Source organism: Lissotriton vulgaris, chromosome 10 (genome assembly GCF_964263255.1).
Source record: "Lissotriton vulgaris chromosome 10, aLisVul1.2, whole genome shotgun sequence".
Lineage (NCBI taxonomy): Eukaryota > Metazoa > Chordata > Amphibia > Caudata > Salamandridae > Lissotriton > Lissotriton vulgaris.
This window is the reverse complement of record NC_141698.1, coordinates 201,512,884-202,027,592: the sequence shown is the minus strand read 5'-3', so window position 1 is coordinate 202,027,592 and position 514,709 is coordinate 201,512,884. Positions and strand designations below refer to the sequence as shown.

General features: G+C 44.6%; 1 protein-coding gene across 2 annotated transcripts; it reads right to left on the bottom strand.

The window, feature by feature from the left end:
* Positions 1–27,329: 27,329 nt before the first annotated feature.
* PLCD1 (phospholipase C delta 1) lies at positions 27,330–327,425 on the bottom strand. Of its 2 annotated transcripts, none has more exons than XM_086940887.1 (15): positions 326,877–327,425; positions 230,379–230,543; positions 154,478–154,706; positions 115,363–115,492; positions 110,258–110,486; positions 90,545–90,746; positions 86,424–86,568; positions 84,637–84,786; positions 62,156–62,323; positions 56,079–56,235; positions 40,687–40,803; positions 37,747–37,925; positions 31,194–31,326; positions 30,841–30,990; positions 27,330–29,374 (listed from the first exon to the last, which is right to left on the bottom strand). In XM_086940887.1, the coding sequence occupies exons 1-15, from the start codon at positions 326,908–326,910 to the stop codon at positions 29,286–29,288; spliced, it is 2,277 nt and encodes a 758-aa protein (XP_086797013.1). In that variant the 5' UTR covers positions 326,911–327,425; the 3' UTR covers positions 27,330–29,285. The 2 variants fall into 2 exon arrangements, with proteins under 2 accessions (XP_086797013.1, XP_086797012.1); XM_086940886.1 differs by lacking the exon at positions 326,877–327,425 and adding an exon at positions 246,707–246,909.
* Between the last annotated feature and the right edge of the window lie 187,284 nt (positions 327,426–514,709).

The following is a 514,709-nucleotide window of genomic DNA, read 5'->3' as shown; positions in this document are numbered from 1 at the left end:
TTCAATTCGTCAAAAGCAAGTGTATGTTCCTGAGTCCAAGGGAGGACAGTCGAAGTCACTGCCTCCTGTGTTGTCAACTGTATGAGTGGTTTGGCTAGATATGCATACTGAGGAATCCATTGTCTACAGTAAGAAGTGAGGCCAATGAAGGCCCGTACTTCCTTTTGTGTCTTGGGTTGTGGAAGATGTGCAATTAACTGGATATGGTCAGGTGTCAACTGTCTACCCCTCTTGGACAGCAAGTGTCCAAGGTAAACCACTTGCTGGACACAGAATTGTAGCTTCGAAGGGGATACCTTATGCCCCTTTTCGGCCAGAAAATACAAGACTGTCAGTGATGCACGTTCGCAATCACGTTCTGTTCGGGCTGTGGTCAATAGATCATCAACGTACTGGAGCAGGGCAGTGTCAGTAGGCATGTGAATACTGTCTAGTTGTCGTTTCAGTGCTTGGCTGTAAATACTAGGGCTTTCTGTGAACCCTTGAGGAGCACGTGCAAATTTGAAGCTTCGGCCATTTAAACAGAATCCGAAAAGATACTGGCTTTCCGGATGGATGGGGACACTAAAGAAGGCGTTCTTGAGATCGATTACAGTGAAGAACGCAGCTTCGGAATCAATGGCAGTCAATAGAGAGGAAATATATGGGACCACTTGGTACTGGGGAATGATGCATTTGTTTAGTTCTCGAAGGTCGATCACCAGTATGTAGACCGGTGGTGCATTTGGGTCAGTTCGTTTAAGAATCGGAATGATAGGAGAATTACATACATTGGAGTCAGTTTCTACAACCACTCCTTGAGTAATGAGTTCGTCAATAATTTTCAGTAAGGCCGCTACAGCCTCAGGTGGTAACTTGTATTGTCGGATTCGGGGCAGTACAATTCCTTGTTTCAGAGTGACACGGTATGGTGTAATGTGCATGCAACCTACATCAGTTGGACCTTGCGCCCATAAATGCTGTGGTACAGTTTGTAATCTCGGATCAAAATCTCTCAACACATAATGTCCTTTAAAATCACGTAAAAACAATCTCACTCCCTCCGGAGAACAACAAATCACTGCTCCTAGTTCTTTCAATGTTTTTATACCAAGCAAGTTTTCTGGACATGATTTCGTAAGTAACAAGTCTGTAGTGCGGGACAATGGACCAACTTCTAGGGAAACTGGCTTTGACACTTCGTTAACAATAGGCTTTCCTGAAAATCCCAGGGAAACATTTCTTGAGCCTGAGAGGGGAGCCCCTGGAACCTCGTCATGACTGATGGTAGTTCTGCTTGCCCCTGTGTCAATCAAAAATGTTCTGTCTTTCCCTAATACCTGACTATGTACATAGGGACCCTCTTGATCTACAGGAACCTCGATAAGGGGCAAGCCAACCTCCCTCTCTAGGCTGTTTCATGAATACTGTTGATAATCTGGATAATCTGACTGTGCATACTGGTACATTTGCTGTGTAACCTGTTGTGTGGCAGCGATGGGCTGGGGTACGGCTACTGTCTGTTGGGCATTCTGAGGAGATTGCGTGTTCTGCAGAACATGTTCCTGTGTAGGAGGACGCGGTCTTTCTTTCGTCTTACCGGTAGCTATATTGTGTTTCAGAACGGCACATTCATTTATGTAGTGACCTGGCTGTTTACAGTAATTGCATGTCCCTTTTACAGGAGCTGCAGAATGACTGGTCGGTGGCGTACCCCTCTTCTGAATATCAGCTGGGACGGACTGAGCAACTAGTACTTTCATTTTTGTGTCTTTCATGCGTCTCTTTTCGTGTTCTTGCTCCTCTCTAATTCGGTTCTGGTGGTACTGTAACATTTGTAACATTTGGGAAGGGGTATTAGCTTGCCAGGTACTTTCAACCTTCAGCACTCTATTTTTAACTTGTGGTAAGGAATTCTCTACTAGTTTAGTCACAAAAAGATGTGGGTATGATTCACTACTTGTTTTTAGCCCGCTATTGATGATGAAACATTTCTCGAATCTTGAATAAAAATCACTAGTGTCTTTGTCTTGTTTCTGTTTACAGGCTGAGATCGCGTCCCAGTCTTCCTTTTTAGTAGCTAGTAATCATGGCAAAACCTGTATTAATAACTCGGGCAATGCTCTGGCTTTTTCCCCGAGACCAGTACCAGGGATTCGTGTATTATCTTCGTTTTCTAATTCTGCCCAATCAATCTTTTTCTCTCCCACCTCCCATTCTTTTTCTTTAAGTTTTTCGTAAATGCCTGCTGGCAACAGTACCTTTAACATTTTAATGATATCGGGATACGTATACTCTCCCATGCGGAGCATATCTTTTAATTCACGGTGGAACCCTCCTGGATCTTTATCATGACAGGGCACTAATTTTTTAATTTCCAATAGTTCTATTTTCGTTAAGGGGGTGTAAACAAATACTTGTTCGAGCTCACCACCTGTTGCCCGTACGGGATGAACTTCTCGTAAGGGATTCTGTCTGTCTATGTAAAATGTTTTCCTTACTGGGGGTGGAACAGAAACGAAATGTGGAGTCAGGAAAGTCCTGTATTTGTGTCGTTGTTCTAGAATGACATTAATTAAATCGGTACCTAGGCCTCTCCATCTATTTAGGAGTAACTCTTCCAATACATTATATAGGGGACCTGGATCAGAATGCTGACTTTCGTACAGTGTAATGAGATGTTGGATCATGTACATACCCACTAATCGCTGTTCGTCTGGGTAAAGATTCAAAAATGTTTGGGCCACTACGTCATCTTTGTATATGGTAGAATTACTAGCCCATTGAACTGCTGATCGGGCTAGTTCCTGTTCATGCATGGTACTAAGCTCACTGTAACCTATTCGTTGTTTCAGTACTTTATCGGTGGCTTGGAATAGATGCTCAAGAGAACATTGTTCTGGTATAGGAGAAAGAAAACTTTTCTTACATTCTAGACGTATGGGTTTGTCAAAGGGTCTCGCCCTACCTACGTACGCTATTCTATCTGGGTTCTCAGTTGCTATATCATCGTCTTCTGAGGCTTCATCCTCTTTCTCGGTTTCGTTTTCGTTGGCACGTTCTTTCTCACGTATGTCTTGGATTTCCTTACGGATTTTTCTGTACATTGACTCTATACTACCTTGTTTATCATGCTTTCCGACTGCTATGTTATCACTCCAACTTAACATACGTTTAGTTACTTCTCTGTGTGGTTGATCTTGTTCCCTGATCAAACAATTTATCAAGAACTGTAAAATCAAACGTTGAGTTTCCACCTTTCTGTGTACCATGGCCTCCTGGATACTTTCTGGTCCCTCCCCCGTTCTAATGAAGTGATATATCTTGTCTAATTTCTCTTTCATGCCTGGTAAAGTGATCAAATAATCTGTAACGCGCCTTAATCGTAGTGAGTGTAAGACCAATGAGTCCTCACCCGGTACTGGATCATATATACAATCAGTGAGGTTCTTTCTAAGGGTTGCGTATGTTGCCTTTGGCGTTCGTTCCAATGCTAAATCTCGTAATGATATTCGTTTTACTTGAGGAGGGTTAGAGAAACCCCCTCCCGCGGCTCCTAGATGTGAGCCACCGGGGCTTGCAGGAAGTGTTGGTGCTGGTAAAGTAGGTGTAGGTAAAGTAGGTTGGTCCTGGGTTACAGGTAAAGTAAAAGGATTGCCAGGACCAGTGGCAGGAGGAACAGTAGGAGGAATCGTGCCATTAACAGGGTTGTGTGGTTGAATATTTGGAGGAGGATTTGTATTTGCATATTCTGGGACAGTGTCGTCTAAATAGGAAGAAAGGAAAATTTCTGCTGCGGTCTGTTTATGACGTAGCTTTGTCGGGACCAATGGTGGCGGCAAGTTACTGGGTACTTCCGGGGACGCCTTAGGTAGGCCCTCGGCGAGAAGGGGATACATGCCTTTCATAAGGGCATTTCTTTGTCTGTCTAATTGTTCTGCTTTAACTCGTTCACCTTCTTCTAGTAATTCTTTTTCTTGGGCTTTTTCTGATGATTCTCTATTTCTCTCTGCTTGCCTGAATTCTTTCTCTGTTCTTCTATGCGCTTCTTTACGCCATAATTCTATGGCATCTTTCTTGGATTGTCTGGCTTTCTTTTTCCACAATGCTTCTTCTACTCTCATGATGCAATCAGCATCCCATGTCCCTGAAACAGGCCATCTATATTTCTCTTCCAGATCCTTGGTGTAGTCTACCCATAAGTCCAAGTACAGTATGGCGTCTAAGCCATGCTTATGGTACATAAAATGTTCGGGAGTGTCCCTAGGCGGGACGGGAACTGCTTCTTCTTGTATCCCTTTCCTGGTTCCTATCTGACGTAATTTCGAAAACAGCGGCATATTTGAACTTACTTGAACATGAACACAATAAACACAGTAATGAATTGCAAACAATCATTCATACCACAACATTAAACACATTAAAGATATTTCGAACAGATACTATCTGGTACATAGAAAAACACAATACTGAAAATCTCGAGAAACAATACTAGAATTCTGAATTACTGGATGCACTGCTAAAACAGTACAGACATACCGGTCCCATAAAGAGACACGTCATACCGTATCCACCTAAGTGAACACGTCTGGACCGGGTCTGTGTACCCAGACCCGTCTTGACCGGGCACAAATTAATGAACCCGTCTAGATGCGTTCCCAACAACGGTACTCACCGGGAAGCAAAACTGAAGGCCTCGGAAACTCGACACTGGACTGGACTGGACTGCTACGGCGTCTGGCTGCTACTACGCATGCGCTTCGGAACAGGTGGGCCTCCGGATACCTCGGACCTTGCTCTCTCGGCTTGGGCTCTGGTCGGGACTCTCCGCATTCCTCACCGCCTCGTCTGGATGCTGGACCGCAGTCTCCGTCTCCTCCGTGGGCCTGAGGGAGTTAGCAGAAAAAACCCGCGGGTGTGCACAGGAAGGAGTCCGTCACGGCTGTAGAAGGGGTCAGGGGCCTGCGTTACATCGCCGGCGTGTGGGGAAGGGGAGGGGTCCCTATTCGGGCGCCAGATTATGTGGTAAATAAAATTACCGGGACTATTTTTCTATACATTAAATGACAATAAGAATAGCTCAATAAATGAGAGGCAAAGTCCGTGGTATCTGAGTCATATGGGCTTTAATTAAGTGGCTCGAGTCACTGGACATCGGGTTCCATCACCACTAAGGTTCAGGAAGGGATATTCAACATTTTATTAACATCACACATTATATATAGTAAAACTGAACAGTTGCATTGAATACAGTAGGCGTAACAAGTGAAAAGAAGAGAGATAAGAACATATGGGCATAAAAGAAGGCGTGTAATAGGGCGTACACGGAGGTGTGTGCAGGAGACGTCACAGAAGTGTCATAGGTGGGTGGATGCATAGAAAAAATCTGCAGGGTCAGCAGAAACCTTTACCATACATGCGCGCGCAACTGAGCATGACGTGGTATTGACATGTAACTGGGGAGAGCTGGGGGCTTGACTTTAGCACTAGTAGAGGAGCCTGATGTCTGGGATGTCAGAACGACCTGCACCTATAGCATATCTGATATCTTGTGTTTGGAGGATGTGTTGTCTGAAGTAAAAGGTCTCTCGGGCAGAGGCCATTCATCACTGAATGCTAGTGGGTGCATACGTGTCTTCGTGCAATGCGCGGGGCCATGGGCCTACTATGGCAACGGGTGCAGTAAATTACTTGTAAGGAGACAGGAAGCCCGGGCCCTTTGCTCTGCAGCCGGGAGTATGTTTACCTATTTCACTAGACTGGAATGTGTTTTTGCGGAGGCTGAGCAGATAACTGTAGGCAAAATACCGTCTTGGCAGGCAGGCCAGGCTGAGCCGGGCACCGCTTGCCTGGGCAGGAAGTAAGGTAGAGGTCAGGGATGCATACCTAAACTGCAGCTTTCTGAGACAGAAGAGGTTCGGGCCAGAATTCAGGGCCTGGCTCGGCTGAGCCAGAAAACGTGTGCTTCTCGATGTTAAAACGTATACCATGTAAATGCATTGGCAGCGTAGGCTTTAAGACTGAATTATCGATTCATTCATGGAGGATCCGGTAGACGACATGTTAACGTTGGACGCAAATGCATATGCGTCTTCATATTCGGCCATGGAGGGAAAATGCATGGATGTCATGCACATACATTAAACGTTGGGGTACACGATAGGGGACATACTTGGCCATGTAAAATTCAATTTTCCTCAGCATGCTCATGACGAGCTCAGCACGTCATGAGGCACGGTTGAGCTGCACTCATGACGAGCTGAGCTCGTCACAGCCGCTGGAACGTTCGCACGTGGGGATAATTATCCCGCTGTCCTGAACGTTCTAAAACGGGTGTGGTCGTGACGAACTCTGCTCGTCACGAGTGCAGCTCCGCTGTGCCTCATGACGAGCCGAGCTCGTCGGCATGCGCCCCCCCCCTCCCCCCGCACAGGAAGTGAAAAACCCCCGCAGGGAAGGGGTTAAGAGAGAAGACACTCTTTCCCTACAACGTGCTATGCACACCCACCATCTTAGTGACAGGTCTCAGTGGAAATGGCAGTGCTTCTGTACTTCATGCAATTCATGCTTCTAACCCTTTGAGCGGATCTTAGTGGAGACGTCACTTCCTCCTCACTCATTACTATACACAACCCATTCACTGGGAAAATATCTGTACATTGAGTCCTGTCATTTATCACACTCTGTGGTGTACTAATAGCAGAAATGACAGTACCTCTCTTGATCCTACTTCTGATATATTTTGTATAAAAGGCGCTAGGGAGACCACTCTATCTTCTCAGCATTCTATACATCACCCTAAGACAAAAGTCATAGTGGTGATATTACTCATTCTACACACTGTACAATGTGCACTCTAGTAAGCACATATCTAAGACTGGAGAAAAGTATTACTGAAGGAGGCAGTCTCTCCGAAACCCTTGCTACATTTGTGTTAGTGTTTGGAGAAGTGTTAGTAGAGTACATAGTAAAGATGTCCCGTCCCGAAGCATCACGCACCAAGAGGCAGATTTACGAATCCCTTGCGCCACTTTTGCGTCACTTTTCCCATGTTAAAAATTACGCAAAAGTGACGCAGGGGCCTTGTAAATAAGCCCCCTAGAGAATAGTATGCCCTCTCACCTCATTCTGTAAAAGCCACGTGACCATTCTGCTCAACTTGACTCTCACTCATGGGCCCCGGCCACGCAGGACCTATAATCAAAGTACTGCAAGTATTCCACTAGGGGGAGCATTTTCTCCTGTTCGTCCAGAGTTCGCTCCTTACCCTCTGGTGTCCCCTCCAGCTCATGGGGAAGCCCATCAAGGACAGTTTCCTGTTCTTAATATCGGATTGCAACTGAGTGCGTACCCCAATTTTGTTAGAAATGCAGAACCCCCATATTAACACCTTCATAGCCTCCCACTCCATCCCCACTGATGACGCTGAGCATGTGTTATCATTCCAATAGTGGGCAACTTACTCATTCAGAAAAGCTCAGAAGGCCTGATTCTCCAGCACTGTGGAGTCCAAGCACCAAGTGGGGACACCCGAACTATGTGAGGGCCACTTAAAGGAACATAACGGGGGAATAGTCGGATTATGTTCTCACCAAATATTCTATGTCTACCACTTTACTAAATGTTGCTTACAGCTATAGACTCTATCTAGCCATTCTTCTAAGTTGTGTTACCTAGAGCGATAGGAATACACCCAGGCCTCGGGGTTCTGCGCCCTGCAGCAATCCATAAGGCCTCACTGTGTAGCCCAGTTGCTGGGAGCCTCTCCAGCCTATGCGCTAGTGTGGTACGCAAAGGAGGGTGTGTTCTATCCAAGCCTTGCCCGCCTCACCACCCCTGTTCCGAGGCAGTCATCACTGATAACTTCAACATGGTACCTAATATTCTAACTCCAGCCCTGGTAATTTTTCATGTCCAGGCTGTTTCATCTTGTGTTTTAAAAAAACAGAGACATTGATTCTTGAGGCTCCCATACTTAGAGATTGATGAGTGCACTCTGGCTGCAATATGTAGCAGCTACTGAGTAGACACAAGGGGCCTCATTTATGAGGCTGTGCGTCACTTTTACGCCGCCGGTGCGTCACTTTTTGTGACGCACAAGTGGCGTAAAAAATGCGCCTTGTTGCACCATATTTACAAAGTGACCCATCTAGGTAGATGCGTCACTTTGTAAACCCCTGTGCCACATTATACCTGCGCCAGGTATAATGTATGCAAGGGGGGCGTATTGATGCAAGGAAGGGTCGTAGAAGTGACGCAGTGAAATCTATGATATTTCACTGCGTCACTTTTAGGACCCTGTTGAGTCAAAATCTTGCGCCTGCCTCACAGCAGGAATAAGACTGACACAGGCCCTTTCACATGGGGCTTGCCCCATGTGAAAGGACGCATTGCTGGAGTTGGGTCACTTTTGTGACACTCTCCAGCAATGCGTCACTTTTGCGCTTACAGATACGTCAGAAATACTGACGTATCTGTAACTCCATGCGACATGATGCGTCATACATTAAGTATGACGCATCAGGAATGTTGCAAGGAGTGCACTCTGAGAAGTGATGCATCGCTGCTTTCACGCAGCAATGCGTCATTTCTCATAAATGAGGCCCAAGGCTCTCATGAGTGCACCTGTATTTGGTCAATCCATTTTTGAAGGGTCTCGCCTACCAGATAGCACACGTGGTTTGGTTGGAGAAGACTTATTGTGGGTTTACCAAGAAATTTCAGTGGCCTTACAGCCCGTCCATTGCTTACCATTGCTTACCTTTCCTTGTCCATCTTGTAGTTGTCTCTAGTATGGAGCACACCCTCTTTTCCATCCTTTGACTCGGTTGACTTATTTCTTTCCACTGCTCACTTTTAGGGAACTACTTTTCTCTTTTTGCTTAAGCACCTCATGGGTTTTCCTGCTCACTCCCTATGTGCTCCTCCCCCACCAAATAACTGCCCCTCATGCTCCCTGTAGCTATATACCTCATGTTACAAGTTCTCTCTCATGTACTTCTCCCCCCGCCAAACCCTGCCATGGTCCCAGTTGCTTTATAGTTCCTGTGCTCCCTCCCTCATGTGCCTTATTTCTCCTCTGCTCACCCACTACAATTTTGTTTACCTGGCCTGCTTCTCCATTGCATCCCACGGTCTTTTAAAAAATATATTTTATTTTCCATCATTTTTTGGGTGGGGAGGACCTGGAAGTAAATGACTACTGGTCCTTCTGCCTCAAGGAAAACCCTTTCACACTTCTTCTATCCTTTTTTAATTACTGATTTCTCTTGGATCAGAAAATAAAGAAATTAGTGTCCACATCATTTAGTAGGTGTGCACAAGCTTAAGGATTCATGAATGTGCCAACAAAATGACATGGTCTTGCACCTCTACAGGGCCATGAGGGAGGATACCCCCACAAACGTGTTTAAGATGAAGGATAAATTGGAGACCCAGCTGGCGGCACCTCTGGATACACCCACCTGGGAGCTCATACATAAAGGTATTAGAACCACTATTACCAATGTGCGGTTCAAGTTACTACAATACAACATGATTCACCAGGTGTATCTGACGCCTAAAAAGCGGGTAAGGACCATAAATCCAGAGGTCGGCAAGCTGCCCCAGATGTGGGGAGCAGGATGCTTTTACTACAGTACAACGTGATTCACCAGGTGCATCTGATGCCCACGCGCTACTGACCATAAATCCAGAGAGGCCGACGGGGCTGCCCCAGATGTGGGGAGCAGGGTGCTGACTTTCTACCCATGATCTGGAGGTGCCCAGATCTTGATTGCTTCTGGTGGTCTATCACTCAAAGGCTCAACTTGGCCACATGATGGGAGATCTCTAGGCAGATAACACAGTGCCTACTGGGGCACATCCAGTTCCGTAAAAAAAAAAAAAAGCAGAGCAGGAAATTTCTTATTCTGGGAGTACTTTTGGCTAAACGCAGAATTGTGATTGGATGGTTGTCCCCCAGATGCCTGAAGGTTGACAACTGGCTGAAAGATATGACACATGAAACTAACACGCAGGGATGAGAAACTAGAGGAGGACATGAGGGCATGGAGAGCAATTCTCACTGAACTGTTGACACTACCAGATGCATTACCACCATAAACTACAAATATCTGAATGTTGGATGTGGCTAAAGAGTGATCATAGTCTATAATGCATAATAGCAGCTCCCAGATGGGTTCGGAGAGGACCTTGGCCTGACCTAGCCTACACACCATAATGCTGTTTTGTAACATCTGTCCCGCATACACAGAGACCCAAGCAGAGAAGGCTGGGGGGAGGAGGGGGGAGGAGAGTGAGTGAGCCGTAAATCATGCGGGAGGCACTCGCTAAATGCAATTCTACATGTGGCTCTAGATTGCTGTACGTTGTTTTTTTCTGAAAAACCAATAAAAATTATATATAGAAAAAAAACAAAATGACATGGTCGCTGAGGCGACATTATTGTGTCCTTTTTTTCCTTTTTTGGTCCATGCTGCAAAGCATCACCAAAAGGAATTGGCATAGTCAATCATTTGTAGAAATTCAGGAATCCACATATTAATCAGAATGTTTTCGCAGAAGTCACGTGGTTGAACTCTTCCAATAATTTGCCGTATTAACATTGTAGGACAGATGAATCTGACGGCTTTTTTTTATCCGATAGTTGAAGCCAGTGCCAATAAGTCAGTGAGTTCTCTAGGCTGCCTTACTTCTCTAGCAGAGCTGTGCTTAGGGTTTACTATAGACATTAGGCTCTTCATTCCACACACTTCAGCTAAGGATACCAACTCATTAATGACATGACGTACATCCCAAACATAATTGTGAAATCATCTTCGATCGACCAAAGCATCGCTACCACCATAGACATGGAAGAATTCCTTCATGGTCAACAGATAGAAATTAGGAAGACAGCACAAGTATTTTGTAAGAGAGAAATTCTAGGACAGACTTAAAAAGTCAAAGAAACAGCTCAACTCAGAAATGTTTTAAACAATATCTTTATTGGTTTTCAGTTGATCCCTCTATCTCTGCGGGAGAAAATGCATACTCAATGAAGGATGACTTGATCCCTCAAATGTACATGAGCTGTCAAGGAACTAGGACAGAGAAAAAGAGAGAAGAGATAAAAAAAAAAAAAGAAAAAAAAATCAAACAAACTAAATCGAAGTGTGAAGGCTAGAAAAAAATATATACATACACTCATAAAGGATTGGCGAATCAACATTCCATTTACCATGTATGTGCGAATCCTGGATGTATGTTTTGCTCCGCTATTATGGCCATGGGCAGCTAATTGCACAAAGAAGGCTCCACATTCCGCAGCTTCTAGGTCTATGAATCTGCTGCGTCACCGAGGCTCCCCATTTCGCAGTTTAGTGGTTTATGAATCTGGAGCCCAATGTCTTGCCAATCACTAATTCCAATAAGGAGGCAAACGTTTGTCCTTTTACCAAGAAGAAATAAATCCAGGAATAAGTTTCATGGAATTTAGACTAAAATAAAGAGCCCGTCTCAATTGAGTGCAGAGTTTGCCGGAAATCTATCAGCCTCCCTCTATGCCCGACCTAAGGGCCCATCGTTCAACAAAATTAATCGAGCACTGGCTTGGAAACTTCGCCCACCACTAGATAACCCCGACTAAAGATTCTATTTTGGAAAGAAAGTCGGAAATGTTTTTTCTCCTGTTCGCGTTTGGCCTCCGGTGGCCACCATCCTCCCCTGCTGGTTTAAGGTCAATGCCTCTAGCATAAAGGGAAAGTCCTTCCACAGCACAATTGACAGGCTGATTTCTATTGGCTCCGGTGGAAGATGACCCCAAAAGCTTTGTCATAAAGCCTATTTAGGATGGCAAGGCTCTGAGGCAAGGCTCTGAGCACAGTGTTCGGGCCCTGGATATTGAGAGAGACCGTCTGAAGGCCAACTGTCACAGCCCACTCCCCGCTCGGAAAGGCTTGCCCCTGTATTTCTACTGTGTGCCTTAATCCCCCACACCTGTTACCCGATGAACAATTGTCCCCGAGAGCACTCTTCCCTCGATCCTTGTCTTCTAAAATGCACAACAGGAGCTGGTATCCAGTAAGTAACCAAGAGCAAACAAGCAATGGCAAAGCCAATAGGTTTCGTCTATGCAAGAGCTATTGACTTTCCGAATCTGTTTTAGTCATATTGTAAACTAGCCTGGCTGTTGTTCAGCTTGACAAAAAGTGACGTAGAGATGAGTCATGTTGAGGGTCGTTGAGGGAAGTGGCATAGAGTAGAGTCGCATAGAGTGGTGTACAGTGGAGTGGCATAGAGTGGAGTCGCGTAGACTGCATAGACGTAGTGTTGCAGAGTCAAGTAGCATAGAGTGCCGCAGCATTGAATTCAGCGGCGTATAAAGCAGTGTTGTACAATGCAGTGGTGTAGATTAGAGTATTGCATAGTAGAGTGCAGTGGCGTAGAGAGAAGTGGTGCAGAGTAGACTGGCGTAGAGTACAGTGGTGTAAAATGCAGTGGTGTAGAATAGAGTGGCACTCAGTGCAGTGGCGTAGAGTGGTACAGAGTATAGTGCTGTAGAGTGCAATGGCCCTGAAGTGTAGTTCCTATATCCCTAATAGGCTCGGCGCGTTGGAATAATATACACTATAGTTGTGGCATAGGACTGAGGTCAGTATGCCTCTATCGATTATATTAAACTTAATTACTTGTGTGTGCCAGGAAACTCACAGGTCACTAGAAACTTCTCGAATGAACAAGAAGGGATTAGTTTCAGACAACCAAATAAACATGACAACTTTGTTTCCCTTAGAATCGGAACAGTCTCAGAATCGTGAAAACAATAGATAACAGATTCTCTGCGAGGAGGAAGGCAGCGTCTGGTCAGTGCGTCAGGCAGGGACTCAAATTCCTTCCGAACTTGCCGTGGCAAGCCGTGTCTAGCTGTGTAGCCGAGCCCTGTTTTGCCATGGCTAGTGAAGGTATATTTATACCTTGAAGGTGTTTAGGAATGCCAGTATTGACGTAAAAGTCGGGCAGAGGAACATCATGAATGAACCCCTAAGGAATAGATGTTCATGCATAATAAATGAGTTCTTAGAGTAATCAATCATCCAAGCAAGGGGAAGTCCTAAAGGCTTAAGAGTCTGGTTTTCCAAGAACTCTTTGTGACGTGGATGGACGGATGTAGGTGGCCACGCCTGTCTTTGGTTAACATGGATAATGCCTAAATAAGGGTTGGATTTCTATGCCTAAATACGGGCAATGTGAATTGTGACTATATAAGGGCATAAATCGGGACATCTATATACGGTATCTAAATCGCCAAACAACAGCACAGAGTGGAGTGCTGCAGAGTGCAATGGCATAGAATGGAGTGATGTAGATTGACGTAGATTACAGTGGCATAAAATGCAGAAGTGCAGAGTAGAGTGGCATAGAGTTCGGTTGCATAGATTGCAGAGTAGTGTCAGAGTGCAGTGGTGTAGAGTGGCGTAGAGTGCAGTGGAGCAGAGTACAGTGCAGGGGTGCACAGTAGAGTGTGGCACAGTAGAGTGCAGTGGCATACAGTAGTGTTTGAGAGTATAGCAGCATAGAGTGTACAGTGCAAGGGCATAAAGTTCAGCCGCGTACAATGGAGTGTGGTAGAATGCAGTTGCATACATTAGAGTGGTGCATAGTAGAGTGCAGTGGCATAGAGTGCAGTGGTGCAGAGTAGAGTGCCATAGAGTGAGTGGAGTAGAGTACACTGGTGTCCACTAGAGTGGCGTATAGTGGCAGAGAGTGCATTGGTGTAGAGTGGTGCAGAGTGCAGTTGCATAGAATGCAGTGGCGTAGAGGGGATTGCTGCAGAGTGCAATGGCATAGAGTGAAGTGATGGAGAGTAGAGTGGCATAGAGTGCAGAGGCATAGACTGCAGTAGTATAGTAGACTGGCATAGAGGGCAAAGTTGCTCAGTAGAGTATCACAGAGTGCAGCGGTGTAGAGTGGGTAGAGTGCACTGCCATAGCGTGCGGTGGCGTAGTGTAGAGTGGCATAGAGAGCATTGGTGTAGAGTACAGTGGTGAAGAGTAGAATGCAGTGGCTTAGAGCAGAGTGCCATAGAGTGGAGTGTTGTAAAGTGGAGTAGAGAGACGTAGAGTGCAGGGCGTAGAGTAGATTGTTTCAGAGTAGAGTGGAGTGGTTCAGGGTTGAGTCTAGTGGTGTAGAGTGGAATGGGATAAAGCGGTGCAGAGTGCAGTGGTATAGAGTATAGTGCCATAGAATAGATTATTTCAGAGTATGGTGGAGTGATGCAGGGTAGAGTGCAGTGGCGTAGAGTGTAATGGCACAGAGTAAAGTGGAATAGAGTGGAGTGGTGCACAGTACATTAGATTGGCATACAGTGGATTGGCAAAGAGTGCAGGGGCATAGAGATGAGTGGTACAGTAGAGTGCATTGGTGTAGTGCATTGGCACTGAATACAGAGGCGCACAGTGCAGTGTCGCATAGAGTGGAATTGTGCAGAGTAGGGTGAAGTGGCCCAGACTGGAGTGGTTTAGAGTGCAGTGGTGTAGAGTAGAGTGGCATAGAGTGCAGTGGCATAGAGTAGAGTGTTGCATTGTAGAGTAGAGAGGCATAAAGTGAAGTGTTGTAGAATGGAGTGGCATAGAGTGGATTGGCGTAGAGTGTAGTAAAGTGCAGTGGTATGGAGCGGTGCAGAGCAGAGTAGAGTGGCTTAGAGTGGAGAATGCGTGCTAGCATACTGCCATTAGAGACAATACCTTTCCAATTGAAATTACCATTAGATTTGCACAGAGATGCAGATGTACTAATAAAACTATACAGTTTACAAATACGTGCACAGTTCATTTAAATGTTGTATGCTAGAAAAAAAACGTTCGTACCCTCAGTATCCAGCAAGATTGTAACATAAATCCTCTCACTTTGAAGTCAGAGAAAGAAAAGTAAACACCAAGCTCCCTCGGGAGACAGAGACTGACATTTGACCTCTGTCTTTGTGGCAAGATAGGAACAAGATTTTATAGGCCTGGTTACAGATAGGATCATTCATGGAAGAGGTAGTGTGAAAAGAATTTGCTCCTGGGGAGGGGCGAACTCCCTCAGGACAGCTTAAAACAAACAAAACGGCAAATAGAAAGCCAGAAATTGTGAGTAAACCACAAAGCCAATGGTAAGCAACAGGCGGAATGGACTCTCACGGAAGCTTTCTGAATCTCCCATAGATGTCTTTAGCAAACAGCTGCGCTGTCTGGCAGGCTTTCACCTAAAAATATGTACTTAATGAAACCAAGACATGAAGTCTCCACAGGAGGACTGTAGTGTACTTCTAATGGTTGGGCAGCATCCTGTAAACCACTGTAGATGGAACCTTTGTCTGGCCCACTAGAGAGAGGGACTCTTAAAAGGGGCCTTGGTAATGACAGATTTATGCTGCAGAGAGGAGAACTGAAGGTATTGCGGCTGAGGGAATCCAGCCCCATCAGCCAGCCCTTCTATGGAGTCAACAGTCAAAGATATTGGAGCCTGATCTATGGTGTGCGGTTGTGCCTCCTGGAGACCAAATATCACTAATGCACTTCGAATATCTTCTAAATTCCTTTGACAATGATTAGTCATTTTCAAAAGTAGCTGGGCACGCCTTCTTCTCTAACCTTTGTCTTGCCTAGCGTTTTTCTCTGTGATCTTCTCCATCTTTCTGCTCTTGCACAGTCCTCTTCAAGTTCATTAGTACATAGGGGTCCCCTATTTCCAAAACAAAGAGTCCTCTTGGTTGCCATTTCCCTCAACGCCAGTTCTAGGTGGGTGAGTGAGGCACAGGATTCTCTGGGCCTTTCCTGGATGATGAGCGATGTTTGCTTTGTCATCAAAGGTGAATATGGATTTCACAGATTATCTCCACCCTTAAGCTATTGACCTTTGGCATAGGGTCATTGTTGCTTCTATAAATCCTTTACCGCTGATGAGGGTCATGGATGATAAGTCCTAGAACAGTTATCGAGTTGTCTCAAAAAATGAAGCACATTTAGCCCCTGTTCTAGTAATAACTCTCTTCTTTAGCCTAAAGAAATCTACCATGGTAACAGCATCTGGTGGTAAGGAAAATGCTACTTACCCAGTATGCATCTGTTCTTGGCATGTAGAGCTGTAGAGTCACATCCTGTGCATAGCCCACCATCTAGGGTTGGGTCCGGATGTTTGTACTTTGTATTTGTTCGAAGACGTTTTTTCCAGTCATGAGGTAGGTGACTCCTCTTTTCAGTGATAATGCCCATCGGCATCGACTCTATTGTTAGATTGTTTGCCGCAGAGGGTGATGATGGAGTTAGGAAGAGATGTCCATATATGTATGTATCTAAGTAAGATGTGGCTGACACATGCATAGGTACCCAGGAAGGCGGGTGGGCGCATGTGACTCTACAGCTCTACATGCCAAGAACAGATGCATACTGGGTAAGAAGCATGTTCCGTTTGAGGCATGTGAGCTGTAGATCACATGCTGTGCACAGACTACAAAACAGTTAACTCCCAAAGCAGTTGCTAACTTGTAGCTGTTGCAGTAGTTTGAAATAGTGTACGTAAACTGCTTGGCCCACACTAGCTTAGCTTAGCTAACACATCTACATAATAGTGTTTTGTGAATGTGTGAGGTGTAGACCATGTTACAGCTTTGCAGATATCATCTTTGGGTAGATTTCCTAGAAATGCCATAGAAGTCCGTAGTTTGCGAGTGGAGTGTGCTCTAGGGGGAATTGTTAAAGTTCTTTTTGCTTTTGTATAGCATATCAGAATGCAATTGACTATCCATCGTGCAATGCCTAACTTTGATATTGGATTGCCTTTATGTGTTGGAGCAAAAGCGACAAATAGTTGTTTTGTTTTTCAGAATGGGTTTGTCCTTTCTATGTAGTAAAGAATAGCTCTTTTCACATCTAAAGTGTGTAAAGCACGTTCTGCCACTGAATCTGGTTGAGGGAAGAACACAGGCAACTCAACAGATTGGTTGATATGAAAGGCAGGACTTACTTTTGGTAGACATTTAGGGTTGGTCCTCAGAACCACTTTATTTTGATGTATTTGCAAGAATGGTTCTTGTATGGTTAGTCCCTGAATCACACCCACTCTCCTCAGAGATGTGATAGCTATGAGGAAAGCTACCTTACAAGTAAGAAATTGTATTTCACATTTATGCAATGGTTCAAAGGGTGGACCCATTAGCCTGGTGAGGACAATGTTAAGATTCCACACTGGAGCAGGTGTAAGTCTTGGAGGAATGATTCTTTTAAGTCCCTCCATAAAGGCTTTGATGACAGGCACTCTACAAAGAGACAGATATGGTCTGTTCTGTAGGTTTGCAGCTATTGCAGCAAGATGCAAGTGTATGGAAGAGTATGCTAAATTGGAACGCTGCAGATGTAGTAAATAGCAAATGATATTTTGAACTGAAGCGTTCAGTGGATCTATTTGATTGTTATTGCAGTATATAACAAAACGCTTCCACTTTGCTGCATAGCATGCTCTTGTGGTAGGACGTCTAGCCGCTTTGATACAAATTTATACAGTCTGGCAGAAGATTAAGGTAGCCAAACTCTAAGATTTCAGGTGCCAGATCACAAGCTTGAGATGGCTGGGATCTGGATGTTTTATTTCTCCATGGCTCTGAGTGAGCATATTGGGAGTGAGGTGTAGTTTTTGGTGAGGAACTACTGAGAACGCCAACAGGGTTGTGAACCAGGGTTGTCGAGCCCATGTTGGAGCAACTGGGATTAATGTCAAGGGCACCTGCCTGAGTTTCCGAACCACTCATGGAATGAGTGGGAGAGGCGGAAAAGCATAGGCAAATTTCTCTGACCAATTCATCCATAGTAGATTGCCCTTGGACAATGGGTGTGGATGTCTGGACGTGAGGTTTAGCCATTTAGCATTTAGGTTTGTGTCGAATAGATCTAGGTCGGGAAAGCCCCATATTTGAAAGAATGGGAGGAGAACTTGAGGGTGGAGTTCCCATTTGTGTATCTGTTGTCTTTGATGACTGAGCAGATCTGCAATCTGATTGTTTACTCCTGGGTGGTGTTATGCCAGGAGAAACATTCTGTGATGTATGACCCATTTCCAGATGGTCTGTGCTAGTTGTGACAACTGGAGAGAATGTGTCCCCCAATGTTTTTGTATGTAGTACATTGCTGTCATGTTGAATGTACGGATCAGGACAGCTTTGTCTGCTAGATGAACTTGAAACGCTTTGAGCGCTAAAAAAATTGCTAGCAGCTCTAGATAGTTTATGTGGAGCCGTTTTTGCTGCAGGCTCCACATGCCCTGAATTGTATGTGTTTGGAGATGAGATCCCCAACCAGTGAGCAATGTGTCCGCTGTTAGCACTATCTGTGGAACCGGTTCGATGAATGGCCGCCCTTTTGAAAGTTTTTGTGTATTCCACTACTGCAGAGAGTGATGGGTGCGGCCGTCCACCAACACTAGAGCTGATAACTGACCATGAGCCTTGATTAATATGCAAGACACCATCATTCCTAGCAGTTGCATAAACACTCGAGCTGATAATGAATGTTGGGACTAAAACTGAGAGATTAGAGTCTGCATTGTGCGGATTCTGACTGGGTTGGGACATGCTAGAGCTTTGTGTTTATTGTGGCTCCTAAATACACTTGTATGTTGGACGACTGGAGATGAGACTTGGTAAGGTTTACAGTGAACCCAAGGTCGTAAAGTAGTTGCACTGTTTTTCGAGTGTGGCGTTGGCAGCTTTGCTGCAAGCTGGCTTTTATGTGACAGTCGTCTAGGTAAGGGAAGACACGGATGTGCTGTCTTCTTAGATGAGCCGAGACTACTGCCAAGCATTTTGTGAAAACCCTGGGTGCGGTCGCTATTCCGAATGTGAGGACCTTGAATTGATAATGTTGGCCGTCTACCACAAACCTGAGGTATTTGCGGTGAGCAGGGTGAATAGGAATGTGGAAATAGGAGTCCTTCAAGTCCAGAGTAGAGAGAAAGTCGCCTTGCTGAAGGAGTGGAAGTACTTGTTGGAGTGCGACCATGTAAAAGTGGTCTGACTGAATGTATAGTTTTAGTTCTCTGTGGTCTAATATAGGCCTGAAAAAGCCGTCCTATTTGGAAATTAGGAAGTAAAAGGAGGATACACCGGTCCCTTGATAGTGTAATGGGACTGGTTCTATAGCCTGTTTTTCTAACAGAGAGAGAACCTCTTGCCTTAGAAAAATATATATTGAGCTTCCTAACAGGGCTGCTCAATATCATGGGGTGGAGCTCCTTAAAGAGACGGAAGAAGAGGAATTCCTCTTTGAGACTCTTACTTCCTCTCAAAGAACCATTCATACATTGCCAATGCTTAAAGGCATGTTAAAAGATACAGATGACGTATGTAAAGATCATGTGAGGGCAAGAATTATTACACCTAGGGTGGAGAAAAAATATATGACTGTCCCTACTGCAATCTCACAAGAGCACTTGCAATGTCACAAGAGCATCTTACCCTTGTAAGATGCTCTTGTGACAATGCATGTGATCTTGGAGGAATATTTAGAGGAGTGTCTGTAAGCTCCAGGCAGTAACCATACTGGATAATTTGTAGTACCCACTTGTCTGAGATGATTGAATTCCAGACAGGTAGGAATTGGGAGAGACGTCCCCAACAGGAGTGGAATGATTGGGGGGTTACGGAAGGAAGTCACTGTTTGTTTTTCGGGGGAAGTGCGGGTGGAGTTGCCTCTGTCTCTTCCCTTACCGTTGTTTCCTCTAAAACCTCCTCTGAAATAACCTCTTGATGAGGAGGATTGGTTATTGCTCTTGTACGAGGAGGGATTTTCAGTGGATACATATTTGGAACCACTCCTGTAAAAGGAGCAGCAAAAGGAACCCCTTTTGTTAGGTAACTGCAAAGCCACCATGGACTTTGCGACCTCCGAGTCTTTCTTAATTTTCTCCAGCAAGGTATCAACCGCTGGGCCAAAGAGTTGTTCCTTAACAAATGGTTGGTTGAGAATGGAGGTTTGCACCTCAGGCTTGAATCCAGAGATTCTAAAACAAGCATGCCTGCATAGTAGTACGCTAGTATTTACTGCATGGGCTGCGGTGTCTGCTGCGTCTAGGGCACCCTTGAAAAATGTATTGGTAATGAGTTTACCTTCTTGGATTAGATCATTAGCCTTCGGTTTGTTTTCATACAGCAAAAATTGCATGAGTTTTTCCAACTCATCGTAATGAGCCCTATCGTAGCGAGCCAGCAAAAGCTTGAGCATTGGCAATGCACCAATGATTGGCTGCTTGTGAAGCCACTCTCTTGCCAGAGGCATCAATGAGCTTATGGGGAGGAGGAGCCTCACCTGTGGTGTGAGAGTTAGCTCTCTTGCGAGCGTTTTATGCCACAAGCGAGTCTAAGGGCAACTGACTTCTGATATAAGCAGGGTCAGTAGGGGCAGGCATATATTTTCTCTCCACCATAGGTGTAATAATTCTTGCCCCCACAGGATCTTTAAATATGTCATCTGTATGTTTTAACATGCCTTTAAGCATTGGCAATGTATGAGTGATTCTCTGAGAGGCAATGAGGATCTCAAAGAGGAAATCCTCTTCCAGCGTCTCTTTATAGAGCTCCACCCCATGATATTGAGCAGCCCTGTTAAGAAGCTCAATATATCCAATGTTATCATCAGGTGGGGAGGGTCTAGACTGATACAGATTAGGGAAACTATCTGTATTGGGATCAGTATGATAATCCTCCCAAGGGTTAGTATCCTGTGGCCTATACTGATCCTCATCCCCATCCCCGCCATTCTGTGGGTCAGGTGATAGTGGTGGTGAATTTGAGGGTGTAATAAGTAAATTGGGCTCAGTAGGAGAAGGAGGTGGAATGTAAGGGGGAGAAGGGCTAGTACCCACACTTTTCCTTTTGGGAGGAATGTGGTAATCCCCTGGCTGGTCAATTTTAGGTTTCTTTGCAAGGGTGGCATGGAAATGTCTTGTATCAGGGAGTATAACCAGTTTTTTCTGCTTCGGATCCGAAGGTGGAGCTTCGGGACTAGGCTCTTTTGACGGAGTGTCTTTTTCCTTACTCGCCGGTTTTGGCGTCGAAGGTTTCAGCTCCAAGCCTTTCGGGCAGAAGGGGGATTCTGCGGTTACAGTGGAATTGTTACCAGGAGATGTTTTGATTTCGGTGCCGAAGGTGTCGGTTCGGCACTGATATGAGGGCAGCTCGAGCCCGAGCCGGAAGGCTTGTCTTTGAGTTTTGGAAGACAGGCCTGAGGGCTAGGCATCGGAAACTTTTTGTCGGTGCCACTTGGCCCGAAGGCAGAGGAGGGACCGGAGCCTTTTTCTTTGTCTGGTGGGGGGGCAAGGGGGTATCTTTACTCACGGTTCGCTGACTCGGAGTAACCTGTTCCTCCTCTTCCATGTCGGAGTCGGCTTCAGAAATGGAGACATGCCGCGCTTCTTCCTCGACTCCTTGAGCATGATATTCTGTGTCCGAATCTTCGACAAAGATATCCGGTGCAGAGCCTCCCTGGTGTTGCATCTTGTGATGTCGAGCCCGAAGTCACAAAGCGTCTTCTTCGATCGAAACGATCGCAATCTTTCTCGTCGTGTTCTGGCGACAGCCAGAGGTTCCATACTTCGTGCAAGTCGGTGCGTAGCAAGACACCCGGAGCAGAACTTGAAAGGAGTCCGTTCCATCGACTGCTGGAGCTGTCTGCGCGGGTAGGCCCGACGACCCGCCCCGGGTTTTCCGACTGAAGTTGTTTTGAGTTGAGACGATACGCGAAGAATGAAAATCCGTGACCGATAACAATATCATTTATGGTAGTGGATTGCACGTCGAAGGGATCCGAGAAACAGTGCCGAACCGGAGCGCAGCAATACACATCCAAAGATGATGGCGGAGAAAAACAATCTAACAATGGAGTCGATGCCCATGCATGGGGGGGAAGATCCTTCTCCTACTTAGCGGCCAAAACCTGGAATTCTCTCCCCACCCACCTCCTCCTTACACAGAACCACCTCTCCTTCAGAAAGCAACTTAAAACTTGGATATTCGATAAGTAATGTACCACCCTCCCACAAGCGCCTTGAGACCCTCTGGGTGAGTAGTGTGCTATACAAATTTCTGAACTTGAACTTGAACTTGCTATGAACTTTCCTCAGGTTGTGATTGAGTTCACAAATAGCTTTTTGACAAGTCTTGATGCAGAGACGAGAACCCTGACTTTTGCTCGCGTATCAGAAGCTGAACATTACCAACTGTTTCTGGAGCCCCATCCTCCTCAGTGTCCAATGTAGCCAATGAGCCAAAAAATCAGAAGTGCGACATCCTCCCATGTCTCTATTCCATCTCACTTTTCACCTTAGCATGTTTGCCTCTTTGAGATGCCATGACTGGAAATGACAAGATGTGTGGTGACTTCTGTTGTTAAATACTCCTCAGCTGAGTTGCCTCTATGTTTCAAGATATTTTGCAGTCAGAACATGTTTTGTAACCAAGAACGTTAGGAGAAGACTCAAATTGGCACAATCAGTTGATTACTTTTATATTGTCCAAGCACGTTGGCCTTGTGTCATGACAGCTCCCTTGGCCACTCCCACAACATCCCTGAAGCGAAGACCTATTCTCCCAAACTCAAGACATGAATCACCACAAAGAAGAACAAGGTGTAAGGGTGCCTATGTCCTCAATCCCAACAGGCCAGCCTAGTCCATAATGAGTCTTGCTGGGGAAATTGTCAAACAGCTCGCACAGTGGAAGAGAAAAGTCCCTGCCCCGTGTCAAAAGGAGCAAATCTCCCTGGGGTACGTCCTGCTCCCCATTGTGCCGATGGGGGAGATAGGGTGGGGATCGGCACTCACTGAATCCACCGTAAAGGCCCTCATCGTATGCTGTTATGTTATGGTAAAGGATCTTGTAAAGCGCACGTACACCAAACGGTTTCATGGCGCTGGGGTCCGAGGAATACTTCTACTTGAGAGACTTAATTATAAGCCTGGCAAAACAGCCAGGTCTTTAAGAGTTTCCTGAACTGGGCGCAAGAGGTCGGTAATCTGAGGTCCAGAGGAAGGGAATTCCAGAATTGGGTAGGCCAGGACCGAAAATCCTAGTCCCCCAAATTTCTAGCATTTTAAGGGTGGGATGACAAGAAGATTGAGATGGGAAGAAATAAGGTCCCGCGAGGTGACGTAACCCTGCACCCGAGAGGAAACAAACTCCAGACTGTTGCCATGAAGCCCAGCCTAAAAGAGCTGTGTTCAGCTACCAGTAGCCAATTTTCTCATTAACAGGGTAACGTGGTGCCATTTAGGCTGATGGTAGATTAGTCTGGTCGCCTGGTTTTGCACCAGTTGTAATTGTTTCAATTGATGTGCTGGGATGCCCACGTAGAGTGAGTTGGCATAGTCAACGTGAGAGATGACTAGGGCCAATACCACTTGGGTCAGGGCTTCAGCAGTAAGGAGTCTGCTGATCTTCCTGATCCTTCACAACTGAAAGAAGCATTAAGAGACCACTGTCCCAATCTGGGCTTTCATAGAAAGATCACTGTTGATAGTGATGCCCAGACTTTTGGTTGAACTCAAGAGAAGAGGGGGTTCCCAGTTCGTTGGCCAGAAGTTGGAATTCCAGGGAGTAGATGGCCCGCTGGTTAGAATCAGCTCCGTTTTATCCGGGTTCAATTTCAGATGGTTGCTGTTCATCCTGTCGCTTATGATTCGCAAGGATGATTGGAAATTGGAAACAGAAGATGCCGACTGATTGATATCAACTATCAATTGAAGGTCATCGGCATAGTTGAAGGTGCAGACCTTCCTTTCTCCAAGGGAGTGAATGAGGGGCTATATGTACAGGTTGAAAAGAAGCGGTGAGAGGGAAGAGCCCTGAGGCACCCCACCGGTCAGTTTAACCTTGGGGAGGAAGGAGGGTGAGGCATACAGCTTGAGAGCGGTCTTCCAGAAAGGATAATAGCCACTTACGGGCCAGGCCCTGGATCCCGGCATTGCTAGCATGGTCGGCCAGAAGTTCATGGTTGACTGTGTTGTGTGCTGAGGGGAGTCCACCCAGAGATGACCTGGATTCTGTCAGGTGATCTCAAGGGTGGCCATCACCCTAGAGCTTCTCCAATGTTACAGACTAGCTTGCAGATCAGCTGAGCTCCATTGAGGCACCTCCGGTGCCATCTTGAACTTTATCAGTGAGGCCTGATCCAGCTGCAATTGCTAACAGGATTGTGAGAAACTGCTGATCACAACTGCCCACCATCTCAGCAAGTAGGAACAACATCCGTTTCTCCCTTGACAAAATATCTTTTTGTTTGGCCTCCTCACAGACCTTATCAAATTTAAGATCTGGCAGTTTTTGTATTCCTGCTAGAACTTCACCAACAGTCCATAGCCCGAAGGTGCTCTTATTAAGTTATTTATTCTATCACAATCTGTATTTCACATTCTTTAAGTTATTAGTCTACGCCCGGTCTACAAGTACCCATCAGTTTGATTAGTTTGGTCTCATGATTTATGCCACTGTATCGCGGAAGGAAGATATTGCTAGGTACAATTGCTTTTAGCAGTATAGGAAACAGATGCTACTATCAATTTGAGTGCCTGTCAGTGTGTGATATGGGAGATTAAAATACGTTATAAAACCAGAATCTATGGCTTTTACTCAATCATCAGTTTTCTTGACTTGTGCCGCAACGGGGCACTGCACCAGCACTTTGGCGTCGGACTCTTGAGCCCTGACCTGCACTCAGCACTTTAGCCACAGCCCCTGGAGGTGGGCACAAGCTACTTCAACTCTGAGCCAGTCCAGCAGCGTGGGAGACCGTTCCGCAACGAGGCACTGCACCAGCACTTTGGCATCTGACGCCTGAGCCCTGACCTGCACTTAGCACTTTAGCCACGGCCCCTGGAAGTGGGTGGAAGCTACTTCAACTCGGAGCCGGTCCTGCAGCGCGAGACGCGCGCAGGAACGGCCCAGGCGAAAACCGGGCAAGACAGGACCGTCTTAGCCCGGAATAGGCCGGGCTGGGCCACCCCCTTCGGCCCTACGACTCAGGAGACTGATATAGATCCTGTAACAGATACACCAGTTTGTTTTCTGATCAAGACATTTGTTTTCAACCACAGTGAGGTATTGGACTGTTATGATTGCTTGCCTAAACTAATGTGTATTTTGTTGTTCCCCCGGATATATTTCTGGGCATAATTACTGAGACAAGCATAAATTATTGTAATAGGGTCGGAGTCTCGAGCGGGTTAGTTAAAGGTAACCTGAATTTCCAGTGTTGGCTGACCATAGCAGAGACAACACCATGGGAAAAGACAACAGCTGGTCACTTATCGAACTCCCATAGTAAGACTAATATGTCAAGCACGACTCTCCACAGTTACCTGGGGCTGTTGGAGTAATAGAAAAACAAATATCCTCTGTGGAAGAATCACTGAACATGGATTCACATGGACTAAAAATAAGGGATAAAGCTCATAACGCAGCAGAGACAGCCGAAACGGGGGTGGAAGAGACAGCGATTAGGGTGGACACATTACCAAAAAATGGATGTGTTCAGATCGTTTCCGACAATATTTCAATTAGTGATGCAGAGTTGGAAACTTTACCACCCTCTAAAAGACCTTGTAACCCTCAGGCAGTTGTAAATCCTGAAATAATTACATGCATTACGCACATTAATCCGCCAGTATCAAGTATGCAAATAAAAAATTCTAAAAACCAGCTGGGGAAAAAAAAAAGAGTAAAATCCAGTCCCGTACAAATACAGAGAATACTCCACGTGCAAAAATAACAGTAAGGTTCCTTGCAGCGATATAGGGGGTGTGCTTAATTCCATTGGTGATTTAACAAAATATGTAAAAGAGTCTATGGACACCATTTTAAGAAGGCTAGACAAAATTGAGGAAAGCATGGAGATATTACATAAAAATCAGAACCAGGGTAACTTTAAGGGCAGAATACACAATCATGAGCCAATTATGGCCTCCACTAAACCCCACAGTATACCCATGAAGGATATGCCTTCTATTCTTACATCTAAGTCCGAAGTTAGTAACACAGGCAACAAAACAGGGCCTAGTGAAAAAGTATCAGCCAACCTGTATAACAGAATAAGGAACAAGGGCGAGGGGCCTACAAATCCGGGGATAGAGGGAGATAGAAGAGGTTTTGGTGAGAGAATTGTGAGTGAACCAACAATGAGAGCTCCAACCCCCTTTTCTTCCTCAGAAAGTACAATTAGCCTATTTAACTTAAATCTACTCCCCACTACTACACCATATATCGTGATTTTAGCTAATGTTGTTCCTTGACCGGGGGAAGATGAAACCTGGGTCTCACTGCGGAATAAAGCCACACATTGGCTGAGAAATAGAACAGGGCTGTCAAATGCTATGTTTAAAGAATCCAAGATGATCACGAGAATACGACGGATTGGCCATAGTAGTGAGATATTACAAGGAGATTGTGTCATTCTCACCTTTGGATCTCCACTCCTAGTAAGGGAAATATTCTGCAGAACACAGGGAAAAAACATCTCTTATAACTGTATAAATGTGCTTCCCTTAGGTTTTTTCTATCAACCCCAGCATATCATAGGGTACAACGATAATTATCCACTTACACAAGGTCAGTCTAAGCACAGTAGCAGATATAGTGAAAACTATCAAATCACAAATAGCTCTCATGGTCCTACCTTTAATTTAGAAGTTTCAAATAGATTTATGCCCCTTCAGACGTTGGATGACATCGACTGACTACCTATTAGTTGTTCTACTCATGTTTGGTTCTATATTTTGAAAAGTCACATTTCCAAAGGTTTCCAGGTTCTTAATGTTTTCCTTTTTCTAGGGTCATCTGCTGGATTTGGCTCACACATTTACAACTGTGCAATTAGCAACGGGCTAAAAATGACTTCCTTATTTATGCTCCAGCCGGTACCTAATTTTCAGAATCCATCTCCTCGATACGCAAAACACCCATTATTTTCTTAAAACCTATCAATCTAGGCCCTGCTTCAGGTTCCAATGGGATGTCACATCTGTCAGCATATCTACTCTTATCATCAATTGACACCTTAGTAACCCTATTGTAGTAGTTATATGTGATGCATAGATGGGAGGGGTCACAGTACATTCTTCCCAAGTATTAGACTTTCTCAGAGTTACATAATGTTCTGACCTTACAAATATATATTCTTTCGGCCAGGTTCTCAAGGGTTTTACAGGGGCCTATTAGGTAGTCATTTGATTGACATCAGTCAAACAACACTGTCCACCCTCAATCTTAAGAATTGTGAATGCAACCATGCAAGAACGCACACATTACTGTGAAATAAAGATTACACTATACATAAGACACATAATTGTTTCTGTTCAGCATCATCACATTTTATTACTAAATTTAGGACAAGAAAGCAATAGACAGTCTCACAAACACTGATTCGTTCAACAGTCTGTAAGGCGGCTTCACGTTAGTCCCATGTAAACATTAACTTATAAAAATAGAATATCTGAGACAGAAATAATGTTATCCAATTCTATACGTTACACAAAATGATGCCAAAGAAAATTACTATTATTAATGGTGCCTACATAAATTTCAGAATGCTTTAGATTACGCATCTGTAAAGACAGATTAAAATGTCAGTTCCTACTTTAGAAAACTATAAAATGATAGTCGGACACTTCTAAGCATCACAAAACCGTAGCTTCTATGTAAATAACATCTTGATATTTAATAGCCAAATTCAGAACAACAACTTCAGTTGAAGCCATGCTGAAATCTTGGATTATGCAGGTTATGGATGGACACAGAGATCTTTTGCTCGAGAAAGATAAAAGGATAAAGAGACTAGGTGAAACAACTGAAAAGCAAAAAGAAAGACAGAGATGGAACTATAAACAATAAATGTAAAGACAAAATATTTTAGAGAGCAAGTGGGCAATCATGAGATTGGCAGACGGAGAGGTGATCAAGGAGAGCTAGAGCGGAAAAAGAAAAGGCCAGATAGACATTTAGATAAGTAACACTGCATATCCTGGTTTGGCACAGTTAAAATTTTAGAAGCTTTTCCAGCATGACCTAGAAAAAAGTGAGATGACCATAGCAGAAAAGGAACCTTTAACCTGTAAGCAAGCATATTCATAAACTGCACACTTAAATAACTGATTTACTACGCTCGCCACACATATAGCCAATATCTTTGTTCGGCTTTGTGGTAGCCGAGGCTGATGTAAAACATTTTTGAGCTAAACATGTTGCACGATCATAAACAATTGATGTATCTGAAACAACTGCAGAGAGAACAGTCTTATATGCTTGCATTCATTGCTACAGGTTGTCTTGGTTGGCCATGCTGACCCCAAGACAAAGAAGTGGGCCAGCAGTTTTCGCTGGGAAATCCACGACAGTCCTTCATACAAGTTCATCCCACTTCTCATTCATTAAAACAGAATCTGTTTGCGTAACATGGACTGTATTGGCGCTCTAATGCAGTCCCTATTAATAATTACTTAAAAATAATAAAAGCATGTCAGTATATATTTTCATTAAAAATGTTCATTAAAATGCGTAGTGCTTTCCCACTTTGTTACATACACATTTCTATAAGAATAAACTGCAACACATGTGTCCTTCACTATCAGGTGTGCCTCAGACAATGCCTCAGTCAATGCCCCTGTTTTATACTGTTTTCAGCTTTTCCATCCCATGCGACTTGATGCCTCTGGGCAAAGTCTGCGCAATACAAATCTAACTTCATTCATTCATTCAACTTGCTCTACTATTCAGCAGGGAGGCAAAGTGAAATCTGCTGAGGAAACTTAAGTGAGAGCGCGTGGATACAAAAGACTGCAGTGGCTACAGGTCACTGCTATATACAACACACTGATGACTGAATACTCACTGAACATCTTGTTCAACTTCTTCCGGGTCAGACACCTCTGATGTAATACATCAGTGTGAGCTGGTGTAATAGCTGTGCTTTTTTGGTTCCCCATTTATGAAGTCTCTGACACTGGTAGCCATGACTTTGCCTCAGACATAACTTCTCACTTCTTATCTCCAGTCTCTTCCACTAACTTAGACCCATAAGAAGGTAAAATGTACTAAAACATTTACAGTACTTGTATAAAAATACCCATAAAAAGATCATTAAGGATAAAAAAAGCTAAAATAATTAATTAAAATATATTTTACAGTAGGAGATTATGGTGTGACGAAAATCCGAAGAGTTCACAGAAAAAAAGAACAGGTGTTTTCTTGTCTTTGTTTTCTTCTGGTCTGTAGCAGAAATTGCCAACTTGGTTGGCGTGAAGCTCTCTCATGAGTCCAAAAGCATTGTGTGCACAAAGAGGGTGGCAGCCGGGTACTGATCTCCATTCCTGTTCAGCAGATGGATGTGTCTGTAGCCTTGAAGGGAAGAGAAGACACAAATTAAGATTACATTTCATACCACAGCTCCTGCCACTGATACTTGAATGCACTCTTACGCGGGGACAATTTTAGTGAAAAGTTGGAATATCGAAAAGGTCCTATCGTTAACATTGCTTTTCTTGCATTCTCCAAATTAGTATAGCCATAGAGAACCCAACCCACTGTCTGTGAACCCACCGGAAAGCAAGAGAGCTCTGCCAGACGACATAGCCACAGATGCGCTGTTGGCAAAAAGCCATGCCACCACTGCACTCTCCGCAGAACAAAACAGAAATGCCTCTGAAATGCAGTGAGATGTCTCCCTGCATGGCAAGAACATTCTCTTATTTCTTGTCTCATTCTGCTATTTCTCAAACCTTTATTGTAACGCCCTCCCATTGGTGATCCGTGCATACACTGGTTTGTTTGTGAGTGCAAGATATTTATGTGTTAAGTGAAAATTGTTTGCATCTAAGTTAAACTTAGCAAAGCAAAATCATTTATTGATATGCACAAGTTAAGTCTGTGTTTCTAACAACCTGACAACTTTAAAATAAAGTATAAAAGTTATTTAACAAACATTGCTTATATTTAAGTATCCTTATAATGTATGCCTTAGGCGTGTGGGTTTCTGTGGGAGGTGGAGTTTCCGAACAGAGGGGTTAGATTAATCAAAGATTTTCCTGGTGCTAAATGCTGCCTGCAAAGTGAGATTTTATTTCTGCAGCAACACTAGTGAATCTGGGAGTCACCCAAATCTATTAGACATGTATGCAGAATTCTCTTAGTCTTCTATGTGCTTCAGGCGCAATGTTAATAGACATACATGCTATGTGAGTAAAACCCCATAAATTGGTGCTAGGGGTATTAGCCTATATTTCTTCTCTTAATGAATTAGTCAGCAATAATAATCATGGTAAGCAGGGAGTAACGCCCAGGGCACCAACATCCTACAGAACGGGCCCCAGTTAAACATACTTGCAAGATGCTGTACTCTAAGGGACCCCCACAACATTTTGCATTGGGGCCGACCCTTCAGTCTGTGTTATACCACCAGAGTAAGAGCTACAATTTAAGTAGAAATACCAAGGTTTGGTGTTTTCATATTTTCGCACAGAAAAAATATGCTCTGTTGGCAAAGGCAGTGCATAAATGCACTGATAAGTACCTGATTGTGCATGGCTAATGAAGGCACATGGGTGTTGGTCTCCCTATCCAATGAAGTAATAGCCTGCTAAACTTTTGTACAAACAGCACAGAAATGGTTTCAGAATGGCTTCACAAAATCTATGTCTACAAATATAATGATATATTCATATCTGTGGAATGTACAGATACTGTGGTGCACAGTCAGTAACAAATGTTAATCAGTGGCCTAGCTAACTGGTAATTGATAATATTGGTGGTGGTCTTTGATAAAATGATAGTCGCCCTCCTCTCTCACTCTTTCAAAGCACATTTACCTGGCTTCAGCGATGTAAGGGGCACAGTGTATTGTCCAACAAAATCATTTCTCGATGATGAATCGTGGTCTTCTACAACAAATCGCACTATAGCTAGTTCATGTACATCAATGTCGAAGAGGAACTGATCATTCCACATTGGGTTGAAACCTGCAAGAAAGATGGAAGAAGGAAAGCTTTAGATATATATATATATATATATATATATATATATATATATATATATATATATATATATATATATATATATATATATATATATATATATATATATATATGTGGGTAAGCATTGTTGAACTGTATAGTGACTATGTTCGATGAAATGCGATTGGAGGAAAGGAAGGTCCGCTTACCATTGTTTTCAATAACTTTGGTTTGCTTTCTCTCACAGTCGCGTGCAACACCATATATCTCCACGGTGACGAATGGATCAACAATACAATTTTTGCTTTTGTTCTCCTTAGGCAATTGCTGGGCACTAATTATCTGCAGATGAACAGAACAGTATGAAAGCAGAGATTTTTTAAGGAATTAAGTTGTTTTAGCAACATGAATTAAGAAATCTGATTTTCTGTGACAGAAAAAGTGTAAACAATATTTATATTCTTTACAAATCACTGTGAAGTTAGAAAACTCATGAAAATATTTTCAAATATGACGTGGCCACATTAAAAGAACGGGGTGATGCTAAACAAGTGCTTTCACGATATTAGGCGGGCTTTATGAAGGATGCAAATACAATTGATCAGCCCTTCTGGTTTCTACAACTCTTATGGAAACGGTCCTTAGATAACATGCATTGTATATGGTTTTTGTTGATTTACTTTATGGGTATTCCAGGAAATACTCAGACCTGATCATTTAGCTTAATTATGCTAAAGTAAGATATGTTCCCAGATGGTGAAACCACGTCTGCTATTACGACCAACAGGAGAGCTTATCAGGGGTGCATACTGGAACCCAACACGGTGACCCTCCTTCTAGATGATGATATATTTCACAGTGTGCCCATGATGTCCCAGGTTTAGCCAGAGAAAAGCCTGTACTTTAGTATTCGCTAATGATACTAATTTCCAAACAGCAATTAGTCTCTGAAATTAGTTGAACAGTTTTTTTGGACTTGTAGATAATGCAGCATAAAACGAAATTTATTATTTTTAATTTCCCTACATGTTTCAAGCAAACCTTGTTTTAGATGAACCTGATTATTTGGGCATACGATTTGCTGCAAATAACAGTTGGTCCAACAAACTTTATAAATAATGCTATTTCTCCTAAGTTCAAAGCAAAGGCAACTCTGGGCTATGCGAAAGGGTTGGACTCCCAGGCCAATACACCTCTGATTGAAGTTTATACAGCCCAAGTGTAATCAGTTGCCTTATACGGTTCTCAATTATGGGGCTTCGAAAATGTGGGAATACTGGAGATTCTAGAAAATAATATTTTTTAAAAACTCTTACGACTACCAAGTAGTACTCCATCAGTGCTTTTACCCATTGATGTGATGATTATAAACATACAACACAAAGCAAAACTGAGAATGCTTTCATATTGGTGCAGACTTTGGTCAAATGCAGCTTTATTGCATTAAAAGGAGGGGCTATCAGATTTTAACATTTAAGAACGTACTAAATTTGTTTCGGCTCTAGATTGTGCGTTCATCCTTTGCGAACAAAGGCTTTTAAACCAATGTCACGGCACTGTTCTCAAAACAGGTCTATGGATGGAGGCCTTAACACAGGTTTTCAGTATCACTGGATGAAAGCAGAATGATGGGAAATACTCATGGCAGTCCTACACGTAACTTTTCAGCAAATGAACATATTCTACCATTTGAGGCTTATTTATTGAGCTACAAGTTGAAAAAAATATTTTTTAAATTCAGATTAAGCTTTCTATCTTTAAAGATTATCTGCCAAATTGTCTAGCAGCCAGCTGTCATCATCAAATGTTTGATTTTTCTGTGATGTTACCTGAAACATGTTAATTTTTTTTGCTTTTGATTCTTTATCACAAGTCACAGATGAAATGGATTATCTCTGCTTTTCTGAGCATGGGAACATGTAGTTACATGGTTGCCTTATGAACAGCAAAAGCAGATATATTCCCTCCACTTGTTTTTGCTTTGTCCTGATATTTGTTTGGATAATTAGTTTGACAAATCTAGCAATTGCACAACTGACGCCCGATTACGATGCGGTTAGGAAATCTTCCTATTCTAATCGGTTTGGAAATGGTGTCCGAACGACTTGGATCGGGAGAGTCCGACCGACCGAGTATGATGCATCCAGATGCTTCTAGATACGAATTGGTTGGACTCCCATTGACTTCAATGGGAGCCTACGTTCTTAATCGTAACCGCATCGTAATCTGGCCCTTGATCTGGAAGACGTGTTCCAGATCTGATTCGGAAGGAGTAAATGCCGTTAGGACTTCCTAACCACATCCTGATAGGGTCCTAGATAGAATTCTTTTCTAACCGCATCGTCATTGGACCCTAAATGTTTTCCACTCCAAATTCAGAAGAAGACTTACTTAGGCTCTTTTAGATTTGTAATATTCTCCTTTTTCTTATTTGATGCTTCGGATAAGATAATGACTGCAATTACCCAGTTCACAATACATTTTTGTGTAATACATGATAATATGATTGGCATTTTAGCACAATAAGCTCTTGGTTTATTTCAATCTTTGCAATTTATAGAAGTGTGAATTTAAATATTTTTATTTTTTGAGATTTTAATGGTTTTTGTATTTGATGTTATGTTTTATAAATTCCAAAATAAACTTGATGATAAAGATGAGAAAATATTTTCTTATTCTCAACAAATGGTTGTACAGCTCTTCCCTCCTGGTTACAGAACTTCTCGGTGATACTACAGATTCCTGTGAATACCCCGCACTCTCCATTTGCAACAACACCACCGAACTGTGCAGACTACATATCTTTTACGTAATTTCTCACTGAGCACTCACAATATTTGTAAATATAGTATAATTGTAACAGTTCAATTGTAAGTTCACTATATCCAATTGTCAATAAAGATCACGTCCTTCAAAAGTCTTTATCGAGATGAAATCCACTCGATTTAGTCTTGAAGTAAAAAGACACCGGGCTCAATGTTCAATCCTGGTAGTGTTTCCAAGTTAGATTTATTGATAGTTCTCCCATCAAAAAAAAATTCTCAGCAGACAACACGTGTTTCGTCAAGCATTACTGTCATGCCTCAATGACTTCATCAGGGCTGCAACCCAAGAGGAAGTTATTAGGAAATATGATAATTAGACATTCTTCCATAAATTAAGACATCACCTCCAATTATCAGAAAGTGAGGTTGAGGAGAGTGATACACACCCTTGTGAAAAGGTGAAAGGTATAGTCCCAAAGTAGTGAGATAGTCATCAAAAAAAGGCCAAAGTTAACGTGCGCCCCACAGTGTCTGCGATGGGACCAAGATGCCAATAAAGAAATGTAGGTTGAATAACAAATACGTTGAATAAAAGTTACCTAAACTGGTAATCCATGTGCCATAAATAATATATATGGTCACAAAACAATGTGTGAAACCAAATTCTGAAATAAAGGAAATGCCGCATTCAAAATATATCCTGACATAAATTTGTATAAACTAACCTATAATCCTGATCCAAATAAATACTCACTAAACAAGAGTCTCTTCAAATGGTTTTGTGATATCCAGTATATAGAAATTGTATTATTCCTCAAAGGTAATCCTATTTACCAGTATTATTTCCCAAAAATCTATTTCTGTGGATCTCTGTAAACGAGAAGTACAGAAATATTGGATATAATGATATATTTAAAATCCATAAGTGAACCTAATATACCGCCACCAACACAACTCACCTCCTATTGCAGTAAATAGGATAATCCTAATCCTAAATTCCCATCGTGGGCAATAAACTTGATGATAAAGATGAAAAATTATTTTCTTATTCTCAACAAATGGTTGTACAGTTCTTCCCTCCTGGTTACAGAACTTCTCGGTGATACTACAGAATCCTGTGAATACCTTGCACTCTCCATTTGCAGACTACATATCTTTTACCACCCCCCAGGCAAGAATGAACCTTCACTGACCACCTCATGGAAATCATCACAATGAAGGCTTCCCCTAACTCTAATTACATTTTCCTTGGTGATTTCAACTTGCACTGGAACGACCTCAAAGACCCGCAGGTCAATGCAATCAGAGACTTCCTGGCCGACCACGCCTTTACCCAAGCCTGCACACTCTCTACTCACATGAAAGGCGCCACTCTAGACTGGATCAATGCCAAGGAATCAGAGGTCAAACTTGTCTCGATAGACCCATGTGACTCATCCGAACACCACGCTATTTCCTTCCTTCTGCCTGGCACCCACAAGACATGGACACCACAACCCGTAATCTCCAAACGGTGGGTTAGAGACACCAAGAACCTAGATCACGGAAAATTGGCTGCGCGCTGTGATACTGACCTCCCACTCCCCCCCCCCACCTCCCCCACCCTCATTTCACCTCGGTCAACAGCCTCACTGAACATTACTCCTCTACTATATCCAACATTCTCGAAAGACCTCCCTCCGCTAAAACTCAAAAGGACCCAGACCAAAGACCGGAATACCTGGTTCAACGAATCCCTCAACAAGAAGAGGAGATCCCTTCGGCAGACAGACGTAACTGGAAACAGCACCCATCAGCAGCCCACCTAATGCTTCTCCGACAGGCCAGAAATGCCTACAATAGGAAAATCTTCAACTTGAAAAAATAATTCTTCAGAACAGAACTAGAGAACGCCAAAAATAGACCTCGCAAGTTATTCGACTTGGTCAAACACCAATCCAACAAACTAGCAAAAACCTCCAAGGAAACCCCTAAACCGCTAATATCTTGCGAAGAATTCTCCTCCTATTTCTGCAACAAAATCTCTGCCCTAGGGATCGAACTCAAATCCGCAACTCTCTCCCTAACTCCGTTGGCTCTACCTCCTCTCTCCGCGCTGCCCTCCCAGACATGACCCAGAAATCATGCGCATTGGTCCAGCTTTAAAGTCTATGACGACCACTCTGTCTTGAAAATCCTATTCTCCCTAAACCCAAACAATCACTTCAATGATCCTCTCCCCTCTAACTGCCTAGCTGCCGCCTCTCAGGCTATCATCCCTTCCTGGACTGCAATAATCAACACCTCTCTCCTACAGGGATCGATACCTGACTCTCTCAAAGCTGGCCAAGTCGCCCCTATTTTAAAAAAAACTACACTGGATTCTACCTCCCCTGACAACTATAGACCTATATCCAACATCCCACTTCTAGCCAAAGTTCTGGAAAAGTTTGTGCAATAGCAGCTGAGCCTACACATCACTAACTTCCACTTACTGGACGACTTCCAATCTGGGACACAGCAGCGAAACCACCCTCCTCCACATTGTGGATGATGCCCCTCAAGCCCTGGACCAAGGCAATACCGGTCTCCTTATCCTCCTAGATCAATCTTCGGCTTTCGATACGGTCAACCACGAAACACTCCTTGAACGCCTCAAACTCAGGATGGGTTTGGATGGCACTGTTCTTGAATGGTTTAGGTCCTTCCTCCAGAATCGCTCACAGAGAATCCTAATTAACGGCAACCTATCCGCTCCCTCTCCGATCACGGTGGGAGTCCCTCAAGGCTAAACCCTGTCCCCTACCCTTTTCAATCTTTACCTGGAACCACTGACAGAGGTGCTACGCAACGCCAATATCTCCTACCACATGTATGCCGACGACACATAGATCTGCATAAAAATTCTCTCCCTGAATGAGGCCTTGAAGCCGACTGTCCACAGGCTCACCTCTAACCAGCTCAAACTTAAAGCAAAAATAAAACGAGTTTCTTCTTATCTCCCCACCCAAAACTAATCCAGACATCCAAGAATGGATCAAGGCCATCCCTGGGAATAACTCTAGACGTCAGCTTGAACATGCATGGCCATATCAATTCAATGGCCAAAGCTGCCAGATTTCACCTGAGTTACCTAAGAAACCTGAAACCCTTCCTCGACCCTCCCGACCTAAAAATGGCAACCCAGGCATTAGTCATCTCTAGACTAGAATACGGTTGCTCTACTCTTGCAGGTCTAACTAAGAACTCTCTGGCCCCACTGAAAGCCTGCCTCAACGCCGCCACCAGACTCCTAACCGGTTCAAGGAAATTCAACCACATCTCTCCCCACCTGAAAGCCCTGAATTGGCTTCCTCTCTAGGCCAGAATCAAACTTAAGATGGCCTGCATTACACACAAGGCTCTATACTCTAATTCCTCTGCAATCATTGCCCAGAAACTCGTGATATCCGGAGGGGCCAGAAACTCCCAGTCTGACAGAGACCTTCTGCTCCAATCAGCTTGTTTCCGTTAAAAGGAAACCTACAATCGGGCCTTCACTGGGGCCGCTCCAAGAATATGGAACCCTCTCTCGCCCAACATCAGAAGACTGTCATCTTTTGCATCTTTCAAAAAGGAGACCAAAATTTTCCTTATGGGCAAATTCCTCGCCTAACAATCGCATTACAATCTCCCCTACGACCTTGTACCACCCTCCACTATGGCATTATCCTTGACTTTCGCAGATGATACCTCCCGGCCCTTCTGGGCTTCCCACCCGGGAGCTGAGACTACCTAGTTTCCTGTATAATGACTCTACCTGTTTTATCCCAAATGTATCAGGAACTTTAGACTGCCTGTTTTTCCTGCACAATGTACATAAAATAACCCTTTGTATCCCTTTGATATCCTCCCCTCCTATGTCCTTTGTATACCCCCCTTCAATTCTATAAAGTGCTCTTATACCCTCACGGGTCTGGTTTGCTCTCTATAAAACCTTAAAATGAATAAATTAATACAATAAATAAATGATCTTTACCATAACATGGAATTTTTTGTTTGTCCTCCACTTTCCAACTGTGATGGATCTTGGATTAAATTCAGCATTCTTTTCACGCAAGAATTCTGGTTTCAGAATATAGCCAGATGAGCCATTGTCCCGGAATCGACCCAGATAGATATCCATCTCTGTGCCAGGCGTCTGGAAATTTAAGGCAACTAGAAAAAAAACAAATAAAAACATACTTTTTATTAGCTACATATAGGCAAAAAGTGTCCCTGTTCAAAGTAACACACAGTCCCCTCTACCTATAAAATAGGTAGGTAGGTGGCTTAGAAGTAGCACATCCACATGCAGAAAGTATCAAAGGAAGTCCTAAGTCCCATTTAAAATAGGGCGCAATATCAATCCTAGTACTACCAATCGGTATTGCGAGGCACAGTAACTACTTTGCCCTATATAACGGAAAAAAGTAGGAAAATCTTGTTTACCTGGACATATTGTGCCAGGATTTTTACTATCGAAATAGGTCTGTGAAAGCTTGAAGATGCAGTTTTTAACTCTATTCACAAAATGAGTGAATAGTGCACTCTGTGGCCTTTGTATTCCTGAGCCCAAACCTTTTCACAACCACTGATCAGCAATTCAAACTATGCCGGAAAAGGTGGAACCTAGGAAACATCGACTGGCCTGCATTTGTGTTTTTTTGTGAATTATTTTTCCATGGTACCATGTAGAAAGAGGATGCCAAGCTTCACTTCTGGAGAGGGCTGAGGCAACTCTTGGTCATGATGGAAAATACAATTTTGCCCATAAACAATTTACTATAGATAGCTAATTGGTCCACAAACTCAACTTTACTTTCGTTCCTCAACTAATATGCAAACCAATTAATATCATCAATGTCCCTTTCAAAATATCCTTAGTCTTACTTGTCTGCGACTTTAATCCAGACGTGAATAGTTTCCCTGCCATTTCATGTTATGGGTGTATATCTGCACCATACGCTATGGTCTTGTACAAAAATTAAAAAGCCAATCAGGGTTTCACTAATTACTAGATGTTTTTGGGGGGTCAGCAAAACAGCTGCTGGGCACCGGACAGCAGTGGCCCAATGTGCAGGGTCTAAAAACCATGAAAAAAAGACAGCAAAAAAATGGCGGGGACCACGCCAAAAGGGACATTTTCTCACAGTATAAAAAAATTGTTTAAAAACTTTCATTGAGGGGATGTTATCTGTAAGGTTCAAAATGTAAAACATTGACATTTCTCAGGTATGGTTAGTTATGTAGCCACCAATGACATCTTAGATCACATCATTAAAAGGGCATTTCCTTCAAAGTAAAGGTGATGACATATGTGACACCAGCAGGGAGGTCACTAATGAGGTCATTTGTGATACCATCTCTAATGCTATGTGTCAGGATATAAGTAGTGAGAGGGGGACATTGTGGTAGCCCAGCCATCTATAGGGAATTCAGGTTGTTTTAGGTTCAGTATCCATTCTTTAAGACCGCTTCCATTTAGATTTCAGTTTATTTACTTGCACATTTCCATGTGGCAAATTAAGTTACTATTGAATACGACACCACTCTCCCAAGGTTAGCGACTGGGAAAGGAGGTGGATGATCGTATTTTCACTTTGAGAGGCCAGGGGGTATCCATCAGGAGGATGGATGCAGAGCTTTGCCTTTGTCTAAGATCAGCAGAACAAACTGGCGGGAAGTGGACAGGGCTTTGATTATCATTCTTCAGTGTTCTCACTTTCTGAGCTTGAGGATCAGTAGAATGAAAAGAGTCACACAAGAACCTCTATGTCAGTTCAACAGGATGACATTCAATACAGAGTCCAGACCTGTGAGGACCCAAAAAACATGACCCACAGCACCTAAATACAAGAGCATGTTATTAGTTTATGGTTAGCTACCAGCCACTCATGTCATAGTGAATTCTGAGGAGTTTGTTTGCATGTTCCAGACTCCATCTGAATAGTCAACAAAAAGATGTTGCACAGTGTGAGTCCCAAAAACGATGGTTGTGAATAACCTCAACTAGCATAGATTAAACACTGTATCTGTGTTATTACTGTATTGTTGAAGTATCTGTAGACAGGAATCAGGAGAAAACACTTCAGGTTAAAGATCTCATTGTGTTCCACCAAACATATCTCAAGAGACATTTGAGAACTGTACAAAGTAGAAAACATTAGCCATAGGAAATTTTATAAATGCCATTCTAAATCCAATAAGAAAATCTACACTGTTGGGGCCTATATGGCAGAGAAGATACAGTAGATATAAAGCAAAAAACAAACAATTATAGTCTGTGAGGGAGTTAATTCAAAGCAAGGGAGTGGGTCACCAGAATCCACCTGTAGGAGTCAGAGAAGGTTTTGGCATGGTGCAGTTTGCAATCAAAATTGAACCTGTAGTGCCATCATACATGATGGACAGTGCTACACCCAGTGTGCCAGACATACATTGTTCACATAAGGAATTGTACCCGAGATAAAAATACAACTGGGAGTCAGCTTGCAAAACGTTTGTTGAGGTGAATACATTTGAGTTAAAGCAGTCACCTATGATCTATGCTACAAATATTATACCATAATCCAAGCTTTATATGAAAACACCCTTCATTACTATCAGGCACAGTGTTACTGCGATGCTATATTATTATAGTTAAAAAGCACTAGGTACATGTAAGACTGAATTCCTCTAGCACCAGTTTTCGCAAAAAGTTAAGTGGCTCAACCACATTTTCTCTTAGTGTCTTAGGTTTGCAATATCATCACCAAGCAACCTCCATTTCAACATTAGTACTATAACTGAAAAACCACATCAGTGGCTTCTGACAATTATTCTGGGGTCCCATCACATAAGTCTAACAAAACCTGTGGTAAGATCATTCAAGGCATCCGTTTGATTTCACTCTGAGCTGCTGTCTGGAAGTGCATTCGTTTAATTCCATCACAGTTACCTATTTGGCAGCCTACGTTCCACATGTCCACTGGATTGTAATTGGAGGAGTCAGTTCTCCAGCCGGCGGGATAGATCCTACTCAACTGCCTCGTGTTATGAACGATGAACGATGTCCCTGGGTAGAGGAGAAAAAGGTGTGAGCTTTAGCCCAAACTGTTGCATTTCTTTTTACCTTTTCAGCATTCCTTTTCTGATCTTTGATTTCAGATTTACCTCCTGAGAACAGTAAGTAAAAGAATAAAGAATATGGCTGGCAAATGTTTCTGAATCATATGCAAAGAACTATTGACTCTTCTTCACGTTGTTCAAATCCATCTCAGCTAGGGACTGCTCTTCGGGATTAAACAAATATTACTGGGCTAAAAGTCTCTGCTTATGCACAAAACTGCCAGCTAAGTCATCTCTTTAAAAAATGTGCCATTCATAAAGCACACTCAAAACGGGATTAGTTCCCCTTGTCAAATTTCTGGGTGCTGAGGGGATTTGCTGAACATGATGAGTGAGTTTACAAAGTTCCAAGACTAAAGCTCTGGTTCACTGTGGCAATGTATCACAATCTAGAAATCTGTACAACAGGTTCTTGTAGACATCCCTAACGCCCTTCCTCCAGGACCACTAGCCAACCCCACTTCATCTCCCCCCCATGCAGTACTGCTAGATTAATCACGATTCTCTGTGCTCGCGAAGGAGGGCTTACAATACAGTCTGAGAAACAGGCCTAATAGCTGTCAGAGACTCCATCTTCAGTCTCTACCCTCAACAACTAGAACATGCATCTCTCAGGACTCTAGTTTCAAGCCCTTTTCCTCTAAGTGTTAGTCCATGTTGGACCAGTATAAACCACATCTATTTAACTTTCTTTTTCTACTTAACAGTATACATTTTTGGCATAAGCCTTTACTATGTAGCTCTTTATCTTGAATCTTGAGGATATCTAAAGCTTCCGTTCAGATAAGATTCTGAGCATGATTTTGCTGATAATCCCATTTTCACGCACAACAGGACTAGAATTGTGGCAGAGGTAGAAGGTGTTTGCTCCCACATTTTGCAGTAGGAAAAAGCTGAAAAAATCATTGAAGAAAACTACTCAAAATGTCCATTTGTGCAACCCATCATGGGTGAACTAATCTGCAATTTGCATTTTTTTTTGTAATCAAATGGAATTGCTCATTAACACACCCTGCACTTATAGAAATTAGCAGATGGGCAATATGCACCTCGTTTTTGTGGGCCCATTTTCATCAGAATCCAAGGGCTGAATTATAAACATGGAAGCACCATGTTTCTATCAGCGATTGGAGAAGAACCCTTTATTTGTTTGTATGATATCCTCAATGTTGGGTTGCCTAGAACTTATACAAAGAGGGTTGTTACATTGTTATAAATGCCGCTCGCTGTGTCCCAATTGTGATCATTATGAAGTAGGACGAATCATGCCCTTGATTTTTATATCTAGTTTCAACCGGTGGCCCTTTATATCAAATATTTCATCCCGAATATAGTTGGCCATACCATTAGATATTGTGTTGTGACATTACATTATCACTACATCTCTATATATCTTTACCATAGGGTTGTTCTGATAAAACTACCATCATTTTTCATGGAACTTCTTTAGATCTAGCCGAGCAGCAACACCCCCCCCCCCTTTTTTGCTTCCGGTCACGTGTTACAACTATGAACGTTACATCGAGATTATGATAAGTCTATGGCCAGTAACCTTTTGGTACATGGCCTGTTTTTAACATCTCATCACCAAAGGAGAAATTATATTGTACCTAATATATGAACCATGATTAATACGCCTGCTAGCTAAGTACTGTACAATTTTTTTGAAAAACATTTATCTATCATTAGACATAAGTGGCCAAATTCACAGTCTAGACCTGATAGGAAGTGAAGACTTTCGAATTTGATGTATGTAATGTTAACCTGCTTTATTACTATATGTTTTCTTTTTTGTATTTTTTATGCACAGTTATGTAACTATGTAAATTATGTAATACTAAATCAGTGATCTGATATATGTCTTTCTTGTAAATGTATTTCCAGAGTTTCCAACAGTGACTCCTGAGGAAGGCGTTCTTTCAGCCGAAACGTGCGTCGAGTTTTAATACATATTTTTTCAGCACTTTTGATATTTATGATAACTTTGTATGAATTGTTTTAATTGTAACGTGTATGATTTATATGCTATGTACTTATTGTTGACATAACCTGTTGATGTTGCTTTATGAATTATATATTTTTATCTTATCATATAGTTTGACTTTTGTGGAGTCTCTATATGATTTTTATTTATGCTGATTAAACATATAATTTTAATATAAATTCACATTCGATTGTTCTTTTCACCACTGGTTTCTAGACAAATTGTTCACTTACCTTTCTGATGGCCTAGGATTTTTTTCCACATAAGCACCATGTTTCTCTACATTTACCTGTATCAAACAGGTATACCATGCTGTGACAGAACTGGTTTGGTGAAAGGCACTACATGAATACATTTCAATGAATTAATATGCTTTCACTCATTGAGAGCACACCAAGGCTCAGATTTACACATGCTTTGCATTGGGTTTGCATAATTTTTCTAATTCAAACCAGAAGCAGTGTTCAGGTGGGATTTACTATACAACACCAATCAGGATTTGTGTTGGATAGTAACCTATTGTAACACAAAGGTGCGTAATGCTAGCCTTGCATTACTATGCTTCAAGGGGACGTTCCATGGTCATTTCCATGAAATCACCCAAGGATTTTCATTCAAATCCCTATCTAAAAAGAATCGTAGACATGGATTTGTGGCAAAATACTACACCTCCTCAAGGCAAGCACACCAATGAGAAATGTTTTAATTTTTACTAGTTTTTAACACCTTGCCTGTGTGCTGGAGTACAGCATACATAAAAGGTAGAAAAAGCCTTAAAGCATAGGTTTTGTAGTGGAAGTGAAACCTTCCAGTGCAAAACCTATGGTTCAAACAACAAAGACACCCTTGCACTATGGCGCAAAGGTGTCTGCGTTGGCACATGGCTGCCTAAAGTGTGTCAGCGAAGGCAGAATGGAGAACATAGTGAAATCTTAGTAGACATGGCGCTGTTCTGCTCTCACTTTAATGCAATGCAGCACAGCCATTTCACTTGTTGCACTGCGTTGCATTACTTCTTGGTAAAATTGGGCCCAAAGCTCCATTGCTCGGGTCTTAGCGCAGGGTTTCACCCATTGTATTTCAGACTGGACTGCTCATTCAGTAACTGGTCTTGCCCCAATATTGCACAGAGTGTAATACGATGCTGAGATTTCAGATGTAAAGCACCTGGCCCCGATGGTCTTCCTGTTGAATTTTATCAGGCGTATGCTGATATGATTCTTCCACGTTTACTGGATGTGTTGCCGGAGGCTAAGCGGACCGGAGTCCTACCCCGCCCTGTGCATGAGACACAAATTGTTATGCTCCCCAAACCGGACAGAGACCCCGACGACCCCTCTGCATATCGGCCTTTATGTATGTTGGGGGTTGGTGCTAAGCTACTGGCCAAGATCCTGGCTCTTAGACTGCGAAGGGTGGTGAACTCCTTGGTGCACGAGGACCAATGTGGGTTCATGCCCGGGAGGTGGACACATATGAACCTGCGTAGATTATCACATGTTCTCCACTCTGTGGCGGATACAGATATCAGAGCGGCAGTAGTCTCGCTAGATATTGAAAAAGCTTTTGATACCCTTCTGTGGGATTACCTCTGGGAGGTGGTGCAGAGAATGGTGTTTGGAAGTGGGTACATAACATGGGTCAAGCTGCTGTATCATTAACCGATGGCTAGGGTGCGGACCGGGAGACATGTGTTGGAAACTATTGAAATTGGCGGAGGCCACGGAAGGGGTGCCCATTGTCTCCATTACTATTCGCCCTGGCCATGGAGCCTTTGGCGATAAAATTGTGTAGGGATATGGCTCTATTGGGTATGGAGGTGGACGGTCGTACCCACGTGGTCTCTTTGTATGCTGACGATGCTCTCCTCTATCTGCGAGAGCCAGAGGAGGCGCTTCCTGCACTAATATTGAATTCCTTTGGCATGTCTTCAGGCCTCTGTATTAACTGCCAGAAAACCATACTGTTCCCGCTTGCTGCACTGGCACGCGGTACAGTGCAAGATCTTCCAGTGGTTGGCATGGACTAGAAATGTGATCGCTTCCGGTATCTGGGATTGCAGATTGTCCACAATCCGGAGGCCCAGTATGATCTGAACATGTGGAGGGTCCTTGATGGACTTCGGACATCAATAGAGTTCTGGAACAAGTTACCACTGTCGGTGTTGGGGAGGGCAGCTGTATCGAAAATGTTACTATTACCTTGCTGTCCTTATGTGCTCCAGAATTCTTTCTGCAAAATTCTGAAGTCAACATTCGACACACTGAACAGTCTCCTGACCTCCCTGATCTGGGATGGAAAATGGAGCAAAGCCAAACTGGATGTGCTAAAGTTGGATATGGACATGGGCGGGCTGGGGCTGCCAGATCTACGGCTATACTATATAGCTGGTCTACTGCAATACGCCGCTCAATGTTGTATGGGGGAGCGTACCTTTAAAACAGGCTCAATGGGCAGCTGGAATGATGGGATCCAATTGCAGCAACTCCTTATGATGGGCTCTGGAGTCCCTATAACATGCCCACATACAATCCGTAATAATGGCTTAAGTCTGGGAGCAGGCAGTGACCTTTGTGGTTAGAAAGGCCCTATATGCTATTGCATTACCCTTACGCTGGTTAAAGGGCTTTCAGAATATCCAGAGCGTTATGGATCTCTCGATGTGGTACAAAAGGGGATGTGTGACGGCGGGGGATTTATATCAAAATGGTACCTTTATGACGTTTCAGTAAGCACAGGACTGCTTCCAGGTATCTCCGGGGCATTTTTTGCAGTACGCCAAAATATCAAGTACTGTGCACCAAATGTGGACAACGTTCCCTGATGAACCAGGTGAGTCCAGCACACTGGTTACATTGCTGGACCCAGGTTCTAGTCGGTGCTCATCTCCCGAATCTAGATGACATAGAAGACAGACAGGGGGCGAACTTAGACAAAATCAGGGAGAGATGGGACGAGGATCTGCCAGTCCAGTTGACAGGTGGTGAGTTTAAGAGAGCACTGGCACAAGTGGCAGAAGCCACTGGCAATGCACGGTTTAAACTAATCCAGTTCTACTATCTACACCGCACATATCTTACTCCCCAGCGGCGAGCACAGTTCACACCTGGGTGGTCTTCCGCATGTCCACACTGTGGCACAGATCCTGCCACGTTTTTACATATGATCTGGAATTGTCCACGCCTGCAGTTGTACTGGCAATGGGTGGTGTTATCTCTGGGCACAGCCACGGTGGTGCGTATCTAAACGTCTTTAAAAAGCAGTGTATTTTGGGAGTTCTTCCGACTTCCAAGAAAGGGACTAAGATGCCCCATAGGTTTGCGCCCCTAGGGCTGGATACATCCCGGTCTACCGGTGTGGAAGAATTGGAGAGATGACTTGCGGAAGTGGGGAGTAGAAGAGGAATGTCACCTCAAAGCAGTATGGACCGCTGAGAACGCGGAAGGTTATCTCCTTGAATGGGGGCAAATGTTGACTAAAGTGTCCACAACAGCTTATGAGGGTGAGACTGAGCACGCACAGCTCGCCGAGCACTGGGTCCGCTTCAACGCCTCCAGTTATAACACTATCACACGCATCCTCTCATACCACGACTCCATAAACCTTGAATAAGTTAAGAGTGTTATACTGGTTTTTATACCTAGATTGGAGGTATTCTGCCACCTACCTGTAGCTGCCACAGGGGAGGGTGGGGGGGATGGGTTCAAGGAATAGGATTCGTATTCCTGGGTGGGATTTTTGTTATTATCATTAATTGGGATGTTGGTTTAATTGTTTGAAGTTAACAATTCTACAGACAAATTACTGTACTGCTGATAACTGTACGAGTAACTCGTTCTCACGAGTAGTGAGGCTGTGTATACTCACTAGATGTGTTATTACCAATATCGGTGATATTGTGACAATACTTCCTGTAAATCTACTTTGAGTACTTATACTTGATGTAATTGAACACAGTATTTAATAAAAAATAAATAAAAATAAAAAGTTGCTGAGATTTTCTTGTGCACCTTTGTTTGTGTTCAGCTGTCTTACACAAAACGTCAATGCTTAGCAATTCCATTAATCAAAGGTGAAACACAATTTCAAAATGCCTGCTCAAGTGGCAAATAGGTTAGAGTAAAGCTGTTCAACCACTCCCAAATTTATTCCCCCAATATAAGGCCCATCTTCAAGCCGCGCCTCAGGTTTCAACAAAGAAAACCTTCAAAAGACTGTTTACAAGAGACTTTACTTGCAGGTAAGCTACTGTCAACCATCTTGTCCCACCTACTTAACACTTAACTAGTATCCCAAATCAACATTACTGTTTATGTTGCTAAAACAAAAAGGAAAGCTATTTCTTCCCGATTGCTTCTGTGTAACTATAATATACCCTCAAGACTGATGGTTGGAGTAGCTGAGGTTCTACTGTGGGTATTTGAGACATGTCGGTTGCAACAACATGAAGGTTGTGCCCAAGACAAGGTGAGGAATTGTTTTTGGAGCAGCTCTTACGGAAGTGCATCAGAGAGCGCCCATCATGTCAACCACCTTTAGGTTTCTTCTGTCTCCAATAACAATCATCCCAAAGTCCTGTCTGGCATAAAAGGCTGTCAGAAAGGAGTACTGCTGGAAATAGCAGATACCCCAGTCATGGATTCTGTGCTGCCTATCAGAGAATTTATATTTTTATTGTCCAGATGCATTTGCCATCACTTTCCCTCGTATGAGAAATGCTGGTAGGAAAGGTGTGAAGAAGTATTGACGTTTGGTTGGCCTGCGTTTTGATTTTTAGCTTTCCTCCCCTAACTTGTGAAAGTTGGCCACATTGACATACAGAGAAGTTAACTAAAAATGGAGAGTGGGGGCGAGGAGGAGAAGGAAAGTAAGACTGAGACAGAGAGTAGGACAGAGTGGCAGATCTACCACGAAACAATACGCTGGTTTGTTGCTTTTGTGTAGGTTGGGAACAGGTGTAGCTCTTTGGGAAAGCCATGATGCTGTGACTTGCCCTGAGTGAAGCTTTACTGCTTGGTGTGCTGGGGTGGGGAAGAACTAGGCCTTGATCTGGCAGATGAGATGCAAGACCCAGTGGACTGAAGCCTTCACAGGGATTGTACCGATGAAGTGAGTGACTCAGGAGTCTTGAGGACACTGGAACCCACCTGGACTGAACCAGGCAGAGAATATCTGCTTTGCAGGAGGGTTTGAGACCTGTGGGAGGCACCATGGAGTCTGGTGTGCTTGCACCATACCTCACCAACACTGTACCACTCACTGGCAGTGTGCGTGGGCACCATATTACACTTTGTCCAGTGTGGGAGACAAAGGTGTATTAATCTTTCAACTCAGATTGTAGGCTAGTTGCCGTGATTGGGACACCATTTAAAGCATTCTTCTAGTCCTTAAAGTTATACAGCTATTGATTTTTAAAAACAGCACCAGACCCTTACCCCAAACCCTATGTCGTCTGTTATTACTGGTGTTGGACTTGGCCATTTCTGCAGGATCATCTCCAAAAATGTTGCCTTCCACCTTCATATTATTTTTGCTGATCTTGTTTTTGTTGGCCTGAGACCAAGGGGAGGAATGGGCTACATCACTTTGTTGGCCATGGAGGTATTGTTTGACTACTGGGATGCATCTGTGAACAAGTTCAGGTTAGGTGCTGCACAGATAGGGTCCACAGATGAGGAGAAGGGATCCCCATGGGTCAGATCAGTGGCTCAGGAGAGTATAGACAGAGGGATCCCACGGAGTTTACAGAGACACAGAACTGACAAGTGTCCCTGCATGACAGGGCTTTCGTCCACGTTCTATTGCCTGAGCAGGGAAGCCTACCAAGCTATTGATTAGTATGCCCTGGTCTTTGGCTGAAGGGAGGGGGGGGGGTCTTGGACTTGGCCTTTTCTGAAGGGTCATCATCAAATGTTTTGCCTTCACCTCCATTTTTGTTTTTTGGTGATCTCGATTCTGTAGGCCTTAGGACTCTGCACACTCTACCATTGCTAACCAGTGCTCAAGTGCTTGTGTTCTCCCCTTTTAAAAGGTTATATTGGCTTACACCCAACTTACATTTTTTATTAATTTGTAAATCCCTATTAAAGTTGCTCTACGTGTGCACAGGGCCTGTAAATTAAATGCTATGAGTGGGTCTGCCGCACTGATTGTGCAAACGCATGTAAATAGCACTATAAACATGTCTCAAGCCAGCCATTGTAGAGCCTGTGTGTGCAGTTTCAACCTACCAGGTCGCCTGGCAAGTTAAACCTTTTGTAAGGCCCAAATCTTCCCTAACTAAGGGCATCACTGAATGCCTCAGCCAGACTGATCACAGGTACCAATTGAAATGAGCACATTTCCCCAGTCCTAAAATCTCTCAAATGGTTACCCTACAAAGCTCGAATTCAGTTAAAGATTGTCGTTCTGACGCACAAAGCCCTGCATTTCAAAACTCCCAGGTACCTAGCACAAAAGCTTGAATTATCCTGTGGTGGGGAGCCTCAAGAAGCAATAACACTTTCCTCCTGAAACCTCTCATCCTTAGCAAAAAGTAAACTTGTAATTGAGCCTTCTTTGGAGCGCCCCAAAGATATGGAACTTACTTCCACCGGAAGTACGCAGAATCTCCTTAACGACTGCTTTCAAACTAGAAGCCAAAAGATTTCTAATGGACAAATTTCTTCCTTAATCTGGGCCAGGTCCACTTTCTCGAAATCATTGATCCTACAACCACTTTTCCATCATGTGATTCTGCTCCTCTTTACCGCATTGTGTTCTCCCCTCGTAGCCCGCTATCATCTGTTTATTGTGTTACTTTCCTTTGTGTAATTTGTCTGCGAATTTTGCGATTATTCATGTTGTGTATTCTTACTTGATGTCGTTATTGGGTTCCTTCCACCCGTTTTGTAAAGCGATCTGATATCCTTCGGGATCTTGTTCGGGCTATATAAAACTTTATACATAAATAAATAAATACATACATATAGGTCACCTGTTGGGTAGGCCCTGGACAACCCAGAGGGCAGGGTACAATGTATTTAAAAAGTAGAACATGTACTTTTAAGTTTTACATCTTCTATTAGTGAAAAGCTCAAATTCATTTTACACTACTGCAAGGCCTACTTCTCCCATAGGATAACAGTGGATGTACCTTATTACATTGTATAAATGTAATTTTCAAATAGAAACATGCACCCAGTTCATGTTTGGTGTCTCTGGAATTGTAAATAAAACCCTAACTTATGGTAAAGTTGGATTTTAAGTTACTAATTCTCAAAATGCCAATTTTAGAAAGTTTTAATCTTCTTGCCTTAGCCATTTGGTGCCTGCAGCCTGTCTCCGAGTCACATGACAGGGTGTAGTTGACAGGTGGGCTTTATGTATTCCTACTAAACAGCCACACACAAGGCGGAAATTCTGGCAGGATGGGGGGGGGACGAGGAGTTGGGCCCAATCCAATTAATACTGGAATAGGCTTCTGTCCACTACAATGGCACAACTTGTTATGTATACCGGACCTCAGACACTGTTGTGGGAGATGGAAATATGAAAGATGAACACGCTATAGAAAATTTGAAACACAAGAAAATAGCACAACAACAAGTCGAAGCAGAAGCCACACAGCTTTTCCAGGTCAGAAACCTGTTTAGGCCCAAATCCTGCCCTGACACGTGAAAGGTGAAAAGTTCACTTAAGGATATAATAGAATAGGAAACTTAAAAGGGTTTTCTGTTAAGGGTCAACTCATGTTTAACCTACTTAAAAGCATTTACAACACTAGCACGCAAGTCTACCGGCACGTGCCCGTCCCTTCCAACAGATCATGCTTTACGGAAACAAGGGAACCCGAAGATCTGGGCGTGTTGCGGGGAGCTGACCCAGGGATGGCGGGTGCTCGTCTTCCCGCAGATCTATTGACTGGATCTCTTGACTGAACGGTTCACCGTTATCTTGCCTAGAGATGTAGTAAGAAAGGCAAATGTATAATTTCAAGACAGACATGTTTTATTAAACGGTCCTGAAGATGATGCCACATATCTAAGGTTTTGGCATCGAAACGTCGACACCCCAGTACCATATGTCTCGCTAATACTTGCAATGTATTGTACAATGGTACCTTAAAGTAATTAAGTCTGTACCACTGAATACTAGTACACAGACCGCCTTGCTCGCACTTGCCTAAAATTTTGTGGTTTTGTCTTGCTTCTAGTGGGTCACAGGCTGCGCCCCCTTGACATTACCGCTGATTCACTGTTATTGTTTGTAACCTGTAAAATAAAATCCTTGTCCGGCTGGACAAAGTACATACTGGCTATTCAGCGTATGTTTATCCTCACCCTGATTCTCCAAATACTAGGAACCACTGTCTTTAGTAATATTCCAACAGATCATGGCATGATTAGACAATTAGTTCCTGTAATCGAATTAGCCCGGAGCACACAGGGCCAAGGTGCTTGATTAAACATTGGGTCCAGGGAAGTAATTTGGGTCAGAGCACACAGAGTTTTTAGGTGCTCAATACTGAAAGCACACACTTCACTTAAATTGTGTTTACCTTGAAACTTGCATGCATTCATAAGCATAAGAAAGCTGGTTTGTCCAGCATTATTGGAGCGCAATAAAGAAATAAATGTACAACAGATTAGGTCGGAACTCGGGTTATGAGGTCACATTTTTTTTAGTGTTTTTCCATCTTAAATCTATAATCTCTAAGTCAACTATTATTTACTGTGTGTAATAAATCATTGAGAAAATGTGCATAAAAATGCCTGCCTGCTAAGCAGGAATTTGAGAAAACCTGAAAAAGTGTGAGCAGGACTGGGGTGCAGTCGGTATTGTGTGCAGAAGGTTTTCTCTCTCGCGCGACAGTAAGTAAATACTGTCTTTGCGTTGCCAAGAGGAGTCCATGTGGTTATTATATTTTGGAGTCTTTTGAGACACCCTGCAGCAACACCAACTCAGCAGTAAACTTCTGGACATGTGATACTCTGCCAGGAAGAAGGGCTGCTGAAAGACTGCAACTCTGCTGGACTGCTGCTCTGAAGAAGCTGCTGATCTGCAGTGCTGACCGGCTGCCCTATTGCCCATGTGAAAAGAGATCTGGACCTTCAACTTCACCCTGGAACCCAGGACACCAGAGTGACTCCAAGGGCTAGTTGAATGACCTCCTGACTCGGGCCTCAGGGACATAAAAGGATCCTCAACATCCTGCGGCAGCCCATGGGCCTTTGGTCTGACTCCGGGAGCTATATTCATCCTTTTGGGCTCTTTGCGAACCGAGAACCAGCCTGGTGCCTCTCAGGTCTTGGACCCTTGGTCTGAGTCCGGGAGCTATATTTCAAGCTTTTGAGCTCTTTGCGAACCGAGAACCAGCCTGTCTGCACCGAGACCTCGTCACTCACATCGAAATTCAACATGAAGCTCTGGCATGGGCCGCTAGTGGGGGACAGCCAATGCGAAGCTCCAGCAATACCCACACACCATGCCTGGCCTGCCCTTTGCGCTACTCCTCAACAGAGGTGGGACTGCATCCAGTCCCCAGCGAAATGCACAGCGTTATGCCAACTTTGGCTTTGCTTTTTCCAACTTTTATCATCTTTATCCATTTTATCATATGTTTATCCACTTTTATGAAGACGGGACCACACGCTCAGTGTACATGTTATTTGCAAGTTTCTACTGCTCAAATGGTGTCACTCTGGACTTTCCCAAGAACATGATTGAAACATGAATTCTTTCAAAGCAGTGCTTATTCAGATAAAATCACCCAATGCATTTCGGGCTGTCACGCCCTTCTTCGGGGGTCACTTTAAATAATCACAAAACAATACAATTACCCAACTGTAAACACAAAGCTTTCACGTTTCTCAATATAACCTACTGCTATAAAAACATGTATGTCTACTACTCAGAGTTAATCACTGTGTTATCATTATCTAGTGAACCAACACTATGCGCTACTCCAGCAGCCTCCCGTGACTCTCTCCCTGCACCTCTGGGCCTCCTCAATCGCAAACGGAACTCTTGGTATGGGTTTGAGAATGTAAACTTCAGCAGGCTTAAACTAGGGGCTGTAGCCGACCTACGCTCCATCATGATCACCTACAAGTGTGACTTGAGCCAGAGTGTGCGACCAGATCAGTCAGTTTTAGGCACAATGTAAAACATAGGGAGATACAATGTGAGACAGCCTGTTTGTAGCACTGGTAGTCTCCTTAGTTGTGACTTTGGAGACACACTGTAGAAGTAACCGGTCTCCAGCTGATCTGTGCCCAGTGCCCCCATTCACCAACTAAAACAGCACTGTAGGTCCACTGAATGGACACTAAGTATAACTTTGAACTTTTTTTGGCACCCTATTCACATTTTGTTCTTCGTAACATTTCTCTGTTTCTAGATTCAAACTCACAGAACTGTACTTGCACCACAGCTATTGAGACTCTAGTACAAATCATGGAGCAGCTCTGAGGATAGCCGAGATCTATCAACGCTTCCCATATACGGTAACTTTAGCCACAGACTTCCATATTGTCTTCTGCATAGAACCTTACTGATGGCAGGGACGTTTCAAATGTCCTCTTACTTGTTACACTCAACTTGTTTGGGGCCACATGCATTTTCTTGTCACTTCAAGTTACTGATCTTTCTACAGAAAGCTGAGCAGCAGGAGGGAAGGCAGGAAGCCAGGCACTAGGGTCAATAAGAAATGAGGTTTGTTGAGGGAGGAAAAGCATATTGCAACAGCCCAGGTGACACCTGTGCAGTGGTACATGGATTGACTACAGCCTCAAAGGATTCAGACGGCTAAGGAAGAGGGCATTGGCAAGAGAGCCAAGACACAGAAATGCCACCAAAATGGTGGGAAAGAAGAGCTGGAAGTGACCAGAAGAGGCCAAAGAAAACAGCAGAATCTTGTGGAGCAATTCAAGGTACCCAGGAGTCTGTCCATTGACCATTATGCTGGAAATAGCAAGGTGCTATTGGCATCATAACCAAAGTCCAAGGGAGAAGTTGCCTCTAGACTCAAGTATTTTGATGCCAGTGGGGTCACGGAGGGAGGTAAAGAAATTGAAGCATTTGACTAGTGCCTTATATTTGTGAGTGAAGGAAACCAATGGTGACAGATGCTAATATTGTACCATATATCACATATTTGTGGCAAATCGCATGGATGAGGAGAGGTATACTGCATAGATTAAGGTTAAAACCGGTCCCTAGTTTACAGTGACACAGTGATTTATTGAGCAAAAGCTGTCCCAAGCAGGATATGTTGCTGATCCTTCATGCACATCCATACCTTTTAGTAGAATCTGTTTGACTCCACTGCACATTTTTCTGAGGTACGGCAACAAGGACTGCCTGGGTGAAGGGATCACGTGGAGAATACTCAAAGGCTACCCTGAAGACCAACAATCACCGCCTGACGTGGGACCTGTGACCTTTATTATCACTATAAGGCCATAGTTATTCTTTAAACCTCATCTCTCAACTAAATCACTGCTTCATTTAGCTTGCAGGCATTTTTACTATGCCGGGAGTTGCATCTCGGCCTCACACAGCACTTGAACTTTGTGGTGTCTCTTATGGATCATCTTTTTACCTTGAAAATTACTCAATATGTAACTAAAGACCTATTCATTAAAAAAAGCCATTTCTGGCTGGTCACAAATGTAGGATTATTGAGTCTGAGGAATTTGGTGATCTAGATTCTCTGGAGCATCTTGACTTGACTACTTGACCTAACTATCACAGGAGATTCAAATGTACAAAGAGAGTAGCTTGGCTATCTAGTTAGTGTGCAACAGAAGACTGAGGCCCAGAACAACAGTGGTAAATAGGAGTACCCAAGATGGATAGTTCACAAGGTCCCTCGGGCCGTACTAGTAAGTGACCATCAACAGGTGAAATAAGTCCAAGAAAATGTCAGTATTTTACTGCTACACTAATTATGGTTTGAATATTTGGCAATGTAACCAGCATTTGTCAACTGCAGTGTTTACCCAGTACAGTCTAACAAATCAGGACATTTTCTGTGATCGTTCGTGCAAAACTGTTTCCACAACTTCAGATAAACATCACTTGAGGAGGAGTCCTTTATCAATTTTAACCTATCGGTCACACCTTTCCTTCTGTGTTAATTTTCTGAAGGCCACAGCATTTAATAACCTTTTGAAATCTCACCTGAATTATGGGAATGTCATGTACTTCTCTTTCCTCTAAATTTCTCTGCCCTTAGTAACCATAATACCCCCACAACAGACAGGGGAAACGGATGATTGGGGAACTGAGGCTCTACCCAGGACTAAAGCTGTTTTATCCACACCTCTTAACGAGGAACCTAGCGACTCCCATAATTGAGGATCTGGGACATGTGGCTTGCACCAACCCGGATAAGATCAGGAAATGTCTTTGGAGAAGCTCTGGTGGCAGTGCCTCAGAGACCGCACAGCATGTTAATTCCCCATCAGGATCCCTTCTCAAATACATAATCAGCCTGAGGTCCTGCCAGGGCACATAACTTACAGAAATAAGCAGTGCTGGTCACTCGACGGCTCTGCCAAAAGATAAATGGAACTTCACTTGAGGTACAGGTATGTGAGAGATCTGATCAACAATTGTGCCATCTGTGTCCACGGTCATTCACCAAACGAAAGAATCAGCTTGAAGTCTGATTATTTCATTATCTTCCTTACTTTTCATGTATAGACACGGTGGACCTTAAACTGGCTTGCAAAGGAGAAAACAGATATTTTAAAGACTATTTTACTACTTCAGACCGTGACCACTCTTTAACAGTAAAGTCATGCTTGCTTAAATTGGGAATGTTAACCATGCTCCATAGTTGCTTCAGATGAGGTGGTTAAATATTTTTATATTAAGAAATGTTTAAACCAGAGAAATCTCCAATCTAAATTGGCATGTAGCCACTTTATAAACAAGGGTCATTTGTGTGATTCAGTTCTTCTGGTGATCTGCATCAGCAACAGATGCATGATTTTTCAGCAGAGGTGACATGGGGCCCCCACGATGGAGTACCTGCCATTTGTAGGCACCCCTGAAACAAGTGAAGCCTAAACAATCAATTGTAAAATGCAACCATCAACGTTTACTGACTTTGTACTCTTACAATGAACCTGTTCATGGATTAAAACATAAGCGCATTACAGGATAGACATTCTAAACAGCGTCTTGTTGTTTATAGGACAAAATGTTTACAGGTAAATCCACAGGTACACAACATGTTTAATCCCTACCTGAATCATTAGCCAGCTTCTGGGCTTTACTTTCTACGAACGACGACATCTCGTAAAATGTCTGACGCGCTTTAGCGCCTGCAAAGGTGTTGAAGTGTACGCTTTTGCAGTAAACAACTGTGTCAGATAGCTCTTTTGCCAGTTTTACTGTAGATTTCTAGAGAAAAAAACAAAACAATTTGAAACATTACAATATCAAACATAATGGTCTAGGATCATCATGAACACTGTATACACACATTTCAAAATTCTTTAGTGAATCCTATATGTAAATGTACACCTACTACCTAGTCTGCAATAGTAGATCCGTAGTTATGGCTGAACTGAACCTACATTCTTGATGATTACTAACTTCAAACACATTTGCAAAGGCTTATCTAAAGTATGTGTTTGTCCACTTACACATTCATTTTGAAAAGATTAGTCAGATTTGAGGGACTCCCAAAACGTTTAACTTGAAGAATTATGCTCAGGTGCCATATATGGCGGCAAGGAAGGGTTTGACACAACCTACATTACCTTTGTGTTTAGGTGTAACTGTTTATAGTTGTTTTTGAGCAATTCGAAGAGCACAAATTTGCTAAAGTGGTTTGAGGTGATTCATCTTAGTGATATGTGTAGTATTTCGTTTAAGAATCAGTTTGTGAATTGCATTTTCAAATATAAACTCAAACTTAACTGGCAGAGTGATGAGTGGATTACTCAGAGCATTTGATTGGTTGAAAGCGAATGAAAGTTTTTAAAGTGGCCTACATCAGGGCCCTTGTAGTGCTGAGATAATTCAAGAAACTGAGGGCCAGATGTACAACCAAGGAATTTGCAACTCGCAAATTGCGCCCCCAATATTGGTATGCACAACAGTGATTGCGATTCCCAATGGGGTCGCAAATTGCATGAGGCACTCGCCATTTGCAACCCCATAGGGAATGGCTGGCCCTCCCAGGTATGGTGGCCTGCTGGGCTCAGCAGACCTCTGGAACTGATTTTCAATAAAGCAGTTTTTTTAATGCAGGCCATTTACCTTAAAGGAAAATGAGATGCATTTAAAAAAAGAAAAATGAAAAGTTTTAGTTTCATTTTTAAGGGCAGGTAGTGGTCCCTAGGACAACTGCCTTCCCTTAAAAAATATTTTTAGAGCCAGTCATAAAAGGGGAAGTGGTCCCCTGGGGACCCCTTCCCTTTTGCAAGTGGTTTACCACCTTTCTGTGAAGAGTGGTAAACTGCAACTGTTTTGCGGTGGTCGCAAAACAGTCATACATGGCATTTGGGGTCGCTATTAGTAAGGGAACGCCCCTTCCTAATAGCGCATTGCAAAACACTATTTTGCGAGTCGCAAATTTCTGCGACTCGCAAAATAGGGTTTCTACATGGCCAAAAGGATTTTTGAATGCGCAAACGTGTCTAAGGCTAGTCTGCACCTGGTTCTTTACCAAGCTTTTGTGTCATTTAGGGAGTCAATAAGTGGGTATTTAATACTTCTGGAGACCAGAACAGGTTTACAGACCAAAAATGTATTTATTTGTGGACTTTGTGATGTGCATAGTACGAAATAATTGTCCCAAGGTGTGAGCAGCGTAGCTTCAGGAAAGGCAGAAGGAAAGATTTCAAACATTTTTTGAAAGCCCAGGAGGAGGGAAAAGTTCTTATGTGGTAGATTACCAAGAACATTGGTTCCACACTGAGTTAATCACTCGGAAGCAACAGTCATCTCTAAGGAGGAGCCTAGAGGTGAGGAGAAAAAAGATGAAGGCAGGAGAAGCAGGAGGGGCACTGCTGCTGCATATGCAAGAGGAAGCAAGACTGACTAGGCACTTGTAGATTAAGTATATGCTATTGAACTACATCCAGGCTTGAAGAAGCAACAACTGAAGGTTCTATAGGAAGGGGTTATTTGATTGTTTTTAAGACTACTGCCGGTCTTCTAAACAATGCAATGCATTTCTAAAGCTCACAGTTACCTAAAGGAGGCATCCAGGCACTAGCGGAACAGACTACTTACAGCGTCATAGAAGAGAACCATGGTTGGGAGAGGTTTATACAGGAATTAAAAAGAGGCATTTTAAAATCTTTTCTAAGTATCGTTTCAAAGGGGTGGCATCTCAAAGCAAGTGGAAGCGCATTCTACAACCTGGCTGCCAGACATGCAAATGTTCTACCTCTTCTTCTGGTCTTGTATAACCAAGGAATTCGAAACAATGTAAAAATGTTAGACCGCAAAGAACGCAACTGAGAAGTAAACTGGAAGGACGTTTGAGGTAGAGAGGCTTATTTTGATCGAATATCCTCAAGGCAATAGTCCTTCTACTCACTGGAAGCACGTCAAGCTGGCGTTACTAACTTAATACCCAGGCCATTGAGGGATTTTAAAGATCAGTTGGGCAGCAGCGTTCTGAATAGTTTGGAGATGCTGGATGAGAAAGGCTGGGAGCTTCAAGTACAAACTATTGGAGTCATCTAATTATGAAGTAATCAAAGCATGAACACTTGTTTTTCGATGTTCTACAGGATTGAGGTGCAGCATCCTTCTCAAGAACCTCAGACTCAAAAAAAAAAAAAGAGACAGAAAGTGCTTCAATCTGAGGCTCAAAGGTAAGCTCGGAAACAAATTTAACTCTGAGGTTTCTTACCACAGGGGAGGGGCCCATCTCCGATGGCCACCAGGGGTTAGAATCAGAGGTGGACTTAACACCCAGAGAAAGAATCTCATTCTTGTCTGAGTTAAGCTTTAAAAAGCTGGCATTCAACCAGTCCATAACAGATTTAAGGCACGTCTTACAGGAGCCCAAAGAAGAAGGTACTTTTCATGAAAGGCCATGAAGAGTTGAGTATTATCCGCATAGGATACAAGTCTCGCTCCCCAGGACTCAACAATTTTAACCAAAGGTGAAAGGGAAATATTAAAAAGGAAGAGCTGAGAACTGACTCAACCCTGTGGGACTCCGCAATCCAGGAGCTTAGTTAGCTGCAGAGGTGAAAGGAGGAAGGAAAACAGCCGGAGTCCCAGATGATTTGTATACTATTCAGTCGGTATTCAAGGGTGAAGAGCTGACCAGGGTGTCAGCCACACCAATGTGCAGACCTTTGAATAGGAGGGTGGCAGTTGAGCTTCTGCAACACAAATAAACTATTGTTGATTATAGAATCAACAAATGAAGTCATGCTTAAGTCAGCATTCTGAGGGACAACAATAATGTTTTGACAATTTAGAAAATGTTGTGAGGTGTTCAAAAAAGAAGGCAGGGCTAGGTACTGTTTTGGAAAGAACAGCACATGATTATGGCCAAGAAATAGCACTTCAATTTTAGAGCCGTTAAGGTTTATTCTGCTGTAATACAGTTTTTTTCCGTAGACATGGCGGATTTCAGTAAGGGAGTTCTGGACACCTGCAGCACAGAGGTGGTTTTGAGGGTGCATACGAGTGAAATAAGGCGCTCTACACCAAGAGCACTGTTGAGAGGAACAGCACGAAAATGTGAAATAGAGAACTGTAGAGGGTGCCACTTTGAGAAACACTACAAGGCAAACTCACTGATTCAGAGAAGCACCAGCCAAATGAAGTAGATTCAGAGAAGTATCAGCCAATTGTGGCACAGAGTCAAAGAAGCCAGACGTTTGTGGCACAGAGAAACCACCCAAATATGGCACATTGGAGAAGAATGGCTTGAACCAGTAAAGACAACATGCATCTCTACCTGCTGCAGTAAAGCAATCCAAAAATATAGATACTATGAATAACAATATTAAACGTCACTTACAGCTCTAAGCGGATAAACACAAAAAGAGGTTCTATATCTGATCGTGCAAGGAATCCATTACTACCAGCAACAAGTGTGCACATGGGCTGAGCGCGTGGAACGAACAGAGGAGGTGAGAAAAAAGGTTCTTTAAGGGAATGGTTCAATAATACTGCCTGACATTCAAAAATACGACAACATGCTTATTTAACATTTAGGGGTGTCAAATAAAAACACGAGAGGGTGTACTACAAAGAATGCAGAACAGTGTAACACAACTCCACAAATTCCGTGAACATATAAACACAAATGAGTTTACATCAGGAAAACTAAAAGCAACTGAAGTAATCCAGTTTTAGTTAAGGCCACATATGGAAACCACATCACAAAAAGTCATGCAAAAACAGTATGCTGCTTAGGTGCATTATGATGGAAGTATATATATATATTCTGAATATTTACATGTTGGCTCATTTAGTGGCACAAAAATAAATGGGTTCAAAATAGATAGTTCAAGGTAGTCATGTCCAACCTGTGAAGTTTTCTATTGCTCACAGAAATTACCCCATTTTCGTCTATTATGGATTCAGTTCATTGGATGGCCTACTCTCACTCTTACTTCTTTCTTAATTGCTAATTAGTCCAGTGCATTTAGATAATGAAAGCATTAGGGTACTGGATCAACCACTGGGGGCTCTTCCTTGCATCCTCCCATCTGTAAATGAAGATGACATGACCTCTCTAACCCCAGGTTTCAAGACACAAACTGCATATAATTGGAAGCACAGAAGCTCTAACTCACTTATACTTGCTTCAACATTAGAAGCTGTTCTGAACTTTAAAGGTCTTTCTTTGAAGAATTCTGATTTTATTAGTCTTACCATGCTCTTAAGCTAGCTATTTAAGAGCATCATGTATCAATAAAGGAAGGCACTTAGCAATGTAAGTCTTGCTAAATGGTATCCGGGTTCTCCAGGTTGAACAGTTACAAGCCATTCATTGTCACCGTAGTATTCAATCTCTTCTAATTCCAGAAGTACAAGCAATTCAATGCATCAACAAAAGAGCAAAAAAGAGACATGACGTAATCACCGATAGGCGCTATGGACAATTTGTTTAACACAAAATAATTTCAAGAGAAATTGATTAAAAATGTACTGATTATTATTTTTGAGTGGTTGGTTAATGTTAGGACGGATTTGTATTTTTCCATGACTTTTTTTTTATGAGAATCAAGTGATTTTATCCCACTGATATAGAATGAGTTTATAGTTAATGTAAACCGAAATATCCTTATGTTTAAAATTTAACTAAGCGGTCCTGCCTCACTACTATCTTTTTCATGATCGTTGAGGTGGATGAAGGCACTATAGTGGGTCTAGACACGTTCTGATAGCACAAGACACTGCTGCCTTTTAACCTGTACAGTTTATCAGTCTTTTATCTGCACATAAGCCTTAGTTGAAGCATCACTTGGGGGACCATACTAGGGAAACATTAAAATAGTGCAACGAAAGTAGGGCAAATCCATTGGCAACATGTATGCTGCTCATATAATGGGAAACAAAGGACCCCATATTTGCACAAGGGCAGACATGGGACAAACTGAATAATCGACATTATTTGTGCTGTGCTTGTATAATAGGAAGTGTAGAGTATCTATTTCTACAGGTCTGTGCAGTAAAAGATCAGACTGTGTTGGATGCAAACTCAATTTGGTCATTTGTGGTATTGTAAGGTATGGATTGTGGTCTTTGTGAAAGAATTATGATACACAAAATAATTTATAAGCAACAATGTTTGTAATTTATTTTCAAAAATGGTTCCATATCCAGTTTCACATTTTTACCCTGATTCAAAAAAACTCTCTGTAACAGGCAGTGGTGCAAACTTGGTTGCTCTCTTACCTGTCAACCAAGCAGCAAGACAAGGCAATAAGGGCTTTGCTATGCATTTGTACCAGTGCAAAGTTTTGGTACAATAACCCAAGTTTGAAAAATGGCTTTCAGGCGACACTGCCCGCTATGACTGTGTGTCACTATTACACTAGTGTGCAACCCAGTTCAGACTGTATAGTCGTCTCCCTGTGGTCCGCATAGTGGTTAAACATGGCATCTCGCACCAACCACCTTACCATACCAGTCTATTTATCTCCCTCTTTCAGGTCAGTTTTCATCAATGGCTTCAGCTTTTGTCACAGTTGTCCTATGTTTCTCTCCCTCCTTTTCTGCCTTGCTCTATTATTCAGGGACAAAGTCTGATCATGATAAATAAGTTCTAGTCCCCGCCACCTGCAATCACAAACTAAGCACTGAGTCCGAAACCCCTCACTGATGCACTTACATCGTTTTTATTTGCCACTTTATGCTTCACAGATTCATCCTCCATTTCTGCTGCTTCGTCTTCGTCAGACACATCTGCCGCTTCCGCGCTGCTGGGGCCGTTGTGCATGGAGCTGTCTGACAGCCTGTTCAGCTTCTTTCCTTTCACAAGGATCTTCCCCTTCAGTTGCTGGGTTCACACAAAAGACAAGACAAAATGTCGAAATTAGGAATTTGGTCAAGAGTTTCCATGAACACTTGTGTTGTATTTGCCCAGCTACACTGTCGATGATCCAAGGGGTGGGAAGGCAGTCGGATGGTCAAAGTGCAAGTTTTTTTTTGTATGCTACCATTGCTCAAGGGATTTTCTGTGAAAATATCATATATATATATATCCACACACACTGCTCAAAAGCTGCTCCAAAGCGTCTCTTCAAGCAAGCAGGCACGGACCCATTTCTTGGTGCTGAATCACAAGTTTTATTTGTTGGCCATTATATATATATATTTATTTATAAATCATTTATGGGTCAGGATGGCCCTTATTTATAATAAAAACCCAATAAAATTTGTTGTGGAAAAAAATAAAGACGGGACAAAAGCAGCAGCGATTAAAACTTATCTCCAAGTATGAAACTATGGGGCACATGCATCAAGCTATTTACCGGTTGCAAACGGGCTGATTCGAAGAATCGGCCCCTTTGCGCCTGGTAAATAGCCTTTTGGGATGCATCAACCCCAAGGCATTTGCAAAAGAGGTAATCGCAATTTTTGCAATTACCTATTTGCAAATGCAGTTAGGGAATCACAATTTACAATTCCCTAAATGGAATGCAAGAAGCATTCTCAGAATGCGACTTTGCATTAAGGAATCGCAAATTACCATCAACTTCAAGTTGATGGTAATTTGCAATTCCTTAGAAAAATGCAATTTTGTGCATTTTTCAGTGCCATGTGGCGCATAGACATGCCCTTAGGGCATGTGTGTGCACCACATGTGCACAGATACTATTTTTGGGGCTGCATCAGGGTGGCCTTTTGGCACCCTTGAAATACATTCGCAATTTGCGATTATCTATATGGTAATCGCAAATTGCGAATGCTTTCCCATTCATTCCTATGGGCCTCTAGGCTCATAGGAAGGAATGGGAAAGAATTCCCCAATAGCGAATGGTAATTTGCGATTCGCTAATAGGGAATGTGTAGGAATCGCTTTTTTTCAGCGAAACCTACATGCATAAGGAATTGGGATTCCCTAATAATCGCTAGTAAGGAATTACAATTCGGAAACATTGTTTTAGACCAGAGTTCTTCAATCTGTGGGCGCGCCCCCCTGGGGGGGCTCGACACCGTCTCAGGGGGGGCGCGCACTCCACCCATAAATCTCACCTTTGTCTCACAAGCAGGCTGAGACGCACCTAGAGTCAAATTTCGGGAGGGGCGTTTTTTTTTTTTATTCTTCAAGCAAACGGCAGAGTGGGGCTTCAGGGGCCCTAAGAAGGGGTGAAAACCATCAAAGCCTCATTAACATGTAAATGGTCTTTTAATGACCTGTGAAATACTCTAGTGCAGCTGTGCGGGGAAACTGTCTCAGCCCGGACTGACACACAGGGTTGTCAGCTCGGAATCTCGGACTCTGAATTTTCATAAGGGAAGGCAATGGGCTATTGTCCTACTTTCAGTGCTAGGGGACATTCGTGGGGTACCAGCAATGACACAGCCATCATTGGTGCAGCAGGTGCAGTGATACCCCAATTATGGCTGTCTTTTACTACCCAGTTAGGCGGCAGGGTGCCCTGGTTTCTTGTTTGCATTGATGTCTATAGCAGCACCAGTGAGTTTTGGCTGCAGTAGCGTCCGAGATCTTCAAGTTTAGTAACAGTGTGGTTTTGGCCTGCAGTCATTGTGTCGGACTATGGGTAATGACAGAGGTGGTATCGGCCTGGGGGCCTGGAAATGGAATGCTTAGCTGGAGCCCTATCAGGTAGACCACTCCTCGCCCCAGCATCACATGTGCTAAAGGGTTATGTTTTGCAGACCTCAGAAGCCTGTTTGTAGAAGTAGGACATCCTGGGAGAATGCAAACTGCAAAAAACAACCTGTATGCACAGCAGCGTATATAAACCGCAGGACCATCTGCTTGGTCAACACAATAACACAGGTTTGGGTAAAAGGCTACTTACTGGCTTGAATATGTTGGCGCACACCAGCTGATTAAATGGGCCTTTCCTACCTTTGACTCCAGATTTACAATCACTGGGTACAACAAATGGGCCAGCACTTCCAGACTTCTCATCCTATCAGAAGACTAGCAGTCAGCGAGCATATTAAAAAGGTGCATCGGCTTCTCGCTGGAAATGCCTCAGTAAGCCCTATACTTGCAAAGAGCAATAAGGATTTTTACTCTACTCACGAAATTCTTTATATGTCTTGCTTGACAGCGTAGCTATCTATGAGATCTATTGTTAATAATTCTTTACAATATACATAATGTGGGCTGTGGCTCTGTCCAGAAGACTATTACTCTCTCACCTGATGAAACTGGCAGTTTGTTGTATCATTCACCTTGTATGGAGTGCTTGCATTGTAATACATGAGTGGCCATTTTACTTCTCAATAGTACACTTAATTAGCACACATTGAATTATTTAACTCATAAATGCATTGTATATAGAAAACGTATTTTTGTATTTTTCACTGTAGCAGTTTTTTTTTAACGTTGTACTCGGGAGTCAACTGCACTCCAGACTTTTGCCTTTGCTTGTTTTGAACCCGGGCTGACACACGGGGTCGGGGAAGGGCTGTTGCAATTTCAACCGAGCAAACCAAGTTAATTCCTACAGCTGAAAGGCTATGTATGGATAACGACACAGCACGGATCACAGCAAACTTATATCTCAGACATGCTCAACCTTCACATAACCTCAGCAGTGAAGGACACCCTTTAACCCTCGAAGCCTTGGGCATCTGGAAACACTTCTCTCAGCCACCCTCGGAAACTCTGGATTCTTGGAAGTTCTTAGCTCCCTGCCCACCTTATGCTCCCAACTCTAGGAGATACACACAGTGCGCAAAATACTACCCTGGACACTTAGACGTATAAAACAGCACACAAGAGCAAACACACCAAAGAAATACAACTGTCGATACACATTGCCCCGTAACAGGAGCAGAACAGTAACGAGCAAACAAAAGGGGTAATGCCAACAGGATCAGTCCCTCAGGAAGGACAGTGCGCATGCGCAGTACACCCTGAACACTGCACTATCCGCGGCCCAGAATTATTTTCCATGTCAGAGGGAAGCCCACACACATAGGTAAGCGTTCTTCCCCGCGCGCCACATGACACACCCGCACCTCGGATTCTCACCCGGATTTGAATGAGTCAGATATGTACAGGCAGTAACATACACGTCACATGTTACCGCACACATGACCCCACTGCTCTGTTTCCCCTATTACTGTTGCACAAGGCAGGCATGTACCAGAGGACTACAGCACGCTGACGCGGCACTGAGCCTTCTAGGCACCTTAAATTACAGATGTGTACATCTCAAGTTCTACAGTGCTACCTTTGTTGAAAAGGATAATAGGCTGAGTTGGCCCTGCCGTGATTCTGAGCTGTGATTAACACGTTATTCAGGGATTTCAACAACAGGAGTATATTTCACAGCAGCATCTATATGTATGGAGAGAGGAGAGAGGTGAGGGGGCCTCTCAAGGGATAGTGAGGAGATACCAAAGTGAAAGCACTCACACTGCACCTGTCTTTGTCTCACATCTGGTGCCTGAACCCCACGGGAGGCGGACTCGGTGAGGCGCAAACACAACTCAACACATGGAAAAGGTGTCTCTGTTAAATGGCAGGTTTAGGGGCCTTCAGCAAGGGAAATCTACAATTAAACCACATTTTGTGCTCAGTTAAATCTGTGGATTTTGCACAAACCACTGCATGCATTAGTGGTTCCAGCAAGTTCAGTTTAAGGAGCAACGGCACGGGCTCTGCTCACACACAGATGTGAATCATGAGTGGCACCGCTGGCAGCAGGACTAGCGTCCTTCATTCACACGGTACACTGGTTTGACAGTCTCCAGCAGTGGAAGCTTGCTGCACAGACCCACACCAGATACAGCAGCACTGCTTTCCTTATACTGGAAACGGTGACCGGCTTTCCTCACACACAGGGACAGGAGCAGTGTAAACATGCTCACAAGTACAGAGCAAGAACAGAAAGGGAGCCGTGCACTATAGCCTCATGAACTGAGAAAAGGCAAAGTACATGCATCAGCACTGCAAGCTTCCCCCACACAAACAGAGAAGGGATTCCTTAGTGTTGCGACAACAGTACATTTATTCCTCTTGCATGCAGTACAGTTAGGATACAGCTTGCGGCAGGACAAACTTCCTTCACACTCAGAGAACAGTACAAACTCTCCTCAAATACATATACATCGTGGAACATAGGGGCAGCAGTGCAAGCTTCCCCCATATGAAAGGAGTTGGGATTCCAGGGGTGTGGCAACAGCAGTACTAGTATCCTTCATGTATGCAGCGCAGATATGAAACAGACTGCAGCAGGTTAAGCTTCCTTCACACTGAGCGAACATTACAAGCTCTCCCCAAATATATGTACACCATGGAGCATTGGTTAGCAGTGCAAGCTTCCCCCACACGAACGGGAAAGGTGATATAGCGAGATGAGCGAGATGAGGTGCATTGTTGGTGAGTGGTAGTGAGGGAATTCATGGAGAAGGAGGAAACACATTGTTTTGGACATTTTTTGAAAGATATGGCCCGGGATATGCGGGTGGCGGTCGATTATGTAGTGTACCAGATTCCAGAAATTTCTGTCAGGTGGTGGGGGGGCCCGACATTTAAAAAAATTCAGCTGGGGGGGCTCAACCTTCAAAAGTTCGAAGACCTCTGTTTTAGACCGTATGTTGTCCATATTGCCTTAATTTGTCTTTTTGAGAAAACGAGCCACGTGGCGGCTGGAGTGCCTTGAAACTGGGGTTAGCGCACATCACATGAGTGGACTGCGGGCATATGATGCATGGACCCAGCACCGTATAATTCTAATGGTCTAGTGGTGTCCAACTAAGGGGTACATAAAAATACACGCTCAAGTAAAAACATCCCAGATAATAATTTTATTTAGTGACCCGATTTAAATTCTTGGTCACCTCTGCATACATGTGTTTTGCAAGTTACCGTATGAAATCCTGGGCTTTGCCATTTTATGGCTGTTATCAAAGTGTGGTTTGTTGTGGGTAGTCCGTGTACTGACGGAGCAGCGTGCAATCAGTCGTGTGCAGATATCGGCTTTGTACAGCCTTTATGGGTAACAAGGTGATGCTTTCTTCACCATGCATTTATAACAACCCCACTCTCCCCTCCCAAAGAGATGCCCATATTTGTCAAAAGTGGCATGGAAAAGGAACCTTGCACAGTCATTAATTGGGAAGGTGTTTGATGTAGGCGTGGTTGAGAATTGTATATGGTCCAATAGAACTGCAAAACTATCCCCATGAAAACATGTCTTCTTATTTTTAGGAACAGAAATAGATGCATAGTTTCATTAAACAATAACCTCCAGCAGACAGAACTCCACTTTGATCGCTGCACACATCTAGAAAGACAGTTTCAAGTTTTTAACAGCAGATGGCGCTGCAGCCTAAGCGGGACAATGGAAAACAAATCCCAGGGGCCGTTGTTTTCCTAGAAAAAAAGAGGAGTCCTCACTGAAAAGATTCCGCCCCGGACTGCGTTTCCTACTGGTTTGTGAACTTGGCAACCGTGAAAACATTAGCAGGAAAGAATGTAACCTTTTCCTCGGAGCGACAAATCGTGCCGTATTTGTTTACATGGAAGAGAGTGAGTCTTAGACCAAGATGGTCTCGCCCAAATGAAGCAATTGTAATCAGCATTTATAGAGCGCACTGTGAACCTACGGGTATCCTGGCGCTTGAACACGTGAGATCAGCTAATTGCCCGAACTATCAACAGAAAACGTTCATTACGCACGGATTCGCTTCTACCAATGAAAATTCAGATACCATGTATCCACAACAATGTCCTTACTAACTTCCTTATTTCCGGACTAACATGTGACGTACCATCACTTAGGGTATCATTATTTCGTTCTATTATTTTTTAATAATTAGATCTTTAAGTCCTTAACTTTGTCAAACTTTTTTTTTACTTACAAAATATTTCGGTGTAGCTAAAAACCCCTTAATTCTACCCCTAAATCCTAAAAACACCCTAAATATTTATATAGCTGCTATTGTATTTTTATTGGGAGGGTAAACCACCACAACCCCCCCCCCCCCTTTATAGAAATAAGAGGAATACCCCCTGAACCCTAAAAAACCTTTTCAACGAATACGCAAACATATGCCTACACCCTAGAAACCTATGACATCTATTTCAAACACAACCCTAACCCTTAAGAAACCCTGCACACCTGGCCAGTTCAACCCCCTAGCATCCCATTTATAATCAACCATACACAAACCATACACCCCTGAGCCTTAAACACCCTATGATATATAGTTTTCATTGTATTTGTATCGATGGGAAAACCCTCACATCCCCCACCTGCATTTTATTAATATGCGGCACACTGCTGAATCCTGAAAATAATATTTACTCAATAGAGAAACACTTCTGTTGTAAAACACACCTACACTCTAGGAAACCTTAAACACTTAGTCCATTCAGAATCCTAGCACCCCACAGGTCTTAAGCAGTACATGATTTAAGTGACTAAACTATAAGTTATAATAACTTTAGGGTACGAGTTATAGTTACTTGAGAGAGCTATAAATGGTGAATTTGAGTGGTTTTGTTACCTTGAACAGTATGTTTTAACTGACATTTTTACCAAATTCTAATGTGTCTTTAAACTTTGTTGCTTTTTTTCCAGGGAATATATATATATTTATATTACCCAGTGGCGGTTGCCACTGAGTAGTTCTAGTCAGGTCAGCGTTTCCACAGGAAATGCATTTTTTTGTGTTGCTAATAACTCTAGCCCCATTTGACGAATCTCAGCAAAACATTCCAAAAAGGTGCTACTTTTTGATTCGTTTGTGCATGGAATTTTCGGGGTGATCCATCAAGCGGAGGCAGAGAAAAAAGGGGGGCCTTAAAACGCAAAATCCCCATGCATTTTCCATAGACTTCTTTAAGAAGCGCTACCACAAAAACCGCTGAACGGATTTACACCAAATTTGGCAGGAAGCTAGATCTTGGTCCACAGAGTGTGCTTTTTGTTATTTTGTGTAAACCAGTTTAGTGTTTTTTGAGGAATTAAGGTTTAAAAATATTTATATATCTGGACGGTTAGGTCCGTGAGAGGCTCTCGAGAGTCTCGCAGAAGCGCCAATTAAAAAATGGAGCATTCCCATTGGCCCAGGGAGCTTGCCTTCCCTAGGAAGTCTCACTCCTGCAGGAGTGAGCACTCTGATTGGCTGTCAGCAAAATCTGAAAAATATCAAAAAATGGATGAGGAGGTTGCAGGGAACCATTCTCCCGGGGGAAAGCTCATTTGCTGTGTCCCGGGGAGCCACGGCCTAGAAGCTTGGGGAGGGGGGGCGGGGGTCATGCAGCCTCCCTCCCCTTTAAAATAAATACAGCCCTGGGGGATGTAGTCCCTTGGGCCTAACGAGGCTTAGGAAGGGGGTGGCGCCCGGACCCTCCCCTTTAAATTAAATATAGCCCTGGAGGATGGGATCCCCATGGCCTAAATAGGCTCAGGAAGACACATGGTCCCCCTCCCCTTTTTATTGGTTTGGCCCCGGAGTTGGGATCACTGGGGCCTAATAAGGCTCGAGAAAGGGGGCTGGAAGCCCCTCCCTTATATTGTGTCCCTGGGGGATGGGGCCCTGGGTCCCAAAAATGCTTGGGATGGGGTCACATGGCCCCCCTCACATTTGTTCTCAGGGATGTGGACTTTAGAGCCTATTAAAACTCAGAGGGGGGCAGCACGCCCTCCTCCACTGTTCAATTGTATTTGGCCCTGCAAGATGGGGTCTGCAGGGCCAAATAAGGGGCATAGAGGGGTGCTGCATGCCCCCTCCTCTTAATATATATGTTTTGGCCTTGGGGGATAAGACACCCCTACCCAGTCCACTCCAGTCGCTGTGGCCAACACCATGCTGCGGGCGACAAAAGACCGTGCACGCAGAGTGGGGGTTGTCTGTCTCTGGGTGGATTGGCCAAGTGCCAGGCTCTGTGGACAACCTTCCGCTGTGCACGGCTGAAAGCATGGTGTGTAGATTGGCTTTACGTATGGTAATATTACTTTACATTTTAAAAAAACTAGAAATTGGCTGAAAATACAATAAGCATTCAAAATGCAATAGGTCTCGCTTTTGAGTAAGTGAAAGCCATTTGCTTTGCTAATGGTATTGTGTAGCAAAGCGAATGGCTTTAACTTAAAGAAAGGCGAGACCTATTGTATTTCTAATGCTTGTTTTTTGGGGCATGTGGCTCAAGCCTGTCTCAAGCTTTCAGTGGTTTGCCAAGCTCTTTTTCTTTTGCAAATTTATATAGTGCAAACTCAACCCGAAGATATTGGAGCGCTTTGCATGAGCACCGGTTACGTTACACAAGGACACATTCATTTTTTTTGATAGGCACAGGGAGATTAAGAGATTTGCCCAAAACCACAGAATGTGTATGCGACCCCAAGGCTCAAACCTTGGTTTCCAGCACTAACGTTGGCAGTCTAGCCGACGGACCACATCCTCTCCCCTCTCCTCTCGAGCTAAAACAGCAATTATGCAAAGATATTGGTTACAAAATATGCGAAAGAGTCTAAATAGTTTAGCAATCATTATTAGAACAAACAGTGATAAGTGCCATGCTACAAAGAACCCTGGCAATCTTACACAAATTATATTCGCCTACCAGCTTGGATGTTCCAGAATATCAAAAATGTAAATAATGGCCAGTATTGCTTTTCTATGAAAGGAGGTTGTTTAACCCGTTGTCCGCCACATTATCCTGTCCCTCAAAACAGAACTCACACTCTGGTCCATAACTACAAATTACTGGCAGTTGGAGCCAGCACTTTACCTGTAACATTGGCAGCCCCGCTCTAGGGCACACACACCTACCCACTAGAACCCCCTCGCTGGCAGCTGTGCCGTGAATTACGCCTTCTGCTGCTCAGCAGCCAGTCTAGATTGTAACTCGGCGTTGACCTTTTTGAATCTGCTGCCCGAAGCAAAATCCATATTCGGGGAGTACTCGGCCATCGTGCCCAGTGACAATAGCTAATTCAGAAACACACGACCATCACCAGCCTCTGCTACAGCCACAAAAAAGCTACACACCCGGCTTTTTTTTTTATGCACATGCACCACAGCCATTAAGGAACTGTTAGGATTTGAGAATTATCGGGTGGACTCCTTGTATAGTACGTCATGATGCACGCATCCCAACGACCTTCTCATAGTTATTTAAATCATCATCTTGGCTTAGGATATATTTTCTAAGTAATGCTTATTTCCCTTCAAAGCATCTTTATCCACTGATCAACAACTGAGCAATGCTGCAAATGCTTGTTTTACGGTCATGCTGGAGTGTAAGGAGAGGCGGAGTGCAACAGATGTGAATTCAGCCACCATTAAAGCTCTCAGTCAAACTTTAGGGCACACCCAGGTCATTTACTTCTGGGTGTAGGAGGTAACCTTGATGGTGAGACTCAGTTGGTGGCGTTGCTGAGATTGAGCTGCTCTGTGGGTGCCAACGGTCAGTGGCTTACGTCAGCATGTTCGTAGAAATTGCTTTTTAAAGGGGTACAGGGTGTATATATAGTGGCTAACGCAGTCCGTTGACTATCAACCCAAGTCTATGAACTTGAGGGGAGTTCCCATCAGCACTCCATCTCAAGCGAAGTTAGCAGACAATCCTAAAAATAATTGCATTTGTATAGCTCGTAGTACCCCTGAAAAGCTGCTATTTAAGTATGTAAATTATGAGACCGTATTGTTTTTAATTAAGACAGCGCCTGCCTTGCAGGCGTTCGTACAGCGGGGGAGGGAAGGGGTGAACGGAGCGTATTTAAAATTTGAAAGAAAAGCACATTGTGCCTGCAGTGAGAGTAGCTTAGTAAAAAAAGAAAAAAGTGCTTAGCGGCTAATTCAGAGACACTCTCCTGCTGCAAGTAAAAGATTCTATCCCGGTGGGCGGGGCCAAAAGTGGACAGGGTGGTAACCAGGAGGGACTAAAAACCCTCCTGGACAATCATAACACCCGGTTTTGCATAATTGGTGACGTAAAATGATGTGCACCAATGGAAAACACGGGCAGGACAGAAAGCGAGCTTCTGGAATCGTATTGATTTCAAGAAGCCCTCGCATGGCGAGGGCAGCGCATCCGTGCTGCTAACGCCAGGCGAGACCTAAAAAAGGTTAAAGTAACATTATACTTAGGTGTGATAAAAAGATCTGTTTTGTTTTTAAAAAAAACGTTTTTAAAAGTCACTGAAAAATACCAAAGATTAAAGTAGCGTTATAGTTAGGTGAAAATCTCAGAGACAATATTACTGTTTTGAACTAAAAAAAAAACAGAGAAATTCACCAGTTATAGTTAGCAGAGCTAATTATAACTCATCCCCCCAGCATGCACTGCTTGTGACCTCACATATTACATCACTCATAACATGTTCTCTGACATCTTTTATGACATCACTGATGACATTATAAAAGCTTATTTTTCTTTTTTTTTACACATTTCTCTATAACCTAGTATGACATTAGAGACCTGAAAGCAAGTACAACATAGCTCAGAATAATATGAAGCAGCATTAACCCCTTTGACGCTGATGACGAGCTCAGCTCGTCATGAGGTACACCTCCATACACTCATGACGAGCTGAGCTCGTCATGAACAATGGGTTTTACGGATTTTCAGCGCAGGGGGGAAAATCATAAGAGTTGATGGTGTTAATGCCATCACAGATGCAGCTCCCTTGGTACAGCAAGCATGTGCTATGTGCAAGACTGATCCTATACCATACATTTCACGGGTAGCCTAGTTCACATTAAAAATCAACTACAGATTCATGGGAAACCCTCATTGTGCACAGCTGTTCAGAGAAAGCAAAGGTCCTCCAGATGCTCAAGTACTGTTACATAACTACTGCCCGACTACGGACAGTTCATTGTATCAACCCCTCATAGTCACCAAACCTACATTGAGAAAGAAATGAAGTTGATATGAGTAGGAAAGTGGGTACTGTAAACAGTGTTTATTCTTTAGAGAGAGTTTACTCTATACTGCACTGTTTGCAGACAGTGAAGCTCTCATGAGAAAAACATCACAGAGCATTAAACAACTATCCATTTAGAACAGTGTACAGTCTATAGAACACTTGTCAAAAAACCCACTATTCTCTTACAATAACCAAGGTCTGAAGGTGCTAAAAACCATATAACCTGCAGCCTTCATACTGTGGTGAAAACTTTACAGATAGCCCATCTTTTAAAGCTAACAATTCTGTCTAATAACTCTAGGCTGCTTACAATACTTAGTATCTACTACGCAGAATATCTGCCCTGCTGGAAACTTTTTCTGCAGAACCAGAAAACATTGTGTGGAACATACTGGACACAAGTGGTCATCTGTCATCTACACAGTGTCGCTCTTCAATACAAAGATTTATAACGTGTTCAATACCTCTACACACCTATGATACATTAGAAGCATATGGGTTTTGTAAACACTTAAACACATTAGCTGGACATGGGCAATACAAAAGTAGGTAGAAAAGTAATATGGTAGTTACCCACACTATGTAACCTACAATATAAACTTAGCACACTCACTGGATGATGTCATAAGTGAGGTCATAAATGATGGCATAGTAAATATCATGGTGATGTAATATGTGAGGTCATAAGCAGCGCATGGCAGGGGCACAAGTTATAGTTAGCTTTGTCAAATATAGCTGGTGAATTTCTGTGGGTTTTTGGGTTCAAAACTTTAATGTTGTCAAGGACATAATTACAGTTATGCTACTTTAGCCTTTGTTTGTTCAGTATATATATATATATATATATATATATATATATATATATATATATATATATATATATATATATATATATATATATATATATATATATGTCCAACCACGCGGGGAACCTCCAAGTGATGACTGCCACAGAAATAAATTGTTCACATCTTTAATGGCAGCATGCTGGCAGTTACATTGCATCAAGGTTGCCTCTAGTCATCAATCGCCAAACGCGTTTCAAGAGCTCCATGCTCTCTTCGTCAGTGGCATGTAGAAGTGAGGTGAAAGCGCCAGCGTTTTAAACAGTCTTTTGTCATCACCTGCCTATGAGGGCGTGGCCGACTCGCGGCATCCTGGGTGATGTAGTTCTGATTCTCAATTCCCCAGTGGGGGCGCTTCACATTCACTGAGTGTTCTATATACAAATCCCAAGTGGGTTGAGGTCATCAAAGGTGCAGTTCGCTGCCTTGCTTTGTTGTTGCCAACGTGACACGAGCCAGCAACATCCCGCTTATGTTGAAGACCCCTATTTCTTCCGTCGGTTGGCCCCCGCTTGGAGCCAGCCTGGACCCACATGGTGATGGTGAACGGTCTTCGCGACTGGGAACCGGCCGCAATATATCCAACCACGCAGGGAACCTCCAAGTGAAGACTGCCACAGAAATAAATTGTTCACATCTTTAATGGCAGCATGCTGGCAGTTACATTGCATCAAGTCAACGCCGTCTCTTCGTCGTGCTTCAACATCCTGCGCATGCTACGTAAGATCTTCCGATGGATCCACACCGAGACCAGGAAGACGGTCACCCAGGCCCTCGTCACCAGCCGTCTGGACTACGGCAACTCCCTCTATGCCGGAACCACCGCCAAACTCCAGAAGAGACTCCAGCGGATCCAGAACGCCTCAGCACGACTCATCCTGGACATCCCCCATCGCAGCCGCATCTCCGGACACCTGAGAGATCTGCACTGGCTTCCGGTCAACAAGAGAATCACCTTCCGTCTCCTCACCCACGCACACAAAGCCCTACACAACCAAGGCCCAGGATACCTCAACAGCCGCCTCAACTTCTACGCTCCCAAACGCCAGCTTCGATCGACCGGCCACGCCCTCGCCGCCGTCCCCCGCATCCGAAGAGCCACCACAGGGGGACGGTCCTTCTCTTACCTCGCCGCCAAGATATGGAACTCCCTCCCGACCCACCTCCGCCTGACCCAGGACCACCTCGCCTTCAGGAAGCAACTCAAGACCTGGCTGTTCGAGCAGTAGCGGACCCCACTCCCCTAGTGCCTTGAGACCCTCTGGGTAAGTAGTGCGCTATATAAATGCTTTGATTGATTGATTGAAGGTTGCCTCTAGTCATCAATCGCCAAACGAGTTTCAAGAGCTCCATGCTCTCTTCGTCAGTGGCATGTAGAAGTGAGGTGCACCGGCGAACCGCACGTTGTGGGCTCGTTGAGAGCCCTAGGGCCCCAGCTGGCTCTCCACATGCTGTGGAAGCCAGCATTACTCCCACCTGGAAGGAGCAACTACTTTTTACATGCTGCCTCCAGGCGGGAGCAATATCTGCTCTGTCTCCCTGCTCTCAGGAGTGCAGACAGGGAAACCGAACAGATGCTTGCTCCTAGCCCCTGGGATAATGTTTAAATCTACTGCCGGTGGAGGCAGATATGCCTTCCCTGTCTACATTGCTGCAGGCAGGGAAGGCATGTTCGCTTCCGTCTGGCGGGCGATTTAAAAATGCTCCCGCCAGGTGGGATAAACATAGGTTTCCCTGGGGCGTTCCCCGGAACACAGTTGCTTTTAAAGACTTACGGAGAGGGGCCCCTTCCTCTTTTATTATTCATTTTGGCCCCATGGAATGGGGTCTCCGAGACCTGATTAGGCTATAGGAGGGGGGTGCACCACCTAATTTTTTTACTGCAACTCCAGGGGATAGGGTCCCGGGATCTCTTTCAGAGGCACATGGAGGGGGTGGGGGGCGCCCCCGTTCCCTCAATTGTTTATGAGGCCCCAGGTGGTGGGGGCTATGCACCCCTCTCGCCCTCATTTGCCAATGAGCCGGCCCGGGGCCACCTTGGGGGGGGGGGGGGTAATTTATTAATGTACAGTTTATTTTTTCCACTTTACAGTGGATTTGCGAATCTTTTGTAAATGTGCAGCAAAATTATTTTAAAAAAGAAGCCTTTTTGTCCCCCTGTGACCTATCCTTCTCCCCTATGTCTTTTTTAATGTTTTTGTTAGGACTCTGGACTAAGTCCCAAGTCCTAAGATCACTGCCGCCACATCATTGTTGATGCGGTGGCAATCAATCAGATCTCACCAGGAGATTTGTCGGCTCCAGGGATCCTCTGCGGGGTGAAAAACACAATGTTTTTGAGCCTTATTGCTCAAAAACTACTGAACAGATTTACACCAAATCACAAAAAGTGCTCTTTCTGGACCAAGATCTAGCTTTCTGCTATATTTGGTGTAAATCAATTCACGCAGTTTGACCTGTAGCTTGTCTAAAGTTCCTATGCAAAAATGAATGGGGGAAACGTACCGGGACCTCCCCCCTTTTTCCTTGGCCCCCACTATACGGATCCTCCCAAAACATTTCATGCGCAAACTAGTAAAAAAAAATTACTTATTTGTAAAGTTTTGTGGAGATTTGTCAAATGGTGCCAAAGTTATTGGCTTCACAAATAAAGCTTTTTCTATTGCAACATGATCCTAACTATAACTACCAAGTTGCGACCACCACTGGGTAATATATCTCGCTCCTTTATGCAAAAAGCCCACCATGCCTGCACTTGTTTCGATCGTGCTGTGATCTTCTGCCTTCACTTTATTTAGAGGTACATGGCTAGACATTTTTTTAATTAACTACATCCAAAAACCGAGTTCGTACAATTTACTATGTATACCGCTGGGTGTGGTATTTACCTGTGTGCAAGTACTGCTCCATTTCCATTTACAGACCTCAAAAACTGAGATATTGTGGTAATACTGCTTATTTCCTCGCTTTCAGAAAGGCGCAAACTTAGAATGTGCAGCGTTTGCCTGCAAAATTATTGACTGCACAATTTCCACCTGATGAAAATTGTGCTGGAAGGCGCCCACTGATGAAGTAATTCCAATGAATCTCAGAATGAGGGCCAAAATGGGATAGGAGAGGCAAACAGTGAGAGCAATAACACAACAGGAACAGGGGAAAGGTTGGGAAATATTAGATAAATAATTGAGAAACACCATCTTCAAGTTAATTTGAATATTCGAACCAACTGAATAAAAAAAGATGTTACATGTTACATAATAGCAAATATGCTATGCTACACCACACCTAGGGCCAGATGTGCAACCGTTTTTTTCCAGTCGCAAAAGGGATTTCAACCCGTTTGCAACCGCAAAAAACGGTGGTGGTATGTACAAACTCTATTATGCGAGTGACTGTCTTGCAAAATAGCGATTTCGACTCGCTATTAGTAAGGGGCGTGCCAAGGGTGTCCCTTCCTAATAGTGAGTCCAAATGGCATGTACCATTGTTTTTGTGACTGCATTTGTGGTCGCAAAACACTCGCAGTTTACCGGGAAGGGGTCCCCCAGGAGACCCATTCCCCTTTGTGAGTGTTTGCGAAAATATTGTTTAAGAGCAGGCAGTGGTCCCAGGGACCTCTGTCTGCCCTTAGAAAATGAAACTGAAAAGTTTCATTTTCTTTTTTAAATGCATCCCGTTTTCCTCAAAGGAAGACGGGCAGCATTTAAAAAAAAACTGCTTTATTGAAAAAGCAGTCACAGACATGGTGGTCTACTGACCCCAGCAGTCCACCATCCTTGGAAGTGCTAGCCATTCCCAATGGGGTCGCAAATTGAGCTTGCCTCATGAAGATTGATGAGGTATGCAATTTGGGACCCCATTGGGAATCGCAAACAGTGTATGAGTCCCTGTTGTACATTCACTTTAGCGAGTCGCAAATTGTGAGTCGCAATTTGCGACTCGCTAAAGTGACTGGTCGTACATCTGGCCCCTAGGGTAGTAAAATTAATTGGTTAATGGAAGTACCCTATGTTGGAGCAGTAAGGACAAAAGCACATTTGGGGTTATATTAGCTATAGATTCAAAAGTTTGGTAAATTGTCGAACAGTCTTCATTACACCTACTGAAATAGGCTTAACGGGGAGGTTCTTGGGTGTCATTGTTTGGCTATTATGCTTTACCAATGGCTAACATATTGAATACGAGCAGTGAGGTGGAACCCCATACATCTCAGAATAGGCTCTAGAATTAGTAAGAGTGCAGAGTTAAAAAAGTCAATATAGATTCAGAATAGACAATATGGTGAATTAGAGAGGATGATAGAATTGCTTGTTAGTTATCGAAGTTCGAGGTTTTTCAACAGAGATGTTTTAGGCATGGGCAAAGTGGGTAAATGCCCAGAGGCTCACACATTCCAAGGGGCCCTTGGGAAAGCAAACTTCATCTCTCTCGAGCTTCCCTCTTTCTATTTCTATATCTGAGCCTCTATTCTTCTCTCTGCCAACCCAGTACCTCTTTCTCTCTTTGCCTTGTCATCTTAAGGATATTTGGGGTCTTTGGAAAGACATATTTCAACTGAGTTTGAAACCAATTCTGAAAGCTTTGCAGCATGAAGCCCACAAATAGCACAAACGGGGTAATGAATACAAAGTTGTTACGAATAAGGAGCTCCAAAAAACATCTTGCCCCGGGCCCCCAAAAGCCTTAAGACAACACTGTCTTCCAGTGAAGAGGTATCCACACTTTTTAAAATGTTTGATAGCAAAACATGCCTTGCAATAAACTGGGAAGAAATGTTACAAAGGAGGATGGCTAAGCATTTTTAAAATTAAAAACATGCAAAATGGAGTTTTAAGCTGTATACAACGTGTCTCTTTATGTGGTGCCACCATCGCTCTGGGCAAGTTTGCAAAAACACTGGGCTTTGTCGTTTGCCTGTAGTTCTATATAGTTCTCCTCATGATGAAACTCAAATATCAGCGAACTACCATTTTTCTTCGGTTTAATCAATAAAATCTTTTATCAAACCTGCCAATTTCTAAAAATTTTCATCTTTCATCCTGTGAGCAAGGTTTAAGTACTTAGTAGTGTGGGAGGGAGGCTCCAGAGGGGTCAGGTCTTTCAGCCATTCACTACCACACCATCTATCTAGGGCAGAGGTATTCAAACTTTTCCAGGTTGAGCCCCCCCAGCTGAATTCCCCCAGATGTTGGGCCACCCCACCACCCGACCGAAACCTCGGGAATCCGGCACACCACATGATCGACTGAAACGCGCACACCATGGGCCATATCCGGCAAACAATGCTCAACACAACAAGAGTGCCTAGCTAACTGCAGGCCTGTGAGTGGGTGTGGCGAAACAACAGAGGCGTACCACACAGCTCAAAACACAATCCTCCAAGGCAAAGGAAGTCATCACAACCCTCCCCATCCATCATGTACACCTTGTCATCCACCAACTCCCCCACCATTCATTCCTTCCCTCCATCTGTGCCCCATCCACATCCAAACCCCTTCAACCACTTGCAAACCCATCCACCATCCATCCCTCCATCCATCATCTCACCCATCCATCCCTCCATCCACCCCCTCACCCATCCATCCATCATCCATCCATCCCTTCACCCAATCCATCCCCTCACCAATCCATCCACTCTTCCACCCATCCATCCAACCACTCACCCCTTCACCCAAGCTATCCTCCCACTCATCCATCCACTCCTCCATTCATTCATCCATCCACTCCTCCATTCATCCATCCATCCACTCCTCCATTCATCCATCCACTTTTCCACCCATCCACTCACTCACTCATCCATCCAACCACCCACCCACTCACCCATCCAGCCATCCCCTCACCCACTCATCCATCCACCCAATCACTCATCCGTCCACCCACTCAACCCCCCACTCATCCATCCACCCACCCATCCATCCCTCCCGCTCTCCACCCTCCCCCCACTCATACATGCACTCTCTGACCCATCCATCTCCATGCATCTCCGCACTCGTCAACTTATCATCCAGGCGACCATTCTCTCCAGACTGGACTATGCGAGCTCCCTTTTATTGGGAGCTAACCTAGCTGAAATCACTAGATTGCAAAGAGTTCAGAATGCGGCCGCCAGGGCTCTGGTTGGTCTCCCGCGCCATTCCTCTACATCGGGAACCTTGAAGAAACTGCACTGGCTCCCGGTGGGCAAAAGGGTCCAGTTCAAAGCATTGTGCTTCGCTTTCAAAATTCTTAAAACCTCTTCCCCCCCAATGCTTCGCCCACTTCTGTCAGAGTACATCCCTAGGAGATCACTCCGGTCAGAGGGGCAGCATCTTGCGATCGTCCCCCGCACCAGACTGGCTAGAGTGGGCGGCCGCTCTTTCAGTTTCCTAGCGGCCAAGCTATGGAATAGTCTCCCTGAAGCTATCCGCGGGATTCAGGATCTCCTAGTCTTCAGAAAGGCTATCAAAACACACCTCTTTCAACAATAGTTCCCTCCTTAGCGTCTCCACCTCACTGTACTCTGTCCTTCCGCAGCGCCGGGACGCCCCTTTGCTGAGGCAGCCGTGCGCTATATAAATCACTATAGCATAGCATAGCATAGCATAGCATAGCATGCTCCTCTCCTCACCCATCTATGCACACACCTGCCCATCCACTCTGCCAATCATTCATCCATGTCCTCACTCATCCATCCATCCATCCATCCTCCCCCTCTCTCTCCATTCCCCCCTCACCCAGCCACCCATCCCTCCATCCACCCTTCACCCATCCGCCCACTCATCCACTCATGAATCCATCCATTGACCTCTCACCCACCCCTTCACTCCTCCATCCATCCCCCCGTCCATCCACCCTCCTCAATCACCCATCCATCCATCCCCACATCCACCCCTTCACTCATCCATCCATCCATTCACCCCTTCACCCATCAATACATCAATACATCCATCCATCACCTCTCTCATCCATCCACCCACCGACTCGTCCACCATCCACCCCCCCATCGATCCATCCACCATTTCACTGATCCATCCACCATTTCACTGATCCATCCATCCCTCCACCCATCCATCTACCCTTCCAACCATACACACATCCATCCACTCCCATCCATCCCTCCACTCATGCATCCATCCTCTCTCCCACCATCCATCCACCCCTTCACCTATCCATCCATCCCCTCACCCATACATCCACCATGTCACCCACACATCCACCATTCCACCCATACATCCACCACTCCACCCATACATCTATTCACCCAAATGGCAACATAACGGACGTCTGGTGGCCGGCTCCACCGACATCCCTCGCTCTCCCTCTAGCTGCCTCTGTCTCCCTCGCTCTCCTTATGTCTCCCTCGCTATGCCTCCCTCGCTCTCCCTCTGTCTCCCTCGCTCTCCCTGTGTCTCCCTCCCTCTCCCTCTGTCTCCCTCGCTCTCTCTCACTCTGTCTCCCTCGCTCTCCCTTGCTCTCCCTCACTCTGCCTCCCTCGCTCTCCCTCTGTCTGCCTGTCTCCCTCCCTCGCTCTCCTTCTGTCTCCCTCGCTCTCCCTCTGTCTCCCTCGCTCTCCCTCTGTCTCCCTCGCTCTCCCTCTGTCTCCCTCGCTCTCTCTCACTCTGTCTCCCTCGCTCTCCCTCGCTCTCCCTCACTCTGCCTCCCTCGCTCTCCCTCTGTCTGCCTGTCTCCCTCCCTCGCTCTCCTTCTGTCTCCCTCACTCTCCCTCTGTCTCCCTCGCTCTCCCTCTGTCTCCCTCGCTCTCCCTCTGTCTCCCTCGCTCTCCCTCACTGTCTCCCTCGCTCTCCCTCACTCTGCCTCCCTCGCTCACCCTCTGTCTGCCTGTCTCCCTCCCTCGCTCTCCCTCTGTCTGCCTGTCTCCCTCCCTCGCTCTCCCTCTGTCTGCATGTCTCCCTCCCTCACTCTCCCTCGCTCTCCCTCACTCTGCCTCCCTCGCTCTCCCTCTGTCTGCCTGTCTCCCTCCCTCGCTCTCCCTCTGTCTGCCTGTCTCCCTCCCTCGCTCTCCCTCTGTCTGCATGTCTCCCTCCCTCACTCTCCCTCGCTCTCCCTCACTCTGCCTCCCTCGCTCTCCTTCTGTCTGCATGTCTCCCTCCCTCACTCTCCCTCGCTCCCCTGTCTGCCTCAGTCTCCCTCGCTCTCCCTTGCGCTGCCTCCCTCGCTCTCGCTCTGTCAGCCTCTGTCTCCCTCCCTCGCTCCCCCTCTGTCTGCCTGTCTCCCTCCCTTGCTCTCCCTCTGTCTGTCTGTCTGTCTCTGTCTCCTTCCTCCCTCCCTCTCCCTCTTCATCTCACCATGCCTGTGTGTGCCCGGGCTGACACAGCTTCTGGGCACACCCACACACTCAGCCAGGCAGCCGCACCCGAGCACTTCACACCTCTTTAAGAGACCATTCGCATGCTAATGAGCTTTGTTCAGCTCTTAGGCCCCTGCAGCCCCACTCTGACGGAAATCGCCCGCCCTCACAGAGAGTCTCTACATCGCGCTGCACAAAGGGAAGATCGGAGTGGAGCACGCACCCCCCCTGGGATGATGCCGCGCCCCCCCCAGGGGGGCGCGCCCCACAGTTTGAAGAACCCTGATCTAGGGGTACTGGAAGGGGCGGGACCATGGAGAGAGTTTAGGGGGCGGGGCTCTTCTCCAGGCAATGCATTAAAACCCTCTCATCCCCCAAGCCCTGAAAGAAACAAGCACCTGCAATGCAATAAGGTCTCGCATTTATGCGAGTTTAAGCTATTGGCATTGTAAATGACAAAGCCTTTTATTTATGTTTTGGTTTTTAAAACATAAATAAAAGGCATTGTCATATACAATGCCACTAGCTTAAACTCTCAATAATGCGAGACCTTATTGCATTGCAAATGCTTGAAGGTATCGCTGAGTTGCCCCCTTCTGTCTCTCATGGCCCCTGAAGAGCTCCACGTTTGCTATGAGTTATATAAACAAGCCGATGGTCACAACTGGGCACGAGTGACCCTCTGCAGTAAGAGAAACTCATGCTGGTGCTTGCAGACTAAAGAAGACATACTAAGTAACAACCAAGGTAAAAGAGCCAGTCCTCATGGGGGGTTACAAATGAAGACAAGGCAGTACTAAGGAGGGACTAACAAGCCTAATAACGAATCAGAAGCCAGCATTTATGAAGGACAATGACACAAGCCAATGACAAATATGTGCGGAGAGTGGGCGGGGCTGTAAGTACATACTCAAATGCAGCATGACTCGCAGAGTAGCATATGCACTGCCCAGGCTCGACCTAAAGAGCTTCTGAGGCTGTGCTGATGCACTGGGCAGGCTGTAAAATCTCCACATAGGCATCAGGTGAGAAAAGCCTCCACACATGAGCTGGAAACCTACTCTATACATGGGTTTCCAGTTCACTTTGCTTTCACCATGTATAAGCTCATTATCGGGAGTTTGTGCAACAGGAGCTAATATTGTGTGAAACACTGTGGCACCACGTGAGTTAGCAGGTATGCTTTTCCCCCCAAGCTAGAGCAAAGCCCTAGTGATTTCTAGCACTAATAACCATTTGTAAAGTGCATAACCTGAAATTACTATGGGTGCGTAGCACTTTCAGCATAAAAACACAAACATTGCCAAAATGTAATAAATATGTACATTCTGAATGTAGGGTTATTTCCAGTTTCCGACACCTGCCTCAATAACCTGCTTTTCATGCTTTTTCTGCTCTGCAGGCGTGGCACCTTCAGCTTAATCCTTTCAGGCTGGCAACTTCCAAGAACAGATCATGTTTCCCTGATGAGGGCGAGTCATGTTTCCCCTATGATAAGCTCCTCTTGAATGTCAGACAGAATGAAACAGATCTTCCCACGGCTAGACTTTTAGACATCTATCCCAAAGGCTTTTCAAGAGCGAGAATATTCCACAGAAATCAAGTTTCCTTTTTAAATATGAACATATATAGATTACATATTTGGACTGACGTTGTGGTCTTGAGCAACTTCTCTACGTCAAGCTCGGTAGGTTGCCACATATTTTACGCACATTATGTGGCATCATTTTTATCAGCATAATTTATCAGTCCTCTGAGGGTAGAGGCCGGGATCATACCTAGATAACCCACCACTCATCCAACCAACCAACCATCCACCCCACTCATCAACCCCAAAAAGATACCATGGGTCACACACAGACCTTCCTTGCTCCAAATACACCAATGAGAAAAGTTAGGCCACACAAAAAAAACACCAACACTAGTAAGTTGTAAGTTAACCAGGGACAGGGCCTCGATTTACCAGTGATTGGAGAGTGGTGACGACCTTACGCCAGACCACGGCATTAGCAGCTGGTATGATCATTCTCTTACATTCGTTCAAATTTGTATGCCATAACTCTGCAATTGTGTTGTTTCACTTGTGCAACAAGTTTATCCATCCATGCAAGCAGATTATCGACCGAATCAGCAGCTGACGTACCTCGGGTGATGGGAAATCATCTAGGTTACTGTTGAGTGGCACGGTAAGCAGAAGGTCTCCCAAGATGGTCTTCATGTGTTTGGCAATCACGATCTGTTGGTCCACGGTGCAGTGGTTCTCCAGGGAAATTATAACTGGGTAAGGAGACGCCTGGGAACGAAAGCAATACACATCAGCGGTCAATGGCACATGACGCTGGTCTTATTTTAACAATCCACTGACTTCATGTTCTTTCCAGTAGCATTTCTCCTTTTATCCGCCAGTTCTCTTATTCTCATTGTCTCTTGCAGCCAATCAAACAGTTTTTTTAACCATCATAAACTTTGTCTTCTGTCACCACATGCACTTTCTGCCCCATGCAGTCACCTACTCCATTTTTTCCTCCCCACCTTCCCCAGTCACTCTCACACTCATCCCCCCTCACATACTCACCACTTTTTTTTAAATTTTGGGTACAAAACCAGGACGTATCATTAATTGACAGTTTCCCACAACCTAAACAAAAATATCCAACGTTCAGACTTAATATTATGACTTAGATTTAGGAACTTTTGAGTATTTTGTTCTTGTTTGTGCTCTAATTCACCTCAAAGCACTCTTTTTTTGGGTCGGGGGGCAAAGTTGAATCTGCTACATATTTCAAAGAATTATTAAAATATGTATGTTTTGCCTTTCATATAGTATTTTGGATTAATTTGTATTCATTGTTTTAAACTGAAAGGTTTGATTACAAGAAATTACTGATTTAACCATATTTAGTGCTTACAGGAATTAGACCATTGGGCAATGAAGTCAATGATATACTATGGTTTTAATATTATTAAGTTACCACATCACAAGGAAACTTTCCTACTTGACCCAAAGCTGAAGAAATTGTCAGCAACCACCTAACTTATACCATATGCAGCTTTTTCAAAAAATATATCCAACAAGTCATCATTGAAATGTGTGTCTTTCTGCTTTTTCCAGTCCTGATAAAATCCAATATGAAATTGTCTACATCACGTCTGTATGACAGAAAGCAGTATGTTCAAATGGACTCATCCTGATCACTATGGACATTAATTTGGAGTGACCAAGCGTAGCAGCTGATATTATTGACCGATCTTTTGGTTTACCTGGTACTGATTGTGTCACTCCTGGACTCAGTGGGTGTGATGGAGGAGGTAGGAAAAGAAAGTTAAAAGGCCTTCAACAGCCCTGAGTATTTCCTGTGAAAGAAGGCGGATCTAACTGGCTAATCTTCAAACGAGTTTATCCCATAAATGTGGTCAACCAGTGGGGACCAAGCTGCAGAGTATGGGTCAATGGCAGAGGGACCACCATGCCCCTCATTCCTCAGCTGTTGCGCCCCATCGGAATTTAGAAATGGCAAATTTGGCTGGTGGCCTTTATCACCTTAGCTGCTTTGGAACGTCCAGCTCCAGTGCTGAACGTTCCATTGCGCAGGTGCAGTTGGAACGTCCAACGGCAGCACTCCCGAGGTAGTGGTGCCGTCGGCCGCTGGTATAGGCGCAGCGCTTAAGAGGTTATTTCCCGTGAAGAAGTCTTGCCTTCAAGGCTGCAGTCGCTTTGGTGGAAAAAAATTGCAGCAGGTTTAAAAGGCCTGTGCAGATAACAGCTCTGTTGCACTTAGAACATTTCCAAAACTATATCCCCGTAAGGCGGGTCCATCTTCAGCACTCTGAGTGAATGGGACCCACTTCTAATTGAGAACAGTAATCAAATCATGGGAAAAGTTTTTTGACAGATTATTAGGATGTACTAAGAGTGGTTGGTTGTCTTACTTTGAAAGCATACTTCTTGATAGCATGCATGACATCGCTAAAGAGGATCTTGGAGGTAAGCGTGTACCCGTGGTAAATCACCGGTTCTGAATTAGGCCCATTCCAACAGTCGAGCTCCACACAGCGGCAGCCTTTAGACAGGGCTCTGGAAACAACAAAGAATGTGTTATTCTTCTTTACTGGTGCAGTATTACAATCTTAATTATGTGTGAGAATTCACATACGCATTAAAAATTGAATATATTGCATACACTCATTAAAAAAAAATCTGTTTAATATACATTTTCATATGTTTGTGGTTTTTGTTTCTTCTTCTCCATTGTTGAGCTAAAATGGAAAGATTTTTGATGCCTCTGTTTTTTTTAATGTTATTTATTATTTTGTTTATTTGGATTACTCTCCTCCACAAAGTACTTTTTGTTCCAATGCACTGCCATTTTTGCTAAGGCAGTTCCCAGTGTGATATCACTTCATCTGGGTTCACTAGTAGGCCTCTCCTTGTTTCACTCTGATTATACACAACAAACTGCCCTAACAGAAGCTACAACAAATTGGCTGTCGGTGATATTAAGTTAAAGGGGGAAATACATGAATAAAAGTATCCACAAGGAAAAACAACCACAGTAATAACAAAAGCATAACAAGTCGTATATAACCATACAAAAATAGTCCAGAAAAAAGTCAACAGAATAGATCATGCTAATATATGAAAATCACTTTCATTCTTTTTATATATTATGTAACTTATGAATACATCCCTAACTATTACCTGTAATCATCGTTTTCAACCAGGATTCAAGTTCGCAAAATCTAAAACTGGCCTCATGTATACATACATATTTTAAAAAACAATTTGCATGGATTGATTGCATTAGGGTCTAGTTGTGTAGGTGTAAGCAAGATGTTTGTCAGGGAGGGTTGCAAGGTGAACTCCATAAAGGATCTTTTTGACCCGGGTATCACTAGAGTCTACTAAAAGGTATAAACTCTCAATCTCTACTCGGATTGCTTTAATCAGCACATCAACATCAGTACTGAACTGATGCCGTCAGTGTAACTTAAGTCATTGTTAGCTTTGCTACAGCTTTGCAAACCACATATAGCTACTAAATAAAAATCTCTGTTAACCCAACAAAAAAAGCCAAGGCTTCCCTCATTCTAGACAAATCAGATCTCAAATGTATTTGAATACAGTAACATTTGGAAGCAAACCCCCACTGCTCCTCAGACACAAATAGCAGCTATTATAAAGGCTGGATCATGAACAATTGCACTGAGACAGAGCATTGCTTGGTACCAGTTTTAAAACACAGCACTCTATACAGAGTAGAGGTGGGCAAGTCACTAACAGCTTGCACCAGGCTTGGGCTTGAAGCCTGGTTCTTCTTCAGCTCGAGGTCGTGTTGGAACCTCGAGCCCATCATGTACCGAGGTTTGGCTTCTGCTTGCCCTTTAATAAGCATGCCTCAGAAACTCCACTGCTTGCTGGGAAAACTCAGCACTTCTAACACCTGTTAAAAGTTCAGCAATTCCTAAAACATTCACCGCCATAGCAAATCTCGCTAACACTTTTCAGTTCAACCCCTCTCCTGTTTCAATGCATTTTTCCCTTGTACTGTGTCACTGATTTCTAATTAGTGATTTGCTGTATGTTTTGGTGATTTGTATAAACCACATGACTATGCCATCACTATCATACTTGGGCACTTAAAAAAAAATAATAACAGTAAACCAACTAATGCACAAATAGAAAAAGTATGAGCAGATCTTAGAAAGTAAAAGAAAGAGGCCAAATTGTTACTCTTAACTTAGATAAAGCATTCATACTTACATTTATTTATCCAGACAACGGGGTGTAAATGTAAATGTATTTGAGCTTATATAGCGCACAGCTACCCACAAAGGGTTTCCCGGCGCTTGCTTAGGGAACCCGTCCTGGTATTCCCCTGCGAGATAACCCCGGCAGGGTATCCACAAGGTGAAAGCCAGGCATCCCGCCGCGAGGGGCCGTTGTGGAGATTAAGCAAGCTATTGCCCAGAGTCGCAGAGTTTGAACCCGTGAGTCGAGAAGGCACCGGAGCGAGAATTATCGAGTCCGTGGAATTTTTGAGCCCAAGACCCGCCGGGGCGGGGAATTGAACCCTGGTTCAGGGCCGATCTCAGCTTCCGGGTCTGCCGCCTCTAACCCCTGAGCCACACTTCTCCACATCTCTTGTACAAACACCAATGGAAGCATTTACACCCTCTTTCCAAGCCGACCTCACATCAAAAAAGTATGTCACCTGCCTACATCTTCTACCAACTATCACGCAGACTGAGATCAGAACACCCCTAGAAATGCATCACTATTTAAAGTTTCAGAATTATTTAAAGCATTCAAATTACAAACCACAAAACGATCTTATTTTAACATATTTTCTACCCCTTATGAGCTAGTGGCCCTTAAAATGACAGAATTAAACATTCACATGAATGGAGCAAGTTAAACATATTGGTAATATGAACTCCAGTGAACCTTTTGACCCTAATAATCCGATACATTTGACAGAAAGTCCCTTTGAAGTGTAATACTGGCCTTTATGGATAATAGGGTGAACACTGTTGTGCTGGATTTGATATTGATACATGATGTGTTTGACGTCCAAGATGAGAGAATTAAGTGATTGAATGATTGGTTTTAATTGTATTTATTATTTTCATTAAGTAATAATACCATCCTAATGGAGCTTCTCACTATTTTGTGGGTCAAGTGCTGTGCTGTAGGTAAAATAATGCTGAATCTGAGGAGTAAATATATGGTCTAATTGGTGCATTTGTAGAAGAGGATAGTCTGGTATTTTCCAAAGTCGAGAGGCAACAGAAAGGAATTCAAGAGCCTAAAGCCATGCAGTGCAGGGCTCTTCCTCCAAATGTGTGTATCTCACTGGGTGGAGTGAGAGGCGATTATGGAAGATCTACACATAATTCAGATAGTTTTTTTCTAGGAACAGGAGGCCATGGGCTGCAACCCCCACTTAAACCAGGTAACCCGCTGCGGTGTTGCTTGCAATTAAAAATTAGCAGTGAAGAGCACAGATTGTTCAACACAGAACACCTGTTCATTTTGAATTTTCACATGTTTACGACACTTTGATTGTGGATTATAGCGTCCCTAATAAATTGCTCATAGGACCGAATATCGCTATCAAGTACATGCTTTTGTGATAGTTAAGTATGAAGTTCCCATGAATCTGTTTATACGATTCATCTGCCACAAAGAAGGTCCACTTTCTACCTTAATAACAATTGCCACAGTACTTGCTAAAATGTCGAGCATTCTACAGAGGCAAATTAGCTTCTTACCCATCATTTTGCCTTGATATGTTGAAATGCCTGGAATATTTTGAATCAAATGAAAAATTAAAGTGTGACAAAACCATTTACATGAAAAACCTATAGGAAGGTTCTGCCACAAACCTTTCTTTGTAACTTTTACCCTTTGGTACATAATTTGTACTGAAAGCAGATAATAGAAGGTCAACATTAGGTGTACAGTCAGTTGGTGCATGAGCATCAGCTTTTTAAAATAAGAAGTGTGGCCAGGCGTGACTTGTAAACATAGAAGAGGGTTCAACTTAGACCATCTGTTTGACTGGTTACAACTTGAGGAACTTTACCACTAGCATGATGTGGTCTTTTCAATTCATTTCAAGGTTTATGGGAGGTTTGCATCAATGGATAATTAAGTGGGTAGTTTCACCAATGCTCATAACCTATGGGAAATTAGACTTGATAAATATGGGGTTACAGATATACAACCTACTATAACATATGTTTAGTGCCATAATGAAGGCAATGATTACTGATGTGAAATCAGTCGAAACGTGTCTGCAGCAAATTTAGAAGTTCAGGAATTTTGTTAAAATTCCATGTGAAAGATTCACACCTAAATAAATTAATGTAAACAGTCATATAATTAGGAATTTCTTGAACTGAGTTGTCTCACACCTAATGGATTGTTCCCTGCATTAGACTGTCACACAAATTTACAAAACAAAAATTGTGCATGCAACAAAATCAAACCATCACTCAAAGGCTCATGCACAAGGACCGCCCAAAACAGTTTTGTGTGCCATGTTTACCGTATGTAGGCCTCTGTACTGCTAGGCCCTTTTAGCTGATCCTCCATCAGGTAGGTATTGTGCGAAGAGGAAATGAAATATTGACTGAGAGGCTTTGTCATGTCCTGGTAAACCTTTTTGTGTGCCACGTCAAAGATATTTCCATAATCAGACAGCAGGTAGAGCGATAAACCATCTTTAGTCAATGCATTTTGTTTCTTGGCTGCAAAACATAATGGAAATGGAAATCACAAAAACATTCTGCAAACATACCTAAGACTTTTTCGAAATGCTAAGTGGCTTTTATTTTTAAGCTAAGTATGATAAACCTCAATGGCCCGGATTACAAACCAAACAGAGAAGAATTAATGAATGAAATTCCACTCAGCTTGATTATTAGTTAGTAGGTTTTTCCAAATTAGGTTTTTCTGGGGGTTGAAAACTTTATACACTTTTTACGGCCTGTAACTTCAACTTATATTGCATTAGGCTTTGGCTGCAGGAGCAGCTAAGACTCATTTTTTTCAGGACAAGCATGCCTGAAATTACCCTTCCTTGCTCTTCCCTATCCAGACCACCACCTCCCCCCCTTCCCAGAGGTCCAAGCACACATTTACCACCTGGTCAGACCAGGCGCTTAAAGTATTAATTAAATCCAATGGAACTGGGAATTCTGTGTTGCTTTACGACAAGAAAGGTTGATCCTACATTGTAATTCCCCCTGTTTGGGTGATTAACTCAGAATCTGACAGTGCTGTGGTGGATTTACTACAGAGTAACGTTAAATGTACATGAAAATGAATTGTTACCCCAGTATCACCTAACTTGTAATAAGGGTCTGTCTGGTTTATTCCTAAACAAATAGCAACTCAATTACTATTGGCTTCTATTTTCCTTAATCATTTCTGTTAATTTAAGCCACTATAGCAGACCAGCTAGGCAATATGACTGCACCGAGCATTCTGTGCATGCCACCAGCAGCTCGCGAGGTTGGGTCCGGTAGGTCTGCCTTAGCCTTTAGAACTGCCGACTTTGATCAAATGAGACCCTTTAAGAGGGATACTAGTAACATCTGTCCTCACTGCAGTGAGACTTCAGGAAGCATCAGGGCCTATGTTAAAAGGCCTTTGGTTATATCTAGACAAGAGCACTTCAACATAGAACATGCGCAGATCTAGACTGCTTACTCCAAGTTCTGCCACCTAAAAGAAAAGTATGTGCCGTACACATGCAATGAGAAATTGTACTAACAAGGGCTTTCACTGGCACTATACAAAAGATGCCTTATTATATGTGCATGATTTTATGCAAGTAATGATCCACTGCGTGGCAGCATGATGATATAACGTTAAGTATAGAAGTGCCTTTTCAGAGTGCATCATGGAAGAAGAGATTGAAGGACATGCAGAACTACCACATCAAAAACAAGACATCACACTTGGCACACTGATGCTGGAATGCATTCATTACCAAACTTCTCGGACTGAAAAGGACTCTGCCTGTTCCGCTCCACAGTAGCTGTTTTGAGAAAAACACTTTGCCAGTCAATTCATATCACATGACAACGCTTACCCAGAAAAACACAAGACTCACATGCCCAAAGTCACAAAATATGTGTTTGTGGGCTTTGCGACTGATGCAGCAACAGAAGAATTCTAGTGAGACCACGAGGGAACACATCTGATTTTAGTAGGAGTAGAATGTGAAAAGAGGAAACATTGATCAGGAGGAAGGGTTGTGGAGTCCCTGGGCTCAGAGTACATACCGCTCAGGCTACTAAATATATTTGCGGAGTGCCCCATATTGTGCTCACAATCTCAACCGACCCTCACGGGTGCTTGAATGATCAATAATGGGTTTCTGATACATTTGGTAAAGTCCTTTTCCTCCATATAAAGATGCAAAAGGGGTCAAATGGAATCGGGCATGCAAAATGACTGCCCTCGTCAGACCAGGATTTCGAATGCAAATCTTTATGCTCGCTATGTAGACTGTTAAATTAAGTAATAACTCTTTCTCCGCATCTTTTTCTTCTATAATCATATCTTAAGTTCTGATTCTTTACTGATCGAGGGGTTTGTGCTTCTTAGATCTTATTTTCTATGCAGCGTATAACTCTTTGATGCTTAAGCTCTCTTGTTCATCAGTCAGTCAGTAACTCTCCAGCTGATTCTCTTCCATTGGCCCAAGACTTTGGAGACATTTCTTATGCATTTTATTTCTCATCTCTTCTTAACATGGTTATGAGAGAATGATATGGTGTCTTAACTGCTGGGTTTCTTCTCAAGCATAACTAGGGAGCCATGTGAAATCAATGAAATGAAATGAAATGAAATGAAAAGGGGTTTTATAGAGCGCGACTGCTGCCCTCGGGCGTCCAAGCGCTGGGGAAGAAGAAGATAGTGCCTCATGGTGCAGTTACTTAGGAGTTTATTTTTCTTTAGTGAAGAAAAATGTTTTGAGCTGCTTACGGAAGGATAACATGTTAGGATTGGATCTCAGGTATAAAGGGAGCGAGTTCCAGATTTTGACGGCATTGTGGGTAAAGGACCTGCCTCCAGCCCTTGATCTCCTAATCCGAGGAGCTATGGCCAGAAATGCGTTGGTGGAACGGAGTTGTTTGTTGGGATGGTAGGAGGAGAGCAGAAATGGTTGATCTTTGGTCCAGTTTTCAAGAAGGCTTGGTGGGAACTGCACATGGCTTTGAATTTGATTCGTTCCCTGGCAGGTAGCCAATGTAAGGTCCTCAACCCGGGTTCTACTGATGCTCCACGTGAGAGCTGGAGCAGCATGCGTGCGGCACAATTCTGAATTCACTGGAGTTTTTGTAATAAATCAACACTTGTTTATTTCTTTTGTTTCCATGATGCTGGTTCTGGACATCAAAATAACCTTCTCTGTTCGTGCCTCTAGTAGTTTACTTGATATGGTTGAGGGCAGTCAACTCTTTGAAAGAGTCTTTCCCATGGAAGTCCAGTCAGGGTTTAATGTTTGTTTCTTATAGCATGTTTTGATTGGTTTCATATTTTTTAAGGAGAACCTTTGGTTCTACAATGGTTTGGGTATTTTGCCTTGACCAGATTATTTTCACTTGCGTCGTTGTTAAGTCTGCTTCTGAGGTGATTACATTTTTCAATAGACTGGGAACTTCATTCTCAATCAACTCCTTAATCAATTGTCGACCAAATGAGGACATGCTAATGCACTTCTTCTTGCTGTGTACCTGAGAGAAGCTTGCCTGGCCAGAAAAGCGACACACAATCAATCCAGTCCATTATTGTGATCTCGCAATAGCTTATTGGTAGGTCACTTTGGGTCTGCCTCTTGCTCATGACTGGATGGATTTATTGATTGTGACAAATCCATGCTCATGATATAAAGGCTTTCATACCTTTTTTAGTGTTTGTCTCACACATGAGGAATTTTGATTTCACAGTGTTTAGACAGATCGAGTGTATCCTTCTGTTCTGACCGACTTTTTCGGCCCTTCCTTGAGGGAAAGTGATTGGAGGTGACTTCAGTCTACTATCATTCTAATGGAGGGATTAGAACCGTAAATAGAGCCTATTCACAAGGCGTGTTGATATAATTCCGTACCCTTTTCCTTAGATCAGGGCTTATAAACTTATGTTAGGGGATAGATTCATTAGTACTAGTGATAATCCATCCTTTTGTAAGAGTGTTAGTATACTTTCCATGGAGTTATGCTTATTTCGGGCCTTGTAGGCCTCAAACGGGAGAGACTCCATCTTTCTTTCTGCCCCGGCAGCTTGAGAGGCTTCTAGGTCAAATGTAATGTTTTAGTTACGAGGTGTTGTTCGCTTGGAGAGAACCGGCTGAGGCTGGCCCTTATCGAAAGACTGTATTTTTCTCCATTCCGAAGACATAACATCAGGCCGGCCGGCTGAGAACGTGTCCTTGGTACGGGGAGGTACAAGAATTTGGTGGGCGGCAGGTTACTGGCCGTAACTTTCCATGAAGGGACAAGCTTCCATATTAGCGAAAGCATGAGGTAGTGAATCAGTCAGTCTGTAGGCGGCAGCTAGTCGTTAGCATCAATGTCATTAATTATTCCAGGGCAGGCAGTCGCCATTTTGAAATCTGAGAAAGACAGAGAAGCCGATACTCTCTTAGAAAGATTGAAGTTGTTTTAGTTGGAGCAGCTGGCGAGCTTTGACATTAAGATCAGAGCATACAGAGTGAAGCAGTTAGTTGAGGGAACGAATACCAGAGTGGCAGAAACTGAGTTATAAGATCGAAGCCGAGAAGTGAGGATGGTCCGTGATTGAGAGGAGAGAGGAGTAGTGCAGAACAGCCAGAGAGAAAGCAGCTAATAAGAGGAAGGTCCCAGTGACTTGGAGGGAAGCAAAGGAGACAGAGCATAGCGGTGCAGACGTGTATCCGTGACTGCAGAGGTGTGACCCTAAGACGAGCCAAGGCACAGACGAGAAGGGAACCCAGATGACTGCTGAGTCCAGACTTCATATTAATAAGGTGACGTCGACCCTTTCTTATTAGCGTGCACACATTCTAACCTTTCATTTTCCTTTGCAGGCTATATGTTATAGTACAGTGTTATATTGTTATTGTTATTGTGATAAATAAAGTACCCCAGTTCTTAGTGAACCAGCATGTGCCTCTTGTTCTTGTATAATAAAGGTAACCTGTTCTTCTAGTCGGGTACTGTTTCACGAACGGACGCTACCCCCGATCAGGTAAATGGTAACTGAATAATGAGGGAGAGAGGAGCCCTTGAAATGGAGAATAAGTCGTACATCGTATAATTTGGCTATCATTGTGTGATCTATAATATTGTAGTATTGTACCTCTAGTAAATAGCGAGAGATTCCCCAACATGAAGAGCTAACGGTATTCATAGGAAAGTGATCGTCGTTATGAGGCGGCGTTAATGAGAGCACCAGGGGGGGATACTGGTGTCTATACCCACAAGATTGTGGCTTGTAAGAGAAGTAAGCGAGCACCAGGGGGGATACTGGTGTCTATACCCACAAGATTGTGGCTTGTAAGGAAAAAGAGAGGGCATCAGGGGAGATACTGATGCCTGTACCCACAGTATTGTGGCCTAAGCGAGCACTGGTTGTAATCAGTGTGTAATGGTAAATAATCAGAACTGCCCTAGGGTAGAATAGTCTGGGTCTGAGTTGCCGTGAGACTATATGGTATGAGTGTGGTATTGTAGAAGACTTAGGCATGTATATTGCTAATTCCCCATCCTTGGGTAGGAGACATAGATACCTGTTGTAAATAGGTCCTAAGGAGGGAGGTGGTCACGTTCCGGCTGGGTTGGTTGTGCTCTGGTGAGCTGATTCTATCTGGTCCGAGAATCCGGTCGTTACATCTGGCGTCACGAACTGTTTACGAAGCCTGTGTGCGCTGTATTGTTTTTATCTTGCTGTTTGCGCTCGGCTCGTAGGAAGTTTATTTTGTATATTATTTGTTTATAGCTGTATATATCTTTTTGGTTTCTCAAAATGTTTTTGCGGAGATCGAAATCTACTTTCAAATTGCCTGTTGAAATTCCCGGCTGGGAATCAACGCCTTACGAGGCCTTGGACCGTGAGTGGGCCGATTCTACTGGTTTGAGTGAATATTGGAGTTCTTGTTTGGAGCTGGCGGAGCCGGCTAATGTGATTTCTTGTTTGCAGAAAGCGCCGGTAGTGAAGGGTGATGAACTTCCTATTTTAGGACGCAGAGGTTGGATTGTTTTGACTGCGTACAGGATTGTACATGAGAAATTTTTGAAATTACAGAAACAATATGTGGATATGGAAGAAAAGTTTGTTGAAGTGCAGAATGCTCATACTCTTTTGCGATGTCAAAATAAATTGCTTGCCGACAAACTTGAGACTTATCAGACAATAGCCGAAAGGGCTGCTGTTCGAATTGCGAAATACAAATATAAGAATCGTCGTGGTCGTGTTTGTAAACGGAAGGTGCGTCTAGTCGTGGCGAAAGCCGGACTGGACTGGAATCCTGATGAATGGGATGGTAATATCTGGGACTCGAATGATTCTGGTTCCTCGGTGGAGGAGTCTGACAGGCGCGAGTCTTCTCGCTCCGGATGTGACTGTAAATCTACTTCTTGTGACAAACATGATGATTCCGGCGACTGTGGTCGCTCTTCTCATTGTACTGGCGTCTCTCATTCTGATTGTTCCTCTAAATCTATGGATCGGGCTTCTTCTGATGCTCGTCCTGAGGTTTCTGCGCATCCGGTTTTTTGACGAAAGTTACAACAAGCTCCTGGTAATCCAAATGGTATTCCTTTGGATAGTTTGGAAGATTTTACACAACAGGAAGTTAGTGACATTTTGCAACGATTTCGACAACGGCCTGGTGAGGCCTTGCTTACGTGGATGGTGCGCCTTTATGAGTTAGGCGCTGCAGGTATCATGTTAGATGCAGGAGATGCCTTGAAATTTTGTTCTTTAAGTTCCGATTCTAATGTACAAGATCATTTTCAAAATGTTAATGGTGCCGGTCAGACTAGTCTACTCCAGTTAGCGACTGACGGCAGTAAGCACAAATATCCCACTGAATCTGATTGGCCTGTGAATGACAAGCCGTGGTACACCTTGCGCCATGCGGCGCAACGGCTGAAAGAGGAGGTGTTGAAAACTGCAATTTTTCTGAGTACAGCTGACAGGTTGTTGGATGGTTTGTTGACATCTTCTGTGCGCAATCGCATTATTCGTTCTTCCCCTGTTGCTTATAAGCAGGTTATGATGACTTTGTTAATCAATCAAACTGGCAATCCTTTGTCTATGGTGCTTGAATCTGTCCGTCAGCTTGGTGAGTTGGGTGATTGGTTTAAACCTGAGAGACAGTCCAGACCTGAGGGTCGTACTGCTGGAGATTATAAGTTCTCTAGACGTGATATGTTTCTCGCACTGTTGGCTGATGGTGTGAAACAGGAAGACATTGATGGTGAACCTAATAATCGCTTGTGGGTCATGTTTCGCAAGCGTGGTTTGGATCGGAAGGCGGGTGCCCGACGTGTGCGAAAGAATGATTGTGATCGTGAATATTCTGATGATAGTGGAGACGATAAACGTCGTGATGATTCTAATCGTCGTGATGAACGACGACATGTGCGTGATGTGTCCCCTCACCGTGAAATAGAGAGAGGGCGAGAGGGGGAAAGAGAAAGGGGGAGAGATGACCGTGTTAACAGCAGATATAGGGATGAAAGGGATCAGTCCCCCGAGTTGAGGAGAAGGGAGGATCGACACAGACTTTCCGATCGAAATTCACAGTACCATGCAGATGACAGGAATCCATTTCGTAATGAAGATGGATATGAACATGATGTTCTAACACCTAAGAAATATGAGAGCATTTACCCTGATTTGTCCTGGTTAACAGAACGCAGTAAAAATGACTACGAAATAGGTCAAGCTCCAGTACGCAGGTGGGCTCACAAAGATAATAGACCCTATGTAGATATTGAAATTTTTTGGAAACATCGTAATATCCAAAGGGCCCGAGCATTGGTAGATACAGGAGCGGAGGCCACTCTTATTCATGGAAAATCAAAGAAATTTAAAGGTCAATTTTTCACAATTACTGGTTTAGGTGGAAAGGAAACCCCTGCAGTGCAAACTACACTTGAAATGAGAATAGGTAGAATTCCCCGGAAAGAATATTCTGTATTGGTTGTACCACTTCTGGAATACATAATTGGAATTGACGTTTTGAAAGGAATGACATTACATTCAGATGACGGCTGTTATCAATTTGGAAGTAAAAATTATATTTCGTCTAGCAGTATCGTATCCCAGGTGGCCATGAAGAAATTAGTGCTATGATTCAGGATTTGGTGGATGCAGGAGTTATAACTCCGGTTACTTCTGCTTGGAATAATCCCGTTTGGCCCGTGCGTAAGAGTGATAATTCTTGGCGCAGGACTGTTGATTACTGCGAATTGAATAAACATACACCCCCTTTGACTGTTGCAGTACCAGACATCATTACTTTAATTGAGAGAATTCAAAAACATCCAGGTACGTGGTATGCGTCCACTGATATTGCCAATGCTTTCTTTTCAATTCCGATTGCCCCCGAGTGTCAGGAACAATTCAGTTTTACATGGAATGGACGTCAAATGACGTTTAGAAGTCTTCCCCAAGGCTATGTACATAGTCCTACGATCTGTCACCGGCTGGTGGCGGAACATTTGTTCGAAGTACCTGTACACCCGCAAATTCAGATATGTCACTATATTGATGACATTTTGATTCAAGGTGAGACACAAGATGTGGGACACCCCTGCGCCGCACGGCCACCAGCTGCTGCGCGTGCCCCTTGTCCCTGCCTCGCTGCCTGCCTCGCTGCCGGCCGACTCCGTTGTCGTTTGTTTTGTTTTGTTTTTGCCCGTCATTTGTGCTTGCTAATTTGTCTCCTTGCTTCCGCCGCCACCCTCATCGCTCTCAACTCCGGCCGACTCCCAGAATGCCTTCAAGCAACCCCACGACGCACCCACGGACCTTTCAGCTGCCACGCCTGCAAGTTCACCTGCATCCGGACCTGCCCCGCACCAGCACCCGCCAAGTCGAACACCAGCAGCACCCACCTCAAGTGCATCCTGCTCAACACCCGCTCCGTCCACAGACACGCCATCGAACTCTGGAACCTCCTAGACGCCACAGCCCCTGACGTCGCCTTCCTCACGGAGACCTGGATGAACGCCTCCTCAGCGCCCGACATCGCCATCGCTATCCCAGAGGGCTACAAGATCGTCCGGAGGGACCGCAACGCCAACCAGATGGGAGGAGGCATCGCCATCATCCACAAGAACACCATCCGTCTCACGACCAGCACCGACAACACCCTGACCACCGCCGAACACCTGCACTTCCAGATCCACACCAACCCGAACACCACCCTCAGAGGCACCCTGATCTACCGACCCCCTGGACCACGCACACAATTCAGCGAGGACATCGCCGACTTTGTCAGCCCGCTTGCCCTCCCCTCCTCTGACTACATCCTCCTGGGGGACCTCAACTTCCACCTGGAGAACAACAACGACTGCAACACCACCACCCTACTGGACAACCTCGCCAACCTGGGACTCAAGCAACTGGTGTCCACCCCCACCCACCTCGCCGGACACACACTCGACGCAGTCTTCTCATCCAGCACAGACATCGACTTCAGCCACGCCACAGAGCTTCAATGGACGGACCACAGCTGCGTCCACTTCACCTTCAAGAGAACGACGACCCACCACCACCAGCAACAGGCCGCCCGCAGAAGCTGGAACAAGATCACAGCAGACCAGCTCGCCACCTCCCTGAGCCAGCACCCTCCTGCCAGCTCAGCGGACCCCAGCCAGGCCGCCGACAACCTCACGAAGTGGATCACCATCTGCGCGGACGAGCTCGCCCCGCTGAGGACCCCGCCCAGCAGACCCGGCAGCAAGAAAGCCCCTTGGTTCACCGACGAACTCAAGAGCTCCAAGAAGAACTGCCGAGCCCTCGAGAAAGTCTGGAGAAGGGAACCTACACCGGACAACAGGACCTCCTTCAAGCTTGCCACCCGGAAGCACCACCAGCTGATCCGCGCCGCCAAGAAAACAGCATTCAAGGAACGGCTGGACAACAACGCACACAACTGCAAGGAACTCTTCAACATCGTGAAAGAGCTCTCCAACCCCAGCGCAGGAAACAACGACATCACCCCATCGCAAGACCTCTGCAACTCCCTCGCTTCATACTTCCACAACAAGATCGCGGACATACACAACAGCTTCAACAACCATCCAACGCACACCATGACCGAACAACCACCCCCCACCACCACCCTCCACGCCTGTACCCCGATCAGCACTGAAGACACCATCCGCACGATGAACTCCATCCACTCCGGATCACCGACCGACCCCTGCCCTCACCACGTCTTCAACAAGGCCGACGCTGTCATCGCACCCCACCTGCGAGACATCATCAACACATCCTTCGACACCGCCACCTTCCCTGAGAGCTGGAAACACGCCGAACTCAGCGCTCTACTCAAGAAACCAACAGCGGACCCCACCGAACTCAAGAACTACCGCCCCATCTCGCTCCTCCCGTTTCCAGCCAAAGTCATCGAGAAGACCGTCAACAAGCAGATGGCCGCCTTCCTCGAGACGAACGGATCCCTCGACCCCTCACAGTCCGGCTTCCGAGCCAATCACAGCACCGAGACCGCCCTCATCGCCGCCACTGATGACATCCGAGCCCTGATGGACAATGGAGAAACAGCAGCCCTCATCCTCCTAGACCTCTCCGCGGCCTTCGACACGGTCTGCCACCGCACCCTAGTACAGCGCCTCAGCAACATCGGAATCCAGGACAAGGCGCTGGAATGGATCATCTCCTTCCTCGACGGAAGAACACAGAGAGTCCGCCTACCACCGTACAAGTCAGAGGCCTCCGAAGTCATCTGCGGCGTCCCTCAAGGATCATCTCTGAGCCCCACTCTCTTCAACGTCTACATGAGCCCCCTCGCGACCATCGTACGCAAACACAACCTCAGCATAATCTCCTACGCCGACGACACCCAGCTGATCCTCTCCCTGACCAACGACCCCGCCTCTGCCAGAGCCAACCTGCACGAAGGAATGAGAGAGGTAGCCGAGTGGATGACGACCAGCCGCCTAAAACTGAACTCGGACAAGACGGAGGTCCTCATCCTGGGCTCTTCCCCCTCCACCTGGGACGACTCCTGGTGGCCCCCCGCCCTGGGCACCGCACCCAAACCGACAGACCATGCACGCAACCTGGGCTTCATCCTGGACTCCTCCCTCTCCATGACCAGACAAGTCAACAACGTCTCCTCGGCGTGCTTCAACATCCTACGCATGCTACGGAAGATTTTCCGGTGGATCCCCACCGAGACCAGGAAGACCGTCACCCAGGCCCTCGTCACCAGCCGACTGGACTACGGCAACGCCCTCTACGCCGGTACCACCGCCAAGCTCCAGAAGAGACTCCAGCGGATCCAGAACGCCTCAGCCAGACTCATCCTCGACATCCCACGAACCAGCCACATCACCGGACATCTGAGAGACCTTCACTGGCTCCCCGTCAACAAAAGAATCACCTTCCGCCTCCTCACCCACGCACACAAAGCCCTACACGACCAAGGCCCGAGCTACCTCAACAGCCGGATCAACTTCTACGCACCCAAACGCCACCTCCGATCAGCCAACCACGCCCTCGCCGACGTCCCCCGCATCCGAAGAGCTACTACAGGAGGAAGGTCCTTCTCCTACCTGGCCGCCAACACCTGGAACTCCCTCCCGACCGACCTGCGCCTGACCCAAGACCACCTCTCCTTCAGGAAGAAGCTGAAGACCTGGCTGTTCGAGCAGTAGCGGCACCCCCCCCCCCAGCGCCTTGAGACCCTACGGGTATGTAGCGCGCTCTACAAGTGTCACTGATTGATTGATTGATTGACAAGACCAAGTCCAGACCCAGTTAGATCAAATTATTGATTGCTTACGCGAAAAAGGTTGGGAAATCAATCCCGATAAATTGCAAGGTCCATCCCAAAATGTGAAATTTTTAGGCATCAATTGGCATGAAGGTCATAGAGAGGTGATTCCACAAGTGAAACAGAAAATTCTTGATTTTGCAGTCCCAAGAAATAGGAAAGAAGCCCAAAGCTTTATTGGCTTATTTGGTTTTTGGCGTCAGCATATTCTACATTTGAGTCAGATATTGGCCCCTTTATACCGAGTCACTCGTAAAAAGAATGTGTTTGAATGGAGTAAACTACAGCAGGATGCGTTTAATTTGGCAAAAGAAGCGATTCAGTATGCTTTGGATTTGTGGCCTGTGTGCGATGGTAATGTGGATTTGAATGTGTCCGTGCAAGGTCTTTATGTAAATTGGAGTTTGTGGCAAAAACAAGGCAGAAATAAAGTACCATTAGGTTTCTGGACTAAAAAGTTACCCGATGCTGGTGAGCGTTATACACCTTTTGAGAAACAGTTGCTTGCATGTTATTGGGCTCTGGTGGATACCGAGCAATTAACTTTGGGACATGATGTGATTTTGAGACCTGAAATTCCTATTATGCAGTGGGTTTTGAGTTCGCCGAAAACTCATCGAATTGGACATGCTCTAGAGGCGAGTGTGATTAAGTGGAAATGGTACATACAAGACAGGGCACGGGTGGGACCGAAAGGTGTGGCATCATTACATGAGCAAGTGGCGCAGGCGCCATCGATTGAGACTGGGAGTGATTGCTCCGTACCTATAGTACAGGAATCCCCTGTTAAGTGGGGTAAGCCATTTGATAATCTGTCTGCGGAGGACAGAAACCATGTGTGGTTTACGGATGGTTCAGCGAGGTACATAGGAGAGAAACGGCATTGGAAGGCAGTGTCCTTTAATCCCATCACACAAAAATTGTTGAGTACAACTGGTGAAGGAAAGAGCAGTCAATTTGCTGAATTATATGCTGTTTATCAAGTTTTGAAACAAGAGTTACCTGGTACATGCCACATTTTCACTGATTCCTGGTCCACTGCTAATGGACTGGCGGTTTGGTTACCAACTTGGCATTCTCATAATTGGGAATTGCATTCAAAAGAACTGTGGGGAAAAGAATTATGGCAAGAAATTTGGGAAATGCTCCCACAAAGTACTGTTACAATCTTTCATGTGGATGCTCATACACCGATAGACTCCCTTGACAAATTCTTTCATAACATTGCAGATGAGAAATCTAAAATTGCTGAGACAGTGGTGGACATGCAAGATTCTGATTTGGCGGGATTGGCGAAATGGGCCCACCAGAAAGCAGGACACTTTGGAGAGAGAGCCACTAGCAGGTGGGCCGCCGATCAAGGAATTTATATTCCTTTAAATTTGATTGAAGACACGATATTGCATTGGCCTATCTGTCAACATTCTAGACAACGAAAAGTACCCCAAATTGTTAAAGGTCATTTACATCGAGGAAAATTGCCCGCTCAAATTTGGCAGATTGATTATATTGGTCCACTCCCTAGGAGTAAAAACTGCCAATATGTTTGCACCATTGTTGGCACATACAGTGGCCTTTTAGTGGCCTTTCCCTGTAAACGAGCTACCCAAATGAATACCATTAAAACATTGGAATTGATTATGCTCTATTATGGTGTTCCATTTCAAATTCAATCTGACAATGCATCCCATTTTCAAGGAAGATTGGTGCAGGAATTTTGTGTGGAAAATAACATCGAATGGGTGTTTCATATACCATATTATCCACAGGCAGCGGGTCTTATTGAGAGAATGAATGGTTTGCTAAAAGATCAATTACGAAAATTAACTGACAATAAATATAAAAATTGGAGAGATCATTTGTTTCAAGCACTGTTAATTTTAAATAATCGTCCCTTTTTGAATGCTGAATCTCCATTAATGCGTTTATTTCCTCCAGCTATTGATGCAAAGCCAAACACCATTGGCAATACTGTAATGTATTGGGAAATTTCCCCTGGAGCATTAGCTCCATGCAGAGCAACCCCAGGTTCCGCAGGCTTGGACCTGCATGCCATGAATGACACCACCATAAAAAGCAGAGATCGAGTTATCATTGAGACTGGTGTTGGTGTCTGTATACCAACTGGAAATTTTGGACTGATTGCCCCTAGATCGGGCCTGGCCTTAAAAGGCATTCAAGTACTCGGAGGAGTCGTTGACAGCGATTATCAGGGAGAGATTAAGGTGCTCCTGCTGAATAGCCGTGAGGCTGATTTTCCAATTCACAAAACTGACCGAATTGCTCAGTTGCTAATAATGCCTGTTTTTAGTGGTGAGAATTAAAAAGGCACTGCCCCAACTTTGCTAACTGTACGAGGACAAAAAGGTTTTGGCTCCACGGATAATCCCGGAGCGAGAGTGTGGGTGCAATCGCCTAAAAATCCCCCTGAACAAGCTGAAATTACTGCAACCGGTCATGATAATACGATTCTTGTCATGAGACCAGGGAAAGATAGCTGGGAAGCTGTCCCGGCTGACAAATGTTACTTACGAGAATGAATAATGCCTATATTTGATTTTCTTTCAGATCATTCTCTGGACTGTTGCTGCAGGATGTGTCGGCGTTGGACTCCTTTTGGTCTGCTACGTCGGGAAAGGAGGGAGCCCACAGACTTTGGTTGATTCGATAACCCGAGTACCACGTTCCTTTGCTGCGTGGGATTCATCATCTAATTTTTGGACTACTTTAGCTAAACGAGTTACCAACTCTCCACATTTCTGTTTGACACCGATGCGTTCGGTGACTGACATTCTAGCGACCTGTTTGGTTGCTGTCCCTGCTTCGTTGGAGACTCTAGCCCATATCTTTAATATATCAAATGCCCGGCCCAATGTTATCCTCGGAGATTTCGCTACCCACGAATACTGTCCTTTATGTACTGTACTTTTAGATCCAATACCACCGATTCATTCCCAAATCACTACATATAATATCACCCAAGGGGACTTGTGTTTTTTCCTTACCTGTGATCCCAATCCAATTACTGAATGTGTGCGTTTAAAATTGAAAGCAGCAATTTCCTTTTCAGCTCATGAACAAACTTTATGTTCCCGAAGACCCCCGAAATCATGCACTTCTGTTAGAAATAATATGACCTGTAAGAGTTTAGTAGTTACCCCTAGTCATTTTCGAACAATGCTGTTACCTTCTGGATGGCTTTTCTCTTGTGGTAATACTTCCTGGCCCTACATTCCCGCTAACATTTCTGGAGGACCTTGTGCCATCACTAGACTAAGCCTATTGATGTTTTCTTCACATCCTAATACATATTCCTGTGTTGTTCGTGATGCTGTGATGTTACATGAAGATTGTGATTCTTCACTACATTTATATTCCAAATCCGAATACCTTGGTTTAGCTTTTTCAATTATTGGTGTCCCAGCTTTAGCGGTTTACAATGCTAAATCTATTGGAAAAATGGCCTGCTGGATGGTCAAATCCATCAATCATACTTCTACAATTCTATCTGACATGTTAATAGACGCCCAGGGTGAACGCAGAGCTATCTTGCAGAACCGGGCTGCCATTGACTATCTTTTGCTCAAGCATGGACATGACTGTTCTGACTTTGAGGGCCTTTGTTGTTTCAACTTATCGGATCATACTAAATCCATTCAGGCTCATATAGACAAACTTCATGACTTGACTGAAGAGGTTAGAAAACACATTGACCAGGGCTGGTTTGACTGGCTCTTCAATTGGTTACCTGACTTACATTCTCTACGACAAATATTAGGGGGTATTATGATTACTATTAGCATTTTAGTAGCTATTTGCTGCTTTATTCAGTGCATTCCTTCCTTACTCCAGTACTGTAGGTTTGGTACGAGAAATAGATCAGTTAGTTTTGTTTCATATTATTCCTCTACAGAGGTTAGTTCCATTTAGCGAATGATTAGTAGCCTAAAGTCAAGGGTGAAGTGTTCTGACCGACTTTTTCGGCCCTTCCTTGAGGGAAGGTGATTGGAGGTGACTTCAGTCTACTATCATTCTAATGGAGGGATTAGAACCGTAAATAGAGCCTATTCACAAGGCGTGTTGATATAATTCCGTACCCTTTTCCTTAGATCAGGGCTTATAAACTTATGTTAGGGGATAGATTCATTAGTACTAGTGATAATCCATCCTTTTGTAAGAGTGTTAGTATACTTTCCATGGAGTTATGCTTATTTCGGCCTTGTAGGCCTCAAACGGGAGAGACTCCATCTTTCTTTCTGCCCCGGCAGCTTGAGATGCTTCTAGGTCAAATGTAATGTTTTAGTTACGAGGTGTTGTTCGCTTGAAGAGAACCGGCTCAGGCTGGCCCTTATCGAAAGACTGTATTTTTCTCCATTCCGAAGACATAACATCAGGCCGGCCGGCTGTGAACGTGTCCTTGGTACGGGGAGGTACAAGAATTTGGTGGGCGGCAGGTTACTGACCGTAACTTTCTATGAAGGGACAAGCTTCCATATTAGCGAAAGCATGAGGTAGTGAATCAGTCAGTCTGTAGGCGGCAGCTAGTCGTTAGCATCAATGCCATTAATTATTCCAGGGCAGGCAGTCGCCATTTTGAAGTCCGAGAAAGACCGAGAAGCTGATACTCTCTTAGAACGAATGAAGTTATTTTAGTTGGAGCAGCTGGCGAGTTTTGACATTAAGATCAGAGCATACAGAGTGAAGCAGTTAGTTGAGGGAACGAATACCAGAGTGGCAGAAACTGAGTTATAAGATCGAAGCCGAGAAGTGAGGATGGTCCGTGATTGAGAGGAGAGAGGAGTAGTGCAGAACAGCCAGAGAGAAAGCAGCTAATAAGAGGAAGGTCCCAGTGACTTGGAGGGAAGCAAAGGAGACAGAGCATAGCGGTGCAGACGTGTATCCGTGACTGCAGAGGTGTGACCCTAAGACGAGCCAAGGCACAGACGAGAAGGGAACCCAGATGACTGCTGAGTCCAGACTTCATATTAATAAGGTGACGTCGACCCTTTCTTATTAGCGTGCACACATTCTAACCTTTCATTTTCCTTTGCAGGCTATATGTTATAGTACAGTGTTATATTGTTATTGTTATTGTGATAAATAAAGTACCCCAGTTCTTAGTGAACCAGCATGTGCCTCTTGTTCTTGTATAATAAAGGTAACCTGTTCTTCTAGTCAGGTACTGTTTCACGAACGGACGCTACCCCCGATCAGGTAAATGGTAACTGAATAATGAGGGAGAGAGGAGTCCTTGAACTGGAGAATAAGTCGTACATCGTATAATTTGGCTATCATTGTGTGATCTATAATATTGTAGTATTGTACCTCTAGTAAATAGCGAGAGATTCCCCAACATGAAGAGCTAACGGTATTCATAGGAAAGTGATCGTCGTTATGAGGCGGCGTTAATGAGAGCACCAGGGGGGATACTGGTGTCTATACCCACAAGATTGTGGCTTGTAAGAGAAGTAAGCGAGCACCAGGGGGGATACTGGTGTCTATACCCACAAGATTGTGGCTTGTAAGGAAAAAGAGAGGGCATCAGGGGGGATACTGATGCCTGTACCCACAGTATTGTGGCCTAAGCGAGCACTGGTTGTAATCAGTGTGTAATGGTAAATAATCAGAACTGCCCTAGGGTAGAATAGTCTGGGTCTGAGTTGCCGTGAGACTATATGGTATGAGTGTGATATTGTAGAAGACTTAGGCATGTATATTGCTAATTCCCCATCCTTGGGTAGGAGACATAGATACCTGTTGTAAATAGGTCCTAAGGAGGGAGGTGGTTACGTTCCGGCTGGGTTGGTGGTGCTCTGGTGAGCTGATTCTATCTGGTCCGAGAATCCGATCGTTACATCTTCCCCTGCTGACGTCAAGATGTTTATCTTTGCATGTCTCAGAGGGATTTGAACTTTCACACTTGAAAGGAGAAGCAGGTAATATCCTTCCTCCTTCTCCTCGTACCTTGGTTTGTCTTGGTCTCTCCCAGCCTGCCTGTCACCACCCAACCTCTCGAGTCATCCTTGGATCTATCGTCCTCCCACACTGCCTCTGTATCACACTCTTGCAAACTCCCTTCACCCCTGCCCTGCACTTCCTGGTCTATGCTGAGGACGCAAGCACAGGTGTCACTCCATGTCTACCTCTCCCTCTACCTGCCATGCTGACACTCCGTTGACCCCTTATTGCAGGTATTGACTTAGCCAATGCATGATGAACGGCAGCATGCACAAGTGTGGACAAAACCAATAGGGAGACCATCTTAAATGCAATTTTGTATACCTGCAAGATGGTGTCCTGTTGTTTTTAGGCACAACACAACAGCCATTTTGGAACAGTATAAAATACTATTTCGACTGCTTGTTGCAAACCATTCAAAATTCATTGTCACAGAGTCTCAACGCATCATGACGACCATCTTGGGAGCACAAAATTCCATTTTGGCAACCAGTTGCTATTAGCCTTGCCAATGCTTATGCTGCAACCCTAGACAACAGGCAGAAAAAAAATGAGTGGTAATGCTTGGTTAACTATGCATCCTGTGATTTGTAACCCTATTTATACTAATACAACACCCAGACTGCAAGTACCAAAATGCAAATAAAACAAGCAATTGCTCTGGCTTGCATTTTGGGTTCTGAATATTTTTAAAAAGCCTGCTGTAGTGAAAGACTAAACAAAGAGAAGAGTGCTGTCTATGTACGAAACATTTAAAGGATAAAGAATTTAAAGCATAAGTTTACAGTGAACCTTTGAGATGTAAAAGTTTCTCATGCACTGCATGCACGCACTCCAGAAGGGGCCGACTAACACACCATAAAGACCTAGCTTGCTGTGAGACGTAAATACTCCTCCAGGTGACACTGGTTTCCTATTATATGCATCACCCCCACTTTGGTAGTGCTTTACGGACGAAAGTCGTATTCTGGGATTGGACTTTTTTATGAAATGTATTTTGCAGTGCTTAAAGGGCCACACACTTCCGTGGGAGCTTACATACGGTCCCTTTTTGTAACGTAAATCTCTTTCATTGCAGGGTTAATATATCTGGGTGCGGTCACCCTATTCCGTACATTTCTATGTGGTATTACCTGCATACATGCTTCTCTGCACACCTGTCAAGCTATTGAATTTTCAACGATATCTAAGAGGGTAATGCCATTAAAGTAAATGGAGAATAAACAATTTTAGGCTGGCTGACGGGGCAACCCAATGGAAGATTATGCCAGTGTTTAGTGAGTCAGGAATGCGTTTATGATTGAAAGAGAGTGGCAGTCTCCAAGTGAGTGAGCTGATCTAGTATTAAGTCTCAACACACACAAGAAGTAAACAAGTGCTGATGAGGAAAGATGGACTGCTATTTTGAAAAGTGCACATATTTAGGTTAACACTGCATTATAAATAGGGCTCCTGGTTTTATGGTATTTGTTTTTTTAACATTTCCATCTGTATTTATCCATATTTATTTTTAGGCCACCTTATTGGTATTTATCCATATTTATTTTGTGATTTGAGAATAAATGGAGCCGTAAAATGGTATATTTCCACGTTTATTTAACTCTTGGACGTGCACTCACACCTGGATGCCTGTCGCATTTTAGCAATTAAGCAGCCACGTATAACAAAAACCTACACTCACAGCTACATATTAGCGTTATACTACAAATCTATGTTAACATATGCCTATTTAAGGAAATCGCATCCTGTTTTTTAACTCTCCATGCTCTCTATCTGCTCAGCTGTTGCCTAGAATTCATGAAAGACGGCATAGAGAGTCTCTCACAAGGAGCACCATTTTCAGAATTTGTCCACTTATAAAAATAAATACCGTCAGGAAACACATTGTTTTTGGTCTGTACTTATCTGTAAAAATCAGTAAAAACGGGAAACCGGAAGCCTTCATTATAAAGTAGTAACCACCTCCTCCAAACAAACCTATCAGTTTGCTAGAATAAGTTTAAGGATAATCAACTGAAAACATGTGGCGAAACAGCTTTAATAAAATTAAGAGATCCACTTAGGATGTGTTTCTGAGAGGTAAACTTTTGATTAAAGTGGACAACATTATTATCACACAATAGCAGAGCAACACACAATTATGTCAGTTAACCCATATGGTGTGCACAAAATGGATACAATACACATCCCTGGGCTACGCTACTCAAGTCAAACACGTATTACATGACACAACACAACTTAACATTGAGCTCCAAGCTCAGGTCTACAACTCACCTACTTCACTGGGCTCGTATTCTTGGATAAGAGACTGCACAAATTCGAGAGTGACGGTCTCGCGCTGTTCTTCTTCTAGAAACTTCTTAAAGTTATCAGCAGACATAAGTCCATCGCTACTCTGGTACTTGGAAAATATGACTTCTATCTCTTCCCGCTCGGTGAGCAGCTTGTAGAATTCTTCAATTTCGTCATCTTCTAGCGCATCCGTGTTTGACTTATCACATTTCTGAGAATTGCAAAAGAATATTTTCCATAACAAAATAAACTTTAAAAATGAATACAAATAAAATATCAGTATGCAGCTGCTCAGAATTAAACTTAAATAAGAGAGCAAAAAATGATGGGCGAAGATGCTGGAATCCACGTAAACCACTGGCAAATACCATGGCTACATTTCATCCTTTCCCTGGCTGATGACTGTCCCAGAGCTCTGAAGCCACTCCCACTCCCTGAGTGCATTCATACTTAGTGCGCATGTGCATCAAAGAGCTTTTCATGCGCACTGTGCATGTGTTGTGAAGTGAGCTTGATTGGTGCAGCACCTTTGCCACCAACCAGGATCACTGAATTGTGTATGTGCAAAAGGGCACGTTCTCGCTCAAGCAGCGCAAAGCACCATTCTCACAACTTGATGAACCACCACACCACAACATAGACACCACCACACCCCAACAAAGACTCCACCACCCACAACTGACGTTGCCCACTGGGATGGAGTGGCAGTGGCTATAAGGGAGGCCCCACAACTGTAAAATCAATACACAATCCAGTCACCACTGGGAGACCGTCGGGGAGCACGCACAAGTGCCTCAACCCTTTGCAGGTTTACGATCACTTGCACAATCCACAGGTCTACATCATACATCGCTGTGTGATTACATTTCGATGCGGCAGCCATCTTTGAGGTAGGGATTCTACAGTACATTCTAACATCCTGTACGGCATGACACACTTTGGTGCTCTTTAAGCTGGAACTGGCTATACAACTGCTGGGCCTTGTGGTGTCACAGCAGGAGGTGCTGGGCATATGGAGCTGGTTTCTTCTGGGGGAGAGGAAAAGAGCAATGCATTCTCAATGCCCTTCATGTCAGATTGTGGGACCTGGTTAGGGTAGGGAGGGCAGGGGACACCTCTCTACTGGACATAAAGTGAACACCAAGAACACTCTTAACACTTGAACCTCAGGTAAGTGAGGAAGTAATCTAAGACTTTCTCAGGGAGGTGTTGGAATTTAGCAACTAAGAGCTCTGCAAAGCACACAATAAACATTTTTTTTTAATTCACACATAGCTAAATACTAAAAACTACTGTGTTTGTCATCAGAGTTTATAATGTAACACACCTACCCACTGTGTTTGTCTTGGGCCACACAATGCAATACCAGTCTTGCTGTGGTTGACAAGGGGGCTCCTTTAACAATATCTCTATCAGTTATGAGCAAAGGAACCTCTTTGTAGGCGAACTATAATGCTGCACTATCAAACGGTTGTAAATAAGGAGAAAAACAAATGGGCGGAAATAAAGCCTCACTCTCTATACTGCTTTTTAGGTCGAAGCCTACCAGAGAGCGCAGATGTCTGGTTTGCTAATGACACCTTGGAGACATTGGGAAAGCTTTCCTGGGAATACATTCCACCTGTTGTTTAGCAAAGGCTTTGTGGTTTGTAACTCCTATTTGCTCGCTTTCTATTAACTGGCTCTATTTGTTTTCGATCTCTGCAAACAGGTCTTTAAATCTTGTTCTTATCTTGGCTCAATTACTGTGCATTCAAAGACAAAGGTCAAATGTCAAGATCTCTCTTCCAGGGAGCTTGGTGTTTAGTTTTCTTTCTCTGACTTCAAAGTGAAAGGATTCATGTGACAATCATGTTGGCTCCAGGGAGTACTTGAGGAAGGCTGAACGATGTTTTTTTTCTTGCACACAACAAAAGTTAAATGTCTTTAAATGAACTGTGCAGATAATTCGGAATTAGAAAAGCCCAAATGAAGCACATCTTTGGTAATTCTGAATTGTTGTGGAAACAAATATTTTAAATGATCAAAACAAATCAATACACTAGATGATGACATTCAACATTACCTTTTGTGTGCTGTATACTTTTATTCGTGAAACTGTATGTCTGTGCACATGTAATAGTGATTTCAATTGAAGATGTGTTGTCTGTAAAGGAAGTATGCTACCACACCATGCATATTCCACTCTACGCCACTTTACTCTACTCTGCACCACTCCACTTTACACCATACCACGGCACTCCGCACCACTGCACGACACCATTCTATGTCACTGCACTCTACACCACTTCACTCTACGGCTCTCTACTCTGCACTACTCAACTTTATGTCAAAGTACTCCATGCCACTCTACTCTATACCACTGCACTCTATACCATAACAGTCTAGGCCATTCCAGTCTACTCTGCACAATTCCACTCTACGCTACTCTGCAACAAACTACTACACTTCAACGCACGCTGTGTCAATAGACTTTAGGCCAATGCACTCTACTCTTTACCACTCCACTCTATGACCCTGCACTCTATGCCAATACTGTACGCCACTCTAATTTACTCTGTACAACTGCACTCTATGCCACTGCACTCTACACCACTTTGTGCCATTAATCTATGCCACTACCCTACCCTGCACCACTCCACTCAATGCAACTTTACTCTACTCTGAGAGATCTACTCTGCGCTACTGCACTCTATACCACTGCAGTCTATGTCACTACAGTCTACACCACTGCTGTCTAAGTCATTGCAGTCTACTTGGAAAGAAATGGAGTGGTGCACTACCGGAGTATGGTAACGTTCAATGATGAAGCAAGATCAGTTCCTTCGTTGGTATCATCCTTTATTTAAATTTATCCAAAATGTACAAAGACAGAACATCAGCCAACGCGTTTCGTTCAGGAGATGAACTTCGTCAAGGCCATATCTAACAAGGAATGGACCTCACGTCACCTGGAGACAGCTCGGGAAATGAGGCCCCGCTCTGTCCGTCGGTACCTCGGCCTCCCTTGTTTTCCAAGTAGCGGATTGCATCCCTCAACGGCAGATGCAGGAGTAGCTTGTGCACATTACACACTTAATAGTGTCTCAAACTATATTTTGGGTCAATATACAGAGGCCTGTGCGGCACTTGGAGTCTGCTGTTTTTTTTGTGCTTTCACTGCAGTCTACTCTGCACCACTCAACTCTACGACACTGCACTCTACACCAGAGCGGCATAGCTAGACCTTTGGCCGCATGTGGTGGTCCCTGCGTTTGCATGTAAGGGGTTTGTGCTGGCGATTTCTGTGTTTGCTGACCAGCAACGGCAAAAAGGTAAGAGCGAGGGGGAGTATCGCCGCCCCCAAAACCTGTGACATCTGGAGGGGACTGCTCCCCCAACCCCCTTGCTATGCCACTGCTACATAACTGCTCTCTACGACACTTTACTCTGCACCGCCACACTCTTGGCCATTGACCTCTACACCAAGCTGCTCTGCTAAACTCCACCCTAGGTGACTATACTTTACTCTGCACCACTCTACGTCACTGCACTCTATGCCCCTCTACTCTGCACCACTCTACTCTACGCCACTCCAACCCACTATTTGTACTGCATTCTACTCTGCACCACTCTACTCCACTCTACGACACTGCACCCTACACCTCTGATGCACTCTACGACACTATTTTGAAACACTTCACTCTATGTGACTCTGTTCTGCACTACTGCATTCTTTGCCAATGCACTCTATGCCACTCTATGCCACTGCACTCTACTCTACATCACTTCACTCTGCAGCACTCCACTCCACTGCACTGTACAGCACGATAACCTGTATCACTCTACGCCACTCTACTCTGTACCACTCTATGTCACTGCACACTATGCCACTCCTCTCTGCGCCAATGCACTCCACTATGCAACACTCTAATCTATGCCATTGCATTCCACGATGCTGCATTGTACACTGAATTCTATGCCACTCAACTCTACGCCACCTTACTCTGCAACACTCAATGCTAATGCATTCTAAACAAGTCCACTCTTGTCTATGCCACTCCACTGTACGTCATGCAATGTGACTTCTCTGTGCCACTCCAAATCACCACACTTTATGCCACCACACTCTATGCCACTCCACTCTTCGCCATTTCAGTGTATGACACTCCACGCCACTCTCTCTGCGCCACTAACTTTTAGCCATGCTGAACAGCAGCCGCGCTGGTGTACAACATGGCTAAAACACATTGGCAAAGCCTATAGCTCTTGCATAGGCGAGAACTATTGGCTTTGCCAATGCTCGGTAATTCTGTTTTTGTGATTACATGAGCTCAACAGCTAAAGCTACCTTCAGCCAGGCATGAAAAAGGAACACACCAGCGCTGCAGGTCTTTCCAAAGTTTGTTGGCAGACCTGATCTGAAAGTAAGTACTTCATTAGCTCAGTTTGCCTTCGCGACAATCTCCATTGCTGATCAGCATGATAAGGATGGTGCTGATAAACGTGCTCTCCGCTCACTCTAACAGCTATGTGCTGAAATCTACGTCTGCCAAATAAATGCATAAGCAGGGCGGCACATTGTGCAACACGTGTTGAAGGAGGTACAAAGGTTTTCAAGTGCACAGATGTATATTTTTATATTTTCAATAATTGACATTGGTAACACATACTATGCGTTGCTCTTGACCCAAAATTAATTATCTGACTTGTATATAATTTTATGTGTGCCTTGCATCACGGGGGGGGGGGGGTTTACTTTGTAGCACTATTTAAATAACAATATAAAATGGTAATTGTGTGATCACATCAGGAGAGAGTCTGACACACCTTATGGATAATCTGGTAATTATTTCACGATCAAAAAACATATCAACTGGACTTTTTAGTAAAGACCGTGGCAACACCAAACCTATCCAGCTACAGATAAAACGATTAGACATATAGAAAATGTATGTCTTATTTCAAACTCTGAATTCTTGTTGTGGTTTTTAAAGTATTTTTATAGCCATACACTCTACGTGCAAATTTTGGCACATACATATAGGCAACCTACACAAATAGCTCAATGACACAATGCATGCATTCAATACGTCAAAGCCTCTTACCTGAAAGATTTGCCGGGCATAGTTGTCGTCTGCTTGAATATTGACTGCCTTCATAAAACTCCTGAGTTCCTTATAACTCATCTTGTTGTCTTTATTTTTGTCAGCTTTCCTCAAGGCGGTGTGGATCCAACTGGAAGTGAATTAAGGAAGTAAACCCAGGAAGGCCAAGGTGGCGGCTGTTCAGTAATGTGGTTGTGTTGGCGATTACAACAGCGCTGGCAGTTATGAGAACTTTAAGACCCCAAATCCCGTTGAAGTGGATTAAAGCTAGGTTCTTAGATAGGCAATGGCGTGTGTGGTCACCTGGTTGGCATACCTGCAGGCTGTAGAGAGCGGGCGTCTCCTTCACTACGGCTACCACTGATGTAGGCTACAACAGGTTTGGCAGTACTAGCACACAGGTCAGAGGCAAAACCTAGTGTTATGGCAAGATAGCTGTGAGTTAAACGCCCGCCCCTGACATCTGCAGTTTTCAAATTTAAATCCCATTCAGTCCGACTCATGTTCCAATCCTCCAGAGATTGGTATATTTAGTGAGATTACTTTTCTTCATATTAATAATTGTTGCAGCGCTTACAAATGGCAGAAGTGCTATACGAAGCGGAATATGAAACACTAGTTCGTACTATAAAATATAGAATCGGAACACTCTTACCACAGTTCAATTCGTGCAGCCTCATCTGTCAACATCAACAGTGGGCTCTGCTTCTCCACCATCTTTCCCACTCATCTAAACTGAGACATTGAATTCACACGAGTATACCCAAGGACGAACAAGTGTGCAAAATTGGATTCCTCGGAGGCCAGCAATTGAGGTGAAAGTCTGAAGAATTAGGCTACTGGTCTTTGGAAAGATATTGGTGGGACATGTGAATCTTTCCAGTCAAGCCCACGCTTTCAGCTAAATCTCTGCCCTACACAGAGCGCTGGAAAGCATTGTCCGGTCGTGGGGTCATGTGATGGGGCTCAAAGGGTCGCTGTCTGTGGCTAATGGCATTAAATAATCCAACCCCAGTAGCCCCCGATGAGACAGGCAAGGATGATGACAAATGCTGAAAAGTGTGGCAACTCAATTGTAAGGCAAATTATGTAAAAACTCTTAAATGTGATGTGTTATCTGCATAGGGCACAGACAGTCCTGACATGACATCCACAGATCCATCGGCTAGGAAAGAGCGGACGGCACACCTCTAAAAAGAACATCACATCACAATGGTGCCACTGTCCACGTCGCCTCTCAGAACCCTGGCACCCTCCAATCGCTGGCTCGCTGCATCCGTGCCCTTGGCCCTGCTCTGCAGTGAACTGTCTTTCAATAGATTCCAGCTATACTCTTACCACACAGATGGATACCCAATAAGGCCTGGTAGCACCTTGGGTATTCAAGGTTCTGATTTCAAATAATGTTATTTATTTAGACTACCTTTGATTTGCTTGTCATGTATACCTCTAAATAGGTCTCAGCACCAAGAAGATGTTTTGGCGCTAGATGCTATATTAACAACGAAACACAAATCCACGCACAGAACAAACAGGCAGTCAAAATACTGGCAGCCACCAAAGAAAATATGTTGTTCAGGTGGTGGATTTCTAGGGTGATGTTACGGTGGGAGCAGGGTGCATGTAATATGTGTATACTGTCGTAACATGAATACACCAGTGCCTGTGCAGCAGAGAAGACAAGCAGAGGCAAAGCTAATGAAGGTGCCTGCTCACTAACAGGTCCCTTTTTGTACTTATGGTATTTGGGGTTGCAGAATGCAAGAATGAGTTAATGGATGGCTGAATGGATACATGAGTGTAAGGATGACTGAATGGATGAGTGACATTGTACGCCAAAACCTTTTGCATACTGAGCATGAAATGTGTGTTTTTTCACAAACTGTGCTCCCTGGTAGGCATGCCCAATCATTTCCAGTGAAGTCCTCAGCAGTACAGGGGCAGGGCGACCCACACTGCACAAGAGAGGTTACGTGCATTGACCTATGCAACAGCAGCACTGGGGTGATATTCCAGTGTGGGAAGATGGATTGAGTTTCTATGTCATGGGGGTGGGGAGTGCAGTGAGGGGTGTAGATAGAGTTTTGGGTATAATAATCTACTGCAGTGAGGTGATAGTGTCCTGTTGGGGATTTTAGTGGGGGTGGGACTGCAGTGGTGGTGCATGCAGAGGTGAGAGCATCTGCCACACTGGAAAAGTTTCTTAACAAGCTCAGAGCCATGGGGACGGTCATTGCAAAAACAAATAAGACATTTCTAAATTCCTAATTTAAGTCATATACTAAAGATCCTATAAGGTTCATCGGCCTTATTTAGAGTGTAAATGGTAGGCTACGCCAGAGCTGCCAAGTTTTCGGATTGCTTAGGTGTGACATTCTATGGTTTAATTTGTCCTATGAGTGACATTCTACTGTCAAATGTGTGCCACTTCGAGGGACACTTCCTCACACTTAAATCAAAGCAATGACCACTATTTGGGTGACTCGGAGTTTTCTGAACTGCAGTCAGAACTTTCGCACAACAAAGAATATTCATCTGAAATAACCCAGACCTATGGGTGTTGCCAATGCTCATTAGCAGTATCAGATCCATGGTATTGCCAACGATTTCGTTGTGATTTATAAGAATTGAAAATATCTCCATTTGGGGAATTTTGAATACTAGGTCTGGAATAATACTAGGTCTGGTGAAGGGGGAGTGGCCTTTGGAGAGTCTTAATCCCTCTTGTTCCCTTCCTCACCCCCCTTCGTTTGTAGTGCCTCACTTTATAAAACACTTACAATTCTGTTTTTCTGACGTCATTGTGGAATTGTCTGAAAATCTCATACATCACCTCCTTCGCCGGGGTGAGGTAAAACTAGAGGGAGGAGAATCAGCATGGTTTGTTTAGAGACACTGACCCTTCAACTGCTGGCACTGGCATGAGGGTGGAGGTACTCTAATAGAGGTGTCCCAAATGTGTAATATTGTAAACACTGACTGCAATGGGGTCAGCAGACCACCAGTCCGTGATTGCTTTTAAATAAAGCAACCTTGTTTTTTTTTAATGTAGCCCGTTTTCTTTAAAGGAAAACGGGCTGCAATTAAAAAAGAAAAATGAAAGGCTTTAGTTTCAATTTTTAAGAGCAAGCAGTGGTCCGTGGGACCACTGCCTGCTCTTAAAAAAGTTTGTACTTCCATTCACAAAAGCGAAGGGTTACCACCGACTTGAAGTTGTGGTAAAATGCGAATGTTTTGCAACTGCAATTCCGTTACAAAAAAGTCTTACATACCGCTGCGATTCGGTATTAGGAAGGGACGGCCTAAACACGCCACTTTCTAACACTTAATCTCAAACCCTATTTGCGGCACGGTAATGGCAAATAGGGTTTGGTAATTAGGAATATTCTATTTTCCGGTCGCAAACCGCCCGATTCTACGAATCAGGCCATTTGCTACCTTAAAATAGGTACATACATGTGGCCCTTGGTCTCTAATCTGATATGCATGTGTGTGATAAAATGGCAGGATTTATTTACGGCAGGGTAGAAACAGCTGTGGTACCATTAGTCGGGGCAGTTGCGGTAGGGAAATACAAAACAATTCCTGGTGCTGCCACCTCGACCAATCATGCTGCTATGCGAGCTGGACCATTATAGGCACACAACACAAGGAACCAGGATCCACATGAGGTTGTGACCCGGAACTTCTTGCTATCTGTCCACTTGTCACCAGATGACCCATTGCCATATGTGAGTCTCAGAGGCCCAGCCTGTGACTACCAATATAATTTGCAGAAGCACCCAGAAGTGATGGAAGGAAACATTATGAATTAAATTAAAAATTTTAAAAATCACTGGAACACGGTCCAAACGTAACAAATGCGGATACTTCCAGAACCTAATCTTGTAATCCTGAGAAACACATAACAACCAAATGCAATGGAAAAGCCAAAAGGACTGGCTTTGAGGTAGCAACACCTGCACACAAAATGTGTGCATGGCTGTATTTGCCTGTGTTAGGTCATTAAAGACAGATCTAATGACTTTGACAATGCTTTTTAAAAAAAAAAATATGAAACCAATGTCAGAAGAACAATGTATAGGAGACGGAGGGAGAAAACAAATGGAACATTTATAAAGAAAAAACAGTTGCTTCACTATTGCCATCACACAGGACCATAGGCTTTTTGGATCATACAGTGTAGGTCAGCGAGTACCACGGATAACAAGCTGTGTACTAACATTCATTCCAATGATTGGGTTAAGCATTTTGTCATTGTATAGTATCGCCGTTGAAAAGGGTCTGTTCCACACTTACCCTGAGAGTCATCTGGAGAGCAGCCTAAACTAACCTTCACAATTGAAGAGGTGAAGCTATCCGCCAATCCCATGGCTCAAAACCCGGAACCGGACGGACTCTCCATTGACTTGGTTAATGTAGAACTGTGGGTCATGTATTCAACAATCTATCCCCATCAACAAGCTACAGGAGTCTTGGTCTTATTCAACGACTGAGCCAATATTTAAGAAGGATGACAGAAAGAAGCCAAAGTGCTACCAACCAATCTCTTTGGTCGATAGTTCGGTTCAGAGTGTAGGTCGAGTTATTTTTACAAGGATGCGAGAATGGGCTAGTGAACATAATATCCTTCATTCAAGTCAGTTTGGGTTCAGGGAGCAGTTGGGTATGGTGAAGCACTGCCTGAATTTACATCTCATTGTAGGGAAATATGCCATCACTGAGAGCTGTCCAGTGTACCTAGCGTTCATGGACCTCTCCACTGCCTTTGACTGTGTAAATAGTTGCAAGTTGTGGCCTTTGTTACTGGATTTAGGTCTGGATACTATGTTGGTAAACCTCCTGCACACTTTACAAGAGCATTTGAGGGCCAGCGTACGGTTTGGAACAAACAGGGAATTTTCTGAATCAATCTTGATTGTGAGGTTGGACAATGCTGAGTGCTGGTCCCTTACTTTTTATTTTATACATCAACAATTTGAGCACCTCGTTATGTAATGTCACCAAAGATGCCCCTTAGTAGGAAGTATAACTATCCCGGGCTGATGTATGCTGAAAATACAGTCCTAATGGTCTGCACACCTAATTCTTTGCGCAAGCTGGTTAATTCTTTTGTCAAATTCAAAATTCACGGCTGATCTAGATTTGTCTAACTTTAGTAAATCTCAGAATATGGTATGCGGTGAAAGAGCAGCAAGATTTCTTCTCTAGCATGTGGAAGCAATCGTGTAAACCTTGTGCACGACTTCCCTTATCTGGGTGTAGTGTTGGATTCCTCAGGTATGTGGGGTTCCCACACCTCTGCTAGTACAGCAAAATGATGTAGGGCGATAGGAGCACTTTTGAGTCTTCCGTGGCCAACTGGTCGTAAGGCCTTGACTCCCTTATCCATACATAGGTCTCTATGTTGCAGCAGTCTGGGTTATTCAAACAGCTATCCCCTGCAGGGTTGAGTAACTCACCTATGTGGACGTTTCTTGCATCAACAGCTCACTAGCTTGCACTTTATATGCCATGGAGAGCTTGGTTTGCCACACCTGGAAGATCTCATCAAACCAGCTCCAATCTTATTACGGGTCTCGATTTGGACTAATCCAGAGGCAACACTTAATAGGGCCATTATTATGGACTGCCTGACGCAGCGTAAGAGGAAATCCGGATAGCTTATGTGTGGAATCTTTTTGAACTGACTTGTTGATGTGAATCATCAGTTTTGGAGCTTAAGTGAGTAGGTTTAGAAACATGTTCATGCTATCAAGGGGCCAAAATGCATTTATGCCATTCAGAGCTATTCCACTCACCTTTCCTCACTCTCAAAAGAGATTAAAAAAAGTATTACAATCTCTCTTTATGAGAGAAGACATAACCTAAAATAGGACATGGAATGCCACAAAATTACTGTGCAGCATTATTGCAATTTGAGTTGATGGTTTGCAGCCCTACAGATCATGGAAAATGGGAAGGTGGTATAGGTCGCTTTTATGTCCTTTGAGGTCAGGCACTGTTCACTATCCGTTTAGTTTTCCTTTGGGCTATAGCAGTGCCTCTAACTTGTGCCCCTAGCCCTGTGATGGCACTTCCGACCACTTTTTGCTACATTTCTTTTTTTTTTGCAACATTTATATGCTTTTTACCAAACAGTTTTTAAGACCGTTGTTAAAGAACTGAGGTTTGGTTAACTGCAGGGCGGCTCTCCGTTGCTTTTAGTTATTAAGTGGCGAGGATGTCTACTTTAAATGTTACCTCTTTTCTGAAATCGGCTGTTTATTCAAAGAAAAGCATGTTTTACTGAACAAGTTGATTACCTTTGTAAGTATCTTTTAACTGGCTTGTGCCGGTTTTTGTATTTTTATGTCATGAATTATTTTATATATCTATTTGCTATGTATTTTTACCTTGGTTCATGTATACCTCCGGCATGGTAATAAAGAACGTATGAATAAAAGAAAACAGGAATAAACATAAATGGAAAGTTAGTATAACGACGAATGAGCAAAAATACAATGAGGAAGCAAGAAGGGGAAATAATCAAGATTTGAACATGAAAAATTCAGCTGTAAGGTAAAAACAAAACACACACACATGTCTTTCTCATACATGCAATGCATGTATAAATAATGTAATCCATATTGATTCAGTGAAGTCTCCAGATGAAAAATAATCTTTCATATATTACAATGTGAGCCTTCATTGGTGGCAAAATAAGACAAAAAAGACCTAATAGCAGAAAGTGAGAGGGAAATACTCCAAAGTCCACTCTTTGCATACTTTAAAGATTTAGTAGCTATAGGATTTGCAGACCTATAAAGGGCATGCTATAGGGGCATGCTTCAAGGGATGCAGGACAGCAGAGTGGTGAGCAGTACCTTAGCGCCTCTCTGTGGTGAGTCCTTTAAATGTTGTTTTGCAAGTTAACGTTCAGTGAGATGCAATGTCTCCAACAACTGAAAAGACCCCAACGCCTGCACCATGATGCAGGGATAAATGGAGGACCCCTATGCGAGGAGAGGTGTGGCGCAGCGTTCCAGAGCGTTTTGACTCCGAAGGGTGGGGATCGCAATTTGATCCCCCGCTCTCAGCTCAGCATCACGTGATTCTTGACAATCACTCACTTATTCTCCCCGGTGGCCCCCAGCGCCTTGAAACCTTAAGGGGTGATATTTTTGCACTTTACAAATATGGATTATTATTAATTATGCAGTGACTACAAAAGGACTCACTGATGCGCACTCTTGCCATGCGGACTCACATTCTACACACTGTAAACATGTTAAAATGGTACCTTTCAAAGAGCCTCACAGAGAAAACGTCCAATGACTGCTGTGTGGGATCATCCAAAGATTAACTAATGCTGAAGACACAGCCAATGGTTGATAGAGGCTGAACAACAGCACACAGTGTGTACTGTGTGGGCTGAACCATTAAGTGATTGACACAGATCCAGTGGCTAGTAAAGACCGACCTAAATCACCTTTCTGCAAATATTATGGTTTATATTTTGATGTATTATTTTTTCAAATCACAAGCGCGTACCGACGCAACCAAAGCTGTCTCTACACCAGACCTAAAAGGAATACAGAAGCAGAAAGTGTGATATGGAGGCCTATATGAAGCGTTGGGCCTAGTGCTACGAAGTGCTACCCAAAGACACCATACCAAGAAACCTTAACTTGCTATAATATAACAGTGCTTTAAGCAACAGGTAAAATACTAAGTTTCTACCCTCTTTGCCTCTTTGAATTCCAGCACAGCCAAATCAGCCTTTCAACTTTCTAAGGTTGTGCTACCCATCCATGAGTGATGTAACACTGACAATTCAGTTTATTGCATTTGGAAAATTAAATGGCGAATATGAAACCAAAGTCCAAGAGAGGCTCTAAAATGAGCACAATGGAACAAGGGCCATGTAGGACTATCGCACACTTCAGAAGAAAGGGTGGATAGGCTTGGTTAAAACTACTTCAGGACGAGAACTACTTTGGAATATAAGAGCAGTTCCCAGTGCAAGCTAGGATAAAGAACACAGCTGTGATATGAGAGTGGGAGAAAAGAGAAAGTATGTAAATTACTAGGAGGTTGATGAATGCCTGCGAAAACTCGCATATGCAGGGTGTTAGTATAGTACAGGTTTTGATTTTCACAGTCCTCAAAGGATGTGTACACAAAAATGCCAACAGAAATGGCCGACCAAATTCTCAGTCTCATTAGATTATTAGACATCTATCAAGGCAGATTCACAAAGCTTTTCCGCTGAACAGTACCTTAAATCTCCCCTTATACTTGAGTTGCACCTGAATATCCAAGATTGATTCCCATAACATCTCCAGTGAGTAGTTGTGTCTTATTGTAGAATATCGAGGGACTTAAACATGCCTCTCCACAAGTATGTCATGCTTTTTCAAGAAAAAAGAAAAGTTTGCAAATTCAACAAGTTTGCCAGTTGTACTGAGTACTATTGCATTTGCTAATGCATGTTTGTAGAATGGCGAGTGGGTGCAAACAAAATCATCTGAAGCAGGAGTAAGTCATCCCTTCTCAAGAAAAACTGGCATTGGAAAAGTCAATACGTTTATAATTGTACTGGGTGCTACTGTCTTTGCCAATGCTTGTTTGTGCACGTGGAAGTGAGTGCAGGCAAAAGCATCTACAAAATGTATGCTGCAGGCAAAAGTATTGCTTTCTTTTCTATAGAATCTATTTACAGATGCTTTGATCAGTGCTCACCCCCAGGGGCTGCTGGTATACTGTAAAAGAGTCATACATGCATTCCAAAGAGGCGGAAGGACACTTCTAAAGAGCAAATAGAAAGGAAACCCTGCCACACCAAAATGTCCCTGTGGGCTTATCCAAGATGTGATTCACAAGCCACAAGCGGATGGTTCCAAAGTAAAAGATTAGCAACGAAACACAAATAAACATAACACGAAACTAAGATATACAAACACAGGTCTGGTGTACAAAAATACATTTAGCTTTGTGAAACACATTTATTGGAATACAAAACTAATCTAATATTATTTAAAAAAAATCCCACCCTCTTCTATACACCTAAATTCTCTCATATTCAAATGTATTTCTTTTATCTACTGTGGAAAAACAACTGTCTGTTGACATTCCAAAATATCTTGTATTTATCTCATTATTTTAAGTTCATCTCGATGTCACAGTAGAGTGTCTTCTCAATCCATAGGAAGCCAATGGCTGAAGGTCACCCAAAGCCCCTTAAAGTTCGTACAGACACAATATTTCATTCACCAAGAACGCTGCATGTGCCATTACAGATCTAACCTAAAAAAACTTTGGGGCCCACACCTTTTTTTCTGCGATTAAGCCCATCTTACTCCTTTATATAGGCATGTAGGAGTACGTCACAGTTAGCACAGGAGACAAAAAACACAACTACTCACTTGAAAAGCTTTGCGAATCAGGCCCTTTAATTTTTATTTCAAAGAAGGTATCATCTGTCAAAGGCTAACACAAGCTCTGTGGGTGTTTCAGAGCTTTTCTGAGCCGAATGTACCTATGCCTAAACGAGGAACTGACTGCAAAAGGCTACCCTCTTTGTCCTGTTCCAGCTGAAACCTTAAATCTGTGGGTTTTTCAAGGCGGTGGCCCGATGCGGTTCACTCTAATGATATCCCCTAGAGGGGGCTCCGCCTAGCCCGCCTTCTAACCCGGGCCTTGGCCCTCAGCACTCAGCCTGCAATTATGGAAAACTTCTAACAGTTTCCAAGTTGTTGCAAAGTCTGTGGGATAAATACAGTGCTCCTAAAATAACCCTCAGTCAAAGCCATTATTATAACTTAATTACCCTGCTGGCAATGAAAAAAACTATAAATACGCGATTCTGTGTTCATGGCATTGGGACTATGACTTCGGGATACCACATGCGTCTGAATTCATTGGGAACTGTGTCGAGGAAAATACTACAAATGCTCAAAACATTATGACAGAAGTTAACAAAAAATATGTAGCTTCAATTTCAAAAACATATCTAGTCACGTTTTTCAATACAGTGCCATGCAGGCGTGTTTGAAATATATCCCCAGATAAGGGGCAGGTTCCAAGGCAATAAAGATTTCATTTGCCCAGGAGCACACAATTTGGACAGTGTGGGAAAGCCAGGAATCCTTATGGCTATAAACTATAGTTTATAGTTGTTGCGGTTTTCTCAAGGACCAGGCCCCCGGCTTCTCTCTCACATATTCAGTGTGTGAAAAGCAGGGCACGAGTCGGGCGTACACGCCCGTGGACGTCGCCCACCCGCTTTTTTCACAGGATGAACGCCGTCCCCCCTGCCAACAATTTGGGCCCCACTGAATAAAGTGCTGAACTCTTCCTGGTGTCATTTCCAAACACCTGGACACTTTCAGCAGCGCCTGCACGTTGTCTGCTTTCCATCTGCAACAAGCAACAACTTGCAGGTAGGGGCAGGGCTTTCTTATTTAAGACTCCTGGTGGGCCCATAGCAAAGGCTGAATTTGGGGGGTCATCAGGCCTCCTTTTGTTGGAGTCTCTTGGCTGGGAGCCTCACACCTGATGCAAAGGGCGCTGAGGGGAAACAAAGGCTCACACCTTGTTAACACTTCACACATACTTAAGCAGCTTTTCACTTGGTTCAGTCCCTGTTTTAGGAGATATGCATGCACTGAAAGAATGTCAGATGTGTTGGTCTTTCCCAGTATTTACACAAAGCAAATTGCATTTATATAGAGCTTACTTCCCCTGAGGAGGCGTTGAAATACTTTAAGTACCACTAATTTTTCTTGTACAGCCCTACTCATTCCAACGCAGGGTGTTAAAGCGCTTTACATCAACACGTGCAAATTGCAAGTACAATGAATTATATAGGTTTGTAAATGAATGCACAGGATGTGTTAGATAAAAATATCATCTTCCATAGCTCATTGTGCTATTAGCCTTGCAATGCGCTCAAACGAACACATAATAGACCTGCTAAACATACACGTGAGGGCTTTAGATCCGATTTCATTTCTTGTGAGGCCGCTTCCTGGAAAGTCGTGACTTGTGATGTCACTTTCTATGATGTCAATTCCTGTGATGCCATGTGTGATGTCACGCGCCGTGATGTCACTTGCATACTGCCTAACTAGGTTATTCCCCCCTCACTTATTTTTTAGGACTTGTGCCCTGGTGAAAAGCACATAGAGGTGAACAGAGCGGCAAGGTCCTGCTACAAATGAAGGAACCGTATTACAGGATGCCCAATGTAGGCACGCAAGAGTCAGATTCTGATTGGCAGGCTTTCTCGGAAAGGAAAAATATAAGGCAGATTACTTGCCCGTAGTGTGTTTCCCTCGCACTGACGTGTATGAGAGGAAGGGGCGTGGTCACTGAGAAAAACCCCTGGCTCCGCCCCCCCCAAGCATCATTGGCCGCGCCATTAAGCAACACCTTTAACCGCCCCTTCCTATCTGATACCAAAATCAAACAAGCCATGAATGTGAAGATTAAGGTTGTGGACAAAGTGACTTGGAGTAGCCAAAATATGTTACTGATTGAATATGCCAGGAAGAAGGCAGTTTGCCAAGGATCCGCCGAGCAAGACACTGAGAAAATATGTACAACACGTGGTATTTATTGCTAAGTGCCCAACCCATGCCTGAGTTTACTGCACACACTGTCGCCCCACCTTTTTTTTTACAGGATAGTAGGGTGCAGGGGAAACTCTTGAAAAGACACTCGTACATGTGTGTCTGAACTGATAGTTCTAAATGTATTTACTTCACTTTTTGTACTCAACAGAGTAACAAATTCTCCTGTTATTAGAGTTAACAGATTAAAAATACTCCTGTTCTTAGAGTTAACAGATTAACAAATACTCCTGTTCTTAGAGTTATCTGCCATGGTTTTGAAAGATATGTTAGTTGCAATTTATTAAGGAAATTTCCAGCCCCCAAGACAGTTTAAGACTGTCTTATGCCAGGTAAGAAGGCCTGATTTACAAAGGCTTTTACCCTGGTTTTAGACAATTCTAAGGTGGTCTTAAATCAGGGAAACTTCCCTGCAAATCAGGCCCAGCAGTCTTTGGATTATCACAAAACAGGAAAGGCAGAATTAAGACTAGCATAAAAGCTTCCACAAGTCAGGCCCGCTTGCATGGATCAAGACAACTTTAAGGATGCATTAGCCTGCAAAACCCTCTGGTGCCTAGGGCCTGTTCACCATACTTTGCCTAGATAGACCTCTCTCCAGAGATTAAGCCACATTTACCAGCATACGATGCGAGCTGCCAGGCTTTAAAACAAACTAATTATGAGCCCCATTCCCCGAACGGTCCCTTTTCAATCTTGAATTAGGATTCTGACTGAAAAATTCGATATTGTCCTTCTGTCTAATCACTCTGTTACTCATTCTAACGAGGTTCATGAGGTGGGCAAATTTCCATGCCCCTTGTTAATCCATTGTGAATGGCATCATCAGGGCCTTCCAGATAGAATGAGTCCACGTAACCTCAGCAAGTTGATCAATCTCTCTCTAAGCAACACAGCAGCGCACTCTAATCCGGACAACGCAGTCTCAGCTGTTCATCATTCTGAGTTCTGTAAAATGAGTAACAGTTTCTATTGATGTAAAATATTTGTATACAGCATATTTTATATAAAAGTGCTTTGGGTCAAAGTGCTACAGCAATAAAAAAATATCAGATTTATCTAGCAAATGCTAGGTACCTAGGAGAGACTCCAGAAGCAAGCGAACAGTAGAGAAGCCACGACCTGGAGCACAACCTCAGCAGTTGCAATGGTGGGGTGTATTTGACGATTGAAAAAGGAAGAAGAAACAGCTGTCAAAGAAGCGGATATCTGAGATTCCACTATTGAGATGGAAACATAAAGACACAGAGTATAGAGAGAAGACCGAGGCGGCTAAGAGAACAGTGGTGTACAACTGGTGAGGAAACATTGGTTTGGAAGGGTGCCTTCAGGAACGTGATAGCGGAGCCCTAAAGCGAAGCTGCCAGAGTGGACACAGAACCTTGCTGGAATCAGAAAAACACAAATAATTAACAGTGAATATCAAGTCTACCTGCTTAAGAGAGGTGTTTAGCCATATACATGAATGTAGTAAGTGAAGAGAATGGATCGGTTCACAGGAATTATGTTAGATATGCATTATAAAAAGGACGTAAGTAAGAGCATCAGCATGTGGTTAATCTACTAGGGAAGTCAATGGGAAATAATTTTGGACCCCATCTCCTGGGACCAGAGTCAGTTATTGGCAGGTGCCCGGAAGCCCACCCGGGGCACCCACTGACTAACACGTTGGGGTGCAATGGTCAGCATTGCTCCTTTCCGGATGGTGCAGTTGAATTTATGCTGCTCCCTTCAGGCAAGAGCAATCTGTGTTCTGCTTTCCTGCTTTCAGAAACTAAACACTCAGCTGGCAGGAGCATTTTTAAATCTCCCGTTGGGAGCAGACTTTAGTGCTTGATAACTCTGACGCACGCAACCTGGGCTTCATCCTGGATTCCTCCCTCTCGATGACCAGACAAGTCAACGCCGTCTCATCATCGTGCTTCAACACTCTGCGCATGCTCCGAAAGATCTTCCGATAGATCCCCACCGAAACCAGGAAGACGGTCACCCAGGCACTCGTCACCAGCCGACTGGAGTACGGAAACACCCTCTACGCCGGGACCACAGCAAAACTCCAAGAAAGACACCAACGCATCCAGAACGCCTCCGCATGACTCGTCCTGGATATCCCCCGACACAGCCACATCTCCGGCCACCTGAGAAACCTACACTGGCTCCCCGTCAGCAAGAGGATCACGTTCAGACTCCTCACCCACGCACACAAGGCTCTCCATGACCTGGGCCCCAAGTACCTCAACAACCGCCTGACCTTCTACACGCCCACCGGCCCATCTACGATCGACCAGCCAAGCCCACGCCGCCGTTCCACGCATCCGCAGAACCACCGTCGGAGGAAGATCCTTCTCCTACCTGGCAGCCAAGACATGGAACTCCCTCCCCATCCACCTTCGACTAACCCAGGACCATCGCTCCTTCAGGAAGCAAATCAAGACCTGGCTTTTCGAGCAGTAACGGACCCCCCTCCCCCAGGGCCTTGAGACCCTTCCAGGTGAGTAGCGCGCTATACAAATGCATTGATTGATTGATTGATTGATCCAGCCTGGAGGATGGGTTCCCTGGGGACATTATAGGCTCAGAGAGGGGTGTGAAACCCCCCTACCTTTAATTAAACTGACACCCGTCAGGCTGGGAGGGGGGGGGGGGTTGCATGCCCTCTCCCCTCAAATGTTACCAGGCCAGGGGGATGGGTTCTCCGGGGGTTCTAAATTGGCTGGGAAGTTGACGCTCTGAGAGAGAAAGAGAGAGAGTGTGTGTGTTAGACATAACTATGTGGCCTTGGGGGCAGGGTATCCCTACTGTGCTACTTACAATCACTTTTTTTTTTAAACCTCATGACTGGGCTAATCCTCTGTAAACAGAGGTCTCACTTCCGCAGGAGTCTGAATCCTGTGGGAGCAAGATAGCCCAAGGGGAAAAAAATCTCCCTGTGCCAATCAGAAAGCTCTGTATTAACTGGCGCTCCCGCAAGACTCGACAGACTCTTGCGGACCCAACTGTCCAGACATACAAATATTTGTTAACTTTCATTTCTCACAAACTACTGAATAGATTTACAGGAAATCACAAAAATCACAATCTGTGACCAAGATCTAGCTTACTGCCACATTTGCTGAAATTCTGTTCCAACAGTTTTTGCGTAGTGCTGCCTAAAGAAATCTACACAAAAGAAATGGGAAAATTGGATTTTTTTAACCCCCCCCCCTTTTTTCTCAGTAGACAGATCACCCCAAAAAATTCCAGGTAGGACCCGAAGTATATTTGCTTCTTTTTGTGAAGAATTTTGAGAAGATTCATCAAACGGCGTAAAAAAAGTCATTAGCAAAAAAAAAACGGAAAAGCAATCTTACCTATAACTACCCAGTGGCAAATGCTATATATGTATATTCTTGAGTTTATCTCATCCAGGAGCATTTATATTGCAATCGTTATGATTTGCTAACTAGTTTTCTTTTTATTTTCAGCTCTCCCTGGGAGTTCATATATCCTGTTCTCTCCCAGCATGCCGTTTCTCCCTCACATTTCTCCTCCCCCATCAAGCTCGAACCTGGCATTCACTGCCCTCAAGTTTTTTAAATGTATTTATGTTTTGTAAACTTTTTTTCTCCTCTATTGTTTTCTCTCTTCTCTCGTCACACAGATGAGTTAATGTCCCACCAAGCCCTCTACCTCTGTGTTGCACAAACTATTGTGCCGCAACATAGTCCCACATCTATTTCAGGGTTGAAAAGCTGACATTTCTCCACATTTTGCAATGGAAAAACGTGCCATTCTGTGAAATCAATTACCTCTACTGTTTACTCTAAAGCACAAACTTTGATTCATTTGGTATACAGAAGAAACTCGAACTGCCATGGTTTCTTTCCATCAGTGCAAACATCCTGTCATAGGGCCCCATCCTTATTACACAATGGCTTATGCTCATGAGGTTCTGTGCTTTATTAAGTTTTCAATGTAACTATCAGTGAGACAAGAACAAGGCAAGGTTTTTCAGCTCAGCAGGCAAAACAGCCTTTCGCCTGCTGCAGCACCAGCCACTCTGATAAAAGGGCAATTTAGGGTGATTGTGCCACCGCCAAATGGTGCTTTAAGGCTACTGCCTGTATCCAGCTCAGTGGCCCAAAGATGGGGTCGTTTATGGGCCATGCTGCACTTAATAAATTGGAACTATCTGCATACTATCTTAATCCTATGTCCTAGTAACCTCAAATAGCAATTCATCATGTATTTGTGTCCGCCCATGTGAATCACAGAGTAATGGAAATTTCATTTTTGCATGATACTAGCCATATTATTAATTGGGTGTCTAGTATCTTTTTGTCATCAGTTGGCACTTGAGAAACCCACCAAATCAAATTCATATTGAGCCAGACCCACAAACACATATTCTAGTTGGAAAACCTCCGATAAGATAAATAACCGCGTTAATGAGGAAAATGTGGTTTACAAATATACTAAATCCATTTAGCCATTTGGTAACATCTTACTGAATTGCAAAATGGGTTTAGGAAACAGTTAGGAATCCCTATTTGGAAGGGGAGTGTTTAGGGCGTCCGTTCCAAATAGTGATAACTTATGGAATATATTAATATTTTGGGACCGTAATCTGGTTGCAAAACATTTATATTTTACCAAACACGGAAAGGGGTTGGTACCCCGTTCGCAATTGGGAGGGGTACCGTTCCCTTTTGTGAATGGTCAAAAAACATTTTTATTGAGCAGGCATTGTATTCTTAAAATAATAGTTTAAAAACATTTGTTTGTTTTTTAAAAACGTCGTTTCATTTAAGGAAAATGTGCTACATTAAAAAATTGCTTTATTAAAAAGTAATCACTGACATGGTAGTCTTATGGCCCCAGCAGGACCCCATTCCTCATAAGGCAGGAAAGCATAGTGGGCCACAATATACTACCTACCTCATTAATATTCATAAAGCAGGTCAAATTGCGACTCACTCTTATTCAGTATTTTGTAAACCGACGAATGAATACATAGGTTTTTCTTTGCAAAAAGACGGTGGGCAAACTACAATCACTTTTTGCGAATCATATCTTAGTACATCTGGCCACCTGCCTCTCACTTGAAGCGTCACTGCGACACTGCAATCTTGCACTGCCAACACAGCTTCCCATGTGTCAACCTTGTGCTTTGATGTGCCTACCTGGTTAAATTTCCTACCCAGTGAGATTCGAACGCCACACTTCAACATGTGAGCCTGTTTCTAGTGCCAGATTCCAGGTCAGGTTGGTCTCAGAAAGGAACAAAGTTAAGAGCCCGAAAGTTGGCATCTAGCTGACATCTACTGTGATCTGCAGGTCACAAGTTTGAATTCTGACAAGGCCAGCTCAGCTTTCCGGCCTTCCCTTGTCAATAAACTGAGTATCATTAAATTATGTAATAGTAATACATTTATTATTTATTTTACTTAGTTAGTGCATGAAAGGGGGGCAGAATTGCAGTGCAGCAAGTAATAAGCGCTGTAGAAAATCCAAAATAACTAATCAAATCAGGTAAAAATACTCTATTTAGCCAATCGACAGATGGCCTGGTGCGTTTGGCCGTCCCAAGCAGTTAAGATAGTAACATAAATGCAGTATTGGATTCAACAAATCGTAAAGGCGGAGAGACCACGTCCGTACGTACGATAATGTCGGTTTGCATTTATATGTTTAGTTTAAGCTGTATGATATCTTGCGTTTTTTAATTGCTGTTCAAAGCATTATTGACTACTTAACAGGCATAATTCACAACTGCGGTTCTGTGTTGCTGCTGCAGCCACGATACGGTCGGCGTTATCTCGCCAGCTGCTCTGTTTGGTTTTGGCTTCTGAACGCTGATATGGCTAATTAAGTGATAACAATGGGTTTGCGGCTGGCCGCAGCTGGACTAGAGTAAGGGCCACGTTGCGCAGCAAAACTGTCCTTGCGCTGCCTCTCTGCACTGTTACGAGGCAGAAATAAATACCCTGTCTCTGAAGCAGACAGGAAGGTGCACGCGAGCCCACGACTTCAAAATGGCGGTGCCTCTGTCAAAGTTTCAATAAATGTAATAAAGAATATAACGTTTTTACGGAGAAATGGGAATTCAATGCAGCACTCTGCATCCAAAGATTAACATTTTGTCATAAGCAACTGGTGCCGACGCAAACAACCACTGGCAATGTCAATAGCTCTGGCTTATAACTGAAAGTGTCTCTTTAGCCTTTGGAGAGAATAGGCATTAATACCCATCACTATCAACCATCTTTGCGCTCGTGCACCAATTCATTCACCCACTGGATCATTTATGTATTCACAAACTCACCCATCCAAAAAAACACGCACATCAAACAAATATATGCAAGATAAATTAAATCAATAATTATAGAAAACAAATCGGCTATCAAACATGCTGTGCATATCCCTGCAATAAAAAATAAGTAAAAAAAATTGAACCCAGCAGTGGGCAGTCATTTTGGAATGGTACTATTCAAAGCATAGGATTGATTTTATGTTCCAACATGGCTGCCACATTTAGAGGCGACATGCCGTTCAATAGAAGATTACCATCCAGTTTACCTACTGTCCCCTTATTAATGCTGCCATTGGTGGCAGTAGAATGTGAATGACAATCAAACAGACAAATGACTGAAGAGAGCGGACGTAAATCCTCTCTTTGTATGTGTTGTCATATGTATATTTTATGAATTGTTTGATTGCAAGTCCCTGGGCAGGACTAAAAAATACCTTAATACACCCACATCTAAGTACTACACAAGAAACCAAAACCATGTACAAAACTACAGTTGGCAAAACAACATACAACTCTCCCTAAGAGTGTCTAGGAATGATTATTAAATTAAAAACCTTACACACCCAAGGTTTGTCAGATGAGTGAAAAACATCAAAAGGAACATAATATAATCTTTACCACAGTGTAATAACAATCACCCATAAAGGGCTATTCGCTTTATCATATGCTTTTTACAAAAAGTTTGTCATGTCTACTGCCTTTCCATAACTATTGATAATAAACAGATCACACTTATGGCGCCCAACGTACCATTTCCCAATGAATCAATCAGGCCTACAGACTATGGGCCCTATTACGATGCGGTAAGAAATGGCACTGACTGTTGGTCGGAGCCATTGTTACTGCATCGTAATCTCCTGTTTGGAATAATTTCCAGCAAACTCAATTTGGTGGAGTTGATTGGAAATTATTTAGAACAGGAGTTCCGAATGGCTTACCAGCCCATCCACCGTTCGGAAGGCCTTTAGCAATCCCTCGGCCGGCTCTTTCCGGCTGAGGGATTACGATGGCAGCTTCCCTTTGCCTTTCTGTGCCGGCCTTTCTGACACAGAAAGGAATTGGGAAACTGTCTTTGGTTCACCTATGGTGCCTCCCTGTTGATCTCTGCACCCGGTGGCAGGCACAACAAGGTGCAGGGATGAACTGCACCTCTGCTGTTTGCAATGAGAGCATGCATTCCCTTCAGGGTTTGGGGGCCAGGGTAAGAGTTTGGCAGACAGGGTTAGGTGCTAAGGTATTATGGGTTAAGCTGTTAAGGGCATACATTAAAACTCATGGTGATGTGTTTGGTGTCACAGTTGGAAATGTGTTTAACATAGGGCATGTTGTTGAGTGTTATATTTATTTTAGTATACCTGTACAAAAAGGAAAATAAAAGCGCTGCTTTTCACAGTAACAACAAGCTTAATGAATTTCAATGGAAAACACCACTTTCAAAGAGACCTGATTTCAAGGGTTAAATATAAACAGACTATATTTTTTTGTAAAAAAAATTCAAACCTAGGAGTGGCAACAAAGACTACAAGCTGAAATTGGCTAAGCTCAAGTCTGCTCTAAAGGAGGAGGCATGGAGGTAGCTGACCGAGGCAAGCACACTCAGAAATAGCTCTAGATTTTGGAACATTATCAACGGACCCTATTTAGAGCACGTAGAAAGCAAAGCAATAGGTTCACATATCACAGAGGATGAATGGGTGCTCCATTTTGAAACTATGCTTGAGAGTCCGCCCGAGCTGATCCGTCAGCCAGTTCGCGAGGTAGCTACTCCCGCATTGATCGTCGAGGTGGGGGGAAGTCGAGGGGGAAATTGCTGGGCTTACAAGCAATAAGGCTCCAGGACCTGATGGTATCCCGCGGACCTCTTTAAATCTGACCCCTCTTTCTGTGCCCCTGTACTTGCTGCCGTATTTAATGTGCGACAAGAACCGGATGCCCGGAGTCTTGGGCTACATAGACCATTGTTCCAGTTTTAAAAAGGGCAACTGGGATAGCACACACTGCTGCAGACCGATATCGCTATTGGACTCAGTTGTCAAGGTGGTGGGGCGTGTGCTTCTAGATAGGCTGACTAGCTGGGTTGAGGAACATGATATTTGATTTAACGTACAGTATGGGTTTCGCCCAGGCCGATCCACGGTGGCTCAGTGCCTCAACCTCACACCGATTCTCAGTAAATAAATGGTTGCACACACCAACACAATTTATCTTGCTTTCATTGACTTATCCTCCGCGTTTGATCACGTTAATAGGACCATACTGTGGCAGTCCATGAAAGACTTCGGGGTGGACAACAACATCGTCTTCTTCCGCGAAGACCTCCACCGTGCAATTAAGGCCAACATTAGATTCTCACAGGACCTACGTGTATCACTGACTTTTAATATTAAAAGGGGTGTACGCCAAGGGTGCATTTTGGCCCCTTTTTTATTCAATCTTTATATTAATGATTTCGATAAAGCCTTTCTAGCAACAGAGGTCGACTTCCAGCACATAGGCCGACGTGGACTCCCTGTATTACTCTATGAGGACAATGCAGTCCTTATATCTTGGACCGCTAAGGTGCTACAAACCCTACTTGATGCCTTTTCCGTCTTTATGGTGGATCGGGACTTATCCATTAATGACTCAAAGTCCTATGTCATGCAAGTGGGGAGACGCTCAAAAAAATTGTTCAAATTCAGGGTAGGTTCGGCCAAGGTACCCCGCACAGACGTTTTTTTCGTATTTGGGGGTCATACTAGACGCCCATTTGAAATGGGGCCCACTCAAACAAAGAAAGAAGGGGACCTGGTGAGGGTGAATGCAGCCACTTTTAATTTTGCTGCTAAGCTGGGAAACAGACCGATAGAAGCACTGTTGAAGATTTATCAAGCTATGAGTGTAGTGATAGCCTCCTATGGAAGTGAAATATGGGGACATGTTACCACAGATGATATAAGGTAACTGAGAACAACTTTCTGAAACGTTTATTGGGTGTTCCCAGTGGCCTATCCAACTTTGTGGTACACGAGGAACTAGGGTTTCCTTATTTAAGTGACATCTTGCCACTCTGTACCCTTATTTTCTGGTAAAAAACCTGGACAAGCGAGGGATTATCATTGAGTCAGTCGATCCTAAAAGAGTGTATGACCCTTGATCACGCGCTTAGTATACCATGGCTCAGATACATCAAGCATAGCTTTGAAAGGTTAGGACGAGTTGAACTGTACACCAATCCCGAATTAATCACCAAACAGGATGTGGAGATAACAAGAGAGTCGTTTGGTATTTTATGGAAAATGGAGAGGGAAGAGCTGGAACTACGCAAGCCAAGTGTCCGTAAATTTCTATTGCTAAAGACAACATCATTAGCTGAGCCTTACCTCCTGGGGTTATTAACTATTTACAAACGTGTTTTATTGACCAGGTGTCTTTTTCACCTCCTGCTTGCCATACCAAGGGGGAACAGTAGAGGGCAGATGTTAGATATGCTACACTTTGTATTATTTTGTAAATTTTATGAGGTTCCCCGAAAGTTTTTTATTGTGCTGATTTTAAAGAGGAGCAATTTTAAACAGGCTTGTCCAGCTCTCCTGCATTTACACCTGTTGAACGATCATTGTATCTTTTTTGTTCTTGGCTATTTGAAATCTGCGGTGAAGTCTAGGGCTTGCTTTGATTAAACATTATTAATGGTCACAGTTTAAGCCAACTTTTAAAACACATACAGCTATCAATTTTGTTGGGGGTTTTAACGTATGAATCATGATTGTTTGTACCTGTATACTGCACTTTATCTCAGACTTTTTTTGGTTTCCTGGGAAATGCATCTTAACTGTGATGGATTGTGTCGATTTTACGGTAATTTTTATGTAGTGTTAACTTTTCTGGTTTTAAATTCCTGAAACCGAAGAAGGTTATTATTTATTTATTTAGAAGTTTTCTATAGCGCTAACAAGACCCGAAGGTAGCAGAGCACTTTACAGTAGAGGGAGTGAAAAAGAGAACAACATGACACAAACCCAATAAAAGCGATCAGCGAGCGACAATTTGGAACGAGGAAAAGTTCGGACAGCAGGACTTCTTGGTAACAGGATTCAGCGTTACCGCGTGGTTTCTGGGGACGCTTGCTGATCCAAGTTACCCACAACCAAGGGAGCGGATAAGGCACAAGGATTTGAGTTGGCTCTTGAATTCTGCATAGGACGGTATAGTTCTGATGTGTGGGGGGGGTGGCGTTCCATATTTTGGGGGCATTTCCTGAGAAAGAGCAGTCCGCAGTTCTCTTCTTTCTGGTTTTTGGTAGGATGAGCAGCAGGGAGTTAGAGCTTCTCAAATTTCTGGCTTGGCCTGCTTTTTTGAGCTTGTTTGCCAAGTATTCCGGTTTGCCGGTGTGGAGGGCCTTGTGGGTTAGGCAGGCCGTTCTGAAGGTACTCCGCATTTCCGCAGGAAGTCATTCGAGTTCTTTGAGTGCCGGGGAGATGTGGTCAGATTTTTTGCAGTCTGTGATCATTCTCGCTGCCGTGTGAAGTGTTGTTTTTAGTGGGGCCAGGTGCGATTTGGGGATGCCTGTTAGGATTGAGTTCCCATAGTCCAGTCTTGATAGAACTAGAGATTGCGTGGCTAGTTTGAGGTCCTTGTTAGGAATGTAAGGTTTGATTTTGTTCAGAAGTCTGAGGTTGAAAAATGCGCTTTTCGCCGAATTCTTAATGTGGTTTGTTAGGGTTAGTTTGGGGTCTAGGGTGAAGCCCAGGGATTTAACGGAGTCAGCTACCGTGAGCTTACCTTTGAGAGCATCGATCGACTTTAGCCACTCAGTGGTTTGAGGGTTGTCTTCTTTGTTTGAGATGAGGAGTGTTTCTGTTTTGTCAGGGTTGAGTTTCAGGTGATTCTTTGTCAGCCAATCTTAGACTTCATTTAGGAAATCGTTAAGTCTGTGGATGTCTTTAAGAGAAGAGGTTTCCAGGTAAATCTGCGTGTCATCCGCGGAGAGGTGGAAGTGGATGTTGGCGTTCCTGAGTAACTTGGCGAGCGGTTCCATGTAGATGTTAAAGAGCTGAGGAGAGAGCACTGATCCTTGAGGGACAACCTTGTTGACTAGCTGGGTTTCGGAGGTGAAGTTCTTAATTTTTATTATTTGCGTACGGTTATGTAAGAAGGAGGAAAACCACTTGAGAACTACCTCGCCAAGGCCGGCTCTTTCTTGAAGAGTCATGATGAGGAGCTTGTGGTCCACCGTGTCGAACGCTGCGGAGAGATCAAGGAGTATGACGAGGCAGCACTTGTCTGCATCAAGAGATCCATGAATGTCGTCTATGATGTTCAGCATCGCGGTTTCTGTGCTGCGGCCTTGTCTGAAGCCGGATTGGAGGGGGTCCAGGAGATTGATGTTGTCCAGATGTTGCGTCAGTTGCAGGAGTACGCTGCGTTCAAGTGTTTTCGAGAGCAAAGGGAGGTTGGATATCGGTCTGAAATTGTTCAAGTCAGTTGAGTCAAGATCGGGTTTTTTCAGCAGAGGAGTGACTTGACCCATTTTTAGACAATCGGGGACCACTCCGCTTTGTAAGGAGCTGTTTATGATTCTTCCCCAGATGGGCGCTAAGGTAAGCTTCATTTTTTTGATTAAAGAGGGGTGAATGGGGTCTGAAACGTGTGCTGATGGTTTGGAGGTCGAGATCAGCGAGATTATCTCAGTTTCCTGGACGGGGCGAAAGCTTAGCCAGGGGGAGGGAAAGGAGTCGGATGGGAGTGCCAATGGGATGGCCGAGTTGCTCTTCTGGAGGTGTGGGTTGTTGATGTCTAGAGATAGTTCGATTTTTAAGACCTTATCGTTGAAGAAGTTGGCGAAGTTATCACAGAGTTCTTTGGATGCCTGCAGGGATGAGGGCAGGGGCTTGGTTGTTTGTTGTCTGATTATGTTGTAGAGCTCTGTTTTTGGATTTGACTAATTCCTCGCGGAAGAAGCTGGATTTCTTGTTTTTGATATGGTTGTTGTACTTCCTACGGGCTGATTTTAGTTGGAGGCAGAGAATGGCGGTTGAGTTGTTTCTCCACTTTCTTTCTTTGGCTCTCAAGTTTCTTCTTTCTGCGTTGAGGTCCGCAGTGAACCAGGTTCTAGATGGAGTGGCTCGGCTTCTTTTGAGCTTTAGAGGAGCTAGATTGTCGAGTATGGAGACTAACCCCGAGTTATAGTTGTCGACGAGATCATTGGCAACTAAGTTGTTCCACAGGTCAACTATCAGGTATAAAATTATAAAATTACACAGAAAACTTGCCAAACCAATATACAAACTTTCATAACCGGGCCTAACAAGGATTATCATGGTGCAAATCTTCTATCCTAAGGGTCTGTTAGACAGGGGAATAAGCACCAAAAATGTAGCCTAATGCGGTAATATGTGGCAGACTATGTAAAAATATCTGTCTATAGGCTTAAATTAGTATAAACTTACAATCCACCCTAAAAGGCCTAATGGCTTTAACATGCGCTTTGCACAACACATAAGTCAGGCTGAGTATTTTTGTTGTACCTTTTCATAATTAACAGGTCAAAAACCTATGGCACCTGACATACCTTTTCAAATGAACCACACTAAGGGCCTTTATCATTGACTTGTCCCCATAACCAACTCAGGCCTACTGCATTGGATATAGGTTTCCTACAAGGTAATGATCAGGCTTACAGTCATAACATTACAAATATGTAAAAGATTATAGTTGGCTACACAATATACAACTCCTCCGAAGAGGGTCTGATAAGGACTATCACAATTTAATTGTGATAGTCCTTGCCTCTTGTGAGTCACGGCTCCTGCCCACTCTTAAAGGTAATAAAAAACATATGCTCTACACATCTGCATATAGTTACCAACAGTAACTATACTTATGCTTCAAGTGAACTTTCAATTGAAAAGGCATTTATTGGTTTGCCAATAACACTGGTGTTGTCTGACAAATATGCAAGACAATTGGCATTCACTTGGTTCATCTAGCTATGTTTTGGCATGTCAAGTTTAATGCAGATTTGTCCAGAGCATAAAAGTTAAAGGAGGGTTAAAAAAAATTATTTTCCATTTTAGCTCCTATATGTCGTTTTTCTCTCTAACCATCTAATCAGACCCCCCAGGATATAGCGGCATAGATTGTCAAATTTAGCAGCACAAAAATGGAAATTTAGCGGCACAAAAGTGGAAATTTAGCGGCATTATTGCTGCACTGTATTTTATTCGTAATCATTCCTTTTCAGCCTTAAATCAATGTAAACTGATTCAGCAGGGTATTCCACTGTGAAACTGGCATGTTTAACGTGTCTGCGGCTCTACGGAAGCACAGTCTTGTCTAAAACACTAACCATACTAATTTCTTTTAGGTTCCGAAGTGCATCTTACTTTGCAACTACCTTCCCCAACTTTCAGCTCCGACATATTTTTCCTGGCTCACTTTTCAAAATGTGTTACACTGTGGTGGCATTATTGGAGAAGAACTACGTGCACAGCACAGTCCTTTACCCACAGGAGGCGAGGGGGAAAGTAGGGGGGGGACGGCAAACAGAACAAGCACCTTCAAACTAGCCAATGTCGAATCCTACTCGGCTGCCAGCACAACTTCTACGACCGCAGCTCCAGCGCTCTAATCATAGCTGCCAAGGTTTCAGATTGCTATGTGTGACATTTTCAAAAATGTTAGTGTAATTATGAGTGACATTTCAACAACTATGAGTGACACTTTCTCCCGAGCAAAAATCAAGCAATGTAGACGATTGCAATATATCACCCTTTAACAGTGACCCACAAGTCTCCATAACCATTCTCTCTCACAAGCTTTTGTTTTGTTTTTTAGAGCTACTCATACCAGTGTAGGTTGTCAGAGCACTTTACATCACACAGAGACAATGAGTTATATGTGTGTAAAGCAGTGTATAGGAAATCTTACATAAGAGGTGTAGGAAAGGAGTCATAGGTCATTTGTCATTTATACTAGGCATAGTATAAAAGTGCTTGATCTGAAGTAGCAGAATTTAAAATATACCACTATGGTTGGGGGTTCTCTTTACTAATAAGAATTGATTTCTACCCAAATTACCATTTTGCAACATTATGATAATGAAAGTCTGGGGAGAAATCAACTCTTAAACCTATACCTTGCAGTTTGCATGCAGCTGTTTCATAACAGTTTATAGCTCACTGTGCTACATTAGGATTTTAATTTATACATTTCAACTATTAAAAGGATCTCTCCAACAAAAGCAGTAAGGCACTGAACTATTTAAATTATATGCATTTCTGTGATCTGCACGGTGCTCAGTGCATTGCAGCAGGCATATTAACCTTTACTCTGTGTAAAATTTCCACTAGACAAAACTCTGACGATACCCAGGCGGTCCATTAATCACCAGAGTTGCTGTTTTCTTGGCATTTTTATTGTTGCTTAAAGTTGCCTGGGGCAAGGAACCTGACTGGTGCCATTGGAATGTGGCAGATATATCAGTGAGCGTGGGACACATTGGCTGACATGAGGTCTGTGCCCCTCACCAAGGCCTGCAAATGTGCAAAAGGATGTGGGTACAATACCACTGATCCGCAAGAAGACCCGGGTGGCCTGCGGGGATGAGTCTGCAAGGTGTTGGTCAAAACTCAGGTCAAATCAAATGCAGCAACGTGAACACAGAACAGCTGTGCACACTGGTCATGTGTGACAACGTCCGTGTGCAAACCTGCTGCCATCTTTACAAACGTTGTTCCATCTGAGTAATTTGGACAGGGGAATATCGTTGTTTAAATCGCTGCAGTGCGTTTGTTGCTGTGCTTAACCCCTTTGGATCTGTACCCCAAGGAGGCAGACTCTAACTGCATCTAAAGTTTTCAGCTCAATGCTGTTTTCCCTGCTACTGACCCGGCCCAGCTCCCTCCCATTTTCTCAAAGAATGCCGTACTGCCTAGCCAATGCTCCATCCATCTACCACCTGCAGCGCCTCCGATCGGCCTATATTTACGGTGGATCAAGCCCCTGCACCCTTGGTGTCCATCTGAATGCGGAGAGGCTAAGTAAGGGTGACTTTACTGTTGGGCCTCTTGGACCCCACTCCTACTTTCGCCCGTTACCCGAACTGCTGCACTTGAAACACACACTAATTAATCTCAGGCACTCAGACTGCTGATCGGATGCACCATCCATCTGCCAGCGCCCCCCACCCCCCTGTCAGGGGCCCTAGGAGCCTATATGCTTACAGCGGATCAAGTGCCTCTCTCTGCCATGATCCCTGCTGCTTGGTGTGCCCCTATAACATTGATCACTTGTAAAGCAGTCTGCTTTACAAGTGATCGATGTTATAGGGGCACACCAAGCAGTTACTTGAAAAACACTTGCTCACTGTGCAAGGCTAGAGTGGCGCAGCCAGCGATTAGGTACGGCCCTACGGCCCACCTCGTAGCCACAACGAATTCCGTAACAAACATCATCCGTACTCCGGGCATGAATGACTCTGTAATGTGATGCTTACAGACTCTCAGCAATTATTAATACGGGTTCCATCGGCCGCCGTGGTCTGCAGTCAGCTCCGGGCAGTATCTGTATTTTCATTTCGTTTTTTTTTTAATTTACCGAGTTGAGCTCTGTCTGCCATTACCAGTGCAAACTCCGTCCCACAACCACCCGCTCGCGACGGCGCTCTCACTGTTGTGATGTAATCTATCCGTAATTATACCGCGTGGGTAAAAATGTTACATTGTTGCTTTGCTAGCCAGTCCCCAAGCTGCTAAATTCAATTTATAAGACGAGGAGGACGTATTGTCTGTTGTCCAATCGAAAAACGGCGGATTTCGCGGCCGGTTTGCCAAAAATCACAGGATTTGCACAAAGATGCAAATTTCGCGATTTTTTTGCAAATCGCGAAATCGCGATATCCTGGAGGGTCTGTCTAATGCACTGGTCAGACCATCACGTATGAGGTAGCAGATGACATCACAAATGAGATCATTGGTGACTTAACATATTACTTCATCAATGACATTATGGATGACTTTACAAAGGAGGAGTATAATTTACTTGATGGACATTTGTTGTTATTTAATGATGTAAAGTAGTTAATTTATGTTAGTGGTATAAATATCATGATGTCCTAAGCAGTTCATTTGATGGGTGAGCCACGGTTTTCAGTATGGTGTCACTAGTTCTGGTAAGAGTAACTAACAATAACAGGCCAATTTCATGCTTTTAAAAAAGTTTTATTTCCTAACCATAACTGCATTTTAACTGCAGATTTTTAAAGAGACTGTAGTGTTTTTTAAAACATACAAGTCTTTGTGAACAGAGGAAACTATGGGCCAGATGTACGACCACGTCATTTTGAGAGTCGCATATTGCGCTCAATTGCGAGTCGTAATTTGTGACTCGCAAAATGACATGAACAACAGTGTCAGAGACACTGTTAGCAATTCTCACTGGGATGGCAAATTGCATGCATCATCAATATACCTGAGGCACTCCCAATGTGCAACCCCATTGAGACTGGTTGGCCCTCCCAGGTATGGTGGCCTGCTGGACTCAGCAGACCTCCATGTCTGGGACTGCTTTTAAATAAAGCATTTTTTTTTTAAATGCAGCCCGTTTTCCGTAAAGGAAAACAGGATGCATTAAAAAAATAAAAATAAAAATTACTTTTCGTTTCATTTTATAAGGGCAGGTACAGGTCGTGGTCCTTGGGACCACTGCCTGCCCCATAAAAATATTTTCCCCTGCATTTGCAAAGGGGAAGGGGTCCCCTCTTGAAGAGGGTGGTAAATTGCAAGTGTTTTGCGACCGCAATTGCGGTTGCAAAACATTCTTACATAGGGTAGTGAGTCGTGATTAGGAAGGGACGCCCTTGGAACGCCACTTCCTAATTGCAAGTTGCTAATCCTATTTAGCGAGTCGCAAATAATTTGCTCGCTAAATAGAGTTTGTACATGGTCCTGTAGGGTTTTCATGTGCAAACGGGTCACAAACCCGTTTGTGCATGCAAAAACGGGTGGTACATCTGGCCCAATCACTTTCCTTTAACACAGTTTTTTCAGCAAATTATTGTTGTGTTTTTTGAGGATATTCTGCATCTATCTTCTGTGAAAGCAACAACCACTGCCACAGGCCCTTGCCAAAAACAACCAATCACAATGATCACGTCTTTGGCCGTGCGCAGACATGGTTAATCGCAATGTATGTATGTACTGGATCAGAGCCCGAAAATTAATTTGAACACAAGAAGGGCGGCACAACCGGATACTTTTTAAGAAGCTTTTATTCGCACTTCACAACACCCCACCGACGCGTTTCAGCCTCACGACTTTTCTCACGGTCAGCAAGTCCTTTTTTAGTTTTCATTTATATACTGCCCCATGTTAGCCTTAAGGTGGCATTATGGGATACGTAGTTTATGAAATCATTTTTAAATGCCACCATAAGGCTAACATGGGGCAGTATAGAAATGAAAACTAAAAAAGGACTTGCTGAAGTATCCGGTTGTGCCGTCCTTCTTGTGTTCAAAAATATATATATAAATATATATATGGGGTGGTGGGAGGAACATGTCCTCAAAGTAACCCATAAACCATGGTGGGACGCATATATCGTCAAATATTGGCGGTATATAGATGATATTTTCATCATATGGCGTGGCAATATGATCGAAGCTGAAACATTTGTCAAGAACATCAATGACAACTGTCTGAACCTTCAATTTTCAGCAGATATTAGTAGGGATGTGGCCACATTCCTAGATGTGCATGTTAAAATTATTGAGGGTAAAATCACTACAGGGTTATTCAGGAAAACCACCTCAGGGAACACCATCCTCCATGCACACAGCTTCCATCCAGGACACACTATAGCTGCCATCCCATATGGTGAATTTTTAAGAATTCATCGATCATGCAGCACCACAGAAATAAGAGATTACCATCAGGAGGAATGTAGACGTCGTTTACTAGTCAGGGGCTATGATGATAAAAAACTGCTGTCTAGCATGGCAAAAGCCAATAGAATGGATAGACAAGTACTCTTAGACCCCCTTAGACCGAGAATCAATGTGACCCACTCTGAAGCACAGGATGGCAATACCATACGTTTAATAACGGGGTACAGCCGTCAAGCCAAAGCAATCACCAAACTCATTAAGCGTGAATGGCCCATTGTCCTGACTGACAACATCCTCAGAGACATCATGCCAGAATCCCCTACTGTCACCTTCAAGAGGGCATACTCTATGCGCAACAACCTAGTCAAAAACAGCCCGGAAACACCATCTGATAACTGGCTATCCCCACGTAAAGGCTTTTTTCGCTGCATAAGCTGCAGGGCATGTACATTCGGTGTGAACATGAAATCTTTCCCAACACCGTTTGATACGCAACCTATCATGCTCAAGTCTCATTACACTTGCCGCACTGAGCTAGCAGTTTACATATTACAATGCAGCTGTAACCTGATATATGTAGGGAGCACCAAAGGGGCAGTTTATTTACGCATCCTACAGCATTTACGGGCCATAGTAAATGCAGATCCCGCCTACCCAGTGGCTAGGCACTTTCAGTCTGTTCACAAACAAAACCTAAATCACTTGAAATATTTTGTGATAGATGCGATAATCCCCAATAAGAGAGGAGGTGACAACGAAAAACGCCTACGCCAACTGGAGTCAAAATATATAGTCATGCTCAACAGTAAACATCCTGGGGGTTTGAACACAGGGGAAGATCTGCGCAATTTCTTATAGGCCATTTCATACTTATGTTACCTATACGTATGTACCAGGTATAGGGCTTCAGTTAAAACGGTGAATGTTAATTTACATGGCTAAACTAGAATTTCAACATGAGTACATAGTTCTCAATGGATTTGTCCACATATACCACAATTTCTCTTATCTGTCAGTTGTTTTAGAAATGTCCAGTGTAGCCTGAATTAGATCAGAATATCAAAGCAATTGTTTATGAATAGCAACTTGGGCATATAGATCTTTTTTGAAACTGTTTAATTGCACATTTACACTTTAGCACTTTATTATTTCAAACGTACACCATCACGGCTCTCATGATATTTATATGAGAAGTACCGTTTTTAAGCCTTCACTTTTTAATTGGAGTGTCCAACTAGTAACACTTGACCATCCCTGCATATCTAATGACGAGTAGAGTAAACTTTGCGTTGACAAACACATCATTGGTTGATCACTGGGGAGCTCAATGGTTGGCTAATTCTTATATTATTGGCCACATTTCTGCAATCATCCCATGTGACAAAATCGAGTTCGAGGTATTTTACACATACATTCCATACCAGGTACCAAGGGGTACGGTTCAACTATGGAATCATATCTCGAATACGACTTATTATATCATCTGGTCTAATTTCCAGACAATTATTGCATACAATTAATTTTCTTATGAAAAAATGTGGATATATTCAGCTTTGTGTTTCCAAACGTATTTGTACGGACATTGCCCTCTCGTCTCAAATCAATATATGATAACATCATGTTTCATATATATAGTGCATCGAGTTGATTGACTAAACAAGATAATGAGATTATTTCCATGTTTTATATTCATATCACAAGGAGATACACAACATCAGCGCATTGTACATTCATAACTGTTACATTGTGCAGGCACTTATTAAATGTGTCGAATTTACATGTATCTGAGTAAGGTTTCACATAGTACGCCTATGTTTACTTGTGAAATGTGCCACAATGTTCTCCTTTTGCAAATATGTTAAGAACACTTGTTTTTTGATATGTTTCTATCTGATTATACTCGATGCATCTAAATCAATGCAATTTATTTATTGATGTATGTGATGGTCTGAGCACACATTTGTATCCCACCAAACACCATTACAAAATGGCGCCCACCATTTGGGGTTTGGTATGTGACTTTACATGTGAGTCCACCAACTATGTTTAGCTTTTGGTTTAGGCGCGAAATTCAAATGTGCACTAACTTTGTATATATGGTTGACCTCCGTTTCACTCGCTCATCAGTGAGCAAGGACGTAAGTCCGAAACGCGTCTGATGACTGGCGCCACCTTCACCATTTGATCGGTAATAAATCTTTCTGCAAAGAAGTCTGGCTTGCGGTGATTATTGAAGGAGTCTGTGTACGTGTGTGCTGGCTGACGGCTGCCGCCGGCAACGGGTTGGATTCTCTATATTATATATATATCCAGGCTCACTGCTCCAAAGTTCGGGGCACTCTTGCAGCGGGTGCTAGTCCGAGCGCGTCAGAGCTTTGCGCTTAAAATATGAAAGCTCTCTCCCTCCCGGTCCCGGGTGGAAATAAGGACAGCACACACGGGAATTCTCGTTGGTAGCAACTTTACTCGCACAGACGCGTTTCGGAAGCCACGCTTCCTTCCTCAATGTTTGTTACACCGCAATGCGCGATCAGGCGCCATTTTATTTCAAAATACACAAACAACTCACGTTGGTAAGCATAGAGAGGGGACTGACGCGTGAGCGCCATCTTGCTAGTGCATGTAATTCTTACAGTAGCATGACTGAGATTAAACAACACATTCATTTAGTGGTTGCGAATGTTAATAAACATTTGAAAAACCTCACATATTTACAACGAGGAATTTACAGCGTAATATTGCCGTGGATCGGCAAGTAACCCTCTCCTTAATACGGTGGGCAATGGACTGTGATCTCGCCGTGGATCGGCTTGTGGCAACACGGCTTGTGGCTTGCCACAAGCCGATCCACGGCGAGATCACAGTCCATTGCCCACCGTATTAAGGAGAGGGTTACTTGCCGATCCACGGCAATATTACGCTGTAAATTCCTCGTTGTAAATATGTGAGGTTTTTCAAATGTTTATTAACATTCGCAACCACTAAATGAATGTGTTGTTTAATCTCAGTCATGCTACTGTAAGAATTACATGCACTAGCAAGATGGCGCTCACGCGTCAGTCCCCTCTCTATGCTTACCAACGTGAGTTGTTTGTGTATTTTGAAATAAAATGGCGCCTGATCGCGCATTGCGGTGTAACAAACATTGAGGAAGGAAGCGTGGCTTCCGAAACGCGTCTGTGCGAGTAAAGTTGCTACCAACGAGAATTCCCGTGTGTGCTGTCCTTATTTCCACCCGGACCACAGGCAAGGATGCACTAAACAGCAAGATCACGGGTAAGAGTGATCACGGGTAAGAGGCCCTTATTGACGCAATGCTTACTGGGTTTTGTAGTGTGTGTCATCATTAGTCCACAGATGGATGCACGTTAATTATGAAGCTGCCATTGTTCAAAGCCCTTGGATGGGCCTCAGAATGTGTGCCCCTCATAAAGCCCATGGCAGCTTCATAATTAACGTGCATCCATCTGTGGTGAATCTTAAAACACTTTTTTCCCATGCAGTTTCCATAGGAAAAATTAGACAACGATACAGAAAAAAACAGCTGGGCATAATTACACCGAAAGCGTACCTTTTGTTATTTGGTTTAATTCAGTTCAGCTGTTTTAGAGAAATTAAGGTTAAAACTTTATAGATATATGTTGCTGTGTGACTTCCGCGTAACTCCTGCTGGAGAAAATGTCAAACGTGTGTCCTGATTGGCCAATCCTGCGGAACAATGGCAGGAACACTTGATGTGATTGGCAGCCGCAACATGAACAAACAATGTTGTGGTTGCCGTTTTAGGACTGAAGGACTCTGTCCCAGAATCCTGAGAAATACAACATTTTAAAAAATCCATCAGGGTTTAGGGTAGGGATACCCAGACCCCCAGCTGTGTCAGCTTGGAGGGTTCAAGAAGGACATCCCCTCAGGCACAAAAAAAAATGAGTCTGGTTTCTGTGGTCCTGCTGGACTCCGGCCGAAAGCAGTGCCCCCCACTGCAGTTCCTGGAAAAAAACTTTAAAAAAGAAAATGTGGGGTGTATTTCAGTGACCAGTAGGCCGCTCCTAAGTGATATTGTCTACCAGTAGGGGGCCGGTGCTGGGCATGTGGTCAACTCTGCACAGCACAATGTGAAGAGCAGGGGGTTGGGTGCATGGCCTGGAAGCAGGGCAGACCTTGTGACTATCCCCACCATTCACGGACACAAACATATCATAAGATATTACTTTATGTTAAAAAACAAAGAAATTCACTGAAAAAAACAAAGGTTTATATGTGAGGAAAGTAGTAAGAGTTTAATTTACATTAAAAAAAACAAAAATAATTAGCAAAAAAGCACTACAGTTTAAAATCCCCCCAAAACAATGATATTATCCAGTTTTACATAACTAACATGAGTATAACTTGTACTGCTGTGATGCACTGCTTATGACCTCACAAATTACATCCCTGATGACATCTGAAACCTATGGCGATGCAAGTTATACTTATGTGAGTTACGTATAACTGGTGAATTTCAGTGTTTTTTTAAAAAGGTAGTGCGTTTTCATTAAATTTCTACTTTTTTTAATGTACAAAAAAATCTTGCTACTTTTCTCACATTTAACTCCACTTCAACGTTTGTTTTTTACAGCGAATTTCTATATTTTTTAACGTAAAGTAATATTTTATTATGATACGTTTGCGCCCGTGCATGGTGGCGAGTTGGACGCAGGCCCTTGCCTGCGGCCAGGCCCTGCACGCCATCCCCCAACCGGTAGCCAATCCCCTCATTTGCCTTTGACTCTTCTGTGCGTGTAAACAGCCCAATATGCTACTATCTATCTAATCGAAGGGCCCAAGTAGAAGAGACCATCTTTCTCCAACAAGACAATGTCTTCAGTAACTTCCCATAAAGAAAAGTATTAAATGAAAAAGTGTCTGATACTTAAATGCCAACACCTTCAGCCACTGTCCATTTGAAATCAGTGGTGACTTCTTTAACACCAAAAAGTGTGTCAATCTCTACACTTATCTCTTCCGGTTGCTAAAAAGTAAAATGTTCTTCCAGACGAGGTTCATTCAGCCACACAATTCTGGTCTTTCGGTTGCAGACTCTTAGCCTTTCTATTTTTGTGTAGGACTGGAGGGCCATCAGTGTACAAAGACCACATATGTGGTAAACTGCGGTCACTCACGTTCTCTTACTCACCAACATGAGATCACAGTGAATCAAGTTTCTTGTACTCACTTTGTATATGTTAGCACTGTTTGCTATGTGGACACAATTCAGCATTTCATGTATGTTCTAGAACCGTGGTCCTCATAGTACGGCCCGCGGGCACCCAGCCACCCGGCAGGCCTTCCTTTGTGTCCCACGGACCTTGCAGGCAATGTACCGGTTTTTTAAAACAGAGTGTCAGTAAACACCAAAGAGGGACGCTCGATTGCAGATTCCCTATGTATGCTTCAGCGGCCCACTTCTGCGTTTACTGACCACCTCTATGAAATCATGCATGGCACTGGCGGCGAAAAGCAAAGGCCTTTTAAAAGTCAGCTGTTGCTCTTTCACAGATGATTTTTAGGGGGCCTTTTAGAAAACGTCCTGCTTCCTTTGCTGTCCACGACGTCACCGCCCGCAGCTGACTATGTCTGCAGCCTGCTCTCGCCAACGCCATTGAGACTGCAGCAGGGGGGCCTTTTTGGATATGGCCCAACTGCCTGTCAAGTATCACGCTTCACGTGTGACACTAACGCATTTCAGTGTGGTGTTCCGCATCACCGCACTGAAATACGTTGTCACGCATATAAATGCCACTGTGTCACTTTGCTGTACCAGTGCTGAAACTGGTTACCAGGCTGCTAGCACACGCACCGGCTCTGCTACTGAGCTCCCTATAGGGACTTGCCAGCAGGCTCAGTAAACAGTTAATAACTTTGAACACAGTGTGCTGCTTGCTACAATGTTACTTTTTGCCCTGCTGCCTCTGGTCTTAGAAATTCCCGTCCGCGCCGCGCCTGTTCGGAAGTGAGGTCAGATTCAGGAAGCGGCAGCCAGGGGGGCTCGACTCGAGTTGGGTGGTGTGCTGACTGCTGTCCCAGTGACATGGCATAATTAATGGCTGCTGCCTGCGCATATTTATTCCCGGGGCTTTGGACCGGACAGGACGGCAGTTTCAACACTCACATCATCATGGCAGTGCAGGGGTCGAGGCCTCTGGCGTTGCGGGAAGCTGCAGTGCTCACCGCCACCACTGCACCGAATTTGACACTCAGAGTAGACAGAGTGACATAGGACTCTGTGGGCTGCAACGTCGTGACTACCAGCCTGACAGTCAGACTACATAACAGAGAAGTAAGTACTTTGGTCAGGCAGCTGCTTTAACCTGAACATAATGCCAACTAAGAGGGTTATGTATTAATCTCAGGTACCCGCAATATAGAAAACGATTATTCATCATGGATTTATAAAATGTAAATTTTGATCGAATCCCTTCTTGAGTATCCACAGAGCATTGTGTATTTACCTGTGTTACAGTGCTGTTTACTTAAATCCTTTTTATGTCTCAATTTTCATCGCAATTTGATGCCTCTTATACTTTTGTGCCCACACTGAAAATCTATGCCTTGGAGACCACACAAGTTTGGATGCCACACAACGGAGATTTTGTCCGTAGCCACCTTCTTTGCAGAAATGAATTTACCTAGAGTTAATTTCAGTTCCACCTTATCCTTTACCCCTAAATGTTGCGTTGCTGGTTAGTGATTTTACTCAGTCTAAGAGCTCAGCTTGCTGCTTGCTTGTGGACGTTGCTACCTTTGTTTCATCTAGAAAAGTGCACCAAGGCACGTGGCATGATGTACAAAGGTCCTCAATGTTCTGATGTTGGTTGTGCGATGTATGCTCATCATCTTTATGTTACAGATTTGCATCAGAGACACACTCTTTGAGGGTTGACTATGAGTCTGGCTTGTATGTCCCGTGCTGCTTGATGTTTTTTAAAATATCTATTTTTTTCATTTTCCATTAACATTTGATAGGAACGATTTATACAAAAATTGTAAAGAAAAACTGGATAGTTACCGAAAGCCACGGTGACTCCATCCTTGTGCTTCATAAACATAAAGTCTCAGAGGCACCTGTGCTGTACCAGGCAGCTGCAGCCGATGTCTGCAGGTGTTAGTACTCTAAGGTGACACTGCAGGATGTTTTTAATATCAAATATCTAGATGGCCTTGGCCCCCAGTTACTTATTCCATATTTCTGCTGGAGTTCTTAGTGCACCAAGCAGAATGCTTGGCACACTGCAAATCACTTCAGTTTCATCCTAGACTATTGTTGGATGGATGAACTACCTATGACAACACTTCAGCTGCGGTCAGGGGGGGATGTGCTACAAATATCATTTCTAGACTGGATTACCTACAAATGAGTCATTCTGTCTGTATATTGTGTGTGTGATGTAAAGAGCTCTGACACCATGCACTGGCATGAGCAGCACTATAAAACACATGAACGGTTTGTGAGAAAGGGATTGAAAGATGTTAGAGTGCTTTACAAATTAAATAGATGATATAAGGCATATAAATAATACTACAAATGGTTTTGTGCCATTTAAGATAGACTAAGAGCATTAAAGTAGAAATTACAGCAGTCACAAATATTGAGTAACAACAAAGACATAGGTCAATTGCAGCAGTTTTAAGATCTTAAAGTTTTTCATTGCTCAAGTGGGTGCGATTTCTGATATTTATATGCTTTTCTGATCTTTATTGCTTGATTTTGCTCGCGAGAAAGTGTCACTCAGAGTGATTGAAATGTCACTCATAATTTCACTGAAATTATGAACATGTCACACATAAGCAATCTGAAACCTTGGCAGCTATGCGCTACTCTCCTCGCCACCTGAAGAACCGCTTAGTGCTTCTCCGAAAGTGTCTGCAGCCGGCTCTCGCCTGCACTCCGACACCACCAGGCCTGCAGCAGGGGGACTACCCAGATCGGCCCAGCCTGCTTCCCTCCTCGCTGCCTGCAGAACTGCTTAGTGGTCCATTAAAGGTAGGTTCCCAGGTTGCTTTATGCTTCTTTTTCCTTCCTTTTTTCACTGCTTTATCCTTCATTTCCCCTTCCTGTTTTCTGAGTGTTTTCTTTGCTTTCCCTCCCTTTCCACTGCTTTCCCCTTCCTACCTGTTTGTTTTCTGAGTGCTTTCTTTTTGCCTTTCCTTCTATTTTTACTGCTTTCTCCTTCTCTGTATTATCAAAATGTCCTCCTTGTACCATTGTAGTTACATCTGTTTTCGAAATGCGGCATTGTCTAGTAATGTTTTGAAAAGGTGGCAACATTTTTTGTCTCTAGCCCTGCCCCCACTGACCCCGCCCACAGTGGTGCAGCCGTCAGCCACAAAGCAGAGCATAATTTTTGCCCCCTAGAGAAAGTTTGTGAGTACCCATGTTCTAGAACAACATACAAAGAGATAATTTGTGCGAACATCACCCAAAAAGCATAGGCTTATGATGTAAGGGCTGGTGTTCCTGTACAAATTATTACAATATGAATACGGCTCCCGGTTTCCTTTTAGTACACATTTTTACAGATCAATACAGGCAGAGAAATATCCTTTTTTCTGTTTGTGTTTATTTTTAAATATGGAAAAATGAAGAGCAGGTCTTCTTTTCAAGGTTCTTAATACTGCCAATCATGACTTCCATGCCAATATATGTATATTCTGAGAGGCACGGTTGTTGACTCAAAGGGCAAGAGCCATATGTATCAACACATTTCCCATTGACACAGCAACCCTTATACATATAAGATCAAAGATTTACAAATTAAGCTTTAAACAAATGTGAATCTATTTGTACTACAATGCTTATGCCTTTATATGTGTATTAGGTATGAAAGATGCATTATATATTGCTTCTTACATCACTAAAACCCTTCAGGCATGCAAATGTGAATGTATCTTGATTGATTAAATAAATATACAAATGTACTAGTTGCTGCTTAAATTTTTCACAAAGCACAAGATAAATATGGATAGAAACACGTATATTGTGCAAACAAATATGGATAAATGCAGATGAAAGTGTCTATAATAAAATACAGTGAAACCAGGAGCCCTACAAATAAATTACAAAATGAGTTTTGACATTTAGGAAAGCCTAATAAACGCTGGAAAATTAGTTGATCCCAGACATTACTAACTGGATCCCCACCAAATAATTCTATTGCGAAATGTTATCGCTTATAACCTTTGTACGCGGCTGCTGCCAACCTGCAATCACTGTGCTCTCCGCACAACAAGAAAATCAAACAGGTGACTGACTGTAAACACTGACTCACATTCGGGAAACCAAACTCAGAAAGGGAAGGATACTGTTGGGTTTTCTGTTTCTGGCTCATTGAATTTGAATTCGTGATGATTTTCTTCAGGCCGTCGGCCCAGTGGTTGGCCTCTTCTTCAGAGCTGGCGACGAGATCCAGGTTTTTCCTTTGACCCTTGAAGATGATAGAAAAACACTGATTGCCCTTGATCTCCTGGGCAAATTTCTGCAGCCCTTCGGTTTGATGACCGGGTCGCACATCCTCAATGTCCTCAATGCAGACTGTGAAAACAGAGAAGGAACTCCAGTTAGGCGGCTATAGGTCTGACATTGTTATATTCAAATGATTTATCTAGTACAGTTTTCAAACAATGCTCAACACTCAAAGAAAATATGTTGCCACCTTCTCTGTTGGAATTCAGAAATATATTTTTTAAAATTCAAATGGAAGGCGATTCTTATGCGATTACATTTGCATAACAATAGTAGAATAAATATGCATCATTATGGGTGGAAACATGAATTACCAATGTGATTTATCAGTTTTTGGGAGATATCTTTGCACCATGGATTAACCGTTTTGAGATGTGTAATAGAAGACTCTGTAAAATGGTAACACTTTAGTTCAATAAGGAATAGTTTTGGGGTAGCTCTTGCTGGCCCTAGCAAGTCCTTTGGTACCCGGAGAGCTAGCCTTCCAACCACTGGTCTCATGGTTCAGGAATGAATGGCAGAAGCAGAAATGTCACCTAGTACCTATAGACTTTGAGTTTTCCACCTGCTCTTACTTTAGCCCCGCAGCAGGAAATCGAAGGCAACTGTGGATCTAAGGATGGGATAAGGTGTCAACCCTGTGAAGTCATCAAGGGTCCCAGAGTATGTGATGTCACTTCCTCTTCTTTTTGGCTTAACCTTTTTTCACCAGAACGTTAGACGTAGCAAATTAGTCAGGTGCTTTTACAATAGCTTTCGGTAAAAGGCGGAGCAGGATCATGAAAAAAAAAGAGTTGGCCAGATTCCCGACCTGATATCCATATAAATCAGTGGCAAATAAATCAATTTAATGTATTTGAGTCAGTATAAACATGTACAGGATATTCCTTAAATCATTAACCACCGAAAGGCGAGGCGGGTGTGACCACAGGCAAAGGTTTATGGCTCAAAGTCAGCAGTAGTATAAAACCAGCGAGGCTGTATTGCTGTTAGCACAACCACACATCTACAAAACTGTTTTATAATTAAAGCTCAACAGGTGAGTATGGCAAAAACAGGAACTGAGTAGCAGAAACGACCATTAACCAAACATCGTTTAAGTAGGTAAACTGTATATAGAGAAGGGGAGAATAAAAGTTGAGTTTAGTGTATAATCATTTTTGTCATACAAAGGACCTAGCTACTGATTTTAAGATTTTTCTTGGGTAGAACAAAAACAGGGGGAAACTGATAACAATGAAACAGGATACTTCGAAAGAAAATGAGGCAGGAGAGGGAAAAGCTGACACAGGAAATGTGAAGCAGACTCATGCGGATCAGAATAACAACGATTCTGGGCAAATCACTTAATCTCCCTGAGCCTAACAAAAATGCGTATGTCCTCATGTAACGCAACTGGTGCTATGTAAAGCGCTCTGTTACCCGATAACTTCAGGTCAAGTTCGCACTATATAACACTCCGTAAATAAAGAAATAAATAAAAGGGAAAAAAAAGTCTCTGAAGCACAGCCTGTTGCAAATGCAACCACATTCACAGATCGGTCCTGGGTAGGAAAAATGTGCTTCTCCTACAGAAGATTAGTCCAGTGTCATCATTTCAATCAATCAATCATATAATTTATAAAGCGCACTACTTACCCGTGAGGGTCTCAAAGCGCTGGGGGGTGGGTGGCGGGGTGCTGCTACTGCTCGAAAAGCCAGGTCTTGAGGAGTCTTCTGAAGGTCAGCAGGTCTTGGGTCTGTCGCACGTGGGTGGGGAGGGTGTTCCAGGTCTTGGCGGCGAGGTGGGAGAATGATCTGCCGCCGAAGGTCGCTCTTTCCGGATGCGGGTGACTGTGGCGAGGGCGGCGGAGCTGGCGGGTGGGGGTGTAGAAGCTGAGTCGTCTGTTGAGGTACGTTGGTCCGGTTGTAGAGTGCCTTGTGTGCGTGGGTGAGGAGCTTGAAAGTTATCCTCTTGTTGACGGGGAGCCAGTGCATGTCTCTCAAGTGGGGTGTGATGTGGCTGGGGCAAGGAATGTCGCGGATAATGCGTGCTGAGGCGTTCTGGATGCGTTGAAGCCGTCTCAGGAGTTTGGCAAGGCTCCTGCGTAGAGGGCATTTCCGTAGTCCAGCCTGCTGCTGATGAGGGCCTGGGTGACCGTTCTTCTCGTTTCAGTGGGGATCAATTTCTAGATCCTGCGGAGCATGCAGAGGGTGTTGAAACAGGAGGAAGAGACGGCGTTGACATGCTTAGTTATGGAGAGGGTGGAGTTGAGGATTACCCCTAGGTCATTTAAATCATTATCGCCTATGTTGTTGCCTATTTCGGGTAAGAAAGGCATATCCTAAATAGGGAGGACCTTCTGATGTACAGACATGGTGCTCCTGTGGAGGATGGGTAGTTATTTCAAAGATTTCCGAAGGCAGAGTCAGCTGAAGCCTTACCCTGAAAAACCTACGAGTCCATCACCTGAAACTGAGACGTTGAAAGTGCGGGTCTGGTGTAGCGAGAGCCATGCAGATTTATCAAAGGGCTCCCACACAGCTAAGCCATGGACAGTATGCTTTGTTTTGTCCATGTTTGGAAGAGAAGGAGCATGTGGAGCATGTAGTAGAACCAGACTAGTGACAAATAATGGGTGTTGAGTGGGAAAATGAGCTTGCAAGCGTAGAAATACTCACTGATGGTTGTGCCTAATACTTAGATGGAGCCTAGTTAGTCATGACCAAATATTAACCATAAACACAGATGGTTTAGAATTTATTAATGATATGGAAACACTTGGTTTTCTAAATCTAGTAAGTCTTCTACACAGGGCAGGTGTCACAATGTGGTAAGGTCCTCGATTGCATTGCAACGAAAAGGGACTAGTGATACCTTAGACTATGCTATCCAGTGATGTGTTTGAAGGTCTGGAGGGAGTGGCCAACCATGCCCTTACAAGACAATGAATGAGAAAAAAGGGACTATCTGTGGTCTCCGATTTTGCACTCGAAAGAGGGAGTAGGACTGCAGTGGGAAGTCGACTGCTGAGAGGAGATATCATTGTTTTGGAAAGTTACAGCAGGACTCTTGTCGCTGTAGTCTAGAGTACAGTTTCACAGGAAGGCCCAGCGATTGCCAATGTGTGGCCATCCCTTTTCCTTTGTTTATTGCGTCTTCTCCCTATAAGATTTGAGCCTGAAATTATAGATGAGCAACAGTGCAGTATGGGTAGAAGGATACCTTCATGCGGGGAACATGCCCAGCAAACGCACACTTTAAAGTGGGAAGGTCAGGGGCTACACCAAAGCAACGTGGCTGCCAGCAAGGCATTCAGAAGTCGATCGGCAGACCCTAAACATATCGGGGCCCAGCAGTCCTCAATTCTCAAAAGAATGAGGAGTTTTCCATCTGGTGTAGTGTAAATGGCCTGTGCAAACTTCAGGTGGGTGCCCAGTTGACCTTCCCTGGCATGAATGAGTCTTAATTGGTCACCCTGGGCTGGAAGAGGGGAGAGAGGAGAGTGAGAGAGACAGCGAGAGAGAAAGAGAGAGAAACAGAGAGAGGGGGAGATAGAGATAGAGAGAGAAATGCTATGTGTGTGTGGTGTGTTTATGCGTGTAATATTTTCAGGGATCCTATCCGACTCCATTAATAAGGCATATTACCCTTGTAACCAAATTGCAATTACAATTAATTTGCCTTTTTCATTTAAAATGTCTGGTGTTCAACTAGTTCCATATATGGCTTAGCTATACGTGGCTTAGAGACCGATTATGGTATCTGCTAGTACCACATTATCAAAAAAGATCATGAATACAAAATATATTAATACAACAAAATATAAAGGTTTTTTGGGTCCAGTCGTCGTCATCCAGAGGTCTGTTCAACTGTCACTCACATTTGGGGTTGAGTCTCCGCATCGGCTCAACATCCTGCGATTCTGGATACATCACTTAATCTCCCTGTGCCTACAAAAAAATGTGTAATCTGACCCAGTGTACGGGGTTGCCACCTGGCTGTTTTTCCCCAGCTTGGCCTGTATTTTTAAGTGCAGGTAGTAGAAATATCGGGAAAACCTGTATAATCTGGTATCTTTTCCCTTCTGAAACGTCAACATACATCAGCAACTGCATAAAGAAATCAGTTAAAAAGTATATGAGAGCTGCATAAACTATTTGAGAATGGTTACTAGCGCAAGCAGAAGATAACCTTGCTAATTCTGTGTGAATATTTCACCTACCACCTGCTGGCTGTTCAAAAACAGCAAAACGTAAAAAGGACTAGTAAAAAAGGTATCAACTCCACTTGTGCAATGTACTCTGGTGCTCATGTAAAGTGGTCTAATGCCCTTGGCCAAGCTCGCGGCAAATACATTTGCTAAATAAATAAATACGAATAAGATCTGTTTCCGTTGATGAGCGCCTGAAATAATGTGCCCAGCCGTCGTGCCTGTTAACCAGCAGCGTACTGCTGATAACACTGCACGACTCGGCGCTGCTGCGTGCGTCGAAGCATGACATACACCTGAACGCAAGCTGAGCCCCCCGTTACTCATGGAAAGCCACGCCCCCACCCTTTTCCCTTGTTACTAGTCTGAGTTTATTGCATTTGTTTTCAAGCAGCGCACCTTGAACTTCTCAGTCAGATGACTGCTTTATTGAGTCTGCTGCTCCTTTATAGTGTTTCACTGGATGTTTAGATTTGGCTTTCAGGGGGTCACGCCCAGTACTCCAAACCCTTCTCTGCTTTTATTTCGCAGTGCCAACCAGTTGTCCAATTCTACACTTTTTTTGGGGGGGGGGGGAGGGGTATATAGCTTGAACAAGAGCGCTTTACATTAACACCAATTGAGTTACAGGCAGACACATTCATTTTCGTTAGGCACAGGGAGATTAAAGGCCAGATGTACAACCATTTTTGCATGCGTAAACGGGTTTGCAAACCCGTTTGCGTATGTAAAAACAGTATGGGGAATGTACAAACCCTATTTTGCGACCCGCAAAATAGGGTTTTGCGATTCGTTATTAGGAAGGGGTGTTCCCTTCCTAATAGCGAGCGGTAGCCCTATGTAAGAATGTTTTGCGTCTACAATTGCGGGCGCAAAACACTCGTAAATTACCACCCTCTTCAAGAGGGTGGTAATGCACTTGCAAAAGGGAAGGGGTCCCCAGGGGACCCCCTTCCCCTTTGCAAATGCATGGAAAAATATTTTTTAAGGTCAGGCAGTGGTCCCAGGGACCACTGCCTGCCCTTAGAGAATGAAACTAAAACATTTCACTTTTTCTTTTTAAATGCACTCCGTTTTCCTTTAACCCCTTCGCCGCTGGCGGGATTCCCCCGCTGCGCTGGGGGGGGGCAGGGGGCGCGTACAGCGCCCCCATGCTCATGACGAGGTCAGCTCGTCATGAGCCACGGCGCTCCATTGCTGAGCTCGTCATGTCCGCGTCCGTTTTAATGGAACGCTCAGCACAGCGGGGGAATTAGCCCCGCGTGAGAGCGTTCCATCTTACGGTCATGATGAGCTGAGCTCGTCATGAGCACCGGAGCGCCGTGGCTCATGACGACCCCGGTCGCGCCCCCAACTGCGTCCAAGCCGCTCCTGGACACACCCATGGACCGTTCTCCTGCTTCTCCTGCAAATTTAGCGGCACCGACAACATCTCCGCTACGACCACAACACAGATCCCCGACCCCAACCACCTAGAATGCATCCTTCTCAACACCCGCTCGGTCCACAGGCACGCCATTGACCTTTGGAACCTACTAGACACCATCTCTCCTGATGTCGCCTTCCTAACGGAAACATGGATGAACGCTTCCTCCGCCCCTGACATCGCCATCGCTATCCCTGATGACTATAAGATCACACGCAAGGACCGCACTGACCATACAGGAGGTGGAATCGCCATCGTCCATAAGAAAACAATCCGCATCTCAACCAGCTCTGATGCCAACCTCGCCAACTCCGAACACCTTCACTTCCAGATCCACATCGACCCCAAGACCACACTCAGAGGCACCCTCCTCTACAGACCACCAGGACCACGCGCAAAATTCAGTGAAGACATCACGGACTTCATCACCCCACACGCGCTCCCCTCCAAAGACTACATCCTTCTGGGAGACCTCAACTTCCACCTTGAAAAGTTCAACGACCGCAACACCGCCACCCTCTTGGACAACCTCGCCAACCTCGGACTTAAACAACTGGTCACTTCCCCCACCCACATCGCAGGTCACACTCTCGACCCCATCTTCACCTCCAGCAACCATGTCTCCTTCAGCCACACTACGGATCTCCTCTGGACTGACCACAGCTGCGTTCACTTCACCTACAACAAGCCGAAACCCACCATCCACCTCCAACCAACTCTACAAAGAAACTGGAACAAAATCACCACAGAACAGATCTCCACATCGCTCCTTCAAACCTCCCCAGCCCTCTCTTCTAACGCCAACGAAGCCGCCTCCAACCTCACCCTTTGGTTATCCAACACCGCCGACAACTTAGCACCACTGAAAAAAACGTCAACACAAACTTGGCATCAAGAAGGCCTCATGGTTCAACGACGACCTCAAGAAGTCCAAGAAACTGTGCCGCTCCCTTGAAAAGACCTGGAAAAAAGACCCATCCACCAGCAACAAGGACGCCTTCAAAAGCGCCATCCGTACTCACCACCAACTGATCCGAAAAGCCAAGAAAACAGCATTCAAAGATCGACTTGACAACAACGCCCACAACAGCAAGGAACTTTTCAACATCGTCAAGGAATTTTCCAACCCCTCGGCCAACTCCAACGACATCACCCCCTCTCAAACCCTCTGCGATTCCCTAGCCTCTTTTTTCCACAACAAGATTGCTGACATCCACAACAGCTTTGACAACCAACCCGGAAGCCAACCCACCCTACCATCAGCTGACCATCTTCCCCCCGTTAACACCCTCAACGCCTGGAACCCAATCTCCACTGAGGACACCATCCGCCTGATGAATTCCATCCACTCTGGATCCCCCACAGACCCATGTCCTCATCACATCTTCAACAAAGCAGACTCCGTCATAGCTCCGCACCTCCGAGACGTCATCAACTGCTCCTTCAACTCCGCTTCCTTCCCAGAAGACTGGAAACACGCTGAACTCACCGCCCTTCTGAAAAAACCAACAGCAGACCCCACCGAACTCAAAAACTACCGCCCCATCTCGCTTCTTCCATTCCCGGCCAAAGTCATCGAGAAAGCTGTCAACAACCAGCTCGCTACCTTCCTCGAAGCCAACAAATCACTCGACCCCTCACAATCTGGCTTCCGAGCCAAACACAGCACTGAGACCGCCCTCATCGCAGCAACAGACGACATTCGAACTCTACTGGACAATGGAGACACAGTCGCCCTCATCCTCCTCGACCTCTCTGCAGCCTTCGACACAGTCTGCCACAGCACCCTTTTACAACGCCTCAGAAACATTGGAATCCAAGGAAAGGCACTGGAATGGATCACCTCGTTCCTCACCGGAAGAACCCAGAGAGTCCGCCTCCCACCATTCAAGTCCGAGGCCTCTGAAATCATCTGCGGCGTACCACAAGGATCCTCACTCAGTCCCACCCTCTTCAACGTATACATGAGCCCCCTCGCGGCCATCGCCCGCCAACACAACCTCAACATCATCTCTTACGCGGATGACACTCAACTGATCCTATCTCTCACCAAGGACCCCAGCACCGCCAAAACTAACCTACACGAGGGAATGAAAGAAGTCGCAGAATGGATGAAACGAAGCCGTCTGAAACTGAACTCAGACAAAACAGAAGTCCTCATCTTAGGTAAATCCCCCTCTGCATGGGACGACTCTTGGTGGCCGGAAGCCCTCGGAAAAGCACCCATCCCGACAGACCACGCACGGAACCTAGGCGTCATCTTGGATTCTTCACTCTCAATGAACAGACAAGTCAGCGCCGTATCCTCTTCCTGCTTTAACATTCTTCGCATGCTCAGAAAAACATTTCGCTGGATCCCCTCCGAAACAAGGAAAACAGTCACCCACGCTCTGGTCACGAGCCGACTGGACTACGGAAACACCCTCTACGCAGGTACTACCGCAAAACTCCAGAAGAAACTACAACGAATCCAAAACGCCTCAGCCAGGCTCATATTAGACATCCCACGCAACGAACACATCTCTGGTCACCTTAAAGACCTCCACTGGCTACCCGTCAATAAGAGGATTACTTTCCGACTGCTTACCCACGCACACAAATCACTCTACGACATCGGACCAGAGTACCTCAACTCTCGACTGTCCTTTTATACCCCCTCCCGCCAACTTCGCTCTTCCAGCCAAGCCTTCGCCACTGTACCTCGCATCAACAAGACCACCATGGGAGGCAGATCCATCTCATACCTGGCTGCCAAAACATGGAACTCTCTCCCCGCTTACCTTCGCCTCACCCAGAATCACCTAGCGTTCAGAAAGCAGCTTAAAACGTGGATATTTGACAAATAATCCTCCTCCCCTTCCTAAGCGCCTTGAAACCCTCTGGGTATGTAGTGCGCTATATAAATGTTATGACTTGACTTGACTTGACTTGAGCACTCAAGAGGTTAAGGAAAACTGGCTGCTAAAAAAACTGCTTTATTTAAAAGCAGTCCCAGACATGGTGGTCTGCTGAGCCAAGCAGACCACCATACCTGGGAGGGCCTGCCATTGCCAGTGGGGTAGCAAATTGCGAGGCTCATTAATATTCATGAGGCTCTCAATTTGCGACCCTAGTGTGAAATACACTGTTGTACATTGGAAATAGCGCCTCACAAATTGCGAGTCGCAAAAAACTCGCAATTTGCAAGGCGCTATTTCCACGGTCGTACATCTGGCCCCAAGTGATTTGCCCAGGATCACAGAATGTTGAACGCCCCAGCTGAGATTCGAACCCAGCTTTCCAGCTTCAAAGTCGCCCGGTCTAGCCGTTAGGCCACATCCTCTACCCCAAATGCTGATGGGTATCAATACAGGAAGGAAACCGAAGCCATGTCAGTATCCAAAGCGAGTAACCTCATGGTACTGATGGACCACAAAGAATCCTCGCGCAACCGATCTCAGCCAGTCATGACGTCATGTACCTTTCACCTGATACTTCTCAGATCGACCGCTCCACGTTTTGCCGCAATTACAAAGTAACCCTTGCTCGTGCCATCAGTCTTTCGCATTTTCCTGTCATCTACTAGCCAACTCCATTTCCAAGGAAAGCAACTGATTCCCGAGTGGCAGGGGGAAAACATGTCACTGAAACGCAAAATCCACCTGCGAAAAATGTTCGCTTATGGAATTAATGCACCAAGTTTTCACAAATGTACTCTGCCCACCCGAATAGTGCGAATTTTGCATGACATTTAAATCCTTTCCCATAGACCAACAAAAAAACCTAGATTAAGGAAACCACACCAGGAAAGAGATGCTTCAGAGTGGAGGGACTTCTTTTGTGGAAGTAGAAGGATGAAGAGACAAGCCTGCCAACCCAGATAATAGTGAAGAAGTGCAGACAGAGCAGGCAGCAGACAATTCAGGACTCTAGACCTAATTATAAGTGGGCCGGTGAGGAGTAACAGGTGATGAAAAATGTGTATTTTCTGCTGGAAGGGTCAGATCATACAAAACTTTGTGTCCAAAAGATTTTCTGCAGTGAAAGGAGGGGGAGCAAGTTGGCTGTAATTTACTTTGGGAACCTTTGCACATGTTTCAGTCTTAAATCAGACATTTGCTGCCATTTTCCCCTTTTATATCGGTCCTTTGATAGCACAGCTGCCACACAGACCAATTGCTAACAATATGGTTTGGGTGAGCTTTGGGTTTGCCAATTTGAACCACTAACTTTTTTTGTTCAGGCATTTTCTGCTACCGGCTTCAGGCTTTGTCCATCGTGTCTTAGTAAAGTCAAGTGGAGTTGGCTGTTTGGATGTATCCTTTCACCACTCCTTAAATGCTTGCAATGAACTGAATGAGCAACTACTTTTCAGCTGCTCGATTCTCTCCTGCTGGTTTCCTCGCTGTGTTTCGGTCTGCATGCATTTTAACAACCGAGACTGCAGATTGTGTGATAATAAATACGAATCTCTCAAACATATTTTCTGCACATGCACAAAGTTATTAAAAGAAAGAAAGTGTCTCTTAAAAGAAATATTAAACATGAACATTCAAACAAGCTGAGCAGCAGTAATCACCTGGCTAGATGGGACCACAATCGCCCTAGTCTACAGGGGGGGGGGGGGGGGTAAAATGTTTAAATCTGTATTTAAAGGAAATAGGTCAAATCCTGCGGAATTCCAAACATATTCTTAGAATTAATGGAAAACTACAAAAACGTGTAAAGTAAACAAGTGGTCTTATACACAGTTTTCATTATGATATCTTTTTTTCAATTTTAAAAGAAATTTTACTTAAGGTCCATAGAATGTAGAACTAGGATTAATTCTTTTAAAATTCTATTCAGTTTTTTTATTAGGATTCCACTGCACTGTAAAACATGTTGCTTGGTGTAATAGTTTTACGAAAGACCGAACACTTGAATAAATAAAGTAACGTAAAGCATTTTAACTTCAAACCCAGACCTACTGGTTTCGCCAATGCTTGTTTAAAAAACTATAGCTAACACTAGGTCTGGCTAACAACTGCACACTCAAACCACACGTAACAAAATGTCATCTATCAAGGTATAATTGCATTATAAATCCGTTACCTAAACAACATATGATAATTCACCCATCGGCTTTACGAATAATTTATTTTCCAACAAGGGACAAACCCTAAACCAGAAAAAAAACAGACGCAGCCTCTAATCCGGCATCAGCCAGATAGCAGACAGACTACACGAGGAGTGACTGACAGTAAAGCTGTAATCAAATTTAGAGAATCAATCTTTTGTAGTGTACGTACCACTGATAACGTCTGGTTACCTATAACCATATTTGTCAGAAATACACATTCATATGAATTTGACCACAAGGATATAATTAGAGCTAGGAAAACAGGAAAAGAAATGGAGAACAAACCTCCAGGATGACCTCAACCTACATAAACAGTCTGCTCTAAATGCAGATCCCTCATAGTCACAGCCAAAGACTCTTAAGACAAGGCTACCATCAGAGAGGTAAATAATAGAAGCAAAGCCTTCTTGAAGGATGTCAAACACTGCACCAGTTCTCTCCCAGAACCAACAGTGTCTGCTTCATTCGGCAAAAGCAGCACAATCAACTTCTTCTTCAACGAGAAGATTGACAAGTTCAAGAACAAAGTCATTACCACTTCCATTGCCCCCTCACTCACTGATTTCTCAAATATTCTGAACTAGCTTAACGCAACCTCCTACAAAGAGAACACCTTTCCTTCTTCGGTTAACAATTAATTCCAAGAAGAGGCCCCGAAACCCCTTCATCGTATTGCCAAAGCCTCCTTAAACCAAGCATCATTCCCTGGACGCCCTCCTCAAGCCTGTTTAGATCCTCTCCTGCTACAGGACCCACACCCACCTCTGGACCCAGCTGACCTCCACAGCTTCCATCTCATCTTCCATTCATATGAGAGATCAAGGAGAAAGGAGTCACCACCCATGTACACATGTACACCAGCAAGAATAATCTTCTACAGCAGTGGTCTTTGACGTGTGGTCCAGGGACCCCTGGGGGTCTGCGAATCCTACTCATGGGGCCGGTGACTGCTTGGAAAATGGATTATTTTGGCAGATTAATAAAGTGAATACAAAGAAGCTAAATTGCAAATGTTTAAATGTGAAGGGGTTTGAAATTGGAGGGTAATAATGAGGGGTCTGTTTCACAAAAAGTAAACTTACACTTTTGTGTAAGTTTACTTTTTTTTGGTGTTGACAAACTGCGAGTTAATAGTTAGTTGACAACTGAGGAGACTCCTCAGTTGGGGCGAAGAACCCTGCACAAAAAAAGATAGGTCTGTCAACCCAACCAGGGGTCTACACAGTTGTTAAGTCTTACACTCCTGTCTACCTTTTCACAGTATACGATGGACAATCTTCAAAAAGTAGGAGATGAAAGAAAGGCTACACCAGGGTTTCCTAAGCTCAGTCCACAGAGGATGGAACTGCACCCAGGAAAAGACTTAACCGTGTACTGTTATCTATCAGAAAAGATTTAAATACAAATCTATTCTGAAGACTTCTTCAGCACATCTTCAAGACCAGCGTAGTCAAAACTTCATCTACAGCATTACTCTTCCCAGAATCGGCGGTATCAATTATCATAAGTATTAGTTGCTAATACTTATATATCTTTGATTATAATGGTCAGTAATGTGTTACACTGCCCACGTGGGTAGAATTGTGCTAGACAAATTACACAATTCGCTAAATATTCGTAGCCTCCCCACTAATCATGGCCCCACAGGGCCGCTCCTTTTTATAGTTAACCGCCGGACCTCCACACGCAGGCTAGCAATGCACTAGGCTCAGCAAAGGCAGTGAGGGAAAACAATTACAGCCGCACTTTCTCTTCTATCACTGAATGTACATTCACTCAACAGTCTAACTTGTGCCCTCCTTCGTAAGTCCACTGCACTAGGACCTAAATTTAAACAATACACTATCAAAGCTCGAAGAGGCACATTAAATAGCATACCGTATGCGCACAAATCATACACATTTATTAAGGAGACTTGTCTTCATAGAAACATCTTCTTTATTCTTGCTCCACACAGCCAACGCGTTTCACCCCAGCGGGCTTCATCAGGGCTAATGCGGAAAATGTTTTTTTATTCCACGTCCTTTCAAGTGGATAAATAATCCTCCAATTTTTTTTCTTAACAGATATCCTTATCAGGTTGGAATTGTCTGTGAGGTATCCACAATTTGTAACCTTGCTCGTTTTTTGGCCGTAATCAGGCTCTAGACACGTTCAGTGCAAAGCACTAGATCCTCAATTATTTCAAGATACAATATGCTGATTCTCACACGACGCCAACGGTGATGTGATAATACCCCGGTCAAAAGACCGGGCCTGATAACGGCCAAAAAACGAGCAAGGTTACAAATTGTGGGTACCTCACAAAAAATTCCAATCTGATAAGGACATCTGTTAAGAAAAAAACATTGGAGGATTATTTATCCACTTGAAAGGACGTGGAATAAAAAAAAAAATCAGCGTTAGCCCTGATTAAGCCTGCTGGGGTGAAACGCGTTGGCTGTGTGGAGCAAGAATAAAGAAGATGTTTCTATGAAGACAAGTCTCCTTAATAAATTTGTGTGATTTGTGCGCATACTGTATGTTATTTCATATGTGCCTCTTCGAGCGTTGATAGTGCAATGTACTAGGCCCAGACGAAATTTCCATTATACTAGTGTAATTTCACATCATTTTGCATTGAATCGGTTACGTGAAATTACTCTATTACTCAACATCACGTAATTATGCGACATTCATGGGAAAGATTTAACAAAAGAGCAAGGGAACAATGCACACAACCTGAAACAGAACGCGAGTGACGCCGATTGTGGTGCTTGTGTTTTTTTGCTATATTTTGCGCCAAAAGGCCCCTTGCATCACAATGGATGTAAGGATGCATTTTAGGCTAAAACATAGCAGCAAATACTGGTTTCGCATTTCTCTATATTACATTGTTTTGAACATTTTGCAGAATTACGCAAAAGTAACTTACGTGAATTTCACACACCGCTACAGTAGACCCTCATGAATCGAGAACGTGATCGCTTTCCAGCGCAGGAGTAGCACTGACAGTCTCAGGCAGGAAATCCGCGCAATAGTAGCAGGAAAACAAAATAGAACAAGCATTTGCAATGCAATAGGTTTCGCATCAGTTAAAGGTAGAGTTATGGGCATTGTATTTCACATTCGGTTAATGTTTTTGTTTGTGTGTAGTGTATGTATTTGATGATAAACTGCTGTATGTATGTGTATGAAGTATATGTATTTGTATGGAATGTGCAACGGATGCCTTAAACAGGGTATTATAGCTCCCGCATACATCTAAAATTGATACTCCTTCGTATATACATTTTATGTAACACATGCTACATAATAAAGCGCCGTGAGTTGCAGGCTGAGGTTCCTGAGAGGCCACCCCCGCGGCTAGGGGAGGGGGGCCTTTAGTGGGATTCTGTGCCTGGCAGGAGAGTTTCGTTTCTCCAGGCTACTACTGGAGAGTTTGGATTCTCCAGGCTAGTGTCATGGGGAGGGTCTCTCAGTAATGTGAGATGCCAGGTGGGCGTCTGAGAGCCCTCCGCCCAAGGTATTAAAAATTACAGTGCCCCAGGGAGTAGCCCTCTTTGTCTCTCGCCTTCAGCACAGGGAGGCTAGCCGGAGCAACAGTTGCCCACCCACCCATCCCTAAGTTCAATAGTGAGTGGCGGGGTCCCGGATAAGAGAAAAGGCCCGGGGACTCTTTATGGCCGGAAAATGGATGACCCTGAAGCAGGGAAGGCAGTTATGGCAGCTCTGGGCTGGCGGGAGAGGGGGCCGTCCTGCTGGTGGTCCTGGACTCTCTGGCCCTACCCTTGTAGCTGGTGCTTAGAAAGGGGGTGGTGTTGTGTCCTGCTGGTACAACACGCCTCTAGAGATGCTGATTGTAAGTACATGTTAACCTGTGGCGCATATGTATGGAGCGCATCATTTATGTGTGAATCTAATAAAAGGTCAATTTCATAAAAATGGTCAATGTGGGAGGTTTTACCCACAAATGAAATGGTGTTTTGGTATAAAAATAAAGCTACGCAGTGGACACCAGTCACTTGTAAGTGTTTTACTGTGGTCGGGTGAGCAAAGGGTGAAGAGCAAATGGCACGAGATATCCCCACTATTCCCCAACACTTTATTTGTAGCAGGTAAATATATCAAGTCTGAAAATATATTTTGTACGGCTTGTATGTGGCCCACATAATTGTGTAACTGGTTTCTGTACTTAATAGCCAGGTGTGTGCTTCGTATTTTGATATTGTACTCGCCGTTTTCACTCTCCTTTATTACTTTTATTTAGTTTTGGGCAACATGCTAAGTGTAAGAGTTGCCACGGCAATACCAGGAATACCTTAGTGAGCATCAAGCCACGCCGTGCAACATGCTACATAATAAAACACTGTGAGTTGCAGGTTGAGGTCCCCTTCCCAACACTTTATTTGTAGCAGGTAAATATGTTAAGTCTGAAAATATATTTTGGACGGCTTGTATGTGGCCCACACCTATTGTGTAACTGGTTTGTGCACATAATAGCCAGATGTGCGCTTTGTATTTTGATATTGTACCCGCTGCTTCCTTCCCCTTTCGTAACTTTTTTTTAGTTTTAGGCAACATGCCAAGTGTGTTAGTTGCCACGGCAATACCAGGAATAGCTTAATGAGCTTCAGCACATTATTGTTGCTGTACTCTTATTAAAAAAAGTGTGTTTGCTTTTGTGCAGCACTTTCACAGCACATACAGCTAGATTCATCAAAGTCCCAATTTGCGAGTCCTTAATAGCGATTATTAAGGAATCGCTATTAAGGACTTGCAAATCGGGATTCATGTAGAAATCGCAAAATAAATTGCGATTCCTACAGCCTCCTTATTTGCGATTAGCAAATTGCTAATCGCAAATAAGGAATAACTCCCCATTCATTCCTATGGGCCTAAGGATGCGATTTCAAGGGTGCCAGGGGTGTCCAAAGGACACCCTGTAGCACCCCTGAAATGTGAATTTACACTGATCTTGTGCACACACATGTCCAAAGGACATGTGTGTGTGTAACATGCAACTTAGAAAAATGCATTTAAATACATTTTTCTAAGTTTTCGCTATTTACCACGAGGTTTGACTTCGTGGTAAATAGCGCTCCTAAATTGCGAATTCGCAATTTTTAAATGTTTCATGAATAGCATTTAAGGAATCTCTAATAGAGATTCCTTAAATGCTAATCCTCGCAAATCAGCAAATTCTTTATTAGCGATTTTTGCATTTGGGATGATGAATCCCAAATGCAAAAATTGCACTCACAAAGGGCCAGATTCTCAGAATCTGGTCCTTTTGCGAGCGCATTTCGCTTGATGAATGTGGCTGTTAGTCTTTAGAGTACTTTCACAGCACTGCACCTCTTAGAGCACTTTCACAGCACCTTTGCACCTCTTAGAGCACTTTCACGGCACTGCACCGCGATGCCCTGAAGGACGCTGTATATGAAAGGATGAAAAGGAAAGGTCAGGAACGTTACAAGAAATCTCTGCACTGCAAGCAAAATAGCATTTTGCTGTTGAAGCACTCCGTGGACCATAATTAAAAAACGAATATTTTTAGATGCATCAACAAATTCAAAGAATAGACCCGTACATTTGCCTGAAGCCGTTGCCTCCCCTCACCTTATGAAGCCACCAGTCCCTGCGGGTGGTTGTGCCAGTAGCATAGCTGTGAGTACCATGAGGTGCAGATAAAATTCAGACTTTAAATCTGAAATGGAACACACGAGAGGGGCGTCGGACAAAAAAGGACGGTGCCTGTCTCTTTTGTAAAGAGTCCTTCTGAGGACACAGTGTCTTTGCCTCCCGTTACTGCCTCCCGATGCCAAAAGTCCCTGGCACTCTCCGGGACATTAATAACTCTCTACCCATAGGCCTATTCCACTGTAACGAATGCCCTGCCCAAGCCTGCTTTTAATCTAGTCAAATGTACAGCACAGCGATGTTCACCAATGGTAACGAGCATAAAACTGGTAACGAGCATACAACTCCAAAACTAAGATATTAAACTGCACAACTATTCCTTTACTTTTTGAACAATCAAGACACCTGCGCTTCACTTTAACATACCGAAATAGGTGTGCATATAATATCTCAGTTTTTAAATTTATTGTTCATTTTCAACAATCCAGGCACCGGTGACATGGTAAAGTAAAGCACGGGTGCCGCGATTGTTGGAAAAGTCAAGAAACAGATTATAAAACCCCAAAACTGAGATATTAAACTGCGCAACTGTTCCTTTCCTTTTACAACAATCGAGCCACTCGCGGTATGTTAAATTAAACGTGGTTGCCGCTATTGGTGAAATAGTATAGAAATAGATTCTTTTTTCAACTGTTTACTTTTTCAACAATCGCGGCACCCGCGCTTTACCTATAGCCATTTTAAAATAAAGCACGGGCGCCGCCAGTGGGTAACAGTAGCAACGCCGTCCGTGCAAACTCTCCAGTCCGGGTAAGTGAGACAAACCAGAGACAGGGAGGGAACAAAGTAGCCGCACTGCCAATAAAAGTGAGAAGGGAAGAAGACCACCCTCAGAGGCACCCTCATCTACAGACCCCCTGGACAACGCACACAATTCAGCGAAGACATCGCCGACCTCATCAGCCCGCACGCCCTCTGCTCCGCTGACTACATCCTCCTAGGGGACCTCAACTTCCACCTGGAGAACAACAACGACCGCAACACCACTACCCTGCTGGACAACCTCGCCAACCTGGGACTCAAGCAACTGGTGACCACCCCCACCCACTACGCCGGACACACACTCGACCCCGTCTTCTCATCCAGCAAGGACATCGCCTTCAGCCACGCCACCGGACTCCACTGGACGGACCACAGCTGCGTCCACTTCAGCTTCGCAAGGACCACGATCCACCACCACCAGCAACAGGCTGCACGCAGGAACTGGAACAAGATCACAGCCGACCAGCTCGCATCCTCCCTGAGCACGAACCCTCCCACCAGCACAACGAACCCTAGCCAGGCGGCCACCAACCTCACAAAGTGGATCGGCGACTGCGCAGACGAGCTCGCCCCCCTGAGGACCCCGCCCAGCAGACCCGGCAGCAAGAAAGCCCCATGGTTCACCGACGAACTCAAGAGCTCCAAGAAGAACTGCCGAGCCCTCGAGAGAACCTGGCGCAGAGACCCAACACCGGTCAAGCTCGCCACCCGGAAACACCACCAACTCATCCGCGCCACCAAGAAAACTGCATTCAAGGAACGACTGGACAACAACGCACACAACAGCAAAGAACTCTTCAACATCGTCAAAAAGCTCTCCAACCCCAACGCCGGAAACAACGACATCACCCCTTCGCAAGACCTCTGCAACTCCCTCGCCTCCTACTTCCACAACAAGATCGCGGACATACACAACAGCTTCAGCACTCAACCGACGAGCACCACGACCGAACCACCGCCCCCCACCACCACCCTCCGCGCCTGGACTCCGATCAGTACCGAAGACACCGTCCGCACAATGAACTCCATCCACTCCGGATCTCCGACCGACCCCTGCCCTCACCACGTCTTCAACAAGGCCGACGCTATCATCGCACCCCACCTGCGGGACATCATCAACACCTCCTTCGACACCGCTACCTTCCCGGAGAGCTGGAAGCACGCCGAACTCAGCGCTCTACTCAAGAAGCCATCGGCTGACCCCACCGACCTCAAGAACTACCGCCCCATCTCGCTGCTCCCGTTTCCTGCAAAAGTCATCGAGAAGACCGTCAACAAGCAGCTGTCCGCCTTCCTCGAGACGAACGGATCCCTCGACCCCTCGCAGTCTGGCTTCCGGGCCAACCACAGCACCGAGACCGCCCTGATCGCAGTCACCGATGACATCCGAGCGCTGCTCGACAACGGAGAAACAGCGGCCCTCATCCTCCTCGACCTCTCCGCGGCCTTCGACACTGTCTGCCATCGTACCCTAGTACAACGCCTCAGCAACGTCGGAGTCCAGGAGAAGGCACTGGAGTGGATCATCTCCTTCCTCGCCGGAAGAACACAGAGAGTCCGCCTCCCCCCGTTCAGATCTGAAGCCACCGAAGTCATCTGCGGCGTCCCTCAAGGCTCCTCGCTCAGTCCAACCCTCTTCAACATCTACATGAGCCCCCTCGCAGACATCGCACGCCAGCACAACCTCAACATCATCTCCTACGCCGACGACACCCAGCTGATCCTCTCCCTTACCAATGACCCCGCCACCGCCAGAGCCAACCTTCACGAAGGGATGAAAGAGGTAGCCGAATGGATGAAGAACAGCCGCCTGAAACTGAACTCGGACAAGACGGAAGTCCTCATCCTGGGATCCTCACCCTCCGCCTGGGACGACTCCTGGTGGCCCCCCGCCCTAGGCAGCGCACCCAAACCAACAGACCACGCACGCAACCTAGGCTTCATCCTGGACTCCTCCCTCTCCATGACCAGACAAGTCAACGCCGTCTCCTCCTCGTGCTTCAATATCCTGCGCATGCTACGTAAGATCTTCCGGTGGATCCCCACCGAGACCAGGAAGACGGTCACCCAGGCCCTCGTCACCAGCCGTCTGGACTACGGCAACACCCTCTACGCCGGAACCACCGCCAAACTCCAGAAGAGACTCCAGCGGATCCAGAACGCCTCAGCATGACTCATCCTGGACATCCCCCGTCGCAGCCACATCTCCGGACACCTGAGAGATCTGCATTGGCTCCCGGTCAACAAGAGAATCACCTTCCGTCTCCTCACCCACGCACACAAAGCCCTACACAGCCAAGGCCCAGGATAACTCAACAGCCGCCTCAACTTCTACGCCCCCAAACGCCAGCTTCGTTCGACCAGCCACGCCCTCGCCGCCGTCCCCCGCATCCGCAGAGCCACCACAGGGGGACGGTCCTTCTCCTACCTCACCGCCAAGACATGGAACTCCCTCCCCACCCACCTCCGCCTGACCCAGGACCACCTCGCCTTCAGGAAGCAACTCAAGACCTGGTTGTTCGAGCAGTAGCAGACCCCCCCACCCAGCGCCTTGAGACCCTCTGGGTAAGTAGTGTGCTATATAAATACGATGATTGATTGATTGATTGATTGATTGATTGATTGATTGATTGAGAAGTGAAGAGACGCAGCGCGTATGACGAGCAACAGATGAGGCGTACAGATGCAGCGCGCATCCCGGGTGAGCGGGGCCTAAGGGAGACAGAGCGGTCACCAACCCCACTTCCAAAGAAACCCAGACAGAAACACAGCGACAACAGATCTGGCCAGAGCGCAAGCAGCGCATGCGCTGCAACACTAGGCGAGACCTAACAATGACTTCCCAAATCCAACAGGATGCTGTGTAGGAATCACCTCGTCTAAAGTTAGTTTACACCTTCATAGACATTTGGAAAGGGATCCACTAGCCCTAAAGAATGCCCCAGACCATTTTGGCTATTAAAAATGGGCAGAAACATGCTGGCAGTTGAGGAATGAGGTTGAGCCATTGTCCTCATAATACCCGTTCAAGATTGTTTTTAGAGATACCTGGTGTTCCTTTGAATAAAAGGTAATAACCTGGCAACACCAAGGTATTTTTAATCGAATCGGTATCCCACGTTTGACCAGTTAATTTTATTCAAGAACTCCCTCCTTCCATTTAGGTCTTCGAGGAGGTAGAGTCCGCCCTGGTGGTACTTGCCTACCGGGTGTGAAGAGGATGCTGATGATGAAGCAGGACACTATTATGTGTGTGAGGCTTCCTCGTCCATAAAGGATGACTTTCCCGACAAACACACCGTGAGCCCAAAAAGTCTTTGGTTTCCCGCCTGTTCCTACATTTGTTAGGCAACTAGGTAGAGAGAATAACGTCTCTCACACTCCCATTGAAGCTACCGTACCTGTTTATGTGGTAGGGTTCAGTCTCTGGAGGGATGTACGATGGCCTAACCTCCTATCTATTTGTGTGGTTTGGGAGGCACGATCCTCAACACTGCTCACAAGTCTCTCTCCTCACCTACGCTGTGTCAAGGCATCAGTGCACATCTATTGTCCTCATACTCACTCTCAGATATTTACATATAGGTCTCCTCAAACATCAACCCTTCCCACCCCTACAGACAAGCTCCTCATGCTCTTTTCAAAAGGGTGTAACAACACTAAGGGGCCACACCAGCAGCGCGGTGCACTGCATACGCGCAACACAACATTCAACCATGGAGACAGTTCAGTAGAAGCCTGCGCATGTCTGAAGGTGGCATCAGTCACTGAGGGTTTTGAATCAAATATTATGATTCCAAAGTGCGAGACCCCATCAAAGTCAACAGGGTGACTGAAATTGTGCACAACGTGAGAGAATCACAGAGATTAAACACTTCATTAGGAGTGGCCTGGTTTGACGTTTTGGTTAAAACTGTTGTCCTTTGGCCAAAACTGGATTTAAGTGGTGTGGCAATACCACCGATCTTATGAAATCCGAGTGCGGTATTATTACCACCCGGAAATGCAGGAAATGTGTAATGGGCAACTACTAAGCATTTGTTTTTATTGGGATGCCTGGCAGTGGTTTCTGAATCACAAAGGAGGCGTTTTTCTGCTTCGTAAGAGCTTTATGCTTTCACCTAATTCTGAGGCGTGCGAGCAACACTTGTGGTATACAATTTATATGTAGAATTGTACGCAGAAGTTTTTGAAGTCGCAGAAAAGGGAAACAGGAAGTAGTACAGTCATTGTCTTGTCTTTGGAAGATACATGATTAACGTTCCTGATTCGAATGGAAACTGAGGCTGGAAGAAGGGGCCCAGGGGCAGGTATGCACTATTTCATATAACTACAGAGGAAGCCACGGTGACCTACAGGAAACCAAAGGCAGCCCTGGAAAATGTGTTCATGCCAGCGCCATGTTGGACCGAGTGAGTGTTGCGATCGAGTCTGACCGTCTCCAGGAAGATTTAGGGACGCAGGCGCTGGAAGAGGGGTGCTGTTACAACCCCCCACAATAGGAATGCTGATTTTCAGAAGGCGAATGAGCAATAAAGGTGCCATTAATATTTGCGTTTATCTTGTCACTTTTCATACACGTTCATAAACAAAGGTCAAATGTCAAGCTTGGACTTCTGTCAAATTGCTCCTTATCCAGAAACCGATGCTTATTTTTATTTCTCCGACTATAAAGAGGGAGGACCTAGGTGACAATCTTGCTGGGGTACAGGACGTGAAATGAAAGACTGTAGGACGTCAGCTCGGTTCTTTTGTAACACAACAACAACAACATCTAAAGAAACGTAAATGAATAACATACATACATCAAAATATAGCAATTACCAACAAAAAAAACAACACTTTTTTTGTAACTCTGAAGTCTGATGGTAACAAAGATCTTGATAGGATCAAAACAAATCAAGGCACTTAACATGGTGATGCACAATTGATAGACATTCGCTGGAACCATATTTCTACATATTATAATTTGTGCGCTATATAGTTTTGTCAGCAAAACTGTACGTCTGAGCAAATTTAGTGGCCCTTTCAACTGACAAAGTGCTGCATAGAAATGACAGTGCACTACAACACCAGTGCTCTAAAGTGCACCACCGGTTATATACTACACCCTTACCACTCTTATACTGAAGGAGCGTGGCACATTTGCTTCACTTGTTTTTGTGTGACACATGAGTTTTTCACAATCACTATGACTTCAGTGATATAACATTGAAGGCAGCACCCCCAACTCTGAAAATTGTTCCAGCACCACTGGATTTAGAGAGACAAAGTAAATAGCTATATGTGTGACACATTGGTGTATTTCCCACGTGTTGGTTGTCTGAATGGAAATTTGATAATCCCTATGTCCCTCCCCCTGTAAAAGCAAGCCCCTGCACCTCAGACTACCTTGGGCTCTCCCCTGGTTCACAGATGTCCAGTCCAGACCAGGAACCGTCTCTGTCACCGTGGATATTCTACCCAGCTGACCAATTCATTTTATAGGTTTGCTGACCACAGGTCCTTGAAACTTCCCACACACCGTCCCGTTTACATTGGTTACCTTTGACCATGTCTGTGTTTTCATGTTCTGTTTAAATGTCTATCAGAGAGTGGCAGAAAAAAGTGTGGGGTGAACAAAAAGTCCCCAAAAAAAATGCAACTTCAGACATATATACATCTTGTGTCACGAGTCACACCAGGTAGTTCGATATAAGCTAGTCATCGTGTCACAATGTTGCTTCTGAGGGTTCTGTACAGCAACATGCTGGCTATGACCACTTCTTGGCATCTCACAAAGACAGTCTGGGAACATAGTAACAAAGTCCATCCCAGCATATGTCCCCACCACTTCTCCCTTTAATCCACGCCTGCTCAGGACCATACACTTTAAAGAAAATATTTCAGCATGGACAACAACTGAATGCAGTAACAAACTAAGTGGACTATGAAAATAAGAAATACCAAAACGGTAACTGCAGAGCTGCTCTAAGCTTCCAGCTTACTCAAAACCATAAACTGCACGAATGTCTCAGACTTCTTCAACCATCTCACTGCTAAGTGCTGCAGCAGGATAACACCATAACTGCACATCAGTGGCCCTCACACACAACATGGAAACACTTCCCACACATGGTCAAAACAAAGACATCACATTTCCAACCAAACATCCACCAGGGTCCAGCTTTTTGCTAATGTAGGCAAGCACTTTAGCGCCCCCGCATTGGGGTAGGAAGCACAATATAAATGTTGAAATAGTACAAAATATTTGCGCACATGACAAGAGTGGCTGCATTGGGGCATGTAATCTGGGTGCAGTTTGTGTGAGAGGGTGTCAAGAGTATGTTCTGATTCTGGAGTCATGGAAACCTGCTTCCAAAGGCACAGCGAGCATGGCAGGAAGGGGCGGAGCTGGAGTCAAGGCTGCCGGGAGGGCCAGGCATTTCATAGGTGTGATTAGGAGGACTTGAAGAGGCAGAAGAATTTGTGGGAACAGTTGTCCAGTCAAGGTGTCCAAAACTTAGTAAGATTTACGAACTACTTCAAGCTTTACAAAAAGCTTCAAGTCTTAGGAAATGTTTTTTTTTAAATGCTGCAATGTAAATCATATTACGCTAGTATGATTAAAGGCCACTTTACTTTGGGGCTTCAGTCCCCCAAAGAGACATACTCAACCTTTGTTCCCACGGGGAGATGTACAAGATTCTGGCCGAGGCACCCTTATTTTAGACTCCACCAGGATTTGAGGCTTATTTACCTACCTCCTTTCTAGTGGGCATCTGTTCACATGGCTATCCCTTCTGCCATAGGCACATCACACTAATAACACGAAAAAGCTCAAAGACAGATGGGCACAACGTACAATAATCATTACAGTATCTTCAACAGAAGCCCTACAATCCTAGAAGATTCATCAGACAAATCGCTTACATCACACAAGAAACCAGGGTTTACAAAACGTGCCCTCGATGCTGCATTGCCATTGCATATTTTGAGAACAAGGGTACCCCATAAAGCGAACCTGGGGTGAAAACGTATTTTTAGAAAAAACAATGGTTCAAGGGTGGCCTAGTAAGGTCCTTAAAGGAGTGTAGCGTATAATTAATTCACGCTGGGGAGCTAAAGATGTAGGTAAACATAAAATCTTTAATTTATTTTCTTTTTCTCACATATATCATAACATTTCAGGTGAACATAGTGAAAAACGAAACAAAATGTCACACAACACAAGGTATAAACCACAGAGATATATACAATGAAGTGGGGGTATTTCCTTGAGTGGGTCGACGATGTTTCGATCTATACTGATTTTAGATCATCTTCAGGGCTGATGAGCCTCCTGAAATCTATAGTTGGGACAGTCCAACTGGACAGAGAAGTGGAAATTTGAGCCGATGTGACCGGGATATCGGGTAAGTTGACCCGAAAGATTTCTTATCTAAATCCGTGTAATTGCAGGTTTTTACGAGTCTGGGCAGTTGAATAAAGTAGCTTGTATGTGGTTCCTTCTGGAGTGAGTTATTCTTAAAAAGGTAGCCCGTATTTGGTGGTCCGGTTAGCGGCTTGCTCGCTATGGAAGAAGACAACTGGTCACATTTAAAACGGTTCGCCTAGAGTTAATCTCGGCGATTTGGCGGCTGGAATGGGGCGTCCGAGTGCCTCGCTGCTTAGCTGCTCTCACACTAGTTCGCGAGCGGGGAGCGCGATATCAATGCGTCCTGGTTGCGCGCGCACACGCAGTGCTGGTCACATTTAAAACGGTTCGCCTGGAGTTAATCTCGGCGATTTGGTGGCTGGAATGGGGCGTCCGAGTCCCTCGCTGCTTAGCTGCTCTCACACTAGTTCGCGAGCGGTGAGCGCGATATCCATGCTTCCTGGTTGCGCGCGCACATGCAGTAGCATCCCGAACACGTGCATGCGCGTCAGGACGCATTGATATCGCGCTCACCACTCACGAACTACTTTGTTCAACTGCCCAGACTCATAAAAACCTGCAATTACACTGATTTAGATAAGAAATCTTTCGGGTCAACTTACCCGATATCCCGGTCACATCGGCTCAAATTTCCACTTCTCTGTCCAGTTGGACTGTCCCAACTATAGATTTCAGGAGCCTCATCAGTCCTGAAGATGATCTAAAATCAGTATAGATCGAAACGTCGTTGACCCACTCAAGGAAATACCCCCACTTCATTGTATATATCTCTGTGGTTTATACCTTGTGTTGTGTGACATTTTGTTTCGTTTTTCACTATGTTCACTTGTGTCCCGTTATGCACTCTGTCACCCATATGAGCACCTGAAACGTTATGATATATGTGAGAAAAAGAAAATAAATTAAAGATTTTATGTTTACCTACATCTTTAGCTCCCCAGCGTGAATTAATTATAATAACACTCCTTTAAGGACCTTACTAGGCCACCCTTGAACCATTGTTTTTCTAAAATGCATTTCCATCGCATCACAGGCTATCCAGCTTTCTTCTGGATGGACTAGGTAAAATACAGAGGTGTAAATGAAAGAAGACATATTTCCTCGCATGAAGAGGTGCTCAATAACATGGATTGACCACACCACGATTTTCTGTTTTAGGGTTACTTAATGAGTTGAATATTTTGGTGCACCATGGATGAACTGGGTGTTTTGTAGTTTGGCCACAGTGCACATCGAATTTTAAAGGAACACAGTTGAGAATAAAACACAATAAACCTTTTTGATAAATATGTTTTTATACAAGTTAATGACCAATTTGGAGTGTCCGAAATTAAGATTTTGGGTTAAAATCTCACATAACATGGATTCGGTTATATGGGGATGTTTGAAAGCATTATGCATTCAAATACTGCCCTGGACATCATCAGAGAGAGCACGGGAGAGCAGCATGTTGGTCCTGGACCTGTCACCCTCCCACCATATTAATGGTCCACTCAGTGACAGGCTTCAGGCAATTCAGTCCCTGTGGACTGCCCCCTGCAGCAGAATGGATCCAGCAGTGGAAGTTGCAAAGATGCCCACACAAAAGGCATTGACAGCAACTAAAAGGTTTTATAACAATCATAGCAAAACCAAACGAGGATTGACAAAGCCAAAAGACTGGAAGCCAACAACACAAGTGTTAGCTTTGCCAATGCTTGTTAAAGTATGTAAGGAAAAAGGCCCTAAGGAACTCCTACAACTCAACCATGAAAACGGGAAGTAAGAACTTCTCACTGGGTGGGAGAGGGACTATTTGAACAACCATGACAACTGTGGATATAAAAGAAAGGCAAAAAATTATAAATAAAATTGCACCATAGAACTATATCAACAATGCAGCCTGTATGTACAGGACTTAGAACAGGTGCCGGATAAAGGGAAGTAAAGGTCCGGTAGAGTTATTCTAATCAGAGAGCAAATAATCCCACAAGTACACGAAGGCCCTTCTAAACTAGTTCACATCAAAGTCCACAAATGATAATTAGACAGATGGCAGAAAAATGAAGTTGATAAATCAAGAGCAAAACACAAATCAGACCTTTGAGAATTGCCAAAAAGCTGTCTAAATTCAAAAAGGTATGTGCACAAAAAAGTATGTCATAAAAACAAGTTAAGATTTTTTTTTAAGTTGACAAACCAGCAGGATCGACACCAAAGAGAAAATAGGAATTAAACGGTAACTCCATAAACAAACAGGCGTCTGCAGTACAACCTATTGGCTTTCCCAGTGCTTTTTTCTTTGAGATACGCAAGAGCTACTGGCTTTGCCAATGTGTTTTAGCCACGTTGTAGACAAGCATAGCCACTGTTCAGCATGGCTAGTGTAGTGGCGAAGAGTGCAGTGGCATAGAATTCAGGAGTATATAATACAGCGTTGCATAGTAGAGAGCAGTGGCGTAGAGTGCAGTGGTGCAGAGTAGAGTGGCCAAGAGTAGAGGGGCACAGAGTGCAGTGTTGCAGAGGAGAGCGGCATACAGTGTGGGTGTGTAGAGTGGCATAGAGTCGTGAAGAGTAGAGTGGGTAGAGTGGTGCAGAGTAGAGTATGGTGCCATAGAGTGTCGAGGTATAGAGGGCAGTGGCATAGAGTGGACTGCTACAGAGGGCAGTGGCGTTGAGTGGAGGGGCGCAGAGTGAAGTAGCGTAGAGTGCTTTGGCATAGAATGCAGTAGTGCAGAGTAGAGTGTGGTAGAGTTCAGTGGCATAGAGTGCAGTGTTGCAGAGTAGAGTGCAGTGGCCTGGAGTAGACTACAATGGAATGCAGTGGAGTGGAGTGCTGTAGAGTAGAGTGGAGTGGACTAGTGTAGAGTGGATTGACGTACAGTGTTGCAGAGAATAGTGGTGCAGAGTGCAGTGGCATAGAATTCAGAGGTGTGCAATGCAGCCTCATAGAATTCAGTGGTGAAGATCAAAGTTGTTTATAGTAGAGTGCAGAGCTGCAGAATAAAGTTGTGCTGAGTACAGTGGCTTTGAGTACATTGGTGCAGAATTCAGAGGTGTAGAGTGGCTGGCGTAGAGTGGCATAGATTGCAGTGGAGTAGAGTGAGCCAGACTAGAGTGGCATAGGGTGCAGTGGTGTAGAGTGGTAAAGAGTAGAGTATAGTGGCATAGAGTGCAGTGGCATAGTGCAGACTGTTTCAGAGGAGAGTGAAGTGGCATAGAGTGGAGTGGTACAGGGTACAGTGCAGTGCAGTAGAGTAGAGACGTAGAGTAACGGTGTAAAGTGGTGTAGAGTGCTGTGGCGCACAGTAGATTAGAGTGGCGTACAATGGGTTGTCATAGAGTGCAAAGGCGTGGAGTGGTACAGAGTAAAGTGCATTGGCATAGAGTGTATGGCATAGAGTGCAGTGGTGTAGACAGCACTATTGCAAAGTGGCATAGAGAGAAGTTGTGCAGAGTAGAGAGGAGTGGCCTAGACTGGAGTGTTGTATAGTTGAGTGGTGTAGGGTGCATTGGCATAGAGTACAGTGGTCCAGAGTAGAGTAGAGAGATGTGGAAAGAAGTGGCTCACAGTGCAGTGGCATAGAGTGGAGTGGTACAGAGTAGAGTGGAGTGTTGTAGAGTGGTGCAGAGCTAAGTGGAATGTCGTACAGTGGAGTATCCATGGTGTGGTAGCACACTGCCATTACAAACAACACATTTTCAATTGAAATGACTATTACATTTGAACAGACATTCAGTTTTACTAATACATACAGCTATACAGCGCACAAACAATAATGTGAGGAAATAGCATCACCTAGTGTATTGATTTGTTTTGATCATATTATATTATAGTATTTGTTTCCAACGCACTTTAGAATTAACAAAAATTGTGCTTCATTTGTGCTTGGCTAAGTCTGATGTATTCTGAAATACTAACACAGTTCATTTACATGTTGTTGTGTACTAGAAAAAAATCACCCTCTCCTCTACCCCCACTATCCAGCAAGATTGTCACATAAATCCCCTTACCTTGAAGTCAGAGAAAGAAAAGTAAACACCAAGCTCCTTAGAAGGACAGAGCAAGACATTTGACCTCTGTCTTTGAATGCACAGCAAATGACATGATTTACAGGCCTGTTTACACAAAGGAGTACTCCTGGAAAAATACAAGGAGAGACACTGTGAAAAGGCTTTGTTCCTTGGGAGGGAACAAACTGAACCTGGACTGCCTAAAACAAATAAAATCAGCAAATAGAAAGCCAGAAAATGTGAGCTTCAAACCACAAAGCCATTGGTAAGCAATAGATGGAATGCATTCCCAGAAAAGGTTTTGGAATGTCCCCAAGAAGTCAAGTCAAGTCAAGTAAGCTTTATTTCGATATATAAAAACATATCATAAAAGCAAAACATCACAGTATGAAACAATAATCGAACAAACAACTTACAATTCATTGTGCCTTTAAAAAGATCTGTCCATTTGGACAAGAAAAGCATGTTAAAAAGGGGGAGACATTATTGGATCATCAGTTTTTTAGTGGTTCTTATACGCCAAGCCCATCCTAGGAATTTTGCCAAACAGATGGCAAAAAAGGGTCTTGTGTCTGAGAGCAGTATTCTCAAAGCTTCCAGGTGTGAACGGGTTCCTAGGCTCCTGAAAAGAGGCTTCAACCACCTCCGTCTGGGAGCCAGATAGGCTCGACACTCAAATAAAAAGTGTGCAACAGATTCTGTTTTCAGCTCACAAAATGGGCAGTCGGGAACAGTTTGCAAGGGTGGTTTCCAGGTAGAAGTGAACTGGCATAAAGGTAAAACCCCAACCCTGAATTTAAAATATAAAGCCCTATCATAAGGACTGTGGATCAGGTCCATATAAGCTTCTCTCGAGGGTTTACATTTGACCATCAGGAAGTTGGCAACAGTTTTTGGATGGTTTGATTTACCCAGTCTCTCGCTATCGACCCAAGACCAATAGGCCCTCTTCAATTCCTGTTTGGGAGGTGCGGTTTTGTTTTCCCACGCAGATCCTAGACCAAGCAAGATAAGTGCCTTCTTAACCTCTCTAAGCCAGGTGATCTTGTGCCAGCCAGGAAGGGACAAAACGTCTTTTAGGGCATCCGCATAGCTGTGGAGTTCAGGAACGTTCCAAATTCTGGACCACAGCAATAAGGGGCGTAATTTAGCTTGCTCGCAGATAGGGCGGGTACCTGCGTCGAGCAAGAGTGGGATTGTGGGAGTGCTCTGGGGTAACCTCATCAAATCTTTATGAAATTTATTTTCTAGGTGGGCCAAAGTGTCCACTCTCTGGGTTCCCCAAAGTTCTGCGCCATACAATGCTGCACTCACAACCCTGGCCCTATAAATGTCAAGAAGTGCCCCGATCGGTTTTGTTGAGGAGGCGCGTTGTTCTTTAAGTAGAGCGCCAACAACCCTCTTGTGGGTTAGAAACACTTTCTGGTGGTGGGCCTTCCAATTCATACTATCACAGAGGCGTATGCCTAGATAGTCAAATTCTTTGACCCGTTCTAATGGAACGGAGTCTAGAGTGGGGGGTTTAACAGTTTTCTTCGGGGGGTTGAGGACAAGAAATTTGGTCTTGCCAATATTTATTGCTAAGCCCTTGGTATCACAGAAGGCCTTAAAGCTGGTAAGTAGCGCCTGTATGCCTGTGGGTGACTTCGAAATCAGGAGGGTGTCATCCGCAAACAGGAGCGTCGGGATTTTCCTTCCGGCCAGGGATGGTGCATCTGCAGGATGTTGTAAAAGATGCTCCACCACTCCATTTACGTACAGCGAAAATAGAGTGGGGGCAAGCACACACCCCTGGCGGACGCCCCTGTCTACTGGGATACACGGTGTTTTCTCTCCCTGGGCACCCCATCTGATTTGAGCAAAGTTGTTTGCGTGGAATTTTATCAATAAGACCAGAAGGTAGGGAGGTAGACCTAGACCGTCAAGGACTTTCCACAGTAATGCTCGTGGGACCAGGTCGAAGGCCGTTTTTAAGTCTATAAAGACTAAGTATAAACTGCCTCCTCCTAGCACCACTACCTTCCAATAGAGCATTAGAAGGCGGAAAGTCTGCTCGACGGTGCCTGTCCCTGATCTAAAACCCGCTTGGAAATCAGATAATATCTGGTTGTCGTCCACCCACTCCAGAATCCTGCCCAATACCACTTTCCCCGCCACCTTTTGCGTTGTGTCCAACAAACTGATGGGGCGGTAATTAGATGGGTCTTCCCTGTTGCCTTTCTTGAAAATGGGGACGACTTCAGCGCCCCTCCAAGAGTCAGGGAAAGATCCCCCCAACGTAACCTCATTAAGAAGTGCAGCAATAAGTCTGCTCCAAAATGGGGGGTTATTTTTTATCAGGTCGCCCGGGATCCCGTCCGGGCCTGCCGCTTTGTTGGGAACAATACAACTAATTGCCTTCTCTACTTCTACAGCGGTGAATGCAACTTCGTTTGGTGGGAGGACTGTGGAACTGAGCCGTGGTAGCGGGTCTGGCTGGGGGGGCCCTGTTTGCGCTGTATACAAGTTCGAAAAATGGGCAAACCAGGCAGCACCCGGGATGTTACAAGTCAGTTGGTGATCTATGGGCTTGTCTCTTGACCTTAGCAAGTCCCAAAACCCCTTGGCATCTTTCCTTGTACTTGCCTCCGTTAGATCACTCCAAAAGTTGAAGTCATATGACCGCTTGGCCTCAGTCACAGATTTCCTGTAGAGTTTCCTTGCAGACCTGATGACAGCTTGGTCTTTTCCTTTCACTGCGACCACGAGTTCACTCTTAGCATTTCGGCAATTCGCTGTGAACCACTTTCCGTTTGTTCTCGGGACGCCTTTTGCAGCGCTTCTGGCGCTGGGTTTCGAAATGGTGAATAGCCCACTTAGTGCTGTTACTGTCTCTAAAAATAGTGATAAGAACTTCTTACTATCACCGTTTGAAGCACCAAACTTGGATTCAGCCTGTAGTAGGATGGTTTCAGCTTGAGTCATCCTTGCCTCGTCTGCTGCGACTCTTGCCCATTTAAGACGTCTCCCACAGTTCGAGGGGAGGATCTCACATGAGGATTTCCATATCTGGTTGGTGGTTTCTTGAGAGCCCTGGTACCAGGGGATAGAAATGGTTACAGCAAGAGGATTGTGGTCGCTATCACAGGTTTCTATAACCTCCATGTCTTGGTGGTATGACCAGAGGGTATAGTTGAGCATGACAAAGTCAATTCTGGAGGAGTGGCCCGTCCTATTATATGTGTGGGCACCCATGGGATCTGACCTAGAACGCCCATTTGTTGCTCTCAAATTATACTCCATACAGAGAGCGTTTATATCGATCACCCTTTGTGTCCATTTCGGGATCGGGTCAAGGTTCAAGATGGGGATTCCCCTCCTATTATCCTCCTCATTAGTGTCCAGAATATCTTCTTTAGCTAAAGGCTCAAAACAGCAGTTAAAATCGCCTGCCAGCAGGACGAGAGAGTCAGCATTGCAGGCAGCCAGGTTGTTGCTTAAACCTAGTGAGTTTAAAGATCCTCCGTTCCTGCTGTCCCTTAAATAGATATTAAATAGTTCTAGCTTCCTTCCCCCTTTGTGATGGAGTGTTAGCCATTGGAGGTCAGGAGATTCAGTAGGCCTTTGGAGAACACTGAGGTCTAGAGCTATATTGATCAAAATAAGGAGACCGCCGGACGGGCGTCCTTTGGAACCTTGATGATGAACAGCCGGGACGTAGAAGGTCGAGAACCCCACTCTATGTTTAGGTTCCTGGCACCATGTTTCCTGTAGCAAACAAATGTCGTAGGGTGCCAGGAAGGTGTTCCATTCCGGGTTGTCGAGGTTACGTTCGAGGCCAGCCACATTCCAGCTTAAGATCTTTAGTGAGGATTCACCGGGTGAAGAGATTTTAGGAACGTGAGTGGGTAAGGAAAAGTTTTCTTCATCCGGGATAGTTGGTATTGGGGGGATCTTAGTCTGATAAGGATCAGTGGGGGCAGCACTATCTGGCAGTTTGATCTCCATTAGATTGGGTTGAGCGGGAGGAGGTGGGGTCAGGCAGTGGCTGTCTGGCCATAATTCCATCCTTATACAATCTGGAGTAGCCGTTTTAGCCAGATCCAAGACACGTGGCGTGCGAGTCAGGGGCCCATCATCATTATTTTGTGGGCTGTAAGTTTGGTTTCCAGATATTTCTGTGTCCATGGGAGACGTAGCTTTTTCTAGTTGTGACGAAGCGGGGGCGCAAAAAGTCAATCGACCTCCTCCAGGCCTCCAAATCTGTTGTAGGTTGAAAGGCCATTCCAATGTAAAAGGGTGTCCGTTGGCCTCGTGGGATGGATGTTCCATGGATGGTGCTGCACCAAGGACCAGTTATCCACTTGGGTATGTACTTGACGTGGAGGGTAAAAGTAGGATAACGGCCTCGGGATGACAAGGGATTCTTCGCTAGTTGGCCAAGAACAAATATGGCGTGCCGTATGTGGGTCATCAAAAGTTACAACTACGCAGTCCCCTTGCTTGGATTTCTTTGTTGGGCCCACCCAGGGTATTCTACGAACCATCATTACCCGGCTTCTCTTGCCATTAGGAGCTGGTCTGTTAACGCTAAGCCAGTGCATTGTTTTGTTTTTCAATGACCAATGGTTTTCATATTGGTCAATGCTGAGGACAGGGACACCTGTCAACACAACTACATATTCATTGGCCTCTGGAGGAAGATCTATATAGCCTCCTCTAAAATTTTCTTTTGTGCGGGGGCCCTGGGTTTCAGTAGGATGGGGTCTAGTAGGTGGTACCAGATTTGGATTTGTTTTTTGCGGCTTGGGATTCCGTGCAGGAGCCTGCGGTTTGGAAGCCTGAGGTTTAGCGGTTGTGGAAATTTGGTCCACAGCCACCGTCCTCGGCTTGGGAACAGGCCTTGCAACAGCAGGTACTGGAGCGGGGTGCTGCTCAGCTTGTACAGCAGGAGGTGGCAGTTGTGGGTCGGATAAGGACACGCCCTGGTTTTCGAGATTTCTCAGGCCAAGAGTGGCCAGAGCAATAATGCTCTTCTCCATCTCGAGTAGATTGTTTTCTATCCTAGACAATCTTAGGTCGAGTGGTGAGAGAAGTTTTTTTAGTGTTTCCCAGACTTGATCAATGAATTCCTTCTCATTTTGTCCCTGGTCCTGCGCCTGCGATCCCTCAACCTCTGGGGTGATGGTAGCTGGGCCCTCTCCCATTTTTTGGCATACTGGCTGTGATCTTAAGGGACCCTCAGGTAAGGCAGTACATGCCTGAGTATTAGCCATTGTGAGATGTTGGGAAACTGCCACTTTAGCCTTTTTGCGGGAGTAGGCTGAGCGTGATTGGCGTTTTCTTTTGGGTTGCGCGCCACTAGCACAGGAAGTAGTTGGAATTACTTGGGCAGGAGGGTTAGGGGACTGAGTATGGGGAAGTGCAGGGAAACTTAGCTCTTCTAAAGTGCGTGTTTGCTCTAAGGGCGGAGTGAGAGAGGGAGTAATCGGGGGATGGTGTAAATCAGCCTGAGTCATGATGCTATTTGGGCGAACAGGGCGAGCAGGGGTGACAGCAGAGGCTATATGGCCTAGGGAAGATTTTTTGGAATGGGCCATTACCTCGGACAACCTACGTGCGGCTGCCAGTTCTAAGGATACCCGAGTTTGGAGTTTGGATATTTCTTCATCAATAGCTATATTAGTGCGAGTGATGAAGTCATCCATAGGACCACTGACTTGTGAACCGCTTTTGGCGGCCTTGCTACGTGTCATCCTAGTGCTCATAATGAGTTGGGGCCCTCACACACCCTGCTAGATAAGTTGCCTCTATTAAGCTGGCCTAGCTTAACACAATGGTAGAACAACAGGCGGGGTAGGAGTAGCAAGGGGGGTGGCCCAGGGCCGTCCGCTGCCGTCCTCGAACGGCCTCAAACGGCCCGCTCTTAGCCCGGTCTTTGCTCCGGGCTGCGTCCCGCGCTGCGGGAGGAGTGGCCCCAGATATAGCAGGGTCTGAGGGCAGTGGGCGGGCCGGCAGGGAGAGCGGACCGGAAGTGGTCAGCGGTCTCTCAGGGACTCCTGGGAATTGGAGTCCCTGATACGCTCGCAGCCCTGCAGCCCTCCGGTGGTGTTGGTCTCCCGCTCCTCCTCTCTTGGCGGCGAAGCGGCACCCGCGGAGCGGGTGCGGCGAGCTGTTTACAAAGTCCTCCTCTCAGTGACCAGCCAAAGGTGAGCGCGTCCCAGCTAAGCGCTGTGAAGTAAGGTCTCCCAATTGATAGGTCCGCTGGTGGGGCTTTAACAAACCCTCAGGTGGGCGGTGGGCGGGCCGGCAGGGAGAGCGGACCGGAAGTGGTCAGCGGTCTCTCAGGGACTCCTGGGAATTGGAGTCCCTGATACGCTCGCAGCCCTGCAGCCCTCCGGTGGTGTTGGTCTCCCGCTCCTCCTCTCTTGGCGGCGAAGCGGCACCCGCGGAGCGGGTGCGGCGAGCTGTTTACAAAGTCCTCCTCTCAGTGACCAGCCAAAGGTGAGCGCGTCCCAGCTAAGCGCTGTGAAGTAAGGTCTCCCAATTGATAGGTCCGCTGGTGGGGCTTTAACAAACCCTCAGGTGGGCGGTGGGCGGGCCGGCAGGGAGAGCGGACCGGAAGTGGTCAGCGGTCTCTCAGGGACTCCTGGGAATTGGAGTCCCTGATACGCTCGCAGCCCTGCAGCCCTCCGGTGGTGTTGGTCTCCCGCTCCTCCTCTCTTGGCGGCGAAGCGGCACCCGCGGAGCGGGTGCGGCGAGCTGTTTACAAAGTCCTCCTCTCAGTGACCAGCCAGAGGTGAGCGCGTCCCAGCTAAGCGCTGTGAAGTAAGGTCTCCCAATTGATAGGTCCGCTGGTGGGGCTTTAACAAACCCTCAGGTGGGCGGTGGGCGGGCCGGCAGGGAGAGCGGACCGGAAGTGGTCAGCGGTCTCTCAGGGACTCCTGGGAATTGGAGTCCCTGATACGCTCGCAGCCCTGCAGCCCTCCGGTGGTGTTGGTCTCCCGCTTCTCCTCTCTTGGCGGCGAGCTGTTTACAAAGTCCTCCTCTCAGTGACCAGCCAGAGGTGAGCGCGTCCCAGCTAAGCGCTGTGAAGTAAGGTCCCCAAGAAGTATTTAGCAAACCAGACAGCGCAGCTTCGACCTAAAAAACAATAAAATGAAGTGGGGAAGGGGCAACAAGCGGGGAGGGGAAGAGGAGCAACAGAGGAGAATAGGTGGGGAAGACATTTTTTTAAAAGAGGAGCAGAATAGAGAGCGAGGGAAGCAATAGTTGTGCTTAGTGGGGATGGGAAAGAGAAACAGTACACAAGGGAACAAGCAAGAAGAAAACATGCATTCCAAAGGACTGTTTAAAGAAAAAGAAAAAAGTAGTTCCTCGAGTACATGCAACAGTTGAAGGCTACAAGTTAGCCAACCTGAAAGAAAGAAAAAACTCCTCCCCTGTTCACTGTATACAGTGTTGACACCTATACTATCAAACTGGACAAAGGGAGAGTATTGCAATAGGCACACAATACCCCTGGAGTGTGAGCAAGGGGTTACTTAAATATGTAGAGAGTTTTGCTCAATATCCACCCGCTTGCTATTCCTTATTCTTTTCACAGTTTAAGTGCTTCTCTGCCGTCCTCTGTGTATCCCACATGCAACATTTCTAGTCCTCATACTCAAGGATAATTAAACAAACATACTTTAATAACAACATAATACTGTTCGCGTATCCCTAGTCGTGTTGTGAAGACACCTTGGTTCGATGTGGACGTTGCGCGCTGGATCTGGAAATGTGCCGGCTACGTCATGCGTTGCTTTGCCGTACGTGTCTCGCTGGAAGCTGCTATTGCGGACTGTAAAGTTCTGCATCAAACTTTACAGTCCGCAATAGCAGCTTCCAGCGAGACACGTACGGCAAAGCAACGCATGACGTAGCCGACACATTTCCAGATCCAGCGCGCAACGTCCACATCGAACCAAGGTGCCTTTCCCTCCTGGTTAAACCTGCAGACTACCTTACACCACAATCTATACACGACGTGACCTACTCATCGGTAGTCCCAGCGCGCCACGCCTTTATCGTCTTGAGGCGCCCACTCTCTTTCAGTTGAACTTATGAGCAATCCATCATTACAGACCTCAATTACGTGACTCCATTGATTTAAATCGACCCGAGTTCCCGCGATCTCCAGCATCGCCCTGTACATTCTTAAAACCCTCGACCGGCCACAATTAACACATTGACGTCTAAACCATTGGGTCGTGGTTTTAGCCGCACTACATCCAAGTCGGATTGGGTGTCTTAAACCATAAGTAAGTAGTCTCCTGTTGAAGCCGTACCCATTTACCTGTATGGTTCACCAACCATCTCCTGGCTATTGTACCCCTTTTATCCAGTCTGATATACTCCTGTGGCACTCCTGAAGAAGGCCCGCTCCGTGCCGAAACACGCGCAGAGAATTGAAACAACTATTACCACCTGCCACAATATGTCCATTGCCCCTATTTTTTCGCTTTTTTAATTGTTTCACAAAGTATATTTAATATAGATCTGTTGTCCTTTGATGTACATGTGTATTGTGTCGTTTTTGATAAAAGTGCTCACCGCCCATGGTATATACAACACAACTGATGTATAGGCACACATATATATATATATATATATATATATATATATATATATATATGTGTGGGTTTTTGGATTATTGGTTTTTGATGCTTAAAACTTTTTTTTCTAAAACACTAATAAAAGAATAACTATCATGTTTTAAATAGTCATCCATTACTTGCACTGATCTTGGGTTATCTCCCACATTATGGTAAATAAATGTATGTAACATACATGCTTTTCACGGCCTAGGAAAGTTTTTTCCACATTGGTAATTTACCCTGTCCTAGGAGCTCTAGAGTTATACAGGGGGTCCTTATTCCTTACATTGTCAAACTTTACAGACAGCAGACCTAAAACCAGTTTTGCAAAACCATATCCATTTGCCCTACGTGTACAAGCAGCTGAATGCAGCTTGGGCAGAATGCTGAAAATAACCCTCACAATTCATAAACTTACTTTTGTTGTAAAGTTCAATCTACAAAATGTGCTGCAAAATAATCTGCATAATAATAATATTAATTAACAGAAACAAAACAAATCAAATAATAAGAAATGTTAATCATAAATATATTTAGAACATTGGAATGTTGGGCGCTCCATTGCAAACAATGCAGTGCTCCGTGCTTCTAATGGCTGGTATAAGCCTGGAGCTCCAACATTCCAATGTTTCTTTGTTCACAGCTCTGGCTGTGAACAAAGGCTTCAGGGAGCCTGAGGGGATTCCAATCCCCTCACGCTCCCAAAAGGCTTTGTTTTTTTTGTTAGAACATTCTGTCCTCTAGTGACAGAATGTTCTAATAGCCTTATAGCCCTTCGTAGATGGGCTATACCGCTATTAAAGTCCCTCTCCCTTGTTAAAGGCCCTCGCCTTCGGCTCGGGGCCTTTAACGCTGGAGAGGGCCTTTAATAGCTGGTATAGCCCTCTACGGCGGGCTATAAGGCTATATTGTATAATACAGACTTAAGGGTAACAGAGTACTACTTTACATGAAACCAGAATTCATAACACTTTGTCTTCCATCTGCTCAAGGTACAAATATCAAAACGTTCCCTATTAGAAAGAGGCTGACAGTCAAGCTGAGAGCGGGCACAGCAGGATGGCAGAAGGCGACCTGTATCATCTCATATCCAGATGTAAATAAGTGGTGTTTTCACACAATTACAGTCAAACACATTTGCCTACGGTCTACCACAAAGCAGATCCGTTTCTAGATATCCATGTCTTTATTCAAATGATCCAGGGTTGGCTGGGTTAATGCCAAGTGAAGATTTTGCTATCTAAACACATCCCTGTAATATGTCCTGTGGTCCTCGAGGAATTCATGGAACAAGCCAAAGGCTTCTAAAGGACTGTATAAATCCCTGCAGGGTTTTACTAAATCTTATAAAATCCGAATCTCCCCACAAGTAGGTTTTCTAAAGTCTTGCACAAACCGGAAAAGTCAACAAACAACAAATTTGCTATCTGAACTGAATGGGAGTGCAAATCATGATACTGCAGACAATACGCATGCTAATTTCAGCAAGAAAGAAATGTATACAAACCAGTTTAAGTAAGGACTTATTTATAGATCTCTCTTGTGCCTAATCCTTTAAGTAGCTTTACATTTTTTAACACAAACGTGAAGAATCTTTTACCAGCAAAACTGAAGATAATACTACATGTTTTATAATCTTTATGGCCACATATTAAACGGACATTGCTATTCTCTATTGAAATTAAATGGTAGAATAGTAAAACAGAAACATGATATTCTAATATATTAAATGTTTTGAAACATGTATTGATCTCCAGTGAAACTTAAACGTTCAGATTTAATATCAAGAAAGATTTTTATACATGAGTATTTCAGTGAACAAAAAAGCCATACTTCACAGAAATGTTTTTTGCCTTTTCAAAAATGAAGATTTGACGGTTCCCCGTCGGAAACTGCTGTTTTTTAGGGTCATTTTTACAATTCTTTTTCAGAATGCGGTCGGTCCTCTGCTACTATCCCTTTGTTTGCGGTCTACTTGTTTTTCTGGTTTTTGAGACATTTTATGTTCGACTTGTAACTGATCCAGTAACTAATATGCCATAAAAATATTTTTGTGTGTGGAGAAAATCAAGGTAAGGGATGGTCGAGGCCTCAAATCAAGCTGGGATCAGGCGACTGTTTATTGAGGAAAATACAGACGACCAAGGGCCTTAAACAAGGGTGCGTCTTGGCCCCACCCTTTTCAACATCTTTATGTCCGACCTCACACCTGAGCTAGAAGACTGCAACTCTCATGCTCCCAAACTGGGAGGCCTCAACCTCTCAAACTTAATGTACGCCAATGACATTGTTTTAATCAGCTGAATGCCGATTGGTTTACAACATCTAATTGACACAACACATTAGTACTCGGTAACAATTGGCTTAAGCATAAACAACTCAAAAAACTAAAAAGTGATAAGAATAAACTATAAGAGGTCTATACCAAGGTTCCTCTGGCAACTGGGTGGATTATCATTGGAAATTGTGGATGAATACAGATATTTGGGTGTAATAGTTGATAGCAAAGGGACATTCCAGCCACAGAAAGCAGCAGCAGCAAGGAGAGAGATTGCAATGGTGGTTGCAATGAAAAATCTCAAAACTGAAAACGGCTGGCCGCAGCTTTACCCCTTTGTTACAGGTGATCCGAGCTAAACTTCACCGGCCACCTATGGAAGTGAATGCCTACGAGTTGGTGATGCGCGGACCTTGGACAATACAGTAGCCAGGGCCATGCGAATGATATTCAATCTCCCTAAATATACATCTCAGGCACAAATATGACTTGAATTTGACCCGAGGAACCAAAAAATAGCACGAATAGGAGGCTATGCCAAATGCTGGCATAAAATACAAGGAGCTGAAGTAACAACAATGGATCACTATCTCTGGAGGGAGCTAGAAACAAAAAAAAGACAGCGCAGCTACAATCTACCTACAGCATTCAATAAACACCCTGGTGCTACGAGATCTTTGGGAAAGCACAATACGTTCAAACAACTAGTAAACAAAACAGTAAGGATCTTCTCACAAGTAGAGGATAAAGCAATACTAATTAACAGGGCCCATGGCTGGACTGTCATTCAAAGCTACACCAGAGGCTCCCATCAACCCTATCTATGTGTTGGCTTCACTCGGACAATGAAGGAGAATTTTCTACGACTACGGCTGGGAATCCTTCCATCGGTCTATCATCTGCCCTCGAGGAAACGCCCGCAAACAACAACTAACTGTCGCCTATGTGGGGATTCAACAGAGGATATTTTCCATCTAATGTGCATCTGCAAGGAATTAGACACGGGGCGCAGATCCCTATTAAAACCTGCTATAAAGAAAATGGGAATAAGAACATGCAGGCAGGTGGTTAAGGCATGCATTGATGGCAAAAATATCCAACTAGCATGTCGCCTTGTCCAATTTCTAGATAAAGCGGAAAAAAGCTGAACTCTAATTGGCAGCGATCAGACTGTGAAATTTTATGCTGCACCTAAGATTCACTGCCTTTGGCAAGAAACAGTGGAAAATCAGCAGTAATTTGAAATTATGTAAATGCAAAACGTAACCATTCTATTTTCCGTTGTTTTAGCAGACCGCATTCTAAACCAGGAGGCTTATGAAATGATACAAGCTAGTCCACAAACAATGTCCTGACCTTTGATCACTTGGCCCTGTCCATTTTACCATAACGCCCTGCGTTTTTAAAAATAGTTTGTTCAATTGAAATTGTTTTTTTTCTCTTTCTCTTGATACATTGATTTTATGGTTGCAAGGGTTTTAAGTACTCACGCAATAAAGGCTATTAACAATAACAATACATGTAGAATGCCATTTCCTATAAAACTTGCAATTGCTAGCAAAGATGTTCTTGAAGGACTTTGTGATTTGTGACACTTACCATGGTCAAAACCAGGAAGGTGTAAGCTCACCCATATGTAGGAAATTCTCAGTAATCCAGATATTCACTTTTTAGGGCTCTCCATATGACAGGAGGTCAAATGCCTTCTATACAGTCGAGCAATCTTCCTATCCAAGATCTCAGTTTAATAGTTTTACGAAGATGGAAATTATAGCTATCAATGTGTAGATGTGGTAGAGGGTTCCTCCCATGACACCATTTGGGAGAGTATTACGTTTAGTAGTTTGTAGGAGGTCCACTTTCTAGTTGACTGTGGACAGCAAAATAACCAAATTGACTTGTGAAGTCCAGCAGTTCTACAGATCATGACTGGTGCAACCACACAAAGCTGTAGGAAAAGGTGGGTCTCCTGAAAATGGAGTCTAGATAAGAACTGTGGATCTAGTTTATCGTCAGCATCTGTTCAAAAACATACGACATTATTCATCCAAAGTATTGTGAGGACTGCATGGTGCAATGTGTATTCTTGTGCCCATTTCTTAAGCAGTCCTTTAGGCTATTACAAACATGCATTGGCAAAGCCAATGAGTATGGTGATGGCTACCAGCCTTTTGACTTTGTCAATGCTTGTTTTTCAGTTTGTCATGGTTTTTGTAAACTTTTATTTTGAAGGAGCTGCTGGGCCCTAGTCAATATAAAAAAGATACATTGGTTAAAAGCAAAAAATATGTTTTGGCCTCACACTTTGCTAAAGTAGTCCCTAGTACTGAATGGAACTGCTTTGTGTGGATGTGCTCTTTGTGAAAGAACCAAATACTAACACTCGCAGTGAAGTTATCTAATGGCTGAAGTGGGCTGACCCATTTCCTCATGCTGAATGCTTTAGTGGGCAGAAGAAACACGTGAATGCCTTAACAACAGACCAATGGGTGCAGAAGTCAGGATGAAAACACGTATAAGTATATCATATAATATAATTTTGGTAAAATCAAGAGATTTTGGCTAACGCTTGGCCTAATACAAAAAGGTTGATTCCTGTTTAGAACAAAAAGACATGCCACAAAAAGAGGGCCTTTGGCAGGCACACAAAGGCAGCCGAGGTACATTCACTGGGCTGAGATCAGACGTTTGTATACGATCATTAAAATGGAGCTTTGATCTATCTCCTGTGCTAGCAGATGAACACAGCCTGAATATAATGGGCATACATGGAACAATGGATTATCGGTGCATCAAAGGTGCTTCCATAAGAACCGAATACATCACCCCTAAATCCTTGCCATCCGTCATCCTCGTACCTCATTATATTTTCTCTCTTCTATCATTATTTGCTCCGCCCAACTCTTTCTGATCTGAACACCACCTCTGCCTCACTGCAATGAAATGTCCCTACTTTAGGCTACTTGCAACATGGAAATGGCAACTTTTCCACAGAGACAGCCAGTTTGAAAGCTATCCTCAGTTTTGAAAATATGAGAACTAGGTTGAAATATCCACGTCAACAACTAGATGGCTATTTTCTTACCAACACTCCATTCCAGACCAGCCCGGTGAAACCACGTCCCATTGACTCTTTGTCTTAGAAGCGCCACGAGTATATACCTTTTTATTAATACTTATGAAGGACCGCAGGTTCTGCAACAATAACGTTTTCTCAAAACCATATCAAAACAAGCGCTGACAAAGCCAAAAGGCTAGCAACTAAGACCAGAGCCATTGGCTTTGTCAATGCTTGTCTTTTTTCTGTGACTAAACGTTTTCTCGTTGCAAATGCAGGATTTTTTGAAATGCCACAACTGGAAATTCTGGAATTTAACACCTACAATAAGATGAGCTCTTAGATCTTAAAAAAACTGGTAAGACCCACTTACCAGCTTCCACAATGGGAAGAAGTAATGAAGCAGATTACAAAACACTCACGTAATGTTACAGAAGTGTGTTACTCTACTTTGACGCATTTGTGTATTTAAATCCTGTGTTTCAACCACCCAGCAGTACATTTTACGATCAATCCTGTGAAATCTGTTCAGCATCTAAATATTTGTGTTTTGATGTCTTTATTTTTCCCATTAGTCCAAATTATCCCAGAGAAGATATACTCTGGCAGTGATAATTCTTACACACGGAGGGCTTTCAAGTCTCACTGGTTTAATATGATTCTCACACCTTGGAGCTGGTCTTAACTTCGGACCCATGCAAGTGTTCTCTTGTCGACTCTTGAACCTTGAGACTGCTCTCCATATAAGAGTTCTACTTCACAGAAGCAAATACCTACATCTGCATACCATAGTCTCTTGTCCCACTCCAGCGCCACCACCCTTCCGCTCCATTTAAACAGATTTATTACCAATTATACATTTTCCAAAAATTTGTGGATCTAACAAAACACAGCAATGTTCAGAAAGTAGGTATTCAAAAACGTAAAGAATTAAGTAACACAATGCTAAATTAATGATAATAACAAAAATAACACAAAAAGCTACAAGAAGAATAGAGAAAAATGCACACAAAAACAATATTCCATAACTAAAGAAATGCCACAGGATTTAAAGGAAATAAGGTTTCTTTAGGGAAATTCATATTCCATATCTGGAAAGCTGAAAGAGGATCACTTATGGTTGAGAGATCACTTGAGACAATTTCTGCCTTTTGAAAGGGTTAGCTACAATACTCTCAACTCTCTCACAGACTTGCACCCACTCAATATGTTATTGACCAGAAGATAATTCACAATTACTTGTTGTTAAACTGTAGGGCAGTCAGACTAGATTGGACATACACAGAATCTTCCACTCTCCCTCCTGCTCATTGGGTTCCTGAAGAGCTGCCTCAACCCTGCACTCTGTTGACAGAAGACTGTTGCTATTTGCCGTGTAGTACCTTCCCCTGCTCTACGTGGTTCTTCCAATGGTTGGTGTGGCTTCATGTCGGAGAAATCATCAGGTTCTTTGTTAAATCCAGCCACTTAGAACATGAGCGTTTGTGATTAAAGAGGACCGCCCACCAGAGTCACTCATCTGTTTCGCAGAGAACAAGTTATAGGGCTGGGGCCTGGCATCATGCCCCTGACAACTTGTTCGCCTTAGAGTGAATTGTCCCTATTTCACTCATCAACCTGCCTGGTGTCTGGTGTTAGGCTGTGTACGAGCTCCCTCTACCCACTCATTATGAAATAGGGTTAAGGGTAATTCTAAAACTCTTGTAAATTCTGATCTTTTCCGCAACGCTTGCAGTATTATGTAATATGTCATATGGCTTCTGTGGCCTCATTACCGATACTTGATGGAACCAGGTAAACGTATGTTTCAAAATAGACTGCAATTCTTCCTTATTCCAGTGATGATTTAAGATTCAATAAACAAAATCTCAGACTTACAGCAGCTTCAAATAAATTCACATTATAAGAAAGCCTGTTTAGCCGTTCAATCCACAGAGCCACAATTCATTCATTCCTCATACCCCGGATTCTCTTCAGGAGATAGCATTCTGGTATGGATTACTGCGATCCTAGGCTGATTGAACTACCATACTCCTTCATGTCACACAGTAATCCTTTAGAAAGATTGCAAGAGAACACCCCCACCCCTCCCCCAGTTTTGTATACATCTCGGTTTGCATGAGTGGGAGCTCAGTACATTAGATGTACACTTTGCACTTAACTGTGAAAGCCATGGTGTGACTCGGACCCTCATACAACAAGTCAGGCATACACCGCACAGAGAGAGGAAGGGACTCTATGCCCGTCAAACATGGCTTCACAGTGGCCATGTTCACCCACCAAGCTTTTTAAATGGCTTTTCATACTTGGGATTTTTTGCTCTCCGTGGTGACTCATTAAACTCCTCCACAGCTCGTGAATCTAAGATGGTTCGCTGAATGCAGTCCTAGTCCCAAATTCTAAAACCTACATCCCCTGAATCAAACTGCAAGCCCTTTGGAGTGCTGTGGTAGCCAACGCTGAAACGCAAAATGTGGTACGGTGGTTAAGATGTCAGACAGTGAACTAGGACAATGCAGCTCTGAATTAGATTTCTATAGTTAAACCAATGTGTGATCTTTCATAAGTCACATTACTGTCCCTTACCTCGGCTCCCTTATCCACCAAAACGTGGAACACTGAAAAACAGGATAATCCCCAGCTTTGAAAACAATGTGGAAAAAACAGCATATCATTTAGGTTGATAAAATACAACACGTTTCTCTTACGGCGTTTTTCTTCCCGTCTCACACAGCATTAATCATTCTGAATGCTTTCAAATTTCGTTTCATGTTGTTTTATTTAGGTGTCTTGTAAGTCATTTGTCTGAGGAATACATATCTGTACCGTGGGAGCTGCGGCTTCAGATATGGCGTGCTATCTGTAACAGAGATACAGGGTGGTGGAAAATGAGGTTTTAGTATCAGCAGCCCTTGGCGCGGCATGGGCTGCGTGATAATGGGGACTTCCGGCCATTGTGACCACCGAGAGTCTGGTGCCGCGAAAACAAGCTCTTTTACGTTTCTGCAACTGGAGATTTAGAAAAAACAAATAATGGAACAAGTGCAGACTTCAGCCGTGACAAGCTTCAGTCAGTATGATTAGAAATTCCATTCGTCATGTGCTACGTAAAGGGTTGTTGCATGTCAAATAAAGCCCATTTGGCATCCTCCTCACCAACCCTCCTTTGTTAAACAATGTGAGTTGCGGTTTACGGTCTGCCAACAGATTTGCTATCAACGCACCTGCCACAAATAGCCGCCATGTTACATTGGGATGGTCTTACATATTACAGACACTCGTTTTGAAGCTTACTGCATCCATTAAGTAACATTTTGATCTTCCACTGAAGTAATCACTAATAAGGCTACAATATCTAAAAGTGGGATGGGCAACAAGGCTGGACTGGGATCAAAAATTGAACCGGGCACCCTAAAAAAAAAAGTGGTCTGCATTCGCGGATTGAGCCTTTTCGCAAAACACTGCTTCAGTGTTATAAGTATTATGAAAAGGAGGAGGGGGGAGGTTCTTTAACCCCTCCCCTGCTGGTGATGGAACCGCTCCGTCATCAGCCGCGGTCGTGCTGTGCTGGTGACGGAGCGCTTCCGTCATGGCACGCTCGCCGCGCCTGCGCGGCGCTGATTTCGCGCCTGCGCTGACGTTCTAAAGAACGGGCGGGGCCATGACTGAACCGCTCCGTCACAAGCACAGCCCACCCAAGGGCCATGACAGAGCGGTTCCGTCATAACCGTCGGAGCGCCTCGCGGCCGCCCCACCCTCTTAGCGCTGCGGCGGAATTGCCGCCGCAGCAAAAGAGTTAAAAGAGGCCTGCAAATGTTGCCAGGATTCTTAGTCTACGGATTAGTTCACAATGGTGAACCACACATGAATATAAGTGAGGCCACTTCTGCTCAGGCCCTCTGCCCATCTGCATACTTTAATGGGACGGCCCAGTGAGAGATTGGTAAGGACCCCTCCATCCCATTAGCAAAAGGGAGGTATTGGAGCCCTAAGGCGACGTCTGAACAGAACAGACACAGCCCAAATCGGCACCACGCTGCCCAAACAAGCATTTACAATGCAATGGTTTTGCCTTTGTTAAAGTTAGAGCTATTGGCATTGCTCTTGACATTATTTTTATTTATGTTTTTTTAACATAAATAAATGGCATTGTCATTTACAATGCCACTAGCTTTATCTATCGCAAATGACACACACAAACACACACAGAGCCCCGCACACACAGACCCCCACACACACAGCCACACAGAGCCCCCCACACACACAGCCACACAGAGCCCTCCACACACACAGCCACACAAAGCTTCCTACACACACAGCCACACAGAGCCCTCCACACACACCAACACAGCACAAGCAGGCAACAGGGGCGGACGGAGGCACAAGCAGGCAACAGGGGCACAAGCAGGCAACAGGGGCCCACAGAGGCACAAGCAGGCAACAGGGGCCCACAGAGGCACAAGCAGACAACAGGGGCACACAGAGGCACAAGCGGGCAACAGGGGCACAAGGAGGCACAAGCGGGCAACAGGGGCACAAGCAGGCAACAGGGGCACGAAAACGGAGGCACAAGCAGGCAACAGGGGCAGGTGTAGAAAACACAATTTTCAACAGCCCACTTGGCTCTGCAACAGTTGCCTTTGAAAAGCAATACGGCGTAATGGGCATGATCAAATCCCGTCCCCTGCATTAAAAAAAAACAACAGCCTGAGGCGACTGCTAACACAGATGTAGTACAAGGCATTACACGGCAAGGGTGCTGCTGCCGGCAATTATCCTGGTATTTAAACAAATCTCTCTCTCTCACACACAGAGCCGCCCCACACACACCCCCACACAGAGCCCCGCACACACAGCCACACAGAGCCCCCCACACACACAGCCACACAGAGCCCCCCACACACACAGCCACACAGAGCCCTCCACACACACAGCCACACAAAGCTTCCTACACACACAGCCACACAGAGCCCTCCACACACACCAACACAGCACAAGCAGGCAACAGGGGCAGACGGAGGCACAAGCAGGCAACAGGGGCAGACGGAGGCACAAGCAGGCAACAGGGGCACACAGAGGCACAAGCAGGCAACAGGGGCACACAGGGGCACAAGCAGGCAACAGGGGCACACAGAGGCACAAGCAGGCAACAGGGGCACACAGAGGCACAAGCAGGCAACAGGGGCACACAGAGGCACAAGCAGGCAACAGGGGCACACAGAGGCACAAGCAGGCAACAGGGGCACACAGAGGCACAAGCAGAGCACAAGCAGGCAATAGGGGCACACAGAGGCACAAGCAGGCAACAGGGGCACACAGAGGCACAAGCAGACAACAGGGGCACACAGAGGCACAAGCAGACAACAGGGGCACACAGAGGCACAAGCAGGGGCACACAGAGGCACAAGCAGGCAACAGGGGCACACAGAGGCACAAGCAGGCAACAGGGGCACACAGAGGCACAAGCAGACAACAGGGGCACACAGAGGCACAAGCAGACAACAGGGGCACAAGGAGGCACAAGCGGGCAACAGGGACACAAGCAGGCAACAGGGGCATGAAAACGGAGGCACGAAAACGGAGGCACAAGCAGGCAACAGGGGCAGGTGGAGAAAACACAATTTTCAACAGCCCACTTGGCTCTGCAACAGTTGCCTTTGAGAAGCAATACGGCGTAATGGGCATGATCAAATCCCGTCCCCTGCATAAAAAAAACAGCCTGAGGCGACTGCTAACACAGATGTAGTACAAGGCATTACACGGCAAGGGTGCTGAGCACCCAGCCTCTCATACAGGCAGAACTACAACAGACCTCCCCCATCCGCTGTGCACCCATCTTGCCCTACACTAGACACCTGTCAAACAAGACTGCTCTACACCAGTCACCCAACCACGAACCACTGTATCTTTGCACCCAACCTCTCTTCCAAACTGTTCTACGCCAGACATCCTCCCCAACTGTGCACCCAGCCTTTCTTACAACCCGCTCTACCCCAGACACCCACCCACCCTAGGTGTGCACCCAACCTCTCCTTCAAACTGTTCCACACCAGACATCCACCCCAACTGTGCACCCAGCCTTTCTTACAACCCGCTCTACACCAGACACCCACCCACCCTAGGTGTGCACCCAACCTCTCCTTCAAACTGTTCCACACCAGACATCCACCCCAACTGTGCACCCAGCCTTTCTTACAACCCGCTCTACACCAGACACCCACCCACCCTAGGAGTGCACCCAACCTCTCCTTCAAACTGTTCTACACTAGAGACCCACCCTTCCCAGCTGTTCGTCCGGCTTCTCTTTCAAACTGCTCTAAGCTAGACACACACGACCCCAGCTGTGGACCCGGCTTCTCGCTGGCTCTACACCGGGGACACACCCACCCCAGGGTTAGCTGTGAGTCAAACAGCCTGATGTACACCACACCAGACACCCACCCACTCACTCCAGCTGTTCACCCCGCGTGCCAGACTGTTCTATGTCAGACACCCACCCTTCCATCCATCCATCCCAGCTGTGCACCAGCGTGGCAGGCACTCATTTGAAATTTAGCTGTGTGTCCTGGTAATCAAACATTGATCTATTACCATTAAGTTACACATTAGGACTCGGTGAGAAAAACTGCCAGATACACAGTATCAAGTCTTCTTTAGTTATGCATATAATATGCACTATCAATACTATATAAAAAAAAATCAGTACAGTAGTTGTATTACCACTTTAATTGTACAAAATACAGTAAACAGTTTGCACCTGCAAAAAGCTGGTGTAACCAAAGCCTCAACAAACGTGAGAAACGTGCAGGAACATGGTGCTCTGTGCTATTCACCCTTTATCTGACCAAGGTGGACGCCTGAGCAGAAACATTAAGTCAACAGGGTATTATCTGGAGATTTTGACAAAGCTCTAAATGAGCGAGTTAGTCTATCTTTGAGTGGTGTCGTAATTCAAATTATGATAAGAAAACACACATTGTATGCAATGTAACCGAGTTTACACACAGGCACAAAGTAATTCTATATTTGTATCCTAATGATGTTGAGTTCTTTAAGGTAAATAAGGGGTGCGTGTTTAGAGAGTATAACTTGTATTCTTTCTCTACTAAAAAATCTTGTTTTCGCACACTCAGACCAAGGACACCAACTAACATGCCATATAAATTCCGGAGATGCCCATACTCTATCCGTTCATCTCGGTCCTATATCCAGCCACTTGTTCAAAAATCACAGCCAAAGCCCCAGGGATCATTGTCAAAATAATATTTCCTGAGCACCAACTACACACGTTAAATAACACGCTAATCATTAGTTACCCAATTCAACGATATCCTCTTTAAAGGTTGAGTGGGCTTGGCAGTATTTGACCCAGTAACATGCAGGAGTCACAGACGTCAGAAGCAAATATTAACTCGTTAAATCATATTTCCACTATTAGGGGTGGAATAAAGGGGGAGCGGTGGGTGTCAATTAGAGAATTGACTGAAACACCCTTAGATTGATTTAGGGCAAAACATGGTGGTCGGATCCACACGACAGAGATATGGAAAGGAGTACCATTTAATATTATGGTACATAGAACTATAACGGTTTCCAGGGCACAAGGGTTCATGAGAGACAGAGGTCTCCTGAAGAGTGTAGCATAATCCAACAAAGTGGTTGTCACAAGATGGTTTTACTAAATCAGTATATGCAAGGGCAGGAGGAGAGGTCAATTTTATCCATAGCACACAGTCAAAAGAGTAGCAAAGGCACCAAGGAGGTGTAGATTAAACCACTGAAAGAGTTATTTGCGAAGGGCACTAAGGTTACAGTGGGGCACTGTGCCAAAGCACAGGAATCCACAAGGCGTGCCGATGTGGGACACAGGAGGATACCAGTTCTTAATGACAAGAGTTATAAGTGTGTGGCGTCTTAACAGCACCGGTGAACAAAAGGTGTGTTAACGGAGCTTTGTGCCAGAGGGCATAAAGCTGCTCCTAGTAGCAGAGAAAGCATGCTGTTTAAAGGCTGAGCCACGATCCCCGTGGGTGCGTGCTTAACGTGTCTGAAATACGCAGGACTTTGACATGTAACTGGAGCTTCCTCGTGGCATAGGGGATTCACTGCTGGCTCTACTTTCCAATAGCTACGGCACTGGTCAAAAGAGAGGATGGGATTTAATAAATCTGCGCTGTTACCTTTCCTTCTCTTCCTCCTGGGGCTCTTTGGCAGCTTTGGACTCAGTCTCGCTGTGGGGGCAGAGGTGGGTATGGTGTCTGTTGGGCTCAGGCTTCGCTTGATGATTCCCCTCAGCTTCCCTGCCTGCCTCCTCTATCTTGTGTACCCGTAATCCTCCAGCAAACACGCTCTCCCTCCCACGATCCAGAGGCTGCAGTCACAATATATGGGCGGCTTTCACAACAAAAACAAGATTAATATCCCAAAGACGCGAGGCTGTCTCCAACGAAAAACAAAAGCCGATACTCAGAGCCCAAAAACTGGAAATGCGAACCAAACAGACCTTGATCCAGCAGAAGAGAGAATAAAAAGGTTGCAAGTGTTTTGAAAACACAAACCGGAGTATTTGAGCAGCACAGCGTGTGATCCTTCGAATGACAAACAAACACAATATACAGGCTGATAAACTGGCGAGCCTCCCGGGGGCTCACCTTGGGCTCGGGGATGATGAGCACCTCGCTGTTCTCCTCCTTTGGCGGGTCTTTCTGGCCGAGAGCCGAGTTGAAGGACACTTTCACCATGTCTGCAGCTGAGAACGGCACTGCGGGAACAGGGCGGCCCAGGCAGCGGTAGGGGGGCGGGAACGGGAGCCGAGGCAGCGGTAAGGGGCGGGAACAGCATGGTGGCAGCTATATCGAGTGATGAAGAGGACGAGGATTGCTAAATCTGTCATACCCTGGACTCTACCACCGTCTCTCCCTCTGTGCGTTGTGTTGTAGACTGCTGACTCTAACGGGAGGGAGGGGGTTAAGTCCAGCAGTGAGATGCGTCCGTAGGCACACAATGGGCTATGCTGACCACAGACCGTGCGCCGAGATGTTGCGATCTCTGACCCGGCGGGGTTGCGTCTATTACCTTCCCACATATCCGTGTCTACTATTGTAGTTACACATGGTATATACAGTGCCTCTAAATATGTTAACATTTTTTATCAGTATTACAAATAAGGAAAAAAAACACTTACCTGTATCTCCCGGGGTTCCCTCCAGGCCACGGGAGCCCCGCGGGCGCCGCCATAGTGCTTGCCGTCTTGCTCTCCTTCTTCCCCGGGCTGCGGGGGGCGGGCACTTCCGGCCGGCCGCGCTAGGATTGGCCGGCCGGCCAGTCACGGGGCAATGCAATCGGGGAGGAGGAGACTGGAGGCCGGCGACGGAGGAGAAGAGACGCAGTAGTGCCGGCAATGCCGGACCAGACACGGGGGCGTTCCCGGCGTCCCGTGACGTCGGCAAAAGCCAAAGAATGTCGGGAACGCCCCCGTGTCTGGTCCGGCATTGACGGACAGGCCCCTCGTCCAATGGCAAGGCTCCGTTTACGGAGCCAGCCAATCAAGGACGAGGGCCGAACCAAGCCACCCTACAGTTCTCAACAGGATTTCGCCTGCGCCGAAAAGATGCGCAGAGCGCATCTTCGGCGAGGCAAAACCTAACAAGCATTTACAATGCAATGGTTTTGCCTTTGTTAAAGTTAGAGCTATTGGCATTGCTCTTGACATTATTTTTATTTATGTTTTTTTTAACATAAATAAATGGCATTGTAATTTACAATGCCACTAGCTTTATCTCTCGCAAATGACACACACAAACACACACAGAGCCCCCACACACACACCCACACAGAGCCCCCCACACACACAGCCACACAGAGCCCCCCACACACACAGCCACACAGAGCCCCCCACACACACAGCCACACAAAGCCCCCCACACACCCACACAGAGCCTTCCACACACACCCACACAGCACAAGCAGGCAACAGGGGCACACGGAGGCACAAGCAGGCAACAGGGGCACACGGAGGCACAAGCAGGCAACAGGGGCACACGGAGGCACAAGCAGGCAACAGGGGCACACAGAGGTACAAGCAGGCAACAGGGGCACAAGCAGGCAACAGGAGCACACGGAGGCACAAGCAGGCAACAGGAGCACACGGAGGCACAAGCAGGCAACAGGGGCACACGGAGGCACAAGCAGGCAACAGGGGCACGAAAACTGAGGCACAAGCAGGCAACAGGGGCACGAAAACTGAGGCACAAGCAGGCAACAGGGGCACGAAAACTGAGGCACAAGCAGGCAACAGGGGCACACGGAGGCACAAGCAGGCAACAGGGGCACACAGAGGCACAAGCAGGCAACAGGGGCACGAAAACTGAGGCACAAGCAGGCAACAGGGGCACGAAAATGGAGGCACAAGCAGGCAACAGGGGCACGAAAATGGAGGCACAAGCAGGCAACAGGGGCACACGGAGGCACAAGCAGGCAGCAGGGGCACACGGAGGCACAAGCAGGCAACAGGGGCACACGGAGGCACAAGCAGGCAACAGGGTCACGAAAACAAGCACAAGCAGGCAAAAGGGTCACAAGCAGGAATTGTAATTTAGACGGGGCTGAAGTGGAGAACGGTCAGTAGGGAAGTAGTGCGGCTGGTGCAGTGGTACCAGGCCGAAAGGTGAGAGGGGCTGTCTGCACCCCAGTTTGGACAGTTTCCACTACCTAACAGGGATTGGTGGGAGGGGGGGCGTACTTCTTGCTTGCTTTAGGGCTGTTACTTCGGGGACGCAGTGCACGCTCTTGCCTGCTGCCTGCTGCCACCGGGACACGACAACAGGCAGGGAGAGGACAGGCTGGGAGAGGGCAGGGAGAGGACAGGCTGGGAGAGGGCAGGGAGGGGACAGGCTGCGAGAGGACAGGCTGCGAGAGGACAGGCTGCGAGAGGACAGGCTGCGAGAGGACAGGCTGCGAGAGGACAGGCTGCGAGAGGACAGGCTGCGAGAGGACAGGCTGCGAGAGGACAGGCTGCGAGAGGGCAGGCTGCGAGAGGGCAGGCTGCGAGAGGGCAGGCTGCGAGAGGACAGGCTGCGAGAGGGCAGGCTGCGAGAGGGCAGGCTGCGAGAGGACAGGCTGCGAGAGGGCAGGCTGCGAAAGGGCAGGCTGGGAGTGGGCAGGCTGGGAGTGGGCAGGCTGGGAGTGGGCAGGCTGGGAGTGGGCAGGCTGGGAGAGGGCAGGCTGGGTGACGACAGGCTGGGAGAGGACAGGCTGGGAAGCAGAGAGGGTGTTACCTGAGAAGTCTGCCAGCGCGGGGACAGGCTGGGACAGGGCAGGCTGGGAGAGGGCAGGGAGGGGACAGGCTGGGAGAGGGCAGGCTGGGAGTGGGCAGGCCGGGAGTGGGCAGGCCGGGAGAGGGCAGGCCGGGAGAGGGCAGGCCGGGAGAGGGCAGGCCGGGAGAGGGCAGGCCGGGAGAGGGCAGGCCGGGAGAGGGCAGGCCGGGAGAGGGCAGGCTGGGAGAGGGCAGGCTGGGTGACGACAGGCTGGGAAGCAGAGAGGGTCTTACCTGAGAAGTCCACCAGCGCGGAGCTCTTCGGGCGCAGAGCAGCAGCAGGGCCCAGCAGAGCAGGGCGGGGGGCGGGAAATAATGGTGTGGAACCTTTGTTTCCAGCAGGCATCCTGCACAGAAAGTTGATTGTCCTCTAGGTGCTTCTCAGTCGTGTCTTTGTTATAACTAAGGCCTCATTTAGGCTCCAAATGGTGAAGCCTCTCCTCTTCCATAATGAGATGTGGGGGAGAGAAGAATGCGAGAAATGACGCTCAAGTCTGAAGCACCAATTTGTCATGGATAACAGTGGTATATGCCGCTGAGCAGCCACAAAACACAGCCTCAGAGCCTTTACATACAGGCAGGGTGTTGTATGTTGATGGTGCTACATAAGAAATCTCTGTTCTCCACGCCATCCAGGTTACTTCACCGGCCCTCAGAAGATGTGTTCATTAATACGTGAGCTCTGGATAGGACAGGAAGAATGGTATGCCGCAGGTCAGGCTAGCATCTGTCACCCACAATAGAAGGGCTGCAATGTCTGATATGTGGTTGTTGTCCAAGAGGCATCCACAGTGTTGGGTTCATTGAAGTTGAAGGTTCCACTGCGGAGCCCACATGTGCCAGCGAGTACGATGCTCCAGGATTATGCACAAGACCAAGAAGCCTCAGGACAATCTGAGTCGGAAGCAAGGCATGAGCTAGAAATGTTCCCCGACTTATTGCGAAGATGGAAAAGCCTTCAAAGGCACCATGTCCAGGATGGTCCCTATAAAGGTACTCCTCCATACAGGTTGAAGACAGCAGATCCTAGGGTGGACAGCAATGAAACTGTTGCTTTCAAGTGGCATAGGACAGCCTTTAACAGCCAGTTAACGAGGTATGGAAAAATTGACCCACAACAACTAATTGCACTTTTGTAAATACCTGGGAGGACAGAAGGGTAAGACAGTAAACTTAAGTACTCCAACCCCACAACAAACTGGAGGGAGAATGGGACTGCAGAATCAACACGTTAAAGTGCATGTCCTGCAAGGTCAAGGACACCATTTGATCTTGAGAATCCATGGCAGAAAGGATTTGAACTAGTCTTGAGAACCAGTATTGGCTTCACTCCTCACAGCTCACTTCTCCCACCTGGCCCCTAAAGAAGTATTGATAGTAGCATCTTGCGCCCCGTGCTGCCTTGGGTCAAATTTGATCGCACAACTGGCAAACAGCACCCAAACGTTTCTGATTAGAATGCTGGCATGCTCTACCAATGTCTGATCACCTACTGGTGATACATGTGGAGGGCTGGACAAAAAGGGAAGGGGCGTAACCAAGTTGAACAATTTGAAAGACCTGCTGTTCCAGAGTAACGGCACGTCAGTGAGATGAGCAAAATCGGATTCTCCCTCATAAGACCTATGTGACACGTGTAGGGGAAAACTAAAGCAGCATGGTGGCAGCTATATCGAGTGATGAAGAGGACGAGGATTGCTAAATCTGTCATACCCTGGACTCTACCACCGTCTCTCCCTCTGTGCGTTGTGTTGTAGACTGCTGACTCTAACGGGAGGGAGGGGGTTAAGTCCAGCAGTGAGATGCGTCCGTAGGCACACAATGGGCTATGCTGACCACAGACCGTGCGCCAAGATGTTGCGATCTCTGACCCGGCGAGGTTGCGTCTATTACCTTCCCACATATCCGTGTCTACTATTGTGGTCTTCTAGCGCCCTGAAGTTCTGTGATGTATAAGCGCTCCCTTCTATGCTCACACACAAAACCTGCGCCAATCTTTTTGTGCCCAATGAGCTTGCTTTATTCGAGGCGGGAACATTTTAATTTTTAACATGAGAGCTTACTGTGTATATTCGGTTCCACGCTGTTTGCCTTACAATCGGTGCTCCTATCAGCCACACGTGAGCTTCCAGGCGCATTCGAGGACTTTGGGTATTGAAGCTGCAGTTCAGCGACATGCAGACGCTGTAGAAAAACTGAAACGCGTTTTGATAATATGATCGAAGTTAGCATGCATGTTTTAGACCAGGGCGTACAAGCCGCATCTGGACTAAAGCATGTGCCTTCCATTAACCCTTACTAATCCAGTCAAAGAGTGAGGGGGCGTGGCAGGGGGGAGGGGGTTGGGTGGAGGTGCTGAACGCTGATGTTCTCTGAAGTCGGTAAGAATGTCCATGCTTTTGGGTACATATGGTAAATTACTTTATTTTCCCCCCACAATATTACCGGTGCCCAACCATCCATGGTCGTGCTTGCCTGGAGCCGCCATGTCCCCATGAATATCACGTTATTTCGGGCCGATGGGACTACATCTGCCAGAATGCACTGTGTTAAATGAAAGCCCAGGGCTAGAACCATGATTTCACTCTGGCAGTTTTCTGGTACCAAATCTATCAAACATACCAATTGGGAAGACATCTTGGTATGTACGTCATACTCTCTGCTGGAATTTGTGTGAAGCCTGCATGTTGCAGTTTTGATGCCAGGCCCGGTAGATTCAGCCTTTTAGCTTTCAGATGTGTTAGGTAGTAGTTACACATGGTATATACAGTGCCTCTAAATATGTTAACATTTTTTATCAGTATTACAAATAAGGAAAAAAAACACTTACCTGTATCTCCCGGGGTTCCCTCCAGGCCACGGGAGCCCCGCGGGCGCCGCCATAGTGCTTGCCGTCTTGCTCTCCTTCTTCCCCGGGCTGCGGGGGGCGGGCACTTCCGGCCGGCCGCGCTAGGATTGGCCGGCCGGCCAGTCACGGGGCAATGCAATCGGGGAGGAGGAGACTGGAGGCCGGCGACGGAGGAGAAGAGACGCAGTAGTGCCGGCAATGCCGGACCAGACACGGGGGCGTTCCCGGCGTCCTGTGACGTCGGCAAAAGCCAAAGAATGTCGGGAACGCCCCCGTGTCTGGTCCGGCATTGACGGACAGGCCCCTCGTCCAATGGCAAGGCTCCGTTTACGGAGCCAGCCAATCAACGACGAGGGCCGAACCAAGCCACACTATGCAACTCATCAGGTTTTCGCCTGCGCCGAAAAGATGCGCAGAGCGCATCTTCGGCGAGGCAAAACCTAAAAAGCGGTCCATAGCTGTAACTCAGATACCGGCCCATTGCCAGAGCATTTAGTAAGCTTTATTAGCAACAAGATTGCAAAGAATAAGTACAATTATTACCTGTGAAATAACAATTAGTGAGACTAATAACATCACAGCAGAAGGGAAAGCAGTTGCCCGGCCCTGATGGGCAACAAGGAGAACTGGCGCCAAATCGGAATAGGAAAAGCTGCCTCCGGATTTTCAGTCGGTCTCCAAAACTTGGAGATTTTCAGGCAAAAGGCCACAAGATGGCTGCTGGTTTGTCTTGCTCCTAGGCTGCATTAAATCAAGAAACGTGTTGTAGTTTTCTTTTTACTGATCTAGTTTTAAAACATTTGTGTTTTGTTGCATAGTTTTCTATGTTACCTTGTTTTATTTGTGAATGGTAATCTTGTGGAGCACTCACTACTGTAAACATAGAAGCGTAATTACAGACTCCCACGGCAAGTAATCAGTCTAGTGCATAACAGGACGCCTAATCACCTTTGTGTGATAACTTGTCATTCATGTTTACTTAGGGATGGGACTATGGTTCAGTGGCGGCTCAGTTGCAGCCTAATGGACGTAGCCCGGCATCCCCACTTGACTACATTGTGTGATGCTAGAAAATCACTTTAACTCTCTGTGCTTTTAGGCTTTTATATCAACGCATCGAATTGTATTTATTTATTTGAAGTTTTATATAGCGCAAACGTGACCCTTGCGGGTATCAGAGCGCTTTACAAGTAATTGAGGCAACGACATACAAATCTTTAACAACAGTAAATGTACATACGGGATAGGAGAACAATAAGCTCAAGAAGAAGAATTCTGATGATCCATGCCAGAAATTTGATAATAAATAAGAGTTTGACTTTTGAGACGATTCAATGTATAGTGTACAATGTACAAAAATAACCCAATTCGCTCAGCGGGGCCCATTTGGATAATGAGCAAAGTTCCCGAATTATTTTTTTTTTTACTTTTTCTCAAACCCAACAGAGTAGCGCAGAATATTCTTATTTTACACCCCCTGCCAGGCTTCTTTTTGAGGTCTTTTCATAAACTTCCGCCAAGCGTTCAGTGGTGCCACTGTGAAGAAAGCAATGGGATATTGTTTTAAACTGGAGTATGCATCTGTAAGCATCATATTACTTTCCCTGAACAACAAGCCCTGGTGCGAGCACCACAGGCTGTGGATAGGTTACAGTAAGAGGATACCCCCTTACGGCGAAGGTGGGTGTGGTACCAGGGCTTCTTTCAGGCTCTTTTAGACACGGTACAAAAACACAAGGAAAGAGTTCTCATTGGTAAAAATAGTTAAAGCATAGCACACTCCTGGTGATTTCTGTGTATTTTCTTTAACAATTCAATTTGGTAATTGCTTTTTGATTTGACTATTTTTAGTGTATAGATTTTTTTTCTGTATGTCATTTTTTTGCCCATAGGCAAAAATTCTGTTGAGTTGTCAGGCCATATGTTCACTTTTTTACGTACCGCCACTGCCAAAAAATATCTAACAATAGGGACCAAAAAGTCAAAGACTGACAGATGTTGTGTTTAAACGTGGCTAATAGCCATGTTGAATCCCTTCTGCTAGAGTTACACCCTCCTCAGCCTGTGTATATGTTAGGACTCTTCCCTCTTCAATTGATTCTCTGCTTTCCATTGAGCTCTGGAAAATAAAATATGAAACGTAGCAGATTTCGAACTTGCATGACATTCAACTAGGTTGATTTCCATTTTTCTATCTTAGAATTACATTATTCTTACATGTTTAAGAACGGAAGTAATTTGACTTCCAAAATAATGGAATGGCTACCAACGTTTTAAGCTTGTAATTTTATGATTTCCTCTCCATTTAGTTAACTAAAGCTTTAGATGTCACTGATCTGTGAACAGCAGAACCCATACACGCCAACACACCAAAATGAATAGAAGGCCTGATTTGTACTTTCTTCATTTAAAAAATAATTTTTCCAACGCAAGTTCATGGGAAAGTTCATTTTACCAATTTTTAGATCTGGTTTGTAAATGCAGCGGTCTGCAAGACATATTACTACAAATTCTTTAAAATATACAATATACAGATATTAGTCTTTGGTCCCACAAAAAGCAGTTTTTTCCCCTCAGCGCATGCTATTGGCTATTTGGTATTCCATTCCACCTCATGTAAGTGTCTGCTTTGCAATGCTCAAGGGACTATCTTACATCTGACTGAAATATAGGCTCCTACACATTCAATTCTTTTACATGCATTCTTGTAACTCAAGTAGACTTTTTAAATGCCTTGTCATGGATCGGGAGTAAGCCATTACCACACTAACTTTATTAATATTTATTATTATTTATTTAATATTTATTAATATTTATTATTTATTTTTTACTCGTACCACCAACCACATTACGAGCACCATTACCATTATCACCACCACAATAAAATGTATTTGTGTATGCCAATATTACGTTTGACATCACAGTCAGACCTATTGACTTTGGCCAATGCTAGTTTTCTTTATATCTCCCTCTTAGACATTGTTCAAATATATGACAACCTTGCACTAGGGCAGTTCACTGCAAACAAACCGCTAACGTGTGGAGGCATGCACTTCATTAAAAGCTCAACTTTTCCCCAATTAGGCTATGAAGTTGTATTCAGGTGGGAAGAAAAGTATATAATCATTTGTCCATCAACCTAAAGTCTTAAAAGGGAATTCAAGTCAAACGTTTTTCCCCCAATCAAGAAGTACCACTCCCTCCATTACGTATCTGGTTTCTACCTTTTAGAGGCATCTAGAAAGACAAATTCAACCAAGGGCCTGCCCAGCACCATCAATCCAGCTGGCACTCCAGTATAAAGCACTACCTAAAGTAGTGATTTTACAAATAATAGTTGCACAGTCTTAGCCCAGCCCATCTGAATGGTTGAAATGAAATTGGACACCTGTGACATCATGATAGGAACTCCTGACTCATAACTAGGAATCCCACATGAGCAGTAAAGGTGCGATCATAAAAAGTTAGCGGATGATAACTCCATCTTGGAGTCCCAAAAAGAGAGAATCCAGCCCAAAATACTTGTAGGAATGGAGAAGCAGAGCGAGAAGAGGATGTTGGAAGTGTCCAGACAAAATAACCACTGACAAAGACAACAGGTTGGGCCTCGGAAAGCGTGCACATATTTGGTATTTATTTTTTGTAAACATATGCAAGATGCAAAAAAATGGTTCATAAACATATAAATAGAGGAATGGTCCAGCAGTCCATCCACACCTTTTCAGGTGGATGCTCACATGCGATAAGGAAACCTCTGTCACTCACAGTGCAAAACAGCCAATAGATGAGGTGTGCTGACCGTTGCCCCAAGCTGTATACTGGGCTGTGTGGAAGCAAACTGTGAATAACAGTTGAAAAGACAAATAGATGAAGAAGGCTAACTCAAAGCCTCTCTTTAAATGTTTGTACATTTAGTAGGATTTTCTCTAATACATGACGACGGTAAGAAACTGAAGACGTCTCCAAGCAAACCGAAAATACATTTTGCCTGAGATATCCCTTTAAAAATAAAGCTGCACATCAGTGGTTTTAGCCGCCACCTCTGCAGGAATAGCACCATCAAATCACATCATGAAAAGGGAGCCTGGTATGCAAACATACAGATGTAAACCAGATGTGCCCGCAAAGATTGCAGGAGGGCGTAAACTCAATGGGTGGGTCTGGAATTATTGTGGCTGCTTCACTGCCAAAAAAGCTCTCTCATGCGCGCACTACGAATCAACAGGCTGCTTCATTGGCCAAAATATGCTGCAAAAATGTCGCGCAGTCGTGATTTTAACAACAATATCACGTATGAGCTGCCAATACCCATTTTGTACTATATTGCCATTTAATTCCTCAGAGGAACAGGGCAAAACTTGTTGCCTCCATTTTTTTAAAGCAATCATAACAAAATGAGAAATGTCTGACAGGTCAGTTTTTTACATGCATTCAGAAATTGTGCCTTTTTACAGAAAGAGAACAATATGGAGCATCAGCAGACTAATGTATGGAAAATGACTAAGACATTTCAGAAATACTATTCAGCAATGAACAGAAAGGACAAACACTATCAAGCTGATTGTGGCTTTTCAAGTTGAAATGGATAGTGGATCAGATCAGTTGCATTTTCCCTCTCTTCTTTAGCAGTACTTATAAAGAAAAAAAAATGTTGAATGTGACAAGGGAAACAATTTGGAGTTCTGGGCAGAACATATTATGCATGTGAATAAAAACAAAGGTTACAGGGACATTATAGTTAGGCTCACATTTCACTTGTACAAAACCAATGAAATTCAGCAGTAATAGTTGGCAGAGCTAACTAGAACTTACGCCATGCAATACATTGCTAATGAGCTCACATATTACATCACTGATGACATGGTCAGTGCCATCACCGATGACATCTCAAATGACATCACTCATGACATCATCCAGTGAGTGTGAGTGTTTTCTAAAAGTTTATGAGGGTTAAACATACATACCAAGGTACTACAAAAGTAAAAACAGGATACTTTGTGTACTACTGATGAGTGATACTATTTCTAGCATATATTATGTGTGTGGATGTGTGACTGTCTTTTTCTCTGTGTGAGTGTGTCTGAATGGGTGTGAGCTTAGCTGTATAAGTGTATAAGTAGGTGTGTGAGTAGCTGTGTAGGTGAGTGAGTGGCGGCATGGGTGGGTGAGTGGGCGTGTAAGTGACTGTATGGGTGAGGGAGTGGGTTATGGAATGACTATGAGTGAGTGACTGGCTGTGTAAGTGGCTGTATGAGTGAGTGGCTGTTTGATTGGGATTTGGTTTAGTGAGTTGGTGTGCGAGTGGCTGTAAGTGTCTGTGTGAATGGCTGTATGGGTGAGTGAGCAGATGTGTATGATTGTATGGCTGTGTGAATGGGTATGTAAGTGGTTGTGTGGGTGTGTGAGAGACTATGGATGAGTGAGTGGCTGTGTTGAGAGGCTGGATGGGTGAGTGAGGGAGTGTGAGTAGCTGTATAGGTAAATACGTGGGTGTGAAACTACCTGTACGGGTTAGTGTGTGTGGATCTGTAAGTGGCTGTATGGGTAAATGATTGGTTGTAAGAGTAGCTGTATTGGTGGGTGAGTGGCTGTATGGGTGGGTGAGTGGCTGTATGAGTGGGTGAGTGGCTGTATGAGTGAGTGAGTGTGTGTGTGTGTGAGTGGCTCTATGGATGAGTGAGTGGTTGTGTGAGTACTTGTATGGGTCTGTGAATGGGTATGTGAGGAGCTGTATGGGTGGGTGTATGAGAGGTTGTATAAGGGTGTGATTGGATGTGTGAGTGCTTCTGTGAATGATGTAATCAGTGACGTAATATGTGAGGTCATAAGCAGTGTATTGCAAGGTGCAAGTTATAGTCTGCTCAGCTAACTATAACTGCTGAATTTCACTGGTTTTGTACAAGTGAAATGTGAGCCCAACTATAACGTCCATGTAACCTTTGTTTTTTTCAGTGAAGTGTTAGTTTTTTTTTAACTTCTATTTCCTAACTAAAAGATCCCAGTTACCTTTGTTTTTTTCAGTGAATTTCTAGTTTTTTTTAATGTTGTTTCCGAACTATAACATTTCTAAAACCTTTGTTTTTTTAGTGAATTTCTAAGGTTTTTTCAATTTTATTTACTAACTATAACCTTTGAGAGTGAGCATGTGAGTGAGTGCACGAGTATCTCAGTGGGTGTGTGAGGGAGTGCATGTGTGTGTGAGTGGGTGGGTGAGTGTCTGTATCAGTCTGGGAGTGGCTGCATAAGTGTCTCACTAGGTATGTGAGTGGATGTTTGAGTTTCTGAGTGGGTGTTTGAGTGGGTGCATGAGTGTCTGAGTGAGTGTCTGAGTGAGTCTGTGACTGGGCGTGAGAGTGTCTGAGTGGGGTTGAGAGTGGGTGCATTAGCAAATGGGTCTGTGAGTGTCTGAGTGGGTCTGTGCGTGGGTGTGTTAGTGTCTGAGTGGGTCTGTGAGTCTCCGAGTGCTTGTATGGGTCCGCAAGTGGGTGCATGAGTGTTTGAGTGGGTATGTGAGTGGGTGTACATCACCAAGTGGGTCCATGAGTATCTGAATGGGTCTGTGATTGGATGAATCTGTCTGTGAGTGGGTGCATCGGTGAGTGGGTGCGTGAGAGTGTCAGAGTGAGTCTGTGAATGGGTGTATCAGTGAGTGAGTACATAGGTGAGTGGGTGTGTGAATGCTTGAGTGTGTGAGTGGGTGTCTAAATATCTGTGTGTCAGTATCTGTGTGAGTGACTCAGTCGCAAAGAAACGCACCAGCCCCTTTATCCAACAGGAGTTAACAGTTTTGCACAAACTATTTACCGAAGTGGAGTACTTTCTACTGGGTTACTTACTAATTTACTTAATGGGGGTGGGGGCTGCGCAGCCCCCTTCATTGGGGTGGTTTCGGCACCGGGGACCCCATTCCCAGGGCCCGGCCAAAATACAATAGGGGAACGGCACCGCAAGGCCACCCTCCCAGGGGCTATTTTGGTCCCAGGGACTTCATCCCCCGAGGCCCAGCCAAAATACAATGGGGAGGGAGCCAAACAGCCCCCCTCCCTTGGCCAATTTAGGCACCGGGGACCCCATCCCCTGGCCTTAATTGAATAGGGGAGGGGGGCTGTGAGTCCTCCCCGGGCCGATTTCGTCCCTGGAACCCCATACCCTGGGGACCAGATGGGTCTCCTCAGTGCCCTGGAGCTCACCCAGAAAAGGAGAGCAGCCTGGTTGCACTCGAGTGAACACAAGTATCAAAGTTAAACAAATACTAATCTTAGTTGAGTTGGAGCTCACCCAGAGAACCCAATGTACAGGATCAAGGTCCCTGTGCTCCAAGCCGGCTTCCCGCCTCCTGCAGGAGTCTGCACTGCTATTGCCCACAGGTGACTGCTAAATGCAGCTCCCTGTGTGCAAGAGCAAAAGTGTAATCTCTTTCCCTGCTCGCATGTCTGCAGGAAGGGAAAGCGATGATACACTCTTCTTCCAGCAGGCGGGAGCACTTTGACAGCTCCTGCCCACTGGAAGAAGAGTGTTTGCTTTTGCCTGGTGGGAGCTGTCACAGGGTGGCGGTCCCCAGGGTCGTCTACAGCTCCAGGAAGGGGGCAGCGTGGCCCCCCTCCTTTACTTTTCAGGGCCGGCACAAGGGAGGCGGTGGCCCCCTAGCTCTATGTGGCCCAGGATGTGCTCCACGCAGCCCCTCTACCATTGTTATTCAAAATATTTGGCCCTTGAGAGGTGGTGATCCCTGGGGCGGGTCTGCGAGGCCCCCCATGAGGCATTCTTTTATTATTATTATTATTATGTTTCTTATATAGCGCCAGAATCAACCCCCGAAGGGGTATCTCCGCGCTTACCTTGGGAACCCGTCCTGGCTTTTCCCTGTGAGATAGCCCCTACAGGGCATCCCCAAGGTGAAAGCCAGGCATCCCGCCGCGGGGGGGGGGCCGTTGTGGAGATTAAGCAAGCTTAATGCCCAGAGTTGCAGAGTGTGAACCCATGATTAGGTCAGGCACCGAAGCGAGAATTATCGAGTCCATGGACATTTGAGCTCAAGACCCTGCCGCGTCGGGAATTGAACCCTGGTCCCGGGTCTGACCTCTGCTTCAGGGTCTGCCTGCTTTAACCAGTAAGCCACACTTCTCCTCCATTCTTTAGCCCCAGAGTGGTGGTGGTCCCTAGGGCTTGGTTTGGGGAGGTCCTTTAACCCTGGGGAAGTGGTGGTTCCCGGAGCTCCATGAGCCTCAGGAGGGTGGCCCCTTGCGCCCTCCCTTCCTTTTTTTATACGATGTGTGGGCTTGTTTTTTTTTCCTTCATCAAAGTCACAGATCTGCCGTGATTTTCAACTTTTTTTTCTCAGCGTGAGATTGGGAGGGTTTGTAGAGCTTTCGCATCCCTAGATATACAAATTTGGATTTCTTTTAATAAGTCAAAAACTACTAAACAGATTTACAACAAATACCAAAAAGGGTTCTTTCTGGACCAAGAGTTACCTTTCTGCCAAATGTGGTGTAATTCCGGCCAGCGGTTTGGGCTGTAGTTGTGTAATCTCTATGAAAATTAACATGGCAAAACACTTTTCCCCCACCCCCCTTTATATCTGTCCCCGGTTGACGGAATGTCCTGAAATTTTACATGCACAACTAGAATCACAGGGGTACTCTTTTGGGAAACTTTAGTGAAGATTCGCCAAACAGCGCCAAAGATATAGGCAAGTCAAAAAACGCTTTTCCTATGGAAAAATAGTCCTAACTATAACTACCTACTGGCAACCGCCATTAAGTAATATATATACAACATGTTTGTGAGGTGCCGCTACCTATATCCGAGTCAGTCCATTGGGGAGGAGAAAGGATTGGACATTGGAGCCCCTACTTTGGATATATAATATCGCGGAATTACTGGCAGTACAGAAACAACATGTTGGGTGCAAATTTATTTATTTATTTATTTTGCATATTTATAGAGCGCTCTAATACCCGGAGGAGTCCTGGCGCTAGAAGGATAGACTGGTGTGAAGGAGCGTGCTTACTGAGTGAAGAGCCATGTTTTTAGACCTCTTCTAAAGGCCATCAGATTCTGGGTCTGTCTGAGCGCAAGAGGAAGTTTATTCCAGGCCTCAGCCGCCCCAAGAGAAAAGCTCCTGCCTCCCCAGCGAGCTTTTTTAATTCTGGGGACCGTAACCAGAGCCAGTTGTCCTGACCTCAGTGTTCTTGCTGGTTTATGCCAGCAGAAAAGAGATTTCAAGTGCCTAGGTCCCGAGTCGTGGAGGGCCTTGAAGACCATGCATACTGCCTTGAAAGTGATTCTTTTACGGATGGGTAGCCAATGTAGCTTAACCAGCTCTTGAGATACCGAGGCAAATTTGGGTGTATCAGTGATTAGGCGAGCGGCTGCATTTTGCAGAAGTTGGAGTTTATTAAGTACGCTCTGCTGGGCGTTTAGCATCAGGCTGTTGCAATAGTCTAGGCATGAGAGCACTAGACCGGTGACTATTGTTTTCCTGTGTTTCTTCTCAAGATAAGGTAAAATTTTTCTAATGGTTTTGAGTATGAAATGGAGGGAGGAGGAGAGGGCGCTCACCTGAGATTTAAAGTTCAGGGTGGTGTCCACCAGTATACCGAGATTTTTCACTTTGTCCACCGGATCTGGGAGAGGTCCCATTTCGTCTGGCCACCATCTCGGGGACCAAAAGTTGTCTCTGTTACCAAAGAGCAGAACCTCGGTCTTCGAGGAGTTCAGCTTAAGGCAGCTTTGTGCCATCCAGCGGCCGACTTCAAGCATGCAGTTCTTGAATCTATCGGCGGTGTTTTCTGTATTGCCGGGAAGGAGGGACACCACAATCTGTGTGTCGTCGGCGTAAGCCGTGAGTTGAAAGCCGAACGATCAGATCACCGGGGCAAGGGTGGACACATAAACATTAAAAAGGGTTGGGCTTAACGAAGACCCCTGGGGGACTCCACAAGGAAGTACAAAGGAGCGAGATTCGTAGCTACCCAACGCCACTGTCTGGGATCTATCAGATAGGAAGGCTTGTAAGATTTTTAGAGCCTTTCCCTGAATTCCACAGGCCCTCAACCGGTCCACCAATAGCTTATGGTGGACCGTATCGAAGGCCGCAGAGAGATCCAATAGGATCAGGGCTGCTCTGCCCCCTGCATCCATCACCTGCCTGATGTCTTCCATAGATTTAATCAGGGCGGATTCCGTGCTGTGCCCCTCTCGAAAGCCGTGTTGGGAGGAATCCAGTACATCCGCTGATTTTAGGAAGGCGCTAAGTTGTGCATTCAGGTAGCCTTCTATTATTTTGGCAGGGAGGGGGAGTCTGGCGATCGGGCGATAATTGTTCATCTCCGTGATGTCAAGATTGGGTTTTTTGAGCAGGGGTAAGATGGAGGCTTGCTTCCACCTTGAGGGATATTCCCCTTTCTCCAACATCTGATTGAAGAGGGGGGTGAGACCCCTGGCAATTGCATCTGGTGCGAGTTTAGATATTGTCGTAGGGCAGGGGTCATGAGGGGAGCCTGATTTAATTTTAAGTAGGCGACTTCTCACTTCTTTTTCCGTGATGGGCGGGAAATGTTGAAGCGTGGTTTCAGGAATGGCGAGATCGGGAGCCTCACTCGGTGAAGAAGTCATCACTATCCTGTCTAGGGGGAGAAAGATTTTCTCCACCTTTTCACGAAAGAAGGTTGCCAAACTTTCGCAAAGTGAAAGGCTTGCTGCAATTTCAATGGGTTTGGGGTTTGCTAAGGAAGCAACCGTCGTTTCCATCGTTTCGAACAATACAGTCCCTCTACAGGCTACGAGCCTACCAATCAGAAAGGAGCATTGAACATTTAAGCCAATTGGAATAATGCATGACATAAACAGCATTTCATGGCATCGGATATGGCACCACGCCAAAACGTGTATGCAAGAAGATTTGCTGTGAATAAATATTTTTTATCCCGTTGAGTGCTCCAAATCTGCTAAATGTGTTGTGTAACACACGAGTCCCCACCTCGCATAATGGATGCACCCGCCTAGAGTTCAGCGGTTAATTGTGGGACTTGGTGAAACATATATATATATATATATATCCAAAAGTCCTGAACCACCGTAGCCTCCGTCGATATAAGGTACAGACCACAGAAATGCGCTTTCCAAATAGTTTGTTTATTTACTGGAAAAAAGTTGTGATGTCATAGTTAGGTGTTAAAGCGAGAGAAAAACTAACTAAAGTTAAAAAAAACGGAAAATCATTAGTTATAGTTTATTTACCTAACTATAATTTGTGCCCCTGCCTTGACTTTACATATAGCATTGACTTTACATATAACATCTCCTATTACACTTTAAATGACATAATCAATTACATCACTAATGAAACCTACAACAAAAGTGGTTTAATAACCCGTATTTCACAGACATAAGTCACTCCTGTAAATTATTTTCTGTAATTCACAGTTATGACATGATTACATCAAATGCAGCTTTCCAAAAAGAATGACAAAGTGAAATTAATTATAAACAAAGCACTTCTGTTTCTAACTGTCGAAAAGAGATTCACAAAGGTAATGCTGACCTATAAGGCGTTCAACAGCACACCTGGAAATGCGCATCTTGCAGGTTCAGTCCCAGCTGGACATCATCAGTCCTAATAAAAAAGAACCCTGTCAGCAACAAGAGATGTTGGCTTCAGGTTTTATTTTTCTCTTTTCTGTCGGATTAAACATATTCTGAATATATGCTTCTGTTACAACAGTCCTGTAAGGATGAAGCCGCATACTCCAACCGTCCTCTAGCCCTAAAGAAAACAAAGTGTGTTTCCTTAGAGAGCGAAACATAGATGTACATGGCTCCAGTTTGCATAATGCATTTTTTCCATTTGTACATGGCTGCAGTTACGTTCTCCACATTTGTACATGGCTGCAGTCTGCATTCTCCACATTGTATATGGCCGCAAACCGCATTCTCCTCATTTGTACATGGCTGCAGTTTGCATTCTTGCCATTTGTACATGGCTGCAGTTTGTATTCTTCCCATTTGTACATGGCTGCAATTTGCATTCTTCCCATTTGTACATGGCTGCAATTTGCATTCTTCCCATTTGTACATGGCTGCAATTTGCATTCTTCCCATTTGTACATGGCTGCAGTTTGCATTCTTCCCATTTGTACATAGCTGCAGTTTGCATTCTTCCCATTTGTACATAGCTGCAGTTTGCATTCTTCACATTTGTACATAGCTGCAGTTTGTATTCTTCCCATTTCTACATGGCTACAGTTTGCATTCTTCCCATTTCTACATAGCTGCAGTTTGCATTTTTCCTATTTGTACATGGCTGCAGTTTGTATTCTTCCCATTTGTACATGGCTGCAGTTTGCATTCTCCCCATTTGTACATGGCTGCAGTTTGCATTCTTCCCATTTGTACATGGCTGCAGTTTGTATTCTTCCCATTTGTACATGGCTACAGTTTGTATTCTTCCCATTTGTACATGGCTGCAGTTTGTATTCTTCCCATTTGTACATGGCTGCAGTTTGTATTCTTCCCATTTGTACATGGCTACAGTTTGCATTCTTCCCATTTCTACATAGCTGCAGTTTGCATTTTTCCCATTTGTACATGGCTGCAGTTTGTATTCTTCCCATTTGTACATGGCTGCAGTTTGTATTCTCCCCATTTGTACATGGCTGCAGTTTGCATTCTTCCCATTTGTACATGGCTGCAGTTTGTATTCTTCCCATTTGTACATGGCTACAGTTTGTATTCTTCCCATTTGTACATGGCTACAGTTTGTATTCTTCCCATTTGTACATGGCTACAGTTTGTATTCTTCCCATTTGTACATGGCTGCAGTTTGTATTCTTCCCATTTGTACATGGCTGCAGTTTGTATTCTTCCCATTTGTACATGGCTGCAGTTTGTATTATTCCCATTTGTACATGGCTGCAGTTTGTATTATTCCCATTTGTACATGGCTGCAGTTTGCATTCTTCCCATTTGTACATGGCTGCAGTTTGTATTCTTCCCATTTGTACATGGCTGCAGTTTGTATTCTCCCCATTTGTACATGCCTGCCTTTTACGTTCTCCCCATTTGTGCATGGCTGCAGTTTGTATTCTTCCCATTTGTACATGGCTGCAGTTTGTATTCTCCCCATTTGTACATGGCTGCCTTTTATGTTCTTCCCATTTGTACATGGCTGCAGTTTGCATGCATCCCATTTGCATATGTCTGCCTTTTACATTTGCAGTTTGCGGTCCCCACATTTGATCACGGATGTAGTTTGCTTCTTCCCCGATTAGTACATGATTGCAGTTTGAAATTAAATTAAATGAAATACCAGTATTTCTAAGGTGCACAGCTACCTCCGAAGTGGTGTCCTGGTGCTGGGGGCCATCGGGAAGATTAAGCGAGCTATTGCCCAGAGTCACATGGTGCTGGGCAAACCTGCAGCCGGCACCAGGATCAAACCGTGAACCCCGTAGACTGGAGTCAGGCACCCTGGCCGCTGCGCCACACCTCTTCCACTTTGATGTAAAAATAAAAATCACAGTTGATAAAACAAAGATAAGCACTTAAATGTGAACACAAAACAATGATGCTGATGAATGCAGGCCTCTGAAGTGTCTCTCCTTATCTTTCCAATTTATGTATGTGAAAAATTAGTAATAGTGCCGAAATGCACAACAGAAAATCACATAAAAAAAAATATTTGTATTTTGTTTCACACTCTTTCCTTTTAATATTGTAATAATCATTTTAGAAAACACTGCTGCAACTAACTTTAAATAGTAACACTTTATCCCCTCAAAGAAAAATTATGGAAATGAATCAAAACATTAACAGACATATACAGCACTTCAGAAATAAATACTAACATTTAAGCTTTTAAGATGCGTGTAATACTAAAATGAAAACCCAACTAAAATGTACTAAATTAGTTATTAATAGAAAAAATATATAATGGGCAATATGTGTAAGTAATATGGTCCTATATTGCCATATCAGGTTTCTAATAACATTTACAAACCACTCTGTGCGCTGCCTTGTGCTAGAGCCCCTCATGGTAATATGGGACCTTATTTCATGGTTACCCATTATGTATCCTATATAATTATATATACTATCCAGGACACCTACACAGTTTTACTAATCTAAGTCCTAAAATGTCTAAATGTTTTATTGAGGCGCCTTTTTATCACACAAAATCTCTTTCTCTATTGCTGTGCATGCGCAGAATTAATAAAACTGTTGTTCGGGTTTGTATAAGTAGTGCTACTAGCACTGTGTGCCGCATTTAGTGACGGCAGAATCTGTAGAACTTTGCAGTTAAGATAGTGGTAAGAATCAGCTTCAGAGATAGGTTTCATATTTCCTGAGTAGCTGCAACTTCTTCGGTTCTGCAATTGCTGATGCAGGTCTGTCCTTTTCATTCTTAACCGCTGCCATGACTACAAGATTGTTTACGTTATTTTTGGTGCAGCAAGTGGTGCGTATCTGTAGACATGTATTTCAGGATATTTGCCCTTCTTCAGTAGAGAATAACACCTTACATTTGGGGGTGCTGCCATTGCTGCTGGCGAGCTCTGGGATCTGCCTGCGTTCTGGGGGTGGTACAGAAACTTGAGAAGACTCTGAGCAACATTTCCAGCCCCCCCAAATGTAACTTGTTACTCTATACTGAAGAAGGACAAATATACTGAAACACGTGTCTAGAGATGCACAGCACTGGCTGCACAATTGTGAAACTAAAGACTTTCAACTAAACATAGTGTTATCATGCACTGCATTTACCACAATGCATCTGGGTGAATTGTGGTGTTATAGCAGGCAGTGTGCTCCCTCCCTCCTTTTAATTCTTATAATTGCTTGGGTGTATCCTTCCACATCCACTCAAGTGCTTACATTAAACTGCAGGGAGGACTACTTTATGCACGCTCCATCCCCATCATTATAGATAAATATGTGTGGATGTGTGTGCAAGGTCGTGGGCCAACCGGGGATTTTAAAAACAAAGTGCCTCATTACGATGTCAGCCGGAAAGGCTCTGAACGGCATTCGCTTTGCCCGAATCCGTGTCGGAACCCGTGTTTCTGATTGACATTTCTAATCGGCCGATTACCATGGTAGGTAACCGTTCGGTCCTTCCAACTTGGTTCCGCCCGGCATTCGGAGGAACCGAGTCAGACGGAGCCGACTCCTACGGCTCTATGGACCGCCTTTCCGATCGACAGATTACGATAGCCTTTCCAACTCTGTTTGTCCGACACGGATCGGCTGTCGGAATCCTTCTTTGGGGGTCCGTAGCAGGCCCCCCTTCACCCGGAGGCCTCTGGTTGGGGTCCATGGTGGTACCCATGGAACCCCTCTTTGCAACCATGCACAGTGTGGCAGGCACCATGGGGTGCCCACCACAGGGTACACAGTTTTCTGCAACCACTCCTTTCTTCAATGGGAGCCTGTGTTGTCAGTCGGAACACAGGCTCCCATTGAAGTCAATGGGAGTCCTACCAAACGGTGTTCGGAACCATCGTAATCGGTCAGTCGGACTTGACGAACCCGAGTCGGTCGGAAACCATTCCTACACGGAGTCGGTCAGAATGCTTTCCGAACGACATCGTAATGAGGCCCAAAATGCAGAAGCCGGCATGACTTTTATTTTTTCTTTTGCCAGCCGAGGAATAGCATGTGTCAAATAAACAAATAATAATCCTTTTGAGAGTACAAGGCATGGGGTGTCAGGTCTATTACTTGCCGCCTTATGTCCTTTTTCAAATACCTTTTCAGGACCGGTGACCATTTCCCCCAAGTCCTGTAATGGCAGCAGCAACATTTATTTCATGCTGCAGTCAGTTAAAAAGCTCCCTCGTCCAATCAGAAGGTTTGCATTTTTGAATTTCAACCGGTCCAGATATGTATACATATCTAACCTTAATTTCTATTAAAAAAAACTACTGAAGGGAATTACACCAAATCACAAAAAGCACTCTTTCGGGCTATAAATGAGCTTTCTGCCAAATTTGTTGTAATTACGTTCAGCCGTTTTGGCTGTAGCACTGTTCAAAAAAATCCCTATTGAAACTTCAGGGGGAATTGCGGTTTGGCGCCCCTATTTATTCTCAACCCCAACTTCATAGTTCACCCCAAAACTTTCCGGGAAGGAGCAGAGGTGGAGGAAAGCATATGTATTAAAACATTATCAAAACTATTTTATATGTAGCACACAGGTATGACAAAATAAATTTAACCTGTAGTGACGGAGTGTAGTTTTTAGATGCAAAGTAGTCTCTCATGCATTCTGCTACAAACATACCAGAGAAGCCGGAATTATAAATAAAACAGCCAATAGCACTTAATGAGAGAGTAATGCTCCAATCACCAGATCCCAGATAGTTTATCAATATTATGCAATGGGGATATAAGTGGTGACAATAAACATTAACTAGTGCACTCATTCATAGGTTCCCCCAACCATCCTTTGGTATAATAATTCCCACGGTTACCACTGGAAATTATAGATTTCGTTTGTGAAAATGTGTTATAGGCAGCGACGGCTCGTGGAGGGAGTTACGGTGGGGCAGGAGAGTGGGGAGGGGGAGGGGCAGGGTGGAGGTTGCTAAAAACCGGCATATGGATAATTGCAGGTAAGTAAACAATTTAATTAATAAAACGAATTTCGTAGCTCGCACTGCATTGCATTTTGCGATGCAAGGCGCACTACGAAATTCGTTTTATTAATTAAATTGTTTACTTACCTGCAATTATCCATATGCCGGTTTTTAGCAACCTCCACCCTGCCCCTCCCCCTCCCCGCCCTCCTGCCCCACCGTAACTCCCTCCACGGGCCGTCGCTGGTTATAGGTACTGTGTTTTGGTCATATACTCAATTAAGTGTTCATGTCTTATTCACTGAATAATGGGAGCAAGATGTTTGTGTTTACGAATTAAGACCAGGGACTCAGCTAATTTCTTAAACAACTTTAAGATCATTTAATATGGCCGATGTGGAAATGCGGCGACTAGGAGTGATTTCAGGGGAAACTGTGGCTGTCATTGCTTCCTACGTATACTGCCATGGACAAGCATGTAAGCACTCAGAAAAGGGACGCATGTTGGTCAGTAAGAACAATCACGTGTGATATTATGATAAAATACATTATTTGAGCAGCAGAGCATGTGGGGGCTTAATGGGCAGTGGGAAGGGATAGCAGTGTGGAGTGCAAGGGCTGCTTAACCCCTTGCATGCTCATGACGAGCTGAGCTCGTCATGATTCACAGTGGAGCTGTGCTCATGTCGGGCTGAGCTCGCCATGACGGCCGCGGCCCGCCCACGCGTGGCTAATTCCCCGCCTGTGCGGGAGAATTAATGAGTGGGCAGGTCTGTGACGAGCTCAGCTCGTCATGAGCACAGGTTCACTGTGAGTCATGACGAGCTGAGCTCGTCATGAGCACAGCTGGGCCGCGGACCCCTCCCCCCGCACCGTGGGGGAATTACCCCAGCTACCAAGGGGTTAAAAGACAATATGTTGTCAAATAACCAACAGTTTTAAGAACTTTAAAACCGAGAGAAAAGAGAGATAGTGAGCGAGTGTGTATGTTTTTGTCTGTGTCTGCATGTAAAAATCCAAGGTAAAATCCGACTACCACCTCACCATACCCACCTGATAGCACTTGTACCCAACTACTTACTAAAGAATACATTTATTAGGGTAGTGTAATAGCCCCCCCTCCTCCCACCCGGAGCTATGCCCCTAATTCGGAAATATAAAAGGGTTACATTTCCAAATGGGAAAAGGCATTTTAATAAAAAACGCATGTAAATAAAACAAGAGAATGTGTCAGGTACATTTTCACATACTAACCATTCTCTTTTTTATTTCTCCAAGGGTAATTAAGTCCTTCAAGGGTAAATCCTCCCTCCCACCCCTCAAAAGAATGCCTTTCCCATACATCTTAGCCAATTTTAGGGGTGTTCCCCCCTCTTTCCACCCCTGAAAATGGATATACCATTGTCAGTGAAGTGAATCAAAAATCGGTTTTCAGGCGAGGGAGGCTGTTGAAGAAATGTTTCAAGAAGTCTCTACTTTGACATACCCACAACCTGTAAAATTACACAACATTGGCGTAATTTTATGTGCGTGTAAGTCAGTTTTAAAGTGAAAGTTTACATTGTGTGCATAAAAAAATCATTTTGAACTCGTAAATGCTGCTGTTTGCTTGCCTCGGTGCACAAATATGGTCGTGAAATGGGCCCCAAATATGGACTACTGCAGGTATTGCTTTCCGCGATGCTCGTAGATACAGAGCCTCCTTTGTTACCCTCGCAGTATAATAGACGGACAAATTGTAAAGGAAGGTTGTAACTCAATCGCCCTCTCACTTGGGTCAACCGGAGAGGAGATTAAGTCGAAACAATACACTGCTGAAGGTATTAGGGTCAAGTCAGCAGTCTCTTTCATCCGGGGCGGCAGAGCTTGACAACCTCCCCTGTGTGCATAGAAACAAAAACAGAGCCAGGCAGAGCTCCCAACATAATTTTAGCTTTTTAGTAACCTCTCTATCCGAAGATAATATCATGCTTTTCCGCTATCCATGCACTGGCCACTTTGAAGGCGAAGAATCCTATCTCTCGCTCCCCTTTTGCTTCGTTACACATCAAGACGCAGCAAGAACATCCTAAGAACACAACTCAGGTCCTCCTACAAGACAACGCAACAAACCCACATTGGCCACATCAGAGACACGCTCTGCCACTTGGGCACGCCCACGGCGCAGCATGCAACCCCTCCACAATTGAGCTTCCGTGCATCAGGTGTATGAACCGCTACATAAATGCAACTAGAGGACAACACACCACCCCTGGAGGATCTGTGTTTTTCAAGTAGACCAAAAAAGGCAAATCCTATATCTTAGGACCGAGAAACAATTCTCACAGCTCCGTGACAACATCAAGAGTGTTCTAGCTTATATGTGGACTGTGGAGCAGAGGGTGTGGCATCATATCCACATCCAAATGGCCGCTGGTGTGAACAAAAAATATATTTTTAGAATTATGGAAACCAATCATACAGTCACTTACAGGTTTGTGGCTTTCGCAAAATCGGTGGTTTCTTGGATTCATGCCATATGGTTTTGCAGTCATCCTGGAGCTTATACAACCGTCCTCTCTTCCACGACTGAGACTTGACTTTTGTCAGCTGGGAGCCTTTGAGAAGGTACTTCAGGTCCTCGTCATCCTGTAAACCTGAAACAGAGAAGGACACAATGATGTAACTCGATGTGTGCAATCCTCTTCCATGTTATGTGTTATCTCTTCCATGAGCGGACAGTCTAGCGTTGAACAGATACAAGCATGATCAGGGACAGCAGGTCAGAAACTATGGTGAGACCACACAAGGATATGCAACCCATTAGATGTGCTTTATCTTCCTACCCGGCTGTTGAAGAATTCTGTCTCATGGTTGTACAAAGCTGCATGGTAACACCTGTTTTGAGGTGAGCCATTGTTGGTGTGGCCCGTAGAGATAAAGATACTGCAAATCGGTGAAGAGTTATTATTATTATTAATAAAGTTTTATATAGCGCGAACTTGATCCCGAAGTATATCAGAGAGTTGACCTTATATTAAGAGCATTTTATGAATCACTTTCCTTGAAGTGTTTCTCACCATGCTACAGACTTGACCCTCTCTCTCGACAGGCATTTACTCAGACTGGTGTCCCTGGGGGCCAAAGACAAGGAACTTCTAGTGGGTAACAATGGGTACAAGAGCTCTCTTCAGACAAAAGAGCCCACTCTTCACGGTCAGTCACTCACCTCCTTACTCTCAAGCACTCTGCTAAACTGGACAAATCCTACAAGGGCTCTGGGAGGCTAATTTAATAGGACTCCCAGAGCCCTTTCACTTATTTTTAGCTCATCTACCATCACTGGTCAACCAGAGGTACAGCATGCTCTCACTTGCACATCCAAAACAGCATTCTCAACCCCATTGGATGCCTCCCTCCACATGCTACAGGCACTATAGTGCGTAGTCATGCAAATACATCTGACCTATCTTTTTATGTGCAACGTCCTAACTGCGGAGTCTCTGCAGTCGTAAAATTACAACTAGTGAAATTAAACTCGTAGTTTGTGATTACCAGAAAATAGTAAACTTACACAAAAGTGTACAATTACCTTTGTGAATCAGGTCCATTGTGTTTCCAGTTCAAAAACTAAAACTAAACTTGATTTTACAAAAGTGTCTGCACAAAACACACACATTCCTCTAGATATGTTGCATACAGTACAGAATCTTAGAGCGGGAAATTCATTTCATGGAGATCACATCATAGGTAGGACAGTATTACCTTGCACCAACAACTCTTTTACACCTAAATGCCATTTCTGGCTTCACTTTTAATTTAGCACAGTGAGGTATATGAGGGCCAAAGTTGTAAAATGTACATTTTTGTATCAAAATATGGCATTACTAACATAGACGAAATACCCAGATGTCAGCCCTACTATCTAAATAAATGTTAAAGCCCCTCAGGAGTCAGAAACTGTTTGAGGGAGACTCACACCCTATCAGTAAGACATTGGGTATCTGGTGTGGTTAGTTCTGAAGATCTGATGTTGCTCTGCTATTTGGGAAGCTGTGTAGCAGTTAAGTTGCTGACAATGGCCTCAGGCATCTATATCATCTGCAAGACAGTGAAGAGTTCTATGGACATGCAGAGAAACAAAGCAGTCAAGTTCTGGTATTGCGTAATGGAACTCAGAGGTGACCTGCAATATCCTTTGCACATTTGATGAGGGGCAGAGCCGGACTGGCCGTAGCGGACACTGGGTGTTTTCCGGTGCTCCGGAAGCATTTGGGACGGTGTTGGACCGGTGGGGGCAGTTTTTGTTACTGGGGACCGGTTTTGCAGCAGTGCCAGTCTGACGTAATTGCTAGGGCTGGTTTGCATTCCCAGTCCGGCCCTGATGAGGGGTGCTTCTTTCCATATGTATTACATTGTCACATCACCACTCCTCTTTCAGTTCCTATGAGATCTTTTAGTGGCGCCTGGTAAAAGGAAATCGGCCAAAAAATGGCTGATTCCTTTTGTCACCATTGACAATATACCCACTCTATTTAGTGCACCATCGTGGCAGACATACCACCATCAGAGACTTTTTTTTTTAGCTCTAACTTCAGTTTTGCCAAAGTCTCAAGCAGATTTCAGAAGACATTTTCGAGGAAAAGATGCCAAATCTACACCAGCTGGTTGGCCGCCAGGCCTGACAGTATCAACTCGCTCAGATTCCTCCAAGCAAACAGTGTCAATCTTTCAGGAACACATAAGGACATAAGGAACACACTAGGATATATCCTCCATAATGGTAAGGTGACGTCAATGTGGGATTTGGGGGAACACTCACAGTACCCACCTTTGTAGGTGGGATCCCTGCCAGCTCTGTGTGAAATCAATGGACTATACATCAAAAGATTTCTCCATCAAAGTGACCCCTCTATTGGCAGATAGAGCCACTTCAGTGGAACCCCCTCTGCTGGCAGTCATCTCGAAATATGGTGGAATTTTACCTGCTGGCCACTGTTGTGGCTTAAAATCTATAGTTATAAATAATCCTGCTCTCTCCTGCAGTGAAATAAATGAACATAAGAACCGTAAATACCAGTGGTTTGAAAGAGTTCCAAGTAGCTATTCATTGTTTACGTGTCAGCTCATGGACATGCTTTGACACTGAAGCTGACATTTTGACATCAACTCAACAGTGAGAAATTATTACAGCACAGTAGAAATATGTTCTTATTACAGTTGCTTAGGTAGGTAACAGGAAGAATGTAATAAGAAAATATATATCATATACGTGTAATAATTCGGTCAATGAATTGTGCTATTTATCACTAATCACATTGACCTGTCTCTCTGTAACCAGCCTACTGTCAGTGGCCTGACGTAACACTTCATTACTATGTAAATAGTTTCAGGTACAAATTAGTAATTTTAAAAATAAAATAAGTTTAAAACAAAAACAAGCCTGGAAGAGAGCTACTCGTGTCATGTGAGAAGTGGAGTTCCTGATAGACCTCTCAAGCAAAGACAGAGATTCAGAGATGTGCACAAACAATACAATGATTGACACAGCACACTGTCTGGGAGACAATGCAACCGGTTATCTCCCACCACGCACAAATACCATTATCTTTTAAGCAAGCAGAGCAGTGGGGGAGCTTCAGAGACACTTCCAGTGACAATAAAGTTTACCAATTTCAATCAGATGTATTCTGCCCCATCAGTAGTGCTCAGAAAACGTAACATTTACTCGCGTATGTTTCCTCCCAAATAAGGAGCAAAAGTATTATTTTTGGGAAATCGCAAAAAAATGCCAGGAATGCTCAGGAGAAGCTGCAAAAGTCACAACTTTCTAGTTGTACTCATATGCATAAACATACATACAATTAAAAAGGTGCAGGTGTATATGCCTAGGAAAAGTGAATTTGCACTTGTTTATTTTCTCTTTTTGTCCACCGTTACATGTTTTCACCCACAGACAAACCCCATCCCCTACACCCCCATCTGTTTTGGAGTGTCCTCTCCCTATTCCTACACTGTATACAGACTTGCACCTGTCTTTGACTGGAGCACATTTCTCGCCATATCATTGAAAAGGTTAGTGTATTCCCACAGGCTCACAAATCCGTGTGTGTTCACAAACTATTAACTCCTTGCGTGTTCATGACGAGCTCAGCTCGTCATGAGGCTCGTTTGCGCTGAGCTCTTCATGACACGCGCGGCGCTCACATGTGGGGCTAATTCCCCCGCTGTGCTGAGCGTTCCGATAAACGGGCGTGGTCATGACGAGCTATGACGAGCTCGTCATGAGCATAGCGCCACCGTGCAGCGTGCCGAGCCGAGCTCGTCACAAGCACTTGTGGCGCTGCGCGCGCCCCCCTCCGCCAGCGCTGCAGGAGAATTAGCCCCACGGCGAAGTTGTTAAGACACAGCCATCATGTGACGCCCCCTCCCTGCCCTAAGGAGGAAACTTGCTCACACATCATTTCACATTTCAATTCCATACCAGGTGTTTGTGAGCGAATACTTTACAAGCGTCAATTAAAATGTTGTAAATACACACAGTACATTTCCAAACATATCACAACCTGCTTGTGTGCACAAGTTCAGCTTTTGGAACCGAGCATATGGCTGAAACGTCTTTACTCCTTCTTACGTAGTTAGCTCTTTAAATTAAGGAAAGCGTTTTCAGAGACATAAAATAGCGGAGCTCTAAAATCGGTTCACCTCAAGGATGAACAGCTTATTCTTTCATGGGTTCATTCTTTGCACTATGGCACATGCCACTAGTCTGCTCCTACTGGCTTTTTCCTGTGTGCCCCACACTAATGTTTTGAGGCTACATGCATTAGCACATCAAGTCTAGGCCTATGGTATTTGCTAACGCTTCCTTTCTAGGCATTCAGAAATCTATCTATCTATATATTTATGTATTTTAAAAAGTGTTTGCAGTTTTATGTAGCACAAACTCGACCCGAAGGTGTGCTCATGTAAAGCGCTCGGATACCTCCGGGTCTGACCTGCGCTATATAAAACCGTACGAATAAATAATTAATTCAGAGCGCTTTACATGAGCCCCAGTTGCTTTACAGACGAATATATTCATTTTTAGGCACAGGGAGATTAAGGGGTTTGCCCAGAATCACACAGGAGGTTTCAGCCTGCTGCCAGACTCGAACCCAGTTTCCCAGATTCAAAGTCGGCCGCTCTAGCCGTTAAGCAACATCCTGTTGAGAGTTTTATTTTTTCCCATTATAAATTCCGGCCACAAGCAAACAAATTGAAACACTCTGCGTGGGAGATCCATTACGCCTCACTTGAGATATGTGCTCTCCAAGTAAATGGTACTATTTTCCGGGTTGATCCGAGTGAATAAAAGCCATTAGAATAAGCTGGTTAAAGAGGAATGTCCTATGAACTCATAGACTTGGATTGAGTGCTACGGAAAGGAACACATCAGAAAGATGCGAGATGGAAACAAGATTCGTGCTACGTGTGATTCTCTCGGGCAGGGAGAGAGCACAGCGAAAAGTGGTAATAAGTACAAAAATGCCCACGATTTAAGACTTAGAGTGGTCAGCTTGGCTTTGTAAAGAAGAAAATGTGACCTCCATATAAACAGGTAAATAGGATCTAGGAGATTGATCCTGTAATCCCAGCTTCAACATCAGACATGTGGTGATCCTTGGCAAGCTACTTTAAATCCGCGTAATTATTCTCTTTGTCTAACACACCTGAGAGCTGTTAGAAACGGCTAATCGTTAGTATTAAGTACTCCATGAAAAAAACAGATCTGGCAGCATCATAATATTTAACTAATACTATTAGTTGCCACTTGCAAGATTATTGTAGCTAGAGGGCAGAGCATGCTGGGAAAGCAGTGATATCTTTTGTCTGTCAACTGGCGATTTTTTACAGTAAAATCACACGTGTGCAAGCTGCCACTGCAAAACGTGTATCAAAACCGTGTTTCCCCCTGGCTTTCACAACTTCAGTATATAGCTGCACACCATGACCCTACTTTAAAAAAAAGGCTCACCAAAACGAATTAGAGAAATACATTTCAAAATAAAAGCAGGCAGGAGGGCAGTGAACAGTTGGGCTTAGCCAGCTTTGCGACGGTGGGACTTGTGCCACCGCACCGGATGCTGACTTCAGGGTATGCCATGTTCACAAGTTATTTTGGTTTTAAAAACCACCTGCTGCCGTGTTCTTTACCTCCGGCAATGTCCAGGCAACAATAAAAAATGTCAAGCTAATTCTGGTGATTAATGTTCGTCCTGGAAAGAGATAGGAGTTTTGTCTAGTTGATATTTTGACTGATCATAAGGTAGCACAGAGTGTAATTATTAATGCTGTAAAGAACGTGTGAAATGGGGGCCACAAAGTGCAATATAATGTCAATAGGTCAGTGGGTTACTGCTTTTCTAAGAGACATACTTGTATTACTTGCAGTTAATAAGTTAAAATCCGAATATCGAACAGTGAATTAATAACTGTTATCAAAGAACTGCATGCACACTGCAAAGAATACACAAGAGCATAGAATAATGTTGCAAAAAGGGCATATTTGGGTAGAAATCGATTCAAAGAGAACCTCCAACTATGGTGCTCTATTTTCATTTCCGAATTTGTTCTTCTACCGACCAAGCACTCTTTAAACTATACTGCCCATCAGTATGGATGACATGTCACTCCTACAGCTTGTGGGCCGCTGGCTTATGTAACATTTCCTATGCATTGATTTACACACATATGATTGATTGTCTCTGTGTAATGTGTGTGTGATGCAAAGTGCTCTGACACCCTACACTGGTATGAGTGGCGCTAGATAACTAATTAAATGCATCTGAGAAGGAGTGTGGTCATAGAGGCTTGAGGGGCACTGTCAAAAGGTGGTGGTGAGGGACTCCGTGGCGGAGGTGGTCACCGTCAACCCCTCCACCACGGATGGGGTGGGTTGCCAGCAAACATTGTCGCACCGGGCACACCTAGCGCTAAAGCCGTCCCTGGCCACCACTATGAAGGGTGAGGTTTGTGTGTGCATAAGATACAAACAGACACAGAGGTGTACAAAATGTATTGCATTCAGTAATTATCAGCCATTACAAGTTTTGCCCCTAAAATGGGGCACCATTTTGCAAGTTTTGGAGTGTGCGCACCAAAATCTGCATGTCCCATTATTCACCTGGCATTTTCCCATTGATATACTTTGCTGGTTTGGCATGCCGAAATGTATCCAGCTAATGGGGTTTCTATAACGCCAGTACTCACTGGATGCAATAAAAAATGCTAAACTTACCAGACAGTGGAACTTACTGGGCCACTCGTAATGGGGGTGTAAGTGTGCGCGGACACATATGAAGGACTTCCCAAAAGAGGTCACTGTGTTTGCAAATTACAAATGCGCATAAAACAGATAATTTGGCCTGGGCGTGAGAGAAGTTTCCAGAAAAGCTGCACATTCCATGCCCATATAGAGGCAGCAACAGGCCCACACAGCCACCTGATTCCTGTTTTCCTGTGTATGTTTCAGGTCGAGAGCATGGCTTATAGCTGCCAAATAGTCCCATCATGTCAGAGTCTTCATCCATTCCTGTTTTTTTTAACCTTTTCCTGTTTTTGTTAGATCCCACATTAGAGCACATGAATGCAGCTTCAAGCCTACATTTCTAATGGAAAGTTAAAGTACAAAGCCCCACATGTATAGTGACACTGGTTAAAATGCCATGACATCAAACCATCTCCCCCCCCTTACCTAGTCAAGGAAAGCTTTATTTTTTTTAAGGCAGTTCAAACAGTCTGGATATGGGATGTAATGTCCTAGGCCTACCTCTTATTTTTTAAGACATTAATAAAGTGAGATTAGTGCTAATCTATGTGACTGCTGTTTAACCTGTTTTATCACCTGCTGCAAATGTTGTTACTGGCACTCCTTTCATCTTGAACAATAGTAAGCTCAAAACCAATTTTTTTGCCTGTTTACTTTTGACCTCGTGCCGGTTTGGTCACTTATGAATTCATATGAAATGTGTTATGTAGGGACTGAATGTAAATAATACAGATTTCCAGTGCGAATATAAAACTGTGTGTGTGGCTTTTAAACGTTATTAATTCATAATTTTCTTTCCCCTTACCATGATGTGTGTCATGGTTAAGAGACATCCCTCCTGGTGGCTTCAGCCCAACAGAAGGCCACCAACTCTTTCTTCTTTATCGATCCTATCTCACAGCTATTTTGGGGGTCGGGAAGTTCCTGGCAGTACTCTAGTTTTCTAGGGCCAGGTGCCACCCGCACTACCTTAATCAGCATATTGTGCGTCTCCACAGCACCAATTTCAAAGTGATGATAATGTCATAAAGCAAGCATTGGCAAAGCCAATAGGTCTCGCCTGTGCAAGAGATATTGGCACTGCCAATGTCTTTTAGCCATGCTGTGCCGCATGGCTAAAAGCAATTGTTTAAAAAAGCTCTATGATGCAGCAAGCGCCGGCCGAGTCATGGCGCTTTTTTTCTTATGAAGAGTGGGCAACACAGACAACAGAAGAGAGGGAGGGAAGCAACGGGCAACGCTGACAACAAGAGGGAGTGTGGGAGGTAAAGGGCAATTGGATAAAAAAGTGCTATGCCACGGCCAGTGTCATAGCTCTTCTTTTTCTTATGGCATGTGAGGGAGTTGGTTAACACTGACAACGGGAGGGTGGGAGAAGCAACAAGGACAAGCGGGGGTGGGATGGGAAAGACGCAATAAGGACACACAGGCAGGGGGAAGAAGCAACACAGACAAGGACGAACAGGGGAGAAGAAAAAAAGAAGGTACCTCAATCACAGCGCGACCTGTGGAAGGACAGCAATTAAGCAATCAGTTCTTGATCCACGCACCAGCCGAAAGAAGAGTGAACTTGGGATGCACTGGCCAATTAGAAGGCAGCAAATAAGAGTGGCAATGAAGCCAACGAATAGTAAGCAACGGACGGGCTGCAAGCCCTTGTTGTATACAATATCTTTCACAAGCAAGAGCGCATGCACTGTCGCAGGCAAGACCTAAACAGTGCCAACACATGAGGTGAAATGCTTCCATGTTTGACATTTAATAACCTGCTGGCTTGCTGCCTGGCTGATGAGGATTATGAATCCGAAACCGGTCCCAGGATGCTTGTTTTCGGTCCAGGGAAGACATGACTTGGCAGTTCGGGCTGGACTGTTCCCATGAGGCACAGGGTCAGACTGATTTGCATATGGCCATGTCTGAACTAGAGTGGCTGAGTGAGCTAAATAATGGTGATGGATTAAACCCAGATCAGTTGACTGGGGGTGAGTGTTTGATTGGCTCAAACGCTCCGTCCATCATCCCCTTTTGTATCGCTTTAGACATTTAATAACCAGCATGGTGGAAAGTGCCTTCAATGAACAAGGAAATCACATTATCAATAAGTTTAACCAACACAGCATAAACTATCACTCAAATATACATTTTAAATATATCAAACCATGCAACAATTGTATCCCCTTCCGTCAGTTTACCATAATATTGAAGAGCATATGCTTTGGCTATTAATACTACCCTTTTCACTTTTGTGACATAAACTAACTTCCCTCAGATACCAGCTGGCCACTTTCTGAAAATAGTGCCAATTTTCTCGACATGCTCACTTTTGACAATAAACTAAATTTAAATAACTACATTTATCACCAAAAATAAGCTTTTTTAAGTATGCTTATCATTTTAAAAAAGTACGCTGAGATAATACAGCTCATAATGACCATGTATCAAATGACATGCAAAAAAAGCCTAGTATAAGCCAGTGATAGCCACCTTATGCCATCTGAAGCTTACAAAGATGGCAGCTGGTGAACACAGAAATTGGGGAGGCAAAAGAACCTGCTCATCACAAGTAGGCAGGTGAAGGATATTTGCCTACGATTCTCCTGTAACGTTCAGGAGGATGGGATGGGTTATTTTCCGTATGAAAGATTTGCAAACAGGGGGGCGCCGAGAAGCTTTTATAAGACGGTGTTAATATGGTATATTGCCAACCCAATTTCCATACAAAATAATCTAAAACCCCATAGATATTATAGGCAGTGTTAAAATCTTAGAATGCTTCTCCACCATTTAAAGGCCTAACTTGACAATACGAATGTGTGCATGACCTATTGTCACCAGTTCTTTAAAATGTACATTGAGTGTAGGCTTTAGTTCCACCCACACGAGTATTTATCTCTCTCCTCATGCTGTGGGCTGTTTAGTGTATCATTCCACCTCATATGGAGGACTTTCCCTGCAATGCACGAGGGAGTACTTTACATCTAGGTGCTGCATTCTCTCATAAATGCATTGCAAGCAGATAGCAACCTATGTCTGGCTTTCTTTTTTCACTGCACAGGCCTAGTCTTTAATGTTTAATTCAAAATGAAGCTAAACATACTGGCTTTCATTCATTTTTTTTAATTTATAGTGGATCTTCCTTCACGTTTACAGTTCCTCTCTTTCATGTTTCCACCCTGTCCCTTCTAAGTATGTTTGCTGTCACATGCAATTAATGCAGGGTTGGAAATCAAAGAGTTACATGGATCTCACAATTTCAGGCTGTAGAAAGCAGATCGACGAAGAGATGTTACATGCTCATGCAGCAGTGTTACATCTCAGTTTACAGGTCATGCGACAGTCAGGTAACACCAGTCTTAGAGCTCAAGCCCTGGAATCAGTAATAATATAAACATTGTTACCAATACAAAAGATCAAATGCCTCCATGTAAGTCACAAGAGCCGCATAACACAACACAACTACAAAAATGTACATCCAGGCCACAGAATAAATGATCATGCTTGTCACTTTCTGAAAGAAAAGCTTTTATCATCAAAATTAAGCTTCTCATATTGGTAATTAAATTATGCTATGGTGTTTGCAGAGTACTCCATCACCTGTGAGGGTACCCTGGTGCTGAGCAGGTTTGGTGCTGGACTCTATGACACTAGGCAAAGAGCAAGATCGTCAGTATTTTTGCGGAAATCGAAGAGGGAGGAAGCGATCCTTATATGGAGGTGGAGGCAGCTCCATGTTTTGGGTGTGATGTAGAAGGTCCAGCCCCCACTTCTGGTTGTGTATTCAGGGGACCTGCGCAAGATCTATGTCTGCTGACATGAGGTGTCTTTTAGGGGGTGATGATTCCTAGGTTTTTTGCTTTTGTGGTGGGTGTATCCCCATGGTTTGGCGCCCAGAAGGTGTCCCACCACACCTTGATCAAGAGGCTTCACCAGATCGAAATCCAGGAGAACGCCCTTAAATGGAGCGTACACTTCCTCACCGAAAGAACACAGAGAATCCAGCTTCCACCATTCATCTCAGAGCCCAAGAATATCATCTGTGTCGTCCCACAAGGTTCATCCCTCAGCGCTACTCTGTGCATGAACCCCCTGGCCAACATCGTCAGAAACCATGGACTGAACCTTATCTCCTACGAAGGCGACACCCAGCTTATCCTCTCTCTATCAGAAGACCCATCCACTGGTAGGGCCAACTTCCACCTGTGCATGACCAGCGTCGCCGACTGGATGTAAAACAAATGAATCATGCTCAACACAGACAAGACAGAAATAAGGATCTTCAGGAACAACATCTTCCAGTGGAAGGACTCATGGTAGCCTGCTGAACTGGGACCCTCTTCCACCCCCACGGACCATGCTTGGAACCTTGGGATCATCCTTGATAGCAAACTCACCACAAAAAACAAGATCAACGCAACCTCCTCGGCTTGCTCCCTCACGCTGCACATGCACCAAAAGATCTTCAGTGTCCACCAGACGCACCATCATTCAATCCCTCGTCACCAGCCGCTTGGACTACTCAAGCGCACTCTACGCAGGAATTACCGTACACCTTCTGAAGAGACTACATACCATTCAGAACTCAGCGGCCAGACTCACCCTCCACCTCCCAGGCGGGCCCACATCACCCCTCACCTGAAAAAACTTCACTGGCTCCCGATACACAAAAGAAGCCAATTCAAGATTCTGATGCACACCTACAAAGCCCTGTACAACCAAGGACCAGCATACATCACCAACCGGCTGAGCTTCCACCAACATACCAGACTCCTGCGATTCACCTCGCTCTCCCTTGCTCACCTCCCCCGCATCTACCAAAGCAACAATGGAGGACGCTCCTTCTTCTATCTCACTGCAAAGTCCTGGAACAGCTTGCCCCACCAACAACGGACTTCACGCTCTCTTCAGGTATTCAGAATGGTATTCAAGACCTAGCTATTCAACTGATGCCACCCCGAGCAGCTCAGACCTCAGCGCCTGGATACCCTTGCAGGTGACTAGCTGCGTTTTATAACTCCTGATTGATCGACTGATTCGCTAGGTGGAGTCCCAGATTGAGATCTCTTTTCCAGAGATAATCACTTCTGTTTTGTCTGAGTTGAGCTTCATCCATCTGGTGATATCGGTTATGCAAGCCGTGAATCTGTCCCTTGTGCCAGTTGTTTTGTCTGATAGGGATACAATGATTTGAGTATCATCTACCATGGGGCAGAACTTGTATGTTGCAGGCTCTTATGATGATTGCTATGGGGTCATCTATATGTTGCAGATGTATATGTTGAACTTGGTTGCCCATAAACAAAAGCTTTTTTATAACAAAGGTACATAGTTTCATTTAAAAATTACCAGCTTTTCATTTTTAGTAAATTTGGTCCTTAAGCATCCACTCTTAATTAAGTTCTCACATGCAACAATCCCACAAACAGGTAGAATGTGTTTAAAATGTCCATGCTTTCAGATCACATAACATAAAAACTCATCATATGCCAGGTATTTTAATTATTATGCCATGGATGACTATAACTGTTCTATAAATATCCACAATATACCAAAGATGAGCCCCATAATGCCAGACATGGGCTTCACAATGTAAAGGATTTCTATAATTTGTCATGGATGGTCAGTATTAAGCCAGGGCTGGCCACCATCATACCCAGGATTCCAAAAATGACCACTGTAATGCCTGGGCTAGGATTAGCCAGGGTGGTGCCCCATAATGCCAATGAAGTGTGCAGTATGCAAAAAATAGCAAACATGATGTCAAGGGTGGGCATCATCCAGCCCAGGGTGGGCACGAAATGACCAAAGGTGTCCATCATTATGTAAGGATCAGCATTAGGCTCGAAACGTACTCACTAAGCCCAATGATGACCGTAAGATGTCGGGCCCGGGCAGCATTTGGCAAGTTGTGTAAACCGTCAGGATACGTATGTCCTCAACATTCCAAGAGCAGTCATTATACAGAAAATGCCCTGTAACAGAAGATGGCACAATTTTGCCATGGATGCAACCCATTATTGCCTACCACTATGAGATGGGAGGGCCCCATCATGTTAGAGATACTGACTGTCTAGCAGACTCACTAAATACCAAGGATTACCACCACGGAGGGATGGCAAAGTCATAGTAGCACCATGCCAAGCACACTCACATTCTGTTTCTGTCTTTCAAAAGCTAATATGCACACAGCACAGACACACACACATGTGGCACAGATGCATTTGCACCCCAAACTCTAGTCTCACCCTGCAATGAAGACAGTGCTTTACTCGGTGGCCTCCTCTGCTCCTAAAACCCTCCAAGCATTGCATTGCCTCACTCTGCACTCCTCCTCCATGGCTCCTGCATGTTTCAGCAGCAGTGTTCCAATTCATCGGTTCAGGGCCCTGCTACTGACTTGCTAGCATGTAGGATGTGGGCAAACAGTGCTCTGCTAGACAACGGAGGGTCATCGTTTCAACTCTCAAAGAATACCCAGGAATTCCATCCCCCCGGCCCCACACCCCACCAAAATGCTGGAACTGTGTATGTGTGGTGGGATGCTCAGAACATCATACAAGTGTAGAATATACTTTGATTTTGCCGCCATGACTGGGATCTGGAGCTGTACAGCACTGTCTGCTCTGGTATGCATCAGGAAGAGCAGCCCACCTCCAGGCATTCATTGCAATAGCCATAATTTCAACATCCTGACCACACATGGACAATCACAGTGCAGCACCCAATACAAAATCATAGTTAGCCACTCGTGCAGCACATAACTGTGGCCCTATTCGCTGACAATTCAAGTCAAGTCAGAGAATCTTATATAGCGCGCATATCACCGCTAGGTTTCATGGCGCTTGCAGAGATTCCAGAGCCTGGGGGCAGATCCGATTTGCGTTATTATTGGTCAAACAGCCATGTTTTCAATTCTTTGGGAAATGCTAGTAATCCGCCATAGAAAGAAGATGGAGCGGCAGCTTGTTCCAGAGATGGGGGGCAAGAAAGGAAAACAATTGGCCCCCACTACGTGTGGTACAGACGCGAAATGGCGTGAGAAGAAATTTTGAACTAGATCTTAATGTACTGTTAGGCTGATATTTTTTTGTTTTTTCGCTAAATAGCCAGGTCCAGTACCATATATACTTTTATGAGTTAGGCACAAGATTTTAGAGTGACCTCTTTTCCTATCTGGAAGCCAATGGAGGGACCTCAGACTGGGGGCTGAAGGAGATCTTGGTGGAAGGTTCAAGATCAGCCTGGCCCCGTGTTTTGCAAAACTTGCAATTTAAAAAGGAGGTCTTCATTTAGGGAGGCTAATAAGGCATTCTCTTAATCCATACGGCTTACAATTAGGCCCTGGATCAAAGGCTTCCTGGTTTCAATGGGTAGCCATTTAAAGATTTAAGTAACTTCCTCAGAATCCTGTAACAAGTGCCCAGTAGGAGACTGACATGATTTTTCATAGATAACTTGTTGGTCAATTGTTATTCCTAGGCTGCAGACTTCTTGTGTAGGGGACGGGCAGGGGCCCAATGCTTGAGGGCGCCAGCTGCTAGGCCAGTACTCCTCGGCCCTGCCAAACAGAATGATCTCGGTTTTACTGCCATTCAGCTGCAATTTGTTATCGCTCATCCAGTTGTTAGTGTGGGTCAGACAGTTTTTAAACCGGACCATTGTTTCAGTAGGGTCAGGACAGAAAGTGATCAGCAGCTGGGTGTCATTGGCATATGACACGACCTCAAACCTTGCAAGCGTGCAAGACGTTAATAACGTTGAATCAATATTTTAAGAACGATTTATAAAGAAAACAGCGTAGTGCCCATATGGTTATCCAATGCAAATGAAGGACATAGAACATTTCCATATACAAAGTAAAGCAAGACACCAATATACTGCATCAGAGAAAAAAAATGTCCCTGGCACTCTGATCCGGACGTACTATAATGCTTCACTAAAGAACAGCCCACACGACAGAAAGGCCAATGAGCCAAAGAGGTTCACAAAACAAGACGGAGTTAACAGGTAAATGGACCACGACTGTATAGAACTAGCCAATTTCCTCAACTTGACCTCACATACAATCAAGAACTTGGGGCATGAAACCAACTCAGAAATGCTCATATGATTACATCTAACTCCTACTAATCTAATCTACTGCAAAGAAACTGAAGTAATTCCCTTCCCCCAGAACTCCGCCTTATTTCTTCCTATCCTCAATTTAGGCGGTCGCTCAAGACCTGGCTGTTCTCACAAGCATACAACTAACCTCACCACTTTGCCGTGACTTCAGCCTCTCCACTTAAGCACCAAGAAACCGCTGGTGTATGTGCGCTCAATAAATAATTTTTATCATATCATATCATAAATACATGAAAAACAGATATGATTTGGGAAAAGGGTGCTTCCAAGAGCCCCACAGACTGAACGCAGGCTAAAGAAGAAAAGTGAAGACAATCTTTAGGACAAAACTAGACCAACTTGAGTACACGAAGGAAACCTTGCATACAGGATTGCTTTCTTCTGAGTGCAGCTTGACACCTGTTTTACACACTCTATTTTACCCTGGGAAGTGCAATGTCAATGCTAACAAAATGATGCTCCTGGGCTACGATGCCAGACTCAATTATTAGTTACAACATTTTGAAAAGATTCTGCAGGGCGTCCCTTGTGTCTTCTCTCTTAAGGACCCTGTGTATTTTACAGAACTGAAATCCCTTCTGTTAGTGTGATAAAATAGCTAGACAATACACACAACGAAACACTTAAACAATTTGCCTTTCATCGAATACTATGCCACCTCTTTTGTATTTCCGTGCTACATATGTTCCAATGATGCCAAATTCCAGTGGCGCTGTTGGTTCCAGAATGGAGAAAAAGGTCATGTCCAAAAGGCCATAACTGAGCGAAAGCGACACAACATTTGGCGACCATACAAGTTTTGGGTCTAACCTGTGATCGGGGCCTTTTTTTGTACGGATTGTGGCGTAAGGGTGTCTTCGTTTTGAAGAGATTTGGTCAACTTTTGGGCACTTTAATTACAGATCTGAAGTTGTGTGACACCAGGTGCCAGCACCTGATAGTCTGCATAGCCGGTGTCACTCTCTGGTATGCGTGACACCCACAGGCAGTCTCGACTCTGGTTAAGCCTAAGGGCACTCGGAAATTGAAGCTACTACAAGCCAAACTACAAGTCGCTGCATGCCAAAAAGTGCTCTCGGATAAAAACAAAATCCAGATTTGGCTGAAAGCGTGACTCGAGTTGACCTGCGGTCAATGGGCAGCCGAGCAAATCTACTTGAATTACAACTTTAAATCAAGAGCAGTTCTACCGCAATTACAACTTTTACTGCTTGAAATCAAGAATGCAAATAAAAAGGGAACAGTAAAACTGCGCACAGTGGAGTTGCGTCAACAGGACAGGACTTGCCACCTCAGAGGGAGGGAACCGTCCGTCCCCTCGGGCTGCCTGTGCGGTGCGCTGTCACGGAACCTGTCCGCGGGGGCGGGTGGGTGTCGCCGCTTCCTTACCCAGGATCTTCCCGTTCTGCGCGGCCACCTTCCTGCTCTCCTCCTGCAGGATCCGCTCCTCGGACTTGCTGGGCTTGGGCTGCCTCCGAATGCACTGCATCCTGCCGGGCTCTGGTGTTCCGAGGAGCCCCGGGGCTCTGCCTGCCCCTCACCGGTGTTGACTTGCGTGTGACTGGAACAGTGTCTGTCCCTGTCACGGAGCCAGGGGTGGGGTAGGTAAGGGGCGGGGCTAGGGAGAAAAGTGGGAGGGGCTAACGAAAGGAGGCAAGAAAAGGGGGTGGGGCCGAGGGGACTCCAGAGGGAAGGGGCAAGGTGGGAGTTGAAAAGGAGGCGCGCGCGTGAGGCAGGTGGGTGGAGTCAATTGGAAGATAGGAGGCGGAGAAGGAACAGGGAAGTTGTGTACTCCTTGGAAACATGCACACATCACTTTCCCTCTTGTAATGTATTGTTTGCTACCTCTTGTACTTTGTTTGCTCTTGCTACATGCACAACTGCCACCATTGCCTAATGTAACGTAACGTTTGTTCTTGTGTTTTGAGTATCCGCCATTTAGTGCAGTATTATACATCTATTTGCACTTTGTACGCTTTTGTAACATACACAAATGTCACTTTTTATCCTCTTATAACGTATCGTTTGCCACCTCTTGTATTTTTTTTGCTCTCGTTTCATGCACAATTGTCACTATTGCCTTATGTAATGTAATGCTTGCTTTTGTAACATGCTGACTTGCAATTTTTCCTCATGTTTCAGTACTGTTCCTATTGTGAAGCGCTCTGACACCTTCGGGTAAAGTCTGCGCTTTATAAAAACGCATTAAATAAAATAAATAATAATTACTGTGTTTCATTCGGTACTTACGTAGTACCTTTGATGTCAGTACATTACTTTGCATTACATCAAAGCGTATTGGGAGTTGGCGAGGGCAGGAACAAAGGGGGTGTGTGGAGGAAAGAAGGTTTGGGGGAAGAGGAAGATGTAGAGAGATGCTGTGGTGTGGAGAAAGGAGAACCTATAGAGACCAAGTGGGTAATTAGGATGGCAGGACCGCCCGCCAATGGTGGGGGGGTCCCGTTGTTGACAGTAGGATGCGCCCGCCACACCGGCGGGTGCATTCTGCATTCTTGACATTGCCGAGGTCGGTGCTCTCAGCACCACCCGCCGCAATGCCAAGAAGGCATGTCGTGCACTTCCATGCACAACGTGGCAGGCACTGCGTGGTGCCTGCCATGTTGTGCATGGAACTGCAGGGGGTACCATAAGTACCCCCCCCCCCCCCATGTGCACCCCCCAGAATCCCTGGGGGCCCGCTACGGGCCCCCAACTGCATGAACTGCCTGCCTTTCCGTGGCGGCGTTGCAGCCACAGAAAGGCATGTCCCCGCAGACATGCTAATATGGATGGCCGTATGTCCCAGACATCGCCACCATGTTAGCAGCTTTTCCGACCGGTCGACGCTTCGACCGGGTGGAAAACCGGCGGACGGTCTTTCTGTCCGCCGGTGTCCCCCCCGCCATGGTAATGTGGCACAGGGAATTTGAAAGCAGGCAGTGGTTTATGGCGGGCAAACACAACTCACCCAATAACCTTTAATTAAGCATTACGTATTCTTTTACTTGCGCCATGCCAATATTTTGGTAACTGTGTTCCACTTACATAGACATTTGCACAGAATCACAATTGCAACTGGAATAGGTGACCACTGCTCTCTGCACTCTGCAGAGAGGCCAAGGATTGGATGACCATGTATTCTGCATTCCTTTCTAACCCGTAGACTGGCACGGTGAGAAACAGGCCTTCAATCGTGGCACTCAGTTCAACATATGGACTATACAGAAGTAATATGCTACACTAAAAAAAAATACAGAAACATAGCATCCTGGAATTAGCAAACACTCTAAGGGAAAATTAAGGAAACCATGAAATATAAACAGAAATTAAATCGCTGACATGATTAGTTTAACATTTTTATATTCTTTGCTCAGAAATTGATCAGTGTTTTTTGCCTGTAAAGTTAAGGCTATGAATATAGGGCCCGATAGGGAAGACAAAAAAACATGTTAGCTGTGGAAAAGGCTTCTGCACATCCAATGATAGAAGTGTAGGTGCACTTTTGCCAGTCAATTCAGAGGAGAAGTGGTGCTACCATGATGCCCAACCACCCTGCTACCTAAGGACTTCATCCAAACTGATATCCTAATGACCGCAGGTCTCACAAGATAAATAATTGTAGCAATGGAGCACTCCATTATGTTACATGTACAAAGAGTCAAAGCTCCACAAGGTCTTCCTGTTTAAAACATGTTTGTGTTAATGCAAAGAGCAAATAAGGAGAACACGTTATCCATACAACCAACGCCTGTTTTGTCCCGTTGGTCTTTCTCAAGGCTATGCAAAACTTATTAAAAACCATAGGTACAACTATATATAGATGATATACTATGTAACAAAAAATAGAAATACAGTATTTGTATTCATAGGCCACATCCAAATCATAACAAGAATGTTTGTGACAGGTAATGTGAAATATACAAAGATGTCGAATCCAGGTATCCCAAAGAACTGATGTTTGCGGATCTGTCTGTGTGTTGACTAGGAGTGTTGGTATTTGGAAAGAAAAGGGCAGTACCCCATGCATTCTCCTATAAGAAAGGCCATCTGGAAAATGGGTTTTGCATGCTACTTAGCTATCTAAAAACAACCCTTAGTTAGTGAGGTTCCCTCAGTAGTGATCCAAAAACACAGATATAAAGCAGATATACAACACCATGTGTCAACCCAAGTGTTTTAAAAGTGACTAAAAGGTTGGAGGGAAAGGGAAGCTGAATATACCTAGTATAGGAAGTATTGAATACAAAGATAATAGATACCAAGTCAGGGCTCAAAAAATCCACTCGCCCGCTTGCTATGGAGAGCCAGATTTATGCAGGACAAACTATTTTTAGGGCCTACTCACCCTTTCTAGCGAGAAGGAAGATGAACTGACTTTAGTCCTCTGTCTCTCAAGTGGTCAAATGTGACAAGAAAACAAGATTTAAAGGCATTTTTATTACTCAAAAAGTGAATGAGCAATAAAGATGACTTTAAATCTTGGTCTCTTGTTACATTTGCTCTGCTTTCAGAGAAAAAGGTCAAGTAGTTACAGTTATATCGAGGACATTTTTCATGTTACTAGACCTGCAGATCTAGTAACATTTTTATGATTTTCCAACCCCTGCAAGTGTTGCTGAGGACTGTTAGAAATTAAGTTTTTGGTTGAGGGGAATTTTAGCCTTCCTCAAGCAACAACCCCAATCCCTGTCAGGGTGAACCTCGAAATGTCACTAAATTGACATGTGCTTAACCCTCTGGTAGCAGTAATGTGTAAAGTATTTATGCAACACATAAAAAGTAATAAAGTGAAAACAAAACACAAGAAAAATCCCATTACAATTTAAGAAAAATAGAGTACAATGCAATGAATTATTTGGCACAAAAACAGCAAAAGACTAATCAGCAGAAACCTGAGTTATGCAATCTTAAACTTTTTAGTAAAAACTAGCACCTAAAATATCAAAGCACCAACCTTGGATATCTAGTCGTGCAAGACCAGGGCAAAGTCGAAAGTTATGGCCAACTTGAAAGGAGTGCGGTTCGAATACACAAGATGGATTGGGCCTGGTCTCCGATTACCTTCAGACTTTGAAGGATTTCTTTTAAAAAAATGTCTGAGAAGGTAAAGTTCAGCGAGGCAGGGCTGCCGGTGGTGTCTAAGGAGGAGGTGTCATCATCGGGAAGCCACTGGACGAAGTCACTGTGAAGATTTCTATGTTCGGACTTAGTCTCTTTTTTGGAAGTTAAAAATTCCAGTGGTACCAAGAAGCAAGCTGTTGCAGAAGAGGGCTCCACAAGGACCAGAGTTTTTTTCAACAGCAGGAAAACCTGTTCTGTGCGGAGCTGCTGTGGAGAAGAACGTAGCGGGAGCTACCGAGAAGTCAGGCTGAGTGGCGATGCACCTTGGGCGGATCAGCAATTAGGTAGGTCTCATCTCGGTTTTCAGGGTCTTTTTTGGTTGAACATTTTTTAAGTCCCAAGTCTTGGTTTTAGGCTGTTTGGCACCTTTAGCACCACTTCCATAAGTCTAGGACTTGGGTGCACCCCACTCAGAGAGTAGGACTCACTTCAGGCAGGTTCCAGGTGCAGGGTTCAAGTTGTTGGAGGTTTTTGTGTCCCTGTAACTCAAAACAGCAGGCTAGCCAACTTGCCCTTGAAATCACTCTGGTAGTCCTGGGTTCAAGTAGCAAGGCACCCTTCCTGCAGAAGGGCAGTGCTCTGTAGTACAAAGCACGCCTCAAGCAGCAGGTCAGTACTCTGAAGTGCAGGCCAACTGAGTATCCTACACAGGTCGATGAGTGAACTGAACAGTGGGTCTGAGGGTTTATACCTGGTACCAGCTTTGAAGTGGAAGAAAGTTCTGGAGTTTTCCCCCAACAGGTGGGTCTGGAATTTCCCTGCACAGTCTTCACCGGGTCTGGGCTCACTTTGTGAGTGTCCTGAGGCAGCTCCTTTGAAATGTAAGTTGGGCTGGGAACAGCTCTGCTTCACACATCCTGGCAGGATGGCCCATCCTTCCAACACTTAATCCCTCTTTGCCTCCCTGTCTGGCAGAAATACACAAATGCCATCCGCCATGCTAATCACAGTCATGTGTCCCTGGATACAGGGTGCAGGCGTCAAATGGTTAGGAGTAGAAAATGGCTACTTTCTTAAAGTGACATTTTCAGAATTGCGATCTTAAATCTGACGTTACCATTAGAGAGGATTTTCAATTAATATTACTTAGAGACCAAAAATGACTTACTTTTCTACCTGTTCTCAAACAAAAGTTATCACTTATTAAATGTAATAAGGTAACCCAATGTTATTCTATGGGAGAGGAAGGCCTTGCAGTAGTGAAAAACAAATGTAAAAGTTTTTCACTACCAGAACATGTAAAACTCCTCTTACTACCCCACCTGCTCTCTAATTTATAAAGAACATTTGTGACTAATTTGTAGAAAATATCAATAGTGTTCTCAGGTGGTACAGTTGGAGTAAAAGTAGATCTGGGTCGATGGCCACTGTAAATTTTTATGATACAACAAACCCTAATGCGACTGACCAAGGTTCTGCACCTCAATTTCCAAGTTAAAAAATATATAAGTTGTCTGTGGAAAACTCGTCCGGGGTATGCCGCACAAATACCCCACTGGATACCAGATAAGAGAATTCAGAAATTGGAGGATGGTGCACCAGAATGGTGTCAGAAGTTCTCAGGTGTAATCCAAATGTATTCTTTATTAAGTCTTCAAATGAAAATCCTTTTGTGGACATCAGCCAACGCGTTTCATTCCGGGAGGAACTTCGTCAGGTCAAAAAGCATCTATGTCTGTTATCCCGCGAGCAATTTTCTACTGACAGCGGTTTCCTCAGTAACTGATATTCAACAATAATTTCATATATTTAACTGTTAGATTTCACAAATCTTCCATATGTCTCAATGTCCCGCAGTTTCACAGTTGTCAATTTAAGTAAGAGGTAAGATACCAGATCCTTAAAAGTAAAGATAGTAATCACATCAAAGTAGTGAGAATTCCAGGCATCAAAATAAGAGCCCAAAATAGAGTCCTCGTCTGTAAAGATGTCACGACCAATCGTCCCGCATCCTAATGGATCTGACACCCAAGGGGCTCCAGCTCACTTAAAGTGCTGGCACTACCTAGGAAACAGCCCAAAAACTCTGCACAGAATTTAAGATGCTGTATAGTTGCTGTTAAGAATACCTTCCCAGTATGTTGAAAATGTTAGTGCTAACTGACCCATGTCCACTGTGTTACCCCCAAATGTCTATCTTTTCACGTTTGATGTTGATAGGTGTGCAACTGCACTGAAGAGTGGACTATGGCTTGGTATTCTTTAAATTGGGGCACTGGATTTATGAGGCAAGGAAGGACCACATTTTGGGGTGGTGTTGATTAAATTATGCAGCAAGAGATTGCAAATTATGCATCATATTACAGCACATTTTGTGGCAGTGTTGTACACTGTATTGGTATTTGAATTCATATTAATGTTCGAGCAAAGCTTCCAATTCATTAGAACCAGTTTAACACAATAATGCAGCAATAAATCCTTTGAAATGTGCCCAGTTAATGTTTACAAAGGTTCTGCCGCTGCACCAAATGCAGCACTTTTATTTTTTGGTAACTTTTGATCTGGTTGAGCCAGAACCATAATATTTTTTTCATGTAAACTACAATTTCTATAACAGATGGACTATGTGGCAAGTTTGGTAACTCCATAGTTATGGGGAAAACGCCCATCCACAGAAGCACGTAACCTCTGTAGCCCTGATTATAATTATGTCTCCCTGTTTTATAGTATTGTTTCTTTACTTTTCTGTCTGTATTTATCCATATTTATTTTTGCTAATTTTATCAGTACTTATCCATATTTATTTTGGGGTTTGTAAAAAAAATGAATTCGAAATTTGCATATTTCAACATTTATATAACCGATAGATGTAAGCTCTTACTTGAATGCCTGACAGGCTTCACTGTCAGGAACACCCACAGAAGATAAATCAATACACTAATATGAACACACGAACATTTTAGTGTCAACCTTATGCATATCTGCTGCTGTTTAAACCTAATTACTAAAATTCCTCCATTTTTATCCCTCTTACCTGTCAATCCATACAGATCTTGGCCTAGCAGTCATTTAGAATCATTAAAAAAAAAACTAATTTCTGATTAACGTTTGTATGGTTCCCATTACTGTGCCTTGCTCCATGCCACACCTGTTTGGTCTCCTCTGCACATATGATGATTTGATATAATGGTTGCTGCTTTATTACACCACACTAGACCCATAGGAGCATACACCATGGCTGGTTGAACAACACCCAGTGCTATAGATTGCTCTTCAGTAAGCATGGGCGGAAAATCCGTTACGCTCGCGGATTTTGCGGATTTTCGGTAAATTCGCAATCCGCGAGATTCGCGAATTTCCCGCAAAATCCGCAAATCCGCGAGCAGCGGATTTTATGGCCTGCTCGCACTGTTCGCGTGAGTTCGCGGCTTCCCAGTTCAACTTCGCGCCCCGCGAATAAGCGCTAAATTGCAGAAATACGATCTTAGCAAAACTGAAACTACTTACCAGGTTCAAAAGTTCAAGCTCATCATTAGTAGCCATTTCCTGTAGTGCTTCCTGAGGGGCCCCTCCAGAGTTCAGTTGCCTACTTGCAACTATTATGTGACCCTGCTCTGACCCTCAGAATAGTTACACAAAGGTCCTGAATTACAGCTAAGGCAGACAAGCAGGAGCCAGGCTGGAAGTTCAAATCCAGTGACACATTAATCAGCCCCTAATTCATTATTGTCAGTTGGGGCAGGGCAGGTGTTGTAACTAATTTTGCAACAATGAAAGCACTTAGCAAGTGCAAAAGATCACTAATCATGAAGCACTAATGAAGCAGGTGCCAGCTAAAAAAATATTCTGTGACACATTAATCAGCCGAAAAATTAATTCAGGTCACTTGAGGCAGGGAAGGTGTGCTTTGCTTTGCCGAAAATAATGTACACTGGACAACCAGAGGGTGCGGTGATGAAACAGAGGGTGGCATGGGTGGGCCAGAGGGTGGCATGAGTAGTCAGAGAGTGGCAGTGGTGACAGAGAGTGGCAGTGATGAAGAAGAGTGTCCCAAACAGGCTGGACACGTAGAAACAACAAGTTCGCAAAACTTGCGACCCGACAGGTAAGTTCGCGTTTGCGAAATTGTACAAAACCCTCGCGAACTGGCAGAAACCTGCGCGAACACAAAAAAAAATCCGCAAATTCGCGAGAATTCGCGGATTTTGCGGATTGCGAGTTCGCAAATCCGCAAAATTCGCGAACGCGAGATTCGCAAAATTCGCCCATGCTTACTCTTCAGTAACTCCAGTGTCTGCTCTGAGTACATACTACAGTTGTTGCAATATTACACCTCCCAAAGGTAGCACCTAGTGCACTGGGGACCGTCCTATGCTCATACTGAACAGAGTTCACAAGTATGTTACATACAGCCTCAAAGATTAAAGGTATTTGCATGTGCAAATGTGTGCATTTCTACACTTTCCTTCTACACCTATGCACGTGCTGAGCTTCACACAAGCTTATATAGGGTTCAGCAGACTCTGCCAAAAACGCACATCACTAAGACCCTTGAAATGTAGGCCACACGTTTTCTGTTTATCCTCACTCGAAATTAATGCTTACACGTCCTACCTTTGACTCTGGTCAAATTCACTCCATGTGCAGTTACAAGAGCATGTCATCAAAACCCTACCCACGTAGGCCACATGACAGACACACACTACCTCATCCATAGCAGTCCCATGGAGTAGTGTGCTACCTGTCTGCAAATACACTCGAGCCCCTCATTACGGAAGTGACTCGCTGTATAAATACAACCACAATACACTATACTCGAACACAAAATGTCCATCTTTTGGAGCGAAATCATTCCACATTGGCAGCTAAATGTTTCCTCACTGGCACTTTGAATATCGTACATTTTCCTCCGACATGTTTGTTATTAAAATATTCCTACTTTCTACACAAGGTATCCCTCACAAGACCCTCGTCATAGCACAAAATGTCCCTTCTTTCCATATCATTTTTTTCCCGGATTTAACAACTGTTAGACCTGGCATCATTGGCGTGAGTCTCCCTTCCATTTTGATGGATTGCCTCCTCTGTTTTGATATGTTTTTGCTGGATTTATGCTTTGGGCACTGTGCCACTGCTAATCAGTGCCACAGTGCAAGTGCTCCTTATGTTAAATTGATGTACTGATTGGTTATTGCATGATTGGGTTATTTGATTTATCTGTCAGCCCCTAGTACAGTGCACCATGTGTGCCCAGGGCTTGTAAATCAAATGCTCCTCGTGGGCGTGCAGCACTGGTTGTGCCACCCACAGAAGCAGCTTGTAAAGTGTGTCTCAGGCCTGCCATTGCTAGGCCTGTGTGCAGTATAGCACTGCCATGTTTACTTGGCCAAGTGCAACCACTTGCCAGTCCCTAAACCTTCCCTTTGCTTCATATTAGACACCCCTATGGTAGGCCCAAGGGCAGGGTGCATTGTAAGTATAAGGTAGGACATGCTCTGATGTGTGTAGCATGTTCTAAGAGTGAATTATAGCCATTTTCGTTTTTCACTATTGAAGGCTACCTGTTCTCGTAGACCAGAATGGGCAGTTAAAGTATTACATTCTTATAATCCTAAATGACTCAGGGAACATGATAGAAATTCGAATTTAGTATGCCTGAACTCAGAATATTAAAATACATATTTTAGTAAAGTTGGTTTTAATATTCTGTTTTTGAAAATACCACTTTTAGAAGGTAGGTATTTTCTTGCCTAACTATCCAGGCCTGCCTCTGCTAGGTTGTGTATTCCTTGTCTGGGTTTGTGAGTGACAAGGCTTGGGGATTCCAGGAGACAGGCTGGGGCAGAAAGGAGGTAAATAGAGAGATCTGCATCTAGATGGGAGGGAGGAGTTGCACCTGGGACCTGAATGGGGCTGGGCCTTCCCTCTACAATGCTGGCTCCACCCCCTGTGGCTTGTCTGACGTCTCTGTCCTGCACTGTGAAAGGAGAGGAGGAATCATGTCAACAGAGTGCTCCAGAGTTGTATCTTCCCTCTCCTGTGCTGGCTCCACCTCCTGTGGGGCGGCTGATGTCTCTGCCCTGCACAGTGAAAGGAAGAAGAGAGTCATGTAAACAAAGTGATCAGGAACTGGTTTGGACTAGGCAGGGGCCTCTCTGTCTTCAGAGAACAAAGGATTTTGGGGTATAAATATTGAGACCCTGAAGAAATGAGATCACTTCTGGACAAGAAACCTTTCTGCCAAGGAGAAGAACCAAGAAAGCTGCAGGAGTTTGCACTGCCCCTCTGCCAGTGTGCTGTTTGCTGGATTGGCCTGCAGTGGTTGTTTCATTCCCAAGGAAAAGGAGAAGGAATTTTGTAAGGACTTTCATCTACAGAATATTCTCCAAGGGCTTGAACTGTGCTTGCCTCCTGCTGAAGTCTCAGGGACAAAAGACTTCACCTCCAGCTCCATCCTGAATTTCCTTGCTGGGAATTCTGACTCCAGACACTTACGTGAAGCTGGGAGCTGGAAGCGCAACGCATCGAGAAGAAGCGTGTCGCCGCAGCTGAAATCATCACAACGCCGGAGAAGCGAGCCTTCGCAGCATCTCCCTGGAAGCATGTGTTCATCGAAGCTGCCTGCTGTCGCTTCACCGGAGAAGCGTGACGCCATCGTGAGGGTCGCCATAGCATCAACGCAGAAGCATGTCGCAGGGCCTGTCGCAGCTCCAAAGAACAGAGTCGTCGCAAGACTGCCAGGGCGTTATTGCATCATCATCGCATCACCGCATCAAGGGCGCCATCTTTCCACATCGCAACCAGATCATTGCATCCCATCAAGGCGCCATCTTGCGCACCGCATCGGGCCCGCAGGCCGAGAATGTACGCATCACCTCCGCGCCGGTAAGGCTCACGACGAGTCCCCTACTCTGCGCAAGCATTGAGGCAGGACGCACCCATTCCCCCGGGTCATGGAACTGACGCATCTTTCCTTTTGCGAGCCTTTTGTTTACTTTGCGTTACGCATCCAGGAACTTTGTTGAGAACTTTGTCGCATTTACCAATAACTTGAACTAAGCAACTTTAATCATCTTTTAAGCAATCTTAAGTGTAGTATTGTGGATTTTTGTCGTTTGTGGTCTTGTGTTTAAGTCTATATAAAGACTACTTATTTTTATAAAACCTGTTTTTGTGTCCATCTGTAGTGTTTTCACTGTATTACTGTGTATATTCACAAATGCTTAACACACTGCCTCTGAGATAAGCCTGTCTGCTTGTGCCAAGCTACCAAGGGGGTGAGCAGGGGTTATTAAGGAGTGTAATCCCCTTATCCTGACTTAGAAGTAAGGGTCCCTATTCGGAAAAAGGTGAATACCATTGCCAACTAGAGACCCCCAGATCTAACAACAACTAAATTCATTTTTTTTTAACCAGCGTTCAGCTTATTCCAGCTCAGACTATGCCTTATTTGAAACAAATAGTAAGTCCCTTTAAATTAGTCCGCCTGAAAGTATATTTTGTTTTGGACCAGAAAGTCATTTTGTCCTAACATATAATTCTCGTGCTGCCACTACCCTCCTCGTTGGACAACATTCCACACAGCAATGTTAAACCTGGATGCACAGATGCTTCTTGTTAATAGTTTTTAATTAATTGCTTCATTTTGTTTGTATTTGCCCTTCGTGCCTTATAATTTTTTTTGCTTTGCGTATTTATGTTTTAAGTATCATCCAAATTCGAATGAATGTCACCGGTAGATAGAAAAATAATTGTGTGTGTATAGAACGCTCCCACTCTACGTACAGTGGGGATACCAAAACGGGATGCGGATACATGTCACCTGCCGCTTTGGAAAGTTTACCTTAGGGTAAATGCACTTTATTATTGTCTTTTACTGATGTATCCACACCCTACTCATAAAGCACTCTGATACCCGCATGGGTCTTGTTTGCGCAATAAAAAACTTTATAAATATATAAAGTTAGGGAGACTTTGGGTCACATGAGCAACATGTCTCAACTCCTTTCTATTAACCCCTTGCATGCTGGTGATGAACCCCAGCCGTCACGCTCCGCGGTGATCGTGTGCTGATGACGGCTGGGGTTCGTCACGGCCCCACCCTGTTAGTTTGTTTACCGCACAGCGGCGGAAACGGGCCAGCAGCGAAGGGGTTAATGCCCTGGGTGAAATGCATGTCCAAGAGCAAGAACGCCATACTGTGCAACTGATTAACACCTGGAACGAAATATCTACAGCTCTCCCACATCAATGAGGACCACTGAGCATTGAAATGAAACAGTGATAGAGCTGCATTCGAAATACCACATACACGCTCAACCCTTGATCATGCCAACATTCCAAATTGTGATTGCTACATTTCCTTGAAATTGCATATTTTGTCTTTTAAACAGATGTGCACTTTTCAGGACACACTTCTATTTAAAGCTTTTGTTTTTCTTGTCCTTACTGAGGTGTAGATTCATGGACAGGCCAGGGGTCGCACATGCGACCCCTGGCCTGCCCCTTGCGACCCCTTGCACTGCCTTATCTTTATGGACGTTGATTGGGGCTCCTTTTTCCTTGTTTTCTATCATTTTCTTTATTACACTAATAGGGAATAATACTACATTATTCACTATTGTAAACAAATACGGACAATTAGCTGGAAAATGACCCTCCCTGGCAGCTGAGATAAGTAAAAAACGCTTTTAAATGTATGCTGTGTATGTGCTTGCAGGCGAGGGTATATTTATGTGAGACACATTGTGTTATGTGTGAATATATGTGTATGTGTAAGCTTGTGAGTGAAAGTAAAGGTCCAAAGGTGTGTGATGTCACTTTCAATATCCCTGCCATTTTTGGTGCCCATGGGTAGATTTAGCAAGAATCAAGAAATACGAAAATCTGCAGCGTTGCCTAACGAGAATGGGAAAGCAAAATATGAGAACATCTCATTTTTAATGCACCATATGACATTACTCGGACAAGTGCTAATAATGTAATGTTAGTGTGACGTTAAATATACTTTAGCGTTGACCCATGTTGCAGAGGCACGTTAGTGGTGTTCTGTATGAGAGTTGTGCTTGAGCCACACCCTCCCTACAAATGTATCCAATGCAGAAAACCGCCAAGGGTCACTCGAGTAAAGTGTGTTAGTTTCACAGCACTTTACACGGATTGCTTTCGAAAATAGCACACAATTTCCTTTTAACCATTTTTTGCACCTGTTTTACCTTGGCGCAGGCATTCCACACAATGCTAAGGTGCACTACTTGTAAGACTTCTTTTGATATGGATTGTGACGAATTACAGGGGTATTTGTGCTGTTACCTCTTGTTATGCCTACTTTGCATATATTGTGTCCCAACTTTTGATGCAACAATCAATTTGCTGGTACATTACTTTACTACTTTACTTACTTTACTTTAGGGGTGCCACCAGTGAGTTCAGCAGTTCCTCCTCGAGTTAACGGGGGTGTCCAGGGGGATCGATTAGAGTCCATAGGTGGCTGTAAGTAGTAGGGTTGAAGTCTATAATAGAGCTGCATTCGGCATTGTAACAGCATGTCTTGTTGACAATCATATATCCCATCGGCTAAGGGGTTTCCATCCAGCAGGCATGGGCCATTCACAACTCATTAATTTGGGAACCCTGTAAGTATTAGCCCGATCCACAAGTGAGTCCCATCAGGACCTGGTTTTCCTCCCATCAACCAGGCTCTGAGGGCAACGAGGGAGGCCAGAGCGTCAGTGGTCGGGATGAACTTGCCATTTGAGGAAGTCGCTGACATGTAACGGGTTAGTGAAGATGGGCTGTTTGCCATAATAATTGGGACAGAGGCGGGCCGGGTGTACCATGGTGTATGATATGTTGGCCTGCTGTAATTTCGGTTTGAGAGGGAGATATTTCTTGCCGGGGTCTTGCACTGCCGTAGTGAATTCTGGGTATTTAGATACTGCATACCCATCAAAGTTAAGCAAGAGCTTCTCTCTGGCCAGCTGGAGGGTGGTGTCTCAATCATGATAATTGAGTAGGTGAGCTATAATTGGTCTTGACGGAGCCCTGGAAGGAGGCGGAGTCACAAGCGAGTGGTGGGTTTTCTCCACCACCATCATCTTGGAGAAAGACGCCTCCTCGAATAGTGTTGTGAGCAAGTGTTCCACTAAGTCTTCCATCCTGTTGATATTAGCGGATTTAGGCATGCCTAGGATTCGTATGTTGTTTCTGCGCCAGCGTGCCTCTAAATCTTTGTTTTTGGCAGGTATGACTTTCAAAATACATTCCATATTAACGAGTTGTTCACTTCTATGAGAGGTCAAGTCTTCAAGCATGGAGCTCTTGTGTCTGCCTCCCCAATGCAGCCATCTTGTTTCTCCAGTTTTTGGGTTATGGAGTCCATCCGGGAGCACATGGAGTCCATTTTGGACTTGATGGGGGTGAGACTGTGCTGCATTTCTATGAGAAGTGACTTCATGTCTTTGGCACTAGTCTGCGCCCCAGGCTGTGATTCCTCAGACATACTGTGGTCAGCACTGCTGCTATGTGCGCAAATGGATTTGCGGTACTCACAGGGTAGTTTTGTCTGTCTGCCCTCAGCTGTACCCATATCGTTGGTTATGGCAGTGCTGTCTACAGGGTGTAGGCAGTTGGAATCAGCTCTCTGTTTAGGATTCACCACCCATATATTAGGGCGAGGGCTGTGGGGAGCTACCTTGGTGAAGGGGTGAAGTACACCTTCATCCCCATGGTCTTGCCTCGCCTCCCTGAGTTGCCAGGAGGGTCACAAGTAGACCAAGGGCTCTCTGGGCAGCAGCTGGGTGTGTGGCAGATGTAGGAAAGTAGGATCTGCTTTCATGGTTACCTCCACTTTTTGCTGGTGTTCCACTATTTTCTGACTAGTCTGACTGGGATCCTGCTAATCAGGGCCCCAGTCACTGTGCTTCCTCCCTAAATTGGCTGTGGTGAGTAACTTGGGACATTCCTAATTAGCTGCTGCTATACCTTAGTAAGTCCCTAGAATATGATACTCGGGTACCTAGGGCCTAGGTACAACATGAGTCCCCCATGGGCAGCAGCATATGTTATGCCACCCATAAGGGACCCTCCAAACTCTGATAACAGGCCTGCCATTGCAGCCTGTGTGAGTTGGTGCATGCACCTCTCACAAAAGATATAATTGTCCGTATATCTACCAACATTGCACTGGAAACCTATAAGTCACCCCTCTAGCAGGCCTTTCAGTCCAAAAGGCAGGGTGCAGTTTTGAGTGTGAGGGTGGTCCTGCATGAACAGATCACCCCTACAGACCCCGGAGTCCGTTCTCCAGGCTTTGTGAGTGAATCAGCTATTATGATAAAGAGGGGCCATGCATTATTAGGCGATGACCATCTCTAAACTGGCTGAAATAAACCTGGGCATGTTTGGTATCAGCGTACCCGGTGTTGGAGGTATGATTCCATCCATGGTAGGGCCCCTCCGGGGAGTCCTCCATGGTCCCAGGACCGATCTTACAGAGCCTGACAGCAACGTAGGGCCGCTGCTGACCACAGACACAATTCTGACCTCCTGCTGCTGGGCCAGGCCAAGCAGGGGAAGGTAGGATAATACATTTCCTGTCACAGGGAGGTGTGACCACCTCCCAGACTGGGGCCGGGTGGGGGGCGCATGCTAGCGCCACATAGTCTGCTGGAAGGGCACATTTGGTGCCCTCCTTGCATACTCCAGTTCAAACCTTATCAAGGGGCCCTTGGCTCCCCACACTGGCGCACAACTGGACATAGGACATGGAATTGTCCCAACCGGCACCTTAGGGTACTTAAGGGCTTACCTGTGGGTGGGTCCATAGATTCGTCATGGGATTCGATTTAACTCAAACTCCACTTCAACTTTGACCATCTGGACATCCTGACTGAGTGGTGCTGACCGTGCCGGACTGATCGCCTCGCCCTTTGCTTTGGGGACCGAGACTGCAACTGAAAAGACTCCGTCTGCTCCTGACCTCGTCATCCTGCAACCCGCTGCACCATCGGTGTCCATGCTCCAGAGAGGTTCCATCCTGGGCCTGTGGACATCTAAAAGACTTCCAAAGGAATCTCCCTTGGAGTGAAGGAGTCACTCCTCTGCATCCATGGGCACCACAACAAAGCTGACAGGTTTGCAGATCCTGGGCTCCCACGGACTCCAGAAAGGCTCATTAACACTAGTGGTGGTCCTGTTCTCCCCAAGGCCTGACCTGTCCTCTTGTCAAGTTGAGGCCAGTATCCCTCGTTGGGGTCTCTGTGACCGAACCCCTGTGCACCGTGTTGCTGCATCGCTTCACAGCACGGCAAACGCATCAAAAGTTTCCGTCAATGAGTCTGTCCCTGCTATAACTGATTTGCGCCGACGCAGTTGGTTGGAACGGACTGGGTCTGTCATCCTCAGCATCACGGTAGCTCAGTGCAACAGTGCTTTAAGCTCCTCATCACCTTTTTACCAACATCCATGAATTTGAGTGGCCTCCGTCTTCCGTGCCTCCTGATCACCCCTGGGTGGCATGGATTCTGTACCCTCTGCTTTCAGGTACTCTTCAACGCGAAATTACGTATGGGTTCCAACCAACTCTTTTCCTCCTCTGGTGGTAAGACTGCAACCGCGACATACCCATTGAGTTGTATTCAGTACGCGACTGTGTATGCTCTTTGCCCACGACTGCCGTGGGCTCCTAGACTCTCAGTTGGGGTGGTTTCTGGGGTCCCCGACTCTTCTATGTCTCCTGGGTCCAGTCTCGACTTAGGTCGTGGTTTACATTCCACTATTTTGATATATTGTCTGGTCTCCCCCTGGGGAGCACTGTGTATTGATGCTACTTGCTGCTCTATGTCCAAAGTATTGTGTGAATTGTGATTATATCTCAGGGTAGGAGATAGTGTAACATGAGAGGGAGTGATTGTAATAAATATCTATTTTTATAAATACACTGTGTGGTTCTTTTTCATTTAGCATGTAGTAAAGGATTAGACACTGGCAAACAGAGAGCTTTGCACTCCTCCTAGACTAAGCCTGAGGGCTGCTCTCCACAGCTACCACTTAGAAAGTTTTCTATGGTTATCTAAAACCCCTAAAAGTACCAAAAGGGTTGCCCAGGTTAGTGCAAGCTGCTACACTTACATAAGTGAGCACCATATACTGACCCGGCTTCTCACAGCAGAAATACAGGGCAAAAAAGGAGATGCTGTGTCGGGGTGCAGATGACACTCCTGAGGGCCGCTACAGCTCCTCAACGGGCCTGTAGTTCTTGTCAGCAGCCAACCTAAATAGGCAAGTGGGCGGGCACCCAGCAGTGCCAGTGGAGGGGTCATCCCATTGGTTCATCCACGGCAGACCCCTTATGAAAAGAACAGCCAGGGCTGCACTAATAAGTCAGCAGGCCCCAGACAGCTCAGGATTACCAGGCAGCAGAGCAAGTCGAGGCACACAGCCCCATCCAGGAGCAGGCCGCCTCTGGGTTCGATGTGCCACCAGACGCTATACAGACAGGCACCCACTTGTAGCACCACAGCCCATCAAAGCCTCCAGGTGGGTGCTCCTTCATCAATAGGCAGGTCAGTTTTCAGGGCACATCACTCACACTTTTCGCCTGCTAAGCCACAAAACACCTGCACACCTCAGCGTGGGCTATTATCCTGGCCTGATCCTCACAGTGCGGCCTCCATCTTAAAATGCAGTAGTCCCTCTCAATCCGCAGTCGTGGATCACGAATTTGCCATTGGAGCAGATCGATCCAGTCATTTAGGGCTTCTTGGAATGCCAGCACACCTTAGTTGTATCATGTCAGTTCAAACATGCCAGGGTATAGCCATCTGGAGCAGGATTAATCCAGATGGTGATCCCAGACAGCAGGGGCCTTACACAGGTGCGGCCATCTTGCTTGCCGGCTCTCTGGCACCCCATGTTTTTTACAAAACTTTATTGCCAGGGAACTCCTAGGCCATCGTGAATCTAAAAAAAAAATCTGCAAAAATAATTCATGGACTCAAAAAACATATATTGCCATAGTTGTTGCTAGCACTGAAGGGAACCACTTTTTTGTATGTACTTCTTGTGAAAGGGCTGAATAGTCTCACTCACAGTGAAGTTAGTGAATGACAGACGTGGGCTGACCCACTGCTCCATGCTGTAGTTGGGGGAAGAAAAATTTGAACAACACAATAATAGACCAATTGATTTATTTATTTATTTGCGTGTTTGTACCGCGCTAGGATCACCTCCCGAAGGAGTATCTCCGCGCCTTTGGCGACCAAAAAAGAAAAGCAAATAGCGGACCCTAACCATAAGCATAGATCAATTTTGAAAAAGGAATGTCTTTAATTGCTTCCTAAAAGGAAGGTGGTCCTTGCACTGTCTCAGAAACAGTGGGAGGCTGTTCCACAAGGTTGGACCAGCAACCGTAAGAGATCTTCCCCCTTGTCTTACTTTTCTAAATTTTGGAATCTGTAACAATGCCTGCTCACTAGATCTCAAAGAGCGTGTCGGTGTGTACCAGGAGAATTTCTTAATCAAATCTGCTGGACCATTTCCCTGTAGACACTTATGCATAGTACAGCAGATCTTAAACTTCACCCTCTGTTTGATGGATAACCAATGTAACTTCTCCAGAAGGGGTTTAGAGGGGGTGCGAGAGGGCTGGTTCAGGACCAGACGGGCAGCAGTATTCTGGACCACCTGGAGTCTAGAGATTACCGCTTCATTTGTTGACAGCAGCAACCCATTGCAGTAGTCCAAGCGACTCAATACTAGGGCCTGCACCAAAGTTCTCCTAGTAGAGTCTGGTAGTAGAGGAAATACCTTTCGTAGCATCCCGATGATATGGAAGCAGGAGCCCACCACTTGATTGCTATGATGTTTTAATGAAATCTCCTGATCAAGTCGGACGCCAAGGTTTTTCACTACCTGCTTGGGCTCTGGAGCCGGGCCAAGATCTTGAGGCCACCAGTCTGGGGTCCACAGAAGTTTGGCCTCACCGAACAGCATCACCTCCGTTTTTGCAACATTACACTGCAGGAGGTTAGATGCCATCCAGTGTGCCACTGCCTTCATCCCCTGAGCAAAGGAGTTCCTGACCTCCACCGTAAGGGTTTCAAAAGGAAAGAGGAGTTGGGTGTCATCTGCATATGACACAGGAATAAATCCATACGATCTCATGATGTTAGCTAGGGGGGCCACATAGATATTAAAAAGAGTAGGGCTCAGACAGGAGCCCTGTGGCACCCCCTTAGAGATCTCCAACTCCTCTGACCGATAATCCCCCAGGGTGACCCTTTGGGTACGACCTGTCAGGAAACTCCTCAGCCATGACAGCGCCTTGCCTTCCAGGCCGATGTTAACTAGCCTGGTTGTCATGATGTCGTATGACACGGTGTCAAACGCCGCAGACAGATCCAGCAGAACCAGGATAACAGAATGACCTTTATCCTGGAACATGCGTAGATCGTCTGCGACTGACAGCAAGGCGGTCTCAGCACTGTGTCTTGGTCTAAAGCCCGACTGGGATGGATCCAGACCGCCTACTAGCTCAATATAGCTGGATAGGTGGCGATTTACATATTTCTCTATAATTTTCCCCAAAAAGGGGAGAAGAGAGATGGGCCTTAAATTCGCCAACTCCGTCCAGGGAATGGCAGTATTTTTCCTCAGTGGCCTTACTAACGCCCTCTTCCAGTCCATAGGGACCTGCCCTGTACAAAGGGAAAGATTAATCAAGTTCTGGATTTCTGGTCCAAGAACTTCTACCAGCTTAGGCAAGATACGGGCAGGAATGCTATCATAAGGACTTCCACTCTTGATCTGTGCAACCAAAGAGATTACCTCCTCCAAAGAGATAGGAGGAAAGCTAGAGAGACATTGAGTAGGTGGTCCTGATTGTACACTCGACTGGGATCTGTTGTTATTATTCATTCCCTCAGCCGTCTTTGAGGCCATTATCTTCTCATAGATAGCCTCTATCTTCTTCATAAAGAAGGTAGAGATCTCATTGCACAGCTCTTGGGTGGCTACCTCAGCAGTCTCACAGGCTGCTGGTCTGGTAAAGGTTTGTAAGATGTTATACAAAACTCTAGAATCTTTCCCTGCCTCTATAAGTTGTGCTGCAATATGGTTTTTCCGAGCAGTCCTGATGGCTTTATGGTACAACTTAAGAGAGGATTTGTAGAGTGTTTTATCCTCCAGCCTTCTAGACCGTCTCCATAATTTTTCCAGTTTTCTAGTATTTTGTTTCAAAGATCTTAGGTCTTCCGAGAACCAGATTTCTTGCTTTTTAGCTGGGCGGGGTTTGTAGATTTTCTGGGGGATAGTATTTATTGCATCCCTAACTGCCTCCTCAAACCTGTACAACTCTGTTGTTATATCTCCTGTAGTGAGTCCATACAGGGGAACTTTGTACTGATCTCTAAAGGCTTCCACCGTGAGTTTATGCCAGGGTCTCCTTTTAGTGGCCAGAATACTCCGCTTTTGAGGCTTATTATTAGTGGATGAAGAGGGCTGACTGAAAGACTCAATAAAAAAGTATATTTTATATCTAATTTTAATAAAATCAGAACGTTTTGGCTAATGCCAGACCTAAAACCTGACAAGTACCCTTGGCTCGCAGTTTCCATTAAGATAAAACCTCCCTCTAGAAAGGGATTCATTCCCTATGCAGTAAAAACTACAGTTAAAATGCACACTTTGGAAAATACAACGCATTGCCTAACCTCGGAGAGGTCAAGATACATTTGGGGGCCATCTTTGCCCCCATAGTAGCATGAATTGTGCTGCAAAAACAATAGTATATAAAAATATTCGATGAAGCAGTCAACGCACAAAAATAATCATTCTGTGTTGTGAATGAATTTGGTGATCACTTAGAAATCAAATTTCCTCTTGCCAGTGGCTCTGTCATCAACTAAGTCCGGATTTGAAATCCAAATCTGTCCAAATATGTAGTGACATTTCTAAATTCTCTAGAACTGCTGCCAAATTTTTAGGAAATCTTGCAACTAAGACCCGGAAGTTGTGATCTGCCATAAATTACTTTTAGCTGAACACACAAGATCAACGTTTAAATTCATTTAAGTTTTGTAAATATACTTTGTCCCCAAAGTTTCACTGTTTGTAAACTATTGTAAAGCCAAACAGGCAGGTTTGAAAGCACAAACATCATGTTCACCCTCACCTTCTTATATAACAAGACTAATGCTTTTTATATGTGTCACATGCACACCTACAGGCAGCTTTTTGCTCTCTACAAGACCTCTTGTAGACTATACCAAAACCTTAGTGAACTTAGAGCCTGCCCATTGTTTGCTATTGTGTACGTGCAAAACCCTGGAAAGGCATATATGAATAAGGCTTGAAATGCATGTAAAAGAGAGGCAGGTGTGGAAAACGGCAATAGCGAGATAAAAAAATCTTATATAGGTTTATTTCAATTATGCAGTTTGTGCATTTATTTAATTAATTCTATTCATAAATGGCACATCATTCATATTTTTCAAAAGTTACGGTGCTTCACCAGATTGACGGCAATGTGAGTGAGTGTAGTGACTAAAAAGTGTGCTTGTGTTATATACAAAATATATATATGTGGCTGATTTTGACAGTATGTTGTTACAAATGGCACACATAGTACGAGTGTCATTGGACACAATCAAAATTTAAAACCAGTCCACATAGGATTTTGTCGACGTTTCAACCCCCTAGCACAATTTTTCAGACTGGGGTCATCATCAGGACAGAATAAGAATGGGAGACACCAGATAATCGGGGCAAAGTGACCAATAACTGTAGATGGGTAACAAGCAGTCCCAGGGTGAAAATCTCAGCAAACTGGCAGGGACTGTGCCATATTCCTTGTCTGCACGGCTTTCGCTTTTGATCATTTTGAAGGCTCAGAAATTAAATTTCAGGGTCAGTAGGTAGCAAAGTGCCCCTATGGCAACAGGAATACTCCCCTTCAAGCATGTAGTTCTGCGCTCTCTGTGCATACATCACACCCAGCAGAAATCGCAAGGGTTAGCAATGACTCAAAAAATCTTGATTATCTCCCCGTTTGTTAAGGAGATAAAGAAACCTTCGAAAAAATAGAAGCCAAAATATTATCCACCGCTTTAAAAAAATGTGACTTGTGAAGTGGTGCTGTTTACAAACACCATTTATACTTGCATGTTTCATTTAAGGTAACATGCTTGTCTCACATTGAAATAGCCACTAGTCGGGAAGACATCAAATCAGGGGTGTGCTGACATCATCTGGCTACTCAAGAATAAATACAATGAGTCAAAAAACACCTAGCCCTTATCGTAAAACGCACCTGGGCTGATCCCGGAGGTAGATTCACTGTCCTAGAACCCAGTGGGAAGGGAGAGCGATTAATGTGATCTCATAGTACCTGCCGCCGGCACTGGGGAGGGAGGCACTGACGGACCTAGGCGGGGTGCTAACAGACCTTCCAATGGGCCCCCTGGTCCTCGGTGGAGACTTTAATATGACTATGGACGATAGCTTGGATCGGCACCCCCAGAGACCCGGTGCACGCCCAAATACACTTATGACTGACTTCACCACAGCCTTGGGTTTGACAGATATTTGGCATACGCTGAACCGGAATGACATGCAATACACCTATTTCTCAAATGCGCATAAAAGTTCATCCCGCATTGATTATTTCTTGACACACGTGGCCTCCATTGGGAACTTTCAGAATCCCCGGGTGCTGCCGAGGAGTATTTCAGACCACTCCCCCGTTAGAATCGAGTTCACTCACAGGGAACGACAGCCGAGGTCGATTATTATTATTAGTCCCTGACTGCTTAAAATTCCTGACATTTAAGCAGAACTCTACACACAAACTATGAACTACTACAATGAAAATGTGGGGTGGGTTACGTCTGCACAAATACTGTGGGAGGCTTTCAAAGGGGTTCTCAAGGGCCAAGCCCTGTCTTTAAAGACAGGATATATCCATAATAAAAACCAACAGTTAGTCCAACTAGAAACTGAGCTTCAACAACTAGAGACAGACAATACTACCACTCCCTCAGAGGATACACTTCACCGCCTCACACTTAAACAGGCCGAATATAAGATCAAAGTGAGGGAACGTATGATGGCCAAGTACCTATACACACAGCATAGACTATATGAGCTGGGGGATAGGGCTGGTAAGACATTGGCCTGGCTGGAAAGACGAGATCAAGGGAATAGATAGGTCCCAAATTTGATTATGGCCGACAGTAGTATTATAACGCCCCCAAAAGATATAGCGGATGCCTTCGCGGAAAACTTGGAACAGGTCTATTCTCCCTCAACTACATATGACGCGGAAGACTCCCGACAACTTCTATTCGACAGTAACGTATCCACCCTCTCTGCAAAAGATAGAGAGACCCTAGACAGCGACCTCACAGATGACAAGATTCTAAAGGTTATAAGTCAAATTAACTCTGGAAAGGCGATGGGACCTAACGGGACTCCTATAGAATTCATTAAATGTATCGCTTCCCAGGTAGCCCCACTTCTGCGGGCCATGTATAATGAAAGCTATGAACGAGGGGTGTTGCCTGATGACCAGCGGATGGCGTCCATTGTTATGATCCGCAAACCGGGGAAACCGGTAGATAACTGCAGCTCCTATAGGCAGATCTCACTGATAAACGCAGAGGCTAAGATCCTCACAAAGGTTCTCGCTACTAGACAGATTTCAGTTATCTCGTCCTTGGTTCACCCAGACCAATCTGGCTTTATGCCGGGGAGGAATACTGCGCAAAATATTCGCCGCCTGAATAATGAGCTCTTGCGTAAGGAATATATAGCGGAAGACGCAGTGGTGCTCTCTTTAGATGCTTCCATGGCGTTTGATTTCATAGAGTGGCCATATTTATCTGAAGTTCTCTCGAAAATGGTGTTTGGCCCGAAATACATTGGGTGGGTAAAACTCTTATATACTGACATACGGGGCCAAGTGAGAGTTAATAACCATACCTAATGGGTGTTTACATTGAGGAGAGGAACTGGTCAAGGCTGCTCTCTTTCCCCTCTGATATTCTCTCTTATGTTGGAACCACTGGCTGCCTGGATCTGTAGAGATGCTGGGGTGTGGGGTCTGAGGTGGGCGGAGGGTCAGAAGGACTGGTTATCCCTATATGCGGACAACATTTTATTGTACTTAGCCTCCCCATATAAATCCATATGTAGCGTTGTCGATATCTTTACAAACTTTGGGAAATTGTCAGGCTACCAGACCAATTAGAGTAAATATGTGCTGTTTGTACTTTAGGGCCCGACTCCTCGTCTTCCGTTATACTGCAGGGAGCAGGTGGCAGCGCAATGCTTCCGCTATTTAGGAATATTGGCAAAACCAGACGCAACTCTCTTCTATAACTGTAACCTGGCCCCTCCATTAGCTTGGTTGAGGACAGATGTCAAACATTGGAGATCCCTGCCCTTATCACTAGTGTGCCGCGCGGCCTTGTTTAAGATGCTGGCCCTTCCCCGCTTCCTGTACATCCTTCAGAATTGCCCTTACAAAATCACAGAGGCCTATTTTCGGGCGATGGAGGATGAGGTTCGCACTCTGCTCTGGGACGGCAAGGTTCCCCGCATCACTACCAGAAAAACTGATGAAAGGTTGGTTTGATGGGGAATCGTCCTCCCGGATATCCGACTTTACTACTGGGCCTCACAATTGGTTGTGGTGAACCACTGGATGTATCGCTCCCCTGATGACCATGCGTACTTATTAGATAAATATCAAACAGGTAGAGCTGGTTACTTGGGGGCACTATACTCGAAGATCAAGGGGTGATTTTTTTGGGCCCTTCTCCCACACGGTGGCGATTTGGCATCAGGCGAACTCCCGACTGGGTTGGTCTAGTATCCTCACAAAGGCGACGCCACTGTGGTATGCACAGGGATTGGGTTCCCTGGGATACTATAAGGATCTTGACAGTTGGGGATTTGATCCAAAAGGGGTTGATCCTTCACTTTGAGGACCTTTAGCGTCAATACCAGATGGCGCAGGGAGAATTGTTTAGATATTTACAATTTAGACATGCACTCATCACGCCTTCCCGATCCTACGAATATACCGGAGTCTACCCCGTTGGAAGACCGGCTTCTGGATGGGCCACTACAATGAAAAGCAATCTCATTAACCTATGAAAAGCTATGTAATAACCTACCAAACACATTCTACAAACTTAGGGAACGATGGTAGAACGGCCTAGAACCAATAGATGACAAGGACTGGCAGGCGGCTTTGATGTCCCATAAAGAAGCAGCGATTACCCTCCGATTCCGACTTATACAACTTAAAATTCTTCATAGGTCATACCTTACGGGAGTGACCTTGGCGAAGATAGGTGCTAGATCTGATCCACTCTGTCTTCGGGGTTGTGCCCAAACGGCTACCTTCTATCAAACAGTCTGGGAGTGCCCGACTTTTTGTGATGAATAATATTGATTGAAAAAACATCTGGTTTGAAATGAAACACAAGACTCCCAAGTGATTGTTTGAATGGAAGAAGTTATGAAATAACAATTACTATTCTGGGAATATTGGAAGAAAATGCATTGACTGATTAGGACACGCTTCTTTCTATGAAAATTGGACTTAGCATCTGGCTACTGCATATGAAAGATATATTAAGTGACCCACTAGTCGGGAAGACATCAAATCGGGGGCGTGCTGGCAGCATCTGGCTATTTAATATGCAAGATATATTAAGTCACATGTATATATTTTGTACATAACAAAAGCACACGTTTTAGTCACTTTACTCACCTTCACTGTGCCGTCACTTTGTAGGAGCACTTTATCTTTTGAAAAATATGAATGCTGTGTCATTTATGAATATAATTAATTAAATAAGTGCACTTACCTCTTAATTGAAATAAATTTATAGAAGATTTCTTTACATTGCTTTTGCTGTGGAGGTTCAAGGCTACACTAACCCCTAGAGAGACCGTCTTTTTTATAGTGTGTCAGGGCCAGGTCCCTGGGTTGCCGCTTTTTGTTTAATAATGCTATTAGAACATTTCACCCACTGAGGGTAGAATAGTCTAAATTAAGAGGGGAGAAACAGAAAGACTGACACTGGAAAGCTGCAGAAAAGGATTGAAACCAACCATTAATGGCCTTCAATGGAGCTCTCAAAATCCCAATCCTCAAATTAAAATAATGACTTGGGACAGGCATGTAAACATTCATATTTGGCAAGTCTGAAGAGATAGCAGGCAACATCACATATAGAAAATGGCTAGTAACTGGTGATGAACAAAAGTGCTAGACAGGTCCTGCTATAACTTTAGTAGATGTATATTGAATCCTAGATGATGAGGCTGTCTTCACCCTCTACAGCTCCTCAACTCCTTGCAGGTTGACTGTTGATTATCATCCAATCCATTCACAGGAGAAGCAGCATCACAAGTTGAACATTTATTAATTTCAGCAAAACTTGCTGTGTCTTCTTGCTTTGGAGCAGCATTCTCAGGACAGAATACTAACATATCATAGTTCACGCAGTCAAGACTTTTCAGGATAACACCACACTAAGATTATTTCCTAGCAGTTCAAATTCTGACTTAGCATTGTCCAATAGCTACAGTAGCATGTCAAGACACAGACTGCAAAAACAGGTGCCAAGACAATGGAGGTGAGAAAACGAATGACAGGTTGACAAAGTAGTACTTAGGTTTGGGGTGAAGTGTGAAGCGCCGTACGCGCTCTTTGATGGGGTGGTGCGTTTCCTCCGGTTTTAATGAAAACTAATTTTTTGTCTCACGGCGAAAAAATATAACAGAAACGCACTCTCTTGTGTGCAGAAGTTAAGGCGGCTTTATTTTAGATCTTTAGCACATTTAATTTCACTTAAAAAAAACCTGCAGTTTGCAAGTTTTATAAAAGTTAAAGTACACTAACCACAATGCACTTGAAACCATAACAGAAAGTAACTGTGTGCAATTAGAAATAAAAGATGTCTATTTTCTAGAGTGCACTATCCAGTGAACAAACCTTCTGTTAAGGTGAAACGCATTGGGTGTGGCAAAGATCTAAAATAAAGCTGCTTTAACTTCTGCACACAATCGCATTTCTGTTATATTTTATTCGCAGTGAGGTAAAAAAAATTGTATATATATATATATATATGTACTAGCAGCCCGTCCCGACCTTGTCCGGGAGCAATCAGGCTTCCGTGACCCCCGCCCGCCCCGACATTGTGCAGCAGCCCGGCCCCCCGCCCGCCCTGACATTGTCAAGCAGCTCGGGCCCCTGCCCGCCCCGTCCCCCGCGAGCAATGAGGCTTCCCGGACCCCCGCCCGCCCCAACATTGTGCAGCAGCTCGGAAGCCCCGCCCGCCCTGACATTGTCAAGCAGCTCGGGCTCCTGCCCGCCCCGTCCCCCGCCTGCCCCGACCCCCGCCTGCCCAGAGCCTTACCTCAGCCGCCGCTCCTCCCCCGCGCTCCTCATTTCACCCCTCCGCCGCTCCTCGCCTCTTACTGCTCCTACCGCCTGTCCGCCGGTCCTCACCGCCATTCCGCTGTTGGTCACTGCTCCTCCCCCGCGCCATGTCCACCGCTCCTCTTCTGCTCCTGCACGCCGCTCCTCCCCGCGCTCCTGATGTCACCACGCAGGTCGCGGCCGGCGCTACTTGCAAGGGACTAATTTTTTTATCACCAATTTTTTAAATAACGTATTTTTTTAAATTTATATGTCCATCTGCACACCCTGACGATTACAATGATGTATCAGGTGTGTTGATTGGCGCTGTGGTTCCCGAGTTTACCAGCCTCAAAGGTGCAAAGTTCTTCCTTTATTATAGTAGTATAGATATATATATTTCAGTCCACCGGAGGATGTCCACCAGGGGGCAAAATAAACGTAATAAAATGGGAGAAGGTATCAATCTGTGGTTGCTGCGAGATGCCAAGGCTAATCCTTTGATAAAGGTCGAGGACGACTGAAACGGGCCAGGACTGCCGATTAAATGAAAATAAAATGTATTCACCTTCACTGCGTGGAGTGCGGCTCTTTTGCTCTTCGGGAACGGAGAGATTTGAAATGATGTTATGGAGGCTTGGTTCAGCCCCGAGGATCGCACCTCCAGCAAGAGCGCCTATTACTGCCCGAAATTGAACCCTCCATGTTGAACGCATAAGCAAGAAGGGCAGTTTGTGCGCCACCGGAGACTGGCTCCAGTATGGTCTCTTTGCAAACCTGTAAAGTGGGTATGCTACGGAGCTACAGTGAATGATAATAGACTTTATTTCTATACAATTCTACACCCAATTGCGGCATCAACCCACTTGAGGGTTTCATTTCAGGACCACTAATCCCAGAATGCACTATTTCAATCCACCGGAGGATGTCCACCAGGGGGCAAAAAAAACGTATAAAATGGGAGAAGGTATCAATCTGTAGTTATAACCCTATTCCTGAGCAACTCAACTCGACACACAAAAGGAAATTTTGAGTGTGCTGCACCTCACTATTGGCCTTGGGCCAGCCCGTCTCCGTTATTTATCTGATGCAGAGCTGTTAGCTCTTATGGTGTGCACTACCACTGCCCCTGTTGCTGCGAGATGCCAAGGCTAATCCTTTGATAAAGGTCGAGGACGACTGAAACGCGTCAGGACTGCCAATTAAATTAAAATAAAATGTATTCACCTTCACTGCGTGGAGAGCAGCTCTTTTGCTCTTCGGTAACGGAGAAAGTTGCAATGATATAAATATATATATATATATATATATATATGTATATATATATATATTTATATATATATATATATAGTAACATAATTAATACAAATATTGATTTGACATATTAATGTTTTTAATATTTTATATGTGTTACTATGAATATATATATAGTAATAAATATATTGTAAAATATTCATTATGTTACACTATGTATGCGTGTATATATATATATGTGTGTGTGTATATATATATTTATATAATACATACACAATAAAATCTGAAAAAATGTAAACAATTCAATAAGTAAAACATATTACTTAAGGTCGGCAATAAATAAAATATTAAAAAATAAAAAAACACATTTACTAAAACTAGTAGAAACATTAAAATAAATGTAAGAATAAAAACAAATAATATAGAATATTTTAAAAAGCAAACAATTAATGCTATGAAATCTATTTAACCAACATTAGGAAAACTAGTGGATTCTAAGAATATGAAATATACTATTCCCACTCTAATTCATGCAACAGTAGGGAACGTGTTGGACTTCGGAGGGGTTAGATTTACTCTTCCTACTCCAGTCAGTGCATCAATAGGGATAGTGTTGGACTTCTGAGTTGTTAAATGTACTATTTCCACTCCAGTCTGTGCTACAGCAGGGAAAGTGTTGGACTCTGGAGGGTAAAATTTACAATGCCCACTTCAGTCTAAACAACAGTAAGGAAAGTGTTGGACTTCAGAGGGGTTAAATGTGCTATCTCCATCCAGAACAGTGCAACAGTAGGGAAAGTGTTGGATTTTAGAGGGGTAAAATGTATTATTCCGTCTCCAAAGAGGGGTGCAACAGTTAAGGAAAGTGTTGGACTTCGGAGGGGTAAAATTCACAATTTTCACTCCTGTCTGTGCAACAGCAGAAAAAGCGTTGGATTTCAGAGGGGCTAAATTTACTATTTTCATTTCAAACAACAGAAGGGAAAGTGTTTGACTTCAGAGGGGTAAAATGTAGTATTCCCACTCTAGTCTGTGCAACAGAGAAAGCGTTGGATTTTTTAGGCGTTACATTTACTATTCCCACTCCAAACATTGCGGCAGTCGGGAAAGTGTTGCACTCCAGAGGGGTAAAATGTACTATTACCTACTTCAAACAGCACAACAGCAAGGAATATGTATCCCAGGCATAAAGAAAGAGCGCGGACCACCGTAATGCGTCAGCTGCAATCTTTATTTAAAACTCCCAAATGGACGCAGCAGCCATGACGCGTTTTGTCCCTCGCAGGGGACTTGATCACATGATATATATATAAAACAGTCAATGTAAATAATTACTGTTCAATAATTATCAATTAATAAATAATTTTTATTCAATTAATTAATTAATTCCCAACCTATACCCCTACAAACCTAGCAGTTCGCACATAAAATATAACTACAAATACAAGTATTCCATAATTTACATATGAAAAATCAATTACGTTTTTTTTTTGCTAATTAATTATTGCTCAACATCCCACACCAGACCTCTACAAACCTAGTAGCCTGCAACTAAAATATAATTAAAATGAATAAGTATTCCATATTTTGCCTCCGCAAACCAGGCATCCCACAACCAAAATAAAAGTAAAATAAATCAATATTCCAAATTTTGCATAATTAAAAAACAATTAAATAATGAATTAACAGTGAATAATAAATTGCTGATTATTACATATTTAACTTCCAATCATAGATGCCTGTAAATCTAACAGCCCGCAAATAAAATATAAGTAAAATAAATATGTATTCCATAAATTATATAATTAAAAATCTTTTAAATGATAGTAAATATCAATCATAATTAAATGTATTACATAATTCATAATTACCTAATTAACTTCCCACCCTAACCCTCTACAAACCCAACAACCCGCTACAGCACTATAAATTACTATTAGCAATTACATGAACATTTTTAATTCACTTAAAATTACATACTATATTTGAAGAGAATGAAAAACATTTATATGAACAAAAGAAACAGAAAATGAACACTCCAACACATTAAAAAAATATATTTTTACTACTATATAACTGAAAAGGATATTAAAAGCATTGATAATATTTAAAACAATATTAGCCCAAAAAACAATATTCTTGCATCATGATATTTATGTATGATGATATTTTATTTTTGATATTTCTATCACCTGATATTTACAACTAAGTGGCAGATTACGATGCGGTCATAAAAGGCTCCGACCCTCGGTCAGAGCCTTTACGGCTGCATTGTAATGGGCGGGTCGGTTTACTTTACGATCGCCTCATTACGAAGGAGGTGGTTGTAAAGTAATCCTGCGGTCATTCCGGCTGGCTTCCGACGGGCTATCCAGTCGGATTCCGGCCTGTAATCTCAAAGACGGGCATTACAATGTCGGATTTCGACAGCCTTTCTATGCCGGCCTTTCTGACACAGAAAGGCTGTCGGAACTCGACTTTGGGGGCCGCCAGCAGGGCTCCCTTGGTTGCACGGCATCCAGTTGTAGGTTGAGGGTGCCCCCCTGTTGATCCCTGCACCTTGTGGCAGCACCATGAGTAGGGTGACCAGGCGTCCCAGATTTGCCTGGATGGTCCAGGTTTTTCACCAGCTGTCCCAGAAGATTTCAGGTAATTTAGCTCCTGGCCCAGTTTTTAGAGAGGGTCGACTGAAAACGGCAGGAGGTGCTTTTTAATGCTTTACAAAGCAGGGATAGTTATCAGTTGTTTCAAGAATAAAATGTAATTAACAGTCAAGCTACAGGGTTTAAAAAATTGCTTTTTAGATATGTTCAAACTGCGGTTCTGTAATTCTCTGCTGAGGAGCGTGGTCATTCTGTCCGCTCGCTTGAAGTAAAATTTTTGTCCTTCTTCTAGTTTTGTGAAATTTCCCGGTTTTTGGCTTTAAAATTCTGGTCACCATGAGGTTCCTGCCACAGGATGCAGGGATGAACTGCTCCTCCCATTGTACTATGGGAGCATGCATTCCGGCCAGCTTAAGGCCAGAGTGCATGCTCCCACAGTAAAATGTAGGAATGCGACTGTACAGTGTTCAGTGGCATCCTAATGGGGTGGTCCGGATCGCCAACCGAGTGTTCGTCGGTCCCATGACCGATGCGGTGTCGGGCGGAAGTGATACCACCAAACATCATAATAACCCCCTTGATATTTTGTCCAAACACCACCAAAGGCATTAACAACAGTTAAAATCTTGTGTGTGGGCGTAAAATGCAGTTTATTGCCTGCCCCTAAAATGATGTGCCTGACCAGATCAAAGGAAATAGAACAACAGGAAGGGAAAATAAAAGCAGTTAACACCTTTCAGCATGTAGGCAGATAGGACTGCTAGCACCCATCGTGTTAATTCGGGCAACACGTTCAAATTAGCAAGTTCACTGCTTCTGCCTACTTTATTTCCCCTTCCACTCAACCTAGAGTAACAAGCAAACCAGAGCAGTGAATGGCTGGATCGTACACATGGTGTCTAGGACAGAAAAAGCTCAGCATTCCATCTCAATTTCGAATTATCTTATTGTTCAGTATTTGCGGAATTAGCAGCGGTTAACACTCTTCGTAGAGGGCATTAACTGTTATTAATTGCAGGAGCCACAAATACGGACCCGTGCTGAAGGCAAGGCAGCCTAAAAAGGAGAAGGGCAAATAACATTCAATAAAGCCCAATAGTAGATGGGTAATATGTCTATTCTTGTTTTGTTACATACCAGGATCAAGTTCTTGTTTAGATTTTTGCGGTGGTTTATGTCATTATTTGACATTCGCTTCTTTTAATTTCATCGAAGAAATCTTTGTAGTTCTAAGTCAGAGTCCTGGAACAGAACTAAACTTCAGTTCAATTCAATATATTTATTTTGTTTTGGAACTCCGAAGGAGGTCCACAAAAACACACTGACAATTTAAAAAGACAGACATTGCATACAGTACAAAATGTCTTCCTTATACATTACTATAACATGATATCAAACATAGTGCGAAATGTGCAAATATTTAAGCTATGATACGTAAAACAATCACATGACCGGCCAATAAAATTTCTTATATACATACTAAACACTTGCAGACGAGCCGAGGTCAACTCTGAATCAAAACAATTATAACAGAACCCGAAGTACGACAGCATGGTACACATCTATTACAAACTAAGATTATATCAGAATAACTGCAACACTACAACAGAACCGGAACCGTTTTAGACCCAATGTTCACCTACAACAGAACCAACGTAGAGTTGAAACAAGTGTAGTCTATAAAAGAACCACAACAGTGGCAAAACTAGTTCACAATAGTCACAAAGCCATACCAGTCTCATAACAAAATAGCAGTCAAACACGGTTAGTTCTAAATAGTTGGCACTACTTGGGAATGGCACTCTTCCGAAGCAATGATTGGTCTTTTTGGCACGCCTGATTCGTATTCACGTCCTGTTTTGGGCTGTTTGTTTTCAATTTGAAACGTTTCTACACATTCTTAGGTCGAGACAGCCTGGTTGCCTGGTTTTAAAAGACCCATTGTCAGATTTTTTAAAATTCTGACCTAGCTCTATTTTGGTTTTATTAAAGTGCTAGAGCCAGGGACCGGTCTTTGGCATGGGCGAGAACTCGCCCTGGCCCGGGGCGCCAATTGTCTGAGGGCCACACGGAGTTCTGTGCATTAAGGTCATGCCAACAGCAGCGCCCTTCTCATCTTGCTCCAGCCTTGTCCTTGTCCCTAGTTGTTTGTTTCTGTCTGATTTGGCAGTTTAAAGTGCGTTTAGTCTTTCATTAGCATAGGGCGTGCCATGTTTTTAACGCCCCTTTGGTCCCCTTAACCCTCTGACCCCTGCTGGCACACATCAACAAAACCATCACCTGGGGGAGGCAGATACGTTATCGGTGATTTAGGTGCACACTGGGGGCGGTCCGGGGTTGTTTGTGTTCAGGGGTCAGTACCTGCTCATCCAGGTACTGACCACTTCTGCCTCATTTAACTTCTCTACCGCCAGCAAGGGCGCCACAGTGCTCTCCGCCCACGCCCGGGGCGCTATTTTAGCAAAGGCCGGTTCTGGCTAGAGCTGTTAAGCATCCCCATCTTTGTAATCCATAAAGGGCTGCCTGTTCTACTTGGGTTTTGGCAGCTCTACAATACATCTGTAGTCCTTCTGTAGGGAGAACAGCTATATTTATTCCTTTCGTGTCGCTCCCAGTCATGGCGCCATTGGATGCGGTCGGATTAGTTTTGGGAAACTCGTTGGTGACCTCTAGTGTTCATGTAAAGAAACGCAGTTTGTTTGTCCTTTCGTGGTGTGTCTTTGACCTGAGCCAGATAATAAATTATGTATTCATAGAGCGAGTGCTCTATTGATCGGACCACGCCCAGCGGCACACTGTTCGCTCTCACAGATAAAACCTAGCCGCGCATAATAGTCGGGTACCGAACAAGAATGGATAAAATCAATAGAATAGATTAGTCAGTTCTGACAGGCCTGTGAACATAAATTGAGGTCAGTACAGTAGTTCTAGGGGCACCTTCTAACTTTAGAACTGGAAGGAGGTTTTCAGTCAACTTAAGGTGATTATTAGAGTGCCAAAGATTCAAGAGCCGCAGTGGTGGCTTAATCCACAGAGAAGACAAATACCCACAGCAGCATTGCGTCATTGGCGAATAGATTCTGCATGTCGTTTACCGTGGACTTGAAGATGGAGCAGCTGGGAGGCCCAATAGAGACTACTTTGCGAGTGATGCACACGTGTGGAGATATAACCGACGCTCATATATGAAGCACCTGACTCGGGAAGGATGAGAGAGTGTGCAATTGTTGTGAGATTGTCCCAGGTGTCTGTGCGCATGCGCCTATTGGCTTCAACCGAAAAAATGGGGCAACCGGTATTCCCAAGAACAAGGGTAGTCAAAAGTGTTCTACCAGTAATAATTTAATATGATGAGTCTACAAATGGCTCAATCCAAACCACGTATGCTAATCATGTCAAAATAGAAAGAAAGATAGATATCAGCATAGATGATGATAGATTAAGTGTATTTCACCACAATTAAACAACAGCATATAGACTGATCAATAGAGTAGGAATTAAAATAGGTGCTCCAGGTGACGGCGCAATGCAAGTGCAATACAGTGAGTCATACAGTACAACAATAAAGTGTAAATAATGGAATATTTACAATATATACACTCGGCTGATATCCATAGGATACATGAGTACAACAATGATAAACCCAATGATCTGGGAATTTGAATTTGAAACACCCTCAATTAAAGACATGAGTAGACCCATGAAATGTCAACGTTTTGACCCCCTCACGAAGAATCACCTGGGGTCTTCATCAGGACAAATCAATGGGAACAATCTAACCCAACCAATTGGAATCAGAATGTCACAAAAGTCACTTGTCAATTTCTGTATTAGTCAATAAGCATGAAAGGTCCACTGCTCACTGAATAAAGGCCATTTCAATGCCAACTGGAGCTGACACTCCTGTCAAGTCTTAATTGGAAGGCTAGCGCTGGTGGTACAATGAAAGAGGGTGCGTTTCGGAGAGGAGGGCTAGGATGAACTGAAATGGGTGAAGGCCAGAAGTCGCAAGCTTGGAGATGGCTTTGTACAGATATAGCATGGGTAGCTCATAATTTAGAGCATTGCCTGAAGCACAGTTCTTAATTTGAGCTGTGGTTTCCGCTGCTCAACACCAGGTACTTAATCATCAACACCAGCAGCTTTTCATGAGCACCAGTTAAGCACACTTCCATTTAAGGGAGATTAAGTGATTTGCCCTGAATCACAGGACACTGAGCCGACGTCGAGACTTGAACCTGGTCCCCCAGCGCCGAAGTCAGCAGCTCTGACCATTACGCCCCATCCACGCCTCACATTTATTGTTAGTAGTTGGTTCTGTTTTAGGCAGCGCTAACTGGAGAAATGGGCAAGCTGCTTCCTGATGAGATCCCCGGCACTTCTATTTTTTTTTTTTTTTTACAAATTAACCGCTGCTGAAGCCTCTGTGAGGCTTATCCTGAGGAAGGTCCGAGGCTCCAGAAACCAGAAAAGGTTTTGCCAGTGAAACCACTCTCCCTCCTTCAGTATAAACCTAGAGGTTTTGATTGGACCCCAAGGTAAATAGTACATGTTGCAACTGTGGCGTCTCGGTTGCAACACCTTTTAAGAACCATGGTATCTTGCGTGGTTTTGTGGTTACCAGGTCTAAGGAAATGTAGCTGCAGGCTTTGAGTTTCACTCTCCCGGGGCTGCATCCCTTCATGCTTTTGGACTCCTAATTGCTGCTACCTGCTCATACAGCTCCAAATTGCTAATCACATACCGGAGGATTTGTAGCTGCCTTTTAAAGCTGCTCCGCTGCTTGTCTGGTTTAGATTTTTGTTACTGTTTCTTTCCCTTTTCAATCATGGCTATTTCTTCCTTGATTCCTGTCTGTTTTTCCCAATCCTTGTGTGTTTCCTGTTGTGTGTTTGATGTTATTTCCTTTTACTGTTCTTTTACCATATAAAGGCTTCAGTCTGGTTCGAGGGTGCATTGCAACAAAGCCATGTTTCTTCAATTATTTCCTCGCTCCCTCCACTTGCTGATCCTGACTTCTTTCTCCTGCTGTCGGATTCTGGATTCATGATTTTCTTGAATCCTTTGAAGTCTTTGTCCAGCACAGAGGTTTTTTTTCACTCTTTTTAGCTTTTGTTCTGCTTAGATGGTGGCAGCTTCTCAAAGACACTTGCCTACCACATATTCCACTGCGTGGTGACATTGTGGCTTCTGGAAACAGTTGTGCATAGATTGAACAGCAGAAGACCCGCAAAGGATTACGGGTCAGCATCCAGACCCTAACAGTACCAAGGTGAACTGTCAGGATTCCATGTTTGACAGCCCTGGAGTAATGACACAGACTCTCAGTAGGCAAAGAGGCAGCACTAATAAGGTAAGAAATTCCCCTGGTGGCATCAATACCTGTTTAACCCCGTAAGTGCTGCCGTCGGCCAACGGCCGTCGCGAGCACTACCTTGCCAGTGCTGCGCACGACCGTTGGCTGACGGGGCCGCACCCGTTATTCGAACGTTCAGCACTGGGCGCTGAACGTTCGACGCTCTAAACGGGTTAACAGATGTATTGTATTGTATTGTAATTCCAATTGCATTTATATAGCGCTTACTACCCCTGATGAGGCGTTGAAGCGCTTTTTTGGCAAGTAGCACGCTACTCTGGGACCCATAGAGGATTAGTGTTGAATTAGTATAGTGCGACGTATGGTGCACGACGCTGATGGAGAGGAATGCAGGATAAAATAGTGATTTGATGAATGGTACGCAGCCCGAAGACTTATGTAGTTGGACAACTTTCGGATAGAGGAAGTGCTAACATACAAAAAGGAATACAAAAGAAAAAAGCTTATGGTTATAACATTATTCGAGAACTCTGAGAGCCACCTATACAGGCCATTTACTGACTGAATATAAGATGTTTCCGTTCTAACAAGACATTTAAGTGTCAATCTTGAAAAAACCATGGTGGTTAAACCAAGACAGGATTGAAGTTTCTACCCCTCCACTACAAAGATATTTTAGGTAGCTAATCTGTGGTCGCTGCATTATTAGAGTTTGGAGTGATCTGTGAAAACCTTTGGAGGTTCATAAACGATAAATTGAAGATCTAATTAACAGTAATTCCAGGGTATACAGAACATATATTGATATATCTGGCGGGTCCTGATGAAGATGGTTTCCATCGCTGTTACCTTCCACCAAAACACGTTGAACAAGTCCTTGTGAAATCCCACTAATTATAGTGGTTATATATTGGGCAATAGACAGAAAATCAACAAAACGTGTTAACGAGTCTGGATATAAGAAGTTGTGATTCTGTATGAGTGAGAGAGAGTGTTGTGTTTGGTTTAGTTCTCTTCCTGGTGATATGTGTATTAGCATATGTATTGGTATAGGAATAATGAATTTGGTATTATGATTTATTGCTAATAATAATGTATTTTGTGGTGAGAAAAATCTTTTAAAATTGAAAATAATGATATGAAAAGAAATGTATCATGAGAAAATAATTTCAATTAAAAAAATGAGAAAGTAAAATGAATGTGTTATTGCAGTATGGTTATGCCCATGTAATTGGAGGTTAAATCCCGAAAAATTAGGAGGTCATGAGGGAGTTGTTCCATTGTGCTTGCTGTTGTTTTCCCCTCTTCTCCCTGACCCGAAAGTGATTGCTTTAGAGGGGGTCCCATAAAACTTTACTTGGAATTAGTATAGTTGAAACATGCAAGTACATTTCAAGTGGCGGATAGGTTAGTTAGTTATTTGGATTAAATTGCATTGGAAGTTAAAAGATAAAAAGAAATTAGGCTGACCTACCTATATGTAACTGACAGACTGGAACCCATTTTCCTGTTTTAACCACCTATCATCAATAGCTAAAATGGCCACCGCCCCTCTTACCACTTGGTAATGGTATATAGATTTTCCCTGGCATTCAAACGTTGCATGTATGCATTAAATCAGCATTAGAGAGAAGAAATCGGCTGTGCAAAATGAGTTCTACACCTGAACCGATGGAAACGCTTTCCCCGATTCAAAAGAACTCACATCGATGGGAGCTCTTTTTCTTAACAAAATTCACTCCCTGCAGCACTCGCTAAAAGAAGATACATATAATCAGCAAAAATTCAGAAAAGCAAAAAAACGTGCCGATTCCCTAAAATATGATTTCAACACATCCAAGGAATCAAGATGTACTGGTTTACTTAATGCCTGTCCTATCTTTCACTCTTTCACACCTCATCTATTGCAACACTTCATGTCCTTCTGTAATGTCTTTTTCTAATACTATAAATGCATTACAATGTGGTACTTGTGAATGGTCAGCTTTTGACCTCAAGGGATATCACAGAGGCAAAATCACTTGCCCTTCGGTTTAGAAAGTGGTGTAAGGTCAAAGTGCAGTCTTATTGCGCATTTAGATGCAACTTCAAAGATATTTACAAAAATGCATTGATAGGTATTCAGACGCGGGCTAACTTAAAGGATATTATGCATAGTCCTCAGACTTCTATTTTGGTGATTATTCTCTTGAACATCGAGTACAAGAATATCATGACACACTAATATCGGGGACAAAATATTGAGGGAGAAAAATGTTCAAGCAAAGTGCACAAAAGGAAGTATAGATTTACTGCTCTTAGCTCCACTTTATGTACCTTGAAGTGACAAGATAACGTGTATTTGTAAAGCACACGTTCACCTAAGGGGATCCTTGGCGTTTAATAACAGAAGTTTATGTTACCCAGCTCAATGGTCCTCATTTTATCGACCTCAGAAGGATGAAAGGCTGAGTGGACCTGCCGTGATTTGAACTGGTGACCATGAGGTTGAACACAGCCCCCTACAGTTGATGCATTAGTCCACTAAGCCACCAGACCCAGCATGAAAAGATATATTTTATCAAGACACATGTATGTTGAGCTAGGTATAGAAAATGTATGCATACTTACCTTTCAATATTTTGTCCCTTGATACTTTTCCCACTATATTAGTGTGCCACAGTATCCTGGACTTCCTATTCTGGAACCACATCTATTTTGGGCCTGTAAATTACAGAGTATCTGATTCCAATCCCAGGTTCCCTGTTCGCATATTTGCTATCATAATTACTGTTTTACTGATCTTAGAACAACATTTCACTCAGGTTTCTCCTAGGGGTTCGGCCGTCGGAGTGGACAGGGTCTTTTTGGCCTTACTCAAATATTACTCTTTGATTTTCAGATCATGGTTACTTTTATTACTAAGCGCGACTGAGATAATTAAAATGATGTTTTGTTTACTGGTGCCATTTACCAAGAATGTACTAGACACCATTCAGAAGTTGTGGCATCGTTTTTATGAGGGGTTGGTCAGAAGGCATATTTCCCTGGATGATTTAGAGAGTGAGTTCAGATAAAGCAGATTGGGCTTTGGTTATGCTGGGGAGTTTTATGGCTATCCTCAGGCTCTTACCCTAAGGAATATCAACTTTTGTGTAAATTCTGAGAGTGAGGAGGAGTTGTCTATGTGGAGTAGATTAGAATAGTAATGTACTCTAGAAGTTTGCTGTGTATCAAAGTTATATTGGACATTGAGTACGTTACTTTCTGACATTGTGTACACAGGTACATTGTGAAATATTTGCATGGCAAATAATAAGGCCTCCATTTAGAGTATAACAATTACGAGGCAACCAAAACAATTGATGGATGTCCAATTTACATTTCTCATGGTCCCCCCGCCTCATGTAGGGGCGAAGGAACTGATATGTGTCCAGCGGCTGAGCCTCAGCTTGCTGCACCAATGGAAAAACCTTCCCAGTGGGACAGCTGATTGAGAAAGGCCATCTTCATGGTGACGTAAAGTTTACCCTATTTAATATAGGGCATCAATCGCTGTTTTCTTCTGGCTGTGACTGCTATACAAGGCATATCATTTGCAGGAACTAAATAAAGGACTAGTGACCCATATGCAGTGAAGAAAAGTTGTAATATGTCAGGGACAGTGACTCCTTGTTTTTCAGAAACAATTCTCCTTTGCGGGGTTTACATCTGGAAAAAAATGGCAACCAAGTTGACATGACATGGTGGCATGCTGTCATTGATGGTTTCACTGAAAGTATTCCTGCTGTGTTCTCAGAAGCAGTTTTAGTGATAATTTTCTGCTGATACGAAAAGTTGGAAGGACTTCCGCATTACAAATATTAGTGGTGTATGGCTAGGAAATTAAATTTTCAGTTTTGATTTTTTGCACCGTAAGTATAACCTAAGTTTTAGAAAGACCTCCTTATCAGTGTATGGCCCATTCATTCCATGATTTGACACTATGGGCCCCATTAGGATGGCAGGCGGATCGCCCCAGCCGGGCCAGCGGTAGTCTCCGCCGGCCCGACAGGGGCGATCTGCCCGCCATCCGTGCAAAAATGATCCCCGCCATATTACAATGGCTGGGGGGTCCGCAGCGGATGGAAAGACCGTTCGCCGCTTTTCCTCCTGCGGAAAAGGGTTCTATATGGTGGCGGTGTCTGAAAGACACCGCCAGCCATATTAGAATGTGGGGTTTGCAATGCTTTTCCATGGCGGCATTGCCGCCATGGAAAGGCATGCGGAGTCTGCTTGTGGGGCCCGTTACGGGGCCCCAGGGACTCAGGGGGGTGGGGGTGCACATGAGGGGTACCTATGATACCCCCCTGCAGTTCCATGCACAACATGGCAGGCACCGCGCAGTGCCTGCCATGTTGTGCATGGAAGGGCACAACATGCCTTCCTGGTATTGATAGGAATGGCATTGTTAGGAATGTTAGGAATGCAGGATGCGCCCGCCACTGTGGCGGGTGCATCCTAATGGCAGCCACGGGACCCCCGCCCTTATGGTGGGCGGTCCCTTTGTACGACGGGATGGCGGGTGGACAAAGTCCGCCCGCCATACTAATGTGCCCCTATGGTTCTTGTTACTGTTATGGAGCCATCAGCTTTCTTTCAGCCAGGCTCTAAGCTGTGTATTTTTTTGACTTTGGTGATTCTGTTGGAACATAGAGGCAGATAAAATGACGTGTTAGCTATTTCCTCATCAGAAAATCAGTGGGAAGTGGGAGTGATCCATTATCATGCAAAGTAAACATTATCAGTATCTAAGATATAGGATATATGAAATAGGAGAATACTTTTAGATGTGACAGCCTATCTTTAAAAATGTTTGAATTTGGAACCTTGGTCCGATAGGGACACTCATTTTCAGTCCTGTTGGTCCAATAAATCATTTGTTTGCTATAGGAATGCAATTAGTGGCACTCCTTCTTGTCTCTTCTTCTCTCAGAGATCCATAAGATATTCAGCCTAAGTGTTCCTATCTCAGGCTTGGCTCATGGTTTGGTCCTCGTTCTAGATTTAATATCCACGAATGTGTTCACACACAAGGTTTAATGTCAGTTAATATTATCCCGTGGTGCAGAGTTATTCTTTGGAATAATCAGTAACTTGAAGTCATCACGTGCACGGGGACCTGATAATTTGCCCTCTGTTATATTTAAGGCCGATTATTTACGATGAACTGCTACCCATAGTCATTTCCCTACATGTGCGAGGGTAACAGAGGTAATCCTGGAACCATGATGGGAGCATACATAAAAACAATCTATAAAATGGGAAAACGACTGATCTAGCAACTTACAGATTGAAGTCCCTTCTGGATATATCCTCTAAGATTTATGCCCAAACGTTGGTGAAACTTCTTGACTCATGGGGGGTGGGAATCATATCAGTAGAGCACGAGAGAGTCAGACAAAAGCATTCACCAACTGATCACTGTTTTGCCCTATGGAATGGCCAGGAAGCCAATGGAAACAGTTGGCAAACTTTGATGCTGCTTGGCCAACTTCTTGGCTGCTTTTGACAGTGGAGATCGGGGAATTCTTTGGGATAAATTGTGCAGATGGGACATACCATTGGAAATGTTGTCAGTGATCAAAATTTGCATTCAAATAATTGGGTTCAGATAAACTTAAGTAGTACAGGTGTACTATCTGAAAAAGCTCTGTTAAAAATTCGTTAATGCCAAGCAGTATCTTAGTCCCTCTTTTTTTTAGTCAATCCCAGATCTGCCAGAAGCATTAATAAATGCAAATACTTTCTCACCAAAAACAGGGACTTATGTATGCGGACTACCTTGTTATAATAGACTACACACCAGTAGGTCTTCAGAGAAAATTACAGGACCTGCCCTGCTTTGTAAATTAAATAAATTTACAGTAAACAGAGAAAAAACTAAGAACTAGGTATTTTCAAAGCACCCTAAGGACATTGCGTGGTGTCTATATAAAGTTCTTTTGGAGAAGGTTAGTGAGTACAAATATCTTGGAGTGACCTTTGTTAATAATCTAAAATGGGACAAGCATCTAGCAAATAGACAAGTGTCACTCCTATCAACTGTAAACACATTGAAAAGGTTTGATCTACGATTTTGGAGTTACTCATTTGAACCCACTAGAGTGGCTATCTTGAGTAAGCTTATCCAACTAGCTCTTTATGGGCAGAACTAATGACCCACGATGATCCTGTATATTGGGAATCCTTAGAGAGTCTTAGCATATCTCTTCAATCCCTTATTTCTATTTATGAAGTTGTTGCTAATTCAGAGCTAGAAATTAACATCTTAACGATCGATAAGTGTATGCCTGTTAAGAAACTGATAAAGGCCAGTCAGTCAGAAATAACTTTATTTCGCCAACACAACATCGGCATAAAAAGTATTCTACATATACATATATATATATGCAGAAATAAAAAAGTGCTGTTATTAATTTGTTTTAAAAGGACAAGTATTCAAACATAATTGATAATCATAAGCTAAAAGAAGAACATTTGCTTGTAAGTAAACAAGAATATTGCACAACCCAAGGCCTTAAATTGCATATTAAGTATGAAAATGCTAGTTTGATCTTCTTTTGCTCAAAGCAGATAAGAGAAAGGAGGCCAAAGAGATATTTTCTATGTTTTTTTTATCTGTATGTCAGTTCTTTGTGTGATGCTGTACAAAATGTTTCAATGCCAACTGGAGCTAACACTCCTGTCAAGTCGTTATTGGAAGGCTAGTGCTGGTGGTACAATGAAAGAGAGTGCAAGTCAGTTTCGGAGAGGAGGGCTAGGATGAACTGAAATGGGTGGAGGCCAGAAGTCGCAAGCTTGGAGATGGCTTTGTACAGATAAAGCATGGGTAGCTCATAATTTAGAGCATTGCCTGAAGCACAGTGCTTAATTTGAGCTGTGGTTTCCGCGGCTCAACACCAGGTACTTAATCATCAACACCAGCAGCTTTTCATGAGCACCAGTTAAGCACACGTCCATTTAAGGGAGATTAAGTGATTTGCCCTGAATCACAGGACACTGAGCCGACGTCGAGACTTGAACCTGGTCCCCCAGCACCGAAGTCAGCAGCTCTGACCATTACGCCCCATCCACTCCTCACATTTATTGTTAGTAATTGGTTCTGTTTTAGGCAGCACTAACTGAAGAAATGGGCAAGCTGCTTCCTGATGAGATCCCCAGCACTTCTTTTTTTTTTTTTAACAAATTAACCACTGCTGAAGCCTCTGTGAGGCTTATCCTGAGGAAGGTCCGAGGCTCCAGAAACCAGAAAAGGTTTTGCCAGTGAAACCACTCTCCCTCCTTCAGTATAAACCTCGAGGTTTTGATTGGACCCCAAGGTAAATAGTACATGTTGCAACTGTGGCGTCTCGGTTGCAACACCTTTTAAGAACCATGGTATCTTGCGTGGTTTTGTGGTTACCAGGTCTAAGGAAATGTAGCTGCAGGCTTTGAGTTTCACTCTCCTGGGGCTGCATCTCTTCATGCTTTTGGACTCCTAATTGCTGCTACCTGCTCATCCAGCTCCAAATTGATAATCACATACCTGAGGATTTGTAGCTGCCTTTTAAAGCTGCTCCGCTGCTTGTCTGGTTCAGATTTTTGTTACTGTTTCTTTCCCTTTTCAATCATGGCTATTTCTTCCTTGATTCCTGTCTGTTTTTCCCAATCCTTGTGTGTTTCCTGTTGTGTGTTTGATGTTATTTCCTTTTCCTGTTCTTTTACCATATAAAGGCTTCAGTCTGGTTCGAGGGTGCATTGCAACAAAGCCATGTTTCTTCAATTATTTCCTCGCTCCCTCCACTTGCTGATCCTGACTTCTTTCTCCTGCTGTCGGATTCTGGATTCATGATTTTCTTGAATCCTTTGAAGTCTTTGTCCAGCACAGAGGTTTTTCACTCTTTTAGCTTTTGTTCTGCTTAGATGGTGGCAGCTTCTCGAAGACACTTGCCTACCACATATTCCAGTATGTGGTGACATTGTGGCTTCTGGAAACAGTTGCGCATAGATTGAACAGCAGAAGACCCGCAAAGGATTACGGGCCAGCATCCAGACCCTTACAGTACCAAGGTGAACTGTCAGGATTCCATGTTTGACAGCCCTGGAGTAATGACACAGACTCTCAGTAGGCAAAGAGGCAGCACTAATAAGGTAAGGAATCCCCCTGGTGGCATCAATACCTGTTTAACCCCGTAAGTGCTGCCGTCGGCCAACGGCCGTCGCGAGCACTAGCTTGCCAGTGCTGCGCACGACCGTTGGCCGACGGGGCCGCACCCGTTATTCGAACGTTCAGCACTGGGCGCTGAACGTTCGACGCTCTAAACGGGTTAACAGATGTATTGTATTGTATTGTAATTCCAATTGCATTTATATAGCGCTTACTACCCCTGACGAGGCGTTGAAGCGCTTTTTTGGCAAGTAGCACGCTACTCTGGGACCCATAGAGGATTAGTGTTGAATTAGTATAGTGCGACATATGGTGCACGACGCTGATGGAGAGGAATGCAGGATAAAATAGTGATTTGATGAATGGTACGCGGCCCGAAGACTTATGTAGTTGGACAACTTTCGGATAGAGGAAGTGCTAACATACAAAAAGGAATACAAAAGAAAAAAGCTTATGGTTATAACATTATTCGAGAACTCTGAGAGCCACCTATACAGGCCATTTACTGACTGAATATAAGATGTTTCCGTTCTAACAAGACATTTAAGTGTCAATCTTGAAAAAACCATGGTGGTTAAACCAAGACAGGATTGAAGTTTCTACCCCTCCACTACAAAGATATTGTAGGTAGCTAATCTGTGGTCGCTGCATTATTAGAGTTTGGAGTGATCTGTGAAAACCGTTGGAGGTTCATAAACGATAAATTGAAGATCTAATTAAGAGTAATTCCAGGGTATACAGAACATATATTGATATATCTGGCGGGTCCTGATGAAGATGGTTTCCATCGCTGTTACCTTCCACCAAAACACGTTGACCAAGTCCTTGTGAAATCCCACTAATTATAGGTGTTATATATTGGGCAATAGACAGAAAATCAACAAAACGTGTTAACGAGTCTGGATATAAGAAGTTGTGATTTTGCATGAGTGAGAGAGAGTGTTGTGTTTGGTTTAGTTCTCTTCCTGGTGATATGTGTATTAGCATATGTATTGGTATAGGAATAATGAATTTGGTATTATGATTTATTGCTAATAATAATGTATTTTGTGGTGAGAAAAATCTTTTAAAATTGAAAATAATGATATGAAAAGAAATGTATAATGAGAAAATAATTTCAATTAAAAAAATGAGAAAGTAAAATGAATGTGTTATTGCAGTATGGTTATGCCCATGTAATTGGAGGTTAAATCCCGAAAAATTAGGAGGTCATGAGGGAGTTGTTCCATTGTGCTTGCTGTTGTTTTCCCCTCTTCTCCCTGACCCGAAAGTGATTGCTTTAGAGGGGGTCCCATAAAACTTTACTTGGAATTAGTATAGTTGAAACATGCAAGTACATTTCAAGTGGCGGATAGGTTAGTCAGTTATTTGGATTAAATTGCATTGGAAGTTAAAAGATAAAAAGAAATGAGGCTGACCTACCTATATGTAACTGACAGACTGGGACCCATTTTCCTGTTTTCACCACCTAGCATCAATAGCTAAAATGGCCACCGCTCCTCTTGCCACTTGGTAATTGTATATAGATTTACCCTGGCATTCAAACGTTGCATGTATGCATTAAATCAGCATTAGAGAGAAGAAATCGGCTGTGCAAAATGAGTTCTACACCTGAACCGATGGAAACGCTTTCCCCGATTCAAAAGAACTCACATCGATGGGAGCTCTTTTTCTTTACAAAATTCACTCCCTGCAGCACTCGCTAAAAGAAGATACATATAATCAGCAAAAATTCAGAAAAGCAAAAAAAGTGCAGATTCCCTAAAATATGATTTCAACACATCCAAGGAATCAAGATGTACTGATTTACTTAATCCCTGTCCTATTTTTCACTCTTTCACACCTCATCTATTGCAACACTTCATGTCCTTCTGTAATGTCTTTTTCTAATACTATAAATGCATTACAATGTGGTACTTGTGAATGGTCAGCTTTTGACCTCAAGGGATATCACAGAGGCAAAATCGCTTGCCCTTCGTTTTAGAAAGGGGTGTAAGGTCAAAGTGCAGCCTTATTGCGCATTTAGATGCAACTTCAAAGATATTTACAAAAAGACGTTGATATTTATTCAGACGCGGGCTAACTTAAAGGATATTATGCATAGTTCTCAGACTTCTATTTTGGTGATTATTCTCTTGAATATCGAGTACAAGAATATCATGTCACACTAATATCGGGGACAAAATATTGAGGGAGAAAAATGTTCACGCAAAGTGCACACAAAGAAGTATAGCTCTACTGCTCTTAGCTCCACTTTATGTACGTTGAAGTGACAACATAACGTGTATTTGTAAAGCACACGTTCACCCAGGGGTATCCTTGGCGTTGAATAACAGAAGTTTATTGTTACCCAGCTCAATGGTCCTCATTTTATCAACCTCAGAAGGATGAAAGGCTGAGTGGACCTGTCATGATTTGAACTGGTGACCATGAGGTTGAACACAGCCCCCTACAGTTGATGCATTAGTCCACTAATCCACCAGACCCAGCATGAAAAGATATATTTTATCAAGACACATGTATGTTGAGCTAGGTATAGAAAATGTATGCACACTTACCTTTCAATATTTTGTCCCTTGATACTTTTCCCTCTATATTAGCATGCCACAGTATCCTGGACTTCCTATTCTGGAACCACATCTATTTTGGGCCTGTAAATTACAGAGTATCCGATTCCAATCCCAGGTTCCCTGTTTGCATATTTGCTGTCATAATTACTGTTTTAGTGATCTTAGAACAACATTTCACTCATGTTTCTCCTAGGGGTTCGGCCGTCGGAGTGGACAGGGTCTTCTTGGCCTTACTTGAATATTACTCTCTGATTTTCAGATCGTGGTTACTTTTATTACTAAGCGCGACTGAGATAATTAAAATTATGTTTTGTTTACTGGTGCCATTTACCAGGAATGTACTAGACACTATTCAGAAGTTGTGGCATCGTTTTTATGAGGGGTTGGTCAGAAGGCACATTTCCCTGGAGGATTTGGAGAGTGAGTTTAGATAAAGTAGAGTGGGATTTAGTTATCCTAGGGAGTTTTATGGCTATCCTCAGGCTCTTACCTTAAGGAATATCAACTTTTGTGTAAATTCTGAGAGTGAGGAAGAGTTGTCTATGTGGAGTAGATTAGAATAGTAATGTACTCTAGAAGTTTGCTGTGTATCAAAGTTATATTGGACATTGAGTACGTTACTTTCTGACATTGTGTAAACAGGTAAGTAATTAAGTAAAACTTTTATTTGATCCAGACCTCAACTGAGATCAACAAATACAAAATTAAAATAATTTCAAATACTCATAAACATGCTTAGCTAAAACACTTTTGCTTTTTTAAGCTCACTACAAGATGGTACAGTGGTGATGTTCAGCCACCTACTCAGACAACATTAGAATGAATTTGATAGAATAGAATACAATCTTCTGATTGTACTTCTTGTTTAAAACAGCTTCAAGAAGCTTTTTAAAAACTTAAACAGGTTATGACAAACATATTCATTAACCGGAGAGTTACACAATGTAATTAAATCTTGAGCAGAGAAAGCGTTATACTTTAATTGAATTGGGATTATGTAACGTCGGCGGGCCTTAACTATGCACTCATTAGGACAGATTAATAGAACGTGGAGGAAATCTTGTTGCCCACCTTTACAAAGTTCACATATACCTTTAGGGTTATTAGTACCACAGGTACATTGTGAAATATTTGCATGGCAAATACTAAGGTCTCCATTTAGAGAATGACAATTATGTGGCAACCAGAACAACCGGTGGATGTCCAATTTACCTTTCTCATGGTTCCCCCGCCTCATGTAGGGGCGAAGGAACTGATATGTGTCTATCGGCTGAGCCTCAGCTTGCTGCATCCATGGAAAAACCTTCCCAGTGGGACAGCTGATTGAGAAACCCAATCTCCATGGTGACCTAAAGTTTACCCTATTTAATAAAGGGGCATCAATCGCTGTTTTCTTCTGGCTGTGACTGCTATACAAGGCATATAATTTGCAGGAACATAAAAAAGGACTAGGGACCCATATGCAGTGAAGAAAAGTTGTAATATGTCAGGGACAGTGACTTCTTGTTTTTCAGAAACAATTCTCCTTTGCGGGGTTTACATCTGGAAAAAAATGGCGACCAAGTTGACATGACATGTTGGCATGCTGTCATTAATGGTTTCACTGAAAGTATTCCTGCTGTGTTCTCAAAAGCAGTTTTAGTGATAATTATCTGCTGATACGAAAAGTTGGAAGGACTTCCACATTACAAATATTAGTGGTGTAAGGCTAGGGAATTCAATTTTCAGTTTTGGCTTTTTGCACTGTAAGTATAACCTAAGTTTTAGAAAGACCTCCTTATCAGTGTATGGCCCATTCATTCCATCATTTGACACTATGGGCCCCATTAGGATGGCAGGCGGATCGCCCCAGCCGGGCCAGCGGTAGTCAACACCGGCCTGACAGGGCCGATCCGCCCGCCATCCGTGCAGAAATGACCCCGGCCATATTACAATGGCTGAGGGGTCCGCAGCGGACGGAAAGACAGTCCGCCGCTTTTCCTCCTGCGGAAAAGGGTTCTATATGGTGGCGGGGTCATAAAGACACCTCCAGCCATATTAAAATGTGGAGTTTGCAATGCCTTTCCGTGGCGGCATTGCCGCCATGGAAAGGCATGCAGAGTCTGCTTGTGGGGCCCGTTGCGGGCCCCCAGGGACTCAGGGGGGTGAGGGTGCACATGAGGGGTACCTATGATACCCCCCTGCAGTTCCATGCACAACATGGCAGGCACCGCGCAGTGCCTGCCATGTTGTGCATGGAAGGGCACAACATGCCTTCCTGGTATTGTTAGGAATGGCATTGTTAGGAATGTTAGGAATGCAGGATGCGCCCGCCACTGTGGTGGGTGCATCCTAATGGCAACCACGGGACCCCCGCCCTTATGGTGGGCGGTCCCTTTGTACGACGGGAGGGCGGGTGGACAAAGTCCGCCCGCCATACTAATGTGCCCCTATGTTTCTTGTTACTGTCATGGAGCCATCAGCTTTCTTTCAGCCAGGCTCTAAGCTGTGTATTTTTGTTGACTTTGGTGATTCTGTTGGAACATAGAGGCAGATAAAATGACGTGTTAGCTATTTCCTCATCTGAAAATCAGTGGGAAGTGGGAGTGATCCATTATCATGCAAAGTAAGATCAGTATCTAAGATATAGGATATATGAAATAGGAGAATATTTTTAGATGTGACAGCCTATCTTTTAAAAAATTTTGAATTTGGACCCTTTCGTCAATATGGACACTCATTTTTCAGACCTGTCGGTCCAATAAATCATTTGTTTGCTATAGGAATTCAATTAGTCTCACTCCTTCTTGTCTCTTCTTCTCTCAAAGATCCATAAGATAATCAGCGTAAGTGTTCCTATCTCAGGCTTGGCTCATGGTTTGCTCCTCGTTCTAGATTTAATATCCAGGAATATGTTTACACACAAGGGTTAATGTCAGTTAATATTATCCCGTGGTGCAGAGTTATTCTTTGGAATAATCAGTAACTTGAAGTCATCACGTGCACAGGGACCTGATAATTTGCCCTCTGTTATATTTAAGGCCGATTATTTACGATGAGCTGCTACCCCATGTCATTTCTCTAGATGGGCGAGGGCAACAGAGGTAATCCTGGAACCATGATGGGAGCATCTATAAAATGGGAAAACTACTGATCCAGCAACTTACAGACTGAAGTCCCTTCTGGATATATCCTCTAAAACTTATGCCCAAAAGTTGGTGAAACATCTTGACTCATGGGCGGTGGGGGTGGGAATCATATCAGTAGAGCACGGGAGAGTTAGACAAAAGCATTCACCAACTGATCACTGTTTTGCCCTATGGGAATGGCCTTGAAGTCAATGGAAACAGTTAGCAAACTTTGATACTGCTTTGTCAACCTCTGGGCTGCTTTAGACAGTGTAGATCAAGGCATTCTTTGGGATAAATTGTGCAGATGGGACATGCCATTGGAAACGTTGTCAGCGATCAAAAATTGCATTCAAATAATTGGGTTTAGATAGACTTAAGTAATACAGGTGTATTAACTGAAAAAGTTCTGGTAAAAATTCTTTAATGCCAGCCTATGTCTTAGTCCCTCTTCTTTTTAGTCAATCTCAGATCTGCCAGAAGCATTAATAAATTCAAATACTTTCTCACCAAAAACAGGGACTTATGTATGCGGACTACCTTGTTATAATAGACTACACACCAGTAGGCCTTCAGAGAAAATTACAGGACCTGCAATCCTTTGTAATTTAAATAAATTCACAGTAAACACAGAAAAAACTAAGACCTAGATATTTTCAAAGCGCCCGAAGGAAATTACATGGTGTCTAAATAATGTTCTTTTGGAGAAGGGTAGTGAGTACAAATATCTTGGACTGGCATTTGCTAATAATCTAAAATGGGACAAGTATCTAGCAAATAGACAAGTGTCACTCCTATCAACTGTAAACACATTGAAAAGGTTTGATCCACGATTTTTGGAGTTACTCATTTGAACCCACTAGAGTGGCTATCTTGAATAAGCTTATCCAACTGTCTCTTTATGGCCAGAACTAATGACCCACGATGATCCTGTATAGTGGGAATCCTGAGAGAATCTTAGCCTATATCTTCAATTCCTTAATTCTATTGATAAAGTTGTTGCTAATTCAGAGCTAGGAATTAACATCTTAACGATCGATAATTGTATGCCTGTTAAGAAACTGAAGAATGCCTGTCAGTCAGTCAGAAATAATTTTATTTCGCCCACACAACATCGGCATAAAAAGTATTCATCCGATATATATACAGAAATAAAAAGAGCTATTATTCAAACATAATTGATAATCATAAGCTAAAAGAGGAACATTTGGTCGTAAGTAAACAAGAATATTGCACAACCCAAGGCCTTAAATTGCATATTAAGTATCAAAATGGCAGTTTGATCTTCTTTTGCTCAAAGCAGATAAGAGAAAGGAGCCCAGGTAAAAGGTTCAGACAATAACTGTAGATAATATAAGGCCACACAACATTGTTTAAAATTCATTTTACGAATAAGGGGAACAATGAATTTTTTCCTTTCTTCACTATAAAATTTAAAAAAGAATAAAAAATGGAGCTCATTCTGGGGCGATCTCTTGTCGCAAAGGCAAACAAGGAGTGCAGTAATCACATAGGTTTTGGGCGGATGGCCTAACATGAGGGGGTTATAATTTAGATGAAATCTCATTAAAATGTATCTATGTTGAAGGTCCTTGACGAACGATAAATAAGTGGCGTTTATATTAGTTAGACTTATGCTTGGGGCGGTGGAGTATAATCTAACTGTAAAAAGTTTAAAATTAATATTGTGTCTCTTTGCCTGTAGGTGGACCAGTAGATGAGTTTTCAGTTCTTTCTTGGATATAGACCGGCACATCTTTGGGTCCTCATAGAGATAATGCAGACCAACCTCGCGAAGACTGGATTCAACATAACTTAGCCATCTTATTTTACTTGCACCATCCAGTTTGAGGAAGTTGTTTACAATATGTCTAGTCAGTGAGAGGGTTTCTTTACGCCAGACTGAGTGCCACATCATAATTAGTGCAATACAAATCTTGTCAATGATGTAAGGAACTCTCAGCTCCAAGTGGCAGTTATAATTAGAACATGATTGGGGTAGGGAGACCAGATATTTCAGAAAGGCACCTTCTATGTGCTGCAGTTTAGAGGCATCAGAGATGCCCCCCCACAGGCAGGCCAGCTCACAGGGCCTCCCAGCAGGTATTGGCTGAGTCCCACTGCGGTTTCTCCTGGTAGAGTGTTCCTCAGATCCAGTTCCCAAGTAAGCTCAACAGACATGGTGGTCACAGCCCCAGTACTTATAGTACAAAAAGTATTTGTTCTTCCCCCTGGCACAGGGCTCTGAGCCCAGTCCAAACCAGTTCTGGGGGGCACTTTAAAATACATTTTCAAGTGCACAACCACGTCTATTGTTAGTGTGAGCCCTGGCTCCAGACACACCACAGGGGGGCGGAGCCATCATTGTGGAAGGCATGCACAGCCCTATTCAGGTGCAGGAGCTACTCCTCCCACCACTCCAAATGCAGACCAGGCCTATTCAGCCTAGCTCTGACTCATCCAGATTTGCTGGAGCCACTGCACATCCCCTCTCCCCTGTCAGTCAGTACCAGACGGTCAGTATACAACAGGCAGGCACAAAGACTCATAGCACACAGAAATGCCTACTTCTAAAAGTGGCATTTCTAAAATAGTAATAAGAAATCAGCTTTCACCAGTAAGCAGAATTTATCACCACTATTCTAAACATATCAAACTTGATCACACTATCCCTGTCGTGTCAGGAATTAGCACTGAAGCACATATCAGGGAATCCCCAATGCATCACTATGAGAAGTCAGCCTCTCAGCAGTGAGAAACCAAATAGGCTGGTTGTCACTACCAATGACATGACACACATTGAAGGCACATGTCCTACCTTTTACCTACACTGCACTCTGCCCATAGGGCTAGCTAGGGCCTACTTTAGGGGTGACTGATATGTAGTAAAAAGGGAGTCACAGACATGGCAACCACTTTATGTGCCACATCACAGCAGCAGTAAACTGTGCGCGCAGGCCCTGCAGTGGCAGAGGCCTGAGGCAGGTTTGAAAGGCTACTTAGGCAGGTGGTGCAAGCAGCGCTTCAAGCCCACCAGTGGTATTTATTTTACTGGCCCTGGGTTTATGAGATCCCACTGTACAAAGGACTGAAAGGTAAATTAAATATGCCAAACAGGTGTAGACCAATCTTACCAAGTTTTCAATAGACAGCACATGCATGTTAGCACTGAACAGCAGTGATAAAGTCCTGAAAGTCTTAAAACCACCAACAACAGGTCAGAAAAAATACAGGAGGAAGGCAAAAAGTTCTGGTATGACCCTGCAAAAAGGGCCAAGTACAACACACAGGCTTATTATAATTTCATTTTACTTCATAGAGCCTTCGTGATGATGGCATAGTAGAAGTGGCGCTGCTCAGTGCGCATGTGGGTTTGGCCGGCCGTCCTGGGACGACCAAACCGACACACGCACTGAGATGTCTCCAACCCGAGCTGTGTTGCCAGGTTGGAGACAGCAGGCACAGGCTCCCCGTCCCCCCGGGAGCGCACATCCAGGGCCCTGGGGCAAATCCCGGGGCTTCTCTCAAGCTGCCAGCAGTATGAGAGCAATGTCTGGATTGGCCGTAGGGTTGTCTGGGAGCCTCAGCCTGGGCTGCAGAGGAGCAGAAGAGCGGCGGTGGAAGGTAAGTTATTTTTTTTCTTCCTGTGCTGTTGTTGTTATCCAAGCCCCACCGCGCTGACCTGCCCGCCACTTTTCCCCGAGACCAACTGCTCCTGCAAGGGATAGGCCACATGTGTTGAGAGAAGGCAGTAAACTTTACGTAACCTCACCTTCTTGACCTAAACAATGATGAATCTCAAGCCTAAACCCTCATCTTCCCTCTAACCTGCTGCCTGGAATTTACCTTTGGCACCTCACTGCTTTCAACAAAAGCCATCATGCTAAAGTCCACCACTCAGTAGTGCAGAGATATCCTGCTGCCTCCCCATGGACACAAGCATCCATACCCAGTGGAGGTACTGATTGTACTGACCAGGTAGAGGCCAAGTGGCAGTTCATTCATCCATGAGTCTAAGTACCCATCTTGATAACTGGATATTTTTGGAAAGGGGGCTCAGACATCTCCTGTCTCACAAATGTTACTCTGAAATCCTGTAGCTAAGGATCTGAGACACTACTGAGGTCCTTCAGACCCTCTGGTGGTCTCTGTGGAGTTGCTGTGATCACTGAGATCTTGGCATCAGTCTATCAGCACACTTCCTCCCCTCTAGGGATATGGCCTTGCGGAGGGATCATTGCCTGTGGACACATGACCTCCAGGGAAGTAAATGAAACTTCTACTCTGTTCTTACCCCCCATGTTTAGTGAGGGCTCACTCCTCTCATCCAAATCTTCATGCATACCTTCCAACTCGTCCGATTTCGGATGTATGCTACCGATTTCTGGGGCTTTCTACCATTGCTGTTTTTGAATCCCATTCCTACAGCATTTTTAAGCTGTCCTGTGATTACAGTGTTATCACACCGCAGGCCGGCTTAAACAAGATGCAGGAATGAAGCTCTTGCCCTTGTTTCTGAGGCACATCATAGGACCACCACGCCTCAGTGCAGTGTGTGTCTCTAGGCCCATTAGCACGGTTGGGTACTACATTTAATAAAGCCCATTTAATCTGTGACTGTGTACTATTGTTCGTGGACAAATAAGGCACTGCAAGTGATGCTGGTGAAAAGGATTCTCAGCAACATGGTCCCTTTGGGTGAAAGAGTCCTCAAAAACATCAAATAAAAAAAATGTTTTGATGGTCATGTTATCTCCGAGCCCTCGAAAGCAGGGGCAAACATCCATTACAAAGCAGTCAATACATCGCACTGCTTTTACAGCGCAACTGTTACAACGCAACTCCCTTTACATCGCATGTCATTACAAGCATGTCATTAAAACGCATGTCACTACAACATATGCCATTACAATGCATACCATTACAACACATGCCATTACAACGCATTATAAGGTAATTAATGGAGATTTCTTAATTTTAGGGTGGGTATGGGTTTTGGGGTAGATGGGAATAGTAATGCTTACCCCTACACTATACAACACTTTCCCTAATGATGCACTCACCGGAGTGGGAATAGTAATTTTTACCCCTATACTATCCAACGTTTTCCCTATTGTTGCACCCTTTGGAGTTGCCCTAAAATATTATGCGTTATAATGGTATGCGTTGTAATGGAATGTGTTGTAATGGTAGTTTTGAAAAATGGGTTGTAAAATCATGCGATGAAATGGTAGTTGCAATGTAAAAACCGCCTTGTAAAAGCATGTGTTGTAATTGTTTGTGCTGTAACGTCATATATTCATGTATAAGAAAGTGCACGTCTCTGTCTATGAGAAAGAGTGATAGTGTGTTAGAGAGAGAATGTGTATGAATGGACACATTTGATAGTGTGTGTACGTTTGTGTGTGTGTCTGCGCATGCGCAAATGCTCATAAGTGGCCCTGGTGAATGTCTTGATTTCTTTACAGACTTGTTCTGAGATACAATAACCATCCTGCCCTCATGCACCATAGTAGTAAGGCATTTCCATCCCCAAGATGGTGATTGTGTTGATTATTTGTAGACCAACCAGAGATGATATACAATCTGTTGCCATGCATTATGTGCAGCATGACCACACAGCTCCCTTCACCCAGTATATAAACACACAGCTCTCAGGAAGGTGAATGCGTTGGTTATTTTGAGACATACCCATATATAATATACAGCCCCTGCCATGTGCTCTGTTGTATAACCTTCCACCTCTCTAGGTGGGTGCACAGGTTGTTTACGTCCCACCTATGTATAGTCAGGCTAGTGGTGATTCTCTTAAAATTCATTTATCACAAGAAACACACCACATTTTGATGGGAGTGTGCTGTAGCGAGGACATAACCTTCAATAACAGGTTTTATGCACCATAACCTCTGCTAAGGGTATGGTTTTCCACAATATTCAGGCTTTTGAGTGGTCTGGTGTTGTGAAAGGGTTTCGAGGGAATTTGGGGTGTAAGAGTATGTGGAGGAAAAGGATCCCCACCGTCTCGTTTGCAAGGGGCGGGGCTGGGGTTTTGTTATTTGTTGATAGTTGTGAAATCCAGTATCGATGATTATATGATAACATTACTGCCTGAGCCTGAAATTCCTGCCCACGCAAACCACACCACAAACATCTGACATAATAGATTGCAACTGAAAGACTTCAATCCGTGCATGCAAACAAACAGCGTTGCTGTGCAGCCTTTTGCTTCGGGCCAGGGTGTGGCGGTGACGGTGCAGCTGCCAGACGGTCGGCCTCAGTGTTCACTGCTGAAACTACTGTCCTGAAACCGGAAGTGTTCGGCCCGCGTGCACGCAGAGGCGTAACGTAAGCCCCTGCGGCGCACGCGCCTTCAGCCCCCCACCCCCGGCCCTTGAGGGGGCGCTCGCCCAGCCCAAGGCCACTGAATATCTGTGAGATATATAGGAGACTAAGGGGGCCCCTGTTCACATTCTGAAGGGAAGCTCCATAATTTTATATTGCGCAGGCCCATGCAGGGTCCCCCTAAATGTCCCTTGAAGTAGGCATGTTTAAGGGTGAAAACTGTGATTTAAAGCAAACTGATCCATCTCACCATAAACACATGGGCGTCAGTTAGTGGTAGCCAAGGGTTTCAATTAATCCTCCTTGCTTGCCTTTTGGTAGACTGCGGCTGCTCCCGGCGCATGCAGTGGGCCTTTAAGAGGGCGACCTCCTTAGTGCCGTTTCAGCCACCTCCGCACTCTTGTCACTGGGACCCCCTCCTCTGCAAGTCTCCCCTCGGTTCTGGCGCCTCTGCTGTGTCATTTACGGTGCGTGGTGGGCTGGGGACAGTTATTTATACCTGCCTTCACCCACTGGCCACCCTCTTTGTCCCCCACTGGACAATACGGACTGGTGATCCATGATATGTAAGGGGGATAACCCCCCACATAAATGGTAGAACCGATTTGATTGGCCATGGTGCAGTTCGGGCATCAGGTGGGCACGGTAGCTAAGGTTAGTCACCACTGCCTGCCCTTGGATCGCCCATAAGTTAACCAACCAAGTTGGCATACTCCTTGTATGTGATAAACCTGCAGCACACTTTTCCAACAAAAAACGTGTGTTGGCTTTTTTTTTTGCGCAATGCAACTAATTCCTGCTAAGCGAGGGGGTTGCCAATATCGGCACTATTGGCACTTCTGCTGCCTCTGGTATCAGGGATCATGATGGCACTGACAACAATAGGAAGTAAACAAGGCTGTAGGAGTCTGTTTTTTTCTCCTTTCTGTAGCTTCAACACTTTGCCCTCAGCAGCAAATAGAAGGTTGTGAGGGTTAAGGGTGGAATAGTGTGTCCATCTTGTGATGTTATTTGTTGTCAAATGTTGTGCCACTTCCGCTGACCTTGGCATTTAGGCGAAGCAATGTATATTAATAAATCCAGTATACAAACAAAAGAGCTAGACCTGCTTTGCATTCTGGGGCATATTGAAGTGGGATGCTAGAGGTGTGACAAGCCCTGAATTTTCGGCAGGAAGCTACCTCTCTGCACCAGAGCTATTTGCAGGGATTTAAGTGGGCCGGGTCTTGCCAGTGCTCAGCACCAGTGGTTCTAAAAAGCAGGTGCTGAGACAGGTCCCTATCAGGCTCTCCATTTTTGCTCTCACCCTCAGGATGAAAAAATAAATCTTAATTCTGCAGCTGTACCACCCTTCACTGCCTTTGATGTAACTTCAGAGAGACTCGGTATAGTTCTTCCACAGTCTCATCATTTCGGAACTGAAGCTTTTTCAATATTATATACAACAAAGCCATAGTTGTTGCTTATTTATCTTATGCAACTAATAATCATTATCAAAGCCAATAGTCCTGGCTTGTTGTATATGTATAATGCTTGTGGTATTTTATATATGGATGCAATGACAGAAGTAGCAAAATACCAGTTGGGCGGCAAACTATGTGAATCAGAGATTTTTAGTTTAAGTGTCTTTGAGGCACGCCCGTACTTATATCAGCCATGCATGTTAGACAGGCCTCGTGAAGGGCTCGCTCCCTCCCCGCATGACAGAGCCTGGACACCGGCTCTCCCGGTGCCACCAGAAGAACAACCCCGACGACCCACAGAAGCATCCCGCAACCCGTCCCCTATGGGACGCCTGCTCCCGGACATCTCTGTATCACTGGCCCGGGCCACCGCCAACACCATTGCCCGGCCCAGCAGCCATCTTGGACACTGCACCACGAGGCTGCGTGGCCTCAGCTCGACCCCAACCCTGGGCCTGGCCAGGCCCCGACATCCCGGCACCACCATCCACCCAGGAGGTGAACGGACCACTTGGCAGGTCAATGGGAGAGAGAAGTGTCGATGGTTCTCCCCCGCCAGGTGCCGATCGCCCCCTGCCTCCCCGGGCGCTGGCTCCACCCCCCTGCTGGGTGTCTGGACTCCCTCATCCCGGACCTCCCGACCTCCAAGAGCGAGGGTCCGGACATCAAAGGAGGCCAGACCTATAACTGGGGCAGCTCCAGAGCAGGAAGGCAGTTGTATCCTGGAGTCGAGAGACACCGAGAAGAACTCATCCTTGACGGACTGCTGGCGCTGCCGCAGCCCTGCCTTGTGAACCATCGTCCTGCCTGCTGGTGCTGCCGCGGCATTCTGCAACCTTCCTCCTCGTCGGGACCTGCTTGCGCTACCGCGGCCCTCTGCAACCTACATCGTCTTAGGGACCTGCTGGCGCTGCCGCGGCCCTCTGCAACCTACATCGTCCTCAGGACCTGCTGGCGCTGCCGCGGCCCTTTGCAACCTACATCATCGTCGGGACCTGCTGGCGCTGCCGCGGCCCTCCTCAAGTGAGACTTGCCACCCGAGCCTGCTGGCGCTGCCGCGGCCCGACCTTCCAGAACTCCGAGCTCGAAGATTGTGAGCTATCCAGCAGACCACCTCAAATACCAGAAAGGTATCAAGACTGTCCCGCTACCCCCTTTCCCTTCAGAGACTAGAATTGAGAGGACCCTCGTGTCCCGATCTCCCTGTACCGTGATATTTTGCTTCGAGAACTGCACATAAAAAGCCTTAACCTTATCCCTGTGTGGTGTCCATCTGTGGGGGGGAAGTTACTTGTCTGTACGATCGCTGGAGACGGCCCTCACCGGAGGCCTCTCCCTTTGTCCTCGGCCGACCCTCCAGGTCCCCGTCTAACATTGGTGGCCAGCGGCGCGATCCGAACCGACGCGTAATCGTACAGGGAGTAACTCACCCCACGACGCAACCACAATGACAACAAAAGAGAGCGGATCCGCAGAGAAATTCCAGATGGAGAAACTAGAAGAGTACAACCATCGAGAGCTAAAGCAATTTTGCATGGAACTAGGCATTGCTACCACCGGGCTGAGCACGAAAGAGGACTTCAAACACGCCCTAGAATCTTGGGCAGAAACGGGTACGGCTGTACCCCGGAACCAAAACAGCGAGGCACCAGAAACAAACACCACTCCGACGGAAGAAAGGAGAGTGAGTCTCTCCCCGGAAGAAATCCAAGAACGAGAGAAAAGCAGACTCCATGAATTGGAGTTGGCACGGCTCCGGTTGGACGGAGAACTGAAACTGGCGGAAAAAAAGATAAACTTAGAACACTTACGGCTCCGAGAGGAGCGGGAAGAGAAACAAAGGCAGAGAGAACTCGAAGAGAAAAAACTGGCATACGAACACGAGCGCAAGCTAGCAGAAATAGAAATGCGGAAACAGAATAAAGATCTAGGGGTGCCCGAGCGCCCGCACACCCCGGGCACTACCGAACCAAAGGTCCACATCCCCAAGGATGTCGTCAGAGAATATTTTCGGAACGACGACATACAGCAGTGGTTCAAGGCCTACGAGATCGCTATGACCTCCCACCGGATTGATCGAAGTGACTGGGGAGCCGGGCTATGGGGGAGGTTCGTCAATGAAGGCAGCGATGCCCTGCTACAGCTCCCGGACCATCAGATGACCTCCTATGACCAAATGAAGGCCGCCCTCCTCACTCGATACGGACTCACGCCCGAGATGTACCGCCAGAGGTTCCGCGACTGCAAACGAATCCCGGGTACAACTTGGGTAGAGTATGTGAACTATTTCAGCCGAGCCTTCGAGGGGTGGATCAAGGGCAGCCACGTAACCACCTACGAGCAACTCTTTAACCTCATGGTGTGGGAGCACCTCTCCAACAATTGCTTCGTCGAACTCAGGCAGCACCTTCTCGACAGTAAATTGACTGAACCTCGGCAGCTCGCCGCTGAAGCTGACCGATGGGAAAGCACTCGAGTGGCCCAGAGTGGGCCGAGTGAACAAAACAGAAACAACCAAGGTCTCCATCGCCCCCAAGGAGGAGGAGGAGGCCAGGGCAGAGATGCCGTCCCGGCAACTCCTGCCAGCAACACCCGCCCCCGGCCGGTCGGGGAAACCCCCCGATGCGCCCAGGGTTCCGAGCCAACATCACTTGCCACCGGTGCCAGCGAATTGGACACTATGCCAGCGACCCGAGCTGCCCGAAGAACCAGACTCCCGTGCCCCGCCAGGTCGCTGCCGCCGCGCTAGGAGAAGAGCAAAACTCCGAAGAGTATGAAGAGTACGAGCAGGAGCAACCCGAGTGGGAACCTGCCGCCATGACCCTGGCCTGCCTGGGGGAAAGAGACATGATCCCGCGGGCTCCCCTACCCGCCATCACCAGAAAATACAGCCAGTGGGTGAACATAAATGGGCGCAAGGCCGAAGCCCTTCGCGACACCGGGGCCAGTGTGACGGCGGTCCGCTGTCACCTGGTGACCCCGGAACAAATCCTGCCAAACGTTCTTTGCCCCGTCCGATCAGCCGACAATTCAGAGAGCCTGTGTCGGATGGCCTGCGTCCCCTTCGAATGGGGAGGAGTGTCCGGTATTCTAAAAGTGACTGTCCGCGATGATGCCCCCGTGGACTGCCTCCTGGGAAACGACCTCGAGAGTTCCCCGTGGGCGGCCGTTGAGAGAAGAGAGCACCTGGGGATGTTGGGCCTCCCGGACTGGGCGTGCGTAACAACCCGGTCCATGGCCGCCCGTGCCATCCCCAGACCCGAAGAACCCGAATGGCCAGCACCTCCTCCCCCGATCACCACAGAGGAAGACGCCCTCAGTACTAATCCCCCGGAGCAAACCCAAGAAGGGCCCACTCCGCTCCAAGATCTTCCAGAACTGGCTCAGTGGCGTCAAGAGGGTGGACCCACCCAGGAACAATTCCGGCAGGAGCAGAAGACCTGTCCCTCCCTCGAGGGACTCCGACAGCAAGCACTCGGCCAGCGTGCGGGAGACACCGCAGGGGCCCACTGGATCTATTGGGACAATGACCTACTATACAGCGAGCAAAGAATTGCCGAATTGGGGGCCAGTCGAGTGCTAGTGGTGCCCCTCCGCTTCAGAGACTTCCTTTTGAACTTGGCACACGATGTCCCCCATGCTGGGCACTTGGGGCAAGACAAAACGTATAACCGCCTGGTAACCCACTTTTACTGGCCCAAAATGCGAAATGACGTCTCCAACCACTGCCGGGCCTGCCCCACCTGTCAGGAGAGCGGGAAGAGTGGCCGAAAAATCAAAGCACCCTTGCAACCATTCCCCGTCGTAACCACCCCGTTCGAACGGGTGGGGATAGACATTGTAGGGCCCCTGGACCCCCGAACAGCACAAGGGCATCGATTCATCCTGGTCCTGGTGGACCACGCCACCCGCTATCCCGAGGCCATTCCTCTTCGGACTGTAACAGCACCAGTGGTAGGCCGAGCCCTAATGGGGATCTTCTCCCGAGTAGGATTCCCCCGGGAAGTCGTCAGCGACAGAGGCACGAACTTTATCTCCAAATATATGAAATCCCTCTGGCAGCAGTGCGGGGTTACGTACCGGTTCACGACCCCCTATCACCCGCAAGGAAACGGACTGGTCGACGGTTTAACCGCACCCTCAAGGGGATGATCATGGGCCTGGAGGAACCCCTACGTCGCCAGTGGGACGTGCTGCTCCCGTGCCTCCTCTTCGCCTACCGAGAAGTCCCCCAGAAATCTCTCAGTTTCAGCCCCTTCGAGCTCCTGTATGGACACCCTGTCCGGGGGCCTCTCAGCCTGGTTAAAGAAGAATGGGAAATGGCCTCCCAGAAGACCCCCCCGGATGTGTATAAGTACCTCCTGACCCTCCGCAACCAGACCCGGCGATTCAGGGAACTCGCCAAAGCCAATCTCGAAGCCAGTCAGGAGGACATGAAGAAATGGTACGATCAACATGCCTCCTCCATCGAGTTCGAATCTGGTCAGCAAGTATGGGTAATGCCTCCCATTGAGCCTTGTGCCTTGCAGGACAAGTGGACAGGACCCTTCAAGGTGGTCGAGCGCAAGGGCCCGGTCACCTATTTAATCGACATGGAGTCCCCCCGGAACCCCCTCGGGGTCCTTCACGCCAACAGACTCAAGCCACACTTCGTACGCTCGGAGCTCAGCCTACTGATGGCCACAGATAGTGGGGCCGAGGAAGACTCCGAGCCCCTCCCTGACCTACTGAGGACCCGTGAGACAGATGGCTCGGTGGACGGGGTCCGACTCTCCGATGCCCTGACCCCGGAGCAACGCCAAGACTGCCGGGCCCTCCTGCTGCAATTTGCAAACCTGTTCTCCCTCACCCCCGGGGTCACCCCCTGGTGCCTTCACGACGTGGACACTGGGGACAGCCCCCCTATCCGGCACCGGGCGTACCGAGTACCAGATCGGGTGCGCGCCTGCATCCAAGACGAAGTCTCCAAAATGCTCACACTCGGAGTCATCGAGCCATCCGACAGCCCCTGGGCCAGCCCAGTCGTACTGGTCCCCAAAGCTGCTGCCCCGGGCACCACCCCCGAGCTCCGATTCTGCGTCGACTATCGGGGCCTGAACGCTGTCACCCGAACTGACGCACACCCCATTCCCCGAGCAGATGAACTGGTTGACCGCATGGGGGCTGCCCGCTACCTGAGCATCTTCGACCTGACAGCGGGCTACTGGCAGATCGGCCTCACCCCCAGAGCCCAAGAACGATCCGCCTTCTCTACCCCGGATGGTCACTACCATTTCAGAGTGATGCCATTCGGCATGAAAAACGCCCCCGCCACTTTCCAACGACTTGTGAACAAGGTACTGGCGGGCCTCGAAGAATTCAGTGCTGCCTACCTGGACGATATCGCTGTGTACAGCCGCCACTGGACAGACCACCTCCACCACCTCCGAGAAGTTCTGCACGCCCTCCAACAGGCCGGCCTCACCATCAAGGCTAGCAAGTGCCAAATTGGCCAGGGGTCCGTGACCTACCTCGGGCACCAAGTGGGGAGCGGTCTGGTGGCCCCTCTCCAGCTCAAGATCGCTGCCATCCAGTCCTGGCAGCCACCCGTCACCCAAACCGAGGTCCGAGCCTTCTTGGGGCTCACAGGATACTACAGGCGGTTTGTGAAGGACTATGGCAGCATTGTGGGGCCCCTCACGGAACTCACATCCAAGAAACACCCCAAAACCGTCAACTGGACCCCGGACTGTCAAGCGGCCTTCGAGAAACTGAAGGCCGCCATGTGCACCGCCCCTGTGCTCCAGGCCCCCGACTACAGCCGAGAGTTCATCGTCCAGACGGATGCCTCAGACCATGGCATTGGGGCAGTCCTCTCCCAACTAAACACCGAGGGAGTCGACCAGCCAGTGGCCTTCATCAGCCGACGCCTGCTGGCCCGAGAGCAGCGCTGGAGCACCATCGAACGGGAGGCCTTTGCAGTGGTGTGGGCCCTCAAGAAGCTCCGGCCCTACCTCTTCGGTACCCACTTCCGGGTACAAACAGATCATCGGCCCCTGCAATGGTTGATGCAGATGCGGGGGGAGAATCCCAAACTATTGCGATGGTCCATCTCCCTGCAAGGGATGGACTTCACTGTGGAGCATCGTCCAGGCCAGGACCACGCCAACGCGGACGGCCTGTCACACTTTTTCCGCCTCGACGAGGAGAGTCCCCAAGAGGATGGGTGACTCTCCCCGCCTTCAGCTGGGGGGGACGCATGTTGGACAGGCCTCGTGAAGGGCTCACTCCCTCCCCGCATGACAGAGCCTGGACACCGGCTCTCCCGGTGCCACCAGAAGAACAACCCCGACGACCCACAGAAGCATCCCGCAACCCGTCCCCTATGGGACGCCTGCTCCCGGACATCTCTGTATCACTGGCCCGGGCCACCGCCAACACCATTGCCCGGCCCAGCAGCCATCTTGGACACTGCACCACGAGGCCGCGTGGCCTCAGCTCGACCCCAACCCTGGGCCTGGCCAGGCCCCGACATCCCGGCACCACCATCCACCCAGGAGGTGAACGGACCACTTGGCAGGTCAATGGGAGAGAGGAGTGTCGATGGTTCTCCCCGCCAGGTGCCGATCGCCCCCTGCCTCCCCGGGCGCTGGCTCCACCCCCCTGCTGGGTGTCTGGACTCCCTCATCCCGGACCTCCCGACCTCCAAGAGCGAGGGTCCGGACATCAAAGGAGGCCAGACCTATAACTGGGGCAGCTCCAGAGCAGGAAGGCAGTTGTATCCTGGAGTCGAGACACCAAGAAGAACTCATCCTTGACGGACTGCTGGCGCTGCCGCAGCCCTGCCTTGTGAACCATCGTCCTGCCTGCTGGCACTGCCGCGGCATTCTGCAACCTTCCTCCTCGTTGGGACCTGCTGGCGCTGCCGCGGCCCTCTGCAACCTACATCGTCTTCGGGACCTGCTGGCGCTGCCGCGGCCCTCTGCAACCTACATCGTCCTCGGGACCTGCTGGCGCTGCCGCGGCCCTTTGCAACCTACATCATCGTCGGGACCTGCTGGCGCTGCCGCGGCCCTCCTCAAGTGGGACTTGCCACCCGAGCCTGCTGGCGCTGCCGCGGCCCGTCCTTCCAGAACTCCGAGCTCAAGGATTGTGAGCTTTCCAGCAGACCACCTCAAATACCAGAAAGGTATCAAGACTGTCCCGCTACCCCCTTTCCCTTCAGAGACTAGAATTGAGAGGACCCTCGTGTCCCGATCTCCCTGTACCGTGATATTTTGCTTCGAGAACTGCACATAAAAAGCCTTAACCTTATCCCTGTGTGGTGTCCATCTGTGGGGGGGAAGTTACTTGTCTGTACGATCGCTGGAGACTGCCCTCACCGGAGGCCTCTCCCCTTGTCCTCGGCCGACCCTCCAGGTCCCCGTCTAACAATGCCCCTTTGAAATACCCCCCCAGTTTTTTCATCCCACTTAAAAGTACTGGCTATTTGCCAACTGTTATTTTTTGCCTAGAACTACCTGGTGGCTTCTTTACTGATATATCGGTATGTCTGCTTTGCAAATTTACATCATGTTTTACTTATATATCCTTCGGAGCTGCAGAGATTGTTTTATAGCTCCGACACAGAAGCCCATCTCCAAACATAAATTAGATAGGTGAAAGTAAACAGGCAAGGGAGAAAAGAGATAGCACTGACACAGCCAAATGGTCTAACTTTCTTAGTGACAACCTCTTTGAGTGAGTATGAAAATGTGGGATGAGAATAGTTTTAAAATGTTATGTATGACAATGGCTTTTGTGTGCCCCTAAGCAAATCTGTTTTAAATTCTTGTGTCTCAGTTCGGATCCTTGAAAATATACAGGGGGGGCTTAGGAACTGGCCCTTGTTCAACTACAGTAAAACAATGAGACATTTTCGATACTTGTTGGCAGTCTCAAATAGGAGGACAATGATCCTTTAAGTAGCTAGTAGAGTAAAAAATGTAAGTAATTCCCTAATTATAACAATATAACACTATTGCAGCATATGGCGTTTCAAAGGCTCCAACGTATTAGATTTTTTTTGGGGGGGGGGGGGGGTATTTTGTACTTGCAGCACAGACATGTATTTAATCAAAACCCAGGTTCCAGTCTTGGTGAGATAGTTCAGTAGGTTAATGTGCTTGCTGCAAAAAAACAGCATGTAACGTACATGCCACAAGCTAGAATCCCAACTGACCCAACTTACCCTTTCACTTTCTAGCAAGGCTTTGGTGGTTCCAATAGTATAGTAGCTACATCTGTCAGCATGGCTTGTCTGCTGTTAGTGGGACCCTAACCACATTTTCACCTACTCTACTACATATTAGTAAAGCCAATAGAGGAACTTTTCATTAGAGCTGCAGTACATTTAAAGCAAAAGTCCTCGGAATTTGTGGCAAGGCCGCTACACCTTTTATGTGACAGTTTAGGCACATCTCAGTAAAGCTGTAATGGTAATTTTTAGGTGTATTTGTACTGAACAGCCCCATTGCCTGCAATATACATAACCTTGTGTTTGGGGCCAGACCATTAACCCATTGGCACAACTTAAATCAGCGCAGAATAGTTTTCTCTATCACCATGCTATTGGCTGTTTGCGTATTATTCCACCTGTTATGCAGTGCTTATATTACAGTACATGATGGACTATTTTACAACTTAAAAATATACTCAGCCATCACACTCTTTCCTGCATTCAATTCAATTTTATTGATTTAGACCTCTTCAGAGATCAACAATTTGAACTAATACGTGAATCATACATTCAATTATTTATCTTTCACATCACTGTTTAAGAAAGCAATATGTTGCTGTGCTGCGTGTTTTTTTTAAACGGTTTTGTCATGATACAAATATAGACCTCGAACCCAAATCAGCCTTCTAATTTTTTTGTTGACCCCCCCGCCAATATCACAACCAAAAATGCCATCAATACCACACGATCAACAATACCCCCACCACCACCAATGCCAACATTTCCACCAATACAACCACCACCAAGACAAATGCTAATGTCACAACCAAAACCACACCAACAATAACACCTCCAGGACTGCTATCTCCACCAGTACTGTTATATATTTGTAACTAGATCCAACCTGATCTATCATAGCTATGTGATGTCATGGAGCATGGAATGGTAACTATCAGCCTTATTCATCTCCCGTTTTGCGAGGCCCTAATAGCGAATCATAGTGAATCACTATTAAGGACTCACAAAACGGGATTCATGTAGGATTAGCAAAATGTTTTGCGATTCCTAATGATTCCTTATTTGCGATTAGCAAATTGCTAATCGCAAATAAGGAAAAACTCCCCATTCATTCCTATGGGCCAAAAGGCCCATAGGAATGAATGGGGAGTATTCCTTATTTGCGATTAGCAATTTGCTAATCGCAAATAAGATTGCGATTTGAAGGGTGCCAGGGGTGTCCAAAGGACACCCTGCAGCACCCATCAAATGACATTTGACACAGGTGTTGCACACACACATGTCCAAAGGACATGTGTGTGTGTAACATGCAACTCAGAAAAATGCATTTAAATGCATTTTTCTGAGTTTTCGCAATTTACCACGAGGTTTGACCTCGCGGTAAATTGCGGCCAGGAATTGCGAATTCGCAATTTGAAAATGTATGATGAATTGCATTTAAGGAATCTCAAATAGAGATTCCTTAAATGTAATTCCTCGCACATTTGCAAAATCGCAATTAGCGATTTTTGCATTTGGGATGATGAATCCCAAATGCAAAAATCGCACTCGCAAAGGGCCGGATTCTCAGAATCCGGCTCTTTGCGAGCCGATTTAGCCTTCATGAATAAGGCTGATAGTCATGGGTGAGGATAGGACTAGCAGTTGCTGTCCTGTCTTGGCAGGGTTGGTCGCACACTTGTATTTGGCTCAAAATAAACCGTCATGAAGAAATTGATGGTGTGTTTGTTTCAAGTACCAGTTCCATTACCACCTACACCAATATCACCACCAATACCGCCATAAAAACCTCCATCAATGCCATCAACAATTACACTATTGCCGCCACCAATAATACCATAGCAACCACCAAAACTTCACCAGACACCACCAATGCCAATTCTGCCAGCTCCACTTATACAACCACCAATGCATCCATCAGTGCCAATACCACCACCAATACCAAACCAACACCACAATACCGGCATTAATGCCAACACCTAAACCACTACCACTACTAGCTCTACCAATACTACCACCAATGAAACCACAAGTACCATCCCCACCACCAGTAACACACCACTTCCACTACTAAGCACTGGCTGGATTTAATGTGCTTTTGCATGTAAACATTATTTCTGCATGCCAGTTTATGCACTCATTGTCACATTCAACCCAGACCTATTGGCTTTGATACTGCTTGTTTAATAAACAGTACTTGTCAGCAAGGCTGCTGTGCTCTTAGTGAGGCAACCCAGGCACTTCTCAGAAGCCCTGCTACTCTTTATTTGGGAAATATTACATATTTAATGGGGCCCAATTCCAGGCACACGTGGGCAGGGATAACAGGCGTCCAATGGGACAGCATAGACACTTCTTAGCCAGACTAAACTACTTGTTATGTGAGAGGGGTCAGATACATTTATAATGGAACTGTACCACCCACGCCTCACAGAGCAGAGCAAACATCCAAACCCTAAGTGCACTTCTCAGCACTGCTGCTATGCTTTCAGTGTAACCGGCATGCCATAGATCTAATGGATGAAAGTATGCTACAAAGCCAGACAAGCCCTTGCATCCTACATCATTAGCTCTTTTTAAAGATACAAGCTGACTCCATAGTTAGCTGTATCCCTACTTTGACCACTTCTTTGGAATAAATGGGTGCTGTAGGGCTGGATTAATCTCGTCCTGAACACCTTTTCTGGACAGAGAAATGTTGCAGGAGACTATATATTATTTTATCGCGTGCCACTACATCCCCCGACAACTATATATCGCACCCACTGAGCTTTTCATTATCTTAGGGTAGTGGTTGTGTCGCCCTCTCTTTCTCTGAAAATGTATTGAATTAAGTCGCCCATGTTTATTTTTAAGCTATTACCATTACATGTTGTTATTATTAATTACCTTTGACGATTTAATATCCCAGAATATAGTGGAGATGATGAAGTAGGCAGGCAGTGTAGTAGGTGTATAAAGTTGGGGATATATGTTTCGGCACAGAGCACTTTTGAAGAGAGGCTGCAGCTGGATATGCCATTGCCAGCTGCTGCCAACTTAGCACCACTCTAAATAAAAAGAATCCTACACCGAAAACCGGTTCTTCATAAAGAGATACCACCAGCAACTATCTATGTAGCTTCCTGTGGCTGTTCTATTCATTATGGCCCTTCCACTACACTGAACCAATTCACCACCAAAAGATGTTTCCTTTTTTTTGGTATGAAGAGAAGAGGCATACTATTTGTTGGGTAGGCCATGGTCACTAAAATCAAGGCTTTCCTCAAAGATATTTTCATAGGAGAACAGCTCGGTCTGAGGTGGCTCAGAATAACAGGGGCGCGTTTATCTGTATAAAGATTCAAGAGTTCCTTGGCATGCATCGGATTTGTCGCTCCTGCATTGCAATAAATAATCCTTATTCCAGTTGGCGCGTTGAAAGTGGCAATGGATTGGTTAAAACTCTAAACATTAAGCACTGGCTAATAGTGTGAATTGAAAGTGGTTTGCATAGAATATGTTAGGTAAATACAAAAGAAACCTTCATTGAATCAAAGAGGGGCACCATCTACTCTATTTGGAGATCAGCATCCTGTTTCTAAATTGAATCCTGGTAGAATGCAGCAAGAAAACATTGGAGTGCATCAACCGAAAACAAAAGCCATGATTTCTGACCAGATGCTTAAGGGCGGCCTCCCAGCACTGTCGCACAAACCTCCTATCCAGTGACAGGTCACTACACCATTAAGGTAGCCCCCCTCCTTTGGAACTCTCTTCCTTTGCCTCTTCACCACAAGCTCAACATCACATCATTTCACAAAACACCTGAAGTCCCACCTCTTCCGCCAAGGGTTTCACCCTGAAAGATTTTTTCAACCTGCTTGGACTCAATTTTCACCTCCTCCCCCTGTTAGGAATTTCTCTTCATAGCTGTGTACAAATCTACGGTCTTTTAGCCAATATAACCGGATAACTGTACTGTAAAATAAAATGGATTGCTTGGCACAATTTCAAAAGATTTCTTGGCAAAATGCCCAAATCCATTATAGCGCATCAGACTCAGAGACTACGTTCAGTCACTCAAAGGAAGACAGAGCAGATTTTCAAAGGTTTTTGAGGGTTACTTTTCATTTCTTGGAGAGACCACATGTAATTGAGCTAACACTCTTACTGATGATTGCTTTCTGCAGTCTATGAAAGTCCTTCTCAGGAGAATAATATTGGTGTGCTTATCATGATGTCTGCTCATAGGACAGAAAACTATGGGTAGAGGCAAAGTATGCCCACCCTTACGTAATGAGGATGTTCCAAATCAACAAGGAATATCTTGACTATCTCTCTAAGGTCCTGGAATGCAGAATGAATGGCAAAAGCCTCATTACATATTTTGTGGACACATATTTCCTTGCACTACAGGATTCCTTTCAAAAGTTACAGCTAGATGCAGAGAAGTACCAGACATCCATATGGACTTACTACTTGATGCAATACTACCTGATGGAAACCCACTGCCAGTCCAGTCTTCCAGAGACTATTGTGCTCAGGGGCAATTGGGCAGATCTTATCACAGGTATTGCACGTTGTCCCTGGAACCACAGGATACAGCTGCGAGCTCACTTATTTGCCAAGTGCCTCCTTTTTAGACTTTCAGGAGCAAGCAAAGCATATTTGTCAAGGTATGTTATTGAATCTTGGGGTTGAGATGAAACTTACATGCAGTGCATATAAAAAGCTCATGAAACTGAGTCTGTCCAGCCAGTTCTATCACTAAGTACTTATTCTTTAAGGGAAATGGAACAGAAAAAGAAATAGCAATACTGTTAAACAAGACATCTGTACTGACTGTTTCTGGAGGAAGAATGCCTATTTATGTCGCATTCTCATAAAAGATTGTGGCACTTGTGGGTTCAATGGCAGTGAGGGCTAATCACTCTGTGTCCAGTTCCCAGATCAGAGGAAGAGTTGCCTCAAGCTTGCATGTCTCAAAGAGATTTATGTGGCAAGCGTTGGACTGCACAGGAGTCTCCGTCTACGAGAGGGTTCTTCATCAGATATGGTCATAGGCCAATTTAGGTCACAGGGATGTGTCCAAGTCAAATGGGCCTAGCAAAATAATGTGATTGTAGCAACTGCACAGTCCTTGAAAGTCTCCTCCTGTCCAGGCATCCAATACCTCAAACAAAACCAGCACTCCATCCAGATCAGGATGTCAAGGACCCAAAGCAAGCTCAGACCCACCAAGAGAGAATGTCCACTTTTTGCCAAGAAAATCAAGCAGCACCTAGTCCAAAGCTGTCTTAACAACATTAAACTGGATGTATTCAAACACAACTTTTCACTATTTGTCAAGTTTCTCAGACTGATTCCGAACACTGACCTCACCTTTAAGGAACATATAACAAAGAATGAAGAAAGTGAACCATATCACCCAGAAAGTGAATTCAGCATTTCTGCCTAAGCCCTCATACTCCTTCATCTGGATGGGGGCAAAGCCCTGCTCTGAGCCTCCTGTTATCCACACTGGCCTATATTATGGGCAACCTACAAACTACAGCAAGTCTTATCAAGGGCCTGAAGAAGTAGATCCACATTCCACACCACCACCACCACCCTGATGCACCTCCACTGACTCCCCTCACCAGCCTGCACCACCTTCAAAATCAGCTTCATCATTACAAAGCCATCATCCGTGACTATCAGCCCATCTATCTGGCAGCAAGCTCACCATCCCCGGGGGCTACTGGCATACCCACAGCCCGGACATCATCAGAGTGGAGATGAAAAAGTGCAAAAAAAAAAGGAATGGGTCCTTCTCTATTTATGCACTCAGGATCTGGAACAACATCCCTTTATCCATCAAGACTGCCCTCAACCCCACTCCAAAGTATTAACGAGCTGAAGGCGCACCTCTTTAAAGAACAACGCAATACGACAAACAGTCTACACTTGCTCTTTGAATCTAGCTTAACTTACAATCACCTTTTGACTGTGTTCTGCCTTTGACCTGGCACAGTGCTCTCTTGCCTTTCATCTAGGTATGCGCTGTACAAACTCAGTCTACAAAGGCTTGTATAGACACTTGTTCAGCACAGGAGGTCCACTGATGGTGATAGTTCAGGGAGGGTGTGTAATCGGAATCAGGACACTGTAACAGCAGACGTTCGCGTTCAGCAGATGGCTAAGCAGGAGATTAACCAGGTAGGACAGTGGACGACAAAAAAGCAGGGAGACGGTGGCCATGGGAACAGAAGAGCATCTTCCAAAGACATGCTGAGAAGTAGCAGTCACGCAAAGGTCTACTTTAGCTCTTCCCTCCTTGTCACACTCATGCTAGAGTAGAATGGATCTGCTTCATGGGTGAGGTTTCGGATACAGACTCAGCACTGTCGTTGTTGAATTCTGCTTTTTGGTCTTGTGCTGGACTGAGTGACACTCTATGATTTTGGCTACTCCTCAGTATCAGTCAACTATTGAGCCCTTAGTTCTGGTGAAGATCAAATGAAGGTCTAAGCACCCAACGTATTCCATCAGATCGTACTATGAAATATCGAAGGCAGGATATCGACGAGACAGACTATTGTTACAAGAAAATTGAAGGACAAAACATCAAAGAGGTAAGTGCACAGAGGGTAGTAAGGATTTACTATTCTTAACTCCATGTCTACATACCTTGAAGATATCTATATCACCAAGGTATGTATATGTGAAGTTACATATAGAAAATATATACAAGCTTACCTTTAGGTATTTTGTTCCTTGGTATTCTTGTCATGACATTCTGTCCCATTGACATGCTACCTGCGATATTCACTACTTATGTCATTCCTTCTCCTTCCCCTTCAGTTTTTATCAACAGCATGACTTTTCTTCAGCCTTGGTGTATGATCCTTTCTCCTTTAGGGGAGACACACAGACAGCTTTTTGGCCTGTGGTTCACTCTTTCCACTGTGGAGTTACACAGAGCTACTCAAAGTCAAAAGAAGAACCTACATACCTAGATCAAAGAGTGGCTTATATACAGAAGCGCTGGTAATAGGCAACTGGCCACTAAGAGTCGGAGTTATACCAGGGACTCACCATGGGAACCATAGTGCCGGCTTCATTAAGTCTCGTGCCCTCACCCCTTAAACCGTCTCTCACACTCTCCCATGGTTACAGATATCACGGGCATCTGTAACTTTGAGGGCTGAGTTGTCGGATTTTACATGTGGGACCCTAAGTATTCCTTAAGTAATTACAGGTCCTGAATACCCTGGTTAGTCTTTAGACTTCCTTATATTTCACCAAGAGATGTTGATTGCTTTAGACCAACATCTTTGAGTTAACAGCACACGATCCTGGTATTTAATGCAACCTTCTAAATCCCAATGAGACTGGTAACTGTATTATCAGCCCCATCAGGAAGTACATGGCACTCTTAATAGACCTCTGTTTCTTTTGGGGAATGGAATCAATGCTACTTGAATCTGGGTATAGTTATATTTCCGAGTACTTTGCCAGGGCTGGTTTTGGTTACCAGTCCGGCCCTGGGCCTAATGGCTATGGTGGTCGACTTCGAAGCTGGGGAACCGGGTTTGAGTCTCGGCAGAGGCGCTCAGCATCGTGTGACTCTGGGCAAATCACTTAAACTCCCAGTACCTACCAAAATGAACGTGTCCCTCTGTAACGCAACTGGTGCTCATGTAAAGCACTATGATACCTTTGAGTCAAGTTCGAGCTATATAGAACTCTAGAGAAAGAACAAAAAAATTCTTCACCTCTTTTCACCTGAGATGAAACAGAAGGTCAATCAAGCCGAACTTGAGCCGGTCAGAAGTTCCAGAGGAGCCGCGAGACAAGAGGATTCAAGAGAGGAAACCAGCATTGACAGGCCGAGCGGGTTCACTAGTGTCATAAATGAGAAGAAAATGGACACTTAGGGGCCCATTAGGATGTCGGGCGGATTGCCCCCGCCAGGCTGGCTGTGGCTACCGCCAGCCTGTCAGGGGCAATCCGCCCGACATCCGCATACGAATTCCCCAGCCATATTAGTATGGCGGGGAGGACCTCGGAGGACGGAAAGACCGCCCGCCGCTTTTCGCCCCGGTCGCCTTGCGGCCGGGGCGGAAAAGGATTAATATAGTGGCGGTGTCTATTAGACACCGCCAGCCATATTACAATGGGCTTAGGGAGTTGCCTCGCCGCCAGGGAAAGGCATGCGTTCTTCACTCTGGTGGCCCCCTGCGGGCCCCCAGAGTGAAGGAGCGGTGGGGGGTGCACACGGTTGGTACCTGTGGTACCCCCCTGCATTTGCATAAACAAAGTGGCAGGCACCGCGCGGTGCCTGCCGCTTTGTTTATGCAAATGTAAAAGTGCATTTTTAGCATTGTGGCGGGCGGTGCTGAGAGCACCGCCCGCCACAATGCTAAAAATACATGATGCGCCCGCCACAGTGGCGGACGCATCCTAATACCCCCGCGGGACCATCGCCCTTATGGCAGGCGGTCCCGATTAACGACCGCCGCCATCCTAATGGACCCCTTAGTACCGCGGTGTTCCATCCCTGCACATTCTGTGGAAGTGTTAAAAAGTTAAAAGATGCTCCACACATGGGGTTGCTACAGTTATCAACATTCAGTTAAGTAACGAACACCTAGTCATATAACACAGATGTGAATCCTATTAAGTGAATTATAATAACACTTTATCATTAAAAAAATATACTTTCACTTGATTTTATATACTATACCCTGGGCAAATTGAAAAATGCACCGATGTAAGATTAGTTATGTGTCACACGGTTCACTAAATTAAGCAGAAAGTATAGGTAAAGGATGCTGTATTCCACAATGCTTTATGTTCATTTTTTGTTATTCTAACACACTGTATAATACGGTCTGGAAAAAATGGCTTTTATTAATACCAGTTCAATCAGCGTGTGAATTGTGACTAGTTAATGTTGGCAAAGGGTCTGTCGCTGCACAGTGCCACACATAGTGCTTTTTAACGTACCTTTTGATGTTTTACCTACAAATATGTTTGTTTTTATCTGTAAATTATGCAGCAGATATATGTAGGAATATATGGCAAGTGCAATAAACGCTAAATTATGTTGAAAATCCCATGGAGCAGAAATTAGGAATTCCTGTGACTATATCCCAATTATTCACAATGCAGCTGTTTAACAGAAAAGGTACACAGCACAGTCTCATTTCGAGGGCTCCTATTTTCTAGAATCATTTTCACTCTCTTAACAGGCCAATTGTTTTTTATATATTTAAATAGAGCTGCCTGCAATATACCCCTTACCTTGAACTGTCTAGTCCTGGTTTTCATAGCAGGTTTGGCGGGGAGAGGGAGGTGGTCGCGTTTTAGTATTTTGTAGCATCCATTTGGTGATTTCTGTATTAAAACTCCTGTGGTTTCGAACTGGCTGCTTAGTTGGCCTAACCTTCCCAATTGTGCCCTTAACGTGTGACCTTGGATGACCGTGATCTGATAGGACACATAGATGCCCCTGGCTCCAGGGGTTTTAGGAAGACCCCAAAGGTGATGTTGCCTTCAAGGATACGATCAGAGACCTGGGACTGGGACAAGTGTGACCATGGGGAGAAGTTGCTGCACCTCTACCGCTGTCTGTGCAGGTAGATGGTGCTGGTCCTGCGTGAGTGCGGACCACAGTCTGCAGCCTGGGCTGTGCTGGTAGAGCTGTGCTGGAAGAGGCTAGGTCCCCCAATTGAGGCCCCAGGAGGAGCATTAGGAATGGGCCTGAAGGCAGGTTAGAGGGGTACACGGCCTGTTTCTTCAGAGTCCACAGAAGTCTGGTAATCTGAGAGTCATCAGATGATAGACACAACAACTCATTATTGGTAAACAGAGAGGATTCATTCTAAGCAGGCACAGAGCAACCAGAGGCGCACAGTGTAGGAATGCGGGTCTGCCATCCCGGGGCTAGCCGTCCAAACATGGCGGGGGCATTGTGGCATCGTCATTGCTAGGCTGTAATGTGGCTCATGGTGTAAGTAATGTTGTCCCTAGTCCAGGGCCGGACTGGCTACCGATCGTTTTGGCATGCTGCCAAGCTGGGGGCTGATGTCACTGTGGTGGGGGCTAATTTAGTTGATTGAGACCTGTGTGTGCTTCGTAATAAACAAAGCCAAACAAATGTTGTTCAGCACACGCAGATCCCCATCAACGAAATCAGCCCCCAGCTCGGCAGCATGCCAAAACGCCCTGTAGCCAGTCCGGCCCTGCCCTAGTCCAGGGTCTTGAGCCAATGGCAGCTTTAAGCCCATACTTGTAATGAGAAATGTAAAGTTAATAGTTAAATGGCCATGGTAAAAACATCTTCTTGTACTATTTGACACGACACAGCATGTGAGCCATCACCCACATGTACATGATTGATACTATAGGCTTAATTCATGCAGCTACTAACTGAATCCATGTCTCCTTCTCTCCTATACTGTTTGACTCTCCAAATTAAGGGACTAATTACGATGCCGGTGAGACCGCCATTGACAGGCTGACGGTGGCGTCCCACTGACATACAAGCCATCGGTCCGACCGCCGCATTACAATGCAGACGGCCAGACTGCAGCAGTCGGGGGGAAAGACTTCTGCCTCCGACAGGATCCATGATCTCCTCTGGGCGGCGGTCGAAATCCTATCTCTTCGATAAGCCACTGCTAAGTGACCTTGGAGGGAGGGGGCACATTTAGTGCCCCACCCCCCACACATCCATGCAGGGTGTGCCAGGTCCCAAGTTGTTCCCATGGTAATGACAGGTAACCCATAATGTCTGTCATGTTTGCGTATCTTACCCAGACATACCTTTTGTCCACATGGTGGCCGGTACACTGTGCATGGATGTGTACAAAGTGCTTTTTTCTACTGCAGCTTGTGCTGAGGCCCTTTTCCTTAGCTGCAGCACATTCCGCAGTAGAAAAAAGTACTTTCAGACCGCCGTACTGGCGGTCTCATCGTAATAGGGCAGTGGGACCTCCAACTCCTTGTCGGATGGTCTCCTGCCCAATGGGACGGCGGGACGGCCGACCGGTATCATAATTAGGACCTAAATTCTCATGGGCTCTTCACCAGACTCACTGACCCAGCCTACATAGGCATAACACTAAATACGTGAAACAGCAGTCTCTAACAACTACTGCCAATAACAAAGTGTAGTAGGACAACCAAGCAACAGAACAGTACACCCCTCCTCCATTCACTTTAATCACAGAGACACAATTAGAAATGCAGATGGGTGCACAACTAAAGCATCTGCTTCCATAACAGCAACTAACTAATTTTCCTCTAGAGCAGAACCTGCATGCAACTATTCAGTATACCTAATAATGTTGCATAGTATATACCACTAATTACAACATTTACAACTAACACTACAAACTCATTCTGGGCTCCATGGAGTAGCTTGCTAGATGTTCACAAGGCGCTTCAATGCCTTCAATCACCGGACTTTAAACCACATATATGTGCAGCTTAACAGCAATGTTGCTTTCTACATAGCGCCTCATACATACTCTGTAGTTTCAAAGCACTGTCATAAGAAAATGTTACACCAATCAGTGGTGCTCATTTTTTATCAGGCTTAAATGGATGAAAAGTGTGAAACTGCCCTGCTGGGAACCAAGCCTGTGACCACTGTGCTACACACCCAGATTATTGTGTCAGCAGCTCTTCCTACAGAAGCAAACCTTCCCATGCAAACCAAGCACTCCTTCTCATTCTCCATTCCCTTTAGCCTAGCTTAGAATTTCTGGACTGCCTGTGCACACAATATGAGCAACAGCACCTTTCATTGTGGACACCCATTCACTTAGATGTCATTTGAAGCAGGAGTGACACCGCGCCTCCATTGACACCTGGTAGCAACAATTGGTTGACCCTTTGCCCCACCCTTAGCTGTCAACAGCTTGTAAATTGCAGTGGACAAGTTAAGAAGGGAGGAATTACATAAAATGGATGGTGCTCTGAAAGACCGGTTTACTGTGTGTTACTGTCGCTGCCTTCAGGGCCCCTGAGAACAGAGGTAGCAAAGCTGGTTCAAGGGGTAGCAGAGGGCAAGCGAAAGTTCCCAGAAGCTACCCCCGGCTTCCCTCCTTGGTGTCATGGTTTGTGAATGGTCCACTGAACAAATAATGATAGAATAGGTTTGTATGGCTCTGCTCTGGGAAGTAAATGGTCTAATTGCCCTTCTATCTGGAAGAATAGAAACCAGGGGCGTAGATTCCATTGGTGCAGCAGGTGCAAAAGCACCAGGGCCCAGAGGGACCACTGAGCCTGCAGATTGCTGCATTTCACAGTTCAAACAGCAGCCAGGGCTCTCATCTCCTTCTTTGCTCTAGGGCTCATGACACACTGGCGATGCCCTCTGGCCGAGGCTAGATGTGGGCTCTTGTTTTCCCCCTGAGCTGCAGCAGCCCCTCCACATCCTAGCAAAACATAACAGGTGTATTTGTAAAGCACATGATTACCCAAAGGTGTCCTGGCGCTGAATAACAGATGTTTATTGTTACCCAACTCAATGGTACTCATTTTATCGACCTCAAATGGATGAAAGGCTGAGAGGACCCGCCAAGAGTTGAACCTGTGACCATGAGGTCAAACACAGGCCCCAGCAGCAGCTGCTTTAGTCCACTGAGCCACCAGACCCAGCTAGCACAGACTGTCGATCGGCCCATGGCATTGCCATTCAGTCTGCCGGCCCATTGCCACATATAGATTGCCAATGGTCCAGCCCCAGCAGGCTGAGCATGTATGTGCCTCCTCTTACCCTGGCCTTGAGGCGTGACAGGGAGGCTTCTCCTCAGGAGATGCTGCTTCTGAGCAGAAAAGTTCACGCTCATCTCGCAAGGGAGGTGGTGGGGGCATTGAGGGCATTCTGCTTTTGTTCAGGGGGGCAAGCTAGCATTGCTGCAGCCTGTACAGTGCGCCAGGGCCTGGGACAATAATCTTCCCACCCCACCTGCAATGGCTGCTCTGACTTCTTTAGCCTGTGTGTGAACCCCTTCAAACCATGTTTTTCCTAATAAATGGTCCGACCTTTTAAATAAATGGTTTAAGGAAGAATGCAAGTGGCGGTGCTGCAGAAGCCGATTGGTAGGAAGGCATAGCCTGTAAACTGAGGGTTTTCATTTGATTGTAATATGAGGTTGAGCAGGTGCAAGGGGAGGCCCATGGACCTACGGGTGAGCATCAGTTGACCAGTGGCTGAGATGCACTAGAGTTTTCATTCCTATACAATGTTCCTGGCACTGCAGGCTATAAAAGGCTTTATTTCCCACAATGATCTCACAAAACTCGCCAAATACTAACAAAGTAATTATTTACACAAGGTTACAATCCGCAAGTGGGGGCCACTTTTTATGGGGGGGGGGGGGGGGGCGGGACTATTTGTGTTCCCAATCCGACTCTGGGTTGCACCACTGATAGAAATCCAGAGAATTCAAAAAGGCAGTGCCTATTTCTGAATGTATCCGAAATGCTAGCATCGTTCAAAAGGAAGGAACAACTACCATGTATTTACTCGGTGAGCATTTATAATGTCAAAAGCAAAACTAGAGAAGAAACAATGCATAGAAAACACAGCATAAGGTGCAACTAACTTCTAACCTGGGACATCTTGAAGTGTCTGAGTTTGTCATCTGTGTAAAAACTCCAGTGGCAGTGGGGTAAGGTGGGTGCAATGGGACCTCGGGCAAGCAAGGGGGATGATCCCATTCTCTGGTTTGGTAGTGCAGAGCCGCTATAATTGGGGTGCTTTGGGCCAGTGTCAAACCCCCACCCCCCGGATGTGAAGAGGGGCCCCTCCGTCTCATATCACACAGGTGTGCATCGGTCTTAGGCTGAATAGAGACCGCGTGAAGGGTTTAGGGTCCCCTGAAGGTTTGTCTCCCCCCAGCAGTAGGGGCCTGTATTGCACCCTTGCTTTGGGGGCCGCTTCTACTGCACCGCCAGCTAAGCCTCCGTCTGGCGCCAGAAATCTCCGTACCTCGATCATCTGTTAGGAAACGCGTAGTAACCGTGGGAAAAACACACTTACTTTTAATGTCAGCCATGTAGCCTCTGGATACCATGATCAGCCTCGGGAAGTAATGAAGAATTGGTAAAAACAAGCCCGGATGCTCCAAAACGACTTCAGTTACTTTAGAGTTTCTGCTTGACCAGTCCAGACGCAATCACTCCTCTTTCCTCCTCGCCACAGGACCGGCCGGTGTCTAGTCCGCCTGTGGTCTCCTGGGCTGCCCCGTCTTTAATGCAGATACTTGCCAACAGGGGGCAGTGTCCGTCCTTGGTTTCCAGCGGGTATTTGAATAAAGGGGCGTTCGTCCCTACATGCCGCGGGCGTCTGCTATGGGGGATGGGAAAGCTTGACCCCCTGTGACGCACAGGTGGCTCTGCGCGCTCTGAGATGCAGTGCTTTTATGCAGACAGGACGGGCAGCGCAGCGGGGAGCTGCACAGGGGAGCTGTCGGTCCTCAGATTCCTTAGGAGGAGCCGGTCCCCGGATCCTGCTGCACTGCCAGCAAGGGTGGATTCTGGGATCCCGTGGTCTCTGCTGCGCTCGCCGGAGGGTGGGGTCCTCTCTGTCAGGATCGTCCTGTCGGGCTGGATGCTCGAGCATAGCTCGGGCCTGTGTCAGGCTGTGATTGCAGCACCAGGCTCCTCCTCGCCGCCCTCGGGCTGCGGGGATCCACCCTGCTCTGGAACTCAGCTCGCAGCCTCTCGGTCTCGACAGGAGCTTGGCTCCAGAGCACCGGGGGCAGAACGGGGGCACTGCTCCAACTATACTCCCGTGCCAGGGTCACAGTCCAGGGGAAGCCCCACTATCCCGCATCGGCCCCTCCAATAAGCAGGGCGACCAGTGACCTGGAAAGAAGCTGTGCCACTTGGCACCATCACCCCCTCAAGAGAAACAACTGAAGGCCAAGTAGGCCGCTTAGAATCATTAGAAATCGGACACACCCCAGAGCTGGCCATGGGGCATCAGACACCGCAGCCCAAACAATGGGCCGGTGTACGAGTTGCCGCTGTGGGGCGCTTTTTTGGCCAGCGTGGTGTCCGATTTGCGCTGTGTTTGTGCAGTTCAGATGCCGCCATCGGCGCAGTGGGGGGGCCTAAGCGGCCGTTCTGGAGGCGGATGGGCCTCTATTACCACCCTTTTACCAGTCTCTTGCTGGATGGCCCATTCATTTATGCAGATTGAGCAGGGGGGGGGGGGGGGGGGGGGGGGGTAGGCTGGGCACTTGTATTCAGGCGTGGTTCACCTTTGTGAGTAATCCCTGCACAGATGGTCCTAGCAACATTTGCATTTTTTTTATTTAGTGAAGTTAAGACACATGCCTCTTTTATAGAACCCTCCCTCCTTTTTATAACACTTAAAATACTGAAGCAGTGTTTTGAAAAAAAAGACGCAACACGCAGATGTGGCTGTGGGCCACCATTTTTTAGGTTGCTCGGGTCAATTTTTGTTCCCAATCCAACCCAGGCTGCACACCCACAAGTCACATAGAGAAAGACCGAGCCTACGAGATGTCGCATCTAACCAGCTCACGCTTTCAGTAGGACCTTATTTATTTATAAAGTTGTATATAGCGTGAACAAGATCCAGAGGGATATCAGAGGGCTTTACAATAGTATGAAAGAAATAACAAAAATGCAATATCCACATCAAATAAGAAAATTAACAAAAAAATAACCTTACCTCTCAGTATGCCCTCTGACTTCAACTCTACCCAGGAGGAAGCCATATTAAACCCAGAGTGTCCCCTGACCCCACCCGAACCCGTCGAGTGTGCAGGACATAAACACACACATACATGGTAAACTCTGCTAGCTACGTCATCACAGAGTACGCGCTGAGCAAAGAGGGCTTCCTTCAATGCCAACCTCACACTGCCCCTACCCCCACAGCAGAGCCTAAGATCACACGATGCCTTGACCGCACTTCCTCTGGCAGAAGGGCGCGCACCCCTGCATGCATTTCATTTATAAAGAGTCGTGCCATTGCTTACTCGTGGAACTTAATAGAAAACGCACCCTGGAGGAGAAACAAGAGAAGGTTTTCACACTTGTTGACGGGAGCCACATCGAATTTCTCCTCAGAGGGCCGCAGGTCGAATTCACTTGAGGCCTACTGCATTCCATAGGCATTTCCAGGAAAAACGCAGCGTCGGTAAAGGGGCCTGCCTGAATCCGCTCGGACTTAAAGGAGCATTGTATGTGCCAGTAAAGGTCTTTGAAGGCGAGTTTCCACTCGTCACTTTCCCCTTAAGGTGCATACATTCCAGCAGGACCGCGCCCTTATATACACACAGATAAGCAGTACAGCCCAGCTCGCCAGCCCGTTTAAAAGTCTTCGGCAACGCTGGACAACCTGCTGATCTTTCAGTCAGCCGTTGCTCTTACTCCATGATGATTAATCCCCGAGCCTGCCAATTCATCAAAATGGCTGCATTTTTTAGCCAGGGGCCAAGATACCAATGCTTTCAGCAGGGTTATCTCCCACGTCTTGTCATTCTGTGATTCTATTCATGTTTTTTACAGCCCCCACACCACCAGGCAATGAAATGAAATGAAATTTGATTTGTAGAGCGCATGGCTGCCCGAAAGCATCCCAGCGCTTGCTTAGGGAACCCGTCCTGGTTTTCCTCTGCGAGATAACCCATTACTGGGCATCCCCAAGGTGAAAGCCAGGCATCCCGCTGCGAGGGGCCGTTGTGGAGATTAAGCAAGCTATTGCCCAGAGTTACAGAGTGGGACTCCATGATTGGAATAGGCACCGAGGCGAGAATTGTCAGGTCCGGGAAATTTTTGAGCCCAAGACCCGCCACGGGGAATTGAACCCTGGTCCGGGCCAGACCTCTGCATCAGGGTCTGCCGCTCCAACCACTTGAACCACACTTCTCCAATCAAACAGGTACAACGATGCGCAAATATTTTGGCACAATGGCACAAAGGAATGATACAAATCTTCGGCACAAAAAGAAGCATAGCAAGGGGGACATGTGCCCCAAGCCTGTCCAGGGAAATGGGCCCTCAATTCCGTGGTTGCCTAGTAAAAGACAAAAATAAGTGGGGTGTAGTGCCCCTCACACTTTCGTTTTCCGGTGACACTGCACCTGCTGCACTGCTGATTGCTACAGGCCCCTGGCTGGAAAATGCGGCCATTTTGTTGATTTGGATGGGGGAGGTAGAACAGGATTCTCCTAGCCAAGCATAGCCTACCAAAATGCAACACTGTCGACTTATGCTGAATGAAAAAGCATTCTGGGCCAAGCTGCCAAACCTCATGATGTTTAGCTGGAGACGTTCTATTTTAAAGGGCTCACCCTGCGTCAGGAGCAACAGTGATGTGCAGTGGAAAGGTCTTGAAAGGCTACAGGTCTAATTTACCATGCTTACAGGCACGCTTGTAGCTTCTGGTCATGTTTGACTCCATAGTCAATATTCTTCAGCACTTCATATGGCATTACCTCCTCGTCCATCTTCCCCGACGCAGACCTTACCTGCGAGATGTCATCTCCTTCTCGCAGACATTGTTCTCTAGCCAGCTCAAAAGTCAAGTCAAGTCAAGTCATAAAATTTATATAGCGCACTACATACCCAGAGGGTTTCAAGGCGCTTAGGAAGGGGAGGAGGATTATTTGTCAAATATCCACGTTTTAAGCTGCTTTCTGAACGCTAGGTGATTCTGGGTGAGGCGAAGGTAGGCGGGGAGTGAGTTCCATGTTTTGGCAGCCAGGTAAGAGAAGGATCTGCCTCCCATGGTGGTCTTGTTGATGCGAGGTACAGTGGCGAAGGCTTGGCTGGAAGAGCGAAGTTGGCGGGAGGGGGAGTAGAAGGACAGTCGAGAGTTGAGGCAATCTGGTCCGATGTCGTAGAGTGATTTGTGTGCGTGGGTGAGCAGTCGGAAAGTAATCCTCTTATTGACGGGTAGCCAGTGGAGATCTTTAAGGTGACCAGAGATGTGTTCGTTGCGTGGGATGTCTAATATGAGCCTGGCTGAGGCGTTTTGGATTCGTTGTAGTTTCTTCTGGAGTTTAGCGGTGGTACCTGCGTAGAGGGTGTTTCCGTAGTCCAGTCGGCTCGTGACCAGAGCATGGGTGACTGTTTTCCTTGTTTCGGTGGGGATCCAGCGAAATGTTTTTCTGAGCATGCGAAGAATGTTAAAGCAGGAAGAGGATACGGCGCTGACTTGTCTGTTCATTGATAGTGAGGAGTCCAGGATGACGCCAAGGTTCCGTGCGTGGTCTGTCGGGATGGGTGCATTTCCGAGGGCTTCCGGCCACCAGGAGTTGTCCCATGCAGAGGGGGATTTACCTAAGATGAGGACTTCTGTTTTGTCTGAATTCAGTTTCAGTCGGCTTTGTTTCATCCATTCGGCGACTTCTTTCATTCCTTCGTGAAGGTTAGTTTTGGCGGTGCTGGGGTCCTTGGTGAGAGATAGGATCAGATGGGTGTCGTCCGCGTAAGAGATGATGTTGAGGTTGTGTTGGCGGGCGATGGCCGCGAGGGGGCTCATGTATACGTTGAAGAGGGTGGGACTGAGTGAGGATCCTTGTGGTACGCCGCAGATGATTTCAGAGGCCTCGGACTTGAATGGTGGGAGGCGGACTCTCTGGGTTCTTCCGGTGAGGAACGAGGTGATCCATTCCAGTGCCTTTCCTTGGATTCCGATGTTTCTGAGGCGATGTAAAAGGGTGCTGTGGCAGACTGTGTCGAAGGCTGCAGAAAGGTCGAGGAGGATGAGGGCGACTGTGTCTCCATTGTCCAGTAGAGTTCGGATGTCGTCTGTTGCTGCGATGAGGGCGGTCTCAGTACTGTGTTTGGCTCGGAAGCCAGATTGTGAGGGGTCGAGTGAATTGTTGGCTTCGAGGAAGGCGGCGAGCTGGTTATTGACAGCTTTCTCGATGACTTTGGCCGGGAATGGAAGAAGCGAGATGGGGCGGTAGTTTTTGAGTTCGGTGGGGTCTGCTGTTGGTTTTTTCAGAAGGGCGGTGAGTTCAGCGTGTTTCCAATCTTCTGGGAAGGTAGCGGAGTTGAAGGAGCAATTGATGACGTCTCGGAGGTGAGGAGCTATGACGGAGTCTGCTTTGTTGAAGATGTGGTGAGGGCATGGGTCTGTGGGGGATCCAGAGTGGATGGAATTCATCAGGCGGATGGTGTCCTCAGTGGAGATAGGGTTCCAGGCGTTAAGGGTGTTAACGGGGGGAAGATGGTCAGCTGATGGTAGGGTGGGTTGGCTTTCGGGTTGGTTGTCAAAGCTGTTGTGGATGTCAGCGATCTTGTTGTGGAAGAAAGAGGCTAGGGAATCGCAGAGGGTTTGAGAGGGGGAGATGTCGTTGGAGTTGGCCGAGGGGTTGGGAAATTCCTTGACGATGTTGAAAAGTTCCTTGCTGTTGTGGGCGTTGTTGTCAAGTCGATCTTTGAATGCTGTTTTCTTGGCTTTTCGGATCAGTTGGTGGTGAGTACGGATGGCGCTTTTGAAGGCGTCCTTGTTGCTGGTGGATGGGTCTTTTTTCCAGGCCTTTTCAAGGGAGCGGCACAGTTTCTTGGACTTCTTGAGGTCCTCGTTGAACCATGAGGCCTTCTTGATGCCAAGTTTGTGTTGACGTTTTTTCATTGGTGCTAAGGTGTCCGCGGTGTTGGATAGCCAAAGGGTGAGGTTAGATGCGGCTTCGTTGGCGTTAGAAGAGAGGGCTGGGGAGGTTTGAAGGAGCGATGTGGAGATCTGCTCCGTGGTGATTTTGTTCCAGTTTCTTTGTAGAGTTGGTTGGAGGTGGACGATGGGTTTCGGTTTGTTGTAGGTGAAGTGAACGCAGCTGTGGTCAGTCCAGAGGAGATCCGTAGTGTGGCTGAAGGAGACATGGTTGCTGGAGGTGAAGATGGGGTCGAGTGTGTGACCTGCGATGTGGGTGGGGGAACTGACCAATTGTTTAAGTCCGAGGTTGGCTAGGTTGTCCAAGAGGGTGGCGGTGTTGCGGTCGTTGCTCTTTTCAAGGTGGAAGTTGAGGTCTCCCAGAAGGATGTAGTCTTTGGAGGGGAGCGCGTGTGGGGTGATGAAGTCCGTGATGTCTTCACTGAATTTTGTGCGGGGTCCTGGTGGTCTGTAGAGGAGGGTGCCTCTGAGTGTGGTCTTGGGGTCGATGTGTATTTGGAAGTGAAGGTGTTCGGAGTTAGCGAGGTTGGCGTCAGAGCTGGTCGAGATGCGGATTGATTTCTTATGGACGATAGCGATTCCACCTCCTGTATGGTCAGTGCGGTCCTTGCGTGTGATCTTATAGTCATCAGGTATGGCAATGGCGATGTCAGGGGCGGAGGAAGCGTTCATCCATGTTTCCGTTAGGAAGGCGACGTCAGGGGAGATGGTGTCTAGTAGGTTCCAAAGGTCAATGGCGTGTCTGTGGACCGAGCGGGTGTTGAGAAGGATGCATTCTAGGTGGTTGGGGTCGGGAGTCTGTGTTGTGGTCGCAGCGGAGATGTTGTCGGTGCCGATGAATCTGCAGGAGAGGCAGGAGAACGGGCCATGGGTGCGTCCAGGAGCGGCTTGGACGCAGTTGGGGGCGCGACCGGGGTTAAGGGCTAGGAGGGTGGCAGCATCGTAGGTAATGCGGGAGGGCTGGGCAGCGCGAGGGGCAGGGGGTCTGGCGCTGGGCGCGGTCCAGGACCTTCGGCGCGGGTTGGGCGCGGACGCTGCGCGTTGACGCTGCGCGCGGGAACTACTGTCATATATGGATGGTGGAGGGGGAGGGGCGAGGGCGTCTCAGCTGGGAGGCGGGGCGGGTCACGAAGGAGGACAACAACAACTAAAATGGCTGCGTAGGGGACAGCGGAGCGGAGCGCTTGGGGCGAAATGCGCTGGTGCAATGGAAATGCTTTCAAACAGTGATAAATGTGCGCTATAAGATAAGCGTTACAAAGCGGCAATCAGGCGCCTCACAAATGAAGTTTCTATGAAGCGGAAGCGAGCGCCCTACAAGTGAAATGTTCACAAAGCGGCACGTTATTAAATAATTTCACACAAAGCGGCAAGCAGGCGCGATATCAATTAAATCTTATCAAAAGCGGCAGGCAGGGCACGCTGCAGGTCTTCAGTAAGGGTAAGAACACACAACGATACCGTAGATCGCCAGGGAGGCAAGGGAGCGACCACTCTGCTGGGGAGCGAGTACCCAAGTGCCACTACAAAAGGGAAGCAGTCATATAACACTTCTTCTTGTGACCAAGCAAACAAGCCAAAAAATATAATGCACTATAATTAATCCCTTAATGGACAGAAGGGTGGGAAACCCAGGACTGTATCGGGGAAGACTTGGACTTGGAGTAATGAAGATTACCGGTATGTGACCAATGCATTATCTTGCAGTGAGAATACTTTTCTTAAACTGTGTCCTGGAATGGACCTAGGGACGATTGTAGATTGAGCCCTGCAGGATTGCAGGTTTGATGCCCTCTGAAAGGTAGGTAGCGCCAGGACAGTCAGTCACTTTTTGAGGTAGGCCCAGAGCAGATTCATTGGTAGTTGGAATACACGGAGGGTCCTAGCCGCTGTCAAGCGGTTGTTTTAATGAACAGGCAGGGTAAACCTACAGGAACTCATTCCAGGCCCCTCTTCCCTGCAAACTAAATATTCCAATGCCATCCTAATGCATTGAGCAACAGTTCCTGCTCAGAGGGTCCAATGGTGGTGATGGTGGGGGCGGGAGGGGGGTGTAGTGTGTGTATGATAAAAGATTGCATTGATATTAAGAGTAGTATTTTATCTTTGCAGGAGGGAAACATACAGACATCTGTTTCTGTGTTGTACCTGCTCAGTGTGTAATGGTAAACATGTTACCAATCCCACACCTAGGGTGACCAACCATCCGTAAATTTTACGGACTGCCCATTATTAGGGCCTCCTGTCCCTTGTCCGACAGCATTTCTTTCACGGATGCCTTTTGTCCGTAATTTCAGACATTGGCCCCCTGCAAGCAGCCTGAGAGTTCTGTAGCTCTCACTGCAGGGGCCAGCTCGTACTCCTGCTGTGATCAATAACCACCTACAGCCCCCCCCAACCTGGCACACAATGCTATAAGCCCATTATCATACTGTATGTCGGCCTAATGATGCACCCTGTGCAGTCACAGGGTGACCTCTTTTCACTAGTAAGTTCATTCCACATGCGGCCAGTATTTGGTACTTTATTTTCTCCCCAAAACAATCAGAATCTTTTAGAGAAGATAATCTCTGACTGTGAGCCAGAGAGTGACCTCTCAAAACAATGTTCAATAATCACAGACAGTAATTGCCCTGCTTGGTCTCATCTGTGAGATACGACAAGCCAGTGCAGTAACCATATAAATAAATTATGATAATATGAAATACCACAAAATACCTGCACAGTTGCTCAAAGCTGTATGCATACCAAAAAAATGCGGTCAATGATTGTTGCAACCTAATATAAACTTATTTTGATTTGTACTTATGTTAGTTGTCTATTTACATATTCCTATACTATTGCGTGACCTCGTCTGATGTGTCTGTAAAATGTAGTACCTTTTGACCCAAATTATTGTCCTGCATTTTGACCCTATGTCCTGAATTTTCACACTCACCATCCTGACTTTGCACCCATGCCAGTTTGTCACCCTACCTACATCAACTGTGTGTGTGTTACCGAAGGCTGCTCTGCTGTGCCTGCTCAGTAAGGGATCCTTGCAGTAGACCAACTGTGCTGAGCTTTGAATCTTGCACTGCTTCGGCAAAGCTGGGCTGCTGTGGTTGTGCCTGTGAAGCTTAAACTTCTGTTACAGCATCTGTATCTCTTCTGTAAGTGGTAGGGAAACATGCATTACTGCTGCTCATTGCACATGTATTTTGTGTGTGTGTTTGTGTGTGTAGCCCACCTTCTACTAACTATGCTGCACCATGCACCCTTCCAGTGCTTCTACCTACACAATACTCATTCCTTAGTTGTAGGAAAATTGCACTGCTGCGGCTTATACTGTACTTATTCCTTGCACTACTGCTAATCATGGGGCGCCATATGTGTGTGTGTCTGGTACATGTGCGGCCACTGCCAATGATGTGTTTTCCCTGTATTGGTGAAGTGTACGCTAATCTTATTCATGCTGCATCAGTTGTGTCTTTAATAGTGCAGCATTCCTCTACTGCGCCTGTGATGTATTTATTCTGTGCATGAGGCAGTGCTTAATTTGGTCCGTGGGTTTCCGGTGCTCGGCACCAGCACTTAGGGCCTGATTACGATGGCGGAAGACCCACCATCGACAGCCTTTTGGTGGCGGGCCCTCCACCATCGTACTGTGGCGGGTGGAAACATGGTGGTTGGAAAGACTGTCGCCACTGTTTCGCCACTGTTTCGACAGGCGGTCATTTTCCGACTGCCTGTCAGAGCATCCGCATTGCCCAGAATCGCGACGGTGCCTGTTAGGCACCGTCGGTCAAATTAGCATGTCCATCCCCGTCAGCCAACCGCCATGAAAAGGCTGGTGGGGTGGACTTTGGGGGCCTGTTGCACGCCTGTCTTGAGCAGGGCAACTTCCATTGTGCACTTGGGGGGGGCCCTAAATCCATTGTTTTTTTGCTCACCATACCATTCAAGTTTGAACCCAGCCATATGCAAATCAGTCTTGACCCTGTGCCCCATGGGAACAGTCCAGCCCCAACTGCCAAGCCAGGTCCTCCCTGGACTGGAAACAAGCATCCTAGGACCACTTTTTTTGCTTTCAGCCCTCATCAGCCAGGATAGCTTGATTCCAGTGGCATGGAGAGCACGGGCCTCACCTCAGAGCATACCCGTCCCACTTGGGGTGACGAATGCAAAAACAACAGTTGATGGACAGAATGCAGAACAATGTCATACATTCACCCCAGTACAGAGATCTGGCCAAAAATCTATTGTTTTTTTGCTCAACATGCCATTCCAGTTTGAATCCAGCCATATGCAAATCAGTCTTGACCCTGTGTCCCATAGGAACAGTCCAGCCCGAACTGCAAAGCCAGGTCCTCCCTGGACTGGAAACAAGCACCAAGCATCCTAGGACCGGCTTGATTCCAGTGGCATGGAGAGCACGGGACTCACGTCTGAGAATACCTGTCCCACTCGGGGTGACAAATGCAAAAACAACAGTTGATGGACAGAATGCAGAGCAATGTCATACATTCACCCCAGTACAGAGATTTGGGCCTAAATCCATCGTTTTTTTGCTCACCATGCCATTCCAGTTTGAACCCAGCCATATGCAAATCAGTCTTGACCGTGTGCCCCATGGGAACAGTCCAGCCCGAACTGCCAAGCCAGGTCCACCCTGGACTGCAAACAAGCATCCTAGGACCGGTTTTGAGCTTTCAGCCCTCATCAGCCCAGATAACTTGATTCCAGTGGCATGGAAAGCACGGAACTCACATCTGAGCATAACCGTCCCACTCGGGGTGACAAATGCAAAAGCAACAGTTGATGAACAGAATGCAGAACAATGACATACATTCACCACAGTACAGAGATTTGGGCCTAAATCCTTCTTTTATTTGCTCCTTCTTTTTTTTGCTCACCGTGCCATTCCAGTTTGAACCCAGCCAAATGCAAATCAGTCTTGACCCTGTGCCCCATGGGAATAGTACAGCCCGAACTGCTAAGCCAGGTCCTCCCTGGACTGGAAACAAGCACCCTATGATCGGTTTCTGGCTTTCAGCCCTCATCAGCCAGGGTAACTTGATTCAAGTGGCATGGAGAGCACGGGACTCAGGTCTGAGTATACCCGTCCCACTCGAGGTGACAAATGTAAAAACAACTGTTGTTGGACTGTTGGACACAGAAGGGTTGAAAGGAAAGTTTGTAGGATGTTAACACATATCTGGCACAATAAAATGGAAATAAATGGTACAAATATTTCCAAATAAATCAGCTGTTAGAAAAGAACAAATGAAGCATTTCTTTGTAACTCAGAAGCTTTAACGAAACCATTCCCCACACATTATCATTTGTATGCTCTATAATTTTATCAGTAGTACTGTATGACTGTGCAAATTCTGTTGCCATTTCAATGGAAATGTGCCATCTTTGAATGAGAGTGCACTACTGGGCCATCTTTTAGTAATATATTTGTGAGGGTGTGCCTCAAAAGGCCCCCCAACCAGCTACATAGTACAATCTTATCACTTTCCTGCTGAATGGGTGTAGCTCATTTGTTTTGACACTTGTACTTTGTGCTACCTTTGGATTTTTACACAACCCTACGATTGCAGTCACTCTGCACTCATAGGAGCACCAGCCCTCTGAAAATTGTTCCAGCACCACTTCAGCCTTCAGTCGGGAAACATCCTTTACAACGCAACTTTTACAACGCAGTGCCTTTACGACACAACTTTTACAACACAAACCATTACAACGCATTGCGCTGGGGGCGCTCTAGGATAGGGAATAGGTTTAATTTACTGTCCAAAACCTTTCCTACTATCCACGAGGACTAGAGTTGGAATAGTAAATTAAACTATTCACTATCCAGCGCCCCAAAGCACTATGCGTTGTAATGGTATACGTTGCAAAACCCGCGTTGTAAAAGCATACGATGTAAAAGCATGTGTTGTAATGTCGTACATCCCCTTCAGTCATGCCAGTCGAGATTGATAGATCTTGAGCTGATGCCTGCCTGATGCACTTCCATTCTGCACTTCCCATCAGCACCTGAGGGTGCTGATGGGAAGGGCTGAACTTTCCATCAGCATCCTCGGTCCCACAATAGCAGCTGAATATCTACTGTTTTTTTTAGATGGGACAAATTGCATTTTTGCTGCAGAATGTCATCTAGGTGCAGCACTGCCTCCTCAACTTGCAAGTAAACGTAGCACGCCTTCTAAAAATTAGAGCATTCATTGTTGTAGCACAGAAATAAGCGGCAGTGACTGCATTTTGTATGCTGGACTGTCCTTGTTCCATTTATTTGTATCTTTCATGGTTAACTTGCTTTCAACCCAACAAAGAAATTTGACTGATTGACTATGGCATGTGTTACTGCAATATCTAATGCCTTAAGGACTAGATATTTCAGTAACATGCGATGCAGCACAATCACTGCCGTGCATTCCTGTGATACAACAATTAACATTAGAGTAGAAGGTATTCCAGTAATGCTGAAGAAGCAACGCTAAATCACGATCACAAGGGCTGCTGCAGTGCTGGAGGCAAAGCCACAGATTATTGCCATGCCATTCTGTGCAAGCACTGGATAGGCACCAACCAGCAGGGCCTGTAAGCAGCCATTTCAGCATCTTAAACCCATCTGTAAAACTTATAATTATACGGAGGATGGTTTGGGAATCTGTGCTGCTGATCAGGCTGCTCAGCACATCTGCTACTACACCCAAGGTCACAAGGCCAGAGTGTGTTTCAAAGGCAAGGATGGGATGTATTTTCCCTATGTTTACAGACTACATACATCCAGACAGGGCTTTAAGTGGGCCTGGTCTCACCGGTGCTGAGCACCGGCAGTTATTTAAAGGGGGCTCGAACGGGTCTCTATTGTGCTCTGTTTTGTGCCCTGTCACAGGCGGTCCATTTCTTTCACGACTGCAGTGACAGCAGGCCCACCGATGTGCGCATGCTCACACTGCTCACTACTTACTAGTGGAAAAGTTACGGCTTGACGTCATCCCAGGTGAGCATTGTAGGGGAAGGGAAATCCTTTAAAGATAGTCATTTTCTCTCTGGATTTCGCTTCTCTTTTTGAAACTCAGGAGGAGCAGCAACACTGTGGTGGTGTCACCAGGGCTTTAAGTGGAAGCTTTTTTACTATTGTATACAACAAGCCATAGTTGCTGCTTATTTACCTTATGCAACTAACAACCATTGACAAAAGCCAATAGTCCTAACTTGTAGTTATGATGTTACCTGTTGTATCATATATCTGGACGTAATGACAGAAGCTCCAAAATACAAGTCGGGTAGCACACTATGTTAAGCACAGATTTTTAGTTTACGTGTTTTTGAGCCACGCCCTGAATTACATTGGCCACACCCCTTTGAGAGACCCCCAGTTTTTTCATCCCACTTAAAGCCCTGCATCCAGAGATCATCATGAATACCAGCACTATCATTACCCGTTCTATCAAATGCAGCAGTGTTTGGTTGTGAAAATTGGTTTGCATTTATTACTCGCATTTCGAAGGTGCCAGTGTCAGATTTCGGCAAACCACTATTTTATTCTGCTGCAAGCCACCTGTCAGAACATAAACACAGGGACTTAAACCCCAGACCTAAAAATATAACCACTGCATTCTACCTACACCGAAAGTATGACAGAACAATTACACTAGCCAACAGAAAAAAGCTGGGTTTAGTGATAAGAGAAGGATGTGCTTGGAACAGCTGTCACCAATATCTAAAACACAATAAAAAAAAGTTAAAATGCTATAAAGCTTTTATTGGGAAGAAGAAACTGTATGCTTATACTTTGATACTCAATACTGTAGCACGGAAAAGATTGTTACTTCAAAACTTTGCGATTAGATGCTTCAAAACCTTCTTTCCATTTAAGTGATGTAAATGCCTGATCTACGGTGCAAATATCATTGCCATCATTAAAAATATCCTTAACAATTAAAGAAACACGTTTTCTCTGGCAATCAAAACTCCATCAACTTGCTCTTTCCTCGTTCCAGTTACATATCTGATAGTTTGTCCACGAAACAACCAGACAGTCTTGAGTAATTGTCTGCCTCCCCTCTAGTAACTGTCTGTCCGCGAAATGACTGGAAAGTTTTAGGGCTGTCTTGGGTTATTAGAAGATGTTCACTTGTACACTATGAATTCTTAGATGTTTACCTGTGATAACTGTGTATCAATGAACTTTTTCATTTTAACCATGTTGATGTATTTATCTTTTATATGTGTCCTTTTATGATTTTAAAGTTTAAAATCGAATAAAGCTTGTTTCTGATTCTGATTCTGACTGGACAGTTACATATCCGACTGTCTGTCCACGAAATGACTGGACCGTCATATAAATAAAATCGATAGGATCCAATCTATCAAGACCATTCACACCCTGCATTGGCCACTCGAATCGCTGTGGTCTGCCCTTGTGCACTAAGCTTGCCATGCGATTCTAACAAACTCACTCACACACGTTCCCTATCTCCGCGGGTCGTCGATAGTGCTTCATGACTCCCACAATCACTGGTCAGACAATTACATCAACTCAGTGTCTTCTACACCTCAAATCTATCCAAGGATCTTAGGCTACTTGTCGAGCCTGACATCAAAATCAAATCGTATCACACGGACCGCACGCATTTGGCCCGAAACCACATTTACTCGACTCTCATCGCAACTCCACAAAATATCAAACAATCAAATCATCACCGCAATCTAACACACACATCTCTATTCATACTCACTCCACCGTGAACCGTTGTTCCTGCCGCACCGCCACTCTCCTTCGGTCTCCGCCAGGTCCCGTCACTCTTGGCTCTTGATCTTCTGGGCTCTCATCCTTTGGGCTCTTTGGGGCTCTATGGGTCAAACTTTTCTTACCTTTTGTAGATTCTCCCCTCACTCCAAGAGGCAACCATCTGACAGTGCTACCAACTGATGGGGATTGGTTCCCTTTTTCCAATTTGCTCTGGAACCCTTGGTCAATGGACTGTTGGTGCATGCTTAGAAGTGTAAAGGGGTTAAATAACCTGCCACATCTGACTCACAAGCACAATTATTCATGACTCCGAAGAATCACAGACTCCAGGTTCTAGGTCAGCGGGTTTATTACAACGTCAAAAATAACTGGACATACAAGCAACTCAAGATGATGTTGTAGAAATACATTGGAACTAATACAAAGCCTAACCTGTGGGTGAAATTCATTCTCAGGAGCATGAAAAGAATGACGAATTCCAAAATAAGAACGCAGGCAATAAGTGCCACTATGTCAAGATCAGACTTTGTTTGAGGTTCGCAAGTAAAAAGCATTAATCTGTCCCTACGCTACCACTGACGTGACATCCCTACTTAGCATTTCCCAGGCAAGTTTAGGAAAAAAGGTGTCAGCGCATGAAGACTTCCTTAGAAGTGCACTCACATTGAATGGGTCAAAAAGCCCAAGGCTACGGAGCTCATTCTAAGAAGCTCCTTCCCTCTCCATCGATCTCCTCTATTCTCCTAACTCAACTCCCGGGGTACTATCCCTATCCCTTATTCCAACAGCAAAATCATAAAACACGCCCTTTACATATCATCCGATCGCCTCATCCAGCTGGACATCTTCTCGTATGTAATTTTCCACTCTGTTTCAATACTCCCAGCCTCTGGCTTGATGACCTTGATTCCCAGGCCTTCTCTAGTGAGAAAGAACACCATCTCACATTATCAGCACTCCTTATACAAATGTATCATCTCCTTCCTGAGCCTAAATCCTAAAACAAAAGCGTTATACTAACTAACAAAGACAAATTTCTCCACCTGCAACAGAAACGTGAGAAAAGAACAAATCCAACACGCATTTGAAATTCTACTTTTTAAATCTATTAGAGAACTTCCAACGAGAATACATTTCAGTCTTACAGACATCGGCTAACATAAGGGAATAGCACACAGGCCTCATGAAACTACATATAAATGAACACTTTTGTTGAGTCTTTCTAAGTCCACGTTACAGGAGCATATCGAATACATGAATAATTGTAGGCATCATACACAAATTCTGCACGTTAATATTTTCAGCTTAACACATATAAATTGCAACATTCATTTCATCACGTTTATGTGGAAAATATACCTAGCCCATCACCTTTCACATTATTACAGTACACATTCTACTGTCCCATGTTTATACGACAAAAGAATAAATTAAGTTCAAACTACTTGTGAGTATGATGCACCCCTACAAATGAAAAGAGCACAATCTCTCTCCATCAGAAGCTATCTTAGTTTAAAGATACCATTTAGTCCGAAGTGAAGGGGCAAATTAAATCAAGACTTCTGTTGGGCTCGGAGTTAACAAATGATTGGTTCGCTTTGTATTTTGCTCGCATGCAAGCTAAAATAATTCCAGACCTGCCTTACATTTTGAAGTTTTGGACCCTAATCTAGTAGTGGAATGTGGCCAGAAATACTTTCTTGTCGGCTCGTACTTTCCATCACTTCCTCGTTCCATGCAATGTTGTTACTGGCGCTGCCTGCGCTCAGAGGGAAGCGAAAGCAAGCAGGGACTGAAATGGCCAATCACTGCATGGCTTCATGGTAAAGTGATACAGTGATTGGCCATGTTCCACAAGCATGAGCCTGAGTCTCCCACACCCTGCGCTCCCTCATGTGCTACTAGAGCCTACCCTCGTCTCATGGGTCAATCCAGGGGTTGTTCCCTCGGGCAGGTGAACCATAAATTGCTGAGAGAACCAAGGGGCTGCAGCTATGATCACCCAAGGCTCACTAATTGTGTTGGTAGGAAGAAGCCTCTAGTGCGCATGTCGGGTAGGCCACAGAAAGGCAGAAGTCCAACCAGACATGCACACTTTAAAGAGTGAGGCTTCATAGGATGATGTGTATCACCTATGTGGTGAGTCTGCCAATTTGCTACAGTTTAGTGCTGTCAATTATGGAAGCACCACCGGCATACACCCTGCCGTCATTCATCATGCAGCCGCAGGAACTAAATGCTAAAAAAGCAGCGTGGCCAGAAAAAAAAGTCAGTTCTTTTATTATTTAATATGGGGGCAGAAGGGGGCAACAAATATAGGGGGGCAACGGTCTGGAGCCCTGGTAAAGGAACTGCCCCTGCATATAGTGGTCCTGTCTGTCAAATTTGGGCATGAGCACAACAACATCTGTTTATTAATTTAATATACATTAACAATGACTAATACATGCCACCCAAGCCATTCGTATAGGTTTGGGGGCCTGGAATAGTCTGAATTGTCAATCTTATAGGAGTGTGATGGTTAGTAGTTATGTTGTTACTATCATTGGCGGCGCTCACATGTGGCAATGGATAGTGCACGCTGCCATGTCCTCTTGACAAGAGCCCCGGCACTTATTGTTTTACAAATTAATCACTGGAATGAGGAATGCCTGCTATGCAGCTGCCTGCCATTTCTGTCCATGGATGAACCTCGCTCAAGCTAACTGTGCTAAGAATGTTGTGTGACGGAGGTTAACACGCTGATTTCAGAGCTGTTCCTGGTGTGTGTGTTTGAAAAGCCTTCACTTCCGCTCCCTGTGGGGCACCCAGATAGCAGGGACAGACCGGTTCTTCTGCTGCTCAGGCATTTCCCGGTAGGCTTCAGGCTTGAGGCTGACCCAAACATACCCCTATTGCTCTACTATGTTTGTGCAGTGGCGGCCGGCATGGCTCACGGGTGGCGAGGCGGGTGTGGGCACACGGGGGTTATGATGTGGGTATGGGGGAAATGGTGCGCAATGTAAAAATTTTTTTTTTTATAAAATAAACACTTACCCTGCTGCAACGGCTCCCATGTCTCTTGTCCAGCTCTCCTCGTTAGATTGAGCACTGCCAGGCTCCCCTGACCAATCACAACACTGCAGTGCAGTGTTGTGATTGGTAAGCACCCAGGCTCCCCAGACCAATGACAACGCTACAATGCAGAGTTGTGATTGATCTGAGCATCCTGGTTCGACGTTCAGCCAGGGAATGGTGGCCTGGGCATGTTCTGTAATGCAGCCTGCATGGAGAACAGGGAAATGTGCATGACTGTTGTGGGTGGCCTGAGAGGGCCAGCCAAACAGTCATTTTCACTTAGAAGTGGGCATACCACTCTGCCCCTGCCCTGCTCTGAGAGCAGAGCAGCCCCACCCACCAGCCCGCAAAGCAGCAGGAAATATAAAATAATAATAACTCAAAGTTATTATCATTTTATGTTTCCTTTACTTTGCACTGCTTAAAAGCAGTGGGGCAACGCTCCTCCGCCATAGCGGAGGAGCCGCCCCTCTGTTTGCGGCTTCTTGTAGTGTGAGACTTGCTTAAATATGGTTGCCAGGACTGATTTTGGCTACTAGCTTTTCCTTGCTAGTCAGTGTGTGAGATAAGCATACAAAGTGGTTGCCTTCGTTATTTTGTGTGTGAGTGAATCTTGCACTGCTGTGCTTCTTCTAAACTTTTTATGTCTAACTTGCGAGATACTTGTGTTCAATAATGCGTTTGGAACCCACTACTGCTTAACATTCATTGGCATCATTGTCGCTCTTCTTTGCTAACTTCTAATGGGCAGCACTTGCCATGCATCACTTCCTTTTCTTTCCGTGGTGCACGGACCAAGCACAGATTAATTCTGTTGTGATTAACAGTTTACCTTTGCGATTATTCTTTAAAAAGAAGTCAAAATCTTCCAGCAGATTAAGGCGGGACAATGTAGCGTACAAGGGCTTCCTGAGGTCAAATGAAGTCATGTATTCACTTTTGGTGCCAAAGGCTCAGAGCCGGTTCACCTGGAAATTTCAGCTGTCAAAGTTGCTCTGCAACTGGGATCGCCTTGCTGCTTTTTCCCTCTGGCTTCTTATGTACATGGGCTTTAGGGACTCATTTACTGTTTGGCAGGTGCCCACTTTTATGCTGAGTAGTAGAGTCCCTCATCTAGGTCCCTGAGTGAGTGCTGCCAACCCTATCTAGAGATCCTTTCCAACATGAACAGGGTGGGGCTACCTCCAGTGTGACCAAGTGGCTATACGCTGGTCTACCACCAGGTCAAGGTTTTCTGAAGGTGGAGCCAGAGGAGACTCCATCATCGGGCAACCAGTGGTTTCCCGCCTGTAAGTTAGGTGGGGGATCCATGAGTTTGGCAGGGCAGTACCCCCATTTTATGGCAGTGCTCTTGCCCGACCAAACACTATATCAGATAGTTAGTCTTTTTCCTGCTGTAAATCACTTGCTGTAAAATGTGTTTCCGCAGTATACCACATTTCTGTTTATATTACAATAATACACTCATGAAAGGAATAATGCCTTTGTGGCAATGTTCCTTCCTTTTAAAGTCAATAATGGATTATTTGTAGCCACTTTGGTTGGAAAATTAGGTAGACACAGTTGTTTATGGCAACACTATTCTCATGGTAAGGGTAAGAGACCCCTGACTTATGCAGAGCATACATTGACTCTTAAATGAAGAGCTCCTAAAACACCCTCATAGCCCAAGAATGGATGTCTCTGAGAAACACGAGAAAATTAAGTCAAACTGCTGCAAAAGCTACCAGGGAGGAGAGTGGCAGGTCCAATAATGACTCCTTTTCAGATAATGAGCGGGAATGAGAAGTTGGGGGAGGCTGGGGTGTGGTGAGATCAGCTAGCAGTAGTCATTTGAAGGGAATTAATTTTGGGACTGTAATGTATTACTTTCAGAGGATTAAGCTATCAATTAATTTGTACTTGAGTAGGATTTTAAGACATCTCAGTGCTAAGTGGGTATGGGCGACAGTTAAAAATCCTCAAAGCTTCTTCTGACATCTAGATCCAATGGAGTGGCGGCTAATCAGCATTAGATTGGTTGCTAAGAGGTAGCACAGTTGCCTGGGTCCGACCCACAGGAATGGTTTTATGATAACCCAAAACCCTTCTCTCCATATGCAAAACTCTGTGTACCAACTCCTCGTTGGCCAAAGTTCCTAGGTGATTGCTAACATGGTTAAAGAAGCTCAAGGGATGGGTGATTTACATCTATGTCTATGTTTGTATCTTTCATAAGAACAGATGTAACAGTGATCCATAAACCCTTTAGTTAGATCATCTCTTACATAATCTTACATGAAGGGCTAAATATAATGTACAGGAACGAGTGAAAGATAGCTCAATAAAGCCTTTCCAACCACTGTCCAAATCACATCTCCTGCCTAATAACCACTTTTCCACTGTGTGTCACAAGTTTTGGGCTGAGTGTCCCACATCTTAATTCTGTTATGTTTTAAAACCTGGAGTAAATAAACTCATCTTATTTTTAGATAGTGGGACTCCATAGAATTCTGAAGCCTAAATCAATCTCTGCAGTTTTTCAGCTTGTTTGTAGGTATAACAAGTTCCACACAGAAAAATTACACTGAATTGGTGCAAGTGATAATCTTTAATTTATTATGTGAATTTTTGTCAATGACTGATCTTTAGTATGATGATGTTCTTATAACACCTAGGGCCATATGTATGAAGGTAGCAATTAGCGATTCTGTAATAGCGATTTTTAAGAAATCGCAATTTCAGAATCGCTAATTGCTATCAGGTACATGCATCAATATTGCTTTTTGCGATTCCTTAATTGCGAAAAATAAGGAATCGCAATTAAGGAATTGCAAAAAGCAATGCATCAAGAAATCGCTAAATAAATTGCGATTTCTTAATATTCCTTATTTGCAACTCGCAAATTGTGAGTCGCAATTAAGGAATACCTCCCCATTCATTCCTATGGGCCTAGAGGCCCATAGGAATGAATGGGAAGACATTCTCAATTTCTGATTAGCAATTAGCGAATCGCAAATTGAGAATGCGATTTCAAGGGTGCAGGGGTGTCCAAAGGACACCCTGTTGCATCCCTGAAATCAATCTGTGCACATATGTTGTGCACACACATGTCCTTAGGGCATGTGTGTGCACAACATGAAACTTTGAAAAATGCACAAAAGTGCATTTTTCAAAGTTTTCGCAAATTACCATGAGGTTCAACCTCATGGTAATTTGCGAAAACTTTGAATTGCAAAATCACATGTTTTTTTAAGTTTCATGCATTGCATTTAAGGAATCGCAAAATGCGATTTCTTAAATGCAATCGCAATTTGAGAATTCGCAAATATTTGCGAATTCTCAAATTGCGAGGGCCTTCACCCTTCATGCATTTCAAAAGCAGATTTTGCGATCGCAAACGGCCTATTTATGCGATTCGCACCGTTTGCGATCGCAAAATCCTTTGATGCATGTACCTGTATGTATCAAAAAAATCGCAATTATTTAGCGATTTCTTGATATTCCTTAATTGCGAATTCGCAAATTGCGAATTCACAATTAAGGAATACTTTCCCATTCATTTCTATTGGCCAGGAGGAATGAATGGGAAATTTGCGATTCGCAATTTGCTAATCACAAATTGAGAATATTTTCAAGGGTGCAGGGGTGTCCAAAGGACACCCTGTTGCACCCCTGAAATATGCATAGGTGCACATGTGGCGCACATACATGCCCTAAGGGCATGTATGTGCGTCACATGGCACTTTGAAAAATGTAAAAATATGCATTTTTCAAGGAATTCGCAACTTACCACCAACTAGAAGTTGGTGGTAATTTGCGATTCCTTAAGCCCAATTTGCGATTTTTTTGGCTTCTTACATAGCATTTAAGGAATCGCAACATTTGCGATTCCTTAAATGCAATCGCAGAATAAGGAATCGCAAATTTTGCGATTCCTTATTTTGCAAGCAGATTTCCTTGATACATACTATTAGGCCAAATTGCAAAGTCAATTTGGCTTGATACATATGGCCCCTAGTTGCTGATAAAATGAATATCACTACTGATACTGGTGCACGTGGCCATAGGGTCCTCTGTGGGGTACCTATGGTACCCCAATACCTGTGTGGTTCGTGGTCATGTATGGACAAGTTGGTCCTCACAGATTTCCCTGTTCTGAATGCAAACATCAGGATCCCATTATCTTGGACCCATAGTGAGGAGTTTCCAGTGTTTCATGATTGATTTTTAACTCTATAGGACACAGTGGTAGAGGTTATCTAAGGTTAGTCAACCTCAGGGGGAGGCTCTGATCTGTTAACATGTGGTCCAACGACTTTCTTTATGACTAAATACAAAAGATTAGCACAGTTGTGCTCCATCTGCGAGGGGATTTAAGTAAGGGGCTCTGGGTGTTTAACAACTCAGATATGTTCGAGAATCATGGGAACTTGCTCAGACCTTCAAAACATCATTGATGTATAGTTTAATGGACAGTAATATTGCAGGAGCGACCCGTTTAGGTAAGAGCGGTGGGTCAATGAGGCCGGGTGAGGGGGGATTTGGACGGATGATGTCGAGGGGAAAATAATTATTTATTAACTGCACGGGCTGCGGCTGTAATATTGATACATCATTGATGTATTATGTTAGACAGTAATATTGTTTACCAATCTGTTCTCTCACACAGAAACTACTCTACTAAAAGTAGTGCACTTACATTAGTTTTTTTTTTAAACATACTTTTTGGTTTTTCAAGTTTTATATATCATACCATCGTGTTACATATCTTATATCATCAATCATGCCTTTATAAGTGTACACATATCTACGGCATAGTCCTGCTGCAGCGTAAATGTACGTAGTACGTCTGTTAGGGTTCGAGGGAGAAGAAGGAGACCTTGAGCTGTGGTTAGGGTCGAATCACGGACTGGGGAGGCGCACTTTACACACAATCTCTTATCCCTCTAAAGGAACGCCTCGCACGTAGCCTGACGCTTGGCTTACTAACTCGTTCTGTGAAAACGCCCCCTTCTGCTTCCGTGTTGTTTCAGTCCCGCCGACGCAAGCTCCTGTGGCGTCTTCGAGAGTCTTGGCCGCTGCTCTGGTTCCCGACTCTGCTCCCCTTGGTGTCGGATCCTTCCTGTGGTGTAGCGGTATTTATTTCTTGGCAGCTCCCCCCCCGGCTGCATTCCCCCTCCCTTGTTGTTACTTGCCACCTTGCGGTACCATACTTTAGGACTGTGACTTCAGTCCTGGTCTCTGTACTGCTCACGGCTTTTCATACTTTGTATTTTACCTTTCTGTTGTTTCCCTGCGAGGGAGTAGCTGTTCCGCTTCACATTGTCCCCGTGGAGCCGGACGGCACACCTCGGCGAGTGTGTCTCTGCTCCGCCCTGCTGTGGCTGTCAGGGCCGGGCGGAACACCTCGGATCTCGTTCCTATGTGTAAGGGAGTCGCTGTTCCGCTCTATGTTCCCCCCGTGGAGCCGGACGGCACACCTTAGTGAGCGTGTATCTGCTCCGCCATCTATATCCTAAACCGGCCGGTCGGAACACCTCAGCCCCCTATACTTTTTTCATTAAGATTACTTTACCCTTTCCCCATAGTGTCTGTTGAATGAATGGTGACTGAGTGAGTGTTAAGGTCTCTCCATTACGACCTCTGGATATTCTACCATTATCCTACCCTCATTCCAGCCATTGACAAGGAGGTTCTTGGATGTTTAAAGGTCCTCCTCTTCAAGGAATTATCCAAACGAGCACTGGTGAGTGTGAGATGACAATAATCACAGCTCAATGTTTAGAACGTTCTATAACTTTGCATAGGAATTAAGGGTGCTTATTGTTCTTTCCTTCTAGCATCTACGTTCTCTGGCTGCCATTCTGCACGACCCCAATCCTCATCCTATGGGGAGAGTGGTGGACACTCCTTGGTTTTATTCCCCCATACTTTTAGAGAGCAGCATCTTGGAGCGAGTTTCAAAGTTCTCCTTTAAGGGCTGCTTTTTGGAAGTTGGGGGATTTATCTACGCGACTGTTCCTGACAACGTCTATGTAGCAATTGCAGCAGTTCACATTTCCTTTGGGTTAGCGATCAGAATTGATGGTCATACATTATCACATTAATACAGCAAACTTTCCCCAACTCCCTCTCCCGTTTCTCCCCGGTCTCACTAGTGCACTTTCATTAGTCACAGTTATCACAAAGCTGGAGCTCATTGACGTGCCACTAATTTTGTAAAAAAACAAGGTCCTGTTTATACTTGGAAAAGCTCTCCTTAGGGCCAGTTCTGCTAAGTTCATGATAAACGAGAAAGCAGTGTCATCCTACCATAGGCGACTGCTAAGGAGGTCCTCAAACACTATCAGTGTCTCCAATTGTGGTATATTTGTTTAAAGGTAATCAATATAAAATCCTACAAGTATTTGCGTAGTTGGATCAAACATTATTCAGTTGAAGAAGCTCAGTACATCCTTGGTGTCCTTCATGTATGTGAGCATGGCTATCATAAAACCATGAAATGGATTTGAGCAGACGGCGAATCTCACAAACTATCTAGAAGGGGGCGTACTCATATTTTAGGTAGGTGATAAAACTAGTTAACATGTGTAAGCAGGGGTGAGTAATGCTTTCTCTTGTTGTAGGAAGCTGGCTTTTATGTAGTATACCAAAACAAGGTATACTGTGTAGAAAGTCCAGACAACCCTTATTGGTTTGCAGGGTTTAATTAATTATCCCGGATGCTCTCTTTGGTGGTAGTGTGGGAGAGCAGTTTAGGCTCATCAGAGGGTAGTGTTAAGCATTTGTTAAACACACAGAGTCAATAAATGAAACACACTCAAGAAGAAACTCGAGATCAATTTTAGAAAAATAACAGGTATTTTTATATTTATTTTAACATCTAGAACTTGGTAACTGGGTAAGTGCTTTTCAATTTTGCAGGCAATTAAACATGTCACTCAAATTAGTTTTTACGCGGTAATGCTTTCTTATGGCGAAAGAAACATATACTGCTAATGGGTATTTTCAAACAAATCTGGGGAGTCCCCTTTAGGGCATAAGGTGCTAGGGGGGCCGAGGTCCAAAATACCACCAGCAGTACTAGTTTACCTGCCCTGGAGTGTCCGAGTGCAGAGGTGCTGGCCATGTTGGCAGTCTTGCGCTCAACACCATAGAAAAAGGGGGGGGCATCTAGAAACAGGCTGCAGAGGGGGGCTTGGGGACAAGTTCAGGAGCTACCAACGGGGACACAGTTTGTGGAATACTGGAAGCAGGGGAGCACAGTCGGTTGTCTTGGACTCAGGCCAGGGAGCTCGGGTGCAGAGGGTTTTGATCAGCTGGTGCTTGTGTATCTAAGGCACCCACGGTTCTCGGATAGATCTGCAAAGAGGAACAAAACAGGACAGCTGGGCCACTATCGCTGCTGGCATCTGCAATGCTGATGTCCCTCATCAGCTGGTCAGTCTTTGCGGCAAAGGAGTCCAGATTGAACTCAAACAAGCTTTGGTTGCTACAAGGGGTATGGCACACCAGGTATTAATGCAGGGCGGCTCTGGTTGGTCCTGGCATCTTCTCACTTGGTGGGGAAATTGATCAGACCTCTTGTAGCATGGTGACCTCCTCCTGGTTGGCTACTGCATCGGTGGACCTGGTGGACAGAAGAACGGTGAACCGGACTTTGTGGTTGGTGCCTGCAGGTTTCAAGGAAGTAGCTTGTCCACCTCAAGAGAGATACTGACAGCCTGGCGAAGTGCTGGAGGCTCTCAGAGGGTTTTGGAGGATGCACAGGTGATGGACAAGTTGGATTGTCACAATTGTTGGGACACAGACAAGCAGGCAGAGTCTGGTACCAAAGTCCACCAGTAGTCCCCAGTTCTCGCTTCTTCAGCTATTCTTTGTCCTTCTTTTCTTGTCTGGAGAATCTGAGTTTGTGTTGTCATGGGGCCACCTAAATACTCAATTTAGGAGTGTTAAGGGGACTGAAGGTAGTAGCCAATGGGTTACTTACCCCTGGGGTCATTACACCCCCTATATGATCACTTCCTGTGGGGAGTAGACATAACCCTGTCCCAGAGTTCCTAATCCCATCAAAACCAAAATGGTGAAATCCTACTTTTCGTGTTCACTTTAGGCAGCACACCTTAGGGGTGTGACTATCCTGGAGGTGCAACATGCCTCCTTTCATAGCTAATTTCCCACCTTTCCTAGTGCCAGATGGTCCTCAGGGCAGGGAGTTGGCAGTCCCTAGGTCTAGGAGAAGCTGGGGCCACATACCAAATGCGCACAGGCTTTGAAACCTTTGGCCTTGGCATTCAGATTCACTATCCATCCTGCTGGAGGAGGTGATTACACCATCTGCCAGAGCAGGCATTGTTCCTGACCTCCTGAGGGCATGGGCTCTCACCTGCAGAGGGTCAAAAACGAGTCTGTTGTGACAGGCTGGAAAGATCCAGTCAACCAGCACACTAGAAGACTAGTAAGGTTTCAGGGGTACCACTAGGGTGCCTTCTGGGTGCATGCCATAATAATTCTAGTACTGACATCAATACAGATTTATTAAGATAAGGTGTTTTATACCAAACGCCTATATTTTCAGTGAAGACATCATGTATATGGGGAACTCGTAATGACCAGTACATTTACTTAAGGTGACTTCCCTGTTCACTTGTACCATCTAGTGATTGAACTAGAGTGCACAGGGGAATATCGGCTCATGCAGATATGCCCTCATATGTAATATGCTGCACCCTGCCATAGGGCGTCAAGGCCTACTGTAGGGTAGACTTGCATATATTACATGCAGTGACTTTGGCATGGCACACAGTACGTACGCCGTGGCGTGTTTTCACTCATGGTTTGCACCATGGAACGCACTCTGCAATGCCAGCCTGCATGCAATTTGTGTGTGGGTCCCTTAGGGTGGCATAAGAAATGCTGCAGCATTAGGAACCCTCTTTAGTACCCATGCACTAGGTACCAGGGGGACTATTTACTAGGGACATACAGGGGTACTAACGTCCATGCCAATTGTGTTACAATTAGACTTTACTTGTTTTAGGGGAAAGAGTACTTGTACTGAGGTCTGGTTAGCAGGCCTCAGTGCACTGTCAGAGTTGAAAACCAGCATCTAATAGTTCTAAAGGGGGGGAAAAGTAGGGGGACGACTGCAACAAAATTCCAGTTTCCTACACTTGTTTAGCTAGAAGCAAAGCTGATTCCATTTCCATCACTAAACCGGAATTCTTATTTTTTATTTTCTTGTTGGATTCCCTTTCTGTTTTCACAACTTCCAATATCTGTCAGGAAAGACTTAAGAGATATAATTACTCTCATGTTTTCATTTAGTGCAGGTAAACATGCCTTCATCCCATGAGTATCAGTTAGCTGCCAAAGCTTTAAAAAAAAGAAAATCGAAAGAAAAGAGGACAATGTTGGCAGTTTTTTTGTATGTAATTGGATACCTTTAAAATGGTACCACACTGTGATGAGAAACACTGCATCAGTGTCAAACACTGCACATGTGCTCTTAAAATTAGTTTTATATTTTGACAGGTGAGTGTGATATGTGAGGTAACTAAAAGCTTAATAAAATTGGAGAATCTGAGACTCTATACACCTGAAATTTAGCTTGAGCTTTAATTATAACTTCTATTATTTTACTCTTTAAATGAGTGTGTTGAGTCTTCAAACTGCAGTGATGGTGGTTGGGAACCTGTCGCCAAGCCAGCAGCATCCTGAGTGCCTCAGCAAGACATTACTGCGTGGCTGGCAGTGTGTCGGCGGTGCCGCCAAGGTGGAAGCATGCTTCAGCTCTAGGACAGAGCCATAAGTAAGCATGGGCGGAAAATCCGTTTCGCTCGCGGATTTTGCGGATTTTCGGTAAATTCGCAATCCGCGAGATTCGCGAATCTCCCGCAAAATCCGCAAGTCCGCGAGCAGCAGATTTTATGGCTTGCTCGCACTGTTCGCGTGAGTTCGCGGCTTCCCAGTACAACTTCGCGCCCCGCGAATAAGCGCAAAATTGCAGAAATAGGATCTTAGCAAAACTGAAACTACTTACCAGGTTCAAAAGTTCAGGCTCATCATTAGTAGCCATTTCCTGTAGTGCTTCCTGAGGGGCCCCTCCAGAGTTCAGTTGCCAGTTGCAACTATTATGTGACCCTGCTCTGAACCTCAGAATAGTTACACATATGCCACAAAGGTCCTGAATTACAGCTAAGGGAGACAAGCAGGAGCCAGGCTGGAAGTTCAAATCCATTAATCAGCCCCTAATTCATTATTGTCAGTTGGGGCAGGGCAGGTGTTGTAACTAATTTTGCAACAATGAAAGCACTTAGCAAGTGCAAAAGATCACTAATCAGGAAGCACTAAGGAAGCAGGTGCCAGCTAAAAAAATATTCTGTGACACATTAATCAGCCCCAAATTAATTCAGGTCACTTGAGGCAGGGAAGGTGTGCTTGCTTTGCCACAATAATGTACACTGACTGGACAACCAGAGGGTGCTGTGATGAAACAGAGGGTGGCATGGGTGGGCCAGAGGGTGGCATGAGTAGTCAGAGAGTGGCAGTGGTGACAGAGAGTGGCAGTGATGAAGAAGAGTGTCCCAAACAGGCTGGACACGTAGAAACAACAAGTTCGCGAAACTTGCGACCCAACAGGTAAGTTCGCGTTTGCGAAATTGTACAAAACCCTCGCGAACTGGCAGAAACCCGCGCAAACACACAAAAAAAATCCGCAAATTCGCGAGAATTCGCGGATTTTGCGAATTGCGAGTTCGCAAATCCGCAAAATTCGCGAACGCGAGATTCGCAAAATTCGCCCATGCTTAGCCATAAGCCAATGCTGGCCGCACTGCTGTGCCTCCAGCAGGTTGGGCGCACTGTTTCCATGCAGCATGCCACACCAAAAGTGCAAGCATAGGGGGGCCCAAAATGGGCCCAGCCACAATCACATGGGCTTATTCACCCTGGGGGTTTTTTTGTGGCCCTTTTTCCTGCCTTTCCACTGAACTTTTCACAGCGGTGTCCCAACCATGAAAAGGTCAGCGGTAAGGCAATTCATAATTCACACAGCCGTGCCCTTACTTTCACCTCCACCATTGACCACGGCTGTCCTCACCGCCTCGGGAGCTCGAATCTTTGCAATGGCGGCGGTCTGGAGGCGGTTTCACCACCCGCATAGTAATCCGACGGTCTGACCGGCAAAAAGCGACAGCGGTTCCCAGACTGCCATGGTCGTAATCAAGCCCTAAGTCATACTCATAAGTACATCGGCTCCTGAGATTCCTGTACCTGGACGTGGAATCACAGTAGTGCTGTTTTGATTACTAATGTATATTTTTCCAGAGACTACCACTAATGCAACATTGCAACATTGTAATATACCAGTTTAACCCAGTTTGAATTAAGGCACACAGGGTGTTTCCACTGACACTGTATCTCACAATTGATCTCTTAATCTGAGTATGATATGTGACCTTGGAATTGAATACTTGTAAATCTATTCAGACATGGCATTTCTGAAATGCTTCCCTAAGTGACGCGTGTTCCCATTCCGACACTGTGAAACATGTTTCAAACACCCAAGTCAAACCTCATAAGGAAATTACATTTTGTGTGTTCAGTGAAGTGCTCCTCATAGCCTTAAACTCTAAACTGCAAGTCAGAGGGAGTAAAATAGAATACATTCTTGTAAATAGTCTATCGGTTAGGCCAGTGAGCTAGAGATTCAGTCTGTCTTTCATTCCTCTATGTTTGTTACAATGGTTATCACTAAATTATTGATATACTGTGTCAATAAGTGATAAATGAATGAATTAATTTGGGATTGATAAAGCGCTGCTGTCACTCCCATGGAGGCATCCTGGCGCTAGGCGGTATAGAACAGTCAGAGGTTGTACTAGTGAGTGAAAAAAAGAGTTTGAGACTCTGTGTCAGTGAGTGATAGATGAGCATTACTTTATTATTTAAGTGGTTAATTACGATCCAGACTTCGGAAGTAAATATGTTAGTTTGTGGTGTAAAGGACAATTTTTTTTTATCCAGTTATTAATACTGGGATCATTATGGGTCCTATTCACAAAGGCAGATTTACATGTGCAGATTTACTCATGAGTAAACGTACTATCAAACCTAGTAGTAAGCACCAAGTGTAAATTTAGTACATGTGTAGAATTACATGTGTGCGTCCCTTAGTACAGTGGCTGAGGCCTCCTAAAACAGGACTTACAAGCATAAAGTTACTACTAGTAACTTTTCATACATGGGCAGAGGTCTCTGCTACTGGAGGGAGATCGCCGTATGGGAAAGCATAAAGAAAATAATTGTTAAAAGAAGTATTAAAAATATTTTTATGGAAAATAAAAAGTTCAAATTAAATGACAATATTTATTATTAACCTAGAACTAAAATAAATGCTGCAACACAACAACTCATCACATTACATGCGTAATAAATAATTCAATAATAAACATATTTATGCCATTTATAATTATCAATTATTTAAATCATTTATTTTTAAAAAGCCTACTCTCTCTATATAGTTTATATCATTGATATCTATCTATCTACCAATCTCTCTCTCTCTCTCTCTCTATATATATATATATACACGTGAACAAGGACTTTTTAGCTTGAAACGCTTTGTGTTGGGTCTTGAAAATATATTAGACCTTGCCTGAAGTGCTGTGGGGTCTGTGCCTCCTTCTTCGCCGTACCGCCGCTGTGTGGGAGTCGGAAGTGGCGGGAGCAGTCAAGTTTGGATATATATATATATATATATATATATATATATATATATATATATATATATATATATATATATATATATATATATATATTGAGCAAGTAGATAGTCCTGCACTTCCAGTACTCCGTCTGGCGAACAAAGACCACTCGAAGCCCAAAGTGAGGCACTGGATGATTATTTAGACCAAGTCAAACAGCGTAGCGGATTGACGCGTTTCGGGCGGATGCCCTTGCTCACAGTTGGTCATTAGAAAAAATGCTGTATTTTTAAATGCTGTAGTGCACACCATGTGATAATAGACATAAACAACATACTTCGTTATTTGTTTTTGTAGTCTGGAAAATTGACAGAGGATAATTAAAATATTGCCTTCAAGTTGAAATTCACATACTGAATAAATTCATAACAATAAAATAGGTCCCTGCATAAATGCATAAAAACAGATTCCTATATATATATATCACTGTCTGTACAGTACAAGTGCAAAGAAAATACATAGATGTAAACAGATGTCACTGTGCAACCAATCGCAATTGAAAATATTAGTATTTGTGCAAATATTCGCAAGTTAAAAGTAATAATTTATATACTTAAAACCTTTTCATTAAAATGACACAATTTCACATTATAATTCCATGAATGGAATGTGCAGACATCTCTATATATATATTTGCAGATTCCTTACGTCTTACATCCATAAAGTCGCACTCAGGATTTTTTAAGAGAAAGAAATTGATTTTTAAGAGAAATAAATTGATTTGACTGACGCGTTTCACGGTCTTTGTCAAAGTATATGTTGAGGTCGAAACCGAACTTTGACAAACAATTTATTTTGAACTGGAACTGCAAGTCCCTCTTCGCTCTTTGACAAATGAAATGCACTTAAGCCTTGCTCACCTGCTCTCCCAGGATGCATATGATTAAGACCTATTGAGGTCGAAACCGGTAATGCTGTTTCCTGCTGAATAAAAGCGGTTCCTGCGATATCCGTCTGGTGGGCTTGATTTCTGCGCTGCAAATGTCGTGAAATAATTTTTCTACATACAGGCGGTGACGTCGCCAACAAGCCCGACCTGCTAGGCTGGGTTTCCCCCGTCACAAAATTCTGCTGGTTGTGGACACATTCATAGGGAGACCCGCCGGCGACACATGGAATGGGAAGGATGGATTGTGCCGAGTGAGCACCACCGGAGCATACAGGAGGCGCTGCCACTGAACTTTGGTACTGTACTCTTACACAGTCGGACCCAGGGAACCTACAATTACCAGGACGCCAAACTGTTTATTTGAACAGGGGGCAATGGGAAGAGTAGTGCGCACAAGGTGAATTCAAAGCTAAAATCAAGAAAACCAAAGTAAGAACTGGAAAGAAGGGACTTGCCGAGGCACTGATTAAAGTTTGCAATGTATGACGGACCTTGCAGTCCGGAAATGTTATCAACTGAACCGTAGGATGACATTCGAACACTGACTAAATAATATATATATATACTAGCAGCCTGCCCCAGCGTTGCCTGGGGCAGAAGGGTGCTGGGGGCAGCATTTCAGGCTTGCGTTCACTCCCGCCCCGGCCCCGCCCGCTACGATATTTCCACTGCTTCCCGCACTTCACTTAGCCGCACACGTTCCGCCTCCTCTCAGCGGTCCCGCGGTTCACCTACCTCAGCCCGACTTCACCGCTTCTCATTCCGCCTACTCACATCAGCCTGACTTCACCGCTCCTCGTTCCGCCTCCTCCCATCGCTTCTCTGAGCCGCACACGTTCCGCTCCTCCCGCGCTTCTTGTATCTCAGCCCGACTTCACCGCTGCTGTCCACCGCTCCTCCCCGCGCTAGATGATGTCAGCACCCACGTCCACGTTGTTAGCGCACACGGCCGGCGCTACTTTTTTTTTTATTGTTTATTTTTTAAATAACGTTTATTTTTATATTTTTTATAGCCTATGCCCATCTACAGGACCCCCCCTTTGCAACGCTGTATTGGGTGTTGCGATTGGTGGTGTACTTTTCGAGTTTACCTGGCTCAAAGGACACAGTTCTCTCTTTATAATAGTAGTATAGATATATATATATATATATATCAAATCAACTTCTCCTCCTTTACGGACTGGAAAGCACAGAACACAGCAGGGCTTCAATAGGTGTTTTAATGGGAGGCTTGCATGACCGGTTTCGGCGGCATGCCTTCATCAAATGCTGCAGTCCCAAACGTGTCACCCACTTAGAGTTCTTAAAAGCAGGCTCCTCCTTCCCCAGTGATGATTGGCTTACCTACACCTCGTTATCACTGCTTGCATCAATCACAAGGAACTACCAGTCCCAAAATACCGCAAGCTGATACTTCTGTGTAGTGCGGTGAGGAAACACACAGCAATTCAAATGCCCCTTACTTTCTTCCACTTTGCGGTGGCGGGTCAAGGAAATATCCGATACCTCGGTAACAGGATAAAAGTTCCCATGTTTTCCTTGTCCTCACGTTTGAAAGGGTCCTGTGTGCGCGCCGTGGGCAGCGCGATAAAATCAAAGCCACATCTCCTCCTTTATGGACTTGAAAGCACAGAACACAGCAGGGCTTCATTAGGTGTTTTAATGGGAGGCTTGCATGACCGGTTTCGGCGGCATGCCTTCATCAAATGCTGCGGTCCCAAACGTGTCACCCACTTAGAGTTCTTAAAAGCAGGCTCCTCCTTCCCCAGTGATGATTGGCTCACCTACACCTCGTTATCACTGCTTGCATCAATCACAAGGAACTACCAGTCCCAAAATACCGCAAGCTGATACTTCTGTGTAGTGCGGTGAGGAAACACACAGCAATTCAAATGCCCCTTACTTTCTTCCACTTTGCGGTGGCGGGTCAAGGAAATATCCGATACCTCGGTAACAGGATAAAAGTTCCCATGTTTTCCTTGTCCTCACGTTTGAAAGGGTCCTGTGTGCGCGCCGTGGGCAGCGCGATAAAATCAAAGCAACATCTCCTCCTTTATGGACTTGAAAGCACAGAACACAGCAGGGCTTCATTAGGTGTTTTAATGGGAGGCTTGCATGACCGGTTTCGGCGGCATGCCTTCATCAAATGCTGAAGTCCCAAACGTGTGTCACCCACTTAGAGTTCTTAAAAGCAGGCTCCCCCTTCCCGAGTGATGATTGGCTCACCTACACCTCGTTATCACTGCTTGCATCAATCACAAGAAACTACCAGTCCCATAATACCGCAAGCTGATACTTCTGTGTAGTGCGGTGGGGAAACAGACAGCAATTCAAATGCCCCTTACTTTCTTCCACTTTGCGGTGGCGGGTCAAGGAAATATCTGCTACCTTAGTTACAGCATAAAAGTTCCCATGTTTTTCCTTGTCCTCACATTTGAAAGGGTCCTGTGTGCGCGCCGTGGGCAGCGCGATAAAATCAAAGCAACATCTCCTCCTTTATGGACTTGAAAGCACAGAACACAGCAGGGCTTCAATAGGTGTTTTAATGGGAGGCATGCATGACCGGTTTCAGCAGCATGCCTTCATCAAATGCTGCAGTCCCAAACGTGTGTCACCCACTTAGAGTTCTTAAAAGCAGGCTCCTCCTTCCCCATTGATGATATATATATATATATATATATATATATATATATATATATATATATATATATATATATATATATATATATATATATATATATATATATATATATATATATATATATATATATATATATATATATATGTCTCCAAACTCTGCCCTGATACGAGAACACAGTCAAAGGAATTGATTCTACGAATCCTTTATTTCCAAAAAAAGGGCATTGGCATTCCAATAATTTACTTCACCGGAAGTTTTTCGGGGCAAGCATGCTCCTTCCTTACAGGCATTGCTTCACAACCGCAGAACATTGACACACGTTTTATTTCCTCTGCTTGTCTTCACTGTATTACCCTTCGGTGGGTCTCTCAAGGTGAGTATTGCACTCTGGGACTTGCAGTCTGTGTCAAAAAAATTAATCTCACTAGTGGGTTCTGTGTATTTTCAATACTTGGCAAACGTTTAAAACCCTCCACTGGGCCTCAGGATGCAATCCGGCTCTTCTGTTAATGAAATTCCTGTGCCGCTTTGGAGCCACGCATTTTCACAGCTCCTGCGGCTCCACACAACATTCTCATAGTGGTACAGTCCTCCACGGCCGGATTGCTGTGTAAACTTGTCTCCAAACTCTGCCCTAATACGAGGACGCACTCACAGGATTTGATTCTCCGGATCCTTTACTTTCAAAAAACGAGCATTTGCAGTCCAATAATTTACTTTTTCTAACGCATTTCGGAGCAAGCATGCTCCTTCCTCATAGGCAGTGCTTGAAAACCACAGAACATTGACACACGTTTTATTTCCTCTGCTTGTCTTCACTTTAATGCCCTCCAGTGACACTTCAAGCAAGATGCTGTGCAATCGGCCACGCACACGGAGGCGGTGTACTTAAGCAACACAGGTGCACCACTCGTCTTGCACGCCAGCATGAAATAGCCTGTGACAGAGAGCAGGGGCCCGAAACGCGACGGCTACATGAATGTGCTGTTTTGTAATCCCACCAACTTTCGCTGCAGCCTTGATTAAATCTGAACAGCAATACTTACCAGTGTTGGGCTCCTTCGTTGAGGCAAACTTTTGCGGATATATATATATATATATATATATATATATATATATATATATATATATATATATATATATATATATATATATTACCTACTGGCGATAGCCAGTAGGTATATATAGTTAGGATTTTTTTCCTATGGGACTTTTGAAAATTCTATGTCTAATAACTTTGGCGTTTGTGGACGGAATCGGCTGAAATTTTCAGGAAAATGGCACATTTTGTTTCTGAGCAGCTCCTGAAAATTTGGGGGGGGTTCGTCAAGGGGGGGCCGAGAAAAAAGGGGGGTCCCAAAACGCGTTTTTCCCATGTTAATTTCCATAGGGCGGTTGGACTCACTTTTAGCCCGAACGGCTGAATGGATTTCCACGAAACTTGGCAAAATTGTAGGGACTGTTAGCCCGATGTGCCTTTGCTAGGTCTCAATATATGTGCTTCAGTGGATTTTGAGAAATTAACGTTTAAATCAAGATATATATCTGTAACAGCGCTCCGGGCAGCTATCCGGTTAGCGAACCTTTCGCGTATCGGAACTTTGCAAAGCGAAGCTGATTGGCTCTCCGGTGTCTGTCAACATTCTAAACAGTCCGGTGCGGCCGCCATCTTGTCTCTCGGTAGGATCGAGAGACAAGAGGAGGCCAAAACAAAGGGGGAAATGAAGGAAAGGGGGCAAGGTAGACCCCTCCTGACCCCCTAGGATTGATGAGGGGGATATTATAGAGATATTATAGAGCCACGCCGGGCCCAAAAAAAAAAAAAAATCCGATTTTTTCGCCGTAGAGACGCGTCTTGGTAAGCGAACCGGGCAGCTAACTGGGCAGCTAACCGGGAAGCTAACCGGCAGTGTAACGGGAGTCTGAGGAGTAGCTGATTGGCTGTCAACATTGTAAACAGTCCGGAGCGGCCGCCATCTTGTCTCTCGGTAGGATCAAGAGACAAGAGGAGACCAAAACAAAGGGGGAAATGAAGGAAAGAGGGCAAGGTAGACCCCTTCTGACCCCATAGGATTGATGAGGGGGATATTATAAAACCACGCGGGGCCCAAAAAAAAAAAATCCCGAGGAGTAGCTGATTGGCTGTCAACATTGTAAACAGTCCAGAGCGGCCGCCATCTTGTCTCTCGGTAGGATCGAGAGACAAGAGGTGGAAAAAAAAGGTGTAAATGAATGAAAGGGGTAAGGCAGACCCCTCCTGAACCCCTAGGATTGATGAGGGGGCTATTAAAGTTCCCTGCGGGGCAAAAGAAAAAAAAATTGCGATTTTTCGCGGTAAAGGTGCTTCCTTGTACGTTAACCGGGCAGCTAACCGGCAGCGTAACGGGAGTCCGACATATTGTGTTTTTTGAACGTTTGTGATATGTGCACGTGTGGATTTTGTCTAATTAAGGTTAAAAAAATATATATATATCTTTAAGCGTGTTCTGGCGCGCTTACGTTTTGGGTTTGGTTTGCGCTGCAGAGACGATACGTCACGGTTATGCGATGCATCATGAGGCGTCTCACGGGCTACGTGATACGTCACTTAATAAAGAATATATTTTACAGCTATAGATATTAGCTTTTAAAAAACCAATGAAATTCACAGAAAAAACCATAGGTTATAGACCATATATAGTTAGGAATTTGCATTTACAAAACCTTGAAAATTCACTGAAAAAACCATAGGTTATAGACCATATATAGTTAGGGATTAGCATTTAAAAAACCTTATTTTATTTGCACAAAACCATTGAAATTCCATATATAGTTAGTTGCACTAACTATATATCGCGGACCCGCAATCCACTGCTAATGATGTCACATATTACATCATTCATGACATGGTCAGTGACATCACTGATGACATCACTGATGACATCTCAAATGACATCACTGATGACATCACTGATGACAACACCCAGTGACTGTATGTTTCTGTAAAGTTAAAATATGTCTTACATATTGAAGAATGAGTGGATGTATAAGTGTCTGGATGAAGGATTTAGTAGGTGCATGACTGACTGTATGAGAGAATGATTAAATGTGTCTCACTGAGTGCATGGGTTAGTGATTAAAGTGTCTTAATTTGGCAATCATTATTTATGTTGTTCTGTAAACTGCTGCATGTTTAAATCAGTAGCTATATCAGTAACTATATGGGTTATTGAATGGTTGCCCAAGTATTTGTATGGGAGACTGAGTATGTGTGTGGGTGGCTGGGAGGTGTATAACTCTGTGCATAGATGTGTGAGCGGTTGATTCCCTAGGTGTATGGGTTCAAAAGTGCATGTAGAAACAGCTGTATGGACAGTTGACTGTGTGCATGAGTATATTGGTGAGTGAATGGATATCTCAGTTCTACATGTCAAAGTAAGTACACATGTAAAACACACTCCATGTGAGAGTTGACATATATAAATAACTGAACATAAGAGTCAGTGAATGTGAGAGTGGCTGTATGAATCATTGTGAACTTGTATCAAGGATTGTATAAGAGAGTAAATATGTGTTACTATATGTTTGAATAAGTAAGGTGTGTATAACTGTATAGTTAAGGAAATGGAGATGTGATTGATTCTTTGCATGACTGAATAGGTGTGTGAGTAACTCCATGGATGTGTGACAGTCTGTGAGTGCCTGTTTACACTGAGTGTATCAAAGGTTATATTAGAGTCTGAAGATGTATTATCACATAAATGATATCATCAGTGATGTAATCAGTAATGTCAAATGAGATGTCAGTGATGTCATCAGTGATGTCATTTGAGATGTCATCAGTGATGTCATCAGTGATGTCATTTGAGATGTCATCAGTGATGTCATCAGTGATGTCACTGACCATGTCATGAATGATGTAATATGTGACATCATTAGCAGTGGATTGCGGGTCCGCGATATATAGTTAGTGCAACTAACTATATATGGAATTTCAATGGTTTTGTGCAAATAAAATAAGGTTTTTTAAATGCTAATCCCTAACTATATATGGTCTATAACCTATGGTTTTTTCAGTGAATATATATATATATATATATATATATGGATACACACAATCACTCTCCTTGCTACTGGAAAATGCTTTACGCCAGACTTCAAAGGATTAGAACTCCAGTATTTTATTCAATCTTATCTACGGCAGGACACCGCAGTCACAGTTCTCCGACACGTTTCGGGGCAAAATTCCTTTAAAAGGAAAGGGGGCATTTGGTCTCCCTTCCAGAGCAAACTTCCCCCTGGGGAAACTGGCCCCAGGGACCCTATCTCTGGGACTAAAATTCACTTAAAGGTGCAGCCACTTTCCCCAACCCCACACTAGCCCCAGGGACTCCTCGCCCGAGGGCCAAAATTAATTTAAGCCCCTGTCTCCAAGCCAACACTGGCCCTTCAGATACCATCCCCTGGGGCCGAATTTAATTTAAAGGTGAGGGGCTTGTTTACCCCCTCCCCAAAGCACAACTGGCCCCCTGGGCCTATGGTGGGTGCCTCTGTGCCCACCTTACGACACAAGACACATTGTTGGGGGCTGTGGTCGGGAGGCCCATAGCTCCTGCAGCCCCACCAGCTCCCCTGATTCACCCATCCTGGGTGTAGCAGGAGCCGACTTTGCTCCCACCAGCGAGAGCAAGTATTTTTCTCTGCTCCCACGGGAAGTTTCTCTGCCTGCAAGAGCATGGGTAGAGAAAACAATGTGTGATTCCACCCATCTGCCTCCCTCCCCTTTCATTTACCGTCAGCTCCAGGGGATGGGATTCTCAGGGCTTCAGTGAGTGTCAGGGATGGGAGCAGCACCCCCTATAATATTCATTGTGCCCCCCCCCCTCTGGGATTTGGCACAGCCTGGGGAGGTTTAAAAGTGCAGATGAATTTTTGGTAACCAGGCTTAGGGAGCATATGATTTCAATTTGAATGAATTATTTAATTGATAATTGATTATGTAAATTGTGTCATTAAGAGATTATTTAAATTAGATGTGAGATGCTGGTTGATGGGTTTGTAGGTGTACAGGGTGGACAGTAAATTATTTATAATTAATTAATAATTGATTTAAAATATTATTCATTATTTAATTAATAATTATTTAAATTGTGTGATTGAGATATTTTTTAAATTATATATGTGGGTTCTTATATTTTTTAAGGGTTGCTGGGTGGGAAGTTAATTAAGAAATATAAGAAATATTCTATTTATAATTAAATATTACGTTAATATTATTTATGTAATTGATAATTATGTTCATTATGAACTTATCATATGTAAGTGATATTTTAGGGGTGTTTTGTTTAGTTTGTAGAGGAATGAGGGCAGTTATTTAAGTAGATATAAATAAAAAATCATGTATTTAATTTGTTTTAATATTTAATATGTTGATTGTGTTATACTTTGTTTATTTATATTACATTTTAATTGTTGCCTGTTATGTTTGTGGGAATATATTGTGGTATTGCAATTATATTAATAATATGTGTGTACATTGATAATAATTATAAATAATTGTAAAAGTTATGTAATTTTAAAAATGTTTGTTAAATATAAGACATGTAGGCCCTCATTACGATGGTGGGTGCACCGCCACCGACATGGTGCCTGGCACCTGGTGGATGTTTAAAAACATCCTTTTTTCTATTGCAGCTTGTGCTGTGTCCCTTTTCTGGACCTCAACACAAGCCACAATTGAAAAAGTTTGCATCCTAATCTGCCAGGTGGGACCGCCGACTACTTGTTGGCTGGTCCCTATCCCACAACGATGGCGGTTGGACGCTCATCTGACCGCCATTGTAATGACCCCCTTTATTTTTAGATTAAAAAAATTCTATTTTGGGGTATTTAATAGAGTTGTTAAAATATGTGTGTTCGTCTCAGAGGCAAGATGGCGTCGGCGTGGACAGTCGCTGACTGAGCGCTCTCCGCTCTCCTGAAGCCCTGCGTGAGAAACCAAGCAATCGAGCGAAAATGGGAGAAATAAACCTGCCAATCTGAATGTTATGAAATAACTCACAGGAAAAGAAAAAAAGGAAGAAAAACAATCCATTGAAAAGGATCGCGAAAGGAGCTGCGGAAAAAGACTGTTGCCAGCTGAACTTTGGTCCTTGAGTTGAACAGATACCTTCAGACACCCGAAAGATATCGCTGACATTCTCGGATATAGCCGACTGGTGTCTTCTACAGAGGTGGTCTGAGGGAAAAAGCTTGGTCGGAGGAAAAAAATTGCGGTATCTAAAAAGCCACTGATGGCTGCCCTTTACTCCTAACCCCTAACTCCGTTTCTTGCTTTGGAGCTATCAATCTCCGACTCGGCGATCAGCCTGAGGCAAAAGGCAGAAGGTGAGGAGCAGGGGTGCATTGTGTGGCGGCGATACTACTTGACTCTCAATGTTTTATCAGGGGAGCATAAGCAGCTTAAGCTGAATAGTCGGGGGGGAAAGGAAAAAAAAGTGTGATCTGACACTTCTTCTGCGAGAGCCATTTCCCGACGGCTCATTAACCGCCTGTACAGTGGGACGCCATCAATCTCATGTAGCTAATCGGCATTCAAGGACTCTAAAACTTTAGCTTCAAAGAGCGCTGAGATTAACAAGCGCTGAAAAGAGAAACAAGAAAATAAAGAGAAAGCCGAGGAGGGGTGTCCTGCTGAAGTTGCCGCTTCTGACCTGTCACATCCACTACTTATACAAAAGAGTGAAACAAACAAGATGCAGCAGTGAGTGATAGACAATAAATTGTTGCAGTGTTAATTGTGATACAAGGACCCCTTTGCTTTTGGCTTTGCTCTGCCGGTTCCATCAGGTTTCATCAGGGTGGCAAGGGAGGCTTTTGAACCCGCTTGAATCTGACACCATTCACCTGTTTAAAAGACTTCGCAGGGCATTTCTGAGGGGGAAAAGCCTGGATTTATTTTTCAAAAAAATATCCCAACATCCTACATCCTGCAATGCGAGAGGGGCCTCGGCGGCGGAAAAACCAAGAGCTCTACCCTCGGTCCATAAACACCCCTATACGACAGCAAGTAGCGGATAGAGAGATAAAAATCTCTATACCGTGCTCTTTAAACACCGCAACCAAACTTAAGGGAACCCTCAAGCGCCTACAATCTGACAGGCAACAGGTGAAAACAAAACGAAATTTTGAAAGTGATATCACCATACTCATTCCTCTGTGTCAATTGAACAACAATCGAAACGCACAAGAACGGTGCATCACACTGAGTCTCTTGAGAATATTAAAAGAAGCGTCAAAACTGGCTAACTCAGGGCATGGATTAGTCACATTACAACCAGCTCAACTAGCCCATACAATATCAATTGAGCAGAAAAAATCGAATCTAACCAGCAGATTATAGGGAGAGAAGAAACAGGGAAAATGCAGGAAATGGGTATAGAGTATCCAATGTGATCAGATGGAATCACGTGATAAAACTAGTGTGCCTGATCTATCCGATTCACTTATCCCCCGATCAAACACCCTGGATGTCATGAGCGCCCAATGTATTGAAGACTCTGAACCTGACGAGAAGATACATGAGGCACAAGAACCGGATAATGTTCAATTATTAAAGCCATTACAGCCATTGCGGCAAAGACGAGAGACTAGAGGAACTAAAGCAAGGGAAGTAAAAAATAAGGATCAAGGACAAGTCAAAGGAAAAGATAGAGAAAAAGACAACGAAAAGGAGAAGGACAGAGGAAACAAAAAGGGTCCAGAAAAATAAAGACAAAGGCAAGGACAAAGGCGTCATCCAGAGCTGTAGTGAGCAACAGGGAGATCACGAAAAATCTAAAAAGGAAAAGAAGAGTGATAAGTATGCAGTTAAAATGAATGAAATAGAAACAGAGAAAAGGAAAGATAAAGCCAAGGAGAGTTACAAGGAGAAGGAGAGAGAGAAATACATTGTAGACACGGAAGAGCTGGAACTAATGGCAAAAAAGCAAAACGGTTACAAACTATCAAGGATTTGAAAGCAAATGCAAAAGCAACTTTGCCGGGGCAATCAACTACTTCACAGCCTAGCATATTAAACATCTTTAGCCCACTGCCCAAAGCTGGGGTAATTAAAGGGCCAAGCCAAGAGCTAGTGGTCCAGGATCTAATGATAAAGAACGGGACAACCCAAAAATCTGCTCAGGGGATGAACCCTCATGCAACATCGAACCCCCAACGGACAAATTGCCTTTGCCAGAAACTAATTCACACTCAGATGAATCTGAAGCAGATATATACGAAACTGGCATATCAACTTCTAGTGAGGCTAGCGATGTAAATAAAGAACAAGACCAAGAAGTATCAACCCAGGAAATATCAGGTTGTTCAGACACAAGGAACATAAGCAATCTTGGGCAAGGAAACACACCAAGGAAAAAACTAGAGAAAAGAAGAATAAGGAATAAAAGATTAAATAAAAATACCTATGAAGAAACAACCGATCATGGAAGTAACCCAGAATCCATCAATCCCCGAATAAACTAAAAATCCAAAAATAAATTAAAGGGGGAAAAGATACTGGCTCAAGAAAGCGAGGAGGATCCAACTGGGGACATCTCTCAATTTGATGAAGAAATAGGAGAAGCGGCCGAGCCGTCACTGAAAGATATATTAAGCTCAATAAAAAATCTCCATAAAGATGTTAAAATGGAAACCCAAAAGCATCATTCATCCATCCGAACAACTGCAAGGTGCTGTAAATAAAGTGGGAAGTACATGTATAGAGATCTCCGAAAGAATGGTGTCAGTCGAATCACGAACTGACCATCTTGAGAATGAGGTTACTTACCTTCAAAGGAAGGGAAAAAAACAAGAAGGAATCATACAGGATCTATTGATAAAGGTCGAGGAACAAGAGAACAGATCAAGACGAAACAATCTGCGCTTCCTGGGGCTCGCAGAAGGCGTCGAGGAAAACGACCCTAGGGGGTATGTAATTAGACTTCTGAAATCAGCCCTCCCTGAACTTCAAACCTGGGAATTAGAGAGAGAAGTTAAACGCGCCCATCGGTTCCCCCTCACTCAGTCTAAGAAACCACAGAATCAACCTAAATTTCCAAGGGCAATACTGGTGTTTTTTGGAAACTTTCTACTTCGTGATACTATCTACGACTTAGTGTGTCACACAAGCAAGAGAGAATACAACGGCTCCACATTTTTTGTGAGACCAGATTTTGCCCACGCCACCGTTGAAAGGGGGTGGAGGCTGAGACAGCTATTTTCTCCTTTTGAGCAAATTGGCGCTAAAGTGTTTTTACAGAACCCTGCTCAACTGAAAGTAATTTTTAGGGGAGCAACTCGCAGTTTCACCAGCGAAATACAGGCTGAAAATTACCTTGAAGAGATCTCAGAGACTGCAAAAGATAATACCGGAAAATGATTAAGAACTAAATTTTCTCTTAGGATGTGGATTGGATAATTAGTTTCAATTCTTTATAACAATATTAGGTGTAGAACTTTTGTTTTTCATAGACTCTCTCCCAATTTAATTATAATATTCACGTGGGGCTAAGGGGGGGGAGTGCACTGAGGCGTACTGTTCAACGGACGCCCACACCTGGATCCGGCTGGAACCAGGATGTCTCAAGGGGGGGGGTGAAAGGGGCACAGGACAGAATACAGGGAAAAGGACTGGGACATATCAAAACAAGGAAATTACACAAAAGGAACTCAAGATACATGTAAGGGAAACAAGGGCTGCATTCACGTTTAAAGCATTAATTTTGGTTAGACTAAACAGCTGGATCTGGCAAAAACTAGACAAAAACTTAAAGGCAACGACAATGGTACTAGTAGCAAGGGTGGTAATGAGGGTAGAAAATAAATTTTATCTCTTCAGTTTAAAAGGCTCAGGAATAATAAAGATTAAGGATGAGCTCAAAAGTTAAGGTGTTAACAATCAATGTATGTGGGCTGAATGATAGGCTGAAAAGACAAAAGGTAGCTTTATTAATCAAAATCACCCAGGCAGAATTTATATGTTTACAAGAGACACGATAGAAGGTAAGAAGTCTTTCTTATTGGAACAATTGGGGCTGCACATGCTAGCATATTCAAAACATGGGGCAAAGGTCAGGGGAGTGGCCATTTTAACTAAATTACCTAATGTTAGCACTAGGAAGAAATTAGAAGATCCCTGGGGCAGGTGGGCCCTGATTGAGTGTCTGATCGGAGAAGTCTGGATTACTTTAGGGTCCGTCTATGGGTCAACGGAGGATGACCCTGAAGTATTCGAGTTCCTAGATATAGAACTGGCTACTTGGGCACCAAGAATGATCCTAGCAGGAGATTTCAACATTGACGGGGCGTCAGGTTTGGGACTGAATAATAGGGGCCTATACCAAGGAAGGAAAAAGAGGGTCTGTAGAGCAATCCGAAGTATGGCCAGTAACAATGCCTTTATGGATGTCTGGGAAGAGCTTAAAGTGGGCAAGGACGGCTTTACTTACTACTCGGCCCCCCATAGGAAGTGCGTCCGTCTGATTTACTTCTTCACCTCCAGGTTACCTTCAAACACCCTCACGATAGCGAGGTTACCCCGTATTCTGTCTGATCATAACCCCCTATTATTGACAACGGGTAGTGGGCTTAAAAGACAGGCTAAATCATGGACATTTGAAAGGGAACTCCTGACGGATATAGACTATATTACACACATGCACGCTTGGATAAAGGGCTTCTGGGATATCAACAGAGGGAGTACTAATCCAGGAAATGATTGGGATACCTTTAAAACAGGGGTGCGAGGTGAAACACTGAGTTTCAGCCTAGCCAAACAGAAAAAGGAGAAAGCCAAGGTAGATCGGGTAAACAGCGACCTGTTGAAAGCAGAGCAGAGACTGGAACAGGCTATTACTGAGGGGTGGGAGCTGGAACAATATTTAATGGAGACCATGATGGCTAAAGCGGAAGCAGAAGAGAGTATAGCAATAAAATCAGCTAAGATTTACAATGCTAAGAGAGAGCAATGCTATGAGTACAGCGAAAGGGTAGGGCGAACACTCGCAACACACACGAGACAGAGGATGACAAAAGGTGAAATTAAAGAGATAAGAGATAGCGGGGGCAATATGGTTTCAGATAGGGAAGGTATCCTTGAAGTCTTTAGGAAGTTCTATAGCAAGCGCTATGAGGAGAAGCAGGACAGGGGTCCTGCCGATATTCAGAGGTACCTGCAAGACCTACCAATTAAAACCCTACAGGAGATAGATAGGGACTCTCTGGAGACCTGCTTAGAGGCAGAAGAGATTAAGGAGGCTATGCTCAGCCTGCCCTCCGGTAAGGCTGCTGGGCCAGATTTGATACCCGGGGAATTTTACAAAGTGTTTTCTGCATCAATTATCTCAGAGCTAGTCAGGAAATTTAGGGAGGCACAGGCGGGGCATTCTATACCAGCCAGCTGGGCAGGGGCAGATATTGTTGTAATCCTTAAAAAAGGGAAACCCCCCGCAGAGCCCGGATCATACTGCCCGATTACACTGATTAATGCTGACCTAAAAATCTTCTCTAAAACATTAGCGAACAGACTTGCTAGGGTAATAGTGCAACTAGTAGGCATTAATCAGCATGGCTTTATTCCACACAGAGGAACTACACTCCATGTTAGAAAAATGATCATGCTATTTGACATAAAAGGGGCGGAGGAGAAACCTATGACAGCTATGTTACTAGATGCCGAAAAGGCCTTCGACCGTGTGGCGTGGGAATTTCTGTGGGCAGTGTTAAGGAAAGGGAGAATCGGAGGATTTATAAAATCGATACAATCATTGTATTTTGGACCAACGGCATGTGTAAGGGTGAATGCAAGCCGCACTACCCCATTTAGAATTACACGGGGCACATGACAGGGGTACCCGTGCTCACCCCTGCTCTTTGCACTTTACATAGACCCATTAATTAAGAAATTGGAGCTGACTGATGGAATTAGGTCGCTAGACACTAAGATGGGGCTGATTAAGGTACTAGCATACGCAGACTATATTGCGATTATCACACCCTCACCATCAGAGGCCATCAGTAAAATAGAACAGGAGGCGGAGCAATTTGGGCGGGTCGCGGGGTATGCACTAAATAAAACTAAGACACAAATCAAAAAGAACATATATGCAACATGCACAGATTCACGGGTGGTGGCTGAGGGGGTTTATCTAGGAATAACAATCACTGCTGACCTGGGTAATCTAGTGGAATTAAACCCTTCTCCTATCATCGCGAAAGCGAAGAAGGATTTGGATAGGGTACATAATCTGCACATGTCTATAGTTGGCAGGGTAAATTATATTAAAAAGAATCTCCTCCCGAAATTTCTATATATACTTAGAACTATACCTCTATTTTTTAGCCCACTTTTGTTTGGTAGAATAGAGCTCATAATAAACCGGTTTATTTGGTCACAGGGTAAAACAAGAAGGGCACTAAAATATATGGCATTACCAAGAGAGAGGTGGGGTGGGCACTACCAGATCTGAGACTCTATTACTGGGCAGCAGTGCTGAAGCAAATAACGGGCCTTATTGGCGGGGCCGAGATGGAAGCAGAATTCTGTACCGGCTCGTTAGAGATCTTCGGTTTGATGTTAGGTGAGGAGGCACAGAATGTGTTCCTGAGATATACTGAACCGAGTTACTTCAAGAGGACCAGATTCAAGACCCTGGAGGCAGCCTATAAGGTGTGGAAGGCGTTTAAAAAGAGCTTTGGACTGGGTAGATACCATGCATACACTAGGTTAGGGAACGACCCCACATTATCCCCAGAGATCTTTGCTGATACTGTTTTCAAGGAATGGGGACGGTTAGGAGTGAAAAGCATTGGGGATTTGATAGGCCCGCTAGGAGTGTGCCAATTCTCAGAGATACAGAGAAAATTTGGGGTCAGTACAAGGACGTTTTTTAAGTATTTACAGATTAGAAGCATTTTGGCTGGAAAGAAAGGAGGACCTCTAGGATTTGGAGACAATACAATATTACAAGTAATAGAAGGGGGACACAGCTGCACAATAAAAAGGTTCTATGCCGAACTTATAGCACACAGGGGAGATGACTTGGGTAAATTTGAAGCAAAATGGATGGATGCGCTAGGGATCAGGGAGGGGATCTTTGAGAAGTCATTGCAGATGGGACAGCAGGTTCTCCGCTCTTCTTCATTGCAAACCCAGCACTATAAGACCTTGTACAAGCTATACTACACCCCAGCCAGAATTGCACAGTGGGGGGGCACACAAGGCATAACATGCCCAAGATTTTTAGATAGATCACTGAATTGTAAGTTAACGATGACACCCGAAGTAATATTAATGGGATTGGACGGGACTGGAGAGAAACCACAGTTGGAGAACTTTCTGTTCGTAGCCATGCCAGTATTTCGTCAATGCATAGCTTCAGCATGGCGAGACAAGCTCCCCCCCCACTATGCAGCAAAGGTTGGCCAGGCTTTTGTATATATACAACATGGAAAAAGCGCTATACGCCAGAAAAGGGAAGAATGGCAGATCCCTAGGTCTGCAGATCTGGAAACCAATAACAGATTGGAAGAATAGGGTGGCAGGAAACATAGAACTTCCATAGGGTCTCAAGGCGGGTGTATAATGTAAATCAGGAATATTATTCTAGCTGTATGCATGGGGTTATGTTTGGATGTTCGCCCTTCAAGGAGTTTCTACCAGTTGTTTTTAATGACGCTCTAGCTTACCCAGTATAATTTGCCAGGCGGAATTATTGTAACTTGAGATATAGTAATGTCATGGAAAAAACGAAACTTGATTGTATTCTTTTGCTATTTTTCATGTCCTGTGCAGGGGGGGGGGGAGGAGTTAGGGGAATAAACGATGTAATGTTTTTTGAATAAAAACATTAAAACAAAAAAAAATATTATTTATGTAATTGATAATTATGTTCATTATGAACTTATCATATTTAAGTGATATTTTAGGGGTGGTTTGTTTAGTTTGTAGAGGAATGAGGGCAGTTATTTAAGTAGATATAAATAAAAAATCATGTATTTAATTTGTTTTAATATTTAATATGTTGATTGTGTTATACTTTGTTTATTTATATTACATTTTAATTGTTGCCTGTTATGTTTGTGGGAATATATTGTGGTATTGCAATTATATTAATAATATGTGTGTACATTGATAATAATTATAAATAATTGTAAAATGTATGTAATTTTAAAAATGTTTGTTAAATATAAGACATGTAGGCCCTCATTACGATGGCGGGTGCACCGCCACCGACATGGTGCCTGGCACATGGTGGATGTTTAAAAACATCCTTTTTTCTATTGCAGCTTGTGCTGTGTCCCTTTTCTGGACCTCAGCACAAGCCACAATTGAAAAAGTTTGCATCCTAATCTGCCAGGTGGGACCGCCGACTAGTTGTTGGCTGGTCCCTATCCCACAATGATGGCGGTTGGACGCTCGTCTGACCGCCATTGTAATGAGCCCCTTCATTTTTAGATCAAAAAAATTCTATTTTGGGGTATTTAATAGAGTTGTTAAAATATGTTATTTGTTTGAAGTGAAGTACTCTCTCTGAACTGTACCAGTGAATGGAGTGGGAATAGTAATTTTTACCCCTGCTGAGTCTAACGCTTTCCCTACTGCTGCACTGACTTCTGTGGTAATAGTAAATGTAACCTCTGCTGAGTCAAATGCTTTCCCTACTGTTGCACCTACTGGAAATGGAACAGTAAATTTAACCCCTCTTGAGTCCAATGCTTTCCCTACTGTTGCACCTACTGGAGAGGGAATAGTACATTTAACCCCTCCGGAATCCAATGCTTTCTCTACTGTTACATATACCGAAGTGGGAATAGTAACTTTTACTCCTCCTGAGTCCAACACTTTCTCTACTTTTGCACACACTAGAGTGGGAATAGTAAATTTTCCCCTCCTGAGTCTAACGCTTACCCTACTGTTGCATTAACTGGTGTGGGTATAGTGCATGTAACCCCTCCTGAGTCCAACGCTTACCCTACTGTTGCATTGCTGGTGTGGGAATAGTGCATGTAACCCCTCCTGAGTCCAGCACTTTCCCTACTGTTGCACCTACTGAAGTGGGAATACGAAATGTAACCCCTCCTGAGTCCAACACTTTCCCTACTGCTGCACTAACTGGTGTAGGATTAGGTAATTTAACATTTCCTGAGTCCAACACTTTCCTATTGTTGCTCCTACTGGAGTGGGATTAGTTAATTTAACCCCTTCTGAGTCCAACACTTTCCCTACGGTTGCACAAACTGGAGTGAGAATAGAAAAGGTGGCCCCTCATGAGTCTAACGCTTTCCCCACTGTGGCACACACTAGAGTGGAAATAGTTAATTTAACCTTTCCTGAGTCCAACCCTTTCCCTACTGTGGCACCTACTGGAGTGGGAATAATAAATGTTACCTCTTGTGAGTCTAACGCTTTCCCTACTGTTGCACCGACTGGAGTGGGAATAGTCAATTGTACCCTTCCTGAATCAATGCTTTCCCTACTGTTGCACCGACTGCTGTGATAATATGAAATTTAACCTCACCTGAGTCCAATGCTTTCCCTACTGTGGCACCTACTAGAGCGGGAACAGTAAATGTTATCCCTGCTGAGTCCTGCACTTTTTCTACTGTTGCACACACTGAAGTGGGAGTAGTATATTTTACCCCCTGAGTCCTACAGGACTGTTGCACACACTGGAGTGAGAATAGTACATTTTACCCCTTTGGTGTCCAATGTTTTTCCTACTGTTGCGCATACTGGAGTTGAAATATAATTCTTGGACAGTATTCGTTTTTTGTATTGTTTATATATTTATCATTATTATGTCTTTATGAATGTAATTTTATATTTTTATACATATAAAGGTATGTAATTTGTAACATATATGTCGAAAAATGTATTTTTATATATAGTTTATTGTTTTATGGATATATACATTTGAAATATTGTACTTTTTGAGGTTTATTTGTTACATTTATTATTTATTTTTATATGTGTTATATATAATTAATATATTGATATATTTAGAAAATATTACAAAATTAAAATATCTAATATAATTAAGATTTTGTTTAAATATATATTTTATAGGGGTTTACAAATATACACACATTTCTATATATGTAGATGTGTGTGTGTGTATAAATATGGTTGTGTTTATATATATGTTTAAATATTACTCAAACATATTTTATTTACATTATATAAATATTATGTTAAACTATTTACTGTGTATTATTGTATATATTTTATTGATGTTAGTTTGAAACTATATATTTTTTCGATATTTTTGTACTTACCATTATATGTATCGAAAAACTAACTTTTGTGATCAATATTTGTGCCATGATATTTGTGAATCACAAGAATTTTGGTTTTGATATTGTGCCAGTGATCTAGAAGGTGTTACGAGTGATAATTAGCAGTGCATGGCGAGGGTGCAAGCTATAGTTACCTTAGCGCACAAGTTATAGTTACTTGAGATAACTCTAACTATAACTGCTGAATTTCTATGGTATTGTGCATGTAAAATGTTAACTTAACTATACCGTACCTGTAATCTTTGGTGTTTTTAGTGAATTCCTAAGGTTTCTTAAAATTCTATTTCCGAACTATAACATTCCTCTAACCGTTGTCTTTTTTCAATGAATTATTACGTTTTTTTTTACATAAAGTAATATTTAATTAGCAAACGTTAATCCGATCACCGCCATGCATGGCCAACTCTCCACATGCAGCCCCCCTCCTCAGACAGATTTTCAGGCGGATTTTCTCGACCGTCTTTTGCTGTAAATCTGTGATAACATGAAATCCTCGAATAGTGAAGACAACAAGACTACAAAGTGGTGAATCTCCACCAAAAAAGGGTACTTCCTCTTAACTATATGAAGTTTCTTGTAGATGTCCTCCTGTTCTTCAGAATTGCCATGAAAACACACTTGCTGCACCTTTGCCTAGGCCGCAGCAGCACTCTGCAAAGTGACCAAAAACTCCACTGCACTACGCTCAGTTCCGCAAGCGGTGGAGTGTGTTAGGTCGCGCCGGTTGCGCTGATTTTTAGCAACTGGTGTTTGTCCTGCAGTCGAAAATCAGCGCAAACGGCAACATGCACAGTGCAAGAGGGCGCAGATTCTTTCTGCTGCTCAAGTAGATGTTCTACTCAAACGGGAGTTTCCTCAACGTGAACGGAAGATTTCTCAAAGCAAGTAATAGCATGCCATTTGTGACCAACCGCGTTGAGAAATCTCACCGGAAGGTGGTCTGGAGTAAGATTTCCCTCACTTGTGCTTGCTAACTTAAAGTTAGTGAGCGAGGAAAAATCTAGCTGAGGAGAGTTTTTCAGAACTCCGCATGTTATGTGGAATGTGGAGTGGGGAAAACCCTGCAAACTTCGTGACCGGAGCAGAATTTCACACTCAGCCTACCTTGGGCAAGCCCAAGAAGTTAGGATCATTTGTTCTTTATAGAACTGGGGCACCTGCTATCTTCATATTTGTAAGTGCTTCCCGTTGAGGTTTAATTTCTGAGAAATGAGTATCAGAGCCCAAACGGAACCTCACCTGCCTGTTTATCCACAGTTTTGCGCAAAATGTCTACCTGTTAGAACTGGGATTTCTGGTTGGCTAAGGCTTACGCCAAAGCCAGGCAGAAACCACCATTCTAGTCAGGGCAAGGGAGTCACACGCCAAGATAACCCCTGCTCACCCCCTTGGTAGCTTGGCACGAGCAGACAGGCTTATCCTGGAGGCAATGTGTAAAGCATTTGCGCACACACACAACAGCAACAACATCCTAGGCACACTACAAAAGGAACTCCACACAAGGTTATATAAAAATAACTTTTGTATTGTCAAAGAACATCAGATAGTCATCACACAATATACATTGTGCCAACTGGCACGGGCAATATTCACACGGGATTATTTACACCAGGACAGGGCCACATGGGCCACTGTCAGAATCAACACTTAGCAGAAATAGCACTTCTAGAACTTAGAATAAGTGTAGCACAAAATAACAAATATAGGTCACAACCAGTAACCACTGGTAACAGGTAGGTACACACTACGCAATACTAATAACCATAGGCCTAGATCACGCATGGACACATAACCTCTAGTATAACATACTAGGCTAAGCAAACTTCTAAGCATGAGCACTTTTAGAAGTATAACACAAGCATAAAGGCAAAGCACATTACGCAGCATTCACATTTAGGCCTAAACAGTATAACTACAGTAGACAATCTCTCACTAGTCTAAACACATTAGACTCTCCTCCTAAGCATAACTCACATTTAGGGGTGTAACTCACAGTGAAGTAAACTCTCACTAACATAAACCAACATAGGTAAAATAACCTCATAATCATAGTAACATCACATTGCATAAAAATCACATTAGGCAATCACCATTCTAAACATAGTAAAACAACATACCAACCCACTGGCCATTTCAAGGAGGGGCTCAAATGCCCTGTGTCATGAATGTCAGGGCGCGCTGCCAATGCAGCGCCAGTCAGGGGTGCGCCACTGGCGCAAACGTAAACGTTGCAGCTGCCCACTAATTGCTGGGCAGCTGGGAACAGCAACAGGGCCTAAACGTTGTAAATGTAAATGTAAATGTAAATGTATTTGAGCTTATATAGCGCACAGCTACCCGCAGTGGGTTTCCCGGCGCTTGCTTAGGGAACCCGTCCTGGTATTCCCCTGTGAGATAACCCCGGCAGGGTAACCACAAGGTGAAAGCCAGGCATCCCGCCGCGAGGGGCCGTTGTAGCTGGCACTAAGTGCTGCGCAGCTGTAGAAGGCCTGGCACCACTGTGCCATCTCTGTCCCTCCCAGGGACTCTTTCTCTCAAATTGCGCCTAAACGATGCAGCTGCCCACTACTTGCTGAGCAGCTGGAAAACAACAAAACTGCAACATGGGCTCTCCCTGGCCTTTCGGCGCAAAAACTGCGCAAAACTGAGCCATCTGGCCCTGAAAATAACAGGTCCCCTCAAACACTGGGGACAGGACACAGGCCCTCAAAATCAACGGCCACCGCATGGGAGCCCCTAAGGCTCTAGAAATAAAGCAGGCTCATCGTTGGAGCCCTCTGGCTCTGGAACCTCTATGCACCAATCGTCGGAGCCACGCATGAGCTCAGCAAGACACTAATAACGCACATGGCAACCTGGAGCCCTCGGGCTCCCAAACTAACAAGCATCGGCCCCTGGGGCCCTCGCGGGCTCTAAATACCAACTGCCCCCGTCGTTGGAGTCCCGCTCGGGGGACTCAAAATCATTTACTGCCCAAGAGCCTCTCAGGTCTCTAAATCAAATATGCCAATCTGGGGGGAGCGGCCCGCTATCCACCTGGACTGCTCTCCCTCACCAAATAGCCCTGCAATAACGATAGCGCTAATGGGGGAGGGGGCGGGCACCGGCAATGTGCTCCGACGCCCCCCTCCTCCCCTAAGGAACGCACCGGGCCCCACTCACCAGCTATGAGGGACTCCTTGGGTCGGCGGTGCAGGACTTCTCTGCCGGGGCTCCCTCCAGGACACGGGAGCCCCGCAACACCTCAGCTCCTCTCTGCTGGCAGCCCCGGGGCTCTCTCCACTTCACGGGAGCCCCGGGCTGCGGGAGGACGTCCCTTCATCTTCGGCCACCCGGGGAGGCTGGGTAGGCTTCCGACCCCCCCACCCCCGGCAGTACCACCTTCTCGTAGCGGCAGTGCGGCTGTAGCAGCTCCGGTCTCCCTCTCGACACGGGAGACCGGAAAAGCGGGCCCAAGGCTTCCTGTTCCGACGGACACAGCTGCAATATTAACGCGGCTCGGGCCGCGGCGGTGAATCTCGGGGGCCACAACGAGGGGTGGGCACCCTTGGAAACAGAAGTAGATGTCGGGGTGGGCACCCAACCTAAAATATCCGCAAATACGGGCATAACGCCGGGTAGGCACCGGCTATACCGGGACCAAAAACGGGGGAATCCCTAGACAGCAGCCCAGAGCTGCAAAAGCACAAAATAGAAGTGCTCTCAAGGCGCTGGGGCACCAACAAGCCCACAGGAATGACCCCCACACCCAGAAGGGGTCCCAGAAACACAGCATTCAAAGACAAAGGTCCTGGGGGCAAAGTGAAGCAAAGAGAACCCCAAGAAAGGAAAGATCCTCCAGGCATCCAGGTCCATCAGGTATCCAGGGGCTGGGCAGGGCCCAGGGAGGCAAGCCTTCCCCTGGGCCCAAGCAGCAGCAGGCCCCTGGCAGGATTCAAGTAGCAAGACAAGAACATTTTGGAAGGGGACACAGCCCCTTTTTATACAGTCCAAACCTTTGTCTAAAGGTGCAGGGTGGGGGCAAAACCAGGCGCAGCTGGTTTGGGAGCACCCTTGATGAGCTCAGCCACCCCTCCCATTCACTAGTCAGGCTAGGGTCATCAGTCGCACCACAGGGGGCGGAGCCAGCATTGTGTGGGGAAAGCCCAGACCTTGTCAGACCCCAGGTGCACCCCTCCCTCACATCAGCATGTTTCAGCATGTTAATCTCTCCACTCACCACCCGGGCAGACCCATCCAGACTCCTGGAGCCAGGCTCACCAGCCAGCTCCAGCCAATCACGTGCCAGCACACTCACTGCACAACAATGCCAAATTCCAGAAGAGGCACTTCTACACTAGACACAATCATGCCGCATGCATCATTGCGCAGCATTCAATCTCACGAGTTCGCACATACCAAACTCGACCCTACACTCCCCAAACATCAGGAACTACCATGGTCACACATATTCCCCATGCATTCCTATGGGAGGGCAGGTCACTCTCACCACACACACAGAGAGCGCACGCACTTTACACTGGACCACAGTGAAAAAGTGCGCAGAGACCTAAAATCACCAACACCAGGTTACAGAAACAGGCTAGGCAAAAGCAAAAAGTTTTGGGGTGAACCTTCCAAAAAGGGCCAGGTCCAACACTACCCAACTGGAGTACTATCTACTGGTTAATTAGTAAGTGCTCCCTCATTGGGTAAAGGTCCAGGTCATATTCTACACTATAGCTGTGTAATGGTCAACGAGGTAATGTCTTCAGTAAACTTGTGTGCATTTACATTCGCAACGTGTACTGATCCTTGGAACCACAGTTGGAGCCCCAATGCCCCGAGTCACCAGCAGGATCTCCGCCTCCCGCAGAAGCCTGCATTGCTCCAGCACGCAGGGAGCAGCAAAAAATGCGGGAGCAATTTTGTCATTGTTTTACCTGCCCACTTGACAACCAGTGGCGTGAGCCTTTTCGAAGCTTCCGCCAGCTGGGAGCGGACTTACTGTTTGCTCTTACTTGGAGGTAACTTTAAATAGCTCCCGCCAAGCAAGAGGAAACAGAGGTTTTCCTGCCTGCATTAGTGCTAGCAGGGAAACTGTCATTTTCCGTGGTTGTGCACCCTAGGGAATAGCAGTGCCCAGCCCTGTGGGGATGGAGTCCCTAGGGCCCTCTTCCTTTCAATTGCATGGCCAGGCCCCGTGGATGGCATCCCCATGGCCAAACGCAGCGCAGGGCTGTTTTTATTTTTCACAGCCCTGCCCTGGGGAGGTGGTGTCCCCAGGGCAGAATATGGACCCCAGGATGGGGGCCATCTGTGCCAACTCCCCCCCCCCCCATTATTATCATTAATCCATCCCTCGGGATTCGGCCAGCCGAGGGGGGCATAAAAAAACAAGCGCTTCAAAATTGAAAAGAAAAGCCATTGTGAGACCCCACCATCAGGCCTAGGGGGACAGGGTATTCCACCCTGCCCGCTTCTTTTTTTATTTTTGTTTGGGACTTGGACGAGCTCAAGTCCCAAGATGGCTACCAAGACTTTCTGGTTCAAGTGTTGGCAGTCAATCAGATCTTAGCATGTGGTCTGTCAGATCTGGAGGGGGCGAGTCCCTAACTATCTCTCTTTCTTTTTTCTTAAATAACTCCAAAACTACTGAAGGCATCAGAAGTGAAGTGTACACTAGTTGTGAAAATGTCATGAAGATTTATCAAATGGTACAAAAGTTATTAGTAAAACAAAAAATGCCTTTTCTTTTTCTATGGAAACTAGGTCCTAACTACAACTACCTACTGGCCTATATACATCAGTTTCCAGATGCCTGCTGGGCAATGCAGTCCACCTGTCTTTACGTGTTGGTGCCAGCAGTGGCGGCCGACTGCCACATAAATTTGCAAGAAAATTCCAACCTGAAGGAATAAATGCCCAAGAAACAAAGAAGGGTTTTGGCTCTAATCAGCATGGTTGAGCCCTAGTCCAACAAAAACAGTAAAATGCCAATACTGATGCTCAATTCTTACATTTCAACCAGCGCATTGAAATGAAACAATGTCACCATGTACCTCTTTTTCCGTATGAATTAATCAGAATTTATTCAAGAAATCACATATATAAATCAAAAACAAACCATTACATCAATTTAAATTTGTTTTGAAAATCACCAGGCTCCCTTAATCCACAAAATCCTTTTTTAATACATCCTTCGACCAGCAGCACTTCTCTTTCACACCTCCTCAATGCACCCATCTCTGTCAATCTTCTCAATCATCCACTTGTTACACTCTCCACACTTACCAGCACACCCACCCACACCCTGCCCACCTTTTAATAATTCATTTTATACAACCACAAAAATGAATCAAAGAACTCAGAAGCCAAACAGAAAAACAATTTACAAAATGCACAACTTTCAATTTTTTACAATAATTAGTACACTTGATTGGCCACAAACAAAAGATTGAAGGAAGCTTATTGTCTACTGAGAGATCGGCCAATCCCTGCTGTATTATCTTTACCCAGTCTGTAATGTGCTCATATATAGCTGCAGTCGGTCAAAATCCGTGAGCCGTCGGATCACTGGTGGGTAGTGAAATCCCAGGCGTGAGTCGGTAAGCTCCATGGCGGCCTGAGAGGACAAACATCACGCATGAAAGGCTTGCTTCTAATGAAAACGTGAAGCAACGCCTACAAAACCCAAAATCAAACGAGGTATTTGCGGGCCGGAAACAACAAGCATTGGAAATGCAATAGGTCTCAGATTTATTTGAGTTAGAGCTAATGGCATTGTAAATGGCAATGTCTTTTAGTCAGGTGTTATGGAGTGTATGCATGTGGTGTGTAGTGGAATTATGTGGGTTGGATTGCAATTGTAGCAATGGTGGCATGCTGCACTTTAGATACTCATGCTGTCACTCTCTCTGCTGTCACTCATGCTGTCACTCTCACTCTGCAGTCACTCATGCTGTCACTCTCAGTCTGCTGTCACTCTCACTCTGCAGTCACTCTCAGTCTGCAGTCACTTTCACTCTGCAGTCACTCTCACTCTGCAGTCACTCTCACTCTGCAGTCACTCATGCTGTCACTCTCACTGCAGTTACTCTCACTGCAGTTACTCTCACTGCAGTCACTCTCACTGCAGTCACTCTCACTCTGCAGTCACTCATGCTGTCACTCTCACTCTGCAGTCACTCATGCTGTCACTCTGCAGTCACTCATGCTGTCACTCTCACTCTGCAGTCACTCTCACTCTGCAGTCACTCTCACTCTGCAGTCACTCTCACTCTGCAGTCACTCATGCTGTCACTCTCACTGCAGTTACTCTCACTGCAGTCACTCTCACTGCAGTCACTCTCACTGCAGTCACACTCACTGTGCTGTCACTCTCACTGTGCTGTCACTCTCACTCTGCTGTCACTCATGCTGTCACTCTCACTCATGCCGTCACTCATACTCATGCTGTCACTCATACTCATGCCCTCACTCTCACTCATGCTGTCACTCATACTCATGCTGTCACTCATACTCATGCTGTGACTCTCACTCATGCTGTCACTCATGCTGTCACTCACTCATGCTGTCACTCACTCATGCTGTCACTCATGCTGTCACTCTCACTCTGCTGTCACTCTCACTGCTGTCTCTCACTCTGCTGTCTCTCACTCTGCAGTACAAAGTGGTCACATTTTCTGCAGTGAACAGAGCAGCTTATTTTTGCCTACACTTGAGATAATCTAACAGTTTCACAGGCTTATGATAAAACTAGCACGAAGCTCTATCTAGACCCCATAGATTGTGTTGCTTCTACTTCTAGGCACTACACCTATACTCTTTTAACTACCTAAATAAAAGTTCTTAAGATTCACAGAAGTGACCAGGCATTTATATTTTTATGTCATACTCTGTGATCTTAAATGGCACGTACCGAGTATCTGCACTTATCTATACTACTATTATAAAGAGAGAACTCAACCCTTTTGGCAAGGTAAACTCGGGAACCACAGCGCCAATCCACACACCCGATACATCCTTGAAATTGTCAGGGTGTGTAGATGGACATAGGCTACATAAAATAAAAAACAAACGTAAATTAAAAAAATTAATTTTAAAAACAAAGTAGTCCCCTGAAGGAAGCGCCAGCCGCGACGTCTGCGTCATGACATCGAGAGCGCGGGGAGGAGCGGCGTTCTGGAGCACCAGGAAGAGTGGAGGACATGATCGCGGGGAGGAGCTGCGGACAGGTGGGGAGGAGCGGCGGACAAGCGGTAATGACCAGCGAGAAGCAGCGCGAGGAGGAGCGGCAAGTAAAGTAAGTGAACCTGGAGGGACGGGCGGAGGGACAGGCGGAGGGACGGGCGGAGGGACGGGCGGAGGAACGGGCGAAAGGACGGGCGGAGGAACGGGCGGAGGAACGGGCCGAGGGACGGGCCGAGGGACGGGCCGAGGGACGGGCAAGCCTGAAATGCTGCCCCCAGCCCCCTTCTGCCCCAGGCAAAGCTGGGGCGGGCTGCTAGTTTCATTTAAAAGGGAGAGTATTTGAACGTCTGAGCAGAGGTGCAAAGCTTTTAACCGGAGTACTGGTACTTCCCACTAGCAAAAACGTACTCTGCCATTCCATAGATGCATTATAATCAGTTGTCACGCTATACCCGAGCTTCCAGCCTCTAGCAGGTGGCCCTATCATACCACTAAACAACCATCAGGCGGAAGAGGCAGTGCGCGGTTTGAAGAGTTTCGGCCTGCAGCTTTAAACGGCGCATGGCTCACAGCGCCAAGAAACCTCTCTTATGCGCAGGCTGAGTTAAGTAACATTGAATTTCAATGGAGGACCGTGCATTTTAAAAGCGAATTTGCTTTTATTTCAAAATTCATACCATCTAAACATTTACGAATTTGTAAGTACTCGCATGTTTGAGTGAGAAAATGCGGCTGCTGTTCATAAGTTTGGAAGAGGTGGTAGGTTTTGATAGAAAATTATGGCATTTAGACCTTGAAATACCGTCATTCTTTCATTAGATTTCTATTAAAAATACGAAAGTACTTTTTTATTTGAAGATATAGACATTTTGTATTTGAAATCGCAGGGATGTTTGTTTTTGGAATTCCGTTTATTTTAAAATTTAAAGTTTAGGGCGTGTCATTGAAAAGACTCGTATTTTCAAAACCCAAAACCCTGCATTGTTTGTGTTTGGAAATGTTTTTAAATTAAAAGTGCAGCCGGTGCTTGTGTTTAAAGGTGCGTTTGTGCTTTTAATTATTGCAAACGTTTGGGGCATTTTATTCTTAAAGGTACTGTGCGAGCAGTGTGCAGGTCTGTCGCAGTACAGAGGGCTCAAGATGTTAGTATGCTGGTGGCGGGGTGCCCGGCGGAACCCCCCTAAGGCGGGTCTGTACTGATGTGGCCCCACCCCCCCTCTGCACCCGTGTTGTCTTCTCAGCCTAGCTCCTTGAACAAATGCTACATGTGGCGCTAGCAATTACAATAACAATAATATAAACAAAGATTGTGTTGTGGTTATTACTAAAACAAGTACCACTATCCTGTCACGATAGGTCAGTGAGTTAAATGTTTGCTGCTGAAAGTTCAGAAAATTGAGGGCCACTAGGTAATAATAAGGCTGTGCTTAGAAACGGTATAACTTGAAGCGATTAATTAAATCTACATAAAACCAAATGTCTATGCCTGTTCTTATTCTTATGCACTGTGTTATTTGTAACACCTCACAGAGGACACGTATAAGACTTTAATAACAGGAGGGGGGGGCTGGGCCCAGGAACGGAATTGTGCGCTTAGAAGCCGGTGTTGTGGTTACCTGGCCTAGTTCTTCTGTCCCTGTCGTCCCAGCAAACAGTTTTTGCCCCTTACCCTCTCCCCCACGTCCCCAAAACAGGCACCTATGATGCGAAAACAACAGCCCCTAGAGAAGGGGTCCCGGTTGAACCTGTGCGCGTGAGGAGATATCACCTCCTGCGTGTGAAAGCGTGAAAGGAAGGTGCGTGTGTGCATGTGCGGCCCATGTTCACTAGTTCTCCGGCATCACTCTTAGCTGACAATACTCCGGAGATTATAGCTATACATCTCAACAGAAGCAGTTCGGGGAAGAGCGTTACACCAGGGCTCACAAGGACTTCCCCCACACAGGTGTGTGTGTGCACGCATGTGCACTTTGTGGAACTGCCAGTGTAGGAAAGTACACTAGAGCGCGAAAGGCCTTGGAGTCAGCTTTTAAGTCAGTCAGCAACGGCTCCACGGAAATGAAGTACGAGGAAACCAGTCCTGGGAGTTATGCTCCTAACTCTGTGTTATAGGCTTTCTAAGCGCTGCATTGCGCCGCCAGGAGCAGTGCGCGCTGAGTCGAGTTTAGATGCGGCGGCCAACTAAAACAAGCATTGGCCGCGCAGCAGTAAAGCTGCACGGCCGTGAAAGGATCATCTGCATTTAACATAGCCAGCACCGCCTCTCCCCTACCTCCTCTACCACCTAGGGACGCACAGGAATGACGGCACAAACGAAACCAAACAAAAAAAAAAAACGGCGGAAACATAATACTGAATCCCGCCCCTCCAGGACTCCCTGACCTGCCTCATGGTTGCCAAGGCAATATTTCTGAAAATACTGTAGTGCTACGGTAAGGCAGGTCATGGAGTCCTCGAGAGGTGGGATCCAGAGCAGACAAATCTGCTAAACAGAAGCTTTTTCCAATGGCAGGCCTCCGTTTCGAGAGGCCTGCCAATGGAAAAAAGGGGCGTGGCTTCATGCCATACTAAAATCCTCTGCTCACAATATCTCTTTGCCTGCAGCAGGGCCATGCCCTGCAATGCAGTCTTCGACCTGAAAAGGACTCAAGCCTGGGATTTCACTTCGCACCAGTGATCCGATGTATCACGGTTTTTGACCGACCACAGTTATAAATGAGCACATTACAGACTGGCTGAAGATAATACAGCAGGGATCGGCTGATCTCGCAGTAGATAATAAGCTTTCTGGTGCTGAAGAGAATCCAGTATGTGGAGGGATTCAAAACACGTCGAACTTTTGTTTGTGGCCAATCAAGTGTACTAATTATTGTCAAAAATTTTAAGTTGTGTATTTTGTAAATTGTTTTTCAGTTTGGCTTTTGTGTTGATTGATACATTTTTTTGGTTGTATAAAATGAATTATTAAAAGGTGGGCAGGGTGTGGGTGGGTGTGCTGGTAAGTGTGGAGAGTGTAACGAGTGGATGATTGAGAAGATTGACATAGATGGGTGCATTGAGGAGGTGTGAAAGAGAAGTGCTGTGGGTGGAAGGATATATTAAAAAAAGGATTTTGTGGATTAAGGGAGCTCGGTGTTTTTCAATTTTTTTATGGATGTAATGGTTTGTTTTTGATTTATATATGTGATCTCTTGAATAAATTCTGATTAATTCATATGGAAAAAGAGGTACATGGTGACATTGCTTCATTTCAATGCGCTGGTTGAAATGTAAGAACTGAGCATCAGTAAAGGCATTTTGCTGTTTTTGAAGGAATAAATGTGGAACACCAATTCCCTGTCAGGAAGTTTATTAACAAAAAACAACACGTTTCAGCCAGAAATATATATATATATATATATATATATATATATATATATATATATATATGCGAACCAATCCCGACTTGTCACAACCTTGCGCAGGCAAAAACAGGTACAGACCACAAATTGGAATTATTCAGTGATGCAGTGCTTTATTTACGTATCAGTTCACATAGCAACCAGTCAGTCCTCGGCCAGTGCCCAGCATGACGTGTTTCGACCGTCACCTCGCTTTCTTGACCACATGACGCGCTATCGAGTAGAATACGTTTAAATAGTGACACATAACACACCTGTAAGCAGTTAAACACCTTCTCTATGGTGATGGATATAGACAACAGACTACAATGCAACTGCATAGATCCATACAGTACAGTGAATAAATAAATACATAAAAACCACTCAGAATAAAATTTAAGAGGTTTAAAAAGATATATCTCAGAAATAATAGGAAACCAGCTACAAATAATACATAGTGCAATACGATACTGTCATAGTGACAAAATATGTGCTTGGTCCTAGATCTAATCATATCATTGGAAATACACAAGTGCATATGTAAACATCAACTCACAGCACAATGGTTTAAAGTGCTGGTGCTATAATATTGCACACAGTTAAAAAAGTGCTAAATGTTGAGGTGCTTGAAATAAAGTGCTAGTGCAATATGTGTAAAAAAATCACGTACTAAATAAGTCTAAAACAAAAGATCCCGGAGCCCCGGGAAAGCTCACAACTTTAAAAAGTTTAAAGTGTGTGCTCAAAGCAGACATAGTGAAATGTAAACAGCAGTAACAAACAATAAAAACCAGTAAAAGATGGTAAAAACGGCTATGGAACACGATATTCAAGATGTAAATTGAACCATATATGTCCAGCAGAACTACAACTGAGAAAACCATAGTGTGGATCGAGAAACCGCTTGGAACCTAAATGTATGGCTCAAAAGAAGGATTTTATGCTACTGGCATATATAGATAAGAGGATAAAGGCAGATATAACACCACAAACTGCAAAATCAAGGGAGACAGGCAATGAGTCATTGATGAACTAAATACTAATGTGTTAATGAAAATTATGTAAATCCTCCCCAGTATTCAATCCATTGGGCGTCTTTGTGTCGAGTTGAAAGATGAAAAATGATTCAAGTTGTCGCAATTGTCTTTCTTTATTTCACCCACGTATTGATTTTGGGACAGCTCCTATCAGGAAGTATTTTAAATCATTAAGATTATTCTGATGGATGCCCGCCTAACAGATCTTGCTGCGACTCTTATCGGGAGACCAGCAGGGGCCAGGACTCTCCGTACCACAACCCCTCGCACTTCTGCCACAGTGCGCATCGTCACCTTTGTGCCAGGAGGCGATGTATTTAATCGTCAGCAGGCTCCCGTAGCGCGGGACGCCGCCTAACAGATCTTGCCCTGCCACTCTACCGGGAGACCAGCAGGGGCCAGGACTCTCCGTACCACAACCCCTTGCGCTTGTGCCACAGCACGCATAGTCAACTTCACGCATGGAGACGCTATATTTAATCATCAGCTGGCTCCCGCAGTGCTGGACGCGTACGGGCAGCGCCCGGGCCAAGCCAGGGCCAATAGCAGGCCCGTCCTTGCCCATCAGAGCCTGAAAGAGGCTGGCTGGGCCACCCCTCCAACGTCCAGCTATGGGTAAGCTCAAATTCATTGGCAGTCAAGACCAGGGTGGGTTAAAAGCGAAAATGCCTAGAAAGACTCCATCCATTATCTCCTATTTGACTTCGGCTGTGGGAACCCTGAACAAAGAGATAGCTAATACCAAACAAGAGTGAGGATTGGTCAGTAGCCAAAATTTAGGAGTTGGGACTGTCGAAAACGCTCAACCGGCACATATTCCTGTACCATTGGAACCGTGGTCTTGATTAATACATAAAAAACAAGAAGTGATGCTCAGAACCTTGAGACTAAATTGATTAAGGGTGTCTCTCTGGTAATTCCTATTGCGGATGAGGAAAGATCCCCTAGGGCTGGTAAGGGGGGGTCTGTGGAGGGAAAAGGTGGCACAAGAAAATCTAGCAAACGGCAGACAGGTGTAAAAAGAAATTCCTTTATGGTGCTAGCTAAGGTGGATGAAAATACCCAATTGTTACTGCGGAGCTTGATAGAGGAAATTTTTAGTGCAAGGTTTGAATCCATATTAACTGGTATAGCTAAAGATATTATAGATACCTTGAATTCATGTGTTGTGGACTTGAAGAAAAAATGTGAGAAGTTGGACTCCTTTTTAAGTACTACAGTGGCCATGCCGCAAGTTATTTCAAATTCAGTTTCTCTTCCTATTCCGCCTATAAAGAGTATGTCTAATCCCGAAGGGGTTGTTTTAGGAACTCAACCATCACATCTCCTAAGAGGGCGGGTAAAATCGAACCCTGCCAGAAGTGGGGTCTCAGTAGGTGGAAAATTCCATCAAAAGTGTAACAAGTATAGCTAATGTTCTATCTTTTGATCGGTCTCCATCAAACTTCAAGAATCATGCCCTCCAAGAGAGTAATTTAAGTCACACCGACTGTAGGATTAATCTTCCACCAAAAGCTACCCCTTTGGTTGCGGTTCTTGTAGGGGGTCCCACCACTTAGTGATCCAGATAGTAAATGTACGGTGGCCCTGCTACGCAAGACAAAACATTGGTGTGGCAACTATTGTAGTGGCCAATCTGAGTTGTCCACTCATATTATAATTGCTAGATGGGTGGCCTGGGTGGGTAATGGCCCCCAAAAAGTTCAATGCGATTGCATTATAGTTAATTTTAATAAGCGGGACATGGTCGACAGGTTGTTATGGGATGCTTCTGGGCTACAGGGGGTGATATCAGGGCCCTACCTCTAGTTTTTTTTACCCCCCAATAAGTATATCGCAAACCCATGAAGAAGAAAGGGTGACTGATATAATCAATTTTTGTCTGCCCCCAATGTCTCCTCCTCACAGTAATGGCCCTGTAAGACGATCTGACTCAAGTTGTGGGGGGAGTAGTATATCTAGATCAAGTCACATATCTGGCTGGGCCTGTCTTACCCCTTTCAAATAGATTTTCGTCACTATCACAGATGGATGGTAATGATTGACTGGAGGGGAAGAATGAGTGTATGCCTGTACCACCCCCTAATAGCATTGGCACTGGGGCTTTAGGAGTAGAAACTCCCCTCCATTGAAGTATTATCAGCTGGAATATTGCGGGCCTTAGATCGAAAAGAGATGACCCGATTTGTCTAGATTTTATTAGATCATGTAATATAATAGCGCTTCAGGAAACCTGGAATATTGGGGACAACTTTTGGCTGGATGGATTTAGTTCTTTTTTTCAATCACCTCGTCCAGCCTCAGCAGCCAGAGCAATAGGTGGTTTGGTGCTTCTCTTTTCTGTTAAATTAAAGGGTTCTCCAAAAAGAGTAGAGGTAGACCATCCCAAATTCTTGGAAGTTAGCTCCCCTATCATCCCAAGCTATTACTTGTACATTTTTACAATTCTGGGGAATCCGATTTTAGAAACCAACATTTGTGTTTCCTGAACTCATTTTTAGAAGATTATAAATCAAATCAATCCACTTCTTATTATATAGTACTTATGGGTGATTTTAATAAACATTTGAGTAGTTCTAATTGTTTTATTAATGATGATCTAGTGCACAATCATTCGGTGACTCTTCATTTTGAACACTCACTTCAGGGGAAGCCGTGGAGTGATGTGAAGGGGTCGCATATTCACAGTCACACTTCTGCCCTGGCCTACAGGGCTTCAGCTTCCCTTCTCCCCTGTCCTGTGTCTCAGCCCGGGCTGCTGCCGTGCAGCTCGGGCTGCTGCAGTGCAGCTCGCGCTGCTGGGGGCCCGGCTGGGCAGTGTCTGTAGTCTTATCTCTGGCAGGCCCGAGTTTTTCACAGGTCTTTAAAGACCATTTGCATATTTACATGCCTTTGTTTTTTTTTTGTACATCTTTTTATTAGTTTCAAAACAAAGAAAGAAATAGACATATCAGGTGCCATACATTCAGACATAATAATAAGGCGAGCAGACGTAAATACAGGATAGATACTAAGCAATAAAGAAAGGGTTGAGACGCCTATGCTAATGCATGAGAAACAGGATGTACAACAATACAATATACGATTCACATTAAGCGCAAGCCCTCTGAGCCTGCCCACCCATAAAATCAGGATAATAAGAGAAACATGAGCACCGGATACTGGAATACCAACGAAGTCAGGATGTTCCACCAACTATATTTGTAAGGAAGTGAGAGAGAATGTGAAGAAAAATAAACCATAAAAACAAAAATAAAGACAAAACAATAAACCCATTCCCCCCCACCCTGCACCCCTGCATATGGCTATCGCCTAACCCCAACTAGCAGTGTGCCTGTCGCCCCAACTAACTAAGTACTAAAAGTAGAAAATGGAGGAGAGCATCTTCATACATGCCCCCGGTCTCCCCTCCCCCCAGAGCCAAGAATCCCCAGACTAAGGTCTCGAAATCTATAAAGTTGCAAATACGTAGCGCAACAGGGGAAACTCCAGACACCGCCCAACCTCCTGAAAGCATCATGGCTGCAAATCCCGTGTCCAGTAATACCCGATGTCGAACTCAATCACACAGTCTCATCCTTGACCCTTCCGATCAGACATATGAGCCCCTTCCGGACGAACTGTCTTTTCCGCAGGATAGTCAATGCACGAAAAGCTGTTGCAAAGTTCAAACCGAGACGTAGCAAAGAAATGAAAGTGTTGAGAACTCCTCTAGGTCCAAAGACTCCCCATACCGTCATGGATTCCCAAGGTTGTTTCATCCGCCATCTTAGCGGTGTCGATGTATAGTGGAGTGACACAGTTTCAAACCAACAACAGTTCCCATTAAAAGTCTCCGGAAAGGGAGCCTCAAATAGTCCTTCCATAGTCGGCAGCGATCATAGGCCTGACAATCCATTTGCGGCATCAAGCTTGCTCACATCCCCAAGAACACTGGTCAGAGGCTCCAACGCCTCCCATAGTACGGGGTCTGCTTCCTCCTTCGAAGTGGCCATCTTGGGTGTCTCGAGTCGTTTCGTTTCTTGTAGTGGACCAGGGTCCGGTCCCATCTGCACAATTCCAGACAAACACGCTATCATTTTATGTAAGTGGGCTTCAACGCAAACATGAAGTGACCCTATGGCTGCCAACACAGTTCGTAGTGAGGGGTCACTCTTGGTCCGCTCCACAACACCTCGCTCGGTTTCGGTCATATTTGTGTTCCCAGAGAGCTGAGTCTCCCGGGGGGGGGGGAACAGGAGGATGCGTAACAGAGGACTTCAGAGGGGGTCTTATCATTGGGAATAATAATCCAAACTCAGTCATCGCAGGTGGAGATCCCAACCCAGCAAACACCGGCGGGCCCTAACCGGGCCACCGGGCCAGGGACCCCCGTCCACCGCTCAAAATTGTGCGTCGTCACCCCTCCAGCCAACCATCGTCAACTTTGATCCAAGAAAATTTTTCCCACTTCTGTAGATCGGACCCTGTCACACAACTACAGCCGATGTTGTTCAACTGAAACTCGGCTGGGCCAGTACTCGAGACCCCGGCTTCCAGGCTGGTCTAGGCCGCAAACTGCCACACAACATATCTTTGTCCACCAAACTGGTAGAAATCTCGGGATTGCACCGTTAAGCTCCAGTCCGGTTCATACACACAGAGGCAGGGCGCAAAATCAGGATAAGTAACAGGATCTTCTGGCAAGAGTCGGAGGTCGGCGGAGCCGGGGGCTTGCATGGCCATCTTGTTTGCTAGCGTAGCTCCTCCCCCTTACATGCCTTTGGTAACTGGTTACCCAGGCTTAGTTTTTGTTATGGTTCCAGTACCCCCTGGGCCCCACCCTGCCTATTCCTTACATTTGTATTTTTACACTTACTGATGTTGTAGTGTAGTTCCTATTTTCCCTATAGGCCCTGCGCATTGGAATAACATAAACAGCAGTTTAGACGTAGAAGTGCGGTCTTCCAGGTCTCTACTGACTATGCTAAACTTAATTGGGTTTGTTACCAACTAGCTCAGAGGTCACTGGAAACTTTCTTGACTGAATAGGAAGTGTTCAGCTTCCCTGGCACAGACAAGAAGGGATTCAGTTTTCCAACAACCGCATAAACATGACAACTTTGCTCCTTAGAATAAGAGTCAATCTCTAGAGTCGTGTGAAACAATAGACAGTTATTTTACTCAGTCAGTTGTGCAGATTACTTTCACCAAGATGCATAGAATAGAGAGACGGGCGTTTTCAATAAAAGGTATTATTTATTGAACAGTCTTTCTTCTCATGCAAGAGAAATGAATTGCCACAATTGCAAGACTTGTTATTATAAAAAAGTGCGTACAGTAAAAGGAGGAATGCGAAATAATACTGTAAAAGCATTGATATGGTTTCTTAGCCATACAATGGTTAAAAGGAATAAAATATATACATTCATATATACATTTAGCTAACGTACTCAACTGGTGCTTCTAACTACGCCTAAGCCTAATACTTGGGAGGGAGTAAGTAGCAGTTTAAGTTAAGTTGGTTTTGCCAAGGTTTGCTTCAAGAATTCTCTCGAAGGGTTTAGTCAACACCATACCTCTGGAATAGAATGTTGGAGGTCTTCTATCTCCTTTCAGGACTCGATATCCCAGTCACTCGCAAGAGTAGGCTGGAAACGCCGGAGCTGGATTTTCTCGGCAAGAGAAAAGACAGCGTCTTTCTCAGCGCGTCAAGGAGGAGGAGGGGCAGCGTCCGTGGGCTGCTTGCATCTGCTGGGCTCTGCAAGGGACAGCTGTTCTGCTCCTGTATTCACCACACCATCGTTGTCGTCGCACTTGCTTAAGGCAACATTGGTAATATTTATACCTGAAAGGTGCCTTGTTTGACGTATGTTTTTGGACATAAGACGTCAATAAAGATGTCACTAGGAAGTGATCGTCCTTTCAGTGCTCATTAGAGTTCTATTACTAATCAAAACATAGCAAGCGGGGCTTTCCCAGGTTGCTGAGTTTTATCTTGTTGAAGAACTCGGAGTGTAATCTAGGAATCTAAGATAGTGGCTTCTTCTGTGTCATATACTGTAATGAGCTGCAGAGGCGAGTTTCTGAAATATGGCTGAAATATGGCTCTGATCGTTTATGCCATTATAGGGGTATGAATGGTTTATAGCCGTATAGGGGCATAAGGTCACAGTATTGATCGGGGTCCTAGATTAGAACACGACACCCACTCCACGAATTTATGTCCATCAAATTACTAAAAACTAAAGCAATAAGATGCATGTGTAACATTACCCACCCCAAAATACATATTTGCATTTGAAATGGCGTATTTGAAATACATGGAAATATAGTTACTGTACATCTTTAAGCATAGAAATCATTAAAAAATTATAGCATATGTAATCAGTGAACGATTTTGCGAAAAAATTACACATGAAATATCTCTTTATACAGAAAAGAAGGGCGAGATAATTTCATCACATATAAATGCATTTGCTGTAAAATGTGGTAGAGGCTGATGTAAAGTTATTATGTCTCTAGATCTACCTAAAAATAGAAGTTCTGTTCTTTTTTAATAGTTCTACTTTCAGCAAAGGTTTTCATGCCAGAAAAAAGGTAAATATTTTGAAAAAATTTTCAAACCAAAAAAAAAACTTTTCATGGTGAACGGGGGAATAGAATTCCAACGCTTTTCAATAGTTTTTGTTAATCAAAACTGAAGGCCGAATTCAGAGTTCATGGGAACGCTGTGTGTCGGAATGCTTTAAAAAAATTATTGTTTCTGTTCAGGGGAGAACATCATATCAGACAGGCTCTCAAAGAATTGGTCTACAAAATCAGGTGACAGTTCAACCAAGTTCGATAATGCTGTAACTTGGCAGGTGTGAGAATGATTGCTATAATCGGTGTCTGGATCAGCAATGCTCACAGAAGGTCGTACCTGGGTGATGTTGCTTTTATTTCTCGCTCCACTGTCACCACCTAGTCATAGCACAGGAGTCTCAACGAATGACGTCATCAGGATTGGTAGCCGCTGGGGACAACACAATGCGTGAGCCGTTACAGGACTTAGCAAAGTATCGATATCCATTGGTACTGCTGATGGAAGTGCAAGACAGGTGTCCAACACGCATTCATCTCCGCATAGCATACATCGAAGCACAGGTAAGATGCAGGTCTGCCATATAGGTCTGAATGAAAGAAACCAGGTCATGTTCAGATCTCTCAGCCTGGCCAATCCAAGGACTCTAGTTATTCGGTCCCGGTAGCGTATTGCTAGCATCGTTTCTTCCATCCCTGCCGGAGTCATGTCTGTATTTTGGCTTGCCATATCGGAGCAGGAGGGTCAAAAATAAAATGCCTGCTACAAGTCCCAAAATCAGGGGTATGCCGCCAAAGACTGAATGGACAAAATTGGGAATGATTCCCAGAATCGCTTTGAATGGTGTTAACAGTCCCGAACAAATGGTCTTAAATACGCCTGGGATGCCTATGGCACTTGACATATTAAATTTTGGCTAAGCAATTCTGTGAAATGCACGGGGCAATTTGTTGATAAAAGGTCATGTATCTCCGAAGCCGTCCTTGCAACTTGGAGATCATACGTCTCTTTTGATGACGTGATGGGCACTGTTGTCTGCAAAAGCACAGACTTCATTCTGCTTAAAGTATCAATTTGTATAGAAGAGACATTCAAACGAGGCCATATGGGAGTCTCAGAGTCTCCAGGGCCGTTTGGAAACAATGCTTGCATACAGCATTTGACCATGGAAGTTACTTGTACGAGATATGCTTTCCCTGGCAAAAGGCCACAACAGCTGTGATCCGTTATTAGAATGTAACTCCCGTTCGAGAGTTGCTTAAAGAAAGGCTCTATCTGCGTTGCAGGTGTGACATGTTGGTGGCATGAAAGGTTCTTTGAATTTCCTTCACAGGCCCCGTGTAAATTAATACCTTGGCACAAAAGTATACCGCTTAGTGAATGTTTGCAGTTTTCACCACTAAGAAATACATTTTTGTTGCTGTCACTATAGCATGTGTGTGTATATGGTAATTTCCACGCTGACTTAATGTACCCTTTACCCAAACGTTCATACTGGCCAGTCGGTATGTATTCAATGCATTTTCTAAATCAGAAAGTTGTTATCGGAATTGTGATAATCCTGTGTATTATCCATTCAATGACAGGACTTTCTGACATTGTCAATGGTAATCTCTCAAGTTTTTCGATGCTCAGGATTGTATAGTCTGCTCCTTTCTGTGCCAAGCTGATTTGTTTATCAGTAAGGTTAAAGATGGAAAACAATGACGTTGTGTTGATTAAACGCCATGGCACATAGCCTGAACGAAGATTTTGCAGCGTCCAGCCTAACTGTACAATAGAACGCAATTGTGACTGGCCATGCTGTAACATTAGCAAGTCTTTGTCTATTATATCTATGGCAGATGATACAATACTGTCCAGTGAATATGTTCTGGAGGACAGAGTCATTAACCCATTGTCCACAACAGAAAGTGATTTTTCCAAATTAATACGATCAATTTCTCGTATTTTTTCAGCTGTTTCAATTTGTGTTACTTTCCAAGCCTCGTTGTATGCTGCATATATACTGGTCGCTATGAAACATTTTTGACGCTGTTTGCGAGGTCCCAGAATGAAATCGCACAAATCAGCACCATCTTTAAGTAAAGATAAGTGTTGCTTAATTTCTGCCAGTGTGGATGATTCTAGCCATTCAAGTCACAGTTTCCCTACACTGTATGTTGTTACTATCCCTGGATGTTGTCTCTGGGAGTATCTAGGGTCTGGTCTGGTCATTGTTAACCACTGTGTTTTGTTCAGGAATCTATCTTGACAGTTATTCGTGTCAGTAGGCCAGATTAACCACTTTTTCCAATCAGGATGTGTTCTGTTTAGATGTAAAATTGTTGATACGTCTATTTCAATATCTGTAGTTGCATTATCAGGTATTGGCTTTGGTATAGACGGTTTGTTAAGTTCTTTAATCTTAGCTAGGCCAAGACAGGTTGTTTGGTGAATTGTGTCATTTAAGAACAATATTTGTTCTGGGATCATGCAGGCTCGAAATAATGCTTCTAGGCCTTGTACCTGCCAATCTTTTGTACCCCAGATGGTTTTTGTTTCAATGTTATTTTTCCAAAAATCAAAACCAAATGTCATCATTTTTTCATAAAATGCTCTTGAATATATCAATTTAGTATTTGTCAACATTGTTTTCAATCCTGTTTTATCCAACAATTTATAATAAAATGTTTCTGCATCACTTGTGTTAAACCCTGAGAAGTACTGGAATTTCTCATAGAATGTTTTCGAACTACTTTTAGGTGGAGTAGCACAATGTTCCCATTGGTTATATTTAAAAACATTTCTGGGTTGTGCAGATTTATGTAAGTAATGGTCTCCGTAATGTGAGAAGCAGTACATCTGTTCATAATTAGATGAACCTTGCAAATAATCATGTTCTGTAAATCTCGCTGACAACACTAAATTAGACATCATATTATTAATACTTTCAAAATCCCAATCATCAGAAAATGTGCTTGGTTTTACAAAGTCACTTAAGGAAACCTTGAACTGGTGAGGATATTTCAGGATTTCGACCGGACCATATATTTCATAGTCAGTTTTGTCCCATACTACCCCTCCGGGTATTGGAATGGCTGTGACATTTACTGTTGATAGTTCTCTTTTCTTCACGTGGGATGATCTGTGTGGTTTGAGGACTAAGTTGATGTTCTGACTTGCTGTGTCCATTCAACTGTAATAAACTTTCCTAAAATTAAAACTAAAATTAGGCATAGTAGGAGTATAAGTACCCCTGAGATTATCCAATGCTCAATCAATGGTGCATCCAGATATACTTCTTTGATTTGATGAAAGAGTTCAGTTGCTTTTTCTTTAAAAGTCTTTGTTTCTGGCATCACTTCAGGGTCGCTTTGATCTTCAGAAAAGTTATCGAAATTAATGAAGTAGCCAGAGGCAGTTCTGTCAATTGCTGGAATTGTTTTCTCAATTTGTCTTTCGGTAGCACATTCTGATGCCACATCATTGTAGTCTGGTGTTTCATGACGAACTGTTTCAATCTGTGTTTCAAGAGGCACGAGTTCCATGGCATTATTGCGTAGTCCCTCTCTGTGCACTGCAGGTTTATCAAATGTGATTAGTCTTTCAGTTTGAACCTCTTGAATTGTTGCAAATTTGGGTATTCTGTTGTTTCTTGGGAGTCCACTGGGCCTACTGTTGATTATAGACCACATGCTTGTGGTTTTACCAGGTCGATTGATACAACTCTGTTCTCCTTTTTACCAGCAAGGAGCGGTAGTACTACTGATCTTGTTCCGTTGATTGCCAAGACAGGTACTGCTTTTCTGTAAGAAGGCCCAAATTCCTTCTTCACCGCTATTTTTTCTCTGACTAGATCCCCAATCTTTGGAATCCAGACAGGTCTTGCTGGGGCTGGTGGTGCCTCTTCAGTGGTAGTTGGCTGTTGCTTTAACTTTATGTTGCTTAAGGATTTTCTTGTTTCATTCAAGTCCTGTAAAACAGCCAAACGATCTTTGATGTCAAAGTCTTTATTCTTATCTTCTACCACTGATACCTGACTATCTAAGTCCTGAATGTGCATTCTAATTCCGAACAATAGTTCGTACGGGCTGAAACCTTTTAGAGAATTTCTTGGCAAATTGTTTAGACTAAGTTGGGCACTTATTAAATGTTTGACCCACCCATCACCCGAACCTAATCCCTTCGCTGTTATAGATTGCTTTATGTCCCGGTTTTTTCTTTCCACTACACTGTTCCCTTCGGGGTGTGATGGACAAGAGTATCGCAATCCAACGCCCATACTGGCCATGGCCTCCTTATAAGCTCGAGAGCTGAAAGCAGGACCCTGGTCAGAATGGAACATGGCAATTGCGTATGTGCCGATAAAGACTTGCAGATCTTTTATAACAGTTTTGGCGTCAGCCGAGTGCTGGGGCCACATTTTTTAAGTGAATTTTGTCTTAAATAACATACATTGGGACGCAATTCTCTTTTTTGATTATGCGTATAGAGCGCCTTATGCTTTCTATTAGGGTTCCTGACACTACGCTGGCCGGTTCTCCACTGCAATCTCTGTCGCAGTCTTCACAATTTTTTGCAAAATAATGAATATCTATGCTCATTCCCGGCCACCAGTACTCTGATTGTAATTCTTTCAGAGAGTCCCTGATTGTTTGGTGTCTCAGACCCAACCCCATATGTGCTTCCTGTATGAGGAAACTTCTCCTGTTCATGTTTGGAATTACCCTATCCCCCACTCCAGGGATTCGAGCAAAAGGAACGGAGTTTGCATCAATTACGTATGCATAATTGAGTGGATAGTTCACGGGTAGTGCTGCACAGCTGCCCTTTGAGGACGTTTTTACTGCCAGCATGGTTTCCCCGTCTATGTATTTTTCTGAACACTTTTTTGTGGCTACGGAAGCCGGTTTAGTTGCTCCCGCTGTGGCTGTATTAGCCAATGAATTCCCTGCAACGTGAACGCCATCACGCTGATGACTCAGAGTGTGTATCACGTGAGTCTTTTGTAGTTCTTTCTGTAAAAGAACTTCCTGTTTCCAAAGCATTTTATGCTTGATTGTGGTACCTGTGTCATCTTTGTAATCATTTTGAATCCAGCTCTGCAACTTATTATTGTAAGAGTTGACGCAGAAATGCGAATCACACACGATTAGTGTCGGGAATTCACGTTCTGCATTTTCAAGCGCCATCTTTAAAGATCTGATTTCAGCTCTCTGAGCCGAACAGTTTCTCACTGATTCAGTTTTTGTTATTTTCGGTCTGAATTTACCACACAGCCAGTGACCTTTAACAATCGCGCAGGTTGCATCGTAGGATTTGTTCTCTACGTTGTAATGCTGTACAAATCTGTCTGTATAGATTATACAAGAGTATTGTTGGAGAGGCAGAATTGCGATTGGCAGAGGATATTCTTGTTCATATTTTAAATCATTCAGTTTTTCGAATTGCGGAGCAAAATAGTATTTCACGTCGTCTGCAGCAAGAGAATTTTCCCACTGTATCCATTTCAGATTTTCAGATCCAGTGACACTGTAGGCAGGTTTACTGGGCTGAATAGCGCCTCGAAGGCGGATTCCGCTGTGAGGACATTGATCCTTTTGCCGTGTGCTAGTTCTCGTTCATTAGCTATTGCAGTTAGTACTGCTTTCACAGTATTTTCTGTGAGACTGAATGTTTTTTCTGCTTGTGTGTACAAGTGAGATTTGTAAGCTATTGGTACTTTTTCTCCCTCATTAGAGGTCAGGTACGTGAAGCTGCATCTTCCTGGGATGACTCGGATTACAAGGTTGCGTGTATTGTCACGTGTATCTAATTTTGTTTTTGCTAATATGTCTGTTAGCAATGATCTCAAAATTTCTGTGTGTTTTTGAGTCCAGTTGATTGGTTTAAAATCAGGTTTAATTAATTCATAGAGAGGTTTAACCCTCTCCGCATAATTTAAAATGTAAGTTCTTCCGAAATTCAGGAAGCCTAGAATTGATTGTAAGTTCTTCAGCGATTTTGGTGCTTGGAGTACAGCGCACTTCTCTAAGAAGTTGTCCGCTAGGCTTTTCCCTTCACTTGATAATTCGGATCCTAAAAATAATACTGTCAGATGGGCAATTCGAGACTTTTTAAAGTTGAATTTGTAACCCTCTGCTGCGAACCCAAGTATTATGGTGTTCACTCTTTTCAAGTGAGTCTCCAAGTCGTCGTCTGTGAGATAGATATCATCTACATAAGATAATGCCTCATGATCATATATTTGTGGTAACTCTGTTACTCTGGCTGAAAATAGTCCTGGGCTGTTCTTGAATCCCTGTGGGAGCCTACAGAAATTTTGCTGTGACCCCATTACTGAGAAAGCAGTCAAGTATCTGCTTTCTAGTGCAATAATTTGACAAAAGAAACCATTTGATATGTCTAGTGTCTTTTTATATTTTTTCCGAACTATGTTATTCATTAGTGCAGCACTATGCGAATTTTGTACTGCAAATGTTTTGCAACATGAGTTTAGGTGTCTGTAGTCCAAGACTAGACGATATGAATCGTCCGGTTTGGAGACAGGAAACAAAGGATTGTTCATTTGAGAGGTGCATGTTTCAATCACCCCCTAGTATTCAAGTTGATCTAAAATCTCCCTGACTTGTTTTTTAGCTTCTTGCTTAATTGGATACTGCCTTTGTGCAGTTGGTTGACTTTTTAACTGGATTTTGTGAGGAGGAGAGTCCTCATCCCATCCTACATGATTTTTATATAGTGCTGGTACCTGGGCTACTGCCCATTTCCTTGCATATATATATTTAGTGTGAATCGGAATGTGATTCGAGAAGGCAGGCATAATCATTTCTTCGCCACGAGGGCACTCCCTGACAAACTCTGGGGGCCAATCTTTTTCAGCTAACAGGATGTCATAGCCTTTTGAGAGTTTATCCCAAAACAGACCCCTTATTTTCCTAGTCTTATCTCCCTCTATACGCAGTGTTATTTCGTATATCTTATGAGGTTTGCTAACTCTGGTGTCGGCAGTTTCTACTTGAATGTATTCATTCGTGTCCACTGTCTCCAGATGACTCATCAGGATCTTGTGAGATATGCTGATTTCTGCTGCGCTGTCTAGCATTGTCTGTGCCCACTCCCCGTTTTTCAACTGTGTCCTCAGTATTCTCGGCATGTTCGATTACTCTAATACTGGCTACCTTCTTTCTTGGAAATTGAGATTTTTTACTTTGAGCAGGTTCCTTGTCTTTGGACTTGGTGTGCTCTCCTGGGTCTGACCGTCCTCTTCTTTCCGATTTCTGCGAAAAAGATCGAGAGGGACGTGTATCAATACTTTGATATCTATCAGGCTTCTTCAAATTATCCCTATTTCTAAGGTTATGTCTTTTCTCAGAGGGCTCCCTCTGGGGAGACTGGTGTTCTCGAGTCGGAGTTCTTTCCCTCCGTCGAGGAGACCTTCCTCTGGACTGGAAAACTTTTTCCTTGGGAGTGGATTGTTTATTTCCATCCCAGCTCTTTTTAGGAGTGTTTGAATTATTTTTAATAAATAATTTTTCTGGATTTTCGAGTAGTTGGGGTTTTACTGGTTTTCCACCCAAGCTGTCTCTACCTAATTCTTCATAACATTTTTCTATAATTCTGGCAAGCTCAATTGGTTGATCTGTTATATCTGTTTCCTTCAATTTCTGGCAGATCGCCACAGATGCTGCTTCTCCTTTTATATTGGCTAGTAATATAGCTGAGACCTGCTTGAAGTCTTTCAGTAATTTCATACCAAGAGTTAAAGCAGGTTCTGGACCGTATTCATTCTGAATCTGTTTTAGCACATCTGGTATTACCGCCATGGACGGAACACCATGTGTTTTTGTGTAAATGGAAGCAAAGATTGTACCCCAAGTGTCACAGTCCTCCACGTGTGGTGCGACCCCCATTGGAAGGCAGATGGTCAGAATTCTGTGTATCTCAATAGGAGTAGTATTCGGAAATACTGCCTCTATTTGAGTAATTTTCTGCGCTAACCAGAAAGGAATTTGTTCCCGTTTTATGGGTGTTTTACCAAGACATGATTGTATGTTCTGTGGTGTAATTTTATTTGTGTTCCCCTGATGAGGGGTCAGCTGTGGGACATTAACAGCTGTTTGGACTGTTGCAGTCCGCAATACATATTGGACTAACTGTCTATGTATTTTAATCAATGTTTTTAGCTGTGCTAAAAGTTCTTCTTTTGACATTTTTGCAATGTCCGGATGTGGTGTGGAGCTGGCTAGAACCGGCCACGTTGCTCCTGGTCTACCTAGTGGACCGAGCCTGGTAATATGATCATTATGTTTTAGGGCGCCTTTAAACCAGAGCAGATGCTCTTGGTATTTTAATGGGATTTCAATCTCCTCGAAAGGAGCGTACTCATCCGGTGGATCCCCTATTTTGTAATAGTGGAACTCGTTTGTTGCAGCGTTTGCCGCTGGAAATTTTATCCAAGAATAGAATACCTCTGTCTACCGATATTCGTGTGCCTCTATCACGAAGACGACTGTGCCACCTTGTGTGGTCAGTCCATTTTCTATAAGTTTTAACGTTATAGTTTTTCTTATGTTGACCGGGATGATGATCGCACCCGGTGGGTAAATTCCTGTTTCATCGGAAGCCTGCTGAGTCGCATTTACTGCGGCATCAACGGTTCCGTTCTCTTCCTCTGACATTGTACGTAATGCAGGTTTTTGCAGAGCAGGTCTCCAAGGAGACAAAGATTAGGTGCACAATATTTTGGAACACTGTATCCTTCAACGTTGAATAAACCAGAGCTTTACATAAGAATCTCTTCCTACTAAGTTCGGGCGGATTTTAACCTTTCACCCACTCCAGACGTCTATTGGAGTATTTACGGGAGAAAGGGTCTGTGTGAAAAATGCACGACTGAGTTACTCTAACGTCTTGCGTTAGTTTTATCGCCTTACCAAACGTTGGGCGCCATGTAGTGTAGTTCCTATTTTCCCTATAGGCCCTGCGCATTGGAATAACATAAACAGCAGTTTAGACGTAGAAGTGCGGTCTTCCAGGTCTCTACTGACTACGCTAAACTTAATTGGGGTTGTTACCAACTAGCTCAGAGGTCACTGGAAACTTCCTTGACTGAATAGGAAGTGATCAGCTTCCCTGGCACAGACAAGAAGGGATTCAGTTTTCCAACAACCGCATAAACATGACAACTTTGCTCCTTAGAATAAGAGTCAATCTCTAGAGTTGTGTGAAACAATAGACAGTTATTTTACTCAGTCAGTTGTGCAGATTACTTTCACCAAGATGCAGAGAATAGAGAGACGGGTGTTTTCAATAAAAGGTATTATTTATTGAACAGTCTTTCTTCTCATGCAAGAGAAATGAATTGCCACAATTGCAAGACTTGTTATTATAAAAAGTGCGTACAGTAAAAGGAGGATTGCGAAATAATACTGTAAAAGCATTGATATGGTTTTTTAGCCATACAATGGTTAAAAGGAATAAAATATATACATTCATATATACATTTAGCTAACGTACTCAACTGGTGCTTCTAACTACGCCTACCCCAGTGTACCTGACCTAAGCCTAATACTTGGGAGGGAGTAAGTAGCAGTTTAAGTTAAGTTGGTTTTGCCAAGGTTTGCTTCAAGAATTCTCTTTAAGGGTTTAGTCAACACCATACCTCTGGAATAGAATGTTGGAGGTCTTGTATCTCCTTTCAGGACTCGATATCCCAGTCACTCGCAAGAGTAGGCTGGAAACGCCGGAGCTGGATTTTCTCGGCAAGAGAAAAGACAGCGTCTTTCTCAGTGCGTCAAGGAGGGGGAGGGGCAGCGTCCGTGGGCTGCTTGCATCTGCTGGGCTCTGCAAGGGACAGCTGTTCTGCTCCTGTATTCACCACACCATTGTTGTCGTCGCACTTGCTTAAGGCAACGTTGGTAATATTTATACCTGAAAGGTGCCTTGTTTGACGTAAGTTTTTGGACATAAGACGTCCATAAAGATGTCACTAGGAAGTGATCATCCTTTCAGTGCTCATTAGAGTTCTATTACTAATCAAAACATAGCAAGCGGGGCTTTCCCAGGTTGCTGGGTTTTATCTTGTTGAAGAACTCGGAGTGTAATCTAGGAATCTAAGATAGTGGCTTCTGCTGTGTCATATACTGTAATGAGCTGCGGAGGCGAGTTTCTGAAATATGGCTGAAATATGGCTCTGATCGTTTATGCCATTATAGGGGTATGAATGGATTATAGCCGTATAGGGGCATAAGGTCACAGTATTGATCGGGGTCCTAGATTAGAACACGACAATGTAGGGTGAGAACGCATTTAATTAAAAGGAATATAAAGTTGGGTTGCCTAAAGAAAAATGCCTGCTGTGTGTTGTTTAAAAAGCCTGCAGAGACCTGCTCTTGACACTAAATAGAGTTATAAATAAAAAAAGTATATATTAATTAGTTATGTGACTTTTCTGTCTTTGTTCTCTTTAATTTTCTGTCATGGATCATTGAGGCAGCCCTGGAACACAATTAAAAGTGACACAATTAAAAGTGCTTTCCATTTATATTTGCTGTTCTAAGTATTCACAGATAAGTGCTAAAAATACAGCTTTAGGTGACGGCTTATTTTTGGGCCATCTAAATAATGAGCTGGTAACCCTTATCATAAGACTGGAAGTTTGTTGCAGGATCAGAACATTATTTATTTCCTCCACCCTCGATCCCTGATTAATGCCATTATAGCAATAGTTTAACTTACATCTGAAATCCTACGCTTCAAGTTTCTGGTAATGCACCCTGCATTCAGACAACTCACTCCTCATTCTCGCCTTCACTTTCACGCTCACCCTGCACTCACAGCGATCACAATGCACTCACACTGATCACCATGCACTCATAGCGATCACAATGCACTCACACTGATCTCTATGCACTCACAGCGATCGCCATGCACTCACAGCAATCACAATGCACTCACACTGATCACAATGCGCTCACACTGATCACCATGCACTCACAGCAATCACAATGCACTCACACTCACACCATTCACCCGCTCACCCTGCACTCACACTGATCACCACGCACTCACACCCTTCACCCACTCACCCTGCACTCACAGTGATCACAATGCACTCACACTGATCACAATGCATCACACTGATCACCAGGCACTCACAACATTCACCCGCTCACCCTGCACTCACAGTAATCACAATGCACTCACACTGATCACCATGCACTCACACCATTCACCCGCACACCCTGCACTCACAGTGATCACAATGCACTCACAGTGATCACAATGCACTCACACTGATCACCATGCACTCACAACATTCTCCGGCTCACCCCGCACTCACAGTGATCACAATGCACTCACACTGATCACAATGCACTCACACTGATCACCATGCACTCACAACATTCACCCGCTCACCCTGCACTCAGTGATCACAATGCACTCACACTGATCACAATGCACTCACATCATTTACCCGCTCACCCTGCACTCACACTGATCACCATGCACTCACTCCATTCACCCGCACAACCTGCACTCACAGTGATCACAATGCACTCACACTGATCACAATGCACTCACACTGATCACCATGCACTCACAACATTCTCCTGCTCACCCTGCACTCACAGTGATCACAATACACTCACACTGATCACAATGCACTCACATCATTCACCCTCTCACCATCACTCACATTGATCACCATGCACTCATACCATTCACCCGCTCACCCTGCACTCACAGTGAGCACAATGCACTCACACTGATCACCATGCACTCACACGATTCACCCGCTCACCCTGCACTCACAATGATCACCATGCACTCACACTGATCACCATGCACTCACACCATTCACCCGCTCACCCTGCACTCACAGTGATTACAATGCACTCACAATGATCACAATGCACTCACACTGATCACCATGCACTCACACCGTTCACCCACTCACCCTGCACTCACAGTGATTACAATGCACTCACAATGATCACAATGCACTCACACTGATCACCATGCACTCACAACATTCACCTGCTCACCCTGCACTCACAGTGATCACTCTGCACTAACAATGCGCTTGCATTGTTCACCCTGTATCTCACCATGCAGTCACACAAGCACACTACTCACCCTGCACTCATGTGACACTTCACTCACCTGTCCCCCCTCACTGCTCAATCCGTAGCTCACTCAAACAAGGCCATCACTAACCATGCATTAATTCGTCCCACTCTGCACTTACAGCCGAACCCAAATTCATATGGTCACCTCACTCACCCTGCAGTCACTCCTTTTATCCTACTCTCACACTGTTGCATCGCTCACCGTGCAGTCACATAAGCACTCTTGTCACCCACACAGTGCAGAAGGTTAAAGTGCCTGGTACAAAGAACATTTACCATGCACATCACAGAACTGAGTGTGAGTAAACTATGAGTAGCGCTATAAAAAATGAAATGTTTGTCAGAAAGGGGCTATAGAGAGATGAGATGTATTGTTGGTAAGTGGTAGTGAGGGGATTCATGGAGAAGGTGGAAAGACTGTTGCACCATTTGCGACCAGTGCTAGGGCCAGTCCTGGCTGAAAGTGTTAGCCCCGCCCCGAAGTTCGGGTCTAGTGGATCCCCTGCTTCTGCCTATTATTATTTACATTTGTAGTGCGCTACTGTTACCAAAAGGTGTCCTGGGGCTAATAGCCATCTGCTGCCTGAAGGCAAACGAGAAAGAAACAGAAGGGGAAGGAGAACCAGCCAAAGGGGGTAACCTACAGAGCATAGAGCCAGGTTTTCCTAAAGGATAATAGAATCTTGGTGGAGCGAAGCAAAGGAGGGCGAAAGTTCCATACCTGCGCAGCCTGCACCAAAACAACGAGACATACTATTCATGCCTTCCTGAATTAGGGAACAATAAGCAGAGTGGCACAGGGCGAGAGGAGCATACGGGTCCGACCAGTATGCTTAATGAGGAGAGATGAGAGAACAGCAAGGGAGTGGGAGAATTCGATTGAAGAGGTCAGGGATGAGGTGAAATGTGAAGTTCTGAAGCGAAGCGCAGACACGCAAGAAGTGAGTGTGAGCAAAAGATGAGGGCTACTGTTAATCTGTGAGATAAGATAGCTGAGAGATGATCTGTGACCTAAAAAGATAATTTGATGCGACAGAGGTGAGGGACAGCAGTGATAGGGAAGGAGAGGGAGTATTGGGTGTGTGCTGAGCAGTGATTCATTTGTAATACAACATATTCCAGGGCCCTCACCAGTAGGCCACTACAACTTTAACCACCCACCATTGCCTGGCCTGCACGGCCAATGACAATACCTATGCAATGACCAACCGGAACACTTGTACAAGTGTGACTATTCAAGCTATTTCAAGCCCCCAAAGCTATAAAGAATGGCATGGGCGTCAGGTTATCATTTTTAGTGTATATTGAATTAATAAACAGCTGTTCTGCTCATCTCTAAATTACACAGACAGAGCCACCATCTGGAAGTCTGTCATAGTGTCAGTGTGCATAATAAGGTGCCAGTGCGGAGCACCGTAAACCACCTTCTCAAATTAGGCACTGGTGCTGAGGTAACAGGGGAGTGGGATGTTGGTTCAAGAAGGTGTGGAAGAAAAAGGGGAGATGTGAAAGATGAATGGGGGGACTGGAGAGGTGTAAGATACAAATAGACAAAAATTTGAATGGAGAGACTTGAGGTGAATGAGAAGTGCTGGGGTGCACAGGAGGTGACGGAGCCTGAGAGGCCATGGGATAAATGTGAAAGACTGTTAGAGATGAGGGCAGTGAAAAGACAGAATGGCAAGAGGTGATTAAAGGTGAAGTGAGAGCTTGAATCGGGGGAGTTCAGAAGTTGTAAAAAGGGGTGAAAGAAAATGGCCTGCAATGTGAGAGATGGATCAGGGGTTGGGAGAGGAGAGAAGAGAGGGATAGAAGGAACTGGGTGAGAGGAAAGGGCCATGGGTAAACTGCTTAACTCTGCACAAGACCGCCAGGGTTTGAAGGGACCCTCGTCGCTCCCGGCCAGGGCCAGGTGACCTTCTAATGTGGCAGCGCGTATTCGTGCGGAGTGGGAGGCCCTTCACAAAGGTTGACTAGACATCTTTCTGATGTTAATTGCTGCATTTTGGTTATAAACTGGTACTGATGGGGTGAAATCTTTCCTCAGTGTTACTGTGTTTAAAAAATTTCAAAATAATAAAGCAATGCTATCCCAAAATACGTGGCATCACAGAACATTATTTACATTTTCTACCCACACAATTTAGTCAAGCCTGTCGCATAATTTGGTCCTCACCTGCCTCATAATTCCAGTAGCCCTGCCTACAGGTTTAGAAATGTTTGTCAGGAGGGGGCCCTTACGCCTGAAAATGTTGACAGGGGGGGTCTTGGCATCCAAAAGTTTGAAGACCTCTGCTCTAGAATCTCTTTTGGCTGAAGCCGACCTTTTTGAACCTGTTTTTTTCACTCAATCTGATCGGTGCCCAACGTTTAAATCAGAGAGTAGTGATACTATCATCGATTATATATTTCTGTCCCCCCGGCTATTAGATAAAGTAGCGTTTTACAACGCTACGTTGTCTCCTTTCAGTGACCATAACCCTGTTATATTAGTACTGGATAATGGTTGTGGCATTATGGATATGGGAGAAAAAAAACAGGGAGGAAATTTGATGGTAACGTGTGACCAAGGGAGGAGGCTTAAATGGGCTCAAGTGACGCCAGATTCCTTTTTTAAAGATCTGTGTTCGAAGGCGAAAGGGGACCTTGCAATATGCGTAGACTCATCAAATTCTAAAGATGAGGTTCTTTCTGCCTTTGGTGGTATATGTAGACAGATTGCAGCAGATCTGTCCGTTGCCAGCAGACCAAGAGGAACCTGTGGGAAAAGGTGGTTCGATGAAAAGTGCTCTTTTGCTCACCGTTCCCTTGTTTTAGCTCTGAAAATCTCATCCCGTGATAGGGTACTGATAGCAAAGCTACAGAAGCAGTATAAGATAGCTGTTCACACGCGGAAGACAGAGATTAAGCTAGAGGTATGGAATGCTCTTTTATCCGTTGAGGTTTTAAAGGACCGCTCCAGATTCTGGGCTATTGTTAACACCCCTTTTTTTCCAGACTGGAAAATGATACTCAGGATAGCAACATCACAGAAGCACAGTGGCTGTCCATTTTGAAGGAATTTATGGCTCTAATGAGACTTCGTACTCTTCCCCCAGGCTATTACCTCGGCTGGAAGTAGCGCCATTTGTCTTCAATGAGGCGGACATAGAGAGAGATATACAGGAGACCTCTAGTAACAAAGCCCCGGGTCCTGATGGTGTCCCAGCAGACCTATACAAATGTGACCCTAAATTTTGGGCGAAAAATACTGGCAAATATTTTTAATGCCTCTAGGTCGCAAGGGTTTCCTGTATCCTGGTGCCACTCAACTATCATTCCTGTTTTTAAAAAAGTATAGAGAGGGGACCCGCGGTGCTATAGACCCATATCACTGAGTGATTCAGCGGTAAAAATATTAGGTAAAGTGGTCTTAGCTAAAGTTTCCAATTGGGCTATTGATAATAATGTTTTATCCAATTTACAATATGGATTTAGGAAACGTAGAAGTTCAGTGGACCAATGTCTTAATTTATATGTATTAGTTAATAAATATACTATAGCTAAAGAAGGTTCCCTACAGATGGCATTTATGGATCAACAAAAAAGAAGGGGGTTCCCCGTAGGGTAAAGAAGGATGGAGGGCAGGTCAGGGGATGTAACAAGTAAAAAGAAACAAGAAAACCCTGCCCGGTGGATATGAAAAGGTCCTTCTAGAGGATCCTACATATTACATAAAAGGTGACACACTAGAGTTGGAGCCATACACAAGTAATTACTTTTCATTTTTTTTTTATTTGTAGATAATTGTAAACACACTAGGTCTTTTGAATCAGAGGGGGGCGTCCGTCAATGGTGCATACTGGCACCCTTGCTCTTTACACTTTACATCAATGCTCTGGATAAATCTCTAGTAGAGGCGAGTCCGGATATTCCACGTGTAGGAGAATACCTAGTTCCGGTTCTCCTATACGCGGATGATGCCGTACTTTTAGCACGGACCGCTGTAGGCCTTCAGAGGCTATTGGATGCCTTCGGTGCCTACACGCGGTCATTGGACCTGATTGGTAATACTGGGAAGTCTCATATTATGACAACTGGCAAAAGTTATAGAAAAACAAAATCCTTTTAATGTAATGGGGGGGGAAGTGACCAGGGTGTCCTCTTTTACTTACTAAGGGGTACTATTTGACGAGAGAGGTTCATGGGCCCCTCAAGAGAAAATTAAAAAAATGCAGGTACTAGATCCACATCATCTTTACTAGGGTTTTTCAAGCGCCTGGGGGCTAGTCCGGTAGAAGCCATTCTTAAGATCTATAGCTCCAAATGTCTTGCTATTGCGGAATATTGTTAATCTATATGGGGATATAAACAGCAGGCGAAGTTGCAGACAGTCGAAAATTTATTCTTGCGTAGTCTCCTGTCTATACCCCAATCAACCCCAACTTTTGTCATACACCAGGAATTTAGGGTAAGGCTATGTTACGGACATCTTGAACACCGCCCAGTTACTGTGTTGGCTTAAAACCTGGCTTAATCCAGAATTGACCCTGAATCATCGAATCCTGCAGGATTGTGTCAAACTGGATAAAGCTAGTAAAATTAAGTGGCTGTTTTATGTTAAGCACATGATATTTAAATTGGGGCAGCCGGAACTGTTTGAAACCCCAGACAGAATCTGTAAGGAAGACGTGAAGTGGATCAAGATAAATTTTATGAATTTATTGATGTTGGAAGGGGAAGAACAAGAGCTAAAGAAATCCTTAGTTAGGGCCAATTTTTTTACTAAAACTACCTTGTTAATTGAACCCTACTTGAAAATGGTGACTAAGCCCTTCCATCGGTGGCTCCTGACCAGGTTCTGTTTTAATCTGATACATTTCACACTGGGTGATCTTCCGGGGTGGTGTAAATCAGAGGACGCAGTCCCCTGCCAATGTGACAACTATTCTGCACAAGACACTCTGCACTTCATGATGTTTTGGGATTTTTATAACGATATTCTTAGGATGTTTTTAATTCCTATATTGTCTGGTAAGGGTTTTTTTCAAGTCAGACCTGCGTTACTCCATCTTCAAATGTTGAGTAACCCTGGGGATATTTTTAACATCTCTAGCTTGCTTGTTGCCGCTGTACGTATCAAGCAAAAAAGATGTTCTAGATCAACTATTGTTTAAATTTTCTGTCTATTATAGCATGGTTTTTAATTCTGAATTATCAGGTATCTCTGATATGGATATAGGAGAACGTTGTATGAACATAGCGCAAATGTTTTACTTGGGGGTTTGTTTTCTGTATAAATGTATTTTGTACTTTTATAATTTTAATTAATCGAATAAGGTGGATTGAAATTGATGAAGTAATTTAAAGTGTCTCGCCACTGGGTAGTTAGGGTCAGAGTTCACAACTGCACGGAGGTGTTGAAGTATTCTGTTGTATACTTGGAGCTTAGTGCTCCCTAAATACTTAAGTCTGCACGTGCATTGAAGCACATAGACAGCAAAGTCAGTGCAACATGTATAGGACCCTTGGATCTTAATGGGTTCATTATTGAAAGCAGTGGTGTACTCCGTAGTGTTAATACTGAATTTACAAGCTCGGCAAGAGCTACACTTAAAAATTCCACACTAAGGTGACAACCACATGTTAAAGGGGCTGACTTCGGGACTGCTCTTAAGTAGTGCATCCGTCATAGAGGGTGCACGTATGAAGGTCAGTGATGGCAATTGCTGTAGGATCTAAGATAAAGTTAGATCTGTCAGAACGATGGAGAGAGAGAGAGATATAATACATTTCAATTTTATCTATCCAACATTTGTATTTAATATATTAACTAGCGAGTGTTATTTTTAAGTCCCTTCCTCCATTATTTTCTATAGTAGGGTGTTGCAATACCAATGCTTGGCCATATGTGGTGGGTGCTTCTCTTACTCCAAGGCAAGACTGGAGTGCATTTACTAAAGTTTTGGCACCTCCCGGGTTGCATAAACTTTACTAGTGTAATTTGTGAATAGCAATGTGCTTCATCTTTTGTGGCTGGGTGCTTGTAGTAGCTCATCCATCCATCCATATACCCCTCCTTGCTGTTCCCTAAAATGCCTATTCTGTAGTTGACAGTCTCTATTTTTCCACCACTCCCCCATGCTCCACCCATATTTTACAGGTGTGGCTTTCTCCCCATAAAAAAGATAGAAGCGGGAGGTGCAAATTTCACTCGTAAATTTGTGAACTGCAGTTTGTGAAGTTTACTACTATACTACTACCTTATATATTACAAATTGTAGTTTGGGAACCAGGGCCTAGTTTGTTAAGCAATCCCAATTTACATTGCAGCAGACAAGAAAACCGAAACACTAAAAACATAAAAGTTTGCCCAAGATCACAAACTTAGGTTAAGAGCATCAGAACTAAAAGTCAGGTCTTTTGCGGTTCCACACCTACTTGTCTAGCCACTGTATAACTTTCACCCTGTTTCTCATCATTAAACTGAGCATAGCTACATGGTAATGAGAGAATATAAACAATGATATGAAATATATGGAGCACCCATAAAGTTATGACATTACTCAAGTAGTAAATTCAGTATTTACTTAGACATTTATGTTCTTCATTGAGTAGATATGTTTATACACAAAAAAGGAGGGAGGGGAGACAAGGAGCCGGATAAAGGTCCAGTGACTTTAGTGCTCCTGAAAAGTAGGTTGTTGGTGTTGATAGAATTGGAATGGAGGCGGTGGTCTGTGATAGCCAGGGTACCATGGCAGTGGCGCTGTAAGATATCCAGTTGGTGGTAGTTGTACATAGGTGGTGTAGGTAGGAGTCCTTGTCTTCCTTTGTTGCTTCTCCAACTCCCATTGTTGGAGGTGCTGTTGGATCGGCTTGACCTTGTTGAGGTAGAGGCACCGCCGTCAGAGGATGTTTCATTGGTTGGTGTTGTAGAGTCTTCTTTTGTGTAAGGATAGATATTTTCCTTATCAAAGTTCTTAATATCTTTCTGAAGTTTGTTGATCTTTTTTTGTAGGAGATAGCCCTTGCACCCTACCGAGGCGGCGAGAGGTCGGGTAGGTTGACAGACCTCCAGTTCCTATGATAAATGTAAGCACAGCTTTTTCTCACACAATGGCCTTTGCGGACAGCCACACTCCACGTCATATGTATTGGGAGTACCTAACACTGTGACTTCTTGCACAGATTTCGAGGATTCCCTCAGCTGTACCTCATGGGACACTTATCCCGATTTATATAGGTAAGCGTATGCCATGCCAAAACATCTGCATTTGAGCACAGTTACCTGAGGTCTGGCCATCAATGGTTCAACCTTGATTAGTTATATGGTTTATGCTAACAATACGGCACTATCTTACCTTAACATCAACCTTTAACCCCTGGCTGATATTTTCAATACGTTTGGCTCCTGAACATGATCCATCATGTGTTTGTCTGTCTATGTCGATATCTCAACATCACACCATGGTTCTAATGCGATTTCTTCATGTATACTTGTTTGTTCGTCATTTTGTGCGTTAGCCCTACACTATATATCGATAGCCTACTGCATGAATAACTTGCTGTATAATTACAGTGGTTGTTAATATCATGAGCACATGGTTGAACAATGGGGACCTTGGCTCCTCATTTATTATACCCTTCTGTAAGGGTCTCAAAAATTATTCCTTCTTTCTACTTTGTCTCCTTTGTCGTTCCAGATTACTCTACTATAATAAGTGGCACTACATATAATTGAGAGGCCACTACACCACACTAGCACTCACTGCACATTTACATTGGTCCTGAAGAAGTGCAAAGCATCTCCTCCTGAGACTACACATTGCATGAAACATGTTGACCTTCAACATGCCCTCTATGGGTATGGCACTTGCAGCTTTATCACTAAAAAGATCTCCGCTAAAGTTACCCTCCTGGGACCCATAGGGCATTGCAGCACCGGCCTGATGAGGCGCACTGCCCAATGATGAAGCATGCCATCCTTCTGGGTGTGTGAGGACACCAAGACAAGGACACACTGTGCCCAGACACTATAATTTGAGAACGACTCCAGCCTTTGACATGCTATTATAGTTCTCTCTCAGAGGAACTGTGACTCCCACGAGCTGCGATAGATATGGTTATAGGCCTGTTAATGGTATTTCTATTTAAAATGTGTTTTACAAAGCATTTCCCAAAATGTTCTAATATCCAATTCTGAGTCAGGCTGTTTTGTTGAGTAAGAATATTTTTGTATTATGGGCTGCATTACAGCTTAGGATGTGATATTTGAAGTATGTTTGTTGCAGAGAGATCCACTAATCCTCTGGATTCATAATGAATAGCTTTTGAAGTTGCTTCATTTATTTGTAGAAAGGCCCAACAAGGCTGTCCTTCGCCACTATATTTTTGAAGTTCCGAAAAAGGTAAAAGGCACTGTTATGGAGATACTGTATGGTGAGACCTTGCATTGTTGGTTGAATAGGGTATTAACCCTGCTCAAGCAACATCCACAATCCCTGTCAGGGTGAACCACAAAAGTCACCAAATGAACCTGTGCCTAACCCTCTGGTAGCTTGGTACAAAAGCAGCCAGGCTTAACTTAGAAGCGATATGCCAAATTTTTAAACAGCACACAAACAGTGATAAAGTGACAACACAACACAAGAAAAATACCACACTAATTTAGAAAAATAGAGTAAATTGTAATTAACAATTTGACATCACAATAACAAATTTCAAATCAGTATAACCAAGGTTTTTAATTTTTACAGTTTTTTGTAAAATCTAGCGTCTATAAGATCAAAGCGCCATAGAGGGCATCTAGTTGCGCAAGACTGGGTGAGAGGTGAAAAATATGGCCAACCGCGAAGGAGTGTAGGTCAGATGCAAAAAGTAGATTGGGACAGGTAAGCGCTTACCTTTGGACTTAGATGAAAAATAGAGAAAACAATTCTGAGAATGTAAAGTCCAGCGGGGTAAGGATGCAGACAATGTCCAAGGAGGGATAATCATTGTCAGGAAGCTGCTGGACGAAGTGGCTGTGAAGATTTCTACATTTGAACTTAATCAGTTTCAGTTTCATAAGTCTTTATTTCGGTAAAATTAACCATAAAAGACATCACAGAATAAAACATAATAAAACATTAAAACCAACATAATACATGAATTACATAATACATGGTGCTTCGCAGGGTGTTCAATAATAATAATAATAGGCTTTTTAACTAACTAATACTGTGAATATCTAACTCTAATTAGCCAAGACCAGCCTAAAAATGTAGCTACTGATATGGCCACTGGGAGAGATGTTACCATCCCTAGCAACCTTAAGGCCTCGTTGGCCCCTCTGGTCTTAAGCATTCGACAAATTGGTTTTAGCCATTTTTTCTGTGGGGCGACATATGCAGGGCATACAAAAAAGAAAGGATCACAGTTTCCTTCTGATCTTGACTCCATGGACATGAGTTCCCTACACCCCCCCTCCATTTGTGTGTGAACGATCTCAAGGGTAACGTTCCTGCTCTAGTAAGTAAGTAAGTAAATATAGCTTTATTCGATTTTCATATAAAATCATAAAAGCACATACATCAAGTCATGATCACAATTACAATTAATAAACGCTTACAAATGCACATACAGTTAAAAACAACAAGTATGATAATCAGGCGTATAAAAGAATTTCAGATGCTATACATTTTTAAAGTGCAATATCTACTGTCTGAAACAATGAGCAGGGTGGAACCCACAAGAGGGATGTTTTATCACATGGTTTTCCGCAACTTTATGACAGTTCTTAAGAAACAAGATAGAGCAAAGATCACATGCTCATCTTCAAGTCTTAACAGTCTTGAGAAAGCTGGCCTGCAGTTTCTTATACCCCAGCGATTCAGTAGGGATTTCAAATAAAGATTTCTGGGGTTAGAATAGAAAGTGCAAAAGAACAATATGTGCAGATTGGATTGCACTGCGATATTGTCGCATGTGCAGGACAGCGGAGTGATTGACCAATTGTTCATGTCAGGTAAAGTTACCATGCGATAAAAAGTCCCAAGGCGTAGACGGGACAGAAGCATTCTATGATACGGACTAGGATCAACATTTAGGTACAATTGCAAGCCTTCGTTGGGGGTAATTTCCTGAAAGTTTAAGATGGTTTGTTTGTGCTTTTCAGAATTCCATCTCAAGGTTTCCAGATGGGTGGTTAGTGTTTTTTTGAGAACTGATCTTAAAACACCATCCAAAGATCTCGGGTTTTCATAATATTCTGGATGACCTATCTCGGTCAGTAAGGTTCTTATATACAATAGCCATCTGAAGTTTGCAACCCCATCTAAGGCCAGGCAGTCTTCTAAAAGGTCCCTGTTGAAACTGGCTTCACTTGTAGTCCATACCTCATGCCATAAAAGGATGGGGGCCATCTTAATCGTGTCGCTCAAGTGCTTAACTCCTGTCTCAATATGTGTCATGAATGAAGATGTAGTTTTTGGTACGCCCAGAAGATAGCTGATAAATTGATTCTCACAGCCCTGCAGGGATTGATCCTTCTCGATGCCCCATAATCCCGCCCCGTAGGTGGCTGTGGACACACACTTCGCCCGATATATCTGGGTCAGCTCTTTGATTGGTTTGCCGCCCACTCTGTTGGAAAAAGCGCGCAGAGCGCCTATGGTACGAATAAAAGCCAGTTTCCTGGCTTCAATCGCCTGTTTCCAACGGCACCACCTATCAAACAGAATGCCCAAGTAGCAGAACTTATCTACAGTGGCTATATTCTGTTTGTCCAGGTATACGTTACAGGGAGCCCTCTTACGCTTATTGGTGCATGGCATAGTATATGTTTTTGAAATATTCACCTTAAGTCCTCTATCCTGCATATAACCTGCAAATTTAGTCACCGCCCTCTGCAGTCCCACTTGAGTCTGGGACATTATGGCTGCATCGTCAGCGTACAGGAGGATTGGTACTGGTGAGCCTTTCACGATGGGGTAATCATTTTGGAAGAGGGATAGATATTGACCCACTGAGTTTATATAATATGTGAATAACCTTGGGTCCAAAATACATCCTTGTCTAACGCCTCTTGAGAGGGCAAATTTATCAGTACATTCCCCCTGCTTGCCATATCTTACTCTTGCCCCGCAGTTGTGGTACAGCTCTCTGATGAAGATGATTATGCGGGCGTCAATGCCCATCTTGCCCAGCGTAAACCATAATAGCATGTGGTCCACGCAATCGAAGGCGGAACTTAAATCGACGAAAGTTATAAAAAGCGATCCGCCTCTAGCCTGAGTATATTTGGCACATAAAAGGGCCAAGTTTAAACACTGCTCGGCTGTCCCTATGCCTCTCCTGAACCCATATTGAAGGTGTGACACAACATTATGCTCTTCCTCCCAATCCTGAAGTCTCTTTAAAATAATCCTACCTGCTAACTTCATTAGGCCATCCAATAGGGATATTGGCCTGTAGCAGGTCGGGTCTTCTCGACTGCCCTTTTTAAAAATGGGGACCACTATTGCGTCCGACCAGGTTTCTATGAACCCCTTTTGATTACCCTTATTCAACACGTTTGTAAGCAGGGGAGCCCAGAAATCCGGTTCGGCTTTATACACGTCTACCGGGGTGCAGTCGGGCCCCGCTGCTTTACCTGGTGCACTGTCCCTGATTGCATCCTGAACTTCACCTACTGAGAAGGTTAAGTCAATCGGGAATGGGCAAGTTGGGGAATAAGTGTCCCTACTGATTTCTGAAGTTTGGGCTACAGTGAGGCTCGACCCTAGGGGTATAGTAGTATCAGCTATCTTTGTGTGTTTATATAGTTGCCTAAAGTGGGTTAGCCATCTTTCACCCGTTATTGCCAGGTCTATTTTATTTCCACTGTTATTCGGGTGGTAAAGGGCCCGATGTAGGTAAATGGCTTTTTCCGATTTCTAAATACCGAGGCGGGCCGAATCGGTATTCAGAAATTGGAAAACGAGATGTAGGAAAAAAACACCGAATAAAAACCGATTCGGTCGGCATCGGTATTGTGATTCGATACGTACCGAATCGGCACGGACCGAATCGGAATGTACCGAATCGGCAACCACCGATTCGGAAATTGCCGAATCGGCAACTACCGATTCGGCAATTACCGATTCGGCAGATACCGAATCGGCAATTACCGAATCGAAGGTCGGAATACACCCCCATGGCCAAAATGCCCATAGGAATGCATTGAACGATCCGAATCGGTAAAATCCGAATCGGTAAAATCCGATTTGGTAAAATCCGATTCGGTAAAATCCGCTACAGCCAATGAGGTGGATCCACCCTCCCCCACCCAAGCAGGGAGTGGCTACCCAGGCAGGTGCAGCTCATTAAGAACTTTCTGGAGAGCCAGCCTGAGCTGAACACTCACAGTGAGCAGCAGTGGGAGCAGGAGCCAGAGAACTGTGGATAGCAAGATGGCAAGCACCAGTGAGAGCCAGAAGGGTGGCCAGAAGAGAAAGCCAAAGTTTAGTAGCATGGAGCTGCAGGTGTTGGTGGAGGAGGTGGTGAGGGTGCACAGGCAGCTCTTTGGGAGGCTGTCCCTCACTGTGCCGGACAGCACGAAGAGGAGGCTCTGGAGTGAGATAGCTGAAAAGGTCAACGCAGTAGGTGTCACCCCCAGGTCCCTTGATGACCTTAAAAAACGCTTCTACGACATCCGCAGCCTGACCAAACGAAAGATGGCTGAGATCCAGAGGCAAGCTGGACTGACAGGTGGAGGCAGGAACCCGGCGCCACCCCTCACTGAGCTGGAGGAACTGGTGTCCAGCACCATCGAGAGGGAGTGTGTGACAGGAATCGGGACCCTGGATAGCTCAGCCAGAGCTACAGCTACAGGTAAGAAGCATGCGCATCATGACACACCCTACCAGACACCTCCCCATTAGACACAATGCACAGCCAAACCCCAGCCCAGTACTGTAACCAACATACAAGAGAAAAGCATCATGGTATATGTAGTCAGCAGAAGTTAGCAAAATATGGCAGTGCAGAACCACAAGATAGAAAAGAGTGGAACACATTCAAAGGAGACGCAAGGACATGTGCAATGCTTTAATTGTAGTGACTGTAATACATCGGCACTCAATTTACAAATGCTTCTTTATACCTAGGGGCACCATCAGGCGGAGGACCACAAGCTACAGAGGCACCAGCACCAACTACCAGTGCGGTGGCAGGGCCTAGCACGAGTCAGGCTGCCGAGGAGGAGGAGGAGGAGGACAACACCATTGGCCAGGGTGATGAGGGAGACCTGGTAATCGACTATGCATTCCTTCACTCCCCACAAATGTCAGGCACACCCCCCTTGCTGTTCTCCCCTGAAAACTCTCCGACAAGGGCCCACCCTGCACCTACAACACCTCCTGCCACGAGTATGGCTGTGGCTCCAGTCATCCCTATCCAGGGAGCAGCGGGTCAGGCCCCGGCCACCACCACACCCACACCAGTGGCACCCCAGCCCACACAGCAGGGCGGCAGCAGCAGTACCCGGAGGCGTGCCATTTCCAGCACTGCAGCGCCGGCACCGGAGGGCAGTGTCTTCCAGGGCCTTGAAGGCAGCATGGTAAAAATCCAACGGCAGCAGGCAAAGTCCATCATGGCCTGCCAGCGCCAGCTCCGCCAGCACAACCTGCAGATGGGCGAGATGGTGAAAGGGTTCAAGGCATTTGTAGACACAAACAAGGAGGTTGCTGCAGGTCTTGGCAGGCTGACCACAGCCATAACACAGTTATGCGGAAGACTTGAGGAGCACGAGCACTCGCGCAGGCGGGATGCCCGCGTGCAAAACCGATCCATTAGCCGCCTTGCTGCAGCAACCACGCAACTGTGTCAGCGTGGTGCCAATATGGAGGCAAGTTTGACGCAAAACACCGCCGAGGTCACCAGGGGAATGGCCCGCATCACAACAGCCATGGAGGCAATGATAATCTCCAACACTGCCGCCAATCCAGCCCTGGACCTGGGGGATGCAGGGGACAGCAGCAGCCGCAGCAGCCCGGCCAGCGCTGCGTCGGAGCCGCGCAGGAGCACCAGGCGCTCCGCAGAAGCCGCAGGACATGCGGAAGGGGGTGAGGCACACCCCAGTGGGGCTGCCAAGCGCTCCAAGAAGTAGGCTTGCCAGGGCGGGTGAGGCAACCCGGACCTTAGACATTTGTTTTCTTTACTTTTACATTTTATTTTGTTGCACATCAGTGCAGTAACGTTGTTGCAACATTATTAAAATTTGCTTTTCCCCACAGCCATTTACCTGTCTGTGCATCTGTACTCACTCAGAAATAGTTTTCTGTAATCTCCTCACGTCTGTATCTGCCATCACTTGGCGTAGACACCCCAGCAGGCTGTGTTAGTGGCACAGCATCGTCGTCGTCATGGTCCTCGTAGTCAGACAACTCCACCTCAGTGCCCTTCTTCACCGCAAGGTTGTGCAACATTGCACAGACAGCTATGATCTTGCAGCAGGTGATGGGGGTATACTGCCTTGCACCTCCACTCTTGTGCAGGCATCTGAATCTACTTTTCCAGATGCCAAAGGTCCGTTCAACTACATTCCTTGTGCTTTTGTGGGCCCGGTTATACCTCCTTTGGCTGGGTGTGGAGGGGTTGAGGTAGGGGGTGAGTATGAAAGAGCGGAGGGCATATGCACTGTCGCCTGGAAGGAAAAGGGGTAACATTACTCACATGCATACATGTATTACACCTAGCTACTTTGTGTTATGGGGGTCTGATGATGTGTCTCACCTAGGAGGTATCCTTCACCAAATTCGCCAGCCATCAGCCGTGCATAGATGCCGCTCTGTTGAAAAATGTAGGAGTTGTGGGTACTCCCTGGGAATTTTGCTACCAGGTCTGTGATGGTGCACTTTGCATTGAAGATCACCTGCACGTTGATGGTGTGCGTAGACTTCCGATTGCGGTATATGTATTCTGTGTCAGCTGGGGGGCAAATCGGAATGTGCGTGCCATCTATGCAGCCAATGATTTGGGGAAATTGTGCCATCTGGTAGAAGTCAGCTTTAGTTTGTAGCAGTTCTGCGTGGGTTGCAGGGAAAGAGATGTATTGGTCCATCCTGTGTATCATGGCGTCAAGGAATGTGTGGAAGAACCTTGACAGGCTGCTCTGGGTCACCCCTCCTACCGCCGCAACTCCACTTTGATAGCTGCCAGACGCAAGCAGGTGTAAGCTGCATAGCACCTGGACGTGTGCTGGGATGGCGTGTGCCCTTGGGGTGGGGTGGTCCAACAGTGGTTTGAGGTCCCTGATGAGCTCCAGAATGGTGTCTGAGTCCAGCCTGTACCTCTGTAGGATCTCTGCCTCTGTGAGCATGAACAGGGTGATCCTCTGTCTGTAGACCTGTTCCTCTCTTTGCCATTCCCTCTGTCCTTCCTGCTGTAGCCGTAGCCGCCTCGCAATGACATAAAAAGCTACCATCCTGCAAGTTGCAATGCATTTTGGGTGTGTTTTTATGGGTTGGAGTTGGTTACCACCTGATTGTAATCCATGGTAAATACCGAGTGAATAATACCGATTTTGAGCCGAAATCGGTGTTTCTGTGCTTCCCTACATCTCCCATCTGTCCGAATCGGGGACTTTCCCGATCGGTGATTCTACCGATTCGGTAGGTTATCCGATTCGGCTTATGTCCGATTCGGTGTCACTACCGAATCGGTACATGGACCGATTCGGATATTTTCCGATTCGGTGTCACTACCGATTCGGTACATGGACCGATTCGGATATTTTCCGATTCGGTGTCAGTACCGAATCGGTACATGGACCGAATCGGATATTTTCCGATTCGGTGTCACTACCGATTCGGTACATGGACCGAATCGGTATTTTATTCCGATTCGGTGTGTTACCGATTCGTTACATTTCCGATTTTCGGTATGTACGTATCGGATTATTTTCGATTCGGTAGTCATTCCGATTCGGTTTTTGTACCGATTTGGACGTTTTTCTTTGCCCTTCATCTCGATGGCAGTATACCGATCGGTAAGGGCCCAAAATCGGTATTTTCGGCCGTTACCGATCGGTAACGGCCTACCTACATCGGGCCCATAGAGTCTTAACCAACCTCCAGAACTTAGTGGTGTTTTTCTGGGTGGATGCTTCTCTTAGTGTAACCCAGGCTTGCTTTTTTAAAGCCAAACTTCTTTCTTTTAATGCACGTTTATATAATTGCCTGGCGCTGCGGATTGTATGGGGGTCCCTTGGTTTATGGGCCAGAACATTTTTTAGAGCTTTTAACGCTTTCGTGCACTTCCCATCGAACCATCCTGCACTAGATGTGTTATTATTATTCGCTACACGGGTCAACATGTTTTTGATACGATGTTGAATGTTGGCAAAGGCTGACATGACAGTAAAGGGGTCCGCGTGTTCGTCCAAACAAACATTAACATCAATTGCACACTCAGAGAACAGCTTTTTCAAGAACACACTAGGGACAATCTTCTCCCATTTCACCACATAGCCATTAGTTTTAGATAGCTCAATCCTGTATGGATACGTGGGAGGGATGCCATTGATATCATAACGCCCCTTTACGTTTACACCAATTGAGAGGGGATAGTGGTCACTGAATATGTCTTTGCCCACCGTCCACGAGGACAAAAACCCAGGATTAACAATGGATATCAAAATAAAATCAATGGTTGAGTTACAACCTCTGCCAAAGAAGGTTGGCTCAAACTGCACGGGTGAGGGATAGGTCTGGTTGGCAAAACACAAGTCAAAATTAAAAACAAAACCATTTAACAGCATCCCCATCTTTGTGTGAGAAAAGTGAGTTGGATTGTCCGCCCCAAAATCTGCGAGACCACACAGGGGAGAATCAGAGTGTGAACAAATCGTACAATTGAAGTCCCCTGCCCATATTATTGTTGGCCCCTTAAAGTGGTCAACAGTACACGTCAACTGGCGCAACATATTAGACATGGTAGGCTCCATTTCACTATCGGACATATTATTGTAGAAGTTCACCAATACAATTTTCTCATTCGAGCCCCAGTTAAAAGATAAAATTTGAAAATGGGTACTAGAAAAGAAGTTATGAATCTTAACTTCAGCCGTTGTTGAGACATAAACACAGAGCCCACCCTTATTATGGCCCTGAGCTGACGGCATAGCCGAAGAGTGAAATGTTTGGTACCCAAGAAGGTGTAGTTCTTCACAACACCATGTTTCTTGAAAACACAGGATGCCGTGCATGTGTATGGCGTCTAACCAGGCTTTGTTGGAAACTTTACTGGCTAGCCCCGCCACATTCCATGAAAGAAGAGAATTGAAATGGGGTACATTGCTAGTGACAACATGTGTGCGGCCTACGCTCACTAGGGGTCTTTGTGATTGCAGAGTTGGTGTGTTTGAGGAAACGAGAGGAGTCGTAGGGGTAGAGATGGTGCAATTATGGGGAGATAATTGGGGCTGATGGTAGGTAATGCCAGGTATCAGGAGATCACCAGGAAAATCTATCCCCTCCCTCGTATTGCCAAGATCCCTTTTAGACGGGCTGGGTGACAAGTAGTGGGCAGAATCGCACTGATGATTCTGGTGGCCCACGGACAGCTTTTCTGTGTTAGTAGATTCATGAAGTCATTCATTGTCATCCAGCCCAGAGAGGGGGTTGTAAAGGTTGGACAGAGGTATGTTCCAGGAGTCCTTGGGGTTATAAGAATATGAATCACCCCAGAACGCAATCGAATTATGATAATTTTGCGGTGGAAAGGGTAGCTGGCAGGGCTGAAAACGGAAATCATTGGTGGTGTCAAAATGATTCTGGCCCGTTGGCATCCACGTGCGATCTAGTCTGTCGGGGGCGTGAGGTCTGTACAATGATGGAGCATGGGTGTGCATAGAATGGGGGAGAGGAGTGTTAGGGCCCGTATGGAAGCTTTGAGGTGGAAGAGAAGGTATTATGGGGCCAGGCGGGGCTTTAAAACGCCATTTACTGCCAAGATGGTGAGGTCTAAACCGGGCTGGTGGTTGCCTCAGCATGGCCTCAGGATAAAAGTAACTTAGGTTATGGGTTGAGATTCCCCCCTCACCCGTCCCGGGATACCAGTCGCTAATGTATGTGACCAGCCTGTGGTCTTTAAAGTTGACTAGGATCACATCACCTTCGATGTCCTTGGGTCTAGTGCCTACCCAGTGGCATCGTCTGGCCGAGACGATATCACCATTTAAGTGTGGAGGAAGTGGTCTGTTTTTCCTCAACCAATAAATAACCTTATTTTTTAAATTGGCCTGATGTTCTGGATTACCTTCTGGCGGGGGCGGTACTCCTGTGAGTACAATAACGTAGTTTATGCACTCAGGCGGTAGATCAACGGTATTCCTTGATCTTCTATTAGGGTGCTGAGATATGGAGGGTGGGGGATTTATTTTATTATTATTGTTAGAATGCATACTATGGGGCCTTGTGTTCGAATGAGATTTATCAGAGGTCGTAAAAATTTTTGGTGACACAATTTTATTGCTGTTACTATTTTTGGCGTTAGGGTTACTATTCTGCAATGGTTTTGGGGGCCCAGCTATAGGCGGTGGATTTGCCTTAGGGATACCAGTCGCCGACTTGAGTTGATTAGGTTCTTTGGTAGACTGTGTTAAGTCCCTTGAAACGTTTGGTTTAGGGCAAGATATGCCCTTTTGATCTTGAAGAATTTTATCGATGTTCTCCCCTAATCTTTTGATCCTTTCCGTAAGGGGAAGGATCAAAGCCTTTATAAGGCGGTCGATATCATTCAGCAGCCCTGCGTAGCTAGGTACCGAAATTGAGTTGGCAGTCAAATCTTTCGTGAGATCTACTGTCCCTACTTTATCAGGGATGGTGAACGAAGCATGTGGTGCGTGTTTAGGAGGAGCGATTCTCTTTTTAATTACAAGCTTCTTTCTTCTCCTCCTCGGTGGAGAGCCGGAGGGGGCTTTAGGGCGCTTGGTGGGATCCCTAGGCGATGGTGTTTGGAACTTTCCCTCAAGGATACCCAGGGAATGATGGTCAGGTCCAATTGGGGTAAAAACAGGAGAGGGTATGTTTTTATCATAAAGAGGGGCTGGTTCCACTGGGGGAGTGCTTAAATCTATGGTCTGAGTGTCAGTTACCTGGGGAAGAATAGAGTCAGAAATAATAATAATGTCCTTTTGATCATGGGGATTCGTCTGAAAAATAAAGGGGATGTCTTCAATAAGGGAAGAAGTGTTAATGTGATCTATGGGTGTAGTTAGGTCCGTTAGGGATGATTGGGATGTTATAGCTGCATCAAGGGGCTGAAGGGGTCTAAACTTTAACTTTTCAATGGAGAGACGTCGCCCTGCTCGTTTCTCTGCAAGAGTGAGCTCCCTGTCAACGTCGCTCTTTATTTTAGCAAAAAATGTATCCAGTGGTCCTAGCATAGGAGACCCTTGCGTGGCTTGCACCTGGGTTGCCTCAGAGAAAGACATCGCTGTGGGTAAATAAGGCAGGGGGCGGAAATGGCAAAAACTGATTATATAAGCAGGTAGGGGACAATGTAATAGCAAAAAACGAATCTAAAATAAAGGACACGTACCACGAAATAGAAAGCAAAGACGAGCAAAAGGTCCAGTTATAGGTCCACAAGGGCAAAGAGAGTGGACCCGGCCCGGCCTCTGTCGGCCCAGCCCTGACGGCCACAGACGGTCCCGCCCTTGTCCCGGGCTTCTCCCGGCGCCCTCCCGCGCGCTCCCGCGCAGCGGGGACGATGCTTCCTCTATGTAGCTGTCCAATCAACTAACGGGTGGGCGGGGCCAGCAGGGAGAGCAGCCCAGCTGGTCTAAGGGCGCGCGGGGACTCCTGGTCCTCGGAGTCCCCCGCAGTCGCTCGCAGCCCTGCCGGTCAGTCCGAGTTTGCCCCCTTGTCTGAGCTAAGGTCCGCTACAAGCCGCAAAGCGGGACCCGCAAAGCGGGTCCGGCGAGGCGCGGCGGCAGGAGCAGGCTTCCTCAAAGGGGTTGGCGGCGTCCTTGAAAAGCTCCGCGTTTCTGCTTGAAATCCTGCTCTAAATTGATGGAAAAGTTTTCTATCAATACTCATTGCTATGGCGTCCCAGTAGCTTTCCAGAACTGTGTCCACCTTATGGCTCAAAAATCTACCAGACAGGGTTAATGAGCTATGTTCCATAATCAGCCTATTTCTGTATGCGGCCCAAAACTGGTCCTTAAGATCCTTTTTTCCAGGGAACACGCTGGTCCTGGGGTCGGATCATAGCTGGATAAGGCCCATATCTGACAAGGTGGATTTGACCGCTTTAAACCAAGGGAGATTGCCACTACCCACTATTCGTCTGAGATCTTCTATTCCCACAGCAAAGGTAGCCAATTCAGGAGTTACCCATATTCTCCTCCAAAGTAGTATCATTCTCAATTTGGCTAGTTCCTCTATTGGATAGCAACCCAGGTCCAACATTAAAGGAAGCATAGGGATCGATTGAGGAAGACCCACCAAGTTTCGTAAAAATTTATTTTGTATTTTCTCAAGTTGGGACAAGTTAACGTAACCCCAGAGGTCCGCTCCATATACAATCACCGATCTCATCTTAATATTGTATATTTTGAGTGCTGGAATCACTCTCTTAGTTAAAGAGGATCTCTGCTCCTTAACCAGTGTCCCACTCAACTGTGAAAATTTTAATGACAATGCATCCAACTGGGCAGTCCATCTTAATCTATAGTCTAAAACCACCCCCAGGTAGGTCATCTCATTTACCTGTTCCAAATTTACACCATTGAGATTAACCTGTCCCAATCTTGGTCTATTTTTGGTAAAAACCGTAAACTTGGTTTTGCTTGTGTTGACCTGCAAATCGTTGGCATCACAAAATTCTACAAATTTGCTAAGTGCCAATTGTAGCCCCTTTTGAGTTTTTGAAAGTAAAAGCGTGTCGTCCGCAAAAATAAGAATAGGAACCTTCATACCGCCTAAGCTAGGAGCGTCTGTAGGAGTATCCAAAAAATAAGCAACAACTCTATTAATAAATAGAAGAAAAAGGGTGGGGGCAAGGACACATCCTTGGCGGACACCTCGAGTCACTGGGAACTTTTTAGTGACTTGGCCCTGCATACCCCATCGAACCTGTGCATAATTCTTCTCATGGAGTCTTATGATTATGTCCAACAGGTCCATTGGCAGACCCATTTGTGTCAGAGCCTCCCACAGTTTGGTTCTTGGGACCAAGTCGAAGGCGGACTTAAGGTCCACAAAAGCCGCATAAATCACACCTTCACTTAAGACCACCACCTTCCAATAGATTCATAAAAATCTTAGAATCTGATCTATTGTACTTACGCAAGGCCTAAAACCGGCCTGCAGTGGTGATAGTATTGACCTTTTGTCCATCCATGCTGTAATCTTAAATAACACCATCCGAGAGATGATCTTTTGGATGGCGTCTATAAGACTAATTGGACGGTAGTTAGTGGGCAGGAAGCGATCCCCCTTTTTGAATATTGGAAGGATTTCCGCCCCCTGCCAAGAGTCTGGTATCAGGGCACCATCTGCCACAGCATTAGCTATCTTCAATATATAAGGGACCCAAGCTGCCTGATCAGATTTAAAGAGGTCTGAGGGAATACAGTCTATGCCGGGAGCTTTCCCACCTTTGGTCTGGCTTAAGGCCAACTCCACATCTAAACAATCAAAGAGGAGATCTGGCCTCAGGGTTCTTAAGGAGCCCTCCCGTATGCTTGCAACAGGGGCTACTAGTGGGCCAGAATTGCTAAATTGAGCCCCAAAATGTGCAACCCATCCATCTTCAGCTACATGATTGGAGGGGAGTTGTGATTCATGAGAATTCCCCCACTTAAGAACATGCCGGAACCTCGATTGATTAGAGGATAAACTCGCCTCATAGAGATCCTGCCAGTGTTTGTCGTCCCAAGCCGACTTGGCCTCTTTCTGGCACTTTTTATATTCCTGCCTGTACTTCCATATGGCGGCACTGTCACGCGACTTAAGTGCTGCGAGTAAGTCAGTATGGGCTTTGCGACATATTTGATTGTACCACTTTCCCTCACCCAATGATATTCGGGTTTTGTTATCAGATTTTTTTTTAGTAATTGAGAAAAGTGATTTCAAGAAATTAAAAACATTATCGTGTAACCCACAAATATCAACTAAATCGGTCGTTATCTCCATAGCGGCCGAAACCTCCACGACTTTCCGTGAAATTAAATTTAGGGTGGCGGGTTCCTCGGCTACTCTACACCACTTTACCCTTCTTCTGTCATTCTCCAGGAACACATCTGCTGTAGTACATTTATGAGGGGCTCCCAACCGGTAATTGCTATCAAGCACTAGGCTGAGTGCCAAGGGGTTGTGGTCACTCTCAGGGCGATCCACCACCATCATGTCGACCAGAGAGGACCAGTATTCAGCCTTAATAAGGAAGTAGTCGATCCTACTCATCCTATGGCCATTATCAAAAGTGTGCTTCCCTTGTTTGTCTGAAGGGGTTCGCCCATTCACGGCTCTCAGTCCCCATTCAAGGCAGAACCCCAGGCAGTGGAGTGCTGCTTCTGTCCCTTTCTTAATAGGTAATAATTCTAGGGATGGAATCTTCCGAAGTTTGTCCTCTTCTGCCTGGAAGTCCATCTCTCTTCCAGAATACGGCTCAAAGGTGCAGTTTAATTCGCCTGCCAAAATAACAAAAGATTCCCTTCCAATTTGATTAAGTATAAGCTCCAGATCGTTGAATATACCAATTGGGCTACATCCACCCGGAATACCCCGAGCATAGACGTTTATAATAACTATCGCCTGAGAGCCTGGATTTGAGAGCTTAAGCACAAGGATATCAAGATTAGCAGTGCACACCTCTGAGATATGATAGTCCAATGACTGTCTTAATCAGACACATAGACCCCCTGAGGGTCTACCCACTCCTGTCCTACGAGCTGGTTTATAAAAGTTTAGAAACCCAGGGAGGAAGATAGGATCAATTGCACAGGTCTCTTGAAAGATTATAATGTCCTGGTTATTCACCAACTCCACCCACTCCTCAATTTGAAGCTTACTACGCAGGCCAGCTATGTTCCACGAAATAAGTCTCAATGATGTTGGGTGATTGGCCAAGCCCACCCCTGCGGAAACATTCATGGTAGATGATAAAGGGTTTCCCCCCCTCTGACTTGGAATAACCTGTAAAGGTACATCATCCCTCCTGAGATGGAAACAGATTTTATTAATTTCATCAGCTCCACGAACAGCCATCTCAGGTTCCTGGCTTCTATCTTGAATCCCTCTATATATGCTAAGCTCCTCTTTTCCAACCTCTGATGCCAACGCATCCTGGACCTCAACCTTATCTACTTCCAAACTCACGCCCCAATCCCCTCCAGAAAGATCGAGCTTCCCATTCCCTATATGATATGGCCTTGCATTCTGTACTTCTTCTTAAAATGGTCATATGTCTGGGGTAGCAAAAATACCCGTACAATCTTGGATGGCCTCCGTATCAAAAGGTGGCAGGTCAAGTCATTCATTTAAATCCAACCCCGAAATGGGTTCATAAAGATTATACAGTGGGATATTCCAGTACTCATTATAGTTGGTGTGATTAGTATAATTATTAGGTAAGGGTAAAAATGTCTGAGGGGACGTTGAAGTGAGGGAAGGGGGAAAGGATTATTTAAATTTTTAACAGGACGAGAAAAAAGTGGTGTGCAATAAGCCAAATTCAGAGGATTAGAATTTCTACCAGTTCTGGGATGAGTAGGGGGTCTAAACAGGGCCTCTGGATAAAAATAACTCAGGTTTCGAGTTGAAAATCCTCCTTCATTTTTTCCTGGAAACCAGTCGCTTATATATGTGACGACTCTGTGATCCTTAAAGTTAACGATCACAACGTCCCCTTCAATATCTTTTGGTCGGGGGCCCACCCAATTGCATCTTCTTAAAGAGATTACATCTCCGTTTAAATGAGCGGGGAGGGGTCTGTTGGTTCACAACCAAAAAATAACTTTATTTTTCAGATTGTCATTGTGTTCAAAATTTCCATTAGGAATAGAAGGGACACCTGTTAAAAGGATCACAAAGTTAGCTGACTCTGGAGGTAAGTCCACTGTAGTCCTACGATTTAAAGTCGCTCTTTGGGTTTTAGCTACCCCCGGAAACATAGTTAGCTTATTCGTAGAAAGGGGCGGTTTTTTAGGGACCAACAATTGCTTCTCTTTGGCTGACTTATGTGCAGCCGTCGGTTTGCTGGAGATTGGGGGAACACTTTTACTATTAGATGTTATTTTTTCCTTTGTTTTCTGTGGTCTACTTGGGTTCGGTATATTTGAGCTTGACTGGCATTTTGGTCGGGGCTGGTCCTTGGGTTTCACAGGGTCAGGATTTGTGCTCGGGTGAGCAGCTGCCAAGAGGCAATCCATTTTGTCCCCTAAGATTCTAACTCTCTCCATAAGTGGGAGCATATAAGATTTTAGAAGCTGTTCAAATAGTTCTATTGACTCTTTGTTTGACTCTCACCGCCCTTCTGAAAAAACCAACAGCTGACCCCACCGAACTCAAAAACTACCGCCCCATCTCACTTCTTCCATTCCCGGCCAAAGTCATCGAGAAAGCTGTCAACAACCAGCTCGCCGCCTTCCTCGAAGCCAACAAATCCCTCGACTCCTCACAATCTGGCTTCCGAGCAAAACACAGCACTGAGACCGCCCTCATCGCAGCAACAGACGACATTCGAACTCTACTGGACAATGGAGACACAGTCGCCCTCATCCTCCTCGACCTCTCTGCAGCCTTCGACACAGTCTGCCACAGCACCCTTTTACAGCGCCTCAAAAACATCGGAATCCAAGGAAAAGCACTGGAATGGATCACCTCGTTCCTCTCCGGAAGAACCCAGAGAGTCCGCCTCCCACCATTCAAGTCCGAGGCCTCTGAAATCATCTGCGGCGTACCACAAGGATCCTCACTCAGCCCCACCCTCTTCAACGTATACATGAGCCCCCTCGCGACCATCGCCCGCCAACACAACCTCAACATCATCTCTTACGCGGACGACACTCAACTGATCCTTTCTCTCACCAAGGACCCCAGCACCGCCAAAACTAACCTACACGAAGGAATGAAAGAAGTCGCCGAATGGATGAAACAAAGCCGTCTGAAACTGAACTCAGACAAAACAGAAGTCCTCATCTTAGGTACATCCCCCTCTGCATGGGACGACTCCTGGTGGCCGGAAGCCCTCGGAAAAGCACCCATCCCGACAGACCACGCACGGAACCTTGGCGTCATCCTGGACTCTTCACTTTCAATGAACAGACAAGTCAGCGCCGTATCCTCATCCTGCTTCAACATCCTTCGCATGCTCAGAAAAACATTTCGCTGGATCCCCACCGAAACAAGGAAAACAGTCACCCATGCTCTGGTCACGAGCCGACTGGACTACGGAAACACCCTCTACGCAGGTACCACCGCCAAACTCCAGAAGAAACTACAACGAATCCAAAACGCCTCAGCCAGGCTCATATTAGACATCCCACGCAATGAACACATCTCTGGCCACCTTAAAGACCTCCACTGGCTACCCGTCAATAAGAGGATTACTTTCCGACTGCTTACCCACGCACACAAATCACTCTACGACATCGGACCAGATTGCCTCAACCCTCGACTGTCCTTCTACACCCCCTCCCGCCAACTTCGCTCTTCCAGCCAAGCATTCGCCACTGTCCCTCGCATCAACAAAACCACCATGGGAGGCAGATCCTTCTCATACCTGGCTGCCAAAACATGGAACTCACTCCCCGCTTACCTTCGCCTCACCCAGAATCACCTAGCGTTCAGAAAACAACTTAAAACGTGGATATTTGACAAATAATCCCCCTCCCCTCCCCAAGCGCCTTGAAACCCTCTGGGTCTGTAGTGCGCTATATAAATTTTATGACTTGACTTGACTTGACTTGACATTGTTAATAATTCTCCTGGGAGAGGTGGTGATGATAGTTGAGTACCTGGTAGGGCATCACTCACTGGTGGGCCAGTTGTTTTGGTTTTGGGGCCTACTAAAGGAGGTGTAGTACTCAAAGATTTTTCCCCTTTTCTTTTTACCCCGCCTTTTCTCCTTTTTTTTCTTGGAGGAGAGTGAAGTACCCTCTGTGGATTCTTAGGATTAACTTTGGTCTTACTAACAGTATGTAGTGAAATTGTCTCGGTAGCTGCAACAATATCAGTTGAATGATTAGAAAAAGTTGAATGAAGTTGCGAGACAAGATTCGGGGCAGCTGAAGAGTTTAGATCAATGAGACTATTGGAAACAATAGGAGGGCTATTTATATTACCATCGCTGATGATATCAGAATGTACAGGGGTTGTACTATGGTCTTGAAAAATACTAGGGATATGGTCGGTGCTGAATAATTCAGCATCTGATTCCAACCTACAAGTACTACCCAATTCTTGGGTGATGGTTACATTTTGGGGGGTGATCAATGTTTTTTTTTGGAGTAATTCTATAGAGCGGCGGCGCTCTGCACGTTTCTCCGCTAGCAGGAGTTCTTTGTCAATTTCTTTATTTGCCCTTGCAAAATATTTGTCAAGGGGACCAAGGATAGAGACCCCAACACTAGAAGGTAGAGAACTAGACATGTCTATGGGCATCCTTGACACCTGGGGTACCCCAGGAAACGACAAACCTTTAACAGCAATAAGCAGTTTTTGAATGTTAGGGACTGGGCCCAGCCCAGCCTCCTTCAGCCCCTGACGGCCACAGACGGTCCCGCCCTTGTCCCGGGCTTCTCCCGGGACGCTCCCGCGCAGAGGTGGTTGTACTTAGTATTATTAGGTTTGGTCCACTCGGAGGGCGGGCTAGCAGGAAGAGCGGGCCAGGTGTTTCCAATTGGCCAAGCAGGGACTCCTGGGTGATGGAGTCCCCACGCTGTTGCTCGCAGCCCTGCCCTGCCCCTGTATACCCCGGCAAAGTCCACTGGTTCCACCAAAGTCCTCCTCGTCGATGCGGGACCCGCAAAGCGGGTACCGCGAGTTGTAGCAGCAAAGACACAAGTCAGCAGCTCCGCAGGCACACAGGACAGCCCGGTAAGACGGTCAGCGGCACAGCGCAACACAAGGGATCCCGCCTGTTGTAGATAGGAGGTGGGTTTTACTGATGTCCCGTACTCAGGGGGCGGGGCTAGCAGGGAGAGCGGGCCAGGTGTTTCCAATTGGCCAAGCAGGGACTCCTGGGAGATGGAGTCCCAGCGCTGTTGCTCACAGCCCTCCCCTGCCCCTGTACACCCCGGCAAAGTCCACAGGTTCCACCAAAGTCGTCCTCGTCGATGCGGGACCCGCGAAGCGGGTACCGCGAGTTGTAGCAGCAAAGACACAAGTCAGCAGCTCCGCAGGCACACAGGACAGCCCGATAAGACGGTCAGCGGCACAGCGTAACACAAGGGATCTCGCCTGTTGTAGATAGGAGGTGGGTTTTACTGATGTCCGGTACTCAGGGGGCGGGGCTAGCAGGGAGAGCGGGCCAGGTGTTTCCAATTGGCCAAGCAGGGACTCCTGGGTGATGGAGTCCCCGCGCTGTTGCTCGCAGCCCTGCCCTGGACCTGTACACCCCGGCAAAGTCCACTGGTTCCACCAAAGTCCTCCTCGAAGCGGGTACCGCGAGTTGTAGCAGCAAAGACACAAGTCAGCAGCTCCGAAGGCACACAGGACAGCCCGGTAAGACGGTCAGCGGCACAGCGCAACACAAGGAATCCCGCCTGTTGTAGATAGGAGGTGGGTTTTACTGATGTCCGGTACTCAGGGGGCGGGGCTAGCAGGGAGAGCGGGCCAGGTGTTTCCAATTGGCCAAGCAGGGACTCCTGGGTGATGGAGTCCCCGCGCTGTTGCTCGCAGCCCTGCCCTGCCCCTGTACACCCCGGCAAAGTCCACTGGTTCCACCAAAGTCGTCCTCGTCGATGCGGGACCCGCGAAGCGGGTCCCGCGAGTTGTAGCAGCAAAGACACAAGTCAGCAGCTCCGCAGGCACACAGGACAGCCCGGTAAGACGGTCAGCGGCACAGCGCAACACAAGGGATCCCGCCTGTTGTAGATAGGAGGTGGGTTTTACTGATGTCCGGTACTCAGGGGGCGGGGCTAGCAGGGAGAGCTGGCCAGGTGTTTCCAATTGGCCAAGCTGGGACTCCTGGGTGATGGAGTCCCCGAGCTGTTGCTCGCAGTCCTGCCCTGCCCCTGTACACCCCGGCAAAGTCCACTGGTTCACCAAAGTCCTCCTCGTCGATGCGGGACCCGCGAAGCGGGTACCGCGAGTTGTAGCAGCAAAGACACAAGTCAGCAGCTCCGCAGGCACACAGGACAGCCCGGTAAGACGGTCAGCGGCACAGCGCAACACAACTTAATCACTATTTTGGAAGTCGAAATTCTCCAGCGGGACGACTCAGGAGGCCACAGCTGACAAGAGTTTCACAAGACTGAATAGCACCATGGCAAAGGACCACTCAACAGGATTTACTGCTGCGGAGAAGAATGTTGTGGGAGCTGCCGTGAAGTCAGGGCGACCAGCAATGCACCTTGGGCAGACAGACAAGCATGTTGGTCCCGGTCTTCCCTCAGTTCTCAGAACAGTTTTCAGCCAAAATTTGTTTAGGTCCCAAGTTTAGGATTTAAGATATCCAGGCACCTTTAGCACCACCACCAAGGGTCCAGGACTTGGAGGGATGCCAAATGGGGGGTTTTGTCTCACTTATGCTCGGCCCAGGTGTGGGTTTGAGATGGAGGGAGCCTTTTCTGTCCCTGAGGCTCTGAAAAGGAGGTAAGCAAAGTAGCCCTTGAAGTCACTCTAGTAGTCCAGGGTTCAGGTGAGGAAGCAGGGCTCCAGGTAGCAAAGCAGTCCATTCAGATGCAGCAAAGCAGTCCATTCAGGTGCAGCAAAGCAGTCTTGAGGAGTACACTGCATGCCCAGTTGCAGGCAGTACTCTGAGAAGCCGTCCACAGGTCCAGAAAGTGAACTAAAGAGTGGGTTTGAGGGTCCTATTTTTATACAGGGTGCCTTCTTTGAAGTTAAAATTTGTAGAGTATTTCCTTTGAAGTCCTTGACGTTTTCCTGACTCTCCTGCCGTGGCTCTAAGCTGGCTGCATGAACAATACAGTGGGTACAGGTCCTTTGAGTGAAGGCAAAGCACAGCCTATTCAGTTGCAAGTGGTGCTGTCCTCAGCTCCACCCCCTACTACACTGCCAGTTGATGGCCCATCCAGGCATACCAAATCCCTCTATTGTATGACTGTCTGGAAGAAATAAAAAAAAGTCCAAAATCACCCAGTCATGTGACCTAGGAAAGGCTGCAGGCACCAAACAGCAGTGTCAGGGAAAAGCGAACTTTCTAAAAGTGACATTTTCAAAATAGTCATTTAAGTTTTGACTTTATCATTAAAGAGCATTTTATATGACAATTTCATAGGTACTAAACATGAAATGCCTGCCTGTCCTGCAACAAAAATTAGCAAGTATTACATTTTATAAGACAACCCCATGCTATCTTATGGGACATGTAGACCTCAGAAAAGTGAAAAACGAATTTAGGAGTTTTTTTTACTACCAGGACATGTAAAACTTAAACTTATATGTTCAACATTTTAATTCCAATCGCCCTGTCCTATGGGCTACCCAGGGCCTACTTTAGAGGTGACTTATACGCAATAAAAGGGGATGTTAAAGCTTGGCAAGGAGGTTATATAGCCAAGTTGAATTGGCAGTTTAAAACTGCATTCAGGCTGCAAAGGCAGATCAAGGACATGTTTTAAGGGTCTACTTAAATAGGTGGCACAATAAGTGCTGCAGGTCCACTAGTAGAATTTAGTTTACAGGCCCTTGATATAGCTTATTTCAGGGTATATTCCCTCAGAGTCAAGCGTGAGCCACAGATGAAAAGTAGGAAAAGTTATTCACAAAAGAGAAGCAGCAGAACGAAAGAAGCGCTATTTTTTTCAAAAAATTAGAAGGAAACAAATGTTTTTGTATACTGTCTTCCAGTTTTTCACCAAGTTACAGATGGAAATCAGGAAAGACTGCACACAAGAGGAAACCAAGTTCAAGCAGAAAATGAACCATTCACACTGTGGCACAGCGCGGTTAAGTCAGAAGTAGGCTAATTTTACCAACAATTATGCGTAGCAAACTGCACGCCTTAAACATTAGTGAAAATTAAGTGAATCCAGACTAACATGGTACTCCATTTGTTTCACTTTCTCCAGCAATAGGACAGTGACTACATTTTGAAAGTAAGGTAATAAGACATAAAAATTCCCACAAAGGGCTTGAAATGCCCAAATCTCTTTTGGAAGGAACAAGGAGAGGCAACTGTCAGACAATAAATGAAAAATAAGACATAGCTCTTATTTGAAATGACTTTGTTTACAAAAATGTTTTTTATTAATTCCCTTCATAGTTTTATACCAGCATTGGTCCAAAAACCAGTATAGGTCTTGATGCTAACCAATAACAAGGGTTTTTTGAAACACGTTGACCTTGTTGCACGAGGGAGTTGGTGATAATTAACAACCACGCTTAGGCAGTCCTGTAAGGAACATTGGAAACCTTGTTGTATCAAAATAAAATGATGTTACAACCCCTCTAAACACGAACAAATAAGGAGTTTCCACCTTGGAAATAGTTTTGAATAGGAAAACTCCATCTATTTCTTGAACTGATGACTGGTATAATGAAAATTGACATTTATGATTCATGTACTTTTTTATTTGAAGTGTGTGGGTTTAAAACATTGAGAAATGTATGGCCTTGTTGTCCAAAGAATATGGAAAGTGTACAGGTTTATGGGTTAAAATAACTAACATTTTATAGAAAGAAATATACGGTCAAGAACATTTAAAACCTGATCATTTTCCAAAAAATGTGTGGACAGAAAAATTATCAGCAACAAGCTTGTTCTATGATTTATAAGTGGCCCATTCTACCTGAGTAAATAGGCTAAACCCCCCAAATCAGTAACTTTCTAAAAGTTAGGGTCCGCCTGCCATCGATACAGGCCCTAAGTTTGTATTGGGATTTAGAATTTTTAAGTTAATTGTTAATAGTAATTTAGAGTGTCATAGTGGGTAGTTGGATTTGTAGCGGAATAGGGTTGGAATTAAATTAAGTGGTAAATATTGATAAGTATTCATTTGTAATTAAGTATGTGATTGCTATTCATTGCGTATATTATGTAATATTTATTTATCATACTTGTATTTTGGGTGCAGGTTGCTACGGCTGTAGTCGTATAGGGTGTAAAGTTAATTAGGAAAAAATTATTTAATGATTAATTGTTTTATAGATTGTTAATTATGTAAATTGTGTAATAATCATATGTTTAAGGTATATTGTCTGTGCAAGGTGCTGGGTTTGTAGGGGTACAAGGTGAGAATTATTTACCTATTTATAAATCACTTAATATTAACTATTTAATTGATTATTCATTATGTAAATTGTGTAATAATTGTATATTTTAGTTATGTTGTAGGGGCATAGGGAAGGAAGTCAATTAAGTAACATTGCTTTGTAGCATTTTAGAATCCAAGCGTAATTTACCGATTCATGCCCTTATATAGGTATAAATCACAATGCCCTTATATAGGCATAGAAATCATGCCCATGTTTAGACATAACCCATCCAGTCCAAATACAGGCATGGCTACTTCCACTAGTTCCAAAAAGCCACAACGATTTCTTGGAAAACTCGGCTTCAGCAGTCAGGAACATCCACTTGCTTGAATATTGATTTGTCCTAGAAATCATGGAGTTTTCAAAGAACTACCATTCCCGTGGGGTTCTTTGATAACGTTATTATGTCCTACTTTACATCAAACTAGGCACCTTCAAGGTATAAATATGCCTACACTTGCCCTAGCAAACACACAGTGGTTCGGAGCAGCTCGACTACCTACTTGCCCGACGCAGCTCGCTACAGCAAGTGCCGAAGGAAGCTGACCCTCCAGCTGACGCACTGACAGAGAAGCTGTCCTTTCTCTTGCTGACAATCCAGCTCCAGTGTTTCCAAGCTCCCCTCGTGGGGTGTTGGGAAATCGAGCCCGAGACAGAGAGACCAGACCTTCTTCATTCATAAAACCAAGGTACGGTGCTGATTAGACCCTAAGGGAAATCTTGGTTAGATTATTGGCAAAGACAAACTAAACCTATGCTACACCTCACTTACTTCTTCCCTCGTACTAGACTTAGGTTAGGTACATTGGGGTAGGTGTATTTTAGAAGCACCAGTTGAGTACTTTTTAGCCTTTGTTATTTATGTATGTATTTATCTATGGTCTAGGAGCCATACAATGCTTTTACAGTATTATTTCAGAATACTCTTCTTACTGTACGCCTTATACTTTGCAACTAGTATTACGATTGTACCAGTTCACTCTATTTGCTTGAGAAAAAAGACTGTTCAATAAAATCCTTTTTATTGAAAACGCCCATCTCTCTATTTCTCTGCACCTCTGATGAAACGAAGCATGCACGATTGACTGAGTAAAATATCTATCTATTGTGTCCACGACTCTGAAATTCAGTTTTATTCTTGGGGAAACAAAGTAGTCATGTTTATGCGGTTGTCAGAAACGAATCCCTTCTTGTTTATTCGAGAAAGTTACTAATGACCTCTGAGCTCGCTGGCACTCACAATTAAGTCTATTATATTCGATAGAGACCTAGTCGACCTAAGTCCTATGTCAAATCTATTGGATATATTATTCCAATGCACAGAGCCTATTGGGAATATAGGAACTACACTACAATATTAAACAATTAACTAATGATTATTTATTATTGAATTGATTACTAATTATGTAACTTGTGTAATAATTGTATATTTGAGCAATATTTTAGCTGCAGACTGCTGTATTTGTAGGGGTATAGGGTGGGAAGTTAATTAAGTAATGTTTAATTATTAATTTATTATTAATTCTTGAATTGATTATAAATGATGTACATTATGCAATATTCGTTATTTTGGTTATATTTCAGTTGTGGCTCGCTGGGTTTCTAGGAGAGTAAAGTGGGAAATTAATGAAATAATAATTAAAAAAAGATTAATGTATAATTAAATATTTAATTGATTATTAATTATGTAAATTGTGTAATAATAATATATTTTAGTTATATTTTAGTGGGGGCTGCTGAGTTTGTAGTGGTGTAGGGTGGGAAGTTAATTAAGTAATAATTCATTAACACTTGACTAATAATTGTTAATTAAATATGTACTTGTTTATAAATTATGTAAATTGCGTTATACCTATTTATTTTCATTATATTTTAGGTGTGGGTTGCTATTTTTGTAGGGGTATAGCATGGAAAATTAATCAAGTAATAATTAAATAAGCATTTTTTAATTGAAAATTAACCCTTACATTGTTTATGAATGTTGTAAATTGGATAATTGTTTTTTTTTTTATTCTTATATATATGTTTGCTAATAATGTTTATATTTAGAGTTTTATATGTTTTCTAAATTAATAGGGTTGCTCAATTATGTAATGTGTTTAAAAGATAGTAGTTTACCTACTATTACTTAGACCGGAATGGGAATAGTAAAGTTTACCCTTCTGAAGTCCAATGAGTTCCCTACTGTTGCACAGACTGGAGCGGGAATAGTAAATGTAACCCCTCCGAAGTCCAATGCTTTCCCTACTGTTGCACAGACTGGTGTGGGAATAGTAAATCATACCCCTCCAAAGCATAACGTTTTCCCTACTGTTGCACATACTGGAGTTGGAATAGTAAATCTTACCCTTCCGAAGTCCATCACTTTCCCTACTGTTGCATAGAGTAGAGTGGAGACAGTAAATTTAACTCTTCCAAAGTCCAACACTTTCAATACTGTTGCATAGAGTGGGTGGAGTGTGAAGAGTGAATTTAACCCAGCAGAAGTCCAGTGTTTCCCCTACAGTTGCGCTGTTTGGAATAGTAATAATATATTTAACCCTTCCGAAATCCTACAATTTCTCTACTGTTGCATTAATTGGAGTACGGGAAGAGCATATCTGTTATTCACAGACTCCAATACATTTCCCAATATTGGTTAAATATTTGATTATAATTTTATAGTTTTTGTTTATATTTTCATTTTATTTAAAATATTGATAATATTTTTTGTAAATATATTTTTTTAATTGTTTCTTTTTTATTTGTTTGGTAATTGAGTTCATGTTTTAGAATTGAATTGTTTATATGTTTTCTGTTTTGTTTAATATTATATATATATAGTGTTTTTTAAAGTAGTTAGTTTAAAGAACTCAACAACAAAAAGTTATATCATGTAAAATATATATTTTTAATAATTGTGTAACATATGTGTGTGTGTGTGTGTATATATAAACATACACACATATATATGCATGTGTGTTTATATAAGTATATATTTATATATATAGTATTAAACATTAGTGAGATTTATTTAATTTACATTATATTAATGGTTTATATTTAAATATGTAGGAAGTACTGCTTCAAACTATATATACATATAGTTATATGTAGTTTAAAGCAATACATCTTAAATATTTTAGTATAAATCATTAATATAACGTAAAATAAATAAATCTCACTAATATTTAATATGATATATATATATATATATATATATATATATATATATATATATATATATATATATATATATATATATATATATATATATATATATATATATATATATGTGTGTGTTTACTATTTGTTTTTCCAATATGTTTATCCTTACCATTATAAGGATAAGAAATTGATATTTTTGTAAACAATATTTTTGACATGATATTTCTGTTACGAAATATTGGTGATTCCGATATTATGTCAGTGATCCCATTATTTTCTTAAACGAATGCACTGCAAAGTGCAAAGAGGAAAGTCATTATGATTTGTTTAAATATTCCTAACCTAAAGATTAGTTTATCAAATGAATGCATTTATGTGCCCTTTCAATCAGCATAGTTTTTTTTTCTTTTTCCTAAGGGCCTTATTATGAGTTAGGCGGTCTTGGAGCGGACCGCCATGCCATCGCACCACATCAAGACCGCCTGGAATCCAGGTCGGGCAGTCCTGCGACGGCTGACCCATGGTGGTGCTGTGCTAAGGCTCATATGTGAGCCTTAGAAAGGGAAGGCAATGAGAAGGCAATTGCATGTTCCTCCAGAGCATAGAACTGGGGGTGCATGCATACAGGGGGCACACCAGGTTCTTTTGTTGCTAATGATTACTGTAATACATGTAGATCATTAATGGGTGCACAATTCTCAAAGAAAATAAAAACTCAGGGGGACAGTTTGACCCCTGTCGGACTGACAACCTCCCCAGGGCAAGTTTTATTTCTCCTTCTCCTACATCTCTTTAATAAGAGCCAATGAACATTTGTTGCATAACAGTTACATTGGGAAATGGCTTCCTGTCTCACAGGAGGATGTCTCATTCTAATATTTGGAATGTGGTGGAAGAGATAATGGTGAGAAAGAAGCACATGAACATTGCTGAAGAGGGCGTGTTCTTCTTTTTGCTGATAGGTGTCTCCCTCATCTTCTTCAATACTTGCATATTCCTTATACTTTTAGCCAGGGGCCAAGAACTAATAGATAAAAACAAGCATTTGCAATGCAATAGGTCTCGTATTAGGAAAGTTTGAGCTATTGGTTTTGTTAATGACAATTTTTTTATTTATGTGTTGTTTTTGAAAATAGCTAAATTAATAGCTTTGTCATTTACAATGTCAATAGTTATAACTTTCGCAAATGTGACACCTATAGCATTTGTAATGCAACATGTTTTGTATTTACGTGACTTAGATGTATTGATATTACAAATAACAATGGCTTTTAATTTTTTTAAATAATTAATACTTAAATAAGTGATTGTAATTTATAATGGCAATAACTTAAACTTTTGTAAATAACTTTTGTGAAGATTATGTTCAGTGACGAAAATCCAAGAACAGAAGTGAAATATTAACATCTTTTTGTGACATTTGTAATAAAGCTTGAAACATTGAGAGAACATATTTGAACCAGTGATGCTGTGGTGGTGCTGAGTGATGCTGTGGTTGTGCTGAGTGATGCTGTGGTTGCGCTGAGTGATGCTGCGGTTGAGCTGAGTGGTGCTGTGGTTGAGCTGAGTGGTGCTGTGGTGGTGCTGAGTGGTGCTGTGGTGGTGCTGAGTGGTGCTGTGGTGGTGCTGAGTGGTGCTGTGGTGGTGCTGAGGAATGCTGTGGTGGTGCTGAGTGATGCTGTGGTGGCGACGAGTGATGCTGTGGCGTTCAGTGATGCTGTGGTAGCGCATAGTGATGTTGTGGTGCCCCTGAGTGATGCTGTGGTGGTGCTGAGAGATGCTGTGGTGATGCGATAGAGTGAGTGCGATAGATAGATAGAGTGAGGTCGATAGATAGAGGGAGGGCGACAGATAGATAGAGGGCGATAGATAGAGTGAGGGCGATAGATAGACAGATAAATAGAGTGATGGCGATAGATAGAGTGAGTGCGATAGATAGACAGATAGAGTGAGGGCGATAGATAGACAGATAGAGTGAGGGCGATAGATGGACAGATAGAGTGAGGGCGATAGATAGATAGACAGATAAATAGAGTGAGGGCGATAGATAGAGTGAGGGCGATAGATCGATAGATAGGTAGGTAGACGGATAGATAGAGTGAGGGCGATAGATAGATTGATAGAGTGAGGGCGATAGATAGAGTGAGGGCGATAGATAGAGTTAGGGGCGATAGATAGAGTGAGGGGCGATAGAGTGAGGGCGATAGATAGAGTGAGGGCAATAGATAGATAGAGTGAGGGCAAGAGATAGAGTGAGGGCGACAGATAGATAGATTGAGGGCGACAGATAGATAGAGTGAGGGCAATAGATAGAGGGAGGGTGACCAATAGATAGAGGGAGGGCGATAGACAGATAGAGTGAGGGCGATAGACAGATAGAGTGAGGGCAATAGATAGAGTGAGGGCGAGAGATTGAGTGAGGGCGAGAGAGTGAGGGTGATAGATAGTGAGGGCGATAGATAGAGTGAGGGCGATAGATAGATAGATAGATAGATAGATAGATAGATAGATAGATAGATAGATAGATAGATAGATAGATAGATAGATAGATAGATAGATAGATAGATAGATAGATAGATAGAGTGAGGGTGATATATAAAGTGAGGGCGACAGATAGATAGAGTGAGGGCGATAGATAGATTGATAGAGTGAGGGCGACAGATAGATAGAGTTAGGGCAACAGATAGATAGAGTGAGGGCGATAGATAGATAGATAGATAGATAGATAGATAGATAGATAGATAGATAGATAGATAGATAGATAGATAGATAGATAGATAGATAGATAGATAGATAGATAGATAGATAGATAGATAGATAGATAGACAGACAGACAGACAGGCTTTGGTAGCTACCCACTGGAAATAAAAAACACTGAACAAAGAAAAGCGTGCAGAATGTGAACACATAGTGAAATACACAAATTGGCACCATGAAAGACCACCAAAATGAGAACGCAAGCGGTTAACAAGTTGACACACTTATACATCACAGGCAGCAGCAGTGTAAGCTTTCCTCCGCTTCTGTAACTGCGCATGATTGCATATGATGGAGAGCAAGGTGTGTGGTGTACTAGAGTGAAGTGTGTGCTAGTAAAAGATCACGTTTGACATGGTGCAAATCACAAGGTGAATGTATGGTGTATATGAGTGATAGAAATATTTGCAAGAGGGAAATGATAGATACACATGGTTGTTGAAAGTTCCTGCCTGCACGTCATGACGTACTTTTCCACACAATCCAGGATGACATGGATAAGTGAAGAGGGGGCATAAGGGGGCAGGGCTGGAGTGCCAAAGAAAGATAGAGGCAGTGTCATTGGTACGTTACTATCGTCATGCCTTTATGAGGCTGTAAGACTCCAAATTTGTACGAGGGGTGCTCTGCTTTGAATATTTATGCTACAGCAAATACAAACATAAAGATGATCTATTTACAGCAACTCAGCACATTTCCCGGGCCTGCCAGCCAACAGATCAAACACAGCCCACTGCCATTTGTACAGAATAAACAATGTGTATAGCGTATTTAAAAAATGCAATCATTAAAAACTAAACTAGATAAAGTGGTAACATGAATCTGTGAACACCCAACATCACAGGAGCCTGCACGCCCTCCTTTTACACCTAGATACAGTGGAACATGAATCTGTGAACGCCCAATATCTCAGGAGCTAAATCTTTAAAAACATAATCTGGTGGCATTATGTACTACGGTGCATGTCGTTAACGCACATGCTGGAATTACTTTTACATTTTATTAAAACCCAGTGACTGCTCCCAGGAGAGAGTGTGGCTGGAAATGGTTTCTGTTTTATTTGCAGATGTGCCCAGTAGATGTGCACTGGGGGCAGCTGGCCTGAGCAGTGGGCACTGAATGGAGGCTCTGCCAGACTGGACAGCCTGAGCCATGCCACCGAGGGGCAGGCCTTACTAGCATACCAGATGTTAGGATGGGGGGATGAAGTGAATTTATGTAAGGGGTGAACAGTCCACTCACAGGGGATTTGATTTTTGGGGCATATGAATCAGTTTCAGAATATTAACTCCTTGTGCATTGCATAGTTATTTTGAGACACATTGTAACAGCCTTAAAGCGCACATGCGGAGACCCAAAGAATGAAGGCGTGGGAGTGTAGAAGCAGAGGTGTGAAGGTTAGCAGGCACGGAATGGAAGAGGGGACAGCAGAGAGGGCAAAGAAGGAATGGAGGGGGTGACATAAGGAATGGAGAGAGAGAAGAGTAAGAAGGAATGGAGGGGGAGGGGAGAGAGGGGAGGAGGCAATGAAGCTTCATCTAAATTAAAGATTTTAGTAAAAAAAGCACAACATGGCGCCTCTGTAGTTAGCCTGAAACAGGAAAACCAGCACTGTACACAATGCGAGGGATTTTCCGGAACAAATGGCGAGGTCCGGAACTCCAGCCGTGGTCTGGGCAAGAGGCCACTGACCCTGCGCCCCCACGGAGCACGCATGAGAGGACTGCAAGTTGTAGTAGCGCTGAGTGCTTCCAGTAAACACAGTCAGACACATCTCACCAGACTGACACCAGCACACATTACACACCGCCTAAAGCCCCTGGCTTCTCGATTGATGAAATGAGATTGCGCAATCTCAACAGTGGATATACGACATTCTTCACAATATTGAATATGCACGAGAGGGTATATATTTCTAAGCACATATAACATTTCACAGGATGTTGAAATACAAATAGGATCACTAAGTAAAGAACATAACCAACAAAAACACACCCAGCATACGAAACCGAAACCGCTCCATGGACGGAAAATATCCCATTAAAATATTGGCAGCTGTGGAGGCCGCTGTAGCCAATGATCTCGCTGCGACAAGAAAAAAAATGTATTGTTTGTACCTGGGCGGGCAAAAATAAAGACGGAAACCCCAAAACAGGAAAATAAAAACGGGCTGCCTGCAACACATTTTTACCGAAAATGGGAGAGACACGGTTTATATCTCACGCCAGATCCTTAATGCATTTCATTAATTGAGGGAGTGGGGCATGCTTTCTACATTGGGCCCGACACGGTGCAAAAACAGCCAGCTAAGTAGCGGCCGGTACCACAGGGTTCTAAACGTATGGGTGGGCATTGGTTATGAGGCAATACGCGAGTCTTGCTGAGGGTGTACTCGGAGTGAGTTTTGGGCTCTTTTGATAACTGATTCCTGGAAAGAGTTTCTGCATGGCTGCGCAAGCCTGGAAGTGATTGCAGCTTAGCTTGGGTGTGTGTGTGTGTGGTCCACCTCACTGTGGCATGCCCTTCGGGTAACGAGACAGGGAGTACCTTGTGCACGCCCTGGGTGGGTGCAAAAGCTCCTGTGCGCATGTGACACGCGTCCCATGCTGAGCTTACAAACAAAAGCATGGTGTGGGGTGGGGGCAGCCCTCTCCTCCTAGTGCCGGATAGTAGACACGGGCTTCCAGAGAGGGGGAAATCACAACCAGATGCGTGTGGTACAATGCCCGTGAGTGTGTCCTCCAGGATCAGCGACAGAAGAAGCCAAGAGGTGTGGCATCAATTAAAATGCAGACGGGGAGGAAGTGTCGATGGAGGTCTGCGACGGGCGGAAAACAACAATTCAAACAAGCGGGTGCCATTGCGAAAACAATGACACTACAAATAAACTGCAAGGGGCGGGAGATGTTGTGTGGGAACAGTATGGGGAGATTAGATTAACTGGGAGCAGCGCCATGAGCCAGCAAGGAAAAAGCAACAAGATAAATGAATGCCACTTTGGAAAATTACGAAATCGGCCGCGAAATGAAACTCTTTGATGTAGCCAGGAAATTAAACCCTTTGAAGTAGCCAGGCTGAAAAAAAAAAGCAATTAGGACGGCCTGCGGCCGTGAATAAGTGACGGCGGGTGGCGGGGAGAGAGGAACAGATGGCTGTGAAGGGAGAAAGGCTGCTGGCAGGCTTGTGCATGAGAGCAGGTCACGTGATTGGGATTCACGTGAACTTTTGAAAATCCGCATTGTAAAAAGTCAGCTTTTGGATTGACAGCAATAGGTTCGAGTAAACTCAACCTAACAAACACTGGTATAGTGTGTGGGTGCAGTACTCTGGAACTCGAGGACTGATCTAGGTTTCCCAGGCACAGATCCTTTAGACAGGAAATGAGGAATTGAAAGTTCACATTGAGTACAGATTGTGATCTGGATAATACGTCTCCTGTCAATGATAGGTGCTCCGCTTGTGAGCTCTAACCCCAAAATAAGATTCCACTATGCATCTTCGCTGGATGAGCTTGGAGGTGATCTGAGCTTAGATTGACAGAGAATGTGTCATGTTAGCACCTTCAGTCCCGCAAGCTTCAATTGTATCATCACATCAACAGGTGAAAAACAAAGATCACCTGGAAAGGAACGACAATTTGATGCAGGCATGTATTGTGCATTATGTCCTTTGCACATATCCTCCGCTCCATATGCCACACTGTTACATGTTCTTTCACACAGACACACTCTGCATAACATGGGGGGAGTAGGGAGCCCATTTGTGGTAGAATGGACAGCTGTTATGTGAAAGAGACTTGTGGACTCTCTCCTCTCTGGTAGCACAAGTAAAGGCTATTGCCCTTGAACTAAGATCAGCTGTCACTAACTAGCAGTCACCCCATAACCAGGAATCAAAGGGCAGCAGCCACTCCAGCTACTGCTAGTGGTACCCTCTGGAGTATACTCAGCTAAAGCAGACCAGAGCACATGGTGTAAAGCTTGTCAGAAAAAACCCTTGTAGCGCATTCAGTGACCTCACAGATTGCCGAATCCACTAGGGGAAAACACAGGCAAGTTACAAAGCCACACAAGGGCAGGATTACACCGCTTTTTGGGGCACATTACCAACAACTAGCGATAATTATCGCTATGTGGGTTAGCGGCGATATTTTTATCGCCGAGCTGCGGCAATTTTTATTGCTTAGAAGCCTTGCTATTATCAAGGTTTATCTCCTAAGTGATAAAAATCAGCCGAAATGCATGAATATCGCGGAAAAGTCCGCAATATTCATGCATTACCGAGCTAATGCTCTTAGCCATGTTATCCACCTACCATTGGATAACATGGCTAAGAACTGCTCAGGGGCAGGTGTTAGCTTTTGGAGATATTCGCGCTTAGCGCGAATATCTCCAAAAGTTGGTAATAGGAGATAGCAATATTAGCGACTGTTTTCAGTCGCTAACATCTTGGCACGCCCACTTTGCATGTCACTACTGATAAATATCACTGACATGCAAAGCGGGGCCCAAGATGGTCGCTATCTCCTACTAGTTGTCGCTAACTGGTGTTAGCGACAGCTAGGTAATAAGGAGATCATTTTATCTCCGCTTTCTTGGCTTTTAAAGCCAAAAAAGCGGAGATAAACCCCCTTGATAATATGCCCCTTTGCCTCTACGCAGTGTAACTGCCACATTTGGTGACATCCCTCTCAATGTTTGTTGATTTTCAAATGTGAGTTTGTTTTTTGTTTCAGTGGTTGCTGTATGTGTGGGATGGGACGGCTTAGGAACTAATTGTCAACAGAGAGTTCTGGGAAATCCAGTCATTGGTGAGGAGAAGCTTGAAGGACCAGGTCAATCAGTTCTCGGTTGAGTGTTCTTCAATACATTCATGAGTGATGCTGCAAAGTAGCTGCAATGTGGCCGTGACTGTCTGGAGATGGTTGGAAGACCTATCATAGGATGGATACTCTAGAGATGATGAGAAGCGATGGCAAACAGATATTCGATTTTAAAAAGCGGTGGCGGTAGCATAGGAAGCAGCACTGTAAGTTAAGTTCAATCAAGTGCTCAGTGACACGTGGTAGCACAATCATCCTCAGGTGCAGTGTAACATGGGACGTGAGGTCTTAAAGCGCATCAGACAGGGGAAAGCTGTTTAGTTTTGTGCCAGATTAATTGAAAGGGGTTACATGGTATGACCATTCTCTGAGGAGAGCATGGGGAATGGGGGATGTGTAGAGCGTGGTATAACAATTGATTATACTACCCCATGTACAGAGCAAGTGCTGGAGCACAGACTTAGACACCCTATGGTACAATATACAATACCTACATGGTCAATATGATTGTTGATTTTTGTAATATGATACTTTCTTTGGCCACTGAGGGGGCTGCACCTATGAAAATACATAAAGTAAAATATAGCTTGAAAGCGAACAAATCTTGCAAATCCTCACAAACATTGACAGAGATGATGATGATGCATAAGGAGATGATGGACGGAGTGCTGAAACTTTTCACACACTCACCCCCGTCACAGATCTAGGTTGAATCCATTATCGTTCTTCAGCTCAGTTTGCCACCTCAGTTCAGACCCAGCTATATGCAAATCAGTCTTGGCCCTGTGCCACATGGGAAAACAGTCCAGCCCGAACTGCCTAGGCAGGCCTTCCCTGAACCGGAAACAAGCATCCTGGGACCGGTTTCAAGGTAACACTCCTCATCAGCCAGGCTAGCTTGAATCCAGTGGCAAAGTGTGCAAGGGACCCACGTCTGGGCATACCCTGCCAACTTACGTTGATGATGATAACAGGCGATGATCATTATTATATATGTAAATTGATGTAAATATATAATTTACCGTCTTAATTTCTATGCAGGTAAGTAATTAATCAATAATAACTCAAATCGGAAAGAAAGAACCAGAGTCCGTGGTGTTAGAGTTCTTAGGGGTTTTATTCCTCAAAAAGGAATGGTCAAGACCAGAATATCATGTTCTTCCCACCACAGGGGTGGAAGAAGGGATAGAGCGCTACATTTTATTGACAGTACATAGCTTATATACTTAATTCATGTCATAGAAAACAGTACAATAGGCGTAACAACTGAGAGAAGACAAGATAACAGTATCCACGTGTTACTAGTACGTAATCAGAAGGCGTGGACTAGGCGTGAACTGGAGGTGTGTGCTAGAAACGTCACAGATAGGTGTCACTAGGGGGTGGCACTAAACAGAAATGTTGCAATGTCAGCAGAAATCGGAAGCTTGGATGCGCGCGCAGTTGCATGACGTGTGATTGACGTGAAACTGGAGGGTGCAGGGAGCTTGACATTTACACTGACGGAAAGAGACAGAAGTCTGGCATGTCAGATCAACTTGTACTTCTATCATATCTGATATCTGATGTTTGGGAACCATATTATCTGGACGGAAAGGTCTCTGGGGCAGAAGCTATTCTATACTAACTGTGAGTGCGTGTATAAGCGCCTAAGTGTCTGCATGAGAAGCGTGGGGCATGGGGCCTTCCATGGGAGCATGGTAACAGAGGCTGTGAATTACTTGCACGGAGACAGGTCGGACCTTTGGCTCTATAGCTGAGGGGGATGTTTACTGAAGCTAGTAGGCAGGAATGTATTTTCGAGGAGCGGAACAGATAACTCGAAGGTTATAGTCAGTCTTGGCAGGCAGCAGGCTGAGCTGAGCGCGATGGGCCGCGCTGGAAGTAAGTCAGAGTTCACGGGTACAGAGGCAGCCTGGGCTGAGGCTTTCAGAGTCAGAAGCCAGAAAAGAGGCTCGATGGCAGGAATTCAGGGCCTACTTTGCCAGAGCTGAAAAACATGTAAGGTACACTACAAAAAGACGTTGGCATAACATACTTAGGAACGGACTATTTAATCCATTCAGGGTGGATCTGAAAGAGGACATGTTAACGTTGGACGCAAATGTATTTGCGTCTTCATAGCTGACACAGGAGGGAAGTTACATGCACTTTAAGCTGGTACATGGAGACGGTGGGGTACGCGCTAGGGAACACAACTTGACCAATAATTTATATTTCCTCATTCCCTCCTTGTTCCCTACGGACCCTTCATGATATATCGATCCTCATGAATCGATCAGTTTGTTCTTGTAACATCATTTGCTCTTCTTTCTTTCTTTTACGTTGTGAGAGAAAACTGGAATGTTCAATACAAGATGTGGCACACAGTCCACAAATCGCTGGCCCGCACTGCAGGCACAGGCAGCAACTGAATACTAGGACTAGGCCAATGCCTAGGAAGGATAGGATCTTCCATCCCCAAGCTGTTAACGTTGTCCAGAACCAACCGGACCAAGTCCAGGTGCCTGGATTCTGATGTATCTGATTTGCAATTTTATGGAGACGTGTAATAGCTTGATATACAGATGGTGCGTTTTGTGGAATGAAAACACAGCAACTTGACCCGATGACCTTACAGGCTCCACCTCTATCTGCCAAGATGACGTCAATAACAAGACGATTCTGAAGGACAACAACCCGCATGGCGGACTGCTCTTCTGTTAAGTTACCTAGGGCGGAGGCAGTTTCATTCACTACGGCTTCAAGTGTTCTAGTTAATCTGCGTATTAGTTTGCTATTTTGGACAGGGCCTAAAAAGAAAAAGAATCCTTTATTAAAATCGGTGTACTGTTCCCATGCCGTTTCTGTGTAGTCGACAAGTGGGATATCTCTTCTGGGTCTATTCTTTACTAGATTTGTATTTCTGTGGTAATCAGGAGGGGCTAGGAAAACAGGTGGCAGAAGGAATGCAATGTAACAGGTACCATCCCAATCTGGAGGTAGGCGTATGTATGCGGTATGACCACAAACAAAATAGGAATGACTGATAGCTTTAAAGGACGACTTACCATGATCACTGAATTCGACCACAGTGGTGCATTTACTATGACCTAAGTGTACTGAACCTTTCTTCCTGATACATAATTCACCAGTGACTGGTAATACTGACATAACGGGTAGAACTGGTGCGGCTTCGGATTCAACAGTAAGAATCATAAGGCTAATTGTGTAATTACCTAATCCATATACTTCATTTTCTAGATCAGTTCCTATTCTAGTGGGGAGTCCCTCCTTATCAGGGTAGCAGACGTCGAGCAGGACCAAGTTCAAGTTTCCCCAAACCCAGCCCCCATCAAAAACAGCAATATCAGGATCTAAGGAATTAATTATTTTAAACCATGCACCACAGGAGCCATTGTGAGTGAACGGGTACGGAAAGAGGGGCAGAGCTCCCTTGTAATTCTGGTAGGGAGGGAGTCGGCCACATATCCAGCAATCTGTAGCATTGTTAGTTTGATGGGAATGGTGTAGCATACTAATGAATGTGTTGTTGCGCAGCGCAAGTCTGTAGGAGAGTTCATGTGGAGGTAACTCACTAAAAGTGTGTTCAGCAGAGACATTGTAAGCAGATTGTTCACGCTTGAAAATAGGGTAATAGACAGGGAGAAGTATACTTCCAACTATTATCAGAAGACTTAGAAAAAACATTATTAACAATGTCACTATACAGTGACTACGCAGTGATTTGCAGTATGTACGTTTCTTGAATTCTCTCTCTCTCTCTCTATCTCGATCTAGGGGATACATGTCAGAAACTATTTAACCGATTCACCTAGGGGAGGACTTAAACAATTAAACTGTCTGACTTGCTAGATCGGAGTTTAAGTCTGTACTCCTCTTGGGGAGTTTTCTCTCGTTCGGAAGTTTTAAAGTCACTGGGCTCGATACAGTCTTTGGAAGGGGTGGATGAGCCTGGATCGGATTTCAGTTCATTACACAGTTTAACATGGCTCATGTGGACCCACCCCTTCCGGCCCTCAACCTTCACCGCTGTCCTCGTAGTAAGTAGAACGGTCTTCTGCGATTTCCAGCGGGGCTCCAACGGACTTTTCCGGTCGAAGTTCCTTATAAGGATCAGATCACCTGGACGGACATCATGTGGCTTTACATCAGTGTTGTCAGGGAAGGCTGCGGCAACCTGTGAACGACATGATTGGAGTGCAGACATCAAGGAGGCAAGGTAATCTGTCAACATATTGCAATCAACATCAGTAATTTTCTTAGGAATGGGCGTCCCCCACATATTCGGTGGTCTACCAAAGACCACTTCGTACGGGGATAGTCCTGATCTCGAATGGGCAACCATCCTCATGTAGAACAGTGCCACTGGCAGGGCGACTATCCAGTCGACCCCTTTCTCTTTACATATTTTAGCAAGGCGTGTCTTTAATGTCTGATTATGCCTTTCTACAAGGCCTGCGGCTTCGGGATGTCGGACACAATGGAATTTCCACTGGTATCCTAGCAATAAAGAAACTTCTTTCATTAATTCGGATGAGAATGGCTGACCGTTATCTGAATACACGACACGAGGCAAGCCGTACCGTGGGAAGAATTCACGAACCAACTGCTTGGCAGTGGTCGGAGCAGTGTAATCTGGGACTGGGTATGCTTCGGTCCAACGGGACAGAGCACAAACAATTACGAGGACATATTTAAATCCTCGACAACGGTCCATCTGGATATAATCCATCTGGAGGACTTCAAAAGGGTGATCGGGAGGATGAAATCCACCTTGCTCTACAGGGACGCTTTTACCTGGATTGAACTGACAACAGATCATGCAAGTACGCACTTTCTGTTTTGCTGCTGCTCGTAAGTGTTTATTGTTCCAAAGATTTTGTAAACTGTCTAACATCGCTTTTTCTCCTAGATGTGCTGGACTATGTGCTGTATTAATCATGACTTGAACCATAGAGTCAGGGAGAAACCATGTAGATTTTCCCTTCGTCATCCAACCTTGATCTGTCTGGATCCCTCCTAGTTCAGTCCATCTCTTTATTTCATCTGGAGTAGCATGTGCCTGAATATCGATAACATCTAGTGTGGGATCCCTGACCGTCATACAATGTGTCGGTCCTATTGTCTTTGTCATGTCAGTTGTCTGAGTGTGAGTCAATGCTGTATGTTTTGCTGTTTGGTCTGCCAGGTCGTTACCCTGGGAGACAGAATCTGTAACTTTAGTATGTGACTTACACTTCATGACGGATATGCCTGAAGGCAGATGTATTGCTTCTAACAGTGCTTGAATGAGGGGGCCATGTTGGATCTTGGCACCATGAGAGGTCAGAAAACCTCGCTCTTGCCATAACATGCCGAAGTCGTGTACAACTCCGAACGCATAACGGGAATCAGTGTATATGTTGACATTTCTGTTCTTGGCTAGAATACAGGCTCGGGTCAGAGCAATAAGCTCTGCCGCTTGAGCAGACAGTGTGTCAATACGATGTGTTTCTTTTACTTCGGTTTCAGTGGTCACGGCATATGCGGCCACTAATTCTCCTGTACTTGTCCGCATACATGAACCATCCACATAAAGTGTCAGGTCTGGATTTGTCAGTGGAACATCTGTTAAGTCTCGTCGGGGCTTTGTTACTGCGTTAATGATCTCTATGCAATCATGCGGGGCTGGATCTGTCATAATTGTAGGTAACAGTGTTGCGGGGTTCAGAATGCTGCAGCGTCTGATTTCTATGTGTGGCTGGAATAGCGTTAATTCGTAACCTGTCAATCGTGCTATAGTCAAGTGTTGAGTCTGGGTTCTGTTTAACAGAACCTCTACAGAATGTGGAACTTGTACTGTTAACTGATGTCCTAAAACAATTGAATCGCTCTGTCTTATTGCTAACGCTGTTGCTGCTACTGACTTTAAGCACGCAGGGAGTGCCTGGGCTACTGAATCCAATGTACTTGAAAAATAAGCGCAAGGCTTATGTGAACCTGCTTGATCTTGAGTGAGGACAGACAATGCTGTACCATCACGTTCTGTAACAAAAAGTGTAAACGGTTTGCTGTAACATGGTGTCGCTAAAACTGGTGCTTGACATAATGCTTTCTTTAATTCCTCAAAGGCTTGTGTATGTTCCTGAGTCCAAGGGAGGGCAGTCGAAGTTGCTGCCTCCTGCGTCGTTAACTGGATGAGTGGTTTAGCTAGAAATGCATATTGAGGAATCCATTGTCTGCAGTACGAGGTGAGGCCTATAAAGGCCCGCACTTCCTTTTGTGTCTGGGGTCGTGGCATATTTACAATTAACTGAATGCGATCGGGAGTGAGCTGTCTCCCCACTTTGGACAGCAAGTGACCCAAGTACACAACTTGCTGAACACAGAATTGTAGCTTCGAAGGAGACACCTTGTGTCCCTTGTCTGCCAGGAAATGTAAAACTGTCAGTGATGCTTGTTCACATTCGGGCTCACTTCGTGCGGTGATCAGCAGATCATCGACGTATTGCAGTAACGCGGTGTTAACTGGCATTTGAATACAATCTAGTTGTCTTTTCAGTGCTTGACTATAGATGCTGGGGCTTTCTGTGAATCCTTGAGGTGCGCGGGAAAATTTGAAGCTTCGTCCATTTAAACTGAATCCGAAGAGATATTGGCTCTCCGGATCAATAGGTACACTGAAGAAAGCGTTCTTGAGATCAATTACAGTAAAGAACGTTGCTTCTGAATCAATAGCAGTCAATAGGGAAGAGATATCGGGGACCACAGGGTACTGTGGTACAATCATTTATTCAGCTCTCGAAGATCAATCACCAGCCGATATACTGGCGGTGCATTGGGGTCAGTACGTTTAAGAATTGGAATGATAGGTGAATTACAGATATTGGAGTCGGTCTCTACGACCACTCCTTGGGCTATGAGCTCTTCAATGATTTCCAGTAAAGCCACTACAGCATCGGGTGGTAACTTGTATTGTCTGATTCGTGGTAGAACAACTCCTGTCTTGAGTGTAACACGGTATGGTGTGATATGCATGCAACCTACATCAGTTGGGCCTTTTGCCCACAGGTAATCTGGTACATTTTTCAATCTGACATCGAATTCTTGCAACACATAATGACCCTTGAAATCCCGTAGAAAGAGTCTAACCCCCTCCGGGGAACAGCAGATTATAGCTCCTAGAGCCTTCAATGTTTTAATTCCTAACAGATTTTCTGGGCACGATTTCGTAAGTAACAAGTCTGTAACTCGTGATAATGGACCCACAGCCAAGGGTACTGGTTCTGATACTTCATTTACAATAGGCTGTCCTGAAAAACCAAGGGAAACATTCTGTGAGCCTGAGAGGGGTGCCCCTGGGACTTCATTATGACTGATTGTGGTGCGGCTTGCCCCTGTGTCAATTAAAAACTTTCTGTCTTTTCCCAATACTTGACTGTGTACATAAGGACCTTCTTGATCTACAGGAATTTCAATAAGAGGCAAGCCAAATTCCCTCTCTAGGCCGTTTCATGTGTATCGTTGATACTCAGGGTAAGCAGATTGGGCATACTGGTACATCTGTTGAGAAACTTGTTGAGTCGTGGCAGTGGGCTGTGGTACCGCTACTGTCTGTGCTGTATGCGATGAAGCATGCATAGGCTGTGTATTCTGCATGGGCTGCACATTCTGTGAAGTCTGTTGCTGAACCTGATCTTGTCTAGGTGGATGCGGTCTCTCTTTAGTTTTACCTGTTGCTATGTTATGTTTCAGGACTGGACATTCATGTACGTAGTGACCTGGCTGCTTGCAATAATTGCACGTCCCTTTAACGGGACCTGAGACGTGACCTGTCTGGTTCGTACCCTTTCTGTTTCCGTCGTATGAACCGACTGGGCTACTAACATTTTCATTTTCGTGTCTTTCATACGTTTCTGTTCTTGATCCTGTTCTTCTCTAATTCTATTCTGATGGTATTGTAACATTTGTAACATCTGGGATGGCGTATTTGCTTGCCATGTACTCTCAACCTTGTATACACGATTCTTGACTGCTAACAGGGAATTATCAACTAACTTTGATACAAAAAGATGCGGGTACGATTCGCTACTTGGTTTAAGACCACTATTAATAATAAAACATTTCTCGAATCTTGAATAGAAGTCACTAGTATCTTCGTCGGGTTTCTGTTTACATGCTGAGATTGCATCCCAGTCTTCTTTTCTAGTTGCCAATAATCTTGGCAGAACCTGTACTATTAAACCTGGTAATGCTTTGGTTTTGTCCCCGAGGCCTACCCCTGGGACACGTTTGTTCTCTTCGTCTTCTATTTCTGCCCATACAATCTTTTTCTCTCCCACCTCCCATTCCTTTTCCTTTAGTTTCTCGTAGATGCCCGTGGGCAGCAGTACCTTTAACATTTTCATGATATCATCATATGTGTAATCCCCCATTAGTAACATGTCTTTAAGCTCTCTGTGGAAACCAGCAGGGTCTTTATCATGGCTCGGGACTAGTTTCTTCATTTCTAACAGTTCTAACTTGGTCAGTGGCGTGTGGACATATACACGTTTCAAGAGATTGTCCGCACCCATAACTGGGTGTACTTCTCGTAAGGGGTTCTGACTTTCAATGCCACTCAGGCATTGCATGTGATACGTTTTCCTTTCTGGGGGCGGAGCGGGAACATATTCAGAGCTTATAAAAGTGTTATATCTATGTCGCTGTTCTAGAATTATTTGTATTAACTTGGTACTTAAACCTCTCCATCTATCCATGAGTAGTGCTTCTAATGTTTCATGTAAGGGACCTGGATCAGAATGTTGGTTTCTGTATTTCGTTAGGAGGTGCTGAATCATGTATACACCTGCTAGTTTCTGTTCGTCTGGGGAGAGGTTCTGAAATGTCTGCGCTAGTGTATCATCATTATACATATCCGGATTTTCAGCTCATAATATGGCTGACCGGGCTAATTCTTGTTCATCCATTGAATTGAGTATGTGGTACCCCACTCGGTCTCGGAGTCTTTTATCAGTCTCCTGGAACTGGTGTTCAGAAGAATTCGGGTTTGTTAAGGCAGAGAGGAATACTCTCTTACTTTCCGGACGGATACCTTTCCTAAGGTAAGTTCCCTTACCCACATACGCTATAGTATCTGTAGTCTTTTCCGGTTCTTCAAGTTCTTCTTCCTCCTCGGAGGAAGCCTTTTCTTTCTCTTTTTGGTGTATCTCTATTACTGCCTTTCTAATTTTCTTGTACATACTGGCTATGCAAGTTCCCCTATCGTGTTTTCCTTCAGATATATTTTGACCCCACTTGTTTAGTGCATCTAATTCACTCTGATCTGTCCCAGGCCTGTCTCGTTCTCTTATTAGACAATTTATGAAAAAACGTAGTATCTGTGCTTGAACGTCAACTTTCTGACGCTCCATGGCCTCCTGAATACTGTCAGGGTCTTTCCCTGTCTGAATAAACTCATATATTCTATCTAGGCGCTCCTTCATTCCTGCATAGCAGAGCAGGAAATCAGTAGCAGATCTTAACCGTAGTGATGCCATCATCATTATATTGTCTTTACCGGGTACTGGATCATATCTGCAAACTGAAAGGTTTTCCTTAAATACATCAAGGCTGGGAGACTTGAACGTAAAAGGACTCCGCAAGTCCTTAAGCTGTAACCTGCGTGTCAATGGCGGGGTGTGTAGACCCCCGGTCGCACCCCCTGAGGCGGAAGCTTGGGCATTATCTCTCGGCGGAGTCTGTATCTGAACTTGAACTTGTCTTTTAGTAGGATCAGGTAGAAGTGGTTTCGGTAGATCAACTTTAAGTGCGGGAAGTGGTGGAGGTGGTGGAACAGTAGGATTCGGTTGTGGTACTGGCGGAAGCTGATCTTGGGGCGGGTTACCACCCCCGTCCCTGTCGTTAGGCAGGGCGCGGACAGGGAGATTGGTGTAAGTGGGTATTACATCCTCTAGATAGGAATTCAGGAATATGTCTTTAGTAGCCTTATGCATTACTTTAGTTGGAACTAATGGTGGCGGTAGATTTTTCGGTATTTCAGAGATGGCCTCAGGCGAACCCTCAGCCGCGAGATACATACCGTTCACAAGGTTATTTCGTGCGCGGTCTACTTGCTCTGTTTTTACTCGGATCCCCTCGGCAACTAACTCGTTTTCTTGGGCCTTTTCTGATTCTTTAAGTCTGTCTTCTCTACGTAGTGCTTTTTCAGCACGCTTGTGCGATTCCTTACGCCAAAACTCTATGGCGTCTTTCTGAGATTGTCTGGCTTTCTTTTTCCATAGTACTTCCTCCACCTTCATGATGCACTCAGCATCCCATGTTCCGTTAACAGGCCATCTGTGTCTTTCGTCTAGGTGCTTAGTATAGTCGGCCCATAACTCTAGAAATAATATGGCGTCTATGCCATGCTTGTGGTACATGAAGTTTCCTGGAGTGTCCCTCGGGGAGATAGGAATTGCTTCCTCTAGTATCCCTTTCCTAGTTCCTATCTGCTTTAATTTGTCGAAAAACGGCATCTTGTTTACTTAATACTGAGTGCTCAATCCTTACTACTTAATACTGAATACAGCTAGCTATACAAGAACACAATAATGCACATTTAAAAACGGTCACATTCATACCACGATATTAATCACATGAAAAGACATTTTTGAAACATATATGACTACCCCCTATACCGGATGTACTGCTAAACAGTACAGATACACTGGTTAACAGTGCAGAACTTCAGAATACTAGATATACTGCTAAACAGTACAGATACACTGTCTAAAAACAGTGCAGACCGGACAGCGGTGAAGGTTGAGGGCCGGAAGGGGTGGGTCCACATGAGCCATGTTAAACTGTGTAATGAACTGAAATCCGATCCAGGCTCATCCACCCCTTCCAAAGACTATATCGAGCCCAGTGACTTTAAAACTTCCGAACGAGAGAAAACTCCCCAAGAGGAGTACAGACTTAAACTCCGATCTAGCAAGTCAGACAGTTTAATTGTTTAAGTCCTCCCCTAGGTGAATCGGTTAAATAGTTTCTGACATGTATCCCCTAGATCGAGATAGAGAGAGAGAGAGAGAATTCAAGAAACGTGCATACTGCAAATCACTGCGTAGTCACTGTATAGTGACATTGTTAATAATGTTTTTTCTAAGTCTTCTGATAATAGTTGCAAGTATACTTCTCCCTGTCTATTACCCTATTTTCAAGCGTGAACAATCTGGGCCGACTATACTAAGCACCTAGACGAAAGACACAGATGGCCTGTTAACGGAACATGGGATGCTGAGTGCATCATGAAGGTGGAGGAAGTACTATGGAAAAAGAAAGCCAGACAATCTCAGAAAGACGCCATAGAGTTTTGGCGTAAGGAATCGCACAAGCGTGCTGAAAAAGCACTACGTAGAGAAGACAGACTTAAAGAATCAGAAAAGGCCCAAGAAAACGAGTTAGTTACCGAGGGGATCCGAGTAAAAACAGAGCAAGTAGACCGCGCACAAAATAACCTTGCGAACGGTATGTATCTCGCGGCTGAGGGTTCGCCTGAGGCCATCTCTGAAATACCGAAAAATCTACCGCCACCATTAGTTCCAACTAAAGTAATGCATAAGACTACTAAAGACATATTCCTGAATTCCTATCTAGAAGTTGTAGCACCCGCTTACACCAATCTCCCTGTCCGCGCCCTGCCTAACGACAGGGACGGGGGTGGTAACCCGCCCCAAGATCAGCTTCCGCCAGTACCACAACCGAATCCTACTGTTCCACCACCTCCACCACTTCCCGCACTTAAAGTTGATCTACCGAAACCACTTCTACCTGATCCTACTAAAAGACAAGTTCAAGTTCAGATACAGACTCTGCCGAGAGATAATGCCCAAGCTTCCGCCTCAGGGGGTGCGACCGGGGGTCTACACACCCCGCCATTGACACGCAGGTTACAGCTTAAGGACTTGCGGAGTCCTTTTACGTTCAAGTCTCCCAGCCTTGATGTATTCAAGGAAAACCTTTCAGTTTGCAGATATGATCCAGTACCCGGTAAAGACAATATAATGATGATGGCATCACTACGGTTAAGATCTGCTACTGATTTCCTGCTATGCTATGCAGGAATGAAGGAGCGCCTAGATAGAATATATGAGTTTATTCAGACAGGGAAAGACCCTGACAGTATTCAGGAGGCCATGGAGCGTCAGAAAGTTGACGTTCAAGCACAGATACTACGTTTTTTCATAAATTGTCTAATAAGAGAACGAGACAGGCCTGGGACAGATCAGAGTGAATTAGATGCACTAAACAAGTGGGGTCAAAATATATCTGAAGGAAAACACGATAGGGGAACTTGCATAGCCAGTATGTACAAGAAAATTAGAAAGGCAGTAATAGAGATACACCAAAAAGAGAAAGAAAAGGCCTCCTCCAAGGAGGAAGAAGAACTTGAAGAACAAGAAAAGACTACAGATACTATAGCATATGTAGGTAAGGGAACTTACCTTAGGAAAAGTATCCGTCCGGAAAGCAAGAGAGTTTTCCTCTCTGCCTTAACAAACCCGAATTCTTCTGAACATCAGTTCCAGGAGACTGATAAAAGACTCCGAGACCGAGTGGGGTACCACATACTCAATTCAATGGATGAACAAGAATTAGCCCGGTCAGCCATATTATGGGCTGAAAATCCGGATATGTATAATGATGATACACTAGCGCAGACATTTCTGAACCTCTCCCCAGACGAACAGAAACTAGCAGGTGTATACATGATTCAGCACCTCCTAACGAAATACAGAAACCAACATTCTGATCCAGGTCCCTTACATGAAACATTAGAAGCACTACTCATGGATAGATGGAGAGGTTTAAGTACCAAGTTAATACAAATAATTCTAGAACAGCGACATAGATATAACACTTTTATAAGCTCTGAATATGTTCCCGCTCCGCCCCCAGAAAGGAAAACGTATCACATGCAATGCCTGAGTGGCATTGAAAGTCAGAACCCCTTACGAGAAGTACACCCAGTTATGGGTGCGGACAATCTCTTGAAACGTGTATATGTCCACACGCCACTGACCAAGTTAGAACTGTTAGAAATGAAGAAACTAGTCCCGAGCCATGATAAAGACCCTGCTGGTTTCCACAGAGAGCTTAAAGACATGTTACTGATGGGGGATTACACATATGATGATATCATGAAAATGTTAAAGGTACTGCTGCCCACGGGCATCTACGAGAAACTAAAGGAAAAGGAATGGGAGGTGGGAGAGAAAAAGATTGTATGGGCAGAAATAGAAGACGAAGAGAACAAACGTGTCCCAGGGGTAGGCCTCGGGGACAAAACCAAAGCATTACCAGGTTTAATAGTACAGGTTCTGCCAAGATTATTGGCAACTAGAAAAGAAGACTGGGATGCAATCTCAGCATGTAAACAGAAACCCGACGAAGATACTAGTGACTTCTATTCAAGATTCGAGAAATGTTTTATTATTAATAGTGGTCTTAAACCAAGTAGCGAATCGTACCCGCATCTTTTTGTATCAAAGTTAGTTGATAATTCCCTGTTAGCAGTCAAGAATCGTGTATACAAGGTTGAGAGTACATGGCAAGCAAATACGCCATCCCAGATGTTACAAATGTTACAATACCATCAGAATAGAATTAGAGAAGAACAGGATCAAGAACAGAAACGTATGAAAGACACGAAAATGAAAATGTTAGTAGCCCAGTCGGTTCATACCGACGGAAACAGAAAGGGTACGAACCAGACAGGTCACGTCTCAGGTCCCGTTAAAGGGACGTGCAATTATTGCAAGCAGCCAGGTCACTACGTACATGAATGTCCAGTCCTGAAACATAACATAGCAACAGGTAAAACTAAAGAGAGACCGCATCCACCTAGACAAGATCAGGTTCAGCAACAGACTTCACAGAATGTACAGCCCATGCAGAATACACAGCCTATGCATGCTTCATCGCATACAGCACAGACAGTAGCGGTACCACAGCCCACTGCCACGACTCAACAAGTTTCTCAACAGATGTACCAGTATGCCCAATCTGCTTACCCTGAGTATCAACGATACACATGAAACGGCCTAGAGAGGGAATTTGGCTTGCCTCTTATTGAAATTCCTGTAGATCAAGAAGGTCCTTATGTACACAGTCAAGTATTGGGAAAAGACAGAAAGTTTTTAATTGACACAGGGGCAAGCCGCACCACAATCAGTCATAATGAAGTCCCAGGGGCACCCCTCTCAGGCTCACAGAATGTTTCCCTTGGTTTTTCAGGACAGCCCATTGTAAATGAAGTATCAGAACCAGTACCCTTGGCTGTGGGTCCATTATCACGAGTTACAGACTTGTTACTTACGAAATCGTGCCCAGAAAATCTGTTAGGAATTAAAACATTGAAGGCTCTAGGAGCTATAATCTGTTGTTCCCCGGAGGGAGTTAGACTCTTTCTACGGGATTTCAAGGGTCATTATGTGTTGCGAGAATTCGATGTCAGATTAAAAAATGTACCAGATCACCTGTGGGCAAAAGGCCCAACTGATGTAGGTTGCATGCATATCACGCCATACCGTGTTACACTCAAGACAGGAGTTGTTCTACCACGAATCAGGCAATACAAGTTACCCCCCGATGCTGTAGTGGCTTTACTGGAAATCATTGAAGAGCTCATAGCTCAAGGAGTGGTCGTAGAGACCGACTCCAATATCTGTAATTCACCCATCATTCCAATTCTTAAACGTACTGACCCCAATGCACCGCCAGTATATCGGCTGGTGATTGATCTTCGAGAGCTGAATAAATGTATTGTACCACAGTACCCTGTGGTCCCCGATATCTCTTCCCTATTGACTGCTATTGATTCAGAAGCAACGTTCTTTACTGTAATTGATCTCAAGAACGCTTTCTTCAGTGTACCTATTGATCCGGAGAGCCAATACCTTTTCGGATTCAGTTTAAATGGACGAAGCTTCAAATTTTCCCGCGCACCTCAAGGATTCACAGAAAGCCCCAGCATCTATAGTCAAGCACTGAAAAGACAACTAGACTGTATTCAAATGCCAGTTAACACCGCTTTACTGCAATACGTCGATGATCTGCTGATCACCGCACGAAGTGAGCCCGAATGTGAACAAGCATCACTGACAGTTTTACATTTCCTGGCAGACAAGGGACACAAGGTGTCCCCTTCGAAGTTACAATTCTGTGTTCAGCAAGTTGTGTACTTGGGTCACTTGCTGTCCAAAGTGGGGAGACAGCTCACTCCCGATCGCATTCAGTTAATTGTAAATATGCCACGACCCCAGACACAAAAGGAAGTGCGGGCCTTTATAGGCCTCACCTCGTACTGCAGACAATGGATTCCTCAATATGCATTTCTAGCTAAACCACTCATCCAGTTAACGACGCAGGAGGCAGCAACTTCGACTGTCCTCCCTTGGACTCAGGAACATACACAAGCCTTTGAGGAATTAAAGAAAGCATTATGTCAAGCACCAGTTTTAGCAACACCATGTTACAGCAAACCGTTTACACTTTTTGTTACAGAACGTGATGGTACAGCATTATCTGTCCTCACTCAAGATCAAGCAGGTTCACATAAGCCTTGCGCTTATTTTTCAAGTACATTGGACTCAGTAGCCCAGGCACTCCCTGCGTGCTTAAAGTCAGTAGCAGCAACAGTGTTAGCAATAAGACAGAGCGATTCAATTGTTTTAGGACATCAGTTAACAGTACAAGTTCCACATTCTGTAGAGGTTCTGTTAAACAGAACCCAGACTCAACACTTGACTATAGCACGATTGACAGGTTACGAATTAACGCTATTCCAGCCACACATAGAAATCAGACGCTGCAGCATTCTGAACCCCGCAACACTGTTACCTACAATTATGACAGATCCAGCCCCGCATGATTGCATAGAGATCATTAACGCAGTAACAAAGCCCCGACGAGACTTAACAGATGTTCCACTGACAAATCCAGACCTGACACTTTATGTGGATGGTTCATGTATGCGAACAAGTACAGGAGAATTAGTGGCCGCATATGCCGTGACCACTGAAACCGAAGTTAAAGAAACACATCGTTTTGACACACTGTCTGCTCAAGCGGCAGAGCTCATTGCTCTGACCCGAGCCTGTATTCTAGCAAAGAACAGAAATGTCAACATATACACTGATTCCCGTTATGCGTTCGGAGTTGTACACGACTTCGGCATGTTATGGCAAGAACGAGGTTTTCTGACCTCTCATGGTGCCAAGATCCAACACGGTCCCCTCATTCAAGCACTGTTAGAAGCAATACATCTGCCTTCAGGCATATCCGTCATGAAGTGTAAGGCACATACTAAAGTTACAGATTCTGTTTCCCAGGGTAACGACCTGGCAGACCAAACAGCAAAACATACAGCATTGACTCACACTCAGACAACTGACATGACGAAGACAATAGGACCGACACATTGTATGACGGTCAGGGATCCCACACTAGATGTTATCGATATTCAGGCACATGCTACCCCAGATGAAATAAAGAAATGGATTGAACTAGGAGGGATCCAGACAGATGAAGGTTGGATGACGAAGGGAAAATCTACATGGTTTCTCCCTGACTCTATGGTTCAAGTCATGATTAATACAGCACATAGTCCAGCACATCTAGGAGAAAAAGCGATGTTAGACAGTTTACAAAATCTTTGGAACAATAAACACTTACGAGCAGCAGCAAAACAGAAAGTGCGTACTTGCATGATCTGTTGTCAGTTCAATCCAGGTAAAAGCGTCCCTGTAGAGCAAGGTGGATTTCATCCTCCCGATCACCCTTTTGAAGTCCTCCAGATGGATTATATCCAGATGGACCGTTGTCGAGGATTTAAATATGTCCTCGTAATTGTTTGTGCTCTGTCCCGTTGGACCGAAGCATACCCAGTCCCAGATTACACTGCTCCGACCACTGCCAAGCAGTTGGTTCGTGAATTCTTCCCACGGTACGGCTTGCCTCGTGTCGTGTATTCAGATAACGGTCAGCCATTCTCATCCGAATTAATGAAAGAAGTTTCTTTATTGCTAGGATACCAGTGGAAATTCCATTGTGTCCGACATCCCGAAGCCGCAGGCCTTGTAGAAAGGCATAATCAGACATTAAAGACACGCCTGGCTAAAATATGTAAAGAGAAAGGGGTCGACTGGATAGTCGCCCTGCCAGTGGCACTGTTCTATATGAGGATGGTTGCCCATTCGAGATCAGGACTATCCCCGTACGAAGTGGTCTTTGGTAGACCACCGAATATGTGGGGGACGCCCATTCCGAAGAAAATTACTGATGTTGATTGTAATATGTTGACAGATTACCTTGCCTCCTTGATGTCTGCACTCCAATCATGTCGTTCACAGGTTGCCGCAGCCTTCCCTGACAACACTGATGTAAAGCCACATGATGTCCGTCCAGGTGATCTGATCCTCATAAGGAACTTCGACCGGAAAAGTCCGTTGGAGCTCCGCTGGAAATCGCCGAAGACCGTTCTACTTACTACGAGGACAGCGGTGAAGGTTGAGGGCCGGAAGGGGTGGGTCCACATGAGCCATGTTAAACTGTGTAATGAACTGAAATCCGATCCAGGCTCATCCACCCCTTCCAAAGACTGTATCGAGCCCAGTGACTTTAAAACTTCCGAACGAGAGAAAACTCCCCAAGAGGAGTACAGACTTAAACTCCGATCTAGCAAGTCAGACAGTTTAATTGTTTAAGTCCAGTCCTGAAACATAACATAGCAACAGGTAAAACTAAAGAGAGACCGCATCCACCTAGACAAGATCAGGTTCAGCAGCTCAGATGGGGTCATTCGAAGAGACAGGTCTTGTGGTCTTTCCTGAATTGGTTCAGTGTTGGGCTTCGCCAGAGATGAAGGGGGAGATAGTTCCAGGTCTTGGCTGCGAGGTAGGAGAAGGACCGTCCACCCGCTGATTTATCTCCACCCGCTGATTTATCTCCCATTTGAGCTCAATGGAAAGTGAGTTCCAAAGACTTGTACCCTGAGCTCGGAAGGACATAACTCCCCATTTGTTTTATTCTGACTTTGGTTCAGACAATCACATGGATGACATTTTCTTATCAGGAATTTGGGCCCCTGATTGCGATAGATCTTATGAATGATGCGCGCTGCCTTGAAGTTAATCTTTTTTTGAACAGTCAGTTAATGAAATTGCTGATGTTACACACACATTGATATGAGTCAAATAGACATCATAAGAAATGCTTAAATGGATGTAGGGTTCCTTTGCTCTTACATTTCTTCCTCACCTTCTCCTCCTGTTCTGTGTATTTCCATCCATCATGAAATATTATAGGCATGCCAAAGCCTTGCATTGAGGGAAAGGCATCATCGAGTCTGCAAATCTAATCCAAAATAGAAATATGGGGATAAACTTGCAATGTTCAAAAATGACATCTAATTGTCATGGGGTGCAATGAGGGTGACGTGGGATAGCATCTTTATAGATTTAAAGTAGACCCTCTTGTGTAGACAACACTCCCTAAATTGCCTTAATTTGTAAAAGGCTGTTCTATACTTCGATTTTGCAAATTTGGTGTGCCACCAGACACATGGTACCTGCCCCAGCCATGCTTCTCCTTCACAGAAGTCTCTTCATACAAAGTTGGAGCTTTTACGGTCTGGCACCATTGTATGTATCTACGCGGACCCTCGACTTATGCAAAACAATTTGTTAATGATCAATAAAGTATCTTCATTCAATGGTTTAACAATAAGTATGAGGGGGGCGTGGCCAGCAGCATGGCCGGCTAAGACGTGCTCCACCGTAGCTCCGGACGAGCTGCACTGAAACCGGCTTAAAACTAGTGCCCTGAAACCCCGTTTCGCCTTCACTGCTACTGTAAAGGTGCTGTGCTTCCCTGGGGACAACAACGGCTACACTACGCTACATAATTGTCCCGAAAACGGCGGAACGGAGACTGACCCGGCCCGGCTGAGAACATCAAGATGGCGTCAACGCGCTGAAACAAAAGAGAACTGTCTGGAGACGACAGAGCCGCTGGGACCTCCCGACGGGCAAAGAGATAGCTGCCGAGTGCCTGAGACGGCACGGGGAACCTCCGGTGCGGTGTGTAGGCGCCCCAAGCCCCGGTACGGAAAGCTTCTGGAAGCTGGGGAGTTCCGTGTCAGGCGCTGACTCGGGCCTCTGGATCCCCGGTGGAGTGGAGAGGCAATCGGAGGGGAGCGGCTCGCACCGAGACAGCAGACCGGACGGCGGGAGCACCCACCGGAGCGGCGGGACTACACCAGCGGCTCCCGGTGCTGCGACCCCCAGGCCTGGCTGTTTCACCGGCGGCTGGTTGACGAGAAGGGTGAGTGCCCCCACGCACGGAGGGCGCCTGGCCCGCATCTGCTTGCCTGGTGCCTGGGAGGCCTGTTCCCGGGATCGTGCTCTGTGCCGTGGCTCCCCCCACCCCCCGCCCTGCCCCGAGAGCTAACACCGGGGCCCGGGGGTGACGGGGATCGCCTCCCCTTCGGCCGAAGAGACACCGTAGGAGGGCCTTAAAATATCGATAGCCGGTGTCGCCCCGGGCCCACGGTTGATTACATGTTACATCCGGAGAGGCGGGAATGGAGGATGGGCCGCCCTGCCAGACGCACGGAATACACTCGCCGCCTACTACTGCAGGGCCGGTAAGGAGCGGTTGGAGGGAGAAGACCGGAGGCATACCCTGACAGTCGCCAGCCCTTTTCGCGTAGTGGCCTGACACAGCGACCCGAGGGGAGAGGCTGCAACATAGTGGTCGGTCCCTGTGGAGAACTGTGGGGTCCTGGAAGGACTGAGAAGTGCTACACCCCAATTGAGACGCTGGCCTGGGCCGCGGAATACCACTTGGAACTGAAAGGGTCGGGGAGCGGAGGGAGGCTGCAGACACGAGATACTGGATCCCGAGGCCACAGACATTTAGTGTAGGTGGTAGGGGGTGTGAGCTCCACGTGGAAATCGCCATTAACCGTCGACAGCCATGGGGAAGAGAGACACGATTCCCAAACCGCCAAAACAGGGCCCAATGGACAACTTTGCTGCGCGGCGGAAACCCATTGAGACCGCGCCTATAGAATCCGGCGTGCGCTCAGATACAGACTTGTTGATGGCGGCCATCCAGGCGTCCAGGGCTGATATTCAAGAATCTCGGACGGCCTTGGAGGTAAAAATCGGTGAAGTTGGGTCAGAAGTAACGTTATTGCGGCAAGATTTCCAGAAGTTGAACGAAAGGGTGACTTCGGCAGAGATGCGAATAGGAGAGGCAGAAGACTCGATCACCACCCTGAGAAAAGATATGACGGAACTCCAGGCCTCACATCGCCAGCTACTATGGAAGGTGGACAATGCCGAAAACAGGGCGCAACGCAATAACCTGCGCTTTGTTGGTTTTAGAGAGGGAATTGAGGGGGCGGACATGGCAGCTTTTCTCCGCTCCTGGCTAACAACGCCCTTCCCGGCGGCACAGTTCTCGACGTGCTTCAAAATCAAAATGGCACATAGGGCCCTACTGGCAAGGCCGCCTGAGGGAGCGAGACCCCGGCCTGTCATCGCTCGATTCCTCAACTTTGCAAATCTAGATCTGATATTACAGGAATCCAGAAAGCTGGCGGAGATACGCGTTGAGAACACAAACATTATGATTTTCCCGGACTGCAGCCAGGAGGTACAGAAACAACGCCGCTCTTTTGACACGGTCAAAGCAAAACTTAGAGACATGAACATTACCTATATGCTGCTCTTCCCGGCAAAATTAAAAGTAATTTATAAGGACAAAGCGCACTTCTTTAATCACCCGGAAGATGCCTGGCAATGGCTGGAGGAGCGACCCATCTTTCATAGGCAGGAGAACAACAGAAGAGAGGGGCCAGACAGGCCGACCACGAGCGGTGCACAATGGGAACGGCCGAGGCCCCAGCGACAGAGGGCCCAAAGAAATAAGAGGCGGACACCACTGACGCCCTACCCGGGAGGTGGCCAGACGGACAGACGGCGAGGGCGATCGGCCTCACCTGGATGGAGCGGCGCAACGGGATCCAGGTTCGGATGCCTGGACAACACGGCCCGATCGGAAGGAGATAAAAGAGAGGACTCAGAAGTACACTCATCGGGGGGAGAAGAGGGAGGAGCACGTTCCGTCCACCCACTGGAGACAGCGATCCGGGAACTGGAGCAGGTGTCCTCGGGACACACGACTGATCCCAGACCGGACACACAGGACTCACAGTCCTAAACAGGGGACGTTAGGGCGGCAGATATTGCAGCTCGACGATGCGGAGACACGCAAGTTGATGCACCCTCCTTACACCTATTGTTTACATTGGTTATTGACTTTCCTATGCACACATTCCTTAACTTTGACTCACGAAGCTGCTATGCTGGGAATGTATTATATGTTTTGCATTGAGCTGGTTACCGTAGGTTGAAAGGGAGGGGGACCTCTGGGAGGGCGACAGACCCTCTCCTGCTGACAGTTCCGCCTCAGAGAGGGATGGGACTGAAAGGGGAGGGAGGTGGGGCGGGGGGAGGGGGGGAGTTTGGTTTGGTTGACACTGATCAGTTGGGTTTGTTGGGATGGGGACGGGGAGGGATCGAAGGGAGGGGACGGGCGGTTGGTGGGGAGGAGAGATGGGCAAAATGAGTATTGTAGTCACTTGTCAGGCAGGCCCACATGCTAACCACCATACACCACCAGCAATTTCCCTTTATCACTTGGAATTCCTTGGCACACGAAATAGACAGCGCTTTTACACCCCACGGCCTCTACCGGCACAAGCGTCAGTGGCCCACAGCTGAGATTGCAACAGGTAAGGAATGGGTACCCTGGATAGAAACAGGCCACATGGGGAATCTCTTATGGTGATGACCTGGAATGTTAATGGCCTTGGCTGTAGGATTAAGAGAGGTCTGGTTAACAACTACATAAAACGCTCTGGGGCAGATGTGGCACTCCTACAGGAGACACATCTGAAGGGCACGAAATGTGCCTTCCTAGCGAGGGGGCAGTACACAGTCCTGGCTCACGCTGGGTTTACATCTGGCTCAAGGGGGTCGCGATATTGATAAAGAAGTGTCCACCAATGAAAGTAGCGAAAGTCTGGACCGACCCAAAAGGGACATATGTAGGGGTTCGAGGGACGTGGGGAAGGAGGGAATACACACTTGTCCAGACTTACGCTCCACCCAAACTGCAAACAGATACACTTCGGTGTATATCAGACATAATACTTAACACATCGGACACGGTGCAGATCATTGAAGGGGACTTTAACGATGTCATGAGCCCGCTGTTAGACAGAACAGGGGATCGCGACCGCCCCACGACCCTGACCTCGTTGGCCAGAACCATGACTACCCTTGGCCTTCTAGACATATGGAGATGGTTACACCCAACAGCGCAGACGTTCTCCTTCTTCTCCGGAGCCCACAAAGTTTACTCCCGACTTGACTATATCTTCATGCCGAGACAGTTGCTTCAGGCATCAGATTCAGTGGGATACTGTGCTAGAGGGGTGTCTGACCACTCGCCACTGGTGCTGGTTCTGGGCAGAAAGAAGCGGACCGGGCCTAACATCCTTCGGCTCTCGAACTGGGATCTGCAGAACCCAGAGCTCCTGAGGGGACTGCGAGCGGATCTTAAGGTATACTTGGCGGACAATGTCGGGTCAGTGGACTCCAAGGAGGTCTTATGGGAAGCACTCAAAGTGGTGCTTCGTGATAGGGCGCACTGTCGGATGGCAGACGCCAGAAGGAAGGAACAGGCAGAGGTCCTGGCGCTGGAAACGCAGATAGAGCAACTGGAGACGGAGCATCTCCGGACTAAAGACCCAGAGACCTTGAGACGCCTGGTGGACGTTCAGGCCCAATATCGGCAAGTTGTGACCAGGGAGGCGAAGACGCAGGTGCTGGCTACCCTACATCAAATTTATGATGTGGGAGATAAGTCTGGAAAGCTCCTAGCCTGGTTGAGTAGAAAAGAGAAGAGCGAGAGATGGGTAGAAAGAGTCAGGACGGGCCCGACAACGTGGGCATGTACGGACGACAAGATAGCGGATGCCTTCGCAGACTATTATGGGGCATTCTATGACACATGCGAACTAGGGAACAGGGAGGATGAGCTGTCCTATATGACAAGTATTGATATCCCGAAGCTTGTAGACACAGACTGCGAGGACCTAGAAGACGATATCACAGTGGAAGAGGTTAGAATAGCACTCACGAAACTCCGAGCGGGTAAGGCCCCAGGCCCCAATGGCTACCCTGCGGAGTTCTTCAAGAAAAAGGCAGACATCTTGACTAAACACCTTCTGAGACTGTTTGAGGATGCTGAGAAGGAGGGCCATTTTCCCCTAGACCTCAGACAGGCCACAATTGTCCCAATCCACAAGGCGGGAAAGCCTCCAGATGAATGTGCGTCCTATCGCCCCATCTCCCTGCTGAATGTGGAGGCTAAGCTGTATGCCGCAATCTTGGCTCTTCGGTTACGAAGCGTCATACCACAACTGGTACATATGGACCAGACAGGTTTCATTCCGGAAAGGGCGACTAGATACAATCTGCGTCGGACGCATAATTGGTTGTGTGAAGTGGAGGGCAGGACGGAACCTCACTGGTTCTTGTCCTTGGACGCTGAGAAGGCGTTCGATGCAGTACATTGGCCCTTCTTGGAGGGAGTCTTAGAACATTTGGGGTTTGGGCCCAAGTTTAGAAGTAGGGTACGGCTCCTTTACTTGGGCCCTGTTGCTCGAGTCAGGGTCAACGGGGCGATGTCCAAGGCTTTTCCCATACAGAGGGGAACCCGACAGGGATGCCCACTGTCTCCCCTTCTGTTTGCCCTAACTGTTGAGGTCGCGGCATGCGCGATTAGGCAAAACCCTAAAGTGTTGGGTTTCCGTTTGGGTCTGGCAGGATCGCAAGAGGAAAAACTGTCCCTCTATGCAGACGATGTACTGCTGTATGTGACAAAGCCAGAGACCACTATACCGGCGCTCTTTTCGGAGCTGGATCAATATGGGGCTAGATCGGGATACCAAATTAACTGGCATAAGTCAACGCTCTATGACCCCGGGGAAGGACGGAGTGGCCTGATCTACCAGACAGACTGCAGACGACTACTGTAGGTTTTACGTACCTAGGGATATTTATAACAACAGACAAGTCAATAGCCTACGATCGCAATATTATGCGTGAGCTCAATAACTTTAAATTAGACGCAGGCAGATGGCAGTGGCTCCCCCTGACACTTCTTGGGCGGGCGGCCGGCCTTGTTCAAAATGGTCTCCTTGCCGAGATTCCTCTATGCATTCCAAAACGAGTATCTTCTGTTACCGCCCAAGTTTTTCTCAGAAGTATATGCGGAACTAAGATCCTTCCTATGGCTGGAAAGCACCCCAGGGTGGCGTTGGCGACCCTACAGAGGCACCAATATGATGGAGGAATTTTTCTACCTGATTTAGAGGCCTATTATTGGGCGGAACATCTGCCCCCATCAATGACTGGGTCCACGCACCAGCAGCACATCCCACCTATGCTCTAGAAAGACACAATATGGGCACGCATAGCTGCATACACTACATTTACGAGGGGAGGGGATGAAATAAGCTGCTACCGGCCACCAGACTCACATTGGGAGCTTGACAGAAGGCCACGAAAGCTGTAGGGTGGACTCATAGTGAAGTAGTGTGGCTCACTGGTTAGAGGCGGCAGACCCGAGAGCAGAGGACGGCCCGGGACCAGGGTTCGATTCCCGGCGCGGCAGGTTTCTGGACCAGGGTCAGCGGACTTGATAATTCTCTCGCCTCGGTGCCCACTCTGATCAGCGTTCACACTCGGCAACTCTGGGCATTAGCTTGCCTCATCTTCACTAACGGCCCCACCAGACCGCTGGGGATGCCTGGTCTCACCCTGGAGATACCCATTAAGGGACCATCTCTCAGGGAAGCCAGGAAGGGTTTCGCAGCGGTCGAAGCGCCTTGGGACCCTACGGGTAAGTAGTGCGCTATATAAATGCCTATACATTTACACATAGGCCTTCGAGGCAGACCCCGATTTGGAACTGCGCATGGCTGAAAGAACTCAGTAAGTTAAAAGGTTTCAGAGGATGGGATGATATCGGCATCTCCTCCCTGGGGGATGTGGTTAAAAGCGGGACTCTGAAGTCATTTCAGTCCTTTCAGACGGAATTTGGATTGCACCGCTCCAAATTTTTCAAATATATACAATTTAGACACGTTTGGCGGGCGGAGGGGGCATTACAGGAGGCACTCCCATAATACCCCCCCCTGGAGGGCCGCTTACTACAGGAAAAGATCCCAGAAAAGGCTGTATCCTTGACGTACAAAACGTTCATGAATAATAAACCAGATAGGCTGACTGGACTCCGCACCACCTGGGAGAAAGGGCTGGGAGAGATGGACGACGTAGATTGGGGGGTAGTGCTGATGCACCCTAGAGAGGTAGCAATCAAATCACGACTCCGCCTGATACAATTCAAAATCTTACACAGGGCATACTTTGACAGGCAGAGGCTCATTAAGATGGGAAGGGTGTCTGACCCTAGCTGTCTGCGTTGTGGGATGGCAACTGGGGACTTCTTACACACACTATGGTCGTGCCAGCATATACAAACCTACTGGGGGGAGGTCACTGCAGAACTGGGGGAGGTACTGGAGACGGAGATCCCAATGGACCCGAAGCTCATACTCCTAGGGATGACAAATGATGTGGACCTGGCCCGCCCTCTGCTGATATTTTTGGCCCTAGCGCTGGTAGTAGCCAAGAGGGACATAGCCAGGAACTGGGGGGCGCCAAGTACCCCTCAACTAGGAGAATGGAGGAGGGGAATGGACTTGTACATGGCGGCCGAGAGGGTTATGTATAAGGCGAGGGGATGCCCGAAGAAATTTAGCAGAATATGGGGCAAGTGGAGACACTGCCATGGCCTGGATGGAGGACTATAAGGTCGGCCGGTTGTGTGTGGCCAAGACGTATACACAAGACAGAGCCGCCCGAGCTCGAGAGACTATGCACTGTGAGAATACCGGCCAACGATCATTGCTTGTGAATTTGATTATTGGTGGGGAGCTCTTCACTTTTGATGGGATGTGTAGGGAGGGGGGGTTGGTGTGGGAAGTGGGGCCTTTTGATTGACAAAGACATGACTGTACTGTACTTGTTCTCAGGTGTTAAAATAATAAAAATGTTTTTAAAAAAAAACAATGAGTATGAGAACTCTTTGGACTCATTGTTGGACAGTCTATTGAAAAGAGACACTGTAGCTTTAAAGTATTTTGAAAATGATGGGTATGAACTGTGGGGCACAGATGTTTGAACTTGAAAAGGGAATGCACTGATGTGATGTGCCTGCAGGCCGTTTTACCTTACTGAACTTTGATCCACGTGTCAGTAATAGTATTGTAACTTATTGTTAAGCTATTGCACGTAGGATTGTGTTGTAGCCTTAAGTGGGTTATATGCTCTTACGTTTATTATGTTTTGTGGACCTGGGGCTAGCAATCCATCTGATGGAGAGTAAATTCATCTAAATGCATTGATGGCAATGCAATATTTAACATAGGTATAAATAATCAATTAATTTCTGCTTAGGCAAAAATTTGAAGATTTGTAATATGAATGACAGATTTTGGACTCAACAGTGAATGAAGATGTATAATTGATCATTAACACTTAATATGAATAGGCGGTGGGTCTGTCTGGATCTACACAGTGGTGTCAGGCCTTAAAAGCTCCAACTCTGTATGGAGGGTCTTGTGTGAAAGACATTAGGACAGCACCATACCTACTAAGATATGGCACTGCTGCTGTCATCCTCTGTGTTGTGCACCGTAGGCTGCATTGTGCAAAACACACACACACTCTTGAACCAAAGTGCAAGGGTGTGTGCATGATTTCAATCATAGGTTTGGACAGCTCAGTGTGTGCAAATTGTTCATAATTTTCTTTCACATAATTACACATTTCAGAAAATTACATAAAATTATGCGTAATTATATAATGCAAATCCACCATTTTGCGCCGCATTTTAGCATGGAATGTGTCCTTGTGTCAATTTTTGACAGAAGACTGCATTTTGTGGACAAAAAAAAATAGTGCAAACAGGAAAAGCGCTGTGAACAACAGTTGCTCGCATCCCTCTGAACCTGTGCACTTGAGATACATTTTTACCACAAATGGATAGTTCATAACAAATTTTTACTGCAAATAGCATCTAACTTCTTTGGAAAGTGGAGTAATGTTGACAAGTCTTTTCTCAAACGTTATGCCTGCCTCGAGGAGCTATACATTTGTGGTGCAAAACCTGGTCTACCATTTTTAGTAGGCAGGGCTCTGAGTCAAAAACCACGGGTGGTTGCATGGAATTGTCAATGTCCTTTCCGCCCCACAACCAACCCCAATGGGACGCTCCCTTAACACAAAGTAGTGAAAAGATTTGCTTTGGGGCTTCTTTCCGGAAAGTAAAACCGAATATTGAACGTTTTGATAAATCTGTCCCAAGTGGAATGATTTTGCCCTTAGGTCTTCTTCAATGTAGAATACTGAATACATCAGCCAAAAAGTGGGCGTATTCATTGTGTTACCAGCATCCCCAACACAAATCATTGGTTGCCCCTCTGTGGTCACAGGTTCGGATCACAGCAGAGCCATTCAGACTTCCTTAGATAGATCAATAAACTGAGTAACGTTATGTTGGCCACACCCAGTCGTCAAATACATTACTTTGTTGTAGGACCACCGTGTCTGAAATGACACGCATCTGGCGCGCGCCCACAGCATTTGAATATTAGAATCATTCATGAATCATTGGCACTAACATTCTCTAAACCAGTCATCTGATATCTCTTAATCCCTCTGTTGACACCAGCCCTGACTGTTGCAGCATCCCGAAACCGCATACTTCAGGTAACGCTTCTCCGACGGCTTGAGGTGAAGCGAGTCATCCGCGGCCGGGCGGGCGGTTCAGGATTGCGCGCTCACGGCACGTCGTCATTTTGGCATGCTCGATAGACATTTATGAGGTTTCCGTTTTTGTTGTGTGGAGGCGGCGACTGCTTGCCAAATTTAGCGCAGGCTTGATGTCGCTGTCAGCGCTATGCAGGGAAAACACGCGAAATATTTGGTTACAATTTAAAGGCGAAGTTTCGTAACCTGCTGCTCTGGAGAAACCGGTCTCACCGAGATGAAACTATGTCGCACTTTTTGGGATCGAGCAAGCACTGAAATAAAGCTAGCAGAATTGAGGCGCTTTGTCATATTCATGGAGAACTAAAATGAGTTTCAAGAGCTTCTCTGGAAAGGAGGCAAAAAAAAGCACGGAAAACTGCTATTATTACTATTACCATCACAAATTTAAGTTTATTTGGTTTATATAAAACGAAAAGCTGCCTTTAATCATTGGGAAGAAGTACATTAAATACTAAAAACAACTTGAATATTACATGGGTGAATTCAATTAAGATAATACAAGTTTTAAAATCTAGGCTATGTTAACATGTCGCTCATTTTCCCCACATTCCAGGTCCTTTACGCTTACAGATTCCACCTGCTCTGAAGAAGTAGAATTTGGACAACAAGAGCAAGTGGTAATACTGAATATGTTAATACCAAACAGTAATACCACACTCAGTAACACTTGTAATTGTGTGGTATTGTATTACCACTGAAAACCATAGCGCCATGAAACTGCCTAGTGACCGTGCGCTGTACAAATACTTTTAACATAACATTAACACATAACAACCATGTATTAATTCCACTCTACATTAGTTTGTCTTCATAGAGCACTGAAGTAGCAAACTGTCCAGTTTTCAACACCAAGGTTTGACAAAGATGCAGGTTTGTATGCAGAAGCCATCAAGACTGTGACTTCCCTGAGCTGAAGACAGCGTCAGTTCTAGCCAAGAGGCCTCCATTGGCATAACTTGCCTGGGGAGCCGTTCTCCATAACAAGCAGTCTAATATTATGTAGTGGGCTGACCATGGTATGGCTGCACCCTAAGTGACTAGAAGAAATATCTTCACAATATACGTCTCATCCAGCAGTGAAAGTTAACAAAGGGCGTAATTCTTACTGGATTTTGGCAATGCTCTGTAGACATTCTAACATTCAACTTTTTAATCATAGTCGTTGAGAAGGCAATCCTTTAAAAGGATCAAAAGAGAGCACTTATTTAGGAGTTTTATGGTACGTAATGTGTAACCTTTCAGTTACGTCAGAACACAGATTGGGATAAGAGCACTATTTGAACTCATGATAAACGATGTGGGAGTGAACTCAGGATTGGTGGACTAGTGCTTAATTTGAACCAGTGGTTTCCGGTGCTCGACACAGGACTTAATTGTCAACACCAGCACTTATGACAGTCTGCCACAGGGTGGCGCAGATTGTCTAATCTAGTGACAAGCACAACAACAGTGGTCTATTAATTCAATGTGAGTTAAAAATGATTAATACCTGCTGCCAAAGCCATTCATATCTCTTTGGGGGCCTGGAATAGTCAGAATTGTCACAACTGTAGGAGTGTGATGGTTAGTAGTTGTGTTGTTACTGGAGTTGACAGCGCTGACCGTGACAACGGGCAGTGCCGGCGGAAGTGGCCTCCTGAAGAGGGACCTGGCACTTATTTCTTTTATACATTAAGTACTGTGGAGCCAACAGATTTTGTTCAGCGATGACGGCCATCAGAGTCTAGAAGGTCCATTTGGAAAGCAAGCCTGAATAGTTCTGTTTTCAGCGGATTACTGGATGTGAATGTGGTTGTGTTCAGATCTCATGGAGGGGACAAGGACATTCTACCATATTGGACCTTGAACTTCAACAGTTCTGTGTCTGGACTTCATCCACTTGCAGGATCGCGGCTGTATCCAGACTACAGCTGAGGAGCAGAGGTTTCTAGCTCGGCTGTAGCGTGTGCCTAGGTTTTGCAACTATTTTAGGGCATGTTTCCCCAACAGGTTTCATTATCTAACTTCCTGAATAATTTGTAGACTGAACAATGGGTCTTAAGTCTATCCAATATGAATCACCCATAATCACCTCGGTACTGTAATAGAAGGCATCTGAATGCGGTAGCTGATATTTAGGCGTGAACTCATATTTGATTCATTTGATTTGCCGATGTATAAACACGAACAAATGCCCGGAGGCAAAATTATACAGCTGAGAAATTAATATTAATGAGCAGTCTTGTCACATAGGAACTATTTATTAGTTAAGCAAATGTGTTATGTCACCTAAAAGCAAACCTGTGCTGTTACTGCGTTAATAACATGTTGAGTGATAATTTTGCATCTTCATTAAAAATAGCTATGAACATTGCATGACAAGTCATCCTCCCAAGGCGTCTGGAAATTAGCTATTCTGCAGCCACAGCATTTTCTACATAATTAAAGACTTGCCACACTAGCCACATAAACAAACATCTGATGTAGATTTTCTAGACATTAAAAAAATAGTTTCTGGTCCAACTGGATCATAAGTTACTAAAAAGCGTCACATATGGCATGTTGAGGTGCAGAACCTTTGCAAAGTTTAATGGTCCCCTTTTAGTTGGTGATTGCTGCGTTCAACTGCTATCAGGAGATGAAACCAGAGAGTATTAATATGTAGTAATTTGTCAAAATGACTAAATAATAATACCACAGAATGTGCCATATTAAGATGTATAATTTGCCGTTTCTTTCCACATTGTCATCCGCCCTGCATAATTTAGTCCTCCATTGCTGCCTAATTCCCAGGACCGGACAGGCATGTTTTCACATTGTGCATTTCTCTGGTGTGCTCCAGCCCTTAGAGACTCTGTCCCTTTATTGCAGGAGGCATAGTGGGAGGGGAGGATGGAAAGAGAGAAGATGGGGAGAGACTACAGAGGGAGAAGTAAGACCGGATGAGAAGGGGACAGACAGAAATTGGATGGATGGAAAGAGGTACTGGGGAAGAAATGTGTTGGAAATTACCATCTTTTGCTTGGTATTCCCCCAGACATTTGTCTTCACTGCCCACATTTTTGCTGAACCCATTTTTGTTGGCATTAGGACTCCTGCTAATCAGTGGTAAAGTGCGCTTGTGCCCCCTACCTATGGTAAAATTGTAACACCCATATTTGGCACACGTAATTCATTTATAATTCCCTACTAAATGGTACTACAAGCACATAGGGCCTGTAAATTAAATGCCACTAGTGGGCTCCACCACACATATTCTACCAACTAAGGTAGCACTTTAGTGGGTGTAATAGGAGTATTCCTCTATCCTTTAATTCCCTCTGCATCCAGCACAGAGATACACCTTCAGGGGTGATTCCAGCGCTCTATAAATTTATTCATTCATTCATTCACTGTAAAACATGTTTCAGGCCTGCCACTGCAGTCTGTAGTGCAGTTCTAAACTACAATTACGACCTAGCAAAATAAACATTTTACCAGGCCTAAGCATGACTTTTTAATACCTATAAGTTACCCCAAAGGTAGGACCTAAATGCATTGTACATAGTATTTCAAATGTAGGACAAGTGTACTTAAGTTTTACATGTCCTGTCAGTGAAAACCCCCCAAAGTCATTTATCTCTGTTGCAAGGCTAGCTCTCCCATTGACTAACACGGGGTTACCTTATAACATTTAATAAGTGATAACTTCAGTTTGGGAACAGAAAGAGAAATACTTCAACCATTCATTTAAATTGTAATTCAAAATTAGTGGTAAAGTCAGATTTGACATTACTATTCTGAAAATGCAACTTTTGGAACGTCTAAATCAAATGTGCCTTTCTGCCCTGTTCAGGATCACATGACTGTTAATGGTTCTCTTGTAGTTTGATGTGTATTCCTTCCAGAAAGGGGACCAAAAGGGCCTTAGTTGTGGGGAGGGTGATCCTTTCCTGAGCACGATGGCCTTGGGGTTGTACACAGCCCTTACTGAACTCCAAAGGGTAGCCCGAGAGTTCTACCCAGCCCCTTCCTGACTTCAGAAGATGCCTTCCATGTCACTGGCAAATGAAGCTCACACCGTACTTGTCTGCCCTTTGTTCCCCTAGGCAGATTGGAGCCAAACCCATGGAAAAGGGAAGAAATGGCCAGAACCATTTTAGGGTTAGAGAAAGGGAGTTTCTCCCACACCCAGGCTGGCAATAAGTACACAAGTGGCATACTCAGGACCTTTCATAAGAATATCCCTAGACCTGTGGAGTCTCAGAAGAAGCTGTTGTGACTCAGAAGAAGGACTGTACCGCTGTCTGAAGCCTGATGGTTGCTAGAAGAGACTCCTAGAGTCAGTTCTTTGACCTCCTTTTTCTGCTACAAGGACACAACAAGTTTCCAGAGACCTTTTCCTGCAACTGCCCAGCTGACCATTACCAATCGGACAAGTCTGAACCCTGCTGCTGGCCTCTGCCGGAGTGAGTCCTAACTCCCAGAAGGTGCCCCTCAGTTGCTGGACTCTTGGCTGGTGTTGAGAGTATTCTCCTCTAACCCTAAAACTGCAAGAACTGGTCTCCAGGTGGAAAAACAAAGGTTCTGGGCTCATTGCACTGAAAAGAACCATTCCCGGTCTCCTCGCAAATGCTAGCAAAACTCACTGAGGCTAACGCGGACCTACATTTGACTGCCATCGCAACCTTCCTGTACACAGACCCCAGACTTCTCTGCCCTGTACACTTTACATTGACAACTACAGCCCCATGTTTCCCGCCAATTCGAAGTTCCAGTTGTCAAGCAGCTATTTGTGCAGATGATGACCACACCACCAATGCTAAATTCCAATTGAGACCTGGAACTCAGCAAACCACAATCAATGAGCCCCTCTCCAGATTCAGCCTGCAGTCCAACTGACGGCGACCTCATCGACGAATGCTTCTTGTGTGATACTGGACTAAGTTGGAAGGTAATCTTTCCGCCGTGATGAACCACGTCCCTGTATCCAACCCGTGCTCCAGTGCTCCATTGCAGTCAGCCTTAAGTTTTGACTATGACTCGGTCCCACATGACCAGATAACCACAATTGGCGCTTTGTACTTTTTGGTGCTATTTCTGCTGAAAACCTAACAAATTAATATCTCCGATTCTTTTATTGGATTTTTATAGTTTTGTTGTCATTTTATTTCTTAAAATAGTCAATTTTTTTCTAAATTTGTTAAGGAGTTTTCTTGAGTTGTTTTTTTCACCATATTACTGCTTGAGTACTGCATAAAAACTTTACACAATGTCACTAAGTTAAGCCTGATTGCTTTTATGCCTAGCTACCATAGGTTTAAGAACAGCTTTATGTAGTGACATTTGTGGTTCATCCGGACAGGGATTGAGTTTATTAACTGAGTGGGGCTCTTATCTCTTTCAACTAATACTCCAGTTGTTTACACAAAGCATTAAAATATACCAGAAGGATATAATCGTAGATCCATAAGTGAATGATGGCGCAATGCTCACTCTTTAACTACTTGCAAAGTCCGACTCCATGTGTACACAGAGAAAGAACAGCCGCTTGTTTTCATTTGCTCTTTAGTACTAAAGTTTTTCTGTGTGGTTGATTTGAAATGCTGTTCTGACTGCCTATGTCTTCACATGTCTAACAGTTTTCAAGGCTGCCTTTACAGAATCTGAAGACTTGTTTGTTGGGTTTTAAGGTGCAGGCCTCCTAAATTTCTCATCAAAGTAAGAGACACTGAGTGCGCACAGGCAAAGAATAGTGGAATTAGACCAAACTTTGTACTCCCGAACAGGTTCACTTAAAAAGGTAGAACTTCTCTCAGGAATCAGTAGGAGATTGAAACTTCACCTCTCTACAGTTTCTTGACCTCTAACCTGCCAAAAGGCACATTGTCTCCTTTTTCCCTCTATAGGATTGATGATATAATCCATTTGACTCGGCCCTCTAACCCCTCTTGCCAATGCACCCTGCTACAAGTAGTAGGAAAACGTTTTTAAAAAGCTACATATGTTCACATGTACATACATTAGGAAGGAATCATGCTAGAATTAGTTTCTAGTTCAACATACAGGCTTACCACAGAAATCTTCTTTTCCCTAACTTGCGGCCATTCAGGGGTGAGCTCGATACAGACATGGATTCTTCTTTCCTTGAGCAAACAAGCTAAACTTGTAATAGCTTGGCTTCTAGAGTTTTCTCTGTGTTTATCTGTCTCTGATTGCCTGCAAAAGAGTAATTGATGAGTTTTGTCCTGTATGTGGATTAAGCCGTATCTTAATTCGATTGCAAGAACATCTATACTAAAAGCCTTCTAGACAGTTCGCAAGGCTCCTGTATTTTTACTCAATGTTCTATTAAATGATCTTTCTAAGTCCTTATTAAGGCAGATCTGCATATTACATGCGGGTTGTTGGGGGAAGGAACTGCTTTTCATGAATAAAAAATTCAAGAAAATAAGAAAGAACAACACAAATCTGTTAGATTTCCCTACATTTTCAATCCATGTGTATGAAACTGTCAGTGCACAACGAGAGTATGTGCACCAATATATTACTATTCTAGAGGAGGAGCGGGTGAAGGAAACCTTTAATTTATTGAAACATATTTTCGATGAGTAATAAAAAAATTAAGAAGAGCATATTTCAGTAAATCTCTAATTTAATAACCTTTTAAGTGTAGGTGTAGGTGCCGAAAGGGCAGAAAAAAGTACCAGTATTCTCCAGTTTCACATGAGAATTGTGGGAATTAAAGACTTTTCCTGAAAAAGCATTTTCTATAAAAAGAGAAAAGAAACAAAAAAGATGTTTTCAATAAATTCTAATTTCCCAGCTCAATATGAGTGTATGTAAGTGCCTTATAGATAAGAAACAACACAAATAGTCCCTCTTTTTATAGGAGGGGTAGGGGAAAGCAAAGGCTGTCTTGGAAATAAAATTCCTCAAAGATAACAAAAAAGCAAGAAAACTATTTTCAAATGTCTGCATCTCTTAATACTACAACTCAAAAACTGGTATTGATTGATTTATAAGTATGGGCCTTATATGTCAAAGGGTTTTCTCCATTCTGTGTCTATAGGAAATGTGTTAGTACATATGGGTCTATGTACCTTTTTAGTAATGTGCATCTTTCTTTTGCGAGGTGGATTACAAATTATATTTCCTTTATAAAATCTATACAGAGATCTTTTTATTTTGTAAAGGAGATGCATTTGTATACAGAAATCTTGTAAAATGATAATTAAAATAAGTTTTACCAAAAGAAAAACGGAAATCTATGACAACAGCTGTTTCAGGTTAATTATTTTAAAAATGTCATATAAACATCTGCTTTTCTTCTATATGTCTTATTTTTTAATATATATCAGGGATCAATACAAAAATGCCCTTTACTAATTTAACATTTCTTATACAGACATGCCTTTCTCTTAGATATGCATTTTACTAAGATAACATTTCTATCTGGCTAGCCAGAAATTTTGCTTTATAAAGGAAACCTATTTTTTAACAAATAAAATAACACAAATATCATATAAATGACGTTTCTATTAATAACTTTTTGAGTTGTGACCTCAAACAGGTATATTCAAACTCAAAACTGTGGATTTACCTGTTTACAATTATATATTACCACTAACACCCTGTTTTCCTCTGTAAGGCATGTTTGAAGTATGTGGATTTCAGATGTTCATTCCTTTATTGCTAATATGCTACTGTTCCACACACTTTCAAGGAATAGTTTATTGGCAGACAACTCCTGCTATGACCGACTGGTTTAATGGTTCCAACCAATTTGTGCCATGCTTTAAACTTAAGAAGCTGGAGAGGATGGGAAATGTTTGTTTTGGTAACCTCTTTAGTGGTATCTTTCTTCAGTAATATTCTAATTGACCAGAAGTTGGGTGATTGTCCAAGAGACTTTGAAACAACGTGCTCTTTGACTTTACTGAGAAGTAATATTTGAAACCAGACAATTTAAACTTGCTTTAAAGGAGGACCATTGGAATTTTGGAAATAAGGGTGAGATATACTAAGCCTTTTTATGGTTGCAAACTCTCAAATTCGGGTTTGCAACATTAAAAATGCCTTTTCAGAAATAACAGATGTTGCCATATTGAGTTAAAAAAAAATCAAATTCTTTTAATGGGATTACAAATGGATCCTAATTTGGGGTTTAGAAGGGGCTTATTGTAGGTATCCTTTCCAAATGCTGACTGTGGATCTGAAGTATCTGTGTTTTGCAACTGAAATCAAGTTACAAAACATTGAAAAGTTACAAAGACCTCAAAGGAGGTGCAAAATCATTTGCAAAAGGGAAGGGGTCCTCTTAGGTTCGCCTGATGAATAAACTCTATAGTTGGGGATTAGGCAGTGCTCCACACAACTAGCAGCCTTCAAGCAAACAACAAAAGCGTTTCTTCTTTAATGTGGCCGCTTTTAATTTAAGGAAAACAGGCTGCAATAAAAAATTACTTTATTTAACATGGTGGTCCGCTGATCCCAGCAGGCCACCAACCCTATGTTGGCCTCCAATAGTAGTGAGTTGCAATTTGTGACCTACCTCATTAATATTTATGATGTAGGTGAGATTGTGACACACTACAATTCAACATTTTATTACGTAACCTGTTAGCACGCTGGTCAGATCAGATTGTAAAATACTTTACTGTTCGTAAAAATACTGGTCGCAATTTGCGACCAATATTTTGCAGCCAATTATTTGTACATCTGGTCTTATTCATCGTGTGAAAACTGCAATACGGTACAACAAATTAAAAAGACAGTCTTAGATTAGAAATGTAAGTGGTCTTCTTCTGCCATGTCCCAAATTCTTATGCCTGCATTAAAGCTATACTTTTAATATGTTTGGCACCTTCAGCCACTTTTTCTAAAATACAACATATTGCTTTTTGGGACTTGCAGTTTTGTCGACCACCAAGAAGTCTAGGCTGATAATTGCCAACACACAAAGAAATGTTGGTTGCAAAGTTATTACTGGCTCTAGTTTCACACCTGCATGAATACCTTTTCCAGTCCTGGTTTTATTCTTTGCATTCTGGTATCTGCAGTTTGATTTTTCTATTACAGATACATGACTATAAATCCCAGAATGAAAAGATGAAACAGGAAAGCTGATATGACAAAACTTGTGATTACTCTAATCTCCACTAGAGCACTGCAAGTAAATTGTGCAACCTAAATACAATACAATGCAACCTACTTATTGTGGTGCCTAGCCTCCTACCAAAAGAAAACTGTTGATGCACTGACCTCTAGGTAAAAAACATTCTTGTTGTGCTTGAAGATTTGGTTAACATTTTTGGTGAGGAAGTCAAGTAGAGCATTTTGGAAATTATCCCACTATTTTGGAAGTGTAAATGCTTCCATGCAGTGACGGCTGGTGACTTTTCAAAATGGTGAAGCGTAAATGCCATAAGTAGGGTTGGTAGCGAGGATCACCCTCAAGAAATTTTAAAATGGCGCATTTGTCTGCACATTTTGATAAAGAATTTGCATGAAAATCTGTATGTTCAAATCGAGGAATTTACACAAATTCTTATTTAAGTACCAGCTCCTTGGTTCTCAACTACCTGAAAATCTGCCATTTATAAATGATTATGGCTGGGACAAAACCTAAATATTTTGGTTTTGGCTGCTAACGTAAAAAATGGAGCAAACTGATTTTATTTCAAAATTGAATCTCCCTTTAAGAAAGTGGAGCTAAATGTATTTGGCGTCTTCTTTATTAGGAAAGAAGTAAAAACTATTTAAAAATGGTCAGTGTAAAACGTTAGGTACCATGCCCCAAACTAACATTAAATCCGAACCTGCTTGCTCCTCTTCCTTTTTTGCATCAGAAAAAAATAGTGCAAAATGCTTTTACTCCTTTATGTCAGTCAGTCAGTCAGAGAGTCTTTATTCGATTATGAACAATCATAAAAGACACATATACAAACAACATTAAAACCACATTTGTCTTAATAAAACGTATAAAATATCAAAAAATTAAACTCAATAAAATCCATTTACTTGCCTAATACCAAATACATATAGGGGGGCTTTTATCATCAAAGAAAAATAAAATAATGCTGAAAGAGTGAAACCTCAATTGAATGTGACAATAGAGTCACAAAGATATAGGCACATGTTTGCATATTTGAATTGGAAGAAGACACCAAAGATCAAAAACACCTATTACAAGATGGCAAAAGGTATTGAAATACATACATGATTACATAATGCCCTGCATCCTAATCCTTCCTATGGCCGAAGTCCAGCTCCAGAATTTTGCCATGGCAACAACTATGACTTCGCTGGTGTCAGACTTTAAAATACGCAAAGCCAGTTGAGAAGATCTTGTTCCCATTTGTGCACAAACTGGCTTAAGCTATTTTAGGCGAGATGCCTTATAAGCAGGGCAAACAAAGAAGATATGCAGAAAGATCTCTTTGACACATGGGCAAGAGTGGCAGTGTAAATCTAAATTAGTCCCCCTGTTTTTGGTGAACGATTTTATGGGGAGGCTTCCCACTCTAAATTGGTGGTAGAGCTTCCTGTCCCCAAAACTGGTGATGGTGTCCCAGTAGGCCTTCATTCTGTATTCAGTTTTATGACCCAGAAAGAGGCCTGTTAAGGAATCTCCGTTCACCTGGGAAAAGGACTTCTGCCAAACCAACACCCTGTATAGGGCTTTGACCTCCGTATTTGAGGGGAAAGAGTTTCCTTCTGGGTCCAGCAAAAGTGTTTAAGGCCCATGTCCGATAGAGTGACCTTAATCTTGTGTAACCATGGAATTTTATTGGATTTATCGACTTCTCTGATATGCTTAAGTGCCTGCACCTAAGGAGCCAACTCCGGAGTGGTCCAGAGCCGTCGCGAATAGGCAAGAGGTCTAAAACCTGCTGCCTCTTCAAAAGAAATACACCCCAGATCCATCAATAGCGGCCTTAAAGGTGTGGACTGCGGGAGACCAGTCAATGCCCTTAAAAATGTATTCTGTGCTTGGACTAAATATGATACATTTTCAAATCCCAAGAGTTCAGCTCCATAGATTATTGAGGCTTTAACCTTTCCTTGATGAATAGCCATGACCAGGGCGACTGGTTTGGTTAGTGATAGACAATGTTCTTTTAGGAGGGCCCCCGATAGTTGATTATGCTTTACCACCAATAAATCCATCTGTGGCTTCCAATCCAATCTTACCTTTTTACTTTATTCCTTTATTTGTGTCAGTGCTACACTTTAAAACATGCAGTATATCTCACCAATCTGCCCATCTGTCACATGGTTAAACTCAATTTAAAAATGAGAACAGTTTGTACCCAGTACATAAAAGACATCCTTCATCAGGAACAATGTCCAAAATAGGACATTTGAATACTGGAAATGTTAGAATCAAAAAGTCAGGCCAGTCAGATTTTCATTCTCTGAAAGATTCCTTCCTTTACACATAACCGTTATTGGAATGGAGGCGCGCCTTAACTTTCAAAGAACTGTGATGGGTCATTGGAGCATGGAGGAGGGTGAAGTGGAGTGTGGTGGAGCGTGATTTGGGTGCAGAGTGGCCACCTCACTCCAGGTCATTGTGGACACTGTTCAAGTCTTGAAACTTTCTCCTACAGATGAGTATTTTCAGGTGTTTTCAGCAAGACTACAACACCCAGAATTCTCTAGGTGATCAAGCGAAAGTTCGGGAATAGAAACAGTGTCCATAATGATATGTTCATCACAGCACCGAGCGCCCCTAAACGTTTTTTTCCCATGATTATGAAAGTAGTAATAAACAATTGCACTATGTCTGGGTAATGGAGCGATCATAAAAGAGTGGATGTCACAGCTAAAATGCTGCAAAAAATACAGCCACATGGATTTTCATCCATGTGACTATGTTTTTAGGTTGAAGCCTACCAGACAGGCTTGCGAACAACTCCTTGTGTGTATTCTGAAATCTTCTTTGGGAATGCATTCCACACATTGCTTACCATTGGTTTTGTGGTTTGTAACTCACAGTTGCTTGCTTTCTATATGCTGGTTTAATTTGTTTTAGGCTGTCCAGTTTAAGTTTGTCCCTCCCATTGAGCATTATATGTTTACTGTATTCTTCCAAGTGCCCGCTTTCTATAAACAGGACTTTATATCCTATTTATATCTTGTCACATTTGCTGTGCACTGAAAGACAGAGATCAAATGTCAGTCTCTGTCTTCTGACGGAGCAAGACATTTACTTTTCTTTCTCTGACTTCAAAGTGAAAGAATGTATGTGACAATCCTGCTGTGAATGGAAAGGCTTTTTCTATCACACAACAAAAATTAAATGGTTGTAAATAAACTGTGCTCATATCTGGCTGATGATGGCTGATAGCCAGAAACCGGTCCTAGGATGCTTGATTCCGGTCCAGGGAAGTCATGGCTTGGCAGTTTGGGCTGGACTGGTCCCATGAGGCACAGGGTCAAGACTGATTTGCATATGGCCATGTCTGAACTGGGGTGGCGTGATGAACAAAATAACGATGGATTAAACCCAGATCTGCGACTGGGGTGAATGTTTTGCCAATGTGCAACATTCCCTCCATCACTTTGTATGTTTTGCTGTTCGCCCTATGTGGGAAGGGTATGCCCACACGTGGGTCCTGTGCTTACTACGCCACTGGAGTCAAGCTATCCTGGCTGATGATGGCTGATAGCCAGAAACTGGTCCTAGGATGCTTGATTCCGGTCCAGGGAAGGCATGGCATGGCAGTTCGGGCTGGACTGTTCCCATGAGGCACAGGGTCAAGAATTATTTGCATATGGCCATGTCTGAACTGGGGTGGCATGGTGAGCAAAATAACAATGGATTAAACCCAGATCTGGGACTGGGGGAGAATGTTTTGCCAATGTACAACATTCCGTCCATCACCTTGTATATTTTGCATATTTCAGAATATATAAGAATTAGGAAAGTAGAAATGAAGTACATTTTTTATAATTCTGAAGTGTGCTGAAAACCAACATTTGAATAGGAATAAAACATATATATACACTAGGTGATGACATTTCCACATATTATCGTTTGTGCGCAGTAGAACTAAGTCTGTGCAAATGTAATAGTCAAAATGTATTGTTGGTAATGGCAGTGCCCTACCACACCATGCAAACACATGCCACAGGCCACTGCACTCTACACCAATTCACTCCACAATACTCTACTCCACTCAATGCCCCTCCACTCTATGCCACTCTACTCCACACCACTCAATTTTATGAGACTCCACTCCACACTATGACACACCACTCAACTCTACGACACTCCACTTCACGATAACTACTCCACTCCACTCTGCGACAATCCACGACAAGCCCATTCACTTGACATTGCACTCTGCTCTATGCCCCTCCCCTTTACACCCCTCTACTCTAAGACACTCTCCAACATGCCACTTCATGACACGCCACTCTAGTCTACTCTATGACACGTCACACCACTCTACACAACTCCATTCTACGCCACTCCACTCTACACATCTCCACTCTGCGCCACTCAACTACACACCACTTAGCCCATTCCACTCCATTCTGATCTACCCCACTCCACTCTACTCCATTCCACCTCAATCTAACCCATTCTACTCCACTCTACCGCAACCCACTCCGCTCTACCCCCACCTACCGCACTCCACTCTGCTCCAATCTATCTCAATCTACAACTCTCCACTCCAATCTACCCCAATGTACCCCACTCCATTCCAACCTACCCCAATCCACTCAGTCTACCGCTCCGCACTCCAATCTACGCCACTACACTCCAATGAACCCCACTCCACTCCATCTACTCCAATCTACCTCATTCCACTCCAATATACCCCATTTGACCCGTTCCGATCTATCCCACTCATTCCAATCCCTCCTCCACCACTCCACTCAAATTTACACCAATCCAACCACTCCATCCCAATCTATCCCACTCCACTCCAATCTACTGCACTCCGCTCCACTTTAATCTACCCCACTCCACTCTAACCCAATCTATATGACTCCACTCCAATCTACCCCACTCCAACCCAATCTACCCCACTCCACTCCTATCTACCCCACTCCAATCTACTCCACTTCACGCCAATCTATTCCACTCCACTCCAATCTACCCCACTCCACTCCAGTCTACCCCACTACACTCTAACCCAATCTATCTGACTCCACTCCAATCTACCCCACTCCAACCCAATCTGCCCCACTCTACTCCTATCTACCCCACTCCAATCTACTCCACTTAACTCCACTCTATTCAACTCCACTCCAATCTACCTCCCTCCACTCCAGTCTACCCCAATTCACTCCAATTTACCCCATACGACCACGCTCCAATCTATCCCACTTCACTCCAATCTTCCTCACTCCAATCTATCCTTCATCTCCCTACTCAAATTTAGCCCAATCCACCCACTCCATCCCAATCTAACCCAACCTACTCCACTCCAATGTACCACACTCCACTCTAATCTACCCCACTCCATTCCAATCTAACCCAGTCTATCTGACTCCACTCCAGTCTCCCCCACTCCAACCCAATCTACCCCTCTCCCAACTCAATCTGCAATACTCCAACCAGATCTACCCCACTCCAATTTGATCTACCCCACTTCACTCCAATCCACTCCACTCTCCACTCAATTCCAATCTACCTCACTCCAATCTACCAGACTCAACTCCAATCTTCCCTAATCCCCACTCCAATCTACTAAAATCTACTCCACTACTTTCGACCACAATCTCCCTCACTCCTTTCTACCACACTCCACCCCACTCCACTCTACCAAAATCTAACCCATTCCACTTCACTCTACCACACTCCACTCCAATCTCCACTCTGCTATCACTCAAGTCTACCCCACTCAACTCCAATATACCCCACTTCAATATACCACAATCTACCCCACTCTAATATATCACAATCTACCCCAACCCACTCCATCCCAATCTAACCCACTCCACTCTACCACACTCCACTCCACTTTAATCTACCTTGATCCACTACAATCTAACCCAATCTATCTGAACCCACTCCAACCTACCCCAACCCAGTCTACCCCACTCCAATCTACCCCACTCTACTGCAGTCTACCTAACTCCACTCCAATCGACCACTCTATTCCAATCTATCCCACTCCACTCCAGTCTACCCCAGTCCACTCCAGTCTACCCCAGTCCACTCCAATCTACCAAACTCAACTTCAATCGACCTCAATCCCCGCTCCAATCTACTGCAGTCTACCTCACTCCACTCTACTACAATCTACCCCACTCCACTCCACTCCAATGTCTACTCTACTCCCACTACAATCTACCCCACTTCACTTCAATCTACTACACTCCAGAATATCACAATCTACCCCACTCTAATATACCACAATCTACCCCACTCCACCCCAATCTACCTCACTCAAATCCGATCTACTACAATTTACCCCTCTCAAATGTAACCTTCTCCATTCCACCCAATCCACCTCACTCTGTTCTACCATAATCTATCCTACTCCATTCTACCCCATGCTACTCTCTCCATTCCACTCTACCCCAATCCACTCCCTCCAATTTACCCCATACTACTTCACTGCAATCTACCTCACTACCCCATTCTACCCCAATTCACCTCACTCCACTCCAATCTAGCACACTCCACCCCACCCATATCTATCCCACTCCAGTGTATCCCACCCCACTCCAATCTACCCCACACCAATCTACTCCACCCACTCCAGTCTACCACAATCTACCACACTCCACCCTACCCAAATCTACCTCACTCCACACCCCCCCTATTCTACCTTACTCCACTCCACCCCAAACTACCCCAATCTAACCCACTCTACCCCAATCTACCCCATTCTACTCCAATCCGAGGAGGAGCTTAGCGCGCATCCAAGATGGTCGCGTGAGCTGAGAGCTCCCGAGACCCTCGCCGCCTCTACATCTATCCTGTCACGGATCCTGTTATGAACGACGGGTTATTGTGGATATAACCCTGCTGAACTACTTGACCTTTTCAAAAATTGATTTGGACGCCGGGAACCAGAAATACTCTGTCCTGACGCCTGAAGGCCTACACCGGGAGACAGCCTGGGACTCGAGCATCCGGAATACCCGGGGGGCAGTTGAACAACAACGGCTGTTGGAAGAAGACTGCTGCCCCTGGTCTACTTTCGATTTTGTTTTTCCTGCTCTCGTCCACTAAAAGACTGCTACCCTTTGTTCTTGCCGGTCCATGATACAACTTGCTCGACTGCTTCTATAGGGCGCCCTGCATTTTGATTTTTCGCAGTTTTCTCCGTGAGGAGCCATTCACACCAGGTCCCAAAAGCCCCTTTGGGGCGCACAGCTCCACATGGCGGGCAAGCCTGAAAGCGATAAACGGACGATCAAGAACACGTCTCGAGGTTGTGCCACTCAATCCAACAACATGGATCGATACACGCGCCCCAACGGTTCCCCCAGTGGGACTGGTAAAACTCCGGAGGACCTTGGAGGTGGCCCCCCAGAAACGGAGGAGTTGACTCTGCGAGACATAATGGGCGCCATTGCGAGCATGAAATCATCCATGGGCCAGCAGTATGAAACATTGGCCTCCAAGATCGACACAGGGGCTGTTGATGTCAGTTTGACCAGGACAGACTTGGCTAAAACTAATGAGAGGGTCAAGTCGCTGGACATTAAAACTGCCAGTCTTACAACCGACGTGTCCGATCTCCAGACTGAAGTCCGGAACTTAAGAATCTCGAGTGAACAGTTTGCCCGCCGGCTCGAGGATTTTGAAAGCCGTGCGAGGCGCAACAATGTGCGAATTATCGGAGTTCCGGAGACGTCTGCTGAACAATCGACTGATCTCCTGGTGGAAGATTTGATCTTAAATCATTCTACTCCAATCCAACCCATGCCACCCTTCTCCAATCTACCCCACTACACTCTATCCCACTCCAATCAACGCTACCCCACTCTAATCTACCCCACTACAGTCCAATCAACACAACACCCGTCTACCCCACTCAATACCGATCTACACTAATCCACTCCACTCTAATCACCCCACTTCACCTCAATCTACCCCATCCCAATCTACCCCACTCTACCCCAATTTACCCGACTCCAGTCTTCCCTTATCTACCCCACTCCAATCCACTCCACTGCACTCCAATCTACCCCACCCTTCTCCATTCCAATCTACCCCACTCAAATCTACCACAATCTAGCCCACTCATGTCTACCACAATCTACCCCACTCCTACACCCCAGTCTACCCTACTCCACTCCAATCAACCCCACTCGGCTCCAACCTACCTCAATGTACCCCACTCCCCCAAACAAAAGAGTGACCAGGACAGACTCATCTGTGTCACCACATTTTCACCTGCATCCAATGCCATCAGAAAAAGTGTACTGAAGCACTGGCCAGTCCTTAACGTGGGCCAATTAACACTAGACAAGCCCATGTTTGCTTTCAAGCGAGCAAAGAATATTAAAGACCACCTAGTTAGGGCAGCCCTCCCGCCGCAAACACTGAAAACCACTATGAATGATGCTTGGGGTCTTCCACCACTCACAGGCTATACCAAATGTGGAGGTTGTATATGTTGTGACACCACAATTGAAGGTAAAACGTTTGAATATGGTAGCATTAAATTTGAACGCAAATATTTCTCTAATTGCAATTCTGCGAATCTAGTGTATGCCATTTTTTGTCCATGTATGCTTATCTATATAAGGCAAACCAGTCAAAAAATAAAACTCTGAATTGGCCAGCACCGGAGTAGGATTAAATGTAAAACGGCGAATGCACCCCTTGTGGAACATTTCTCAGCCAAAGGACACAGCGAGAAAGATCTTCTCTGGACAGTGGTTACCATTATCAAACCGCCCCCAGGGGAGCAGACATTTCCCAATTGTTGAACAAAGAAGAACTATACTGGATCCTGAGAACCAACAGCATTCGGAATGGGTTAAATTGACTTGAGGACTGGACCTCCTTGCTGTAACTTTTCAATAATTCCTTACATGTCTCTGTTTTTATGAATATGCAGATAATGGATTCTTTCAATGTCCCATAAACCTGTATGCTCACTGTATTATAAGTCACCACTTCAAAATGGCCGCCGCACGCACTCCCTTTCACTATAGACACGTAATTAAGTCCCTCTACGCTGTCTACCACCTTGAGATAAACCCTGGGAAACCAGGTTCACTCAGTACCGGATCGTTACACCCGCGGTAGTGCCGCTGCACTTATCAAGTAAGTTACCCTTTCCTAAATGCCAAGACCGCATTTATGCCAGCGGGGTGTTTAAGATTCTTGTAACCCGGCAATCTCTCCCCCTGTTTTAGGTAGCCATTGTGCTCCTCGCGGTTCATCCTAAACGACTGAGTCGTGCATAATTACTTCCGGGTATTAAGGAACCGGACGCCCTACAGTCGAGGTTCAAACCCGGCACACCAGGTAATACGCTACTACGATCACCCCAAGTAGGTGCGCACGCCGGCGCAACTTCAGTTTCCTAATCGGCGATATATTTTTTACTTCACAGATAGCTTAATAAAGCGGTCCCACGTGTATGGAACCATCCACTGTTGGCCATACAGTTACCACGTACGTGCCCTTCAATAACTGTGATCTCGAATCATTCACACACTCGTGTGTCTTCACCTCCCATATGGAGCCGTCACGCCAGCCACTTATATCGGTAACCTGCACATATAACCATCTTCGTGCACACCTCAATAAGACCCACTGAGCATGAAGTCGCCGCTGTTATTCTCGTGCACACCTCAATTTTATCCACTGAGCATGTTGCCGCTGCTGTTATTCTCGTTTTCTCACCACGGCAGACCATGCCTGAAGCCGCCGCTCTTTTTCTCGTGTCTCCACAGCCACTGCGCCGTTAAGGTTCTCTCCCAATGCCATAGACCTCCCTCTCACTCAAAACGGATTTTTACTCTATTTTGTTGTAAGTTTCACTCCTTTCACTGATTGCTTGCTGACATGCACTTTCCGCAAACAGAAAAGTTAATCACCTATCACGCAGCTCCGAATAAAAGACAGAATGCGTCACTGGAAATCACTTTAAGTATAGCCATGAGGATCTTTACTACATGCCTGTTACTTATGCCATATCCTTTGTTTTTTCTCCCCTTTCTTTCCAATGTAAATATGTATGTAAAGTAAATGTAACGAAAAGGCTTAGTGCTTACTATTCCTGTTCAAGACAACAATGTTGATATTCTTTGTCCTGATGATGATGCCCCAATTATAAAAAGGCATCGAAACGTCGTCGACTATAAACCCCATATGCAAAACATGTAAGTAACATTGAGAAAAATGCAATGGTGTGGTTCTTTGAATACTTTAAGTCTGTTATATTGAGTACAAGTACGCAGACATATTTCTTGCTTTGTCCTTTTTGGCCACTTACTTCGTTGTTGTGTCTTGTATGTTGAGGGTCACGGCTGTGCCCGCTTGACATTTTTTTTAAAAACACTGTAATTGTATTTAATGGAAAATAAAATTTCTGTCCTGATGGACAGAAGACATACCACTTATTAAGTGTATGATTAATGTTCTTGTGTATACTATTCACATATAGGGACCACTGTCTTATAGAATATGATAATGCCCAAGGTCCCCATGCTATACCTTAAGGGTTCCCTTGTTCTGTTGAAAAAAAAATCAATGTACCCCAGCACAATCTACCACAATCCACCCAATCTATCCCACTTCAATTGATGCAGCGCTACTCCGGAAATATCTTCTAAAACCTCGTCACCTTTCCCTGAAGTTTCAAATCACACATTTACTCATCAGTGGGGCCCATAACCCTGCGAGTCACTCGTACACACTTTTCTCTACTTCATGGATTGGTGAGACTCAAAGGAGAGATGCTAGATCATAGCGGAGTGTCTAGATTAAGCTAAATATTTATAATATGTATACCTGCAGTTTAAATTGTTTTATCATGGTTTTATCAAAAAGACAATTTATTCAGACACACCACCATTATTTGTCAATGGATCTGCTAGTAAACAATTAGGCTAAGGATGAACAAGACCAGCTTAATTATCCATTTATCTAATTCTTATTTAAAGGAAATCTTCTACAATGACCTTTATTTATTCACTTATAAATTCGTTTAACGCAAATAGATTTTAAGAGAAAGGAAGATTTTAACTCATACATTTATTTTTCATTTTATTTCAAAGCTCAGAAATAAGCTCATTATTATTGAGATTATAGGACATGAATATTAGCAAAAGACATACTAGTTCCCAAAGTTCATCTCCCTATTCTGTCTAGCTATTAACCTCATCTAAAGACTCCTTACTCATTCAAGTAAAGATACAGTTCAGAAAAATTCAAAGTCCTTACGCCTCAGGAAAATTCAGCATTCCGGAAGCATGTCAGGATACACAGATGGAAATCAAAGAAGAGAGTTTTTTCTTACGTCCGGACACACTCTTTCATACCCTTTTCCCCTACTTAATCTATCTACAAAAGTAACTATCAGTGTCTTTTAACAGTTCTGATTGGTTAATTCAAGGGGTGGATGAGCATAACCTCATCATCTTATTATTTAATTTCCACAAGATCAGCTCAATGAAAATGGTCTTTTTCCTTATTATATCCGCGTTGCTCATGTCCTTTAACTGGTACGTTTTAGTTCTTTTCCCACGTTTCTCAGCAATGATGTCCATTTTGTTGGCACTCAGTTGGACTTTCAGGGCACGCTGTCCTTGACCCATTCTACACAGGCACAAGCAGTTCATACTCGTCTGCAGTTCATTTCACCATGTGCATGCATACTGCACTTCAATCTCGGAGTCACAGAAACGTCCATTTTGTTCTAGGCCTCATAGGCCAGAACGGGAACTACTATAGAAATAAACACAATCAAACGTACATTATTGAATTATAACCCTTCTGTTTACCTTCCACCTTACTAAGGTGTGCCTGTTAGTTATTACCTAGCAAATAAAGCAACATATATGCATGATTTACTCACCAGTCTTCATATGTTTGCCACAAAAAAAAAAAAAGAAAGCCCATTCAGGCCGCTTTTGGTTAGTTTATAGCTGCTGCATTCATTTTGAACGTAACAACATCACTTAGTTAATTGATTATAATTTGCAACATGAGCAAATTAGTTTCCCACGTGTACTTGTTTGTGCATTCTATTCTATGTTGATTAATTTTCAAAACCACACGATTAATTCATGTTATTGTTATGCGTAAGTGACTTCACAAGGGGCATACACATTTTTTTTTTCCACTTTGCTCCCTCAACTCCCTCCTATAGATTATACTCTAGTATCTTCAATTTTTCTGCTGTCTTGATATAGTTTCTCTTGAAGCTCTTCCATCTCTATATCACCCTTTTCACGTTCTCTTTCTTGTTTTTCTTAGATCACTTTCTTTATTGACCTTGTAACATTTCTTCTCTTTCTAATCATGCAACATAATCTTAATATCTTAATATCAATATCACTACTATTATTATTGTTACTGGAATTAATACTTTACCTATAAGAGAACTACCTATTTCATGCAATCAATGTTTAACTGCTGAAAAACTTCTACCAAGTCGTTCAAGGACACCATCAACCTCCAGTGGTTCAACTTCTTTGTGCAATTCTGTAAGATTTTTAATATATCTCTTAATGTTTTGACTTTTATCTGCAATGTAAGTGCAACAGTGTTGTACTTTCAAAATTCCACAAACTCCTCCTACTTTTGCCAAAATCATATCTAGAGCAAGACGATTTTGCATCACCATAGCTCTCCTAGCAACTAGTTCAGTGTCTACCATTAAAAATCCACCTGCATTGTCTGTTGACAAAATATCTACTATTTCCGAATTCTGTTTGCATTAAAAGATATCCTCACTGCGGGTATCAGTGCTCCAAAAACATCACCTATTATTTCTATTACACTCTCTCTTTTTCTAAGACTTAATGGTTTACCTATCTCATGTATCCCATTAGTACCTCTATCTACATGAAACATTTTAGGAAAAACCAGGCCTACATAACAGGACCCATACCAATGATCAGGCAACTTATAATAAGCTTTGTTCCCACAAATGAAATAGATTCCAGGAAAAATTGGGTCATTTCCATCTTTAAATCCCCAACCCCCTATTATACGATAAGTGTCTTCACATTGACTCGCTCCCACAAAATAATGATCATACACATTATTGTCTCTGCGACTACAAAATTTCCCTAATGATGGGGTATCTATGCTTATGGCCACATTTACATTTCGTCCATCTAATTTTTCATCCTCAGATTCCCAATATTTAGATTTAGCATGTTTCACTTTTTCATTTCTTTTCTATACACTCCTCCTTTCTTCAACCATATCTAAAAATGCTTTTTGTTCATTCCTCATTTTAAAAGTCAAATTATGTCTAAAAGCATAATCATGAGTCAATTCTTAAGTTTCTAAGAAACATTCTCCCATAACCTTTGCAGGCTTAACTTTGTTCATTTCATTTATAACTTTCAATTTTGCAAAAACATTATCAGAATTTGATTAATAATACTCTAATTTGCCTGTTTTGTAAAATAAACATGCTATTACACTACATGTAATTCCATGTGTAAGTGGAAGATGGTGCTAGGAAACCCCTTCTGAAACTGATGCTGGCAATTTTACACAAACATAACAGTCACTAGCATCCATGGTTCACACATACTCAGATAATAACCTTGGAAAACTATTCTTTGAAAAATCACTAATAGATTTATCCTGATGAATCTCTGGCTCATACACATGTACTTTATCAGTTTTTAATTATTTTGTCCATTCATAGTCCCATTTGCTTTCACTTTCTCAAAATTTTCTATAAAGGGAATAATAATAGCTAAAATCAACCATACTAACATTAATAGTCCAGTACATATTAACCACATTCTACACCATTTTATAAACATAAAACATTTCGTAGTTACATTATTAGTAGCCATATATATATATATATTTTTTTTACATTGCGATTTTTACAGTTTTCTCTTCTCTTATTTTTTTTTCTTTAATAGACTTTCACTTTACACTCGTAGCGTTTTTCTTATACCAATGTTTCAAGTCTTGCTTTTATTTTGCAATTTCAGATCAATTATTTATTTTTCTTTCTTTGAGTATCAGTTTTTTACTCACTTTCTTTTTCTTGACTTGTGAAATTCAAGTTCCCTTGGCTGCCGTTTACTTCCTCAATAGGAGGCAAAAACATGTAAGCCTATTCAGGTGATTTATATTTCTGGTTTGGTCTTCTCACTCTTTTTGGCCTTTGAACAACCTCTATTCTCTCTCCCAACAACTCTTTCTGACTTGTTATTTCATTTTCTTGATCTTCTGGTTTTCTTGCTTTGTTAACCAGTTGGAATTTCAGTCCATCATTTTCTCTAGGCCAATTATCCCCTTTATGAGCCCTTTTTGTCTTTGGTTCTGTAGTGTTATGTTCCACTCTCCAAGCTCTTTTCCTTGAACTCTTTATCATTTGAGTTTCATCTCCACTGTCATCAGTTTCACTTTCAGTATTTTCAACAGTTTCATTTATGATGAACTTTATAATGTCTGTTTCTTTTTCAGAATCTGTTTTCTCTTTACCCAGCAGTTTCACTCTGTTAGGAACATCTCCATAACTGGTACTTGGAATCTCATCCTTGTCGTGAGCTATTTCCTCTTTTCCAGTGTCGGGGTTTTGGTTCCTACTTTCAGAGCTTTCTGACTGTTCTTCAGTATTTCCTTGATTACCAGTTTTATCTCCACTTTGTTCAATGTCCTTACTGGTATCAGTTCTTACCAAATTTCAACTTTCAGGTCGATCTTCAAAATTTGGTATTCCAATAGTTTCACTTTCTCCTTCAGATGCAGAACTAGCATCCGATACCTCTAGATGTCGACGTTCTTGTTGAGCTTCAATATCTGGATCTCTCTCTGGTTCTCCTTCAGAATCAGAATCAGTTGTGCTTTCACCTTCCTCGTGTGGATTTTCAGGTTCAGGCACACGGATGGTGTGACTGGCGTGCACCCATATTTTTACTCCAGCGCATTTAACTGCAGTCGTGCTGACCAAAATAACCTGTCTTGGTCTTCTTCTTCGGTGTACCTTTATTCGAACCCAATTTCCAGGGACTAGATCATGAGCTGGATGTTTCTCTTTCGTGTTTGACTAAGTTCCCACCTGATGTAACACAGAAGTTACCACGTCAGACAGGTTTTTGCAGTAATCCAGTATGATGTCATCATTAATAGTTAACAGTTTATCAACTTGTACAAACGCTTGTCTCATCACTCTGCCCATCAAAATCTCATGTGGACTCAGTCCAGTCTTTTTGTCAGGTATACTCCTTAAGGTCATCAGAACAAGTGGCAATGCATCTGGCCATTTCAGTCCTGTTGTCAAACACATTTTTGCAATTCTGTTTTTTATTGTTCCATTCACTTGTTCAACTACACCTGAAGCCTCTGGTCTGTAAGCACAATGCAGTTTCTGACGAATGTCCAGTGCTTCACAAATCATTCTGAAAATGGCTTCCACAATCTGTTTCAATTGTTACTGGAAAACCATATCGTGGTATGATTTCATGCAAAAGCAGTTTTGCAACAGTTAGTGGAGAAGCGTGGCTCAACAGTTAGAGTGGCAGACCCTGATGCAGATGTCTGGTCTGGGACCAGGGTTCAATTTGCGGCTCTTGGACACAATTTCCCCGGACATGATAATTCTGGCCTCGGTGCCTAGTCTAATCATGGGTCCCACTCTGTGACTCTGGGCAATAGCTTGCTTAATCTCCCCAACGGCCCCAGCAGCGCTTGGATGCCTGGCTTCACCTTGGGGGTGCCCAGGAGTGGACATTTCACAGGAAAGCCAGGAAGGGTTCCACAGCGGTATGAATACAGCGCTACGAGACCTCAGGGTAGAAGGCGCTATATAAATACAAACACATTTACATTTACATTTACTCCATCATTTCTCCGGGTGGGGAATGCTTCTACCCACCTAGAGAATAGGCAAATAATTAAAAGCACGTATCTGAGTCTGTTACATGGTGGCAATTCGATGAAATCCAACTGCATTCGTGTGAACGGACCTCCCTCCCGTCCTATGGTTCCCAAGCTCACAACTGTTTTTCTTCTTGGATTCAACTGTTGACACACTAGACACCTCTGACACAGGCTTTCGGCGATCATCCTAAACGTAGGTTTATACCATGTCTGTCTGAACATCCGAATCATGGAATACCTCCCAACATGAGCTTGACCATGGTACATTCGGGCCATATTTGAAATCATGTTATCAGGCATTACTGGTCTTTCATCTTTGTAAACTCAGATTTCATCTTCTTCCCTTTGTCTACACCCTGCTTTTAGCCAAATGTTTTTCTCTTCTTTACTAGCCTCTTCCTGCATCTGTCTCACTTCCTGCCAAGTCTCAACTACTGTGGTTACTATTAAAGGACTTGAAACATGTTCTTCTTTTCTGTCCCGATTTATGGATGCAAGATTTCTGGCACAGTATTTTTCAATGGAATCGACATACCTATTGCCCCTAGTGATGTAGTCATCTCCCTTCTTGTGAGCAGCACATTTCACCACTGCAATTTTATCAGGCCACTGAATAGCATCAATCAACATTTTTACAAATTCAGCATTTCTAATGGGGGATCCTGCAGAAGCTAAATAACCTCTTTGGGACAACAATGGTCCGTAATCATGGACAACATCAAATCCATACTGACTGTCAGTCACTATGGTGACTCTTATCTCCTTTCCTAGTTCACATGCTCAAATCAAAGCAATCAATTCCGCTATTTGAGCAGAACGAATTACTTTCAGACAAGATGCTTAAAAGACATCTGCATATGCAGCACTCAAAAGTCAAAGTCGAAATAGTTACTTTATTCGGTAAAAATTTAAAACCATCAAAGTGCACATCACATGGCATAAGACATTAAAACATTTCACATTCACTCCAATTCATGTCCCTTTCACAGGTTCACCATGAGACATCAAACAATTAGGCATTCCTACCAAACAAAAACATTCCTTGGTATAAATAAATAATATTAAAAGCTTGTCCTAATCAAATATGCACTATTTACAACAATGTTATGAAAAGTAGATTAAAATTGAACAAAGTCCACACTGTGGTACTATGAGTCTATTCCTACACCTAATTGCACCAATGATATAACTTGCAACCCCAAAACAGACTACTGGAGATGCCAACATTTGCAAGTAGGCCAATGCTGGCCTAACTTGCTCAAAGTTATGCCCTCTTAAGAGTGGAATGATAAATTTCATGCGTAACGAGACATAACATTTGCAGAAAAATATCATATGTAGGGTATTCTGTTCTGAGAAGTTGTCACATGGACAGAGACCCAACGTCCCTTCTTTAAAATACCCTTTTGGAAAGGCTAGTAGCCAGGGCACCATATTGTGCTTAAATCTGATTAAAGCAAATAAGTGGTACGGTTTGTTTATATATGTTAAATATGGTTGCAACAGGCTACCTAGACTCAGCATGACAAAACTCCTCACAGTGGGTTTGGCAAATTCCCTTTTCTCCCTTATAGACATCGATCTAACCAAGAACTGCTGCTTTAATCCTCTAATAGCTGATTTACCAAGTGCTCTAGGGCTTAGGAATAAGTCAGGACAACCAAGGGATTCCATTTGGGTCTTAAAATAATGGACCAAAGGTATGTCTAAGCCTTTGTCCAGAGAAACGCAATCTTGGATGATCAATTGGTTGAGGTTGGGGGGCAGCTGTGCCCAAATTCTCAGCCAGCATAATAAGGGGGCAACCGCAATCTGATCCGAGATAAAAACCAGCTCCAAGGTCCTCATGAATATTAAAAATTGGATTTTCCCAGTCTCCATATACCCCCTAACATCACTCCAATAAGTTGCCATAGGAATGCACTTAGCATTATAAATCTTCATGAGGGCCGGGAGTGGTTTGGAGCCAATTCGTCTAGAGAACTCTGAAATAGCCCCAGAGGCTCTAGAAAAGGTGTTCTTTTCGTCAATAAGCAGCGTAAACCACGAGCGTCTTTCATCAAATAGAACAACTAAATAGGGGAAGGCGGGGACTTTTGTAAGTTCCATCCCCTTACAATAAAATGTAACCTTCCTTGCTCTAACAGTACCAATAGACATTGAGTGTAACTTCCTTAGGTTTGTGATTACATCTAGAGAGTCCATAAAATCAATAAAACAATCTAAAAGTGATTGCAGCCCTCGCGGTGTCCTTGCCACCAGAACTGCATCATCAGCATAGAGTAAAGCAGGGATCAATTTTGAACCGACTTTTGGGACATCTTTGAAAGAGGAAGACAGGGCATCCCCAAGCTTATTGATATAAACTGTAAACAACAGGGGAGCTAAAATGCACCCCTGTCGCACCCCTCTCTTGACAGCCCATGCTTCGGTTAAGCAGCCATTCTCGTTATAGCGGTCAGCGGCTGTGGTATTTTCATGAATGGCCGCCAAGAAAGAGATCAAGTCTGGTTCAATACCAATGCTATAAAGGGACACCCAACGTTTTGATCTAATTACAAGGTTGAAACCTGTGGTTAGGCCCATAAAAGCCAAATGGAGATCCCCTGGCTTTGAGACTGTGTACTTCCCTATTACTAGGTGTAAATTAAGACATTGTCCCGTTGTACCCTTACCCTGTCTAAATCCATATTGAAGATCAGAGATGATGCAGTTTTTATCTAACCAATCTGTTAAGTGGGCAAGGACAACTTTCCCCATTATTTTGGCTGCGCAATCCAAGAGTGAAATCTGTCTATAACAGGCCGGGTCATCTCTTGAGCCCTTTTTAAAAATCGTAATGATTACCGCCTTCGCCCAAGAAGGGGGAAAGGCAACCCGGGTTGCAGCATTAAAAACAGAAGTTAAGATTTTAGCCCAAAAAATAGGATCAGCCCTGTAAAGGTCAGCCGGAACCCCGTCAGGGCCTGGTGCCTTCCCCCTTGATGTTGACGTGATTGCCTCAGTGACTTCGTCCAATGTGAAAGACAAGGCGTTTGAAACACAAACTGTGTCTCCTGGCCAACTAATATTTCCTTTTCTCGAGTCATTGTATACGCCCCCAAAATGCTGAACCCACCTCTCTGGTGAGATAAGATAATCACTGACAGAGTTAGCGGATTCATCAAAGATTGGGCTATTTACCAACGTCCAAAATCTAGTGCTGTTAGCCAAAACACTCGCTTGGCTAAGTTCATCCCATGCAATCTCTCTTAACTGTGACTTTCTTTTTTGTACTGCCATTTTGAAAGCCCTCCTAGTTTACTTTACCCTGCCAGGGTCCCTTGGATTCGCATTAAGCTCCTCCAAGAGCACCCTGTGCGCATTAACACAGGCTTGGTCAAACCATTTTTTATGTTTTTTGGGCTTTAATTTGCAGGGGACCGTCAAATTTGCCGCTACCTGCCTGGTAATGCGGTCAATTGCACCTAAGGTTGTTAATGGGTCAGAGTCCTGGTCCATACAGACTCCAAACTCCTCCACACAGTCTTTATGTAGATTTTCAAAAAAACTATATGGGGTAATTACCTCCCATTTTAGCCTGCAAGCTTGATCTTTTGGAGCAATATTGGAGTTATTTATATGAACCAGGGGTTTGACCTTCTTGGTGACAGAGATGTTAATAACCAAAGTCAAAGGGTTATGGTCACTCAGGCAACTACGGGTTACACAAAAAGTGCCTAGTAAAACCTTCAATAGTCCTGAGACTAAAATGTAATCAATAATACTTGATACACCTTGGCCCGTATATGTGCAAATTGGAGATAAAACGTTTGACTGGACAGGGCAGATCAGATTGTGGGCCGATAAGAAGCTCTCTAGAAAAGACCCAGAGTATGAATGTTCAAAATGAGTTAGCCTCTGCGGGCCATACTCCTCTTCTAGTCTTGACATGCAATTAATAGGACAAACATGAACGTTAAAATCACCAAGGATTAATAAATGGTAGGACGCATCAGCCTTAGCCCCATGGTCATCCAAAAAGGCAGCGAGAAGTCTTGAGTGCTCAAGCTCATCACTTCTCGTAAAGGAATTATAAAAATTACCCACTAAAAAACTAGGTAAATTTTTCCCTGTTAGTTCGACTGCTGAATGTAGGGTGAGCACGTATCAATTAACTTTGCCCTATACAGTAATTTTAAACTAATTAGCAGCAAAAGTCCCCCACTAGGTCTCCCCATTCTAGATGGGACAGCATATTTACAAAATGACAAGAAACCATCCAGAAAGTAGGGTTCTTTTGGGTCCCATGTTTCCTGCAGGGCAATGATGTGATGACTAGCAAGGAAAAGTTCCCAGTTTATGTCCCCCCTTTTGGATCGAAGACCTGCTATATTCCATGATAGGATTTTTAATCCGGGAACACAGGATAGATGCAGGCTGGAAATAAATTCAGTGGATCCCTGGGTAAAGGGGCCAGGCTCTTCATTAGAAATTATAATAGGAAGTGATGTATTAATTATAGGAAGAAAATTGTCTTCCTCTGCAATATCCCCCTTAACTAATGGGTCCACTGAAACTAATTGGGTTTCCGATAGTCAACCCTGTTCATCTAAATTAGATAAGGCCTCAAATCTGTTTAAGACAGGGATACAAGGGGTGAGCTCCATCTGAGGTCTCACTGAGGGCCTATAAAAATAGTCCAAAGGAAGGGCAACAATAGAAGTAGCGGACAGTGGGTAGTGATCATAAGTTTTAAGAATCTTTTGGGCAACTATGGGACTTCGAAAATTTACAATAACACAATTCCCCCATATGTTTTTTTGTGATCGCCCCACCCATGCAACTCTGTGCACCATCAAAATATTGTCGCTCAAGGCCACCTTGAACCCTTTAAATCTAAATAACCAATCCACGGTTTTATTTCTTATTTGGGTCCAGGATTCTGACTGATTGTGTCTCAGCGGCGGAACACCGGCCAAGACCACAACCAGAGGGCAAGCCGCCGGCGGCAAATCTAAGATGTCTCGTGCAGGTTTAGTGGGCGCGTTATTGGTAGGGCTCAGTCCTTCGCTAGATCCTGAAGTAGCAACGGTTAAAACCATAGGTGGCTCCTTCGGGATGTGGAAATTCTGGCCTCCCAAACAAGGAAAGGTTGCCTGCCCCGCTATGCCTTGAAGTACTTTGCTTGGTTGGAGGAAACTGCCCCTGGGATTTAAACTTGCATGCTGGGGTTGAGAGCTTGCTATGCACGTTTGTTCATTAAGGTTATTTGCTACCCCGCGGGTCGTGACCTGATTTTGACCCCCAATGGAGCCACTACTCCTGGGCAATACTGATACCCTGTGTTCTGGGCCTCCCACTACAATCCTCGCTACATCAGTAATTGGCCTCGCCTCAACATTTTTTGAGAGCAATACAAGTTTTTCTTCAATTACCCCAATTTATTCCAGAGAGGTGTGAGGAGAGTGGAGATTAGGGTCTACATTCGCTTCCAATAATCCGGGTTGTCTCCCAAATCCATCGGCTTGCTCATGTTAGCATTAATGAGTGAGGACAAGCCGTTGTCAATTCTTGGTGATGCCTTCCCTTTAGGTAGTTTGCTCTTTCCTTTATCTTTGTTTTTGCCCTTCGACGCTAAACTGCCCCTGGTACGCTTTGCCGGCGGTTCCCCAGGTCCACCCTCTATATTATGATCGGTGTTATGATCCAACCCTTGTAAACATACCCTGGCCATCCCTTCAATGACTTTTGGTGGCATTTTGGATCTCATAGCTTGGTCACCTTGGGCCATCCGGGCTGTAATGGGTGAGTGGGGTTGGGCTTGGGGCGGTGTTTGGGCAACAGGGAAATCAGAGTTCAGCGAAAGGGAATAACCCCTCATAGCGCCCTGAACACTCAGTCTTGATGAAATAGAGCATTCAAGAGAAATCTAATTAACTATCTCTCCCCTCTCTATATCGAGAATAGGTTCCATGTCAACCATACTGGCGGCTTTAGGAGATTCAATGAGATCTACGCTTATAACACTTGAGACTTGTGTAACCGCCACAGGTGATTTAGCCATTCTTATTACCCCCAAAGATGATCTATTTTGCTCCATACATGACCCCAAAGACAATCTCTTTTCGGTAAGCTGGATTTCGTGCTGGAGCACCAATTCGGCCCTGGTTAGGAAGGCGTCCAGCGTGCCTGCTACCCCCCTCCCCTCTGCCATGTGAGCTTGCGTTTTGTGGCCATCAATACAATAAATCTAAGATTTAAAAATACTAAAACAATGCTAAAACAGCTCCCCCTGTGGCCTACAAACTTATACTGAAAAAAGGGATATCTCAAGCTTAAATTGTAGACCAAAATTCACTAACAGTAGAACATAAATGTCACTGACCAGGTCCTCTAGTCCTCCAAGATGGATAAAGTCAGATGAAAGGGTGGTGGCCCAGCCCTGCCTCCTCCCAGCGATGATTTAAGCACCTCCTGGCGCGCTTAGCATGGCGTGGTATGGGCAGCGTAAGCGTCGTTTCCGCTGCTGCAAAGGACGCTGGGATCTGTAGTTCTGCCCGGCTCGCGGTTTCCGCTCCCACCTGGGACCGTCGCTACAGGCTGCCCAGCTGACTCGTCTGGCGTGGGCGCAAGGGTCAACAGCTTCCCAAGTACGTTCTGCCAGAAGAAAGAAAAAAGGACTACCGCGTTTTGGGAGCCCAGCGATGATTTAAGTGCCTCCTGGCGCGCTTAGCTAGGCGTGGTATGGGCAGTGTAAGCGGCGTTTCCGCTGCCGCAAAGGACGCTGGGATCTGTAGTTCTGCCCGGCTCGCGGTGTCCGCTCCCACCTGGGACCGTCGCTACAGGCTGCCCAGCTGACTCGTCTGGCGGTGGGTGGCAAGGGTCAACAGCTTCCCAGATATGCAGCACTCAAAGCACCCTCCTCTGTTTTCAAGCATGAACCATCAACAAACATCACATAATCAGATTCAGGCAATAGCTCATCCTTAATGTCAGGTCTTGGTTTGGTACAATACTCAAGGACATCTAAACATTTGTGATCAACCTCATTTCTTACCTCAGCTTCCATAGCATCAGGTAACAATGTAGATGGATTTATATTCACACATCGTGACATTGTCACATTATCTGCACCCAGAATTGTTTTCTCATATTTTGTCATTCTGTTATTTGTAAGGTATTGTATTTTTGTCCTAGTGAGGAGAATCTCCCCACTCTACACCACACCAACCTATCCCCCCCACTTCAATCTACACCACTCCAATCCACCCAGCTATGCTTAATCTATCCCATTCTACACCACTCTACTCCAATCTACCCTATTCCACCCATGTCTGCCCCAATTTACCCCATTCTATCCTAATCTACCTCAATTCAACCCACACTGCCCCTCTCCAATTTACACCACCCCACTCCAATCTACCCTAACCTACTCCACTCCACTCTTCCTCAATCTACCCTACTCCACTCCAATTTACCCTAATCTACTTCACTCCAATCTACCCCACTCCACCCCAATCTAACCCACTTCACTACAATCTATCCTAATCTTCCCCACTCAACTCCACTTCAATCTACCTCACTCCCGTCTACCACAATCAACTCAATTTACCTCAATGTACCCCACTCCACTCCTTTCTACCCCACTCTGCTCCACTCTACCCCACTCCATTCCAATCTAACCCACTCCACCCCAATCTACCCCATCCATCCCAATGTACCCCGAATCTACCCCACCCCACTCTACCTCTCTCCAATCTATCCCGCCCTCCAATCCCCACCACTCCAATCTATCCAACTCCAAGATACCCTATTGTAACCCATTCCATTGCAATCAATTCCACTCCAATCTCTTCAACTGTAATCTACTCCTATCTACCCCACTCCAATATGCCCCACTCTACTCGAATCTACCGAACTCCATTCCAATCTAACCCGCTCCAATTCAATCTACCCCGTTTCACTCCAATCTACCCAACTGCACTCCACTCCGCTCCAATCTTCCTCACTACACTGTACCCCAATACATTCCACTTCAATCTATCCCAGTCTACCCCACTCCAAACTACCCCACTCCTCTCTATTCCAGGTTAATCTACAGCACTCCACTCAACTCCAATCTACCCCACTCCACTCTACCCCAGTCTTCCCCACTCCACCCTAATCTACCCCTCTTCGCTCTACCCCAGTCTACCCCACTCCAATTCAATCCACCCCACTCCACTCCACTCCAGCCTACCCCATTCCACTCCACCTCATTTCACCCCACTCCACTACAATATATCCCACTGCAATCTACTTAACTCCACTTCAATCTACTCCACGCACCTCCAATGTACCTCACTCTATTCCACTCCAATCTACCCAACTGTACCCCATTCCAATCGAGCCCCTTCTACTCTGCTACAATCTACCCAACCTACACCAGACCAATCTACCCACTACAATCTACCCCACTCTACCCCGCTCCACTCCAATCTTCCCCACTCCATTCTATCCCACTCTAATCACCCCAGTCTACTCCACTCCAATCTACCCCAGTCTACCCCACTCCATCCAACTTTATTTATTTTTATTTTATTTATTGGGTTCTGTAGAGCGCGTAGTCACCCGTAAGTATCCCAGCGCTAAGTTCCTAACAAGCTAGAGGGTAACAGGGGAAGTGAAAAGGAAGAAGGAAGGGCAAAAAAGAGGCTCAGGGGAACAGGTGAGTTTTCAGCCGCTTCCTGAATCGGAGATAGTCTGGTTCCGTCCTGAGATCACAGGGAAGGGAATTCCAAAGGCGGGCTGTGTTGACAGAGAAACGCCGCCCACCCGTGCGCACCTTCTTCACTCTAGGAATAGTGATGAGGTATTCATGGTCGGATCGGAGGGATCTTGAGGCTTTATAAGGCCGTATTAATTTTTTTAGGACGGGGGGCCTTTGTCCTGTAGAAGTTTGTGTGATAGACAGAGAGCTTTAAACTTCACTCGTTCTCTCACTGGGAGCCAATGTAAGCATTTCAGGGCTGGTTTGGGCGAAGATCTCGCCGGGGTATTGGTGAGAATCCGGGCCGCAGCGTACTGGATCCTTTGCAGTTTATTAAGGGTTGCCTCGGGAGCACCCAGATAGATGGTATTGCTGTAATCCAGCCTTGACATGATAAGGCCTTGGATTAGCAGTTTCTGGGAGACAGGAGGGAGTAGTGGCAGAATCTTCCTGATGGATTTGAGGAGCCCGAAGCAAGTTCCGGTGATTTTTTTGGCTTGCGTCTTGAAAGACAGGTCTTTTTCAAGCCAAATTCCTAGGCTCTTGATCTCGGACTTGGGGGCCGGAGGTTCACCCAAGCAGGGTGGCCAGAGGTTCTGCGAGAGAGAAAGCCCTTTCTGGCCTAGGAGGAGAATATCCGTCTTTGAACCGTTAAGCTTCAATGCCGAGCTGTTCATCCATCCTTGAATTTCTGCAAGACAATTATAGAGGTCTGAGGGTTTTTGGTTAGGGTGGGATAGAGACACCACTAATTGAGTGTCATCAGCATAGCTGATGATTTTCACTCCGAACGGGTTGACAACCTCCTCCAGTGGGGACATGTAGACATTGAATAATGTCGGGCTTAAAGATGAGCCCTGGGGCACACAACAATGGAGGGGGGTTTCGGGAGAGCGGGTGTTATTCTCCCAGTCCTGAAAGGAGCGGTGGTCAAGGAACGATTTGAACCAGGTCAGGGCAGTGCCCTCAACACCGATGTTCTTGAGTCGCTGGATTAAGACCCGATGGTTGACGGTGTCGAAGGCCGCACTGAGGTCCAGGAGGATCACTGCCATTGATCCTCCTGCGTCCAAAAGGGCTCTGGCCTCCTCCACTGCTGCGAGTAGGGCGATGTCAGTGCCCTGCCCTGGGCGGAATCCAGTTTGCGAGCATCTGAGCAGATTGTTGGTCTCCAGATAGTGTGAAAGTTTTTTATTCACTAGTTTTTCGGCAATTTTACTGGTTCCGGGAAGGAGAGAAATTGGCCTGTAGTTGGCCAAGTCCGTGGGGTCCAGCAAAGGTTTTTTGAGTAGCGCCTTAACGACCGCCGCCTTCCAGCTGGGGGGAACTACTCCCTGGAGCAGTGAGGTGTTGATAAGATGAGTAAGTGGAGGAACGATGGTGGGGGTCACCTTCTTAAGAATGCGTAAGGGGACTGGGTCCATGGGGGATCCGCTTTTGATAGTATCTAGCATGGATGATACCTCTTCAACAGTGACTGATCCAAGAGAGATTAAACAGGGAGTGGTAGGGTTTGAGTTCAAACCGTCTTCCTCGCTAAAGTCGATAGGTGGAAGAGAAGCAAGGATTTTCTGAATCTTCTCCTCGAAGAATTTGGCCAATTTAAGGCATTTCTCTTCGGCTGCCTTGGGGTCTGGCAGATTCTTTGGTGCAGGGTCTGGGACTTTAAGTAATTATTTTAGAATGATGAAAGTTTCCTTGCTGGAGCAGGAAGAGCTTTCTATCCTTTCCTGAAAGAATATACTTTTGGTGTTGCGAAGAGTGGATTTGTAGTTTTTTAAGGAGGCCTGGAAGGCGTCTTTCTTAACTATCGATTTATCCTTCCTCCAAGAGCGCTCTGTTCTTTTGCACTCCTTCCGAAGGATGTTAAGCTCAGGAGTGTACCAAGGGGCAGGGTTCACTCTTTTAATTCGCCTGAGGGTGGAAGTTTTAGGTAGAAGTTTGTCTAGTGATGTAGTGAGCCAGGAGTTGAACTGATTATCAGCGCTGGCTCGGTCAGATACTGGGGGGAAAGAGTGGCCCTGAGATTGGCGGCCCATTTGTCTGGCGAGAGTTTGTGCCAGCGTCGGTCAGTGACCCGGATTTTGGCCTGTTGGGTGGGTGGGATGAAAAGATTTCACACTATAGATATTAAGAAATGGTCTGTCCACGGGAGGGGGATGGGGGTGCAAGTGGTGAGGCCCGTAATGTTGGTAAAAACGGGGTCCAAAAGATGTCCTTTGTCATGGGTGGGTTCTGAGTTAACTAATCGGATGTCAAAAGACGTGAGGTCCAGAAGAAGTTCGGACGCAGTAAGGTCCTTGGGGTCTGATAGATGAAGATTGAGGTCTCCCAGAATAAGAAAGTTGGGAGAAGTGGTTGCTATCTGAGTGACAGTGTCGACAAGGGAGCTTGCGAATTTCCCTGGGGTTCCCGGCAGGCGGTATATCAGCAGCCCCGAGAGGGAGTGCGCGGGGGATATTTGTAAGGCAAATTGGCAGCTTTCGCACTCATCGATATTGGCGTTGCTAGCTCTACATGCAAATTGTTCTCTGTAGATTATCACAAGGCCGCCTCCTCTGCCGAGGGGTCTGTTTTGAGCTTGGATTTGATAGCCTGGGGGTAGAGCGTTAATGACATCTGAATCCGACCAGGAAGTGAGCCTGTACCAGAAGGTTGATTTCATGAGCGTGTTTTGGAAGGGACGACAATTTAGAAGGCCCAGCTGT

What these genes read in the sequence shown, in the direction of transcription:
- PLCD1 (XM_086940886.1), bottom strand. Translation starts at nt 246,806, where the DNA reads ATGCAGTGCATTCGGAGGCAGCCCAAGCCCAGCAAGTCCGAGGAGCGG. An exon ending in TTTGCGAAAGCCACAAACCT is followed by an intron (nt 154,707 to 230,378) that starts GTAAGTGACTGT and finishes CTGTTTTCACAG; the next exon opens with TCTGCATTGAGGACATTGAG. An exon ending in CAGAAACAGAAAACCCAACA is followed by an intron (nt 115,493 to 154,477) that starts GTATCCTTCCCT and finishes ATTCACTTCCAG; the next exon opens with TTGGATCCACACCGCCTTGA.